Source organism: Hemicordylus capensis, chromosome 3 (genome assembly GCF_027244095.1).
Source record: "Hemicordylus capensis ecotype Gifberg chromosome 3, rHemCap1.1.pri, whole genome shotgun sequence".
NCBI lineage: Eukaryota > Metazoa > Chordata > Lepidosauria > Squamata > Cordylidae > Hemicordylus > Hemicordylus capensis.
This window is the reverse complement of record NC_069659.1, coordinates 311243189-311741521: the sequence shown is the minus strand read 5'-3', so window position 1 is coordinate 311741521 and position 498333 is coordinate 311243189. Positions and strand designations below refer to the sequence as shown.

At 43.0% G+C, this 498333-nt stretch overlaps 6 protein-coding genes and 2 long non-coding RNA genes across 37 annotated transcripts; 3 read left to right on the top strand and 5 right to left on the bottom strand.

The window, feature by feature from the left end:
* Window positions 1–10960: 10960 nt before the first annotated feature.
* On the bottom strand, window positions 10961–61316 carry AGFG1 (ArfGAP with FG repeats 1). 17 transcript variants are annotated; one of them, XM_053306707.1, is made up of 15 exons: window positions 60712–61315; window positions 54253–54346; window positions 38440–38555; window positions 30953–31115; window positions 29977–30130; window positions 25439–25558; window positions 24759–24833; window positions 23456–23659; window positions 19833–20016; window positions 19129–19208; window positions 18804–18890; window positions 17518–17565; window positions 15877–16032; window positions 12219–12310; window positions 10961–11663 (listed from the first exon to the last, which is right to left on the bottom strand). In XM_053306707.1, the coding sequence occupies exons 1-15, from the start codon at window positions 60876–60878 to the stop codon at window positions 11604–11606; spliced, it is 1800 nt and encodes a 599-aa protein (XP_053162682.1). In that variant the 5' UTR covers window positions 60879–61315; the 3' UTR covers window positions 10961–11603. The 17 variants fall into 17 exon arrangements, with proteins under 17 accessions (XP_053162682.1, XP_053162683.1, XP_053162687.1 ...); XM_053306708.1 differs by having other exon boundaries at window positions 15877–16029; XM_053306712.1 differs by having other exon boundaries at window positions 19920–20016.
* Window positions 60500–71147, top strand: LOC128349781 (uncharacterized). The gene is made up of 2 exons (XR_008318991.1): window positions 60500–60729; window positions 71025–71147. It is a non-coding gene; the product is annotated as an uncharacterized LOC128349781 (long non-coding RNA).
* MRPL44 (mitochondrial ribosomal protein L44) lies at window positions 70821–77404 on the bottom strand. Of its 2 annotated transcripts, none has more exons than XM_053306726.1 (4): window positions 77112–77404; window positions 74866–75334; window positions 73862–74040; window positions 70821–71146 (listed from the first exon to the last, which is right to left on the bottom strand). In XM_053306726.1, exons 1-4 carry the CDS (start codon window positions 77216–77218, stop codon window positions 70978–70980), a joined length of 924 nt encoding a protein of 307 aa, XP_053162701.1. In that variant the 5' UTR covers window positions 77219–77404; the 3' UTR covers window positions 70821–70977. The 2 variants fall into 2 exon arrangements, with proteins under 2 accessions (XP_053162701.1, XP_053162700.1); XM_053306725.1 differs by lacking the exon at window positions 77112–77404 and adding an exon at window positions 76902–77105.
* Window positions 77405–81021: 3617 nt separating this feature from the next.
* Window positions 81022–140329, bottom strand: MFF (mitochondrial fission factor). 5 transcript variants are annotated; one of them, XM_053306727.1, is made up of 9 exons: window positions 140125–140329; window positions 138201–138363; window positions 135218–135438; window positions 132089–132261; window positions 122527–122615; window positions 110267–110425; window positions 97784–97846; window positions 82530–82614; window positions 81022–81876 (listed from the first exon to the last, which is right to left on the bottom strand). In XM_053306727.1, the coding sequence occupies exons 2-9, from the start codon at window positions 138236–138238 to the stop codon at window positions 81745–81747; spliced, it is 960 nt and encodes a 319-aa protein (XP_053162702.1). In that variant the 5' UTR covers window positions 138239–138363; window positions 140125–140329; the 3' UTR covers window positions 81022–81744. The 5 variants fall into 5 exon arrangements, with proteins under 5 accessions (XP_053162702.1, XP_053162705.1, XP_053162704.1 ...); XM_053306730.1 differs by lacking the exon at window positions 97784–97846; XM_053306729.1 differs by lacking the exon at window positions 138201–138363.
* LOC128349780 (uncharacterized) lies at window positions 139378–156407 on the top strand. 2 transcript variants are annotated; one of them, XR_008318990.1, is made up of 6 exons: window positions 139383–139810; window positions 140327–140554; window positions 148160–148225; window positions 148345–148545; window positions 148750–148828; window positions 150421–156407. It is a non-coding gene; the product is annotated as an uncharacterized LOC128349780 (long non-coding RNA). The 2 variants fall into 2 exon arrangements; XR_008318989.1 differs by lacking the exons at window positions 148160–148225; window positions 148345–148545; window positions 148750–148828; window positions 150421–156407 and having other exon boundaries at window positions 139378–139810; window positions 140327–142688.
* On the bottom strand, window positions 143829–274973 carry COL4A3 (collagen type IV alpha 3 chain). 2 transcript variants are annotated; one of them, XM_053306706.1, is made up of 52 exons: window positions 274458–274973; window positions 236593–236649; window positions 235452–235541; window positions 234453–234497; window positions 234261–234305; window positions 233967–234029; window positions 233125–233178; window positions 232718–232744; window positions 231626–231703; window positions 229530–229592; window positions 228242–228277; window positions 228111–228152; window positions 227095–227172; window positions 226417–226479; window positions 224550–224606; window positions 224198–224242; window positions 223628–223681; window positions 222105–222146; window positions 216806–216893; window positions 215507–215542; window positions 215116–215280; window positions 213834–213926; window positions 212324–212419; window positions 209490–209560; window positions 209009–209197; window positions 208308–208476; window positions 206640–206732; window positions 205706–205810; window positions 204341–204438; window positions 204030–204180; window positions 202564–202677; window positions 199773–199940; window positions 197772–197861; window positions 196041–196175; window positions 194321–194419; window positions 191771–191860; window positions 188216–188355; window positions 187997–188123; window positions 178657–178737; window positions 175142–175240; window positions 169681–169731; window positions 167135–167317; window positions 165947–166077; window positions 165177–165249; window positions 162991–163062; window positions 162778–162897; window positions 159438–159536; window positions 156393–156605; window positions 155490–155667; window positions 154571–154685; window positions 151929–152101; window positions 143829–144304 (listed from the first exon to the last, which is right to left on the bottom strand). In XM_053306706.1, exons 1-52 carry the CDS (start codon window positions 274545–274547, stop codon window positions 144220–144222), a joined length of 5019 nt encoding a protein of 1672 aa, XP_053162681.1. In that variant the 5' UTR covers window positions 274548–274973; the 3' UTR covers window positions 143829–144219. The 2 variants fall into 2 exon arrangements, 1 of the variants encoding a protein (XP_053162681.1); XR_008318988.1 differs by lacking the exons at window positions 143829–144304; window positions 151929–152101; window positions 154571–154685; window positions 155490–155667 and adding an exon at window positions 158235–158709 and having other exon boundaries at window positions 156476–156605.
* On the top strand, window positions 274680–374303 carry COL4A4 (collagen type IV alpha 4 chain). 4 transcript variants are annotated; one of them, XM_053306702.1, is made up of 47 exons: window positions 274680–274809; window positions 279363–279522; window positions 281959–282001; window positions 289040–289117; window positions 305495–305629; window positions 306236–306280; window positions 307234–307350; window positions 309235–309303; window positions 311209–311244; window positions 312022–312084; window positions 315462–315497; window positions 315721–315762; window positions 316902–316982; window positions 318475–318528; window positions 320352–320411; window positions 321359–321403; window positions 321830–321883; window positions 322066–322135; window positions 322286–322390; window positions 327821–327985; window positions 329995–330087; window positions 330241–330404; window positions 330819–330891; window positions 333186–333292; window positions 334686–334869; window positions 335238–335306; window positions 336722–336829; window positions 339074–339292; window positions 340571–340732; window positions 341866–342036; window positions 343320–343463; window positions 344676–344783; window positions 345808–345989; window positions 347719–347782; window positions 349409–349483; window positions 350797–350904; window positions 351625–351732; window positions 354701–354772; window positions 355662–355793; window positions 358752–358859; window positions 359289–359444; window positions 359547–359645; window positions 363985–364119; window positions 365471–365587; window positions 366686–366874; window positions 368924–369210; window positions 373370–374303. In XM_053306702.1, the coding sequence occupies exons 2-47, from the start codon at window positions 279479–279481 to the stop codon at window positions 373631–373633; spliced, it is 5040 nt and encodes a 1679-aa protein (XP_053162677.1). In that variant the 5' UTR covers window positions 274680–274809; window positions 279363–279478; the 3' UTR covers window positions 373634–374303. The 4 variants fall into 4 exon arrangements, with proteins under 4 accessions (XP_053162677.1, XP_053162676.1, XP_053162679.1 ...); XM_053306701.1 differs by having other exon boundaries at window positions 274691–274813; XM_053306704.1 differs by lacking the exons at window positions 363985–364119; window positions 365471–365587; window positions 366686–366874; window positions 368924–369210; window positions 373370–374303 and adding an exon at window positions 359780–361273 and having other exon boundaries at window positions 274691–274813.
* A 27492-nt stretch (window positions 374304–401795) lies between these two features.
* RHBDD1 (rhomboid domain containing 1) lies at window positions 401796–443430 on the bottom strand. Of its 4 annotated transcripts, none has more exons than XM_053313229.1 (7): window positions 443295–443430; window positions 441242–441711; window positions 438891–439023; window positions 430979–431067; window positions 429330–429353; window positions 424498–424617; window positions 401796–402042 (listed from the first exon to the last, which is right to left on the bottom strand). In XM_053313229.1, the coding sequence occupies exons 2-7, from the start codon at window positions 441672–441674 to the stop codon at window positions 401924–401926; spliced, it is 918 nt and encodes a 305-aa protein (XP_053169204.1). In that variant the 5' UTR covers window positions 441675–441711; window positions 443295–443430; the 3' UTR covers window positions 401796–401923. The 4 variants fall into 4 exon arrangements, with proteins under 4 accessions (XP_053169204.1, XP_053169206.1, XP_053169203.1 ...); XM_053313231.1 differs by having other exon boundaries at window positions 443175–443408; XM_053313228.1 differs by having other exon boundaries at window positions 443234–443407.
* Window positions 443431–498333: the final 54903 nt, after the last annotated feature.

Here is a 498333-nt window from a genome sequence, read left to right as displayed (position 1 = left end):
TGTGTGCGCACACCACTCTTGGCTGGCAGGCACTCCTAGAGCTCTGCACTTCTTGGCTAGGAGTGCATGCCAGCGTCATACTATGCCTAGGAGTAGGGGTGTTGCTATAATTGAGCGGAAGGGTTCAAAGAACCCAGCCCCCCCCAACTCCTGAGGGTCCGCCAGCTCCACCTCTCTCTATTTTCTTCATTATCTCACTCTGAGGGGCCGCCAGGGAGAGGGGTGAACACAGGCCCCCACTCCTCTAGCTACACCCTTGCCTAGGAGGGCCTCAAAACTCTAGGACCAGCCCTCTGTGTCATGAGTGACCACTACAAACAATTGGTCTTCTAAACAAACATTAAAATGTGTTTAGTGTAATGACCTATATTTAATATTCTTCACAACATCTGTATGTTCCACACAACAGATTTGAAGCTGCAATGAGGCTTTACATGCCCATAACCTGTCACTACACAACAGTCAAAGTTATAACTAGCACTCTGTATTTTGCCCGGAAACATATTGGCAGCCAGTGAAGCTCCATCAGCAGAGGAGTAATGTGGTCTCTCCAAGATGACCCAGAGACCAACCTGGCTGCCGCATTCTGAACCAACTGAAGTTTCTGGACTACGTACAAAGGCAGCCCCACATAGAGCGCATTACAAAAGTCAAGTCTGGAGGTTACCAAATGTACCACTGTTTTGAGGTCATTGATCTTGAGAAACGGGCACAGCTGGCGTATCAGCTGGAGCTGATAGAAAGCACCCCTGGCCACCGCCTCAACCTGAGAAACCAGGGAGAGGTGTGGATCCAGAAGTACTCCCAGACTGCGAACCTGTTCCCTTTGGGGAAGTGTGACCCCATCTAGAACAGGTAGATCAAGATCGTCTCTGGAGTTCTGACCCTTCACAATAAGTACCTCCGTCTTATCTGGATTCAGCTTCAGTTTATTCTCCCTCATCCAGCCCATTACTGCTTCTAGGCAGGCATTTAGAGAGGTTATGCCATCTCCTGAAGAAGTTGACACAGAGAAGATCTGGGTGTCATCAGCATACTGGTAACACCCAGCTCCAAATCCCCCTGATGATCTCTCCCAGCGGTTTCATGTAGATGTTAAAAAGCATTGGAGAAAGTATGGAGCCTTAAGGGACACCATACTTAAGTTCAGATTTTGAAGAGCAACAGTCTCCAATCGACACCATCTGGAATCTATCCGAGAGATAGGAGCGGAGCCACTGTAAAACAGTGCCTCCCACCCCCAACCCCCTCAGACGTTCCAGAAGGATACTATGGTCAATAGTATCGAAAGCCACCGAGAGGTGCAAAAGGACCAACAGAGTCAGACTTCCTCTGTCAATTCCCAACTGGAGATCATCCATCAGGCCAACCAAGGCAGTTTCCATCCAATAGCCCGCCTGAAAACTAGTTGGAAATGGGAATGTGTGAGTGGAGAATTGCCAAGGAAGTCTAACATGGATACATTGGATTTCAGAAGAGGAGCTGACTGGTTAATAGGAAGCTAAAAGGGCAAGTCAGGAGGGTCAAATCACTTCAGAAAGCATGGAACTTATTCAAAGACAAAATAATAGAAGCTCAGTTGGCATGTATACCAAGAAAGAGGAAAGGTACCCCCAAGTTTAGGAGGATGCCAGCATGGCTAACATGTAGAATCAGGGAAGCGATAAAAGGGAAGATGACTTCCTTCAGAAAATGGAAGCCCTGCCCAAATGAAGAGAACAGAAAGGAACAAACTCTGGCAAAAGAAATGCAAGGAGACAATAAGGGAAGCAAAAAGAGTTTGAGGAACATATAGCCAGAAGAGGAATAACAAAAACCTATTTAAATATATTAGCAGCAGAAAACCTGCCAGGGAGGTGGTTGTACCCTTAGACGATGAGGGTGTGAGAGGGATAATTAAGGGAGATAAGGAGATAACAGAGAAGCTGAATGGGTTCTTTGCATTTGTCTTCACAGTGGAGGATACTGACAGAACTGGGGCAATTTGAGGTGATGAGAGAGGATGTTTTAAACTGTCTTGAAAAAAACTAAAAATTAACAAATCGCCAGATGGCATCCACCCACGAGTTCTGAAGGAACTCAAATGTGAAATTGCTGATCTAGCAAAAATACACAATATTTTCCCCTACGATCAGGCTCTGTACCAGAAGAATGGAAAGTAGCTAATGTAACTCTTGATTTTCAAGAAGGTATCTGGGATGATACGGGAAATTACAAGCTGGTTAGCTTAACTTCTGTGCCAGTCATGATGGAAAGCATACTTAAGGATAAAATTGTTAAACACATAGAACAGGGCTTGCTGCAGTAGAACTAGCATGGCTTCTGCAAGGGCAAGTCTTGCCTCACTAACCTTTTGGAGTTATTTGAGGGTGTCAACAGGCATGTGGACAAAAGTTGACAAAATATACTTGGACTTTCAATAAGCTTTTGACAAAGTTCACCACCAAAGGCTGTTGTGTAAATTTAGCAGTCACTGGATAAAGGAACAGGTCAACGTGTGGATTGGTAACTGGTTGAAGGACAGAAAACAGAGGGTGGGAACAAACGGACAGTTTTCACAATGGAGGGAAGTAAGAAATTGGGTCCCCCAGGGATCTGGGACCAGTTCTCTTTAACTGATTCATAAATGATCTAGATGTTGGGGTAAGCAGTGAGGTGGCCAAATTTGCAGATGACACTAAATTATTTAGGATAGTGAAATCCAAAACAGATTGCAAGGAGCTCCAAAACAATCCCTTTAAACCAGATGAGCGGGTGGCAAAATGGCAAATAGGGTTCAAAGTAAGAAAGTGTAAAGTGATGTATATTGGGGCAAAAAAAACACCACCACCCAGCTTCACATATATACTGAGAAGATCTGCGCTGTCGGGGACTGACCAGGAGATCTTGGGGTCGTGGTGGACAGTTCGTTGAGAGTGTCAACTCAATGCACGGCAGCTGTGAAAAAAGGAAATTCCATGCTAGGGATAATTAGGAAGGGGGTTGAAAATAAAAATGCTAGTGTTATAATGCTCTTAAACAAATCTAGTGTTAGAATGCCCATATACAAACGGGCCACATTTGGAGTACTGTGTTCAGTTCTGGTCACCATATCCTGAGGATATTGTAGAACTGGGAAAAGATGCAGAAGAGAGTGACCAAGATGATCAGAGGCCTGGGGCACCTTCCTAATGCAAGGCATCTGGGGCTCTTTACTTTGGAAAACAGGTGACTATGGGAAGACATGATAGAGGTGTATAAAATTATGCATGGAATAGAAAGAGTAGGCAGAGAAATTTTTCACCCTCTATCACAACACTAGAACCAGGGGTCATCCCATGAAACTGAAGATTGGAAGATTCAGAACCGACAAGAGGAAGTACTTTTTCACACAGCACATACTTAACCTATGGAATTCTACTTATCTTTTAAGTCAACTAGTACTAGGGAGCAACTGATGTTCTGAACTGGTATCTAACAGCCGTTCTGGTTTGGATTCAGGCAAACAAACCGAAGTTTAATCCAGACAAAACATAAGTGCTCTGGGTCAGTAAAACTAGTAATCTGAGTGGTGAGGTAAATCTGCTTTTAAATTGGGTCATACTGCCTTTGAAAGCTCAAGTTTGTGGGTTTTCCTAGAAATCTGGTTTTAATCTAGAGTTTAAATCAATTCTAGAGTTTGTATTGATTTTAATAAGTGATTTGTTTTAATTGACCTGTATTTTTATTGCAGCTTCCCTGAACAGCAGTGTGCTGGAGGAGTGGCATAGACCTGTAATATATAGATAAAATAAAGCTTTACTAGCCAACCTGCACACAGCATCTGTGCGCTTTTTGGGGGGCCGGCTGTTCCCCCCTTCCTCCTGCCCCCTTCTCCCTCCCGCCACACTCTCTTGCCCCCCTCCCACCCAATTCTCTCCTGCCCTCCCTCCCCATCCCCTCTCTCTTGCCCTCCCCTCCCCCACTCTCTCTTGCCCTCCCCCTCCCTCCCCTCCCTCTTGCCCTCACCCCTCCCCTCCCCGAGTACCTTACCTCCACTGCAACAGGCCAGGCCCTCCTTACCAGGTGGCGGGCGGCCAAAAAGGCCCCCGCCGCCACCATTCATCCTCCCAGGTGGCAAACAGGGAAGTTCTGCCGCCCGGTTCCCTCCTGCCCCGGCCTCCCACAGGTGCCTTGTCTCCACAGGCAGCTCCGCGGCCAGCCCGCCGCCTTGCCTCTGCAGCCGGGCCTGCAGGCTTGCTGCCGGGCCGAGTACCGGCTCAGCAGCCCGCCGCTTGCCTCCCAGTGCCAGCCATTTCCAGCGGCCCGCCCCGCCGCTGTGCCACCATGGCTGGGCCCACCGCCGCATCGTCTCCACAGCCGGGACCGAGTACTGGTTCTGTGGCCCGCCGCTGGCCTCCACAGCAGCCGCTTGCCTCCCAGTCACAGTGCCAGCCAGTCCCAGCAGGCCAGCCCGCTGCCACCATTGGCCTGCACCCTAGCCAATCAGCTGGTTTGCCGGGACGCACATTCCATGACACACCAAGGAGAAATAAATATATAGATTCCTTTTCTGCAGTGCATGCCCCATAAACTGTTGGCCGCTACTGATTTGCTTTACAGTGTTCTACACAGACAAGCAAGCCCTAGCATAGCAGATTACACAACCATTTGTACAAAAACTGGGTTTGTATTAAAGTCCCATTTCAAAGGCTTTTAAATCACTCGCACACAACACTAATCTATAAACCAGGGGTGCACAACTCAAATGGCCCAGTGTGCCAGAAACAACCATGATGATGTATGTGGGGGCCAAAGTCAATTTTCAATACATTGATTATATCAGTAAAAATTAATTATAATGATAAATATTAAAGTAATTACTAGTTAGTTGTGGATTCTCCATTCCCCCCAGGAGTCCTCAGTTTTAACCAAGGATAAGTGGCCAGAAAACAAGCCCTGTCCTTGCTCTGTCAGTAGGCAACTGACTGCTCCTGGGCCTTTGCCAGCTACCTGGGCCATCAAAAATGTCCCCGTGGGCCAGATCTGGCACCTGGGCCTTATGTTGTGCAGGGCTGCTATGAACTAAGTTATTTTGCTGGTCATCACCACCACTTCAAAGCTAGTGTGATGTATACAACACAGATTTCAGCCAAGGACACCCAAGTTCAAATCCCTGCTCACCGGAGGCTCAGTGGATGGCCCTGGGCCACTCATCACTGGCAAGGATCCCAAAAATATGCAATCATTCCTGTGTAACCCACAGGCTTTTGAGTTTCTCTAGCAATCACCTTCCATGTTACTTGACAAACCACATCAGAGACCAAGGCTTTCCAAGACAGCATGAGGGGCCTGCTATTCAAAAGAAAAAATAATCCAAACAGCTGGATCCTAGCCACATATGTGCCTACACTCAGAATTGCTGAGGCTAACATTTTGCCCAGAAGAAACATATATGTTATTGGCTCCTTGGACAAAAGACTGAATAAAACTTAAATCAATCATTGATGTTTTTGCTTTTATGTGTAGAAGGTGTGTACTGTGCCCTCACCTGGGAAGCAGCAATTCGTGCCCATGCTGTGCCTAGGAAAATTTCCAAGTGGAAGTGTGACAGCTCAGTGAACCTTAAAATGAGACAGCGATCAACTGTTATTGTTCACAACTATCAGGAATAACTTAAGTAAAACAGTAACTCTGATAGTACTCTCCATCTGTATACTTTGGTTTTGTTAACATACAACCACTTAACATGCATGTTTTAGAAAACTATTACCGAAGGGAGAAGTGCAGTTCTGTTGCTCAAATGTGTGTTCAGCAGCCAGACTTTCAAAGTGCTGGTGCATACTGTGTGGGAGAACCACACAGTGCATTTGATCCCATCCTGATCTTGTACGTAAGTGGATTTAGAACCCTGGCTTATCTCTGTGCAACAGGGCCAGATTAAAATATGAACAGCAATGATGTGTTTCATCCAGGAGGGTAGATTTTGTCTATCCACCCCCCCCCCCCCGGGATAAGGAGATCCTCCTGTGTTTTCCAGTACCTTGTTGAACATTTCTCTCCCCCCCCCACCACCCCCAAAGGTCAGTGCACTCTATATCCTATAGCATCTCTTTAGTGGAAACAATAAGCTAACCAATAACTTTAGGGCAGAGAAAGTTAGTGCCTCCTGCCATGGGTTTGCAGGGGATAATTCACTTATCTCCAATAGCACCCCTCTGCCATCTACACAGAACAGGTGAATTAACACAAAGTAATAAATGAACACAAATCTGAATGGCAACATTCAGACAAGTAGGAAAATAGCAGGGCTATGCATATCAATTCAATTCAGGAACCATTTTGGTGCTTCAGCAACAGTCTCCAAGAAACCTAGATTTACCAACATATCCTGTATCTTTCACAGGGCTGCAGTGACACAGGGAAAAGAAGCACTCCTAGGTTAGTGTTTATTTATTTTTTATTGAAGCTACACCACAGCAGCCACTGCTCCCTCACTGCTGGAAGCAAAAATAAATGAGTGTATCTCCTAATGAAACTCATTTTATTTTGGTCTCTGACTAGCAAATATCTCCCAATCCTGCCTGGTAATTACTAACACAGCAGTTGGGGAGGCAGGGTGACCTTTTGATGGCCAATTTGACCCCATGATTGATTCAGTTAAGTTAGAACTGGGCCAATTAGATTCAGCCCCAATTTGGCCAAAGCTTCATACAGCCCTAGGAAAAATTCAGTGTGCTCTACTGCTGACCAGAAGTCACTTTGTTACAGAGGAACTTCAAAGGGAAAGTCCAGCAGGAAAGTGCTGAGCTATAGTTTAACAGGTTTGATTCTAGTCACTTTGGCATGAAGACAGAGGCTTCTTATCTCATTATGTATGTCCAGTAACTGTTCAGCCGTAACAGGAAGACTACTAGAAAGATTTATTACTGCTGATGTAAGCCATCATACTTATGCATGTTGCTTCACATAAGAATAGTCACCCTTTGTACCTCTTGTATGCCAGAGTTATTTGATCTTTGTTCTTGGTCTACTGTTCAGACTAACAGGGAACCACTATGCCCATCTGAATACTTTTAATTAACTTAGCTCAGGCAGGAAAACTGCTTTATTACTGCTGTGTGACTGGTCGCTGCATTTTTCTCTTACATTTTAACTTTATGTAATAATCACTGACTATTCGCAGCAGAGAAGCAGCCTGCCTGGAGAGCAGGAGGCTGTTGGTTCAAATCCCCACTGGTGTGTTTCCCAGAATATGGGAAACTCCTATATTGGGCAACAACGATATAGGAAGGTGCTGCAAGGCATCATCTCATACTGCGCAGGAGAAGGCAATGGTAAACAACTCTTGTATTCTGCCAAGAAAACCACATGGTTTCCTGTGGTCACCAGGAGTTGACACCGACTCAACGGCACAACCTTTATTCCCCAAAGCCCTCTGACTGCATCTTTACACACTCAGTCACCTTCACCATGTGTATACCACCTGTCAACTGAAGATGACACTTTCATGCCCCAGATGAAGTAGATTACAGTTCGCAAAAGCTCGCACTGAAAGAAATGTGAGGGAACCATCCAGATTAGTCTTGCTCTAGTGCAAATGCAAACATTCTAGTGTAAGGATGTGGCACACAGGTGTTGCATGAAGAATTCACCTCTGTTCCAGACTAGTTTTTGTGGTAGTGCAATCACTTACACAATCCTGTATCTGTATTACAGCTTTGCAGAGCACTGCAACTGCCACTGTGGATGCTACCCTTAGTCTCTTTGGCACTGACTCTTGCTTTAGCGGAAACAAACTAACATGATTACCCCTCTGAAACGTTGTGCTGGAGACAGAAACATTCCAGAAGGAGAACTCCACAGGGCTACACATTAGAGCATATGACAGGGACTCCAAGAAAGACTAAAAACAGTAGCTGCTTTAGGGACTGCTTGGTGACTAAGGTAATGAAATACGGGTCTTGGTCACACAGATTACCACTCTTGTTTAAGAATACAGGAAATAGAGAGTTTGTTCTCTGTTTACATAGAGTTTTCAGGCTGCCCCAAACACTTTTTAAATAAATCACATATTTGGTTTTGCAGCTGGACCACCAAGCTGCTCTTCATGCAAGTTTTCATTTACCTTTCATGCCTCTAACTAAAATATTTTCCATGTATGATGTGGTATTAAATTTAAAAGTTCATCTTCTGAATAATTCATCACCTGATACAGCAAGGAAGATCCATGAATGGAAGGTTTTCTCCACATGCCAGATAAGATACACATTCAGGTTGCATTGCTCATCAGGCACTATAAATCTTGATGTGGGTATTAATATATTTCTAGAGCCTCAGTTACATGCATGCAACTACAGTTGATAAGGGCCCGTATCTGCATTGAAAACTGTATTCATAAGACACAGAAGCTAATTTTGAGCATTAAGACCAACTATTGTGATGCAAGTATTTGACAAAATCCCATCAGTGCAAATGTGCAGATTTAGTGGTAAATTCCACAAGTGAAGTTGAAAAGTTAAGTCTTTTATCCATAATTAATAGTAATGTAACCCGAAAGTCATTAACTGCTACTCATCTCATTAACTGCATCCCAAGGTTCCTACCATGAGATAGTCAATAACATACCAGCTGGTGCTTCCAATTACATGTTGCAGGATTTTAGTAGTATCTATTTCCACTCCAAACTCTAGTTCAATTTTAACTCAAATCTAACTATGTACATATTAGCAGAAATTCAAAATATGACTTACTGAAGAGGAAGCAGAGACAACAAGTAGTGCAACCACATGGTAGACAAAATATGAAATCTGCATGCAAACTACCTAAGTCGGGGAACAATAGTAAACCATAACATATCTGTAAATTCACAGTCAAGCAAATATTTACAAACCTTAGAAAAGATATACAATGATTCATTTCAGTGCCAGTCAATTAATAGACAGCATTTACACAGGTAAGAAAGTGAGAAGCTTGCATATTAGAACTGAAGCTTCTATATTAAGTGAAGGCAGAATACAGCACTTTTGCCAACAAAACCAACAGCAGCTTGGAAAGAGAAGCTTGTATTCAATTTGGGAAAACAGCATAAGGCTAAACAAAACATGCCCCTCCTCTCAGAGCTGCCCCTACCCCTGCTTCTTTGGTTGCTCTAAGTAGAAAGCAAAGTTAGAATCCAATCAAGGATCACCCATGTCACCTCTGTTGTTGCTCTAAGGTCACATATTTTGGCCCCAAGATAAACTCTCTCTTTTTAAAAAAAAGCTGTGTTTGTGGGCACTTTGTAGATTTTACTTTCCATTTCCTGAAACTGCACACCAGGTTTCAATGAAGGTATGTGAGGGTAGGTCACAATAGGACACTTTTGTCAATACAAGTGTAACTCATTATCCACGGGGGTTCCGTTCCAACAAATTTCCATGAATGGAACAACAGACAAGGCATTTGGACAATGGGGATCGTGTATGTGTGTGTGTCAAGTTCCTGCACTGGGAAAAAAAGTAAAAATAATGGTACCGTGCTCCATGGGTCTCCATATGTCCAGTAATGCCGCCGCCGCCAAATGTCAATTTGGCCAATTTCCCGTTAAAAATCACGGGAAATAATTCTTTCCCCCACCCCAATGGAAGAGTCACAAAATGGCTCATTTAAACAAAATGGTGGCCGGAAATGACCTCAGAGATTATGTCCAACCACCTAGGAAATGCTGACATGCAATTATTAACCCTTTCTGCACCCACATACGCTGAGGTTGGGTGCTTCATTTTGGACTGCATATATGTGAAACTGCAAATAGCAGTTATTTGTACAGTATAGCGAGGTCCGCCTCTATTACCTTGTTGATCCTAGACAAAAAGCAAGTTTACTATGCAGACTGCTACAACAGTTAACCAAGCAGAAAAGAGACTGCATTCATTTGTGTGGGTTGCTGTATTCCTATTCGCTTGTATTATATTTAGTGCCATTTTGTTTGGCAAAAACCTCTGCATTTCAGTAAGGTATCCTACCAAATACTTCACAGAACATACTGAAAAACTCTTTTCTGTATATCTCAAGCAGCCACAAACTGTTACAACACATCCTGGAAGACCAGTGAAGAAGATTAAACAGCTGCAATCACTCTTAAAATCTTGTCATTCACACAATTTTAACAGAAAACCAGTAAGGAAACCAATATAAACTCTGTCTGGGATAAGAGTTCTTCATGAAGAGAAATCTCTTACTTCCATTGAAACTGTGTACATGTTGTGCTTGACATGGAGCTAGGAGCAAGTCCAACCCCAATTCATCACGTGCAACAGCCAATGAGCGAGAAGTTTATAAGACAGTCTGACCTTTTCTATAACTGTCCCATTTCAGAATCATATTTAATATGCTGGTACATTTTGATCCTAATCATCAATTCACTATATTTTATGAACTGTGCTCAACTCGGTCTTTATATTCCACATGCATGGCTTTGTATTTGCCATTTATAATCCAATATTTTGAGTTCAGAAATTGCATTTCTACTGATGAACTTATATCCATATACAAAGCATTAAAGAGCAGGTCCCCAAAAAAGAAAACCAAAGAAACAGTGACACAGGTCCACTAGCTTTCATCAAGAAATCTGCCACAAATCTATCCTGTCAAGTATTAATACTAAATATTGCTCCCAGAGGAAAAGCAGCATAGTAACAGGAATAATTTACATATGAAAGCCAAGCTATGATGCGAGTTATTTGCCAGCTGACGGACTTGTAGTACTGTAGGGCCTCTTCTTTCAAACTTGTTTTAATTAACCAATATATACAACTAATGATCAGCTTGCACTGTTTAATTTAAACAGAAAAAGAAACTGTACTGTATTGTGCACTCTTGAAATTGGATCAGATAATTTTCAGCAGGCATGTTGATATTTTATTGACTGATGCAAGCCAGACCACACCAAGATGAAACTGTGAAATGCTTTTGAAGATTTTACAAAATGGCTTGGTGCAAATGCTGACAAAGACAAACAAACTTTTTCTAATGTTTTATTTTTTTTCCACCTGCAAACTGTAGCAAAACATGATCAGCTTTATTATGCAGACAGGTTTCCCTCTACATTATAGAGAATTTAGGCATGTATAAATAGAAGAGCTCTTTAGGAAAGGAAAAACACTTTGAGAAATGAATAAAACCTTCAATTTTGAACTCATAACTTCCAATCGCAATGGTTAAAATGATGTAGGCCATTCATTCCAAGAGATACAACAGCACCTTAAAGTGGCTGATCTATTTTCCCGTAACGTTTTTCACATAACAATGTGTTAAAAGTTACAAATACTGATATGCACAAATAACTAATTCCTAAGAAAAAAATATGTACAGTACTGCAGCATAATGAATGTGGTATCTGCAATAACTTAATATTAGCCAATTTTAATATACATGATACCGCTAACATTCTCCTGCCAATGCACAGATGAAAGGATGTTACCACCACCCTCTGTTTTGCCCATTACCTGGTGTTTCTTGGTTTAATACACAATGCAGGCTTTTTTTTCCTGAAAGACTTCTCTTGTGTTTAAAGCTAAGATCAGTGAAACAAGACAACAGTGCAAGAGGCGCAGAGATGTTATGTGGTCACATAAGAGTTTTTAGGTAAAGTGTCTATAAGGCTATAAGAAAGGATTGGTTGATGAACTTCCTGTTGGATATTGCCCTGCTGGTGCACCTGCCTGGAAAAAGGGGGGAAAGGGGGGGGGTCACCAACATAAATTATATAAAGCCACATACAAAGCATGATATCTATACATCAAATCAAATAGCTTGTATCATATCAGAAGTATTAATTTGCAAGACAGGATGAAACTCACTGCAGATGTTTTGATCCCTCCAATGCTTAGAAAAAGCTCTCATAATCTAGTATTGGGATTCATTACTCTAATGTTTCAAATTTAAGTTTATAACACAGGGATAACTAAAAAGATGTGGGGACTAATGGGCTCACTGGCTGATATCCAGACTAAGTTACTCATGAACAGTCTTATTGAACTTGATGGGACAAATTAGTCGTGACTAATTACGCACGAGTAACTGTATGCACCACTGCACATGAACCCCCAAACCAAAATGGTTAATGTCTCTTTAGTTGTTGCATCAATATAAACCCCACATTTGGGTGTCATTTGCTTCCCAACTCTCACTAAACAGTCTTATCAAAGTCAGTATTGAAAGGAATGATAAGCAATTCCCTAATTTGAAAGGTTACCAGATAATTAAGATCCACTTACCATAAAAGGATTACTAGATACTCCAACAGCTGCAACTTGTCCAAATGGGGTTACTACTGGTTTTGCCTGTCCAAATGCGGCAAAGCCTGCACCTTTGTAATAAGATACCAAAGTTAGACAACTGCCAGACTTTCAGTTCTCAGTAGTTAACCACTTGAACACAATGCCAGTTTTTTTAATGTACTCAAACAGCAGGATTGAATCCCAGCAAAGAGATATCTTTTGAAGTGGAGATTCTCTTATATTTAGTAAGGGAAGAGCAATTGACCCTATTCAAACCCAGAACATAATCCTTCCAGTGGCTATTGCTGGTGTTTACCATATGTTTGTATACAATATGATTTTCTGCTCCCATGCTTTAAGAAATGAGAGATGTGGATATCATGAGTAAGATCACTGCATGAGGGAAGAAGCATTAACCTTCTCCTCTTTAGACAGAGTCTAAAGAACTGAGTCAGAAAGAGATGACTTTCTAAACTGTCTGGAAAAATTAAAAATTAACAAATCACCAGGTCCAGATGGTATCCACCTGAAACTCCTTAAAAAACTCAAATGTGAAATTGTTGACCGCCTTACAAAAATATGTAACTTGTCCCTACAATCAGGCTCTGTACCAGAGGACTGGAAAGTAGGGATGTGCATGGAACCGGTTCAGAGGCCCTTTATGGGTGCTGCCGGTTTGATGGCAGTGTGTATGTGTAGCCTTAAGTGTGGGGGAGGATGCTCTTACCCCTCCCGCCGCTTCCCCCCCACTGGCATCTGTTTTTTTGAAAAGCCCATCGGGGCTGCAGCGTACCTCCCTGCTGCCCCATTGCCATTTTCTGGATATGACCAGAAGTCTCCGACACAGTATGCCAGCACACGCAGGCATGTCAGAGACTTCCAGTCATATCTGGAAATTGTGGGCAACAGGACAGCAGGGAGGTATGCTGCCGCCCCGATGGGCTTTTCAAAAAAATGGACGCCGGAGGGGGGAAGTGGCGGGAGGGATAAGTGCACTCTCCCCACACTCTTAAAGCTGCACCCACACCACTGTCGAGCCTCACCGCCGCAGTTCCATGCATATCCCTAATGGAAAGTAACCAATGAAACACCAATTTTCAAAATCAAAATCAAATCCTGGGCTGGGTGTGTGTGCATGCCTGCAGGAAATTACAGGTAGGTTAGCTTAATGCCTGTGCCAGGCAAATTGATGGAAAGCATTCTCAAAGATAAAATTTTTAAGCACATAGAACAACAGGCCCTGCTGAAGGGAAACCATCATGGCTTCTGCAAAGGTAAATCTTGCCTCTCCACCTTTTGGTGTTTTTTGAGAGTGTCAACAGGCATGTGGATAAAAGGTGATCCAGCTGATATAGTATACTGGACTTTCACAAAGCTTTTGACAAAGTTCCTCTTGAAAAAACGTAGCAGTCAAGGGATAAGGGGACAGGTTCATGTGTGAATTGGTAACTGGTTGAAGGACAGGAAACAGAGCATAAGATAAATGGACAGTTTTCTAAATGGAGGGAAGTAAGAAGTGGGGTACCCCAAAGATTTGTACTGGGACAAGTGCTTTTTAATTTATTCATAAATGATGTAAAAGCTGGGGTAAGCAATGAGGGGGCCAAATTTGCAGATGACACCAAACTGAACCAAAGTGAAATCTGAAACAGTTTGCGAGAAGCTTCAAAAGGATCTCCCCAAACTGAGGGAGTGGGTGACAAAATGGCAAATGGGGTTCGATGTAAACAAGAGTAGAGTGATATATTTTCAGGCAAAAAAACCCAACTTCACATATATGCTAATTGGGCCTGAGCTAGGGATGTGCACGAGCACATTTGGAAACCCTTTTACGGGCCTCTGAACCAGTTCGAACGTTGCCCGGCTCAAGGGTTCAATGGCGGGGGTGGTGGCTTTAAGGGTGAGGGAGGAAGCACTCACCGCCGCCAACCCCCCCCCCCGCGTTTGCCCTGCTGGCACACATTTTGCTAAAAGCCCGTGGAGGTGGCAGCGTACCTCCCTGCCGCCCCGTTCCCATGTTGTCCAGAAGTAACCAGTGGTAGCAGCTGCGACTGTGCACGTCGCTCGCATGCACACACATCGCACACACTGGGTACGTGCTTGCAATGTATGTGAGGTACGCGCGCAGTTGGAGCTGCGTTTCCAGTTACTTCCGGATAACGTCAGAGCGGGGTGACAGAGAGGTATGCTGCCGCTCCAACAGACTTTTAGTGAGACGTGTGCCAGCAGGGAAAACATAGTGGGGGGGTGGATCCTCCCCGCCCTTAAAGCCAAACCCCCCCACATCAGTTCCATGCACATCCCTAGTCAGAGCTGTCAGTGACTGACCAGGAGAGAGATCTTGGAGTCATGGTGGACAGCTCATTGAAAGTGTCTACACAGTGTATGGCAGCTGTGAAAAAGGCCAATTCCATGCTTGGAATCATTTGGATTGAAAATAAAACTGCTAATATCATATTGCCCTTATACAAAACTATGGTGCAGTCCCATTTGGAGTAGTGTGCACAGTTCTGGCCAAAAAGGACATTATAGAACTGGAGAAGGTGCAGAAGAGGGCAACCAAGATGACTGAGATCTAGAGCACCTTCCTTAAGAGGTAAGGCTACAACGCCTGGGGCTTTTTAGCTTAGGAAATTATACATGGTGTGGACAGAGAAATTTTTCTCCCTCTCGCATACTATTAGAACTAGGGGTCATCCCATAAAACTGATTGCCAAAAAATTTAGGACCAACAAAAACAAGTACTGCACTTTTTCACACAATGCATAATTAACCTACTGAATACTCTGCCACAAGATGTGGTGAAAGCCAACAGCCAGGATGGCTTTAAGAAGGGCTTAGATAGATCCATGGAGGACAGGTCTATCAATGACTGCTAGTCTGAGGGCTACAGGCCACCTCCAGCCTAAGAGGAAAGATGCCTCTAAATACCAAGTTGCAGGGGAACAAGAGCAGGCGAGGGCATGCCCTCAGATCTTGCCTGTGAGCTTCCCAGAGACATCTAGTGGGCCACTGTGTGAAACAGGATGCTGGACTAGATGGGCCCTGGGTCTGATCCAGCAGGTCTGTTCTTATGCCTATGGGCCAAATAGCAGCTGTGTGTGGGGGTGGGCACACACAACAATAGAGATCAGAGCTGGTATGGCAGAAGGTTAACACCTCCATCTTTCTATTCCACAATCCCACTCAGGATGATACCACAATTGCCATTTCTAAAGCATAGGAGCAGACAATCACATGATATATTGTATAGTATTCACCTAGATGTATGAACTATATAATGTGCTAGTTAGAATGTCCAGAAAACCTCAGTAACTTAAGACAAAATTAAATACACCCTTTATTAAACACAGCTGCCACTTCTACATTTAAGGGCAGGGAACATAAGAATGAGCACATTAAAAATGTACATAAGCTACTCAGGTGAACTCCCCCACCACCTTATATAGCATCATACTACCAGATACACCCCAAGGGTACAATATAACATTCAACTGATCAGTTCATGGAAGGTTGTACAGGAGTCAGGGGAACAGAAGGCAGGCAAGAATATTGTCAGAGATAAATAGCCCAACTACCAAGATGTTCTTACATTGCTACTGTATTCCCACCTGTCAAAAAACAAAACAAAAACACACACCACGCAAGCATTTACCATTAGTTTGTTGGGCGAAAGCAGCCTGAGGAAAGGCTGCCTGGGCTGGGAAGGCAGGCTGCTGGAAGTTACCACTAAAGCTAGTAGGAAGACTGTATGAGGCAGGTGTTCCAAATCCTGCAGGCATGCTCATGGATGCTGTGCCAAATGTTGCTGCTGGTAAGGGAAACGTAGCATTCAATTACTTTTGAATTTATGTTTTCACGTTACTATGAAGTCACACTAAGCGGCATTTCCACAGAGCCCCTTATGAAGCAGCCAGTCCCATGGCTAGCCTTAAAACCATTAACCTTCTCGGTTTTCTAGGAGCACAACTAAAACTTGTTTGGCCTGTCCTTTTTGCTTGACATAACATTTGCCAGAATCTCTTTCTAGATATGTTCAAGTGTTTTTCTTAAACACAGAAGCTAGCTAACTATAGATAGCAGCTAGCCAGCACTGTTTTTCTGTGGAAAACAATATAAGATAGTGAAAAAAAGCACGCCATCAAGTGTTCCATCAAGTGTTCTTTCAGAAGTGATATATCACAAGGAAAAAATGTGCAAAAGGCAACAGAACACTTTAAGTAACCGTTACTAACGGCACCGGGTGCAAACCATCATTATTATGTACAATACACAACAGAGGCTAAGATCCAAAAGCTAATTCAGCTTGTGCTAAGCCCAATGAAATCTTATCCTTTGACAAGAGATCCACATGGTACACTACAAACTGCTTCAGAGACTCCCCTCACCTTCAACAGCAACTTGTCATGCACCATGGGAGACACTGTTAAAAAAGAAAAAAAGGCTTAACACCACCTATGGTTCACAAAACTAGTCATGTAACTTCTTGGATCCTGACCACAGTTGTGAATGAAAAGTTGTTCCAATGGCAGCACTGCATGTGAAGCAGGTAGCAACAAAACATTTTAACTCGTGTAAAATTAATGTATTACTAGATATTAAAGATCTTCTGACCATTTGAAGATGGCTTTTAGTTACATTAGCTACATGCTTTTCTTTTAGTATTTTTGGAACTATAAAAAAATGGTTCCATTTTGTTATAGACAACTGGCACAATTTAATTCTAAATCATAGTTATGGCTAGCCAGGAAAGGCATGGCATAAGAGTTTATTGAAGTAACTGTGGAATAAAGAGGCACACATGAATATAAGATAGACAAAATACAAGTAGTGCACTAACAAAACTTACACAAGCTACTATTAGCAGAGAGGTTACTTAACAGTCAAGCTTGCTAAAACAGAAAATCCAAACACACTGTTGACAGTATGCAATGGTTTGGAGTCATTATTGATTTTACTTGACCTATGAACACATTTCAAACTCACTATCTACTATTGTGACCATGGAAGTAAGACATACATTTTTAGCTTACAATCCTAAACACACTTAGTGGACAGCAAGTCCTACTGAAATTTATAGCATGTACTTTTAAGTATATGCGTTTAGGACTGGGGTGTAAGTTTTAATTTACACCAAGTAATGTCAACATGTATTTCAGGTGCATCACCATCCATGCCCACTCCATTTCAAAAAGTTGAAAGGTTGTACATGCAGAGGAACCAGTAGCTGGCTAGAAGCTTTCACAAGCAAATACAGTTAAGCCACATGAAACTTATATGAAGTGTGGCCACCTACCAAAGTGAGCCTGAGGAAATATGTGAGAATGCATTGCTCCTGAGAGGCCTTATGGGAAGTCACAAAGAGACCAGACAATGTCAAATGATTTATGAACAACCTCTTACAAAAGTATTTTGCCAGATAAAATGGTCAATATCAAAACAACTTTTTAGATCAGAATACTTTGTAGACAAAATATCAGAATTTTACTCATTTGGTCAAGAACAAACAACTTCTAACAAAGTCAAATTCATTCCCCTAATACAGACACTATAGATTCATTATGAGATAAATATACTATGTGTAAGAGCCCAAAAGCCATAAAGGCTAATAGAGGTACAGGAGAACCGTTAAACTGTAGACTCAACATCCGCGGTTTCGCGTATTTGTAGTCGAGTAATTGGCACCAGACCTTGGTGTACACAAAAAAACAGCAGAAGAAGGGTTAAGACTTGTGTATCCATGGGGCAGAGGTGGGCCGGAAATGACCTCTTAGCAAATTTCCGCCCACCATTTTGGGTAAGGGAGACATTTTCTAGTTTGTTTAAAGAACGGAGGGAAACCGTGATTTTTGGACTAAAAATGGCAAGTGGAAGAATGGGGGGGGGGGGGGCTTTGATGGACAGCTGGGAACATACTGAACATGGTAGGGCATTTCCACCTGTGGTATTCAGCTTGTTTTTCCTGTTTTGGGGTTGTTATAGTAAACAAAAAACCCTGCACAATTTTTTCAGCAAGAAAATCAAGTTTCAGCATTCTGGGGGCATTGCTGGTTAGCTGGGGACAGACTGGGCACAGTATGGCACTTCCCCCACGATGTTTGGGTAATTTTGCCCATTTGGGTTTTTTGGGTTTTTTTTTTAACCTCTGGGAACCTAACCCCTCCAATCCCATTGCTTCAATTACTCAGTGTTCGCGGTTTCCTTATCTGCGATAACTGAGGAGAATGGAACCCCCATGAATACGGAGGTTCTCCTGTATCTGTTTTATTACATCCTTGTACTTTATATCTACTAAAGGAAACTAAAGCATCTTAAAGTTAACAGTATAGTGTAAATGTCTGAAACACAAATGTTACTAAATAAAACAATGTTTCAAAAATCATGGAGCCAGGAATACAAGGTTTTTATTAGAAGTGCACTTTGACTTCTTAACTGTTGTCCAAAGTGCATGTTAACAAAAGTAAGCTTTTTATTTCATTAGAGTACTTTTAATATGTTAGTCTGCCTAAAAAGGTAAAGCTATAATTACAGAAGAGCATGAATTACGATCAGACATAATTGCACAGCATTTTTTTTCCTAACCTGCTGTTGCTCTACTATTGGTTTGGAATGGGTTCGTTGAAGGTGCTACTGCAGGGGCAGCCACAAAAGGATTTGTGGAAGGTGTTGCTGAAAAGAGAGGAATTGACATTATTGAAATGTTACACAGCCCTCAAATCGCCCACCAAACTAACATAGTATGTCAATTTTAAGGTTATTTTCTTCAGCAAGCCAACCTGGTACTTGAATAAGCACAAATCGACTTCAGAGGTAGATCATAACCATTGTGGGAGGGGGAAAAGAGAAATGGTATAGCTGAATTTTTCAAACAAAGCGTTAGCACAAGTGTTTAGTAATGCTTCAATACCTCCAAACTGAGCAGGCACACTCGATGATGCAGGTTGTGTCTGTGTATTAGCACCCACTGGCAATGTTCCAAAAGCATTACTGAAAATAATTCACATTTAGTAACATTAGAGCCAGTTACTTAACCATTAGACACCTACAGCTAATTACTATATCTAAAAATATAAAAAGGTGTTCAATCGTATCTGATAATAAATTGTACCATTTCATTGCAACCATTCCTAATGCACAAAAAAGCTGACACTACTTGAAAAACTATGCCCCCGGTAACCAGAGAATTGCATAGCAATAAAGCAAAAGAAACTTTGATAACCTGCCTTGCATAAATTTTGCATTTTCAGTTTATTAAAATTATTTTTTTTACATTACTAGTACCTCACATCACAAATCTTTCACTATCAAAAGATTTAAGCCAGTTCATATAAATGGCTATTACTGAAAATGATTTAGGAATTAAGAATGCTGAAGGGTTTTCTTCTCTTGTCAGTATATCTGTTTCATTTGCATTCTACCAACCACTAGGCGGCAATTTTTCATTTTAATATGGCACTCTACCCCCACATCCACCCACTCCATGCTAACTGTACTTGCAGTTTTTGGAAATATGGATTTCAAGAAAATGTTTGCACTTCAAGAGTGTCCCATTTCGTTTTTCCTGTTTGTAAACACAATTGGTTTACATTAACTTCTAGCAAGAAAGAGTACCTGCTAACATTACTGGTGGAAGTATATGCATTACTAGAGGTTGCTGTGGAGCTGAACACACTGTCTAATTCTGCTAGAGCTGCATACTTGTCTGAAGATGCACTTGGCTGACTTGGGGCTGACACAGCAGGACCTGCTGGTGCTGTATTGACAGCACCGAAGCCACTTCCTGGCTCACTACCACCTAGGGAAAAAAAACACACACACCAGATTGTAAATTTACACACAGGATGTTTATTTTAGAGTACAAGTCAGTGGCAATAGAGAAGACATTTTAATTGTCTGATCTTCTACTATAGAGCTGTAACCATCTTTGTTTTTTCCTCCAAATTTTCCTTTTTATAAGAGTTCAGTGAATTGCTCCTAATAATTGTAGACTTTCAATAGGGTTGAGAAGAGTGTAAGGTTCAGCTTTATTTCTCAACATATTTTGTCAAGCTCAACAACTTTTTCATCTCTTTTTAAAAAGGTAGACATATAAAATGAAACAAAACCCAAGCTCAAACTCAGGAAAGCTTTCTACCTTTTTCACCCCTCTTAAGGTCACCCAACTATAGACAGAATTAGAATCTTAACAGGGTCTTTTGAAAACACACTCTTAACCTAGGCTGTGGTGGTGACTAGCATACAGTATGTGTTTTATGTAGGACCAGCACACATTAAGGATGGTTGCTTTAATTGTTATTAGTTCTAAATAGAACAAAATTCTCCATAGTACTGCAAAAGATCAAAAGAGGTGTGTAGCAGTATGAACATAAGCCTCATCCAAGTGATGAGCTGGTGCATATAAATAACTCAGCACATGGCAAACGCTATTTGAAGAAGCCCCCATGTAGTGAACCAGCCCTTGACTTTGTCTCGAGTATCAAGAAGATGAATCGAGTAAGTCACTATGTGCTGGCAACAGATGAACAAACAAGTGGGGACAGAAGAAATGATTGGGTTTCCATCAGTACCTTTCTTAAACAATGTTCACAGTTCTTTGTCTCAGTGTATGAGAAGAAATACTGAAAGTTTAATTCAAGTTGTAAAGATATTGGCAGGACATTTAAGTACATATGCTCAACAATACAGCATGGAAGAAAGAATAAAAAATTAAACATGCAGAACAAATAATTACATTGCTTTAAACCCAAACAGCTCAACCTGTACTTCTGTTGGGTTACAGCTGCAACAGAACCAACATCTTAAAATTAGAGTGCAGTAACAGATGTCAGAAGTTTTGCATAGTAAACTTTACTATCCTATGAATGATTATAGTTTAAGACCCCACAACTGTGAGCCTTAAGGTTCTTAAATTCAGCTGCAGGTGGCTTGCTGAAATCCGCATCTGTGCACCTAATAAGATCAGGCAGAGTTCCCAGTGAAACTCTACAGCTGCCCCACACTTATAGTACTTTCTCCCAGATAAGCTGTAGGCACTAATCCCTTTTTGATACACCCGTCAAACCGTAACGCAGGTGTCCTAAAGCGAGCTCAGGGAGGACAGAAACCTCCCATGGAGCAGAAGGGCAAAAGCTCACTTGATCTTGATTTTCAGTATGATACATGTTTTCCATTGACCAGGCAGGGCAAAGTAGATTTTTAGTGAAAGAGTTTGAAATTGGTTTGCACTACTATCTGCATGTGGGATTTTAGCAACATATTTACAGTCCTAATTTACACAATCACACCCCTCATGTGTTCTAAAGAACTACAGTATAACAAATGCTACTCACTGACCAAATTAGCATGTCAATACTTTTTATTTTAAAAAGATCTGAAGATTCATGAGACCCATTGTAGACAAAGGATTTAAATCATTTTCTCATTGCTAAAAACTCCTTTGCTATGCCAGAATTTTTCCCCAATTCCAAACCCAAATCCAGGTGTTTATGTTTATTCTTGCTTGATGTGAAACATTTTATTTCCCACGAAATTTAGGAGTCTTAAGTACCATTGAAATTACTGGACTTAAGCTAATGGTTATTCGATTGTCTCTAATTTCAGCAGTCTTTAATCATGACTAAATTTCTTAGGATGCAACACATTAGATCTTGCAAGACAATAAAAGTGTCAACAGCCAGTGTGGTATAATGGTTAAGCGTGCTGGACGAGGAGCAGGATTTGAACCTCCATTTAGCCATAAAGACACTGGGTTACTCTGGGCCAATCATTCTCTTTTCAGCCTTGTCTATCTCACAGGGTTGTTGCCAGGATAAGAGAGGAATAGGGGAAAGATCCATGTATGCCACCCAAACAACTGTGGGAGAGTGGGATATAAGACACACCACAAGATATTGGAAGAGATGGTTGGCAGCAATATTGTACTTCACAACTTCATCTGCAGCTCATTATGTCCCACAGCACCACCACTCAGTTTGAAGTATTTCATATATAGGCATTTTGAATGTATTAACTAGTATAAGTTACAATCCACCAACATAATCTGGAACATCACACCACATACAGTCAGTCACAGTATCCAATTGTGGCTATTACAGCTTTGGTACCCTATATCTCTGCACATGAACAGCTGGTCCTTCTGCAGTTTTTGTAAAGAGGGATTTCTACTACTTTATCTTACAATAGCTTGGCTGGATTACTCCTTATGAACTCTGACGATTTTGCACCTTTCTAAAGGATGAAATGCAGCTGGCTGCATCAATACCCACATCAGTATTAGTGATAAGATCATTTTTATAACTTGCAGTGGCTGACATTCAGCGCAGCATTATGAGGACAGAGCAGGAGCTATGCCCTCACAGAGAGGCTGCTTTGGAGCTCAGCCAGAGTGCTGCTAAGCAGCAGAGCGTGCATGCAGTGGAAAGAGAGTGATTTTCACTGGCCTACGCTCCCTCCAATAAGTACTTTCTGTTTCCCAGGAATGCATCCCTGAAGCTCTCTGGGACATCTTTCTGGATGTGTCCTGGAAGTCAAAGGACATGTCCAATTCCTGGAAGCCAAAAAGCACATTTGGAAATAGGGTAGAACAATTAAAAAAAACACTCTCCTCTCCATCTGCATGCACATTCTGCTGCTCAGCAACATGCTGGCTGAGCTCCAAAGCAGTCACTCTGCAAGAGTGGGGCTCCCACTCTGTCATCCTAACACTACACGGGACATCAGCCAGTGTTTACTGTGCTATTACAGCTCACGAAAATGTCCATGTGGATACAGAAAAGGCCATACAATATTATGTTGATTTTAAATGTCTCTAATTCACTGGACCATAATTTCCACCATTACCATTAATGCCATGTATTGAGGTCAATGATGGCATTAACAATACTGTAAAAATAGGTATCTGTTCCAAGGCTTATCTCTAAATCAAATCAACTGAGTCTTCACCTAAATACACTAACATGACTTAGTAACTGACAGGATCCAATAACTGGCAGGATCTCACTTGCACTCTGGATGTTAATATGGAGGAAATAACTGAATACAACAGAGACCAAATATTTTACTGAACTATCATTCTGTTTACCATATCCATTGTGACCACATGACTGCCAGGATATCAAAGTTTGCAAGCAACTGGTATTGGTAGTTCAAACAGTGTGAAGCATTAAGAACCTCACAGAACACTATTGCCATGATAAAACACTAGAGAGAACAGGTCAAAGAATAAGAATTAGTACCTTGCCCTGTGCTGAAGATATTATCTAAATTAGCAAGAGCTGCGTATTTATCTGCTGACTGGAGATTCGGTTTATTCACTGCAGCTTTACTGACTGCAGTTGTGTTGCTCTGAGAAGCACTGAAGGCTCCAAAATCAGCACTGGAGGATTTGGGGAAGTTATCAAAGTGTGCAAAGTTAGCATTCACTGCTCCAGCGCTCCCACCTGTAACAAAATAAGTTAAACATGATGGATACTTCCACGCTCAGTTAGTGTCTCTTCAAATGCTTTGGTGACCATGAGTGGCTATTTTAAAAGGTCACTCGCACATTTAAGTTGCTTCCCCAATGCACAAGTATTTTGATGATCAAAAGAGGCATTTGGTATTGCCTAACTCCAAAAACCCAATTGTCCCAGCTCAGCAAAACCTCAAATCATTGCAAGAGTAGCGTTGAAGCATAGCTGACTTCAATGATTCATATACGCAGCAAGTATTTACTTTAGGCTTTTATATGTATCTCCTGATGATGCATATTTAGTTAAACTGTCAAACTCTTATTAATGTTATAAGTGAAATACTTTTAATAAGCAAAAGTGTCCAACTAGGAAGTAAAGATGATGAATTCCTGAAGATTAAGGGCAACTTCTTTATACCCAAAGACTGTAGCTGCATGCACCTCTCCCAAATACTCCTGATGTTTAAGGAAGAGGGATAGAAGGAGAGCATGGCACTTTTTAAAGGCATCAAAATCCTCATCAGGACTTGTGGCACTCATGTATTGAATGTTTCCAAATTTGAACTGAAAAGCTTCAAGGGCTGGAGTTTGACCGAATGGCAGCACCAGTTAGTCCTTAAATGCAGATGAATATCTGACTGATTGCCAAAGAGCAGACAGCAAGACAAGCAGCCTCCTTCCTTGTACATTGAAGATCACAAAAACTGGTATGCTCAAGGGACAATGAGCCAGACAAGAACTTGAAAGGAGTATATAAGAAACACCATTTCCCAGGCTTGACACTTCAGAACCTTAACTATTAGATATCTGGTATGTATCAGACTCCAAGTTTCTCTTATAAATACTGATAGTTCAATGACATTTTCAGTGTATATACAAAAAGAAGAAATGGTTTTTAACTTTGACTGCCACTGAACATATTGGCAAGACTTTTAACCAAGAAAAGCTTAACTAACAAACCATGAGTCTAGCCTAATTTTAGAACTATAAGAATGAATACAAAAAAACTGGAAATATACATGATAGTCAAAACAGAAAGATGGCATTTTAAATGAAATGAGCTGAGTTTCCCACTTGGTGGAACTTACTGCGAACAGCCTGGAGAGGGAAAGCGGAAGTAGTAAATTCACCAAAACTGCAGCTAGATGAAAGCGTTCTGAACGCTGGACAGCCAGAAATTGTGTGAGGGTTAAAGTTAACAAAAGGGAAAAACAAAATTTTAAAAGAAAGAGTCTTAAAGACAACACACTTAAAAGAGATAGGAAAAAAGAAAACAGGTCAGCCATATCAAGACAAGCAGCAACTGTAAGTTCAAGCAAACATTATACAAAATGACCAAATTAAAAGAAAAAGCAAAGCCATAGCCCTTACACATGAGATTTTCTTTTTTAATCAAATATATTTGTGCTGCATTAAATGGGTCTGTCCCCAGCAGAGTATATTACTATTATTTTGGAACACACACATATATATACACTGTTCATTTTAGCATAACCATTATCCAATATTCTATAGTGCCAACCAATGTGACACAAGTATTTCATGTGTAGGGATAATTAAGTTGCAGTGCAAAAACATGCAAGAAAAAAAAAATTAAACAACCCACATTTAATATAGAAAAAAAGGCAGCATTCATTTCTGGTTTCCCCAGAGCTTCAGAGTGTGTGTGTGTTAAGGCACAGATGCAGGAAAGAATAAAAGATAGTTAACTATCTATTTGTCCAGATTAGTTCTATTAAGAAGACTAACAATGTTAGAGCACTTCTACCTGTATTTTGGTGCTGAAAAGCAGACTGACTTGCTGTGGGGAAACCACCAAAATTACTCGAACCACTAGACTGTCCAAATGCATCAAAGTTTGCAAAACCTGCATTAGCAGAGTTCTGCGCTGTAAAGTGCAAATGAACAAAACATGTTAATGGTATGGAAACAAAAACCAATTATAAACTGAATCAGATTATGGCAGGCTTCAAGGGCACCTGTACCTCTAACATGCCACTGAAATAATTTGTCATTTATGAAACTGTAGTGTAAGGGATAAAAGTTACATTTAAAACATACCCTCTAATCCCAACTGTTTTATGTGAGAATACGATTTTTTTCAGTGGTATATGTGTAAGACCGATCTATTTCTCTATCTCACATCAATAAACATCCATTTATTTGTTTTTAGATCACTTCTGTTTTTTGCCCATCGTGGCACCTCCAAACACAACATTTGCTTAGACATGCAGTAATGGCTAATAAAATCTAAAAGATAAGGTACTTATTTTTCACTGAAAGATAGCAACCCAAAAAATAACACTTAAAAACTATATTTATGGCAAATTTTTGCTAACACAATTTGGCTTAAAGTGGTGATTCAGATATTGCTATCAACAGCAGTTGCTTTACTACTGACCACTTTCTGAGAGAATGCTGGACCTGATCACCTGTGTTTTTCATTGCTATAGTAGACTAAGCTTCTTATCAAAAATGTATTTCTCGGCAATCTCCCCTTCCTTCTGCAGCTGCTTGTGTCTCTTGAACCCAGGGACACAGCTTCGGGAGACACAGGAAGCTATGGGGGGTGAGGGTGGAGTTCAAAGAAAATCACCCTGTGCAATGGAAAAAACCGGCACATCCAAGGAAGCTTTAGTACGGATGTTGACCAATGAAATTAAGCAAAACATCTTCCTTGATTAAGATACTTTAGAATTCTTCTCAGAAGTGTGCAGCTAAAGAATTGACAGGTTGTTTCAAACCAAAGTTAGATTAAACTTTTCTATATATTGCTTTTGGGACCTTCTTACTCCTTTGGGCTGCCACTTCAAAGTGCTACAGTAACAAGAAAAGCCATAGACACAGGGTCTAGACATAATGAACTTAGATCCCCTTGGCACTCTGGTTCCCAGTCTCCATACCTTAAAACTTACTTGCCTTCTTCCTTCCTGCCACTTACACACAGCCCAAGTCCTACTCCCTTCTTGGCTCCTGCTTTCTTCAACATCATGTCTTCCACCACCCATTGTCCCTTCAGGTTCCTGCTTTCCAGACCACTGCTTACACTACCCCAATCCCTTTTAGCTAGCACTCTTCTCTCCTTTCCTCCACTCCAAAGCATTCAGTTCTCTCCAGTTTCTTCAGAGCTCCACTTTGCCTTAATTCCTCATCTGCTCAAGCATTGTGTTTCTCTCTCAACCCACTGTTTCCTTTCTTCAAACTCCTAGACTGCTTGTCCCTTAGCTTCCTGGCTTTCCAGAACAACTTTCCATTCCACTGTCTTCCCCAGCTGGAGGTTTCAATCCTAGCCAAACTTGCAACTTTCACTTCCTTCACAGAAGCTGGATTGAAAACTGTTTTATTCCCTAAATTACTGGGCATTCCAGCACTTGACAACCAGAATAAGAGGCTCCTCTGCACCATTTCCTCTAAGCCGCGCGCCTGCATGCACAGCCTTCAACCCCCCTGCACAGCGAACCCAAAGAGTCACTCACTGAGCTGCTCACTCGCCCTCTTGCTGCCACTGTGGCTGCTGCAACTGAGTCCCGACTCCCATCCTGACCGAGTCTCCTGGTCCTTGCTGCTTGCTCTGCAGCTGCTACTCCCGCCTGTGCTGCTTTTCCCCGTTGCTGCCTGTATTCCCACCCACCACCTTCACTGCTCTGAGCTCTCCCCTTTGCTCTGAAGCCCACGTAGCAGTGGCAGCCAACAGGACTCAGAGGAGGCTGGAGCTGATCCTCCTGGTCTTGTCTTCCACCTTTGGCTTCCCCCTGCCGCTTGGGCTTTTGCGCTGCAAGATCAGGAGAACTGGCTCCAGCCTCCACTCAGAGTCTCGTCGCCTGTCTGCTGCGACTGCCACATGGGCTTCAGAGCGAAGGGTTACTCTCAGTCAGACGGGCACAGCGTCTTCTCTTCCTTTCCAGTTGTGTGTTATTTCTCTCTCTTCCTCCGAATTCCGTTTTGCCTCCTTTGCTCCCTCTTCCTTCATATATTGTGTGATAGCCATTAATTCCTCACCCCATCTTGCATAGTTTCGTATTTTTAGTGCTGCAAAGGTTGCCAAATACTGTTGTTCACACTGTGCTTCTGTTACCAAAGAGTTTAGGCTCCTAAAAGAAGCCTGTAACAGTGTTCCCTCTAATTTTTAATCCCTCGAATTTGAAGCAGTGTTCACTCCTGCTACTTGAAAACAGTTTATTTTTAAAAAATTATATAATTTATAAAAAAATTAAAATTTGCTATGTGTGAGAGAGAGCGAGCACAAGTGTGTGTGTTATGTGCACACACACTGCCTTGATACTGCTGCCCAGTACAAAACTATTTCCGCTCACTGATGATAAAAATTAGAGGGAACACTGCTCCACTTCCACAAGCATGATACACAATTTATTGTAGACCCACTGATCACAGAATAGCACATCAATAAACCAAATATGACTCACTACCTACTAGAAGAAACAGAAATATATTAATTCAAAGATGATGTGGTGCACTGACTAATAATGTGAACTGTGAAGCCCCTGCTTCAAACCTGCCTCAGCCAGGTATCAGGCAAGCCACTATACTCTCCGCTTCAGCCCTCCATCTACAATAAGAGGATAAAAACTAATGTCCTACCTTACAGGGCTGTTTTTAAGTACTGAGATACAGGTGAAACTCGGAAAATTAGAATATCGTGCAAAAGTCCATTAATTTCAGTAATGCAAATTAAAAGGTGAAACTGATATATGAGACAGACGCATTACATGCAAAGCGAGATAAGTCAAGCCTTAATTTGTTATCATTGTGATGATCATGGTGTACAGCTCATGAAAACCCCAAATCCACAATCCCAGAAAATTAGATTATTACATGGAACCAAGAAGACAAGGATTGTAGAATAGAACAATATCGGACCTCTGGAAAGTATAAGCATGCATATGTATTCAGTACTTGGTTTGGACCCCTTTTGCAGCAATTATTGCCTCAATGCAGCGTGGCATGGATGCTATCAGCCTGTGGCACTGATGAGGTGTTATGGAAAACCAGGATGCTTCATTAGCGGCCTTCAGCTCTTCTGCATTGTTTGGTCTCATGTCTCTCATCCTTCTCTTGGCAATGCCCCATAGATTCTCTATGGGGTCAGGTCAGGCGAGTTTGCTGGCCAGTCAAGCACAGTACACTGTATACTTTTCGGAGGTCCGATATTGTTCTATTCTTCAATCCTTGTCTTCTTGGTTCCATGTAATATTCTAATTTTCTGGGATTGTGGATTTAGGGTTTTCATGAGCTGTACGCCATGATCATCACAATTATAACAAATTAAGGCTTGACTTATCTCGCTTTGCATGTAATGCGTCTGTCTCATATATCAGTTTCACCTTTTAATTTGCATTACTGAAATTAATGGACTTTTGCACGATATTCTAATTTTCCGAGTTTCACATGTATATGAAAAGCTCTATGGACAAGTGTTATCACTTGTATGTACACACACACACAATCTGATTTTATCTTGAATTTGGGAATCCTTAAACAGTATTCTTTAGTCCAAAACTTTTAACTCTATGATAATGTGCAGATAGAGAAGTTAAGTCAGAGGTTTAATGAACAGTTAATAGTGGCTTGCAAACACATTAATAAACTGTTTATACTTTGCATATCCCAAGTCATTTCTGTCATACACAAACCACAGCCTCTCAATGTAACAATTGACTCTACAATGCCACATACAAAGGCAGAGAGGTATGCACTCAATATCACAGAATCTAAAGACAGGAGCTATTATTTTTCTTCAGAATCAGCTCAAAAGGTTCAAGAGAAAGACCATTAATTTGCATTCGGACTAATTCCCCCTCCCTCCATTTACTGTGTCTGCAGCCATCTAGGGTGCATCAATCGCAACTATCTTTCTTGTGCTATAAAGCAATAGAGTCCAAGCCACAGATTGCCTCATTACTGGTTCTTGTTTTGTGACCCACCATATGCTCCATAAAGTTTGCTTGCATCCAATACTTTCTCTAAAATATCCAACTGTAGTTTGTTACCTCACTCTGTCCGTAGCTCAGATAGAGCTTGCCTTTTTCAGAGCAAAACTGAAAGAATCCGGCCAATCTGTTTTCAAGAGTTGCCTCATCTGTATATACTTTGTTAAAGTCAAGTTGTCACTTGACTGTCATTTAATTGACAAGTGCAACCTGTTAACAGTATAGTTTAACTTTTACTAGTTAAGCAAATGATCATTTAAAGCAACACTTTTTGCAAGACAGACTATTGTCATATTTATAAGTTAGTTTTCAGAAGTGTATCAGCACCAAATTCAGGAACAGAAAATACTCAGCTTACCTGTATGACTGTTGAAATGTGCAAAATTAGCAAAGTTTGCTGTAGCTGTGGACTGAGGAGCAGGAGCAGCAAAAATATCTGAACCAAGGTCACTAAGAAGATCAAACTGTTTCTTTTCTTGTGACTGCCCTTGAGACCGAATTACAACAGGTGACTGTAACAACAAGTTGTAGTTGGGTAAACAAGAATGAAGACACCAATCCAAATTTTTATTCCTGAAGTGGAGGAACATATTGCTTTCTTAAGCAAAATTACTTTTCACCCAAATTAAGCTATTCTATACTGGAATGCTCTGATGGACTTCATGACAGTAAGTCCCTGGCACTCACTGGTTAAGCCAATGCAATGCTATAGAATATTCAATGTAATTCAGTATACAGTATTCATACCTTGAATTACATTATTAGCAATATAATATTTGCTACACACCATTCCTGAGAGTTGCCAGCAAATCTGAGAAAACCCTTCACATAGGCTAGAGATACAGGAGGAAATGTATGAACAAGACAGGGCGAATAAGAACTGGAAAACTGTGTGGGAAAACTTAAGAACAGGCAGGTGAGAGGTAGGCAGGTGAGCGGCCTGGCAGAACAGGCAGTGGACTGTAGAATAAGAATCTGAAGGAAAGAGTGACAAAATCCCTGAAAGCACAAGTTTGAGGAGAGGAGGAGTTGATGGAAATGAGATGGATGGTGTTGTGCAAACACCTCATAGGGCTTAAGGACATGCAGCTGACAGGTGGGCAGAGGAAGAAATAGGCAGAAATCTGGACCAATGGCAGGTGGAGGAAGCATGGAACTGAAGAAGCAGGCAATAAGCAAGCAGTACTAAAGCAAACCCTCTCGTAAGCCTTAGGAATAGGAGAGGTTATAAGCTGATAGTAATATTAATACCACTGGACAAGGAACTGAGAAATATCTTTTAAACAGAGAGTGTGTGTGTGTGTTTGCATGCACATGTGCACCATGGAACTTACTTGGGTAGGTGTGCCCTTATTTAAGTGCAATGCTGGTGCAGATTCTCCCAGGAGAGATTTAAGTGGTTTGACTTCAGGTGTACTGCTTGTACTACTAGCTGAAGACCCAGATATAGATGCATGGACAGATGCCACAACTTTTGCTTGTTCTGGTGGAACATACCTAAAACAAACAGATATATTACATATTTAATACTGTTGTCCTCAAGTTCACCAGCAGGAGAACCCAATGTTATTGTTCAAGTATGAGGCACAAATAAGTGCCCAATATCCTTGTACAGGTTCTAGAACAGACCTGCACAATGCAATGCCCAGGGGCTGGATCCGGACTACAGGGATTTTTGCAGACCCAAAGGTAGGAATATCCTGCAGCTATAGCAGGAGCCTTGAAAAGTTCTTGGCCTGTCCTACAGACCAGCAGCAACTCAATGCGATTAGCTGCTTGGGATCAGATTTTCCCCGCCCTTGGGCAGGAGCCCAGACACAATTCTTCTTTCCCCTTGCCTTTCCCCCTGACTACTAAGGATGTGCACAAAGCATTTCATGCATCAGGGGGTGGGGGAACGAGGGTGCTTTGAAAGGAGAAAGACAGGTCTTACCTGCCCCTCTGTCGCTCCACCACGCTGTACATACTAAACAGCCGTGAAGTCTGTTCTGAAAAGCCACGCTGCAGCTGCTTCCAACTTGGAAACAGGAAGTTCCCTGTTCCCAGCAGCCCATGGATGGCATCAGCATGTAAATGGCATCCGTGCATGCACAGATGCCATTTACATGCCGACGCTGCCTGCAGGCTGCTGGGAACATGGAAAAACAGGTTGCTCACCTGTAACTACTGATCTGGAAGTGATCTGTTGCAGTTATAGAGTGGGTTCTGTGCCTGCACGGGACCATTCAGGCAGAATTGACTAGCTCCTCAAAGCGTTTAGCCCTGTCCCCTGCAGGAGGTGCACTTCGTTGGTTTGGGCAGGCTAGCGTTTCTCTCCTCAGTTCCTGAAGGACCAACATTTGGATGCAATCACGGTATGGACACAGGCCACAGTACAATAAGTTAAGTTGCCTGAAATACTCTTTGTAAACATTTTTGACACTTTGCATACTGCAGTGGGGCCGGAGGGAGGGTCTTATGACTGTAATGGATCACTGCCAGATCAATAGTTACATGTGAGCAACCTGTCTATCTGGATCATGATCCAGATAACTCATAAGACTGGGTGACTAACAAGCTGTCAGTCTGGAGAAGGGTGTAGTATGCTAAGGTAAGACCCTTTTCAGCATAACCTTCCTAAAGTTGGCCTGAGCTGCAGAGCGAAGGTCCAATGCGCAGTCCACGTAACGGTTCAACCACCATAGATCCATGATTGGCTATAGGCCTCCCTCCTGCTTGGGGACCTGGAAGTAGCAGGAGTAAAAACCCCACCAATGATCTGTCCACCAAACAGGCAATATTGCCCCCTTGTCCAAGAGAACTTAGGCTTCTTCCATCAACAGAGAGGATTGCAGGCGTGCACTTGATCCTGTTGAACTAGGGCAGGGCCATGAATTCTATTGCATAGCCCATCCGGACTATCCGAAGGATCCAATGGTTTGATATTATGTTGCTCCATGCTAAGGCATGACTTGCCAGCCTGATGTTGGGGGCAGCTATGATGGAAGGTGTGGGGAGCGTTGATGGTAGTAGCTCCTGGATGAGACAATTCGGTGGACTGACCTTGCGATCAAAGGTTTTGCTTGCCCAACTCAGTCGATTTCGAGTGCAGTCCTTGTGAGGATCTGGACTTCTGGCCAAAAGATTTCTTACTGTAGCGTTGGTAAGGTTTGCAGAAGTCCTACTTGTCAGACTGCCTATAGGAGTATTGCCGCCTGCCATAGGAATGGTATTTAGAAAAGTAAGCTTGTGAGGGAGCTGTGAAAGTCTTAGCAGTAAAGTTAAGACTTTTTGATGGACTCCATCGTGGAATCGGTGGTCTCGCAGAAGAGGCCCTTTCCATCAGAAGGAAGGTTTTCCACTCACTCCTTCATGTCCGGTTGAAGAGCAGTGGATCTCAGCCATATGTGCCATCTCAGAGAAACAGCAGCTGCGAGAGTGAGGGACTCTGTTTCCGCCAGATGTTTGGTGTTGCTCAGGTGCTGTCTGGTGAGAAGAGTCACTTTTGCGTGGATGTCATTAAACCTAGCCAGAAATTCTTCTGGAGACAGATCAGCCTGTTCGGTGCAGAAGGCATCCTACAGAGGCATCCTATTTGGCAAAACAGGCAGTGTAATTCGCAATCTTCAGTGCGAGACAAGAAGTGGAGTAAACCTTCCAACCCAGCATGTCGTATTTGCAGCCCTGTTTGTCCCCAGGAGTCATATGTCTCCTGCCAGTTTTTGAGGAAGAGGCAGAGGCACAATTCACCATGATTGTTGGGGGATGGGTGCTTCAACAAAAAGTCACTTTCCTCCTCCTGGATACAATATAGGTTCTTCTGATGTTTAGACATTGGTGCAGAAGTCTGAAGGACTTCCCATGCGGATTTGGCACTTTGGAAATCACTGGAAGCATGGGTAGGTGTATAGGTTAAATGGCAGCGGCAGAGTTGAAGAAATTATAGACAGGTTCATCAACATCCTGTGCTTGTTTCTTTAGCTCCAGACCAAGGGTCATCTGTAATGTGACGATGATAGGAGCACATCTCCACATTAGGAGAAACATTGTCAATGAGTATCACCTTGTTCGGTGGCTCATCTGGGTGCTCAGACAAACCCGTGCTTGTCGTATAAATGTCAGAATCATAGTCACCTGTCAATGTGTCCTAAGTCCAGTTGGGAGGCCCTTCTTTTCTGGGACAGTTTGCGTAGTGGAAGAGGTCGTGCCCAGGGTCACCATCTGGGTGGGCTGACTCTTCGGAGGCTGGGACCTAGGGACCTCCATGATCTGCGTAGACCTGCAGGAGATTTGCACCGTGTGTACAGGCACAGTAGCAATGTCTACTCTAGAAGGCATGACTTGAGTAACCATGGAAATTGGCAAAGGATGTTTAGGCGGAGGCATAACCTGAGTGGCTATTGGAATAATGGAGGACAAGGACTGATGCCAGGCTTTCCAGAGTTTATATTCGTAGTAGTCTCCAGGAAGGCCAAGAAACTGAAACTGTGCCTGTGAAGCATCACTCCAACCACCGTCATGGACGAGGCCCTGGGTGACAATGTAATCTTTTAGTGCCCTCCATGGAAAGCTGAAGGAGTCGAGTGTGTTGAAAGGCAAGGTTGAAAAGGCAACATTCCTGGTGTCTTTGGGATGGAAAGGGCCGTACCGTCCTCCTCGGTGTCAAGATCCTGGCTTAGGAAACTGTAGAAGGTCGATGCTGAAGGAGTACTCTCATTAGAGGAGCCGCTGAACACTGCCAGGACACCGGCAGGCCTCAAAAGCATCATCTTTGGTATTGGAAGTTATTGGCAAAGCCGAAGATTGAAGACCTGCAGAGAATCCGGGGATGGACTGCAGGTGTGTTCTTGCTGGTGACAGAGATTGGCCACGAAGTCAAGCAGTCAGTACCATAGTAATTGAAACAGGAGTTGAGGCTAGCGCCAAGGCATGGTCACTGGAGGATTGCAGTCCACAACCTCTGGAGTCTCCGGGTGAGACAAAGCAGCCTCTGGCACCAACTGGAGATCTGAAGGCGTAGCCCATGAAGCGCCTGTCCCTTCATGGCACCCATGTCATTTCCAATGGGAATCAGAGGGAGGATTCGGCACCTTGAATGTACTGACGGTCAATGTCGAGGCAGTCAAAGCCGAGGCACTCAGTGTTGAGGATTTAGACTGCCCCTCCACAGTCCTGGACGATGCTGAAGGGAGAGGGGTATCAATAGGAGACCAGGGCACTGGCGTGCCGGGATGCAGCGTGTCATCATAAAGAGCAGTTCAGAGACATAGGGCCCTGCTTTTTCTCATCTGATGGGAGAAAGCCAGGCAAATTTTACACATAATGTGTTATGCTCGTCCCCCAAACATAGAAGGCAAAGTTCATGGTCGTCCACTGAGGGGAGTTTAGCATTACAGTGGAGACAGCGTTTGAAAGATTTCTTTTTATCCACAATGAACAAGTATAGAAAAGGGGGTACTCAAGCATGCAGCCAGGAGAAGTTTCCGAGTCAGAGCCTCAAAGAGCCATCCAAAAAGCCGAAGACATAGCGGAAAGTTCTGTCCATTCATCACAAAATAATAAAGTGTGTCTCTCTCTCTTTTAAATAGACGTTAAGAACATAATAGTCACATCCGGTCCGAGTCAGAGGAGTAATAAATCAATCTGTTTGCTTTTTCCACAGAAGAAACTGTTCATAACCAAGGAGCTCATTGTCCAAGGTGCCAACACAATGGTGGTCAGAAAGGAACAAAGGAGAGAAATGATAGCCCGCCCAAACCAACGAAGTGCACCACGTGCAGGAGGCGGGGCTAAGCACTTCGAGGAGCTAGTCAATTCTGCCCAAATGGTTCCACAAAGGCACAGAACCCATTCTTATGACAGCAACAGATCACGATCCAGATCTTCCTGTTCCCAAGAGGGAAACATTCACAGCGTGGCTTTTCAGAAAAGACTTTGTGGCTGTTTAGTATGGACAGCACCATGGTGGAGCGACAGAGGAGCACCTGCCTTCCTCTTTTTAAAGCACCCACTCACCCCCAACAGAAACAATTTGGCTGGGGCAGTTTGAAGCATTCGGCACCTCGAATCAGAGGCGCCAAAACACTTTGTGCACATCCCTATTGACTACAACCTCTGCCCCCTCACTTTCATTAATATTTTAAATAATTGATTATAAGGTAATAATTAAGGCGCTGAAAATCGACCTCGGCCCCCTCTGCACATTAAGTCATGGTTGGTTCCAGCCCACCGCAACTTTTGAGTTGTGTACCCCTGTTCTAGAACCTTACAGGATTGTTTCTCAACACAGCTGCCACATGAAAGCTGTTTGATATGCCTCTAGGTGGCAGCTATTCCATGCAGTACTTCATTTGTGCAATGGCTAGCAATACAGATTGGTGTAAAGACCCACCCAATAGTGAGGACCAATGCCAAACATGTCTACCATCAGTTTGTGGTATGAAAATGGGCCACATAATGAACCAAAAATTTCATAATGAGGCACAAAATTTCAAGAAGCCTCTGCATGGCATTATTGTAACAAGAGGTCTCAGTCAGAGACCAAATATTTGATACACAATTGTACCAGACAATCTGCAAAATGAGCCCACTTCAGTTATAATTGAGCTACTACCAATGATCAACAGGCCTAGAACCTACTGCAAATTATCTGAGTTTGCCAATCCTGGTTTTAAAGGATAAAACATAAATCATGAAAGGAGGCAGAGGGCAGCAACATTTAAGGGTTTCAAGGACAACTCCTGCAACTGCACAGCCCTGTATGTTTATGTCAGCAGCTTATAACACACATTGGCTCTGAGCAAAAGGAAGATGCTATACATTTGAAAAATGTCACAAAAGTGAATGGCGTACGAGAAATTGATTACTTTCTTTTCAGTCTAGCTTCTGGCCTGGTCTTGGGACAGAACTATTTTGGTTATTCATAAGGATGACTTGCAGCACGAGATGGATGGGGACCCTGTAGACAGTCCAGGAGCTCTTGGCAGCTTTCAAAACCAGAAGGATGCAACACTTTTGCATCCCTCTGGGATGCCTAGTTGAGATGGAATATGGGGTATCATTTTGCAGTAGTTCTAGCCCGCTCTCATAGAAAGATATCAGGGGAATATCTTTCTATGAAAGAGCTGCAAGCTTTCATCTTGTCCACCATGTGTTTTGGCTTGGGTGTAATCAGTATGGTGATGACACCCAGCTCTCACATTTCCATCTTCTGATCCTGGGGAGACAGGATATTCTGAACCTGTAGCAATTTTGGATTGGGCAAGTGCTAAACTGAAGCTTAATCCAGGGAAGATAAGGACACTGTTGTTTCTGGGATCTGACAGAAGACGGAAACTTGCAACAGATGCTGGATGGAATTGTACTCTTCAGGTTGCAGATACTCTCTGATCCAGTACTCTCCCTGGCTATCAAGGTGGGGAAATTGGGCAGGAACATCTTTTATCAGTTTAAACAGGTAAGTGGCTACTCCCATACCTAGGAAAATAAAAACTGGTCTCAGTTGTTCATGTCCTAGTCACCTCTAGGTTAGATTAATGTGCTTTATGTCAAGCTGTCCTTGAAAACAGTTCAGAAATAGCAATTGGTTCAGAATGTAGCTGCCAGGCTTATAACAGGGGCCAAGGTACCAGAACAAGTTACTTTGATTTTACCAGGGTCACTGGTTGTCATTTGTTTCTGGGTTCAATTCAAGTTACTAGTTTTAGCCTTTAGAACCCTAATAGCCTGGGACTAGCGTATCTCTAGAACCATCTCTTTCCCTGTGAATGTGACCAAGATCTCATATCTGCTTCAGAGATGTTATTCTGTGCTCCTCTGCCATCAGAGGTATGAGAGAGCATGCTTAGTGGTCTGCTAGTCCTCCAAAATTGTCTGCCTTTTGGCAGCAATGAAAGCTGTATTATTCCAGTATGCTTTTGCTTCAATCTGTTTTATTGCGCCAAATGCTTTAAACTGCTGTTTTGTGTTTCATAATTATATAAATGCTTTAATGTCTTTATCTGTAATCTCTTTATATTGCTTTGAATTAACACCTTGAGTGAAGTTTATTGTAGAAAAGCAGGGTATAAATAGAAACAAACCTCTGAAAGCTTGCTATCAGCAATTCACTATTTTAACAGAAATATCATTAAAGGTCATGTTATGATTATTTCATGCAACAGCAGCATTCTCACAGATAAAAATCCAATGTACATGGTACTGTATATATGCTTGAATATACAAGGAACATGTACATAACTATTTGATTGTATGTGCTCATAACATATATGCTTCTTTTACATGTATTGTTTTACTCCTCATATGGAAGCAATATCCATGTAGGAAACTGCCCTAAAAGAAGTGGCTGTAAGTTGTGACAGAAAGCAAAGTCATTCCCTTGTACCATGAGGATTGCTTCCTGAAAAGTTCTGATAATCTTTTGCCTAATGTGCAAGGTACTCAGGAGTTAATCATACCCTCAATGCTAGATAGGAGAGAGTTCTAAAATATACTGTTGTATGCCAAGGAACAGGGATTTTTTCTTAAGTCTTTGTGAGCTGCCAACTCCCTCCTGACCCAGGCCCAAAGGCAACCCATCACAGTAAAGGAGAGAAGTGACAGGACTCCTATAGTGGGTAAATCTCCAAGTTCCTGCTCAAGCTACAGCTATTAAAGGAGATATAGTAATTTGTCCTACAAAGCACCTAGAGAAGTGCAATTTTTTACAGAAATATTGCTGTAAGTAAAATATGTTTCCCTTCATCTTTTAGTATATAATGATCACTTTATTAAAATTAAGGAATTTTTATTTTGATTAAAAGACGAGCAGTGTTATATTACTAGCAAAATGTTGAGTACTGACCATCTTTTCTTTTCATATTTTTCTTGTAGAAATTCCTTGACCTTTTGAGGATCCCTGAAGTCTGGAATTGCTGATGATCGGTCATCAAATAAACCTAGCCAAATCTGTTTACACACCTTTTGGAGGGAGAAAAAAATTACAAACTGAATATTGGCAAATCTCTTCCAACCTGAAATACAAAGCAGCACATTAAAAAGATTATGACATGCTCTTCAGATCCTGCTGAGTATACCAAGGGGACATTTATTTATTCTATAGCTATTAATATAAATAAGCAGAACATGCATTTTAAGTTCAGATGTTATTCATCTTAATGCTATCATAAATCCTAATGTGTCCTTTGGTAATAAAGGCATGAATAATTGTTGCAATAAAATACAGCAAGAAAAAACATCACAGATATGGTTCATTTGTGCACAACTTTTTAGCAACATTTTAAAAAGATGGTTTTGTTTCAAACCCTTAAATAAACTTCTATAAAATTGTCTTGTACCTATTATTCAAATTTCTAAATACAAATATTTTATAAATGAAAAACAAATTCTAGTTTACAAGAGTCTTTAGCACAGCAAAAGTAAGCAACATTTTAAAAACTAATATGACTTCCTAGAAGATAGCAAGTAAGTGCAGGAAGTTGATGTTTTTAGTACTATCAACAATATTAAAGAATCAATTTCTAATACACTAGTCTTTTCATAGACTATGGCTATTACAACAGCAAAGTGGAAAGGGGAGAGTTGTTTCTAGAAGAATGAATATAACCATGAGTACATTGCTACCTGCAGAAACACAGATCCCTGCTGCATTCATTTAGAAAGCTTTATGTTTATTAAAAACTGTGCAACAGTCTTAATGGTTCTTTAGAAGGACTTCCAGTTCCTTACTGCAGTTAGTAGAATCCTCCATATATGGAGCAAGAGCAAAGAAAATACACAGGAATTAGTGAAAAAACTCAAATAAAGCAAGCAGGTTGCAATGTTTTCAAACTGGCACATACTACCCCAAGTACAAGGGGGGGGGGGGGGACACACACAGTGGCCTTTAGAATCTGTTTGACAGACAGAAATGGCCCAGTCATAAAGATGCAACTGTTGGAAAGGTTGCACCTGTTCCATGCCTGTCTCTTAAAGACTCTGGGGGTGGCACTCCATTTATGTGACATCCTCTCCAGTGAGGGTCACCTGGCACCATCACTTTCAGACACCAAGACTTTTTTGTTCACTCAGGCTTTTTTTAAAACAGATTTTGTTTCATTTTTAGTTGTATTTTGTCATTTTTATTTATTCAATTTGTTTTTAATTGAATATTTTGTTCTATTGTGGTTTTATTGTAGGTGAGCCATCCAAAGAATGGTTATGGAGCAGCCAATAAAGCAAGTTTATCATCACCATCATAGTGCAAGCCCAATGTATCTGCAAGAGCACAACACTAGAACCAGGGGGTTATCTCATGAAACTGACTGTCAAGTTCTTAGACAAAAAATACTCTGGACTTCCAGGTTCAGAGGCAGGATGCCTCCTAATACCAGTTGCAGGGAAGCAACAGCAGGAAAGGGGGCATGCCTTCATCTCTTCGTTATAGGTTTTCCAGAAGCATCTTATGCTCATATTTCAGTAAATTCTTGGTGGACCCTTGCACCTTCATATAAAACTTTTAGTAGTAGTAGTAGTAGTAGTAGTTGTTATTATTTATTCGATTTCTATGCATCAAGTTATGACATGGTACAGGTATCAAATATGCATCTTAGTCTCTTAATGATATCAGCATCCATTTTCTGGACCAGTGTACACTTTTTTTTGCCTTCTTTTCAACAAAACTCATTCTTTTACTCTCTCTTTCCAGTAAATAATATAAACTAAATAATAATGAGTGGATTATTGCTTTAATTTCTGCCAGTTGCCTAGCATTACTTGGACTGAGAAGGGTCACGTGCAGTAACTTTGCAAAACACTCAAGTCTTTTGTTTTGTTTATAAACAAATTACAAATTGAATTCAAACACAGTATCAACCTTTAACTTCTTCATTGTCCATCTTTTCCCCTCTCAAACTTAAAACTGCCACCACCACATTCTTTTAAAAGTCCTACACCAACAACCAAAAAGTGAAAAGGCTTCTTCAGTGTGCAAAACAAAAGTGGGTAGGACTGGACATAACTATTTCAAATCACAGCATTAAATGAAGCCTAATCCACCTCAAAAATCACCACCAAAAAAAGTGTATACTTTCAATCTGCAAGGCTAATCCATTTTTTGTATTATGGTCAGGGGATTAATAAGTGATTTTACATCTTGACAAAAAACAATGTTTATTATGCCTTTAATAAAGGTTGTATACTAATTTTTACTACTTCTACCTATAACTTTGTGTCAACATATGCCACTATCAGGAATGTGAAACAGTATGTAGACAGGAACTATCAATAAAGAGTATATATGAATATTTGCAAGAACTGAAGTGTAAAATGTTATTCTTGAGCAGCAAGAGCTTTTGAGGCCCTTGAAGAGGAAGAGTGGTGAGGGCAGTAGGTGGTGCACGCGTACTGGGTAATGACAGGTTGCTTACCTGTAACTTGGGTTCTTCTAGTGGTCATCTGTGCTCTTACACAAATGGGCTGTGTGCCTGCGCAGAGAACTCGTTGGAGCTTCCAAGCTAGATTCCCAACTTTTGGCGGTAATCCCGCCCCCACGGTACAGGTGAAACTCGGAAAATTAGAATATCGTGCAAAAGTCCATTAATTTCAGTAATGCAAATTAAAAGGTGAAACTGATATATGAGACAGACACATTACATGCAAAGCGAGATAAGTCAAGCCTTAATTTGTTATCATTGTGATGATCATGGCGTACAGCTCATGAAAACCCCAAATCCACAATCTCAGAAAATTAGAATATTACATGGAACCAAGAAGACAAGGATTGAAGAATAGAACAATATCGGACCTCTGAAAAGTATACAGTGTACTGTGCTTGATTGGCCAGCAAACTCGCCTGACCTGACCCCATAGAGAATCTATGGGGCATTGCCAAGAGAAGGATGAGAGACATGAGACCAAACAATGCAGAAGAGCTGAAGGCCGCTAATGAAGCATCCTGGTCTTCCATAATACCTCATCAGTGCCACAGGCTGATAGCATCCATGCCACGCCGCATTGAGGCAGTAATTGCCGCAAAAGGGGCCCAAACCAAGTACTGAATACATATGCATGCTTACACTTTTCAGAGGTCCGATATTGTTCTATTCTTCAATCCTTGTCTTCTTGGTTCCATGTAATATTCTAATTTTCTGGGATTGTGGATTTGGGGTTTTCATGAGCTGTACGCCATGATCATCACAATGATAACAAATTAAGGCTTGACTTATCTCGCTTTGCATGTAATGCGTCTGTCTCATATATCAGTTTCACCTTTTAATTTGCATTACTGAAATTAATGGACTTTTGCACGATATTCTAATTTTCCGAGTTTCACCTGTATATAGGCAGCTGCACAGGCTTCCCTCTCCAGTCTTCTGAGTCCGTAATTCTGAAAGAGACTAGCAGAAAAGACATGAGAAGAGGGGAGGATGGGTGGGTGTGTAAGAGCACAGACAACCACTAGAAGAACCCAAGTTACAGGTAAGCAACCTGTCGTTCTTCGACGTGGTCTCTGTGCCTTACATGAATGGGTGCATAGCAAGCTACACCCGTGCCGTGCTCACCTGGAGGCGGGATCAGGAGAAGATGGACTGCAACACTGCCCTGCCACACACTGTGTCTTTTCTGGCTTGGACATCCAGGGCGTAGTGCTGAATGAATGAGTGCCTTGAAGCCCACGTAGCCGCTTGCCAGATAACGTCCAGAGGGATGGACCTGTCGAAAGGTCAGAGCACTACTTTCTCTTTGTGAAAAACAAGGTAAGGAGGGTCTACTCTTAGTGCCCTGAGTTCACTGACCCACCTGGCAGAAGTGATAGCCATGAGAAATGCCACCTTACAGGACAGAAGGTCCAAAGAAATTGTAGTCATGGCTCAAAGGGAGGTCCCATGCTGGGGCCATAACTGGTGGGTCTGGATAAAGATGATTAAGCCCTTTTAGAAATTGTTTGATAGTCAGGTGCTGAAACTGATCAGGACATGAGAGCCTGCTATTAGAGGTAGAAAGGCTCTCAGGGCCTTGAAGATGGCCAGAAGTTCGAGGTAGTTGATATGGTGGGAAGATTCTACTGGGGACCAGAGGCCCTGGACATGGTGGTTCTTGGTGTGAGCCTCCCAGCCTTCCATGGAGGCGTCCGTTTTTAGTACGAGGGCGTGGCGTGGGGCTTGAAAGGGGGAGCCGATGTGAAGGTCGGCAGGGTCTGTCCACCATCGGTGGGAGTGTAGGTTGCACATGAGGGAGTCCTCGTGCGGAGAGAAAACTGAGAGGAACCAATGTTGAAGGATTCTGGCATGCAACCAGGTGTGAGGGAGGACGTGGGTAGTGGAGGCCATGTGGCCTAACAAACACTGGATCGTTCGTGCCGGTTGGTAAGGGTGGTAAAGCAGGTGGGAGGAGAGGTCCAGTATGGCCTGAATCCTGCAGTCTGGTAGAAAGATGTTGGACTGGACAGAGTCGAAGAGGATGCCGAGGAATTCTATCATCCTGGAAGGGCACAGCTTGCATTTCTTGTAATTGATCTGTAGACCCAGGTTGGATAGAAGAGTGGTGACCGTGTGCAAGTCTACTAGGAGGGACTAGAGGTCGTCTGCTACTAGGAGCCAGTTGTCTAGAAATGGAAATATTTGGATGTTTTGTTGTTGTAATGAGGAGATCATTTGGGCCATGCATTTGGTGAACACTCTCGGTGCAGATGCCAATCCAAAGGGCAGGGCCCTGAATTAGTAGGTGACGTCCGCTATCTGGAAGCGGAGGAAACGGCAATGCTGCGGTCAAAAGAACATAAGAACAGCCCTGCTGGATCAGGCCCATGGCCCATCTAGTCCAGCATCCTGTTTCACACAGTGGCCCACCAGATGCCGCTAGAAGCCACAGGCAGGAGTTGAGGGCATGCTCTCTCTCCTGCTGTTACTCCCCCGCAACTGGTACCCAGAGGCACCCTGCCCCCGAGGCTGGAGGTGGCCTACAGCCCTCTGACTAGTAGCTGTCAATAGACCTCTTCTCCATGAAGATATCCAAACCCCTCTTAAAGTCATCCAGGTTGTTGGCTGTCACCACATCTCATGGCAGAGAATTCCACAGGTTGATTATGCATTGTGTGAAAAAGTATTTCCGTTTGCTGGTCCTAGATTTCCTGGCAATCAATTTCATGGGATGACTCCTGGTTCTAGTGTTGTATGAGAGGGAAAAGAATCTCTCTATCCACTTTCTCCAAACCATGCATGATTTTATTATAGACCTCTATCATGTCTCTCTACAGTCGTCTTTTTTCTAAACTAAAAAGCCCCAGATGATGTAGTCTTGCCTCATAAGAAAGGTGCTCTAGGCCCCTGATCATCTTGGTTGCCCTCTTCTGTACCTTTTCCAGTTCTACAATGTCCTTCTTAAGATGTGGTGACCAGAATTATACACAGTACTCCAGGTGTGGTCGCACCATAGTTTTGTATAAGGGCATGATAATATTAGCCGTTTTATTTCCAATCCCCTTTCTAATGATCCCTAGCATGGAATTGGCCTTTTTCACAGCTGCCGCACATTGAGTCAATACTTTCAACGAGCTGTCCACCACGACCCCAAGATCCCTCTCCTGGTCAGTCACCAACAGCTCAGATCCCATCAGCATATACTTGAAGTTGGAGTTTATTGTCCCAATGTGCAGCACCTTACACTTGCTAACACTGAACCACATTTGCCAATCTGTCGCCCACTCCCCCAGTCTGGAAAGATCCTTTTGGAGCTCCTCACAATCTGTTTTGGATTTCATTACTCGGAAGAGTTTGGTATCATCTGCAGATTTGGCCACCTCTCTGCTTACCCCTGCTTCTAGATCATTTAAGAATAAATTAAAAAGCACCAGTCCCAGTACACCGGTCCCAAGTCTTATGGTGATATGGTAGTAGGGATCTCTGAGGTCGATGGAGACGAACCATTGGTCCTTATGAAGAAGGGAGATAATGGTAGGGACTGTAACCATCCAAAATCTGCGGTAGGTGATGTGAGTGTTGAGATCCCGGAGATCTAGGATAGGGCGGAGGGAGCCATCCAGCTTGGGTACTGTGAAGTATCGGGAGTGAGACCCTGGGGATTGTGGGTTGTGGACTCGTTCTATAGCAAATTTTGCAAGTAGAGAATTGACCTTCACAAGGAGAGCAGGAGTAGCCGGAGTGGGAGATTGTACGGAGGGGTGGATGAGGATTCTATGGCATAGCCAATTCTTACAATGGTGAGGGCCCAGGAATGCATGGTGATGCTCTCCCAGGTGGAAGTGAAGGGGGAGAGTCTGGTACCCCAAATCGGGGAAGGATGCGAGTATTGTTGCTTGTCCTGGGGCTGAGATGCCCTAGGGTGCTGTTGTTGCTTTGGGCCGGTGAATTGGGAGTGCTTCCTATATGGCTGGTATTTGGAAGGACGAAAGGACTTGTCTTGTGGCTGATAATACTGAGATCTGGAAGAGTAGTGCTGTTGTTGCTAACTTTGAGGTTTGTAAGGGTGGGATGAGGGTTGTTGAAATCCCATAGAGTGTGCTGTGTTGTGGCGCTTTTGCACCTTTTGAGGTGTGTCATCCGTCTTCTCACCAAATAGAGGAGCCATCAAAAGATATATCTCCTACCCTGGACCTGGCATTGGAAGTAAGGCCTGAAGAGTGTTGCCAGGTGTGTCAGCGGAGGGCGACAGAGGTCGCCATTACCTTAGCAGCTCCTTCTGTGGAATGATGAATAGCATGAAGTTCTTGTCTGGAGATCTGTGTAGCTTCACGTAGGAAGACATTGGCAGGGCCCTGCTGTTCTTCTGGCAGGTGGTCCAAAAAGGGAGTGATGTGGTCCCATAAGAATGACTGGTACCTGGCATAGCAGGCTTGAAAATTTGCAATTCTTGTCAATAAAAATGAAATAGAATACAGATGTCTCCCAAATGTGTCTAATTTCTTTCCTTCTTTATGGAGACGAAGACGTGTATCCATGGAACTTGGAGAGTGAGGACTCCACTACAATAGAGTCAGTGGAAGGGTGTTGTTTTAGGAAGGAATCATCCTGATCCGCAGAAGCGTGTACCTTATAAAAGGAGTCAAGCCTCTTTGATGTTTGAGGGAGAGAGGAAGGTTTGTGCCAGGAGGCCTTGGTGACTTTCAAAATGGAAGGGTACAGAGGCAGTGATACGGAAGGGTGGGAATCTTCTTCGATCAACTCAAAAAGGGGGTCTGGGTCAGATTTATCCCCTTGGGACAACTGGACACCCAGGGATGATGCAATATGAGAGATGAAGTCAGCATAGATTTTGAAGTGGGTGAAGAAGGTCTGGGCTCCATTAAGAGCATAGGAGGGGAGGAACCCAATGAGATCCTGTCCGATAGAGAGGACTCTGGGCCTTCATCATCTGAGGAAGAGTCAGAGGAGTCTCTCGAAGTGGGAGAAGGAAGAGTCCTGGTTCTAGGTCTAGTCGGGATAGATCTAGTATGTGAGGTGACGGTGGCTGTGGCAGCTTGAATAGGGTAGTTCCTGGGTGGAATCCTTGGTGGGAGTAGAGATGTGATCCGAGGTGAAGGAAGAAGGGTCGTCAGTACCAAGCGTAGGTTCAGTATCGAAGATGACGGTCCCGATGGAAGAGGCGAGGAAGAGTGGTCGAGAGATGGCCTTGTAGTGTTCGAGGTCTGGCGGTGGCGACTAACTTCCTGGTTGGCACAGAAGTAGTCTGACTCTTCTTCCATTTGCCTTGCGTAGCACTCATTGAGGGCTGCTTCGAGGTCTCGGTTAGTCCACTGTCTCGGTTGTTTGGGATGGATGCCCTCGGGTTCAGAATCGTGCTCAGACTCGTAGACAGGATTGTGTGGACTAGACCCATAAACGACATCCGTTTCTAGGATCGTCTCGGTATCATAGGTCGATCTTTCCTTTTTCTTCGGAGGAGCTTCCTCACAAAAGTGACGGTCCTTCTTTCTCTTCTTTTTTGAAGGTTGGACGGAATGAGGCTCTATGAGAGCCGCTCTCGAATTGGACACCACTACAGAACTCTTCGGTACCGAAGTCAAAGCCCGAGTGTTGGGGTCGACCAGTAAATTAGCCTTAGGAGTGGCCACAACATTCCCCGGTAGGGATGAAACGGGCTGTAAGCCCCGGGCAGAAGGAGAACCGCTTGTCGATGCCTGCATGGTCGGATTCGATTTAGCGGAGCCCAAAAACTTAAAGGCTTGTTCCCAAAGCCACAATAGAAGGTGAGACACTCTATTCTTTCTCGCTTGTTTGGTAAAAGCTGCACAATGGGGGCAAGAACCAACTTTGTGAGCTTCCCCTAAGCAAAAGAGGCAGAGTTTGTGGCTGTCAGTGAAAGGGATCTTAGATTTGCAGCAACCACACTGCTTAAACTTTGTAGCCTTGGCCATAAGCCGGATAGTCGAAGGCAAGAAATTGTAGCAAGCTGGGCCCGAAGGCCGCAGCGGGATGGGGGGGGGTACCGAGGGAGAAATAAAAACGCTAATGAAGGGAGAATACTAAACAAAATAGAGGGGGGAAGGTTGTTACTTAGCAAATTCAAGAGCAAGAGAAGTTCTCCAACAATGTCTACTTGTCCGCGAATGAAGAAAGACTGGAGAGGGAAACCCGCGCAGCCACCTATATACCGTGGGGGCGGGGTTACTGCCAAAAGTTGGGAATCTAGTTTGGAAGCTCCAACGAGGTCTCTGCACAGGCGCAAAGCCCATTCGTGTAAAGCACAGAGACCAGGTCGAAGAAATCTACAACAGCAGAGACCCAATCCGTTGTTCAGTTCAACATGACACGATAAATTTTGGACATAATAACTGGATGACTGTGTTGAGAGAGAAGAGTATCCATTTCTTGTTTGCAACTAATTGCAAGGAGATAAGATTTCGCACACATGCTTATGTTGTCAGTACACACTTAATAGGAATGAAGCAAATGATGATTCCCCAGGGTCTTCCTAACTAATACAAACAAGGAAGATGGCCAGAAATAGCTGGCTGCTGTTAAGTTCAAACAGGCAAGCACTACGATTTAATTTTCAATCTCCATGGATTCTTGTTAAAAACTATTAACTCTTGGAAAGGTCTAAACCTATGTTAATGGAAAACAAAGATGGCTATTACGTTCTTGATACCAATCTCAAAACCAAACAAGGTGCAAACCAATTTAAATTAAAGCAATTAACTGTTAACTCTGCTGAGAAGAATGTTGTGATTTAAGCAAGTCATCTGCAGTCCAGCTATTTCCAAGAAACACATTTTCATTAATTGATATGCCTATGGAAAATACACACATTTATAACCATATTGATCCTGAATAGGGGTGAGGAGATGAATCCCTGCTAAAGATGCCACTGTTTTACAATACATCTATTTCAAACTATAAGGATTACTTCTAAATTATATGTTTGGAAATTATGTAATTGCAGTGAAAGTTCTAGTTAATTAAACTGGCAAGACTCAAAAGAATAATTTGGGCCAATATAGTATTCCCCTGCTCTTAAAAGAGCATTTTATTTGCTGGAATTATTAATGTTCTGACATTTTCTGAAGGGAAGAATTCAGCTGTAAGGCTGTAGGAGTAGAGATGTTTATGGAACCCAAACCTATACTACACCCCAACCAAGATGACACTTTAAACAGCTGTTTCTAAGTTTCCATTCAGTCCATGCCTGAAATGTATGTCACACAGACACACACACACACGCCTAGTTCCCATATTCTTAAAAACGGATCATCAAGCCAACTGTTAAGAACCTGAAGACAGCAAACAACTTTTCTCTTCACTCAGAAAAAAAGCAAGCCCACATAATGCACAAAGCTGCTAGGTTGGGGGGGGGTAGTCTGGTGAGCATTTTAAACACGGACATTTGAGAGCAGTGTTCTCTCTAATTTTTTTTATCTGTGTGCGGAATGAGTTTTATTCTGGGCAGCAGTATCAAGACAGTGTGTGTGCACATGCATTCAGAATGGGATGTCCCTGATTAAACTTGAGTGGGATCCAAAATTAACTGAGTGAATATCAAAAAACGTGAATGCACGTGCACGCCTTAGAGGGAACACTGTTTGAGAGCCTGATGGTTCCTGGTCTTGTGGTAGCAAAGATGAATTGTCTTCTTGGCTAAGTAGGGTCTGCCCTGGTTTGCATTTGATGGGATACTACATGCTAGCACTGTAATTTATTCCCCTTAGGAAATGGGGCTACTCTGGGAACAACATCTGCATGCTTGCATGCAGAAGGTTCCAAGCTGGCATCTCCAAGACAGGGCTAAGAGAGACTCCTGCCTATAACTTTGGAGAAGCCACTGGCAGTCTGTGTAGACAATACTGACCTAGATGGACCAATGGTCAGACTTGGTATATGGTAGCTTCCTATGTTCCTTTTTTGCTGTTATCAATTAAGTAGGGACCCCATCTCTACTTCTTTGCCACATTAGGACAACATCCCACCTAAATTCCATGAGTGATGCATATGACTATGATCAGCATATTGGTTTGCACCTTCCCTTAAAGAACATATTTATAATAAAATGAAAATAAGAATTAGTAGTGCGTGTTTGAATCTGCAGAGTGACTAAGAAGCTATGCACCAGGGCTTTTCAGTGTGTGGGATATGGTTCAATAGGATACATTCAGCTTACAATGAGTAGGTCTTTAATGCACAATTATGTGTCACGATTCATTCATTTGAAGATCACCCGGGGATCAAGCTTAAAAACATTTCAGCACTAGCTATGCAAAGAAAACACATTCAGACATATTAAGCAGCAGGACAGTTACATACTAGAGCAGCCCAGATGCCAGGCCACCATGGCGCCAAGCTCTGGAATCACGGGGCCTAATCTCCTGCCTTCTTTGAACAGCCTCTTCCAATCATTAGGAACACAGGGCATTTCCTTATACAGAGTCAGACCACTGGTCCATCTAGCTCGCTATGTCTACATAGGCTGGCAGTAGAACACGCCAGTCATATGGTTCTGGCCACTTGCAGACATTAACACCAAACTCTTGCAAGAGCTCATGGAATTGCCATGAAGTGTTACAACCTCGGCATGGGATTCCCATGCTTGGCATGGGAGCAGACACACTTAGGAAGTATCCAGGAGGGCTGGGGCTCAGAATGCAAAAGGAAGCTGCCCTGGGGCACTTTGACTAGGGAACTATTTTAAATGTGCATAGTTGGTTTTTAACAGCGATTTAGCCAAGTGTTGTGAAAACAAACATTTCACATGCAGTGTTCCTTAGACAATTTTTAAAGTAGACAGACTCAACAGCATGGAATATTAAGTGTTTTTTGAGAGTCAGCGTGGTGTAGTGGTTAGAGTGCTGGACTAGGACCGGGGAGACCCGAGTTCAAATCCCCAATCAGCCATGAAACTAGCTGGGTGACTCTGGACCAGTCACTTCTCTCTCAGCCTAACCTATTTCACAGGGTTGTTGTGAAAGAGAAACTCAAGTATGTAGTACACCGCTCTGGGCTCCTTGGAGGAAGAGCGGGATATAAATGTAAATATAACAAAGCAGGGATTTATTATTATTATTATTAATTAAGTACACATGGAAGAAGTATTGGTGGAAGTTTCTTATTCCAATTGTAGAGATTCCTTCATGGCCTAAAAGTTAAAAGAACTCAAGAAAAACCAAAGATGACATTTTATGCATTAGTGAAGAGTCATTGTTCTACCAAAAGGTGCAATTGCATTTTGTGTCTTTTTAAAAGGTCAGTGTTCTTCAACCATTTTAAACATGTAATAAGACACAAAAAGCAACTGCATCTTTTAGTAGAACAATGTTTCTTTGCTAATGAGATGTTTGAAAATTGGCTCTGACGCAGTGAAGGGTGGCTGCTCACAGAACTGCAGCCAATTAGTTTCCCACTATATGTGCATGCAGCAAAACATATTTGCATTCTTCACACTTGGCACTGTATGCCTGCAGAAGGTGCACTGTAATGCTGTGTATTAAATATCATGAAGGGCTGGAGTTTACCAAGATCATCACAGTGTCTCTTCAGTATGCATATACAGGAGGCCTTCAATTATCGTGGATACTCCGTTCAAGGTTTCAGCTACTCATGGTTCAGCAATATTTACTTGGGTTCAATTACTACTGCGGGATGAATTTCAGCCATTCACAGTTCCTGGGTGCACATTTCACACTTCCAGTGGCATTTAGTTTGGAGGCATTTCTGGAGGCAGTGTAGCTATTTTGGGACATGTTTGTGCGAAAGTTATAATTTGTTTGGGGGGCCATTACTGGAGGAGCTGAAGTGGCCAAGGTACAGGATACAGTACTCCCTCATTTCTGGTTTCTTCCTGTTTGTGGTATTTATGGTTTCAATTATTGAGGTTTTAGCATTCATGGTGGTAGCACAGAATGTAGTTCTGTGATAATTGAGGGCCTCCTATACAATCATGTGTGAAGAATGCAATAAAACACATGCACATTCTAAACACGGCGGGGGGGGGGATCAAACATTGAAACTTCCAAAATCTTATTTTTAACTGTTAATATAGTTGGCTGATTAAAAAAGGAACCTCAACTCTTAATTAGGGAAAAACCCACCTGTAGGGTTGCCAAAATTGCCAAAAAGGGGGGGGTCCCCTCCCCTCACCCCTTCAAGGAATGGATGGCACTGCTGGGGATGAGTGGTGAGTCCAACCCACCCCCTCTGGAGCCAAGGACAGTCTGGTTCCTAGAACCAAAGAAAATGTGTCAAGGGCTACACCAGAAACTTTGAACAACCTGATTGCGCAACAGAGTAGAACTGCTGTATAAGAGAAACTTGACAGGAAGGATTTTGAAATAGTGTTCCTTTGCAACCAAGCTGTAACTTGTGTTTAGTTATTCAGCACTTCCATCTGTCTTAGTAATCTATTGGATAATATATACTTCCTCAAAATACAAGAGCTTAAAGTGTTACTAGTCCAACACATTTTAGACACTCTACGAATAATATAATTATAATTCAGTCAGGAGTTATTGCTAGGCTGCCTTTATAGGCTATTTAAGTATTCTGTGTATGCCACACAATTTTCCTCAACATTTATTACATTCCAACAGGAATGACTTCACTCTGTTTCATAAGCATATTAACATTTAATATCTCTTCATTTGCACCAAATTATTCTTTCAAGTACTTTGTAACAGGAACAGCTTTGGTTAGTTACACAATAAAGAATACTGAACATGCTTACTTGGTAAGAACTTGTCAACTATTTGTTTGAGAATAAAAGTAATTACCCGCAACTTCCCATCCGGATTCTTCAGTACAATTTCCTAAGACATTTACTGCCTGTGGAAAGTTCTCTTTCACTGGAGAATTTCAAATAGAGGCTGGATGGCCACCTGTCAAGAATGTTGTAGCAGCTTCCTGCACTGAAGGGGTTGGACTTGAAGACCTCCAAGGTCCTTTCCAACTCTAATTCTGAGATTCAACAAGATGCTTGTATTGTTCTTAATTGTTTTGACCTTTTTAATATTATGGATTTTGAAATTTTAATGTTATGTAAACTGTCGAGACACTTGTTTTAGGTAGCATACAAATATGCTAAAGAAATACCATCAGTTCGTCTGGTGGTGACTCAGAGGCGGGCTTTCTCTGTAGCTGCTCCTGGGCTATGGAATGTACTCCCGGCAGAAATCCGTAATTTGTGTTCATTATTGTCTTTCAGGAGAGCCCTTAAAACCAATCTGTTTGGCATGGCCTTCCAGGAATTTTAAGCTGCTGTAAACGTTTACAGTTTAGCAGTTTAAAAATCCTGGAAGGCCATGCCAAACAGATAGACAGCAGGGCAGTTAAATATTTGTTTTGTAATGCAACTCTTCATCCTTTTTATCTTCCACACCACTAAATTAGTAACATTAACTTGCAGGCATCACCAGAATCAAAAGATCAATTACCAACAGATAAAGTATTCTAGATGTTTCACTATATTATTGAAATAAAAAAGTTACTTTCTTCAAGTTATTCTGCCACAGGCTTTGCTTTATAAGCGCACTGATATTAGTTACCTGAGCACTTTTTGTAGTGAAAAAGGGGGAAAGTGAAGCATCTCAGTCTGCTAGGTCCAAAACAACAATATGCCCATCAATGCTAGGGATGTGCATGGTCCGGACCGGCACCGAGGGGGAGTCTACCTTTAAGGGCGGGGGGTAGAACTTATCCCTCCTGCCGCTCTTCCCCCTCCGGCGCTGTAGTTTATAGCGAAGTTTTTGGGGCGGCAGCGTTCCTCGCTGCCGCCCCTGCCCCCGTCGTCGCCTGGAAGCTTTTGTAATAGCAGCACGCATGCGCGCGTGGTGGCGCGCGTGCGCCTGTTGCCGCCGTGCGCGCCGCCACGCACACATTCGTGCTGCTACTACAAAGGCTTCCAGGCAACGACGGGGCCAGGGGCGGCAGCGAGGAACGCTGCCGCCCCAAAAACTTCGCTATAAACTACAGCGCCGGAGGGGGAAGAGCAGCAGGAGGGGTAAGTTCTACCCCCCCACCCTTAAAGGTAGACCCCCCCTCGGTGCCAGACCGCCGGACCAGTCTGGCTCCGAACCGGTCCGGAGGCCTCCAACATGGCCTCCGGACCGGTTCGTGCACATCGCTAATCAACGCCTGATTATCTAGACTCCTAAACACATGAACTATTTGTCCTGTTTAGAAAACAGGAAAGCAAACAGTTGTTACACAGGGGACATACCAAGTAGCAAAGAAGTGGTTCTCAACTACAGTTACACAAACAGAAAAAACTTTTCCTCTGTGTCTTCTACTCAAGTAGAATGATGTGCTCTTCTAGATGAAAAACAGGTTATAATTTCCTAATTGTTAGCAAGCTAAACTAATAGAAATAAACTCTCCCATTCTCAGGACAAGTAGGCATCTTTGGCCAAATAAATACAGAATGCAGAGTTAAAGTTCCATGTTTATATTAGACACTTCCTACCATTCTTTTAACTATAGATATCTACAACTATGCGATTTAGCTTTACCTAGTTCTTAAGGCAACTGGGACACCAAAGCAGGCTGTCATTTCATAGGTTATACTTTGAGACCCAGCATGCAGCATCTTCAAACAAATATGGAATTTTCCTAATGTATCAATTGATGTCAAATTCCTACAACACTACTCCTGAACATCCTCGGGGAAAAAAAACAATTACTAAAAGAATGATTCCCAGAATCAATCTGCCATCTGACAATCAGGATTTGCATTTTTCTATTAACAAACTGACAACGGTTACCTTTTCTGGTAATTCCAAAGACTTACAAACATCAACTTCTCCTTCTTTCACCCATTAAAGCATATCAATAACATGCTTCTATAACTATCCTATTGTGCAATATGGGTGGGAATAATTATATCTGAGTTCCATTCATCTTTAGCAGGAAATCCCATCTACACTGGAAAACGCACTGTGGTTGCATTCTGAACAAGAGGTTTACAAGAAACAAATGCATCAGTGAAAGGCAGAGAGAAAGCATCATTGCTGCAGTCACCAAATTACAGCTCATAGGGACTAAGAGCTTCATTTTACTTGCAAATAATACTATGATATTTTTTGAACCCTGCAGAGAGCAAGAATTCTAAATTCTCTTGTTTTCTGACTGGACATTTAAATTCTGCTCTCTCTCTTTTTTAATCTATGAAAAACCATCTAGAGTTTGACTATTTCTTTAAAATCAATTTAATCTATTATGCATTTTTCATACATACTTACTTCATTCCCATGTTTCTGCAGAAATTCTATTTCTTGTTGTGTGAATGTAGTCATAGAAATAGACTTCACTCTGTGAGGTGGATTTAAACCTCTCCTATAAAAAAAGAAGTTTTATGACAGTCACTTGAGAAAGTTTCAAGGAAATATAAGTTTTAGCCAAACCTTGATTTTTAAAATTACCAGTGGTCCAAGACATAACAGTAGGCTTGAGAACTCTCAACGTGTTAAAAAAAATAATAATCTGCCCTTTCATCAACTTTATTCATGCTTGTTTTGACACACATGTTCAAGAGTTGCTGAAAAGTTAGGCTTAATAAGTTTCATAGTTTCCAACCAATCTTATAGTTGTCCTGGAGCCTGCTTTTCAGGCATCAGTTCAGAGCAACAGTTCACAGATCCCATACTTAGCTCATCCTATTATTAAAGGGATGTTATTCTAGACAGACTTTAAGCAACTTAGTATTGATAGGCTGTTGTTTTTTTAATGCCTCCCCAAAATAAAAGAGCTTTCAACAGATTCTCTGTAAAATTCCTTCATACCATATACTTCACTTATTTAAGTACTGGACTTTTAAAAAAACGCATATTGTACTGTAGTCATACTAGCTTTGACGTTTTAGTAATCTAGTGTAAAGAGATCTTTTGGCATGAGCACATTCCCAAGGAACAGGTTATATTTCACCCCCACCCTTCCACAAAGTTGTTGTGTTGTCGAGTCGGTGTCGACTCCCGGCGACCACAAGCCCTGTGGCTGTCTTTGGTAGAATACAGGAGGGGTTTACCATTGCCATCTCCTGCACAGAATGAGACAATGCCTTTCAGCATCTTCCTCAGCATCTGCCCAATACAGATATTTCCCATAGTCTGGGAAACATACCAGCACGGATTCAAACCAGCAACCCCTTGCTCCCTAGGCAAGTTACTTCCCTGCTGCTCCATTAGGTGGCCCTTAGACAAAGTACTTGTGCCTTAACCCTTTTATTAAGACAGAGGTTTTTCTTTAAAAAGATAATTCTGTTTCTTCTGATTTCAGAAAAAAATTGACTATTTCAATAGTGTCTCCTAAAGTCAAAATAGTTTCTTCACTAACTTCTATAGGATAAAGTAAATTGGTTGCAATCTAAGATAATTCATCAGGAACAAAACCCAGCACTCACCTCAGACACATTTAGTTCCCACCCCAATTGTATCCCTCTATTTACCCCCTTCCCCAAAAGTTAATGGCTGTTGTATTGTCTGTGGAATAGGCAGGCCTCTACCATCAGGGTATTTTTCTATTGGGCGTGCATGCAAAACATCTAAGGACAGATCTCACAGAGACATATAGAGTCCATACATGGGGCCATGCAGGCCTCATCCCTGCTCCATACACAGAGATTCACAAATTTAGGCTTAGTCCACTAGCCAGTCAGTATCTGTGATTGTCACCAATCCCCTTTCTTTCCTCAGATTTTTTACTGGCAAACAGGCAGAGGGCTAAAGAGACAAGCAGGACTTCTGTCATTTTCACTGGGACATGGAGATGGTAATAAACAGTGGAAGTCCTCTCCTACTGCTCAGAAACTATTCCTGCTGTTTCTTATCGTCTTTAACAACAACAAATATTTATATACTGCTTTTCAACAAAAGTTTCCAAAGCTGTTTACACAGAGAAATAATAAATAAGTTGGATCCCTGTCCCCAAATGGCTCACAATCTAAAAACAGACACCAGCAACAGTCACTCTAAGTACTGTGCAGGGGGTGGATAGGGCCAGTTACTCTCCCCCTGCTAAATAAAGAGAATCACTATGTTAAAAAGGTGCCTCTTTGCCAAGTTAGCAAGGGATTTAAAATGGCAGCGGAAATGAAACCTCTGGTGAGGAGATGTAAGGTGCTGGATGCCCTGCTCACCAGAGGGCTGGAGGCACTCACTACTGGAATGTTTTATGGAACTTCAAACATATATATTTTAATGGAACTTTTATTGAAACTATTCAAACATACATTTTAATGGAACTTCAAACACCTCTTAGGCCACCTCCAGCCTAAAAGGCAAGATGCCTCTAAATACCAGCTGCAGGGGAGCAACAGCAGGAGAGAGGGCATGCCCTCAGCTGCTGCCTGTGGGCTTTCCAGAGGAATCTGGTGGGCCACTGTGTGAAACAGGATGCTGGACTAGATAGGCCTTAGGCCTGATCCTGCAGGGCTGATCTTGTTTTCTTATAGCTGGCAAGTGAATTTGTAGATGCTGTTCATATACATAATGCTGTGCATCATGACGACTGATATTTCACTAGTATTATTATTATTTATTCAATTTCTATACCGCTCTTCCAGAAATGGCTCAGGACAGTTTACACAGAGAAATAATAAATAAATAAGATGGATGCAAATACTATGCTTAGAGAATGCAGAATCCTACCCCTCCAATTAGACTGTGCCTTCTTTCTGGGCACAATTAATCTAGTAATTTGAATTTTTAGATTACTAAATTAATTTTGTAAGAATTCAGCAGCACCCATGCAACCAAATGTAGTGTAAAAAATTGATCCGAAGAGTCTAAGACAAAGATGCCTGCATTAAGAGGAACCTTTACAAATCTCTTAAGGTACACCTCTATATAAAGAGGTGCAGGCAGGATTAGTGCCTCCAAGGAAACAATAAAATGAGTAACGTTACTCCATATGCACTTTAAACAAAAGTAAAAACATGATTGTTTAATAACATGAGTAGCTGCCACTGACAGCAAGTATTCCACATGAATATATACATTTATCCATATTCATAACATTAAAAACACTACTGATTGAAAGTGACAAATTCCTTGAAATAACTAAATACAGGAAATAGGATGAAACAGCACAACTTTGGTTATCTTAATTGTCCTTAGTAGAGCAATCTTATGTTTGAAGTTCCATAAAAACCATGGCATTGCATTCCATACACAATTATTATTGAGATACCTAAGTACTGACAAAAAATTATACAATCCAGATATGCCAAGAAGGTGAACTTCAAACAAGAAATGGTACACTTTCTACTAGGCCTGTGTGCATTCAGAAAATTCTGATTTGACCCAACCTGATAATATCAGATTCAATGGGCTCTGGCAATATCAGATTGGATGGAGAATTTGAATCTGCATTCTGACCAATTCCGATTTCCCTCCACGGTGATCAACTGGGAAACTGAAGTATTTCGAAAATTAATTATGATATTTCAGAACTCCAACTTTACTGATACGATTTAAGAAACAAGAACCTGGATTCAGATTTCACTGGTTTTTACCATTTTGGGCAATTTTAGATAAAATCCGAATTTTCGAATCTGTAGAAAGTAGGCCTGTGCACATTCAATTACTAATCCACAGAGAAAAATCCAACGAAGGCAATTTTATTGCTACAATCCTATGAACATGTAGGATTAAATTCTAGTGGTGTGCACGGAACCACGGGGATGCGGTTTGATGCCGGGGGGGGGGTGTTCTTTCTTTTTTTCTTTTATTTTTATTTATTGTTAGATTTATATACCACCTTTCATTAAAAACAATCTCAAGGTAGTTTACAAAAGTTAAAAACATAAAATAAAAATGACAATAAAAATATTAAGTTAAAAATATAAAACCAATCTAATTTAAAATCTATAAAATACAAACATAAAAACTATACACAAGTAAAACACATAGAAGCAGGAATAAAAACACTCATGTAAAGGCCTGGATAAAAAGCCAAGATTTAACAAGCTTTCTAAAAACTGTGATGGAGTCCGAGGAGCAAACGGCCACTGGGAGAGCAGTCCAAAGTCTGGGGGCAGCAACAGAGAAGGCCCTGTCCCGAGTGCACGACAGTCGAGCCTCCCTCATTGTCGGCACCCGGAGCAGAGCTCTCTCAGATGACCTTGTCAAGTGGGCAGCAACTCTTGGGAGCAGGCAGTCCCTCAAGTATCCTGGGCCCAAACCGTTAAGGGCTTTAAAGGTCAAAAACAGCACCTTGAATTGGACCCAGAAACAAACTGGTAGCCAGTGCAGCTCGTTCAGAATGGGTGTAATGTTCTCCTATTGGGCAGCTCCAGATAAAACCCTAGCTGCCGCGTTTTGCACTAGCTCCAGTTTCTGGATATTCTTCAAGGGCAGCCCCACGTAGACCGTGTTACAGTAATCCAGCCATGACGTGACTAAGGCATGGGTAACTGTGGCCAGATCTGCCTTCTCAAGAAAGGGACGCAGCTGGCGCACTAGCCGAAGCCATGCAAAGGCACCCCTGGCCACTGCCTCCACCTGAGCTTCCAAAAGCAGAGCTGGGTCCAGTAGTACCCCCAAGCTGCATACTTGCTCCTTCAAGGGGAGTGCAACCCCATCCAGAACCCTCCTCTTTCTTTAAGGGTGGGGGCGGATGCATTTCCCCCGCCGGTGCTCGGTTTTTTGCAAAGTTTTTGAGGCGGCTGTGTACCTCCCTGCTGCCCTTGCCCCCGTTCTTGGCTGGGCATGACACACGTGTGCTGGGCGTACACGCAGGCGATACTTCTGGCCACTTCCAGCCAGGAATGGGGGCAGGGGCGGCAGGGAGGTATGCTGCTGCTCCAAAAACTTTGCAAAAAAAAAAAAAAAGAGCACCAGCAGGAGAAGTGCTGCGGGGGGGGGGGGTTTAAGTGCACCCTCTCCCGCCCTTAAAGAACCCCCCCCCCCGGCGTCAAACCTTCAAGCTTTTGAACTGGTTCGGAGGCATCTACAATGGCCTCCGGACCAGTTCACGCATATCCCTACTAAATTCCATGGAACACAGGATTTACACTGAGTAAACCCTATGATAAAATTTTGTTTAATAAATTCAGCACTTTCCTATAGATTTTAGCAGCTAAAGCATATAATACAATTGATGATGAAGATACTGTTTTATGTCCATCACTGCTTTCCATAACTATTCTAAGAGGCCAAGATCATGAACTAATTTGCTTCGTTTTCTACTATCAGTTTAGCTATCAAATAAAATTAAAATGGTTCTACTGTTGATTTTGAAGAATTCAGTGACTTCAGAAAACTGCTAGAGTTTAAAAACACTATAAACACAAACCACCAGTGTTTACTGTGGCTGCCAGCTGCTCTCTACGTTCTCAAATGCAGGCCATTCCGAGCCTTCCTATTCAAGATCTTTTAAATAAATTGAACCTAGTACCTCTTATACAAAGCACATGTTTCATCATCATGAATTTTAATCCAGAGTAGACCAAAGCTTTTCTGATCCACATGATTACTGTATACTCTGTTTAGAAGAGCATGTGTCACAGGTGACTGAATTAGAATGGCCACAGATAACACCACATTCTAAAACAAAACGGATCTAGAAGTAAAGATAGAAAGGAAGTCTAGCATATGTTCTAGGTCAACTTCTTCACAAACAACTAGGGACAATCCAAACTCTTTCCAATCATTTGCATGACAATATTAACTAGCCTAGGAGAACATACGGAAACAGTATATTGAACTCAAAAATAGGGGTTAACAAGTAATCATTAATCTGCTTCCTGTTGTAAGCCCTCAAGGTAAACTAAATATTTAACAAGATGAGGAAATGGAGATACAATGAAGGAGCGAACAAGCTACGGCAAAATGAAAGAATGGGTAGGTCAGCGGGAGGAGTAACAAGCCTAACTAGAAGCTGGTTTGCAGAAAGCCCTTTGACAAGCTCTCCTCACCTCTTTAACAAAGGTGAGCTCTCCTCACCTCTTTGTTCCATATGGGCACTGCCTACTTGTCTACTTCTAGATCACACGTGCTTAAGAGACCGTCACAAAAGTTCAGACCAAGTTTGTCTTCCTGTTCTTCTAAACAGCACTCAGTTTTGCACAATCCACTTCATCAGCACACTCAACGAGCTTTTTGGGGGGGTGGGGGGGGTGGTAAGACGCCCCAGTTTTCGTTACTGGAATTCTACTCACTGGAAGAAACAAACGTCCTCCCTCTCCACAGAATTCAGCCGAATGTTACAAATGCTAGAAAAATCCTCATGGCCCAGGTCATCTACACACACCTCAAGTATCCCCCCCGCTCGCTATTCCAGACTCAGCGTCTGCAGCCTCTTTTCAGCACCCCACCCCTCACGCCCACCCAGCCATTGTGCCATGGCCCCAAATCAAATCACCCTGGGAAGCACGAATCAGCATCCTCCTTCAGCCTCATGCATTCCCCCTAGCCAGCCCCGTGCATGCCGCTCTTCCCTCGGCAAAAGAGGTGGAAGCCCCTCCACATACTGATTTGCCTTTCAGAACTTCTACCGGGTCCCCCCTAACCCGCCCACCACCCTACCTGGCCCAGGCAATGGTCCCTTTCGGAATAGACAGAGGGGTCTCCTCCCTCTTCTCCCCCCCCCCGCCCCGCCCCGCACACCGCCTGTCTGAGGCGCTCAACGGCTTCCCCTCCCGCCGGGAGACCAACGCCTCCTCTCTCTGGTCTCTCTCCACTCTGCTCTCCTCCTCAACTCACAGGATGCCGGAGCAGGAGGTACACACGAAGCTGCCCACCGTCATGTCGGTGTAGGTGGGGCCGCGCTGGTCGCAGTCGAAGCACTTGCGGTTGGGTGGCAGGCTGCTCATCTCCCGCAGCAGCTTCAGGTGCTTCTCCTCCTGCTTCCGCTTGGCGCTCGCCGCCATGGCTGCCGCCGGTGGAGGAGCGAGCCGGGCCCCGGCCCTCTCACGCCGACCGGGCAGCAGGAGGAGAGAGGGAGGCGCGGGGGAGCCTGAGCGGGGGAGGCTGGTACCGTCCCGCCTGAGGCGCGGCAGGAGGAAGTCAAGGAGGGCGGCGCAGGCGAGGACGAGGCGAGGCAAGGCAAGGCCTGGGCCCGTGCCCGGCGCGCGCGCGCGCACCCCCAGACCAACTGACGAAGAACGGAAGGGGTGGGAAAGGCAGGGCAGGGAAGAATGGGGTCGGCGGAGCCGGGCCCGGGGCGGCTGAATGACGAGCCGAGCCGGAACCCTGCGCGACACCTTTCCCACAGTCAACGAGGAGAGGAGCGCCGCGGGCTCGGCGAAAACCCGGGCTCGTGCCTCCGAGGGCGTCGAGCAGCGCCCCCTTTTGCCCGGGAGGATTCCCGGAGAGCCGCGCGGTGAAGTTCCCTCCTTTTACCTAGTGTGACCCGGGCGCCGCGAGTGCGGGGGAGAGCAAGCACCGAGCAGGTGTACGGTCGTAGGCAGGGCGGGATTAAGCTAGTGTGGGGCCTGTAGCATATGTTATGAAGGGCCCCAAATTAAAAAAAATGCACATAAATATTGAAACAGAAATTATTTACTATTATTTAAATTATTTAAAGTAATTCAATTTTTTCATTTGCCTAGTGCCCCCCCCCCGCAAACACCCCATGCCTCCACTCAGCTGAGCCAGCCAGTCAACAAACTTTGCAAAACAACCCCCCCCCCCCCACACACACACTTTTGTGACTCCTGACCGTGGGTTCTCCTTTGGAGTTATTTTCACAAAGAGAAAGGGGGTGAATGAACTCTGAATGTTTAAATTAAAAGGTTCTCAGGAATTCTGTACTTTAAGAAATCTGAACCTATTAGCAATTTTGGCACACAACAGTGGATGCTTGATTCCAGTGTGTGCAGAACATATTGGATCCCAGCAGCCATCACATTAAAAGGGCCGTTTGACAATATTAAGAATATATGTTTAATCTCTTGTGCAAGCCTGACAGGAAAGCAGATGTATATTTAAAATAGTTGATGAATTGCAAATGAATGTGATTATGATGAGGTGCATTAGCAACTTCCATGAAAACAGAAGTATCCAAAAGACAATCTTTTGGCAGGAGGCACAGCCTCTTTCAATCTAAATTACACTAACATGCTTAATATTAAAAGGAGGAAATGCACAAATCATTCAGTGCAACCCTAAGCATGTTTACTCAGAAGTAAGTCCCACTGAACTCAATGAGCCTTACTCTCTAGTCAGTGTGTTTAGGTTTGCAGCCTCCATTTATCTTTGGACAATTTTAACGGGCATCCCAATGTAAAAGCTAATGAAGTTGGCAACGCAGCAGTAGTTGTTTCAGTTCTAGAGGAGAGGAAAGGAGCTCATCTTAAATTTGGCAGTTCCTTGAAAAGCAATGATCACAAATTCCCTCCCAACAGCACTAGATACTAAAGGAGGATATAAGTTACCTTACCCAACAAGACCATAATATAATCTCCCCAGGGGCGTAGCCAGAGGAGAGGGGGCCCGTGTTCATCCCTCTCTCTGGCGGCCCCTCAGAGTGAGGGAAATAATGAAGAAAATAGGGAGGGGTGGATCTGGAGGGCCCTCAGGAGCTGGGGGCCTGTGTTCTTTGAACCCTTTCTCTCAATTATAGCTATGCCCCTGAATCTCCCTCCAAACTCCCCTCAATTGATCCACTAAACTTTGAGACTCCTCTTGCCATGCATCTGAGTTACTTCCGGCTTTCTTTTTCCTCTTAAAGGTACACGTTCTCATTGTTTATCTTTACCCTCTCTCAGTCAGTCGGAAAACACTGGCAACATTCAACTAGCATCTTCTTTAGCTTCCTTTCTTCCGCCCGGCATTAATAGTTAGTTGTTTTTTAATCTAAACTGCTTTTATTTATTTTACTCTCTCTGTGTATGTTTTTAAAAACTTTTACAGTTTAAACAAATAAGGACCAACTCCCTGGCGATTAAGTTATCTTTGAGAGCCCTTTGCAAGCTATCTGTTCCTATAGTTGTTCTTACTACTACCTCCCATGCTGCTTAACATAATAGATAACCCAATCAACACCATGGTGCCAGGAAGACCTTGCTTAAACGCCCTCGAGCAAGGCTAGCGATGCTGGAGATCAGAATGGGCAGCAGCAGGCCATGAGGAGAGTCAGCAGAGAGCACCAAATAGAGAGCAGAAAGAAGGGGCAGACATTCAAGCCAGGTGTGCGGGGCCCTAGAAAACGCGGGGCCTGTAGCAAATGCTACATTTGCTACTATGTTAATCTAGCCCTGGTCGTAGGGCTCTGACGGAGGGTGGGGGGGAGAAAGGCGAGAAAGGTTCACCATGATATAGACCAGCGAGAGGATACATCAGTAACAGTTGGAGTCGGGGTGGTGATGGCCCATGCAGGACCGTGAAAAAGGTTGTTTGGGGACACAAGAGAATAACAGACTGAAAAATCTATGCTTTGAAAATACCAGCTCTACAAACAAAGATCCTCCAATGCACAGAGTTCCTCTAACATGAGGGAAAGAAGCAGTAGAGAAGTTCCGAGCTGAGTCTGTCTTTTGCCTTTTGCCCTCTCTCTCTCATGGTTTTCTCACACAGGGCGATTGGTCTTGACTGTGGGCAGCTTCAATGGCACTTTTATGCTACATCTCTCTCTTGGCTTTGAGTGTAATGCCCTTATTTAAAGCAACCTGGAGAAGCAATAAAGTTCCATGGCCACAATTTGACATTGTTAACGTAATTTAGTTTGATAGGCTTGAGCGCACTTAACTCTCTGTTGGATTGTGGCCTATATATATTTGTTATCCTATATAATAAAAGGCTAAGTGAGTGGCCGTGGCTTTGGAACGTTGGGGATCTGCGTCCCTGCCTCCCTGGGCTGTTCTGGGCCTGCGCGAAGCGCAGGCCCAGAAGAGCCCAAGGGACACAGGACCTCAGACACCAGTGTCCCACAGCCACGGGCGGCCATTAGCCGGTGTGTGGCGGCGGGGGAAAGTGGCCGAGGCGGCGGCGGAGCCGCCGCCTCAGCCATGAGCTGCGGCACGGCGAGAGGAGGCCGAGGCAACCAGAAGCAGCCGCCCTGAAAAAGGCGAGGGCAATGGCGGCGGGGGAACACCGAGACGGGGGAAGCTGGGCGAGGTGGCGGCGAAGCCGCCAACGAGGCCCCCGCCCGCTCACAGCCGTCGCCGCCGCCTGCTCACCCGCCCTCCCAGCTGCCCAAAATGAAGCTGGGCGAGGTGGCGGCGAAGCCACCAACGAGGCTCCCACCCGCTCACAGCCGCCGCCGCCTGCTCACCCGCCCTCCCAGCTGCCCAAAATCACCTTCCCCGCTCCCCCCCAAAAAAGATTAAGGGCCAAAATGGCCCATGAGACGGTCGCCGCCCCCGCTTATCGCCCTCCCAGCTGTTGAAGACCACCTTACCCGCTCCAGCCCGAGGGAAAAGCGAGGAGCTCACCAGCAGAGCTCCTCTCTGTGCTAAGTCACTGCTCAAACTGCCGCTATGGACGCAAAGGACGCCTATTGCGTCCATTGCGACAGTATAGGCAGCAGCTTAACACAGAGAATAGCTCTGTTTCCGAGTTCCTCTCTTCTCCTTCGGGCTGGAGCGGGTAAGGTGGGCTCCGGCAGCTGGGTGCGCGGGAGGGCGATAGGCGGGGGCGGCCACCTTCTCATGGGCCATTTTGGCCGTTATTCATCCCCCCCCCCAAAAAAAGTAAAAGCAAAATAAGGAAGAACAAAAACAGAGAACAACAACAAAACAAAAAACAAAAAGAGAGAGGGGACAAGGGGGGGGGGAAGAGACAGAAAGAGAGAGAGAGAGACAGAAAAGACGGGATAGAAAGCTAGCGCCCGTTATCATAACGGGCTTAAAAATACTAGTATATTGTATAAAATGCATGTTCCAGAAAGTCACAGGACTGCAGCTAATCTGCTTTAAAATGGGATTTTGGGAGACACACATTAGTATCTCAGTCTGTCCTGGTGAGAACACAAGTCTGGTCAGCCCTTTTCAGACATTATTTGAACCTACAGAGAAGGATGGAACACATGAACACACACACTCCACGTTCCTGACTTCCATGTGTTCATTAGAAGGTTGGGTGACCATATAAATGCTGAGAGCAAGAAGAACTCTGTTGATTCTGCTCAGCACTTTCGGTATATTCAATTAATATCTCCATAATTGCTATAGTTTTTATATTACTTAATAACCTGTAAAGCTCCTTATAATTATCCTCATTCCTTCTCACAACCACCATCTGAATACTATTAGTAGACTATTTCCCTTTACAGATGGGTTCCTGTTTTCTGATTGCTGAATTGGTTGCCAATGAAAATGTAAAATATTTCCAACCAGTGCAATTAAAGATCTAACTGTCCACAGATCTTGCATTGCTAGGAGTCTGAGATGTACAGAATACATTTTATAGATATGCTAAGCCGCTTATAGTTCTACTTTCTACAGCATGGTGGTTTGATGAGTAAGTGAAGTGTATTTTACATACAGTTTGTCCTAATGTGATTGAATGTACATTCTCAAGGTAATAGTAATACAGTTAATGTATGCTAAATACATCATGGGATTTAATCATTTATCCTAAATTCATATGCATTACATATATCCATTTGAAAGCTCAGATTTTGACTGTTCATACCTATGCATTACATTGAAACAAGATCAAATGGGGCAACCTCATACTGTATTCTGTTGAATTAAAGCAGTAGCTTTGGGAATATGATGTAAAGGTGTGCCTCAGCCAGAGGTGTGCCTCAGCCAAATCCCATGATGTAAAGGCAAGCAGCTCCATCACACCAAAGCTAGGATCTAAGTCTCACCTCACCACTTGCATTCCTGTGGTAGCCAGCATCCAGTTTTTTATTCCAGGCCATCCACAGAGACTATGGCTCAGTCGCTTTCTCCTCATAGATTCTCTGAGATAGATAATTAATATCCCTATTTTACAGGCTGGAGAACTGAGTCTGAAATTGACTAAGATACCTAGCAAGTCCACAGCTGAGCTGGGTTTTAAAGCTTCCCACTCAAGCCCAAAACTCTGCTTCTAGTGGAGCCAATTTTACTGTTTCATGACTGATTTTAATTGAAATATGCTATGGCATGTACATACTGTATATTATATCAAAGCTTAATGTAGTTATCCCCCCTCATAATATGACATTGTCCTGAGTTTCTATATGTTGAAGGTGTCTGATTGTGTATATTACTATATTATTAACAGCTACTTTAACAACTATTTTTTTACTTGCTTGTTACTCATATGTGATTATATCATACTGTTACTCATGTTATCCTCATATTTGTCCACATTATGTTGCATACAAAAATTAGTCTCAATCTTACACACATTGAACATATGTGTGTGTGTGCGCACACACTTTTTCTAGCTGTGTATATTATCTTAATAAGGAGCTTACAACAAACCTGTAAAGCATGCCATTGCAAATATTATCCTTGTATTACAAATTAGGGTGCAGGGCTGAGACTAAGGGAAAAAGTGACTTGTCTAAGGCCACCTGGTGAATTATTGGATGGGATCTGAAGCAGGAAGTTCAAAAATTGCCACAGATAAAGTTTGAAAAAGCATGGGAGGATCATTATAGGAATAAAGCATTCTCTGAGAGTTTGGCTTTATGAATGACTATTTCCATTGTTAAAAGATCTAAACTGCCCTGTATTATTATTTTTCCTTAATGGAGATTTATTTTACCTATCTTGATGGGTTAAAAGCTCTCTGTAGCTGCTTTCAATATTCACTTTAAGAAGCTAATTCAAGAAGTTTTACTGCTACAAATATATTCCATTTTAATTTAAAATAAACAGGATGTAAAAGCATGCTTGGCTGGGGTGAATGTTTTTGAAAGCTATGATCAGCTCTCATTTTCATTTCTAAATCTCTATTTGCAGGAAGAAAATCTCTTTTGCATTCTATTGAAATGTGTGATCTTGCATAACTGCCAATCATTTTAGTGGGTTTATATAGGAGAAATTCCTGGTGGATTTTTAAGCCCTATTTCTGCAAATCAGCTCACAACAAGCAAGATCTTAGGAAACTGCCATACACTGAGTCAGACCATTGGTCTATCTAGCTCAGTCTTCACAGACTGGCAGTGGCTTTTACAAGGTTGCAGGCAGGAATCTCTCTCAGCCGTATCTTGGAGAAGCCAGGGAAGGAACTTGAAACCTTCTGCTCTTCCCAGAGCGGCTATATCCCCTGAGGGGAATATCTTGCAGTGCTCACACATTAAGTCTCCCATTCATATGCAACCAGGGCAACCCTGCTTAGCTATGGGGACAAGTCATGCTTGCTACCACAAGACCAGCTCTCCTCTCCATGCTCTCTTGCTCATACAGACATCAAGAAGGAACTGTGATTGAAACTGGGTGGAGCCTTACTTTACATAATTGTGGTACGGCCCAGTGTGGCCCAGTGGACAGAACACAGAATTTGGACTTCGACATAAAACTTGAACATAAAGCAAAAACATAAATAAAATTCTCAGCCATGAATTCACTGGGTGATCATGAGGATACCACAGTCTCAGTTTTAGCTCAATAAGTGAGCGAATGTCTTGTAGGTATGTAGATTCAAATCCTAAAACAGCACAAAGGAATGCAGAACACAATACAAAGGTTAACATGTGTTTATGATGGCCTGTTACCCAATTCCATTAATGCCAAAAATGTCAGATGATTTTAGCAGACATTTTGATATTTTCCAAAATGGATTTTAGAAATAATGGAAGTGGATAGCTCTAGGGATTGCAGTAATGGACTGTATTGATTTGGGGGGACACAAACGTATTAAAAGCTGCTTTTCTTGCTTTTTTCATTCTTGGTTATATGAGACAGTATATGTGGTTGGATAAATTATTCACGTTGTTGTGACATGTATTCTGACGATAGAATCACTTGTAGCTCTCTACACAAATCCTTCTAGTTTGAATGGTTCAGATTGAGATTCTCAGTTTAGCTGCCATATCTGACAACTTGGAGTGCATTTGCCAGGTTGGGCCCCAACAAGAAGAGGCACAAAGTAAATAATCCTTATCTACCCTTTGTTGTACCATGAACAAGTTGTATCATGTGTAAGGGTGGGGTGGTGATTGTTGCCAATTAGCCCCTTCTACTGCAGCCAGCCCATCACTTGCCATCATGTTCTGGAGGGACCTCCAAGAGCAATTTTCAGAGAGTTTCAGAAGAGAAGAGTCAGCCCCCCCCGCCCCAAAAAGCCCTCTTATTACAGTAGGAACTTATCCGTTCACAGTACAGCTTTGGATTCAACTGCCAATTGCCCTGAGGACTGCAGAACAGAAAGGACGTGCCGTAAGGTTAAGGGCTGCCGGGTTTTGCATTTACATGAATTGTATCTGCTGCCAACTGCCTTGAGATTCATTTGATCAAAAGATGGGGTCTACCCCTCAAAAAAAGATGCATACAGAAGACAGCTTCCATACATAACCGTAGCTGAATAAGGAATCATGTATTAAAATTGGGGCTGTACACACAATCTAAAGTATGCGCTACATACATGTTGCTTATCTTTTGAAAGTTAACTACATACTAGTTTCTTTTCTTGAAAGTGGGCTCTAGTACTTTTACAAGCTTGTACACAGGCACTAAAAACTGCTTCCATGAACATTGTGGATATATATGTTCTTATGGAAAATTACTGTTTATCAGTGGACAGATATTTCACCTGAAAATTATTTTCTTTTATGTCAATAGATACAGGAAGCCTGAGGCCTGACAGGTAGTTTTTATGCATACTTGATTATCCACCCCTCCCCCCGAGAGTTGTGTGCTTTTGAGCATTTCCATTTTCTGATTTAAGACTCCATTTTTTAGTTTGGGTCTTGTGCTCTAGTTTTTGAAGCGAAGCATGTTTTTAAGGGCCTACTCCTACACAACTCCTTTGAAAGTTCTATTGAAATCAATAGGATATACTTTTAAGGGTGTGCAGCATCAAGGTGCCATCCTCATTGCAGTAATATCTTAAGCAGAATCCTGCCTGTTTTAGTGAAGAACCTTTCTCCATTCTCTTGAAGCATGCATGTACCTTTGTTCTTATTGGAAATCTGCTTTGATTGTATATGCATGCATGGTTGCAAAAAGGATTGTTTTACATCACACAATTCAAGCAACTCTGAGGGTCACTTTTAATTCCATAGGGCTGCAGGACTACACAGGAAAGGTTTTTTGGTTGTGTTTTAAGTATTTGTAATATTTACCCCTAATGTTAACTTTCTTTTCCCACTTTTTCTGCACTGCACCATTTATTTCAACACAATCACAAATCTCTCTGAATGCCTATTAACTCTTCTTTCTGCATATCCCATAGCATGTTACTCCTCCCCCCACCTTTTTTTTTTTGCATCTCTTTTCCCCCCAGGTTCTGGCAGCTACAGATCTCTCTGCACATTAGGCCTTTTCCTCAGTATTCTCCCCAGAAATCTGTTGTTCTTTTCTCTCTGCACCCCATAGAACTCACTATCTTCTGAACTCAAACTCTTTCCCCTGTACCACACAGTTCTTTCTGCATCCCCATCTGTTAGTCCCTTTTCTTTGCCTCACTTAATATGTCTCTGCATCCCATCTTTTGGTCACTCACCCCTGCCCCTTTCTCCATTCAATCTTATCCCCAGAGTTTAGTAGTAACAGAATACTAGACTTTCACTCTCCCAGAAATTCACATTCTGGGGGAATCTTCAGCACAGGTGAGCTAGGAAGCATGCTAACTGTTTGTCACAGGCTAGAAAAGCTAGTGCCAGGTCCATCACACATCTCTTAATCCAGGGAGAGTTGGAAGAAGATTATAGCTAAACAGACATTTTCTCATCTTTCCTCCCCATGTTTTGAAGGTCTGGGGTTAACCTTAGCTATCCCCAGAAAGAGTTGGGAAAGGACTGTAAACAAGTTAGTTCAGAGTAACTTACAGAGTTTCATATTCTACCACAGAGTAAAATTAAGGAGTAAATATGCATGAGAATGTCTCATAATGTATTAGGAATTCCTCCAGAGACCATAAACAGGGGACTGCAATCAGCCATTAAGCTTTAAGTTGTGCAAGCCTGCTTCGCATAAGTCTCAGTGGACATGAGAGAAAAATTAAGGCTGCAGTTCGAAACAAATTTACCAGGGAGAAAGTCCCACTTGCTACCATGAGATTTACTTCTGCATAAACATGCACAGGATGTCGCTGCAAGTGGCAGACTAAGTAATGATAAGTAGCATCTAGACCTTTAGTGGAGAGTTGCTCCATTGGTTAGTTCTGCTCACACAAGGACCTTTTGTATGACACAACTGTTCTTCCATTAAGAAAGGGGCTTCTGCCATTCTGCTAAAGGACTAGATGTATTTTGGGCTCATTATGGGACAGAAATTCCCATGTATAATTACATTAATTTTTATTCCATGATATGAATGGAATACCATTCATGATATGAATGGATATGAAACATTGAAAGTTACACTGAAATTTTGTATTTCAGACTTCTACCTCATTAGAGTATGCTTTTTTCAGTTTATGTAACACAAGGTCCAACTGAGCTTAAACATATATTATGTGAAATGTCTGAGAGTGATTTTATTATTAATGTCTTTACTGTACAATTCTATACATGTTTAGTTAGAAGTAAACAAGTTCAAGAGAACTCCAATTTCTATTGAATAGAACTGCAATACCACTTGTGATATTGCAGTTATGAATAGGACTGCAATACCACCTGCTCAGCTTTCTCAAGGCTCACAAATAGCAATTGTTTAATATTTCTAAAATGTTGTGTCAAGCTTTTTTAGGCCAAATGACCACATAAACTATAGTATGCACTATTTTACCAAAGGACTGCTCTCTAAAATGAGGCTATGAAGCAGGAATTTTTACCAGCAAGAGATTTATTTGCAGTTGAGGAAGTGTGTAAATGTGTTTTCAGAATCCACATTTCACAGTAATTCACTCATTAAATGTTGCTTCATGAAATGCATCATTACTTGGAACAGAGTTTTTGTACACAGAAGGAATGACCATTTCTGCCTAACTGCTACTAATAGCATTTTCTGCTCTCTGCTTCTCTTTTAAAGAATAATCCCAAGGTCGCCTGTTCTCAGTGAACTCATAAAGTTTCCGCAAGGCTACACGGGCAGCTTCTTCTTCAGCAGCCAATATTGTTTCGCCAGTACCTTCAGCCAAAAGCTTCTTATCACTGGAAATAAAGACAGGAAATAATTTTATGGGAAGGCTTGATTATCACTGAGCAACCTGCAATACATAGACATCATCAACACATTCCTTTTATGTGAGAATTTAAGGCCATGTAATGAACTAGTCAACTTAGATATTGTACTTTATAAGAGTCACAGTAAATTTCAGTGGCTTATTGGAGTGTAACCTGTTTGATGTGATGGGGTGTGTACATGCGTATTATTTTGAGATCTAGACGTTCTCTGACCACAGAGAGAACCACATTTCTTCAGGTTAAAGATAAGTGTGCCGTCGAGGCGGTGCTGACTCCTGGCGACCACAGAGCCCTGTGGTTGTCTTTCGGAGAATACAGGAGGGGTTTACCATTGCCATCTCCCGCACAGTAAGAGATGATACCTTTCAGCATCTTCCTATATCGCTGCTGGCTGATACAGGCGTTTCCCATAGTCTGGGAAACATACCAGTGGGGATTTGAACAGGCAACCTCATGCTTGCTAGGCAAATCATTTCCCGCTGCATCATTAGGTGGCTATTTCTTCAGGTTACTTAAGCAAAATATATACGTAAAAAAATCACACTGGTATACAGTAATTAAATTTTACAGCTTTCCACACACTATTTTCTACAGAGAAAGTAGACCATGTGGTAAAACTGCTTCTGGACATATCATTTCAGACTCCAGGTGTCAATGGTATATTACTGCACCCGCCACAGCCCCAAACTCCCTACACCTAGAAAATCGGCATGTTATTTATTGCATTTATATTCTACCCTTCCACCAAGAGCCTTAGAGTATAATATATAGTTCACAATCTTATGTGGTTAGACTGAGAGAGAATGACTGTCCCAAGGCTACCTTGTAAGCTTCATGGCTGAGTGGTCATTTGAACCTTCTCAGTCCCAGCCCAATACTCTAAACACTATCTCACAAGGCTGGAATAGCTAGTTTTTAATTCATAGAGAGGGCTTAAAAAAAATTGGAGAAACATTCCATCATCTACCTCCAGTTTAAGATGCACTTCCCTGAATGCTTTTCCAATTCAACATAGTAGAGGAAAAGCTACATACACGTTAGGTGCATTTTTGTGTGTGTACGTAAGTATTATAGAAGTGAGGTGCTCACTCCTATAGAAACAAAGCACATGGATTGCATTTGTTAGTATTTAAAACTAACTTAAAAAAACAAAAACCACCATAATTTCACAGACATTCATAATTTGAACTCTTTATTGACCTTCAGGAAAGCCCTTAAGACTTATCTGTTTGGACTGGCCTTCCAGGGTTTTAAATTGTTGTAGGGTTGTTTTTTAAAATATACTGGGGGTTTTCTTTTGTTTTTAGAGTTTAGTTGTTTTTAACTGATTGTTTTATGGTATTTTAAATTTTTTGTTTTTATTGGTGATTGATTTTTAACTGTTTTTGTTTTGTTTGTGAACTGCCCTTAGCCGAATTGGGTAGCGCGGTATAAAAATCCAATCAATCAATCAATCAAACAAACAAAACAAAACACACCAACCACCAAAATAGGAGCAGTCATCTGGCTATCATGCTTAAAGGAATTTGCTCAGTGCACAAGAATTCCGGACTCAAAACAATGAATTACAAGACTGATCAAGATCTAACAAATTCTGAGTGAAGTTCAAGTATCTGACGGGGAACAACCAACACTGATGCTTACATAAGCTAGCACTGAATTTGCAAGATGACTCCTAAAGTCAAGGAAAAGACAAGAAGAGAAAGGTCAGGGAGTACCAATGAGCAGCCATGAAGGTAAAGGAGGGAGTAATGGAACTGAAGTGAGGTAAAGTTAGGATAATAGCTTCCCCTCACCCTGAAGATTGAAATCCATCAGATTAACTCAGAGGCTGTCATAGCAATTCCAAAGGCTCATTTTGACATAATTTCTAACTTCACATTTAAATGGACAAAAGGATACCTAAGAGAGATCTCCTTATGTCAGATAATTTAGATGAGAATTTGACACCCATATCTTGGAAAGCGAACAAGCTGGAAGTTTCATTGATAGTCAACTCGTAATTCATTTAAGATGCATCTCAGACTTTGTAAAAATGTGGAGTAATATAAAAGCCCAGAGCTGACAGTCTTATTGAGTATGTGTAGAGGAGTAGGGTTCTGTGTCCTCTGTCCACTAGGACCACTTGTCCTGGTGGTTATGTGTAGGCATTACATTTGAATTGTGCTTACGTACACATTTTAAAAAGCTAGTGGTCAACATCCAGACTAACAGAGAATGCAGTGAACAAAGTGGGGCCAAGTGCAAGACGACTGCATAGCTGTGTGAAGTCAGGGATTTTTGGAATTGTGCTCTTGTGGAAAGGTTCCCTGAAAAATATACAAGGCCTGTTGCAGGTTGCACTTGTTTGTACAAGCACAACAATAATCTTGAACGTAAGCACCAGACATACCACAACTAGCTAGTACAACAGCCTTGCACTAATGTGACACATTTGCACAAGTGCTTAATTAGTTTGGATGTTGGACAACGTATGCAGACCTGAACTGTACAGTTGATTCTCAGATTTTACGTGAGTTGTTGTTTATACGCTTTGGGCTTTCCCATATTACATTTTTCACATGAACGCAATTCAAACATGATGCTCGCACATGTACAACCAGTGAGTCTGAAAGCAGAGCCTGTGGGCATATACAATGTATAACCATAAGATTGCCCAAACCAGCCCAAACTCTTACTAACCAATATAACCCAACGAAGTAGACAGGCAACGCAGTGCTGACTCCCGATTGTCTGATTAGTCTCGGTTCTGGAGCAGATATATTCCTCTTGGTCAATTCCTCCATCAGCAAGCCCATAGGGTTTACAATATTCCATATCTCAAACAGATCTTTTCCTATCAGTTGAGGAATGAAAAAGTCCTGAACATAAAAGAGGGAAAATATTAATAAATTGATCATTTGATTCCTGATATGCAAAGACAATGTTGTATCATAAATGTTGTATCATTCCAAATTTAGATAAGCAAATTGCATTATAATGAATACTGTGAAGAGTTTTGTTAGTTATTGTCTTTATTTTGTAATACGCAAATCGAAACTCTCAGAAGCTTGGAAGAGACACATGCTTGCACATTTAATACAGACATCTGGAAACAAATCATCAATCAACAATCATCTTTATTATATCACACTTTTTTTGCGTCTATCCTGTGCTGGTCTCAGACCATAATAAAGATGATTTGATTTGTTTCCAGATGTCTGTATTAAATGTGCAAGCATGTGTCTCTTCCAAGCTTCTGAGAGTTTCAAGGTATTACAAAGTAAAGAGAATAACTAACAAATCTCTTCTCAGTATTCTTTATAATGCAATTTGCTTATCTAAGTTTGGAATGATACAACATTTATGCAGACACCACCCTGGAGGAGGGCTGGTCATGGAGGTTAAATGATGATGAAAATCTGCCAAGATGAACAATTACAGGTGGTGGTTATTTTTTGGCACAGGATATAAACAGCCCTGCCTATAGGCTGCTTTAAGAACCGTTTCTTATTTAATCTCGCACATGGGTAAAAGCTAAACAATTAAAGAGAAGAGTTGCAATACACTATTGATGTTTGGGCAACGGGATGTAATTTATTATTCCTTACATATTATAATGGCAGGGAACGTTATAGCCTTGGATGGTTGCCAAAGAATATTAATTCTGCAATACACAAACAATGTTCAATTGTGCAATAACTTACCCTGACAAAGATCTCTGTTCTCAGTGGCCCACTGCTTTGAAGCAATGCTCCTATTACAGCAAAGAAAGTCTGCTGAAGCACATTAGGCGGCTCAGGAAATTCTGCACAGAGTGTCAAGTCCTGCAGAGACAGGTTCCTGGCTATATAAGACACCAATTCTTCACTAGTAAGATAGTCAACAAGAGCCTCAATGCCTGCAGGTGGCAGTTTTGGGTATGCCTCTTCAAAGCACTGTTTGAGGTAGGAATGTGCAAAAGAGGCCCCCTGCAGAGAAAGTTCATGGTTGTCCTTGAGATTAAGAGTAACTGCTTCTTTTTCTACTCCCAGTTCTTGCCGTCTGGCCTCTTCACATTTAATGTAACAACTATTAACAAAAGCAGTTTTGAGGATGTCCAATGAAAACTTCTCATGTAACCGGTGGTTAAACGCCTGTATTTCTGCATGGTAGTCCCAGTTAGGCTTCTCAGAACTAATAATAAGAAAGAAAGAAAATTATTGTTCAGTTTCTGGCAATTTAAGAAAGCCCTGAACCTGGTAAAGGCCTTAAGAATGTCTTATGAAGATTATAACAATTTTTTTGAGACAGAACAATAACTTCTTGTAGCAAGAACATTTTGAGAAGCATCCTCTGCTATTTACTGTCCATAAAAGGAGGATTATTAAAGGCTTCTGCTGGTTTTGCTATACTGTATAGTGCAATGTATATCACCCATTCCCTCCCTGCATGTCATGCTGTTTTTTCTAATTAACATCTGCAATCCTATTCTAACCAATCTCATGCAGAAGCAAGGCACACTGAAATTTGTTAGATCTGGAAATAAATCAGGATACTTCATCTTCAATCCTAAGCATAATTGCAAGTACTATCAAACTCAGTGAGGTTTACTTCTAAGCAAGCATCTTTGAGACTAGACTGCTTGAATTCTAGTAACCACTATAGATAGCTTTGGTATTCTGGATACTTTTATGGTTGCCAAGTGACCTGTAGTCCAAAGAACCTGCCTGCACTGTAAGGCCACTTCAAACATTAAAGATTTTATATGGAAAGCACTTTAGTAAAGGAACTAGAAACCCAACTAGGCCATCATACATACTTGATGTATGTATGTATCAGGTATTTCACACTAACTTTCCACACAGGAAATCTGTAACATGTGCAGGTCAGGCTACAATCCTATATACTTCTACCTGGGCATAAGACACACTGAACTACGGTTCTTACTTCCAAATAAACATGCATAGCATTGCAATGTCAGAAATCTAGAGATCTCCATAGAACCCTAAATGGGGAGGTTATGAAGCGACAGATACTCCCCCCTCCCGCCGGGTGCCCACCCTTATGCCCTAGCCTTCATTCAGGACACTCTTGGGTGCTCAACATCAGCTGTACTCCAAGTTTTCTTTTTTTTAGACAAAGGCTTTTCAAAACTGTATATGTCACTTTGAAAGGAGAATATACATTTTTTAATCAAATGGCAGCCTCGTTTGAGACTCCCAACTGTAAAATACTCCTCTTTGTCTCTAGCTTGTCAGAGGACATTAATGATAGAGTATCCGTCCCTTACTGTAAGCAGCTCAGAGCAGAATGCAAGCTCCCCACCCCCATGTGTGTGCGTGGGGTGGGCTGGGGCTAAAAGCCACCCAGCGACCTTCAAGGCTGGCGGGGCCGGAACATTTGAACCTGGGTCCTCCTGCTCCTAGTTCGACACTCTAACCACCACGAATCAGCCTACTTCGCATCAGCACCCCTTCCCTGCATTCAGTTTCCAGCGATATGACTCGCTTTGCAAGCTCCCAAACCGTCAGAATGTTAGGCTGGGGAAACCTGCCCGACGCGAAGCATTTAGGGCTACCAACACCTTTCCCAGGACAAACACCTCGAATCCCAGAGCCATTCCCTGCCCCTCTCTTTCGTTAGCAAATGCGGCAACCCCCATTAGCAGACAACCGAAGCGAAGCGAATGCTCCCTGAAGGTAACCTGGGAGGAGCAGAGCCCTCCTCCAACCAGGACAGAAAAAAGAAGGCTGCTTCTCACCGGCGCCTCGGGGGCTCCAGCCGTCGTTGCTGCTCCACATAAGCGCGGACCCAGCGCTTGTTATCTCGCCGGGGCTGAGGGCGAAGCACAGCGGGGGCAGCCAGAAGGCGGGAGGAACCCTCGAGGAACAGTGACCGCAGCACGGCAGACGCCATTGCATTGAACGGAGTCAGGCAGGGCAGGGGACTCGGTGCAGCAGCGCCACCTCACCGTCTCGAAACATGCGCCACTTTCTTTCTGGCCCGGGCAATTAGGTTCCGTCTCTGACTGAAAGAAAGCGGCCGGGCAAGTCGTCCGTTTGAAATCAACGGTTGCATTCACAGATTTGTCTTTGCAAACAATGGAGAGAAGGAGAAACTGCACCGTACAGCGGCAGAAAACAGAAACGAGCGTCCTTTGTTCATACTGAGCATGCTCAATTGTACCGGAAACAAAAATCTGAAAGAGACTTCTGAGAAAGTTACTGTTACACCGACCGAAAGACGAGATCAGGATTCAGCGCACTTTCAGCCGCCTTTCCCCGCACTTTCAGCACCCCGTCATTAACACGTCCTTCGGCTGGTGCAAGATCATTTTCTCACATAGAATTCTCTGTCACATTTTGGTTGCTCCTTCCAGGACTGCTTGTCCAAGAGCGATTCAGACGAATGCCCCCCTCACGCGATGAATGTTCCCTGGCAGGTCTGCTTCAGCAGGTTAAACATTCATAATACGTGGGTCTTTCTCTCTTTTGCATGCCTGCCCGTTGTCCCCTAGTTTAAGTGCGTTTTAAAATGGCTCGTGTGTGTTGCTTTTGCAGTTTCAAAAGAAGTGAGTTTACATTTTTCAAAAAGCTTTTGTAGATTTGAGATTATCACTTCCAAGCTACTTTCAAATTTTGTTCCTGATAACTCTGATAAGCATTTTAATCAACTCTCAGATTACTCCTCTAGATTATTACTCCTGTATTAGGCTTTCTTTCGGATTTATGCTTGGGATTCTAAGGACTATCTTCAAGGGTGGCGTTTCAAAAAACAAACCAGGAAGTGTTCTGACAAGAAGTGACTCAGCCGTTTCTCCAGACTTTGGAGCCCTTTGCTAAAAGCATGTATTTTCAAAAAACACATTGGGTCGAGTTAGACTATATTTTTCTGGCCCACATGCTTAAAAGGGGGATGCGCCCCGAGCAGGCCTGCCATGATGTCTTTCACAGGCTCTGATACCTTCAGGCTTTCTGGTACATTCCTTTAGAGTGTGTGTGCATTTCTGGAGGGAGATCAACCGAATCATCCCTCTACACACGTTCCAAATACGTTTAAACTAGTATTTGCAACATATATGTAAAGTAGCAGTTCAGGCCTATGCTGATAAGGTCCTGTTTTGGACAATGCTGTACCATGGAAGCTTGAACGGAAAAGGAACAATAGACTAGAAACTGAACAAAATGAAGACAAAGGGAAAACCTAGCATTTTGCTGTGTACTATGAAATACTCTAGCAGAGAGGCCATACTTAGGTTAACATTGCTTGAAGAAAGCGCTTCCAAGCAAGAGAACGACACGGTTGGTACCATTTAGCCAAGGAGTGCTTGGCAGCTAATAAATCTTGGGGTTACAGGTCTTGGAATGTATGTGAGGAGGAGACTGGAAGTCCCCTTCCACCTGCGCCTTGTCATGTTGGTATACTCTTATGTGGGTATTTTTTGAATTTGGGTTTGGGAGGAGAGGAAGACCTGCTACCTAGTCACAGTAAAGGTGTGCCATCAAGTCGGTGTCAACTCTTGGCAACCACAGAGCCCTATGGTTGTCTTTGGTAGAATACAGGAGGGGTTTACCATTGCCTCCTCCTGCGCAGTATGAGATGATGCTTTTCAGCATCTTCCTATATCACTGCTGCCAAATATAGGTGTTTCCAGCAGGGATTCTAAATGGCAACCTCTTGCTCACTAGGCAAGTCCTTTCCCTGCTGCGCCATTAGGTGGCTTCTCCTAGTCAGAGTCACCTTTCAGAATTTCTCCATTGATTCCTAGGGGCAGCTCTCACTTCTGCCCCAGTGGAGAAAGTCTCTATGGAAAGCAGCCGCACATGTCAGTCTAGTGATTACAAGTCCACAGTCTGAAAGGAACACAAATCATAGAGCAAGAAAGGAACCTTCCAACTCAGTTGCAACTGCAGATGACAGTGCCACCTATTGACTAAATGTATGCTTCCCACTCTGAGATCCACATGCAAAAGCCCATGTAAGTACACGCAGCCCAAGGCACAATTATATCTGCAGTGCATTGCTTATAATTGAGCAGTTCATGGAAAAGGCAGCAGGCATCTCTTGATGCAGCTTGAAATCTGCATCCTTACACAGTGCCACAAGTTGTTGCACATGACTGATTGAATATAACTAGAACATATATATCCTGCTCTTCCTCTGAGGAGTGGGCTGAGCCTGAGAAAAGACAGATGGTCACAGAGAGAGTAGGATGCCAAAAGATCAAGTGAATGAAAGAGATACCCCATAAGATATAGTACTATGCAGAGCACAAATCAATACAAAATCTACGCAATGTGGGTAAAGCATGCTCCCACCAAGGCACTGATGAATAGTGTAAATGGGCACTTAAAAAAAAAAGAGAGACAATTATTTTGTGAAGTGATCTGCAGTGTCCACCAAATTAGTTTCACAGTGTCAGATTTACAACTGAAAGTCAGCAGGTTCAGGCTGGAGTTGCTCTTTGAAAGTTTTTGTAGTCTTTAAGGTGACCCTGGCCTAGACTATGTTGTTTTTACCATGGGGAATCACTTTAACATACTTCTCCACGTGAAATCCATGATGTAAATACAGTAGCACTTGGCTGACACCATCCTATAAGAAGTCACTGAATAAAAAAGAAAGGGGGAAATGGTCATATAGCTTACAGTATGCTCCCAAATGCATAGAAACCATGCACTCTGCCTTGTCTTCACTTCCTAAGCTGGTTCTGTGTGTGTTTGGTTAAGCATCCTGTCTCCTGTCCAAATTGGAATACTTATTAAGAGAAGCTCACACTTGTCCTTGCTGTTTGCTTCTACTTTCTCACAGTTTGATGGGTTTTATTCAAGCTAGCTAAATTTATATCCCATTGTTTCTGAAAGGCTCAGAGTGGTTTACAACGTTTTGTTTTTTTAATGACTACTAGTTTCTGCAGGTTAGCTTTCCTGTATAGATCTTATTCCATTTTTAATAGCTACAAACAATGGCTGCAGAGAATAACTGATAAGACTTCCAAACTAAGAATCACTTCATATACTGTTAAGTTGCTGAGCATTCTAGGACTAAAATAAAAGCTTTCCTTTTGAGGATAAACATAACCCATAACCCTCTGGGCTCCTTTGAGGAAGAGCGGGATATAAATGTAAAAATAAAATATCTGCACTACATCAACTCTGTCACAATATATATTAACTTTATAATAAATCAGAGTGAAAGGGTCTGTGTAGTCCTTCCTGGTCACACTATTAGATTATTTTTGGTGCCTTTCACTTTAAAACTGAACAAGTAAATGGGAAACTTATTTAAGCAAACTTCATTCCTAATGCTTTCATGAAGCCATTTAGCTTATCTAGTATTTTTACCATGTTTACCATATTTTACCACGTTTACCATATTTTCCCAAATATTTGGGAAGAACTTTATTTTTCACAATAAACATACTTTTCCAATTTCTTATTTCATAGCACACTGTCGAAAGAGGTAGAAGCTTTCAAATCAAATTGAAAGCATGCATCAATGGGATACAGTATGGAACAGCATCCAGATGAACTCTGTCATCACATAAGAATTGTTTGCTCATGCAACGGTTAGGGGGTGATTTTCACCAGTCCCCTCTGCTGCCCCCCAATACACCCCGAGAGTCCCTGGGGACTCCCATTGTGTAAGTGAAACATTTTTACATGAGAGTAACAGTCTGGATGCTGGCCAAAGTTTGTACAAATGGTTGAACCGAATGGAAGTTCATGACCAAGCAAGAAAATATATCCTTAGTTACGAGGCAATGATTTAAGATGCAGTGGAAGTCCCTTTGTATCTTCAAATAAAAATGGATGAGTGAGCCTATCTGATGAACTTAAGGTACAGTTAATTGTAAAATTAAAAAAAATTAAAAACACTGCTTTGGGTTGACTGTTTTATTAAATACATCCCCATTGTTATTTCTGCCATAATCTTTAGATCACTTATGTGATCTGTCGACTTGCTTAAAAATGTATTTATTCATTTATTTAGAAAAAACATTTGCAAAACTAAAGCTAAAACACATCTTACATACACCTCTAGATATTCTGTTGACATATTAGCAAGTAATGTATTTTAGTCAATATGTACATGTGCTTGAAGAAGAGATACGCATGAGCTAGGATGCTAATCTGGCAGACTACTGTGTTCAATTTGGCTAAAAGAAAACAAGTGCAATGAGGTTAGCTATAAAGCTGCTGCATTTAATAATGGAACAACAATGAGAAATTCATACTTTAAGTTATGCTATTTTGCAGAATTTTTAAAAAATCCAACGTTTTCTTCTTCTGACAGAGTTGTCAGCAGGACACCTTCATTAGGTTGAAACAAGGCAATTCCTTTTGCAAAATAATTCAATTCAAATGTACATCGAGGCATGCAAAAGGGGGTAACCAGATGTTACAACAAATATGAAAAAATAAATAGAATTGTCCAGGTATCCCTTTAACACTGTACTATTATGTTACAGCAGTCTACTGTGGCAGAAGTTTCCAGTGCATGGATCATAAGTCACCATACAATTCAGAAATAGAAACAAAGGACTTTGCAAATTATATTTCCCAACCATCCAATCAATTTTTTTCGAAGTATTATGGACATCTCTAGCGCCGAAACCAAAGCCAGCTATTTAGTAGCCAGAAAGCGACAGTAATTGAGTACATGATCATTTCTCTTTTAGCGCGTTCTTTGTTTTCTTCTTCCAGAAGCTGTAGACGGCGATTAAGTTTGATTATCTAAATAAAAAAAAGGCGGGGGGGGGGATTCTTTCAGCTTTAATGCTTAGCACACATGTATTAATTACTTCAAGGTTTCTCTGTTTCACTCACTCTAGACTTCAGTGACCACAAAAGCCCTCTTCAGACATTACATTACACCTGATTCCCCTTTACAAGCATTCTGAACAGGGGTGATCTGAACTGGGCCCAGTTCAGTTTGAACTCGGACCAGCCCCTTTTTGGAAGCTGGCCCAGTTCAAGTTTGAACCAGTCAAACTGGTTCTGCACACCCCTATCTTAACACGTCCCAGCCACTAGTGCAGCTTGAGTGTGGAACCTAACCCCATTTTTTGGGTTAGGTTAAGCAGACCAATATTGTGGCTTCTTCATTTGTGGTACTTTCACAGAACATAACCCCCGCGATATTGGAGGGCTCCTGTATATTTCAGAAACAGCAATCACACAAAGTGCTGTTGAGTGTCCTAGACATGACAATATGCAGAGACAGCAATTATATTTCCGTGCCTCAGAAGAGTTACATTTACAGTTCCAAGTGTACACCTTTAATTATGTCCCCCTTGCATTGATTATCTTAACATATACTGTATTAACCATATGACTGGTAAGTGGCATCCTAAGTACCAATAAAACAGTTGAAGTATTTTAGATACCTGTCGTCTTAAAGAAGCAGCATCCACAACTGTCATATCTTCTGGTGTTCCCTCAAATGTTGTATCCACATTTGAAAGAGTGTATCTAAGAGATAAAAAAGATAAACATGCTTCAATGACTGCATATGATGTAATATGCATACATTGGGACATTTCAGGCACTCCCATTCAGGGCTGGTGTCAGGCTGGAAAGTGGGGCAAAGGCCTGTGCTGGGTCCTCTGATGGCATGTACTGGGCACCCAGCCTGACAGTCCCTGGGAGCATATAGGGCAGCAAACACTCCTCCTTCAGTGCCAGCACCCATAGCTGAAACAGCAGTGCTACTTAAGAGTTCTGAGATGTCCCAGAACACCAATGTATGTCAGAAGGGCAGGGCATCTGGGAAATCTAAACTGCTTTTTGTTGCAAGTGGCAATGCCAGAGTTGGAGTATATATCGCTGTCCAACACTGCTTAGTATGCCCCACTTTTGGGACCCTGCAAGTTTAGCAGCAACAGACACACCTCCTTCATGGTTACACCCTTTAGATTTCCCAGATGTCTCAACTTGCTGTTGTACAATGGGGGGCAGGGCACAGGAAATCTAAAATGGCTCTGCCATGAAAGAAGCATTCACAGCTGCCCACAGTCACCTGGTAAGCTAGCCAGGACCCAGTGCTTACTGGGTGGCAGTGGGCAGCAGCTACAGCACTGCCATTTTAGAATAAGATGGTGCCAGATATATGACAGCATGACTCACTCAGGTGAGCAATATTGTTTGTCATCATCTCCCATTCTTCCTATCTGAATGGGCTCCCTTCAGAGGCACCTACATAATCTCTGGAAGAAGCCTATTTGCAGATGTTGAGGATGGGAGAAGGCAACAGAGCGACTATCTTGACCAAGTGACTCCCACCATCACTGTCACTACACAAAGGTGGGCACTGGGATCAGTGATTGGCCAGGTGAGCTCTCCGATGGCGGTGGGACCCTGAGCCAGTGCTCAACATGGCTGATTCCTGATGTTGGCCAAGCCCTCCATTCATTCACCATTCCTTTGTGCTCTCTGGCCCACAACCTGACCAGCACTGAACAATAGGCACTGAATGGGAGACCAATGAAAACTGCACATGAGTGCCCAGGTTGATGAAGTGGAAATCTAGCTGCTTCACGTATAGTTCTTTTGGATTCTTGCATGCAGCATTAGTCAGGATGTTGGTCTCTGAAAAGCTACTCCTGAATGTTAGAGAACCCTGCACAAGAACATTTAATCCAGCATGGAAGGCTGCAACTGAAAAGGGAAATCAGCAAAGCCGATTTGGTGCACACAAAAAGCTCTTCATATCTGCTTTAAAATATACAGTTTTTAGCTTCAGAAGTTGTACACATTTAAGAGGAAAGGTGCTTTGATTGAACAAGTTTTTATATATATCTGTTGAAACATATTAAAGGAAGATTTCTTGGCTAAATTCTTCTCTTTGTCTTTATGAGTTTCCATCTCCAGCTGATAAAAATGTAAGTTATTCGTTCCATTTCCAGTTTACCTTTTCTGTACAGGTACCCTGAAATAATGTCTGGTATATCACCTGCTTCAGAGGTTGACAATTTCAACCCTACACTCAAACTAGGGAAACAAAGTATTTATATTTAGAATGACAGATCTCTATTTTGAGGTTTGTAGTCAATGTACCCTGATACCCATCTATTATCAATTTTGGGGAGAGAAATATAAAATGGTACAGTGTGTAAGTCACCATACTGAGAAGCATCCTAATTTTTTAAAATCTGATTTTTGCACAAAACTGCTAGGGTGAGCATGATGTGGCCTATGAAATTAAAATCAACAGGACAGGGAACTATAAAAAGCTCCTTTAATTCTATGAAGTTGCCTAAATGAATTTTTGCAAGCTTGGGCAATGAAAAACATCAGTGGCCAATATCCAGACTAATGCTGGGCTTGGTCAATGAACAAAGTTGTCCTAGTGCAAGAAAGTAGTATAGCTGTGCAGAGTTGGAGGCATGTTTGTAGTTGTGCTCTTGCATAAAAGTTCCCTGCAAAACACGGAGGTAGTGAGTGCATGTATGTGCAAACATGCATGTGCTAGCGCAACACTAGTCGGGAATGCAACTAGTGTTGCATTCCTGAGAGCACATCTGGCTAGCACTCCTGACTTAGCACATCTGGCTAGCACAACATGATTGTGCAAGTAAAACAGTAGTCTGGACATCAACCAGTGAAGTTGTCCTGCACTGGTTATCTGCAATGGCAAATTTCAGTTTTAGATTCTGAAGAAATATATTCATTTCAAAAGTTCCACAGAGCGTTTTTTCTAGCAGTGTAGGGTTTTTTAAGACATGCAATCCAAGCTTTCAAACTAGTGTTGAAAGGTTATTGTTCAAAGATTGGACAATAGTACTATCGTTTAGTACATGTGTGGGTTAATATACTAACCCTATAACAGTATAAACAGGTTGCTTACCTGTAACTATTGATCTGGAGATGATCCATTGGATTCATTAGAATAATGGGGGTCCGCGCTTGCGCGTGAACCTCTTGGGTTGACTAGATAGCTCCTCCCACTCGCCCAACTGTCTGCTCATGCCGATTTTCTGTTTATATGCGACGGTTGGGCGCTCATTAGTCAGTTTCTTGCCGACCGCCAGTTAGTGATGATCCGACGTTGGGTTTTGTTCTGTTCTTTCTTTCTTAGTGCAGACGGCTAACGCTGTAGGGTTGGTTTGGGAGGATCTAATAAATCCAACGGATCACCTCCAGATCAATAGTTACAGGTAAGCAACCTGTCTATCTGGATAGTGATCCATTGGCTCATTAGAATAATGGGTGATTAGTTAGCTTTCCTAAATGTGGTGGGAGCAGCAGCCGTCCTGCTATGTTAACACCCTTTTAAAAACTGCCCTCCTGAACTCTGCTTGCCTAGTCACGCGCAGGTCTATGGCGTAGTGCTTGATAAATGGCTGTTGAGAGGACCACGTGGCAGCTCTGCAGATGTCCTCCATCTTTACTCCTGACAAGTGCACAGCCGAGGTGGAGCATGCTCCCGTCGAGTGCGCATGAATAGTCTTTGGCGGAAGTACACCTTGGCACTTGAAAGCTTGAAAGATTAGTTGTACTAGCCAGTGTGCGATTCACTGTCTTGAAAAGGGGATTCCCTTATTCTTCCCCTTATATGCAATAAATAGCCTTTCAGTCTTTCTTAGTGAGTTTGTCTTTTGCAGATAATAGAAGAGTGCCCTATGTACATCAAGAGAACGTAGTGCCTTTTCCAATGGTGTTTCTGGGTCCTGAAAAAAAGGTAGGCAATACGATTTCCTGGTTAATGTGAAAATCCATGATCACATTTGGTCTGAAACTAGGGTTTAGCCTCATGACAACCTTGTGCAGGTAGAAATGAGTGTAAAGTTTATCTACGCGCAAGGCAGCCAATTCACTCACGTGTTTCGCCGTTGTGATTGCCACCAAGAAAACCACCTTGAGCGTCAGGTCATGCATCGTCGATGTATGCAGTGGTTCAAATGGTTTTTCAGTAAGGACTGATAGTACCAACGATAAACTCCACTGTTCTATTGGCCGCTTTATTGGTGGGTATAGATTTAAGCCTTTTAGGAACCTTTTGGAATCCGGATGTGAAAATAAGGTTTTGCCATCCCATCCGGGGTGCTTAGCGGAGATGGCTGCCAAATGTACCTTTAGAGAAACATTGCTAAACCCTTCAAGTTTTAAAGACGCTAAATGAAGTTGCACTTCTCTCACAGTGGCTCTTTGGCATAGGCCACTTACTGAGATAATTACGTCTCGTTGTGCGGCGTCTAGTGTTAAGCAATATGCGCTTTAGAACCCTATTCTCCAGGCTGTCAGTCAAAGCGTTTCCACATCTGGATGACAAACTTGCCCCCCCCCCCCGGAGTAAGTCAGTCACCAGTGGAAATTGGTGGTAATTGGCCTGAGCAAGTCGTAGTAGTGGCGCAAACCAGGGTTGCCGTGGCCACCAAGGCGTTAAGAGGATACAGGAAGCCAATCAGCGGTTGAGGCGGAAATAGGTATAGGAGACCCGTGTTCCACTTGTGTTGGAACGTGTTGCCCAGTGATGCCTTGCCCATGCCAGCACGAGAGCAGAATTTGGAGCATTTTTTGTTGGCAAACGTAGCAAACAAGTCCATTTCTGGACTGCCCCATAGGTGGAAAATCCTGAAAAGGTAGGTGTCGTTGATCTCCCATTCATGCCTCTGGTCATAGACATTGGTTCGGCTGAGATTGTCGGCCAATACATTGTCCTTTCCCCTGATATGTATGGCCACTGGGTATATTGTGTGGGCAATGCACCAGTCCCATAGCCTCATGGCCAGGTTGCATAGCGATAGGGAAACTGTGCCTCCCTGTTTGTTGAGATAGGCTATCGCTGTCGTGTTGTCTATCTGAATCTGTGTCACAGACCCAGTGAGAATGGGTTTGAAAGCCTTCAGTGCTAGAAACACCACCTGAAGTTCCAAATAATTTATATGCTGTTTGGCTTGGTTGTTTGTCCACTTGCCCTGGATCCGATGTGTTCCACAATATGCACCCCAGCCTACTAGGGATGCATCCGTGGTCATACAATGAGTTGGGGTCAGTGGTTTGAATGGGATCCCCTGAAGAAGATTGTCCTCCTTGACCCACCAGTGTAGTGAGTTCAACACCTGTTCTGGAATGTGTAAACATTGTTTCTGACTGTCTATATTGGGGAGGAAGTGCCTGAGGTACCAACTCTGCAGCGGCCGCATGCGCAACTGGGTGTAGCGCACTGTCGAATTGCAGGATGCCATTAACCCCATGAGCCGTTGTACCCTTTTTGCTCTCTGTGTAGGGTTGGCCTGAAATTGCAGGATTAGAGCCTTGATGCATTGGAAACGTTCCAGTGGTAAATATGCTCTCTTTGTGTCCATGTCCAAAATTGCTCCTATGAAGTTCAGGTGCTTCCTTGGCTCTAGGTGAGACTTTTTCCAATTGATGTTGATGCCTAAGTCCTGGAGGAGTTGCACCATTGTGACTATTTGACTGATAAGCTGTTCCCTGTTGTTGTTGGTTATGAGCCAATCGTCCAAGTAAGAGTATACCGACAGACCTTGTGTCCTCAGATAAGACACCACTGCAGCCATCACCTTGGTGAAAACTCGTGGGGCGGTTGAAAGTCTGAAAGGCAAGACTGCATGTTGGTATACTGCACTTCCCACTGTAAACCTTAGATATTTCCGGTAATTCTCCTGGATTCCTGAAAGTAGGCATCCTTTAAATCTAACGTTGCTGCCCACTCGTCCTGTGCTAGGAAGGATAGGATTGCCTGCAGCGTTGTCATTCTGAATTTCCGTGTCCAAATATACTTGTTGAGGCCTCGAAGGTCCATGATGGCTCGGATCCCTCCGTCCCGCTTCGGTATCTGGAAATAGCGGGAGTAGAACCCCTTCAGTCTGCTTGTCCACCGCACAGGTACAATCGCTTGTTTTTTTAAATAGCACTTGCACCTCCTCCAGGAGTATTGGAGTTGCCTTGGTAAACCTCAGTCCTGAGAATGGGGGTGTTGCATCTATTGCATACCCAGTTTCCACAATCCTGAGTATCCAGCGATCTGATGTTATATTGTGTCATGCTTGAGCATGGCTTGCCAGTTTGATGGAGTTGCTAGCAACTACAAGGCCGTTGTTGTGTGCCTTGGGAATCTGCAGGTTGTTAGAGCTGCTGGCTATTACCAGACCGATGTTGTGGGTCTTGGGAAGTGTATCTATGTGCAGTGGATGGACCGAGCAATCAAAAACCCTGCTTTGTAGAGTCCTTGTTGGCTCGGGTGTTTTGAGCCTTATTTCTTTGATTGTATCCCTTATTTTTCTGGAAAGATCTGAATGGGTGTTGAATTTCTTCTTATATTGGTATTTGTTGTTGTAATGTTGTGGGACAAATCAGTTTCTTGTGTTTCCTATGTATGTAGAGAATGTTGTCATAAAAGTCTTTGCCATATACTTCGATTTTTTGAGGGGCTTAATTGTGGTGTCGGTGGTGTCATTAAATAGGCCCTTTCTGTTGAAAGGTAAGTTTTCTACTTTGTCACGCATATCTTGTTGGAGTGTAGATCTGAGCCAGGCATACCTATGCATTGCGACAGCTGTTACGATGGCTCTTGATTCAGTTTCAGCTAGATGTTTAAAAGCAGTAAGTTATTGTCTGGTGATGCTGGTTGCTTTATTATATACCTCAGTGAATTTGTCCTGTAATTCCTGTGGAGACATAGAGGTCGAGTCCTGGAAAAGATTGTCCCAAAGTAAATTATTGTAGCGGGCCATGCAGGCCGCATAGTTAGCAATTCTGATGGCAAGACTGGATGTAGAGTAGACTCTGCGTCCAAGCATATCAATCTTCCTTCCTTCTTTATCCCGAGGTGTGGTGTATCGGCGACCTCCCTTTCCCGAGTTGGCACAGTCCTCTACCAAGGAATTCGGAACAGGGTGGTTTATCAGGTAAGTATTATCTGCCTCCTGTACTTTATACAGGTTTTCAAGCCTCTTAGGAGTAGACACTGTTAATGTTTCCCAAGCGGTCTGTGCTGCCTTGGTAATAACTGGTATCATTGGTAGCGCAGAAGAATACAATGACCTAGCCCCTGCCATCATATTGTACACTGGGTCTGGCAGGTCAGCCTCTGTTTTTTTTTAGGTCCATATCCAGGGATTCTGCCATTTCCCTAATGAGGGCATGATATACCTTCAGTTCCTCAGTTGGGGTTACAGAGGGTCTTGAAGTCACTATAGAAGGTGGGTCAGAATGACAGTTGTCTACCTCTGAGTCAGTGTCCTCTGAGTCCATGGAACATTGTCCTAATTCTGGTGAAGATGGTGGACTCTCCTTTCCCTGTCCTGCAGACTGCCTAGTCGCATTTGGTTTCTTGTAATTCTGTTTATTCTGTTCTTCAAGTGTAGGCTGGTGAGTTCTTGAGAGCTGCTGCATCTTCCACTGAACGTATTCAACATAACCCGCAGATAGGTGCGCTGGTTGTGCAGTAGGTGGAGTTGTTGCTTCAGAAACTACTTGTGCAGGCAGTGCTTGAATAGGCATAACTCGTCCTTGGAATAGAGTGTGGTGTGGTGTATTGGGTAGGCACTGCCTATCCTTTATCGGTGATATCGATGGAGTCTTAGGAGGTGGAATTATGAGTGCTTCTTCCCCTAGATCTTCTCCCTGGAAACCTTGAAAGGTAGAGTTGTTATGCAGGTTTGAGGAGTTTAAGAGTTCTAGCAGAGTATTTGTCTCATCCTCTCCCTGGTCTAAATTGCATGCAGGGATAGTTGTAACATTTGATTGTGGCAGGCTCACCCCTATGCCTGTAGCACTTGGGGTTGAGAGGGACTGTGCTGGCGTGGAAGCAGGAGACAGTTGGAGGTATCTCCTCGCTGCCGTTATGGGTGCTGGCAACGGTACCGAGCATAGGTCCATGAGTCCAGCCCCCGCCCCCCGAGTCCTTTGAGGTCGCGCTCTACATATCAGCGGCAACACTCAGGGCATTCTCCGTGTTTGTTGTTGAGACACTGCAGCCATATTCTCCCTGTTTATAAGGTACCCTTGCTGCTCATGCTGACGGGCTTCCCTGAACAGCTGTTGGCGACGGCGTGCAATGACGCTTAGCCGGTACTGGCTCTTCTTGATCCATGGGATTTGGATGTAAACGTTTGTGTTTACGGTCTTTTTGCATATGCAACTTGGGAAGCCCTTTGGGTGCCTTAAAAGGTTGCTCCGATGACCCAGTTCTAGACTGCTTGTTTTCGGCAGTTCTGCGGTCATTCGGCTTTGAAGCTGACATCTAGGTTGCTATCGATGGCAAGTCAGGGCATGGTGTGGGCGGGAGCAGCGCCTCATCATACAGGGCTGCTCTGAGGCGTAATGCTCTGTTCTTTTGAGTCTGCCTCAAAAAAGCACAGCAGATTCCACAAGTTTTAGTATTATGACCCTCCCCTAAACATAAAAGGCAGGTGTCATGATGGTCTCTTGTAGGTAGTTTTGCCCAGCACTTTATACAATGCTTGAACGTTGTCTTTGTCTCCATTTCCGGAGTTGATAAGCTCGCTTTGAGGCTCCATTTATACGGACTCCTCTGTAGAGTGATATTTTATTGTCTCTGATATGTATTATTTAGAAGCCTTGTTGCTTCGTACTAAAAGATACTCTGTTCCGCTTTGTTTCCCTTGTAGAAAGATATGTTGTTGTTTTCTCTGACACAAGGAGCCTAGCCGAGGGCTAAGCGCTGTGGTGGTCAAAAGGAAACTGACTAATGAGCGCCCAACCATTGCATATAAAAAGAAAATCGGCACGAGTGTACGGTTGGGCGAGCGCGAGGAGCTATCTAATCGACCCGAGAGGTTCCCCATTATTCGAATGGGCCAACGGATCACTATCCAGATCTTAAGGCGATATGTGATGATTTAACATGTCAAATCTCACAAAATTTTCTGCAAGACCTACTGTTCATAAGAACTGTTAAACAGGCCCTGTGAGTCTCTATACACTTAAGACAGAAATTAGGTTTTAGCTCTCACAGCTGAGAAGAAACAGTTCTACATATGCCTTTATAGTTCACCAGAACCCAAGATAATTCCAGTTGTCATTTTTGTTAACATTCACACTAGTAGTATGACTGTTCTGCTATAGCAATTGCAATGGAACAGTTTTCTTATTTTACAGCACATGGTAAAAAAAGTATGTATTTTGCAAACTGTTAATCTTGGAATTTGGACATATGGTATTAAGCAGATTTACATAAATCCTCCAGGATCATTATTTCTGATGGCGTTTTAAGACTTATGGCTTAATAAAGATGTACATGAATGTCACCTTTGCACACACAATGCTTTATGATGTATGCTATGTGTGTTGAAAAAAATAAAATGTAGGAAGTAGCCATAATACTCTGGGAAATGTCACTCAAAACCACTCAAATTATTTTTTATAATTCCATAAAAACGATTAGAGCTTTTAAAAATAGTAATACACATTTGCATAGTACTTTTTGAGTGCAAAGTACTTCATATGTACAGTGTTGTCTAGACAAAATGCTTACAACAGCCTTGTGAGTTAAGTAAAAACAGGTTGCTTACCTGATATTTAGGTGACCTGGGATCATTTCCAAAATGGGCAATGTGCCTGCACAGTAGCCCCACAGAAAGATTTCATAGCTTCCTCTAGGTGCTCTGAAGTGTCATCCTTCACATTTGAAGCACACTCAGTATATTGGGCAGCAGAGTGTGTTGCTGGTTGACTGCAAAAGGGCTGTTCCTTTTTAAAAAACAACAATACTGAAGGTAAGTGACTAGACAACATCCAAGCACTGGGGACGCTGGGCAGGTGTTGTGAATGACACCAGATCACAAAGATCGCCTGTTACAGGTAAGCAACCTGTTTATCTTTATGGTGATCTGGGATCATCCCCAACATGGGTAATGAACAAGCTCACCAAGAGATGGCACGATGCGAGGATGTTATCAAAGGACTTTCTTTAAAACTGCCTACCCAAAATTAGATTCAGCCATTGTTCTGATTATCAGTAGCATAATGCTTTATGAACAGTAGGTTAGAAGATCATGTTTTCCAAATGCCTTTACAAATGCCCATAACACCAATTCCATACATGTAGACATATGTGTGGCAGAGGTAGCCATAACTCTGATGGAATGGGCTCTAATAGTTGGAGGAGGTTTTACTCGATGTTTGTAACACAGGAAAATGAGCTCTATGAGCCAATGAGAAAATCTTTGTCTGGAAGTAGTGTTGCCCTTATTGTGACCCTTGACGAATAGCCTCTTTGTCTTCCAAAAGCCTTTGGTTCTGTCCATTTAGAAAAAGAGGACTCTACAGACATCCATAGTGTGGAGGGATCATTCCAGAGTGAAGGCAGGATTCAGGAAAAATGCAGGGAGAACGTTATCCTGGTTGGAATGGAAGCCAGAAACTATTTTAGGTGTAAAAGAGAGGTCAGTCCTCACCACTATTTTATCAGGAAATAATTTAGTATGGGAAGGTGGAGTGTCTAACCTTAATGCAGTCAATTCACTGTACCTCCTGGCAGACGTTATAGCTACCAAAAAGGCTGTCTTAGGCTGGTTAACAATTTCAAAGGGGCAGAGGCAAGGGGTTCAAATGTTACCTCTGTCAAAGACGACAATACTAAAGAAAGGCTCCATGGTTCTATAAGTTTTCTTACTGGGGGAAAACAATACCTCTTTGGAACCTCTTGGAGTCAGGGTGGGATAAGAGTGTTTTAGCATCCCAACCCAGGCGAGTAGCTGGACACCTCCATGTGGACTTTAATAGAACAGTTAGAAAGTCCTCATTGTTTCAGGGAAGTAAGATAAAGCAAGAGTTGTTTTATGGAGGCCTGGAAAGGGTCAACAATTTTGTTTTTTGTGTACTGGGTGAATTTCTTCCATGTGCAGAGTAATTGGGCCTAGTGGATGCTTTTCTTTCATTTAGTAAAACGTTGTCTAGTAATGTTACTTCCATGCTGTCAGAGTCAAGGTTTGAAGATTGTGGTGGAAGACATGGCCGTTTGCTTGAGACAAGAGATTTTGGCACTGAAAGAGACGGTAGTGGATTCCCTGGGAGAGTTGAAGCAGAAGAGGGAACCATGGCTGCATTGGCCACCATGGGGTTAGAATGATACATTTAGTCTTCTCTTGTAAAATTTTGCTCATGATTTTGGTTAATAGTGGGAAAGCGGGGAGGAGAACAGGTAAAATAATGGATCTTCCATGGCATTTGGAAGGCATCCCTGAGAGACGTTTTCCCTAGGCCTGCTCTTGAGCAGTATTGCTTGCACTTTTTGTTGGATGCAGATGCGAAGAGGTCCATCAGGGAGGTCCCCCCTTGTTGAAATAGGATGTTGAGAATTGATTGGTTGACTTCCCATTTGTGGTGCTGAAAAGGATTTGTTTCCTGCTCAAGGCATCAGCAAGAGAGTTGTCTTTACCCTTTATGTGATGAGCTAGAAGAAAGACTTTGTGCTGAATGCTCCAATCCCAAAGAATTGCCAAATTGCAAAGGGACCTGGAAATTGCCCTGCATTGTCGATTGATATAGGCAATTGCAGTGGTATTGTCTAGTAACCTGAATTGTGTATTTTCTTATCATGGGATACTTTAGAGGTAGGAAGATTGTGAATAGTTCCAGGAAGTTGATATAGAGCATAGACTGTTGGGCATTCCACAGGCCCTGAGCATGTAGGTTCAGGCAGTGAGCCCTTCAATCTTTGAGAGAGGCATTGGTCGTTACTGTAACAGTAGGAGTTGGGGGCTGGAAAGGAACAGCCTTGGAGAGATTCTTCCTTCAAGACCACCACTGATGATACTGCAAGACTGGCTGAGTGATGAGTAGCCACAATTGCTGACTGTCCACATTCGGTTTGAATACTGACAGAAACCACATTTGAAGTTGTCTTAGCCCAGCGTACTTCACTGTGGCTATGGAGACGACATGAGATAAGGATCTTCCCAAACCTGTGGATGTAACCCAGAGCTCCAGGGGAGCTCCAATAAGCCATATATATCCTATAGGAGGTACAGAATGGCGATCTCTCTCTTTACAAGGGTAAGTTGGTAAGTAGGAAGGAGAGGAGGAGATTGGTGTTACTCTAGCAGGTGATGCTGATCGAGTTTTGGAATAAGTACAGGTCTTCATAAGCATCCAAACCATGTAGCATCCAAAACCTCTGAAGTGGAGTAAGACAGTGTGTTATTCGTAGAACCCAGAATGGATTCTATATCTTGTAACAGGGGACTTTGTAACAGGGTCTTGTAACAGGGGAAGATCTTCGGACTTTAAAAGTATAGAGGGAAAATTGATGCTGAGACTAGGAGTGAAGGTAGTACTCTTTGCTGCTGTGGTATGCACACTAAGCAGAGGAGAGGAGGAAGTTATTTTGTGGAGGTGCTGACAGCACTGGGTATCATTGGTATTGCACTTGGCAATGTTGAAGCATGGGCAACAGGAGATGGAGATGTTGATGGCAATGTGCTGATATCGATGTTGGCTTAGGTGTCTGTGTCAGTATGGCACAATCGTCGGCTTCGAGGTCAGTGTTGGTGTCTATGTTGGGGGTGAGATTGGGGTTGATATGACATCCAAAAACTTCTAAGAGGAGGCATTAGAGGAGATGTAGTGAGCCATGGAAGAAGGGGTTTGATCCTGAATCCCCCAAGAACTTTTCATGGATAAGGTGTTTGCCATTAGAAGGTAAATTGGGTTTGAGGGAGGAGGAGTTTGATGTTTGTCCTCCACCATTGTCAACAGCGGACAGTGGGCTGCATCAAATGACTTGAGGTCTCTGCTGGGATAGACAACTTTGGGACTGATGCTGAGGAGGAGGTCTTCTTATATTTAGAAGTCTAGCATGATGAGGATTCTTCCTTATAATGTTTCTGATTCTTATGGTGCTTGTGATATCCTTCCTTAGAGACATCATGGGGCTTCTTAAAAACCTCCTTACGGTGCACTAAGCTGACATGTAGGATATGGGAGGCTCTCTTAGATGAACATCTCAATGTAAACATTGAGTGTTGATGGTCTGAGGAGATCAAATGGTGGATGTTGATGGCAATGGGGAATGCAGCATCAGTGTCGGAGGGCACAGTGCTTTTTCGTTTAAAGAAGCCCTAAGAATCAATTCTATACTTTTTTTGGTCTGTTTAGAAAAAGAGAGGCAGATCTTCCATGTCCAGACGATATGATCTTCCCCAAAACAGGGCAACACTGGTTGTGCTTGTCTAACAATGGGAAATTCCCCCAACAAGATGAACACTTTTAAAACATTTGTTGATGTTCATGAGTCTGAAACTATAGAAAAGAGAGTAGTAGAGAGCAGTTTGAGTTCAAGCCTTAAAATCCAAACCAATTTCTGTGAATTCTCACAAGAACTGAGGTCAAGACGAGGAGCAAACTCTAACAAGGCACAAACTTTGGCAGTTGAAAAGGAACTGAACTACAGGCGCTCTGCCACCCAAGATACCGAGCATGCTTCGCACACAAAGGGCAGAGCTTCAGAGTGCCTAGAGGAGATATGAAATGCTTCCATGGTGCTACTGCACAGACACATTACCCATGTTGGGAATAATCCCAGATCACCATAAAGATGTATTATCACCCCCAAATTGCAGATGAGGGGCTGAGAGGGAATATCTTGCTTAAAGCCACCTTATGAATTCATGGCAGAGCCAAATTTGAACCAGGAAAGTCCTGATTAACAGCTCAGTCTCTCAGCTACACCACACAACACCCTACTGGTTAATACATACACATGATACTCTTCTGTTGCACACTGACGTCCTGAAGTGGGATGGTGGAGGGGAGGGAGGAAAACAATAACCCTCTTCCACCAGACAAAGCTTTCCTACTTAGTCACCAGGAGGCAAAGCATACTTATTGCAAGGGAATTGCTTTTACAAGTGATGATTCCTACAAAGTTCTTGTTCTGTCCTAAACATTATCAGACAGAAATGAAAGACATTCAATTTCTCCCTTTCCCCTTCCTTCATTGCAAACATGGGGAACTTTCTAAACCATGTGTGTCAGATTGGGATGTTAATTTGAAATGCTTAGTATTTCATTAACCTCAGTTATACTGTTCAAATACATAGCTAGGTCTTGCAATCACTTTTTACCAAGTCAGAGGTTTGAGAGGAGAGCTGGTCTTGTGGTAGCAAGCATGACTTGTCCCCATAGCTAAGCAGGGTCTGCCCTGGTTGCATATGAATGGGAGACTTGATGTGTGAGCACTGCAAGATATTCCCCTCAGGAGATGAAGTCGCTCTGGGAAGAGCAGAAGGTTCCAAGTTCCCTCCCCGGCTTCTCCAAGATAGGGCTGAGAGAGATTCCTGCCTGCAACCTTGGAGAAGCTGCTGCCAGTCTGTGAAGACAATACTGAGCTAGATAGACCAATGGTCTTACTCAGTATATGGCAGTTTCCTGTGTTCCTATGTTCCAGATCTAAAGAGTTTCCTCCCTGAAGAATAGAGCTCCGAAAAATAATTCAGATGGTATACAGCAGGCACAGTAGAAATATCCTAACCATCTTCCTCTCATAAACCATCTCAGGTGTGCTTTTAAAAAGCCAAACCTATCTCTTTACAACCATAATCAGTTTTCTAAGATGGAACATTAAAAAGGGATGTTTCTCAGCAATGGCAGCAAACAGTGAGCTCAATACAAATTTATCAGTTTTACATTTTAACCTTTAGGGCCTGGAAAGGAGGGGGGGGGCATTAATTATTAATGCAGAGAAATAATAACTTCTTTTGTTCTGTATGATTGGAGCCAAGCATAGTCAATCACTGAAAGCAGCATAGGAAATGTGCACAGCCACAGATAACCATTTGAAAGACACTTTGATTTATGTTCAACTGATTTTTCAAACATGAATTTAATCTCCCTGGTTGGTTGATTGAGTAATGTTGCACATGCAGAGTCCAAAAAAGCATGTGTGCACTAGCTACTTGACTGTTTCTGAAGTGCGCACACTCAAAACCATGGAAGATTTTCACCCATCTCCCCTTCCCTCAGAAGCACTCTGTGTAACATGCTAATATGTCCCTGAGGGCCAGAGACATATTTGTGCATTATGCAGAGTGCTTCTAGGGAAAGGAGAAATTGACAAACATCATCCCCCCTACGCTTGAGCATATGCAGTTCTGAAGTGGGCAAGCTGCCACTGCAGGCGTGCTTTTCTGGGTTCTGCATGTGCAGCATAACTCAGGATGCTGGCTCCTGTTTTTATATCTGTATCTAACCAAACAACCATTTTTATAGAGCAAGCTCTAGGGCTCAGTACAAGATTAATGGGGAATGTATCGAAGAAGTTTAAGAATTTCAAATGTATTAGTTATTTTGTAACAAATGTCTAACCTAGAAATAGCCTTTTCCTGAATTCTAAAATCAATGAGAACTTTATCAATGGCTTGTGCAGCATGGAATTGGTCTCTTAAAGAATGAAGGGCACAGATCAATGAAAAGGAAATACCAGTGAAAGGATTTTAAGATCTTGGGTATATGTAGCACTGTAGCTAGAGATGATATTACAATTAAAAACAAAAAAGTCTTTAGCATCAAAATGTACACACCTACTTAGGATGCAATCCTAAGCATACTCACCAAGATGAACACTCTGCTGAACTTTAGTTCTGAATAAATGTGTTCAGGAGCACATTATGAAAGCCAAGATATCCTATATTCGGCTAACTATATGCAAGTTTACCTGGCGCTGTCATGATGAGGGTTAGAGGAAGTGGCAGCAGACGACCCACCACGTAACACTGGCCTAGGGCAAGTTTGGTAGATAGGAGACACAAGACAGAAGCAGGAAACATGAGGAAGACAGAGAGAAAATGTCAAAAGACTGATAAAATCTCTATTATATTGTTTTGAAACACTACACATTATAATATCTAGCTATGTTGAATATTTTAGATGTTTTCAATACTAACAGCCATACCTAATCTGCAATTCTAGATGTTAGTATTTGGGAAGAAATGCTCAAAATGAAACCTGCACAAAGACTTTTTTTTAAGACATGATTTTCCAAGAGACATGTCATTAATGCTTAAAGGGAGAAAAGACTAAAGAACTATCACATTCAAATTCTTCACTCATTGGCTGCACACTCAGGATGTTGTAACAAACAGTTAAATTGCAATTTGCCATAACCAATTTTGTCTTGCAAATCTATAATCATGCACTTCCTAAGAGCATCAGTCCTTACTGCATTAGTCATAAAAGTCTATAGATTATCCCACCTATAACTTATTTTTTCTTCTTTAATTTTTTTTTTTAAAAACTGGTTTTGAATATTTTTGATATATTATTCAATAACACCAAGTACTACTTGCATGCTACTGTGTTATATAAAGTGCCCTGAATACTAGAGAGGAAGGAAAGAGATACACAGTTCAAAAGGATTTAATTGAAGTATGCCCACCCATCTGTTGCACTTATACAATAGTGTGCAACCTGTGGCACACCTCATATGGGAACTTTTGCAAAATGTTGCTGATCTGAAAATCCCAATGACTTCACACCATCTTCTTGCATTAGCAAAATCATGTTAGCTGCACAACCTCAGCGTTAGTCAAGATGTTGGTAGCTATTTTGTGCAGTAACTAAATTTCCTTGCTTCTGTAAAGTTTTGGTCATTTATAGCCTTATCTTCTGCATGTTTACTCAGAAGTAAGTCACAGCTGGTTCAATAGGACTTGCTTTCAAATAAGTGTGCACAGGACTGCAGTCTTAGATTTCAAAGAGGTTTTACCGTACTTATTAATATCTTGTATGCATACAACACAGCCAAGCAGAAATCTGTTTCTGGGGTCAGAAATCATGCTGCATTGCAAAAGACGTGTTTGATTATACTTCTAGGTTGTTTAAAGGCTTTCTTTAGTTGAAAACCAATACATTTTATTTGCTATAGCAACCAATTAGTATGCATGCTGTTCAAGAAACAAGCACATCAAAACGGGAAACTTGGTTTAAAATCAGCCTTTCCCCCTGGTGATTTAAACCAGTTCACCCTATATCCTTGTAAAAAACAAAAAACAATTGGGCAAGATATATTTTGCAAATTTCCATTTACAAAAGGTGCAGTTAAAGTGAATCTCTTTTCTAAGTCGTTTATATCACACTGACTTCAAGAGGAGTTAAGTGCCTAACAATTTACAGGACTGAAATTCAAGAGATCAGCTAAGCCTTCCAAACTCACAGATGTACACAAAATAGTAAAACAAAAACTGTATTTCCATTACTGACTAGAACAACAATTCATATAGTCTGATGCGATCTACAGGTGGACCTCAGTATTTGCGGGAGCTCCTTTCTCTGCAATTACCACGGATAGCGAAATGGCACATACCGGGTCATTGAAGTCAATGTGATCATGGGGGATAGGTTCCTGGAGGCCTGAAAATCTTTCAGCAAATTGGAGAAAATGGGCAAAAATCCCACAAAGTAAAGTGCCCTACCATGCTCCACAGGTCTCCAGCAATGCCCCCCAGAAGTCTGATTTTTGCCATTATTCCACCATTTTATGAAGGAAAGGGTTTTTAAAAAAATAAAATAAAATAAATGGAAAGAGGCACAAAATGGCTCCCATGCTCAAAATGACAGCAGGAAATGACCTATAAGGTCATTTCCAGCCACCCCGACTGTAAACCCCCTGCCCATCCCATGTATACTGAGGTCGGGTGTCAGTTACCTGACCATAGATACGCAAAACCATGGATGCTGGATATGTGGGTAACGAGGTACTGCTGTAATGCTAGACTCATATTTTGAAGGATTTAATGGATGTTTAGGAAACAACACTGATTTCTACCTATTTCTAGGGAGTTGCTTGCTTATATTCTGGAGAACAGGCATCTGGCATCGGCCACATAAAATATGTACAGTTCCTTATAAAGAGTTTGATACTGTAACAATGAATATTGTTACCCAGATTTTCTTTTAACTGATTTAATATGTTTTCCTACTTTGTAAAGAAATTTTTTTATATCTATAGGAAGCAAGACTAATAGCCACTACATTAAACCCCCAAATTTCTGGGATAGGAAAAATTTAAAATAATTGAAAGGATCAGGAAAAATAGCAACAAGTCATACTGGCAGAGGGACCAATCACTGTGCTAAATAAAAGTCTTATCCTAGCAACCACCAGAATTTCTGCCCAACTCCACTATATATATATTACAGTCATGCTTCCTATGATAGGTTACTCATCAAGATTCTGTTCCAGTTGCTAAATTCCAGATTAGTTGTCAAACTGGGATTCATGTTGACCATGGCCATTTACACTTACAGAACCCCATCTGCCATCTACTTAATTAAAACCAGGGTGGATTAGATTTAAATCAAACTGATTTAAATCACGATTTAAATCACTAGCAGGGTGGATAAAAATCAATGATTTTTTTTAAAAAAATCAAAAAAATCAGATTTTTTTGATTTAAATCGGATTTTTTTGATTTAAATTGGATTTTTTTTATTTTTTTAAAAAAATCATTGATTTTTATCCACCCTGCTAGTGATTTAAATCGTGATTTATATCGTGATTTAAATCAGTTTGATTTAAATCTAATCCACCCTGATTAAAACATTCTAATTTCTGCCCTTCCAGTCACTAAAAGTCTTTCAGTATCTCCAAAATGTACTGCTTGCATCTTTGTGAATTCAAATTTTGCTACAGATTTTTCGGTTTGGGCGCAGGTTTCTATCACTCTCATTAACACACTTTCTAAAGGGGAAAAAAAATCCAAAATTTAAAATATTACTACTTGCTTGCCAACACAAATAGCTTTGCTAAACTGAAGCCAAGTTTTCCTAAGATTTGAGCTATCTTCTTTACACACAAGATTTCCAGCATTTGAGGAGTCATATCTTGAACTTTTGACAACTCTGAATGTTCTATGCAAAATAATTTAATAGGCATGTCCATCAAGTTTGGTTCCCAAAATCAGAATAAAATATTAAAAGCTGCATCTTAAATGATTTTTGCAAAATTCTATTAAGCTAATCACTGCCTTGCTGTAGCAAAGCTCAGGAAGGTACATTGTTCCTACCATAGCTGCCTAATATACATTACAGCTGTGACTAAATCTCATGATTCATTACACAAAATACAAAGCAGTTTATATGTACCTGTCAGTACAGAGTCTGACAGGTAGGTAGTATTGTCCAGAAATGATTAATTCCTTTATTGTGTTATGTAACCTCATTCATACCAACACCTGTAGATTCTTTTCCTCACAGAAGCTAACTGGAGAGTCCAATTCACAATTAACCTATACTGAATCTGAACTGGCATACTAGAAGTCAAAAAAATCTACACTGTATTGGAAGTTGATTTTTTTAAAAAGTCAAAACCAAGGACACACACTTTTTAGCAAAATGTAACGCGCTGACAAGATTTGTAAGGAGTTTGTTTCCTGGTCGTTACAGCAATTCTGGTGCCAGCTGCTAAGCCCAATTTTTTTTTAAGGCATTGGTGGCTACTAAGTACCTGGAATTTTGTCCTTTGAGTCAAAACCAAAAAGAGTAAACACTATTATCCCACGATATTTTGGTTGCTATTGTCAGACATAAACTTATATTCATTCTATTCAGTTGTTTTAAGAAATATGGTGCTGCCTCTAAAAGACTTTCCAGCCTCTCCGTATGTAATGTATGTAGTACATCCCATTCCGTGTCCCAGTTCTTTAAACAGAGCATTCCCCTGCCAGCAGCAACCAATGGTGGACAGGGCACGGAGATGCATAGCGTAATAACATCAGAACACAAATAAGTTGTGCTTACGGAGAGGAGAAACTCAACATCAAGATGCTGTTCTGTTCTCAGTGGAGAAAAACAAGATCACATTATATTACTACTCTGAAATAGGTTTGCTGAAGACACATATTTCAGGTTTTAATAGCCTTTAGTCTAAGGGCAAGTCCACATATGCATGCCCATCACTTGCCAACTGCAATGTTTACTTGCATGTATGAAGCAGCACAGACAGATTTCTTATCACCTAGAATAATCTCACATACCTTTCTGTTCAATAGTAGTAGTTCTCACATTCAAGTTGAGGTAATCAAGTACTGGTAACTTTAAAAAAAACCCTGAAAATTGTGGCAGAAATGTATATTTATTTTTATTTATTTTGCATTTATATAATGCTTTTCAAGCAAACCTACACACACACACACATGCTGCTGCTAAGATTATTTTCATGTGCAAACCTTTGTAGGTCTGAACAACTCTGTGTTGCTGAGCAACACAGAAAAAGTGCAGTTCTAGTTTTGAGAGAGAATGTAGAGAAGACATCATGCCAATGCAAAAGTTCAAATTCCTTCCAGCTTAATATAAGCTCTTAAATATTAAAACTACTCTCAAATGAAGAGTGAAATATAAACAAGTTAATATCTCTGGTCTTCTACTGCCCCCAAAGCTCTTATCTTCAGTCTCAGATCTACTTTGCCTGCCTCTTACAGGTGGACCTTGTTACCTGCAGTTCCACGTATCCGCAGTTGAAAAAATATATACACCCAACTTCAATATTCACAGTGGAGTGTCCTACGTATCTGTGTTTTTCAGCATGTGTAGCTCTTCCTGCACATGCTCTGTGGGTAGTGAGTTGAGTTTGTATGCATTTTGTGTGTGTGTTTTCCTTTTAACGCACTATTTCCAGAACTGTTGGCAGCTTTTGGTGTCCGCAGGGAGCCATTGAGAGCCTTTTATGTGTGTATTTCTGTAGAGCCTTCCCATGTCTCTGGGAGCCCTTTGGAGCCTTTCCTCTGCCATTCCTGTGGAGCTGCTTTGAGGAACCACTTGCAGCACTGTGCAGCCCTGGCAAGCTGCTAATTATAACTTTATAATTTTAATCTTGGTAATTAATTATAGTACTGCATCAAACTTTATAACTGCAGTTAATTTAAATAGCAATTAAAATGTAATTATCCATTAAAATTTGTTTTTAAGTACATGCTGTACAGTACATATACTGTATGGAGAGGAGAGGAGAAGAGAGCTGGTCTGTAGCGGTGCTTGAACAATACTGAGCAAGATGGACCTATGGTCTGACTCACTATATGGCAGCTTCCTATGTTCCTATGTACCCACAAAAACATCATAAGCATCCATTCTAAATTGATTTTTATTATCAAATGCTGCCCTGTACCATACTTTATCAATTGTCGGGGGGGGGGATGGTATAGTGTAGTGTACATCATTGTAAAAAAAATTAAAAAATCCTTCCTCCATTCAAAATGAACAAGCGCACAGCGGAGATCAATGCTGTGCGGAGTGACAAAAGGTCTCGGAAAGGAGAGCTGGTCTTGTGGTAGCAAGGATGGCTTGTCCCCTTAGCTATGCAGGGTCCGTCCTGGTTGCATATGGATGGGAGACTAGAAGTGTGAGCACAGTAAGATATTCCCCTCAGGGGATGGAGCCACTCTGGGAAGAGCCGCTGCCAGTCTGTGAAGCCAGTACTGAGCTAGATAAACTAATGGTCTGACTCAGTATATGGCAGCTTCCTATGTAAAGTGTTGCCCTTGAGCGAGAAGATAAATCTGTTGGACATGCTGGCTTGTAGGGAGAGCATGGCATCCATTGCACACCATTACGGCATCGAGCCCAGTGTTAGCTCTATAAAGATATGCAAAGTCAGTATCAGTATGAGTGTAGTGTCCAGCATATCACAGAACCTCAAGGTGGCATCCCATTCACACAAGCCCTGGATGGAAAAGGCTCTCAGCCTGTGGAGAAACATGCCACTGAGCAGACCAATAATCCGCGAGAAAGTGCTGCGGCTCTACAGGTGGTTTGCAGCAGAAGGCGGTCAAGTGGCGACAACACCTGAAGGCACTGGATGTGGTTTCCAGGCAAGCAGGGGCTGGTTTGAAAGGTTCAAGCACCACTACAACTTCCACAATGTAAAGTTGTCGGGGGAAGTAGCACCAGCAGAACATGAAGCAGCACAGTAGTATCCAGTGGAGTTGCAGCAGCTGATTGAGTCTGAAGGGTACAGGCCAGAACAGAGCAAATAGCTTCAACAATGATGAGTCAGGCCTGTTCTGGAAGCGGATGCCATCCTGCTCCTTCACTGGCAAGGAAGAAAGAAAGAACTGCTCTGGGTTTCAATACAGCCAAGGACCGCCTCACTCTGCTGGTGTTTGGCAATGCTGTTGGGGACTGCATGATCAAGCCCATGCTCTTGTACTGAGCGCAGAACTGGGGAAGAATAAAAGCCAGCTTCCCATGTTCTAGAGAGCCAACAGGAGAGCTTGGGTGACTGCAGTGGTTTTCTTCAACTGGGAGAACAACTGCTTCCTGCATGAGGTGCAGAGGTATCTGGCCTCCAAGAACCTGGCCTTCAGAATCCCCGGCTGCTGGACAACACCCCCGGCCATCCTGAGGCCCTGCAGTTTGCACACTTCCTTGCCGTCCAACACCACCTCATTGATCCAGCCAATGGACCAAGGTGTGATAGCAACATTCAAGTCATATTACACTTGCCGCACTTTCAGGAGGCTGCTGGATCTCATGGAGGCTGATCCCGCTGTCGGTAAGTGATTGCTGGAGGAGCTACGGCATCATGGACTACACAGAGAACATCACAGCATCCTTTCTGAGATCAAGCCCCACACATGGAACACAGCGTGGAAGTAGTTGTGGCCTGGGGGAGTCACCTCTTCATCTACTGCAGCCATTCCCTCTGAGGCTGACGAGGTGCAGCAGATAAGCAACTTTGTGGGCACTGTTGGCAGAGAAGGCATGGAAGACATCGAGGCACATGAGGTAGAGGAGCTCCTTCAATCCCATCAGGAGGAGCTCACAGAGGAAGAACTGAAGGAGATGATTGAGGCAGCTCCTGAGAGTGAGGGAAAAGAGGAAAGAAAGGAAAAGACACTCCCCCAAGCCCTTCACCGCAAAGGGGATCTCCAAGATCCTGCAGCTGGGGATTGCCTTGGTGGACAAAGTGTTTGAACTTGATCCTCTAATGGAGTGTAGCATTAAGTTCAAACAGCAGCTGGAGGCATACTGGACTCTGCAAAGCAAGACCAAGCAAAGCAGCATCACCAGATACTTTGCCAAGGTAGCTGCACTCAGCACTATGGCTGTGGAGTGGCAGTGGCTGTTATCAGAAAGTGACACTTGCACTTTCAACTGCTTTGAGGAGGAAGGATAATGGTGATGACAATGGCGGTAGCAGGTCTGCCTCTGCAGGGCCTGCTTCTGCTACGTGAACTGTGCTCCAAGCAGAAGATTGGAGATGGAGTGCTGCTAACTCCAGCGGTGGAGTGAAGGAACTCCCCTGTGTGTGTTTACTTGAACGTAAAACAATTCTGTGCTGCCTCTTTGGCTAACCTACCAGCCAATCAGGCCAGGAGTTAGTGCTGCTAAGTGTTGGACTTCAATTGTGCGGTGGGAAGACTTCACTATTATGCATTATTGGAGGAGCTGGGGACCACTGCTGGAGCACCTGGAGAGTGGCGGAGTTGAGGAGGCCAAGGTACAGTGCTGTGCTCCATCCTCAATTCTGCTTTTTTCTGGTTGTGCATGATTCAGAATTTAACACCCCAATTCCCATAGACTCAATCTCATTATTCACTGTTTCATTATCCACAGTTGTGCACAGGAATGGAACTCCCGTGAATATCAAAGACCACCTGTATATTTATCCAGCTACCATATCCAACCCACAATGCTCTTTAGTTAGCTTTTCAAATCCAAGATTTAACTGTTTCTATATCAGGGAATACTCTCTGGAAGAATCTTTTAATTCATTTCTGAATACTTTCTCCCTACAACATGTAATGTTATTTATTTTAGTAGTCCGATGAGGCCTTAGTGTTTGAATAAAGTTGCTGCAACATAGCTATAACTCTTAATTTTGAATTTTAGTCACATCAGACAAAAGTTGCACCTCTTTTTGTCATTGCTACCACAATGCAATGAGACAGAGACTGCAATTATAATGCACTAGGGAATAAGCCCCATTGGAGACATATTTTCAAGTAAATGTGCATAGGATTGCACTCCACGAGAATACAGGCAGTCTTAAAAAGGGGCAAGTTTTGAAACCAAAAATGTGTTACTTGTTTGTGAAACTGCTTTGTTGGTGTCCCCTCCCCCTACTTCTAAAAAGATATATAAAATTGATTAATAATTTTTAAAATATCACGAAGTACATCAAAAGGTTCTTTTTTGCATTGAAAAATACATTGAATATAACCAAATAACTAAAATATAATAGTGTAAACACCCTATAACCACTAGGAAAAAAAAACACACTTTCATTTCTCACATTCTACAAAGGATTGTTAAAAGCCTGGTCCATTTCATTGTCCAAGCTAAATTAACAGTAGTAGACCAGCACAGAAAAAGGAATAATGCAGTTCTGTTAAGTATTCCAGTGAACACTAGTTCACTAACCCCCAGACATGTTTACCAATGTCCCCATGGTAGAATACTTCTGCAGTAATACAAGTATCCAGGTTGCATATGTCTTCCATATGGGCCAGATATATCTTGTTCACTTAGAATAACTGGCCCCCTCGTACCATGTTTATTCTGGGGTGCTAGTGTTACCTGGATGTTCCAATAAGGACAGTTTTTCTCAGAAATAGGTTGAGGGAAGAAGGAAATTGTAACAGAAAAATTAGTTTACAATATTAAGTTAACGACAAATTCTCAACATTGTAATTCATAATAGTGCAACATGCACCACACTTAAACAGTAACTGTGTAAAGTTGGAGAGATGAGGCGGGGTGGGGACAAACCAATAATCAGAAAATATTTTAAATGGGCAAATCAGAACAGAATTAAAACCCTATAATTCTAGAGAACAGAAAGCCAAAATTCAGTTACTGTTGTCTTACAGTTAAATTACTTTAAACACTGAGAATATGCTACTAAGCCAATGAATGCAAAAGCATAGTATAAATACTGTATTATTAAAAAAAAGAAAAGCATTTTGCAGCCATGCAAGTGATACATTTTCCAAATTTCACATTCCTACACATAGATCAGAAAAGCTTGTTGGACACTGAAAATGTATGTTAAAGAGTAAAACAAGAATATCTCATCTTAGGTTTTGATTTATACTTTTCAATATGCCTCAGGGACATGAAGAGGAATACACACAACAAAAAAACGGTGTCTACAGAATTTGGAAAACGGTGTGATGATCCAAAAAGTGTTTTTAGGCTTTATTTTCCCATAAACATATTTTGGGAATATATTTCAAATCTCCTTACTTAATTTGGAACAATTCTGTGTGCACATCCCCATGGCGCATAGAGAACTCTTGATTTATTTTCTGTAAAACACTGAAGGCTTTCAAAGCAGAAAAGCAGGATATAAGTAAGTATAAGTAAACCAACAAAAATACCCTACCCTCCTAAAGAAGAAAAGAAGTGAGCAGTTCCTGACTGTGAAGAATTCTATGCACATAATAGAATCTGCAAAAGCTCAGGAATGGTCCATGGTCCATTAATATTAAACTACATTCCAATGAAATCAACAATAGTTCTTCTGAAGCAGTGTTCCCTCTAACAGGCATTCCCAGATGTTGTTAACTACAACTCCATAATCCCCAAGCAAAAGCGATTGCAGCTGGGGATTCTGGGAGTTGTAGTCAACAACATCTGGGAATCCCTGTTAGAGGGAACACTGTTTTGAATTAATTTATCTAAGATTCCAATCCTAAACAGAGATCAAAAACGTTGCAATTTTCTTTACAGGAGTACCTCATTATTGGTGGGGGTTCTGTTCCTGCAGATTACTGCGGGTAACGAAACCATGGATAATGAGTTATTGAGTCTATGGGATTGGAGAGGTTAGGCTCCCAGACTAATCACCCCCAAAATGTTTTTGTTTTTTTTTTAAAAAAGGCCAAAAAGTGCCCTACCATGCTCTGCAGGTCTTCAGAGATCCAAGGATGCTCCCCACAAGTCCAAAAGACCCCCAAATCTGGTGGAAAATCACGTTTAAACAAATAAATGAGCCATAAAATGGCTCCCCACCACAAAAAGGCAGCCAGAAGTGACTACTGAGATCATTTTCACCCACCTACAACCTGCAGATACATGGAATTAAATCCTTCTTGGCTGGTTTTTTCCCACATATGCCAAGACCGGGTGTTCATTACCTGACCACAGATAGGCGGATGGTGAGTCCGTGGATAGTGAGGTCAGCCTGTACTTTTTTTCAGAAGACAGAGGTTGCATTTAGACATTATTTATTTAATGTGATAATTTCATAATGTGAATGAAACCATGATTTATGCTAACTGTATTTAAGAGCCCACACCATTGTTTGAGTTTCCAGACATACAACAGGTTAGCTATATTTTAGAGTTGTTTGTCTCTTTGTTTTTGGCTCAGCAATCAGAAATTCATAAATTAATCTCCATAGTGCAGCAACCTTTTGAAGCAGAATAGCCCCGATTGTGGTTTATCAATGGTCTGTGATTTCAGATGCAATGCAAGACTGCAGCACAAACAATGGTTAGCAAACTAACTTCAAACCATGGTTTCAGAGCTTGGTTTGTTGGCACCAAACAAACCACACTTTAAATAGACTTGGGCTTATAATACAAAAGCAAGATTTAGCGAAACAAACCATTGCTTTGTGTTGTGTCATGTTTTAACTCATTCATACTCTGCCAGTTAGTAGTTTCTATGGAGGCAGGGAAGAAGAGAAGACAAATTTATGCTGGTTTCTTTGGCCACTTGTTGTTCCAAGATCAGTCCAAGAGACTTGAAGAAGAGATTTGAGACTGACTCTGTTCTCTAAGTTTTTCACACTGATCTTGGAATAATAATAATAATAATAATAATAATAATAATAATAATACACTGGATATCTGTACTGGTTTTGCTCACCCCAAACCCTGGCCCTTAGCACTAGGGTAGAAAGTTTTAGTACATGGAGCTGGACTTTTCAAATGCACAGATGCCCTTATGCCAACACTTGCAAGGGCTGGAAGATTGCATAGTCTGTACAAGTGCAATGCAGGGGCTATGATTACTAAAACAGAAGAACTTTGACTAAGACCTCCTAAATGTGATCCCTGACAGCCATATCATAAAACCTCCAGTAGTGACTCTAGATGCAACAGAACACCTAGATCTCTGATCTACAAATAGATCAAAGTCTGACAAATAGTTAACACATATAAGAAATGGTGCCCCTAAATAACTAGATTCAAACACAAATGTAATTGGAAAACATATATACACTTCTAGTTTTTGCAGACAAAGCTAATGATTTTAAAATAATCTGGATTGACATATACAAGTATGATGGGCTTATTACTAACGCAACTAAAGCTTTAAATCCGGGCTGCACAACTTTGGCCCTCCAACTGTTTTTAGATTACAGCTCCCATCACCCCAGTCACAGTGCCCAATAGTCAGAGATTTCTATGTAGGTTCTATGTAAACCACTTTGAAAAATTTGCTGAATAGCAGTACATAAATATTAGAAGTAGTAGTAATGATTGTATCTGCAGGAGGGCCAGAGTTGTGCAGTCCTGCTTTCAATCATATAGATTTACCCCCACATCCAATTAATTGGTAGGCTGATAACAAAGATTTTGAGTCTTAGGCAAAAATCTGCACGTAGGCAGCACAGGTTTCCTTCTCCATGTGGTAAATCTTAAATATAGTTTTCCTTCTACTGTGTACTCATTTTCTAATAGCAAGAATATATATTTTTAATGAGCAGACAGCAATCAGCTAAAATCAGTGTAATGTATTTTAACTATATTTTAAACAATATTAATGGGCCTTGAACTTGTAATGTTTTTGAAGCCATTTTGGTATAATGTAATATTACATTATTTGCAAATGTGATTAGAGAGAAAAAACCTCTCTGTCTTGAAATGAATGGGACTTGCAGGGCTTAAACTCTGAGTGGTACAGGTGTACTTGTTATACTTTGTTGGCCTCCTGTTTTGATACAGAACTTAATCTCACTATTTAGATGTTTACTTTGACCAAAGTAGTAAAATAACCAAATCCCATGAAATGTGAATTTTGGAAATGTCGTTCACAAATAGCAAAAGCAAAAAGAAAGCCAACAGATGTTAATTTTATTTCATGTTATTTAACAATCCAAATTAAGTAGGAAAGAAAAGGGAAGTAAAAACAAATAAAAGAAGAAGCAGCAGCAGTAGTAAACTGGGCAGAATTTGATGGCCAGTCACCTGCGATTTTCATCCAGCACTTCCAAGACTTGCTGGTAAGCCCTACGGGTAGAAGACTGGATAAGCGACAAAATGCCCCGAGCAGAGTAAAGATTAGTCCCATCTTCAGAGAACATTTGAGGAGGACAGACACGAATCTGTTGAGGTGATGGTGTCACACTGTTTGTGTAAGCGTAGCAGATGGAGAGAGAAACACCGATGTCAGGCTTCAGACAGAAAAAAGTTTCCCCAACAAACAACCCTTTTGAAAAATGAATCTGACCCCACTTTTTCTTATGTTTCCTTCATCAACAGGTAAAATACCATCAAGGAAGAATTAGTGGATATATGCAAATTACATTTTGAAACTCTTTATAAGAGCCAAAATAAATAACTGTAAAGATAATGGTTTTGATCCATCATGATCAAGATATTATTGTGTTAAAAACAAGTACAGTAAGATGCAGGTCTTTAAAAAAAAAATACACAAGCACAGAATCACTCTTCAGCAGATATTAAATACAGTAAGATTTTTGACACATTGTATGCCAGGTTTATACAACACAGAACATCACAGCCTCAGATATCCCAGTTATTAAAGAACAGGAGAAAGAAGAGGAATAGATATGTTGAAAACATTCTGAAAAAATGAAGTTTTAAATAAACAAGTGGTATAGTATACTGTTATGCCAACGCAGAACTATGTGAAAAACATGCATGTATACGGTTACAAAAAACACACATGCACAAGGTAACAAAAACATTGGTGAGGACTTGCAGACATTGGCTAACATCATGACTAATCAAGTGCATGCACTTTGAAGTTCAACAACCAAAAATGCTTTTAAGCATTTATCTGGAAACCAAAAGGCTGAGGCCTACTGTTTCCAAAGTACTCCTCGCCTGAAAACAATTTAGAGTGAAGTTACCAGGACCATTAATATAAGCGAGAATTTCACTTCCACAGAACATGGATTAAATCAGAGGTTGATTTTCAGAGAGCTATTGATCCTAACAGAACGTCAGAAAATCACAGATCTGAAGAGGCAGAAGAAGAAAGTACATCTTGTGCTAGCTTTAAAACCTGGGCAGGTTTTTGGTTTTTTTTAAAGCAAATAAGTTATTCCTTACCACATTAAAGATAATCAATTAATTTATAGATTAACAATATTAAATCAAGATATTACAATTTATTCCTGTTCTAAACTCTGTCACCTTGTAACAGCAGACAAAGAAAAGCGGTATTTTTGAGGCAACCTGAATAAGGCCTTCATTAGACAATCTGAGTACATGCCAACATGCATTTTTGTTCTGAAAGCTCCATCAAAATGGAAAGGTTACAAATAACATTTTAAAGAACTATTATTTAAAATGAGTCTGAGTCTATTTAGGAGAAGACTCTGATGGAATCAAAGGATTTCAAAGCCAATCTTTCAAATCTGCTCAAGAACAGAACAGTTTTTACATAATTTTTTTGCTAAAAGTACATGAGAAAAACAAGTATAGAAAGAGAAAAGAGAGATGTTGGTGATGAGAGGGGGAAGAGAAAAAGCATGATGACCCGATGAAAGTCCCAAATGTTTGGGCCTCAGAAACAACACACACAGTATCCTCATATAAAATTAACATCTGTAATATCCTGTCGAACTGATCTGCCGTATAGTCATTTGTGAACATTTCAATTTAATATGCTTTGTACAAATGGAGAGGAGAGCTGGCACTGTGGTAGAAAGCACGACTTGTCCCCTTAGCTAAGCAGGGTCTGCCCTGGTTGCATATGAATGGGAGACTTGATGTGTGAACACTGTAAGATATTCACCTCAGGGGATGGAGCCGCTCTGGGAAGAGCAGAAGGTTTCAAGTTCCCTCTCTGGCTTCTCCAAGATAGGGTTGAGAGAGATTTCCGCCTGCAACCTTGGAGAAGCTGCTGTCAGTCTGTGAAGACAACACTAAGCTAGATAGACCAATAGTCTGACTTAGTATATGGCAGCTTCCTATATAATTGGCTCAAATGAATAAACTGAGTATCTTAGAAGGGAGCTACCGTTTTTGTAATTAGAAGTCTGTTTTGTGAGAAAGCTTGTCTCTAAATGTTTGAAAGGGATAACTGCCGCTTACGTTTTACATGAGAAAATAAAGCCATAGGCTGATGTTGCAATAATGAAAATTGAAATCAAAAGCAAGACCTGAGTTATTTCAATTAAACTTGCTTCCAAGGAAGCCTGTTTCATATTGTAGGACATTCTCACTTTCAGTATTGTTGTCATGAATGTAGATTTTCAGATGATAATTTGATTAACTGACTAGCAATTAACTATTCCAGTGAATACCAAATAAGCTACAAATAAGTACTATTGTTTTCTAACATGTCTGTAGTGCCACTGATTCTCTGTAAGGCAGCTTTCAAGATAAATCATTCATATTTTTCAGATCAGTGCAATTTTAAATAAGCACCATGTTGCATATGGAAGATGAACTCCTACAGAACTCCTGTATAGGAGTATAGTGTTGTATACTCCTTCATACAACACACAAATATCTTGTTAGGCTTTAAAACATGCATGTTTACCCATAGATGATGGAATTACTGGCAGTCGTGCTAGTATAGTTAAGATGTCTTCAACGTTCTGCCATTATAAGCCCTGAACATTGTATTGTATTGCTCATAAAATCAGAAGCATCCATTCAGGCCCCATGACACTTTACACACATCAGGAAGGGGACAAGATACACCTCTTCTCCAAATACGGTGCAACATACATTGCAAAATGGCTGAGATACAGCAGTTTAAACTTTTAGCTCCTAAAAGAGGGTTTAAAGTGTTGGCGACATTTCTTCCACAGAAGATAGTGTATATTTTTGATTTTTTAAATGTTCTTTAGCATTCCCCAAACATTCAGGTCCATACTGGACTGGTGCCTTTTGCTGGTTTGAAAAACATCTAGTGATTATTTTTAGTAATTATTGTTTGAAATCTCCATAACATGGAAAATAACGAAGGGAAAGTTAGGTAAGAGCATAACTGAGTCTGTTTACTAAAAATTCTGAAGCCAAAGTTGGGAGGGGCAAGTCCTGGCGATTTCTAGCGAGTGACTTCTTGGTTCTGAACACAGGTGCCTGATAAGGACAGTCTGAGCACCCTAGCACCTGTATAGTTAAACAACCATTCCTCCCCTTCCCTTTCTTTTCATGGGCATTTGTTTTCACCCTCTGACCCTTTTCTCTCAGCCTCACCAAAGTACGGAGGCAAAATCCCTCAGCAAAGCTTGGAATAAATTACTAGAAAGTCCATTGATTACTGGAGCTTACATCTAAGTAAACACACATAGGAATCTAGCCAGTGGAGATCCTAGGCAAGAATGTGGGTTCTCTTCCCCCCACCTTCCTCTCAGCTAAGCACAGAAAGGGGCAACCCCATTTATTTCTCTGCGGCTTACTTCTGAGTAAAAATGTATAAGTATTGGGATCAAGGACCCCATTCTAGGAAGTTCCAAAAAAGGAACCCCAAGCAACTCCTAAAAACCATTCCCACCCAGTACCAAGAAACCATTATTCTGATGTAGAGTACATTTGAACATGGAGGTTCTACATCAGAGCCAAACTGCCAGTGAATATGGAAGCTTCAATTGTCCATACTTTAATAATGAAGCCTCCATATTCACAGGTAGTTTGGCTCTCATATAGAATTTCCATATTCAAGGGCAGTCTACACACCATAATAATAGTTTGTTGGCACTGGGTAGAAATAGTTTCTAGGATTTCCTTGCTGCACTTCTTTGGAGCTTTCTGGTAGCATGTAGAGAGCAATGTGAGAAAGAGGATGCTAGCTTCCCTATCTCTGCCAACTTTTAAAGAGTCCTTGACATATCTGTTCACTCAGGCTTTTAATTAAATACTGTTTTAATAGTTTTTTGCATTGAATTGTTGTAATGTTTTATTGTTTTACTGCAACATGCATTTTGGGCGGTATGGTACAAAGATGTTAAATAAATAATAGCAATAAATAATAAACAGGCTGTGGTTGTCTTTGGTAGAATACAAGAGGGATTTACCATTGCCATCTACCATGCAGTATGAGATGATGCCTTTCAGCATCTTTCTATATTGCTGCTGCCCATAGTCTGGGAAACATACCAGTAGGGATTTGAACTGGCAACCTCTTGCTCCCTAGGCAAGTTACTTCCCAGCTGTGCCATTAGGTGGCCTCTAGGCATTTTGATAACTTAACCTGCAATTCTACATGCACAATCAGATCTAGAAAAGAGTATACTCCATTAAATTCAGTGGGACCTGCTTCCAAATAATGAGGGAACAGTTAAACAATCCCTGGAAAATGGTGTTGGTAGAGGGGAGAATAACTGAAAAGTCCTTTTAAAAATGTGAGTGGAAAACAATGTAAAAATCCCGTGAGGAATATGTATCTGCTAGTATATTTAAAACAAAAATGCCAATAATCCCTCCTCTCCTACTCTGTAGAGAATACAGCAAGAAAGAGATAGCAACTGACATAACGAGGCACATTACTCAAAGTAATCCTACTGAAATTAAAAGGACATGTTAAGGAATACATAATTTCCTTTTAATTTCATTGAGACTGAGTAAGTAAGCCACTGTCCTATCAGCCATTAATCATTAATCAAATCAAATCAATAAGAAATTAAGTGGAGGACTGAGGGGAGAAATCTACTCTGTTTATGCTCAGAGGCTATGTCACTTATGTACAAGTTTTAAAATGTACTACTTTCTAGACAGAAGGAAGAGAGACAGACACTAGTAAGTATCATTAAAACATGCCACAACTTTATTAAAAGAAGAAGCGCCAAGGCCAGAAGAGCTCATATCAGTTCCTTAAAGCTCAACTGTAGCCAGAGAACAAGCCCTGGAAGGGGGGTGGGGGCTACTGCTCAAGGCCTGTGTGTCCTGAGTGAAGGAAGGAGAAAAAGAAGATAAGGGCTCCTCCCTATAGGTGTCCATCCCTTAAGAGTTGGGGGTTTCAAGAATTGGGGTGTGTGTGTGTGTTTGCTAGGGGGTCATAAAACATAAAATTGGCTTACAGCCTACTGCTGTTTCAGGAGACCACATTGCTGATAACACTATCCTGAAGGAAATTAAATCAAGCAGGAGAACTGAGGTTTGTGGAAAATTTCTGGGAAGAGAATCTGTAGTTTTCAACATGGAGTCTAAAGCAGCAGTTATTTTTAATTATCATTGGGGTGTGTGTGTGTTGTTTAGGAACAGTGGGGGAAACAAAGTACAGATTTAAAGTAAACACAAAATTACCTGCCTCTTGTTGTGTCCTTATTCAGTGCTGAACAATCATGAGATGGGTTCACATTGCCACTATTACTGAATCCACCAATTTCATTTAATTGTTTTGTGGGGTTGTGGGGGAGAGTATCTTCATCTTATTTGAAGGTGTTACAAAAATTTTGGTGTTCAGCATTAGGAAGTTCTACCTTGTGGTTTGAGCTCCCATGATTATATTATTACATAATAATACAATTATATTATATGATAGGCAATATATAGAACTTTGTAATAAACAGAACTCTGAAAACTTCACAATTTGGATCCTGATTGCTCTGTAGGGTTGAGTGGAGTGTTACCAAGCGTGCAGACTTAAAATATCCCTTAATAACGATAAATTGTCAAGAAGGAAAAAAAGAGAAAAGAAAGAAAGATCTCTGCTACTAAAGTGGGGGTTGTATTCCGTGAGTCTGAAGATCAGTTCTGTGCACAGCCCAGTTACTAAGGCATGTAATGTTATTAGTCTGAAGAGGCATGAAAAATAACTTCTGTCAAACACAGCTTAAGATACTACAATACCCTTCAAAGAATACTGATCAAAATCAGCAGTTTTTCCATACAAAGGAAAAATTATCCTCCAATTGCAGAGGAAGCTTCTATGGTGGCAACTAATTGTGGAAGAGAACACAAGGTAGGATGAATGCTTATAAGGAAGCACAAGCCGGTGGCAAGGTAATAGAAGGGGTCCTTATAAGCTGTATGAGGCAGTGGTGACAAGGTGATGCACTGAGGAGGCAATTGTACTTACTAGAGACGTTGAAATGCTCTCCTGGTGCGCCTCTGCTGCCCAGTCTCCATCACAGTTTTTAGAAAGCAAGTAAAATCTTGGCTTTTTACCCAGGTTTTTAAATGAGTGTTTTGTTTGCTGCTGCTTTGTATATTATGGTTATATTCAACAAGTGTTTTAAACATTTAGTTAGATTTGTATTTTTATATTCAATTTTAATTCTTATTGTGTAGTTTTTATGGTTCATGTTGTTTCAAATGTTTTGTAAACCACCCTGAGATTTTAATGAAAGGAGGCACAAAAATTTAACAATAAATAAATAAGATGACCCGGGCCTTGAGGTGGCATGTAAGGTGGTGGCAGACTGCCTTTGAACACAGAGATTTTACATCAGAGATATACTGGCTAAAAATGGGAAGACTCCACTTAACCAGTATAGGTAAGCTCTTCTCTACAGTGTATAATCAGATTTATGCCTGAACATTCAGTAATCCAAAAACCTTTAGATGAGAGTTAAGATGCTTTATGTTTTCACTTGTGCTCTAAAAAGAATGGAAGTTGCAAGTCAAGGTGCCCATCTTAACTTCCACGCCCTCAACGGTTTGGGTCCTGGATACTTGAAGGACTGCCTGCTCCCAAATGTTTCTGTCCACCCAACAAAGTTGTCAGAGGGGCCTTTGCTCCATGAATCAACAATGAGAGAGGGTAAGTTGTCGTGCACACAGGACAGGGCCTATGTTGTTGCCCCCATGCTCTGGCACACTCCCCCCAGTGAATGTCCGCTCTTGACACCTTTGGCTGCTTTTAAAAAAACAACTAAAGACCTTTTTATTTTGTCAGCTTTTACCCCTTAGGGAATGCTGGGTCTCTCAGCTTTTCTGCTTCTGTTTGTCTTTTTTATGATTGGTTTTTTGGGGGTGTTTTACTGTTCAACTGATTTTAAGGTTTTAAATGTGATTTTTATGGAGTTTTATTGACTTTTGTAAACCACCTTGGGATGTCTTATGAAAGGTGATATAAACACAGAACAAACAAACAAACGCTATAAAGACTTCGTACAGTCTGATATGATGATGATGGCTTTAGAAACGAGGCTCTGTGTACCCACACTTTGCCCTGGTCTTTCAGTTTGACATACGGCTGGGGAGGGATGCATCCAGGCAGAAATTTAACAGGTGCAACTTCCCCAATCACTTCCTAGAGATGCCCATGATGAATTTCTGCCTGATGCATCTCTGATCAAGATAAATTGTGGATGTATGAAGCCTCATTTCTAAAGCCATCACCATATACTAAACTGTACAAAGTCCTTACAGCTTAAATGGCATGGAAATTAAGACGGGCACCTTAACTTGCAATTTCCACTCTTTTTAGAGCATGAGTGGAAAAGTAAAGTATCTTAACTCTCATCTTAAACTAAAGGTTTTTGGATTACTGAATAAGTCCTATAGTCTCAGGACCAAAACACACATTACGTTAAATACATTATTTGACCCTGCTAGTCCATGAGACATGCCCACAAATTTTGACCATCAATACAATCTCAGAGGACGAATACTCATAGTAATATTTGGCAATGTCTACCCCCTAGAGATGGAAAAATAGATGATAGCATTGTTGCACTTATCACTTTCTCTGTGTTATCACCTTACCCTCCCCCCCCGCCCCCAGCAATAGTAAGGGTAAAACTGCAGTCATTTTTGCACAAAAGAAAGGGTTCTTTCACAAAAGAAACAATCAACAAATTGTACTCTCTCCATGGAATAAACGTTGGAGAAAATTCCTGCCAATTCTTATTTCCATTCTTTCGACACTGATAAAAATTTTATAGTAGTTTTTATGCTTTTTAAACTTCTAAAAGCTTTTAAAACACCATTGTAAATTTGGCTGTTGCAGGCCCAATGATCAGGAAATAAAAACATGATAACCTGCTTGAAAATATGGCAATGCTGTCACCTATTTTCCATCTCTAGGGGTGCACACCTTGTCAAAAATCACAATAAGCATTTGTCTCCTCAGATGATACTGACCATCCCAGCTGGCTCATTACTATGTCTGTTCCCCACAACAGCAGCCATGGTTTGTGGGGAAGCTGGTTCAAACTGCAGCACTATGAGTTTCCCTCATGGCTGCTATTTATGCAAAACACACACACCCCAAACACACACACACACACACACACACACGGCCAAAGTATGCATTTAGCATCATGTGTAGTTTCTCCTTTAGTCATGGAAATATTGCTCTGGATCAGATCAGAGATGGGAACTTTGTTGCAGATACAGCTTAATACAAGCTAATAAAGATCCAAAGTGAAATAAATCCCTCTTCTGTCTCTTCCCAGCAGCCATATGGTATGGACAATTTACAACTGACAGTTCTCAAACATTTCACAAGCAAGGAACATGTAATTCGGCAAGACATGCTAATGGAAATCGTGACGTATGTATGATCTTGACAGCGATTTTACAAGTAAATAAATACCGCATATCTTTACTTTCTACAGATATTGCTTTCACATACTATATGCAAAAGCCACCTTTGTTGCTCTCATTCTGTTGTTAGAGGGTCTTGGTAACACGTTTTGCAGGAGATATTTGACAAGCATTTTCTAAGCAAGCCCACACCAAGTCAAAAAATCAACCCAGCAAATTTATCAGCAATACTGAAGGTAACGTGAATCTTGTTTTTAGCTTGGCTATCTTTTCACTATACAAAATCAGCCAAAGAGCGTCAGCAACTAGAACTGATTTTATGACTAAGTGCAGTTAGGAAAAACCAGATCCATCTACTATCCCGCATAACCTTACAACAAAATTACTGCTTTTAATATCACAAATACTGCTCCACACATAATCTCTGCAAGGCTGTTTGCATATAATATCTGAAAGAATGAGAGCCTGAAATGGAAATTTCTCAAGATACACATGAGAAGTGTGTATTAAGAGACCAGCAATATAGTCATATTTTCTAATTTTGAGATGAAGCTATTTCCAGAAAAGCAACGTAGGAAGCAAGCAAACAAACAACATTCATGCTGGCATAATAAGTAATACAAGCCCTCAAAGGTTTGTGAAAAGTGAACACAGGAGCATGTAGAGAATTATTTTCAACTTAAAATGTGAGACGGAATTATACAGTTTCTCATTAGTTAATGAGATTAGTCATTTCCTCCAGCTATTGAAAGCAAACAATAATATCTTAAACTGCAAGGCTAGCCTTTTTCAAAGCATGAGATAAAACAAAAAATATTTGTTAAAATATTCTAACAATTCCTTCCCATTCCAATGTAGTAAGTGAGTGAGAATCAATCATGAATTCCAGATACCATCTAAAAAGAGGCTCTTCTTCCATAGCTTCCCCCTACCAAAAAAAGAAAGGAAGAAAGCCAAGTTCTCTAGAGAAATTCACTGTCTGTCTCTCTGTCCTTATGTGGGAGGAACTTCTCAGGAAGCAGAAGCTACATCTGGTGAGTAGGTAGGCCTACCGCAAGCCATCTCTCTGGGCCCACCAGATATCCTTACATGTGTGTCCTCCATTATGTACTATTCTCCAATATGCACTGGCCTGAATTATGCAATCAACATCCCATATAAGTCCAGGAATCCATCACGTACATGCACACGTTTATGTGAGAACATCTGGTGGGCCTGGAGGTGGGACTGGCATGCCAACAAACAGGTCAGAAATGTGTGGTCTCACTTTCCCCATCAAACATAGCTTCTGTTTGTGGAAAAATCAAATCAGCTCATAATGTTTTTTTTTTTAAAAACATCCATTTTAAGCCCAAATATTTCTCTGTACTGTATTCATTACAGAAGGAATGGCACATGTGAGTAATATGAATATTACAGCAGAACTAAGCACAGCCTACTAAAAATTCTTTCAAACACTATATGCAAGATCAACCTTGTAGAGAGCAATGCAATTAAAAACACTTTTCAAAATTAAATGATGAATAATTAGGAGTCAAAGCTTACGTGTCCTCCTTAACTATGAAGGGTGACTGGAATCGTGGCATTTTAATTCTCAGGACAGTTTGAGGATTGTGCTACCGTGAATAATAATTGGAATTATCTTAAAACAGGCAGCTTTCTAAAGAAACGGAAGGTCATTAAGAAAGGCATCGTTATTGCTCTTTACTTCTTGCGTCTAGCTATTATTAGTCCTGGAAAGCATTGAGAATCTTGTGTCTGCTCAAGAAGTTCAGGAAAAGTTGCTAAATTCAGTAGTTTGATAAGTGCAGAGATGACAACTTATGAAGCACAGCTGCTCTTAAGAGACATGGGGCGGGGGGAAGGGACCAAGTCAATCTTCTTTCAGACTTGGTAAGTGTTGGCATAGAACTTTTTCATTGTTACAGCTTACATACTAGAATGTCATGTCATAGCTCATATGCTAGAATGCCTTATGTGATGGAACTGCTGCCATCCATGAAAAGTGCCCAGCTACAGTCATGTGTACACATCTTCCAGCTGGGAAGACGATGACATGGGTATCTGCCAAAAAGCTGCTCAATGTGTCAAGTGCTCATGGATAGCCACTGTGCTGCCTCCAATGACTAGCCATTAAGTGCTCAAGCTACTGCGCACCATTTTGTCAAACCTTCCTGTCTTTCCCAGCTGGAGGATGCATGTGCACACTTGCACAGATGGCTTTAAGACTGAGAAGAAAGTTATCAAGAATGCCATATCAAGCAACATTTCCACCAATTAAGGACACTCTAGTCCATATTAAATTCACAATTGAAGTGGTCAAATGTCATCCTAACTCTCTTAAGTACAAAATGGAACTGAGAGAAGTACCTGCAGTGGTAGCAGCAGACCAAGAAAAGATCCCACACCTTACCTAGACAACTCAGGTCATCTGTGGGCCAAGCACTCTTTGAATGTGCAAAGAAGTCTCTGATGTTACTATCAGTTCCAACAACCACTAGAGAGAGCTATAGAACCACCTCTGAATCCCAGCCCTGCCTTCTACTCTGTACAATCACCCTTGTAGCAGAACCTTGCTTTTTCTTTAACAGAGTAGAAAAAGGAATTGCTACATCAGCTATTTTCTATCATTGTTCTCCTACTTCCTTCACGCTCAACTGCAGACAAGAGAAGTGGATGCCAGAGAAAAAAGGGAGGAGAGAACTATTTATTTCTTCCCTCCCATAATGGGAAACTGAACAAATTGTTTATTATTATTACATCAGAAAATCAAAGTAAAAGGAAAGAGACTGATCACTAGCAATCATGTTGAATGGCATTTACAAATACGTCATATTCACACACAGTAATGCTCTTTTGCAGCAAGTTTCAGCAATTACATCAAAATACTTTTATTCACACAAAAAATCTAAATGTTAAATAATGTGACAAAAATTATTTAACATGCACCGGCAGCAGAAACAAAAGGGGACTATTAAAAATATCACAATATAATATATTGCAAAACATTGATTTTCATTTATCTGCCAGAACCTAACCAAAACAACACGTACTGCCATGAGGATATACAGGGCAAATAGGTTCAGAGATCATTCTGTAGTTTTGCAAGAAGACTGATTCAAATTTTAAATTTTAGGCAGATTTAACTTTTGACAGTAAGGTGCATGTTTTCTCAACAAGTTTAATAATTTTAATAATCAAGAGTCAACATAACAGTGTGTTCAAGTTAATATGAGGATCTGAAATTAAGTCTGAGATTTTTAAAAAAACATTGAGCAAAACATTTTAAAGTACAAGTCTGACAATGTATTAAAGTTACCAAATCTAAATATTTAAAAGCAGGAAGCTGCTGCTGCTGCTTTATGATGTTGGGGGAAAAATTTTTTTTGGAGAAGAAATCAATTAGATAGTGTAGGATCAGCAGCTGACAACCAGTGCTGCACCCCCCCCACAGAGGGGCTGCTCTTAATTCAACCAGAGTGTTGCTGAGAAGCAAAGCACATATGTGGGGGAAGGGAGCAGCAATTTTCACTGCTCCCTGCCCCCACAAGTATTCTCTGACTTCAAAAATATGCCCCTGAGGGTCTCACAACCCTCAGGGACATATTTTTGGAAGGCAAAGATGTCCTCCTCTGCCACAGACTCTGCTGCTTGTCAACACTCTGGCTGAGTTAAGAGCAGCCTTTGCTGTATCCCAATGGCTACTCAATGTCAGTCAGCATTTGCAAGATGTTTTCTAAGACTGAACCAGTAAAACAGATAGGGACACACCTTTAAAAAAATTACTATGTATCAAGAATAGTTCTACTTACATAGATTCATTTCTGATCAATTGACCATTTTGACGAGTTGCATTTTCACTCATGGAACGTTCTCTTTTCAGCCTTCCTACTAAGCGAAGCTGCAACACCAAGCAGGGCAAAAAAAAAAAAGTGAAATAAGTTTTTCGCCATCCCTTATGGCGTCAACAACAAAAAAATCACTTATCAATTAAAAATGCTACTTTCATTTATGTACAATTCACAGAATGAATAAATACAGAGACTGAATAGCAACATCTTGTCATATGTGGATATTCTGGGAAGCATGTTGGTGAGACACTTCCTCTCCCCCATTTCCCCAGTTCTTAAAGTTCTAAATGTTATCAAGACAAGAACTTGAAATACAACTTATCTAAGAACTGAAAATAAGACATCACAGAGCAGGAAAAACAGGTTGCTCACCTGTAACAGATGATCTGGAGATGATCCGTCGTATTTATAAAGAATAGGTTCTGCGCCTGCGCAGGGACCTCGCGGACCAATTGACTAGCTCCTCGTGCTGCCAACAACTGCCCTGCACGTGATCGTGCTTCCGTTAAACAAGGCAGTTGGGACGTGTCTTCCTCAGTTTCTGTCGACCGCCAGTGATAGTTTCTGCACTGACAATCTCTTTTGCTATTTTCCATTCCTTTGCCTTGATTCCGCGGGGAGGCTGGGCAGATATTATGAATACAACGGATCACCTCCAGATCATCTGTTACAGGTGAGCAACCTGTTTATCTGGATAGTGATCCATTGCATTCATAAGAATGGGTGACTAGCCAGCTTCCCCTTCCGGCGGTGGGTCATCAAGGCAGGACTCTCTTAAGAACACTTCGGCCAAACTCCGCATCCTTCGATTGCCGAATGTCTAGAGCATAGTGCTTTACAAATGGATGGCATGTCTTCCAAGTAGCCGCCTTACAGATATCTGGCTCTGGCACCCCCGCCAAATTTGCAGCCGATGTTGCATAGGCCCTCGTGGAATGTGCTCTTATAGATCTTGGGGGCTCTACCCCTTGAGAATTGTACGCCAGCCTTATTGCTTGTGTTATCCATTGGGAAAGTCGTTGATGCGTGACCGAGGTGCCCTTAGCCTTCCCTCGATAAAGTACAAACAGCTTGTTTGTCTTCTTTATTGACCTGGTAGCTTGAAGATAGTGTTGCAATGCCCTCCTCACATTCAGTGAGTGTATTCTTTTTTCCAGTTGTGACTGAGGACCCTAGAAGAACGCAGGTAGCACAATATCCTCATTTATATGAAACTCAGTGACCACCTTGGGTCTAAATCTTGGCTCTATGCGCATTATGACTTTTTGCGGGTAAATCAGGGTATAAGGGCAGTCAGCACGCATCGCTGCCAACTCGCTGTGCTGACGTCACTGCAATTAAGAACATTGTCTTTAACGTCACAACTCTTAATGTGGCCACTGCCAGCGGTTCGAATGGCTGTTCTGTCAGCGCATTTAAAACTAACGACAGATCCCATTGCTGCATGGGCCGCCTCAACGGCGGGTACAGATTATTCAGTCCTTTCAGGAATTTTTTACTTTCAGGATGTGAAAAAACTTATCCCATCCCAGCCTTTATGCTCTGCCGATATCGCCGCTAAGTGCACACAGAGAGAGGTGTTCGCCAAACCAGACATCTTTAATGTAGTCATATAGAGTAGGACTTGTTTGATCGTCACCTTCCTTGGGAAGAACCCCTGCCGTCTTGCATAGATCTTGTATCTTTGCCACTTACTTGTATAATTATGTCTGGTCGAAACTCTTCTACTATTAAGTAGTATTTTACACATTAACCTATTTGCCAAGCAGTCAACTTCAGTGTGTTTAGTTGTGGGTGCAGTATCAGTCCTTGGGTCCGGCTTAACAAGTCCGGGTATTCTGGAAACCGATGATATCGCCCGCAGGATAGCCTTAGCAAGAATGCAAACCATGGTTGCCTGGGCCACCATGGGGTTAATAGAATCCCCCTCGTTCCATCTCGGAGTATCTGCGACAGCACACGGGATATCAGTGGTAGCGGAGGACACATATAAAAGGGACCCTTGGTCCATAGATGTTGGAACGCATTGCCCAGAGAGTTCTCACCATGTCCTGCACGCGAACAAAACCTCCGACATTTTCTGTTCACAGCAGTCGCAAACAAGTCTATCTCTGGCCTGCCCCATTTTTTGAAAACTGTTTGAAGATAAACCTCGTTTATCTCCTGCTCGTGTTGCTGGTTCCGTTGCAATTTCCGGCTCAGCTTGTCTGCCTGGACATTGTCCTCTCCCCTGATATGTAACGCCGTGGGGAATATATCCTGTGCAATGCTCCAGACCCATATCCACTTGCTCAGCTTACACAGAGATCGGGACACCGTGCCCCCTTGCTTGTTTAAATAAGCAATGGCGGTAGTATGGTCCAAATTTACTTGTACCACACCCAGTCAACTGGGGTCTGAAGGCTTTCAACACTAAGAACGCAGCTAGGAGTTCCAGGTAATTTATATGTCTGTGCTTCTGTTCCTGGGTCCATTGACCCTGGACTTGATGATGGCCACAATGCACTCCCCAACCCCAAAGGGAGGCATCCGTCGTCACCCAATGCGTTGGTGCTCTGGGTTGGAACGCTATCCCCGCACATAGATTGCCGCGCTGGGTCCACCACCAAAGTGACTCTAACACATGACCCGGGATCAGCAGCAACTTCCTCTGATTGTCCAGGTTTGGGCGAAAACTCCGTAGGTACCACAACTGGAGGTTGCGCATGCAAAGACAGGTGTAGGCCACAGTTGTGTTTCAGGATACCAACAACCCCAGCATCTTCTGAATGGTTTCCGCTGGTTGTTGCAACATTCTTTCGAACAAGAGTACCAGGTCTCTGATTTGTTGGTATCTGGACTCTGGCAAATACGCCTTCTTTTCTTCCATATTCAGCACTGATCCTATGTAATCCACCTGCCTTTGAAGGATCAAGTTTGATTTTTTCCAATTCACATTGATTCCTAATGTGCCCAGGAGCTGCAGGACAAGCTGGATCTGAGAAAGTAACTTTTCTCTGTCGCTGTTCACAATGAGCCAGTCGTCCAAATACAGATATATCACCACACCCCTTGTTCTTAAGAATGTTACAACAACTGCCATCACCTTTGTAAATACACGCGGGGCCGTTGAGAGGCCGAACGGCAAAACCACATACTGGTATGCTGTATCGCCTACTGTGAAGTGAAGGTATTTCTGGTGCCCTTTGCGGATCCCCACATGAAAGTGTCCTTCAGATCCAGAGTGACAGCCCACTCTTCCTTTGCCAGGAATTGTAAAATTCCCTGTAGAGTTATCATTCTGAATTTCCTTGTATCTATAAAGCAATTTAGATCTCTCAAGTCCATTATCGCCCGAATCCCCCCATCCTTCTTGAGGATTTGAAGATATCTGGAGTAAAAACCCCTCATTCTGTCCATTCACTGCACTTGCACTGCACCTGTTTCGCGAGCAGTATCTCCACTTCCTCTCTTAACACCTGCGTTGACCTGGTGTATTTTACACCCTGAAAAAGTGGCAAATTCTTGAACTCTATTGCGTAACCAGAGTTTATGATTTTCAGTACCCATTGATCTGATGTTATGTTGTGCCACGCTTGGGCATGGCTTGCCAATTTGATGGAAACATTCACCGTCACAAGGTTGGTGTTGGGAGCCTCGGGTACTGAACTTGGTGTTACTATGTGCTTGTGCTGTGGATGGACTTGAACTTCAAAGAGACTGCTTTGTCTGCTCTTTGGTTGGTTTCTGGCCCTTCGATTTCTGAAAATAGGGCTTATTTCTTTGGTAAGGTCTATTCTGTTTCCTGTACTCCTTCCGCTCCTGCCTATAAGAATGACGATTTTGCTGTCTCCCATAGGAGCATCCATGAGATTGCTGTACTGTTGAAATTGTAGCTGCCATAAAGGACTTAGCTGTGAACTTCATCTTCTTCCATGACTCTATCGTGTCATCAGTTGATTCCGCAAACAATCCTTTCCCATCAAATGATAAGTGCTCTATCTTATCCTTCATTTCCGGTTACAAGTTTGTCGATCTGAGCCACGCATGGCGTCACAAAGTAATAGCTGTGGCCATGGCCCGCGTGCCTAGTCACCACAGTCGCTTTTTCATAGGTCTGTGCTAACGCCCTCTGCAAGTCTTCAGGGGACATTGACTACAAGTCCTGGAAGAATACGTCCCAGAGATGGTGTGCATAACGTGTCATACAGGCAGAGTAATTTGCTATCTTGACAGCGAGACTAGAAGTGGAATACACTCTCCGCCCTAAAACATCAAGCTTTCTTCCCTCTTTGTCGGCGGGAGTAGTGTGGCACCGTCCACTCTTCGTAGATGCACACTCAACTACTATCGAGTTCGGATCCGGATGCTCCCCTCCTCTTGTATCTGATATAAACCTTCCAACTTTCTCAAAGTGGCCGTAGATGTCTGCAACACCTCCCACACGGACTGAGCCACTTTAGATATAGCTGGTATCATTGGGAGAGATACTGGGCTTCGCTTTTGCCATCATATTGTATATGGGATCCTTCAGGTCCAATTCAGGCAATTTAACCTCAAGGCCCAAGGCCTCTGCCATTTCCCGTATTTGAGTGTGATACGCCTTCAACTCCTCTGTGGGAGAAATGGAAGTTTTCAGCGCTACCTCTGTAGGAGGGTCAGGCTCATTAGGTTCAGGCAGCTCACCCCTTTCAGTGTCAGACACATAAGAGGTATCCGTGTCACTACCTCTACTGCTCAAAGTGTCATGTGCTGAAGCAACACTACCCCTAGGGGCAAGGCCAGTAGGGATCGAAGGCAAAGCCTTCTGCTGGTCTTGCAAAACAGCCTTTGGCCGGCTTGTCAGTTTAGAAATGTCGGTTGGCTTTTGTGGCTCTACAAGCTGCTCCTGCGCCCTTGGTAGCGGTGGAATCGAATGCGAACGACCAAGTTCCTGCTGTGCCTTCCAGACTTTATATTCCGCATAGTCTGGTGGATAGATTATGTCAGGGCTATGTCTGAATCCACAAGTATGTGTGATGCACCCAACATCCATCGAGGTGGCTGCAGCCGCATAAGTCGGGCGCACTAATATAGGCATGGGTCTAGGAAGACTGTGACGCTCAGTTGTCAGGGCCACTAAAAGTCTAATTGGGCTCGTTGAAGCGGACACAAGGTGATTTGACTCTTGTGGCCACAGCGGCGCCCTTACAAGTGACAAAGAAGGAGTTTTGGGAACCTCAGCAGTAGCTAACTGTTCCAACGTCTCTACACCAGCGAAACTATGGAAGGTCGACCCCGATGGTGTGCCCTCACTAGACTCCAACAGAGCCATCAGTGAAGTCCTAGCCTTAGGTAGAGCCATCTCTTCCTCTAACACCCCTTCTCTAAAGTCCATAAACTCCTCTGGCCGATAAGTATTCAGGGGCGTTGCTGCTAGAGACTGAATGGGTTTCCATGCAGGAGTCAAGTCCTTCGCTGCTCAATGCTGCACCGTGGGTTGTACTTCCTTTAATGTCATAGCTGTCGATATCGACACGCACGGAGCATTCAGTCCCTCCATGGGCGCTGATCTCTGTGTTGACGCCGAAGCTGATGTCGACATTACTGGCTCCATCGATATCGACCCCGGCGCTTCCATCGATACCGAGTTCAGTACAGCCCTCAATGCCGATGCTGCCGCCGCAACCAATCTCGATGTCGACACCAATCTCGATGCTGAGGGTGAACCGTCCAACGATGGGGAGCTCTGCAGCACCCAAGGTGATGGGGTTATCTGCAAAGTAGTGTCCCAATCCTCAGCCTCGGCTTGCAAATCTGTAGGCGAAGGTGTTCTACTGTGAATACGGGTTTTTTTGAGTCTTTTTCTAGGTGGTGAGGAATTGCCCTCCTCATCCGTGGAGGAGTAACGAGCCTTCTTGTGATTATGCCACTTCTTCCTCACGGCTTCAGGCTGTTTAAACTCCTGCTCCATAGTGGCTTTAGACTGCACACTTGCAGAGTCCACTAACAGAGGAACCGATGCCGAAGACACTGTCTCACTCGACACCGACCTCGATGCTGAAGGTCTTTGTGTCGAAGGTCTCGGCGTTGGGGGTCGAAGCGCGTCCTCATAAAGCGCTGCCCGCAATCTCCGTGCCCAATTCTTAAGAGTCTGTTTAGAAAAAGAGCAGCAGATTTTGCAGTTCGCCAGGTTGTAATGTTCTCCCAGGCATAGCAAGAAGGCATCATGGGGATCGGTAGAAGGTAACTTCGCTCGGCAGTTAGTACACCTTTTAAATGTCGTTTTAACCGCCGGCTTTGACGCCATAGTCCGATCAGCCTCATGGCTAATCCTAAGCCCAAAGGCTATTATTTAGGGAAAACCAAGTACGTGTCCTATAAAACAGTCCAAAATCGAGTACTAGTACATTGTTCCGAATCCGTTCCAAGTCTTTTGCTGTAGTATCAAGAATAATTTCTGAGGAGCTAAGTGATCCGAGGTCTAGATGCAATGGTGGTCTAAAAGAAACTGAGGAAGACACGCCCCAACTGCCTTGTTTAATGGAAGCACGATCACGGGCAGGGCAGCTGGTGGCGGCACGAGGAGCTAGTCAATCGGTCCACGAGGTCCTGCGCTGGCGCAGAACCCATTCTTTATGAATGCAACGGATCACTATCCAGATCTTTTTATTATGGAAATAAACTAGAATGATATAGGAAACCAAATACAGATGCTATCAGAAGATGTCCAAAATGTTATAGTATGGGCTACTATGGGCCATCTTTTTAAAACTGTGTGAATCAACACAAAACTACAGAACCTTATATCAATGATACTTAACACCCATATGCTTACAAAAACCTGTTAGAATTCATAATTATGCTTGGGGTTAAATATATATACAGAACTTTATTATTATTATTATTATTATTATTAATAATAATAATAATAATCACATTTCTATACTTGTGTTTCTGGGTGGTTTACAATTAAAATCATTTAAAACATCAAATCACTTAACAATTAAAATCATTTAAAACATTAAATTTTTAAAAAACATTTAATTTTTTTAAAGTTTTATATGTGTGGTTGAAATGCAACACAACTAAAATGTCTTATGAATATGTACTTGAGGTTGTGGCTGCAATAATTCAAACTACACTGATTGTTCAGAAATAGAGGCAAGAAGTAACAAAAATAAAACCAGTAATCAGAACTAGATGGTCAAATTATAAAGATCGTGTGTGCTGAATTAACATCTGCTTTATGCAGGGCTGTCCTTAGAGAGCCCTAGCGGGGTGTCAGGCCCGGGGCAAATCAGCCAGTGCGGGGCCTCCTTCCAGTTAATTCTAATGGGGATTAAAAGAAGCGGGGCCTGGGGCAAGTTGCTCTGCTTGCCATGCCCTGGCTTTATGAAGGGAAAGACTTTAGGTGGATATATGAAAATGTTTTCTGAATTATTGGAAAACAAGTAATAGACAATTAATGATTCCAGAACATGTTTTTGTTTCTGTACTACAAGTCCAATCTGCCTTTTACTAACAACATGTGTAAACAAAACACATTTAATCTGGTGTCTAGAAGAAAATAAGGAGGAGGTGCCATGAGTATCTCAGGGTGGGGAAATATTCCACAATGTGGGTGCCATTACAGTACACTAGTGTTGAATCAATCGCAGCTGGCAAAAAGCACTCCTGGCCATAGCCTCAACCTGAGGCACCTGGGTGAGACCCAAGTCCAAGAACACTCCCAAGCTACGAACCTTTTCTTTCACGGGGAGTGTAACCTCATCCAGAACAGGAAGTCCTATCCCATTTTGCAGATTACGACCCCCAACAAGGAGCACCTCCATCTTGCTTGGATTCAGATTCAGTTTATTATTCCTTAGCCAGCCCATTACTGCCTGTAGGCAGGCATTTAAGGGGCTAATGCAGGCTTCCCCAAACTGCGGCCCTCCAGATGTTGCTGAACTACAACTCCCAGCATCCCTGGCCACAACTTATTGTGGCTGGGTATGCTGGGAGTTGTAGTTCAGCAACATCTGGAGGGCCGCAGTTTGGGGAAGCCTGGGCTAATGCCATTTCCTGATATTGATGACAAGGAGAAATAGATTCGGGTGTCATCAGCATAGTGGTAACACCCAACATCAAATCCCATGATGACCTCACCCAGCAGTTTCATGTAGATGTTAAAAAGCATTGGTGACAGAAAGGAGCTGAGAGACTCCATATAGTAGCTCCCGTTTTGAAGAGCAACTGTCACCAAGCACCACCATCTGAAATCTACCCGAGAAATAAGAGCGGAACCACTGCACAACAGGGCCTCCTATCCCCAAATCCCTCAAGCGATCCAGAAGGATACCAAGGTCAATGGTATTGAAAGCTGCTGAGAAATCTGAAAGAACCAGCAGTCTCACACTCCCTCTGACAATTCCCTGGCAAAAGTCATCTATCAGTCCAACCAAGGCTGTCTCAATCCCATAGCCCACTCTAAAGCCCATTTGAAATGGGTCTAGATAATGTTTCCTCCAAGATTACTTGGAACTGGTTAGCCGCCACCCTCTCAATCATCTTACCCAACCACGGGAGGTTGGAAACTGGCCTATAATTATCCATCACCAGGGGATCCAGAGTGGGCTTCTTAGATAAGGGGTTCAACCACTGCCTCCTTCAAACAAGGTGGCATCCTGCCCTCCCTCAGTGAGGTATTAATGGTATCAGCTATGCCAGCTTTAACAACATCCCTGCAAAATGAAATAAGTCATGTTAGGCAAGGATCCAAAGAACAGGTGGAAGGCTGTACCACTCCAAGCAGTTTGTTCACATCCTCAGGAGTCACAAACTGAAACTGATCCATTCTAATATTGCAAGAGGGATTGCTGGACACCTCCTTAACTGGCCCTGCAGAAATACTGAGGTTCAGGTCAGCCCAAGAGAAATTTTATCTGCAAAGAACTAATTGAGACATTGAGACAGAATGAGACACTGTTTCCAGAAACAGATTTTAAACAGAAGGGCAAACCACTCTTTTTCAGCCTCAGACCTCCCACATCTCTAATATGGGGTATTAACATTGTTTCAGAACTGCTCTTAGGATTATCAAGATTAAGTTGGTAAAGTGCTCAGAACTAGTGAGCATTATTATTAGAATCATAATTAACTGTAAGCAAGTGTCTGCCTACACACCTACTATCACAACAAAGCAGAGGAAGAATTCTAAACCACAGCTTTAATAAAGCTAATCTCATTTCCCATTAACCTCAACAGGTTTGTGTTCCTTTAAACTAGGTACAAGCAATCCTCCTCCTGTGGGTATTGCCTACATTACACACAAGCTTCATTGAAGCAACAACAACGTAATCAGAGCTCATAAATCATACAAGCACGCTTAGGGAGTACCTTTGCTTTCAATGAAAACTATCAACACGAGGCATATACTGTATTCCAGTAAGCAGCAACCCATTTTACAGTACTGACCTGGAGTACAGTGTAAGAAATATCTGTCTTCCTTTTTTGACTTTAATACCATAAATACAATGTGGAAGCAAAGTGTGATCGAGCTAAAGACAGAAATAATACTAGCCTCTTCATTTTGAGGAGTCTGAGAAGGAGCCCTCTCTAGATCCAGGAAATCTAGTGGTTGCTCACTGAGTGAGATAACGCGTGGAGGTGTTTTCAGTGACAGAGGCTTGAATGGAGTTGACTGGAGAAGATCTAGATCTGGTGGCCTGGAAAGTGGAATGTCTTCACTAGTGCCTGTGACAACAGTATTAATATTAAAACCAGAAACATGGTAATATATTTCATTTATCCAGTGTGATTTTAACATACAGAATACAGATACCAGACCTGGGAGAACAAAGTTCAAATCCCTCCTCAGATATTAAATCACTGGGTGGTCTTTGGCAGGTCGCACTCAGCCTTATCTGCAATTAAACTGATTTCTTTCTCATAGGGATTTTGGAGGGATGAAGCACATAGCCATTGTAAAGCATTTCGTACATTAAGTACTTAGATGTTACATGTCGAATAGTTTAGGGATAATATCCTGTTTCTAAACATTTCAGTATTGTCAATAGTATTTATACTGTTTTGGGCAGAGATTACTCTTACCTTCTATTAGCATTCAGCCCACTTAGTACCCCTACAAGAGCCAAGACTAATCAATTTCTGCCACACTCATCATTAAACATGTCACCATTCTGAGTCAGTCACTCTGTTGGTTTGTCAGCTGCTGACTATTATATGATTCATATTAAATAGTCACACACATTTCAGCACTTCATTTTCCCCACAACCTTAGTACAAAAGCACATGATCAAGTCTCCTACAAAGTACAATGGACTTATATATGATGAATTTAAAGTATATACAGGAGAACCTCATTATTCACGGTTCCGCATATCCACGGGGTGTCTCATTGACACACTTTTTCAGTAGTAGGGATACTAACCCTAACTGGGGAGATCACTTCCAGTGGCCATTTTGTCTCTCACAGGCCAGGAAGAGCCATTTTGTGGGTCATTAAAACACACACACACTTTCCTATCGTGATTTTTCATGGGTTTTGCCCTTTGGACGGCATTCCTGGGCACATTTGGGACCCACAGAACATGCCACAGTAATAGTTGGTGTGGCCTGAGGATGTGGACAAGATCCTAGGCAGTGTATGGGCAACATCATGTGCTCTTGACCCTTGCCATTCATGGCTAATAAAAGCTGCCAGGGAGGGTACAGGTAGATGGTTGGAGGTTATTATTAATGCTTCATTAAGGAAGGGCAAGATGCCATCGTGCCTCAAGGAGGCAGTGGTAAGACCATTATTAAAAAAAACCTCCCTTGACTCCTCTAACCCAGACAACTATAGACCGGTCTCTAATCTGCCCTTTTTGGGCAAAGTGATAGAGCGTGTCATGGTGTCCCAGCTGCAGAGGGTCTTGGATGATACGGATCATCTGGACCCTTTTCAATCTGGCTTCCGCCCCGGATATGGGACTGAGACTGCCTTGGTTGCTCTAGTGGATTACCTACACTGGGAACAAGACAGGGGGAGTGCGTCCCTACTGGTTCTGCTGGACCTTTCAGCGGCGTTTGATACCATCGGCCATGGTATCCTTCTGGGCTGCCTCTCGAGTATGGGAATCGGACGTACTGCATTGCAGTGGTTCCGGTCCTTTCTTGGGGGGAGGGTCCAGAAGGTGGTGCTGGGGGACTACTACTTGGCAATATGCAGATGACACTCAGCTCTATCTCTCCTTGTCACCTGATCCTAGGGAGGCGGTGGATGTTCTGAATCGGGGGCTGGAGGCCGTGATAGGTTGGATGTGGGCTAATAAACTGAAATTGAATCCAGACAAGACGGAGGTACTGTTGGTCAGTAGGAGAGCCAATTGGGATGAGATTTTACCTGTTCTGGATGGGGTTGCACTCCCCTTGAAGGAGCAAGTACACAGCTAGCAGGTACTACTGGACCCAGCTCTGCTTTAGGAAGCTCAGGTGGAGGTAGTGGCCAGGGGTGCCTTTGCACGGCTTTGGTTAGTGCACCAGCTGCGTCCCTTTCTCAAGAAGGCAGATCTGGCCAGTTACCCATGCCTTAGTTACGTCACGGCTGGATTACTGTAACACGGTCTATGTGGGGCTGCCCTTGAAGAATATCGGAAACTGCAGCTAGTGCAAAACACGGCAACTAGGGTTTTATCTGGAACCACTCGGTAGGAGAACATCACACCCATTCTGAAAGAGCTGCACTGGCTGCCAGTTCATTTCCGGGACCAATTCAAGGTGCTGGTTTTGACCTTTAAAGCCCTTAACAGTTTGGGCCCAGGATACTTGAGGGACTGCCTGCTCCCAAGGGTTGCTGCCTGCTTGACAAGGTCATCTGAGGGAGCTCTGCTCCGGGTGCCGACAATGAGGGAGGCTAGGTTGTCGTGCACTCGGGACAAGCCCTTCTCTGTTGCTGCCTCCAGACTCTGGAATGTTCTCCCAGTGGGTATCCACTCCTCAGTCTGCATCACATTTTTTAGAAAGCATGTAAAATCATGGCTTTTTACCCAGGCTTTTATATTATTGTCTATGCTGTTGCTTCTTGTATTTTGTACTGTTTTTATGCTTGTGTTTTAATTTTTTTTTTAAATCAGATTTGTTTTTATATTTTTAGATCAATGTTTTAATGTGTCTTTTTTATAATCTTGTTTTTAAATTATATTGTGAGCTGCCTTGGGATTTGCTTAATGAAGGGCAGGGTATATATTTAACAATAAATAAATATAAATAGACCTCTAAGTTCTTGGCCATTTCTGGGCCACTTTGGCACTTAAATCCCACCCCCCTCCGCTATGGAACCTAACCCCCCTTTCCCCATAGCCCTAATGCCTCATTTCTCACAGTTGCATTACTCCCGGCAGTAGGCGAGGAATGGGACCCCTGGAAGTAACAAGGTTCTCCTGTAGAATCTTAACACCATCCACTTACATGAGTCATCATGTAAGATCAGTAATCAATGATCTGTTTAAACAATTCGTTACTACAAGACCTCATTGTGAACAGATGAATAATAAGCAAAACTGAATGAATTAATAAATAAGCAAGCAAGCCACACATAGGAGATTCATGTTTGAAAGCACATGTTAATACATGTATATATGCTGACAGTTTACAGCATTTGTTACAATAAGTCGAACAGCACAATATTTTGTGACCTCCTCTCACCCACCTGTCACTACAATCCGTTCTGGCACCTGCATTGTTACACTGGCATGCGGAAGTCCTCCATCATCAACACTCTGCTCAAGGTCAGCATTTTGTGGAGCGACTTTGAGCTTTTCTGGAACTCTCATTCTCTGGTTGATCCCTTCAGTATATTCCATTTCATATTGAATTCTATTCATTTCTGCCATTTCAGCAGCTGGAGATGGAAATGCTGCTGCACTCATCCTGACAAGATACAAAACAACCTGAATTATCCCTCAACCGTGAAGACACAGTCTGCACAATATGACTGATACACAATAAAATAAATCCCTCGCTAACTTAGCAAAGATTGTTTTTATTTTATTTTTTGCACAAGGGTCTATGCTGCTATGTTTATAGGAACATAGGAAGCTGAGCCATCTAGCTCAGTTTCGTCTACACAGATTGGCAGCAGCTTCTCCAAGGTTACAGGCAAGACTCTCAGCCCTATCTTGGAGATACCAAGGAGAGAACTTGGAACCTTCTGCACACAAGCATTTAGGTGCTTTTCCCAGAGTGGTCCCATGCCCTAAGGGGAATATCTTAGTGCTCACATGTAGACTAAGTGCAAACCAGGGCAGACCCTGCTTAGCAATGGGGACAATTCATGCTTGCCACCACAAGACCAGCTCTCCAAGATGGCCCCTATGATTCAAATACTGGAATTAAAATTCAGCAAGATTTTTCTTTCTTGTCTATGGGAGGAGAGCTGGTATTGTGGTAGTAAGCATGACTTGTCCCCTTTGCTAAGCAGGGTTTGCCCTGGTTCACATCTGAATGGGAGACATGTGTGAGCACTGTACAATAGTCCCCTTAGGGGATGGGGCTGCTCTGGAAAGAGCATCTGTATGCTTGCATGCAGAAGGTTCCAAGTTCCCTCCCTGGCATATCCAAGAAAGGGCTGAGAGAGACTCCTGCCTGCAACCTCTGAGAAACCACTGTCAATCTGTATAGACAATACTGAGCTATATGGACCAATGGCCTGACTCGGTATAAGGCAGCTTTCTATGTTCCTATGGAACAGTCTTCTTAGCTATGCTAGTCCAGAGTAACCTATGTTGGAGACATATGCAGAGATGGTTATATTGCACATATTCAGCCTACAGGTTGAAAACAGATACTAGGGTGAGAAAATATTCTGGCATGGTCTTGCATGAAGACTTATTATTATTATTTCTTATTTACACAGCCAGACAGGTGTTATTGTTATATCCAGACATCACATCCTTCCCAAGGACTTGAGATGGCTGAATTTTATTATCAATATTGTTGTTATTATTATAGATATCATCACAAAATATAGGCTGTTCCCAGTAAAGTTGCTTTTTGTAATTGGCTGATGGTTGTTGTTGTTATTAGGATTCACTCCACAACCTAATTCTTGATGCAACCGTTTCAGGAAATGACAACATGAATTAGCCAGTCAGAGCTGGAATGAAACAGAAACAAATTGCACACATCTCTATTAATTGGACAGTACCTATTAAGAATATATTTTTGGTGCTCTGACTTGTTTATTTCAAAATTATCATACAGTACTAGCATAAAAACAGCCCTGCTGGATCAGGCCCAAGACCTATCTAGTTCAGCATCCTGTTTCACACTGTGGCCCACCATGTCTCCGAGAAGCCCACAGGCAAAAGGTGAGGGCATGCCCTCTCTCCTGCAGTTGCTCCCATGCAACTGGTATTTAGAGGCATCCTGCCGCTGAGGCTGGCGGTGGCCTATAGCCACCAGACTAGTGGTCATTGATAGACTCATCCTCCATGAATATGCCTAAACCCCCTTTAAAGCTATCCAAGCTAGTGGCCATCATCATATCCCATGGCAGAGAACTCCATAGATTAATTGTACGCTTTGTGAAAAATACTTCCTTTTGTTGGTCCTAAATTTCCTGACCTTCAGTTTCATTGGATGACCCCATGTTGTGAGAGAGGGAGAAAAAATTATCTCTGTCCACTCTCTACTGCATGCATAGTTTTATATACTTCTAGCATGTCTCCCCCTATTCGCCTGTTTTCCAAACTAAACAGCCCCGAGTGCTGTAGCCGTTCCTCATAAGGAAGGTGCTCCAGGCCCCTGATCATCTTCTTTGCCCTCTTCTGCACCTTTTCCAGTTCTACAACATCTATCTTAAGATACAGTGACCAGAACTATACACAGTACTCCAAATGTGGCCGCATCATAGATTTGTATAAGGGCATTATAATATTAGCAGTTTTATTTTCAGTCCCTTTCCTAATGATCCCTAGCATGGAGTTGGTCTTTTTCACAGGTACTGCGCACCGAGTCGACACTTTCAACAAGCTGTCCACCACGACCCCAAGATCTCTCTCCTGGTCTATCTGACAGCTCACACCCCATCAATGTATATGTGGGGGCTAAAATATAGCCTCTCCTCTTGCCTAGAATAGGATTGCAAAACTTCGGCCCGCCAGATGCTGTTGGACTACAACTCCCATTATCCCTACTGGCCACTGTGGGATGATTGGAGTTGTATTCCAGCAATAGCTGGAGGGTCAAAGTTGTATGGCCCTGGCATAGAATAATGCTGTCTGATAACTTCTGAAGTTTGCATAGTCCTAAGTCAGGGTAGGTAACTTTGGCTCTTCAGCTGTTGCTGAACTACAACTCCCATCATAATCTGCCACAATAAGTTGTGGTTGAGCATGGAAGTTGTAGTTCAGCAATAGTTGGAGGCCTGTGGTTGTATACCCCTGTTTTAAGTGATGAAAGACAGTTCAGGCCAACTCAGTTTCTGTACATAGCTCATGTTACCTTTATCAGAAGGAAAACCACGCTCAGGTGAGTGGGGAGGGAGGGCCTTTATACTGCAAGGAACTCTGGGAGTACAATTTACATAAGTTGTTTCATCATCATCCAATATCAAAATTCCTACATTAGTCCTGATGATCAGGCATTCTCTACCCACTACGAAGCACAAGTTCAACTCTATTTCCACTAACCTTCCTATAGGCATGTCACTGCTTGTTCGTTTGCTCATTTTGGCGTTGGCTTGGTACGTTTTTATCAAATATTACTACACTGCAGCACTGCTTACTTTACGTAACAGTTTCCCTAAACAGTGGAACTTTTGTACATAAGACAGCATGACAACTGCTTTTCGAGCTGTAAGGGGGGGAAAAGAATACAAAGCAACATTAGGCATAACATTTAATGAAATTATCTATTTTGTAATGTGAACTTGATTGGAAAATGGCAGATAGCTTACAAATGTCTACATAGTTATCTGTGAATCCATCATGTCTTTTGAAATCCTGAATTCGTATAATTCACAGTGGTGCGCTTAAAAAAGTAAAAAATGAAACCAGATGATAGCTCCCAGATCTACAAAACAACTAAACCATCTTCAACAAAAATAGGTTGTGTTTGGCCTAAAAAAAGATTGTGTGTTTATATCTTACCAAGTATAACACTGAGTGTCTTGCAACAACTGAGCTTTGATTCTAGACTGCAGGGCAAACAGACCCAAAAATAAGAGAGGAGATGCATGGCCACCTGAGCTTGGGATGTATCAAGCAATGTCCATACAAAGAAATGGGCTTAATACCAGGTGAGATAATAAGTAGAAGCAAAAGAAGAAACAAGCAGAAACGCAAGTCTGTAAAAAAAATAAAATACATACAGTACAAATGAGGCCAATGATGTCAGAATCAAAAATATTGAGTCGGGAGAGGAATAGAAGTCAAACCCATGACAACAGGGGCAACAAGACAGACAGAAAACTGTGGGGATCCCCTCATATGACTACTGCAGCACATGTAAGAAGTGTTGCCAGTATGGACTCCCTAATGCATCAGCCTATACCAAGGTGGTCAAGTGCAACTACTGGCATATGAAGAATTCTGTACAGCAACTTGAGGTATAGAAACACTGCAAATATCACTACCCAAACATTTACAATTTTGTGCCCAACCTTCAACCCAATTGTTTTAAAATTTTAAATTGTTCTTAACATTTTAACTTTGTTCTGTTGTAATTTGTATTGTTTTATTGTAAACTGCCCAGAGATGTAAGTTTTGGGTGGAATACAAATATGTTAAATAAATAAACGTAACAAAATATTCACACAACTTGGCACAGATCAAGTGATGCTTTCAAATAGACAAAATGGTCTCTATGCCCAATCTCCAAAGCTAGAGCTGTCTGATTAACAGGGCAAGACCAATACTTGTGCCATGAAAGGGGAGCGGTTCAATTTGCACCAACTGAGATAATAAGGGCAAAAGTTTATGCTGCAAATGTGTCAGTCTACAAGGTGCCACCGAACTGCTGACTTTCTTGCAACAGCCTAACATGACATCCCCTCTGGAATTTGTAAGGGTCGTGCAAAGGGGAAGGAGGAAGACAGGGTAGCTAGAAGAGGCTCCCTTCGGGATCAGACAAAAGCGCCACATCAAGCCCAGCATTCTGTTTCCACCAGTGGCCAGTCAGATACTTCCAGGAAAACCATGAACAGGGCACGAAGGAACATCATAACCCCGGCTGGCCCCCGCGACAGTGGCTGACTACCTCTCAACCTGAAAATGCCAGTCAAAACAGAACTAAGACGGAGGTAAGAACGGGTGACTTTGCAGTAACAAAGGATAGCGGAGGAAAGCGGGGGGCGGGAGGGGAGAGAGCGAGCGAGCGAGAGCTGAAAGGACCCCAGGGATGGCAGCGGCGTCTATGGGAACCGGGTTCAAAAGGAGGGTAGGGAGGAATACGCCCCCCCGGGAGAAATAAAATGCAAGGGCGACTAAACTCGGGACCTTGGGGGAGGGGGGGGGCTGTTGGGAGAGTTTGCCGGAGCGTCCCCGCCTGCTGACCCCGGTTTTGCCCCTCCTCTTGTTCGGGGTGGGGGGGAGGCCCAAGGCCCTCAACTCTCACCCTGAGGCCGGCGGGAGGGCGGTTGCCTGGTCCCGGGGATCCGCTCCGGCCGCCTCAGGCTCCGTCCTTCCTTCAGGGGGCCGTTAGCAGCAGGCCATAAAAGCAGCTCGGAACACTTTAGCTAGAACAGACCCGGAACCAAAAAAAAAAAAGTGGCGGGGGGGAGAAGAAAAATAACAAACGACCCTGATTGTCCCCATAGAGCCGCCGTAACTGCAGCGGAGAACGTACTACGAAGCGTCATGTGACCAAAGAAGGGCGGAAAAAGATTATCAGCGTGGATTGAAGGTGCAGCGGCCATCTTCGCTACGGTCTGCGTTCTTGCTCTCTTGCATGGGAGGGAAAAGAGAAGGGGTTCCGTCCCGCCACCCCATGACACTAGAGCTGCTGCTGCTGAGCCTGTGTGCGGCGGCAGCCTGCTGTAGCTAAGGTCGGGCTCTTAATGTCCTTACATTTAACCGCGGTTGATACATGTTGTTCATATAATCCTCAGAATAAGCTTGCTGGTAATACTTGGTGAATCTTAGGAACTGGTGGCCGGCCACAACATCAAGTTAAAAGCAAAAGAATCTACAATTCCTACTTTCTTCTATTGAGTTCAATTTCTGTCTTATTTAGATCTGCCCCCTTGCACATGGTGCCTCTAGCAAATAGCTTAAGATCCAACAAAAGATGTAATAATTTATGCCATACACAGACACCAGGGCAGCAAATAGGCTAGACTAGAGTGCTTGCTAGATAAGAATGGAGTATAGGGTTGCCAGGTCCAGATAGTGAAAAAAGTCCACATCCACCAAAAAAAAAAAAGAAAGAAAAAAAGGAGAGGACACTTTTCACCAAAAAAAAATCTCCACCTTGTATAAAATTTGCATATGTTTATTGGTATTACATATGCATAGTTTGATTAAAAATAATTTGTGAATAAATATAGCTGTCCACTTTGAAGCTGATGACCAGCTGAGCTGTATGTCTGCTCAGTCTGCTGTCTAGGTGCAGAGTTCACAAGGCCCCTGCTTCTTAACTGTAAAATCATCTGGTTAGGTTTACCACACAAACACAGGAACATAGGCAGCTGCCATATGCGGAGCCAGACCATTGGTCCATCTAGCTCAGTATTGTCTACACCAAGGATTCTCAATGTTGGGTCCCCAGATGTTTTTGGACTTCAACTCCCATAATCCCCAACCAAAGGCCACTGGAGCTAGGGATTATGGGAGTTGAAGTCCAATAACATCTGAGGACCCAATGTTGAGAATCCCTGGTCTACATAGACTAGCAGTGGCTTCTCCAAAGTTGCAGGCAGGCAGGCAGGCCCTCATCCCCCATAGGTCACCCAGCCTGTTCTCCCCAGCCAGGCTAGCAACTTCACCTCTTGGCTCAAGGCAGCCAGGCTCTTTGCATGCTGGTGCAATGGTGCATACACAGTCTCCTACTCTCATTATCTATGACTACAAACCTTTATATACGGCTTTTCAGCTGAAGGTTTCACAGTGGTTTTCAAAGAAAAATAAATAATAAGATGTTTCCCTGTCCCCAAAGGGCTCACAGTCTAAAAAGAAATGCAAGGTAACACCAGCGTCAGTCACTGAAGAAATGGTGTGCTAGGGTTGGATAGGGCCAGTTGCTCTCCTGTGATAAATAGAAGAGATTCACTACTTTAAAAGGTGCCTTTATACTCGGTTAGCAGGGGTAGCTGCTAATTGAGATAAGTTAGTTAGCTAACTGGCTGCTAACTTCTCACTGCCAGCAACTCCACCACATAAAGAAACAAGCTGCACCTGCTGGGTCCACCTGTCCATGCTCCTGCATCACATGGCTCTGCAACCTGCTACTGAAGCAGAACCTCCACTCTGGCTTCTCCATTGGATGGATTGTCAGTAGAAGGTGAAGAAGATAGAGGAAGAGAAGCTGCTCATGAGAGCAATGTGTTCTGAATGAACAAAATGTTCCAGCTGCTCCGCAGAAGTGTTCTGTGTCCTTCCAACACAACAGAAGCAAACTTAAAGTTGTCTGGTTCTCAAAATAGTCTCTATTTCTCCTAATGCAAAAAGTTCCCCCAATAGTTGCATGTCCCCTAGTTGGCAACCCTAATTGAGTGACCTGTCTTTAAATCCTTGCTTGGCTAATCACTATCTCATGGTTGTGATGGGGTGGGAGAGCCCTACACACCACCCTAAGCTCCTTAGAAGGAAAGTGGAACACCAAGTGAAACACTCATGTTCATCAATATGTCATTTATTAAGATGTTGCAAACTGACATTGTTAAGCATTATTTGCATATATGCCAACATAAAGTTGCATGCTTAATTCTAGGAACAAAACCTCAGTTTACACCAATGAGAACTTTATCCTCATAATGAGGTAATGAGAAGAATTGGTACCTTAGTGTGGATCTCTAAATGGTGGTCATATATTTACAAATGTATGTACAGTAATGAAAAGTTATTTTATGGCTAAATATTGCAATGCTGATAGTTGTGCAAGTATCAAAAGTAGTGGACATCTTTTGTGTTAACTTTTACATAATTTTTGAGTGCTATATAAATATAAAACATTCAGAGCTACACTTCTATACATAAATTATAATAATATAGGAAGGCCCAAATCCTACTCTGGTTGTGTTCAGTGTTTGCAGCTAGTGGTCCTGGATATATCTCCCATCAGATTCCTCAAACAGCATCGATGAGGACTGGGTATGCTTTGCAATGTGTGGATCTATGGGTGTTTTTGAATCAGCTTTGCATATGAATCTTCGCTGCTGGATCAAGAGGACTTATCTAAAGCCACAGTCCTAAACATACTAGTGAGTAAGAGCCATTGAACACACTAGGACTTATTTCTGAGTAAACATGTATAGGATTGCACTTTCATTTCATTTAAAATGAATTTCTAGTGTAGTCTAGTTTTCCCAAACAGATCCACTTGTACGCTAACAAAAAGGTGTTCTGGATATTACTGGAATGCAACTGATATTCTCAGCCAATGTGGGAGCCCCTTTGTAGCTTTTATTTGGCATCTTAGAGTATTGATGAAAATAGGAAGTTTTGCATGTACTGCAGTGATTGAGGTACCATACAAAGTGGACTTACTGTAGGTTCAAACTAAATTTGATGCACATTTATAACTTCATAGTCCAGCCATGCAAATAAAGTCTACAAAACTGCTAGCTCATAAATTATTTCAGTAATGCAACATTTGCACATACAATTTCATTCATTTGTGGTACATCAATAGATTGAAAGAAAGCTATGTCTTCCAAATGCTTCTCAACATGATTGCCTGGAGGCAATTCTTACTTGCCACAGGCTACCATGACAGTGTCCTGTACAAGCTGATCTAGTCCGTTTGTCCCAGTGGCCATAAAAGCAGCAAATAATAAATAAATTTCAACCTTCCCATATCTCAAGATGTGCATCTTTCCTACCTGGGTCAACATGGTTGGCCAAAGAGGCTACTGAAGTTGGCACAATCCAATAGTACAAACACAACACTGTGCTTAGACAGTAACTAAACCAAAAGTTCATCTTATGAATTCTCTTCCCAATAGACAAAAAGTATACTATTCCTATCCTAGCCAAAGAAGGGTGAGGATGGAATACGTTTGGAGACATTTTCAAAAGCTGCATCAGAGTTTGGTGTGGTTCACATGATTCTTTATAGTGCCAGAGTTCCAGCATAAATAATGTCTGCTTTCACAACACATGTAAATGAACACTATCATGTTTACTCCATTTGTAGTTAGAAAGGCACCAAGTCACAAGATGGCAGCTGTATCATTTCCAGATAAAACAATTCCAGATCAACCTTAATTTATAATTTACATGGACCTAGAAGTGACAGAGTTCAGAGGGTGACAATACCATTGTCCTGCAAAGTACAAACAACCTACTTCAAGAAAGTGCTTTGCATTTTCAAAATAGTCAGAATATTGCACTATTTCATTATAGTATAGCATTTGCCTTTTTCAAGTTCACTGTACAAATACAGTCTGGCTTTCATTAAAGCACATTGTTACAAGTTTAGAAAATGTTTTTGGTTTGATTTGGCTTTGTGTGCCCCAGAGTTGGAGCTTAATTTTCTAAGGACAAGTTTTATTCAGTTGGGTATCCTCATGCAGACTTGACAGCGACTGATAATTTTTTCCAGTTCTCCAGCTTTCATAGTTTGTGGCAATGGCTTCCTTCAAAAGAAAAGGAAACAACATTAAGAAGGGAGAGAAACTCAGATAGATAGATAGACAGATAAGATTAGATCCAATTTGTTTTTACAGACTGTCCAGATAATGGTAGGCAGTTAGCAAAGCACAAATGTGTTTAGACATACATAAGTGAATAGTGTAAAGAGGATAAACAGAATATCCAGCCTAATGGTGGGAGTAATAAGAATGGCTTATATTCAAGAAAATACTGCTATAAAAACAGGTTGCTTACCTGTAACTTATGATCTGGAAGTGATCCGTTGTAGTCATAAGGAAATGGGTTCTGCGCCTGCGCAGGGACCTCATGGGCTGATTGAATAGCTCCTCATGATGCCCCGCCCCACCCGCACGTGCTGTGCTGAGATTGTTAAAAGCAGCGGTTGGGGCGTCTCTCCCTCAATTTCTCGCAGACCGCTCATGGTGACAATCCGCAAGTTCAATCTTGAGGCTCCTTTCCGTTTTCAAGGACTGCAGCGAGGATGGCCCAGGTGGGGCTTATGACTACAATGGATCACTTCCAGATCATAAGTTACAGGTAAGCAACCTGTTTATCTGGATCGTGATCCGTTGTAATCATAAGGAAATGGGTGATTAGCTGGCTCTTTCCGTTGGAGGTGGGTGCAGTCAACCCCAAACTTATGCTAATACCCTCTTCAAAACGTTTCTTCCAAAATTTGCCTCCCAAGCCATGCTCAGATCTATTGCATAATGCTTGATGAATGGCTGTTGCGAAGACCATGTGGCTGTCATGCAGATATCTGACATCTTGATGCCTGATAGGTGGGCCGCCAACGTCGCATATGCCCTGGTTGAATGTGCACGAACTGTCTTGGGAGGTGCAACCCCCTGACACTTATATGCCAGGAATATTAGCTCCACTAACCAATGTGCTAGGCGTTGGCGAGAAATCGGGTGGCCCTTGCCCTTGCCCTTGTATCCTACAAAGAGCTTCCTGGTTTTCCTTCTTTCATGAGTCCTTTGTAGGTAAAACAGACGGGCCCTTCTCACATCCAATGAGTGGAGCGCCACCTCTAAGGGCATCTCTGGCTCTTGGGAAAATGTGGGCAGGACTATCTCCTGATTCAAATGGAAGTCAGTCAGTACCTTTGTTTGGAACCAAGGATCTAGTCGCATGACCACCTTGTGGGCGAAGAATTGAGTAAAAAGCTTATCCACCCGGAGTCCCGTCAATTTGCTCATGCGTTTTGCTGACATGACTGCTATTAGGAAAGCAGTTTTCAGCATGAGAAGCCTAATGGGTACTGTTGCCAACGGCTCAAAAGGATGTTCATTTATTGCCGACAACACCAAAGACAAGCTCCATTGCTCTATCGGTTTCCGCACAGGTGGATACATATTATTAAGTCCTTTCATTAATCTTTTGCACTCTGGATGCGAAAATATTGTAGTCCCATCCCATCCCTTGTGCTTTGCCGAAATGGCTGCCAAATGCACCCTGATTGACACATTAGCCAGGCCTTTCATCTTCAGGGAGGTCAGGTACAGAAGGACTTGTTGTGGACTAGCACGCAAGGGCCTGTATCCCCTTTCTTTCATATAGGTCACAAAGCACTTCCATTTGCTTGCATAGTTCTGCCGTGTTGTTAGGCACCGACTGTTTAACAGGATATCCTTCAATACCCTATCCTCCATGCCGTCATTCTTAGGGTCTGGACCTCGGGATGTAGAACTGTTCCTCCCTCCCTTTGCAAGAGGTCCGGTGCTTGTGAGAACTTGTGGTAGTTCTCTTGTGCCAATTGCAGAAGCGGCACAAACCATGGCTGGCACGGCCACCACGGCGTCAGGAGAATGCACGTTGTCCTGTCTCTCATAATTTGCGCCAGGGCCCAACCTATTATTGGCAACAGCGGGAACAGGTACAGCAGCCCGACACTTCAAAAGTGTTGGAACACATCCCCCAGGGACCCCTGCCCGATGCCCGCATGAGAGTAATAGTTGGCACACTTTCTGTTGGCATGCATTGCAAACAAATCTACCAATGGGACTCCCCATTTGGCAAACACTGCCTTGAGATACAAGCTTTTTATCTCCCACTCATGCCTCTGGTTGTAATCAGCCACTCGGCTAAGGTTGTCGGCCAGGCAATTGTTCACTCCACTTATGTGAAGAGCCACAGGATAGAAGGCATGTTGTACACACCACTCCCATATCTTCTGAGCGAGGAGACAGAGTGATCCATCTTATTTATTTATTATTTCTCTGTGTAAACCGCCCTGAGCCATTTTTGGAAGGGCGGTATAGAAATCAAATAAATAAATAAATAAAATATGGAGACCGTACCTCCCTGTCGACTGAGGTAGGCAATTGCCGTTGTGTTGTCCAACTTTACTTGTACAACCGTGCCCTGGTGCATTGGCTCGAATGCTCTCAGTGCCAGGAACACTGCCCTCAATTCCAAGTAGTTGATATGCTGGCGGGCTTGAGGCTGCATCCACATCCCCTGGACACAATGGCCCACGCAGTGAGCCCCCCCATCCTGTCAGTGATGCGTCCATTGTTACCCAACGGGTCGGGGCTAAAGGCGCGAACGGATATCCTGAGTCAGATTGTCCTGCTCCATCCACCAGCGGAAGCTCTTTAACACTATCTGCGGCAGTTCCAAACGCATGCTCTGGCTGTCCACATTGGGCTAGAAGTTGCGGAAATACCAATGCTGCAATGTGCGCATGCGGAGGTGTGTGTAGCTGACTGTTGTGGTGCAGGAAGTCATCAGACCCAGCAGCCTCTGAATCAGTACTGCTGGCTGCAGTGGGTTTTTCGTAAACTGTTGTATAAGCGTGTGTATCTGCTTGATGCGTTCCTGTTGCAAATATGCATGCTGCCTTTCCAAGTCTAGAACTGCACCTATGAAGTTCAACCACTTTACAGGGGTGAGGTGTGACTTTTTCCAGTTGATATTGATCCCTAAGTCCTCGAGCAAGCAAATCATTAGCTGGATCTGTTCGACTAGCAGCTCTCTGTCATGGCTGACAAGGAGCCAGTCGTCCAAGTATGGATAGACCATCAACCCCTGTGTCCTTAGATAGGCCACCACTACTGCCACTACTTTAGTAAACACTCTCGGAGCCGTCGAGAGGCCGAAAGGCAGAACCATATACTGGTAGATCTGTTCTCCCACCGTGAATCTGAGATGTCTGTGATGGCTCTCTTAGATGCCCACATGGAAGTAAGCATCCTTCAAGTCCAATGTTGCAGCCCACACCCCCTGCACTAAGGGGAGAACAGACTGCAGTGTTGTTGTTCTGAATTTCCTGGTCATGATATAGTAATTGAGGCCCCTCAAGTCCATAACTGCGCTGATTCCGCCATCTTTCTTCAGAATCTGGAAGTACCGGGAGTAATAACCCGATAACCTGTCTGTCCACTGCACTGGTACTATCGCTTGTTTTTCCAGTAACACTTCCACTTCCTCCTGGAGTACCACTGAGGCTGTGGTGAATCGTATGCCTGAAAATGGCGGTTTGACTTTGAACTCTATCGCATAACCAGCTTGAATAATCCGTAGGACCCAGCGGTCTGATGTTATATTGTGCCATGCTTGGGCATGGCTTGCCAGTTTGATGGTATTTCTGGCAACTACAGGACCAATGGTAGGGGTCCTGGAATGATTTGAGGCCTTGGATGGTACTAAGCCAATGGTGTGAATGTTGCTCAGCGAAGGTGAGTACAGTGGATGGACAATCCCATCAAAAGGACTGTTTTGCATTGTCCTTATTTTGGCGAGGTGCATTCCCTTTTGCTTTCTGGACAAATCCCTTAGAATGTTGATAGGGTCTATACTGCCTCTGGTAGTCTCTCTTTTCTTGATATTTGTAGGGCTTCTGGAGCGAATAAAAATGACCCTTTGACGAAGCTCCTGTCGTAGTCGAAGATGCCATGAAGGTACATGCTGTAAATTTTGACTTTTTAAGTGATTCCATTGTCATGTCCATGTCATCATAGAAAAGTCCTTTTCCATTGAACGCAGGGCCTTCCACCCTGTCCCTCATATCTTGTTGCAGGGACGTGGAACGCAGCCAAGCATGTCGCCGCATGCTCACCGCTGTGACCATTGTGCGTGACTCCGTCTCAGCCAGGTGTTTAAAGGTGTTTAACTGCTGCCATGTCACCCTCGTAGTTTTCTCAAAGATCTCACTGAATTTCCATTGGAACTCCTCAGGCATCATGGATGTAGAATCCTGTAAGAGGGAATCCCATAACAGGTGATTATAGCACGCCATGCAAGCTGCGTAATTAGCAATTCTTATTTTCATTTATGTATTTATTATTTTATTTTATTTGTACACCGCCCTTCCAAAATGGCTCAGGGCGGTTCCAAAATGGCTCAGGGCAGTTTATTGCCAGGCTAGCAGTGCTATAGATCTTCCTTCCCATCACGTCTATTTTCCATCCCTCCTTATCTCCAGGTGTCGTGTGGCAGCAACCACCCCGTGAAGTCGTAGCACAGTCCACGACCAATGAATTGGGAACCGGATGACGCAAGAGGTAAGCATTTTCTTCTTCACGAATCCTATATAAGTTTTCAAGACGCTTAGAAGTGGGGGTTGACACGTGGAGGACATCCCATGTTGTCTGGGCAGCTTTGCTAATCGCCGGGATCATTGCTAGAGCCACAGGATGGGAAGTTTAAGACTTGTGCATCATGTTGTACACCGGGTCCACAACATCTGCATCTGGGGATTTGAGATCCATACCCAAAGCCTCTGCAATATCTCTTATCAGGACATGGTAAGCTTTCAATTCTTCTGTTGGCGAAGTTGAAAGTTGAGGGGGCACATCTGACGGAGGATCAGACCTCTGGCTGACATCATAATCTGAATCACCATCATTTGACACCTCGTCCTCCGCTGAACTGTCATCCGGTGAGGAGGGCTCATCTGGAGGCAGAGGACTTGATTTTCTCTTCCTCTTCCCAGCCAGTTTTTCTGGTGGCTGGGGAGTAGCATCCTGCGTGAAAGACTGAGCTGGCTATTCCCGAGCTGTCTGCTCCTGGGGATCCGCAAGAGGGAGTTATGCAGGTCGTTGGCGTAGCTCCCTACACGCAGCAGGCAGGGCTTGCTCTGCCTTCCAACGAAGGTAGTCTGCATAATCGTCTGGTAGCGCACAGCAAAAACCACAAGAGTGAGCTGGTACTGATGGAGGTAAGCAGACACCCTGACTTTCCAACTTCCCCGGTGCCACTGAAATCGGCATTCTCACTTCAGGCTGGGCCGGAATGTGCTGCACTCTGTAAGGTGAAATAGCTGGCATTCTTGGCGGGGGCATGGGTGCATCATCCTCTTGTTCGATGTTGAGTCCCATGCTCAGAAACCCATGAAACGTTGACCCCGATGGAGTGCTCATTGCCGAGTCCAAGAGGTCTTGCAAAGTAGGCCGCTCCTCCTGTCACCCCCCACTAGCAACTGCAGGCTCGGCCACCCATCTATGGGTCCCAGGTTTTGCAGGAGTCAATGGTGACTGAATTGGGGTGCGTGCTGGGGAAAGCAAATGGTAGAGTCTTGTTGCAGACGCTTGAACAGGCGTCCTTCACAATGTTGAAGCAGCCACAGCTGTAGCTGATGTTGAAGCAGTTGTGGCCGTTGTCAAAGCTAGATTCACTATTATCTGTCTCGACATTGACACAGCAGTTGTCGATGTTGGAGCTGTCAATGTTGAAGCTGTCAATGTTGAAGCTTTCAATGTCGTAGCCAGCGGCTTCACCATCGAAGTCGAGGAGGCAGCAGCTGTAGATGCTGGCAAAACCGTGGGCTGGCCGCAGTGGTCAGATGTCGACGCCTCCCGCGATCTCGACCTCAATACCGACTCATCCGAGTTGCCTTCGTATATCTGCACCGAAGCCGGTGAGGGGGTTCAATGTTTTTTTGCCAGTAACACAGCACCCTCATCGGAATTGCTCTCTGATTCCCATCGGCGCTTATGTTCTCCATGACTATGCTTCTTCTTCGCGACATCGGAGGGCTTCTTAAACACACCGTCTCCTGGCTTGGAGTGAGCTGCCATTGCGGTTTTAGACTGCTGGAGCGCAGTTCCGTGGGCTCCTGGGCTAACTTTCGACATCAATTTTTTTGTCTCCTTAGGGGCATCTGATGAAGACGAACTGGGCCGCGGAGTTGGCGGGCGAAGCACGTCATCATATAACGCCGCCTGAAGACGGAGCGCTTGATTCTGCCACATCTGCTTTGAAAAAGAGCAGCAAATCTTACAAGCAGAAGTATTATGCTCCTCCCCAAGGCACATTAAGCAAGTGTCATGGAGCTCTGTGGAAGGGAGCTTAGCCCGGCACTTAACACAGCACTTGAATGTCTTTTTCGCCTCCATAGCACCGATCAGTTTTATTCTTTAAGTCCAGTCAGCAAGCAAAGCCAGTCCGTTTTCCAATCCACAGTCGAGTCACAGAACAACAAGAAAGTCCCGAACAATGACAAAACGTTATCCAAATCCAATCCGTAAACGAAATCCAAGGTCAAAACCAGTGAATCAACTTTATACCAAGGAGCTATCACAACGAGGTTTGAACGCTTAGGCGGTCAGAGAGAAACTGAGGGAGAGATGCCCCAACTGCCGCTTTTAACGATCTCAGCACAGCACGTGCAGGCGGGGCGGGGCGTCATGAGGAGTTATTCAATGAGCCCGCGAGGTCTCTGCGCAAGCGCAGAACCCATTTCCTTATGATTACAACGGATCACGATCCAGATTCTGTATTTATGAGACTGAGTGGAATAACAGTTCTGCTTATAGAATCAATAGGATTCTATTAATCAGAAAATATTAATTTTTTATGCTACAAAAATTGTTGCACACTACATGTTAATGCAAATACAGACACAGCCAAACTAGTAGCCCAGTCATGTGAGGTGCTGTACTGCAGTAGTGATTCACAGGAAACCACATAACATTCTTCACACTAGCTTACAGGAACAGTGTGCAAGCACTGCCCTGACACAGAAAGTGTCATTAGTTCTGCTGTGATGGCACCACTACCTTGCCCCCACATGGCATTGATCCCAGGAGTTTTCTGCAGCACAGAACAAGGAAGGAGGCACGGTCCTTGGAGGGGGCATGATGTGTAAGAAGCTATCTTCAAACTGGACTTACTAGGGCAGTTGCTGCTTTTGTGTACCTTCTGTTAGTACTTCAGTATCTACTTGGCACCAGCCATGTTCTATCTTGCTTAGGCTGAAGGATCTATGTGGCTAACTGGAAAAATAGTATGGCAGTTCGCATGATTGAAAACTTGGTAGGGTAAGTGTCCTACCCAGCTTCACGAGCTGGGCATGCTCCCAGTTTTTGATTCTCTGTGAGCAAACTAGCTGTGTGTCGGGGGAAGTAATCATGTGTGAGAGAGGAGCTGGGTAGGACAATGCCTTCCTACCCAGCTCTCACACCCAGCATTTTAACAAGATAGGAGGAGAAGCCATCTTACTTAGCTCCTCTCTCACACGTGATCACACGCCCCGCCTCCTACCTAGTTGTTTGCTCACACACAATCAGAAATTAGGAGTGTACACAGCTCCCAAAGTTGAGTAAGATGCTTGTCCTACCCAGTTTTCTATCTTGTGAACTGCCTTACAGTATACTAGCATACCTGAACATCCTTTTTGGATTTAGTGAAGCCAGCCAGAAGCTGTAGGAGTTTGAGAAGAAATTGCATGTCCCTCGGCCATGACATTCGATAAATGGAACAGGGTGAAAATTTTCTAAACATGACCCTGGAGATGCCAGTGCTTGTCCGGAAGCTTCTGAGCCTGCTCCTGTATACTGTAACACATAATAGAGATTCCCAGTGACAGACGGACAGTAAGAAGCCTCCAGTTAAATCAAGTATAAATACCAGATCATTGACCATTTATCCTTGCCTGGTCACTTGAGCCTTTCCGCTTTTTTCAGTGGCCTAGACTGCCAAATCGCTCTCTAGCTTTCATGGAGGAATTTCATCTCCTCCTGGATTTCTGGCCTACTCTGATTCTCTCCATGTTCCAGTTCCTTTGCCTCAGACTTTGGATTTTTTTCTGTGCTACAAGTGCTTCAATTTTTGATTCTGCTTCTCCTCTAGTCAACATTGCTCACCCTGTATTATTTTACTCAGCTCGACCCATCTTTTGCCCCCAAGATTGTTTGCAGTGGCCCTGAGTTAAACTCAGTTCCCTCAGGCATGGTTCCACACAAGAGCTCCCGCAGTTATGGCCTGAACTTGACTGAGATCACTTTAAAAAAATGAAGCTCACTTTACCCTTACTCTGACTTGAAAAGAAGCATGAGTGGAATGCAGTCACTTGAGGGGTTAACTGTTGCTGCAAGATAATTTGCAGTCAAAGCAACCTAATGGCACAGTGGGGAAATGACTTGATTAGCAAGCCAAAGGTTGCCAGTTCGAATCCCTGCTAGTATGTTTCCCGGAAACACCTATATTGGGCAGCAGCGATATAGGGAGATGCTGAAAGGCATCATCTCATACTGCACAGGAGAAGGCAATGGTAAACCCCTCCTGTATTCTACCCAAGGCAACCTCAGGACTCTGTGGTCGCCAGGAGTTGACCTGTGGTCGCCAGGGGTCATCCCATGAAACTGATTGCCAGGAAATCTAGGACCGGCAAACGGAAGTACTTTTTCACACAACGCATAATCAACTTGTGGAATTCTCTGCCACAAGATGTGGTAACAGCCAACAACCTGGATGGCTTTAAGAGGGGTTTAGATAACTTCATGGAAGAGAGGTCTATTGACGGCTACTAGTCGGAGGGATCTAGGCCACCTCCAGCCTTGGGGGCGGGGTGCCTCTGAGTACCAGTTGCAGGGGAGTACCAGCAGGAGAGAGGGCATGCCCTCAACTCCTGCCTGTATTTTCCAGCGGCATCTGGTGGGCCACTGTGCGAAACGGGATGCTGGACTAGATGGGCCTTGGGCCTGATCCAGCAGGGCTGTTCTTATGTTCTTATGACTTGACAGCACACTTTACCTTTCCAGAATATATGGAACTTCTGCTTAGGCTGATTCTTCAAATGAAGCCCTATTAAAACCTTAATATGTCATACGATGACCCAGATATCCATATAACTCTTCAATTTCTGGTCTCTTCTGGGAACCTTCCCCCCACCCCTGCCCGCTGGCCACCATACTTATTCTTCAAAAGTGCTGTAATCAGGCATATCTAGGGAAAATAGCCCCTAGGGCAAGCACTGAAATTGCATCCCCTGTCCAAACATATGACATCCATCTTTCAGATAACTTTACCATAATATCAGCTGAAAAATACAAGCCAAGCTCGTTAATCTTTTAATACTTCAAAAACTATTTAGCAGTGGATATAGCCAGACCAAAAAATGCTGGAAAACTACAAATTTCAGTGTGCTAGGGCTCATGAAATACCCAAATACTATGTGGAGGAGTACTTGGAAAACTAAACAGAAGTGCCTGTCTAATTCTCTACTATCCATTGTAGCATCACTATTACATAAGTTTTAAAAATCAATGGAGAATTTGACTTTTCCCAGATACTCTGAAAATAATTAAAGGATATGCAGAGTAAACTGTGTCACTGCTTGGAATATATTCTAGTATTCCAGAAAGACAGTTAAAATGAGAGAAAGAGAGCAAGAAACTCCCAGTGGCCTTAATACTAAGGATTTCACACTGATTCAAAGACAAACTCACCATTAATAGCCATATTATTAAGACATCACATTTAACTCACTTATCACAAGAAGCAAAGTAAGAGCAAATGAATACAATCCTAGCTCATAAGCTTCAGCTCAGTATTCACAAGCCCTGATTCTCTGTACATAGTGCCAAACTAAATATGTGTACAGTAACTTATATTATATTAAATTTTAGGAAAAAAGTTTTTACTTGTAGCCCCTTCGGGGGGTGTCCTAAAAGCTGGGGGAGGGGGTCTGCAAAGGTCCCCCCTCCTCCCGCTGGCCTCTAGGGCCTTGCAGGGACCATTTGAGCATGTGCGGTAGCCATTTTAAAATATATATATTTTACAATGGCTGCTGAAAACAAAATGGCCACCGTGCATGCTCAAATGGCCTCTGCCTGGCATGCCCTAGGGCCTCACAGAGGCGATTTGAGCATGCGTAGTGGCCATTTTGTTTTCGGTGGCCATTTAAAAAAAATTTAATTTTAAAAAATGATGCCCCCCTTCAAGTGGTGCCCGGGGCACATGCCCTGCCTGCCCCACCCTAGATACACCCCTGGCTGTAATAGTTTTTTAGTTTTCCTTCTTACCATAACAAAAGAAAATCCTTTCCAAAGAGACTGCCAGCCCTGAGGACAGGATGGAACTGAAGTGGTTTGACTGTGGACTGCTATTACCATTGCAGGGCTTTCGCAGACAATGCATCTAAAATGTAAGATATACAAATTATTACTTGAATAAAAACAGACAATTGTCTTTCAGATAGGAGTAAATATCAGCCTACAACCTAAATTCCAGCACTTTTGAGGAGGTGCTGACTTGCACACTGCTTTCAGACTCCCTCTCCTCCACCTGCCCCTGATGCTGCAGCAACACTTTTGCCCCCTTCATATCTCTCTGACAAAATATCAAGAGAGGGGACATTTTGCAGTGGGGGTGAATGGATGGGGCGCGGCGGAATTCACAGTGTTGTAACCCACAGAATATTTAAAAATCAGCTACATGTAGTCAGCTACATGTGTGCAAATTCAAGGAAAACAAAGTATGTTTTCTGGCTACATTCATTTTTAAATGTACAGCACTACCCTCAGCAGCTATAATTTGCTTCATATTATTTATATGTTGATGTTTGTAGAATGTTATTACTTAATTTAGAATTCACTCTCTCTTTACCGTTTCACAAAACTGTACTGGATACAGTTTAGAAATCTGTATCTGGCACTTTCAGTTTGTAAAGACAAATAATAATCTGCACTAACCCTGTTCAGACATTAAAACTGAGGACACTGTACGAGGACACTGTGTTTGTTTCTGCAGACAAGCTGTTCCCAGGGTGGGGTTTTTGCATGTTTTGGGGATGGGCTTTTAAGTGCATTATCACAGATGCTGTACAGGGTCCCCACCCAGTTTGCATAATGCCTGAAGAGGATGTCTCTGTTTATCCAAAACAAACTGCTTTCTGTATGCGAACACAATCAGACTGAGAAACCCAAGATATTAAAATACTACCTGCTAATATAGGGTTCCAAAGCTCTCCCGGAAATGGGTGCCATGTCTGCTGGCATTGGTTCTGCAGTTGACAGCCAGTATGAATAGTCATTGCGAGAAGCAAAACTACAGACATTACTGGGATTACATAATAAAAAGGGCATGGTGCTAAATCTCTGGAGACAGCTACCACCTGCACCTGGAAAATTCAGAAGACCAACAGTGACCACCACTATTTTAGTATCACAATCCATACAGACATGTTGCCCCCCCCCCCCGCAAATAATTTTTTAAAAAAATCTGTAATAGGGTGATGCATTATAGGGAAGAACCTCCTCATTTATTAAGTTTCTGTGACTGAATGAGATATGAAGATTATAATTTTTTTTAAAAATAGGTAGAACATAACTCAATTTTCTGTATTTTATTTTTATTTATTTATCAAGGTATTTCTATTATGTCTGTGCTTTGGCGGTGTACATAAGAGAAGTTAATGTTACAAGAACTTTCTTCATGATGTTGTGCTTTGGCGGTGTACATAAGAGAAGTTAATGTTACAAGAACTTTCTTCATGATGTTTTAAAACCAACTAGCACAGGGGAAGTTAACATGGTACATGAAGAAGTGAGAATGTAAATTGAACTTTAAGTGACTACAAAAAGGAAATAATGCCTCTGTTAGTTATGATTCTGGTTCTAAGTTTCCCAACATATGAAATAACTATCAAAAGCTCCTTGTGCAGGGCTTGTTCTGTAAGCAGCTGTCCAGTGTGAGTAGCATTAGAGAAGATTTCTTACTTAATTGTTTACTTTCATCCCATCAATTAGATGTTTGCTTTGGCATAATAAAGCTGATACGCTGAGTAAAAATGTTATTTATAAGCAATAATTCAAAGCATATAAGTATATATACATATACAATTACCAAGATCTTGTCCATGTGCTTGCTCATTCCCTTGTATAAAAAGAAGAGAATAGCCACTATACATTTCAGTTGTCCCAGATGGACATGAAGGAATCTTTATTGACTGGCTGTGTCGAGAAAAAATGAAGCCTCTTTTTGGTAGCTCAGGCAAACAACTTCCAGGGTATCCAGGCAGTCCCTGTATACCAGGAAAACCAACCAGTCCAGGCAAACCTATGAACAAATCAATACAAATAAATGGATAAAAGTTATGTGTATGTGCATGCAAGAAATGCAGATTAGTATTTGCATCATTGTTGTACCTAGAAAAATGAGATTGCAATATCAAGACATTTCAGTTACAATTGACAAAGAAAGAGGCTATTGACACCCTCTGTTCTATTTGCCAAATCAAAACTAGAAAATAAATAATATAAAGCAAGGTGGTTTCTGTTGTGGTATTATTGTGAATATTTTGTAATATGGTACCTTTAAAATAAAAGATAATAAGAGATAAACTCCAAAAAGATAAACTACTTTTGGAGCTCTCTCTGCACACTGGAAACATGCCTCTGAGGGTCATCAATGTGTTTTCACTATAACAGAGCACTTTCAGAGTGCCGCAAAAGCTCTGAAAATAGTTTCACTCTTGCGCAAGTGCACCCATGCTTCAGAAGTGTGGAGACTAGCCTGCATGCTACATCTTCCATCATCCCCAGCCACAGTGGCCAATAGGTAGGGATGATGGGAGTTGTAATCCAACATCAGAGAGATGGCTGAAGTTGTGCAGCCCTGGTCTATATCATTCCTTGGTGGGACTGGTGATGGCATTGAGAAATGTTTATGCACATGTACATTGGGTACATACCATATGGAAGCCAGGGCAATGTACAGTTTGGTAATGATGGACAGTTTTATTATTTACTCTCTAAAATTTGTCAGAGTCTAGTGTGTTTTTAGCCTACTTTCCAGAAGGCTTATGAGATCACCCAGCATTCTGTCCGTGTGTCCATCCATGTGTCCCCCACTATCAACTTTGCAATGCCTGGACCAATCTGAACTAAATTTGGTACAGTTGTAGGGACACACCGATTCAAGCTGGCAGACGCGTAAACTTTTGAGGCGCAAGTGGGCTAACTTGTGAACCGCTTAACCGATTTGAACTAAATTTGCAACAGCTGAAGAAACACATAGGGATGCACTAATGGTGTGGATGCCCTAATGATGTCATCTACTCCAATTCAAAATGGCTGCCACATAAACATCTAAGGCGCAGTGGGCTAATTTGTGGACTGCCTAACCCATCTGAACCAAATTGAATACAATTGCAGTGAGTGACACACAGGGACACCTCAATGGCATAGTCTGTGATGATGTCATCCATACTGATTCAAGATGATAGATGCATAAACTTTTAAGGTGCAAGTGGGCTAACTTGTGAACCGCTTTGAACCAAAATTGCTGCAGCTGTAGGTTCATAGCTGTAGGGACACCTCAATGGCATGGTTTGTAATGATGTCATCCACCCCAGTTCAAGATGGTGGATACAAACTTTTGAGGCACAAGTGGGCTAACCTGTAAACTGCTTAACCAATTTGAACCAAATTTGGTACAGATGTAAGGACACATAGGGACACCTCGATGACATAGTTTGTGATGATGTCTTCCACACTGATTCAAGATGGCAGACGTAAACTTGGCGGTGCAAGTGGGCTAACTTGTGAACTGCTTAACCAATTTGAACCAAATTTGCTACAGCTCTAGAGGCACTGTCGTAAATCTGTCAGGCTAGCCAGACAGAGCGTTAAACATGCAGAGGCAGAAGTAGAATAGTAAAGTCTTATAGGAAGAAATTCTACAAACCAGGTTAGTCTGAGTCAAATCCAATCAATCCAACAGAGTCCAAATCAAAGTCCATGGGCAAAGTCAACACAGTCCAGGGTCCAAACACAGTCAAGGCAATACACGAACACAGCCAATTAGCTCACAGGAAATTGACATTGCTATCAGCAGGGTAACTGTGGTTCAGTCGTCTTAAATAGGCTGACCTCCAGTGCTGTTAATCAAGAGTTCCTGAGTCAGAAGCTTTGCCTGTTGTTCTACACATGCGGTTCCTTAACTCTTGCTGTCTCTTGGCCGACACCTCTCCACAGCTGAGACTGGTCATGCCTCTTCCACAAGAGCTGCCTCACCCAGCTCTAACTCATTTTTGACTCCTCGTGTGTCGGACCCACTCTCCTTTGCAACTTCTGGCCATTGCCCTCATTCCTCTGCTGTAACCTCCGTTCCCTCCTCCTCGGAGTCTTCCAGCATGCCCATGACAGGCACATAGGGACACCTTAATGGTGAAGATTGTGACAATGTCACCCAACCCAATTCAAGCTGGCAGACACGTAAACTTTTGAGGTGCAAGTGCACTAACTTGTGGACAGTCTAACCAATTTGAACCAAATTTGCTACAGCTGTATGGACACATAAGTATGCTTCAGTGGTGTAGTTTGTGATGATGTAACCCACCACGATCCAAGATGGTAGACGTGTGAACCTTTGAGGCACAAGCTGGCTACTTTGTGGTCTGTCTAACCGATTTGAACCAAATTTGGTACAGTTGTAGTGAGTGACACACAGGGACACCTCAATGGTGTAGTTTGTAATGATGTCATCCACCCTGATCCAAGATGGCTGAAGCATGAACATTTGAGGTGTAAGAGATCTAACTTGTGGACCTCGATTTGAACCAAATTTAGTCCAGTTGTAGAGACAGTGAAAGGAAAGTTGGCTGATTCTTACTAGAACAACTTGTTTCATAATTGTTTTTTCATTTCATAAATGTAAACCGCCCCAAGCCATTATTGGAAGGGCAGTATATACTGTCAATCAATCAATCAAATAAAAATAATTGGTTATTGCTAAATTAAAAGGTCCCCAATCCTGCAAGGGATTCTTATAACAGCTCCGGGCCACTGTACGTAGCTAACACTGGAATAATGTCACATAAGTCAACATTACTACATCAGGTATAGTAAGTCTTTTGTGGATTTCTGTCCACATCTTTTTTCACTGTACCTCTTTTTCCTGGAAATCCTTTATCTCCTTTTGGACCAGGTGGTCCAGGTATACCTGGAATCCCATGACTGCCTGGCTGGCCTTTTATACCTTGGCGCCCTGGATTCATATAGGGAAATACATGTTAACATATAGCAGTTTATCAATGTATACACAATCTGGATTTCTTTCTTAAATGGAACACCAGAAAGCAGAATGGAGCTTTGTAGTCAAGATCCTTTAATTGTATATGATATCAAAGCAAACTAGGAAGATAAGTGACAATTACAAAAATGAAAATCATACCAGTATCTTGTGTTCCTTTAAAAAAAAAAAAAATTATTCATTAACATTAGTGGCTGATATCCAGACTATCCCGTTTTTGTGAACCGCCTAAAGCCTTTGGAGTTAGGTGGTATATAAATTAAATAAATAATAATTAATAATTAATAATACTGCATTAGTGTAACAAATACACTGTTTTATAATTTCTGTTTTGCACTGTTTTATAATTTCTGTTTTAATTGTTAACTGATTTTAATGGTTTTGTTTTAATGTAAACCACCATGAGCCTTTCTGGAAGGGCAGTATAAAAATTGAATGAATGAATGAATGAATAAGTAAGTAAATATGCACTCATACAAGAAGGCAGCATAGCGGAGTGGATGCTCAAAGTTGTTCAGTCTGTTGCACTCTTGGGCCTCTTCCACAAGCATTGCACTTGTGTAACAAGGATAGGAGATGTCTTTGTATCATTCACTGCAATATATATGGTCAGAGGAAGAGATATCACAGCGGGAGGTACAACACAGGTTGCACACCATGTTGCACCAGTGCAACACTAATCTGGAATGCAAGCTCCAAACTTAGCAGAACAAAGTGCAGCATCCTTGCACTAGTCACTAGTATTGCCTGTTGGGGGCCCCTGTACTAGTGCAGCATGTTTGCACTAGTATAACGTTAGTCTGGATGCCAGCCAATGGATTTCAAATTCCTATTAGCTCCAAGTAGCCCACTGTTTTTATTTATCCATGCCTTTATTTATCTATGCCTTTTCTTAACTGTGGCCTGCCTTGCAGGTTGTTGTGAAGGAAAATATAATACAGACCACAGGGTACTTTGAAATTGAAAATATTACCAGTGGCAAAGGAAGCCCTGTAGTGGCCCATGTTCCAGACTGCATGAGGCTCCTCCCATTACCCTGCCAAGCACCCTGTTCCCCTCTATGATAATGTGGGGGCCTAGCACTGGCTCGTTTGCAACACCCCCTGCCTTGCTGCCTTCTCTTTGGTCGCCTACTCTTCGCTGCTTCTGCCACCACCCTGCCTGCTCCTCCTCTGCCTCTGCTGCCTGCCTTGTGCTAGCTCCTGCCAGCAAGTGGGCAGAACAGTTGTTTCCTCTCATGAGTGAGAGGAGCAAACGGTCAGCCCTCTGGCCAGCAAGAGCCAACTGGGAATGGTGATGGTGCCCATCACATTCCCAGCCAGCTCTTGCCAGCAAGAGGCTGACGGGTTGCTTCTTCTCTCACTTGCACATGAGAGAAAACAACCAATCCACTTACTTGCTAGCAGGAGCCAGTGGGCAGCAGAGGCAGGAGCTGGCAGCAAGGCAGGAGGTGGCACAGAGGGGTCAAGGCTGGACCCCCACATAAGAATAGAGTGGAGTGGGTGGCTCCTCAAGAGTAGGCAGCTCCTACTCTTTGGACAAATCTGACCAATTACAGCTCTGCACCTGAATACTACATAAATGATGAACAGTACTAAATGCTCTGCAGACAACTCTCCATTTAGCTGAAAAAAGTTATTTTCCGTATATCCTATATTATTTACTCATTAAAGAACATTAAACAAATTATTAAATAAATAATAAATAAAAATAAATTAATGCAGACCGGACACAGCTAACAATATTTTCCATTTTTGCAGCTGTACTTTTTCCAGCTACCATGACCACTGGAATATCTATGGCTATAGTTGTGTAGTGATCAGCCACCTCTACCCCAAAGAGTTAGCCAGAACCCTGTCCTGACTGACAGGCTGGTGAACTCCAGGGCTCAGCCAATCAGCACACCAGGTTGGTGGGATTTAGAGAGCCATTGGGAGGAAGGAGAGTTTCTTTGTTAGAAAAAGCTGGCTGGGGGTGCAGAGAAGAACACATGTGGCCAGGGAGGATGGCTGCAAGGAGGATGACTGCAGCTCTTGGAAGATAGAACTGAGGGGTCTTGATTCTCAACCAGGGTTTGGTGAGTTCAAAAAAAGGAAGCCAGGGCTTTGGCTCCGGGTAGGTTAGTCTAGGGGAAAGTTTGTTTAGTCAGACTTTGCGTTAAACTTTCAATTTTGTTTGTGTGTGCTTTGTATATCCCTGATAGTGTTCTATGATTGCTTATGTGTACTGCAAGCTTTTAAGTGTGCTTTTGCATTACCCTACATACCTGTTCTTTACAACTGAGTAACCATGATTTTTAAAGTGTGCCACCACAACATCATTTGGGGTGCTTTTTGAAGTATTCTTGTAACCTACTCAGTATTTTTACCTGTGACTAAAAGCTGGGAAAGCCTCAGACGGAAGCAGTCTGTAGCATTTAAATAACACTGTTTTTCTTTTTATTCTTTTCTTTTACAAGCCTCTGAGTGGGTTTTTAAACTCATGAGAAAGGGGGAGCATAAGGGTTGTTTTGTTCTCTTTACTCTGGTGCAAACACATCTCAGGCGGTCAAGAGCTATCAGTTTTCTCACCACATGTAAGCTTGCACATAGACGATTTTGGTACTTTTCCAATAGCAAAAGAAAGAGAGTTTCCCTGGGATTCAACCCTAAGCCCAGGGGTTTTAAAAAACTCTGTCAATAAGCAGGTGGTGGTGACAGGCTTTTGAACCTACCAAAAATTACAGATATGTTTTAGGAGACGTCTAGTCATGCAGCTCAGCAGGGATGATTCAGCATTTCTTTCCTTCATGTGAGCTTGCTCTGACAAAGGCTTTAATCTGTTACACACATACATACATTTGGTTGAGGAGGTTGCTTGATTTTAGAGAAACCTTGTGTGAACTGATGCTAATTGTTTAATTAACTGGGTCAATACTGGAGCGATCACTTGTATTTCAATTCTGGTGCCATCAAGCTATAAAAAAGCCACTTCTTCTGAAATAAAAGCAGGCTAAGCACACTCTAGCAGAATGCTTTGATGTTTACACTTTTCTCTCACAAGTGGGGTCTGTGTATTCTTAAACTTTCCCTCTAGTCTTGAATGTTTCCTGACATATGTAGGAAATGTCTTTTATAACATGTAGTATATGATCTTTGCCCTTGCTGTTCCCTTCTTTAATTGTAGAAGAAGAAGAGGGAAATGGTGAATCATATACCTGGTGGCCCAGGTGGTCCTCGGGGACCTGGATCCCCTGGATTTCCTGGGTTGCCTGGAAGTCCAGCAGGTCCTGGGTTTCCTGGGAAAGAGACAGCTTTCACAACTGGTCCAGACTGGCCTAACAATGGAAGTATAAATAAAGGATTGGTAGTTTAATATTAAACATCAAAGGGATGAGATGGAAAAGTGGAGTTAGAGAGGCTATAATTACCAGGTTGCCCCTTTGGCCCTCCAGGCCCTGGTACTCCTGCTGGCCCAGGTGGTCCCCGGTTGCCTTTTTCTCCTGAAAAGAAGATCTGACTTGATTAGATTTGAGTCTGGTTTATAAATGTCAAGAGTATTTGTAAATGAACATAGTAGAGCCCATTTTGCTCATCTGTACAATCCTTCAGTGACTAATATAGAGCATATTATAACTGGTTTATATTGCATTGCCTTGTCAATTTCTGTACAAGATTTGCTCTTTCCAAATTTCTAAATTGGGATATCAACTGTGGATTCTGGGAGGATGACATGCTCAAATCAAATTGGCTGATATCCTTGTCATATCAGGTACAGTGCAGTAACTAAAGCGGTGGGGGGGATCCTTTCTATTAGTCAGTTTGGGTTCATTCCTGTTCCTCAAAGGGGACTGCAACAATTGCATTGTCTAGAAGGGAACACACTTACTTATTTTTACACTTCTCTCCAGCTCTTCCTCTGAGGAGCTCAGAGTGGTGTATATGGTTATTTTTATCCTCACAACCCTGTGAGGTTGGTTAGGCTGAAAGATACATGACTGGCCCAGAGTCACCTAGTGAGTTTCATGTTTGAATGGGGATTTGAACTTAGGTCTTCCCGGTCCTAGTCCCACACTCTAACCACTATGTGATGCTGAAGGCACTGCACTTCATACACATGACCGGCATTACATTTCTAATTCTTGTCTGCATTCCACTGGCTATCCTATGGAGCCATTGCTATCCTATGGAGCAATGCCTTCCCTAATGACTGTGTGCAAGGCTCCCCAACCAGGTGTACATATGGACATGGCAAGCTGCCATATCAAAAGTCAGAACATTGGTCCATGTAGCTCAGTATTGTCTACAGACTGGCCGTGGCTTCTCCTGCAGGCAGGAATTTCTCTCTACCCTAACTTGAAGATGCCAGAGAGGGAACTTGTATACAAGCATGCAGGTGTTCTTCCCAGAGCAGCTCCATCCCATAAGGGAAATATCTTAGTGCTCATGCATGTAGTCTACCATTCATATGCAACCAGAGTGGACCCTGCTTAGCAAAAGGGACTGGTCATTCTTGCTACCACAAGGCCAGCTCTCCTCCCACACTCAAGGGAGGAATGGTTGTCATTGGTGGTACCAATATCATAAGAGCTCCTCAGAGCTGCATAGAAAGTTACCACCACTGCTTGTCCTATATAACTAAGCAATTATTCATTCAGTTTAGTTTTACAGTATATCCACATAAAAAAGATGGAGGGGATTAAGAAATGATAACTGGAAACAAGTACAGATGAGTTAGAATCAGTATAATGTGCTCTCTGTGGTCTGTTTGATTACAAAAAACCAGGCCATAAAATTCTACACTAGTTGTACTTTCTGAATAATCTTCGTGGGCAAACTTATATGGAGTGCATTAAAAGAATCCAGACTAATATGTCATGTATCTAAAATATTCAAAAGAAAGCTGCAAATCATTTCAATTTGACTCTTGTTCTGGAAAGTAAACAGCTGTTTGATAATGCCAGGCATAATTATAAATATAGTTGCTTGAGTTACTTGAAATACCAAATACAATATAGCTAAATTTTTATTCTGTATTGCTGACACTGAGAACAATGGAGTACTTGTGGAATTGAAAATCTGCACTACTGTAAGAAATTAGCTTAGTTGTGCTAAAAATGGGGATTTGTGGAATGGCGCTCTTGTGCTATATCATGCTTGCATGAATGTTCCCACGGGAACAAAAGATGTGTGTCACTGTTGTGCATCTGTTGCACTACCAAAAGCATGCTTGTGGTTGCACAACACTAGTCTGGAGAGCAAGCTCCAGACTGTGCAACTAGTTAGCACAACAGTTTTGCTAGCCCAGTGTCCTCCTGCACGTGCTCCATTGCTCTGGATGTCAGCCACTAATGTTCCAATCATGTTAATGCTTATTCTTTTCCAGTTCAGGATGTTTTATATTTGTTAGCTGGAAAGGAGCACAGAAGAATGCAGTTAGACTCTTTAACAGTCTAGTATTCGATCAGAATCCTTGCAGAAACCACAACTCCAGAGTTGCCTCAAGTCAACTCTCTGTTCTGTACCCCAAATCCACAGCTCCTCAACTACTAGCTTAATCATTAAACACAATGTGCAAGAGATAACAATACAAAACTTTTTGAAATTACTTAAATACCTTTTAGTCCTGGAAATCCCTGAAAACCAGGGTCACCTCTTGGACCTCGATAGCCCGGGATACCTTCAATTCCCTATGAGTCAAGCAACAAGGTAAATATATCAATTAATTTATCCAACTGAGTTCATAGCAACAGCAAACTGGCGACAAGGGAGGCTTCTGGATGAATTTCAGAAGATGCAATATTTCAATGACTAGACATAATGCAATGGAGGCTTCCTTCACATGTTCATTCATGGAGGATGAGTCTATCAATGACCACTAGTCTGGGGACTATAGGCCACCTCCAGCCTCAGAGGCAGGATGCCTCTAAATACCAGTGGGAAGCAACAGCAGGTGAGAAGGCATGCCCTCACCTCTTGCCTGCCTGTGGGCTTCTCAGAGGCATCTGGTGGGCCACTGTGTGAAACAGAGTGCTGGACTAGATAGACCTTGGGCCTGATCCAGCAGGGCTGTTCTTGTGTCCTCAGAGCTGAAATAATCTGGAGGCTTTTGCTAGCTGAAGTAGGAAGGGCTACTTAGGCATAGTGCCCTAATTGCTAGTGAACACCTTGTTACTGTTAAATGGAATTGTATTGATGAAAAGCTGCCCTATGATAAAAGCAAAGGCAGTGAAACATCCTCCATACCTTATGATGTGTACAAATCAATGGTTACATCTCAATTCCTTTCTTCTGCTGCAATTTTATTCTGGCTTTTCTGGTGAAAGAGGCCCTACATCTAAAATTTAAAATAGTGAATGGGTAAGGAAGGACATTTATTTCACTTACTGCTGGACCAGGCAGACCAACATCCCCTCTAGTTCCTGGTGGACCTGGTAAGCCATCTGTTCCCCGAGCACCTTTACTTCCTTTAATACTGTAGTTAGGTAGTCCAGCAGGCCCTATATTACCAGGAACACCTATATTTTTAAAAAGCTCAATTAGTAAATACACTGAGGAATTTTTTTTTTTTAAAAAAAATCAGGAATAGGTTGCAAATGGACTTTTAAAAAGCAACAAACTTATGCTTAGAAAAATGCAATAGCCGACACCCTGACTAACAAAGCATGTGTGCAGCGAAGGAAGCGCACATGCAGCTACTGTATTCCAGTCTAAAACAGAATGGGTGGTCGTGATTTTCAACCATCTCCCTTTCCCTCTGAAGTGCTCTGTGTCAGCCAAAAATGTGCCCCTGAGGGTCTTGCAGTCCTCAGAGGGAAATGTTTAGGTGTCAGAGAGCACTTCAGAGGGAAAGGCAGTTCTTTACAAATTGTCCTCCTCCTGGAGAGCACCTGTGCTCTCTCAGTCTGAAATGTAGCAGCTGTATGAACGCTTCTTTTGCTGTGCATGCTCTTTGTCAGAATGTTGGCCAGTGTATTATATTATATTATATTATAGTATATTATATTATATTATATTATATTATTTATTTTCATCTTTTAATGCTAGTTTCTGACAACAAGTTTTTAAACTGGCAAAGATAGTAAAGATGATACAATATCAATTGACTGCATCCTAAGGAGCTTGTGCAAATGAACTTCCTTGCCCCCTCTCCAGTACAGCAACCCCTCCCCTCTAGAATCTGCTTCTGAACATTTTGGATATTCACAGTAATAAGACTGTATGGGACATGGAAGGCTGCAGACGTAAGGTGAGATTGGAACAAATTTCCCCTTCCTTCATCCTGAGAAGCACTTAGGATACAACCCAATATAGTAAAAACATTAATTAAATATTATGTTAAATAGGGCAACATTTTTAAAAGTTATGTTAATATAAATATAAAAACTTAAGGTGGCAGGCACCATCTTTCCTTTTCTGTTTCAGTTCTTGCCAAAATTACAAACATGCAAAATAGGTAGATATATGCAAATGTGTATAATTTGCATTTGACACTTCTCAATAAGTGTTTTGAATTCTTGCAGTATGGATAAGCTTATGAAACAAAAACAGGTCTATAAAATAACATCGTCCTACCTGGCTTTCCATCTGGACCAGGGGGGCCTCTATTTCCTTTTCGGCTAGTAATTATGCCTGGTTCTCCTGGAAGTCCTGGTGGTCCAGGTAAACCAGGAGCTCCACTTGGTCCTTGGTCTCCCATAAGACCTTTAATACCCTGCGGTCCTGGAAAACCAGCCATTCCCATATCTCCTTTGACACCTATGCAATATATATGCATATATATATATATATTAGATTAGCTAATATTGATAATCTTTAAGATACTTTTTAAAAGCACATGGCATTGTTGATAGAATTCTGTCAAAATAGAATGTATATATTTTTGGTATATTCTGAAGCAGAGATCTCAAACTAGTGTTGTAAAACAAAGGTTATGTAGAGTTGAAGTTACAAGTCTCTTTAGTTACAAGAATCACCATGAAAGTTGCACTTATTTTAGACAAGGCTATGCCCTTCCCCATAACTTATCTTAATGGCACAATAATTTCCTCTCTCATTGGAATAACCACAGGTTCCCCTTTTCTTTCCATTATAACACTAACTCAGTAACTTTAAAAGTAAACAAAAAACTTTAAAAGTAAAAGTTGCTTCCACACTAGCTTCCTTCTCTGAAATTCCCTTCATTGTTTGCTCACTTTTTATGGAGGAACTACACAATGTTGAATTGTTACATTCCAGTGGTTGTGGGGTTTTTTGTTTGTTTGTTTTTGGTCTTATCCTCACATGTTTTTTCAGGAAAAAAATGAAATTGCAGTTCCAGTCTGCAGAATCTGCCTGCAGAATCTGCCTAATTACAGGGCATTATTGTATCACTAATTGACTAGTCAGGCTGAGTAAACAATAAAGCTGGCTGAACCCTAAAATAAGAAACTTTTAACATTGTTGGGGAGCTTTGCTGAATGACAAAGCAAGCATTATAAAAAAAAATCTTGACTGTTAAACAAGGATGGATAACATAGCACTGTATTAAGTGTGTGAGAAACCCCTGTTTTAATTCTGCTTCCAGCTGATTGTGAAAAATCAGTGTCTCAGCAGCATTAAAGAGTACTAGTACGGAAGCAACCATAGTCTCATTTTGCAGCCAGAATACATATGTACTTTGTCCAAGTTATGCATATTTTATAATGTAGTGCAATCACACAAATTTCTGGTATGGGTTTTCTGGATACACACTTTTGGGGAGGGTTTATTGCAACATTTGAAGATACTTGAGATTATCTGCAGTAAGACTGGGAATAGAGTGTAGGAAATGCAGACCAATTGTTTAATGCCATATGTAGGCGCAGTCCAAGATATTTTGCTGCCTGAGGCAAAGGACAATCTGATGCCCCCCCTCCTGGCCGTGCAAGTGGGTACTCAGCATTCTCAAGCCATGCTGCTATGGCACCAGCACGCAAACACTCTCAGACCATGCCACCAGGCCAGGCAGTTGGGGAAGGGGTGTACCTAGCTTGTGTTGGGGAAAGGGGGAAGAAGGAAAAGAAGAAGCCCTCAGCAAGGCAAAAAGAGGAAAACGAACAGCATGCCTTACTGGGGTGATAAAGGGTGGTGAAAGCGAATAGCAGGGAGACCTGTGGGCTGGCACCCATGATTGTGGGGGCCAGTGTTTACCCGCCTCCTTGTGTCAGTGCCTGAGATGACCACCTCATCCTGCATTATGGAAGGGCTTTCCTGGCCACATGAGTATGAAGGTAATAATTTAGAAACGCAGCTGTCAGGATCTGCCACCAGCTACAGCTGATAAGTGAAGACCTGATCACCAGATGAGGACATCACTACAGGCACCAGTATAAACCAGAACTGGATGGAAACTGGGTATTCCAAGGATCTCCTGAGACAGACCATATCCAAGGATGATGGCCCAACCAGGAAATCTGCTGAACAGGATTCATTCCACTATTTAGATCTCCATGGTCATCACAAGGATCTCAAGAGCAGAGGTGGTAATAAGCCCAAACTGAAACTTGTTCTCATAGTGAAGCATTTACTTGGCAACATGAAGAATCCCCATTCCAGGGTCCTGCTCAGGAATTCTTAAGAAGAATCCTGGCCTTAAGCACAGTCAGGATCCGGGTCCCTCTAGTATGTATGGGGCAGCATAGAAGCCTGGGGCAGCCCTTCATGCTGCCTGGAAGCTGATAATTTGGACAAGCTCCAAAATTCTCCCTGCCCCCTGGATCGCTCTCCTACTACTCAGTCCTTGTCTTTTGACATGGAATCTTGCTGACACGGCTGGATATCCCTCGGCCCTGCTTGGAATACTGTGAAAGGGACACTAAACACTTTGCACCAATTGTAGCAGCCTGGCAGTTAACACACAAACCAAAGAAGAAGAAATATTTGGAAGTAACCTTGCTTACTTGCATGGAATTCAGTAGAATTAAATTTATTTTAAGACATAAAACCTTAACAAATAGGACTTAGCTCCCGACATAAGGCATATTCTTCAAAACCATTCTTGGACCAGTCAGTAAACTGTGAAACTGAATTTATTATTCTGCTTCAATGAAAAAAATATACAGAAATAGTGTCTAGAATAAAAAAATAAAATAATACATTACCTTTAGGACCAGGGATACCTTGAGGACCAGGAACTGGCTGCCCGGGAGAACCTGTACCATAATATGTATATTAAACTCAAAACCGCTTTTGAATCAATCAAATCTATCTTAGATTATAGCACTATAATATAGCTAATTTAGTTAGCATCTGTGCTCAGTTGCAGTCAAGAAAAAGAAATGACATAACATAATATGTTTGATACACTTTAGTCCGAACAATTCATATTTTATGAATTCATTCAGATTCTAGTATACATAGAAATATATTGGTACAAATAAATCCCAATTTTTCTACTTCATTTTGCATTTATTATCAGCTGCTTTGGGGATTTTATTATGAAATGACAGGGTGATGATAATAATAGCCAATATCCAAAAAAATATTGTGTGAGCTGAATAATGTTTGGTGCACACAACAGTGAAGGGGCATTTTTAATATTATGCAGCCCTATGTGCCTCCCTAAAACATGTCTCCAGGGCTCGTGCAACCTGCAAGGACATATTTTAGGAGTTACTGTCATTTCATATTTTGGGATTGGTGAAGTCACCCTTCCCTCATTGTGCACATGAAATGCTATTCAGTGCATGTACCTTTCATCTGGATGTCGGTTAATAATGATGATGAAAACAACAACTACAACAATGTGTAACAATTAACAAAATGAAAAATTATATATCCATATCATGAAACGAAATAAGAAAAAAAACCTGCCCAAAACAAGAGGCAGTTAAAAACAAAAGGTACAACAAATGCTCAGTGCTGTTGATCACTTTTGTCCCATTGAGTTCAATTAAATGTATGGCCCTGTTCGGACATAGTGTCAAACCATGGGTAGACAAAACTGTGGTTAATCTGTTAAGCCTAGAATCATACCACAGATGACTGATTAACTGCAGTTTGGCAACTTCCGGCTTCTGGACAGAGGAACCCCTTCCTCCTCCTATTCCGCCCAGCCTGCAACCCAGAAAGCTCTGTTCCACTCACGTCACTAGACTGTGGGCAAGGCATCAGCACATTACTAAAGCAGAAACTATTGGCTATGAAGTTAGAGAGGGCATGCTCAGCGCAATTGTGCCTCTTCACCATTGATCTCCCTCCTCTGGCAGGGCAAAGACATTTTAATGCTTTTCTCACACCACTTGCACCACTGCCTTTGCAAAAATTTCCCAAGCTAAACACTCATGCACACACAAAATTATTGATATCCCAGGATGGCAAGGGGGTCTTGGGTGAGAGATACAGAACAGCAACTGAAAAATTGTGGTGATGGGGTGATGGGCTGGTGGCTGGGAGAAGGGACGGTCCACCAGAAAACTGATGCCGTGTCATATCCACACAGCTGCTCCCACAGCCTAGGGGAGATCTTATGCAAATGAATTGCAGCTGGTGTTTCTGGGAGCTGTTACCTGCCTGGAAAGGCAGCACCTGGAGAAGCCATGTGTAGATGTACATCCTTGCCTTTCTGCAAAGTGGGTTTTTTTTCTTGGGAAGTGTGGATTGCCACAGCATGCTTTGTATGAAGCATGTATGTTCCTTTTGCTGTCATGCTCAGTTTGGGGTAGAAGGTGCTGAAGCTCTTGAACCTGGGGAGGCATGCTGTATTTGCTGCTGATGTGTGAGCCCAGAGGGCATTTGCTCCGCCTGTGGACTCAGGAATGGTAGTTGTAGAGGTGTAAAGGTTGGGGTACCTTGGGTCAGCCCCAGATGTGCTGGCATGTAAGGTGCCTGCATGAGCACCTGTGGCTTGTATAGTTGCTTCTGGTGGGAGGGTGAGTTGGTACCTGCTTGGCCAATTGCACAATTGAACTAGCCATCCTCTCAAGGTAGGCTGTGTAGCATTCAAATTGCCTTTCTGCTACAGCACTGGCGTGCTCCATGGCCCTGACCACTTCCTGCACTGCATGCTCAGAGACTGCTTGGAAGATCCTCCTATCTTCTGTCTGCCTCTGGTATTCACTGTGGTCCAGTTCTTGGAGGAGGGTGCATGTGGCCTGCGAACTCTCCACATTCTGGGCCACAAGGTCCCTTGCAAGCTGCAAACAATCCACATGTTTCCTGCTCCTAAGTTGTGCTACATACTCCACATTGGAGATTGGCCTTCTGGGTGTAGGCACTTTTTCTGGAGCTGCAAGATGAGTAGGTACATCCTCCTGTAGCAGTGGTTACTCAAGGGGAACATAACCTGGTGAACCTGGAGTGAGAAATGTGAAAAAGGAGTAGAAGACTGTTGTTAAGAACCATAGCCTGAACTTGTTTTAAAGTGGTTTGCAAGCACCATACTAAGCGTGTTTGGAGGAATGCCTCCATAGACCACATGATTATTCTTAATAAGATTCTCTAGGAGCTGCAAAGAGTGTTTGCATCTACTCCCTCCTTCCTTCTTACATGACTTCTGTGAACCGTATACGTCCTAAAGGTGGAATCATCTTTCAATTTTTTAAAAAATTAGTTATCACTCTGAAACTCAAGATCCCTGATTTTGACTCAAGTTGTTCCTTGCATATTAAGGGGAGGCCTAGAAGAACTGGGCTCTTTCAATGTTGCTTGAGCAGAACTGCCACCATCCCAGGTGCAAAAACCTGTGGTCAAGGCTGATGGGAGCTGTATGTCTACTACTTCTCCCGGGCAAAGGGCGCCCAGACCTGTCCAAAGGTAATATCAAGGTCTACAATTCACACACCATTGCACTTGTTATTAATTGTAACAATGAATGCAAGAATAGTTTGTGGCCAAGATGGATGGTGTGCTAATTGTGCATTACATTCTGTGAAGAATTGGTTGTGAACCACCCAGAGACGTAAGTTTTGGGCGGTATAAAAATATGTTAAATAAATAAATAAAATAAAATCAGATTACTGCTTGGACATCGCTGTTCTTAAAAGCTGTTTTCCCTGAAACTTGTACAGCTTAGGAGGGCAGGCACACTCACCAGGTATGTCTTCTTGGTGCTCTTCTGAAGCGTTGTCTGAACCATCAGCCCCTTCAGTGAGCAAAGGTGTAAGTGGAAAAAGAAAAGTTATTTCGCTGCCCATCCTGGAGAATGCGAGAACAGTTCCTCTGACTGCTGCATGTCCTGTGCTTGTTCCAGGAAACTGCTTCTGCTAAGTGGGGAACCCTGCACATTCTCCTGCTCTACTGGGAGCCTTGGCTGCCATTTTCCACATACTGGGTGGGTGTTAGATGTTTAAGAGCCTCAATTTGTGTCTTGTTGTCCTGCTCCTCAGAGCCTATGAGGTACAGTGCAGACTGAAGTGGCTGTCCCTGGGCATCCACAACCTGCACAAGCGCAGCTGCACTGCACTCTCTGCCTCCCTGGGAAGCTTCATCATCAGAAGCTTCATGTGTGTTCTCCACGGGAAGGGGAGACCTGCATCACTGGCTTGCCACCCCTGAACGACTTGCAGCCTCTGTGGTCCAAGCGTGTAACACTGACATAGTTGCATGTGGCTCCATGGCCGTGGCTGCTGTGGAACTACCTGGAGGGGAAGAGGAGGCAGTGGTTGATGAGGCAGTGATCAACATAGCTCCCCATGAAAGGACCCTGCTGCTCCCTGGGATGGTGGTTGGCAGTGCCATCCGGCTAGCCCTTTGCCTCTTCTGTGGGATGGGGTGTCCACTCTCAGCTGTGCTCACAGGTCCTGATGCAGGAGGACTGATGCCAGCTTGTCATTGTGTGGCATGGTCCTTGGCTCCACTCCTGACATTTTCTTATGCGTGATCGTCTCCTTAAATGTTTTCTTCAGAAACTTCAGTCTTTCCTTGCACTGTGCCTCAGTTTGCTGGAATCCCCTCTGCACCACCTGCCTAGAGATGCAGTTGATTCAGGCCTCGTTCCTGAACTGCTGCTGCAGTTGTGACTGGACATGGTTATTGGTCCACAAACACTCCTGTCTCTGCCTCCATCCACAACATTGCACAAACACTCCTGTTTTCATCCCTAGCCTGGCTGCTTTTCATGGCAATGCCAATCATGGATGGAGAAGCTGTTGCAGAATGCTCAGACTGCATGGCTGGTGGCGATTTTCCAAGTAGACAGAGGAACAGGGAAGTTATAAGTTTATTCGGTCATTGACCAGCAAAAAGGAGCAGGGAATGGGGCGCTACCCTGGTCTCTTCACATGAGGGAAAAGGAGGAGGGATAGGGCCCCTCCTGCAAAACCAGCAGTGTGCAGGAGGGGTGTAGGCATTAACCAAGTCATTAACCACATGCACGCAAAGCAAGCAACATAGTATACAGATGAGATACAGGTCTGGATGGAAATCTCCCACATGAAAATAAAGCTGTCCGCAAGCCCTCATTCTTAAAATGGAAAGATGGGGAAACTGAGGGCGATTGAGATGTGTGTGGTCAGAAATGCGTCCATTTATTTGTGTTACTAGGGCATAATGTGTCTGTTCACAAAGTACTGCAGTGATGATTTGTGGGGAGCTCTCCTGCTGTCCTCGTCTTGTCCTCCCATCCTTTTTTCCCCTTAGGAACATGCGAGGTCCAAAATACACAGGGCAAAGTGGGCTTGCTCCAATGTGGCTCTGTCCGTTTAAATGCATGAACTCTAGGGATGCGGCAGGAGGGATAAGGAGACGACAGAGGGCGGAACATCAGCTCCAAAAGGCAGCCAGCAAAAAAATGGCCTCCCTAGAAATGACACATTTCTGGGCTGTTCTGAGCAGACCCCTGTGTGGTTGCGGGAGAGGCTTCAACACAAAACTCAGGTTATGGTGGCAGCATAACTTGGATGACACAACAGTGCCTTCCAACCTCAGGTCTCAGCTGCGAAACTCACTACAAACTGAGGGTTCAAATTCAGGTTTGGAAGCAAAAATGGAACTGTGGTTGGGTGACAAAACTGCAGCTTCACACATTCAGATGATCACAGACTCCAAACTCTGGCACGGTTACCTCTGGTTTGGCGATATGTCTGAACGAGGCCTATGTCTTCTTTTGATATCAGAACAAGTGAGGTAAATTCAAGTAATTGTTAAACCCTTGACAGTTTTTTTAAAAAATGATATCTAAAAATAACAAATTAACCTTCAACAATGAAATGAACTCTTCATAATGTAAAGATATGGTGCAGAACTGACTTTTCTTTAAAAAAAAAAATCAAAAGAAATTTCCACATTTGATAGATAATGGATCAGAGTACAGAGTTTCTTTTTGGAAAAGACTAGGTAATACTTATTCTGTGTTGTGTATAATTTTGAGATGTTACTTATTATTTATTAAGCATATTCCTATACCTCTCCATACAAAAAAGTCCCTGGGCAGATTGTTACACATGGCTTTATACAAAATCTTTTTAAAAGTCTGTGCTAAAAAGCCATATTAAAACCTGGCACAGTTTTTAACAATGCAACAATTTTGACATAACATGAACTGCATAACAACTTAAACTACTAGCACATATTGTGATAGAATTAATGAAGTTAAAAGTTGAATGAAAGTTATTAATGCAATACCTTGTGCTCCCTTCTCTCCTGGGGAGCCAGGAATACCATCACGTCCTTGATTACCCCTTTCACCTGCTAGTCCATCAACTCCAGGTAACCCAACTGAACCTAAGGATGATAAATCTTATAAATTACTTATTCTCACACCAAGAGTGGTCTAAAAGTAATAAAATAAAATAAAATAAAATAAAATGTGATTGCCACAAACATATGTAAATATCAGCACTAACAAGGAGAGGAAGTTTGCAGAAGACAATAACAAAATTCCCAGTTACATCAGCCTTGATATGTCACAGCCTATCCCTTCTTAATTTCCCCAAATGTTCTTAAGATAACAATTGTACTTTTTATGCTATATTTCATTTCCAGATTTTATCCCATCTTTATCCCATTTTGATAATCTTTCTGTCTTGCCTTGCTTCTACTTCTTAGATGGCTTCTCATTTTTTAAAGTTGAACTTCTCTAGAACTGACTGAGTTTCTTAGTTTCCTCCTTCAGCTACTTCAGTTAATTCTGTTTCCTTAACTCTTGATAATATCTATTTCTCCTGTTCCACATGCTAGGAGTTTGGATGTGATTTTTGATACTTCTCTTTTTCATTGCAGATTCAGGCCCCTCCTAAATCACATCATAATCAACTTTTTAGTATTTCTAAAATATGTTGGGCAGCATCCAGATTAACACTGCCCTTGCCAAATGTCCTGCACGTGAAGTTATTTTTGCCATTTCACCCCCTTCTCCAGAAGCGTAGGAAGGCTGGTGGTGGCCCATGTGTGTGGTCACAGCCGTGGCCCCCTGGCCCCCCTGCATCTGATCTCAGATGTGGGGGCATGGTCTCCTTCCCAAAAGGGACAGCACGGCCCCGTTTGGAAGGGAGATTGGCCCGGGTGCGTAGGGCAGCACAGGGAGAGCCATTCTGGCCATGCTGCTAATGCAGTGCCCCATAAGGGCATGGCCCCATTTGGGAGGGAGATCAATCAGCCCCACTGCATTGGCAGCAAGACCAGGAGCATTTCTCCCTGCCTTTAAGGCAGGGAGAGTCAATTCAGCCATACTGCCAACACAGTGCAGGCCGATTTAGGTTCCAAACGGGGCCACATGGCCCCGTTTGAGACCGAAATAACACCCCCTATGTTTGATGTCAGACGTGGGGGCATGTCTTGGGCCGCACCCAGGTTCTTTGAACCCATTTGCCCAATAGTGGCTCTGCCCCTGCCTTCCCCTCTGCTGACTCTGGTGCCCCCTACCAATATCTATCTATCTAGATCTAGATCTAGATCTTTTGGAGGGCTGGGAAATCAAGAGCAGCAGGGGGGAGAGGGGAGCTTCAGCAAAAATCATTACACATGCAAAACATTCTAATGCAAGGACAACGTTAGTCCAGATCAGGCATCCCCAAAATGCGGCCCTCCAGATGTTGCTGAACTACAACCCCCAGCATACCCAGCCACAATAAATTGTGGCTCGGGATGCTGGGAGTTGTAGTTCAGCAACATCTGGAGGGCCACAGTTTGGGGAAGCCTGGTCCAGATGCTGTCCATTGATTTCTTTCTGAATATACTTTCTGAAGATACTGTTAAACTCTAGTGAGTCCCTTATTTTTTCTATGCTTGAGCACTGCAATGCTTTTTTGTTGGTTTTCCTTTGTCCCATTTAAAACTACTTACATCTATTCTTCATGCCACAGCTGGTCTCATTTATCTTACCTGTCAATATGACCACGTTTTGTCTTATTGTTTTTCTTTACACTGGCTTCCTTTCCCTTATCATGTTCAGTTTTAAATTCTTTTACATCTTTTTAAATGCTTAGATTCCTGTTCCTCCTGTTTATTTTTCTTCTTAAATTCCTTTTCTTTTTTGTCCCAGATCTCTGCATTCTTCTAAAATCAATCTTTTTGGATTAGACCAGGGATTATATCTGTTTTCTGCCTTCATCCATTTTCTTTGGCAGCACCTTATATTTGGAATTCACAATCTCCATCCATTAATATAACTCAGTCCCTTCCACGCCTCAAGACATGTTTATTCTCCTAGGCCTTCTCTAATTTGATGTCTCTCTTCCTCTCCTTACTGTTTAGACAGGCACATGGGGGGTGGGAATTCTTTCAGTTAAATTAAGACTATCTTCATCCACACCTGCCTGAACCTTAAGATTATAACCCACCAAAGACCCACCCCACTTTCTGAAGGTAAGCAAGGGCTGACTGAAGAGAGGGCCTTCTCAGGGGTAGCTCCTACATACAGAATGACCTCCCTAGAGAGGCTCACGTGGTGCCTAACTTTATAACCCTTTGGCATCAGGCAAAGATCTTTTCATTTGCCCAGGTTTCTTGCACATGAGTGAAACTGGTTATAACTGATGGTTTTCTTCTCTCTGATAAATTTTGTTATTTGCTGTACCTTGTAATTCTCTGTAGTTTTAATCCTGGACAACTGGGGAGAATGGGGCTTTACTTTTTTTCATCTCTGGACAGAGCTAAGAAAAAACAAACAAACCTGGGCAGCACCTAGACTAGCTATTAATGACTAATCACCATTGAAACCAATGACAGAAGTTAGCCATGAGAAGTTAGTCCTATCAATTTCAACTAGCTGATCCGGCACAGAGCATCTGCGACCCTAGTTTGCTGCCACCATTTTCTGCCCCCCTCTGCTGCTGCTTTTTTGCCTGCCCACCCCACCACATTCTTCCCCCCGCTCATCTTCTTCCCCATCCACCCCCTGCCCTCCGTCTTCTTCCTTCCCCACCCACCAGCAGTCTGTTTCCCCACTCGCCCCCTGCCCGCCATCTTTGTCCTTCCCCGCCCGCCACTTGCCTCCCGTCTTCTTTGTTCCCTGCCCGCCCCCTGCCCACTGTCTTCTTGTTTTCCCGCCTGCCTGCTGGCTGTCTGTTTCCCTGCCTGCCTGCCGCCACCATTTTTGCCAGCCGGCCAGTTCCATTCACTGCTGGATTTTTGCCTGCTGGCCAGCTACCGCCACCATTTTCTTCCCTCCCACCTGTCCTGTGGCTATCCAGCAGCTCTCCGAACTCTTTGCGAGAGCTGCCACACATAGGATTAGCCACGGGTATGCCTTAGAGAAATATATATAAAGAAGATGGGACTTAGTCATAAATAATATTCTGGATGCTGAATGCTATCAAACCTTGGATAGCTACTGGCAGTGATAGACACTACGGAGCTAGGTGGACCAATAGTTTGACTCAGTATAAGGCAGCTTCATATGCTGATAATTTTAAAAATGACTTTTATTATGGATTTTTTGTATTGTTAGCCACATGGGAAAGTTTTAACTTAACAATGGAATTTTAAAAATCCTGAAATTAATGAATGAATAATATTAGAAATACCAAAGAAACCTTACTGGGAATGGAAGGTATAAAAACACATTCTCATTCAAGTATATGTAAATCCCAGTGAAAAAGATTTTTTTTGTGGGGGATGGGGGGAACCTAGCAGTTTGGTTATTTTTAAAACCACTTAAACTAGAAAATGAATTACAATGAAAGTAACAAGTAACAGACCTGGAGGGCCCCTAATGCCATTTTGTCCTGGTAATCCTTTGCTTCCTTTATCACCATTAACGCCTACACATCCTGGCTGTCCTGTAAAGAGAAGAAAGGATTAATCATTTGCAGGGCATTGCCTAAAGTACCATCCTATGCCATGACCCTCCATGTGGGTAGGCCCTGGAGAGTTTAAAGTGTGGCAGTTGGAGGTGGCTGCTGCTGTTGTGTGGTAGAGCTGTACACAAATGCAATGTTGGCATCAGGTCCAACCTGATCTAATCGACCCCACAAATGTTGATTTGGGGCAGGGCTGGACTGGGGTCACTGAGAGGGCAGTGGAATGTATGTGGGGAGGGTGCCAGGCTTTGAGCAGAATGGGTACTTAAGGGTGGGAATATTCACTGCTGCTGAGTGCGGCAGGGCACAGGGGCGTTCCACAGGTGGGGCGCACCGGGAATATGCTCTGTTGCCCGTGGGCCAGTCCGAGCCTGGTTCGGGGTCCTTTGGATCCTTCTGAATTCTGGAGTCGGAATTAGAGTCAGGATTGGATCAATCTTTTTTTTTCCAAATTCAATTTTTATTAATTTTAACAATAGTAAACAAACATGGACTTCCCGCACACATCTCTTCGTGAATCATCAACTATAAAATTTACCCTTGCTATAATAATAATTCAAAACATAAATTTAAACCCTTACAAACACAGTTAATCTACCCAACCTGCAATTTTTACTAAATTTCAAACCCTGCTGTAAAGTCCATAGCAGGAAAATAGTTCTTTAGATACAACAAAAATGGTTTCCAATCTTCTTTAAAGCATTCTAAATTTTGGTCTCTTATCAATGTTGTAAGTTTTGCCATCTCCGCATATTCCAAAATTTTTATCAGCCAATCTTCTTTTGAAGGCAGTTCATTACTCTTCCATTTCTGTGCATAGGATTGGAGTAACTGGGATACTCACTGTGAACGCAGAAGCAAAGTAACCTAACACCAGAGAATCTCAGGTGATGATGTTACATCACAATCTAAGGCTGTCCCCAGCAGGCAGGTGGGTGGAGGTGAGCTCCTGGGAGGAGAGCTGGTCTTGTGGTAACAAACATGAATTGTCCCCTTTACTAAGCAGCATCTGACCTGGTTTGCATTTGAATGGGAGACTACATGTGAACACTGTAGTCCCCTTAGGTGCTGCTCCGGGGAATCTTGCATGCAGAAGGTTCCAAGTTCCCTCCCTGGCTTCTCCATGATAGGGCTGAGAGAGATTCCTGCCTGCAATCTGAAGCCGCTGCCAATCTGTATAGACAAGACTGAGCTAGATAGGAACATAGGAAGCTGCCATATACTGAGTCAAACCACTGGTCTATCTAGCTCAGCATTATCTTCACATACTGACAGTGGCTTCTCCAAGGTTGCAGACAGGAATATCTCTCAGCCCTATCTTGGAGAAGCCAGAGAGGGAACTTGGAACCTTCTGCTCTTCCCAGAGCAGCTCCATCCCCTAAGGGAAATATCTTACAGTGCTCAGACTTCTAGTCTCCCTTTCATATGCAAGCAGGGCGGACCCTGCTTAGCTAAGGGGACAAGTCATGCTTGCTACCACAAGACCAAATGGTCTGATTCGGTAGAAGGCAGCTTCCTATGTAAGGGGAAGTGTTTATCACCAGAGAATGAGAAACCAAGAAATTGGCTACTTTTAGTAAACAATGGGCTGAAAAACTTTACAAAACTTTAAAAAAGGAGATATGCATGGACAGGCAGATGATGGGGTTTTATTCCCCAGCTGTGATCAATTAAAAGAAGAAGAAAGAACAGATTTTCATTGCCATTTGGAACTCTGGAAAGCTCCATTGTTTTCCAAATGGGGTGGAAAAGTCCATTCTGAACTGTGCAAGTTTGGGTTCAGACTCTTTCCAAACTCCTCAATGTGGGTAAAATTGGACCACTTCTGATTTTACCAATCCGATTTTATACTCCCTTATTTTGTAGTTTCAGCCACGGCAAGGGTGTCAGCAGCACTCCTCTCAGCAGCAGAGTGGCTGAAGGAGCCAGCTTGATTCCCATTGTACTAGACACCAATGTAGAATCACTTCCGAGTAGAGAGCAGCACCACTGCTACCGCTGCTGCCACCATTGCCCTGTAGGCCCACCAGGGGCCACCCAAATAGGGGCTCATCTGGTGAATTTAGTTTAGGGTTGCCAAATGTCCCACACTGTGCAGGATGTCCCGACTTCCAGTGGGGAACTGCTCGTCCCGTTCGGGATGAGCTATCTCCTGCTTTATTTTATTTTATTTACTTTTAAAGCAGCTGCTGTGTGGTGGCTACAGCGGAGCAGGGAGGACAGCAGCGACTCAGCGAGAGCTCCTCCTGCCTCCCAACTAGGTGAGGGTTGCAGGCACATGCAGGCTGCTGCTCTTGGGGCAGGCACACATGCTCAGAAACCAGAAATTGGCCCGGATCGCCTCATTTGGGGGAGGAAGGAGGGTCGGGTAGGGACTCTTCGCCGCCTTCTCCCAAGCCCCGCCTGTAGTGCCTTGCCTTCAGTGCACCTGCCCTGAGCAGCAGCCTGTGTGTGCCTACAGACTTCACCTGGGTGGGAGGCGGGAGGAGCTCTCTCTGCCATGCTCCTTTGCTCTGCCGATGCCACTCAGCAGGAGGAGCAGCCGCCAGCCACCATCTGGACCTGGTGACCACCTCCAGGTAAATACACATGGCGGCTACCACCTGGGGGTGGGGCAGTGAATGCAAGTCCTGCCCCTAGATGCCCCCCCAGCCCCCACCCTTGGTGTTCCAATTTTCGCCAACACAATGTTGGCAACCCTAGTTTAGTTACCTGACACTGTTAGTGAGCAGTGGCGGTGCTCCTCTCAGTACCAGTGTGGCTCGAAGCATCATTTTAATTTCCCTACAATGCCCTGGCCTATGATGCAGCATTGTTAGAAAGGATTCTGAGGCCCCAGTGGCAGTGCAGGCATCAGTGGTGACCCCAGCATTTGCCCAAGAATGTCATGAACTGACACTGGACATCAGTAGAGGGGGAAGGGGACATTTATATGTGTCCCCCCCACAAGAGAACTCAAAAATGGCATTAAAACAGCATCATATTAAAAACAATAAAAACAGTAAATATAGAACAAAATCAGAGGAGAGCAGTAAAATCGGCACACCTAAGAGCCAGCAAAAATTTGAACTATAAAAAGCAGCAGCATTAGCTTTAGTTATTATCTTATAGATTTAAATCAGTTATGGATTTGATATTATTTGCATGGTATATATGTAAACTGGTTAAATAAATGGTCCAAAATGTTTGAACCATTTAACAAATTACTTCTGAAAATTAGTATATGAACCAAAATGGAACGGTACAGTTAAATAATAACACACCTGAACCAGAACTGAATCCTAATTTGTAAAGGGTTGATTCGCTGGAAAGGGGGTGGAATGTACATGCACACAATCCTCATAATGTGGTGAGTGGGGCCAACAGACAGTATCACCCAAAATGGACCATAGCCAGTTTGTCTAGTGGTTAGGCTATTTGACTAGGAGCAGAGATAGGAGCATTGGGCACTCACTGTGAAGGCTTCTTCTGGCTGCTTGTGTTGAGGACATCTCATGTGGGGTATCCTCCCTGCATGCTCCAGAGGCAGTACAAACAATCTAAGCAGAGCCTTTAAAAGGCAGGAGAGGATAGTCCCTCCCAGTTCTGTTTGATCAAGCCGAGCTTCTAGAAAGAAAGTAAAAAGAACGCCCCAGGAGAAAAAACAACAGGTAAACAAGGAAGAGAAAATGTAGACCAGTAGCTATGGATGCTCAAGGGTGGGCTGAGATGTCCTCGACAGCAGCAGCCAGAAGAAGCCTTCACGGTGAGTGACCAATGCTTCTTTCTTGGCTGCTGGGTGAAGACATCTCACATGGGACATGCCACAGCTGGAGACCCAGTGTAACCAGTTACTGGGGCGGAAGGACTTATTGCAGGACTCATCTGCCAAAGGCGGCTTGGGCAGACTGGAAGAGATCCAACTTGTAGTGCCTTGTGAAGGTGGAAGGTGAAGACCATGTGGAGGCTCTGCAGACTTCATCCAGGGAGTCATTGGTGGAAAAGGCTGCAGATGTGGCGGCTGAACGGGTGGAGTGGGTGGTGAGTCACAGAGGAGGCAGGAGATGCTGAACTCATAAACCAAGGCAATGCACGCTTTGATCCAATGGTCCAAGGTAGCGGAAGACACAGGTCGGCCCATGGTGGCTGGCAGAAAGGAGACAAAAAGGGACTCCATTGACCTGAAGGCGACCGTCCTGGAAATATAAGTCCTCAGGCAACACCGTACGTCGAGTTTGTGCCACTGTTTCCCCCTTTGTGTCGAAGGTCTGGGACAGAAGGAAAGAAGTACAACATCTTGGGATCTGTGGAAGACCGAAGGAATTTTTGTGAGAAACAACGGGTTGGGGATCAGTCGAACAGAGTTGTGGGAGAAAACGGAGAGTTGAGCATTAGTGGAGAGAGCCCTGAGTTCCAAAATCCTCCTGGCAGAAGTGATGGCAACGAAAAAGATGAGCTTGAAGGAAAGTATCCACACTGGGATGAACTTTATGGGCTCGAACAGGGGAGCATGAAGGACTTGAAGAACCTTGTGGAGTTCCCAGGAGGGAAACCTGTGGACTACTGGAGGAGAAGACAGCGTGGCGTCCCACAGGAAGTGGCATAGATGTAATTGAGACTGGGTGTTTCTAATTGCAGACAGAGCAAGAAGAGGCAGTAGGGCAGCTGCACGTCGTTTAATAGTATTCGCCTTGAGGCCCTTATCCAGGATGTCCTGCAGGAAATGGAGAAGTTGAGGAATCCCACAACTGTGTGAGGTTGTATTGTGCTGGTGGAACCAGCAAAGGAAGACTCTCCAGGTAGTCTGGTAGATGTGATTAGTTGAAGCCCACTGGGAGGCAAGGATCATGTCCAGGACCCTGGAAGTGTAACCGTGATTGCTCAGGCAGTTGTGCTCAGTTGCCAGGTGGCAAGCCTGAAACAAGTTGGATTGTGGTGAAGTATCGGGCCCTGGCTGAGTATATCTGGGAGCGGGGGCAGGAACCAAGGTCCCACCATGGTGAGATGGAGGATTTCTGGAAACCAGGGACACCTTGGCCAGAATGGAGCCACGAGGATCACCTGTGCGCGGAGCAGGCGGATGTGGTGGAGCAGACAGCTCAGGAGTGGCACTGGGGGAAGGCGCAAAGGAGTTCCTTTGGCCATGGGGATGACAGAGAGTCCACCACCTCTGCTGAGGTTTAGGGGAAGCAGGAGAAGAAATCTATGGAGCTGAGAGTTGGATCGGGAGGCAAATAGGTCCACTGTTGGCCGGCCTAGGCAGAAGGTGAGTTGTTGGAACACCTGAGCCAATCCACCTGGGTGTTCAGAGAACTGCTGACGTGATGGGCTAAGACAGGAGGAAGACTGCTTCAGCATTTAAGGACCTGAATCGAGTGCCGCCTTGGTGGTTGATGTGGGCCTTGGCTGTGGTGTTGTCCATCCAGACAAGAAAGGTTGGTGAAGGATCCTTTCCTAGAAGGCCAGGAGGGCAAGACAAATATAGCTCAAAGCTCCAGCCAGTTTATGCTGTGCTTTGCTTCCAGGGGGGACCATGTGCCCTGGGTTGAGAGGTTGAGGCACTGGGCTCCCCAGCCCAAGAGACTGGCATCCATTGTAATGATGGTGCAGGGCAGGTCCAAAAAGGAACTTTCCATGTTCAGGTGGGAGTCCTAGAGCCACCAATCCAGGGAGACTCTAATGGAAGATGAGAGCTTTATCTGCATGTGGCTCTTCTGAGCAATGGCCAGTGATGAGGGAGAAGGAACCATTGCAGGGAACGAAGGTGGAAGTGAGCCCAGGGGGAAACTTCCAGCAAGGAAATCATCAGACCCAGAAGTTGGGCCAGAGAGAACAGCAGGACCGATTGCAGGCGTAGCACTTGGTGAATTAGAGACTGGAGCTTGGTCATCCTGTCCTGAAGAAGGAAGAGACGGTCGGCCAGGGTGTCTATGATGATGCTGAAGTGTAGCATCTTGGTGGTGGAAGTCAGGTTGCTCTTGGCTAGATTGACAAGGAAACTGTGGGAGGTGAGAATTGAAAGTGTTGACCCAAGGTCCCTCCTAGCCAAAGTGAGAGAGGGTGACTGGACCAGGAGATCGTCCAGTTAGGCAAAGATTCTGATCTTTTGAAGATGCATGTAGGCCACCAGGGGTGGGAGGGTCTTAATGAAGATTCGAGGCACAGAGGAGAGACCAAATGGGAAGGCTATGTACTGACAGTGTAGGCCGTTGTATGTGAAACAAAGCAGGTGACGGTGGTCAAGGTGGGTGAGAATATGTAGATAGGCCTCTGTGAGGTCTACTGATGCCAGGAAGTCCCTGTGGTGCAGGGCTTCCAAGATGGAACGGATTGTTTCCATGCAAAATTTGTGATGTTCTGGAGGGACCTGTTCTATGGTGGAGATGTCAAGGAGGTGCAGAATCACCTGTAGGAGAGCTGAGTGTTTCTGAGGACATCTGGAACGAGGAGTTGGGAGGAAGCGGTCTCTGGGAGGGGAGATCAACTCTATCCTGCAACTGTGCTGGACAGTGTCCAGTACCCACCTGTCCGAGATGGAGGCTTCCCAGGCATGAAAGTAGTGAGACAAGGTGCCCCCCCCCCCGTTCTGGGACGGTGAGTCAGGAAGCTTGGCGAGCTTTGGGCAGCTGTCCGAACTGTTTGTTGGAGGTCTTTCGCGGGTTGAAATGTTGACGATTCCACTGGGGGCGAGATGCCCTGGAGTCTCGGTCCCTAGGCTTGAAGTTTGGGCAAAAGGAATGAAAGGGTTAGAACTGTTTATGGGGATGGTGCTTCTTGAGAAAGGAGGAGGGGAGGGCCTTTTTCTTAACTTTGGTCTCGATGAGCACCTCCTAGAGGACCTTGTTGCTAAACAGCTTAGAGGCCATGAAGGGTGCTGTAACTAGGTTCGTCCAGGATGTTTGGTCTACTTGCCAATGCATAAGCCACAGAGTTTGCCTGGCCACAATATTAGTAGCTGTGGCACGCACTGCAAAGCGGATGGAGTCCAGGGTGGCGTCAGCAATGAAGGTTTGTGCTTGTTGGATCTTCCAAATGATTTGTCTCTGATGCGTTGGGTCTAAAGGTGGGGACTGGAGGAGCTCGTCGGACCAGAGCAGGGCCACTCTAGAGATAATGGAAGCATCAGTGGAAGCTTTGATGCAAGTTGAAATGGCGTCTGTATTTTTTCGAAGTTGGGATTCTAGCTTCTTTTCAGTGGGATCTCTAAGGGAAGATTCCCCATCTCTAGTCAGGATGGCTCCTATGGTCAGGGCAGCCACTGGGGCATCGACCGGTGGGGTCTGGAATAAATTGGTTGCCGAGGGAACAAAAGCATACTGTTGAGACACAATGGCAGCAGCCTTTCTGGAAGTGGCAGGTGCCTGCCATTCCTGTTTTACTACTTCAGAAAAGGTTTCTGGGAAAGGAAAAAGAGGTTCATTAGAGGAGGAGGTAGGGAGCACCAGCGATTCCCTGGAGAGAGCAGGGGCATCCTTATGCATGTCTGAATGGAGACCTAGAGTGTAGAGCACCTTGAGGAGTAGTTGGGAGAAATCCTCAGGTGGAAAAAGTCTGTGGGAGGAGTGAGGGGACTCAACCTGTTGACTGTCTCACCACTCACCCTCTTCTCTAGAGTCTAGATCATTGGTGGAGGTAGGAGGAGCCTCGCCTGAGACATTTTGGGGCAGCAGAGGTATTGGGGGGTCCCTCAAAGGCTGCTGGCCACGTAGGACAGGGATCTTGGGAATCATAATCTGAAATGTCTGAAGAACGTGGGTCAACCATCCTATGGCTGCGCTTGGACTGTTTTTTGGACTTTGGGGCCCCTCTTCTGTCTGTTGGACATTTTGTGCCCATGAGACTTCTGAGATCTCCTAGGGCTTCTAGAAGCATCCGAGGAGAAGGAAGGGGAGGTATCATCAGAGGAGACAGACTGAGCTACTTCCTTATGCCTGTGCTTTCTCCCTTGGGGTTGTTTAGGTTTAAGGTACTCCAGGGAGGAGTGTATGGCCTCCACAAACCATGCCTGCCAGGTGATAGGCATGTTGTCGGGTAGGGCGAGGGCTGCTGGGCTGGAAGGTAAAGCAGGTCCCTTGGGGGTAGCAGAGGGGCCAGGGGGTGAGGGGCCAGCTGGCCATGGACTCACCGGTTGCCTGGGCACAGGCGAGGACAGCGCTGGGGTGGTGCCAGAATGGCCTTCCTTCGAGGGAGCAGCTAGCAGCGGAGACAGAGTTCTTGGGATGCTGCTATCTGTGGAAGCTGGCAAGGATGGGAAAAGAGGCAGCAATGATGGGGAAAAGAGGCGGCAAGGCCATCGGGTGGTGCAAGGGTGAGCTGACCTGCAAGCCACACCGGCAGAGGAGCGCTGGAGGAGCCCACTGGAGTGCTGGAAGGAAAGAGGGCGTCCGACTGCAGCAGATCTTGCCTGTTCAGACCGGGGGGGGGGCTAGTGGGGGGAGTTCCATCCAAGGGGAGGGCATCTGGGCCCACAGGGGCAGCGGGCGAGTCCTCCTCCAGGACAATGATGTCAGGAGACAAAGGGCGGAAGCGCTTGTTCGCATGGGTCACGGAAGCTGCCTGGTCATCTCTAGGTCTCTTCACAATTTGGAGGAGCCTTGCCCCCAATCAGGCTCCGGTGCTGGCCGCGCAGGCTTCAGCAATCCCGAGGCTTTGACATGGACCTGCACAGAATGGGTGAGCCATTTTCCCTGTGCAGGCATTTTCCCTTGGGCATGAGGATGTGGAGAATGCCCGTTCTTCTAGGCTCAATAACAGTAAAAAGGCAGAGGAGGGAGAGAATAAAGGTGGGTGGAGGATGGGAAACGGACAAACTAGTTCCTTTTTTTTTTTTTTTTAGGTTTAAAAATGGGTGAGAGGAAAGGGAGGAACAAGAGGCAGGTGCAGAGGACTAAAGAAGGAAAAGGAGAGCTAGAAGCAGCAGCTGAAAAAGCAAATTACCTTCTCTGGAGCAAAGCAGGACAAACTGAACTGTGAGGGGTTACCCTTTCCCGCCTCTTAAAGGCTCTGCCTAGATTGTTTGTCCTGCCTTTGGAGCGTGCATGGAGGATAACCCATGTGAGATGTCCTCACCCAGCAGCCAAGAAACCAAAGTTCAAATCTCTGACCTTGTGCCAGCCATACTATCTCTCAATGAAACTTACCTCACAGTGTTGTCATGATGATAAAATGTGGGGCCAGGGTGAATCTTTTTCACTACTCTGAGTTCTTTGTCAGGGAGGCTGGAATAGAAATGTAACCAATAATAATAACACCACATTACCTGGAATTCCTGGTAAACCAGTATCCCCTCTGTCTCCGGGTTGCCCAGGTTCTCCTAGAAGTCCTGGAGGGCCTGATGATCCACCTTCACCTTTCTTTCCTCTTTCCCCTGGAAGACCTGGACTGCCCTAGCAAGCATTAAAGAAATACATTTTACCTCCATTATAGTAAATATTAAAGACAGTATGGCCCTAGTGAATATATCATCAGCTTTCTATACCTTGGGTCCTGGGTTTCCTGGAGGCCCAAATCCAGGACAAGCTGGTTCTCCTTTATCCCCTGGAATACCAAAAAGGCCACGTGGTCCAGGTATACCTGATGGGCCAGGCAAACCTGAAGAACCCTTTTCACCTTTAGGACCTGCAATGACATAAACATTGCTCTCAAACTGGATATTTTCTACAAACTACAGGACTTAGATTGTTTATTTGGGAACAGAAGGAAAAGAAAAGTAAACCCTCCAAACTAAGCTATGCAGATATTATGCAAGCACTACTGTTACAAGAGCAGCCTTTTCAGGGGCTACAAGCTGCACCCGTCTATATGATTTGAAACTGCAGGCTTACGATCTCCATCTTGGCTTCCTCAACTTGTGGGACTGTGAGCCCTCCACATGCCCATATTTGGCAAACTCTCAGTTAGTCTCTTAGCATGGGGCCATTTTACCCCAGGTCAAGTATGACATGTGACTGAATGGTACCCCCATGCCCCTCTCTATTTTGCAATACAGAGAAATATTTTGGCTAGGCAGTCGTGAGTTAAGGAGAAGTACTATTTCTCAAAGTATAGTCAAACTCCTCTTTTCCTTGGCACAAAAGGATTAGTCTTAATAATCACCTCAAAAGGAGCTCAGATAAGGCTGTATAACTCCCATCTCACTATCACAGCGTTAATGGTCTGGCGTGGACTAGGGAAGAAGCTCATTAGTGTGAAAAGCATCCTGATCTTCCCACCTGGAAAGTTTCCTTGACCCATGGGATAGGTTTTGAGCTTGCCTATTCACGCTATCCAGTACAGGTTTTTCAAACTATTTCACTTTATTGTTCCTCAAGATTGCACACCCCTGTGACTGAATAATACAGCATGTATTATTTTGTTAACCATGGATGTCATGGGGTCAGGAGGTGTGACCCCATGTTTGGCCCGAAGGCATGTCTTTGCCTATACCAACTCCAAGTTCCAATCAATGGTGTACTCCTTCTTCAGACCTGCATGTGCTTTGGCTCTGGAAATTCCATCTACCACAGCCATTGCTCCAGCTTCTCTTCCAGCTTCTGGTCTGGACCTATCTCTTCCTCCAAACCATGCACCATGCTTGGCTGCCTTAGACAACCAACGTTCCCTGGATTTTCCCTGGGGCCAGCTGCATTCCTGTTCCCTGGCTTGTGAGTGGCATGCTTGCCTCCCCTCTACCCTGTCCTTCTGCTTGGCCCCTGAGAAGGAGGACCCCAGTGTTCCTCATCCTGCAAGCGTGACAGACACACCAACGGTATTGGAAAAATTTATTACTAATAATCTCTTCCTCCCTCTCCCCTTCTTCCTAAGTCTAAACTCTGCACTCCAGGTCCTCTTTCTTGGAAGTCTTAAGCTGATCTAATTGCAATGTGGAGCTTTAAGCTAAAACACCTCTCTGTGAGTCTCTAATTTAAATTGCTAGTCACGTTGTATTGCCTTTCAACAGCTACCTATTTTTCATTTCCAGTACCCTAATAACCCTAAAATAAATCTGATTGTACCATATTCCTATCTCAAACCTTTATTTCCAGACCAAAGCTTTGCACTGTTCACTCTAGTCTCACTAATTCCCCACACAAGACCGAAAGTAGTCTTGGGACATTGCGCCAGTGTTCCAGAACAGTTCCATTAACATTACAAGCACTTGTTCAGTCTGACATTCAAACCCAATACTGCCCTCACACCAACACATTCCTCAGCAAAAACATGATTGCATCAGAATTGATATTAATATGCATAGCATTTTTGGCTGTCTATGAGTTTCAAAAGGTAGGTTCTCTAAGCATGTCATTTTCTGCACGAATCAATCCTCATTCACAACATTTTAGTATGCTTTATACCCTCCCCAGAACTCTATGCATATAATACAAATGAACAAACAGTTTTGTTCACATTCTAAGCAAGAGTAACTTCAAAAGAAATACAGAAAGGAACCCAAGACTACATGGTTAAGGTATTATCCTGAGAACAGCAGTTCAGAATTTTGTTATTCAAGGACAGTGGGAAACTAAGACCTAATTAAAAATTTTACTGTACTAGACTACATGTTGTCTCTTCCATAATTTAAAATCAGTGGGTGACATCCAGAGCAGCCTAATGTATGTGGGCAGGTTTGTGCAAGAGGGCAAATTCAGAAGAACCTTGTTATCTGTGGATTTGCGTATCCGCAGTCAGGTCAAAGACAACTGACCTTGGCATTTGCGGAGAAGAAAGAGAAAAAACACATTGACCTCATATATCTGTGGGTTGGGGGGTGGCCAGAAATGATTGTGGAGTCCATTCCCGGCCACCTTTTTGTTCATTGGAGCCACAAAATGGCTCCAAGTAAAAAAAGGGAAACCCCCCCCCGGTGATTTTCAGCTGATTTCTGGCCAATTTGGGGACACAGGGACACAGGATGACTTGCGGGGAGCAGCAAAGCAGGATAAGGAGCTGCCACTGGGTTTCCCCCTGAAAACTGACCAGTTTTCAGCCAATTGGGAACCTAACCCCAGTGATCTCATAGCCCCAATATTCACGGTTTCCACATTCACGGCTGCAGCCAGGAATGGAACCCCTGTGATTATTGAGGTCCACCTGTACTTTGAAGAACTTTCCTCTGCTCTGAAAGTGCTCCTTAGACTGGAAACATGTAGCTTGACCATCAGTGATGTAATATTTCTGGTCTGAGCACTTCTGCAGTATGGGCAAGGTGTTCAACATATTTGCATTCATGTGCAGAAGTGCAAGACTGCCCTTCCAGCAGCATGGGGAGGTTAGCACTGTCCATGTTAAGCTGCTCACAGTGTCAGCCACTATAACATTCCATATTTATGCATGCATTGCTGACTTTCAGCACTTACAAACATGATGATGATGATGATTTAATATATTTATACCCCACCCCTCCAGTGCACTACTGTTTGGGGCGGCTCACAACAATAAGATAGACACAGATACAATAAAAGTAATAAAATTAACTAAAAAATTTTAAAAGTCAGATTAAAAACTACAATTAGGTTCAATTTAAAACTGAAAATTAGAAAAAGCAAAAGAAGCTAAAGAACCTATAATATAATATAATTAATATAATATAATATAATATAATAATGGAGCATTAAAAGGCCTCCTTAAAAAGGTGTGTTTTAAGATGTTTTTTTAAAAACACTGAGCATGGCGAAGCTCTCCAGGGAGGGTGTTCCAAAGTCGAGGGGCCACAACCAAAAAGGCCCTGTCTCTAGTCCCTGCCAACTGGATCTCTGTTAGTGGTGGGCCATGAGCAGGGCCTGAGATGATGAGTGGAGGGCCCTGGCAGATTCATTTGGGTGAATGCGGTCCATCAGGAACCCCAGCCTCAAGCCATGTAGGGCTTTAAAGGTCAATACCAGCACCTTGAATCTAGCCCGGAAGCAGACCGGTAGCCAATGAAGCTGACACAGGATGGGTGCAATACTTGTGAAGTGACTCATACTGGTTGCCATACAACCAGGGTATTTGTAAATCAGAAAGCTATTACAGGACCATCTCCATGGTGATCATTTAGCTATGTCACTAAAATCACCTGGTGTCCCCATGTCCCCTCTTTCTCCAGGAGATCCTGGCAATCCTTGTCGCCCAGAAATGCCTGGCAGTCCTTTATCTCCTTTGGAACCTGAAAGCATAATCAGAGTGGGCACTGCACATTTTTTCACATGTTAACCTCATTAGCTGTGACTTCTATCATGGAAGAGTCTGTGTCTTTGTCACTGTTTTCAGAATATTTCCCGAGCTTGCTATCGTTGTTGAATCAACACCCCCTAGTTCCTCCTCTTCCTTCTACCAGAGCAATAACTCATATTGGTATAACCACCTTTCAACAAGATGTTCACAAAGTAATTTACACAGCATATAAATGAAAAATAATTCCCCATCCCAAAGGAAACTGTCAAGGGTTCCCTGCTCTGACGTGGGCAAAGGAGAGGATGGCGATGAGATCGCCCTACCTGATTTGGTGGCAATTCCTCTCTTGGGCCCAATGCCAGGTGCATCTGCTTCGCTCACAGCTGCAAGCAATTCCTGCTGCCCCCCTAGCTGCAGCGAGACCGCATCACCTGAAGACAACGTCTTGCGAGACTTGTGAGATCTCAGCCTGAAGTCTCGTGAGACCAGGAGATCTTGTGAGAGGTGCCCCATGTGACAGGGGCTATATAAAGCTGGCCCAGCCAATGATAAGGGGCCAGTCAAGGAGAGGGCTTCAAGGGAGCAGAGCCCGATGACTCCTAAGGTGGCGGATGAGAAAGGAGGCATAAAGAGGTTGCCTGTGGAGCAACAGGCAAGCTTTCAGGAGGCCGCCAATTGCTATAAGCCATGGCCAGAGACTCTGAGGCCAAAAACCAGAAGGCCAGCACCCCCAGAGCTTGAACAGGGCATCACAACAGGGGGTCCCGCTGCTGCAGCTGAGTATAACAGAAGTAGTCTTTTTAAAAAACTGTTACAAGGGAGATACCAGCAACAGATGGGAAAAGACACTGCCCAACGTAGTGTCCTGTTAACTGCACATCCAGGAGGGATGCAGGCTCGCTGCTTCAGCAGCATTCACCAGTCCATTGGCACTCCTAGCAAAGGTGGGGGAGGCTCTGGGCAAACAACACTGAATCATCACAGCTGCATCCTACACCCATTGGAAATAATGGAAGTAGGGTGCAGCAGTGATGATAACCTTCATTTGCATGGCGCCTCCCCTAACTTTGCTAGGAGTGACAATGGACTGGTGAGTGGCACAGAAGCAGTGAGCCCGCATCCCTCTTGGATGTGCAGTATGTCAGCCACAATGCTGGAATGATTTGAGACAGGTGCTCTCTTGTTGCTATATAGTAGAGACCACCATTTGAATGCTGCCTCTATGCCCAGTTAGCAGGATTGAATAGCAGGGATGTACACGGAACTAGCAGTGGTCAGTTCAACAGCAGGGGGGAGGGGTGTTACCTTTGAAGAGGAAGGAGGGTGCTCTTACCCCTCGCCGCATTTCCCCCGCCGGCGCTGTCTTTAAAAATGGTCCCGCAGGATGGCAGTGAACCTCCTTGCCACCCCAGTGCATGCCAGACCAGAAGTGCATGCAACGTACATTCGCACGAGTGTGACAGACACTTCTGGTCCAATGTACACTGGGGGGGCAAGGAGGTATATATTTTAAAGACAGTGCCAGTGGGGAAAATGCACTGGGTGGGGGGAGAAATGCACTGGGTGGGGGGTTGCCTGCTCTTTAAAGGCAACCCGCCTGCCATTGAACCGGCCAAGCCACGGGTCCTTTGAACCGGTTCGTGCTCATCCCTAGTGAGTAGTGCTGCTACTACTTCTAACTGAATATTGCAATGGCTATCAGCTGTAAGTGGGTAAATCTGAAGAGGACAACACACGAGAAAGACATCTCTTTTAAGACATCTTGTTCACATTGTCATTTAACTCCTGTCTAAAAAACATAGAGTAAGTTCCAGTTTTTAATGGCACTTACTCCCAAATAAGCATGCATAGGATTGCTGCCTTAGCTAACACAGGAACACAGGAAATTGCCTTATATCAAGTCAGACCATTGTATATCTAGCTCAGTATTGTCTACACAGACTGGCAGTGGCTTCTCTGAGGTTGCAGTCAGGAGTCTCTCTCAGTTCTATCTCAGAGATGCCAGGGAGGGAACTTGGAACCTTGCGCATACAAGCATGCAGATACTTTCCCCAGAGTGGGCCCATCCCCTAAGGGGGATATCTTACTGTGCTTACTCCTGCCTGCAACCTTTGAGAAGCCACGGCCAGTCTGTGTAGACAATACTGAGCTAGATGGACCAATGGACCAACTCAGTATAAGGCAGACTATGCTCCTAGTATCTAACACATTTCATCAAATTGACTAGGCCTTGTTATAATGAGTCGCTGCATCTATAGGTTGCTTATTTCATTAGATTCTCTATCCAGCCTTGAGCAAGTGCCACCATGTTGCTGCATCATGTTGAATCAATTTTCTCTGTGATAACATACTCTTGTCTTAGTTCAAATACAGTTCAGTCTAAACTATTTGGAAGAATACAGTATTCTTCCATATAGTTTAGGATATGATTTATTAGTGAGGCTATATATACCTGGTGGTCCTGTTATTCCTGGTAGGCCATTAAGACCCGCACAACCTTGTGTACCTGGCTCTCCTTTTCTTCCCTTGAGTCCCATTCTTCCTGGAAATCCTGCAGCAGCAATGGCAGGAATTAAATTGAAAACCAGTATCACCAACCACTTCAATTAAAAACAAAAATAAAATTTAGCGCAGTAGTGGATGTGGAATGTCCCTTACACTCGGATGGAAATCCTTGGTTTGTGCGACCTTTTTTGACTAGAGTCTTAATGATCTACTTTATTTTTTAATAGAATCCCAATGTTCATCAGCAAAAGCTAGATGCCAGCCCACTAGGGGAGGACACAGATTTAGAATAAAGGAACGGGATGACTCTGAGCATAGGCTCAGTCTAGGAATCTGATTTCAGTATGAGAACTGAGTTCCCAGTTACCTCAAAGCTCATTCCTAGTTTCCCCCATGCCTCATTTCAGAAGCCTAACCTAGAGTGGGAGGATCCCATTTTTCCCTTCTTAGATTGGGAAAAAGTCTGCTACTGCTGCCTTCAATTCTCTACTCCAACTGGAAGTCAGGTCTCGAACCTGGGCTTTGGAAAAAAGCAGCTGGTGCGGGGCAGGGGGAGAGCAGATGGAGAAAACAGAAATGAAAAAGCAGTGGGTGAAGGAAGAAGTAATCAGCTGTCTGTCACTTCTCGTAACCAGAAGGAGATTGTGCCCTTCTGGGTCAGTCTGCAAAAAAGAATCAGCAGCCAGACCTTGAAGAGGTGAAAGCAAAACTGTATAGTGCTTTCCTAAATTTCAACAAAGAAAACTGTGTAGATGTATTATCTGAATATGCAGAAAATGTATACATACATACAGAGTATGTAATTTATATTTGGTCTCATTTAAAAATCTAACATGATATTAGAACTGCAATCCTGATAATAGGGGTGTGCAGAACCTGTTCTAATCAAATCTGGTGTGATTCAAACTGGCCCGGTTCGATTGGTTTGAGCTTGAACTAGACTGGCTCCCCAAAAAGATTGAACTGGTTTGGGTAGCTATGCTTGTAAAGGGGAATCAGGTAAGCATTTCCCTTTACAAGCAAAGGGATTCCCTAACACTAAAGGGGTTGAAAAGGCAGACAGGCGAGGCGGCACTTTACCAGCGCGGCAGTGTGGTGGCAGCGGCTCCTCGGCAGAGGTGGCTCCCCCAGGCCTCCCCTGCGCCTCCTCCCAGCAGCAAGGGCTGGCGGGGGCCCAGTTCCGTGACCTCTGTCATTTGCATGACCTCCGTGCATGTATGGAGGCCATTTGCATCACCACACAAATTTGCGTCATCACGCAAATGGCCTCTGTGCATGTGCGGAGGTCAGAACCTGGCCCCTTGGAAGCCCATGCTGCTGGGCAGAAGCGGTGGAGAGGACTGGGAGAGCAGCCACTGAGGTGCTACCACTGGTAAGGTGCCCTCCAGCCCTTTCAACCACTTTAGCATTAGGGATCCCCTTTGCTCGTAAAGGGAATCCTTTACAGATTCCCCTTAACAAGCAGAACAATTTGAACCAGTCAAAATCAGACCAAACTGGTTCAACTGCACAATCTGAACCGCCGGCCATTCCTAACAAACTGGTTCACGGACTGGCGGTTCAGTTCAAATTTGGTTCGAATTTGAACCAAACCACCCATAATGGTTCCGTGCATACACTTACCTAATCCATTGTAGTTTGTCAGCATAATAGAAACTGCTACAAACCTTTGGTTCCTTGTTCTCCTTTATCTCCAAAAATCACTCTGGGCTCTGATGGTCCTGGGGAACCACTATCACCTGGTTCACCGTTCTCCCCTAATGTTCCTTTTCTTCCTCTTGGTCCTGGAATGCCAGGAGAACCTACAAATAAGGGGGGGAAACCCTAGAAGAATAAAGCAATCTTACAAGCAACTAGCAAATTCCAAAGAAAACAACCAATTCATTTCAATGTGCATAGATATAAGACTTGGAATAACAGTAGAAGCAACTTCTTAATCTGATCTTCATTTTTATCTCTTTGCATGCAGCATTATCTGTTTAGCATCCAAAGCTTATACTGGCAACTTAGCTTTGACACCTGAAATGCAGATATACTATCAACAAAGCATGGTACTTTGAAATACTCTTTGAAATACTCTTTCATATTTACAGAAAATGTAAATATTTACTGCTTTAGCTCACAAACATTTTACCAGGAAGACCTGCAAGGAGTCTGAGATATCAGTCCAATTCTCTTAAACAGAAGTTACTCTGTTTCAGCCCTTTATGTTGCATTTTTCCAGCATCCACAGATGCATCTCACTGTCCGGGTTACTAAGTAGGATTGGCTACAAAAAACCATAGGAGCTGTAATTTTAGTACGGAAGCTTCACAAGTTTTAATGCCCAGGAATCTTTTGGAAAAGGCATGATAACTATAATTTTGAAGCTGGTCTAAGTTTATAATTGTCCGGCGAGGCCAGCTGTCCTTACCTCCGATGATGGAGTACTGAGAGGGCCCAAGGTGAAAGGGAAGGGTAGAAGCTGGGGAGAGTCAGAGGAAAGACTGCCAACGGGCAGGGACTCAGCTCTAGTGGAGGAGAAGGGTTGCTGATAAGGCCGAGGGGCGAGAATAACATCGGTAGCATGCCTCCCGAAGGGAGGGGGTCTGAGCAGGAGGAGGGAGAAGGGGGAAAGGCATTGGTAACAGATGTAAGGGGTAGTCAATTACAGGGAATAAAGAGGGGCATTGGCCCCGTAATTGGGGGTGGGCGATGCATAGCCTGTGAGGAGGTATATAAGGAGCCGGCCAGGGATGAGAGGCTGGCTGGTGGAGAGTGTCAGGGCCCCCCAAAGAGGGGCAGACACAAGGAGCAAGCAGCCTGGGAGGGAGGAAGCACAGGGTGACACTCAGCCCCCTCCCTGTGCCTACTCTGAGGCCGGAACCGATAGCCAGGCTGGGTAAAGGAGACAGGGATGTGTAGCCGGACCATAATACAGAAACAGACCGATATGAAATAATGGTGAATTTATGTCAGACCTAATTGTTATGTTATCTTTTTATCAGATGAACATGGAGTTATCGTGTCTTTCAAGGACTCCTAGGGAGAAATCCTTGAAATACATGCAAATATGAAAAGTCCCTACAAAAAGTAATGTATTGCTCACTGGTAGCAATACTATCAACCAACAAAAGCTAGGAGGCATAAATGGAATATGGGTTCACTTGCCTCAGAAATTTGAACTTCAGTAGAAATCACTCAGAGAATTTTTCACCAAAGAGCAGTATAATAAGTAAATAAGTAACTTAATAAATAAAAGCGAGTAGCTCAGACCTCCTCAGTCAACTGTTTGGCCAACCATGGGGAGCCAGCCTTACAAGTTGAAAGCCATATTGTATGGAACCAGTGCATTTATAGAAGTAATTTGTTCACAAACTGATGTCATGGACAGATAAAGCAGATGCTGCATCACTTACCCCTGCTCCCAGGAACACCTGAATTTCCAAAAACACCAGGTAATCCAGGAATACCTACAGGGCCCATCAAGCCTAGTTCTCCTCTTGGACCTGTGGGAAGTGAGCAAAACAAACAATTGTACTGATATGCAGTGGTTAGTGAATTATGAGTGATGCAGAATGAAGCCAACTAATGGCGCAGCAGGAAATGACTTGCCTAGCAAGCATGAGGCTGCTGGTTCAAATCCCCGCTGGTATGTTTCCCAGACTATGAGAAGCACCTATATCGGGCAGCAGAGGTATACAAAGATGCTGAAAGGCATCATCTCATACTGTGCAAGAGATGGCAATGGTAAACCCCTCCCGCATTCTACCAAAGACAACCACAGGGCTCTGTGGTCGCCAGGAGTCAACGCCAACTCGAGGGCACAGTTTACCTTTAGAATGAAGTTAGACTTTAAATTCATTTTGAACCTATGAACCTATCTTTCTTACATTGAGTCACACTATCGAGTCCCACACTCTCTATCTGTGGTCTACAGGCAGCAGCTTTCTGTAGCAGAGATTTTTCCTCAGCCTTGCCTTTCTTTTAACTGGACATCCCAAACTGAAACCTTCTATCATCCTCCTGGCTCCTTAGAGCCATTCAGTAAGCACCAGGTTTTGCATTAATCAGGGATGAAGTTAGAGAAGTTCTGTCTCTGCCAGCTCAGCCCAATACAGTCAGTCCACCTTTTACCTGACCCCAAAAGCAGAGGAGGGCTGGAGCTTTGGAGTGGGAGGAAGTGGGGCCAGCACACACATTTTTATTTTGCAGTTCACAGCTAATTGAAACTGAGGCAGAACATCATAGCCCAATACAAACATTATGCTGTACGAATGTACAGATAGCTACTTGTGCATGTGTTTGTGGGTACCTGTGTTCATTTTAAAAGTGAACCTAGAAACAGGTCCTTCAAATGCATGGTACAGATAAGAAGTGTACTTCTGCAGCTGCATTCAACATAACATGGGAATGATTGTACCTGTGTACAGTGTACATTCTTTGTACGAGTGTCTCATGTTTCTCTGGAAGAGCCCCAGAATCTATTCCCTGCCACCTAACAGAGAGGTTGTGAGTGAGTGAGATGGCCTGGTCATCTAGGCCTCATTTCCTCTTCAAGGAAGCCCAGGAGACACAGTCAGACCACTAAAGAGGTTGGGCAAGGCAGCTGTCTTAGGCAGGTTGCCTGCCAGTTGCCTTCACCAGCTCACCAGTTCTTACCTGCCTCTGCTTCTTTCCTCATCCTGCCCTTCTGCCTCTAGAGCAGGAGAGAACAATTCAAATGCCCCGATAGGCTGGAACCCAGGGCTATTCTTAGAGAGCCCTGGTGTGGTGAGGGGCCTGGGGCAAATCAGCCAGTGCGGGGGTCTCTTCCAGTTAATTCTAATGGGGGTTAAAAGAGCAGGGCCATGGGCGGTCACCCTGCTTGCCATGCCTTAAGGACAGCCATGCCAGAACCAACCATGACTTGGTGTGTGGAGGGCAAGGTTAATTTTCAGTTCCGAGAAAGAGGGTTAAGGAATGGTGTTAGGAACAGGGATAACAAGATGGGCAGGGAGTATCTGGTCTCAAGCGGCCCAAATGCACTGAGTCTCTACTGCTTGTCAGCGGGATGAGCCATGAGGTCTTCATAGCTCCTGCTGTTACTGTGGGATATCCTTACCTGAGGGGTTGCAAAAACAACAACAACAACAACAACAAAAACTAGCCAAAAAACAAATCACCCCTATGGGCCAGATCTGGTTCCCGGGCCTAATTTTGTGCAGGCCTGCTCTAGCATTTGCAAAAGCCAGAGGGGAAGGGAGTGGAAGGAAGTGTGGAGGAGAGCAGAATATTGGGCTAGAACAGAGTACTTTTAAGTGCTCCACATAAAGTCTGTGATCCAGAGATTCTCACACAAAGCCACAGAAATTACATTCCCGTGCAGAACAAAATGGAAAACAAGTGTAGTCATCACTTTTCCTTTGAAGAGCACATACCTGAAATACCTGGTTCTCCTGGCCTGCCAGTTAGTCCTTTGATACCAGGAAATCCTTTATCTCCTTGAAGGCCAGGTAATCCAGGTACCCCAAATTGTCCTGGGAACCCTGGGATATCTAGTCCTGGAACACCTGGATCTCCTCTGTCTCCTAATGCTCCTCTGTCCCCTTAAGAAAACAGACACACAGCAATAACTATTATGTCCAAAGAAAAAGCCTATGAAGGTGAAACCACAAAGATGAAAGCCTGAATTACGTTTGTGGGCATCTTTTCCCACCAACCATTTATAGTTATGAACAGATTGGGGAACCTCTAAGTACAACAAGACATATAGCAAATATATGTAGAACCTATTGGCTATTTTAAAAGAAACATAATCAGAAAACCTTTTTCACCCATGACAAAGAAAAAGAAAACATGCTGAAAACTGTTTGGACAAAAACCTTTTCTGGTCACTTTCCAAAAGTAGAGACAAAAGAAACCTTGTACCACTGGTCCTGATGGTTAACAAAGTACTTTGCCAAAAAAAGAAAAAAAGAAAGAAAAAGTAATTGAATTTGTTTGTGTGTTATTTGCATTAGATCTTTCACTGTTATAACATCTCCTTCATAACATTATGTTTTAATATTTTCCTACGCATATGATGTCAAATAATATTTCCCTGGTAGGAGATAGGGTTGCGCAAACCATTTTGATATCAAACCATTTCAATATTGAACCTGTTCAGTTCGAAGGCTCGACATCAAGCCAAACACCCTGGGTTCAGGTGGGTCAGTTCGACGTCAAACTGAACCCCGCCCCTGATCTGTTGGGGGGGGGTTTTGAAGGGTTTTTTTAAAAGATGATTTTTTGTTACTTACCTCTTCTGGGGGGCGTCTCTGAGGCCATGGGGAGCCCTCTGGAGGTCCCCCTCCCCCGTCAGCCTCCGTTATGCCGTAAATCACCCAATTCAGGTGGTCTTTGCCCCTTTCCGGGCCTTTCCCCCACCACGGTGGCCATTTTGCATATGTACGCCCTAACCAGGTGATTTAAGGCATAACAGAGGCTGGCAGGGGGAGGGGAAACCTCTGGGGACCCCCCTGAGGCCTCAGAGATGCCCCCAGAGGGGGTAAGTTAAAAAAAAATTTAAAAAATTGTGAACCCCCTCGAGTCGAACCAAAGCAGGGGAAGGGTTCGAGGGGGGCAAAACAGAACTGGCCTTGTCCAGTCTGAGTCTGGTTCAGACTCGAATCGAACCAGGCCAGTCGGTTCTGTGTACACCCCTAGTAGGAGATCAACAGCCATGCTTTGTGGGAGCCCGCAAAAGCATGCCTTTTGAAGGCATCTCCATGTCCTTTGCAGGCATGTTCTGTGAAGCAAATGGTGGGAGGTGAGGTTATGGCTTGATGCTCACTGTTTGGGCCCTGCATGTTTCCTGGTCACTACCTTCCTTTGGTTTCTGTGGATGTGTGGATGACACTGATAGGAGTTTGTCTTGGTGACTGATCATATCAGTGTATGCCTGATCATTGTGAGGCATAGCATTTCACTTACTTAGCCACTTATGCTTTGTGAGAGCTGTTTGGGTGGGTGTCAGGGTCAACATCATTGGGCAGGTCCCACTGCTAATCCCCAAGACTACCATTGTGCCCCCAGTCTTCATGTGGTAGTGGCAGAGTGACTTTCTGGGGGCCCACCTTGGCTCATGGAGGTCAGTTTGTGGGGCCCCTGTGAAACCTGGTGCCAGCCAGGAGCAGCCAGTGCAGTTGCTGCCAGGGGTGCAGTGAGAGGCAACTTTAAGCATGAATTAGTAGGTGCTTACCACTGCTCTGGCCTGCAAGCTGATTCAAGCAGCAGCATGCCACCCAGCACTCCCTGCAGCGGGGAATTGGTTCCACCACTTACCTGGCTTCCACGGAGCCAATCCCCTGCTGGTGGCCAGATGAGTGGAGGAGCTGACCCCCTGTCACAAGGAGTGCTGAGAAGAGCATTGCTGCTTGGAGCAGCTTGCAGGGGTAGCCTGAATGGAGGTAAGCACCTATTAATTTATGCTTAAAGGTGCTTTCACCATCCGCATCCCTGGCGGCGCCCACACCCGCTACTACTGGTGCCAGCCCCATGTAATACTTAGGAGCTGCATGGCTTTGGGCTAATAGTGCTCATATTTTGTGTTCAAAGTGTTGTACTAGCACAAATATTATTTATTTGTTTAAATATGGTTTATGACTGTGTCAGCCTGGATAGGACTGCTGCTCTTAGAGATAAGATTCATTTGTTGGGTCCACTCTGTGTTCTGTCCTACACTACTACTACTTATATACCACTTTTCAACAAGAGTTCACAAAGCAGTTTACATAGAAAAAAATAAATAATAAAGAAGATGATTAACTGTCCCAAAAGGGCTCACAATCTGAAAAAGAAACATAAGGTAAGACACCAGCAACAGCCAATGGAAGGATGCTGTGCTGCGGTGACAGTTGCTCTTCCCTTGCTTAATATAAGAGATCCACCACTTTAAGAAAGCACTTTGCTCAACTAGCAGGGCTCATCCTGCAGGACTGGTGGAACGCCTTGCATGGCACATCTGCACAATGCAGACAGTGGGACAAGTTGGATGTTTTGTTATACTGGTGCAGTAGCATGACCTACAATGTTGCACTGGTGCAATGGCCCAGGATGGAATCTAAACTTTTTATACCTTGCATAGCTGACCTTATGTTCTGTTTATACAGCCACAGTGTTCTCTGCATATTTCCTCCCCCATATATTTTGTATACTGCATAGCTACCAGCTAGTTTCTGTATGAATTACCTTGTGGGCCTATTATTCCACATGGTCCTTGCTGCCCTGGTAAACCAATAACACAATCGCCCATTTTTCCTGGAACACCCTTTTCTCCTAGAACTCCAGCGGGGCCAGGTTCTCCTAAAAGAGATTGATCATATTAGAGTCTTGTTAAGTTTTGTCAGTTGGACATTCAGTCCTTTATTCATTCTCTGCCTTCCCATGGACACCACTCACATCCTTCAACACACATCCCTTTTATTTTATTTTATATTTATATTTATATACCGTCCTTCCAAAAATGGCTCAGGGCAGTTTACATCAAAGCTTCCCTGAGCCATTCATGCATTCAATGGGCACACTTGGAGCATTTTCACCAATAAAGTGAATGTAAAACATACCGTTGAGGGTCATCTTCCAACCAGGGCTATTTAGCAGCAGAGGTCTACCCAGTTTCCCCATGCTTCACTTGCCTGCTATTTTGCACTGCAGGCAAACTGGCACTGTTTCGAAGAACTGGCCTCACCAAGAGCTAAAAAGAGGGCACTCCAGTACTGAAAAGATTGCCACTCCTTGCCAAAAGGGGGGAAATAGAACTATGTTTGCAGCCCTCTGTGGTGTTAATAGTAAACATGTGGCAGGAACTCCCCTCATAATGATCAGTTGGAACCATAAAGCGGGGACACTTTCAGTTTACCACTGATATGATGAATTACTGTCAAATATATGTTAGAACTGTTGCTCTGGCTCCTTTTCCATCTTTACTGTAATCCAGTGGGAGGTTTGGAAAATGTACTGACAGCAGACGTATTCATAGAGTTGTAGCTTCATGAAAGCCCTCTAGTTTTGAAGCAGGTAAGCTTGGAACTAGGCTTGGCCTTTCTCCCACTGGAAGGGGCCATGCAAGAAGTTTTTTGCTTCCTAAGTGGAGGCAGGAGTGGACTACTGCTGAATTGTCACTTTGGGCATCAATGTGATGGAAAGGTGAGATATTTAAATCTTTGACATATTTCTATACTGCCTAAAATATATGTTTCAAGGCAGTTTACAAAATTAAAATTCAAAGTCCATAAAAAATTAAATATAAAAAATTAACACAATACATTTTAAAGTTGCTTAAAAATTAACAAAAAGCCTGGTTAAACAGGTGCATTCTCAGCATTTTTATAAAGGCTGCCAGAGTCTCTGGACCTCTTATTTTGACAGAGAGTGCATTACAAAGTCTCAGGGAGGCCATAGAAAAGGCCTGACCCGAGTCATCACCAGAAATGCTGGTGGCAACTGTACGCAGAACTCTCCAGAGGATCTCAAAAATATAAATATCTTAAATAAATAAATGAACAGACTATTGCCATTAAGAAATGATACGAACAAGGAATGATATATATTTGTAGCAAATATCCTGAGCCAAATATTTTGCTCAAAATGTCATAAATAGCAAACACAGCTTAGATATAGTACTATTAAATGGAATCCTGGTTGTGGAGTTCTACCTCTTGGCCCATCAGCACCATCACGACCCTGTTGACCTTGAAGTCCTGGGAGACCTGGGAATCCTCTTTCACCTTTCTCACCTGGAGTGCCTTCTTCTCCTGTTGAACCTAGTCTACCCTGTTGTCCAGGAATAAGTGGACCTGGTTCTCCCTAAAAGACAGAAGTAGAAAAACGAGTGCCACATCTAAAATACTGAAGAAAAACTGACAGCCTAGGTATGGTATGGTATGGTATGCCTTTAAAAAAATCATTATAGCCCTTGCTAAATAGAAGAGTCATTGAACTGGTTGGAATTATCTTTGGAACCAACCTTTTCTCCTGGTCTTCCAGGTTTTCCAGGTAAGCCTGGTTCTCCTAATTTTCCTGGACAACCTGGTAGTCCTTTAGAGCCTTGAGGTCCTTTGTCTCCTATAAAGAACAATATAGCTGTTAAGTGTTGGGACATATTGATTTGTATTAATTCCATATTTCCTCCAAGGAATTCACTGTGGCATGCATGGGTCTTCTCACATTCTCCCAGGGTAAAACAAGTTAGGCTGAGAAAGCAATTGGCCCAGGATCACTCCGTGAACTTCATGGCAATTTGCACTTAGGTGTTCTGAGTCCTAGTCCTACACAATAACCACTACACTACACTTCTCTGACTTGCTGAGTAATCATATGGATACTTACCTTTGATTTATAGCTTACAGTCCAAAACAGACAGTAAGGAAACAAGAGAGAGAGAAGGGGGAAGAGGCAAGGGTAGAGATGGAAATATGTGGAGAGATACCATTCTACATATTAAAAGTTTGCTTATGGTTGGGAATTAGGATTAGAATGCTAAACCAAAGGCCACGTGGAAAAAGAGAGTTTTGCAGAGGCATTTGAAGGAAGGGAGAGAGATGGTGCCACAAACATGTTCAAGGAGGCAGCTCCACTTTTAAAATAACAAATAAGTATAAACATATGTATTTTTTAAAAATTGAACTTCCCTTGCTATAGAGGAGAAAATACAAAACGTTCAGTTTCAGCTCAATATCTTTATTGCTTAAAACCAAAGTCCTCACAATATAAAATGAAATGTATGTTTACAAAATTTAAAAGAAAAGGTTCGCAGTATAAATGGAATACTGGAAATCTGAAACAAGAAATCACAATATAAAATGAGTTAAGAACTAGAATATAAAAAGCTAAAAAATAGTAACATTTTCTAATGGAAAAATTCTGATTCTGGAATATCCAAATCCATTTGTGCAATTAATAATACAAAAAGTAATCACATATCTGTCTATAGATATATGAAAAAAATAATATTAGAAGATAGTCTGGAACTACAATAGAGCAACAGAACATATCCCATAGAACATGTGCTTGTGAAAGTGCATCAATGTCCCCTTGAAATGAATGGTAGCTGTGTGAAGGTACGTGTGCCCTTGTTCTATATGAACATCATAATTTCTTTTTTAAAAACCAAATCACTAGCAGTCTTACATGTTAAACAAAGATGGTGCTATTTTATATTTGCAATTGAAATGATCTAATTAAAACATCACAATATGGTATACACTATAGATTTTGAGAGTTTTGGTCTGACTTCTCTGTCATCACATGCATGCTTATTTATTACCCCTCTCCCTTGTTTGGTTGTTTTGTTTATTACTTACTATTTTTAACTAAAAAGCAAATATATTACCTTTCAAACCAGAACATCCAGGAAATCCAATCCCCGTTAAGCCTGGATCACCATCTGGCCCTGGAAAGCCTTGAACACCACGTTCCCCTCTGGATCCAACACTTCCTATCAAAGAATCCAGAATGGTACTGACAGCTATATCAGATGGCAGCCACATCCTTCAGCCCCTGGGACAAGATTCCAGGTCCCTCAATCAAGGTGTAAAAGGGGCCTTTTTTAAGCTCACTCCATATTGGGACTAAAGGATCTCTGGCTCAAAGTCAGGTTACATGTCATACAGAGTTTATGCCAAAAGCTCTCTCTCATTGATTGAGAGATCAATGTAAACTTCCTGCTTACAGAAACCATTCAGTCATAGATATTCGGATGGAATATGCAGGAGGTTCCAGGTTCAATCACTAACATCTCCAGGTAAGTCTGGGGAAAGATCCCTGTCTAAACTCTAGGAAGGTACTGTCAGTCAGTGTAGAAATACTGAGCTAGATGAACCAGTGGCCTGACAAGGCAACTTCCTATGTCTATACTTGCAACTGGCAAACCAACGCATTTACCCAAATACAAGACGACTCTGAATTTAAGACAAACTCCTTTAAAGAAAAACCCGAGAGGTTAAATACAGGTTATACCCATATTGACACAAAGAAAGAAGACTCTGAATTTGAGATGACCCCTTGATTTCTAACATGAAAGAACTTGGAAAAAACTTTGTCTTGGATTCAGGTAAATACAGTAACTGCCTGCAACTTAGATCTCTGATGGGTTTTTACTCCACTCCTGTTGTCTGCTATTTCTATAGGTTCTTGCAATTTACTTCTTTAGTTAGTGTCCTCTGCTTGGTTGACTTGACTGTGGCAGATTAGAACCCTCTCTTATCATGCAATACTTTAGATACATTTAGTTTTTCAATAGTTCAGGTTGAAAAAGAAATGTTCACCTCTTTCTCCTTGTGTCCCCCGTCTACCATCTGGCCCTCGAAGTCCAGGTGGTCCTGGAATTGCATTTATTTTACCAGGTTCACCTTTAGCACCTTAAAAGTGCATAATACATACAGTTAGTTGATTGAGTGTGCTCATTATTTTGACAATCAGTGGAAACAATGAAATGCATTTTGATGATACTGCATAATGCATTTTGAAAATACTGGTGTAGCAGTTCCAATATTCAACTGATCACATATTATATGCATACAAGAAGGAAACCCAAATCAACTAAATTCATTCTTCAGGTCAACAATCAGATGACCAATCAGATACTTGCATCAATGAGTGGAAAAGTAGGTTGATAATAATATAGAAGTCAAAATTACAACAGAAGTGCCTGATTGAAATTAATCTGGAGTTATAACTCCTGGAGATTTTCATTTAAGGTCCTGGAAGAATTTTACTGAGTGCACTTGGATGATACTGATGGCCCAGGCAAGAAGAAGTGATCCTACTTATGTTAAAAGAGGTACTGTTTAAAGTGGTGATTCTCACATATTTAGCAGGGGGAGAGCAACTGGCCTATCCCCAGCACAACATCCCTCCAGTGGTTGCTGTTGGTGTCTATCTTAATTTTTTTTTTTTAGATTTGTGACCCCTTTGGGTACAGAGTACCATATTATGTATTTATTAATTAATTTTTATTAAATAATGTATTTATTAATTATTTTTGTATGTAAACCACTTAATTATTGTTGAGAAGAAGTATATAAATAGCAGCAGCAGTAGTAGTACCTCACAATGATGAATGCAGCTGCTCCCTTTCCCCCTGCGGACTTCTTTGCCTGCTTGCTAGCAAATGCCAAAGCCTACTACAGACAATAGTGCCCCCCTCAAAAAAAGTGATTTGCAGAACTTATCTCCTTATTTCCTGGGCTGAACCCAATTGTGGGCATCATACTCCTGTCTAATACTTTTTCATTGCGCATTAGTTTATTTTTCTTTTGTATATCTACAGATCAAAGTAATCAGGGTCTATCTCATAACTTACATAGTCTCTGAGAAGGTGAAAAAAATTGGGAAGGCTTACATGTTCTATCTCTGCTCCTGTGGAAGACAACTGTAATGCTCACACTAGCAGTATAAATATCTTTGGCTATTAGTCTAATTCAGAGGAAACCCTCTTAATAGTTGAATCCAATGATGGATGACAGATCAAAGTTTCAAAAACATGGGGCAGTACTAAGCTTTCATATTGGTTTCACCCCTGATAATTGAGCAAAGAGGGACCTTTTAAAGTGGTGATTCTCTTATATTTAAGCGGGGGAAAGTGACTGTCCCTATCCAGCCCCAGCATAGCATATTTCCAGTGGTTGTTGCCAATGTCTGTTATATTGCCTTTTGGATTGTGAGCCCTTTTGGGAAAGGGAATCAACTTATTTATTTATTATTCATTTTTCTATGTAAACCACTGTGAGCACTTTTGTTGAAAAGCAGTATATAAATATCTGTGATAGTAGTATTTATGGGATTTTATAATATTCTCCAGTGTTGTTGGTTACAATAAAGTCATCTGCCCATCCTATGCAACATCTACCATAACCTCCTGCTTTTAAAACTACCACTGTCATTAGTCCAATACTTCTCAATAGGATCATGTGATAAAATGAGAAACCACTGACCAGTTATTCCAAGCAACCCAGGCAATCCAGGAAATCCTTGAGAGCCTTTAGAACCTTCCATTCCTTGTGGTCCATATCCTGGTGGCCCAGGTAGCCCTACTGGTCCAGGAATGCCTGGACTGCCCAGCAATCCTGGTGCACCTCTGTCTCCTTTTGGACTATCAAATCCCTGAGAATAATTTAGAAGAGCCATTGAACACAACACATTCAACCTTCAGAGTAGTAGTCATGTTAGTCCATTTAGCAGTGAAAATGAAGTCATGTATCACAACATGAATTTTCACACACTGCTCAGGTTTTTGTGGGAATACGAAAAATAGTGGGAAATGATGCATGAGTTGATCTTGTCTTTATAAGAATTTGCTTTGCTTGAAGTTGGGCTCTGACAAATTCAACCAAGGGCATAAATCTGTGCACAATGAGGAGATAATTAGTATTGTTTAATGCTTTGGGACATATGTTTCATTGTCTTATTACTCAAAATTTACCTAATTTCTACAGAAGCAGGTACATTATTAATTTTCACTGCAAAGGAGATATTCTACTTATTTCTGGTAGAATATCAAAGACTGAAATGAACTGAGGAAATCTGAAGCAAAGATTGAAAGGAAATGAGGAAATCTGCCCTTGACCAGAAAAACTCTTCTCCAATTCAAAGAAATTCAAAATGAATAACGTTTTACAAGTGGACTTGTACTGACCTGGTCTCCTATACACCCTTTTATGCCTTTCAGGCCAGGTCTTCCAGGCAATCCATCTGAACCTTTTTCTCCTGAGCTTCCTCTGATACCATTTTCTCCTTTGTCTCCTTTTGAACCTTCCACACTCGAATATGCTGGTACACCTTTTGATCCTTTAAGGCCTTGGTTTCCTGGAAGACCTGGAAGTCCCTAGGACACATGCTAAAAATGAACTCTATGACAGAGATAGTAGTATGCTTAAGAATCACTAATCCTGAGGTGTCTGCAAATCAGGTTTTCCCACTGCTAACTATGGCAGGGGAACATATCCAGGATATCCATGGACCACCATCTTCCAATGGATGAGGCTTTTTTAATGCCCAACAATGCAAAAAAGGTTCTGAACCAAGAGTCTGCCTTCCCAACATCTAGCAGAGCATTGTTTAGAACTGCAACTACACAAAAACTAAAAAACAAACAAACCATGCAATATAAATCTTACTTGAATTCCAGGAGGCCCCTGCCGCCCAGGGGATCCTTGGGATCCTTTAGGACCAAATGTTCCATCACCACCTGTGATGGAATCACAGTGACTTAGGAAAAGAAATAGGGTAAAAATGGGGTAAATAGAACATACACTACTAGTAGTAGTTTAAATGACTATCAGCAGGCTGACATCAAAAGCAAGAAAATCAAAGGTTGATTACAAGATATTAAGACATTTCTGCATTTCTAAACTTCTTAAGAATACAAAAAGTATGCTCCTTTTATCAAAATATCCTTGAAGATATCATTCATAATTAGAAAATACTACATCAGCTTCTTTAAATATATCTTGGTATCACATTAATTCTTTATATACGCCAGTAGTTTTATGTGACTTTCTTCAGGATTATATCATGACGTCCAAGAATAATTTTTCATATTGCACCATGAGCAAAGAGTAGGGGTGAAAGATGCAGAAGAGCAGAAATGCTCTTGTATAGTGTACAGATGTGTGTATTATAGCAGATGGCATGGTCAGTGGGTTAGAGTAGCTTGGGCAAAAAAACCCATATTGGTGCCAAAAAACCCACCTTCACAAATACGCTGATGGGGTCTGAGCTGACAGTGACTGACCAGGAGAGAGATCTTGGGGTCATGGTGGACAGCTAATTGAAAGTGTGGACACAATGTGCGGCAGCTGTGAAAAAGGCCAATTTCATGCTTGGAATCATTAGGAAGGGGCTTGAAAATAAAACCTCTAATATCATAATGTCCTTATACAAATCTATGGTGCGGCCACATTTGGAGTATGGGTCACCATACCTCAAAAAGAACAGCACGAGAAAGGGCATGCCCTCATCTCTTGCCTGTGGGCTTCCCAGAGACATCAGGTGAACCACAGGATGCTGGACTAGATAGGCCTTGGGCCTGATCCAACAGGGCTGTTCTTATGTGTGATTTTCAGCAGGAAAACATGCAGAATTAAGAATTAAAACTCTCTACCTCTGTGTCATGGAGGGTTGCCCAGGAATTAGTATTTATCTCCAGGGACTTTTACACACAGCAGGCTTTACCACGAGTTTACTGGGAGGCTTTAATGTGAAGTCGAAGTTGTCTTCAAAGTTGCCCAAAAAACTGGAACATAGGAAGCTGCCATATACTGAGTCAGACCATAACTCTATCTAGCTCAGTATTGTCTTCACAGACTGGCAGTGGCTTCTACAAGGTTGCAGGCAGGAATCTCTCTCAGCCCTATCTTGGAGAAGCCAGGGAGGGAACTTGAAACCTTCTTCTCTTCACAGAGTGGCTCCATCCCCGAGGATGGAGCACTTAAAGTGCTCACACTTCTAGTCTCTCATTCACATGCAACCAGGGCAGGCCCTGCTTAGCTAAGGGGTCAAGTCATGCTTGCTACCACAAGACCAGCTCTCCCACAGACACATTTTTTTACCCTGGATATAAATCAGGCTGCACTCTTAAAGAGCAGTGAAAAACCTAAATTGTGTGTGAACTGCTCCCCGATAACTTGCAGGGACATGGGGGTAAATCTGACTGATATGTGAATGCAGCCACTCCATTCCAGAGAAGATGCGAGTTAAAGGGCTTTAAAAGCCCCATGAGAAACTTCCAGGTGACTACTGAAAGTAATCTCAGAGATTTTAATGCATGATACCATTAAAAATACTGGAGGGGAATCTCCTGGAATAGCTTCAGTCAGAGTTATTAGTCCTCCTGCCATGGTCACAACCTGAACTGGGCCCCCATGTGGCTGCTACTTGAAAGTGAAAGTAAGACTAAAATGAGACAACTACACAATTAGTATAACATCCAGTTTGCTTCTTACTCTCGCTTGAAGTAGATGCAGCTCTCATTTGCAGCTTTAATTATGTAAGGCCTCAAGTCAAATGAAATGGTCAGAGATAACTGTTTCCCCCAACTCCTTCCAGTGCCTATGAGTGTCCTTGTGTGGTACCGTCATACAGAGCTAGAAGAGCTATGCTGTGGCTACAGATATGGGTGTGCGCAGACCGATTTTTACGGTTCAGTTTGAATTTGGATCAAGTTCAAATCGGACCACCGGTACACAAATTGCTTTGCTTGAACCAACTGGTCCATTCAACTGAACTGGTTCAACCCAGTTTGATAGTCTGAGGGCTATGCTTGTAAAGGGGAATCTGGTGAGGATCCCTCTTTACAAGCAAAGTGGAATCCTGCCTTTAAAAGGCTTATAAGGGTGGCTATCTTTAAAAGCAGGCACCTATCAATCCTCTGGTGGTAGCACGGTTCCAGCTCCACAGACGTGCGGAGGCCATTTGTGTGACCTCCATGCACACGATCAAACCATCAAACTGGCCTGGTTTGTTGTGGCCTGGTTCATTGTGGTCTGGTTCATGCACAACTCCAGCTGCAGATGTATTGGGGTTAGGTCCTTTTACCAGAATGTGGGTGTCACATTCTGGTGTCACCTGCACCAGTGGCATCACCGCACCATTTCTGGGCATTAAGCCAGCTACAAGGCACTTGGGAAGTGAAGCACTGGCTATTAGGATTGGGTTGTAAGGCAGTCCCATGTAGAACTCATTACAGAAGTCGAGTCTGAAGGTTACCAACAAATGTACCACTGTTTTGAGATCACTGATCTCAAGCATTCACATGCTTGCAAATTGCAAACCCTTTTACTAGCATGTGTGTGTGTGTGTATAAATATAAATAAAGCCATATTATTAATTTACATTCTATTGAAAAGTTTAAGATCAAATATCCTATAAACCAGAATATACTGTTACTTGGAGATTCTTCACACCCACATACCCTCATATAATATTTTAGCATTGCTGCCACCATTTTTACCTTTTATTCCTTGTTGGCCCTCTGGCCCAGGAACACCAGGAAGGCCAGGTGCTCCATTAATATAAGTACACTGGTTGCATGGGCCTGCTTCTTCACCTGCAATAAAATTATGGCTTCGTTAAAGGCTACACTGGCAAATTATCTGTGAGTCAAAAGCACAGAGTGCCACAGCAATCTTAATTATTTATTAGCAGGATGATGAAGTGGACACATCTAATTTTCCTGATGCTTTCTGTCATCATGTCCTGCAACACTGTAGCTCCTAAAAGCAGTTAAGGAGGCACACTGTTCCAAGAATTAGCCTTCAACATGATGAAAAGGTCATTAGTATAATCAAGCATCCCAACAGTATGCACCCAAAATATATCAAAGTATAGTGACTGTGAAGTATCAACTCCCAGAAACAAAAGGTTTAGTTACGAATCATTTATGTTTTCACACACGTTGCTTGGGCCAGGTGGTTGAGTGAGTTAAGCTGGGCAACTGTTGCCAGATATTTGGATTGACAGGAGAAGTTCTATAGATGGTGTCCTGTAGAGTCAGTGGGAAGGTAATTGACAAGGAAGACGCTGAGAGAAAGGGAATCAGATTGAATGAGAGTAAACCATAACAGATTATGAGCTGTGTATTTCTTTGAAAGCATCAACTTTTGTTTTGTTTGCTTTTGTGAAACAATGAATTGCCTTTATCTTTAAAGGATATGGACTTTCTCTGTTGAAGTAACACCTCACTAGCCGACCCCACATGGAGCATCTGTGAGCAATTTGGGGCCAGCTGTTCCCCCCTCCCCCTCCCTCCTGCCCCGGTCTTTCTTGCCTGCCCTCTCTCCCTCCAACCCCATGCTCTCTTGCCCTCCCCCCTTCCATTCCTCCCCTTCCTCTCCACCACCACCTGCACAGAGCATCTCCAACTGGCGCCACAGCTGCTCCTCATGAGGCAGTGGGCAACCAATAAGAGCCCCACCGCAGCCGTTCCTCCTCCTGGGTGACGAACAGGGAAGCCCCGCTGCCCGTTTCCCTTCCACCCCAGCCTCCAATGGCCGTTTCCCTCCCACCCCAGGCTGCAACAAACATGGGGGCTTTGCCTCCACCGCTCATTCCCCACTCACCCCCACCAGCGCCGCCCAGGCCAGTCTGTCTTGCTGCCTCCCGCCAGGCCTGCTACCACCGCCGCCTCCTCACAGCAGCCGGGCCAACCAGGGCCCAGCCAATCAGGCGCCTCTGCCAGCCAACTGGAGCCCAGCCAAGCAGCGGGGTCAGGGCTTGCCAAACATCCACATGCATCCCCTCGCATCCCCATGCACTTCTCTACTCAGTCGGCCGTAAGAGAATTAAATATATAGATTATGTAGCATTCTTTCACTAATTGAGGGTAGCAAATATTATGGAAGACGATAGCTGTAGCTAAATGGTAGCAGTTTGATCTCAAACAGAGGTTAAACAGGCAGGTTCATTGCCTTATTGCCTTCAAACTATCAAGTTTTTAAAATATTGCAAGCAGAAAAACTGACCTTTTGTTCCACTATCTCCTGGAAGGCCTGGAGGGCCCATGCATCCCGGTGGCCCAGGGGTTCCTAGTGGGCCTCTTTCAAAAGTCATTTCACCTATTCATGTGTGAGATGGACAACACAGAGCTTCAAACTGAGCACAAAAATGTGATTGCTTCTGTGAAGGCTATTTAAGTTTAAAGTGAACTCTGTTTTAGTCTAAATTCAAACTAATATGAATACGACAAATAGTTATATACCACTTTTCAACAAAAGTTCCCAAAGCAGTATATATAAAATGGCTCCTTGTCCCCAAAGGGCTCACAGTCTAAAAAAGAAACATAAGATAGACACCAGTAACAGCAACTGGAGGGATAGGGCCAATTGCTCTCCCCCTGCTAAGTAAAGAGAATCATTGACAACAAGGAGGAAGGAGAGAAATATCATTGAAAACATGGAAGAAGGAGAGAAACCAATTCCAAGGTATGGGCAGCAGGATACAGACTATTTAATCATGACTAAGCCCCACTTACATTAATGAAACTTAAGTTAGTCATGACAACGTCTCATTTGATTCAACGGTGCTTAGTCATGACTAACTTAGTCTGGATTCTGCCCTATATGTATCTATATCATAGCAAATATTAAAAACACAGTGAATATTGATATTACTAGGGGTTAAGAATTAACCCCTGCTAATTGGGCAGGAAGCCACCTAATGGAGAAGGAGGAAGTAACTTGCCTAGCGAGCAAGAGGTTGCCAGTTCGAATCCCCGCTGGTGTGTTTCCCAGACTATGGGAAACATCTATATAGGGCAGAAGCAATATAAGAAGATGCTGAAAGGCATCATCTCAAATTGTGCAGGAGATGGCAATGGTAAACTCCTCCTGTATTCCACCAAAGAAAACTACAGGGCTCTGTGGTCACTAGGATTCAACACCAACTTGATGGCACAACTGTACTGTAATTGGGCAGAAAGTGCCTCTTTAAAGTGGTGACCTTCTTTATATTTAGCAGGTATATTTAGCAAGTGTGCCTGTTCAGTCCACCTAGTATATCTCCAGCAGCTGACCTGGTTGCTCAGGGCTTCCTTCTGATGGACCTACTCAGAAAAAGGAGGAGGCCAACTCAGAACTTCTCTACAGCATGGCTGGTCTGAAGATCCAGGAAGGGTGGGGCTCTTGCCCCACTATGTATGTAACTTTTTCAGTTGGCACTGCCTTTTGCTCCCTTTGTAAGCTTGTGCCTCCATTTGCCTTGGAGGCACAAATACCCAAATACAAATACACAACCATGTTGCTCTACCTGGTGGTCCTGAAACACCTGGTGATCCTGCTGGGCCTGGTCTTCCTGGAATTCCAGGAAGTCCTGGTGGTCCAATAACATTCTGGCCAGGTTGTCCTCTGGTTCCTTTACTTCCTTTGAGGCCAGGGGAGCCTTGCAGGCCTCTTGGACCAGGTCTTGAAACACCTAATGCAAGATGTCATAATTCAAATGATTACATGGATTAACAAAAACATTTCACAACTCCTGCTTCTGTTTTGTGTATCAGCATTTCAGCCATTTAGAAAGATTTATTTCAGCTTTCTTTTGAAAAAAAGATTACTGTATTATTTCTTATAGTACATATACAACAACAACAACAACACTTCATCATTTTATTGGGATATGTTACCATTTGGGTTCCAACACATACCTGGCCTACCAATGGGACCAGAGGAACCTTGTGGCCCTGAAAAAACAACAGATGCAAACTCTAAATTATGCTGGTATTATTTTGATCTTTCATTATTTTAGTGCACTTACCTAACAGAGATTTATGGTTTGCTCTTCAGTGGTTACATATTAAGAATTTCTCCTGAAATCAATGAAAATGTTATGGCCTCATAACAACTCTGTTGGAGGACAAGCAGGTCTCATGTTGAGTCTATGGAGTTAGGAGTTGGTATGAACAAGCACCTGCATTAGGAGTTGGTCTGAACAAGCACCTGCCAAGGCCCATACACTAACAGGAGGGTCACTGCTGAGAGCCTCTGTGCTCTGCTCTCCCTCCTCCTTGGTGTTGTTGCTTGTTTGATCTTCCCCCTCCACTCTGAGCAGGATGGTTAACTTTTTATATGCAATACGCCTTGGGAAGAGAGCCTCGGATACAAGGGACAAGACCAGAGTGAAAATGTATCAGAGACAAACCAAGAGAAACGTGTGTCAGAGCTCAGAACAAAAAGGCACGCACAATTTTTTAGTCTTCCAAACCGAACACAAACTATCAGCTGCATATGGCAGTTGATTACTTTTTGGTGCTTCTCTGCAAACGTGTGTGTGTGTGTGCGCACACACACACACACGGAGGGGAGGGGGTAACTGGTAGGTAGACTGTGTGGCCCTTATTTGGCTTTGTGGGTCACCAGTTGTGCAGAACCTCTATAGAGTATGTACTGAAGCAATACATGAATACTAATTCTCAAACTTTCTATAGGCCAAGTCTAGATCTACACATCTGTCACAGTGAGGTGTGAATGAGATGGTAGCGTTTTGAGGTTGTAGAATGGACTGTATCACTTCAGACTGCAGGTGGAAGATCACATTATTCAGTGCTCCCCTTCTACCACAAGTAAAAAGCACAGAAGGGAACAGGTTGGACTTAATTCTTTCTCCTGGATGTGTTAGGGGTGTTTTGTTCTGTTTTTTTACTTGTAGTGTTCAAACATGGCTTCACCTCCTAAAATCTGAAGTGGTACAGTCCACCATATCACCTCAGTATCCTATCTTATTCTGCTACTGATGTAGATCTGGGGCATAACTACAAAATATTCTGGAACTCGGAAACAGGTGGAGCAGGGACATATCAATAGCTCATCTTTCTTCTCCATCCTCACTTGATCCCCAGAAGCACAAGATGTGACATAGTTTTTCCATAACAAATACTCCTTCCAAGCAGAGACACAGTGTAGCAAGCTGCTGTTATGTTAATTTACACCTGTTGAATGTCTCTTACCAGGTACACCAGGCTGGCCTTTAGGTCCTGGGGGTCCTGTATGGCCTCTATTTCCTTTTTCACCAGGCACCTCATCATAATACTCTGTCTTAAGTAAAAAGAGAGAGTGCAAGAGACACAAGAAAAGGGAGAAAAATAGTAACAATGAAGAGAAGAGCACAGCTGCCAGCAAGACGTTGACACAGAAAAGATACCTATGTGTGATGGCTTGGTTAATAGCCTAGAGCCCATAATTTAACATTCCTATTTGATTAGGATTCTTACATTAACCTGTAATGGGAATATGCCGACTGGGGTCTAAACTACATGAGATCACTGTTCTCTCTAAGAGGGATTCCCAGATGTTGTTGATTACAACTTCCAGAATTCTCAGCTGCAATGGCTTTTGCTTGGGGATTCTAGGAGTTGCAGCCAACAATAGGGATGTGCAAAAAATTTCGGGCACAGATCGATCTGTGCCCGAAACGAGCAATTTTTGGTGATTCGGGGCTGAACCGAATCACCCCCGATGCCCCCCCGATATTTTTCGGGGCTGAGCCGAATCACCTGAATTTCGGGGCCAAAAAATTTGGGTGATTCGGCTCATGACCGATTTTTTGGGAATTTTTGAAGTTTTAGTGACTTTGGGGCAGTTCGGGGGCATAGCATGGGATCTGGGCAAAAAGATTGGGGTGGGGTGGTAGTGCCTAATGGGTTCAGGCAACCACCCAAATTTCAGGGGGATTGGGCAAAGGGCTGATTTTTGCGGAATTTCTGAAGTTTTTGTGTCTTTGGGGCAGATTGGGGCAGAAAGTGGATCTGCCCCAAAAGAGTGGGGTGGGGTGGTAGTGCCTAATGGGTGGAGGCTACCACCCCAATTTCAGGGGGATTGGACAAAGGGCTGATTTTTGTGGAATTTCTGAAGTTTTGGTGTCTTTGGGGCAGATTGGGGGCAGAAAGTGGATCTGCCCCAAAAGAGTGGGGTAGGCTGGTAGATAGTGCCTAATGGGTGGAGGCTACCACCCATCCCCAATTTCAGAGTGATTGGGCAGAGGGCTGAATTTTGGTGAATTTCTGAGGTTTTTCTTCATAAGGTGCAGTGTGCTAGATTGATCCATTCATCATACTCTTAGTAAATGAGAGTGTGAAAAAGTGAAAGTGGGGTCATGAGAGTTGTTTAATTGAAAAAAAAAATCTCATTTGCTATCATAGAATGAGAATTCACACCTCAGAAAATAAGGGATTGAATAACATCCCTTCAGAAAAACTTCTGAGGGGACGGGTGAAATTGGGGACGGGTGGTAGCCTCCACCCATTAGGCACTATCTGCCAGCCCACCCCACTCTTTTGGGGCAGATCCACTTTCTGCCCCCAATCTGCCCCAAAGACACCAAAACTTCAAAAATTCCCAAAAAATCAGCCCTCTGCCCAATCCCCCTGAAATTAGGGTGGTAGCCTCCACCCAATAGGCACTACCACCCCACCCCACTCTTTTGTGGCAGATCCACTTTCTGCCCCCAAACTGCCCCAAAGACACCAAAACTTCAAAAATTCCCAAAAAATCAGCCCTTTGTCCAATCCCCCTTAAATTGGGGTGGTAGCCTCCACCCATTAGGCACTACCACCCCACCCCACTATTCTGCCCCAGGCCCCGATTCTTTATTCTTTGCCCAGATCCCATGCTATGCCCCCGAACTGCCCCAAAGTCACTAAAACTTCAAAAATTCCCCCAAAATCAGCCCTTTGCCCAATCCCCCTGAAATTGGGGTGGTAGCTTCCACCCATTGGGCCCTACCACCCCACCCCAATATTTTGCCCCTGGGCCCCTTTCCCACCCTAATCGATTCATATTCGGATTCGGATTAAATCCGAATCCGGACCGAATCAAGGGTGATTCGGGTGGCCCATATTCGGGCACAAAACAGAACAGGGGTGATTCGGTTCGGGTCCCGAACCGAATCACCGAAAATCCGAATTGCACACCCCTAGCCAACAACATCTGGGAATCCCTGTTAGAGGGAACAGTGCATGAGATATTAATATGCATAAGACAAATATTTATATACTGCTTTTCAATAAAAGTTCCCAAAGCAGTTTACATAGATATAAATGAATGAATGAATAAAATGGCTCCTTGTCCCCAAAGGGATCACAATCTAAAAAAGAAACAAAAGGTAGACACCAGGAACAGCCATTGGAGGAATGTTGGAGATCCTCAATAAAAATCTTTCATAGCTTTTATAACCAGATGCAAGTGAGGAAGATTCAATTGGTAATGTGGTGCTTGGGAAATAAGGGTTTTAACCCGCATCGCCAAACCATTTTCTCTATCTAAATCACATCCCAGCTGCTATTTGGAAAACATGTACAGAAAACACAAATGTTTTCCCAATGGGATAAATCCTAATGGGACACAAATGTCTTCCTAATGGAGTGGAGATTTAGATCAGGAAAATATCATGGTGGGGTGGGGGGCGGGGAGTGACATCCTCCAGGCCATTATTCTAATCTAATTTGGCCCTCCCACAGCTACTTTAAAACAAATTAAAATATATGGAAAATCCAATCACAGATCTGGTGTCCTGTCTAGTTTGGCCCTTACACTGCCAAATATTGTCTAGTCCATGTGACATATAAATAGGCTTTGGTCCTCACTGTACTTCTGAAAACTGGATTATATTATATTATTTATTTGTTTTTAAATGTATATCTTGCTCTTCCTCAACTAGTCCAGAGTGGTGTAGCTGCGAAGTGGCTCAGGCTAGTGGTGTAGCTGCGAAGCTACATAATATCTGTAGTTCACAGATAAAGTAAGTTATATTTATCTCCACAACAACCTTGTGAGGTAGGTTAAGTAAGAGAGAATTGACTAGACTAACCCACTGAGCTACATGGCTGAATGGAAATTTGAACTACTATTACTATGACGATGACAAATACTTATATACCACTTTTCAACAAAAGTTCCCAAAGCTGTTTACATAAACAAATAAATAAATGAGATGGCTCCCCATCCCAAAGGGCTCACAATCTAAAAAGAAACATAAGCTAGACATCAGCAACATACTGTGGAATACTGAGGAATATTGCTGGGGTTGGTCTCCCCGGTCCTGGTCCAACACTCTAATCATTACACTATGCTTGCTCTACATATTATATCATGTTTGATAAATATCTGTTTATAAGACACAGTAGGTAGGATCTGAAGAACCGTGGAAATATGTTCTAAGCATCCAAAGGACTTTATACTTATTTATCTCAACTAGGGCCTTTCCATTTTGCATGGCAAACTGATTCTGAAAGTGTTGAGAATTTCAGAAAAAAATGTAATATGGCATGGGAGTGTATGTCAGCTGCTCAAAGAAACAAAATCAGAAGTTCCACTAGGAACCTAAATCATACATTGAAACGATCCTCACGATTGCTGCAGGACGCTACCCCCTTCTGCAGGGAGAAAGTCTGAAAGCACTTACCTCCTCGCCGACGATCACTGCCGCCTTTCTGGGTGGCTGGATCGGACACTTACACGACTACTGGCTCCGTCATGGAGCAAGTGGGGCAGTGGGGATCAGGGGCCGCCCGGCCCCTGGAAGTCCCAGGATGCCCCATGTGAGTGCGCGGGGCATTCTGGGGAGACCCCCAAGCCTGGGAGGCTGGTTGTAGCCTCCTGGTCGGGTGTCTACTCACGTGTTGGCATGGCGGCGGCACACGATCAACAAAACAAGGTTAATGGAATGCTTGCTCCGTAAACCTCGTTTAAGGGGAGGGGTTGGTAGGTGGACTAGCCGCCGGAGAACCACCAGGCTCGCCCGTGAGCCTGGTGGTTCTCTCAATGGGGGAAAACCAGGCTGTGCTCCCTTAGCCTGGTTCTCCCCCATCATGAGAATAGCCTCACTAGCTCTTTAGATCCTAGCCAGTATAACCAATTTCCATTGCTGAAATAGCTCCCATATGATGATGTCCTTTCTTTTTCTTTCCTGACATTCCATTTGAAGTTCCCATTGCACACTTCTGCCACCCAAACCACACTCTTTTAAAACAGATTTAAAATTAACTGTTTTGTTTTACTTCAGAGCTTGTGACAGCTTATTACAAAAGGACCACTGAGTTATTTTATCCATAATCATTTTGCAGTATTAGAATTTACTTTATCTATGAACCATATGTAGCCTGAGCCACTTCGCAGCAACTGGAAGAGGATGAGGATTCTTGGGCTGTGAGTGAGTTGAACACTGGATCCTATGCTTCACTGCATTCTGCACAGCAGTATAGGATCAGACTCCTAGAAAAGCTAATTAAGACTACTCTTAAACACCATGTGTCTGTATGCCTTTGAGGATTTAATTGTGAGAGTATGATTTACTCTAGTTAATTTGATTCTTAAATGAACTGTAATTCTAATGATTTTGTCATTTCCCCCACAAAGACTTTTGCGTACAATCACTGGCGTTTAGGGGCCAAAGGTTCTAGAGACCTACAAATGTCACCAGGTGTCATAACCAGTGTCAGCAGCAGAGGTCCTGTATTCAGGGTCTGATGCTGCACCTAAGCTTGGCAGCTACAGTAGGAGCCCCTGATACCTGAGGCCCCTGAACCAGGAACCCCTGGCCTCTGAATACCCAAAGAGCTGGGCTCCTCCATGTCAGGACCCTCATGCTCTTCAGTTCCTGCTCACCAGGTGGAAACTGATGCAGAAGTGACAGAGTGCTCAACTCCTGACCCATAGGCTGCCCCTTTAAGACTCTCAACTACTCAGCCATGTAGGGAGGACGAGCCTGGGACGAGTCTCAGGAGGGATAAAGGGCTCATGGAACTGAGATTCAGTGGGAATGAGTTCTCTCTGTGTCTATTTTCCCTGTGCTCTCAGCAGGATCCTGAAATACCTGTTGCTGGCCCTTGTCTTTTGATGTGAATTATCCCTGCCCATCCTTTCCATCTGCTCCAGATTGCTTGCTGATCTTGTATCTTCCCAATCTACCTGTTGGGACTGAATGCCCAAGCTGAATTTCAGCTCACTGAAATTTATTTTGTAAGAAGCTGAATGGGGGTCATTGTTAGCCCCTTGAAGAGAACATCTCTCTAGAACAAGGGTGGGCAAACCTGACCCTCCAGCTATTGTTGAACTACAACTCTCATCATCCCCAGCCACAATAAATTGTGGCTGGGGGTGATGAGGGTTGTAGTTCAACAACAGCTGGAGGGCTAATTTTGCTCACCCCTGCTCTAGAAGTTGGTGTCTGTCATTGATCAGCATTTTATTCCACATATAGTCTAAAATTACAAAATAATATATATTAAGGAAATATAATTTTGCACTTACTGGACCCTGATTTCCTTGACGTCCAGCTTCACCTTTCTCGCCCTGTATTAGAAAACACAAACAGTTCATGAAAAAACAAATATGACAAACACTGAACTTGCTCAAAACTAACAAAATTTTGAAGGCTATCAATATTTTTGGATGTAAATATTTTTGGATGGTCATTTGGACTTCCTGTTAAATACTGTAAGAGATATATCTAAAAGTTTAATTGAAAATAATTTTACTTTAAATATTTCATCAAATTTATTCTGAATTAACTGTAAGAATATTAATCGAATAGTGGTTTTAAATAGGCGTTACAAAATATTTATGACAATTAATAATGAACTTTGATATATTAATACTATATAATAGCTTTTTTAAAAAAAAGCTATTTCACCTGCAGGAAATAGCAAGAATACTAGTTGACACATATGTTTAATTATATCTATATGCATAATATCTTAGCCACATTGTTAAATTTTCATATATAATATCTTCACATAGATTCCCACAGTTTGTTAAAGAATGAAGAATTTAAGATTTATTTATTTTTAAATGGTGGCTATTCATGTGCAAATAGCCTCTGTGAGGCCCTGGGCCATGCCAGGTCTCACAGAGGCCATTTGCGCATGCACTGTGGCAGGCAAAATGGCCGCTGCGCCGGTATATGTAGGTCCGAATGGGCCAGAAAATGCAGCCGAACGGGCCGTGGCGGTCATTACTGAGGCTGGTGGGGGGAGGGGAGCCTTCACAGACCCCCCCCTCGCCTTTAGGAAGCCCCTGCAAAGGGGCTAGAGGTAAAGAATTTTTTTTTTAATTAAAAAAAATATTTGCAACCCCCCCGGACCGAACCGAACTGGGGGCGGGGGGTTCGAAGGGGGGCCGGACCAAACTGGTCCGGTCAGGTTCGAGTGAAATCTGTACTCAAACTGAACCGGGCCAGCCGATTCCATGCACACCCCTATTTCCCATAGTCTGGGAAACCCACCAGCAGGGATTTGAACCAGCAACCTCTTGCTCCCTAGGCAAGTTACTTCCCCTTAGCACCATTAGGTGGTATAGGAATCCATCTACAGTCCATAGAAAAAGCTCTTGTGTAAGGTAAATTACAGCCACAGCTCAGATTAGCATCAAATGACATTCTCACTTGTAAGCAACCACTATGGTCCAATAGTAGTTGCCTAGGAAGCTCTTCCTACAGCTTTCCTGAGTTCAGTTCTTACCCCTATCTAGACCCTTTCCTCTGCTGTGTCCTTTGTACCATCTTTGTTCTTGTCTCCGACAGCCTTTGATCAGCCTTCCACAATGGAACGGCCTTTCTAGCTTGACCATGCTATTTCTTATAATGACCGACAAGGTCTTATAAGGTCACCAGTGAGTTTTATGGCCGAGTGAGGATATGAACATGGATTACTCTAGTCCTTGCTCCACAGTACAATACTTTATAGTGTACTGAACTGAACTTGCTCTCCCTGGTTGATGAAGAAAGCAAAATATAAAAGACAAGCAATGTATTATGAAAAGAAGAGGGTTTTTACCTTAGGTCCTACTTTTCCAAGCAATCCTTGGAAACCCTTTTCACCTTTTCCACCCTGCAAGAACATAAGTGGTATTAGAGTGAATGTAACACTAACACAATACATAATGTATAAATTTGAAGTAGTTGGATAGTTGCATACCATCTAGTGATTCTGATTTGCCTGGTGCATGGAGTAATGTAAAGAAATAATGAGCACCTGGTACCAGTTTTCGTGTGGATCAGCTTCCATGCCAAAAGCAATATGGGGATTTATGCCTTTGTGTTGCTTCTAATCTGGCCAGTACCTGTCCTCCATGAACATACCCACTCACCCACCCACCCCCGGCAACTGATGTATCATTACAGGGGTGCTGGGAACAGTTTATGCCTTGCCCTAGTCCATTCTCCATCCTGTTACACTCCTCATGTTACTATATTTCTGTACTGATCCACCCTCCAATAGTGCTGGAGAATGACACAGAGTTACCACCACTTTCTTTTGCCAGTAGCCTATGGCCTTCTTGAACTGTTATGACCACTACTGCACATCTCACTTATGACACAAAGCATTTTAATTTTTTAAAATTACCTGTAAGCCAAGTGGACCAGGAATACCATCCTTTCCAGGCTTACCCTAATAAAAGTGAAACCAAAAGGAAAAGAGTGACCTGAATACTACTATTGAAGACAATAGGGGAAAAAACAATGTATATAGTTATTCTAGTGTACAGTTTATGATTGTAATAAAGCATCAATTAACAAAGATCCAACTAGGCTCTAGTTTGAACATCTAGACAACTGCAGTATGGATTTGCTAATCACAGAAGTATTTTCGTGCTATACACGTAACCTTAAATCGGCATTTTCCAGGACCCAATGAAACTTCCAGTACTGAATGGTTTCAAGAAAAGACTTGTCAGTCACACAAAATAGTAACTCACCTGAGGACCTTGCTCTCCTGGGTCTCCTTTTGCATTTTGAGAATCACCAGGTAAACCCTAAAACAAAGATCCACCCAGCCACAACATATATTTTAGATTCATGTTACTACACTGAATATACAGCTTGCATCATTTTATAGCAACATAAAGATGCTATAAAGAGGACATGGCAGTGGACAGTGAACAGCCTTACCCATGACTCCTGACATTTATTTATTTATTTATTTATATTTATTTAACATATTCTTATACCGCCCAAAGCTTACGTCTCTGGGCGGTTTACAAGATAAAAACACATTAAAACATTAGTTAAAAACAAAAACAAGAAATTTAAAACACAACAATTTAAAATTTTTAAAACAATATTCTAAAACAACATTAAAAACAATCAAAACAATATCAGTTAAAAGCCTGGGTGAACAGATGAGTCTTTAAAGACTTTTTAAAAATTGTCAGAGATGGAGAGGCTCTTATTTCACTAGGGAGTACATTCCAAAGCCTCAGGGCAGCAATGGAGAAGGTGCTTCCCTTAGTGGCCACCAGACGAGCCGGTGGCAAATGCAGACGGACCTCTCCTGATGATCTCAATAGGTGGTGGGGTTCATAACGAAGAAGACGTTCTCTTAAATACCCAGGGCCCAAGCTGTTTAGGGCTTTATAGGTTATAACTAACACCTTGTATTTTGCCTGGAAACATATCGGCAGCCAGTGTAACTCCTTCAATACAGGAGTAATATGGTCTCTGCTAGATGACCCAGAGATGAACCTGGCTGCTGCATTCTGGACCAACTGTAGTTTCCAGACTACGTACAAGGGCAGCCCCACATAGAGCTCATTACAGTAATCCAGTCTGGAGGTAACCAGCAGATGTACCACTGTTTTGAGGTCATCTGTCTCAAGAAATGGACGCAGATGGCGTATCAGCCAAAGCTGATAGAAGGCACTTCTGGCCACTGCCTCAACCTGGGACACCAGGGAGAGACTTGGGTCCAGAAGCACCCCCAGACTGCGTACCTGTTCCTTCTGTAGAAGTGTGACCCCATCCAGATCAAAATCGTCTCCCAAGTTTCAACCCCACACAATGAGTACCTCAGTGTTATCTGGATTCATTCTCAGTTTGTTATCCTTCCAGACAGGCATTTAGGGAGGTTATGTCCTCTCCTGATGATGCTGACGTGGAGAAATAGATGTGGGTGTCATCAGCATACTGATAACACCCTGCACCAAATCTCCTGATGCTCTCTCCCAGTGGTTTCTTGTAGATGTGAAACAACATCGGAGACAATACAGAGCCCTGAGGGACACCATACAAAAGCTCAGATTTTGAAGAACAACAGTCTCCAAGGGACACCATCTGGAATCTGCCAGAGAGGTAGGAGCGGAACCACTGCAGAACAGTGCCTCTCACTCCCAACCCCCTCAGACGTTCCAGAAGGATACTATGGTTGATAGTATCAAAAGCCGCTGAGAGGTCCAAAAGGACCAACCAAGTCACACTTCCTCTTTCATGACATGGCAATAAAGAGAAGGGCCAGGAATTAGGCTGTTATGCCCTCCTGCCAGCTTGCTTTAAAAGTGATGCTAGAGGTAAGGCAGGATTATTTTGCCACATGGTTCCAATGAAGGAGTAGCTTTTCTCAGGGATTGTTTTTCTAATAAAATTCCTCCCACAAGCAGCCTTTCCATCTGCATGGGAACATACATGGACCTTCAATTTGAGGTCATTTAAGCAAAATTATTTGTATATCAATTACAGAAGTAATTGTAATGCCAGCAATTCTCCAATATGTGCTCTTAAAGGTATGAGACAAATTAGAAGAATATTTCTATATGCAGAGCTTCTAGACTTTGCTTTAGTACCACTTACTGGCTCTCCCGGTGGTCCAGAAAATCCTGGAGATCCCATATCACCTTTATCTCCTTTTATTTCCTGTCACAAAGAAATTAAAAGTAAAGTCATATTTGTTCAATAAATCCAATAAAGAATTCTGTATTTAAAAAACGGAACAACAGAAACAATCCAAACACCAACTCAATGTTTGCTAATATGGGTTCCATGGGTGTGAGGCACAGTTATGCCATACACATAATATAATCTCAGCACCATTTTGGGAGTGGCCAATTCACCATAAAAACGGTTATTTTGCAATCCCTGTTGGATCAGCATGTGGACTGCTGACTGAAAAACACACTCAAAAATTGCATGGCCAATGGAGGCAGTTTTCCAACTGCCAGATCTGCCGAACTGCTGTTCGTATTCAAAGGAATTTAAAATGGAGTTGAGGGGTGCTCGGGCCAATTGCTACTAATCCCAGAATCTTCATCAAAGCTAGGAGCGGTATCAATGCTGGGCTATTTGACGCCATACTATTCCTGATGTTCAAGGTATGCAGTGCTGCAGAAGCCTTGCTTCTAGTTCCTGTTGTGCTCTGCAGGAGCATGGGTGGCTGAATACACAGAATCCATAGTGATTGTATTCTATGGAACAAAACTATCATTTAATATAACTGTTTAATATTGGTTGTTAAACATGTTATACTACTACCGTTGTGTTATCAGCTCCAGTCAGTGTTACAATAACTGTTCCTGGTGGTCCGGGGGGCCCCATTAGTCCATTGTCACCCTGTCATCAAAAAGAAAAAGCATAGAAGTTATTAAGCAGTACTATAATATTTAATTGCAGGTGCTAGGATAATATATTTTATTTAAAACATTTTTATCCTGCTTTTCAACCAAAAGGTCTCCAGCTTACAAAATTAGGATGCATCATATATTTTTTTAAAAAATAGCAATAAAATACTTCCAATTAATGTATAATGAAACAGAGACCATTAAACAAAGTACAATGAAGTTTATAACTCACAATTAAATGTCTGGAGGAGAAAAAAGCAAAGTTTTAACCATATGACTAAATGCTAATGCTGGCACCTGGTGAGTGTTTCTAAGAATGGAGAGCCATAGCTAGGAAACCATCATAAAAGAGGCCTTCTGTATATCAGTAATTTTATTTATTTAATTTTATTTTATTTATTAATATAGTGCCTTTTTGGTCAAGGCCTATCAAAGTTCTTTACATAGAATTAAAAAAAATCAGTAATCTGCCTAAGGCTCTGCTGGTTCTTAAAGTTGCAGAAAGCCCAATGTAAATAATCCCCAAGAAAATGGCTACCAAAAAGAACCTGGCAGCAAATGACAGAATGCGGGGAGAAGGGCATCTTCTTTGGGCCACAAATGTAAAGGAGGCTCCTTGTTGCCATCTCTTCTTCTCCACAGCAGCATCCAGTAGAACAAGGGATGGCAGGACAAGATGGTATTAGTCCTATCAGAACCCAGATGATTTGGGGGCTGCTGCTGTAGAAGGTCCAGTATAAATAGCCCCCAGGAAAACTGGGAGCACAAGAAAGATGGTTACAGGCTCCTAACCTAAATGTGCAATAGAACAGGCATGATGTTCTATTTATTTCTACCTGGCAGAAATAATTTCAGGAGATGTGGTTTGTAGCAAAGCAAAAAGAGATAAAATGAGAGAGAGGGAGGGAGAGGGAGGGAGAGTGTTGTTACCTTTATTCCTTTGGCTCCGATTATTTTAACACCCATGAGACCCTGCAAAAGAAAAATTTAAGCACACATAAATGACAGAATGAATAAATGATGCTAGAGGCACTTCATTCATATCACAAATCTGAAAATACCTTGGGCCCCGCAGGTCCTGGTCTTCCTTGTGCTCCCTGGAAGAAAAAGCACAGATTAAAAACATTAAATCTTTTTCCTGAAATATATTATGGATGCCACATCAGTTGTACTACCATATTCTGTTGGCTACTCTGTTCTGTTTGCAGAACCAGAAAGACAGGAAGTGCTGAAGTGCCTAAAATGTAAAATTTTCTATGGATACAGGAAATATCATTTTCAGATGTAAAACTGCACATGGACATAAATTTGAAAATACAGCCACTGATAATAATTTTTTAAAAATTCAAAAGTAAAGAGTATTTTTATGCAAGTTACATAATTCAAACAACTGGATTGTTCAGAGAACCAGAGCTGCAGCAGTAGTTATATGACAATGTTCACATATACATGTATAGGCACTGATAATGCCTACAGGAGCATTTTTATACCAGGACCTGGGGTTTGATTTAAAAATGAAACAGAAAAGCCTGATCCTACTATCAAGTGACTTCTATTATCATGACTACCGTAACATCCGAACTCTGATTCTTCTCCATGAGGCAATCCTGGTGTTTCTACCAAACAATTACTGATTAAAGCCAATGCCAAGTTTTGGTGGACTCTGTAGTTTCATGGGGCATCTAAGAGTTTAACAGTGCTGATGGAAATGAAAATGGCCCTTCTTATTCAGTCTTTTGGCTAATGAGCTGTCTTCTGCTCTTTTTAATTTTTTAGCAGCATTTGTTTTGTTTTTATGTTATTTTTATTGAATGTTATTGTTATTCTCTTTTAACTACTCTGGGGTCTTAGGACAAAGGGCGATGAGTTGCTGTGCTTGCTATATTTGGGCTGGGTCCTATAGCTGTGGAATGGCATGAGATGTGGCTGTTTGCCTGTGCTGGAATACCTACAGTAGCAATAGCAATAGCAATAGCACTTACATTTATATACCGCTCTATAGCCGAAGCTCTCTAAGCGGTTTACAATGATTTAGCATATTGCCCCCCAACATTCTGGGTACTCATTTTACCGACCTCGGAAGGATGGAAGGCTGAGTCAACCTTGAGCCCCTGGTCAGGATAGAACTTGTAACCTTCTGGTTACAGGGCAGCAGTTTTACCACTGCACCACCAGGGGCTCCTCCACAGTATGTGCTATTTTATTTACTCCAGCTTCAGAACACTGTAGCTTGCTCTCCCAGGGAGTTCAGGCAATCTCCCATTAGGTTTCAATACTATTGGGACATGTAATGGTTCTTTGAATAATCCCTATTTGTAATCAACAGAAGAATTCAGATTTTCTACTTACTGGGAATCCAGGAGGGCCTTCAGGTCCCATCTGCCCTGGTAATCCTTGAGGTCCTGGCATACCCTTTACGTCAAAGCAAGACATGTAACTAATTATCCCAGCCTTATTTTTATTCTTATCAATTTTTATTCTTATCTTATCTTTATTTTTATTCTTATCAACAAGTCTCTTCTTTGCTTAAGTATGAAGAGTAATTTGCTCCTTTTGTTATATCTCTATATTGAAAAGCCTTAGGACATAAGTCGCACATCCCGAGGTATTTGGCACATCTTGTGAGAGTTGTCCAGAAGAGAGAGAAGGCATCGAGTAGGGCTGAGCAGCGGACTGAGGGATAGCTGCTGAGGAGGAGGAGGGAGGGCCAAGGATAACCATGCCGCTGAAACCCCTAGGTCTCGCTTCGAACTGCACAGTCATGAGTTGAGCTAACACAACAGAGGGCCCCTCGCTTGTGTGGGCCCCTCAACCCTTCATGGTAAAAACCAGAACAGAATCTATGCAACAGCCCCCCCTTCCCTATGAAAGGAGATTTTGATGCTCCATGTGTCAGAGCCTGGCCATGTGCAGGGACAGGATGGGGGGGACATCAGGTGCATTATGGACAGATCATTAAACCCATTCAAAACTCCTGGGTTCGGTCCAGCGTTGCACCTTATGCAGATCCACCAGCGTGGGGAATTGCAAGAGAGCGGAGCCACGATTTCCAGCGACTATGGGAAAGTGGGGTCGCCGTTTGGGGGCACAAGCAAGGGTGCACATGCCCACATAGTTGGACAGGCTGGCAGGGAGCACACTTTGACACCTACTTGGCAGCAGATGCCAAGACCCGTCCCTGCGGCTTTCCTCCATACAGCAACCTGGCTCAGTGTAGAGCCCTAATAGATATAGAGCCCTAATGGCCTTTTACTCTCATGAGAAAGCAGTCTGTGGGAGAAGGGGATGTTTTGTCAGCACACATTATTAGAGTTCTTGCTCAGCAATTCTCTCTCCTCCCCTCTGATGGTTCTTCTCATGAGTTGTTAGGGGATGTCCCCATGGCCTGGCACTCTCCTGAGTTAGGGTAGTCCACTTCGGGTTAGCATCCATTATCTTCACGTATGTTGAATTGATCCTTTGACTTGAGCACTGCTGACCCTGGTGACCAGCCCTTCTCATAAGGAAGCCTAGGGACCGCAAACCTCCAAAGGGGAAGGGGCTGGGCCCCACTTCCCCAACCTTTCTATAAAGAAAAATAACTTGGCCACTTAAGAACCCCTGGTTGGGACTGCCTTTTAAACCCGACCCTGGGCACCCACCCCCAGCCATTTGTTCCCATCTTGGTGCTGTGATGGGGTGCCTTGCTTATGTTGCCACCCGGAGTGCTTGTTCTTGTGAACATACATCATTGCCACTTCCTTCTCGGGGAGCAAAGCTTTTAGTGCCTGACCTGTCATCCCATCCCCTTTCCCTCCTGCTTAGCAGGTACGGGGAGTAAAGGCCAGAATGGGAAGAGGGAATGCACATGTGTGACTGTGCTGTTTGAGAGGCTGACAAGTCTGAGGTGGGACATGGTGGTGTCCCTGTTGCTGGGCAACTCCATAGCTAGATAGGTGACAGGAAAGGTGGGGCTGGTGTTTGGAGAGGTGGCCAAAGAGAATTTCTGCAGTCATGGAGTGGCCACGATCCCGGGTGCATCTGCGCCACCTCCTCTATGATTGTGGTATGAAAATTGGTACAAAACCACAGTCATGGCTATGTCTAGAATCAGACGTAATGCTCTGGTGGCCAAATTGGAAGTCTCAGCAACGAACCTTGATGCAAACTGAAGGTTCAGTTTGGAGTTTGGCAAGGCAAACTGGAGGTCGCTATTGCTGTGAAACCACGGTTCCAACCTCTGCCATGTTTTAAGTCCAGTTTCATGTTTTTCTGAGTTTGGCCCATGCTGCAATAGGTCAGTTGTTCCATAATACGCAAACTGCTCAAGAGCTTCATAGGGGCAAATCTCTGTCTCATAAACTCAACTAGCCACACATAACTGCAAATTCTATGGTTTGCAATACCATTAACATCAATATATATCTCAAGTACAATTCTTCAGAATACATTAATTTTGGGCTTACCTGAGATCCAGGCATTCCTGGCAATCCAGGATCACCTTGGGCACTATAACCCCTGTTGTATCCACTTGCAGAACATCCCTGGAGAGAAACTTAGTACACTGAATATTTATAGTGATGCTGCTAGATCTTGCATTTTTTCATTTTGTAATATAAATCTATGCAGTTCATTAATCTCATTTGCAATACAAACTTGTACTGTTCATTACTTTTACTGTTCATTAATCCTATTTGCATAATGAGGCTTGGAATTCGTATTTGTTCATTATTAAAGCACAATCAGCTGCATCTTTGTAATTTGTGTGGCTGAGCAGAGAAAACATCGGCACTGAGTAAAGAAAACATTGGAGCTTATTGCTCTATCAGGCATGCCCCCCCCTTGGACTGCTATTCACTTGTCAAGACCTCAACATAAGAGGGCAAAGAGTTTGGCTACCACTTGGATCCACTTCATTCTGGTAAGCTGCATCCCTTGGCTAGACCCTCCAGGGGTCCTAGTGATGTGGTGCCTACTGCTAAAAAGACTGTGCCCAACCCCGATTTGTGACTTGATTGGCCTCCTGCCCTCTTTTTCATTGTCCCAGCAACCAGCTCTGCTGCATCAGATCCCTATTGTGTGCCAGAGAGTCATCTCATTCTGTTGGTGGCCACTCCTGAGCAGGATCAATGCACCCATCAACTAGCTCTCTTCCTTGCAGAGTGCCAGGAGCGTCAGCAGTAACTTTACTTGGTAGGGTCTGCGTGAGACTGCTTCGAAAGCCCAGAAAATAGAAATGTTTCCTACTGAGTTTATCCACTTTAAAATCAGAAAAGTTCTCCCATTTTCAAATTCCCACACCAGAATTTCAGCCATCATTAGTTATTATATACAGTGTTAGCCTATCTGTTGGAAACATTGGTTCATGCTGAACAAGGATGCTGGTCTCCCAGACATTATCAAAATAAATGCAGCAATCAGGATATATTACGATATGAAGTTTTCATGGTCACCAGAGGATATGAGAAAATGTCTTGCAATAGCAAAGAGACACAACTGCATTTTGCATGTTCACTAGGCTGCATGTTCACAAGGGTTCACTTGTTTTACAGACTTACTTTTTCTCCTTTCATGCCTTCAGGACCCTAAGTAGAGAAAAATAAAATAACATGTTATAAATGTATCAGATCCAATCTCAGACACTGACCAAAGCAACTGCTAAAAAGGAGGCTTGTGTGTCAAGGAAAGTGTTCAGAATTACTAAGTACCACTGCTTTCAGAGACAGATGGAAATTGCAAAAGCCTTGTCAAGGGGCAAGATAAGGACCAATATCCAATTAATTTTACTCTCATGAATTATATTATCCAAAATAATAATCTTTTGACAGTTTGAAACATATTTCCCTGCCTCTTCCCATTTCTTCCAGTCCATGTTGTACTCCTTAATTTTTGTGAAATACCTTGAACCTCTGGAATGAGAGGCTCCTTACAAGACCACATTTGATCACCATAAACTGACACTTACTGGGAATCCTGGTAGTCCTCCTTGCCCTGGGAGCCCTGGAAATCCCTGCTCACCCTGGAAAGGAAAGATATAGTGAAGGAAAGGCTAGGGATGTTCAAACAGGTTCGAATCCGAACAAGTTCATAGTCAAACTGGCTTGGTTCAACGGCTCAGTGTTGAGCCGAAACCTCCACCACCACCACCACCACACACACACACACACACACAGAGGTTTGCCTCGACATTGGACCGACCCCCCCCGCCCATTTTTGAATCGATAGTTTTTTGTACATGACCCAGGCCATGCAGTGGTCCATTGCGCATGTGTGGCAGCTTCCAAAATGGCCACCATGATGGTGGACAGGCCCGGAAAGGGCCGAAGACCGCCCAAACTGGGTGCTTTTTGGCAAAACGGAGGCCAGCAGGGGGAGGGGGAACCTCCATGGGGACACACACACACACAGCCTTGGAGAAGCCCCCATGAAGTGGTAAGTACAAAATAAAAAATAAAAATATATATATTAAAAAAATTTAAAAATATTTTTTTAAAAAATATTTGTGAACCCCGCTGAAACAAACCAAACGGGGGGGGGGGGAGTTCAAGAGGGGGAAAATCAAACTGGCCCCATCCAGTTCAAGGCTGGTTCAGACTTGAACCAAACTGGGCCAGCTGGTTTTGTGCACACCCCTAAGAAAGGCTGACACATTAAGAAAGAGGTAGTGGGCCTCTAGAAATGCTATGCTCTGGGACTCCCCACAGGTACCTTCCCCTTAAAGGCACTAGGGATGGAACCTCACAGGTGATCTTTCAGCATTATATGAACAATACAGGAAGATCACAAATGGTTCTGTTTTATTCCTACCTTTGTCCCATTGCATCCTGGTATACCTGGACGTCCTGGAGGACCAGCATTTCCTGCTTCACCCTAAAAATAGTTACAATACTGCCAAGGTAATTATTAGTGCACATTTAGAATCTAAATAATAGAAGTTTAGCAGTTTGTACAGAACACTGGTTTAGCAAACCTGGGTGGCATTGTACCTGAGCAACAAAATGCTGAAATCAATATATCTTGAAGATATATAAAGGTGGCAGTGATAATGGTTAATATGATAAATGTTCTGGAATTTGTTCAATCTAGTTTGGTTTCACTTACTGGAAGTCCTGGGGGACCTGAATAACCAGGGATTCCTGGCATACCCTAACAATAAGAAGAAACAAAGAAATAAGTCAGGAACTATTTTTTAATAAAACCCAGAGATGGGGTGTTATAAAAACATAATCAATTATATATAGATATAGATATTCTTATCACAGTTATCACTACAGTATTGAAACAAATACCAACCCTTGAACCTTTGGGACCAGGGAAGCCCATTTGCCCAGGAAAACCCTAGGAAGCAAAAGGAAAAAAATTTACAATCATCTTCTTTATATATATTTTTGTTAGGTATACCCGTCGCTAATCCCATGCATGGCAGCTTTTGCGAGAGTTCAAGCAGCTGCCAGATAACAATGGGGACAGGCGGGAGAGAAGAAAATGGTGGCAGCAGCCAGCCAGTGGGAAAACAAAATGGTGGTGAATGGTGGCGGTGGCCGTCCAGTGGGTGGGGGAATAGGGAGGGAGGGTGGATGGGAAGAAAATGACTGGGGTGGGGGAAGTAGTGGCCAGCAGGCAGGCAGGCCGGTGGGCAGGCAGCAGAAGCACTGGGGGGAAACGGCAGAATAGGCTGGCTGGCTGGTGGGTGGGTGGGCAGGTGAAAGCAGAGGCAGAAGAAGATGGGGACGGCAGCTGATACATGCACTTTGTATCAGCACAGAGATTGTCCAGACAGGTAGCCTAGTGAATGCAAATAGCTTAGGCAGGATCTGCCACCATGATTCCATTCCCTGCTTCATGCATGTCCATTGAATGCATCAGTTGTCAAAGCAAGGTTCACGAGGTAATGAACCAAAACCCCTTGCAGTGGAAAACAGTAACCGGGTTTGGCTGTGTGAATGAATCCTATGGTACAATGAGACAATTCAATCTGCAGGATTTAATTTTCATGGCAAATACTAATTTATATAACCAAGTACAACCCAGCCAAAGCTGAGCATTTAACTCACACTTATTGCAATGGGGAAGATAATTACACTCTTAAAATCTCTCATGTTGAAATGAATGAGACTTTGCCTGTGGCTGGATTGTCCTCATATGTACCAGAATGTTTTTTATCTTAAGTGACATTCATTCATTCATTCATCCATCCATCCATCCATCCATCCATCCATCCATTCATTCTCATTCTCTCTCTCTCTCTCTCATGCGCGCACGCGCACACACACACACACACACACAACACACCTTAGGTCCTTGTGGCCCTGGATACCCCTCTGGGCCAAGGAATCCCATCTGACCAGGGGGGCCAGGGAAACCAGGAAAGCCCTTTTCACCCTGTAGAAAACAATTTGCATAAGCCTTTACATGCATCCTTGCTATTTTTGTGACCATAAGTTTTCTTTTCCATGGTTAATAGCAGCTTCATGCACAGTGATTTAAATTAGGGAATTGGCCAAAGAGCCCCCTCCCCCGCCAGCATGTCACATGCTATGGCTATGATCCAATGGCTGCTTTCTGAGAAAGAAAACACTGAAATTTCTAAACATGGAACTCCATCAAATCTAGTGTAGCCCATTGATTTTGTGTTGATTTGTTTTCTACATCAAATTATTCTAGCATCTGCCACTGGAGGGCATACACTGCTGTAAAAACCCAAACTGAAGATAAGCCTTTGAAGATAAGCACCAGCACTTTGAACTGTGCTCAGAAGATCAGGAGACAGTGCAACTATCTAAATCCTAGATATCCCCCAAAACTAGCTCCAGCAACTGTGTTTAGAACTATCTGCAATTCTGAGCAGTTTTCAGGCAGCCCCACAAACCACACATTGCCATGGTAATGACAATATGAGATCCTGAACAGAAGAAACTTCTGTAAATTTCATTCTCCAAAAGTACACATTAATTCTTTGGAAGATAAAACTACAGAGAACTGCGCTGACATGGTTAGAGGCGTAGGACTTGAATTTTGAAGTTTTTCTATCCAAATCCACTGCTGATTTTGATTTTTAAAACCCGCCACCGTAACCTGCCAGCTAAGGTAGAATAAAATAAAATAAGATTTTTTATAGACTAAAAAGCATGACATTAGCTCGTTTTCCTTTCATATCACAAATGTGGTTCAGAAATTAACTCTAAAAAGTGGTTCAGCAACTGGTACAGACACATAAAACCAGTTTAGTCCAAAAGAGAGCTTTAAGCACTTTTGATAATTTCCCATTTGATGATGATGCCCATTCTTTCTCTAATGTAGGATATAGCATACAGATGCACGATTATCAGTCATTGAAATTTTCAGTGTTGATACTGCTGTCCATTAAATATTTCCTGTGTGCCTCAAACGAATTCAGCTTTTTAGATAAAATTATATTAAAGGTATCCCTTACCTTACTGCCTTTTATGCCATCACAAAAGCAGAGGTTTTTGCCATTGCAGATACAGTTCTGAAAAGAAGAAAACATAATCTTTAAAATAAACATGGTTCAGCATTTTTGTCTTGTCTTAAATTAAAACATATTACCTGACATTCTCCACAGCCTTAGGAGGGTGGAGCTAGAGCCTTGCCCTTGCAAGAAATGAGTAGACAAGCTACGCTCAAGGCTAGCTTCACAGTGCAGTGCATGGAGTAGGGCTTAGGAACATAGGAAGCTGCCATATACTGGGGCGATTCTCACGACCAACAAAAATTGGGCTAGGAGAGCCTAGCCCGATTTTTGTTGGTTGTAAGAACCACTGGGCTCGCAGCCGAGTCCGGTGGTTCTTGAGCGGGTAATCTGCTCAAGAACCCCTGCTAAAAAGCAGGTTTGCGGGGCAAGCACTCCAGCAAACCTGCTTTTTAGGCTTCTGAGTAGCCGCGGCACGACTTCGCAGCGTGCCTACTCATGAGTAGACCCCTGGCTGGGAGGCGAAAAACCACCTCCCGGCTTGGGGGTCTCCCCAGTATGCCCTAGGCGCTCGCTCAGGGCATACTGGGGCTTGCAGGGGCCGCGCAGCCCCTGCTCCCCCCACCCCCGCCGGCTCCGTCTCAGAGCCGGCAATCATGTGGGCGGCCGATCCAGCTGCCCAGGGCTCCCTGCCCGCTCGTCTGCGGGGAGAGCGGGCTTAGCCCACTCTCCCCACAGTTCTAACACAAGCGGGTCTCACGGATCATGAGACCCGCCTCACTGAGTCAGACCATTGGTCCATCTAGCTCAGCATTGTCTACACAGACTAGCAGCCACCTCTCCAAGGTTACAGGCAGGAGTCACTCTCAGCCCTATCTTGGAAAAACCAGAGAGGGAACTTGAAACCTCTGCTCTTCCCTGAGCAGCTCCATCCTCTGAGGGGAATATCTTACAGTGCTCACATGTGGCCTCCCATTCAAATGCAACCAGGGTGGACCTTGCTTAGCTAGGGGAACAAGTCATGCTTGCTACCACAGGACCAGCTTGCTGTACAGCCCTCTGGGACATGTTTCTAGAAGTAAACAGGGCCTTTGTGGGGAGGGGAGAGAAGCAAATATTGCATTCCCATCCCCCCTTCTTGCACACTGCAGGGCAAGTTTGGAGCTCTGGCTCCGCCTTTCTAAGGTGTGGAGAATGACAGACACTATCTGTAGTGAAATAGCTGATAAAGTTCTTCCCTACATTTTTGTTCAAGAAGGGTGTCACACCAAACCTGAATTAAAAAACTGATTCAGACAGTTGTTTTTTTTAAAGCAAACCCAAACTGAACCAGAATTTCTTAGTTGGCTGCTTATGATACGTGCTCATATCTGTGTACACTATCCATACTTTGAGACAAAAATTAGGGAATTACTCAACATCGTGGATTGGCAAGAAATATACTCCGTCAAGGTGCCCTAAGCTCCCTTCTCATATGCTGTGAATTTGGTTTGCATTAGACTGTTCTCCCACAGTCCACTGATTAGGTAGCTGGGGTAGCATTGTGTGCATTGGAATTTAACAGCCAAAACATTGGCTTCAGCCTCTAGTGTTATGTACTGTACTGGATGTTGGAACATAGCCTGGGATTTTCATTGGATACACTTTGGGTGGCTTTCAGAGTTTCTTCCTTTCATCTAAGAGTTTTTTCTCATGACACGTACTTCATGCCTTCTGCGGTGGCAATGCCAAGTTCTGATGTATCTAAATAAAATACCAAATATTCAGACCCTATGAGTGATTCACGAAGGTTTTGCTAAATAGACCAGCCAGGAATTTTTGTTCATAACCAGCTCTTAACCTAGAAGTCACCTTATGCTCACAGATTCCTTGGGGGGGGGGGGACATTGATAACTGAAGTTCTTTTATTCCTGACTTCAATCCCAAGCACCATCTAAGTGTATCATTCATCACCGCAAAGACATCTTGAAAATAGATAGTTCTGGAGTGTAGTTAGTCTCTAAGTCTTATACAATTGGCCCAGAAATCTTGTTAGAAGTCAAGACTGGGCTTCACTTATACAGAAAGCAATAATTAGCCTGTTTGCTGTTTGCAAAAGAGGTGGATAAACTCCTTAATAAGGGACAAAAACACTTAACACTGCAGTTCTATGCATGTCAACTCAGAAGTCCCATTAAGTTCAATGCAGCTTATTTACCTGGGAATAAACTGCATTGGACTCCATGCAATTTACAGTGCATAGGATTGTAGCCTAAAAACCAAAAACTCATCCAGGCCATCATTCCTTGAGGATGATTCTAATTTGTAGAAATCATTTCCCTCTCTCTCTTTACTCTTGGAGGAATTAGTTTCAGTCCTGTTTATGAAAGCTTGCTATCAGAGTCCAAATATTTATTTCATATTTTAAACATTAATTAAACATGCTACTCATTCATAAATTGGTGGAGGCCTCTCAGGGCCAGGCAGTTTTGGCTACTACTACTACTACTACTACTACTACTAACTTCTATTACTACTACTATTTATATACCACCCTTCAACCAAAGTTCTCAAAGAAGCAGTCTACATAGAAAAATAAACAACGCATAAATAAGATGGTCACCTGTCCCCAAAGGGCTCACAATCGAAAAAGAAACAAAAGGCAGATACCAGCAACAGCCACTGGAGGGATGCTGTGCTGGGGTTGGATAAGGCCAGTTGCTTCCCCCTTGCTAAATATAAGAGAATCACCACTTTTAAAAGATGTCTCTTTGCTCACTGATTATCTAGACCCATTTCAAACCAGTGGGCTATGGGGTTGAGACTGCCTTGGTCGGCCTGATGGATGATCTCCAACTAGGTATTGACAGAGGGAGTGTGACTGTGCTGATCTGTTTGGATCTCTCAGAGGTTTTTGATACGATCAACCATGGTATCCTTCTGGGTTGCCTGAAGGAGGTGAGTTTGGGTGGCACTGTTTTACAATGGTTCCGTTCCTACCTCTCTGGTAGATTCCAGATGGTGTTGCTTTGAGACTGTTGCTCTGCAAAGCGAGAACCAAAGTATGGAATTCCACAAGGATCCATACTGTCTCTAATGCACTTTTGTATCTATATGAAATAGCTGGGAGAGATCATCAGGAAGTTCAGTGCAGGGTATTATCAATATGCTGATGACACCCAAATCTATTTCTCCATATTGAACTCATCAGGAAATGGCATAACTTCCCTAAATGCCTGCCTGGAGGCGGTAATGAGCTGGATGAGAGATAACAAACTGAAGTTGAATCCAAATAAGACAGAGAAACTGACTGTGGGGGTCGGGACCTGAGATATGGTTTAGATCTGCTGGTTCTAGAGGGGTTGAACTCCCCCTGAAGTATCAAGTACGTAGCTTGGAAGTGCTCCTTGATCCAAAACTCTCTCTGGTTTCTAAGGTTGAGACAGTGGCCAGGAGCACTTCCTATCAGCTTTTGGCTGATACATCAGCTATGCCCATTTCTGGAGGAAATGACCTTAAAACAGTGGTGTTCATGCTGGTCACCCCCAGGCTTGACTACTGTAATGCACTCTATGTGCGGCTGCCTTTGTACATAATCCAGAAACTACAATTGCGGCAGCATGACTGGTCTCTGGAACAACCTGAAGGGACCGTATGGTTTTAAAAGAATTGCACTGGTTGCTGATATGCTTCCGAGTGCTGGTTATCTATATATTTAATTATCTAAGGTCAGAAAGTGGTGGGCAGGCCAGAAACTGGGGGGGGGGGAGAGAAGAAGCCCATCTGCCCAATCACAAGTGGTGGGTGTATGTGTGGAAAACAGCTGCCTGCCATCCAGAAGGGGGGGGAGGGGACGACAAAAAAAGGTGGCGTGCTGGCCAGAGAGGGAAGAAGTTGGCGGTGGGTGGGTGGGCTGGCTGGAGGTGCATATGCTCTGTGCCCGTCCCAGTTGGTTGCCTATAAAGCCCTCAATGGCTTGAGTCCAGGGTACTTAAGAGAGCGCCTACTTTGTCATGAACCCTGTTGCCTATTAAGATCATTTGGAGAAGTCTGGTTACAGACTGTCACCAGCTCATTTGGTGGCAACTTGGGACCAGGCCTTCTCTGTGGCTGTCCATAATAATATGCTTTGGAATATGCTTCCTGTCAAAATAAGAACGTCTCTTTCCACTATTCCCTGAAAGGCGTGCGCACGTGCGCGTGCACAAGTTTTCTGATGTCTGCTCAGTTAATTTTAGATCCCGCTCAGGTTGAATTAGGAAGGCCCCACTCTGACTGCATGTGTGCACACACTGCCTTGATACTGCCACCCAGAACAAAACTCATTCTGCACAGAGATGAAAAAAAAATTAGAGGGACCACTGTTTGCTTTTAGGAAGACTCTCAGCACACCTGTTTTCTCAGGCTTTTAACAGAGATTAATTTTAAACTTTTTAATTGTTTGTTTCCTATGAAGTTGTTGTAACTTTTTATTCTGTGCAATTGTTTTAATTGTTTTTACTCTGTTTTATATTTGTTTTTTAAATTGTTTACATTGCCTAGAGATACACATATCAGGTGGTATATAAATATGATAAATAAATAATTAAACATAAAATCTGAACCATACAAACATGTTTCCAGTAAAAGTTCCATGTTTCCATCGATTCAGTGTGCTCAGCAAAGAAGCAATACTAAGTGGAGAGGCAGTGTTGTGTAGTGGTTGGAGTGTCAATTAGGACTGGGGAGACCTGTTCAAATCCCTGTTCAGCCATGATACTCACTGGGTCACTCTGGGCCAGATACTGATCTCTCAGCCTGAACTACCTCCCAAGGTTGTTGTGAGGAAAACACATAATCATTTATACCACTTGTGGCTCCTTGGAGGAAAAGCTTTATATAGTAAATGTTATAGTCAATAAATAAAAGTTCACAAAAAAGTGGGTTTAACAACCACCACAGGTTTCACTTGCACACCTTCTGCTTTGCTTTTTACAAAATGATAATGACTTTGCTCATTTTTAATGGTCATTTATTCTAATTCAGACACTGTCCAATGACACACAGTGCAATGGGATCAAACTGGAGAGAACAAAAGATGGGATAGAGCATTTGATAGCTTTTCCAAAACCCATTCTAAAATAGAAGTGGCTTCGTTCTTTCAGCAGAAAATCAGAGCTCCATTGAATGACTTTGTTTATTTTATAAAGGCCTATTATCACTGTCCCTGTTACTCTGCCTGTCTTGCTACTGGGCTGAATTAGAACTGTCAGTGAAAGGGCAAAGCTAGCTGACACAGCACAGCACTAGAAGGAGAGGAGGAAATCAGAATGATGACAGTGTAATAGGATGTTTAATTTATTTTAAATTAAAGTTTGCAAGGCTCAGAGTGATGAGATGGGAAAGTTAAATAAGAACTGAATAAGCAGGCCTAGACTGTAGTGGGTCTACAATGCAAAAATTGGTTTCTGAGGCCTTTAAAGATGTTTTCATACTTTGAAATAGGTGGTTTTTAGGACATAATTGTTAGGATGGGAAGTGCAAAAAAGGTTTACTGAAAACGCTGAAATTTCCTTGACCTGTCTCATTGCTATATAAATTGATCATAGTCAAAAGCCAGATAAGGAAACTTTCTTGCAGGTCAACATTTAAAATGTAGATCGAAGACTGAGAGTGGATTAGCCATGGCAACATGTTCCACAGCAATAGCTATGCCAAGAAAGCGAGCCTTGGCAAAGGAGCCAGTCCTGTACCAGAAGCAGTGATGCATTGCCTCAGTATTATGCATCTCTATTGAAGGCTGCTCAACTTTGGCCCTCCAGCTGTTTTTTGACTACAACTCCCATAATCACCAGCCACAGCAGTCAATAGCCAAGGATTATGGGATGTGTAGGCCAACATCTGCAGGAGGGCTGAAGTTGATCAGTCCTGAGATCTCTATCAGGAGTTTACAACAGAAAACATCCATGTTTAGTCTGAGAATACAGTTGGAAATTTCTCGTGAATAAATAAAGCAGCTGATAGAATCCAGAATGAACATGAAATGTGGAAACTTCATCTGCTTATTTGTGAGGAGACTTCTTCATATAACCTAACACAGGGATTCTCAGTGTTGGGTCCCCAGATGTTATTGCACTTCAACTCCCATAATTCCTAGTCCCAGTGGCCTTTGGTTGGAGATTACGGGAGTTGAAGTCCAATAACATCTGGGGACCCAACGTTGAGAATCCCTGACCTAACATGCAGGGAGGTAATATGAGAGAAGGTGCTTTCTAAGGTATGCATTCTCACCCTAAAACAACACAACCACAGTTTGTACAAAGAGATGTACTATTATAACAGCATAATTGTGGATGACTCTGAGTACCAGTTGCAGGGGAGTAACAGCAGGAGAGAGGGTATGCCCTCAACTCCTGCCTGTGGCTTCCAGTGGCATCTGTGCGAAACAGGATGCTGGACTAGATGGGCCTTGGGACTGATCCAGCAGGACTATTCTTATGTTCTTATGTTCTTAATTATTTTACTAGGTTATTGACATAGGGTGCAATTACAGATGACAAGTGTAGGAGCAATGTACTTCCAGTTCATATTGCAGGCATTTGCAAACATCTATATATTTATTTCTCCTAGGCGTACCTGTCGTTAATTCCTATGTGTGGCAGCTTCGCGAGAGTTTGTGAGCAGCTGCAGGATAGGATTAGCAACGGGGAATGGGAGGAAATAGGGATTCCGGCTGGGCCGCCCTGTGGAAACAGGAGGTGGTGGGCCAGCCCAACCCAGCCAGCGGGAGCAGGAGGTGATGGCAGGCCGGGTTGGTTGCCAGGAGGAAAAGGCAGCAGCGGGCTGACCTGGCACGGCTGGTGGGAGTTGGCAGCCGCTAGCGGGAGTGGGTGAGAGGAGGTGGCGGGCCAGTTTTCCGGCCAGCCCACCAGCCAGAAAGCGCGGGGGTGGGGTGGAGAAGAAGCAGGGTGGGGGCAGAGAAACCGTGGGGTGGGGGAGAGAAGTGGGCTGGGGGAGAGGAAGTGGGCTGGCTGGCCGGCTGGATAGAAAGCGTGGGGGTGAGAAGTGGCCGGCCAGCTGGTTGACCAGAAAGCCAGGCATGCCGGGGGGGAGGAAAAAGCAGCGGAGGGTGGGCTGGCCGGAGGTGCAGATGCTCTGTGCCTGGCCCAGCTAGTTATTCCTTATTGTGTGGAGGGTTGATGACCCATGATTGCCTCAGCAGGCCCCACACCACACCACTGCATATGCAATGTATACACCTTGTTATTTAAAATATTTCTATAGTCACCAACATATTTACATTTGCAACAAAAACAATTCTCACAGTGATTTATACAGTGATGAGAAGTTGGTTCCCTGCTATTGAAATGATCTAAACACACAATCTAAACACAAACACACACACATCACACCAATAGCCACTGGAGAGAGACTATGCTGGGCTGAATTGAGACAGTTGTTCTACCCCAATAAATATAAGAGTTACCACTTTAAAAAGGTGCCTCTTTGCCTAGTAAGGAGCTTTTATGGTAGAACGTTGGCACATGGCCTCATGCAAATGAGAATGTAAAATACAAATACTACATGAATTTGTACCTACATGAAGGACAAATTCTACACGAAGCAGCCTGTAACCCCCCTGCATCAAACATGTGGACATGATTCCTGTGGTGGCAGGGCTTCCCACTGCAATCATTATTCTCCACTTCCCCGCATACATTGAACACGACTGAATATATCTAATAGAATACATTAGGACAAGAGACCCGAACTTTTCGGTTGTGGCCTCTTGGCTTTGGAACATCCTCCCAGAAGAGCTTCACCATGGTCCCTCCCCTCAGTATTTTTTTTTAAAAAAACAATTAAAGACACATATTTTTAAAGAGGTTTCTTTTAATATTTTATCCACTGCTTACAATTGGTAGATTTTATAAAAATTAAAAGTTATAAGTAAAAAGCTAAACAGTAAGAACTAAAGCAATCTACCAGTTATAAACAATGGATAAAACATTTTTAAAAGCCTCTCTAAAAAGATGTCTTTTAATTAAAAAAAATATTGAGGGGACACTTTAAAAATAAATAAATTTGCAACTTTTAAAATTTGTAACTCTTAAATGTGGTTCTAGCTTGGTCTTTTGACTTGCTTCATTTTATTAACTTTTTATTGTTTAATATTATATCTGTTTTTATTAATATTGTGAGCCGCCCCAAGCAGTAGTGTACCGGAGGGTCAGGGTATAAATATTTCAAATCAAATCAATCAATAGCCAATGTGGGGCTAATATTAAGAACCAGAGCTAGGAGAGCCATTACAACCATTATACCAGAGCAGTGTAGCGGACAGAGTGTCAGACTAGACCCTAGAAGACCCAAGTTCAAATTCCTACTCAGCCATGACACTTACTGTGTGACCTTAAGCCAGCCTAAACTACCTTGCAGCCTAAACATGAGAAGAAAAGGAAGGACATTTATGCTACCCTGACTCCTTGGAAGAAGAATAAAAATGTAACAAATAAAATGACATTAAGCATTACATACACTGTAACTGTATCAAGTGAAAGCTTTCAGACAGGATAACCTGCTCATTCTACCATGTGATATAAGCCATGTGATATCACCTACCAACAATGTACTTCTACTGCCAGTGCCTACATAGGACAAACAGGTCAGTCCCTGCACAAAGGAGCACAAATCTGAAATTAAAAATGACCACTTTCAGAAACCAGTGAGAGAACATTTTAATCACCCAGGACACTCTGCTGATGGCCTGAGAGCTATTGTTCTTCAAAAAAGGAATTTCAGTGGGAAATGTGTGGAACTACTAAATGAGAATGTATCAGGAAGTTTGATTCTATCAATTCAGGCTTGAATTGAGATAATGGTGTCTCATCACAGTACAGTAGTAATGAATTTACCAAGGCCAGGAATCCTCACATCGTTATAATCACTAATCACTACTGTTCTGAATTGTCACAGTACTTATCTTACATACATATAAACTTTACATAGAATGATGGCCGTATCTTGTTCATTTCATATATGGCTCCACCATTTACAATGATCTTTTCTCTACACACATTGTGTGACATGTGTGCGTACGCATTTCAGCCTATGCTTCAATAAATGTGTGAGTTTTAATGTGCTGTTTTTTCTTTGAAAGAATGTGTCTGTGAGAGAAACAAATATTTTCTGAAGCACTTTTCATGCTTTTGTAAGTGATAAACCTCACTTTCATAACCACTCAGGATAAGAAGGTACTTGAACCAGGCAGCAGACAAAACATTCTCTCTCAGTTATTTATGTCTATGTTAAAGTTTGGTATGCAGATCACGAACCAAATTGTTGATTCAACAAATAAAACTTAGAACATAAAACTGATTATACTTCTAAAGAAATCCATTGCTGGTTTAAAAGGATGAAATTACAAATAAATCACTGGAGCCATATCCACTGTACTGTAGTGGACTAACTAGAACAGGGGTAGGCAACCTTGTAGTTCAACCAGCTGTTGTTGAACTACAACTCCCATCATCCATGGCCACAATGTATTGGGGATAATGGGAGTTGTAGTTCAACAACAATTGGAGAGCTAAGGCTACTTACCCCTGAACTAGAATATTGGACCGAGACTGGAGAGTCCATTTAGCAATGATGATGCTCACTAGAGCTGAAATCCTATGCATGCTTGCCCTGAAGTAAGTTCCATCAAAAAAGAGTGGGACTTCTTTGCTCTGCACATTATCTTGGATGAGTCAATATAGCCTTGTTCATGCATTTTTCTACTTGTGGACAATGTGCATGAGAGCAATGGTCATGAGAGTACACCAGAAAGCCCCACCCTGCCCCTTGCTCACGGACAACGCTTATCCGAAGAAAGACAAACACTGTCCTCGTGATGGGAATGAGGGTTAAATTATGTCAGTGTCAGGGCATGTTCTCATTGATACTGTACCCAGGTACAGTGTCCATGAGTAGAAGAATGCCTGAACAAGGCTTATCTCTCACCTCAAAGCACTCCATAGGTTTATTGTGAGGATAAAATGGAATGTACTTGTTTATATGATCCTCAGCTCCTTGGAGGAAGGGACACACACACAAATGTAATAAGTACATATATGAGTCAAATTTTATTATGTACTGGTTACTAAAGCTTGCATTGTGCATGCAGAGGAGTATCTGTCTAGGCTGCTACTGGAAGTTCCACCATCCCTCTCAGCAAATTACTGTTTCAATTAAGTGTGTGAAGAGGCAAAGCTTAACTCCCACAGCTCAACATTCCATCCTGCTTGTGGCTTGGCTTGCTCTCTGATGGAATACCAACCTCTGGGCTGAAGCAAACATCACATCCCAAGTTTTGACTCCTAGATGTACAAATATTCTGCTATCAGACTGTTTTGGACTATGCACAGCCCAAATTTCAGCTTTCTGGCTGATCTGGAATTACCTTGACCATTTAGATAAGATACATGCTATGATCTCTGCATCTTGTAGAGAACTGCTCTGACATAATACTTTGGTGATGATACCAGTTCTGAGTGTGGAACTTTCACAGCTAATAGCCATTTATTGACCCCATCCTCATGAGCATGAATTGTCCTCTTTGCTAAGCAAGCCCACCTTGGTTTGCTTTTGGATGGCACAGTAAGATAATCCCCTTAGGGGAGGGGCCACAGCTCAGTGGGAAAGTATCTGCACACAGAAGGTCCTAAGTTCACTGGCATCTCCAGGTTCGGCTAGGAAAGACTCCTACCTGTAACCTTAGAGAGCTGCTACCAATCAGTGTAGACAATACTGAGCTAGATAGACTAGGGTCTGACTCAGTATAAGGAAGCTTCCTATGTAATTTATGTAATCTCTTTTAAAAAGTCACCTAAAGTGGTGGCCATCAACATGTCAGATGTCCACAATTCCACATGTTGCTCTCATAATTGTGAGAAGAGCCCCAGCTTCCCTCTTTTTCAAGCAACTAGGGAGGGGATTGTCCCCAAACAGCACAGCTATGGAAAAGGTTCCTGCCACCCTCCAGCTCTACGTTGGAGAGGAAAGTTAAGGCTTGCTGTTTAGACAGTGGGTGGCAATGGTGCTCAGAGTGCCACTGCCACCCACTGCCAAAACGAGAAGTAGATTTTGCCTTCAGCTCAAGAGGATGGAGGTGGCCATTTTTTCATTGGGTTGCAGGAGCTCAGAGTTTTACTGCGGCCTGCTACCAAACAGAACCCTAGTTTTGTAGTGGAGAATTTGAATCAACTCCTTATTTAGCAAAGAAACCCAGTTTGTTGAGAAATGAGTTCACAGAGGGGATCCGGAGGTAATTGTTTAAGGACTAGAACAGATAAAGGCTTATTGGAAGAAGTTACAAACTTTGATAGAAAGCCTGAACCCTGTACTAGTTACCTCATGGTGCAAGAAAGGAGAACAAAGAGAACAAAGAAGTTCCTAAGGTCTACCAATCAAAAGAAACTTAGAGACACAAGAGATATGAAAGAACAAGGGGGCAGCCCTATACTCTCTACCTCCACTCCTAATGTCCCTTGTGGTTGATAGGAGTTGCATGGTGGTATGAGTCAATGCCTATGGAGTCACAGCTCAACAAATCTTTCACGCCATCTTCATTCTTGGTTGGGGACGGGACATCTCCTCCTAGTTGTATTAGGTTTTCATGGGCAATTTACAACCCAGTACATCAGCAGGAATAATCCCTGAACCCATTCACTGACAGGAACAGCATTGTCCCTGACCTTGCTTAGAGGTGTAGCACGGGGTCAGAGACTAAAGCTGTAATCCTATGTATGCTTACTTGGGAACTTAGAACAATCCTTCAGCACATAGGATTGTACTGAAGAAGAGGAGCAAGGTCCTGGAGACCACAAAGTTTGACATGGCTGCCAAGAACACACAATATTTGTGGACTGTGACAGTGAGGCTCTCCACGCGATTATTTTTGAAGATTTGCAGCTGGGAGCCACGTGGTTCCCCGTTGCAGCACACAACCAGGCGGAAACCGGGCTGACCTCCCTTAAACCGGTTCAGCTTATTCATGAAAATAGACTCATTAAATTCTATATGCCAATTATGCGTTGTGTGAAGAATTTATTTATTTTGTCTGTTTAATTGGGGGAACCTGAATCCTAATGTATGAGAAAAGGAGAGAAAAATTATCACTGTCCTCCCTTTTTATACCATAATTTTATAAACCTGATCATGTTTCCCCTTAGTTGTCTTTTTCCAAATGAAAAATCCCTCAAACACTTTAGCTTTTAATTATAGGAAAGTGCTTCAGCCTTGTGATTATTTTAATTTCCCTTTTCTGCACCTTTTCCAGCGTTACAATCAACTTTTTGAGATGAGATGACGAGAACGGTATGCAATGTTCCAAATGTGGCTACACCACAGATTTATAATATAGGCATTCCAAAACTGGTAATTGTATTTCCCCTTTCCAATAATTCCTAGCGTGGAATGACCTTTTCACTAGCACTGCCAGCTTAGTTGACTTTTTAGTGAGCTATCCACCACAACCCCAAAGTCTCTTTTCATGTTAATTACTACCAGTTCAGATCCCATCAATGTATATGTGAAATTATAAAGGTTGTCCCGATGTGCAACACTTTCCACACCATTCAACCATTTTTTTGTCCACTCACACAACATGAAATCCATGTGGGAAGTTCTCCTAGTGAACTAAAAGTATTATTAATTTCCAAAAAGCTCAAGAAATCCCTCCCAAAGATTTTGATTCCCACTCCCCCACAAGACAATCTTGATTAAAATAGGGATCACAAAAATCATAAGATTGTATTTTTTTTAAGGGCATTAGTCTTAACAAAAGGAAAATAACAGCATACAGTTGATACCATAAAATGCTTCTAGACTAATTCAACATCTAATTACCTCCACCATTCTCTGAATCTTCCAGTTACATAAGGGAGCGGGGAACTTTGACCACCAAATACTATCATTTGGATTCATCTTTTCACATTTACATTCCTCTGAGATCTCTCTGATTTTTCCAGTGGCTAGTGCAAAATTCACTATATAGATTTTAACACAAAGATCTTAATCTCTCAACAAAAACAATGTATCAAGAAATGGTCCCATAATTTTAAGAAAGACATCAATTCTCTTTCCTTAGAATTTAGTAAGCAGAATAGAGGACTAAAGGTACAATATATTATATTCCCCTTGAGTCACAAAAACAAAATGCTGGTCTGTAGGAATTTGTTGATACGTGCACTCCAACTATTTATTATTTCTCTGTGTAAACTGCGCTGAGCCAATTTTGGAAGGGCGGTATAGAAATAGAATGAATGAATGAATAAATAAATAATAAATAAATAAGCACAGACTGAGAACTCAGTGCTGTTAATGCTTGTCAAAGTGGGGCATAAGTCAGATTCTGAAGATACATCATTTATTTATTTTATTTTTTACATTTATATTCTGCTCTTCCTCCAAGGAGCCCAGAATGGTGTACATAGTAAAGTTTCTCTTCACAACAACCCTGTGAAGTAGATTAGGCTGAGAGAGAACTGATTGGTCCAGAGTCACCCAGCAAGTATTGTGGCTGAATAGGGATTTGAACTCAAGTCTCCCCGGTCCTAGTCCAGCACTCTAACCACTACACCACACTGGCTCCTTGACAAGAATCACACTGAAGCAGATTAAACCAAAAATGACTCTTGGCTCTATCTTTTTATTACTTACTAGATTCAGATCATAATTAATTATCTCATATTTAATCTCATCCTTTTTAAGATTAAGATGAGATATACCTCATTACAGAAAATAAAAATGTATAATGCTAATATTTGACTGGAACCACTTTCCCTGGATTTCTGCTCTAGAACACTGGCTGACATCCTGACTAAATTACTTGACAGAAGTCCTATAGAAATTAAGTTGGTTTTTTAAAGAGGTTTTTTTAAAGAGTTATTTAGTAACTTAGTCTGGGTGTCAATGATAATTTTACAAGATGATTAGTATCCATCAGTGATTCTCAAACTTGGGTCCTCAGGTGTTATTGGACTTCAACTCCCATAATCCCCAGCCTCAGTGGCCTTTGGTTGGGGATTATGGGAGTTGAAGTCCAATAACACCTGAGGACCCAAGTTTGAGAATCACTGGTATCCATGGTCACTAGTCTTGACTAGAAATGTAATAAAATGTGAATTGTGAAACTTGAATTAAGCCCACTTCCACTCTCAGCATGGAAGAAGTAAAGATCTAATAAAATTATTTTGAACAGACTCAGGTATAGCCATATTACAGGTTCTCCAAATTCCTGCCCTAAAGGTAATTGGAACTATTGTTTTCTCTATAAAGGTCTTAATGGCTGACATTTACAATTTTTAAATAACATTTAAAAATTGCCTGGCATGACATTAAATGTTATTGCCTCTAATAGGCTACTCTCTTTGGCGGAGAGAGTTTGGCAAGTCAATTACATTTTGGGTCCACTGTTCAACCTCTGGGTTCCAACTAGCTTCCCAGCACAACACTAATTGATTAACAGCCATGCTATGTGCTGAATTTAATGCTGCTGTGCAGTCATTGATCCTGAGCAGTTTGACAGAATTTATTTTGTGGACCAGATCTTGGGTACCACTCAGGATTAAATCCAGAGTTAGTGAGAAAAACTGACTTCCCTTTAGACAGTTCCATGTTTAACTGTTCTAAGGCACAGCTTTTTATTATATCTAGAAATATTGGCTGATATATTGTGCAATGGTGTGTCAGCCTAGTAATGCTGCATGCTCCAAGTTGCACAAATGCAAAAATTGTACAAATGACATTATGTGAGAGTAAGCGCAATAGAAATAATGGGCTTACTTTCAAGAAACATCATTTGCACAATTTTTGTATTTGTGCAGCTTGCATGCATGCAACATTTCTAGGCTGACATACCATTGTGCAGTATATCAGTCATTGCCCTTTCATTCTGACTGGAGCAATAGCACTGGGGGGAAAGGTTTCTTACTCCCCGCACCATTTTTTTCCAATTAGGGGAAGAAAAGAGTTCAGAGCGCTTATCCCTATCATGTCTTTTTGGCCTGAAATTTTCAGTATGTCAAATTGTGTTTCGAATACCTTTTCTCAATTTGCATGCTGCATGCATAGAGCAAAATGTGCAGTACGGCACACAGCCTTGCTTGCTGCACCTAATTGGCCACAAGCTTTGGGTGAGAAATAGCATCTGATAAGAATAATTTCCGTAACTGTAGCTTGTAGTTAGCTCATCTTGGATTAGATTATTTGATATGTGAAAAGAGCACCAGACACCAGACGTGTCTTATAATAAATCAACTGTTTATTGCTCACATATCACTGAAAAGGCCCAGGACAAAAACCAAAAAAAAAAAAAAAGGTAAAATAACTATTTTAAGAACAATAAGTCAATCAATATCTTTATTATGGTACGTGGCCAGATTTCAAAAGTATAATACAAAATTGACATTCAATGCAGTTGGTACAGTCTGTCAGATATCACCAGGGGCACACCAAGTAATTGGGTGCCCAGACCTCCCAGTCGCAAGGCCCCCTGCTTAAGGCACCCAAAACCTCCTTTGGGGGGCCCAGCCCACCAAACCTCTGATGTGGAGATTTTTTAACCACAGCTAAGTGATGGCTAGGGGCAGGGAGTGGAGCAGTCCTTCTCCCCTCTCCCCATCAGTGTCGAAGATTGTGATGATGTAATCCACCCCAATTCAAGATGGCGGACATGTAAACGTTTGAGGTGCAAGCACACTAACTTGTGGACAGTCTAACTGATTAGAACAAAATTTGCTACAGCTAAATGGATACATAGGGATGCCCCAATGGTGTAGTTTGTGATGATGTCACTCACCACGATCCAAGATGGCGGATGCATAAACCTTTGAGGTGCAAGTGTATTAACTTGCAGACTGTCTAACCAATTTGAACCAAATTTTGGAACAGCTGTAGTGAGTGACACATCTCAATGGTGCAGTTAGTAATGATGACATCCCCCCCAATCCAAGATGGCGGACACATGAACATTTGAGGTGCAGGAGATCTAACTTGTGGACCTCAATTTGCACCATATTTAGTCCAGATGTAGTGACAGTGAAAGGAAAGAAGGCTGATTAGTTCTTACTAGAACAACTTGTTTGCTAATAATTTAAGAACTGTCTCTAGTAGTTGCAGGTCTATCTGGTCCTAGGATTGTTGAGGCTCTGAAAAGGTCATACACCATTCACACAGACCATTTATGAAAATTTTTAACAGTTTTCCCCAGGTCTTTCACATTATCTCTCATCCTGAGGCCTTTCTGGGCTTTGCTCTTAAGGAGGCAATGCGAAATATAGATCACTTGTATGGAGGCCGGCCGCATAAAGATTGAATCTCACACCTGGCTTTTAATTATTTATTTTTGGTTGAGAGCCCACTTATGTTTGGTGGGCCTAATTCCTCAGTTTCTATCAATAAATCCACAACCGCAATGGTGCACTGTAGATAGCAAAAAGCTTGCTACCCTATGAATAGACCCTGAACAGCTGCTGGAGCCAGACTTGGTAAATGTTAAAAGAATAGTGAAAAGCATTTGACAGATATTGAATTACAAAATAACTGGGCTTCTTTACCAGAATTCTATAAAGGAGTAAGAACTAGACGGGATCTTTTACCAGCGAATTATTTGTCCCATATTATACTCAGCAAATTTTGGTGGGCATTTACAAGGGCAAGAACAAATTCTTTTCCTTCTGCACTATTAGCTGGGAGATACAGTGGTATTCCCCTGGAAGAATGCTACTGTAGATGCGGCAGTGGGGAAATAGAATCTATCGAGCATATTCTATTATCCTGTAAAATACATAGGCAATCGAGGGAGCACTTAATTTTACCTTTGGTCTGTAAACAGACAGATCAATCTGCTGAACAACTTGTTAAATTTTTACTTTCTGATGAGGATGTTTCAATTCTTAACTCAATAGCTAAATTTTGCTATATTGCTTTTAAGATGTATAATGAGAATCTATAGAGTTCCTTATAAATTTGTTTCGCCTTTTGCATGTATGGACTGTTTGGTCTAGGACTGTAAATAAAACTTGACTTGACTATATCACTCATTAATCTATTTGAGCAACTTCTTTGGTATAAGTTGTATCAGGTTGTATCATGTATCCGTCCAAGATAAGGGACCACACAGGGCAAGAAGCCACAAATAAAAACAAGTCCCCTGTGTCAGACAAAAGAGTATGTCTGGGGAATGCTGACTAAATCTATGCATCTATGGGATACAAAATATTACACATATAACCCAATGTTGGGAAATAGGTTACCCCTGGAAATACCATGCTCCATATAGTATGGACAAAGACATTTAATGTATGAACCAAAACCCAAATAAAATGGTTACAACACTGTAAGTGATAATAATAAATTATATATAAACACCAAATAAGGATCCTAATTGTAACCAATGAAAAATGAACAATACGCATATAAACACATATCAAAAAAATGTTAATGAATAATAACAAAATGATGCCAAAGACTGATGTCCATGATGGTCCATACTGTCACAGCAGGCAGGAAAGAGATAACAGCCGCTCGAAGAAGTGTTTTTTCTGTGAAAATTTACTCGTGCTACTAAGAGACACATGATGAAGAATTTCACCTATGGAAAAATATCTGATTGCCCATGAGGAAGAGGGTGACCTCGAAACGGGCATAGAACCCGGGTGCCTGTTGGGTTTATCTTCCCAGCATTTCTGTGTTGACTATTATTAGTTAGTATGGACCATCATGGATATCAGTCTTTGGCATCATCAGCATTCCCCAGACATACGCTCTTTTGTCTGACACAGGGGACTTGTTTTTGTTTGATGTATCATGTATCCATCAGGTTGTTAGAGTGGACCCACGTTAGAAGAGACATTGTGCAGGTAAAAATGATGGCTTTATCTGTGCCAACGATTGCTTAAACATATTTAAAGACCTGTGGCACATAGTTCTCACAGTAATTAATGGGGAATGCTGATATGATGGCAGTGCTGGTCTCTTACTGGAAACCTGATGCTTCAATGGACAGTGCCTAAGACCACCAAGTATGTTCAATGAGCATTCTTCTTCAGCCGCTTGATTCCATCTGCCTTGAATTCCTTCCAAACACTTGCAGTTCCTGGCCTTGCATGGTAGATTGCAATTTATTCAAGTGCAAGAGACGAAGTGAATGCAAATCGTAAGAACTAGCTTAAGTAAGTGGAGAATTTTGCTGAAACTGCAATTTGCAGAAGGAGGGAATTGTGTGCACATGCAAGGAACTAGTGGTGAGTCAGGTCCAGTAATTCTAGAATACTGCTAGCAAAGCAAATATACTAAAATTGTTTCATGCATTGTGAGCATCAAACATGAATTCACTAGAGTTATCAAAGACTATTAAGAGCTTTAAATGTTTTGTTGGCGACTGCTGGAAATAGTAGAACAAAATCCAATTATTAAACCTTCAATAAGTACAGACAACATAGAGCAAAATTATGAGATGATGAGATGCAGGAAAATATGATCTGACATACTTCTGACATACTATTAGCGAACACATATGCATTCAAAACATGTAGCACTTTGCCCAACTTTTTAAATCTAGGATCTTGGCACTAGTTTTGTTAGTTTTTCCTGCTGAGAAATTATATATCAACTATCTGGCTTTAAGGAAATTCAATTCATTTGTGAAATGGTGCCTTTTACTGGGGAATTACCAAATGCTGTGTGATAACCCTACAGTGGGCCATGGTGGGTGGATGATTGTAGTATAACAATCTACAGTATTTTGGTTTTTAAAAAACCAAACACCATTAACATTGGTGTGTGTCAAAAACTGTGTGACTTAATTGCAGGAAAAGCACATTAATTCTGTTTGACATAAAACAGTGTGTGGCTGGCAAGAAGGCAAATTATCAGCTTGCAGAATTACCTCTTGATTGAATCAAGAATAAGTTGTTGTGCTATATAGGGAACTGGCAGGATCCAAGTTGCATCTTGCATGTCTAATGAGATCATTTTTGTTTTAACGCTGTAATTTTTTAAATTATTTATCTATTGTTTTTATGAAATGTGTTAGATTGGTTTTACTGAATTATTATGATTCATACTATTATTTGCCTGAATATTTTTATTTAAATGGAAGGGTGGGATATAAATATTCATAATAAATACAAATAAATTGGTTTACTTTTTAAAAAGACAAGGCACAGACTTGTCAAGAGTGTGTAATGCTACATTTTAACATATCAGACTATAAAGTGGTAAATCGTTGGGGAGGGTGATAGAGGAAAAGTTCTCCCTCCTTTTGGAAGCAATATAAATCCTGTTCCCATGACCAAACAATGGACTGTGTGTGGTGGTGGGGGGGCGGGGTACAGGGAGACTGGGAAATCAGAGATAGAAGCTTGCAGGATCAGGGTGTCAGCACTGATAATGAGAGACAGCATAACTTTTAATGCAATCAGCAAGGGGTACTGAATGCATGGTGGAGGGAGCAGGATTGTGTCAGTAAACCTTGCCCCCAGTCACTATGCTTTCATAGGCTCTGCAAGACAGAGCCTACATACATTTATTCCATTTATATCCCATCCCTCTTCTAAGGAGTTTAGGTGGCATACATGGCACTTTCCCTACATTTTATCCTCACAGCAGGTCAATGAAAGTTTGAGAAAGTGACTGCTCCAAGAACACTGGCTGACATATTGCACAATATTACATGTGTGTTGCATAGTAACGTTTGCAAGTTGTGTAAGTGTGCTCTTACACAAGCACAAAAACTACATAAACTCATTTCCGTGGAAATTTAAACATTTTGTTCACAATGCAATGTAACAATTGCACAGTTGCACAAACACACACTTTTGCAAGTGCAAAAATAGCACAAATGTAGTTGTGGGACAATGAGACTGTTCTTTACAGTGGCTACACTGTTGTGCAACCCCATTTGCACAATATTTGCACTTGTGCAAAAGCACACTTGTGCAATTGTTATGTTTCAATGCACAAATAATATTGCACAGTACAGGTGGACCTTGTTACACACGGTCCTGACAGCCATGGTTTTGTGTATCCATGGTCAGGCAATGAAGACCTGACCTCTGGATATGTGGTTCAACAAAGGGTTAAATTTAACATATCCACAGTTTAAAGGTGACTGGAAATGACCTCCAAGGTCATTTCCGGCCATCATTTTGCTGTAAAAAAAAATTCCTGTCAAAATTGGGGGTTTGAGGGGGCATTGCTGGACAGCTGGAGATCTGCAAAGCACGGCATGGAATTTTATTTCACCTTTCCCTTCAATTTTTAGCCTTTTTTTTTTGCCCTTTTTTTGATCGCAAGGAACCTAACCCTCCAATTCCCATTGCCTCAACGTCTCATTATCCACAGTTCTGCTATCTGTGGTAGGGATATGCAAACCAGTTCAAGGTCTTGGGACTTATAAAACTTAAATTATTTTTTTAGAATAGTTACCAGTGGGCCCAGCAGCCTCTGGAGGGTGCTACAGTGGCTGTGGGGGGGGGATCTCCAATGGTTCCCACTCCCCCCTCCAGCCTCTTCCTTTTTGCTCAATTTCCGGGCCTTTTCGATCAGTCTTCTCCCTGCTCGCGGTGGCCATTTTGAAGGCTGCTATGCATGTACACTGGCCATTTGCATGCCTGGGACCTGGGCATGTAAATGGCCAGTTTACATGCATAGCAGCCTTCAAAATGGTCACCATAAGCAGGGAGAGGGCTGAAAGGTAATGAAAAAGACCAGGGGGAGGCCAGCAGGGGGAGCAGGAACCGTTGGAGACCCTCCACGGCTGTGACAGCACCCCCCCCCCGAGGCAGTATGACATAGAATACAGCTAGTATAATTATTTCATTAAAAGTGATTGTTTATAGTTCTATAGCCTACATGTATAACCGAGTGAAGTATTGATGTTGATAAGGGGAATTGCTCCCACTTCAAGGATTGTTGGCAAACATAATAGAATGATTTACTTCTGTATAAATAAATGATAAAAGGAACTGTGTGTGTGTGAAAGAATGTGTGAGTAAGCAAAGGATATACCAGCCCCCAAAACATGATAAATGTTGGGAAGGAAATGCCCAAAAGGACCAGGGAAAACTGGATTAAAAAATGCTGGAGAGAGCAGAAAGGAGTTGTTCAAAAACAAGGACTATGGTCAATCCTGGGATCAGATGGCTGTAACAGCAAACAGCTTCAAAGGCAGGCAACCCTTTTAAAGTCAGGCATCAACAGAGGTTTTCTCTGAGAAGCACAGAAGATCATGGGGCCTCCAGCTTCTCCCAACTCCCCATTAAAGACTGATCACCTTTAAGTGGGGCTGGTAAGTATGCATGTGTGAGTGAATGAACTATAGTTTAACTAGAACTTAGGGTATAATAATAAACTGATGAATTAAATCCAGCTGGTGTCCGGAATCTGTTTCTTTGGACTTGTACTAGCCTATCCAAAGTAGTACTCCTAATTAAAGGTGATCCCCTCAATAACTGGCCACAAGTATGTTTTCTATTTAAAAAATTTTAAAACATTTTTGCCCCCTCTTCAAGCCAGGCCCAAACTGGTTTGGCCTCAAGCCAAACTGGGGCCCAGCTCAACGTGCACAGAACTGAACTGGGCTTAGTTCGAGTCTGGCTCGATTTGAACAGCACTTCTCAGTTCCAGGCACACCCTTAATCCACAGTTGTAGCCACGAATAGAACCCCCACAGATAATGAGGTCCACCTGTATGTCAGCCACTGAATGCAACTTCTCTCATCATAACACTACGATGGTATAAAATTCCTCTTTATTAAAATTCAAACACTTATATTGGTCATTCCAACCCTCTCTCTTGTTTTTGGAATGAGAAGGTAAGAGAAGCTGTACCAGAAAATGCAGTATTATGAACAACCAGATCAGCCCTTCTAGTCTGTGCCAAAACATGCTGAGGCTTGGGAATGTATGAATGGAATGTATGAATAGAATGTATGAATAGAATCCATAGACTTGATAATAGCTGGTGGCCGAAGAGGCAGGAATTTCATAACCTCTGTGGTTATTACAGCTGAAAATGGCTGTATCAGCCATTACTTCATACCTTTAGGATTTTTTATATTCACACACACACACTTACTTACTTCCGGTAAACAGTTACCATAATTTCATCCAGTCTTTCAGAAACTCTAAATGGAGAAACACCAACAAGAGAGGCGCTAACAAGGTGAGTTTTATACGTTCAGAAGAATAAAGTGGTAGCACTTTTCCTGGACTGTACCACTTTAGGCTGCAGGAAGGGCTTGCACATTTGAATGTTCCCCATGGAGAAAAAAACCACTCCCAACATATGAAAAAACAATATGTTAGGGAGAGGCTAGGATCTGTTCTGCCCCCTGACATGCTAATTTTGTATGTGCATGGGAGACATTTATGGCTCACAAGGCTCAATCTTTCATAGAGTGCTTATTCCAAATCCCTCAAGCATGCTTCATATCATAACAAAAGGAGGTTTCTTCAAAGACAGATTATGTGAAAGGTTGATGCAGATAGTGCTACCAAGGAAACAAGGAAACATTGAGAATGGAGGTCATGGGCATTGTCTCTTCCCAGGCCCAAAACGCATCTCAAAAGACCTTGACAGAAACACTACAATGCTCCTAGATGAAAAGGCAGGTGCAGCTGCCAGATTGCCAATCTTGTGTTAATTTGGATCATTGAATTCCGATCTCTTGTTGTGAAACTTTGCTTATTGTACTCTGCCCCAGCTACAGAGGCACAATCCCAATTCCAGATGAGTTCTGTGGACTAGAGTATAACATGTTCTGTTCCAGATACAAGGAGGTAGGAGTGTTCTAGTAGGGAAGCTTCTGAAACAAAACACAATGCAGGAAGAGGGACGAAATCTCCATTACATCCACCTGGCTGGTGAGGTTGGTCTACCTGATTTTTTTATGCCTGACAGGAAGCAATTTAGTGAAAGCACCATTTAGGGATGGGGGTCATAGCTCAGTGGTGGAGCATCTGTTTTGTATGCAAAAGGTCCCAGGTTTAATCCCTGGCATCTCTAAGTAGAACCCGGAAAGACTCCTGTCTGACACCTTGGAAAGTCACTGTCAGTGTAAACAATACTAAGCTAAGATGGACCAATGGTCTGACTTGGTATAATGCAGCAGCTTCCTATATTCCTATGAAATAGATAGGAGCTGTTCAGTAACACAACACAGCCTATGCAGGAGAACATAGCAATGGTTTGTGCCTTCAGTCTGAAATGCTGAGCTTGCCTCTTTTTTGTGGCAGAATTTCTCCTAGGCCAGGTTGATCACAAGCACAAGTAATACAAAGGGCTGCCATCCAGTTAAAGAAATCCTAGTTGATTAATTGCATGAGTTTAATTAATTAATCCATTACATTTGCACAGAATGTGTTGGAGATGGAGTTCCAGTGCATCAACCTTTTGCACCAACTATCCTAATGACCACTAGGGGCACTGGGAGTAGAGATAGTGAGTAAGGGTCTCCCTAGCTGTTCTGCCTATCTCTATTCTATGACCCCTGATTGGACTCCTCAAGTATTTCCTGTGATTCCCTTCCTTTCCTCTTAGAGAGCAGATGGAAATCTCTCCCTCCCTCCTTCCCTATCTATTCAGTATGTAGTTCTATAGATTAGTTTATAGTTCTATAGATTAGATTATAGTTCTATAGATTATGATTAAGCCTTTCCTATCCAAAGTGTACTTCACCAATAAATACTTAGTATTTAGTTCTACAAGAATCTCCATGTGTCTTATCTAAATAGCTGCAACAACTAAACTTTGCATTCTATTCTGTAACTGGAGTGAGTAGCTTCTTTAGTGCTCTGCTAATTAACTGAGGGTAAAAATTACAGCCCACAACATAATGTATAGTACAGTTTTTAAGCATATTTTGTTTTTAGAAGCATGCATATGTTGAAGTGGGCTCAATCTTAGAAAAGGCATTCCTTTCTGAGTGTGAAGGGAGAATATGGCAATTGCCATCTGCAGTTTGTAAAAGTATTCCTATTTCAAAAATGTAATATTTTAAAAGTGTCACCTGGTTAATTTGGATACACTTTCAACCAGTCAAAAAGTTTGTAATTGATTAATACAACAGATTAATCTGCAAAGATTTGCAGCTCCAGCTATAATCGCTCCATAAAACTGGTGAGCATCAAGTCAAATTTTATGCCAAACACTGATAGTTGCTGAATAGGTTTTGATCCAAAACAGGCTGCTTCACATTGGCACTGAACATCAATAAGACAGTTGTATCAGGCACTTAGCACTGCAACAGTATTTTCAATGGTTGATAAAATGACACCCAACTGAGCCTTTATCCAGAAAGAATTTTGGTAATAATCAATTTCTATGAAACTTACTTCTGAAGAAATCTTGTTTAGATAATATTCCAATTGTAAAATCACTTACATGAAAGTACATTTTGTTGAAAACAGTGGGCAGTAGCATTTTAACATACTATGCTGAAATTTCACAAATTAAGCAGCTTCACAGCTATAGATAGAGTTAATCCTTGACATACTCAATTTCCGCATAACCTGGTTGACTGACATAAATGGTACTTATCTGAGTCAGATCTCCTTAAGAATGGTCACAATTATACTAATTTCAGGGCAATTAATTCATTTGATTACTCCCCTCCCCCATAACCAAGCAATTTGTCATCAGGGGGAAAAACAAAGTTCAAAGAGCTTGCTTGTTGGTGATACTATAATAAAAAATTAACCAAAATAGAAAACACTAAATTGGATGCATTAAATTAGCACAGGCAGGGTGCAGAGCAGAGGGTAGTAATACGATACTGTGAAAAGACCTGCTGCAGTCCATGAACTAGAGCAGAACCACTTCTTGTTCCTGGGTGTCCTGGATAAATATGGGATTATGTTTTCTTTAATTGACAGAGGGCACACTCTACTAAACACTGATTTTTCTTTATAGCTATTCACATATTGGATGCAGTTCAGGAGTAGCTCTCAATCAGGGCCAGTGCTACCATTAGGCCAACTAGGCAGTTGCCTAGGGTGCAGACCTCAGAGGGGCACAGAGTGTAGAGTGTCAATGTGTTAAGAGTCCCATTCTAGTTCAAAATGATTTGTGTGCCAAAATATTTTCTTTTGTATTTGAGAAAGATAATCAAAAATTGATGTATTACCTATTCCTGCAATTTAAAATAAAAGCAGTTTCAAGGTTTGTGCTTTTCATTTTTTCTATAAAACATCTGTTTTTGAAAATCGAAGTTGAATTTTTTTGGGTTGAATTTTTTTGGGTGTGTGCGTGTGTGTGTGCAAGTACTTAGCAAGTACTCAGCCTTGCCTAGAGTGCAAAATAGTCTGGCACCAGCCCTGCTCTCAATGGATTACTTTCAGTAGTCCCAGCCCACGGCCTGGGGCACATGAGACAGCTACCTTGCTGGAGAAGCTTAGCAGGTTCAGGGTTGGTTGGTGGCTGGACAGGCGATTGCCTAGGAACCCCATGTATGCCGGCTTGAGTTCCATAATGGAAGATAGGCAGGCTATACATGTAATAAATAAACAATATTTCATCCAGAGACAAATGACTTCCTTGTTTCAAGAATAGATTTGTAGCAGCTGGTGCTCTAAACAGTCCAGACCATAATGAAAATGGATTATAAAATGTGCCTGCAGGAGTTCATTAGACTGTAAAAATAAAGCATTGGACAAGAACTGAGGCATACGATATGTTAAGTATTGTGTGTCACATCATGCAGCTCAGTGGTGGAGAACATGGATTATGTACAGAAGATCCTTCCCAGGATCAGTCCTTGGCATCACTGGGTTGGGCAGAGAAAGACCCCTGTCTGAAACCCTGGAGAGCTGTTGCCGGTCACTAGGGCAGTTCACACATCATAATCAGAGGAGGAGAAGGCTCCTATCCTAATTCAAGAGTGGTGTGTGCTCCCATTTGCCAACCATCTACCAGTTAAAACCAAGGTCAAAGGAGCCATCTATGCTCATATGTATCAGCAGCTGGGTTGGAAGACATTTCCAGCTGGATACAGCTGCTGGGCAAGAGGGAAGCCCTCTGACCCAGCTCCTGTCATGAGCATGGATGGGATCTCCAACCTTTAGGCTGTACATGTTGGAAATATCGGAATTCTACTTAAAAGTTCAGAATTCCTCCCCACCCCCGCCAACCAGGAGGCAGCTGTACATGAGGCAATTGCCCCAGGTAGGGAGGCAGAGGGTTTCAAAGTGATCTCAGCACTGGTGCAGGGACAGCTGGGTGGCTGTGGTGAATTTCAGGTACGTTCAAGAGGCGGGTGGGGGGAGTGATGCTGGGGAGGCTGGGCATGCCTGGGCACCCCTGATCTAGTGAAATGGTCTGATTCAGTATAAGGCAACTTGCTTAGTTCCTATAACAACAACTAAACATTATGGCAGGACTTGACAAATCCCAAGTGCAAAGCGCCATGGCACCTAGATATTTAACTGTGGCACCTAGACTAGGATATTCAGAGGTAGAGTTATTTAATAACATCTTTGTCTCAAGCAGGCCTTTCCCCCTCTTCTATGTTACTTGTAATGCGGCGGGTAAAGAGAAGCCCATTTACCCTCCCTCTTCACAATGTCCATCATTAAGTCTGGTAGTTTTGTAAAGTGTGGATTTTTTGGATTGGCTCTTGCATCCAAAGAAAATTCGTCAAGGCCCAAATTATGGCAATCCCTATTGTCATACTGTTGCAAATCCAGACTGTGTTGTGGAAAACAGCCAAAAGTAGAAGTAAAATACTTTGTTTGAACTGCAGGGTCAGAAGATGAGCTAAGAGAGGGACAGAAGGTGGGTCAATATAGAAATACAGTGAACGCATGTGCAGACAGGCATGTGCGCAAGGCAAAGAAAGGGAGGCCTAGTAACTGAAGCAGCATTTGCAGGGTTTAGAAAAGGTTAGAGAACTCCCAAAACAACTGTGTGTGAAGGATACTTAAAAACATCTATATACTGTAGACATTTATTTAAATTAGAATAATCTTTATAAGAAAGCAAAGTTAATGGATTACTTTTGTACATTTTTAGTACATATTAATGGGGAAACAATGACTCAGGAGTGCACAAACCATTACTTCAAGGGCAAGACTAAAGTTCTGAAAACAAGCCTTCTTACTTTCAAGTATTATCTTGGCAGATAAAGCAGCTCAGCATCATTGGCAGTGTCTAGAAGCTGAGAAGTCTTCGCAAGAGAATGAATAGAGAACTTTTTACCTCTTCATGCCAAGTAAGTTTAATCTTAAGCAGCAAAAGCTTCAGTTTTCACATGCAGGGAGCTGTGATCTCTTAAAAAGAAACTGGTGCGCAATCTTGGAAGTGAATACACAAATTAGTACACATCATAGTTGATTTATGGAGGTAGGGCATGGGGAAAACATTGCTGAGTGTAAAACCTTGCATGACATCGACAAATATATTTTACTAATTAACTACATATTTCAGCCATTGTAATTTTCACAGCCTCGTCCCGTCTATTACCAAGAGAGACTGTTTGGGAGCTTCCCTGAGGAGCACCCCTCTACATTTGGAACTACAAGCTTGTAGTTACCACTGTTTGTATTCTGGATCTCATGGGACCGTGAGATCTGCACTTTGTTTCACCTGTAGCTAACTCAAAGGGCATGCCATTTTGGCACGTAGCTTGGGAGAAGGAATTCTTAGGTCAAGTTCAGAGTGTAGGACTGCAGGAGGACTTCCCTGCGCTGTCACCCCCTGATTACTCACAGATGTTGACATGGTTTAATCAAGAGCTTTTCTTTAGAGAATAAGTCAAGTATTCTCCCTATGTTGGCACAGCAAATCAAGTCAAGATAGCACTTCCCCAGGTAGTGAAAAGAAAGCAACTGGTCATCTCCTTGGCTAATGAGCATGTGAATGGCTAGCTCAAGGCACTGAAAGTCTGCTTGTTTACATTTTACTTACTCACAGATTTCTGACAGACATGAGAAATAAACTCTAATCCATTCATCTTGCCACTCCCTTCATGAGTCCTTTCAGACCAACAAGGGGAAGCACTTTTTCACACAGTGCATAATTAATCTCTGGAATTCCTTACCATGGGATGTCCTGATGGCTACCAGCTTGGATGGCTTTAAAAGCAGCTTAGACAGATCCTAAGCTGGACAGGTCTATCAATGGCTACCTTTTGCCTGTGAGTTCCCCAGAGGCATCTGGTGGGCCACTGTGTGAAACAGGATATTGTACTTAGATGGACCTCGTACATGATCCAGCAGGGCTGTTCTTATGTTCCTAAGACCTTCCCTAGCTTTTGTCCAAGAAGTCCACTCCTCAATTTTGAATAGCACAATGGCTCATCCTGTGCTTTGTCCCTTTTGCTTGCCTTTGCAAGGTGTATTTAGCATAATGCCCTTTGGGCAACAGTTTGCCTATAACTGGTCAGGACACATCAATCTATGGCCTCTATGGCCACCTAAACCCATCTATTTGAGTTTTGCCATCACCAGTTCTCTCACAGTCACACCAACTTGATTCCTCCTCTTCCAGTTTAAGAATTCCCTTTCCCTCCTCTCTTGTAGTTTCTGGAAACCAAACTTTTCTTTCCCAAGCTCATCAGGTTTCTCCTACCTACTCTTCCTAAACTGCCAGATCTATTATGTCACATCTGTGTCTTCCTAGACATCTAGTTTCTCATATCTCTGACCATCCCTAGGCCTTGTAAGTTTACCATGCAAACCCAACTATATTTCCAGTTCTACTCTACATCAGGACTTTAAAAAAGGAAATTTCAGAAGTGCACAATAGTATGTGAGTATAATTTGCATACACAACATGTACCAGTACAACACACACCTGTGCATTTTCCTTGCTGTGTATACATACTTTGTTGCCATGACATTTCATGGCATTTAGAAGCCCACACAGAGTGGGAGAAAATCCTCAGAAATGGATTCTGAGCGTTTGACAGCATGAGAGTGGTATATTAATTGTCTCTGTATATTATAGTCTCTGAGGGGTGCAGCAGAGGGAAGAGGGCTGGTCTTGTGGTAGCAAGCATGTATGTATGTATGTATTCCTTTATTATGGTCAGCTACAAGATAAACAATCATCATATAGTTTACAGCAAACAGAAAGAAACTACATCAAGGAAACCATCTCTTGACATATTTTACAAATGATAAAACAAAATTTTGACACATTTAAAGAAATGGATCATTACAATCAGACAGTAGATGCTGTAGATAAAACATATAGTATGGCTGGGATAATTTACTAAAAAGGGAGAAATGAAACTGTTTCAGATATCTTTATAAAATAAGCAATAGAGCAGAACATGGCCATTAAAACAATGGCACCTGTACCACAGGGGCATAGTTGACCTGTATATGGTATTTTCTTAAATTTCTCATCTAGTACTGGTAGGGAGTGTACAAATCGGTTGGACAAAAAGATGCCTTTTGGAAGGCTGGCTAGATCTACTTGCCCTTCAACATCCAGCACTGCTTAAGTGTTCTTTTTTTTAGCAAGCATGAATAGTCGTCTCTGCTAAGCAGGGTCTGCCTTGGTTTTGATTTGGGTGGGTAAATGTGAGTGCTGTCAGATATCCCCCTGGCCCCCATGGGAAGGGGGCCATCGCTCAGTGTAAGCATCTTGGTCTCAACTTTACTCCCTGGAATCTCCAGGTAGTGCTGAGAGAGATTCCTGCCTAAAACCTCGGAGAGTCATTGCCACTCAGCGTAGACAATATCAAGCTAGATAGACCAATGGTCTGACTCAGTACAAGGCAGACAAGTCTGCGGGAAAATTTCTTTGGCAGAGGAAAGGAAAATTGGTACACTTGATCAGGGTCTGGGTTCTAGATGAGTTTGGACTACTCACTTTATTTTTCTCATCAGTTTCCTTTTACATCATCTAATATAATACAGCTTTTGCAATGACTTCAATTTTTGAACTGCATGAATGTTATTTTAGAATTGCACTTTAAAAAACCTCTCCATTTTATGTCTTGTTGCACATTAAAAAACAAACAAACCCTGCTCTTCCTACAATGAGCAATTAAGGTATATTCTCTGCCACAAGATGAGGTGATGGTCCCTTGCTTTAGATGGCTTTAAAAGAGGAGTCGGCACACTCATGGCAGACAGGTCTACCAGTGGCCATTTGCCAGGATAGCTAAATGGAACCTCCAGGATCAGATCCAGTACATCACTGAATATGAGTTGCTCAGGGGCAAGCTGTGGGGAAGGGCTGTTCCCTTCAGATCCTACTCCTGTGCTTCCTTCCTTGCCTAACCACTATTACAATCGTAAAGTGTTATCTCGTCCAAGAATTTATTTATAGACTTTAAGCTTCAGCTCACCTGCTTACCCACAGTTTCTCTGCACCCGACAACCATGGTTGCACATATCTGCAGTCAGGAAATGAAGACCTGATCTTGGTATACGCGGTTCAACAAAAGGGTTAAATTTCACGTATCCATGGTTTTAGGATGGCCTGAAATGTCTTCTGAGGTCATTTCTGGCCACCATTTTGCTGAAAGGAGTCATTTTGTGGCTCTTTTGTTAAAAAAAATAATAATCTCATGATTGTTCATGTTAAATCACCAAAATTGGGGTGGGGGGGCACTGCTGGACAGCTAGAGACCTGCAGAGCACGATACGCACTTTATTTCTCTTTTTTCTTCTGTTTGTAGCTATTTGTATGACCCTGAGAAACATAACCCGCCAATTCCCATTGCCTCAAGGTCTCGTTATGCACAGTTCCATTATCCGTGTTTGTAGGAGAGAACAGAATCCCCACGGATAACGAGGTCCACCTGTATTACGCAGAATAAAGACTGAAGCTACAATCCTAAATGTGGGTGGGAGTTTCACTGAATTTAGGAAGGCTTGCATCTCAGTGTATTTGTTTAATATTCAGGTATAAGTGCTGCATCTCTTGTATGAGGATGGTGCTTTCTTTTGGCTGCATTCTCACAATCATAAGGATCCTCATTAAAAAGTTAATCAGAATCAGTGAGCTCCATGGAAATGATTATGAGAACAAAGAATTTCAGGGCAATCCTGGCCAAACCTCCCTGGTTAATCAGGATTTAACTAGGATAGATAACTAGCTAGCTATCCTGGTTAAATGCTAGCCAGAATTCTTGCAATCAGCCCCATAGGGTTCACTGATTAACTTTTTAACCAGGATCCTTATGACTGTGAGCACACAGCCTTTGTGCAATAATCACACAGAAAGTATTTGCATCACCCTCCTTGTAGTTGTCTAAGCTTGTAGATTCACACAACCATTATGGTTGTGTCATGGCTTATTTTTCACACAATGACTGCTGTTCTATTATTTATAAAAATGTTTTTTTTAATTCCATCTTTTAAACTGGTCAGGCCCCCAAGGCAGCTTTACCAAAAAATCATTAAAACTATCTAAAATGTCATCATAATACAAAATAAAAGCAATACACCATAAAAGATCCAAAGTAACAAAATAAAAGAGTAGCAAATAAAAACAATCAAGGGTAAAATATAATAGGTGGCCAATTAAAACACTCAGCCTAAGGCTTCACAAAATCGTAGGGTCATTATTGATTTTTTTTTAAAAATTGCCTATGAAGGTGCTTGATGGACCTCTGCAGGGTGGACATTCCAGAAGTGCAGCACCATCTCCAAGAAAGCCCTGCCACTGGTCACCAAGTGAAGCCGAGACAAGGGTGAACCAGAGAGCAGATCCTTGCAGCTCAGCTAGGTTCATATGAGCATAGTATTATGTTACAGTCTTGTCTTTTGAAACTTACATTAAGTTTTTTGCTCTCTATGATAAGACGTTTCAGAATGTGCAGCACTACCTGCCAATGGGAGTAACGTTCAATCAATTAGGTCAAGGATTCCCAAACTTTTAAAAACAAGTATATCCCTTTTGTTGCAAACCTTCAGTTCAGGTACCCAATAAAGACCCTGTGTGTGTGTGTGTGTGTGTGTGTGTGTGTGTGTGTGTGTACGTGTACATGCATGTGTGTGCACACATAAATTTTACAGTTATGAGACAGGCACTCCTATGACTGGCTTACATTCAGACTAAGTAACTCAGGAGTTGTTGTGCCATCGAGTCGATGTCAACTCCTGGCGACCATAGAGCAGAGCCCTGTGGTTGTCTTTGGTAGAATACAGGTGGGGTTTACCATTGCCATCCCCCGCACAGTATGAGATGATGCCTTTCAGCATTTTATTTATTTATTTAAAATATTTCTACCCTGCCCCTCCAGTGCACTACTGCTCGGGGCGGCTTACAACAATAAAATAGATACAAAACACAAAGCATCTTCCTATATCACTGCTGCCCGATATAGGTGTTTCCCATAGTCTGGGAAACATACCAGCGGGGATTCGAAACTGCTGCACCATTAGGTGGCAACTCAGGAGGAGTACTCTCATTGAAATTAATGGGACAAGTTTATTTGTCCTTTTAATTACAGTAAGACTGCTTATGAGTAACAATCTAGATCAGGGCTGCTCAACTTTGGCCCTCCTGCAGATGTTGGCCTACAACTCCCATAATCCCTGGCTATTGGCCACTGCGGCTGGGGATTATGGGAGTTGTAGCCCAAAAACAGCTGGGGGCCCTAAGTTGAGTAGGCCTGATCTAGATGTAAGCCAGTGACTGTAAGCCACCACAAGCCATTTCATAACTGTAAATTGTACACACACACACAAATTTAAATGTTACAGTTATGAGATGGGCTACTCACATCCACACTAAAGTTACTCGTAAGTAGTCTTACTGAAATTAATGGGACAAATTTACTTGTCCCATTAATTTCAATGGGGGTATTAAGGGAGCAGCAGGGAAATGGCTTGACTACCAAGCCAGAGGTTGCCAGTTCAAATCCCTGCTGGTATGTTTCCCAGACTATCGGAAACACCTATAATGGGCTGCAGCAATATAGGCAGATGCTGAAAGGCATAATCTCATACTGCATAGGAGTAGGCAATGGTAAACCCCTCCTGTATTCTACCAAAGACAAGCACAGGGCTCTGTGGTTGCCAGGAGCTGACACTGACTTGACAGTACAACTTTACCTTTAGTCATCATTACTAATTTTCTGAAGTCTGTCAGGTAGGTTGAAGGGAGGGGTATGCTGAGCTTCAGCATATAGTCAGTTAATCTGGAGTGGAGGAGGGTCTTCACCCCCACCCTGCACTTCTGCAGCAGCCACATTGCTGAGGATGCATTGGCTTCAAGCCAGCGATCTTCAGAAGGGGAACAAATAGAGCGGCCACAGTGTGGGGAGGCAGGAGGGTTCTGAGTATCTGCTAGGAGCCCTTCAAATGCCTGTAGGGATGCTATTACCCAGTGTTAGGAACCCCTGAATTAGATCATATCACCTCAGGAATGTGTTGCCTGACTATAACCCAGGGTCTCATCGCTTATGCTGAAGGACAATGTTCTTTGGTAGCCAAGCTGGCTTTGTCCAGTTAGCAATATTTGGACACAGTTGTAATGTCTGCCTTGTTTCATTTGGTCTATTCCTTAGGCTGAACAAACACCCAGTGTTTCCTTAGTGGACAATCCCCTGGGACCTTCTCCTCCGTTAAATTAATGGAAAGCTGTGAAAGAGCATGATATAAAGCATTTGGGCTAAAATGCCTGAACAGGCAGCAGAATAATCCAGAGAATTAAAACATCAGTGTTTGGATGCAGTGACCTGTGAAACAAGCTGCAAACTTATTGGCTGACAGCAAGGGAGTATCTGTTTAGGTATGAGAGGATGTTATTCAAAAGTATGCAAACAATTTTTATAAAATTCAAAACTTCTTAGTACCTACATTCCATCAAGTTTAGGCTTCTCAAGGAATTTTTTTTGGAAACTGCTTTTCATATCAAATTGTTAAATAAACAGACATTCCAATGGTAAATAATAAAAAGAAATAATACATATTATACCACAATATTTACTTATTGTTCTCTTACTTACGCTCTGCTGGAATCTTTGCACCTCACTAAAATTTTCAAAATTATTTGAGAGCATCAAGAGGTGATCCAGCCGATATTATATACTTGGACTAAAAAAAACTTTTGACCAAGTCACTCTCCAAAAATTCCTGAGTAAACTTATCAGTCAAGGTATAAGAGGCAGGCCCTCTCATGGAATGGGGCAACTGGTTAAAGAACACCAGTACACAGGGGTGTAGTGGAGAGAGGTCACACAGGGATGGAGCTTATCTGGCTGTTGGGGTAGGCATGGCCATGAGGGCTGTCATGGGGAGCACCTGCACTTCTGAGTTCGCAACTACATCACTGCTAGTAGAACACCTAAGACTTATCTCCTGCTTGGTCATGATAAAATCTATCTTGTTTCTCCCTGCCCCCACCCACTCTCTGCTTTAGGAGGAACCTTTGTGTTTAGATTAAGTGCTGGTGGCTGGACTAACTCTTGGATTCTATATTTCCAAAATAAAGGGGTCTAGCCATATGGCCTCATCTCAGCAGTCTATGTGTGTAATGAAACCATCTCTCAACTACTAGAATCAGACTGAAGTCTGCATAAAATGTTCCTATGCTCCAGTTTGAAATTTTACGAATTCCAGGCACTGGGGCTTTTATTTGATATCTACCCTGATGAACAGTTCTGGAGAACCTGAAAGTGTCCTATGTACTGCTTTGTGGTTTTTGATTGGCCCTTATAAGTTTCCAAACATGACAACTAAAATGATGAAGGGTTAGAACCAGGGGCATCGTTGTGGGTGGCCTATGTGGAAGGGGGCCCAATTAATTGCTCAGAGTCCCAAATGCCATTAGCCATCTCCCTCTTCCATGACCTCTTCCAGAAAGGGTGCAGCATTGGAGGCACCTGAAGAGAGCTCCTAGCCTCACCTAGAACTCTGCTCTTTCCAGTTTCATAGGTGCTGTATTATGTGCTGGACTAGGACCGGGGAGACCCTAGTTCAAATCCCCATTCAGCCATGATACTAGCTAGGTGACTCTGGGCCAGTCACTTCTCTCTCAGCCTAACCTACTTCACAGGGTTGTTGTGAAAGAGAAACTCAAGTATGTAGTACACCGCTCTGGGCTCCTTGGAGGAAGAGCGGGATATAAATGTAATAATAATAGTAATTATTATTATTATTATTTTATTTATCATGTTTATATACGCCTGATATATATCTATATCTATATCTATATCTATCTCATTTTGGTGTACACAATCCAAATTACAATATAAAAATAAAAATCAACAATTAAAACACTTTCACAAAATAAAAACAATTAAAAACAATTCATAGCGTGAAACATTAAAATAATTTCACAGGATAAAAACAATTAAACAGTTGGGGAAAGTGTAATTTAGATGGGGGTGGGGCACGATGGCGCTTTATACAATTATGAATGACATGGAGAGGGTGGATAGAGATTAAATTGTTTGCCTCTATCATAATATTAGAACTCAGGGCCACCCGACAAAATTAAAGGGCAGTAGGTTCAGAACAGACAAAAGTACTTCTTCATGTATTAATTAATGGAATTTGCTGCTGCAGGATAGAGTGATGGTGATCGACTTGGATGGCTCTAGAAGGAGATTTGATACTCATGGGTCTTTCAGTGGCCATTAGCTCTGACAGTCATAAGGAACCTCCATGTTCAGAAGCATTAATATGAGGGGCAGACAATGGGTGAGTGTTGTTGCCTTCTTGTCCTGCTTATGGAATGGGCACAGCTGGAAAAAAATATGCTAGACTAAATGGACCCATGCTCTGATCCAGCAGGTATCTTCATATGACACCCTCATGGCTTCGGCTTTCAGCCTGTGGCTCACTGTATCTAGATTACATAAGTTAATTGGAGTGCAGATGATGTGTGACAGACAGAGCCTGTTTTAGGCTGAAGAGGCTGGCTTCCAAGTGCCCTTTGGAATCTTCCAGCCCTAGAAAACTATGATCAAGACTCAGGGGAGGAGAGCTGGTCTTGTGGTACCAAGCATGAATTGTCCCCTTTGCTAAACTAGGTCTGCATTGGTTTGCATTTGGATGAGTGACTACATGCAAACACTGTAAGATATTCCCCTTAAGGGATGGGGCCATAGCTCAGTGGAAGAGCAAGAAGGCTCTTCTGCTGGTATCTTTTACTCCCTGGCATCTCCAGGTAGGGCTGGAAGAGACTTTTGCCTGAAACTTTGGAGAGCCACTGCCAGTCAGTGTAGACACACTGAGCTAGATGGACCAATGGTTTGACACATTATAAGCCAGCTTCCTGAGTTCCATTTAGAATATTGGCTTATTATATTATTATATCATAAGTAAAACATGTTACTATATGATAGTATTACACTGCCCATTTCTCTGAGTGGTGAGAAGTTCAAGGGGTTTGTGGCATGCCTAGAATTATGGCTTTCCTTGGAGGAGAGATTACTGCAGACTTCTGGTCTCTTTGTAATAATCTGGTTTATTTACAAAGATATACAGGTAGAGCTGAAGTGAAGGTTAGCAGAGCATTCCTAAAAGAATTAGCAACAGGTTACATGAGAAGGTCAGCAAAAAACCTAAGGTGGTGCAGCTTTTGCCTGGCTGTTTCCATTTCAGATGCTATAAATCAGTCTCTGCTAGTTTTGTAGCCCTATGCAGACATTATATTGTATGAGCATACATGTACAGTCAGATGTGTCTGTGTGAATGACTGTACCTGCATTCATTTTAGAACGGAATCTGGTATAGATCCCTCAAATGCATGGTACAGATTGGAAATGTACTGTACCTGTTTTGAAGAAAATGTGTGCATTACTGTACCTTTGTACAGATCAGTATACACTTGTTGCACGAGTGCTGAACATGTGAATAGGGATTTGGTCTCACACTGATTTAACACAGGCACACCTTCAACTTTTCCTTTTGGGTGGACTGTGCTACATGCCTTTTGTCAGAGCAATTAAGGCACGACTCATTCAGAATAGCTAAAACCCTCAGCAGCCACAAGAGCATCATCTGAGCCCCTTTGCCCATTGCCCATCAAACAGTGATTAACTCACACAAGAACTGCCAGCCAGAACTACCTCTAATACTTAAAGGGAATGGCCAGCCAATATTTATGGCTGCAAACTCATAGTGACTCCAAAATGTTTGGTACTCTGATCCTAACCAATTACAAGGCAGTCATGACCACAAGTTTATTTTGGTTGCAGCCTGGATGTACTGAATAATTAAACTCTATAAACTATAGGGCACTTGTGCTGGTGCCCACTAATCCACACAAGAAAAATATGCAGACTACAGCACCAATATGCAACTTCCTCTGTTCAGGTTGTTTCTCATGTTTTCAGTTTGAACAACAAGCTATGTGGGTGATGGGCCATACCAAAAGAGACAGAAGGGACCAAAATGTCCCCTATTCACCACTGCCCCCTCTTAACAACCCAAGACAGGACTGCCCACCAGATTCTCACAGATCCAGCTGTGCAGTCAGTCCAGATGGCAAGCAGGCCACAGCCATCTTGTGGAAAGACATCTGCAGAGGAAGGTGCTCTTGAAGTCGTCAGCTAAGGTGCATGTCACACCCAACAGCAACTTCAATAACAAAGCCAGCAGGGTCTGGCTGGGAGGAGAAGGATTCTTTCCCAACCTCAAATCCGGGGATGAGCTACATTCAGAGAGTAACTCAAACATGGAACGATAGATATTTATTATTGAGGGAAAGAGTGCCTCTGAACATATGCAGAGCGCTCTTCCACACAGTAACTACAGCCACACTTCCCTTCCTCAGTGAACTGAGGGAGGGGCGAAACATGTCTCGGGCTGAGACCTCCGCTCCCCCCAGCCCGAACTACACCTGCTGAATTTCTGCTCGCAGCGCAGAAAAAAGGAAGAGGGGAGAGCAGGGCAGCAGGGCAATCCAACATCTATGTGACGTCCTGACGGGCTTGAGCACCGGCACTCACGTTTGCAGCAGCAGCAGCAGCAGGAACGCGGGCGGGCAAAGCGCTCAGCACGCAGGCGAGCAGCAACAGCGGGCGACCCTGAGAGTTCATTCCAGCTGGGACGCGCGCGCGCTCCTTCCAGCGCCACAGGCGTAGCGCTCCGCTCGCTCTTCTGCGCGGCTTGGAGGAAAGGCGCTCCAAAGGCGCTCGGTGGTGGCGGGGCGGAGCCTAAAGCGCAGGAGGGTCGTGGTGAGGCTGACAAAACCCAAACCAAACAACATGCGAGCTTGACGCCCGAGGGAGCAAAGCTTTGCAGGAGCGGCGAGAAAGAGCGGCGCACGTGGGGCTCGCCTGGCGTTTGCTCGCCTCGAAGGCAGGTATAGAAGACTATAGGAGAAAGGAGAGGTTGCGGGTCGGGCGACGTGGGGCAGCGGTGACACCCGCCCGGGACGGGCGGCGGCGGAAGGGTGTCCCGAGACGAGGACCACACTTCTCATCCTTTGCTATGGCGGCATTCTGGCGGGGAAAGTTGGCCCTTGTCCCTCAAGCTGCTTCTGTGTTGACCCTTGGGTGGACTTGCCTAACTGCCCTGAAATGTTCCCGGGGGTGGATGAAGATAAGCACGAGCCCAGAACGGCTTGAGCCCCAGCTGGCGATATTTTCCTCTGACGTGGGGAGCGGGGTGGGTGGGTCGTGGTGGCGCAGCAAGAAGGGGCGACTGCAGCATGCTTGGGCATTCCCCGGAGTATCATACCGAATGTATGCCCGAAGTCAGTAATATGGCTGGCTGCTGGCTTGAAGCATTTCCAGAATGTCCTTTATTTCTCATCTTAAATGCCCTGAAACTTTGCCTCTTGGAGCTCCTGCTTCCATAAGCAGGCAAGTCATCTTCTGCGACTGTCATCATGCAGATTCCCTCAGCTGTCATGCACTGGGACCAACCTGCCATGATGCTCTCCATTGCCCATGTGGCTGACAGGGTGACGGTGGGGCTGATGATACAGATTGGTCATGCCAAAGGTGTGGTCCCAGATTTGGCATCTCTAATTTAAAAGGCTTTCAGGTAGTTTGCCTGACACCCTGGAGTCAAAGCAGCTGACAGTCAGAATATACTTAGACTCTACTGGACTAGATGGACAGATGATCTGACTCCATGTAAGGTAGCTTCATAGGAATTAGTCCATTTCGGACTAATGAGGATCAGCACAGTCCCTATGTTACAAACAAGGAACCGCCCTGAGCCCTTTTTGGAAGGGCGGTATTTAAATCAGATAAATAAATAAATATGTAGCCTGTGGATGTTCTGTGCACTGAATCAGAATGAATGCTTTACCTTTGAAACTTCCACCTGCAGGTGTCTTTAGTGGAAATATTACTTATCCAAGAACAGTTTCTGCAGTTAGCTATTATGTGTTGTTGCAATAGTAATCCCAAAGACGATAGCTTCACCCCATTGACTCCTCAGCCAAGCATATACACTGCAGGTTCAGAGACTACAGTACTCAGCTAGATGGGTAGGCATAGAAGCACTCTTCATTTTAGCACTTTCCAACCCCTCAAATGCAGCCTCTTAGAACATGGCAGCCATGTTTTACTTCTTCTTTTCACATGATGTTTGTTGAATCTGGACCATAGAGAAGATTCCAAAAGGAAGCACTGTCCATTTTGTGTTGTAACAGACCCTGAATAATTATTGTATGCTTTATTATTCAATAATAATAGTATGTTATTAATATTTTATTAATTGCATATTATAAATGATGTATATAGTGCAAGGGTATATCTAAAGGGAAGCTCTCAGACATTGCTGTTCACTAGCTTATCCAGAGACTCAAAGAGACTTGGAAAAAAATAGGAATGGCCTATTTCTTAGCACAAGACGAAATTTAGCACGATTTAATACTTAGCACAAGCCACAAGGAATATCTACGCATGCCCCATTTAAATGCATCTCTGTGTTCTTGATGGTTTCCATCAATTTTGGTGCAAGTTACACAGGCAACATTCCTAGTTGATTCTGTCTATGGTTAGCATTTATAAATTTTTTAGATTGTGAGCTCCTTTGAGACAGGGATCAATTTTATTCCTTTTCCCTGCGTAAACAGCTTTGAGAATGTTTTTGTTGAAAAGCAGAATATAAATATTTTGCAAAAGTACTTATCTAATTTCAGTGTGATTTCTCAGTAAACAAGGAAATATTGCAGTACAATACATGTGAAAAGGTGTGGGTGGTGTTAGAACATGAAGCACAAAATTACATCATAATGTGCACATCAGCTTTCACCCTGAAATCTTAATCTTCAAGAGACAGACTATGTTACAAACAGAGTATATTGAATATGTGAGTTATATCAAGGTTCTCACTTTGCTCAGCCAATTATAAATAAGTAAATGCTACATTCCCATTGTTATTGTGTGAGCTGAAATGTGCACAGAGGCATGATCACGTACAAAAGCATGATCATGTACAATAATTTGAAGCTCAGGCAGGTTACCTGGAGGAAGGTTGTTTGGCATGGGAGACATGTCAGTTCCTTAAGAACAGTAAGCAACAGGGGACTGTATTGTGTGAAGTAATATGTGCAGATATTTTTAGTCTGAATCCTTCTTTAGAGCTGCCATTAGTTCTTTTGCTTGAAAAGAAGCCTAACTTTGTGCATTTGTGCACATAGCCATATCTTGGCACATTATGTTAAGAGGTACATTAAGTCAGTGAGTTTGTGCAAGTATTTTATATGTATGGAGCTCTGATATATTGGCAACTGATAACTCGAATAAACTAACTGAAAAGTTTTTTTAAAATAAAAGTGGCATCTCATGAGCATTACCTCTATACTTCCGGGAACAAATAACTTCAATCAAACTGGAATTTGGTATGAGCAATGGTATGAGCAGTACCAATATAGCAATGGCTGTTGCTTGGTAGCTACTGGGTGGCATTATGAAAGTCAATTGATGTTTGCCACTGATTACAATAAGGCGAGGATGGCCTTGAACTACCCTGCCTGCACAGAATGCAATTTTCCCCTTCACAACAGACTGAGCTATGACAGCAGGTGCAGTAAGTAAGTCAATGAAATGTCATGATGCTTTTGAAAGCCGATCCTGTTATCTTGTCAGTGAAGCTTTGCACACTAGCTGATCCAGGAAGAGGGTGTTACTTCCTGAAAACCAGCCTGGAAGACAAATTTGGAACAGTTGTTTCATTTAGGAATTATGCACTTTGTAAAGCTTCTCATGGCTGGCTGCCAGACTAAGAATGTGTTTTTCAATATTTACTTTGAAACTATCCAAATTCTTGGCACATGGCTGAAAACCAAAAAGTTTAAAATAAGTTTATATTAAAAGTACTATATTATCCATAGCAAAGGTTAGCACCTTATGCTGCTAGCATCTGTTTTTAGGGTTCCACTACTCTTTCCCAGCCCTCAGGAAAGTGAGTAGGAACATAGGAAGCTGCCATATACTGAGTCAGACCATTGGTCTATCTAGTTCAGGGTTTCTTAACCTTGGGCCCCAGATGTTGTTGGACTACAACTCTCAGGATCCTCAGTTGCAATGGCTTTTGCTTAGGGATGATGGGAGTTGTAGTCCAATAACATCTGTGGGCCCAAGGTTAAGAAACCCTGATCTAGCTCATATTGTCTTCACAGACTGGCAGCAGCTTCTCCAAGGTTGTAGGCAGGAATCTCTTTCAGCACTATCTTGGAGAAGCCAGAGAAGGAACTTGGAACCTTCTGCTCTTAGTGGCTACATCCCCTGAGGGGAATATCTTACAGTGACTTCTCGTCTCCCTTTCATATGCAACCAGGGTGGACCCTGCTTAGCTAAGAGGACAAGCCATGCTTGTTACCACAAGACCAGCTCTCCTCTGAGTACCTCTTTAAAAATGCATACGCTTCCACTGCAATATGTGTAGTGACTTCCAGACAGATGTTGTGAGGAACATTAATATAAAATTTTCAGTTGTCCAAAGCACTTTACATAGATTATCTTGTAGTTCTTACATGCAGCCACCCTGCAAATATTACATATAAAGCCCTCAATGACTTGGTATGTAAGAGAGCGCCTTCTTTCTCATGAACCCTGTTGCCTATTAAGATCATCTGGAGAGGTCCGGTTACGGTTGTTGCTGGCTTGTTTGGTGGTGACTCAAGACTGGGCCTTCTCTATGGCTGCCCCAGGGCTTTGGAATATGCTCCCTGTTGAAATAAGAGCATCCCCTCCTCTGTTGGCTTTCAGGAGGATTCTCAAGACATACCTGTTCTGAAATTTTTAAAATTATTTAATGTGCCTTTATCTGTGACCTTGTTTTATTTGTTTCATGAATTTAAACTCTTTTATATTGCTTTTTAATATTTTTTGTATTTTCTAATTTGTGCACCACCTAGAGATGTATATGTCAGGTGGTACAGAAATCTGATTAAATAAATAAAATGAAATAAGTATTTCTTTCTCTCAATTATAGATGCAATAGCTAAGGTTGAGAGAGAAGCCCTATTCAGACATTATGTTGTATGTGCATATAGGTGTCGGTCTACATATTTTTGAGTGAACAGCTGTATGTGTTCAAAAGTGAAGCTGGATACAGGTCCCCTCAAATGCACGGTACAGATAGGAAGTGTATTGCTGTAAGGGCATGAACATGATGCGTGAATCACTGTGTGTGATTACAGGTCTGTACCTGAATGAACTGTACCCAGACTGTACGTGTGTTAAGCATAGCATGTGCATATGTTTAGTATGACTTGTTTAAGGCCACCCAGTGAGCTCCTGGTAAAGGTAAGATTCAAACCCGGGACTTCCTAAGCCCCAAGGCGGTTTGTCGGGGAGTGGGAGCGGATTTGGAGGCTCACAGGGTGTGCTGTAGGAGTGATCAGCACAATGGGGTTCAATTTAATTCAGACTTACCTAAATTTCATTTAGATTAAGGAGAAGAAGAATCTGAATCAGGATTTTCAGACCAGCATGTGCAGAGAGGCCAACTCCTGACATTAAAAACTGAATAGTGAAGGTTTGCATTAATATGATCCACATCCATAATGGTTTCTGTAAAATGGACTAAACTTATTATCACAACTGCACGGTAAGTTTTCTATTTCATCTTTCTTATTTCATAGAAATATTTCTCATCAGGTTGGAAGACCGAAGGCCAGTCTGCTATAGAATCTGTAGAGAGCTGTCCCAAGGACTTTTTTTTAAAGCCAAAAGGTAGAGTTTAGAATCAAGGAAATTTAGAGTTGGAAGGGATCTTGGAGGACTTCTAGCCCAACCCCTGCTGAGTGCAGGAAACTGCCACAGCATCCCTGACAGACAATTGTCCAGCCTCTGTTTGAAAACGTCTGGTGCAGGAGAGCCCACCAGGCAGGCCGTTCCACTGTCAAAATATAGTTAGGACGTTCTATCTAGCCTAAATCTGCTTCCCTATAATTTCAATGCATTGATTCTAGCCTTGCCCTCTGGAGCAACAGAAATCAAATCTGCTCCTCCTTCTGCATGAGATAATGTTGTTGTCAGAAGAATTAAATAAATAGCTGTATTTTTTAATCATGTGGCTATTGTTTGAAATGACCTCCAGGTGGTATTTACCTCATGTTGCCAGATGCTTGCTAGATAAAGGTAAAGTGTGCCGTCGAGTCGATTTCGACTCCTGGCGCCCACAGAGCCATGTGGTTTTCTTCGGTAGAGTACAGGAGGGGTTTACCATTGCCTCCTCCCGTGCAGTATGAGATGATGCCTTTCAGCATCTTCCTATATCGCTGCTGCCCAATATAGTACCAGTGAGGATTCAAACCGGCAACCTTCTGCTTGTTAGTACTGGCATCATAATTCCAAACATGCACTTAGGTACAAGCCGAACGGCCATAAGTTTCATTAGACATGATGAACAGACAGCTCAGCTCTTTCTCTCATCTTCCTGTCTAGTGTTCTAGCTCTTTTCCTCTCCGCCCTCATGAAGTCTATATTCCTACTGTTCTTCAGAGTGCCAGGTCCTATCATTCTCTGCTCACTTTCTGCATCCAGATTCTATAGGCAGATTGGGATGCTTATTCCACTGCTCTGAGGCATTACTGTTTTTCACCATATTGCACAGTTACCAGACCCTGGAAGACATTTCTCACTCCTCTCTCCTACCTGCTAAGGGCATTGACCTGGACAGTCTTCCTTCTTTCCTTCATACATGCCTTGAAGCATGAGGGGAGACAAGGAGGGAACAAGTATAGGATATATAGACAAGGAGAATGGCACAGAGCCATTTTGCCTGAGAATACTGGGCCCTGTGGAAGCAACAGAAAGGGAGAAATGGAGGAAGCAGCAGAAAGGGAGGAAGAGGAGGTGGTCTCTGAAGAATTTAATTTGCATTTGCAATAACTTTTCAGTTTATATTTTCTGTTTCCATCTGGCTTTCTATTGTTGATTTTTAAAAAACCACCTTTAGATGTGGTAATACCATATGGAGACTTGAAAATCTCAAGGAAAAGAAGTCTGTGGTATAGGATAAAATAAGCTAGTACAGACAACTGATGAAAGCTTGACTGATATGAGTAAAGGCAATTGGTGGGATCCCAGCAGCCAATTTCAAGGTACTTCCAGGGTCCTGATTTCTGCTGAGATACCTCCAACAGCTGCAGCCTCCCACATTGTATCCAGTGCCATTCTGGCAATCCCCCAACTCTCTGGAGTGTGGTGTGTGTAAGTAAGGGGTTGCAGTGCGAAAGAGTGTGAAAAGAGGCAGCAGCAGGAAAGTCCTGTTGCTTGAACAGGACTCTGCTTAGACTCCTCTAGATCCAAGCCTATGTTTGCAAGATTTTAAACAGATACTTGCTGAAACAGTAAATGAAGAATAAATAAATAAAAGCATTACACCACAATAACATCTTCTGGAGGGAGTCCTTCCTCACTATGGTGAAGAAAATCTTGAGCAAAGACAAAGCTGCATTCTCATGGTGCTTTTGCTTTCACATCTTCTGCTCACTAAGGAAATCAGTGAATCTTTCTCACCCATGCAGTGGGAATGTGAGTAGTACAAGCAAAGGATACACTGATTATGCATGAACGAGACAAATCACAATAAAACTATGATGTTTATTAAATGATGATTATTAACGTGTACAAAGGACATTAGCAACTATTTCATATAGAGCCCCTGGTGGCACAGTGGTAAAACTGCTGCCCTGTAACCAGAAGGTTACAAGCTTGATCCTGACCAGGGGCTCATGGTTGACTCAGCCTTCCATCCTTCTGAGGTCAGTAAAATGAGTACCCAGAATGTTGGGGGGCAATATGCTAAATCATTGTAAACCACTTAGAGAGCTTCCAGCTATATAGAGTGGTATATAAATGTAAGTGCTATAGGTAAATCTTTATAGATTTCAGACTGCTTTAGCACCCCTTTTACCCTGTGGATGCTAAATCAGTCTGAAAAGTAGTTAGTTTCCCCCCTACGTTTTAGATTTCTTTGTGTTCTAGTCAATTGGGAGCTGATTATAAAAAAATTAATCTAGATCTTCCTTCCTATCAGGTGGCTGGTGGTAATTGTTTGTTCACTGCAACCAGTTTATGGGGTAAGTTACCTGAATGTAAAGGCTTCCACTTCTATTTCCCCACATTTTTCTTTACTGCAGAGATATTTATCTGTTTTTACAGAACAAACAGAATTTAAGGGAGCTTTTGAATGGTTACTTTGATGTTTAGATTTATATCAGCACATTGGCTCATTAAAAAAAAGTTATGTCTCATTTCAGGACAGCAACATTGTAAACATATCCTGGATACTATAAAACATAGTATAAAACATAACAATTAGTTAATTAAAGCTGTAATTGCAAGCTAATGATGCATGCTGATCAATAAGTGATTATTTATTTATTTATTTATTTATTTATTTATTTATTAGCTTTGTGGAACAGACTGGAGTCTGTTCCACTCTAAGCTCTGCATCTCAATAGTCTGTACTCCTGGTTGTTGTGAACAAGCAATGCACAATTATTTTTGAAAGCACCTGTTTATAGGGAAAGCACTATTTTAAACTGTTGATTTAAATGTCTAAAATCATTCAGTTAATGTTGAAAACCCAGGAATGTTAGTATATTGCCTACTATACACGGTCAATGAATAATCAAGATAGCCGCCTCCTCCTTCTCCTCTTTCTTAAATCCAGTGATTTTTCAAACTTTCTATCTCAGCTTTCTACACTAATTCATCTGCCATGTAACCCCAACAAAAGGCAGAAAATTCTAGGACACTCAGTTCATGCAGGCCTTCTATATGAACTGAGTGTGTGTGACTTAGAACACATTCAATGCTCTCTATAGTACAGGGCAGAAGAAGATCAGTGGTTAAATCCAGGAAATTAAGGACTGACAAAAAGGAAGTACTTTTTCACTCAGTACATAACTGATCTATGGAATTCTCTGCCATGGGATGTGGTGATGGCCACCAGCTTACATGGCTTTAAAAGGGGCTTAGACAAATTCATGGAGGACAGGCCTATCAATGGCTACTAGTCTTGATGGCTATAGACTACCTCTAGGCTCAGAGCAGGCACGATGCCTCTGAATACCAGTTGCAGGGGAGTAACAGCGGGAGAGAGGGCATGTCACTGGCACACACTGTGGGCTTTCTCCAGAGGCATCTGGTGGACCATGGTGAGAAATGGGGTGCTGGACATTGGACCTGATCAATCAAGGCTGATTTTATAGTGGAGAACAAGCTGTGCTTGAAGGAAGTTTGTTTACTATCACAGACTTTCTCAGAGAGGATCACCACTTGGAAGTGGTGATTGATTGGATGAGGAAGCCCCATGTTGCCCCCGAACACAGTTTGAAAACCACAGCTTAAAGCAAAAAAGTACTTCTCTTTTAGAATGCTAAGTTGTTTTAAGAGAAAAATGTCACTGGCACCCAATGCGTGCCGGTGTTAAAAGGGCAGAACAGAAGTTGAACCCTCACAAGAGGCTGCTTCGGAGCTGAGCCAGAGTGTTGTCCAGCAGCTAAACCTGCTGCGGGGAAGGGGTAACAATTTTAGCTGATCTCCCCTCCCTCTAAAAGTATTATTTGGCTTCATAAATATGCCAGGCTGAGGGCCGCAATGGAAAGTCAGTACAGTAAGCATACCATACTAGAAGCAGTCATGAAAATGGGACTTGAGATTTTGCTATATGTAATTGATCAGAGTCAAACCATTAATGCTTTAACATACTTGCATAATAGCATTTTTAAACCAGTTCTGTGACAAGTTGCTATCCCATACTTTGTTCTAAAATAGATCTCACACATTACATGTGGTTTTGTTGTCTGTTTCTGTCTTCAAATTTACTTTAAAATAGCTGTTGGGGGCTGCAGGTTAGATAGGAACAGCACTTTTGGACTTGTGGGGTGGTGCTGAACTCTTTCTCCCACATCATTTTCCTGATCTCAGGCACACAATTTCCCAAGTTGTTACCAGCTGCAGTGGGGAAAATTTTATTTTTCTACCCAGTGGGGCTAAATAGCAGCTCTTGCAGGGACAACAACACACTTGTTTATATTGGGGGAAATGATGTAGAAAAATGGTTAAAGATAACCTCCCACAGTATTGCTGTTTCTGTCTAAGTTGGAGCCCCCAGTGGCTACTTTAAAGAAAAACTGAAAACATTGGAAGATCCAGGTACAGAACTGCCAGGCGAAATCTGTTTTGGTCCTAGTTCAACAATAATTATTTTAATTACTGATTATTAATTATTATATAATTATATAATAATTATTGATATTAATTATTGAGTGGGTCAACCCTCTGTGGAATCAGGCATGCTTAAGTACACTGGTCTGGTACAGCAATGTCTTCTGTCCAATGCCAAGTGTCCTGGACTCCTTCTTCTTACTGTGGTTAGGAGAGCAGAACAGGCCTATGAACTCCTCTCCTCCCCCCCCCTTTTTCCTTTCCTTCTTGCTCATAAATTCCCCCCCTTCTCTTTCATTTTCAGAATGTGCCATGCTTAGTAGGGGTGTGCAATTCGGGATTTCGGGTGATTTGGCTCGGACCCGAACCGAATCACCCCTGTTCTGTTTTGTGCCCGAATCTGGGTCACCCGAATCACCCTTGATTCGGTTCGGATTCGGATTTAATCCGAATCCGAATCCGAATCGATCCGGGGGGTAAAAAGGGGCCCAGGGGCAAAATTTTGGGGTGCGGTGGTAGTGCCCAATGGGTAGAGTCTACCACCCCAATTTCGGGGGGATTGGGCAAAATCCTGATTTTTGGTGAATTTTTAAAGTTTTAGTGACTTTGGGGCAGTTCGGGGGCATAGCATGGGATCTGGGCAAAAGGAGTGGGGTGGGGTGGTAGTGCCTAATGGGTGCAGGCTACCACCCCAATTTCAGGGGGATTGGGCCAAGGGCTGATTTTTGGTAAATTTCTGAAAATTTCATGTCTTTGGGGCAGATTGGGGCATATTGGGGCAGAAAGTGGGGCCTGGGGCAGAATAGTGGGGTGGGGTGGTAGTGCCTAATGGGTGGAGGCTACCACCCCAATTTAAGGGGGTTTGGACAAAGGGGTGATTTTTTGAGAATTTTTGAAGTTTTAGTGACTTTGGGGCAGTTTGGGGGCAGAAAGTGGATCTGCCCCAAAATAGTGGGGGTGGGGTGGTAGTGCCTCATGGGTGGAGGCTACCACCCCCGTTTCAGGGGGATTGGGCAGAGGGCTGATTTTTTGAGAATTTTTGAAGTTTGGGTGTCTTTAGGGCAGATTGGGGGCAGAAAGTGGATCTGCCCCAAAGGAGTGGGGTGGGCTGGTAGATAGTGCCTAATGGCTGGAGGCTACCACCCATCCCCAATTTAAGAGTGATTGGGCAGAGGGGTGAATTATGGTGAATTTATTTGTATGAGGTTTGTCTTCATAAGGTGAAGTGTGCTAAATTGATTACTTCCTCATATTATTCATAGTAAAGGAAAGTGTGAAAAAGTGAAAGTGGGGTCATGAGAGTTGTTTAATTGAAAAAAATCTCATTTGCTATGATAGAATGAGAATTTTTTTCTGAGGTGTGAATTCTCATTCTATCATAGCAAATGAGATTTTTTTCAATTAAACAACTCTCATGACCCCACTTTCACTTTTTCACACTTTCCTTTACTATGAATAATATGAGGAAGTAATCAATTTAGCACACTTCACCTTATGAAGACAAACCTCATACAAATAAATTCACCATAATTCACCCCTCTGCCCAATCACTCTTAAATTGGGGATGGGTGGTAGCCTCCAGCCATTAGGCACTATCTACCAGCCCACCCCACTCCTTTGGGGCAGATCCACTTTCTGCCCCCAATCTGCCCCAAAGACACCCAAACTTCAAAAATTCTCAAAAAATCAGCCCTCTGCCCAATCCCCCTGAAACGGGGGTGGTAGCCTCCACCCATGAGGCACTACCACCCCACCCCCACTATTTTGGGGCAGATCCACTTTCTGCCCCCAAACTGCCCCAAAGTCACTAAAACTTCAAAAATTCTCAAAAAATCACCCCTTTGTCCAAACCCCCTTAAATTGGGGTGGTAGCCTCCACCCATTAGGCACTACCACCCCACCCCACTATTCTGCCCCAGGCCCCACTTTCTGCCCCAATATGCCCCAATCTGCCCCAAAGACATGAAATTTTCAGAAATTTACCAAAAATCAGCCCTTGGCCCAATCCCCCTGAAATTGGGGTGGTAGCCTGCACCCATTAGGCACTACCACCCCACCCCACTCCTTTTGCCCAGATCCCATGCTATGCCCCCGAACTGCCCCAAAGTCACTAAAACTTTAAAAATTCACCAAAAATCAACCGTGAACCGAATCACCCGAATTTTTCGTGCCCGAAATTCGGGTGATTCGGCTCGTGCCCGAAAAATATCGGGGGACATCGGGGGTGATTCGGTTCGGCCCCGAATCACCCGAAATTGTTCGTTTCGGGCACAGATCGTTCTGTGCCCGAAATTTTTTGCACATCCCTAATGCTTAGTGTGACATCAGCACTGATGTTTTCACTAGGCATTTTTAGTTCATAGTTTGCAACTATGATTAGAAGTAGATTTGCGAAGTGTGATTCTAGACAATATTTTAAAGGCTTCTGTTTGCATCTCCTGAAGTTTAAATGGGTTCCTTTTTTAAGTGAAAGGATTTGTGCCTTTGGCATATGTTCCTAATAATTAAATGGCTCATTTAATTCTTTGCAATAATCGTTCAGTGTAATAGAAGTGAGTTATCAAAAATATAGTTGTTCCTAATCTGATATGATCTGAAACAAGGGTTGGTGGTGGTGGTGGTGATGGAGGAGGAGGAGGAGGACGACGACGACAACAACAACAATATGTATATACTGCTTTTCAAAAAAAGTTTCCAAAGTGGTTTACATAGTGAAATAATAAATAAATAAGATGGCTCCCTGTCCCCAGAGGGCTCACAATCTAAAAAGAAAAGATGGCTCCCCTGCATTCTTTAAATGACACTCTTACTTTTAATATAACACAACATATTTCACTGAATATTAAGTAGATTTTAAAAACAATATTGTTGTTAACTATTTTAGCATTTTAATCTTCAGTGCAAGGCTAAATACTGAAAAATACTTTCTCTAGAATGATAAAAGAAAACTATGTTATTTGTTAGGAAAAAAACCACGAATTCTTTTGACATTGCTACAGAGGCATATTTTCAGTAACAAGCAAAGGAGTCCAATAAATACAGATTTATATTCCCATGGGAAACCTATTAGAAGATATTAAAGTCAGAGAATATCTTTTTTGTGCTGAAGCTCACAAACACAGAACGTTTGGAAATATTTTAGATAAGGAAAAAAGGCAGATTAGTTCATTACCAAAGAACAGAGTTCTTTACCAAAGAACTCTGAGCAGAGTTCCCCATGAAAAAAATGAAACATAACCCTTTTTGTTTTTAGGGAAAGATTCAAGCCTAGAAAGGAAGGGGAAATTAAAGATAAAGCAAAATATGTTATAGCTTCAATAGTTGTATATCACTGCTGTTTATATGTGGTACTGCTGTTTTAGGTATATGAAATAAATATAAAGTAAAATTTGAGCTCAAGAATGCTTTACTAAGTTGTTATATATTGTATTGAATGTTGTTTATGTAGAGAGGAAGATTACTCCAGCCTAGAAGTATAGTCTGTCACACACAACAATTATCTCATATTATCAACTTGAAACCATTGTTACCCTGTCCGTCTTAAAAGCATGTTAATATCTTGTCCATACATAGTGGCATGGCCAGTATTACCATCAGTCCCTGAAAGTGCTAAGTTTCATGTTGATCATCCTAAGGTGAATTGTATATTTTCAAATAAGGGATTTGGGAATAAGAAGGGTTATCAACTTTTATTCTGGCAGGACTCCTGTGCCTTTAATAGCTGAATTATAAGCAGAAATTAAGGAGATCATGTAGCTGTTAAAGGCATAGGATTCCTTCCAGAGATAAATTTTGGCAACGCTATCCAGGACGCTGTGTATGCACCTTTGTTTAAGGTTAGAGAAACCACAGGTATGTTTCAGAAACTTAATTTGGGAATATCTCTGGGAAATCTCTCTTTCAGATAAGACACTGGGATAAAACTTCCATTCAGAAAGGTCCAGGGCTCTAAAACAGTACAATTGGGCACTATTCTGAAATCCTTTTCATGTGCTCTTTTGGAACCAGTGGCTGACATTCTGACTAAATTACTTGATGGAAGTCCTATTGAAATTAAGTCATCCTTTAAAGTAACTCCTAAGTAGTACTATTCAGAAACTTAGTCTGGATGTCGGCCAGTGTGACTACCTGGTTTCAGAATCCTGGCTGTGGTTGCCTATTAAGCAGGATTTACCCCTGAGTAAATGTTTAAGATAAGTTCACACTGTTAAATAAAGTGTCATTTTCAAGTTTCAGTGTTGGTTCGAAAAAAAAGTTTCCTGGGCACTGGGGGCAGATCTGACAACAAGCCACTTGGATAAGAGCTCCTTCACCAAAGACTTTTCACAGGCTCCATTACAGAATCCATGCAGTTGCCTAGTTGTTGGTGGATTGTATATGAGCACTGCAATTCAGTACTATCTAACAGTTCTGGAATAGTCCCACTGCGGTTTTCAGAAGGACTTTAGGGAACACAGCTCTGTTTATTGGTGTGAAATGAAAATCAGTAGAAGCTATTCCTAGGCTATTAAAATGGCTTTATTTGATTGCTTTATTATTTTAAAAAATGTGTCAGATGCTTTGGGAAATTTACTTATCTGCATTAAGTTTTGTAAATAATTTTGTTTACTTAAATAACATTTTAATATTATTTATATGCCCACTGTCAAGAAATTTGAAGTCAGTGTGTCTGTCTTTCTCATTTCTCCTGAATTGTATTGAGTTCCCCCTGCCAAAAAAATAAAGTATAGTATCCCCAGTCCATCTACAGTTAGTTATGACTTAGTAACATTGGAATGACTGGGGCTTGACATTGAGAGGTTTGGTTTTGGTTTTTAATCGTTGTTATTCTTGTAATAGAATATAAGTCATCTTGGATACTTGTAGACTTAATTAAATTGATGCATAAATTGAGGTGGAATGTATAAATATTTATAATAAAGAACAACTTCTGTTTCTCCTAGGGTGAATATGCATATATTGGCCCTTGTGGTGGACGGGATTGCTCAGTTTGTCAATGCTTTCCTGAAAAAGGCTCAAGAGTAAGTGTTTAATTCTAACAATTAACATCATGTTGTTTCTGTTCCTGATTCTAAGCCTCTTATGATGAGAATCTTTTATAAGCCAATGTTCATTGGCCTTTTCTGTTGTTTTTAATTAGTTTTAATGTTGTATTTTAGTGTACTTATGGATTTTGTTAATGTTAGCTGTCTCATGCTGAATTTGTGGGAAAGGTTAATTAATTAACCAAAGGGCACTAATTAAATGAATAAGCTACTTTGAAAGGCTCTTGTGGCTACAGAGCAGGATATAGGTATTTTAAAAGCCTCACCACCAATACTTATTGAAAAATGCTGCTAGCATCACATGCAACAATGCTTTATTTTTATTTTTATTTTTATTCTTATTTTTATTTTTACATTTATACCTGGTCTTCCTTCAAGGAGTCCAGAGTGGTATATACGTGGTTATGTTTATCCTCACAACTACCCTGTGAGGTAAGTTAGTCTGAGAGAGAAATGACTGGCCCAGAGCCACCCAGTAGGGATGTGCACGAACCGGTCTGCAGGGCATGTTGGAGGCCTGTGCACCGGTTCACATATTGCCCAGTCTGGCGGTCCAACGCCGTGTGTGTGTCACTTTAAGGGCGGGGGGTTGTACTTACCCCTCCCACCGCTTTCCCCCCTCCGGCGCTCCATTTTAAAGTAAAATCTTCGGGGTGGCAGCGGTCCTCCCTGCTGCCCCTTTGTTGCCTGCCAAACACGGAAGTAACGTCCGCACATGCATGCGTTGTTCACGCGCGCGCCACGCAGCATGTGTGACATCAGTGGCACGCGTGTGCATGCGCGGCATGCACATGTGCAGATGTTTCTTCCGTGTTTGGCAGGCAACAAGGGGGCAGGGGTGACAGGGAGGACCGCTGCCGCCCCGAAGATTTTACTTTAAAATGGAGCGCCGGAGGGGGGAAAGTGGCAGGAGGAGCAAGGACAACCCCCCGCCCTTAAAGCGACACCCCTCCACCTGGTATCAGACTGCACCTCTGCGGTCCGTGCATATCCATACCACCCAGTGAGCTTCATGGCTGAATGGGGATTTGAATTCAGGTCTTCCTGGTTCTAGTCCAACACTCTAACCACTACAACACACTGACTTCAATATAGAAACTTACATATACGAACTTGTATCTAGAAACTAGCAGAGCCAGCATAGCGTAGTGGTTACAGTGTTGGACTAGGATCGGGAAGACCCGAGTTCAAATCCCCATTCAAGCATGAAACTTAGTGGGTGACGCTGGGGCCAGTCATGCTTCTCTCAGCCTAACCTACTTCACAGAGTTGTTGTGAGGATAAAAATAACCATGTACACTTCTCTGAGCTCCTTGGAGTAAGAGCAGGACATAAATTTAGCATCAAACCAGAATAATAGGTTTAGTTCCTTCCAAAACAACTGTAGCGTATGTAATGTAATCATTCTGTCCTGCCATTTTAGATTTGCAAACCCCTGACCGTGTTAGTAGGGATGTGCACAAAACCGGTTTGCCCAGTTTGTTTTGAATCTGAACCAGATTTGAGCCAGACCAGGCATGTCTGGTTTTGCCCCCGGAATGGTCCTCCCTGGTTTGGATTGAATTTGAATGAGTTTGGGCTGGGTTTTGGGTGCCAGGTGCCCTTAAATTGTGTTTTAAACATTTGACCTGCTACCACTGAAGTCTTTGGTGGCCTCGGAGGGGGGGTGGTCTCCAGCAGCTCCCTCTCTCCCTGCTTCAGCCCATTTTTGAGCCATTTCGGACCTGTTTGTGCGCACAGCAGACATTTTTTGGGCTGCCGCACATGACTGTGGGCCATTTGTATGACTGGGTCATGACCCAGGTCTTGCAAATGGCTCATGCACATGTGTGGCAGCCCCAAAATGGACACTGCATATGCAAAGAGGGCTGAACTGCCCCCAAAATGGGTTTATCTGGCCCAGGAAGACTTGCAGGGGCAGGCCCTCCCCATGCCCAGGAGCAGCACCCCAAGGCCACTGAAACACTCAGTTGTGTTAAGTTAAACTTTAAAAAACACAATTTAATGCCACCTGGCACCCGCAAAGTGGCCCAGAGAGTTTGGTGTGACCTCGAGCTGCTCTGGGCCCAATTTGGTTCGAGGTCAAGCCCTCTAACCGGCTCGAGCTTGAACTGTCTCAAGATCGAGCCGGTTCACACATCCCTACTACCTAGTGTTACACCATCTCATCATGTTTGGTTACCAGAGTACCTAGTTTGGTGCCTCTACTGCCTGCTCATTACTCTGTTTCTCTACCCCTGGGTCCATGAAAGTCTAATAGCAATGCATGATAAATTTGAATTGGTGTGGCTGATTTGATTTTGTTTTAAATGTTTAGCTTGAAATCCTGCTTAAAGACAAAAGTGAGCAAGTGATCTTTTTGAGGTCAATCAAAATTTCTGAAAATTTCTGCATAATGTCTGACAATATTGTAGTCTTTAACATATAAACGTTTCTGCTGAATTATTGTTTGCCAGTATTTATGTGTGCTTATTTGGTATGGCTAACATGCTGACTAAGAAAGTGCCAGTGCAGAAAAGATGTGGCAAGCACTTTGGGGGAGTGGCAATTTTCATCTGCCTTCCCTTCTCTCTGAAGTTGACTGTGACCACTTAAAAATGTTCCTGAGGGCTGCACAACCCTCAGGGACATATTTTTTGAGGTCACCGTTGGTTGCAAGTGAAGGGGGGAAAAAGATGAAAATTGCCCTTCCCCAAAAGCATGTGCCACATGTTCGCTGCACCAGCACTTCCTTAGTCCGAATGTTGGCCTATGCTTTCTGTGTGTGTGTGTGTGTGTGTGTGTGTGTGTGTGTGTGTGTGCTGAAAACAAGGTAAGTTTAATGTGGAGGTGAACTAAGGCAATTATATAGCCTCTTTCATGAGGAAAAGGAATAGTGTATCTATCTCTGGGGCAACTTGGAGAGACCATATTATGCCTGTTTTGAAACAGCTGCACTGGCTGCTGATATGTTTCCGGGCAAAATACAAAGTGCTGGTTATTACCTTTAAAGCCCTGAATGGTGTAGGTCTAGGTTACCTTAGAGAGCGCCTTCTTCGGTCTGATCCCCACCGCATGCTAAGATCATCTGAGGAGGTCCGGCTCCAGTTGCCACCGGCTCGTCTGGTGGCGACCCAGAGGCAGGCCTTCTCTGTAGCCACTCCTAGACTGTGGAATGCGCTCCCTGCAGTCATCCATAATTTGAATTCTTTATTGGAATTTAGGAGAGCCCTAAAGACCTACCTGTTTGGCCTGGCCTTCCAGTGTTCTTAAATTGTTTTAAAGGGTCTTTAATGTATCAGGTTTTTATAAGGGTTTGAATCATTTTACTTTTTGGCTGTTTTATTGTATTTTAAAATTTTTATGCCTGGTCATTGATTGATTTTAACTGTTTCATGATGTTTGTGAACCGCCCTGAGCTATTTTGTAAGGGCGGTCTAAAAATCAAATAAATAAATAAAATATGAGCTATTCAGAAAACTTGATATGATACAGCTTATGGATCCTAAGCAAGTTAATAATGTCTAAGCACCATTGAAGCTGACAAGATATGTTAGTGGTAACTAACCATTATCCTACTGAGTTCAATAGCTGTTTGGAATCCCATGTTTTCACAATCATGCATATGCAACATTTCCAGTTGACTTCAAAATCATGCTCTTTAGAAGGCTATTTTTTCACATATTATTCTTTACATTTTTATCCTATTTTATAAAATATCACATGCACAGATTTTAACACACTAGCTAGTGAAATTTGCCTAGTTCTTCATAACGGTGTACTCTGCTTATTTGGGAAAAGGAACCATACCATGGCAGTGGGAAGTGGAAAATGCCATATGACCATACTTGAATGAGTTGGAATTTTAATTGCTGAGAAATGCAGACATAAAAATGTTAAACCAAGTTCAAATAGAAATGAAAGCACACGAGTAAACAGTGCTTTGATTTCTGCTTGCTATTACTGAATGCATAAAATCACCAAAATGCATAACTACAGCATCTTTGAACAAAAGCTAGTTGGAATTGCCTCTCTTAATGGTTTGTGAAGACATCCAAACTACCTAATGTATTAGTGCAAGAAAGGTTATGGAGACTCTTAGCCACAATCTTGTATATTGTCGTGTTCACTTCAAGTCCCATTAAGATCTAAATATTATTTTTAAAATGCTATCATGGCACTCAGTTGTCAACCCAAGGTTGGGTGATCACAGTCATTCCTTCCTCTGCCTTCTTTCCCTGACCACATGAATTCCCTTTCCAGATTAGCAATAATAATGGTTTATCATGATGTCTGAACTAACATCACTATAGTATAATCCAGGGGGCTTTACACACATGGCTTTTATTTGAATCTCCTCCGGAATGGAATGTGCCAGTCCACATATTAGCCTCATTACCCCGAAGTCTCTGCAGGCTATCAGGGACCAGTACAGACAGGACTGACAAGTTGCTCTGCTTTTCCCTGAATTACTGCTGCACATTCTAGCTTGGCTCGAATTATGTCAGGGGTAAAAAAAATCCTCTCTTTGCGGCAGCGTGCGTGTGTGTGTGTGTGTGCGTGCGCGCGCGTGTGTGTGCGCGCGCGTGTGTGTGTAAAAAATGAGCTTTCTGGTATACCATAGGGCTTCTCCTGAGATGTGTGGAGTGGCCATTGCCAGTAATTTGGCATTTTTCAAAACTCAGTGAAGGGGAGTTCGACAGCTCTGTTGAGTATGGTCTGCTCTGAGTGATTTGCAATTGCAAGCTCTGGGGGAGGGGCAGTTGTGGCAGATTGGTAAAATTATGTGGAGGGAGTCCAGAAGGGGAGGGGGAGGAAGAAATTCCTGAGTTAAACGCAAGCACAAACTGAAAAATGTGGGTCTTAACATAGATTTTACATATGCAGAATGGTGACTACAGTTTCCAGTGTAACCTGAGCCCTTTGTGTCTGAGCTGATTGAAGCTGCATTTTTCTTCATGACAGAGAGAAAGCAATGATTTCTACTTTAAACTTCCTTGCCTCTTAAATGGTCTGGGGTGTGTGGGGTGTGTGGGCATGAGATGATGAAGGTAGTCACAAAGGCAAGGTTAGGGTTAGGGTTAAGCATTCTGTTGTTTGATCCGCTGCTTGGCAACTTGTCATACCGGTTTCCTCTAACCACCTGTCAAACTAACATCAACAATAAAAAGCTCTCTCGCCTCCTCCTCTGGGATGGGATTGATTGGAGGAAAAACCCAGAGCAAGCTGTGGGAACACGTACAGGAAAAAGATCTACAGGGATTGCATAGAGGAACCGACCCTATGTGAACTGTCCATTTAATCCCCTGAATTAAACATCTGTGAATCTGCTGCGAAGCAGTTTCACTCTTCAGATACCCCACAGCATGAAGGCATGTGTGGATAACTCCCAGGGGTGATCTTTCCATGAGGCAAAGTGAGGTGGTTGTCTCAAACAGAATTTTTTTGGAGCACCAGTTGGGTTGCAAGATGCTCCCTGCCACCTCAGCTGCCTCCTGCTGCCACCACTTGAAAAACGGGAAAGGAGGCAGCTTGCAAAGATGTCTCGGGGTCACTATTGGTATAGCATTTATTACATTTATTTGCCACCTTTTGTCCAAAGACCCCAAGGTGGTTTGCATGCTTATTAGACTTCATACAAATAGAAGCTAACAGTTCCATCCTGAAAAGCAGCCACAGCAGGTGGAGATGGTGATGGTGAATTTTGCCTTGCTGTCTCTTCCTTTTTCTGTTCTTCCTTGTTTCAGTCTATGGTTTCATGGTATGATCAGTAGTAACCATAGCTATGCCAGTTCACATGTCATAGTAGCCAATTGTTAACGAAATAGCAAAGGGAATAGGGGGAGGAGCCTGCATGAGGTGCTCTGGGATATTCCCAGTCACAAAACTATGGTTGGTGATCAGGCTCTGGGATGTCTGAACTCAGCTTATGCATCAAGGAATCCCAGGTTTCACATCCTTGTTATATATAGTAAATTTATTATTGTTTCCAGCCTTTCATATGTAATCAGTATTCTTTCTTCTTAAAAAGTGGTTACTGAATCCTCAGCAAGCTGTTTTGCTAAGACTAGCTCTGGTATCTTCTTCCTACACCAAACATGTTGCCTCATAACTTTCAAGTCAGCTGCATGTTGGGAACTTCTACACCCACACTGGCTAAGATTGAGCTCAATAATAAAAAAGAAAGAAAGAAAGAAAAACACAATTTGTTCTGTCCTGTCCTCTGAAGTTTGATCCCATTCATTACTTTAAGCTCTGTTAATCGAGTTAAGTAGATCGCAGAAGCAAGCTCCCATTCATGACCTGACCTAATTTGGCTTCTTTTAAGAGATTGTGTCACATGCACCAAACAAAGCCTGTTGTAAATACAGCTGCTGTGATGCTAATTTTTTTCCTTCTGTTGTGAAAATGAACGACCAACTTATTACCATGAAGCGGTAATTTGTTTTCCATTTTTAAGAGTGCTTTCTGGGAGACATAAGTGCACATGCTGTTTGAGCGGCGGTGGGGGGGGGGTGGAGTGGCCATCTGAAGAAGGAGCTGAGCTGCATCCCTGCACAGAGGCTGCTGTGAATTTGGCCAAAGTGTTGCCAAGCAGCAGAGTGTGAGTGCGGTGTAAGGGGAGAGCAATCTTTGTTGCTTTCCCCTGCCCCTGTACGTGCTCCTTGCCTTCCATAAATATATCCCTGAGGATCACACAGCCCTCGGGGATATATTTTTTGAAGGCAAACAACACTACAAGGGGCAGGGGAAAGTAGTAAAAATAACTTCTCCCTCCCCCTCCCTGCTGTGTGTGTGTGTGTTGGGAACTTCTGCACCCACACTGCTGCTCAGCAGTACTCTGGCCGAGTTCAGAGCAATCTTTCTGTGCAGAAACACAGCGCACCTGCATCCTCAGATGCTCTAAATGTCAGTTGCTGCACTTAAAATATATTCTGATAAAAGGATTAGACCAATGCTTGGAAGTTAGATGTGTCAGCAGTTGATAGATATGATAACAAAGAGTTTCAATTATCAGATATAATCTCTTTAAAACTATTGCGGGGGGGGGGTCACTATTGCTTTCAATACCTTGTTGCAGGCTTCCTCCAGGCATCTGGCTGCCCATGTCGGAAACAGGATGCTGGACTAGATAGACCTTTGGTCTGATCGAACAGACTCTTCTTTTGTTCTTATGAGAATATGAATGGGGTAAATCAAAAGAATAGAAAGCTCTGGCAAATGGCATAGGCCTGGTGTTATTTATATCAATGTTTGACAAATCCCAGGTGCCAGGGAACCATGGCACCTAGGAATTTAAGCAGGACACCTAAACTAGGATTTTCAGAGGCAGAATAATGTAATATATTTTAATAAAAATCTTTATTTGTGCCAGGCAGCCCTGTTTCTGTTCTAAGTATATTATTTGTAAAGGGGATAAAGAGAAGCCCATTTACCCTCCCTCAAAATGTCCATCACAGAGTCTGGTAATGTTGTCAAGTGTCCATTGTCTGGTTCCTAAATGTTTGGGCTGGCTCCTAGATCCAAATGAAATTTGTCTGTCCTTTAATATTCAAAATATTAAAATGTCTTTTAATATTCAAAAATTATATATGGAATAATAGAGCATCCGGCATTAGTTCCGCTTTGGAGAACAAATACCAGGTAATTTGAAATTCAAAAAGTCCTTGATCACCATGTCAAAATGGTAATGTTAATATGCTCAGTGCAACCAGTTCTAAACTCTAGTTCTCCGTTGACTTGAGTCATGAATTAAAGTCTCTTTGATTAGGTATATTACTTCTGGATGAAGTAATAGTGACACCCAGTGGAGGCTGGGGTTTTTAAAATCCCTTTTAGAAAACTCCAATCGAGAATAAACACAAGTAAGTCCTCTGCAGCGTAATTCTATGCATGTTGACTTAAAAATAAGTCCTACTATATTCAGTGGGCTATACTCCCAGGTAAATGTACATAGGATTGCAGCCTTGGTTGTCTATCACATAATATTGTGCAATTGTTACCTGTATTGCACTTGTCTGTATTATGAAATGGACCTTTAGAGAAATATCCACTATAGATTAGGTCAGGTGTTGAGAGAGGTTGCATATCCTTGGTTACTTCTGGATGTAAACCCAAAGGAAATTTTTAAAAAGATATATATCTGAAGAGTTGGTACAATATGTCTGCAAGGTAGTTCCACTTGTGCATTCATGTTTGTGTGTGTGTTTTAGCTGAGTGGAAATGGGACCAGAGAAGTGTGACGTATAAAGCTTTATTAGTTCTGACAAGATTAATTTTTCTTTAGCAAATAGCTCCTTTGGGACCACGGCAGTGTAATGGGTAAAGTTTAACCCTGCCCCTTGCCATGATTCAAATCTACAGGGCCTGATTCAACTGTTATTTACCCTGTTGAAAAGCTCCCATTGATGCCAATGCCTCCTGAGATTGATCCAGACAAGCTTGGGGGAGGGGATGTTACAGAGCCTATTTGCTTGAGAGTTTTCCCAAGTTGTGCCCTGTGTTACAGGCTGTGTTACAGGGCTGGACTGGGGACACTGAGAGGATGGTGGAATGTATGTGGGGAGGGTACCAAGTTTTGAGCAGAATGAGTGGGAGTATTTTTTGGTTTCACTAGTCTTGTGTGGGTAATTTCAGTTCCTCTTTTTAACAAGGAAGAGACATGGATTAATAGTGATTAGAAGGCAGTGATTTTAGTACATTGTGAGCAGGTGCGTAGCAAGGTTGGAGTGGGCCCAGAGACAAAATTTTAAAATGGCGCCCCTCTGAAGGAAGCCTGGGTGGGTGGACGGCTGGGGGAGTCATTCATGTGACTTGCCTCTGGGGGGCCCCCCAAGGCAGTGGGCCTCCAGACAACTGTCTCCCCTTGCCCTATTATATTTACACCCCTGATTGTGAGTTGGACTGTTCTCCAGTGCTCAGTCTTTAAAAAGGAACTGTAAAATAATTGTTTTAGCTCAGTTTAGAAACCCTTCGTGTATTCGAGCCTGTTTTCCTAGTTCAACATGTTTCCGTTGTGCAGCAGTGCTAGCCCACCTCTCCAATAATGTGAAGAGAATGAGAAACCTTGAGGAAATTTGAGAGAACGAAGACAGTTTGAAGGTGGCAGTCTGGGGATGTGAAGATGCCATCTCAATGTCCTTTGTGGGTGGGAGGAGTGAAGTTTCTCTCTCTCCCATCCTCTGCCACTGCCCAACACACACAATCTATACCTCGTGGCCTTGAATGGCCCTGCACGTTGGTGGCTGTCACAATCTGTGGAGCTGCTGTGCTGCCTCTCCTGTGCCTCCCTCACTCTGACATGGAATAGAAGTGGAGGGTGAGTGAATGGTTGTGTGAGGGCAGCGGGGGGGCAGGCTTAAAGGGGACATAACCCCCCCTTCCCTCATCTATATCCGCTGTACCCTCAGAGAGCAGGAGGATGAGCCTTTTTTTGTATTTCTCTCCCTTCCGCTTTCCCTGATGCAGGGTCCTTTCAAGGCAATGAGATTGCAGGACATCTGGGGAATTCTTAGGCGGGGTCACGCAGCAGGAAGGAAGATGATGGCAACCCGCTGCTGTGGTTGTACTGAGGAGGAGGCAGCTGATACCGTTGGCCTTCTTCAGATGACGGCTTTATTCATTTCATTTCCTCTCGGGTCTCTTAGTTTTCTTCCTGGTTTCCTTGCCCCCCCATTTGGTGTTCTCTACTTGCTTCCTTTGTGGGGCTTGGCTGCTCACTGCACTTCCCTTTGCACTTCCTGCTCCTGTTCAGAGCCACAGAAAGCTTGGGCACACCTGTGTACAAAAGGACATTCCTCACAGGCAGGGAGGGAGCTCTTAGTTGCTGCTGGTTGCGTTAGGTTACATCAGGGTGCCAGGGCAAATATCAAATCAATCAAAGGGCACACTGAGAATTGTCCCGGTATCCCAGCGGCCCAGTCCAGTCCTGTTTGGGATGCTTTTGCACTGCTGTGTGGTGATTAGGAATTTGAACAAAACCAGCTGGCCTGGTTCGGTTGGAGTCCAAAGTGTCCTTGAACTGGACTGCGCCAGTTTGGTTTTGCCCCACTCGCACCGCCCCCCCCCCAGTTCGGTTCTGTTTGGAAGGGTTCGCGAATATTTCTTTAATTTTTTAAAAAATTGTACTTTCTCTGGGGCGACTTCTCTGAGGCCACAGTGGGAGTGTCCATGGAGGTTCCTCCTCCCCTGCCAGCCTCTGTTTTGCAAAAAGGTGCCCAGTTCTGACAGTCTTTGGCCCTTTCCAGGCCTTTCCTCCATCATGATGGTCATTTTGGAGGGTGCCGCACATGGGCCCCTGCATGGCCTGAGTCATGACCCAGCCACAAAGGGCCCATTGCGCATGTGCAGCAGCCTCCAAAATGGCCACTGTGATGGGGGAAAGGCCCGGAAAGGGCTGAAGACCGCCCTTCCATCTCATGAACAGCACCAGCATCTGCCAGATTGGCAACTGGCCAGGCCTATCAAGTTGAGTCCCTTACATCATGATCCATTATTCATTCTTCCTGCTGCTCTCAAGAAACCAGTAAAGAAGGTGGATTAAAGACTCCAGTCTGACTCAAATAAAGAGATTTGATTTGATTTGAAGACTCCAGAACTGACCAAATGGCAGCTACTTTTGCAGGAGGAGGAGCTGTCTTCTTGTCCAGAGTTAGCTGTAACTTGTAATTAGGGCAGAGAAGCACGGAGGCGGGCACACAAATCCTTTTTTCTTGTTTTTATTTTATTCCTCTTGGTGTTCTTGCTGGTGTTCTGCAAGATTGCAAAAAAACCCTTTTAAAAATGCAAAGAAAAAAGCTGCTGCTCTGTCACTATGGCCCCTCCATACATCTCAGGAAAAAAAATTGGGTAGTTTGAGGTAGAAAGTGGAACTTTTTAGCATGGGGATAATCCAGGCTAAGCTCTATTGCACAGGAAAAACCCAAATTGTGTATGGAGTGCTCCCCAATACCTCGCAGGGACTTCATGGTAAATCCCCCTGATGTGTGAACGCACACCCACCACTCCTGGGGAACTTCAAAGTAAATTTGCCATCTGGAAAATCCCCAGGTGAAATGAATAACAAAACATTATGTTGGGGAGAAACAGAGTTTTGTCATTTAGCAGGGTGAGAGTAACAGGCCCTATCCACCTCCAGCACAGTACTTCCAGTGACTGTTGCTGCTGTGTGTCTTATGTTTCTTTTTAGAATGTGAGCCCTTTGGGGACAGGGAGCCATCTTATTTGTTTGTTATTTCTCTTTGTAAACCGCCCTGAGCCATTTTTGGAAGGGCGGTATAGAAATCAAATTAATAATAATAATAAATAATAATTTCAGTACTAGAGAATAAATATTACACATTTCTTTGGTACACAATGTTGATTGCTTTTTTAAAAAAATCAAATTTTTATTAATAAGAACCATCATTGTGATTTTAAAATTAATCTGTTTTGTTTGGTTGGGACTCAGACTCCTACAGCCAGTGAAGTTCAGGATGTGCTAAAATAACACTGGCTAGTCTTGGCACTGGGAGTTCCTGACCTAGACAATTAGCAAGCTTGTGGAATTTATTAGCACCATCTCACAGATGCCAGGCATAACACTCTGTCTGTTTTAACTGAACTAATTTGTCATTTCCACATTAAGCATGGCTTCCTTCATCCTCTTTATTTTGACAGCTGTCCTGATACTGGAATACTGCAGCAGTCACATTAGATGGACATAAATAATGGATGTTATGGATGGTATCAACTTGGTCTTAACAAAGCTTCCACTCATAATTGGTCTTTGAGCTGAAAAAAAGAGCAGCAATGTGCTGGCTTTGGATGGTTGAATCATCTGTCAAACTCATTGTGAATTCTGGATTTAGCATGTTCTGTAACTTCTCCCCATTATGGTCATCTAAATTAGGGATGAGCAACTGGCAGCCAACATGCTGAACCCAAACTATTGAAGTTTTTTCTCTAAGTCCAATTATAGCCCCCACACCCTATCATACCCAGTCCATGGAGCCCCATTAAATGTTAATTAAAATGTAATAAAAAGTTAATCCACAGTTTCACTCATAAGAAATAGAGTGAGGAGGGGGAGATCAAAAGATGGACAATATTTGCCTTACAACATGAAACGTTGAGTCTCTCTGGAATTTTTATGTAATGTCTTCAAATTCCCTTAGCAAACAAGCTCTGTGACTGTGAAAATTGTACTTTTTGTTGGTGCCAACTTCTATTATTGTTTTACTTGCTAATGTGCTTAGAATTGAAGCAAAAATGAGAAAGCCTTCTAAAGAGGATTCTTATTTGTTCAATTAGCACAATGGTGATTTTGATCCTTTCAGGTGATGCTCACTTGACTAGATGTGTAGATCACAATAATTATCAAAACCAACAAATAAATCCTTAAAAAGCTAGCTTTCCAAAGATGATGATGATGATGATGATAATTCGATTTCTATACTGCCCTTCCAAAAATGGCTCAGGGCAGTTTACAAAGAGAAACAACAAATAAGATGGCTCCCTGTCCCCAAAGGGCTCACATTCTAAAAATAAACATAAGACACACACCAGCAACAGTCACTGGAAGTACTGTTCTGGGGGTGGATAGGGCCAGTTACTCTCCCCCTGCTAAATAAAGAGAATCACCACGGTAAAAGGTGCCTCTTTGCCCAGTTAGCAGGGGTAGCAACTCATGATTCATGATCAAGATGGCAGCAACTCATGATTTAATTAGGAATCCTTGAAGCAGAGAGTTTCTGGTATATTTGTCCTTCTAGAATCTGGAGGGCTGCACAACTTTGGCCCTCCAGATATTTTTGGATTACAACCTCTATAATCCCCAGCCACAGTGGCTAATAATCAGGGATTATGGAAGTTGCACTCCATCATCTGCCTTAGGGATGTTTGACTGGTTTGAACTCGGACCAGACTAGCCTTCCAAAAAGGGGAGCCGGTCCGAGCTCGAGTTGAACTGGGCCCAGTTTGGACTGAATCAGTTCTGCCTGGTTCCAGTCAAATTGGGCTGAACTGGTTTGATCCAAATTGGGCCCAGTTCAGTTCGAGCTTGGACCAGTCCCCCTTTTTGGAGGGCCAGTTCGATTAAAACTTGTTCAGCTCGAACTCTGTTTTGAGTCAAACTGATTTGCACACCCCTGCTGCAGATGTGGCACAGTGGGGAACTAACAAGCAGAAGGTTGCTGGTTTGAATCTCTGCTAGTACTATATTGGGCAGCAGTGATACAGGAAGGTGCTGAAAGGCATCATCTCATACTGTGCAGGAGGAGGAAATGGTAAACCCCTCCTATGTTCTACCAAAAGAAAACCACAGGGCTCTGTGGGTACCAGGAGTCAAAACTGGCTTGACGGCAGATGCTGGACTGCAACTTCCATAATCCCCAATTATTAGCCACTGTGGCTGGAGATGATGGGAGTTGTAATCCCAAAATATCTGGAGGGCCAAATTTGCCAACTTGAACCAAACCGCCCGGAGTGGTTCTGTGCAAACTCCTAATCTGCAGGAGGGCACAATTGGGGATCCCTGTTCTATAAAAACTGATCATTTATCATTCTCACAGAAATATTATCAAAAAACAGCAGTTTTTGTTAGGACAGGAAACAACACGAGTTCTTAGAAATGCCTGTGGGCATACAGTGGTAGCACATGTGGGTGTTTCCTGTTGGCTTGTATTGTTATGGACATCTAAGGAAGTTCTGTTAGTCTTGCAGAAATGTATGGGGTGCGCTTTTTGTACAAGTGTACAAAAACAGGGTAATTTCAGACTCTGGACCGAATGGTTTTACAGAGTGAGTTATCAATAGATAAATAAGATGAGAGTGGAGAGTGTGAATCTTAATTCATGATCAGTGATGACCACCCCACTTTGGACTTGTGCCCTAACCTGTAACTTGGATGTTGCAGCCAAAGATAGAAGGAAGTTCTGCATCAGTGTTTTGGGAGCCCAGCCCTTCAAAGCAAGGAAAGGGAGCCTAGGAGTTGTAGTTCAGACTGGCTGCAGGGTGAGAACTTGGCACAGCCTCTGATCTGCAGCTCATCTGGCAAACCGGTGGCTGCTGCCTTTCGTCCTGAACAGATTATCCAGCAGGAAGGGAGTGGGGAGGGGAGAAAGAAGTCGGCTTTGTGGCTCAGGGTGAGGACTTTTTCAAGTGCTTTCTGTCCTCTTCCAGATATAAACAGGGGGCTCCCCCATGCACTTGGGATGGGGTGGAGGTTTATGGGGGGCTCTGGACTTGTGGCCGAAAGTCTATCCTTAATGGCACCAGTGCAAGTGTGCAAATACTTAAGGTTGCACACTGGCACTTTGGGAGCACAACTTACATTGTTCCAGGTGTAAATTGTACTCCCAATGGCTATGCACAACTTTAAGCATTTGCACGCTTGCATTCTTCCTCAAGACCACCGGTGCTCTTCCTTAGACACCTGCAGCAGTGCAGGTCATTTGGAAACATTGGCATAAGCAGGGGCAGATTAATCTTTCTGCTGCCCATAGGCAGCCAAGGATTTGCTGCCTCTCCCTGGGGTGGCGGCTGCAGTGGATGCAGGTGGGAAGGCAAGGGGTAAGTTCCCCTTTTAACCTTTTTTTAAAAGCCACTGTGTGGCAGGATGGGGGCAGACGGGCCTGTGCAGTCATTTGGGAGGTAGGAAGGGAGCTGGAAGGTGCTCTCGCCACCCCCATCCTGCCACACAGTTGCATTTTTTTAAAGGTAAAAGGGGGAACTTTCACTCCCACCCCCACGGCCACCCCTCAAATTTTGCCGCCGTAGTCAGGTGCCTACTTTGCCTATCCATTAATCCACCCCTGGGCATAAGCATGTGCAACATGTGGGTCAGTAAACTTACTTCTTGTAGGATTGGACCCTAAGAACCAAGAGATGATGGGAAATAGCTGATATCATGATTTTATTTTATGTATTTAGCATATTTATATATCGCCTGATATACACATTCCAAATTACAATATAAAAACAAAAACTAACAAAACACTTTCACAGAATAAAAACAATTTTAAAAAAATTCACAGAGTGAAACAAAATAATTTCACAGGATAAAAACAATTAAACAGTTTAAAATTAGTTTTAATTAAAAGCCTGAGAAAACAGGTGTGTCCAAAGGGTCTTTTTAAAAGCAATCAGAGATGGAGAAGCTCTTATTTTGACAGGGAGTGCATTCCAAAGCCCTGGGGCAGCCACAGAGAAAGCCTGGCCCTGAGTCATCCCTAGACAAACCGGTAGCAATCACCGCAACCAGACCTTCACAGATTATCTTAATAGGCGGCAGGGTTCATGACAAAGACATTTTGCCAATGCCTATGGAAGAGTTTGCACAAGAATTTGCACAGTGTTATAGCACTTTTTCATGATTCTGTTTGTGCAAGAAATTATGTAAGCTGTCGTGCATAAGCAGAAGAGCATCTCAGTGTGATGAAGTGGTTAGAGTGGACTAGGAATGAGGAGACCCAAGTTCAAATACCCAACAAGCCATGAAACTCACTGGGTAACTCTGGGCCAGCCGAACCTACTTCACAGGGTTGTTGTGGTGATAAATATAACCTTGTACATTGCTCTGGGAGATGTATTCATATTGTACTGGTCTGTGACTATAACAATAAATGACTGATTGCTCTGGGCACCATGGAGGAAGAGCAGGATATAAATGAAAATGCATGTAAACACAAATACACACTTCCATTTTCCTCATGCAACATTTTAATGCAAAATGTAAAGGTGCTCTCATACAGAAGGGCACCTTTGGATCCAAACAATCAAAAATAATTGGAAGCTCTCAGTTTGCCTGGTTCGGATCCAGAATCATGATCATTCTATACACTAGCCATAGGGTATACTGCAGATCTCTTGCACTTATGATTTTAGTCCTATAAGTGATGTTAAATCATATCAATTGAAGGTGGAGGGTATCTGTATATTTCATATTTGCCACAAGGAGGTGCAATCTGATGAGGAAATCCCTGAGATATAGTGCTACATTTCTAAATATTTGTTTAGAGTGTGTTTTACATTTGATTCATTCACAAAACTGTTTATGTGCATCAAATTCAAAATCTGAAATTATTGCTGTCCTCAGCTGCTTACATTTAAGTCATATAGTACCTCTTGAAAGGGCATGGTTGTGGCTTTAGATGTATGCTCACCACATCCAGATTTGCAGTTTCATGGGTGCATTGGTGCTCCAGTATATTATATTCAACATGATTTGTTATTCTAGAAGTGAAGTGAAAGTTGGACTAATATATATATATATATATATAGAGAGAGAGAGAGAGAGAGAGAGAGAGAGAGACAGAGCGCCTTTTCTTGCATAGCCATCTTGGGAGGATATTTCTTTATTTTTACATAGAGCTAAATATGAATTTTTTTTTTCAGGGTCAGCCTGGCCATGTGGGGCCCCAGGGTGCAATTGGTGCTTTGGGCCCCATAGGACCCATTGGTTTGCCAGGAGAAAAAGGTCAGCAAGGTGATATTGGTCTTCCTGGGGCAGCTGGAGAAAGAGGCAATAAGGTAGGTAATTATATTGTTTACAGATAATGATTTTATGTTATGAGGAACAAAACAAAAATTTGATGGGATTTGTTAATGGCTTTTGACTCTTAACTGCTCCCTTTTCCTATGACAGCACATCCTATGCATACGTATCCTTGAAATCACTTTTGCAATATTGTTTGAAAGAGGGTTGCAAGATTTGGTTATTTATATTCAACATTGCAAGAGGGGGGGAAGGACATGGATTTTAGGGATGTGCACAAAACCGGTTTTGCAAGTTTGTTTTGAATCGGAACCGGAATCAAAGCAACCTGGCCCAGTTCGGTTTTGGTTCTGGTTGAACCAGTTTGACTGCTGGACCAGTGAGGAAGGTCTCTGAATACTTCTGAGGTCAGTTTCAGTACATGGGCAGTACTGAGTACATGGGTTGTACCATTCATCTTGGAAAAGGTGATCCTTCAGATATTCAGAACCTAAGCCATGTAGAGCTTTAAAGGTAAGCACCTGATAGTGTCCCAAGTCCTCGATACACACCTGAGCAGGCTGCTAAATGCTGTCTTCTCACTCTGCTTAATCATTTTAAAATTAATTCTTAATTTAATGTTTAATATTTTATCCCTTCAGGGTCCTACTGGTGTTCCAGGATTTTCCGGTTTAGATGGTGCACCTGTAAGTATGTTGCATGTGTTAATGGTGCACAACACTCCTGTGTTAACAGGATGCAGAATTTTGCATCCTGTTCCTATATTTTTACCATATATAAACTTTGGGGGATCAGGCCAATTCAACTTGGCTTGATTAAAAGCATTCACTTGAGTTCAGAGCCAAGGCTTCATGTTCCCTCTACCTGTACTCTCCTTAGTGGCCTGAAAGAGAGGTAAGATGATCCCAACTGAAAGGGACCAGAACCTGCAACAAATAGCTGATCTTTCTAAAATGTAGGGAGAGATCCCCCCCCCCCCACTCACACATTTTCTAAATCCTGCAGTCCGGAGAAAGGCACAGGGTTTCTTGGAAAATGTAGTCTGGTCATATGCGTCTATCATCTGCCATTGCAGAAGCTTCCGGAAATACTGCACTTCCCAAAAAAACTGCTTTCCCATGATTGCAGAGTTTAAAATACACAACCCTCCTTCCTAGATTTTTGGAAAAAATAGTCATGTGTTACAGCTGTGGTCCCTTGCTGTTAGAAACATCTTGCTTCTTGTCCAGCTCATTAAAGTAAAAATGGGGGAAAGGGAGGCTTTAGGCCAAACGGGTTATAGACACGTTTGGCTGGATCTGGCTTTAATTCAGCCTCAGTTTGAGTCAAACTGAACAGGTCTGAATTGGGCCAATACAGTTAGGAACTAGTTTGGCCTATGAAGCTCCACACAGCCCTAAAAGCTACCCAGTTGGGAAGATTTCTCTTTAGTTTTGATTATGGGTCTCATATTGTGCCATTGTGACATGTAAAGTGAAATCTCATTGATCTCAATGAAGAATGATTTTAGCAAACATAACAAATATTGTAAAAGCCAATATACATATATATCACTATATTGCCCAAACATTTTTTAGGTGCAAACATTGTTCTCTCTTTTTAAAATTATTATTATGAATGTGGATTGGGTTTTCCCTAGGGATTGCCAGGACTCGAAGGTCCCAGAGGCAAGCCCGGCTTGGATGGATGTAATGGATCAAGGGGGGAACCTGGATTTCCTGGAGAGGCTGGACACGTTGGACAAAGAGGTTCATTTGTGAGTTGAACTTTATTATGTCCTTATCACAAGTATTGTACAAAAATGGGTGCAGAAAGGTCAGATTCCTCAGTTGTAATGAATGGAGAAGATGTCCTGGGTGAAGAAGATTTGTCCGTATGCTGGGGTTTGCAAAGACAGAAGAGGTTGCTGGCATGACTTGCACTAGCTTTGAGTATCTGGGCTAATCTTTTTTCATCATTCAAGGCCTCTTCTTTCAACATCCTTGATGGTTAAATCCTTGAGCCTTATCAAGGTGGTGCCAAATTATTATGTTACTCTTAGATAGCATTTTATCTTTTCAGAATGGAAAACCCAACACGAATTTTGAAGGAAAGATTTGTGTGTGTTTATTTATTTATTTATTTATTTATTTATTTATTTGATTTATGCCCTGCCCAAACTTACGTCTCTGGGTGGCTATGAGTATGGGCAGCAGGAAATACCAGTCTCTCCGCTGTCACTTTGGAGTCATTATCAGCCCTTAAAACTTTACTTCCTTCTAATAGATAGATAGATAGTATGTATTTATTAAAAATTTCTTGTATACTGCCTCCTCCAAACACTCTAGGCAGTGAACAACAAAAATACCAATACCAATTAAAAATAAATAAATAAAGGGCAAAAGCCTGGTGAAACAGGTGGGTCTTAAGAAGGGCTTTAAAAGCAAATAAGAAGGGGGATGAGCGAATCTTGGCAGGGCGAAGTGTTCCAAAGAAGAGGAACAGCCACAGAGAAGGTCCTCCTATGGGCCCAGGCACCATGCAATACACCAGGGCCCAGGACACGAAGGAGGGCCAGCTGAGAAGACCGCACAGGATAGGATATAACCAGCCGAGAGAGGCAATCGCAGAGATATACAGGTGCCAAATCCATAAGGGTTTTGTAGGTCAAAACTGCACTTTGAATCGGACCCGGAAGCGAACAGGCAACCAGTGCAGCGACCATAAAAGAGGTGTGACATTATCAAATCTATGACCACCCATAAGGAGGCAGGCCTCTGCATTCTGGACTAGTTCAAGCTTTTGAATAGTTTTCGAAGACAACTTTAGGTAGTGCGCGTCACAGTAATCCAAACGAGAGGTAACAAAAGGCATGAGTTACCGTTGCCAGGTACTGCCAGTCGAGAAAAGACCATAGCTAGCAAACCAGCCAAAGCTGGGCAAAGGCACCCCTGGCCACAGCTTCCACCTGCTGTTCAAGCAGGACCTGTGAGTCCAGAAGGACCCCCAGATCGTAAACCGTCTCTCTCAAGGGAAGCGCAACCCCATCAAGAGATAAACTCACACACTGCAATTGGCCAAATCACAAACTGAACAAGAGCAACTTGGTCTTGGAGGGATTTAGCCTGAGCTTGTTTTGGCCCATCCAAGTCCTGTCCTTAGCATAATATGTGCTATGCAGCCAAGTTCAGCTTTGAAGACCGAGGGGTGGCAAGGTTGGAATGAGCCCAGATACAAGTGAAGAAGGGCCCTGCTCCCCTCACCCACCTTCTTCTTCAGAGAGGCATGAGAGAGAAAGGGCAAGCTGTCATTGAGCCAGTGGGCCCCCCTCCCTCAGGGGCCCAGGGCAATTTATTCATATTAGAGCTATGCCCCTGTCTGAATTTCGTCATATTCTTTAGTTATGCTGGATAGGGGTGGTGAGAGAATAGATTTTGTATTTCTTAGATGTAGTCTCACTTTTTGGTTGAACATACATTCCAGAAGCCAAAGTTTAAAATTAAATTTTGGGCGTAAATGAAAGAATATGAATGATATTTTTTTTAAAAAAAAACAACACTGCAATTTTATGTGCATCATCACTTCAGCCTTTGTAAGCAAAATTATAAAGTTATTCTGTAGCAAACCTTCACCAATTAGTTGTTAAATGTGTTCTTTTCAGGGTCTTCCTGGGCAAAAAGGAGAGAAAGGAAATTCCATATATATTTCTGAGTTTGTCAGAGGAGCTCCTGTAAGTGTAATGACACATGGTTATTCAAATAATGTTTAAATGTCAAATAGAGAGGTGTTTAATTGATTTAAGAAGAAATCAATACTTATGCTGAGAAAAGTTTTAAAGATAAATGTCATGTACAAAAAAGAACAAATACTGTAACTGAGGAGGAACAATATTCAGGTTGTTTTGAGAATATGACTTCAATTACGTTTTTTAGATATTTGTAGTAGAAGAGTTTTAATTGGTTTGAGGATTTATCTTATAGTTATAAAAATAACAAAGAAACATGCATTCAAAAGCCTGACTTCAGTTGCTTTCCTGAGGGACTTTTTCATTGGAAATTCTAGAGACCAGAGATAAGCAATTGTCTTTTAACATGTTTTAAAAACATGTTTTAACTGTTACTAGCTGACCCGTGCGGCCGCCGCCGCCCTGCGGGAGCCGAGTGCGGCCGCCGCCGCCTCGCCTCCGCGGCCAGGCCCGGCCAGTCCCACCGCCTCGCCTCCGTGGCCCGGCCAGTCCCGCCGCCTTGCTTCCGCGGCCGGGCCCGGACAGGACAGGCTACCTCTCTTTCTCCTCCCGCCCCCCCCGTCTCCAACGGGGCAGAGTGCGGCCGCCGCCGCCAGCGGGTCTGGCCGGCCCCAGAGTGCCGCCGCCGATGCCGCGGCTGGCCCCAGAGTGCCGCCATCAGGCCCGCCGCCTTGCCTCCGCGGCCGGGCCCAGCCCAGCCAGTCCCGCCGCCTTGCCTCCGCGGCCCGGCCAGTCCCGCCGCCTTGCTTCCGCGGCCGGGCCCAGACAGGCCAGGCTACCTCTCTTTCTCCTCTCGCCCCCCCGTCTCTGGCGGGGCAGAGTGCGGCCGCCGCCGCCAGCGGGCCTGGCCGGCCCCAGAGTGCCGCCGCCGATGCCGCGGCTGGCCCCAGAGTGCCACCATCAGGCCCGCCGCCTTGTCTCCGCGGCCGGGCCCAGCCCGGCCAGTCCCGCCGCCTTGCCTCCGCGGCCGGGCCCGGCCCCGCCGCCTCGCTGGGCCCCGCCGCCTTGCCCCGCCTCGCTGGGCCCGCCGCTCGCTGGGCCCCACCACCACGGCCTGGCCCGCCGCCATCGCTCTGGGCCCACCGCCTCGCCTCGCCCCGCCTCACGGCCGGGGCCGCCGCCACCTTGCTGGGCCCGCCGCCTCGCTGGGCTCCGCCGCCGCGGCCCTGGGCCCGCCGCCTTGCCTCCGCAGCCGCCCAGCAAGCGAATTCTCCTGGGTGTGCTGCCAGCCAATCAGGTGCCCCCTGCAGCCCAGCCAATCAGCTGGGCTGCCGGGACGCATTTCTCCTGGGCACACCCAGGAGAATTATATATATAGATTTTTAGCTTTCAGACTGAAATGCGCACTTAGATGAGACTCCCATGCAGTTCAGCAGATTTTACTCCTGGGTAAACATTTATAGAACTGCAGTGAAATTTGTTTTAATAAATGTTTGTAAAGGCTATTGCCTGCAGCTCTTGTAGCTTGGTAAGATATGAACTTAAAATAGTACAGAATAAATTAGTCATTAAAAGTGGCCAACATCCAGACTAATGTTGCATGGGCTGAAGAGCATTTTCCATTGCACACGGGGTGAGAGGTGATTTTTGCCAGTTCCCCACTTCCCTTCACAGCCACCTATTATGCCTCCTGAAAATACATCCATGAGGATTATATTTCAGGAGGGACAGATGGCTGCAGAGGGAGTTGCAGATCAAAAAAGTTGCTCCCGGTATGACAGAAAATGGTCTTCAGCAACATGATGCTAGTCTGAGCTGGCCAATGCATTAATATAACTAAAAGATCTCTCTGCATGGTTCACTTTGTTATATATATTCCTTGATATAAAGCAGTATGTAGTTACAAAGAAGTATGATATTTTTTTCCTAACAATATGATTATGGTTACAGGGAGATAGAGGGGATCCCGGATCCCGTGGCATGCCTGTAAGTTCCTTCATCAACTTGCTTTCATCTTTGTTTGATTTGTACAATTCACAGAAATCATGAAAATTACTACTACAATGGCGACTGCTACTATTTATATACTGCTTTTCAACAAAAGTTTTCAAAGCCGTTTACATAGAAAAATGAATAATAAATGAGATGGCTCCGTCTCCCCAAAGGTCTCATCATTTTAAAAGATACATCAAAGATATCAACATCCCTCCCTTCTCTTCACAGCTCAGCTTCCTCCTCTCCTCCGGGCCTCAGCTTTTCCTACATCCCCTTTCACAGTTCAGCAACTCTCTCAGGGAAAGCCAGTTGTTATATTTGGGGAACCTCTCCACTTGCTACCAGTCCTATGAAAGAGAGCCATGGGTGCTTTTATATGATTTGTTTGTTGTTGTTTTTCTTTTTAAAATTAGTTTTAGCCCAGTTTTTGTCACTTTTACATTCCTCACAGAATGTATCAAGTTACCTTTTTGCTTTCATTGCTGCCTTCTCATTATCCCCGCTTTAATTTGTATTTCTATTAATGCATAGTTAGCCTGTACATTATGTAACCTAGGAATCCATCTAAAACATTAGTCCTAATGAGAATAAAGTAGCTAGCTGCTAGTGTTTGACTGGAATACTTCCTAGAGGCAATGGGCCAGGTACAAATGACAAAAGCTGTTCTTAGTTGGATTAGATACTGAATCTGTTACATGAAATATTATTTTGATGGAAAATAGAATGTTTCTAGTATTAACTAAAAGGCATTGTGTCATCTGTTCTCAGGGCTCTCGAGGAGAAAGGGGGCCAAGAGGTCCACTTGGATTTCCAGGACAACCAGGCTTACAGGTGTAATGCTAACATTTCTGTCTCTTCATCCCATTATTAGTGTGTTAGGATGGGCTTACCTTCTGTCTGCTCATCTGTTAATTCATCACAGATGTTATTTTTTAGCCTAGCCACCTGTTACAAAATAATGCATTAGCTCCTTAGTGCTATATGTGGATGTATAATAGGGAAATGAGAAGTCTTTTCAAGTTCATTAGCATGTACACATTCACATGTATGAACAGGCAGACATAAAGATCAAGTAGAATCCTAGGGTAGGTAATGTTTTTAATCTTGAGATTGAGAAATACTCTGGAGCTTCAAACTGGTGAATGCTTTAAGAAGCAATCCTAGAAAACATCAGGATGAGACTAGCTATATGAAGAAATTGAAGAAACAGTGTTTCACTTTTGCAGTAGAGTGGTTGAGCCTGTATGATCTATTCAAGGGCCTCAACAAACCTCAACCCAGATGGACCAGAAACTGGAAACAATCCTCTGATAAACTGTACTTGTGATTCCCCCCTCCCACCAGTCTTAGTTTTTCTGCCCTTGACCTTTCCACTGAGTTAAAAACAATGCATTGTTGAATTATTAGAAGTATAATTAGGGATGTGCACAGAACCGGTTCGGAGCCCATTTATGGGCCTCCGAACTGGTTCGAATGACTGGCGGGTCTGCCGGTTCGAAGGTGAGGGGCATACCTTTAAGGGTGGGGGAGGGTGCCCTTAACTCTCCCGTCGCGTTTCCCCACTGGCGCTCCATTTAAAAAGTATCTGTCAGGGTGGCAGTGTTCCTCCCTGCTGCCCTGGTGTCCTCCTTGGCCGGAAGTAACAGGAAGTACCCAGTGTGTGCGCGCATGCCCGGTGTGTGTGTGCACATGTTACACTCGCTCGCATGTTGGGTGGGTGCATGCATGTGCCTGGAGTGTGCACGCGTGCTGGGTACTTCCTGTTACTTCTGGCTGAGGAGGACACCAGGGTGGCAGGGAGGTACACTGCCGCTCCAATGGAGATTTTTAAATGGAGAGCCAATGGAGGAAATACAGTGGGAGGGGTAAGGGTACCCTCCCCCACCCTTAAAGCTATGCCCTCCACCTTCGAACCACCCCCCACTGGTTCCATGCACATTCCTAAGTATGATGTCTGCTGATGTTCTCATGTATCCAATAAACACCAAATGGCGATGGTTATCTGCAATATACATCATTTTTCAAAGCAGTTGTTTATGATGAGCCATGATACACGGTCTGTTATTGTCTTTACTAAATATAAGTTGCAAACCACATGTTGCATTAAGCATGTTATTAGCATTAATACTCTTAACTCTTCCTTACTAATTAGGAGCTGTTAACTCTTCCTTACTAATTAGGAGCTGTGCAGAGAGACACATCTGCACTGGGATCATGGCATTGTGGAGCTTTAACTCTTTGCCCCTGCCATGGTCTCAATCTGGATCGTTCCACTCCTAGGGAGGAAGCTTCTATTGATGCCAATGGGAGCTTCCTTCCTGGGACAAATAGAAGCTGTGCGGGGGGGACCAGGACTGAGGAAGGGTGTGAAATACTGCCCCCCCCCCAATGCTGTGGTCCAGATTCATATTGGCACCCTACCCATGGCTTCTATTTAATACAGAAAAGTTGAGCACATGCTCATGTAGGCCAAACATGTAGTTTGGGGCCAAGATAATATCTGCACCAAGGTGCTTTCCAGCTTACCCGCTCAACAGTTGTAAAATGTTTCAGCGTGGGCAGAGCGCATTGAAACCGTAACTAAAGGCTGTTCTGCAAAGCCACCAGCAGGGGGAGCAGTCTGGCGAAAACTCCAGAATGGGAAAATACTGCTATTTTTTTGTGCTGCAGAGGCGACATTATAGGACTGTACCGCAGCAATAAAATCCAAAAGAAGGCATTGGAAATGTGAATGGAGCCTTGCTGACCGCGCAGGGGCTGCGATGTCAAGACACAGACAGTTCAGAAGCACACTTAACGGACACATAGTGACACTCTTCTGGAGTCCAATCTGGAAAGTGCCCATTAGAAAGCGCCCAGCAGCTAGCACAATCCAAAACTAATTATAATTAACCCTATTTCCAGGACAAGCAGTGAGAATAGTAAATGGGATTGTTACGTCAATGGTATTATTTTTAATACATGTATTTCCTCTTCACTGGCTGCCAGTTAGTTTTGGGCTCAGTTCAAGGTGTTGCTGTTGTTGTTGGTGGCCTTCATCATCATCGATATATCTATATATCTATATATCTATATCTATATCTATATCTATATCTATATCTATATCTATCTATCTATCTATATAGATAGAGAGATAGATAGATACACACACACACACACACACACACACCCCTAATAAGTGCTATGTATAGATTAATTTTTTTTAAAGTCCCTGCCTGCAGGTTCACAATCTGAGAGAGAGAGAGAGAGAGAGAGAGAGAGAGAGAGGAGGGGGAGTTGGGGGAAAACTGAGAACTGGGCAAGCCCTGGGAGAGAGTACACATGCATACGGATATTGCTTCAAGGGGAAATTGCTGCTTCAGGCTGACAGTTTTCAGTGGGAAAATGGGCTGTATGGAAAGAGTGAACCTTCCCCTATGCTGTGGTCCAACCAGGTCCCCCACCCCCAAAAGAATATGGTGTGTTTTGTTTGGTTTTTTTCTTTTCTTTTTTTTTTTTAAAAGAAGCACTTCTAGTTGGAAACTCTCCTTTCTAGCATGTGTTTGCACACATTTCGTTCAGCCCTTTGACAGTATATAAATTAACCTAGGAATAGGAAATCAACAAAAATGAGCAAAACTTTGTGCCAATGAGGAAATGTAAGTGATATTAAAAATGAATTTTTAATAATTCTGTAAAATGAGGGGGAACGAAACCTGGAGTATCAACTTTTAAAAACCCTACACAGCTTGGGACTAGCATTCTTAAATGATGGTCTTCTTTCAAAAGATTATTGATTCAGCCATCATGATATTCCTTCTTATCTTCTGTTACAGAGTTGGAAATTAATTTAAAAATATTCATCTGATTATACAAGCCTTTACCATTCTGCCAAGTGCAGCCTCGTCATTTTCACTCTTATAGCCCAACTTGCACAAACCTCAGCATCTTAGCAATCTCACAGAAATGTCCCAAGAATCCTCTTCATCCTACTCTCAGCCAAAGAAAAAAAAGTGAACAAAATTCTGCAAATTCACAGATGAATCCTCTGCTTAATAGAGGGAAAAGTGCATATATATGTATAGCAGTTGTACAAAGTATTGTGTGCCACCAAAAAGTTAAGAATAACATCAGAGGAGCATGAATGTAGACATAGTGTATGCGGTTTCAGCTCTGTAGCTTTCTGAAGTTGAATTTTGTTATCTAACTCCATTTTTTCTCTCTTGAAGGGTGCTCCCGGTCGCCCTGGTTTGCCAGGCGAACAGGTTAGATACTGTATTGTATGGCAATTTATACAATGTATGCAAAATGTATATTCACATTTGTGTTGAAAAATGCTCCTTTTAGTTACCATGGGACTTGTTTCCAAGTTTTAAACCATAGCCACCTCTTTTAATAGTGAAGTCGGATATTAAATATTGTGTCTTTTTAAAGTCTCTAATCTTATCTTCTTTTCCCGTTTTTCTAAAAAAATAATATTTTCCGTAGGGATATCCAGGTACTGGAGTGGAAGGTCAAAAAGGGGAGCCGGTAAGCAAAGGAGTTAATTAGGAAATTATGACCTGAATATGTAAAAATATTGAATAGCTATGTCAAGGAAGTTAGAGAGGAAAGGCTTCACTTCCTTAGGTTCCTTAAATTTCTTACGGTTGTTAATGAAAAAAATAATGGCTGCTATCCAGACTAACCAACCACAGACACACCAGGTATTTTTGTGTGTAATGGTAGAGGGGCAATTTTCAGTGATCTCCCCTTTTCTCTACAGCAGCTTTCTGCAGAGGCAGGATGTCTTGAAGGCAGGGGGAGCAATGGCAGGAGAGGGGGCATGATTCGTCTCGTGGTTGTGGGCTTCCCAGAAACATCTGATGGACCACTATGGGAAACAGGATGCTGGACTAGATAGGCCTTGGACCTGATCAAGCAAGGCTCTTCTTACGTTCTTATATTCATATGCCTGTGCCTCCTAAAATGATCTCCAGTTTCTTGTCCCACAAATTAGCCTTTCTCTCTCCCTCCTATCTTGTAGCAGAATTATGCCATAGTTCAGAGGGTTTGTCGTTAAAGTCCCTGACTTATTCTGTCAATGTAGCATTTTGTACTAGCTGCAGTGACTGGCTCTGTCTTGCCCAGCTGTTGTAGTTGTGTGCAAGTAGTTCCTGAGGCTTTGGCAGAAGTGAGCAGGCGGGGGGAGTAGCACTTGGAAGCCTTAAGTCTGCCCACCCTGGTCTAAAGGACTACTCAATTTCAATGCGACTACTCAGGAGTAATTTAGTCTGGATGTCAGGCAGTGCTATTTTGTGATTGGTTGCTTAGTTTTGGCAGTTTAATAGATGGACTGGCCCAAATCTAATATTTGAAACTGTAAATCACCCACAGAAATTTAATGTGTGTCCAGAATTATCAAAAAATTGGGCAACACTTTGGTTTCATTTACTACTTTGTACAAGTAAAGGGATGCTAAAATTTCACTTAATTAATTACAAGGATCCCCTTTGAGAGGTGGATAAACCAGTATTATCAGCTGAAGAAGAATGAAGAAGCATGGATAAAGTGATGGCATGAGAAGAAGTTAGAAGAGAATTTCCAGGCTCTTCAAATGTAGAATGAAATTCCTGAGACCAGTGCAATGGTATCCTTCCTTCTATTCACTTCCCCTCTGGTTTTTATAGGGTGATGTGGGACCTCCTGGATCTTCTGGGCAGCCATTATTGGTTGGACCTCCTGGTTCTCAGCTGTTAAAAGGAGAAAAGGTAGGCAAATTGTATGTTCTGCATGTAATCGTAGCATTTGTGTAGAGCAATATTCTTTTATTAATTTATTTGGAAGTCCCAGTGCTTTCATTGAAAAGTACATTTGGGATCACAACTCAGATCCTGAATCCTTCAGATGGATGTGGTTCTGGCACCATATGGGAGGACAACACGTGTTTTACCATTAGAGATGTGCACAAGTCAATTTTTTTAATTCAATTTGTGCCCAAAACAAATCACCCCTGATTTGTTTTGCATCCAAAACAACCCCCTCCAAATCACCCCAGATTCAATTTGTATTTGCTTTGATTCAATTTGGATTTGGACTGATCTGGACCACTTAATAAGGTCCTAGGGGCATCAAATTTGGGTGGTGGGTAGGTCCCCATGGGTGCCAAATTTCATCCAAATATCAAGGCAGTGGGACACTTGGTTGATCTTTAATGGGTTTTTAAAAAGTTTTTACTGATTTCGAACATTTCCGCCATAGGAAACAATGGGGATTCGAACTTGCCATATCCTAACCCTAACATGGATCTCCATTTTTTTAAAAAAGCTAAGCTCTAGCCCTTGTAGAAGTGGAGTTATAGAGCAAAATGTGCAGTCATTATTTTTCAAGTGTTTGGATTCTTTGGTGTATAATAACTTTTCCTCATAATGAATCCCTATGAGGATTCATTGCATGCCTTCATTTCTTCTGTTCATTTTGACTGTCACTAGACAGTGCCAACTGTCAATTGCCATGTGCCAATTACACCCCCACCCCTTGCAAGGTAGTGGGGTATTCATTTTAATTTTTAGGAATATTGAAATGTTTATATTCTTTGGTGTCTAATAACATTTCCTCAGAATGAATCCCTATGAGGATTCATTATACGCCTTCGTTTCTTCTGTTCATTTTGACTATCATTGGACAGAGCCAACTACCACCCACCCGCCCCACACACACACACTGGGGTACTCAGTTTATTTTTTAGGTATTTTTGAAGTGTTTAGATTCTTTGGTGTCTTCATTACAAACCTTCATTTCTTCTGTTCATTTTGACCCCACTGCTTTGCAGGTGGGGGTGGAGAATTAGTGGCATCCCATGTTCCAATTACTCCACCCCCCCAACCCACAAGCTACTGGTTATATTTTAGGAATTTTTGAGGTGTTTAGACTATTTGGTGTGTAATGAATCCTTATAGAGATTTGCACATCCCTAATTACCATAACAGAATCCTGGGCATAGCAAGTGAGGCAAATTCCTTCTGCTATGCTGAGTGACATTTCTACACCCTGGAATAGTATCCACATATTAATGACAGCACTCCACCATGGGTATTACTTGCTCAACTCCCAAAGAGTTGCTGGCATAAAGTAAATTTGCAGAAAAGTTGTATGAATGGTAAGACTCCCATTGATCAAAACACTCTCTGAAACAAATAGACAGTGAAGCAATGTATCAGCTACAGAAAAAGAAGGCTTTTCGTAACATATTTTCACATGTAGGGCATAAAAGGAATGCCTGGATCCATTGGCTCCAAAGGACTGCCTGGCCGCAAAGTAAGTGACATGTTCTTTAATCAAGGTTATATTTCCTAGTGTTGAATGCCTATCTCTTTTATCTCATGACTTCTCCAAAATGCTGAGAAGATCTTTTGCCTGGTTAAATGTTCATTTCCTCTTTATTTATTTACATCAGCTTTGTTTTGTATGCTTATTAGATTAGTTAGTTAAATGTTGATATTATGCTATAGAAATGTTAGTGTGTTTACAAGATGCATGCCTATTTGATATGCCTGTATGGATTTGGTGTATTTGCTGACTTTTATATGTTTATGTTGTTATACTGATTGTTATTTTGATATTGTTGTACTGTATTAATTGTTTTTGTCTCTGTTGTTAGTCACTTTGTATTTTCCTTGAAAAAGAAAAGTGGGATATCAGTCAGAGATGAAATCGGGGGGGGGGGGGATGAAACTGTTATACACCAACATATAAGTTGGTGATCTATTTAGCATATGCATATATTAAATAGATCTATTTAACATATGCATATGTTTTAAAAATTGCATATGCTATACTGCTTTGTTGTTTCTACTTCTGGGTAAAAAACGTGTATGTAAATATATGTGAAATTGACTGAAAAGTGGGCTAGGCCATGTGTGATGAATGGTGCTGTTTTCTGTAACCAAGAGTTATTTCTCCTCCCCGCAATGGATTTACCAACCATCAATCTACCATACCGACCAAGTTCTGCTTCTATATCTTTATTTGAATGCCTTTCCCATGATACCTACATGTAGCCCTGGAATTGGGGTTTGTTTTTTGGCCTGTGATGGATTCCTTGTTGCTACCCCTGCTAACTGGGCAAAGAGACATCTTTAAAGTGCTGATTCTCTTTATATTAGGCAGGGAAGAGCAATTGGCCCTATTCAGCCCCAGCACAACATTTCTCCGGTAGCTGTTGCTGGTGTTTATCATGTGTTTTACAGACTGTAAACCCTTTGGGGACAGAAAGCCGTCTTTCCCTTATTGCTCTTTTTCCATGTCAACTGCTTTGAGTGTGTGCGTGTGAAAAGTGGCATATAAAAATTGTAGAAGTCACAGAGCAGTAATCCAGCTGCTTGAATGGTTCATCTGTTTTAACTTTCCACTTTTTGAATCTTATTTATTTATTTATTTTTGAAGAAATTTTCACTTTTTGAACCATGGTGCCTTGATAGCATGTTTCTCTTTTCTCAGAGCAGTTGAGTTGCTGCTTTTGGTGGAAGAAAAAGCTATCTGTTATGGGGCTGTAAGCACAACTGTTGCTGCCAACAATATATGGTTGTCCATATGGCTTCAGTTCCTTCTTTTTCTGATTATGCATGCTCCAATCACAGACTGTGGCCATGATCCAAATGTATGTGTGCAGCTCTGTTGCCAGATTTGGCTTTTTTAAAGCCAAATTTTGGGTTATGGCCCATTTGACTCACGAGTATACCCCTGAGGTTCTGGCCACCCACAAACTTCCCCCAGATAACTTCAATCTGCTTAAGCTTCCATAGGTACTATCCTGAAGATCTAACAAGAGCTCTTCTATGTGAAAATACCATGATGGCAATTTCCTATAAATAGTTTTCCCACAGATTCCTGGACTACTTTTTAAGTTTGGGGAGTTTAAGAAGCAGTTTAGGGACGTCTTTTGAGAGCAGCTACCAAGAAGGAAGCGCTCAGAAAATCTATATGAATACCTGGATTCTGCACATACACATCTCTAGATCTTTGTTTGAAACCTTACTTGGTGGTAATTCCCATTGAATGCAGTGAGATTTAACTTATGAGTAATATAGGATTGAACTGTTGTGTAGTGCAAGCTCTTTAAATGATGTATTTACTTACAGGGTGCATTTGGAAATGGACAGAAGGGTGAAAAGGGGATTCCTGGCTTTCCTGGAATGCGGGTAAGGGAGTTTCAGATGAAGGCAATTCAATTCCCAACATTTTGGCTTGGATCCAGAGAACCATGAGCAGAAAGAGATATGACATAGGATTGTTCCATGAACTGTCATACAAACATTAGTGGGATAGTTTTTGCACACTGCGTCCCAGTGTATTGGGAGCTGCATTGCTGTCCAAGAAACATGGTGACTCTGGCATGCTAACTAGACATGTGACCTCTAAGCTTGTTTTTTTTTTAACTTTTGCTATTGTTTTTATCTCCTTATTAACCGCCCTGGGATCTTAGAATGAAGTGCTATAAAAATTTAAATAATAAATAAATGGTGAACATATATGCTGCAGCACATAAACCTTAGTGGGCCATTAAAAGGTTTTTGAAAAGAGCTTGTGCAAACAGAGGAATTTCTCTGAATTTGGGGTCACCTTTCTCATGCAACAGTTTCCCACCAAGTCAGAAACAGCTTTCTCATGAACGGAAGAAGCTTTCCACTAGCAGAAGGGCAGCTTTGGATCCAAGCCTTTGTTTATAGAATAATAGAAAGGGCATTGAACTATTCTAGAATATTATTATCAACAATATTTTAAAATTATTTACTAACATCCTCTATGCATTGCTTAATTCCTACAAAAATCTGTTCAAGTTTTCTACCATGATTTTAAGAATCTTTGTGACAAACTGGCCCTCATGTTGCACGGCATTATGTGGGTGTTTCCCATCTTCCTGCACTGCTGTGGACACCTAAGGAAGCACTGGCAGTTTTGTGTAAAAGTGCAAGCATGCAAATACATTGGAAACATTGCACCTTTTCTGAATCACAAACAAGAATGCACAATTTGTCATGTACAATATTATGCTAGCACAAGACTGGTTAGGATGTGGGCCAGTGTCTTTAACATCAATGTCAAAGAAGTTCCTAATATAATTTTAAATCCTTTTTCTTTACTGTAGGGAAGTCCTGGTTCTTACGGATCTTTTGGTTTTCCAGGAAACAAGGTAGCATATATTAAAATTACATTGCATCGATTAATTGCTGAAATGAATATAGATACAGGGACTACACAGAGATTATATCTATGGCACACACACCTTCCATAGTAATATAATTTATTTATTGTTTTAGATTTCTAATATGACTATTAGACATGATGATTGTAGTCTGGATCTGAGCCAGCAAGTATTGAGGCTTAATTTGAAGCATATGATTAGTCCCAGATTAACCAATTTAAGCACAGTTATCTGGGAGTAAGCTCCATTGAACAAAATGGGGTGTACTTCTAAGTAAACATTCATAGGAATTCATTATTGGTTTTTAAAAACAGTTTTATATTGTCAAGTCTTACATAGTTATTCCCATTAATGTCAGTGGAACATATTTGCATGCTAATTGTACTTGAGAAATGAAAATATTATTTGCTTCAGGGTGAGACTGGAATTGCTGGATTTCCTGGACAAGATGGCTTTTCCGGCATAAAGGTAAGCTCTCAAATGCTTTTTCTGTCTGAGTTAATATCACGGTTATACTGCATACTTACCATGCCTTAGCAAGAAAGGAGTGTGTGTGTCATTTTAATACCATTACATTTCTCTATCACAGTTGCTTGTTTTCTGTGGGCTCCTATATTTATGCTGTCATGTAAACCCAATAATTGTTGCAGGGAGACACTGGAGATATAGGGCTAACAGGTCCACCAGGACCTCGAGGAACACCACGCGTTGGAATAAAAGGTTTAAGTTTTATTATATGTGTATTAATATAATATTAATAATATAATTAATGATGTATAATAATAATAATATGCTATAAGAATTAATAATATAATTAAATAATAATCACCATCATTTTTAAAACACCACATTTTCATTTCTCTTATACAGGACTTGAAGGAGATCTTGGAAACCCTGGAGCTTCTGGAGATGTAGGAGCAGATGGGTTCCCAGGCCTCTCAGGAGCTAAAGGAAGGCCAGGGGAAGATGGAGCCAGTAAGAAATATTTAGTTGCATTTTTAAAGATTTATTTTTTAAAGTCATATTGTATGATGTACAGACTAACTCAGCATTCATGTTGCTAATGCTGTACTGGTCCTAAGAGGCAGGGGTGATTTTTATTGATCTCCCCTTCCCTTTAAAGCTCACTGTGAATCCAGAAAATATGTCCCTGAGGGCTGCATGACTCTCAGGGACATATTTTGAGGAATCACAATGGGCTTTAGAGGAAAGGGAAGATTAACAAAAATCGCCCTTCCTTTGTAGCATGCAGGCAGCATCGCTACACCAAAGCTTCTTTAGTCCGGATGTTTGCCATTGTACTTTTCCTTGTAAAGGTTGTGATGAAAGCACCTGGGGAAAAATTTGAGCCAGGCCCAAACCGGTTCAGCCTCGAGCTGAACTGGGGCCCAACTCGACATGCACAGAAATGAACCTGGCCCAGTTTGGTTTGAGTCTGGTTTGATTCGAACCAAACTGTGCTTCCCAGTTCCATACTCTTGCATCCCAACTTTTGTATTGAAATGTTTTCATACTAGGATTTTATATAGAAGAGTTATTTGCCTGTTTTTAACATGATGTTATTTGGCACATTTTAGATAATGATATGGGTAGCTGGAAAAGTGGCTTTTAAAGGAATTTGCATATACAGACATCTTACAAAAGGTCTGATTTTTTAAAACATGTATGTCAAGGAAGTTATAGCAGACTACTAGGGATGTGCAAATTGGCTTGAGGTCAAGGCGGTTCGCCATTGAATCAGGCTGGTTCGATGGCTTGCCCTTGAGCCAAACCAGGCCTGTTTCAATCTCAGGCCGAACCTCGCAGGGAGGGCTAGTGGGTTCTAATATCTATCTATCTATCTATCTATCTATCTATCTATCTATCACATTTTTATACCACCCAAAATGTTAGTTCTCTGGCGGTTTACAAGACAATAAAACCCAATAAAAAGATTAACACATTAAAATTTAAAATGTTAAAACTATTAAAACACAGTTAAAACAATGTCTAATTAAAAGCCTGGGCAAACAAATGTGTCTTGACTGCCTTTTGAAAAGTTGTAAGAGATGGGGAGGCTCTTATTTCAGCAGGGAGCGTGTTCTAAAACTCTGCAGCAGCAGCAGCAGAGAAGGCCCATCCCCGAGTAGCCACCAGACGATCCGGTGGCAACTACAGATGGACCTCTCCGGATGATCTCAATGTGTGGTGTGGTTCATAGCAAAGAAGGCGTTCTCTTAAATACCCAGGCCCCAGGCTGTTTAGGGCTTTATAGGTTATAACCAAAACCTTGTACTTTGCCTGGAAACCTATCGGCAGCCAGTGTAGATCTTTTAAGATAGGAGTGATATGGTCTCTCCGAGATGACCCAGAGACCAATCTGGCTGCCGCATTCTAGACTAACTGCAGTTTCCGGACTATGTATAAAGGCAGCCCCACATAGAGTGCATTGCAGTAGTCAAGTCTGGAGGTGACCAGCAGATGTACTACTGTTCTGAGGTCATTTATCTCAAGAAATGGACGCAGCTGGCATATCAGTCAAAGCTGATAAAAGGCACTTCTGGCCACTGACTCAACCTGGGACACCAGGGAGAGTTTTGTGTCCAGAAACACCTCCAGACTGCGTACCTGTTCCTTCTGGGGAAGTGTGACCCCATCCAGAATGGGCAGATCAAAATCATCTCCTGAGTTCCAACCCGGCAAAATAAGTACCTCTGTCTTATCTTGATTCAGCCTCAGCTTGTTACCTCTCATCCAGCCCATCACTGCCTCCAGGCAGGCATTTAGGGAGTTTACGCTTTCTCCTGATGATGCTGACATGGAGAAATAGATTTGGGTGTCATCAGCCTACTGATAACACCCTGCATCAGATCTCCTGATGAGCTCTCCCAGCTGTTTCATGTAGATGTCAAACAACATCAGAGACAATATGGAGCCCTGAGGGACACCATACCGAAGTTCAGTTTTTGAAGAACCCCCAACCCCCTCAGCCGCTCCAGAAGGATACTATGATCAATAGTATGAAAAGCTGCTGAGAGGTCCAAAAGGACTAACAGAGTCACACTTCCTCTGTCAATTCTCAATTGTAGATCATCCATCAGGCCGACCAAGGCAGTCTCCACCCCATAGCCTACCCGAAAGCTGGTCTGAAACAGTTCTAGATAATCATTTCCATCCAAGACTGCCTGGAGTTAGGAGGCCACCACCCTCTCAATTACCTTGCACAGCCACGGAAGGTTTGAGACAGGGCTGTAGTTGCTCAACTCTGAGGAATCCAAAGCAGGCCTCTTCATAAGTGGTCTAATAATTGCCTCCTTAAGGCAAGGAGGCATCCTGCCCTCCCTCAGTGAAGCATTTATGATCTCTTCTAGGCCTTCTGCAACAACCTCCCTGCCAGATAGTATTAGCCATGTCGAGCAAGGGTCAAGAGAACAGGTGGTAGGCCGCATTGCTCCAGGCAGCTTGTCCACATCCTCATGAGTCACACACTGAAACTGATCCAGCCTAACCACATGAGAGGCATCACTGGACACTTCCGATTCAGACACTGCAGTAATTGTGGTGTCTAAGTCCAAGTCGGCCCGAATATGAGAGATTTTCTCCACACAAAAATCATTTAACACGTCACAGCGGGTAATAGATGGTTCCAAATTCTGATTCAAGGGAGGAGGGGCACTCACTAGCCCTCTCACAACCCTGAACAACTCCACTGGACGTGAACTTGCAAATGCAATACAGGCCAAAAAGAATCGCTTCTTTGCCACCCGTATAGCCAGAGCATAGATCTTCAAATGTGCTCTATGCTGTAATCTGTCGGATTCAAGTTGAGTCTTCCTCCACTTGCGCTCCAGTTGTCTACGTCACTGCTTCAGCCCCCATAGTTCTTCCATATACCAAGGGGCCAATTTTGAAGCGGGTCGGAGAAGACACTTAGGTGCGATCATGTCTACTGCCCTGGTGAGCTTGCTGTTCCAGTTCTCCACCAGGGCATTAACAGGATCATCGGCAGAGCCAACACTAAATCCCTCCAAGGCTTTTTGGAACCCTATTGGATCCAATAACCTTCTCGGGTGGATCATTCTAATGGGTCACTTGCCCCTGCGAAGGTGGGGTGTGACTGTGAGTCCAATCTTAACCAGATGGTGGTCCATCCATGACAATGGGGAAATCACAGGGGAAATCACAGGAAATCACACACACACACACCCATTTTCAGGCCTTTTCGACCCTCTCCCTTCATGTGGTGGCCATTTTGAAGGCTGCCGCTCGTGTGTGCCTGGGTCATGCAAATTTTCTTAATTTTTTTTAAAAAACAAAAACTTCTAGGAACCCCACCCCTTTGAGCCAGGCCCAAACCGGTTCAGCCTCAAGCTGAACTCAGGCCTGACTCGACATGCACAGAACTGAACCTGGCTCGGTTCAGTTTGAGTCTCGTTTGATTCGAATCAAACTGAGCTTCCCAGTTCCATGCACAGCCCTACAGACTGTTTTTCAGTTCCTCAAGGTTGTGTAAACAATCCAGTAACCTGTGCAAGTGGCCCCTATTAAAACCAAGTTAGGCTTACTGAGCTAGGCGAGTATGCTCTTGAAATGCTTGAACTTGAAAAGTTGATGTATGGACTATCAAGGAAAGGACTTGATTATTCTCCCCCGCTTTTTTACTCAGCATTTTTTTAAAAAAATTATTGAGTTACAGATGGAACAATAGATTTGTTGAAATATGATGACACCAAATTATTTGCAGATGGCACCAAACTTTTTAGGGCAGTGAAATCCAAAACAGATTGTGAGGAGCTACAAAAAGATCTCTCCAAACTGGGGAGTGGGTGACAAAATGGCAAATGTGATTCAGTGTTGGCAAGTGTAAAGTGATACACATTGGGATGAAAAACCCCAATTCCAAATATATGCTGATGGGATCTGAGCTGTTAGTGACTGACCAGGAGAGGGATCTGGTTTTGTGGTGGACAGCTCATTGAAAGCATTGACTCAATGTTCGGCAGCTGTGAAAAAGGCCAATTCCGTACTAGAGATCATTAGGAAGGGGACTGAAAATAAAAAATGCTAATATTATAATGCCCTTATACAAAACTATGGTGTGGCCACACTTGGAGTACTATGTACAATTCTGGTCACCACATCTAAAAAAGGACGTTGTAGAACTGGAAAAGGTGCAGAAGAGGGCAACCAAGATTATCAGGGGCCTAGAGCGCCTTCCTTATGAGGCAAGGCTACAGCACCAGGGGCTATTTAGTTTAGAAAAAAGATGACTGCGGGGAGATGTGATAGAGGTCTATAAAATCATGCATGGTGTGGAGAAAGTGAATAGAGAGAGATTTTTCTCCTTCTCACATAACACTCACTTCATGGTCATCCCATGAAATTGTTTGCCAGGAAATCTAGGACCAACAAACGGAAGTACTTTTTCACACAATGCATAATCAATTTGTGGAATTCTCTGCCACAAGATATAGTGACAGCCAACAACCTGGATGACTTTAAGAGCAGTTTGGATAGCTTCACAGAGGAGAGGTCTATCGATGGCTACTAGTCTGAGGGCTATAAATTCAATCAGTCAATCAATCAGTATAGGCCACCTCCAGCCTCAGAGGCAGGATGCCTCTGAGTCCCAGTTGCAGGGGAGTAAGAGCAGGAGAGAGGCCATGCCCTCAAATCCTGTCTGTAGGCTTCCAGCAGCATCCGGTGGGCCACTGTATTCTGTAATTCAGCATCCACTGTAAACAGGATGCTGAATTAGATGGGCCTTGGGCCTGATCCAGCAGGGCTGTTCTTATTAACATCCCCGTATATATTAAGTCTCCTATTGCGCTTATATCCTGCTGATATCTGGTGCTATAAAAATAATATGAACCTACATCTGTTTTCATATTAACGATGGATTAAATAATTAGAGCGGGAGTGGGACATGAAGTTTTGTTCACATATTCCCAAGAGAAGAAACAGTCAGCAAGGTCAGGCTAGGGTAGGGTCTCTGGAATATATTAAAAGGTTGTAAATTAAATTGGCAAAGGTATTTCCTGCTAATTTTCAGGAATTAAGTTTAATTTTTAAAATGTGCTCTGGTCTGTTTATGTGGGCGGAGAATGAATTGCAGAAACATGATGAAACGAAGATGCCCTATTTTTGCTGGGGCACATGGCACATGAAGAAAGTGGTTTGTGGCCACAATTGGAGAAATCAGTGATAGGGGAAAGAGGAGGAGTCTGAAGGTCAATGAAGCGGCTTCTCTGTGCCATACAGAAAAGGAAATATTACTTTTAAATATTCCAAAAGCTCAAATAATTTGGGTTTTATAAGGCTCTGCCTCCAAGCACAGCTTCTCCCACAGGTACTTTGTGAACAGTTCACTTCTAACTAAGGGCTAATTGGAAGGCTCAATAATGTGTGTCCCCCCCCCCACTTTAGGCCTCCCAGGTCCCAAAGGTGCACAAGGAGTACAAGGTCCTCAAGGCTCTCAAGGTGACCCCGGTCCTCCTGGTATATCTGAAACAGCTCCAGGAAGGCCAGGATCTCCAGGATCACCAGGTTTTCCAGGAGCACCGGGAAACCAGGGCTTGCCTGGACCACCTGGTAAGATAAGCAAAATACTTTAAGCATTGCTTAGGAACAACTATCGTTAATCACTGTGGGTATTAGTGAAGACTAAATACAAAGGATGTTTCCAATAGCATTTGCTCCATGCTACTGCATTTGAGTACAATATACAGGTGAAACTCGGAAAATTAGAATATTGTGCAAAAGTCCATTAATTTCAGTAATGCAAATTAAAAGGTGAAACTGATATATGAGACAGATGCATTACATGCAAAGCGAGATAAGTCAAGCCTTAATTTGTTATAATTGTGATGATCATGGCGTACAGCTCATGAAAACCCCAAATCCACAATCTCAGAAAATTAGAATATTACATGGAACCAGTAAGACAAGGATTGAAGAATAGAACAATATCGGACCTCTGAAAAGTATAAGCATGCATATGTATTCAGTACTTGGTTTGGGCCCCTTTTGCAGCAATTACTGCCTCAATGCGGCGTGGCATGGATGCTATCAGCCTGTGGCACTGATGAGGTATTATGGAAGACCAGGATGCTTCATTAGCGGCCTTCAGCAATTCTGCATTGTTTGGTCTCATGTCTCTCATCCTTCTCTTGGCAATGCCCCATAGATTCTCTATGGGGTCAGGTCAGGCGAGTTTGCTGGCCAATCAAGCACAGTACACTGTATACTTTTCAGAGGTCCAATATTGTTCTATTCTTCAATCCTTGTCTTGGTTCCATGTAATATTCTAATTTTCTGAGATTGTGGATTTGGGGTTTTCATGAGCTGTACGCCATGATCATCACAATTATAACAAATTAAGGCTTGACTTATCTCGCTTTGCATGTAATGCGTCTGTCTCATATATCAGTTTCACCTTTTAATTTGCATTACTGAAATTAATGGACTTTTGCACGATATTCTGATTTTCCGAGTTTCACCTGTATACTTATTAAATGGAACAGTTTTTAATTTCTCTGCATAGCAAGGATCATGTTTTTATAAATTGTAGAAACAATTCCATTCCATTAGACTGTTTCATTTTACAAATTGTATTCTTAAGGCATAACTACACATTTTGCTTCCACCATTTCCTTCAACGCTGGCTGACTGTTCTCCAGGGCAAAGTGAGACCAAGAGGGCACAATTTCCAGCAAAGCAGCAGCAGGTAGGAGGAAGGCACTTAACTCTTTCCCCCTCCAGCAGGTGCTTCAAATCAATGTTAACATTGGAAATGTGGGTCTAGAACTTGAGCTTGCGGGAAGGCAGAAGGTGAGGGAAAGATTAAGTGCTCTCTATCTTGTTGTCTGCTGGAAATCATACTTTCCTGGTCCTGTTTTGCCTTGGAGAAGGGGAGGCTGAGCTTTGAAGATGAATAATGGAAAAACATGTTGTAGTGTCACACTGAAGTCTGTTGTTTTTTATGTGGAAATTAGGAAGAAATATCTGTCTAAAGGAATCATTATTCTATCCTCTCCAGCCACTGACTCTTCTATTTCTGTATATTCCAAATTAATGTTACATGTTCAGCAACATGTGGTGTTTGGAAACTGTAGTAAGAGATACTGTGCTACATAAGATAACATAAGCTATAACTTTGTTGCCCCAAAGTTATACATGAAAAGAAGATGAGGAGAGATGGATAGACAGAGGAGGATTCAGCCACGGACCTTGGGGATTAGGTCTTTGGCCTCCTGTCTCTGGGGGGGGGGGTGTCCAAATGTTCGGGGGGGCCTTCCCAGAGCCCCACCACTGCCCCATGCCCGCCACGTCAGTTAAATCTTTTTAAAAAACCCTTTTAACTGTCTGCCGCTGCGCAATGGGGAATAGGAGCACTGGGGCAGCCACTCAAGGGGAAACCAAGGCAGGGGAAGCGGCAGTGGCAGCAAGAGCTCCTTCCCTCAGCCCACCTGCATCCCAAATGACAGATTGGGCCGTTTTCAGCCCATTTAGGGGCTCTCTCTCTTTAGGCCTGAAATGACCTGAATTTTGAAAAGGGCAATCAATTTCACTTGTAAAGTATGTCTTTATTTGAAATCAAGGTGTGACTTGTAATGGGAGAGGGGCCCCTGGACAACCTGGATCCCAAGGCCTGAGGGGGCCACCAGGAGATAGAGGTGAAAAAGGAGAGAGAGGCAAGTATGCATCCTTCAGGGAGCGGGTGGCTCCCTTCTATCCACATCATGTAATCTAAGCATGTCTTTGAACCAAAGTTAACTATCATTTTGCTTTGTAACTGCAGTTTTAGTAACTGGTTCAAATGCTTTGTTTTCTTGGTGCCTATATAGGGGGTCCAGGTACCTGCTTATGTGGCCCTGGCCCATATGGCATACCTGGAATACGAGGCCCACAAGGTAGTCCAGGGAGAAAAGGAGAAGTGGGATTACCTGGAAAATATGGAAGAAAAGGAGATCCAGGTTTACCTGGTGCTATAGGACAACCAGGTCCCCTAGTGAGTAGCCCTAGTCAATATGTCGTATTCTGATTTCCTAGAATGAAATTAACATTATTGCTTAAATTGTTTGTTCTTCTTCATTATATTTTGTCAAGTTTTAGACTGTTGATTTGTGTGGCTTTGTTAGAGCAGTTTATCACAAGAACAATTCATTAGGCTAGCTTTAATATCTTCATGAGTATTTGCTATGGGGGAATTCAGCTGTCACCTGGATGAGCAGTGTTCTCAGCTTGGACAGCATAGATCTTCTCTAAGGTGGGAAGTGGTGGAAGGGGTCACTGTGTTCTTTCCAGAGCTACTGCCTCTTATCCTGCCTGCCTACTAGTGTGTTATGCTCTCAGAGTTCACCTGTTAATTACTGTGATTAATTGCTTGAACTTGCTATAACTTATTTATTTTTTAAATTCTAAGGGAATACGAGGTTCATATGGTCAGACTGGTGAGAAAGGAGATAAGGGTGACCCAGCCAGAATAAGGATCAAAGGTAAATGTTCAGCTTATTGTATCTATGATATTTTTTTAAGACTTGGGAGCTTCTTGTTGAGTTACTGCCAAATATTGTATTGTACCATATTTATCCGAATAGAAAATGACTGAATTTAAGACAACCCCTTAAAAAAAATAGAGGTTAGATATATTAGAAGTTAGAATTTCAAAGCATTGCTCTTAGCACTGCAGTAACCTCTACTGACCACTAGAGGTATGTGTTTGGTTCAAGTCTGTACTGGGTTCGAACAGAACCAGTCATGTTTTGGTTTTGCCCCCCTGAACAGACCCCGGCTAGGCTCAAATTTGAGCTCATCTGGGGGTTCTAACATTTAAAACAATTTTTTTCTACCGCCTCTGGCCTCTGGTGGTTCCCCCTCCCCGCCATTGGCCTCTCCTTGGTCTCAAAACAGCTCTGTTTGGGTGGTTTCCGACCTCTTCTGGACAGTTTTTGGCCCATTCTGGGCTTTGCGCTGGAGGTGGCCATTTTGGAGGCAGTACTCATGTGTACTGGCCATTTGTGTGACCCCAGTCATGCAGATGGCCAGTGCACATGTGCATCAGGCTCCAAAATGGCTGCCGCCAACACAAAAAGGTCAGAATGGGCCGAATAATTCCCAAATTGGGCCGTTTTGAGACTGGGGTTGGCTAGCAGGTGGATGGGGAACTACCAGAGACCCCACTGTGGTTGCAGCAGTGCCCCCTGGAGGCAGTGAGTTCTTAAAAAAAAGTTTTGATGTTAGAACCTCCAGAATGGCTGGGCCTGGTTCAGCTTGAGGGCAAGCCGAGGGCAAACCCTTGAGCAGGCACAGTGCGATGTCAAGTTGGCTCAAGGTTGAGCCGGTTTGCACATCCCTACTCGTTCACACATCCCTACTCGTGAAACCGAAGTTAAATGGGGCAGAGGTTAGAACGCCATTATGTCCGAACTTGTGAAACCACATTTTCGGTCTGAAAGCAATCTGCAGTTTGCCTCACCAAACTCCAATTTGGATCTTCAGTTTGCACAAAGTTTTGCCACTGAGGCCTGAGGTTTGGCCACTGGAGGGTTACGCCTGAACCTGGATGCCACCATAACTGTGGTTTCGTTCTGATTTTGGAACTGCAATCATAGAGGTGGCTGAACAGACCTGCTCAGGGATGCAGCTGTTCTCAGCCACAGTGCCACCATCCTCCCCTCTGTTCCTCATTCTGTCTGGTAACAATGATGCACACAGAGATTTTAAAGAGACAAAACCCTTTCAGCTATTCCCGGTTTCTTGCCGCTGAAACACGCCCCGGTGGGGGGGGGAGAAAGATGGGGACATTGGATGGTGGGAAGGTGGTTCCACCTACAACTGCACATGTCTCACCACTCTAAATGAGTGTGCACCCTGGTGTGCTGCATTTGCGCACTCCAGCAGGGCCCCCTCAAATTGGTAGCGGTGCTCCACAAAAGTTGCCTAGTGCTTTTGTACCATACCCAGCAATGCGCCTTGCAGAACGGCCCATGCTGTTTTCCCACCCACACCCAACAAGGGTGGCCTAGCATAGGAAAAGTGTTTCCTTTACTACCGGATTATACTCTTCTGTGTGATGACTTTAATGCTTCTCCTCACACCCCTTCAACAAAACATAGATTATACCTGTATTACCTGAAAGGAAAAGTCCTCTGAATTTAAGGTGGCCCCCTGATTTCTAGCATCAAATAACCCAGAAAAAAACATAGTCTTGGATTCAAGTAAATATGGTATTATGCTTGTATTGGAGAAGACTTGTCCATAACAGTACATTATGTAGCCTGCAACCAGCATGCAAAACACAAAGGCATCAAGGGGAAAGCAAGAGGGGAACAGAGACAGTCGAAGACATACTATACTTGGGGTTGTTGCTCTTTCACTAAGCATGATGAGGTATTTTGGGACAGGAGAAAGGGAACTGCGATTTTCTGCCCAAATCTTGGCCTGCTGGTGGAGAGAACGTGATATGGCAGGAAGCCCAAGCCTGGATGAACTTTTGGCAGTTTCTGGCATCTTTGGCAGAAGCTGCTTGGAGAATGAGCTGCTTCCTCTCCAGATATCAGGGAGGTCACTGAAGTTTGAGCTATGCTTTTAGTTTAAAATACTAAGAAAAATGTATTATTCAAAATGTAGTAGTCAAAGTTATGTGTAATATAATCCTTCAGTCTCCATATTATCAGTGTACCCAGTTTTCAAGGTGTTTTGGTTATCTCCTAAAACTTTAAGATACATAGGTGTGAACATCACAAACACAGTGTACAAATACTGATCGTAATATTTCAATTGTTTAAAGGGATAAAAGGACAAAGAGGTCCCCAAGGGGAACCTGGACTTCCAGGAGAGAATGGCATTGATGGCAAGAATGGAGAGCCAGGATTGCCAGGTGAAAAAGGGCTTCAGGTATATTTTATTATCCTGACATATGTTTTGTCCTTCATGTAATCAGTGGGCTGGTTCGGACAATATCATACCGGCCAATGCAGTGAGAAAGGGGATGCACCAAGAGCGAACCCATTGTGACATCTTCTGTGGACATCCTGCCACCCTTCCAGTACATCCCTTTTATCCCATGTGGGAGAGCTGTATATTCAAAGCAGGATAAAGGAATACAACAGAAAGGTGTCAAGATGTCTGCTGAAGATGTCATGATGGATGTGCTCTTGGCACATCCCCTTTCTTATTGCATGGACCAGCAAGTTATCATCCAAACCAGTTCAACGTCTCATTATTTCTGGTGAAGAGCTTGGCAGAAAACACAATTGCAGATAGCATTTTTCGTAATTGATTCAATTTATTGATGTAATATTTTCTTTTAGTTTGCCATGAATCAATAAGTAAATGTACATTTATTTACTGTATGTACCACATAAATAATTGTCAATCGAGCCACTTTTTTCCGTTCAGCATCTCTCCCTATCAGACTGTAATTGTGTGAGTGAATGAATACATGTATGTGCTTGGGGTTCAATAGAAAAACTGCTGGAGGAAAAGCAGCCTGATAAACAACACCACATTACTGATTACAGATGTTTAGAAATGTAAACGGGTCAACACTTAATTATGTTCATTTGATACTATTGCCTCAATTCAATATGAATGCATATTTCTGGACATATTTCTATATGTACAAAAGAGTATTTTGTATATTGTGCAGGGATAAAAATGCTTTAGTTTGATATCCAGGGCAACTCATTTAAATGTTGATATATACCTTAAGTGGTACAGCAGGGAAATGCTTAACTAACAAGCAGAAGGTTGCCCGTTCGAATCCCCACTGCTACTATATCGGGCAGCAGCGATATAGGGAGATGCTGAAAGGCATCATCTTATACTGCGGGGGAGGAGGCAATGGTAGACTCCTCCTGTATTCTACCAAAGAAAACCACAGGGCTCTGTGGGTGCCAGGAGTCGAAATTGACTTGACGGCACACTTTACCTTTATATATACAATACTATTACAGGTATACATGGTGGAGTTCCTCAGGATGTCAGGACCCTTGTTTGCTCTGGGATCTGAGGGATTCCAGGGATTCAGCCACCTCTGGCCGAGGAAGGGAATTAAAGAGAAACTAGCCAGATCAGCAAGGAAGCCTTATAACAATGATAGGCCAGCATGGATCATGTGGTATATCCTGACCCTTATTAAAACTTCTTGTTAAGCTTGCTCAGTAGTTCTGAGCCTATCTGAATGTGGTACTGTATATTTGTTTTTCAGGAAATATCTTCTAAATCTACTTAAACGAATGACACACACAGCTAATATTATATTGCATGTTTATCTAATTGTTGAAAGGGTCGTGATGGAACATCAATACCAGGTGATAAGGGATTTCCTGGTGCCCCTGGACTTCCTGGCTCAAGAGGCCCTATTGGACCATCAGGTTTTGGAATTCCAGGTCCACAAGGGGTCCAGGGCCTACCTGGGGATTCAGGAAGCCCAGGTATAAGAGGACCACCTGGACCAAAGGGTCAGAAAGGTAATGTAGATAATTTTGGATTACTGAAAGAATCATAAGTTTTCACTTTAGATTTTATTGAAATAGCCATTATTCATCGCAGTGCCCAAAGGGCAATAAGATATTGATAAATTTGCTTGTTACATGTTTCCTTGGAAGTAAATGGCACTGTCCAGTGGGACTTGTTCTCAAGTTAGTGTGTATAGGATTTCAGCCTTAATTGTTTGCTTCAATGGCTTCAAGAAAATATCATATATCTTGCTATTATTTGGAGAAATAGCAGATGTGTGTCATTTTCATTTTAATCAATGAAAATGATTTTGGGGGTTTGGGGGGATTAGGGGTGAATCACACAAATACTGGCAATTACTTTTCATCTTCTTTTGTAGGTAGTAGTCCTCAGTATGGAACAACCTATGCCGGGAATCCAGGCCCACCTGGTTTTAAAGGTTTGTCAGGTATGCCTACAAGAGTGAAATAAGCTATTATTCTCTCCACAAGAACAGTTATCTGTCTTTACATTAAACAGAAATAAAACAGACCACTGGCCAACATTCCACACAGTAGAATGCCGGTGTTAGGGAGCTGCCTGGATTGCTGGACAGTGTGAAAGGTAGCCCCAATGGTGCTGCTGACAGCGTAGCTGCAGAATGACTTAAAAACAATTTCTGGACAGTTGTGCAGTACTTCTTTTATTGTTTTCAATGGAAGTTGCGCTGTGTATTACCCAGTTATTCCACAACTGTTCTGTTGGGCAACACAGTCAAGGCTGCCTTTCATGTTGTGCAACAGCCATGGTAAGTCTCCACCACTGTGTGGGATGTCAGTCACAGTAATACAAATTTATAAACAAAGTCTGGAGTAGGAATGCTCGGTATCAGAACAGAAATCCAAAAGCAAGGGAATCAAAAATGGTAGCTATGAATTAAATTCTAGACTAGACTGTTGCCTCACAATCTGTATTAAGAAAGAATGACCTTTTTGCACTGACAGTGAAAAACAATGGAAGAATTAGATGAAAATTAAAATATGGCAGTTTCTTCTAAGTGTTCATTTTCCTCATCTATATCAGCAGAGATAACTCTGGGGGATAGTATAGCGAAGGGGAATATTTTGTTTGTTAAAAATGGATGAATATGACAAGCATTTTGGTTTGGGTGCTCCTTTGCCAGCATAATAGGTCCAGTTCAGGTGTAACAACAAACCATGGCTTGTTGTTATAAGCATGAGCCTTGGGCTTGCATGCTCCCCCCTCCCCTTCACATGCAAGGGAGGAGATATAAGATTTTATCTCATGGTCTCTGTCAGCAATCTGGCCACCTGGAAGGGGAGTCCAGGAAGATAGTCCACAATACAACTGGGCTGCAGAAGCGAAACAAGGCTTAGGAATAGTTCTCTCTATCTGGCTTGGGCTGAACGCTGTCGACACAAGGGTTGACAAATGTTGTCTTCCAGCGGCTAACCAGAAGCTGTTGACGTGCTTTATAGTCCAAGCTGATAACTCTCAGCTGGCAGGGATTCAAGGCTTATCAGCCCTCTGCAAGAGGCATTTACTTCTCCTGATAGTTTCCAGCTGTGTTCTTCGTCTTGTGACACACCTCTGTTGTGGAGTCAGTGGGGGTTGCCTGCACAGATCATCTTCTGATTGGTCCGTCACTGTCTCTGCTGCCTCAGACTGCTGTGCCTGCTCTGAAACATCAGCCGGACCTGCCTCAGCTCTGCCCCTCAGGCACCCCTGCATTGGCTGAAAGGCTGTCAGCTTCCCCTTCCTCCTCGCTATCTGAGAGCGAGGGTGTGACAGTCTGTAACAAACCACAATTTTCAGGATTGCAGCCTAAATCATACTCAATCTGTATTCTCTCTGTATATTCAGGTCCAAAAGGATTAAGAGGACCACCTGGGCGACCTGGCCCCAATGGTTTTGATGGCCCAAAAGGACAACCAGGCAGACAAGGAATATCAGGCAGGCCTGGTCCAGAAGGTAAGTAAGAGAGGTCAGGGTAGTTTTTGTGTTAAGTATGGGGGGACACAGACTGTAATACAAGGACCATGTTGTGTTGCCTCCAACTGGCTCTTGTTAAAGTAATTTTAAAACTGTTTTAGGTGAGGAATGTAGCTCAGTGATAAATTACATGGGAAGGAGTTGTAGACCATATGATTTGCAAGCACAAAATTCCAAGTTGGATCCCCGGTATTGCCCCTGTTGGCAACCCTGGAGAAACACAATATTGACAGTACTGGATGGACTAATCAATGGATTCAGTATAACTCGACTTATATGGAAGGCCCTGTGCTCAGCTCCAAGCACTGCTAGTTAAAGCAGATCAAGTAGCATTTCACAGAAAGACCTCTGCCTGTGGGTTTGGAAGGGCTGTGATTGCACCCACTGCTAATCAAGGTGGAAAATGCAGCCTGGGTGTGAGATTTAGCATGAGAAGAAATGTGTAAGGTCTCATTACTTCGTACAATCACATTCCAAGTGTACATAAAGGAAATAAACCAATTATTGCATAGTTAGTAGTAAAGCTGGGGCCCTTCATATTCTCATCCCTTATGTAGTTTGGCAGCTGGAGATGTGAAAACTGGTTCAATCTCGAACCTGCACAGTGCTCTGAAAAGGGGGCCGGTCCAAGCTTGAGCTCAACCAGCCCCAGTTCTAATGAAATGGTTCAGAACTGGTTCAGCCACTTTTAGTTCTTGTAATGGGGAATACAGTAAAGATACCCCTTTACAAGCACCACGCGGGTCACTATACATGCATCCGTGGAGGTCACTCTAATGGCCTCCATGCTTGTACAGAGGGCTGAAGCAGGCCCGCACCAGCCCAGATTGTGGGGGGAGCACCAGTGGGGCCTAGGAGACCTCTGCCTGCCCACTACCACTCCTGAGGAGCCATACCACCACCACGGCAGGTACCCCACATCTGGCCTTTTTAACTCCCACAGGGTTCCCCCATGTTGCTTGTAAAGGGGAATCCTTACTGGAGTCCCTTTACAAGCACTTGGGGTTAAATTGTTTCAGCCTCTGTTCTAAAAACGAACCGAACCACTGGCCAGTTGGGCAGAAATGGTACACAGACCAGGCAGCTTGGTTCAAGTGTGGTTCGGTCTCGAACTGAACTGCTCGGAGTGGTTCTATGAACACCCCTATTGGAAGTTGGTTCTTATGTCTTTTCCAAGCGGGGACTGTTTGTACAGCATGCTCTTCCTGCCCTCCTCCTGGCCCATTTTGGCCATAGTGGTTGCAGAGAATCACATTTGGGCAGGTAGAAAAGGATGGCGTGCGCTGGTTTTTCCTCCTACCCCTTAAATGTTTTCCCCTTGGTGAATTTGCGCAAGGTCTCCAGCAGGGGAACAGTGTGCGATACTTACAATTCTAGGGACAAATGATGAAATGAGTGCTGTCAGATTTGTGCAAGAACACCGAGGGGGTGGGGGAAGTTCTTTTTTTTTTTAAGTCTCTTTTTAAAAAAAAGGCTGTAAGCAGGAATCGACTAAAATTAACTAAAATCAAACTGGAATTAACTTTAATAGAGGAAGGAGCTGAGCAAAAGCAGATTAAAAAAACAATAACAAAGGAAATGGAATGAGCTTCCACTGGTAGCTCTGCACAAGAACACTAAGGGGGGAAAGGCTTTTTTTTAATTTTTAAAGGCTGATTACAAAGGCAGAGATTAAATAAAATTTGAAAGAAGAATGGAAGTCCAAAACACAACGTGACAGACTCATGCAACTAACAGGAATACTTCATTGTATCAGTGGGGCCCCTCCACATGGCACCATGGAAAAAACAAAGCAACCCAGCAAACTGTTCTCAACACGAGGAAAATCAGCTATTATTTTCTCACTCGCATACACCGCTGTAAACCTGAAACATCAAGATAAGATCCAAATACAGGCTGTGGCAGTGGAAATGGTACCTTGCTATTCTCGTATGCAAGCTGGTGTCAGAACCTTGCTCGTACGAACACACACCAAGCCTATACACAGCAAAACAAGTAGCTATCCAGAAAGGCTCCTGCTTTATCCAAAATGGCTTTTTAGGTTAGGTTTAGGTTTTTTAGGTTAAGCTTCACTAAATAATGAGACAAATATTTATTAATCAAACTGACAATTCTAACATGCAAATTGCTGTGAGTTTTTGCAGAATGTTGCTTCTGATACCATTAGAACATTAAAAAAATGAAATCATGACTTTACATTATTTATATTTCATTATTCTGTAGGTTTCAGGGGTGAGGATGGTGACCCAGGTGAGAAAGGTGAAAGTGGTTCCAGGCTGGATGGTGCTCCAGGATTGCCTGGCCCTCCTGGGCTTGAAAGCCAGAAGGGTGTTCCAGGTGACACCAGTTATGGGCCTCCAGGAATTACAGGCAGCAGAGGTCTTCCAGGCTTACCAGGATTGCCAGGCATAAGAGGTGACCCAGGTTTTACTGGGCATCAAGGTATGATGGACGTTTATACATGTTCATCCTGTTTTTGTTTTTGTTATTGATAATTGGCTGGTTGTAAGTTGTTTTGGGCCCTAGTGAGGGGAGTAAGTCAGAATAAACATTTTATAACAGCAACAAATGATACAGTATTTCTGGCATAAGGTTCGGTCAGCTGGATGGGCTGGTTCAGTTTAGAAAATCACAACTGAAAAAGGGATAGAGATAAGAAATGAAAAAGGAAAGGTGCACTTATGTCTTTCCTCAGAGGTATAGCAGTTCACAAAAGGATGCCATATATTGTCACATATTTCCAGGTATTTGTTTTTAAATAAAGAAACCACATATTCATTCACTCTGAAGTTCAAAAAGCTGTCCATATAGTTGTTAGACTTGGAGAGTACTTTGTCTTCCAAGTTCTTAATGTTAGGCACTTAGCCTTAGTGAAACTGTAGAGATACATATTTCCTCAGAGCCTGCATTGCAGAGTTATGCTGCTCCCAATATGAGAAGGACAAAGGTAAACCGACCGCTTGGCTTAAGAACAAAATTTATGTGCCTTTCCACATCCTCCCATGTGGACCATCTCCCAGAGATGGTCACCTTTCAGATTCTACCAATTAATGTGTTAAATTGGTGTACGGTGAGTTGTCTCTCCATCAGTTGGGTAGAGGATGTTCCCCCAATCTTCATGAGTCTGATAGGTGTCCATTATGTCCTAGTGGATGAAGTATATACAGTGTTAAAGAAAGATGTTGGGATTTTAGCCAGGATGATTTTCAATATGGTGTTGCCATTTACTGCATGAGGATTTCTGAGGTGGCAGATGCATTACAAACTGTGAGGTCAGCTTTTTAAATATAGTTGTTTGTACTGGCACTCGAAATCAGAAGGGAACAAAATTGTCCTTTTGAGCACTGGAAAGTAGAGGAGAACATTCTGTGAAACTGTATTGTGATCAAGGAATTGGATTTCCCCAGGGCTGACTTTACTATGAAGTCAGGCACATCCTTACTGGCAGCCCCATATATAACATAAAGCCATGAATTGTATTATGGAAGAAAGGCGGGATATAAAGGTTATATGCATCCCTGAAGCAGTAGCTCAGTGGATAAGCACAGGCTTTGCATGTGCTCCCTGGCATCTCTAGGTAGGACTGTATTAATCAAATCTGTGTACAGATCTGTACCTGTGCACACTACACAGATAGTGTTGAACAGAACATGTGAAGTGGATAAGGCAGTTTTATATGTTCATATGTGTTAGTAATAAATAAAGGTAATCCCTTTGCAGGACAGCCCGGCACACCAGGATTTCCAGGAGCTAAAGGTCTTAGTGGTAGGAAAGGTGATAGAGGATCCCCAGGATATCCTGGTGCACCTGGACTACCTTGTGACAAAGGCTTGCGGGGCCCTCCAGGACCACCAGGCTCTTTTGGACCACCAGGGTCTCCAGGTGAGCAAATGACAATTACCAAGTAGTTCAGCTAGGAAGAAAAACTTGCATTCTAGTATAAGCCCTAAAATGTTCATGTGAAATAGTCCTTGAGCTGAGATTTCCTTCAGACAATCAGGATGATATCAGTGAAAGAATATCCTCATTTCCCCCAGTTGCTATAAGCTAGTGGTTTGGAGACCCCCTTTAGTGTCCTTTAAGGCAGGAGTCCCTATTTCTGACCTTAGGTCCCTAGATGTCATTGAACTCCAACTCCCATCAGCCCCAGCCCCAGTGGTCTTCAAGAGTTGTAATCCCATCTGGGGACCCAAGGTTGGAAATGCTTTCCTTAATGTACTCAAGCATTTTAGCAGCGTTATTGAGATAAACCCCATTTTGGTGGCTTTCCCCACTATCTGAAAACTGTAATTTGAAGCCAAGTGCCAGGGGTCAGAATGATTGGACACCTGCTGAGGCCCAAAACCCAGTGCGTGTCGGGGTGGGGGGTGGGGTTTCCTGCTCAGAGTGACAGTGGCCCTGCTGCTGCTCCTTACTGATGCTGTTTACTTGCCCTCTCCCAGCATGTAGTCAGTGACAAGACAGAGAGAAGGGAAGGCACAGGTGCTCCAACTCACCTCTCCCCTTTCCTCTGGGCAGCAGCAGAGTTTCAGCCAGGACAGAGAGGGCAATCGAAAGAGTGATGGTGACAGTAGCAAGGAGGAGGTGGGCTCGCTCCAGGAGCTCAGCCTACTGAGGGCCTCTTGCCCAAGGGTCCTCGAAACCTGAAGCCTAGGTGGCAGTAAACAGCTATGCTATCCCCTCTTCTTGACATGCCAATTTCCTCAGTTCTGGGAAATGTTGGAAGTTATACATGTGTTCCCTTTCTAGTCTCAGCTACTCTGCAAGGCAGAAATAAATAGAAAGCTGTGAGGCTAGGAGCAGTGGCAGTGACAGCAGAAACAGGAAAGGAACTGTGGTTGCATGAGCCTAGGGATTGTGAGTGCAAGAACGTAAATTGAGAAAAACAAATGAGTTTTTAAAAAAATTTTTATTTATATGCCACCCTTCCAACTATGCAATTAGTTGGCACCGACTTCTGAAAAATGTGGGTGCTACTGCACAACTCCATGATAAATACCAAGATTTCTTTTCAGGTTTACAGGGCTTCAAAGGTGCACAGGGGGATATGGGTGCCCCAGGCCCAGCTGGAATGAAAGGCATGCCAGGAGCTCCTGGAACTCAGGGGCCAGCTGGCCTTCCAGGCTTAAGAGGAAACACAGGCCTTCCAGGCGAGGATGGATTGCCAGGCCTCCCAGGACAAAAAGGTACACTGACACTAATCAAAACTCTCTGGATTTCAGACATAATGCTTCTGCACATCTATTCACACAGCACTTCTAATCACCTGCTGTCAAAATCCTTGGCTTTCTAATAGCAGTTGGATCTTTGACTCAGGGTCATAATCCAGAGAGGCAAAGGGAATGCATGCCCAGAGCATGCCATTTTGGGCACAGAGGGAAGGGTTCAACCTTAGAGACAGAAAACCAAGGGCCAGTTCAGCCCCACCAGCAATGCCATAGAGGATGTTAGTGCACACCAGGGACATGAAGCTGTTTGCTGGTCGCTTCTTCTTGGCTGCTTCTTTTGGCCCTGGACCCCTTGCAAGCTTGGCAAGGTGGACAAGAAGCAGCCTCCTCTCCTCAATCCGTGTGACTTTTAAATGCCCCCAGGATGGGGAGAGGAGAATGAGGAGGATTTTGTGCCCAGCCTGACCAGGATGGGTTGGCTGGAGACAAGAGAGATCTTGCAGGTCTAATTTGTAAGGCCTGAACACTCTTAAACATTCTCAGAAGTGCCATTTTCTGCTGGAGTGCATGGGATTTGTAGTTTTTAAAATACTTCTCAATTCAATTAATTGAGCCAAAGAAACTACAACTCCAGTGCACTCCGGCAGGAAACAGAACTCTGTCTTGAACATGTGCAGGAGTATCAAGGATTTAAGTATGAGGCCTACCAAGGTTTCTGCTCTATTCATCCTCCTTGCTGCTATTTCTCTCCTTCACAAAGGCCTTTGTTCTTCACAAAGACCTGGGAAATCCCCCAAGTCCAAGCTTGCTTCATTACTGGCTATTATTTGCCAAATGCCATGGAATGTCACAAAGGTTCACTCTTCCTTCTTAACCATGTATTCAGTTTCACTCAGCATATTCCTTCCTCTCCATCTCCAAAATACACTTCATTTCATACTACTGTCCAAATATGTCCAGCCTCTCATATAACTTTTCTTAGTGCCTATGATTTGCTGTTCTATTTGCCTTTATCCATGACCTCCTGACCATTTTTTTTTTTTTTAAAAATCCTGGTTCATATATCTCCTGATGATAAACCAGTTAGTTTATTCCTCTCTTATAGAAGCTCCTCTTCCCTTTAGCAGCATTGGAAAAATCACTTTTCAAACTTTCCCCTGCACTCACAGAAGTAGTTAAAAATGCTGAGAAACATGGAGCTTTTAAAAGCTCGTTTAAGATAGCTTCTAAGTTCCCTTTTGTGACACATTATAAATTTAGTACAGCATTAATTGTATGGTAATTTAAATATGTTTATGAAGGAAACAAAGGGTCCCAGGGTATGCAAGGTTTCCCAGGACTACCAGGAAATAAAGGAGAGATGGGAGCTCCTGGTGGAAAAGGTGAACAAGGACAAACAGGCCTACGTGGTCCTCCAGGAGAACGCGGATTTAAAGGCTCCAAAGGTATGTAAAGTTATTCCTGTACCTAAGAGTAACTGTCTCTCTTTAACTGGAATGAATGAATTGGAATGAATTGGAGAGGAGAGCTGGTCTTGTGGTAGCAAGCATGACTTGTCCCCCTAGCTAAGCAGGGTCTGCTCTGGTTGCATATGAATGGGAGACTTGATGTGTGAGCACTGCAAGATATTCCCCTCAGGGGATGAAGCCGCCCTGGGAAGAGCAGAAGGTTTCAAGTTCCCTCTCTGGCTTTTCCAAGATAGGGCTGAGAGAGATTCCTGCCTGCAACCTTGGAGAAGCCGCTGCCAGTCTGTGAAGACAATACTGAGCTAGATAGACCAATGGTCTGACTCAGTATATGGCAGCTTCCTATGTTCCTATGTCCTTCAGTGTTCTCCTAATCAAAGATTCTTGCTATATGCAAATAATTTTTCAGTATGCAATAATAATTGTGTTGAAACCTGAATTCCTTGTTCCCATATCCTTTAAAACCTCTTCTAGAAAATCTGTTCTACTAATACAACATAAGCATCTACATTTGCAGAATGCCTCTAGTCATAATCTGAATATTGGAACTAATTCAGATGGCCACTTAACATGGTGGTTATGAGACTGGAGTTGAATTGGCCTTCATATAAAGTGAAATGCCGCTGCTTTTTTGAATTTCTCATCTTTGCCTGCTTCCATATTCTTATTTTCTTAAAAAAGTATTTTCTGTTTAAAATCACCAGACACCATTACAATACATTTATAAAAACCATCGTTAAAAAGAAAAAAAGAAAAAAAATATATACTTCCATATTCTGTGCTGCATATGACTGTTGAAAGTGTGCCTTCTTTCCTCCCAGTATGCCTCTATAGAAGCTGATTTCTTCTACTTTGCATAGCCATATGTGAGGCATGAAGCTTTTGAATCCTAATTACATCCTTCACTTTCTTTATCTTCCTCTTCTGCTCTTTCAAAAACAGACATTGGTGTGGAGACATATACCTACCTACCTACCTACCTTCCTCTCTTCTTGAAAGACCCTCTATGTTCAAGTAAACCAATCAGGTTTCATCCTCTGAATGAATGCATGTCCTGCCCTTTAAGTTCTAAACAAATACTAGAAATTATGCTACCTGTCCCGAACATAAAAAGATCACGATCTGGATCTGTGAGTGTGCAAATGCATGTGCTGAAATGATGATGTTATTTGCATACTATTTACTCCTAAGGTGAACCAGGACCTCAAGGAGAAGATGGCCGTATTTTTGTATTAGTAGAGAAAGGACAAAATGGGGAACCAGGCCTTCCTGGTGAGGAGGGTTTACTGGGAACACAGGGTAAGCAAACAACCTATTTTATAAGGATCATACTGCTGTTATTTTAATGCTATGCTGCTGTTTGTCTACTTTCCAAAGGGAAGAAGGGTTATGAAATCATGGTGTGCATGCATGCATGCATGTGTCTAAAAACTGTGATTACAGTCTGATCCAAACCAAATGTACAGAGAACCCTGATAGGGGTACTTTTTAGGGGCATGCAATTCAATTCAATGTCAAATCTATTTGCGTTGAATTGGAGACAATTTGCAGATTCCGCTTTAAGTGGCGCAGTGGGGAAATGCTTGACTAACAAGCAGAAGGTTGCTGGTTCGAATCCCGACTAGTATGGGAAACACCTATATCGGGCAGCAACAATAAAGGAAGATGCTGAAAGGCATCATCTCATACTGCGCGGGAGTAGACAATGCTAAATCCTTCCTGTATTCTACCAAAGAAAACCACAGGGCTTTGTGGGTGCCCGGAGTAAAAATTGACTTATTCATTCCTACGATTTATATACTGCCCTCCCACAAATGGCTCAAGGCAGTTTACGACAAAATAAAAACAATTAAAGCCAGTCAACAATTAAATGATTAAGATGAACTACTCTTGGTTAGCTAAGACTTCACACCATATTCATGTGAACTTGGTATGAGTGCCCTTGAACAAAAAAAGAGAGCCAGCATAGTGTAGTGGTTAGAATGTTGGGCCTGGGGGGACCTTGGTTCAAATCCCTGTCTAGTCATGAAACTCCCTGGGTTACTCTTGGCCAGTCACTTATCTCTCAACCTAACCTATCTCATAGGGTTTTGGGTGGAGGGAATAACCGTGTTCACTGCTCTGGGCTCCTTGGAAGATGAGTGGAATATGATATATAGGCCTCAAGTCATGCCTGCAGAACATTTTATTGGAGGTGTTTTCCCATTTACATATCACAATTTTTCATCATCATCATCCATCATCATCATCATCACAATCAGTTGTTTCAAACTTGTACCCACAAAACATAATAATTGATAGCAAACTCTTGAAATAACTTCAGGTGACAAAGGCAGCCCTGGATATAGAGGAATCCCAGGATTGCCTGGCAGAAGTGGACTTCCAGGAATTCAGCAAGGTGAACGTGGTGATACTGGGCAGGCTGGTTTTCAAGGGTTACAAGGCTTCCCTGGGCCTCCAGGACTGGTGGGAATAATTGGTTTTCAAGGACTGCAGGGTGATCAGGTATGCTGAGATGATTTGAGAGCTAATGTATTTGTCTTTATACTTGTTTTCTGATCATTGTGTTAACTGCACATTGTGTTAAGCTTATTATTAGGCTATCAGACTTATATTTTGTTCAGTAAATAGCAGCTTGGAGCAATGTGGATCAGGACCACAGTGTGAGGGAGGGGGTCTTCAAACATTTGTCCTTGTCAACTCTTGATCCAGATTGCTTATCTCCCCACGGCTTCTATTTGACCCCAGGAGAAATACTTCAATTGACACCAGCGGCCTGGAGTGCTCCTCAAAGACTGCCATCATTTTTATTAAGAACTAGTGTTTTCAGGCCCGTTAAATAACGGGCGCTAGTAAGTGCTCCAGGCCCCCGCCACCATTCCCCCTCCCGCCGCCCTCAGCCGCGGCCGGTCTCCCCATGCCGCGGCCGGTCTCCCCGGCCGGGCAAAGGCCCCCAAGTTTTCCCCCCGCCTGGCTTTAGCGGTGACGCCAGGCCTAGGCGGCGGCTCCGCCACCACCTCGGCCGGCTTCCCCCGCCGCCTCTTTCCTGTGTTCGCGGCGGGCGCTTCTGGCCCCGCCGTTTCCCCCGCCGCCTCTTTCCTGTCTTTGGGACGGCTGCTTCTGGCCCCGCCGTTTCCCTCGCCGCCTCTTCCCGGCTTCTTCTGGGCAGCCGCTTCTGGGTGCTTCGGCCTCGTCTCGGCCGTGCCGCAGCTAATGGCCGAAGCGGCGGCTCTGCCGCCGCCTCGGCCAGTGCTCCCCTCCACCACATACCTGGCTTCTTCGGGGCGGTTGCTTCTGGCTGCCCAAGATGGCCGCCGGGTGCTACTGGTCATGTCTCCCTTGCCTTGTTCTGGGCATGCGCTTCGCGCATGTCCAGAACAGCCCAGGGAAGCACGAACGCAAGCCTTGGTTTCCGTCCACGGACGGACACCAAGGCTTTTATTAGAGAGGATTCAATGCACCTCATTGCTGTTTCACAATCCTACAACGATGGAGAAAGGGCACTGCATTATCAGGTGTTTGGGGTTTGGTTTTTTTTGGAAAAGGCAACCAGCACAACTGCCAAGGAACACTTGTGGCTGCTGTCCTTCCCTACCAAGGCAAGCCCCCACAAGGGTTTGTGGGAGGCTTACTTTGGCAGCAGCAGTGACTTAAAATGGTTCCACGGAGCTGTGCTGGTGACCACCATTTCTTTTACACTTCGATGGGTTGGGCACTGGGTATGGCTTGACTGTGAGCCCTCTGATAGCCCTGGTCCCTCAGCCAGTTCCTCACTTAGTCAATGCCTGACACCAGCCTCTATGTGCAGATGCCTGAGACAATTCCTGCATAAAGTTTCTGTGGAAATGGGGGACAAGGAGCAGAGGAGGGGCTGTTACTATAGCTTTGTGCTGTGGTAACTCTTATCCATCCACTTAGTGCATTGTAGGAACTAAGAAGTTGCTGGGTGTATATTTTTCCTGTTTGTACTTGTACATATTGTGTTGTTAACCAGTGTAAAGGAGTTTCATATAATGAAAACCATGGTTTGTGTTGTTTACACACATAGCCTTCTCTTCTGAGGCCTTTTGGTTTCCTGTATTATCAACAATCAGGTTTTGCTAATAGATTAATAATAAAATATGCTCTTGTTTAGCTTCAATTTGTTCACTCTGTTGGGAGAGGCAAGTGCTGTTACAGGATACACCTGTTTTGTATGGCATAATTGAGATTCATTTTCTTTAAATCAAATCAGGGTGCTCAGGGATTGTCAGGTTTTCCGGGTAATCCAGGTTCAGATGGTGCAAAGGGATCTAAAGGTAAGGCTGTAATAGCAATATAGCTAGTGAATGTACAAAAATACTTGTCTGGATTTGTGGGCATGCATTTGGAAAAATAAATATACTTACAGAAATAATGTATTGTTAATCAAAGAGTATGCTGCTGTCTCTCTGTATGTAAGGTTTTGACTGGTCATGCTGGGGTTTGTTCACTGTGCTGTTATAGATTACGCCTGTGTCAGGCTCTCAGTATGGCCATCCACTTTCCACTGAGCTAAGGGGTTGAGGTGGCCTTGGAGTTTCTTGCCGGGGGAGCTTTACAAGCTTTTGGGCAGGGCTTGTTACATTCACCAGTCCTGCCCTAGCCTAGCTACCCCCACTGCTCAATCAGAGTCCCAGGGCTCCTTCCATTCCAAGCTCTCCTCGAGAACTGGCCTCTCATCACTGGCCAGTCCTCCCTTATATAGCTCCTGACAGCTGGGGCATGTCTTGCGACATACCATCATGAGATCTCATGAGAGCTCCTGATCCTGAGAGGCCTCATCATCTTTTGATGGTGAGACCATACCTCCCTGCTTAGGCCAGAGACAATGCCTCCATATGAGCGATTTGGTGTCGCCCAATCAGGACATCGCTGCAAGACTCGAGTGGGGGAAGCCCTGCCCTGGAGCTTGCCGTGTTTCCCCACGGTGATCGGATCTGCCTCAGGGATTCCCTGACAGCCTGTTTTGTATAGCATAATTGAGATCTATTTTCTTTAAATAAAATCAGGGCGCACAGAGGTTGTCGTGTATTCTGGGAAGTCCAAGATGTCCAGGAAGTCCATATGAGGACTTGAAGGAACATAATGAAACTAATATTATGAAGTTATCATTGAAAACAATTGTGATAGTAAAACAGATTTTGCTTCAAATCAAACAAAACAAATAAGAACCTTATTATGGTTGCTGAACAATAAAGAGATTGTCCTTAGATTAAAGATAAATGAAGAGTTACACCATGTTTCCACAGGAGCATAAAAGTAAAATAACATCAAATCAACCCATAATATTTCACTTTAATGCAGTTGTGGGATAGCTGAAGAATACTTTCAGCAAAGAGATAAGACAAGTCCTTCATGGACTGAATCAGTTCAATTTACGGCCGGTGTGGGGGATGTTCTTTTAATGATCCCCTTTTCTTAAAAACAACTCCCCTCCATGTAGAAAAATAGCGTGCTAGGAAAAGAGGTTCTAGACTAGCCCTTTCTCATTGTTGCTGGATAGGTGGGAAGATGGAGAATTTAAAAATTGTGATTTGGGAAAAAAGCATGTAGTTTCATGCTGCAATTCTAAGTTCCCATTGAACACAGAGGAACTTGCTTCCAAGAACCTACTTATGTCTGCGCGGTACTCAAAAGACTGATATGTTGTTGTTCCATACTAGCAGATGACTTCTTAGTTGGCTCTTCATTACAGCTATGTGTACTACAGCAAAATGCAACATTACTAACATGAAAAAGGAATCTAAATTATAAAATATGTTCGAGGGGGCCAACAGGTTACTTCTTGCCTTCTGAAAATTGATAATATTTTTCTTCAAAGAACATAGATGCAAAACATGTTCTACTTCCTTGCTTGTTGGTGGGGGAAGATGGCAGTTCTTGCTCACCTTTAACTTTTACAGGTAGTAGAGGTGACCCAGCTATTCTCCTTGGCCAGCCTGGTAAAAAAGGTCCTGCAGGAGACCTAGGATTGCCAGGTAATGATACTTTGATTATTTGGTAGTAAATACATGTTGGTTAAATAGCTTGCCTATCCTTTACCTCACCATACATTTTCATCTTTGGATTTTTTTGGGGGGGTCATATTTCACTTGTAGGGATCTGCTATTTGTTGTTAATGCATTTAGGACTGATTTATGCTGCAGACATATTTGCAGAAATCTGACACAATAGAGATTTTATTCTGACATTTCTGATACACCTAAAGGGTGTCCACATGAATTCAATGTTTTCCAATATGTCAGAACCAACAGTACTGTCATTCCAACACAACTTCACAGCCCTAGTAACTAAGTTCCTGAGGTGAATGTTTTCTGTAGGGAGATGAAGTATACGGCAGGTCTAAATTTTCTGTACCCTTAAATTTCCTGAAAGGTGAGGGAAAGTATGGGTTATGGAACATGAGCAACCACCCCCTTGCACAAGTTGGATATTTATTTACATTTATATACTATTTAGAGGGATACATCAAGAATGTTCTTAAAGTCATGCTGTATTGTAATTCAGAATAGCCCTCTCTCACTGGGCAGGGCTTGACCATGAGCCCTCTGATAGTCCTGGGCTTGCAGCCATCAATGCCCCATCTGACACAACACAATCTTCTAATATGCAGGTGACCTAGGACAATTCCAGCATAAGCTTTCTGTGGAGATGGGGTGGGGGAAGGAGCTAAGGAGGGGCTATTACTCTTTCAGGTATAGCTTAGCATTTGATGGTTTTGGTTGATTGACCCTGATGACTACTAAACATTGCTAGAATATGTAATATCCATATACCTAAATGAGGAATAAAAGAAGCAGTCTGCTAAGCATTTAATCTGGCAAGATATAAGATCTAAATTTCTGAACAAGTTTTAGGTCTTCAGATACTCTGTTGTCACTTTGGGACTGTCATTGCCTGGCTGTGTGTCTGCCTGATCATATCTGTTCAACGTGTATGTTTATAAATAGATAGATACTGTAAAACGCTGTTGGTTTCCTATGCAGTCTCCTGAGAAAAATGAGCCCTGTAAGGTGACCTGATGCTCCCCACTTCTCGTGGAAGGAGGCAACACAAAATAATATATTGATGTATTTCTGAAAAACTACTGGTTTGTTTATTTATTTTTTCACATTTGTAGACTGCCTAACATATATATATCTCTAGGTGGTGTACATAGTTTAAAATTACAACAAACAAATAATGAAAATATGTCTGAAACTTGCCATTTCATAATATCTTCTACTGAAAGTCTTTTATACTAATAAATTGTCTGCTTTGGGGGGTTGGACGGGCTGTGTGTCTCTTTAAGGACTTGATGGCTTGCCAGGAGACCAAGGTGCAACAGGTGATCAAGGGAGACTAGGAAGACAGGGGCCAAAAGGCTTGCCCGGAGACCAAGGAACACCTGGCTTCCCAGGTGAGATGAAAGCGAAGAAAGAGAAATGAGCTTAATATTAAAAGTAATCAGCTACTAAGGGCAATGATGATGGACAAGACAGTGAAAGAGGGCATATCAATACTGGAATACATGAAGTTCGCAATTTATGAACAGGTTGTGTTCCAAAAGTTCATTTGTAAGTCAGATGTTTATAACTTGGAACATATATAACTCCCAGGAGGGACGGCCTCTTTGTATGTGCTGGTTGGTGTTTATAAGCTGGGGACTTCCTTAATATAATATGTTATGGAACTTTGTAAGTACAGGTGTTTGTAAAGTCAGGTGTTTATAACTCGGGAGGTGCCTGTAATAATACCTGAAGAGAGATGAAGGCCATATACAGCTTCTTGACATACCACTTACATGGCAACCACAAGGAAAAGTTAGTCCATGTGGATTAGCCAATATCAAGACAGGAATGTGCACAATGATGGCATGTTTAGGATCCCACCTGGGTTGGCCTTTGATGTGTTACTGCAAGCAAGTACTCAGAAAATGATGTTTGCCATGGCAGACCAAAAGCTAATCTGGTCTGAATGCATTGTTAATATAGTGCTAGCACTTGACATACCCTTAGTAGTCCTAAATGAAATGTTTGTGATGATGATTAACAGATGAGGAGAGTGGATTAGGATTAATTTAACAGATTTGGAGAGATAAATGCAGTTTAATTTTGAGAAATGTTTCTTCAACCTGCAGGTGCTCAGGGAGCTGAAGGATTAGCAGGCACTCCAGGTGAACCAGGTAATCCTGGTGTTTCAGGACCCCCAGGTTTGCCAGGATTACCAGGTTTGCCAGGCAGAAAAGGTAAATATTGTGAACAATTGATCTTGTATGACATGTAATGGTGTAATAGTGTGGACTTGTTTTGTTCCTTAGAAAATAATTAAAATCCTAGTTTTTGCTTATTAAATTGCACACTTAAACCATTTTCACAGGTAAGGGAGTTGCTGCTTCTATTAATCAGTGGAAGGCCCAGTGAACCATAGTCATGTGAATCACTCTTGGAGGAAACGGTCACATACACTTAAATAATGCTAGTTACAGCATAATTATGCAGAACATAGCAGCAACCGTTCACTTGTAGTTCAGCCAAATCAGTTTTTGTTTGGCAGTATAGAACTGTGACTGCTCCCAGTTTAGACCTACAAGTGTTGTGATTATGAATTGTTGGCAAAAGTGTTAGAAATTGCCTAGAAAGCAAAGTAAAAAAAAGTTTCCTTGGTTTCCAGGCAAGCCTTTGAGCCCCTGTCTTCCTAGTCTCCCTTGATCAATCAATCAAAACTGAATAAACCAAGGATCAAGAGAGATTTAAACAGCCAATTGGATTCCAAAGAATGACCCAAAATCCTGAATGTTTAGCTATGTTGGCGTTGGCACCTCCATGAAGAAATATCTCTTACCTAACATTTTTGCCAAATTACTGCCATATACTCTAAACAAAAAAGTCAACAGACTTGAGTTTCCAGAAATGGTTTTTTCCATAATATTTCTGACAACTCAAATCTGTTGACTGTCTTTTGTTAGAGTGTATGGCAGTATTTTGGCAAAATGTAAGGAAGGAAGCAACAACTATTTATGTCTACAAGCATAAACACTCCAGGTGGCAACTTAAGTAGGGCAACCCCTCACGTGCCTGGATTGGAATACATGGCCGAGGAGTGGTACCTGTGGCCAGGTTTAAAAGGCAGCCCCAACCAGGGATTCTTGAGCAGCCAATTTCTATCCCCCCCCCAAAAAAAAAGGTTGGGGAAGGGAGCCCCACTCCCTCACAGCTCATGAAAAGAACTGTCTGCAAGAACAGAGGTTTCTGCCACAATTGCTAATAATGTGTGACAACAAAACAATCCCGTCTCCCATGGACAGTTCTCTCACGAGAGTGTCAGGCCATTGGTGCTCTTTATCGAGCCAGGTTGCTCTATGGAGGAAAGGCACAGGGATGGGTGCCCTGGCAATTCCTTTCCCTGTCTTGGTGACTGCTGCTAAGTAGCTGTCAAAGCCCATCAGCCTATGTGGACATGTGCACCCTTGCTTGAGCCCCGGAATGGTGGCCTTGCTCTCCTGGGGTTGCTGGAAATTGGAACTCCCCTCTCCTGCGATTCCCTGTACCGGCAGATCTGTATACAGCACAATGCTTTACCAAACCCAGGAATTTTGAGTGGGAGTACAGATCTGTCCCCACACTCAGTGTTTCCCCCATCCATGCACGCAGCCAGGCTCTGACACATGGAACATCAAAATCTCCTTTGGGTACATGCAAGGCTTCTGAAGGGGTTGCATTGCAAAAGTTCTATCTTTTACCAGAGAGAGTAGGGACCCCACACAACCAGTGCCCCCTTTGTTGGGTTAGCTCAGCTCATGATCATGCAGTCCAGTGGGAGTTCTAGGGTTGACAACTCCATGGTCCTCCCCAGTAGTAGACTGGCCCTCTCATGAGAGGAGTAGCCCACCAGCAGCAAGCTGCCAGGGGAACTGGAGTGTGGTTCCATCCACATGCAGTACTTTGCCGGGATGATCTTTCACAAGAGTATCCTAGGTCACAGCGGCACAGACCCCCCAGGATCCTTTGCCCTCTCTCATATACATACCCCCTCCTAGGAACTCATCATTTTCCCTTCCCTTTTCTGAGTAACAGGGAAATAGTGCCCGCCCCAAAATCATGTTTGTGTGGGACTATTTTGGTGCAAGGCTCTTAGGAGGGCAGCGGTGCCATCACTGTCAGAGGAAGTGCAGCCACAGCATGGCATTTAAAGGGATTTAAATGCCCTTTCCGTGCTGAAGATGGGCAGACAGCTCTGAAAATGCATGATCACGCTGGGCACACCCCTTCAAGATCTTGGCCAATCACAGCTGCTCTGCTGATGCTTTGCCCATAGTCTGACCTTGGAGCTTGCTGGGATCAGCCTCAGCGGCTGAGCAGCAAGCAGAGGGCGCCCCTCTCTTGTAACCAGAGGTTGCTGAAGTGCGGTTGGATGAACATCTGCAATGCTATTTACAGTTTAAAATGGAAACCACGGCTTTTCCAACCTCCAGTTTCACGTTATGTGTGAATGTGGCCGGTATGGGTTTCATGAAGTACTTAATTCTCTCTGTCCTAAATTTCCTGCAAATCAGTTTCATGGGATGATTTCTTGTTCTAGTGTTGTGTGTGTGTGTGTGTGTGTGTGTGTGTGTGTGTGTGTGTGTGAGAGAGAGAGAGAGAGAGAGAGAGAGAGAGAAACATTCCTCTGTCTACTCTCTTCACACCCTGCATAATTTACAAATCTCTATCATATTGCCTTAGTTGCCTTTTTTCTAAACCAAAAGACCCAAATATTGTAGCCTTTCCTTGTAAGGATGATACTCTAGCCCCTTGAACATTCTGGTTTCACTTTTCTGTACGTTTTCTAATTCTACAATATCCTTTGTGAGATGCATTCCTCAGGACTCTACACAGTATTTCAGATGCAACTGCACCACAGATTTGTACAATGGTGTTACAATATTAGCAATTTTGTTTTCAATCCCCTTCGTAATGACCCCTAGTATGGCATTTGCTTTTTTGACTCAAAAATTTTTGAGTCAACATTTTCATTGAGCTGTCTAGCCCAAGATACCTTTCTTGGTGAGTCATTCCCAGCTCAGACCCCCATTAGAGTGGGGTTTTTTGCCCCAATGTGCATCAATTTGCATCAATTTGCATTTATTTACACTGAACCACCTATGCCATTTGATACTTTGTAAAATAACCATTTTCTGTTTTTCATCCCTTTTTCTTTTGCACAACATTTCAAAGGCCTTTTGGGGTTGCCAGGTTTAAATGGCCTGAATGGACTACAGGGTCAAAAAGGTTTACCAGGAGCTCCAGGTAAGGAATTAACATTGCTATGTTAAATGTAAAAAAATGAGATTATGAGAATGCTATATATGAAGTTGCCTTATACTGACCCTTAGTCCATCTAGCTCAGTATTGTCTGCAATGACTGATAGCAGCCCTCCAGAGTTTGACAGGTCTTTTTCCAAGTCCTACCTGAAAATGCCAAGGATTAAATTAAAGAAAGTCCCAATTTAATCCTTGTTGACTTCAGCTGTCATTAACTAATTTTAATGTAGCGAGAACTTTGCCAGAACAGGAAAACCAAATAAGATGATAAAAATTTTATAAGAATTCTATTGTGGGCAATAATCATGCAGTAGAAAAATTTGAAATTTCATGCATTGGAAAGAGACTGCTCTATCCCTGATGCAACCAGTCTTGGAGGCTGGGATCCAGAGAAGGCTCTGTGCTTATGTCTAGCACTTCTGCACCTGCGTGAAGGAACTGCCAATATTCCCTTTCAGCAGCAGCCCCATATACTTCATGGGGTGAGGGGTCTGAAGGACCTTCAGAGATCTACTGGGGACAGAGGAGGTAGAGGGCAAACTTCATCAATGGGAACATATTATGTGATGACTACCACCACATTTTCTTTTAGGGAACCAATTGAAATCTTAGGGTGCTAACATTTGTATTATTTTCCCCTGTCCTTCTTCCAAAAGAGCTCAAGGTTGTCTCTCCCTGTTCTCTTTATCCTCTACATCTCTGGAGGTAGTTTAGACATGCATTATTAAGTCCTCCATATGAATTTCCAGGAAGAGTTGAGAACTTTGAACAGCCTCACCTGGAATGAGAGTGCTAGTGCTTCAGTCCAAATTTCTGTTTTGTCTGTCTCTGACTTTCATAATGGTTTATGTTGTGCTATTATTCCCCTACAAAGGTATTCCAAGTGAAACAGGTCTCCCGGGGTGTACAGGAGAACCTGGACCAAAAGGCAACAGAGGAGAACCTGGCCTACCAGGAATTTTACGTCTGGGCCCTCCTGGAGAAAGAGGCCCATCAGGTCTTCCTGGTAAGAAGCTGTTTCTCTCCAATTAAAACAACAACCCTAAACTAATATTATCTCCCTCTCTTAAAAAAAGAAAGAGAAAGAAAGACCTACATACTGCTTCCCTTTTAATGGGCAGCATATGAGATGCATATAGTTCCTCTGTTGTGAGCTGCCCAGAGAACTATTATTATTATTTATTCTATTTACACAGTCTACCAGATGTAAATAGCTGCTGCTGCTTATTATTATTATCTTTAATATAGTTTGTTAGAATTTATTCAATATATTTTTACTCTTTTTGTAAAGAGTTGATCTTTGAGGAGACCCATGTGCCTTCACAACTTGGGTTCTGTGCCTGCAAGTAACACCCATGGAAGAATTCCAAGCTCCATGAGGTGCTCTTCAACTCCACAGAATTGTGTGTGTGGTGCAACCATTATTTTCAGCAGGAGAGAACCTTTCTCAGTTCCTTCTTGGCCACTGTGCTGCTCACATCATGAAGAATTTGCAGGTTCCTTTACATCACAGGAACTGTGATGAAAGATAAACTTTGTTGATCCTTTGGCTTGACTACAGACAGTTTTATGGCCTTTCCCCTGGATTTCGTTTCTCAGTGATTTCCTGGCTTCAACTACGGTCTGTCTTTTGTTTCCCCCCTTTGCTTTGCCCCTCCCTGTTGGTCTAATGGATGTTAAGAAAACTTTTTAAAAGTGCGCCTCTTGTGGGTGTATTAATGAATGCTTAATTTGTCTAGGAGAGGGACATAACATAAAAGTCTGCAAAATTTGCCTGGTGTTATAGAGGGAAACCAAAAAGAGCAGAGAACTTCATCTCAGAGCAGCACTCTACAAAACCACTCTTATACCACCAACTCCAATTTCGATATCGCCTCTTCCATTGATGTCATTGATGTTGGCCCATCCAGACAAAGTCATTTTGAGGACAGATCTCTCCTTTAGACCAAAAATAGTTTCCGAGTGTAACCTGAATCAGGACATTGTACTACCTACTTTCTTCTTAAATCCATCCACTCCTCTGGAGAAATCCATGCATTCATCGTATTTCAGAAGGTCTCTCCTATACTACACGGATAGGACAAAATCATTAAGACAAACCAACAGACTGTTTGTCTCCTATAAAGGAGGAAACAAAGGACAACCTATTTCAAGACAAAGACTATCCCACTGGCTCATAGAACTCATCTTCATGTGCTCCAGCCAGCAAGGGTAAAGCCTCCTTCAAGCATCAAGGCACATTCTACTACAGCCATGGCCACATCAGCGGCCCATATGTCAGGTATCTATCAGCATGAAAGATGTTTGTAAAGCAGCCACGTGGTCTACAGACCTCCCTTTTGTCAGACACTATGCTGTGGACATACGCTCAGCTAAGGAGGCCAACTTTTGTTGGGCAGTTTTTAAAAAGGTGCTCTAAACACCACCTTCTAGGTGAGCTTTCTAATCACCCAAGTTGTGAGGGAACATGGATTACCTCAAAGATAAACAGGTTATCTTTCTGGTGATCAATGCTCACAACACCCGCCCAGCCTACGCCATTGCTAGGATACTTCCACAGTAGTAGCTATTCAGGAACACAGGAGAAAGGCGCTGTCCCGATGAAAATAAGTCATACAACATATACAATTCGATGGAGCTGAAGAGTGCCTCATGGAGCTTGGAATTCTTCCGCGGGGGTTACTGCGCAGGCGCGGAACCAAAGTTGCGAGTGAACATGGATCACCAGAAAGATAACCTGTTACAGGTAAGCAACCTGTTTGGGGAGGCAGGGTTGTGTGGTATATTTAGTGTATAAAAATGTCCTTTACTCACCTGTTAGTTCAGTACTTAGACTTGTGAAATGAAATGGTGAAATGGTTACTTAGACTTGTGAAATGAACTGTCTGTTCTGGGAAATCTTAAGTTCTGCTGGATTTCATGGAAGAAATTTAAAATTTCTCACTCATCAGAAGAGGCATATTAGGGTGGGTGACTCCACCCATCTATTCTGGTATACAGAACTTCTAGAGAGTTCTTCCTTTTCTGCCAGGAAGTGTGTCCCCTCCAGTATATGTCCTATCTCCATCAAAGCAAGCAGGGCTGCCTCATAGTTTCTCGAGCTACAAGACCATCTTATTTTCAGAGGCTTCTCTTACTTTTCTCTCTCTACCCACCAAATTGGTTTAGCTGAGTAGGCAGCTGAGAATCTGCTAGGAATTGCTAAGAGTGGTAGAATTTCTAGTTTCCCCAGAATGGGTGTCCTTCTCCTTAGCACAAGCACAAATGCAGCTGCTGCAATAGATACTGGCATTAATGTGTGAAGAAAAAGCTGCCCCAGTGGGAAGCTTGTGCAAGACATCCTGGACTCAGCATCAGAGGAGTGGAAAGGAGGGGAAATCCCAAACACCCTTCAGAATGAGGCCTCATCATAGCAGTGACTCAGGGCTAAGGGTGAATTCAAGGTAAGGGGAAACACAGAACTAATTAGCCATTGTTGCTCCCACTCATCTTATGGTCCCTCCAACTCCATATTGGTGTCTGTGGGATGGGGTGAAAACAATGCTACAATTATGCTCTATTTTCTTGCCAGCCCAGTGAGATCCCCAGTCCAAATAGGCCTCTCAAGGTGCTTTCTCTTGATTTTAAAACAGTAATCCCAAACACTTGATAAAGGTGCCAACACTGTAAATAATACACTGATGAGAGCCTCCAATAACTGAGGACACTTAAAAACAATGTATAACATAGCATATATCTGAGGGCTACAGTGTTTTGTTTTTCTCAAATGACATTATAGACAATAGTCAATAGGTTCCTGAGATGCTTATTGATCTACCACATAACCTGTTCTTATGTAAATGTGGTTGCTGGGAAAACAAAATGGCCCTGCAGCACAAATAGAATCTGGATTCTGCACAACACTGGGTAACATGCTAAAAACATGTTTCTATCCCCAGTCTAATAAGCTTCCTCCTCCTTACAGGCAAAGCCGGTGCTTCTGGGCCTGCCGGTCCTAGGGGTCAGCATTCTGAACCTGCACTTCCTGGGCCTCCAGGTGATCAAGGCCCCCCTGGTTTAGATGGCATTAGAGGTACGGATTTCCTATATGATTCAATATTCAATCCTCTAAATTAGAATGAAGACAATTTTATGTGCTAGACCTGCCAAAGAGATGCTCTTGTGAGCATCTGAGATGTCCCCATCCAGTCTGAGAATAGAAAGTATTTCTTTCCCCTTGTCTGGAGATCCTTGGAAATCAACTGCTGGCCTTACCGCCTAGCCAGATGGGGAGGGATCAGTTGAAATGATAGAGAGCACCATCCTGCCTACTCAAGGAACAAGAATTTACAGTGAGAGAATTCCATTTTTCCTCAAGCAAGCAAGATATATATGCACAAAACACTGCTTCTGTGTACCAGCTTTGCTGGGTCTGGGCCTTTGTGGATGTTTCCTTTTCTGTCACCTCTGATAAGACTGTATGATAAATGTATTATCAATTATATTTTGTTTTTGTTTTGAGGTCTTCCTGGCAAACCTGGCCCTCCGGGAAAGACTATATTTGTTAAAGGAGATCCAGGTGACTGTGGGACTCCTGGTCTACCTGGGGTTGCGGGCCCACCTGGGAAACCGGGAACTAAAGGTGTTCCAGGTAATCTAGGAGGAGAAGGCTCAAAAGGTATGACTTGAGATTACTGATTTAGAACATGATACATTCAAAGACCTTTTTTAAAAAGTCTTATGGTTGAGTGGTATTAATAAAAATACTCTTTTTGTTAAGGTCTGATGGGATACCCTGGACCACAGGGGCCTCCCGGTGTTCCTGGGGAGCCTGGGGATCAAGGTTATCGAGGAACAGCTGGTTATGTGGGTCCCAAAGGTAAATCTCATCTTTTAAAACACTTTCTTCTATCTGGTGGTCATTCCAAATTTGCACTTTCATAAAACAATTCACAAAATAGAGATTACTGTGTAATATTCCCTGGTATACTTTACAAAGCTTTCTTTGTAAAGCTTTATCCAGCTACCCAACTAATGAGAGGGAGAGTGCCAGTCTCCTAGACCTGCATAGCTGTGACGTCCACAAAAGGTGAGTCCCTTGGGCAAGGTGTGTGTGGCAAGTGTGTTCTGCAAATAGGATTAGGTAGGTACGTGGCACATCTTCCGAGAGGAGAGAGAGAGAGAGAGAGAGAGTTGTCCAGAGAAGCCATGGAGTAGGGCTGAGCGGTGGCTGCTGCTGTGGATGGAGGGTTGAGGAGGCAGCCGGCAGCAAAGAAAGAACAAGAGACAGTATCCATTGCCCCGCTGAGTCTCCTCACAAGGAGGACGGCTGAGCTGGGGTGGAAGAGTGCACAGAGGGACATCCGTGCAGGCCAGAAAGGAAGCCCCAGCTCGGCCGTTCTTCTTGCAAAGAGACTCAGCGCCATCGGTGGGCTGATAGAGGCTGACCTAAAGTGTGCTCTTCTGCCTCAATTGTCTGTCCTCCTCACAAGGAGACTTGGTGGGGTGACGTGATGAAAGTTGGTGGTAGGAACCGATCTAGGCCACAGCAATGCCGCTAGTGGGGGACTGAGTATGGGGGGAGGAACTTGCTGAGGGGCTGGCAGAGACTGGCTGAGGGGGAGATGGGCTGACGGGCTGCGGGGGGAGTTGGGCTAAGGGAGCGAGTGCACTCCTAGAGCACAGATGCTCTGTGCGGGATAAACTAGTATGTATTATTTCTACATTTCCGTCCCTAGATACCTGTTAGTATACAAAGTAATGTGATTCGGCTCAGTATCATTGCTCTTCATACTTCTAAGATAAGAGGCTTTGGATCAGATGTACATATATTGATCTAAATGATAAGCACCATAGATTCAGAAATATATCTACATATTTCATGGATTAAAAAGAGATGTTGTATCATAATGAACAATCTGAAATATAATTCTGAAGAATATATTGTGAGTCCTGAATTGTTTCAACTATTAACATTTGCTTATTTACACTTACTTCTATACTAATTTCCAGTAAAGGCATACTTAACAGTGTGGCAGGCAAAGTCCCAATACTATTTTTAGCCCAGAGGAAGTAAAATCTAAGATTCATGGCAGCCTATATAAAATTACACAGAAAAAGGATTGTGTGGTTTTTATTTGTTTGTTTAAAATATGTATATGCTGCCAACCTTCACATGTAAATTCATGATGTCTCACAACAGATTTTTGAGTCGACACCAACTTGACGGCACTCACTCAATCAATCAAAACACAATAAAATGCAGCAGCATATACAATTCTAAAAATACAGGAATTATTAGGCAAAGAACTCTCCCGTTAATTCATTCTCTATAGATGGATGTTCATGTATTGCACAAACGTGTTGGATTAAATGATTATGCTACATGTACACTATTAATAGTTCTCAGAGCATTTTGTTCTAACCTATATGCATGATGCTTGTTTCCACCCTGCATGTGAAATGGTTCTCATGATCTGGTTCTCGGCATTCAAATCCATCAGGTTGCAGAGGTAAGCTAGAGAAAGATGAGTACCTTTTTGAGGATATCTGCTCTGCATGCCTATTTCTTTTAAATTGTAATTAAAATTGCTAATAACATTTTCTTACAAGCACATCACACTCATTCTGGACTTCTGATTCATATCATTAATGTGATACTAGTTCTTCACCTGAAAATTCCACAAGCCACTTACTAATCAGACAGATGTTGCATACCAGTTCTGGAAAATATTTTGAATCCTTATTTAGCAGTACCATATATTTTTAGGAGCTGATAAAAAGTTTTACGGGTCTCAGTTTGGATCCAAATCAACAAGATGAAGATAAAAAACCATGGAGATAGATTTAAAGTCGTGCATTTAGGTTAGAAAAACCAAATGTGCAAGTGCAGTATGGGAGAGACCTGCTTGGCAGCAGTACACATAAAAAGGATCTAGTGGCCAGAGGCGTAGCCATCATTGTGCAAATGGATTCAAAGAATCCAGGCCGCCAATGGTAGGGGCCACTGAAGCCCCCATGGGAGCATGGCTCGGGCTCCAGAAGAGCCCAGAACAACCCCCCTGCCCGGGCTACTAAGAGCCCCGAGCGAATGCTTGCCCATCCTATTCAGGCAGCGTTTGTTGCCTGAAAGCATCTATTCCCCTTTCTCTCCCTCTCGCTGCCTGAAATGACAGGGAATGGTTCACTCGGGCGCTTCAGAACTTGAGGCCACACCCCCTTTGCACGTGACATCATGTGTGAAAGGGGGCATGGCCTCGAGCTCTGAAGAGCCCGAGTGAACCATTGCCTGTCATTTCAGGCAACGTTTGCTGCCTGAAAGCATCTATTCTCCCTTTCTCTCCCTCTCTGGAGGGAGAGAAAGGGAATTAGATGCTTTCAGGCAGCAAACGCTACCTGAAAAGAATGGGCAAGTGCTTGCTCATGGGCAGGGAGGGGATTTCTCTTGGGGCTCAGGCACGCCCCGTGTGTGTGATGTCACGTGCACAGGACATCATCAGAGGGGCCTGCAGGCAGGGCTGGACCGGACCCAGGCTGCCACTCAGCTGGCTCGATGCCTTCTATTGGCCTTGAGTCAGCAATGTGATTCAGCAACTTCAAAAGCTTTCTTAGACTACATTAACAGAGGCACAATGTCCAGCTCACAAGATGTAATAGTTCTATTTCATTTGGCACTGGTCAGACCACACTTGAAATACTGTGTCCAGTTCTGGGCACCACATTTTTTTAAAATGATATTGATACGGTGGCAGGGGTTCATAGGAGGGCAACAGGGTCTAGAAACCAGCCAAGTCCTCTGAGGAATAGTTAAAGGTCTTGATGAAGGGGAGATATGATAGCCATTTTCAAATATCAGAAGTGCTGTCACATAGAAGGAAGAATGGATTTCTTCTCTGTTGCTTCTGCAGGCAGTACAATAATCAATAGGTTGAAATTACAAGGAAGCAGATTACAAGGAGAGCTGGTCTTGTGGTAGCAAGCATGACTTGTCCCCTTAGCTAAGCAGGGTCTGCCCTGGTTGCATATCAATGGGAGACTTGATGTGTGAGCACTGCAAGATATTCCCCTCAGGGGATGAAGCCGCTCTGGGAAGAGCAGAAGGTTTCAAGTTCCCTCCCTGGCTTCTCCAAGATAGGGCTGAGAGAGATTCCTGCCTGCAACCTTGGAGAAGCCGCTGCCAGTCTGTGAAGACAATACTGAGCTAGATAGACTAATGGTCTGACTCGGTATATGGCAGTTTCCTATGTTCCTAGATTTAAGTTGTTATTATTATTTATTATTTATTCAGTTTCTATACCGCCCTTCCAAAAATGGCTCAGGGCGGTTTACACAGAGAAATAGTAAATAAATAAGATGGATTCCTGTCCCCAAAAGGCTCACAGTCCTCAAAAGGCTCACAATCTAAAAGAAACATAAGACAGACACCAGCACCAGTCACTGGAAGTACTGTGCTGGGGGTGGATAGGGCCAGTTACTCTCCCTCTGCTAAATAAAGAGAATCACCATGTTAAAAGGTGCCTCTTTGCCAAGTTAGCAGGGGCTAAGTTAGGCATTAGAAGGAATTTCCTGACAGTAAGAGCTGTTCAACAGTAGAATGGTCTCCATCGGTCTTGTACAATGGTAGGTTCTCCATTTCTAGAGGTGTTCAAGCAGAGCCTGGTTGACCATCTGTCAGGGATGCTGTAGAAGTTTCCTGCTCTGAGCAGCATGTTGGACAGGAAGAATTCCAAACTTCTCTAACTCTAAGTTTCCCACCACTCTGCAGCAGTGCTCTGGTAACGTTCAAACCTTTACTTAATTTTTACATATTTTTGTTATTTTGGAAACCTGTGCCTCATTCTCCTGCACTGAAGTGCACTATTCACTTTTTACAAATTAAACAAGCATTTCACCACAGCAAGGTCCTCTCCTTCAGCAAAGCTCTTCTCTTCACACAGCTGTTCATACAGCTAAAATGCTACTGCTGCAAGAAGAAGATTACATGGAAAGTCACCCCTTTTACTCATATAATATCTGTTCAAGTCCTTAGATGAATACAAATGATTGTCAAACACATTATCATTTTCAAACATCTTTGAAACCTCATGGAGAACGGGTGAGATGCTGGAGAACAGAAGATGAGCAAATGGAAGAACACCCTTGAGTCTCTCTAAATTTCCTGCCATTGTTCTTTCTGGGCTCTGTCATTTCTCCTGTTTTAATACTGTTTCACATTTTAGGTGACCCAGGAGAACCTGGAAAACTTGATTACTCCTTATGTCCCAAGATTCCGGGACCTCCTGGAATATTAGGCGCAAGAGGATCACCTGGTCCCATGGGATTAATAGGACCAAAAGGTTTCCCTGGTCCCCCAGGTAAAGATTTTGTGATTTGCTTGTGAAGAGGCAGGGCGGCCAAGAGTTCTGTTATGTATCATGCTAAGCATCTTTTCAGCTGTTCCAATCACAGGGAATCTTGCACAGATTTACATTGAGCCCAGTTTCTATAATACATCTCAAGTGTGTCCTCCTTCAGCATTCCCACATTTCTTATTAATCGTATCATTTAAGCACATATGAAAAATTTCCCTTGATTGGATTCAAGCATTTCAAGCAAAGATTTGTAGGATTTTCATGAAAGCAAGAATAAAACACAGTCTTAGATGTTATGATTGACATAGCAAAATTTGTCCCTGAGCTTTGAAGCATTCAGTTGGTGTGGATTTGATTCTACTCTGTGGGTTATTAGATATCCCATTTCTGAATTGTCTTGAAGTCAGGAAGCCAATATATTTCTTGGGTTAAGGGATCATTTTAAATATTTGTCCTGGAAATGCAATATCGCGCAATCGTCTGAGTCTCAATGAATTGTATCAGAACTGACAAACTGGAATTCATGTTAGAAAAACTTCGGATTTAAATTCAGTTGTTGATAGTTGTATATAGGACTGAACTTAAGCTTTGCTGTCTCCAACGTTCACATAAATTTATAGGATTTAAGAAGAAAATTATTATCTTAGAAACAATGCATTTTCATTCACATATTTTCTTCAGTTACCAGAGTTTGAATTCATTCCACACCATACTGCACATTTGTATGACCTTTCCCAATATCAATCAAACCTGGCTTATAAAAAGAACAGTTTGTCAGTGTCAATATCACAGTATAAATACAGGATTAAGTCTAGGAGGCCTTTTATACATTCCCTTTTTAAAGTCAACTTGTACAAGAAATAGAAATCATTTTTCCAAATCTTTGTTGCTCATTAATTTTTCTGAAATTCAAAAGGTCCAACTAAACTAGTTTGGTGGTATTTTCTTAATTTTGTTGAATTTTATTGTGTTTTTGCTATATGTTTCAGACTGTAATTTCATGTTCTTGCAGTATAATTTCATGAAAGAGGAGAAACCTGGTGGCTATGGCTTGCTTTAGTGCTCGACACAACACAAAATCTTCAAGTCTTTTCATCTTTTCTTTTTCTCACTATAAATTATAAAACTTTCAAGCTTAAAATGGCCAGATACAATTGCCATGAGTTCTGGACCCTGGAATGAGGAACATGAAAAATATCAGTCTTTTTTTTTTTTTTTTTAAAGAAAGAGTTTTCTGAATGATGTCTAGATGTATGAAACTATTACATCACAGGAATGAATCCTCACATGTTTCATATTAGATTTGTGATGTAGTGCTTAGCTATAGGTAATTTTACAGATGTTTGTATTTCAGGAAAAAAAGGACAAGAAGGTTTATTAGGTCTCCCAGGTCAGGATGGCTTGCCTGGGCCACCAGGACCCATTGGTGATCAAGGTGAAATAGGAGTACAAGGATACACAGGGCAACAAGGTTAGTACTCTGCTGCGGTTAATCGTTTTCCAGTTATAAAGTAACTACACAGGCTCCTACTTCATTTTCAAGCCCAATTCAAAATGATTCTGCTAACTTTTAAAGCCCTAAAATGTATAGGATCTGGATATTTGTAAAGACCACCTTCTCTCCCACAAGCTCACTTGTGCATTGAGACTTGCCTCACTGGCCCTTTTTGCCTGCATCTTTGAAGGTGGAGGCCGGAGATAGGGGTCTTCTGTGTGGCAACTCCCCAGCCCTGGAATTCTCTCCCCTGGGAGTATTGCCTGGCATTGAGTTTATTATCTTATCAGGACTAGGGGAATCCTTTTATGTTCTCCCACATCTTTTAGATCTTTATTTTAGCTCTACTTTATTGTTGTGCTGTTTGCTGTATTTTAGTTATTGTTTTTGTTTTACTGTTATGATTTTAAAATTGTATTGGAAGCCACTCTAGGAATGCCAGGTTTGAAAGAGCAGGGTCTTAAATGTTTAAAATAAATAAATAAACTTTTCATTTCAGGGAAGTAGTAGGGTTACAAATAACTGTACTGGTTTTTTATGCCAGCTGTCATGGCCTTTGGCTGCAACCATTGACTTAACCTTCATTCAGTAGCATAGTTTCGTCCCCTGAAACTTCCTGTCCAACAATCTGAGGCTTAGAGTTTTGACCTCCAAACTGTTAAGAAGGAGCAACTCTGCTATCCTGCTGCTATCAGTGTTGGAGAAATATGCAAGTATTTCTGTTGAATTTGTAGCCCCGCAACCTATTGCAAATCAAATCTTTTCTGAAAAACAAAGCATTTCTTCTAGGAAGGAATTTTAATAATTGATCCTGGCTCCTCCCTGCCGTCCCTAACTGACTCAAAACAGGATTTTAATAACACAGCTCCCAGAATTGGAAGACGAGTGGCTCTTCAATACAATGACAGAAAATGTTTTTTTCCTCTCATTTCAGAAAGCAGACTGCATATATCATTGATATTTTTATGTTTCTTTAAAGCAACAGCACATCCTAAATTACTTTGTCACAGATTTGGGTCCTAGTTTAAAATATTACTTGTCTACATTCCTCTGTCCTTTTCTGCATACTATAAGGTCCTCCAGGCCAAACTGGGATTCCAGGGCCGCCGGGGCCTGAAATAAGAGCTGCTAGTGGATTTCTGCTTGTTCTTCATAGTCAATCAGACCGGGAACCACTTTGCCCAGAAGGAATGCCAAAATTGTGGACTGGTTACAGTCTTCTTTATCTCGAAGGGCAGGAGAAGGCCCATAATCAAGATCTTGGTGAGCATTGTACTGGCTTTCTTTTATCAAGATAAAAATTGATTTCATGTACTTTATTGTAAATAGGTAAATGCACAATGCACACTGCATTTGAATTCAAGCTTTTCAAATGGGGAAAGATTGGGGTACTTTCAAACAGTTTCCCTTATGAAGATTTGAGGAGGTGGAAGTGAATGGTATTTTTATAGACCAACGTTTCCCAACCTTTTTCATCCCAAGGCACTGTTAGAGGTTGTTAATTTTTACCCTCGAAAGGTAAAACAGCAGAGCACTAAGGAATGGGCATACACTCCAGTTACAGAGTAGGTAGCAGAGGATAGTTTAGTTGTTGCAGCTATTTAGAGAAAACACATGGAGATCCTTGTAGAACTAAATACTCAATATTTATTGGTTAAATACATTTGGTTAGGAAAGACCTAAACTTAATCTAAAGGACTACATAATGGATAGGTAAGGAGAGAGAGAGAGATGTTTCCATCTGCTCTCTAGGAGGAAAGGAAGGATTCTGACTCAGCACAGGAAGTGCGGAAGAGTCAGATCAGGGGTCATAGAGCAGAGGCAGGTAGAACAGTCAGGGAGACCTTTGTTCACTATCTCTACTCCCAATGCCCCTAGTGGTCATTAGGATAGTTGATGCAAAAGGTCGATGCACTGGAAGTCCATCTCCAACAGGAACACTTGCATTAAAAACAACAACATGGCCATGTGCTTCCTGGTGCATTAAGGGGTGAGTCAACCTCAAAAGCAGAAGGTTTAAACTCCCCACTTTTGGAGCTGACTCAGAACAAGCCTCACTGGTTGGGAAACGTTGTTGTAAGCAATGTTTGAACTGGCTCTCCATTCACCTTTTTATACAGAATCTATAAATCACACATACAAACTGGTACCAGCAAAGCACAAGTTTCAAATGGGAACACACTGGGCTCTTCTCTGCAGCCACAGGACAGCAGACTGCGCCTATGCTATGTGGTGATTGAGAGACTCCCCACACCTATGTTCCCCATGAAGAAGATAAACTTTTCTTTGTTCTGGGGTGGAATCTTTTGTTAGTCTGCTTCTGTTCAGAGGTTCACCTAGGTAATTTTGGAGCCTGGACTTGAAGGGCTTTGGAGCTCCCCACCACGCTTGAGGGCTGGGGCTGGGGGAATCAAATCTGTTTTTAAACACATTTTTTAAAGCACTGCTGTTTAGCAGGGATGGAAGCTGCCAGCAGGTGTGTGGGCACTCGGGGGAGGGAGGCGGTGGCAAGAACTCCATCTCTGAGCCCGCCTGCCTCCTAAATGACAAGTTGGGCCATTTTCAGCTCATTTAGGGACTGGCGAGGCCCCCAAATGGGCCAAAAATGACCCCATCTGTCATTTGGGAGGCAGGTGGGCTCAGAGAACCACTTCCCTCCCGCGTGTGCCTACACACCTGCTGCCACCACCTCCCTCCACCGAGTGCCCACATACCTGCTGGCAGCCCCTGTCCCTGCCACACAGTGGCATTTTAAAAAAGGTTTGACTTTCCCAGCGGGCATGGGGCAGTGGTGGAGCTCTGGGGAGGCCCCCCAGAAGACAGGAGGCCACAGAGACAGGAGGCTCTGTTTCTGTTGGCAGCTGCCTTAGAACACCCATCAGAGAACAGATGCAGAGGGCATCCTTGCCGTTTGTGGTGAGAACAGTGATGCAATTTTTGTTGTTTGTAACAGTTTTTTTAATATACTCTAACACAACTGCAAGTTTTGCTAGTGTTAAGCTTGATTTTAACCAGGTAAACAGAGAGCACATTCAAATCATAGTGCTCCTGAAATGGAAATGTCAGTGATTTTAAAATAAACTAATATTTGTCTGTACAAATTAAAGATAACTTTCAGGATGATCACAACCAAACTCTTGATGTTTCCCCAGAGGAAAGCCTGAAAATTTTCTGCCACTTTGAACCCACCAAAATTATTATTCATCAATCATTTTACCAGGCTATGTAGAAGTGAGATGAAATAGGACTCACAATTAGCTTTAACTGTTCTTAAATAAGTACTTTGTCAGTTGTTTTTTCTCTTTGCTCTAGGTCTAGCCGGATCTTGTCTCCCTGTATTCAGCACAATGCCCTTTGCCTATTGCAATATCAACCAGGTTTGCTATTATGCAAGTCGAAATGATAAATCTTATTGGCTGTCAAGTGCTGCTCCTTTACCCATGATGCCCCTCTCTGGTGATGAAATACAACCCTACATCAGCAGATGTACTGTATGTGAAGCTCCATCACAAGCTGTTGCAGTTCATAGTCAAGATCAATCCATTCCTCCCTGCCCATTGAACTGGAGAAGTCTTTGGATAGGCTATTCATTTTTAATGGTAAGATTGGAAATAACTGGGATCTGCCATAGAATTTATTTCATAGTTCCTTCAAGAGGTTTGGTATGAGTTCACAGATTGTAGTTCACATTATTTGATGGTAAATGTTTCACTTTTTCCTAAGGTGTCAGGGAGAGGCAGACATTGCATCTGGTCACCCTAACACTTCCTCCTGGCTACAGGCAGAGTCATATTGCAAGGATACCAAGGGCAAGGGCTACTTAGCTTCCCAGACCAGCCATGCCTGCTGAGCCCTGCTTGTCTGTCTTTTTGCTGGAGTTTGCAGTTGAACTCACAGTTAAAAGCGGGGGTGGGTGGGGAATTCACAAGAAAAATAGGAAACAGAATTTCCTGCATGGCATCACTGCTCTCCCTTCCTCTTCTCCTGAGGCACAATCCAAGTGAGAAAATAGCTTTATTCCACCATGGTGGGAACAAGCCAGCCCCAGCTGACCACCAGTTGTCCACCAATAGGACCACCTTCTTGATGTATTATTTATTTTTCTATGTAAACCACTTTGAGAACTTTGGTTGACAAGTGGTATATAAATATTGTAGTAGTAGTAGTTCAAAAGTGGCCAATTGGCTCTGATTGGAGCAGGTGGAGAAAGAATTTTGGCTTGGCATCCACATTACTTGATTAGCCACAGAAGTCTTCAACTAGAGCCCATGGATGCCAGAAGGCCAGTAAGTACTGTAATTCCCCAAAGAGGTGCCAGCAGGAGACCCCTCCAGCGTTCTAATCTTTTTCATCAGTGTGCAGAACGAGTTTTGTTCTGGGCGGCAGTATCAAGGCAGTGTGTGCACATAGCATTCAGAGTGGGGCCTTACTAGCAGTGTAGTTGTGCTCATCACCTCCCCTTCCCCTAATCAGTGCCTCACAGAGAAAAAGCAGGTACATTTGAGAAGGGTGACAATTCACTAGCCCTCTTAAGATATTATAGAAAGACACTGTTCAGCATCTCAATAGGACTAGAAACCCCACCCTGACCCTGTCATTCATTTGCAGCAGTGCATCGCTGACAGGCCGCTGAAATAAAAGGGAGAAGGCAGTCAGTTCTTTTATTGCAGCCGTAGGCAGAGGCGTAACTAGGGAAAACGGCGCCCGGGGCAAGCACTGAAATGGCGCCCCCCCCACCATGCCCCCCCGTCGCCCCCCCAACATACTACATTATACTTAGGTTTTTCCTCACAAGCGCCCGCCGCCGCCGCCAAGCCAGGCCACTGACTGGCCACCAGACGCCAGCAAAGCAATGGGGGGGCGCAGGCAGCGCAGAAGGGACCGCTCGTGGGGAAGGGGGCACTGACGCTCTCCCTTGACGGCTGCAGCGCTGCTGCACTGAGCAGGAAACATTTGTATTAACAAAAAATTTTAATTTTTTTTAAAAAAAATTTGGTCATGGCGGCGCCCCCCATGTGACCAGAAAAGATGGCGCCCGGGGCACGTGCCCCCCCGCCCCCCCTATAGTTATGCCTCTGGCCGTAGGCCAAACAGAAACAAAAGTGACAACCATTGAGAATTACAGTAAATAGAGTAAATATAACGATACATATGCAGATAAACTAAAACTACCATAAAATCAAACCTATAAAAGACTGTGGCAGGATGTCTGTCTCATCACCCCATAAATAAATTTGGCTACTGCTTTGGTGACTTCATCGTTGGTATCAGCCAACAGCCAAGCAGTAGTTAAGATAGAAGGAATCAGGCCTACCAGGGAATTGCTCTAATAATGGATACAGTAATTCACTCCTAGAATCACGATAAAGGGAGCAGTATAGAAGAGTATGAGTGACTGTTTCCAGGCTACCCTCCCCACATGGACATAACCCCGAAACAGGAGGTTCTTTAGAGAACCTCCTTTGGAGCAAAGCTGAAGGTAGTACATCCAGCCTAGCCCTAATAAAAGGGAGAAGGATCGCAGCTCCCTATCTCTGTTCTTATCTAAGCAAGGTACTGCCCACCCTTCCTTTCTGAAAGAAAAGTAGTATCACTGCTACTTGGGAGCTGAGGAATACTTTGGAAACTAAAGTGAAGTGTCATAATTTAAACAATGCATATGCAAAAGTTTCCCCCTCAGCTTGAAGGGTTTCACCTCTCTCACTCTGGGTTATTTAATTAATAACTGCTAGGAGATTTACTGTGAATTCTATGCATATTTATTCAGAAATAAGTCTCATTGGGTTCAGTGGGTCTCCTTCTAAGTAAATATGCACAGAATTTCTGTCTAGGTATATAGTTTCCTAATACATTTGGGAAGTATCCCTCTCCTTCCATGAAGACTGGCCCTTCTGCTCTTGACCCCATTGAGGAGGAGGGCACAAATCAGGAGCCTAGAGAAGGAAGTTGCCATGTTCTCTTTCATGAAGAAAGAGAAGTGCCCTGAGCCATTTTGGAAGGATGGTATACAAATCAAATAAATAAAATAATAAATAAATGTGAAATTTCCAAAGCAAAAGTAGTTTTGGGGAATCTTTCTGCCCACGTCTCCTCAGTTATGTCATGTGATCATGACACTTTCCTACACCCATAAGATTTTCCTGAGGACAAAAATTTGACAGTATATTGGGTAAAATGATTAAAATTCTCAGCTTTCTAGAAATTCTCTTTAAAAGGTTTATTCTGACAGAGCACAAATGTTTGAGAGACAGTTTTGGTTATGTTGCAGACTCACATGGGCCTTTCGCAGATAGCAGGCTTTACCTCAGGATTAAGAGGGGTGAAGTACTGCGAGTTATGGGGCTTATCGGATATTTCGAATTTTGCCCCCCAAATGGATGCAAAATGTGGATTTTTTTTACCCTGGACATAAACTGGGCTAAGCTCCAATGTGCAATGAAAAACCCGAATGGTGTATGGCGTGCTCCCCAATAGCTCAGAGGTACTTCGATGTAAATCTAGACAGTATCTGAATGCACACCTGCCCTTCCAAAGTAAAATCGCCGTCTGGGAACAGCCCATTATATATACCACAATGGCAAATCCAGTTTAACACTACATCTCTGAAGCTGCAGAGAGCTGTGTGATTTGATGGAAAGTGTGCATTGCACTTTTACTAAAGAGACCTGGGTACAGATCCAATTCTCCATTTGCCCAGAGACTCTCTGGGGGCCCCTGAATGAATAACTCTCTACCAGACTAACCTCTGAGTTGTAAGAATAACATGGGGAAATCCTGTGTATATTGGCCTGAAGTCCTGTGAAGCGGTCAAAATACAAGCACATTAAATTACACAATCCCCCAAATATTAGTACTCTTTGGTTTGCACTATGGACATTGCAGAGGCTGCACTAATTAGGGACATGGCTGTCCACAAGAAAGAGAGACTGTAACGACAAAGCTGGATAATAATTTGAAAGGCCTTGGAGGCTTTTGGCTAAATCATACAGTTTTCTAGATGTATTTTATTCCAGTTGTTTTTTTTGCCAGACCTGAGCTATGAGGATAAAGCCCTTGTGGGAATTAGTGAGAGTTTCCCATTGCAAGAAAGCTGACCATTGATCTGTACATTACCTGTACAATAGTGAATGTCTTCTTCATATTCATGCAAATAAATAACAATCATCTTGATGTTCAAAATGAGAACACATTTTAAAAGTATTTTGTACCAAGATAGAATTTAAAACAAAATCTGGATCTTTTCTTTTTGGAAGAGTGGGGAATTATAACAAAATTAGAAACCATTTTAATCCTCATCTTTCTGCTCAGAAAAGGGGTTGCATACCTCAGAAGAGCCAAGAGTGCTTCTCGGTAGGCTTCACCTGTCCAGATTTGACACATGGGTACTCTTGTTATTTGGCCTCTTTCAGTCAGTCTTGTCATGATGAAATGCAGGTGTGTGAGATGTCTAGCAATGCTAGCTCAAACCAAAGCATGTCAGATATTTATCAGAAGTACAAGGTGGGCAGAGCAGTGGTAATTCAGTGTAGACATCAATATTAACTTGTGGTAATGCCCAAACCATTTGTCAGGACTACAATCCAAAACAGATACACTTGTAAGGAAGTAGCATTACGCTCACTAGCATCTAAGAAATGGTGGTTAGAAGTGTAGCTTGTGGGTACTTGGTAGTAAGTCCTACTGAACTCAATTAGACTTCCTTTCAAATAAAATATGTATAGGATGGCATCTATGATATCTTATACCTGTTTCTTCCAGCACACTGGATCTGGTGACCAGGGAGGTGGACAGTCCCTCATGTCAACTGGGAGCTGCCTTGAAGACTTCAGAGCATCACCTTTCATTGAGTGCCAGGGTCAGCGAGGAACATGTCAATTTTTTGCCAATGAATACAGCTTCTGGCTAACCACTGTGAACCCAGACCTGCAGTTTGCAACAGCCCCTCTCCCAGGGATTCTTAAAGATGGGCAAGAACAACGCCGAAATGTAGGCAGGTGTCAGGTCTGCATGAAACATAGCTAAAAGACTTGTTTCTAATATTTCTAAAAATAAAAAAACAATGGGAGCTGTAAGTTTTGTACATTGTAAATGGTGCTGATTTGAAGATGTTCTTTGAAAATGTGCAACACTGTTCAAGATTTCGGCCACATCTACACAACACGTTTGTTGATACCAGATTCATTTCAAATCATGGGAACTGTGGTTCTTCATGTCTGCTTTGCTTCAACTCTTTTGTGTAGCCACATTTGTGGGTATTTTGTTTATGCTAACTGAAAACTGGAAAGTTTACCTTTCAGTATAATTGCAATGACTGATTGGATAGAAGGGGCCATGACTTCTAACACCTTGTTATTTTTTACTCTCAATGGCTTGGACCCCAGGTAGCCTAAGGACCACCTGCTCCATGGTAGGTCTACCCATTTGACTAGTTTGGCCAGGAGGGCTTTGCTGCTTGTGCCAATGCCTGCTGAAGTTCATTTCTCAAGCACATGGAACAGGACCTTCTTGGTTATTATCCCAGCCAACTGCTTTTAGTTGGTTCTGTAGAAGTGTATGTTGGTTTTTAGTTGTATTTTTAAGTATGTTTTAATGATTGTTTTAATTAGTGTATTGTTTATTATTATTTCCTTTGCCCTAGAGTTCCAGAATCAAGGACCATACATAAATGTAAATAATAAATAAATAAATAGTACTGAGTTTCTGTCAGTAGAAGCAAAGAAAGCACACACCATTCCGCCCCCCCCCCATTTTTCACTTTTACCATTTTTCCTCCTTAGTTAACATTTAGTTGTTTAGTATGGAAATTGTTATACTGTTTTTCAGTGGAAAAAGTTCTCAAAGTGGTATGCATAGAAAAGGAATAAGAAGAAGATGGTTCCTTATCCCCAAAGGGCTCACAATCTAAAAAGAAACGCATCCACTGGAGGGATGCTGTGCAGGGGTTGAATAGGGACAATTGCTCTCTCCTGCTAAATCTAAAGAGAATCACTACTTTGAAAGATGACTTTTTGCCCAGTTAGCAGGAGAAATAAATCTCTGTAGAGAATGTTTCCTATGATACTAGTTACAAACTGAGACAAGAGTTATCTTGTTTACACATTTTCAATAGATATCACAATAGTACCAATGGATGGCAAAGTATACCAGCTTCAAGAAATGCGGGGAGTATAATGCCTAGTATTCAGTGACTGACATGTTTAGGAGAAAGCCGTCAGCCTTAGTCTTGCTCAGCTTGTAAACAGGTTAGAGTCCAAAAGAGGCTTTAGGCCAGGGTTTCTCAACGTGTGGGTCCCCAGATGTTATTGGACTTCAACTCCCATAATCCCCAGCCCCAGTGGCCTTTGGTTGGGAATTATGGGAGTTGAAGTCCAATTACATCTGGGGACCCACACGTTGAGAATCCCTGCTTTAGGCCATAATTTGAGCAAAACTCTGCTAGCAGCTGAAATGAGCAATGTGAATCAAACAGTTACGGCCACTGGCATACCCAAATGTCCTCTCAGAGATAGAAACATGAAGTTTAAAAATAGTATGGGTGGGTTCACATGTAACAGCAAATGTCAGTTCCATCACCGAAGGCAGGGCCCCCTGTGCAAGCCCGATTTACAGTCATACAAGGGCCAAGCCCACACTGGTTGTATTTTGCATAAAACTGCCAGTGTCAGTTTCTTCTGCCCACCTTATGGTCAGAATTTGGAAGCTGACATCTGTAACCAGGAGTTGAAATTAGGTCGAGATGTCAGCTCCAGAACAGAGATGACATCTCCATTCTTTCGGGAGGAAGAAGCTAACATTGGTGGATTTGCACAACATGACCATTATCAGCTTATTCCGCCACCCACCCACCCTCCACTGGAAGTCCAGCTCACCATCGAATTCAGGTTTGGCTTTTTATGTGTTGTCTGAAGCTGCCCTATATAACCAGACAAAGAGCTTGTGGAAAGGGGAGCAGATCTGTCAGCTCAGCCTAAACGCTAGAGCATTTAACTAGACCAAGGCTAAGAAAGCATAGTTACAAAACAGAGTGAATCCCAAAAGGTTCAGCAAGTAGATCCAAAGACAGGCAAAAAATCAAGGAAGAGATAAATGTGGCCTAGGTTCACCAGCAGTCATGCAGTAAATGAGTGAGTGGTCACCAGTGTATTCTACAAATTAATGTAGAATTGTTTAATGTCAAAGGAAATTAAGCCATCAGAGAAAGATTCACAATGTAGTGAGTCATCTGATTTCAGTGATTTGGAGTAGCCAAACGATGACGGAGGCTATTTCAGATGCCCTTGGCAACCTTGGCATCAAGAGTTGTCATCACTCCATCATACTGTCTCTGTGTACCTAGATGGAGCCCCTATGTTCCTTGCCCAATGATACCTAGTCTTCAAGCTGTTAAGCACAAGTCACCCAGGTGCTTGACAAAATTCACAAGATTTTAGGAGAAGCCTAAGCGGGAGTGGTGGTAAGTAGAAAAAATGTCAGCAAAATAAACATATCTAATAATCAGAATCTGAGAAGATCTTGAAGTTTAGATGTAACTCTAGAAAGCAAAGGATTTTATTTTATTTATTGGGTTTTTTTTTTAAACAACCCTAAGGAGACAATTTACTGCTGTAATTAGTCTCAGGAGTGGACATAATATTTATGTGTCTATCATCAGTCAAAAGATGAAGTGACTTTTGATTTTGGTGAAACCTCATTACCTTGATGTTGGTAACGGTAAAATTTTGGCAGTATGGCAAATGAGCAGAGATCCCATTTGTTTTTAGACTAGAGGATTACTTTTTTACATTTTAACAGTGGCTACAAATGACTGAAACAGTGGGAGTTCAAGTATTTTAGTAGTCTACTTCCACAGAGAAAGATGCTTTTGAGACTTGGTCTGCATAAGGGTGATGCTGTACCGCCATTCCCAAGGTTGTGAACATCCATTCCAGCAGCTATTCAGAGACTAGAAAACCTGTTTAAATTAGTCATCAATATCTAATCTTTACAATTGTGTAGACTTCTCAAGGACATCAAAGAAACAACTTGAATTAAATCAAATCTTAGAAATGTTAAACTGAAAGGCAGGGTAAGAATATTTCAAATCATTTTTATTTATCTTTTTATTTTTATCACCATTCACCTAATGACAGTATGAGTTACAGAATGGATGGTCTAGCATGGAATGTTTTCTTCTTCTGCAGCCTTATCCCTGAAATTTCCCAATGATCAGGATGAGATAGGAAAAAATACTGATGTTTCCTGTGGGAGAAGATTTCATGTTTGTCAGATGATAACCCCAAACAGCATGGGTATTCTGCAGAGGAGTCGTGTCCCCACCCCCCCGCCACCCTTTTTTCCCCTTTTTGTCAGAACACCAGATGCAGCAAGGCATACAATGGCTGCTTCTTCAGGGGAATAGATACTGCAATTACAATGAGATGGCATGCTTGGTTATGAGCAACTACAGCTAGTGCAGAAGGTAAAGCAAAAGTTTATGACTTGCTTTTAGTTGGCATTGGTTCGTTTAGTGTCAACTGATGAAACACAGTTAATTTTAGAACTGAACTGATCAGTCAGGACAAATAGTCATCACTGAGACTACCCTAGGTTTTCTGTTCTAAGGTTGATAGCAACAGCTAATCAATAGTGGATGCATTCAGGGGCGCTTTCCAGATTAGCCGCTCAACAGCAGCAAAATGCTTCCGTTCAGGCAAATCGCATTCAAAAAGTAAATAGCAAAGCGCCCAGCAGGGGGAGCAGTCTCACGAAAACTAACAACCTGAACAAACCGCAACTTTTCTATGCCGGATATACATGTTAGAACTATATGGCAGTGATTAAATTTGAACAAGGCTTGGAAATATGAACTGAACCCTGCTGTCAGCGTAGGGATTGCAGTGTCACAACACAAGAAGTGCAGAAGCACACTTCAGAGATACACTGTGACCCCGTTGCAGAATGTAATCTGGAAAGCGCCCTGGTGAGATGGTTGGGTTCTTTCTGTTACACATTTCCACCAATCCTCAAGTAATCTAGAGACTGATGGATATATACATGGATTGTATTTTGATAGCACCAGCTTGATTTCCTCAAACTTGGTACACTGTCGCTTTCTATGGACTTTTGGAATGATAGTTGACAAGTTCTTCTCTTCTTTTAGTAGACCTGAGTTATTAAGTTTGTATTTTTGGATTCATAATGATTTGATATGTTTTTCTCTGACACTGAACAGCTGAAACCAAGGTTGTTTTGCTTAACTTCCCTTTGTTCTCTGTTGGTTCATTAGAAACTGTTCTAAGGAGTGTCTCTTCTATTTCCTAGTTGATTGAAAACATAGCATATGATGCCTGTGAAAGAATGTGAGATAACAGTTAACTTCAATATTTACAGAACATTTGGCCATCTAGAGTAAGGTTCATTGGAGACAGAGGTGTTCTCACTCCCAGACCTTGGGGCCCCGATCCATGACCTCCAAGATCGGGGGGGGGGGGGCCTCGTGCTGCCACCCCACCACACGCTCACCCTGCTGCTGCCCCACCAAAAACTTCAATAATTCTCGCTGCCATGTGCACGGCTAGGGTGTGGGGGTGAACTGAGCAGGTGGCAGTGGGTGGAGCAGGAGCAGCCACTGGGCCTGATCATTCGGGCCCAGTGGCTATGGAGAATTGCAAGGCGCTCCAGTGTAACTGTGCAGTGTTGCAAGCCTGTGACGTCGGGGCTTGCAACACTCTATTCCAACTATGCAGGCATGCTGAAACACCTTGCAGTTCTCAAGGGCCGTTGGGCCAAACAGTCAGGCCCAGTGGCCGCTCCTGCTCCACCCGCCACCACCATGGGTTGGGGGGGAGGTCTGCTCAGCTCACCCCCACATGCAGCACACATGGAGGTTAGAATTATTGACGTTTTCAGTGCCGCAGCAAACTTTTTTTTTTTAACTAATGGCAGGGCAGGGGAGTGGGGTTCTCTAAAGCCCTTCAGGTCCGGGCACCAAAATTTTATTCACCAATATTCAAGGGCCTCCATATCCTCTGGGGGTCCCCAAATCCTCTTTAGCATGTCCTGGGTGGTATGGCCACTGTGCCATGCTCCTGGCTCGCACTGTGCCAGGTGGCCAAGCTGGACTGTGACTTGTGCCGGGTGTTACCTCTGCTTTAGAGGCAGAGGGGGGAGTCGGGAAAGAAATAGGTGGGATGCAAATATGTTAAGTTGTGTGTTGAAATGTTTCTGCTAATGTATATTTGCATAAATATACCTTTTTAACATTCTTACTACAGAAATATGGCAGGCAACAGAAGAAGAATCAGTCAAGGCTCTAACCAAACTATGCCAGCAAATCTGGAGAACGACACAGTGGCTAACAGATTGGAAGAGGTCAGTCTACATACCCATACCAAAGATTGCGCAAATCATCGCACAATATCCTTAATTTCACATGCTAGCAAAATAATGTTCAGGATCATCTGACACAGATTAGAGCCCTACGTGGAAAGGGAAATGTTGGATATTCAAGCTGGTTTCAGAAAAGGCTAAGGAACAAGAGACATCATTGCTGATGCACGCTGGATAACTGAGAAAGCCAAAGAATACCAAAAAGTCATCAATTGCACTTTATTGACTACAGAAAAGCCTTCGATTGTGTCAACCATGTCAAGTTGTAGAATAACCTTAGGAAAATGGGTGTCCCAGAACATCTCATTGTTCTCATGAGAAACCTATGCACAGTACAGGAAGCCACAGTCCAGACAGAACATGGTGAAACAGACTGGTTCCAGATCAGCAAAGGAATAAGACAAAGCTGTATACTTTCTCCTTATTTATGCAACTTATATGATGAATATATACTGAGAGAAGCTGGATTGGAAAAAGAGTGTTGTTTTAAAGCTGGAGGAAGAAACATCAATAACTTGCACTATGCTGATGACAATACTCTGATAGCTGAGAATGCCAATGATCTGCAAGCTCTAGTAATGAAAGTCAAGGAGCACCTTGAAAAAATGGGACCACAACTAAATGTAAAGAAGACTAAACTAATGACAACGGGTACAGCAACCAGCCTCAGAATTGATAACGATGACACTGAAGTGGTGGCTAGCTTCTGCCTTTTAGGATCAACCATCAACAGTAAAGGATCCAGCAGTCAAGAAACATGCCGCAGACTAGCACTTGGTAGGGTTGCAATGAAGGCCTTGAAAAGGATATTTAGATGCCATGATGTGTCTATACCTACAAAGATTTGAATTGTTCGGACAATGGTTTTTCCCATGACGCTCTATGGATGTGAAAGCTGGACTTTGAAGAAGCAAGACAGAAAAAGTATTGCTTTTGTACTTTGGTGCTGGAGAAGACTTTTGATGGACAGCCAGGAAAACAAACAAATAGATCATAGAGCAAATCAATCCAGAATTTTCACTCAAGGCATGAATGACCAGGCTCAAACTATCATACTTCGGACACATTTATGCAAAAACCAAGCTCCCTTGAGAAGTCCATAATGCTGGGGAAAGTTGAAGGAAAGAGCAGAAGAGGACGACCACTAGCAAGGTGGATGGAGTCGATTATGACAGCAATGAATGCACCACTGAGAGACTTTAAAGGCCAAGTTGAAGACAGATCATCCTGGTTCAGATCATGTGGTTGCTAAGAGTCGACACTGACTTGACGGCACTTAATCACATTCTTACATTCTTGTGAGTTCAGTTGCTGTTCGTGCCCTCAAGAACCCACGTGTTAGAAATACCACAAGTCATGGTGTGTGTGTGTGCGTTGGCCCTGCGCCAACGGTGCTGCTCACAGTCACCACTGCCTCCGGGCACCCCGCACCGCTGCTCACCACCGCACCGCACCGCACTGCCAGACTCAGAGCCATGGCCAGGCCTTGACAACAGCCCCCTCCTGTTGCCCGCCACACTTGCTGCCAGCAGTCCGTGCTCACTGCTGCTGCTGCCCTGAGCAGGAAGATGCTGACTCTGAGTGCGTGGGACAGGCCGTCGCTGAGCCTCTGCGAGGCTGATGAGAAGCTGGCGCAGCCCCTGCAAGTGTACTATGGCACCCTGGAGCTGGCCCGGTTGGGCCAGCTGTTCACCCTGAACCAGGTGGGGAGCGCCGCTGCCGCTTGACTCGCTTCACCCCGGAATGCTCTGCGTGCTTGTCACGGGCTGCAGCTGCTGCCGCCAGACATGCTCTTAGCCCTGGCCTTTGGGGCCGAAGTCCACGGCCCCCACAGCCCCTGGGGGCCCTGGGAATCCTCTTGAGTCTGTCCCACGTAGTGCTTAATTTGTGTGTGTGTGTGTGGGGGGGGGGCTTTGAGGTCTGGGCTCAATTCAAAAATGACTGTGGTGCAGCGCTGGCTGCTGTTGGGGGCAAACCCGGCTCTCCACCCTCATCTCCTTCCTCCAGAAGTGTTCCCCTCCTGCTGAGGGGACTGCCCAAGAACTGGGGGGGGGGTGTTTCTACACCCCTGCCCTTCCTCCTTCTTGTTTTCCCTGACCGACCAGGAGCTGCAAGCCTCCCCGAGGACTTCTCCCAGGTGCTGTGCCATGCCGCAACACCTTTCTTGGGTCTGCACAATTGTGCTGCCTCAGCAGATGTCACCCCACCACGCCATATCCCCCATGCCCTGCCTGGCGGCCCTGGCGGGTAAACAGCTGCCTCTCCTTCTCTCTCACTTTACAATAAGCTGTTCTGAAAATCAGTTTATAATGTAACTATGGAAGAAGACTCCTTTTTATTATCTTTATTGGTATTGACTTCCTTACAGTGCTTCAGCTCATAAACCATTAGAGTTTGGATAATAAACACACTTTCTTGAGCAAAGTTAAGCATATGCTCACACCTTTCCTCATTGGCTCAGACTGCGCATGCCCATTTGCAAGGCAAGCTGGGACTTTGAGTTCTAGGAGATCATTTATTTTGTTGCCTTTAACGTTTCCCTCCGACTGCAGAAGCGGGGGTGTGGGGAGAGGCCATCTTTTCCTTTGCTGATAGCTGGACCCTCAACTCTGTCTCCGACCCTCAGCATTTCTCTGAAGCTTTTAAACTGGAGACGGGTCATTCATGTCCATTGCCATGTCAACATTGTTGTTATTGCCCCTCAGATGCTTTCTATTTGTTCTCTTGGTGTGGCATTTCTTCCTAAATAGCCTATTGTTCCTATTTCAGAGCTCTGAGACCCATCGTCCTTTAATTCCAAAGTTGCACATGATTTACTTTGCTCAAGGAAGTGTGTTGCCTTGTTTCCATGAATTGCTGGAATGCTCTCTCAGTAGACTTCCGCTCTTGCTTTGCCATCAGAGCTTTCAGCAGGCAGGTAAAAAGTGGCTTTGTATTCAGGCTTTTATTTAGGATTGTTGAACTCCTTTTTTGCTCCTACTTCATTGTGTGGTGGTTTATTGTGTATGTTTTTTGAATTTTAATTAGATCTATACTGTGTTTATTTAAATATGTTTGGGATCAGTGTTCCCTCTAAGGTGTGTGCCTTTGTGTGTGCTCGCAAGTTTTTGATATCTGCTCAATTTTAGATCCCACTCAAGTTGAATCAGGAAAGCCCCACTCTGAACAAGGCTCACCCTGCCTTGATATTGCCTCCCCGAACAAAACTCATTCGGTGCACACATGAAAAAATAAGAGAGAACACTGCTTGGGATTGTTTAATGAAAGGTAGTATATAAACCAAAAAACAAACACATATTGGGTACTATTGTTTGTTAATACTGGATAGCCAATGACTTAATAAATTTGTATAACTTAACAGTTCTACAACAAAATCACAAGTTTTAGGAGGCAATGGTATTGTCCGTGGAGAGCAGAAAAGGTAGAAAATTCAGCATGTGGGACACCAGCTGCAACTGTAAGCATGCTTCAAATTTTAGTGCAGGGAAAGCACCAGTCCAGATGTATAAGTATACTCTTGGAGCAGAAATTCCCCGGGTCCTGAGACAGAGATTGACACCAAAGGTGAGAGAAAGCAGATTTATTTATTTGCCGGCAAATGGCCTCAGCGGAATAATTTCCAAAGGCTGAGACCCTGATTACACTGTGGCCTCGCCTTTTATACACATAACAATTTACATATAGGTACAATTCTCATTGGTAAGCATCACTTAATCGTCATCTTAACAATTTCCCTACTATACTATAATTAAGCATTCCCCCCACCTTTCCCTCTACATCTTTCTACAACTATTTCACTCCCTATAGTTGTGGCCTTCAGCGAGTGCTGACCAGCAGTTTGTTATCTACAGATAGCAAGGGGGCCTCCTGTCTACATATGAACAATTGGACAGGAGTTTATCATGCTGCCAGCAAATTGTAATTAGAGCAGCTTGGGTTATGCAGACTTTCTTTAACCATTTCTTGACCATAAAACCGAGTCTGCCTCACTCTTGCAGTAGTGGTAATACTTACCTATCCCACCTTACTGTAGTCGCCAGGAGTCGACACCGACTTGACAGCACACTTTACCTTTACTGTGACAGAGAGGGGAAACAGCAACCACATCCTTATTCTTAGTAGCTTTTGATTTTACTCCTATAGACTGCAATACTGTTATCTGAAAGATGGGTATCAGATGTTTGGACAGGGGCGCAATTTCAGTACTTACCCTAGACACTATTTTCTGTAAATACACCTCTGTACCCATTGGCCAATTCCTGTCCACTAAGTTGTGATTGCTAATTTCTCTTGCTGCTGCCTCTTACATAGCTTCAAACTGAGACAAACAGTCTCAACAGGAAAGTGGCCCCTCCCACCAGGTGTGACTTACCTCAGCCCTAACTGGCTCCTTCCACTGTCTCTCTCCAGGCAAAAGAGAAACTAAAACTGAAAAGCCACAAAGCATGACTTGCCTGCCTGGTGCAAATGCAACATCTAGACAGGCTTTTAGGTAGTGCTGGGGAGGTCAGCTGTTGTGGTGCGTTTCGGCACCATCGATGCTGGGAAATGTAATTGGGAGATCCTGGAAGCAAAACTTAGGCTCCTAATTTTGAAGTCCAGGACTCCCAAGATAGCATTCTCAGAAATGTTACCAATTCCATGTGCAGGGCCAGCAAGACAGGCAGAGTTGGGGTCTCAATGTGTGGATGAGATGGTGCTACCAGGAGGAAGGGTCAGGGTGGACAGCTTGCTGAAAGGGTCCACACAATGTTCAGCAGCTGTGAAAAGGGCCGATTCTATTGTAGCCTCAGGGATATATTTTCAGATGGCACAGAGTGTCTTCCTGAGGAAGCAGAGGATGTAAAAAAAAAAAAAGCAAGCCACTTCCTCATGTCACTGGTGCGGTTAGTTGGGAAGTTCTGCTAGGTTGTTCCTGCACTGCCCCAATGCATCCTTCCTTACCCTGTATGTCAGCCAGTGACTTTTTAACAATGTCAGTTTGGCATTGAATACAGACTATGCCCTGAAGATGAGTATATGAGAACACAAATTTTTCTTGCCAATAGCTTAAGTGCATTTTCCAACAGTTTCCTCAGAAGCACTGCCTTAATTCTGTACACAATTTAATAAATAGTATTCTTATAGGTATGACACAGCACATCCACACAGATGCAAATGGTGTGGACATAAGCTGTTTAAAAATGTGCTGCAATCCTCATGCAAACTGCTGCCAGGAGGTGGCAGGCTTTACTGTAAATGTCTTACTTTCTTCATGTAGTTGCATACCCTGGGGCTGCTTAGGTTGCTTTGCATGGAACAATTTACAAGTGCATGAACAAGTTCAGAGTGAGTTTACACAGTCATATGCATCATGTTCTTCTGATAGGGCTTCCTTACCAATAATAATGTGAATTATTTTCACTTCCTATTCATATGGACCTTTTGTGACTTGAACATCTAATGAAATTTTACTAACCCCTAGAATTTGTCTGGAATGTTATTGCAGTAGATCTCATATGGCAGCTGCAACAATCTTATTGCCAGTTTGAGATTACAGGCAGCCAAATCCAGAGCTGAGTTAAGCTTAACTACTAAAATATAAACTGGCTGAAGTCAATAGGGCTAAATTGGTTTAAAGCCTAGTACTTCAGTTTAACTGGATTTTGGTTTGGACTGATAAAGCAATTCTTAAGGGATCAGAGTCTAAACAACAGATGCTTTTGTGCTCTGTGGGCAAGCACTGTGGTGACTTTCAGAAGAGCATTAATTCAAGATGCCATGATCCCCGGTGATACGGAATGCTGTGTATCATCTTGATCAAGTTGTCAAGAATTAGCTTTCCCTATTTCTGGCAGGATGTGTTCAAGCCCTAAGTAGGAAGAGAGGCAAGACTGGAATTTACTGAATACAATTCTTGGTGAGAGTGGACAACTGGAGTTGCTTGGCTCAGCTTTACCTGATTTGCCCACCTGCCCATCTGAAATGTGCAAGCCTCAAAGAGCTTCAAATATCCTCAATTCAGCTCTTATTGCTGAGTCAAAGGACAAAACCCTTGTTGGAAGGGTATTAGGCTGCAGGTGATATGATCTGGCATCATCACTTCCTTTCAGACACACTGTGGTGACAGCCAACCACCTGGACGGCTTTAAGAGGGGTTTGGATAACTTCATGGAGATCTATTGATGGCTACTAGTCGGAGGGCTGTAGGCCACCTCCAGCCTCGGGGGCGGGGTGCCTCTGGGTACCAGTTGCGGTGGAGTAACAGCAGGAGAGAGGGCATGCCCTCAACTCCTGCCTCTGGCTTCCAGCGGCATCTGGTGGGCCACTGTGCAAAACGGGATGCTGGACTAGATGGGTCTTGGGCCTGATCCAGCAGGGCTGTTCTTATGTTCTTGGGTGACCTTGTCCATTCATGCCTGGCTCCACCCATAGGAATCAGGCCTCTGACTGCTTTTCAATCCGATATAAGCAGATAGTTTTTAAAAACTGATATCCAATGCCACACCTCACCTCTCTGTGGCGTGGGTACTGCCATACAGACAGTAAAAATCCACAAGTGAACATGTAAATTTGGTCTGGCTTTTGGTTTTGGGGCACTGAAAAAATAAATTCCTTTTGTTTAATATCTTTTCCCTTACGTTCTCTGAACAGAAACCTGAACCTAGACAGTATTAAATGTACATAGCACATTCAGACATTATATTGTACCTGTAATCAGATGTTTCTACACAAGCATATGTTTTTGTGTGAATGACAGTGTCAGTTTTAGAAGTGAACCTGGGTATAGGTCCCTCAAATGCATGGTACAGATTCAGATATTTTAAAAACAGCATGGCATAGTCATTTACACCATCCAAAGCAGGTCCAGAAGCCTCCTTCCTGGTGCAATGCTCCCTCCCACTGCAGCACCATTCATGGTTATGGCGTTTACCTCTTCAGATGAACACCATAAACGTGATGGCGGGTGCTCCCGTGATCAGCAGCCTGGGGCCGTTTCTAAAATGTTTGAAGAGGGCAATAGAAAGAATGCTACAGTACCTTCCTTCAACATACCATGTGAATAACTGTGCCTGCAACCAATCCAAGTTTGACAGCACTCATACTTTTTCCTAACCCACTGGCACCCACTTTTGATCACCAACAAGAGGCTCTTTATGCCACAGCACTTCTGACACCTAGACAGTATTTTGCATAGCCTTATCATTCCAGTCTACAAGAACCTTGTCACACCACATCACCTGCAGTTAGACATCTACAGTAAGCAAATTCCTCTTAAGTTGTCCCAAGGTAAAATCATTACAAGAGTCATAGTCGAGGAAATAATTCCTCACTCTCAGCCTGTTAAATATCTCAGGTAAGTACTCCAAAGAGGCCTTAGGCCTAACAAGTAACATTAGAAAAAACTCTTATGCATTGTATATTTTGATTTCATGAAAAATAAAGTGAGCGTGGATGTTTGTGCATTCCTAGCTACTCATGCTTTAACAATTTATTCTGGCTTTATATGCCAATTTGCTGTGCTGTCATGACAAATGTGTTGTTACCATGGCAACTTCCACAGTCAGTGCTTAGACTGTCACTGAAATACTATCCTCCACTTAAATGAACAATATTTCATGGCACATTTTAAAAACAGCATTTTACACAGAAAATGGAGCCATCCACAGGAAACAGTCCTTCCTCTGTTTCCCTGTGATGTCAATCTCCTCTCACCAAATTGACAAAAATTCCATTCTTCTTTGTTGCTGGTCTTTGCTTCTAGTTTTGTTTTGGTTTTTAATTAAGTTACAGAGGGTATACAGATCAGAGATTCCAAAATGAACCCTTAAAGCAATGACTGAGGATGGTTGTTGGTATATTTTCAAACTTCAGGGGAACTGGTGTCCCTATGAGTATTGCAGAACTTTTGCAAAATCCTGCTTGTGTTGAGTCACCTAAAAGCAACATACTCATTTCAGAACCATGCATGTATCCACAGGAACTCTGTGCTGTTGGGAAAAGATTGTGTGAGTTTATTACCTGCCATTTTGTTTAGCAATCTCTCATGTAAACATGGCTGACATGCTGGTGCAGAAAGCTCCAGAACTAAGTGCTTGTACCAAAGTTTCTGAAATAGTTTTCAGGACATTAAATTCCTTCAGTGAAGGCCAGAGCAGGTTTTAAATAGTTATTTTGTGATTGGTTAGCAGCAGATACAAGATACATTGCAACCAAGGGGCTGCAGCTCACTCAGATCTCTTAAGCTAACCGTCAGAGGCAGTATTTAGAAAAATCTCTGCCTGAGCCCTGTACGGTTGGTTGGAAAGTTGAATTGACCACTAGAAGGCTTATTTACACAAGATTCTTCTGGGCAGCCTGCAAGAATCAGCCACCCTGCTAAGAGGGACAAATGCTCTTCATAGCTAACTTCCTGTGGTTGGTGCAAAGATATTTGTTCCAGTGCAGCTCCAGCACTGAAATTGAAGTATCCTATCCAAGTGAAGCAAAAAACCCAGCACTGAAATTGAAGTATCCTATCCAAGTGAAGCAAAAAATCTAGCTTTGGTTTACATGATATTTATGGGTGTGGCAGCTCCAAGTGAGCTCCAAAAAGTGAGATTTGATGCCCCATGATGTTCACTTCATGGGGGCACAGGACCTGATGTCCAGTCTGAAACACACTGTACTGGTCTACAAAATCATGACCTTGGGAACACCATTTGGCTAGGTCCTCCATGTTCTAACCCACTATGTGCATAGGTAACAGCACTCACCATATGCTCAGAGGCACGTTACCACATTTTTCTTAAACACTGCTGTCATGCTAACTTGGAGATTTTTACAACTGCTATTAGCCCACACAGGTAGTGATTGGAGCATGGTGGAGGTAGCCAAATTGTGTTCCAAGGTTATGATTTTGTAATCCAGTACAATATCTCAGACTGGATGATAGATCTCATGCCCCCATGACATGAACAATTGGCCATCAAATTTCCTCACTTTTTATCTCTCACTTTGCTGCCAGATATAAGAATGTTACAGGTTAGACATGCAAATTAATGAAGTTGCAGCCTAACATCCACGGCATTTGCTTCATGCATTTGTGGGGAGTTTGGAGCAACTTTTAGTTGTATCCTATAGCACTCAGATGGAACCAAGTACCATACACTAAATGCTATGCAGACATATTTTTAGGAAAAGTTGTAGACCACAGGGAATGAATATACACCAATGTAATCTCTTCAGACTCTAGAAAAGTGGATGTACTACAGGCCATCTGCAGGAGGATAAGATTGAATTATTTACACAATAGCAAACACATTTTTGGAAACAAACCTGAACTAACTACAGATCATGTATTCCCCTTAGGGACTCTTTTTCCTCATATGTTACTTAACTCCTAGAGGATTCTTCTACGGCAATAGACATATCTGAACCTTGTTTCAGTGAATGAATCGATCTATCTCACACAGAGTCATGGTTTATTTTAATGTTGATTTTTTGGAACAATTTCCACCAAATCGTAATCCATTTCTCTTTACTGTGGTTTGTCACCCACTCCCTCTCCTTATCTCTTATGAAGTGCCTGGATTCAATACAGCAATCTTTGATTTGCCCTACTGTTAGCAAGGCCTCACCTCATCGGCTACAGTCTAATTAGCTCAGACTGGAAAGCAGGCATGAAGACTCAGCACAAGCTCCTTTAGAGATCTCTGGCTGTTCTCAAAGCTCTTGGCATGGCTGACAAGCACACAACAGATTTGCTTCTATCTATTGCCTCCTCCCTTCCACACTAAGCAGTTATCGACTCACCTCAAACGTGTTTTTTAAAGTGTGACTCACTGTTAGAAACCTCCTCCCCACCTCCCTGGAATTGCTTCAGCACCACCTAGTACTCTGTCCCACACACCCAAGGTATTCCCATGGCCCAAATCTCATGGGTTTGATTACTAGAAGTCATCACCATCGCACCCTCTCCCTCCCTTTGTTCCCAGGTTGGACCAAATAAAGCTTAAGGGTGTTTAATGAAATGAACTTTAAGCCATGAATCAGAAAAGTAGCAAGACATGTGCACTTAACTATGAGAACTGGGATGTGTTAACTAAGAGGGATGCGTGTGTTTTAAGTCATCTGCATCATGGAAGACGCATAGAAAGTTGTCCCAGCTTGGTAACTGGCATGATTTCAGATATACAAACAAACCATACATATTAGGAAATTGAGGACTGTGCCCCAATATGCTAAGGTGTATTTTTTTAAAAGGAAAAAAAGAGATAATATTAATTCACAAACCATAACCACCAATTACAACAATTTATTTTAAAAAGGAACACTTTATGACGTAAACAGCTGCAAGACAACCTGCTTCAAGACAGATCAACATGAGTATATGTGCTGCATATGCAGTTTAGGATGCTAATTAAAAGTTTGCACAGTCAGTGCAATTATGAACAGGATCAGTACTTCCTGCAGCAAGGGCTGTACAATCCGACAGAGACCAAAGTAGTTCAAAGTCAGAACTGACTTTCTGCAGATACACACAAGCTTTAGGATTATCTGCACGTGGGAAGTCCAAAACCATTTTGCTTTTGCATGTTTGTACTGTTCCTCTTGAAGAAAAGTTGACAAATTAAACATGCAAAAAAAAAAAAAAAAGCAAGCCAAACTATCTCTTGTACACAGAATGTTAGACATTTTACTTGAGGATTTATTGATGAAATCCAAAAGACAAACAGATTGCATTAGATTCTGCTGTGTTAAATCCAGCTGATCTGGATAGTGATCCAAGGACAGCCACAAAAGTGAATTCTGCACCTGCGCACACCAACTTTGGGATAGATTCTTTAGCTTCTCAATGCACCCCTTCCCCGACCATTATTTTTGGCAGTTGGGCACCATTCCCCCCCCCCCGCCAGTTTCTTTCTGACTGCCAATGCAAGCACTTCTTCGGTGTTATTGGCTCTTCAGAAAATTAATTTTTCAGAAAATTCCCTCATTACAATTTGACCTTGGACTGGACTTACGACTCTTCTTCTTCTAACTAGTTTACTGGAAACTTGACTTGGAAAGGCTTAAGGACTTCTCTTAGTATTGTGGACTGGCTGTGTTTGCATCAGTGGATTATTTTGGCATAACAAACGCGGACAGTTTACTGGCTGTTCTTGTCTTACGGACAAATTGTTGTGTTAATTGGCTTCCTCATGAATATGAACTGCCCCAGAGGAAAGACCATCTTTAAAAGGTGCACAGATTGTAGGGGGAAACTCCCATCCACGGATGGGCATGACCAATGTTTATTCTGCCTGGGAGAGGGGCATAACACGGCACAGTTCTCAATTCTCCTTTTACTTTTCTAAACAGACTCTTAAAAAATGTGCAGTGTGTTTAAAAGTTGCTCTTTTGGAAGATGCACTAGCCCCGAAGGGATCGTCATCCCATTCTCCGTTGCCAATGCAGTCTAAATCCCCGGCATCGAGACCATCGACATCAGTGTTGACCTCGGCGTTTAAGAAGCTGGAATAGACATTGAGGCATAAGACTTCCCAGCGAGTAAAGGAGAAATGCAAGTCAGAGGCAACGGCTTCTGATGCTCCACCTCCTAAAAAACACAAGGTTAAGTCGGTGAAGCGACACCGACAGGATGGGGTGAGCAAAGCAACACCCCCCTACCTGACTGCAACACTGTTTGCCACCCTCGATGTCGATGCTACAGAGTCGAGTGACAACACATTATTTGACCTTGACTTTCTGCCATTCCCTGTCTGAGACTACATTGGTTCTTCAACATTGAGCTGCATCTTTGTCTCTGGCTACTACACCTTGACAGTCACTGACGCTGCCGAGGTGCCCCTTATCGCATTCAAGGTCTACGACTTCACGACAAGGAGCTCATTCCCAGGGTAGATAAAAGTTAATTATTATTATTTTTTTAGAAAATAATTTTAAAAATCGGATTTTTAAAAATTTAAATCAGATTTTTAAAAAAATAAAATGCTTTTTGAGGAAAAAAATCTATCTAAAGATAGTTTTCTATTTAAGATGCATTATAGTCCAAAGGTTATTCATCATGAAATAAGGATTAGTTTTTAATTATGTAGCACGAGGCTGTATATATGCAATTCTTAAATTTTTTGGTAAATGAATTCCATTAATCTATTCATAGTGTCATGTTCTTCCAGAGGTTTCTGTAAGATTATTTTGGGCAATTTTTAAATCTAGGAGATATCACAGATGCTTGGTTTTGCAGTTCTTAAAACTGTGATTTTTGTGTCTGCAGAGATAACATGCCTCTTCTTCAAAGCAAAAATGTTATGAACATACAGAGTTGAGAAAAAGACCTCTTAATCCCATTGTTCCTTTGCAAATTATATACATAGAATCAACCCCTTACCTCTTCAGTGCTAAGTTTCAAGAAGTTCAATGAATAGAAGATTGTTTGGAGTGGAATAGATCTGTACAAGATGCTAAGTGTGAGGAGGGAAGGGCAAGCAGTAAAAATGAAAGTGAAACCTTTTGAGCAGAGTGGCACACTATGCCAAAAGTCTTGGGATCTTTGTGTGGATAGCCTGAGGTTTATCATATTATTCTCTCCTTGGAACAGAAAACCTATAATAGCAGCAGGCCACAGAAGAGACCCAGTTTGGGAATATTTTAATGAAGTTCCTTTACCTATGGGTAAGGCAGGCATGCGCGCAAAATGCAAACACTGCAACAAAGAAATGCAAGGCCTGGTGGCCCGAATGAAACAACATCATGAGAAGTGCTTTGATGAAGATGACAAAAGGAACATGTTTGAACAGGCAGGATCTTCAGGTTGGTAAATGTTCTGATTTCATCATATTTCTTAAAGACTGCCTTGAGGAATTGTCACATTTGAGCAAGAATATATTTGTTATTATTACTGCATGTTACCATCATTTTGATACAGTTGTTATAAAGAAATAAAGAGCTGAAACAAGCAAATATTCCTCTTTTGGGCAGTACTGAGTGGCAGTGAATACAATAAGTAATACTAAATAAGCAGAAATGGTATAGATAATAAAATAACAGCACTGACTTCTTTGTTTAGGGGAATCCATCATCAATCTAAAGGATTCTGGAAACCATCCACCCGCTTCGAGATTACCATCCTCCTGTTCTACAGTTTCAGAGTTATCTGTCCAGGATAGTGTTTCAGTCACATCATACACATCATAACCACGGTATATCACCACTTAAAAGAAAGAAAAAATCTGACCATCCAGGAAGCAGCATAGATAAATTTGTGATAAAAACCAGATTAGAAAAAGAGGTAATAGATGAAAAAAATGCAGAGCTTGTTTATACGACAAACTCTTAATTCTGTCTGGTTGAAAACCCACGCTTCATTAATATGGTTCAGTCACTGAGATCAGGATACAGTCCACCCAGCAGAGCAGATGTTTCTTTGATAGCAATGAGCACACTGGCTAGTTGAAGTCATCTTTCTGGCTTATGAATTGCAGAAAGTGGACCCTCCTAAAATAGTGAAAGCCCATTCAACAAGGGCCTATGCTATTTCAGCAGCCCATCTCTCAGGCATTACATTCAGAGACATTTCCATCACTGCAATGTGGGCTTCGAACTTGACGTTTGTGAAGCACTACACACTGGACCTTTGCTCAGCAGAACAAAACTCCTTGGAGAGGTAGACATGTTGAGGCTTAAAGCACAGAACCCTGCCAAGGGAACTCCCATTCCAATACCCAAACAAATCAACACTTAAACATTTCTAGTAGTTACAGAACCAAAATATGTTTCAAATGATAAAAAAGATTAAAAGGTGGCAGTAGTTTTCCTTGCATTAAAAAATATGTTTCCTATCTACAAAAAAAAGAATGAAGTGCTGGTGCTTGTACATAATTTCCATAGTGGCACAATGGCTTTCACTTTATTAACTGAGAAGACACTCACCAGCACACAGGCTGGATTCTGACATAATGGGGAACGGGAGGAAGAGCAGCCAGAGGTCTAAACCTGAACATCCGAAGGTAGGAAACTGCAGTTCAGAATCTAACTCAACCCGAGGGTTTACTCACCAAATGCCAATTTGAACTCTTGAGTTTAAGTGAGGTTTGCTGCTCGGGCCTCTGGTTTGCGGCTACCTCCATTATATCTGAGTTCAGTAATGGAGGCACCCTAACCCTTCCCTGGGACTGAAAAGAGGGAAAGAAGCTCCTCCCTCTCTCAGTCCTGATTGGTTGCCACGGCTTTCTATCAATCAAGGGTGGAAGCCTAGCAGCCAGTTTGCCCTCCTTTCTGCAGACTGCAGAGAGGAGGCCAGTGCTTACATCCAAATTTGGACACGTAGGTAAACACATTGTGTGTGTGTGTGTGTGTGTGTGTGTGTGTAACAAAAGGTTCACTGGACCCTCGGTTCTGTGTTATGTCCAAAGACACTGCAGTGAGAGCTACAGGGGGGCCTTTCCTCTTTGTAACTTTTAGTTCTTAAATGATCTTGGAATGAAAACGGAGCATTGGTCACTTACCGTGAAGGCTTCTTCTGGTTGCTGCAGTCAAGGCATCTCATTGGGTTATCCTCGTCACATGCTCCTAGGCAGGACTATGTAAATTCTAATAGAAAGCCTTTAGAGCCGGATGGGGATAACCCCACCCCAGTTCTTATAGGCCGAGTTAATACAGAGAAGGTACATATAAACCATCTACTAGAATAAATGAATACAACATAGATAACAAAAGGTAATCAACCTGAATAAAGATAGGCAGTGGGAGCAAGTAGTTTTACCCAAACCTATCCTAATGAGAAGTTCTCCTGGAGTAGAGCAAGAGAAAATATATATATCAATCGGGTGGGCTGAGATGCCTTGACTGCAGCAACCAGAAGAAGCCTTCACAGTAAGTGACCAATGCTCCGTTCTCGGTTGCTGCAATCAAGGCATCTCATTGGGACATACCCAAGCAGTACGTCTCCGGGAGGGAAACCACCTATTGCTCTACTCCTGGGGAAGCACTCCCTGGAGAACCCGCCTCCCAAAGGCTGCCTGAGCGGAGGCATATAGGTCCAGTTTATAATTTCTTATAAATGTGGACGGATTCTTCCACACTGCCGCCTTACAAATCTCCTGAACAGGAGCATTGGTTGCGAAGGCAGCTGAAGTCGCAGCTGATCTGGTGGAATGAGCTAGTATGTGTTCAGGCGGACGGACTTTTTGGAGTTCATATGCCAGCTCGTATCCATCTTGCAATAGTTCTTGAGGATACTGCCTCTCCCATAGAGGCTGGTAGATATGACACAAATAGAGAATCTGTTTTGTGAAAACTGGCAGACTGTGCCATGTATTGTTTCAGGCAGCGCTGCACATCCAGCTTATGCCACAACTTTTCTTGAGGATGTGTTGGATGAGGACAAAACGATGGTAGGTATACATCTTGCGCCATATGGAAGTCAGAGAGCACCTTTGGGTGGCTGAACGGGTCCGGTATCAAGCGGGCAGCATCCTGTGAGATTATACAGTAAGATTTATGGACTGATAGCGACTTCAGTTCTGAAACACGTCATGCCGATGTTATAGCTAACTTGGCAAAGAGGCACCTTTTACTATGGTGATTCTCTTTATTTAGAAGGGGGAGAGTAACTGGCCCTATCGACCCCCAGCACAGTACTTCCAGTGACTGTTGTTGGTGTCTATCTTATGTTTCTTTTAGATTGTGAACCCTTTGGGGACAGGGGTCCATCTTATTTTATTTATTTATTTATTTATTTATTATTTCTCTATGTAAACTGCCCTGAGCCATTTTTGGAAGGGCGGTATAGAAATTGAATCATCATCATCATCATCATCATTATTATTATAGCTACCAGGAAAGCCAATTTGATAGACAACAGTCTCAGTGGAATTGTTCTGATGGGTTCAAACGGTGGATGCTGCAGTGCTTTCAGCACTAGGTTAAAATTCCAAGTGGGGAATTGATGCACAACTGGTGGGGATAACAGAGTCGCCCCTCTCAAGAACCGTTTTAGCAAAGGATGAGATATTAGAACCTTTGAGGATTCCCCAGTTAGAAGAGGTACCAGCAAGGCCGCCTGCCTCCTCAATGTGTTCGGTCGTAGCCCTTTATCTAGACCTTCTTGTAAAAATTGCAGGAGATGGTTTAGGGTGGCCTGACCTTTGGCTATATGGTGGTGACAAGACCATCGAAGAAAAGCCCTCCATGTGTATTGATACACTCGATTTGTTGATGGGCGACATGAAGCTAGGATGGTAGCGACCACCTTTTCCGTCACTCCCTGCCTGTTCAGCAAACGCCGCTCAGTCTCCATGCGGCTAGCTGAAACCAGGCCGGGTTCAGATGCTGTACTGGGCCTTGAAGCAGCAGATCCGGAATGACTGGTAGATGCCACGGCTTGCCCATGCTTAGTGAGATGAGTTCGGCAAACCACGGTCTTCTTGGCCAGTAAGGTGCCATGAGAATGACCTCTGCCCTTTGCTCCCTTATGCGCCTTAGCATGCGAGTCAACAACGGTATTGGGGGGGGAAGGCGTACAACACCCCTCTTGGCCACTGGCTGGACAGTGCATCCGTCCCCACCGCCGTCTGGCAATGGAACCTGGTGATGTAACCTGGGAGCTTCGCATTGAGAGGAGTCGCAAATAGATCCACAACGGGACATTCCCACCTGTGCGCTATTTGTTCGAACACCTGGAAGTTCAGTGCCCATTCTCCTGGAAGGAGATCGTCTCTGCTGAGCCAGTCGGCGATCGAGTTCAGGTCTCCCTTCACGTGGTGGGCTGCAATTGATTTCAGATGACATTCGGCCCAAGACATTAGAAGGACTGACTCCTGATACAGGGACCTGGATCTCGTGCCCCCTTGTCTGTTGACATGAGCTTTTGCCGTGGTATTGTCCATTTTTATTAAGACATCCCGGCCTGTCACATGAGGAAGTAGATTTTGCAAGGACAGTCTGATGGCCCTTAGCTCCAGCCAGTTTATCAAGTGCGACTGTTCTTCTGGGCTCCATTTCCCCTGAACAGAGTATTGATGACAGTGAGCTCCCCAGCCTCTGTTGCTGGCGTCCGTCGTCACAATAGTCCTTGGGAACTCTAGAAATCTCTTCCCCCAAGATAGATTTTTGGGGGAGCTCCACCAGCTAAGTGATATCCTGACGTTGGAGGGCATGTGCACCAGTATGTTACGTTTCCTCGATATGAGCGACTGGAATGCCAACAGGAACCACTGCAGCTCTCTGAGGTGGAATCTCACCCAAGGTACTGCCTCTAAGGTGGACACCATTAGACCCAGAAGCCTTGCTAAGGATAGCACGGGTGTCTCCTATGCATGGAATACCATTTGGGTTTCCGAGATAAGAGTTCAAATTCTGTCTTTTGGTAGAAAGAGGCGATCTTGTAAGGTGTCTATAAGCACCCCTAGGTGCAAGATCCTGTGAGAAGGCATCAGGTGGCTTTTCTTCCTGTTTATTAAGAACCCGTGTTGTTCCAGGGTAGCCAATGTCACCGCCAGATCGGATGTTGCTGACTCTGGTGACCTCGATTTCACGAGCAAGTCGTCCAGATAAGCCAAAACGTTGACACCCTGTAGGCGCAGGTGTTCCATGACTGGTGCCAGGACTTTGGTGAAGAATCTGGGGGCCGAGGACAGACCGAATGGTAGGGCCCTGTACTGATAATCGACCCCCGCATATTTGAAATGCAAAAAGTGTCTGCTTACTGGATGGATTGGAATGTGCAGGTATGCTTCCTTTAAGTCGATAGAAGAGAGCAGGTCTCCGTGTTGCAGGGACTCCGTGATGGAATGTAGAGACTCCATCCGGAACTTTTGCACTCTCCCGTACTTGTTTATATGTTTCAAGTCTAGCACTGCTCTCTTTGACCCGTCCTTCTTGGGTACGGTGAAGAGAATAGAATAAACTCCCCTCCCCACCTGAGAATTTGGCACCTTTTCCACCACCCCATATCCAGGAGGTGTTGAATAGCTGACTACGTCTGCACGTTTGGTAATATAATGAGATCGGCGGGTAGGAAGGAACCGAGAGCGAGGAAGGGAGTTCATTTCTATTCTGTATCCTGACTTGATAAGGTTGAGGACCCAAGAGTCCGTTACAGTCTGTCTCCAAATGTGTAGGAATTTTGAGAGGCGACCCCCCAGTGAGGAGTCCTCTGTGTCAGAACTGCTGTTTGCCTTGTAGCTTGCCCTGGTTGAAGGCCTGTCTATTTGGGATGTTTTTGGAATGGACACGTTGGCGTGACCATGCTCCTCTTTGTGCTCTAAAATCTGTCACGCCCCCTGAAAGAGGGGCAAAAGGAACGAAAGGGCTGGAAGGGCCTTTTAAAAGGAACTTTATCCCTTTTTTTGGTGGCAGTAGGCATCGCTTTTCTGTTACTCTTTGACTCCACCAGCACGTCCTTGAGAGCTGAGTCCCCAAATAGTTTGGAGCTATCATAGGGGACTGCTGACAGGTTTGTTTTTGAAGTGACATCCGCCTGCCAAACCTTCAGCCAGAGGTGACATCAACCCACAACTGCAGCAGCCGATGCCCTAGAGCAGGGATTCTCAAACTTGTGTCCTCGGGTGTTATTGGACTTCAACTCCCATAATCCCCAGCCTCAGTGGCCTTTGGTTGGGGATTATGGGAGTTGAAGTCCAATAACACCTGAGGACCCAAGTTTGAGAATCACTGCCCTAGAGGCATATTTAATTGAGTCCAGTGTGGTATCTGCCACAAATGCCTGGGCCCGTTGGAGCTTAACTAACTGTTGTCTGAGCCGGACTGGATCAGTAGGGGTCTCATCAATCAAGTCATTAAGCCAGAGTAGGCTGGCTCTAGCCGCCATAGATGCAGCTGCGGAGGACCATGTTGCCAAGGAGGCATTATCGTGCACCCGTCTGAAGGCAAATTCCGCCTTCTTTTCTGAGAGATTCTTCAATGAGGCTTCCCCATCTCGTGGGATCAATGAACCAGTGACCAACTGGACAATTGGTGCATCGGTACTGGGTGTTTTGAGTAGATCTGACGTCTCTTGCTGGAAGGTATAGAAGCGTGTAGTTGCTGGAACAGGTTTCTTGTGAAATGCCGGCATGGTCCACTCTCCTTTTATTGCCTCTGTAAAGCAATCTGGCATAGGCAGCAGCATATCACGTGGCTTAGCTTTAGGAAAAACTAAGTCCCCCTTATGAGTCTGAACTGCCCTGAGTTTAACTTAGACTGTAGCCCTATGGTGGTGATAATCTTAGTCATAAGGGGATTAAAATCCTCCGGGGAGAAAAGGCGCTGAGAGGCTTGAGAATGTTCAAACTCCTTTGCCCCAGACCATTCCCCTTCCTCCTTATCTGGGCCCAGGTCCTCTGGGTCCTGGCCTGCTATGCCCAGACCCGTCAGACCCACGGTGATGTCCTCATCCCGAATGGGCATCAGGTTCAGTTTTTTATCCTTTCCCCTGGGTCTAATGTCCTTGGGGGTAGGATCCCCTGACTCCTCCCCTGAAAGCTCTGAGGAATGTATTGACACTGGTTTTATGGGCTTCTTTTTCTCCTTTACATGCTTGCGCTTGTACTTTGCCTTTTTAGGGGTATGTACAGGTGAGCTAGAATCAGAGGAACTCTCTGAGGATGAGGGAATGTGCTTATGTTTCTTTGATTTTTATGACCTTTTGTGGGTTTCAATTGGAATACTGTATCCACAATGGCATTTTTCAACCAAGCTTGCCATTCTGGTGGAACAGATCTAGGTATATCCTGAGGGTTGAGTTGGGCAGCCCGCCTAGGACCAGCTTGACCAGAACCCCCTTCCCCCATATCACAGCTCACCCCACACGGATCCAGCAGCTCCTCGTCACCCTGCGTCGCATCAGACATTTTGGTGGGCTTTTCTGAAGCGCTTTGTGAGCGGCCGCCATCTTGTCCTCCTTCTGAGGCACCCGATTTTGCCGCCATTTGGACTCCCTCCGCTATCGCTCTAATCTCAGCTTGTGAAGGAGGAGGATTAGTGAGAGGCCTGGCCACCCCCGTTTTCAGCCTTTTGTTGAGAAGCGCAAATGCAGCTTGTGCCTGCTCCTCCCTCCGCTTTTGTTCTGAGTTAATTGCAGCTGCCAAGCTGCGCGTCAGGTGCTTCTGCGGCAGGCTGCCTTCTTGCTCCCCTTCCGTCTTGTTCCTGCTCTCACCGCTCGCAGGCGGGAGACGGCAGGGAACCTCTCTCACTGCCTGCTCGGACAGACCAGAGACCGCCGAGAAAGGAACAGGGAGGCTGGAGACTTCTGCAGTCTTCAGCTTGATTACAGCCGTTAGCACGCTGTTGGAGGGCGGGAGATTGGAACCGGGAGCTCTAATGCCCCGAGGGAACCCTGATCTTGCTCTTCCCCTTGGAACACAAACGTTCAAAACCCTTCCTGCGTGCTCCATACACTGGGGATAGAACAGGGGGGCAGAAGCGGGGGGAGTGGGGGAAGGAAAGACTAGACAGACAAACTTTTTTTTTTAAAGACTTTTAAAGACAGAGGAAAAGGCAGTGAACAGTGAGGAAAACAGAGGGAGTAACAAACGCACAAACCAACAATCTCCAACCGACCACGAGAGAGGGACAAAAAACCTGCCAGGAGCAATGCAGGACTATAAGAACTGGGGCGGGGTTATCCCCATCCGGCTATAAAGGCTTTCTATTATAATTTACATAGTCCTGCCCAGGAGCACGTGACAAGGATAACTAAATGAGATGCCTTGATTGCAGCAACCGAGAAGATAACTGCTTTTATCAGCCAGAAGATCCAAAGATGGCATGCCTGAGCCCACTGAAGGCTGTTATTTAGAAAAGCTAAACTATGCCTAGAACTTCCTAAGACACATCATGGGAAAATTGCTCTTAGATTCGCCACAGCACACTGACAAACACAAACCATGATCTGCCCTCAGATGCACACTAGGAGCTCCATACAAGCACAGGCTTCCATATTCACTTCAGTATGGAAGAAGGTTTTGTGATGGACACCAGCATTGCTCAATAAGTTCACTGAAGTGAATGGGAGCTGCCTAAGTAGTTTCCCTGAAAGCTCCCATTCATTTTAATGGGGTTTGACAGGGGATATTCCACCCCAAATGTACCAAGGGTTAATAAAAACAGAATTCATATTAGAAAAACAATTCCATTAAATATTTGTATCCATAGGATACTATTTAAAATGCAGAAAGGAGCATTGGTTGCTCACCGTGATGTCTTCTTGCTGCTGGATTTGAGGAAACGAGTTACAATTCCCATGTGCTCCAGAAAGCAGTTATGCAATATTTTAGGAACCTGGGAAAGAGAACCCAACCCAGTTCTGTATAGCCAAGTGCGAGAGAGAGAGAGAGAGAGAGAGAGAGAGAGAGAGAGAGAGAGAGAGAGAGAGAGAAAAGATACAGATGCGGAAAAAGAAAAAGATGCAGATACCCAGATGGGTGGGTCACGATGTCCTCAAACCCAGCAGCAAGAAGCAGCCTTCACGGTGAGTAACCAATGCTCCTTTCTTTGCACCTGGCATCTGGACCATAGAGGGCCGAGAGACAGAAAAAAGAGAAGTTTTGGGTTGTTTTTTTTTTTAAAAAGAGGAATGCTGGGAAGAAATGAATAGGAATATACAGCAGTAAGAGGAATATAGGAAGAGAAGACTTGGCTGGAAAAAAGAAGTCTGTCTCTGGAGCACTATGCAGGACTAGAAGAGCTGGGTTGGGCTCTTCTTCCCAGGCTCTTAAAGTGTTGCATAATTAGCATAGTCCTGCCTTCTGGAGTACATGGGAAGGATAAGCCATGTGAGATGTCCTCACCCAGCAGCAGAGAAGTTTATCATCAATGATTAACAGAAAACATGACCAGAAACAAGAGTTTGGTTCCGGAAAGACCATCATTAAACATAAATAAATCCCCAAACCTGCACACACAAACCCAAGCAAAGGTCTTGAAGAGTTGCTAAAGCAAGGCAAGGACTTGCAATCTGCTACACTGGCTCTCAGGAGAAATAAGTTTGCAAATCAAAGCATTTTATTGTCCAAATCTAATAAGCACTCCTATAAGATCCTATGAGGAGAAGGGTAATCATGGATATGTTAAAACTGCATGATTGAATTGGTATGGAGGTTCCATTGAAATATAAAAGGATAATTATCAAGTTGACCTGAGACAAACCAAGACTCATCCCATTATACTGAATGGAAGTTGTGCAAGACAGCATTAGGGATGTGCATGGTCCGGACCAGCACCGAGGGGGTGTCTACCTTTAAGGGCGAGGGGGTAGAACTTACCCCTCCCGCCGCTCATCCCCCTCTGGCGCTGTAGTTTTAAGTGAAGTTTTTGGGACGGCAGCGTTCCTCGCTGCCGCCCCTGCCCCCGTTGTCACCTGGAAGTCTCCTTAATAGTAGCACGCAAGCATGCGTGGCGGCCCGCGCCTGTCGCCACCGTGCGTGCGTGTGATGTAGGCGGCGCGCACGTGCACGGCAGCGACAGGCGCGCGCCTGCGTGCTACTATTAAGGAGACTTCCAGGCGACGACGGGGGCAGGGGTGGCAGCGAGGAACGCTTCCGCCCCAAAAACTTCACTTTAAACTACAGCGCCATAGGGGGAAGAGCAGTGGGAGGGGTAAGTTCTACCCCCCCCGCCCTTAAAGGTAGACCCCCCCCTTGGTGCCGGACCGCCGAACCGGTCCGGCTCCGAACTGGTTCGGAGGCCTCCAACATGGCCTCCGGACCGGTTCGTGCACATCCCTAGACAGCATCACAATTGTTCCTGTTTGACTGAATGCTTTTAGATACCTATAACTCTCAGGAACCCTTTTTGCACTTCAGCCTTAAGCTCTGAAAGGCACATGCCAAACACGTACAACTCACACCATGTATAGCTTGATACATTGCTTGCAGGAAACATTCTTTTCTGAAAAACAAACTGCTTATATGAGAAAAATCAGTGAATGTTTTGGTAACTATGAAGAGCCCTTCACATATTTTCATCCATCGCCTGAGAATTCTACCACCTCTCAAATCTATTAAGTCGTTGCCTTCTGAGTTCTTCTGCTGACAGTTCTTCTGGTGGAAGCCAAAAGCCATAGGGTCTCCTCTCATTGCTATAATGTCTTGTGCTGCCACCTGAAATGAGAAATAAATACCAATTAATGTAATCCTCTCACATCTATAACAAGGCATATTTTAGGACTTTTTAAAAGTTAACATATAATCTGCTCAGAGATTTGCATTAATTTATTTCTCCCACAAATTACTGTACACATTTTCCTGATGCCCTAAATAGATTATGATCTGTTCTGACATATTATTTGACCTACTTATACTATAAAATAAGCCCACCTCCACCATATTCATTTTCCTTCACTGTATTTCTTTTATTTTTCAAGAAGAAATTTTAGAAAAGGGAAATTTTCCATGGAAAAATAAAGTATAGGAAAAATTATCGGATTTGGAAGGTTCTCCACTCCACATCTACTACTTTCATATCAGACTCTAATCTATTTTTGTTGTTAGTACATTAAGCTGACCTCTACAATGAGTACAACTCCTCCGAACCAAGACAGAGTCTTTTCAATGGAGCATCTTTCACGTTGTTGTGGCCACATCCCCACTCTCATCATCCTCTTATAGTGGCTTCCCTGTGGCTTCAAATTGGTTTCAAATTTCCAGTACCTGGCTGTAATCCAAGGGAACACAGATCCCCAACCCCCAAATCCTCATATTCTAGAATAGTCAATGCTGTTTTTCTATCACCACTAGAAATGACCAACCCACATCCCACCCTCAAATTTTCTATCTATTTAAACCAGTTTAAGTTTCATCTCTCAGGACTAAACTGCATGTTACATTAAACCCATTTTAACACCAACAGGCTTAAACTTTTCTTTTAAAAACAGCAGCTGGATCCAGTCCTGTGAGTTCTATTTGCCAATGAAAAGTTTTAAAAAGAAAAGTTTTGCATTTTTTAGAAGAAAACTTCAGGAGAAATGACTGTCTTAATGCAGCATTTGGCCCCCAGCAGAATTTCCCCTGATTATTTCAAAGAATTACCAGTTGCCTGCATATTAATGCTGTATTCAGTAATTTTGGGGGTGGGTGGGGCGGACAACAGTATTTAGCTATTTACCAATCAGCTACCTTGCAACCAACTTTCAGGAGAAACATAATGCAATGGTCAGCTTCCCTACAGATGAGTGCAGAGTTTCCACAAGAAATACGAATTCCTCCCTAATTTCTTCCCCCATGTGATCCACTATCCAATGGGCTATATGCAACGAAGTGGGATTAAACATGGTGCTTTCATTTGGAACAGGTTCCAGCCTGCAGACTGGATCTTGGGCTTTGTACTTTTGAACCTGCTATTACAAGATGTTCTGATTAGCTTAGGCAGCTTTAAAAAGCAACTCCCAAGAGAGTTAGAAAAGACTTATTTGCTTATTCAGAGCCTCTGAAGAAGTGTTACCACTTTGAAATATGTCTAGCTTAATAAAATACATCTTCAGTGAACCTCTAAAGGTCCGTCTTGTTGTCTATACACTGGTAACATCACCCACTTTCCTTTCTTTGAAAAGTCTTTTTGTCTTTTTTAAAAAAGAGCTCCTTTCCCCACAGTCCAAAGTGAGCCCTTTCCTCCTCCTCCTTGCTTTTGGTCCATATATGCCCAGCCTGAGAATGAGAGGTCGGAACTGACAAGTTCTGTCTGCCCATGTTGGCTTTCTCCCTATAACATAAGTTGGTGGTGGTGGTGGTGGTGGTGGGGAGGCTTTTACAGTTCTTCCTCTGATTTGGGCGACTGTGACAAACTTGGTAATCTCTTCCTAATATGATGACGTATCTGGCAAGTTTTAAAGTTAGTTCATACAAAGGGGTCCCCCCCGCCACCACTAGTTATTTTTAAAAAGGAAGTTACCAGTGAGAAATAATTATAACATTCTGATTATTCCTTAATACCTATAGACTAGGCTGAGATGAAGAAAGAATGCAAGAGAATACACTTCATAACACCAAAATAATCTCTGTGAAACTTGTTTCCAGTGTAAACGTGAAAGGAAAGTCAGATGTGTCTAAATCACCCATGGTTTATCAAAACAGAACATTTCAGTGACAAGTGTGTGTGTGTGTGTGTGTGTGTGTGTGTGTGTGTGAAATGAGCATACCCTTTGGTCTGTGTGAGAAATTCCAGCTTCTAAACATCAAAGGTTTCCAGAGCTGGCATCCTGAACTGAGCTACGAATCAAGACTAGGAATGCTGCCTCTACCATGACTTCACTAAGTGCCCTTAGGCAAGCCACTCCTTCCCAGCCTGAGCCTTCCTGCTACGATATGAGGATAACCACAGCTTGCACTCTAGGACAGGGGTTTTCAACCTTTTAAAACAAGTGTTCCTCATCTAAGCAGCCAAGAACTGTAATCCCCAGAATTAAGTTTTGCCAAAGTTGGTGGGAAATAAAATACAGGCTCAGTAAATCTGTCCTGGAACCAGCCCCCCAAAGAAAAGATCTAGACTCCTAACTCTATGCTGTGGCTCTCTCCTGTCCTCTGGAATCTCATGAGCAGGGCGCCAAAGCAGACCACAGCCATGATCCCGCCTCTCCACGTCATTGGCCAGCTAGGTGCTCAGGCTCAGCCCACCCACCTCCTTCAGTCTGACTGACAGGCTCTGCAGCAAGATCAGCCAGCATTTCCCTCGATGCTGAGAGGGCCGAGCGTGAACACATAACCAGTCATGTGGAGAGGAGCAGGAGAAAGTATACTGCCTGACACTCCACCCCCTGCCCTCCTGGAGAGGGAGCCAATGGTGCAGCATGCAAGTGAGGCAGGGAGCTGGGAGGGTTCTGTGTACACCCCCTCCCCCAGGCTTCAAAGTATACTCAGGGGTTCAAGACAAGTACCCCTGGCTGAAACCCCCTGCCCTAGCATTGCTGTAGGGATAAGATAGTTCATGTAAAGAACTGGAAAGCTGTACAAATGCTAACTATTATATCTACGGCTTCACTAAACAGTATGAACTCAGCCCCAGGACATGCTTCAGTTTTTCCAGGAGATGGCACCAGAGGCTCAAAGGCAACGCATCAGAGGAAACTAGGACAAACCCCAGTCAACAAAGCATTCCGCATAGTAAGCAGAATTAGGGTTATTTTGAAACAGATGGGCTCTACAGAAGCTGCAGCACTGAATATTATAGAGTTGTTTATTGTCTGGCTGGTTTGAAACCCAGGGATTATTTGCCAGCATCTAGTACTTTCTGTGTCACATCAGGTTTCATCTAAAGCAGAATAAAGTGAAAACCCACTGGGATATATAGATATACATTTTTTTTTTTAGTACTAATCCGCTACTGTTCAGAACTTAAACTTGCTATTATGTGGTCTATTCAACACAGGAGTGTTTTTTCGGGAAAGATCAGCAGCATAACCAACATCCTAACCCTGATGCAGAACAGCTAGCTAACAGATTTCGTCAGCTAGGCAAACCACATAAATACTTTCTGGCTTTTGTATTTTGAAGTGAAATGTGTTTTCAACTGTTGACACTTGTTTTCAAATTGCAGTTTTAACACAATACACCCAACAGCATAAAGAAATGTCCTTGGAACTCTTAAGAGCTTTATGGGATGGTCATATCCTAGAAAGGTTTATTAAACCTGTAAAGCAATTAAGATTCCTCCCTATTTTTTTTTTTGGGGGGGGGGGGGGACAAGAAATGAAGGACTATTCAGCCTTGACGCTTTTGCAATTATTCTACACCACTGATATACATGAACAGCCCACACCTGCCAGTAGTGAGTTACTGGCAAACAACAAACTGTGTTAAAGAAAAATTAAAATGTCCATGTATTATGAGCAGAAATCATAATTCGACTTGGTCCAGGCTATCTAGGAAGAAGGAAGCATGGACGATCAGAAGTCCACAATAAAATGATAATCATTACAAGAATGGTAGGCAGTCAGCATGCAAAAGGGATCATAAAAGAGAGTGCCTGACTACTTGCGAAAAAGAAAAATCGATAAGGCAAAGCCTTTTCCTGGAACAACTCCTCATACTACAGGTGTATGACATTTCATCAAGTCAGAAGGGAATCCAAGAGCCACCAGGCCCAAGCCAGTCCAGCAGATCAACCTGTGCAATCCAGTTTGCCATGACGAACAGAGAGCAGCTGCACTACAAAGAGGTGCTTGCAGACTTCTAAGCAAAAAACCTCTGGTTTGCTAAACCTAACTTTGTACATACACCTACAGAGATTGATCCAGTAGCTACTTTGTAAGGCCGAGGCTCAAAAAGACAGAATGCAGGTATCTTGAATACATTAATGAAGTGACTATAAAACACAGAAGCCAAAGAGAGGCCAACCCCCATTTATTCCTGGCATTTATACACTACTTTTCAGGCAAACCTCCCAAAGCAGTTTGCATTAAAACCATAAGCATCCACGCAACACTATACAAAATAACAATGACTTGAAGAGCTAGATCTTTTTATGTGATGCTCTTACATCAGATCTGATTGGCTGTGTTTGACTCTTCTCTCTTCCCCTTAAAACAAGATGGCTCCTAAGTAGCTTTTTTGTGGCACGAGAGAGAGAAGGGCCATTGGCAGCTAAAAAAACACAGGGAGCTGGATAGTGGCAGCTCTCCAGGCTGTGTCCAATTCTTCTCTCCTCCAAATAAGACTGCTGGGTTTTCATACTATCCCACATCACAAGCCCTGCCACTCATCTTTACTTCAGTCTCAATTAAATGCAACTAGCTCATTCCTTACATAATGTGCAACATGAAAAGGCTGGATCCAGATCAGTACAGACTGAATGGATAGATCTTCCAAGGGCATAACAGTTTCCTCCATCCCCATGCCTTATATGTTTGTGTGCATTGGCACTCAGTACCCCAGGCCATTATAGGGAAGGGGAAGTCTGCATGTACCTCAGATACCCCCATTCGTTCCTCCCCTCATTTTGTCAAGTGATACAAACTCAGAGCTTGACTGAGCAGAGGGTATGGATTTAGCTACGGGAGGCAGGCATGAGCGCAAACACACACACGAATGCTGCCAATGTGGAAGCATATATAGCTAAAGTGAGCCTGTAATTGTATTGTATTTGTAATGCCTAAATTCAAAAAGAATATCAAAAGGACAACTGCCAAAGCCTGTGGTTATACGTTAGGGGTGTGCATGAAACGTATGATGCCAAACCAGTTTGCCTTGAGTTGGGCCAGTTTGGTGGTTCATTCAAGAACCAAACCGGGGTGATTCGGTCCATGATCGAACTGAACCAAGCCCGGTTCGAGCAAACCAGTTCGCCTCGAACTGGGCCGGTTTGGTGGCTAGATTGCACACAACTTACATGCTGAACATATACTGAGAGGACCTGGATTGGAAGAAGATGAGCATGGTTTTAAATTTGGAGAAAGAAACATCAATAACTTGCACTATGCTGATGACACCACTCTGATAGCTGAGAATGCCAATGATCTGCAAGCTCTAGTAATGAAAGTCAAGGAGCACAGTGAAAAAATAGGATAATTAAATGTAAAGCCAGCCTCAGAATTAATAATGAAGACATTGAAGTGGTGGATAGCTTCTGCCTTTTAGGATCAACCATCAATAGTAAAGGATCCAGCAGTCAAGAAACACGCTGCAGACTAGCACTTGGTAGGGTTGCAATGAAGACCTTGGAAAGGATATTTAGATGTCGTGACGTGTCTATACCTACAAAGATTAGAATCATTCAGACAATGGTTTTTCCCGTGACACTCTATGGATGCGAAAGCTGCACTTTGAAGAAGGATGATAGCAAAAGCATTAATGCTTTTGAACTTTGGTGCTAGAGAAGACTTTTGAGGACACCATGGGCAGCCAGGAAAACAAATGGGCAGCCAGGAAAACAAATCAATCCAGAATTTTCACTCAAGGCACAAATGACTCAAACTATCATACTTCGGACACATTATGCAAAAACCAAGCTCCCTTGAGAAGTCCATAATGCTAGGAAAAGCTGAAGGAAAGAAAAGGACAGTCAGCAGCAAGGTGGATGGACGGACTAAATTACAGCAACAATGAATGCACCACTGAGAGACCTTAAAGGCCAAGTTGAAGACAGATCATCCTGGAGAGAATTTATCTATGTGGTCACTAAAAGTCGACACCAGCTTGACGGCACTTTAAAAATCATCAGTCAATGGTTAATCTCTGCTAACTGAGCAAGGAGGCTCCTTTTTAAAGTGGTGATTCTTTTGATTCAGTAACTGGCTCTATCCATCCGCAGTAGAGCTATCTTCCATTAGCTGCTGCTGGTACATAAGAACATAAGACCAGCCCTACTAGATCAGGCCCAAGGCCCATCTAATACAGCATCCTGTTTCACACAGTGAAACAGATGCTGCTGGAAGCCTACAGGCAGGGGCTGAGGGCATGTCCTCTGTCCTGCTGTTACTCCCCTGCAACTGGTACTCAAGAGGCATCCTGCCTCTGAGGCTGGAGGTAGCCTATAGCCCTCCGACTAGTAGCCATTGATAAGACCTTTTCTCCATGAAGTTATCCAAACCCCTCTTAAAACCATCCAGGTTGTTGGCTGTCACCACATCTTGTGGTAGAGAATTCCACAAGTTGATTATGCATTGTGTGAAAAATTTTGTCGGTCCTAAATTTTCTGGCAATCAATTTCATGGGATGACCCCTGGTTCTAGTGTTACGTGAGATGGAGAAGAATTTCTCTCTATCCACTTTCTCCACACCATGCATGATTTTATAGACCTCTATCATGTCTCCCCACAGTCATCTTTTTTCTAAACTAAATAGCCCCAGATTTTGAAGCTTTGCCTCATGAGGAAGGTGCTCTAGCCCCGATTATCTCGGTTGCCCTCTTCTGCACCATTTCCACTTCTACAATGTCCTTTTTCAGTTCTACAATGTCCTTTTTTAGATGTGGTGACCAGACTTGTACATAGTACTCCAGGTGTGACCACACCATAGTTTTGTATAAGGGCATTATAATATCAGTAGTTTTATTTTCAATTCCCTTCCTAATGATCCCTAGCATGGAATTGGCCTTTTTAACAGCTGCTGCACATTGAGTCGACACTTTCAACAAGCTGTCCACCACGACCCCAAGATCCCTCTCCTGGTCAGTCACCGACAGCTCAGATCTCATCAGCGTATACTTGAAGTTGGGTTCTATTATTTGTTTCTGTTTTAGACTGTGAGCCCTTTGGGGACAAAGAATCATTTTATTTATTTATATCTATGTAAACAGCTTACTGCAGTGGACACTAATGGGCATAGCAGAAGTCTTTCATTCAGAAAGTCTCTTGCTTGCCTATAAGTCTTGGGACTCTCAGGGAACTACTAGAGTCAGTATGAGTAGTCACACGAATCCTTGTTCTTTGCGAGAAACTGACCGGACACCCCCCCCCCCCCCCGTCACTTCTCATCAGGAAAATAATGAACCCAAGAAAATCCTGATAGGCAATAAAAGGCTTCATTGCTTTAGTTTCTGTGTAAAATTCTTTGCTTTCAAAACAATCTAAAGTAACTATTTTCATGTATCATTTAGAGAGTCCCAAATAGGATTATGACACATCATTTGGCTTTAGTGGAATGTTTACAATACTAAGAATGTTGGTTTATAACTTTAGGCAAAGAACAAGCACTAGAAACAAACAAAGATCTCTTCACATACAAAAATCTCCTCTCTTTTGGCAACAAAGAACTACATATAAAAATGGGAGGCAGGGGGATATGACCTATAAGTACATTATATACTGTACTTATAGTACATTATAGACAGTACACTGCTGTCTATCCAGGATGTTTTTCTCCTAGCTGCCAATAGTTTTAATAGAGACTTAAAAAAAAAAAATCTCCACATTTATCATGGAAATTTAAAACTAGGCATGTTTCAGAGTCCAAATAAAAATAACTTTTGAAGGTCCTTATGGGTATATTTGCAATTGAGGGATTAAATTAGTATCTGCATACAAATCTACAAATAGAATGTTAAGACTTGCTCTTAACTTTCCTCTGTAATGGACAAGGAACTAGGATTAAAAAAAAAATTAAAACAGCTCTGGGACATGAAAATTTCATAATGAATAGAATTTCATAATCTTTTGGAGGAAAAAGAAGTTTCCTAGTTTATCATGGACTAAGGGACACTTTTAGTAACATTTGGACAACTGGCACCAAAACATCAGGTTCGTCTTTGGCTTTAATTCACCTCAGATGACAGACTGTTTCTTCCATAACAACAGTGTTTGATCTTGCTAATTATGTTGTAATGCCAGGACATTATTTCATGTGTGTCCAAAGTTCACAAAGCACTTCTGGGTACAGTATAAAGATATATAATACAGCATTCTTTCTACTGGCACTGAAGTTTGGTTTGTTTTCCCCCCAAACACAAAATAGCAATGTTTTATTTTAACACCCACTTATATTATATGTAAGTGAAAAACAAAACTGAACCATGCTTCTTCATAAAAAACCACAGACATTTTCAAGTACTATGAAACAGAAAGGTGGAAAAGATGAAGATGAAGTATACAAATTCAAGGCAAACCTATATGGTGTTCACGGCTTCCCTGTGTCTTTTTCTCACATGTGCAGTATCACTTCCATTTTAGTCCCAAAGAATGAAAAACAAAACTATTTTTTAAAAGATACAAAATCTATTAAACAGTAAACATAAGCCACCAGTGATCTGTTGTACCATGTGTCTATATCCTTATGCAGAATGCATTTATATGTATGTGATTCATGGGTCATGTTCAATATATTCTGAACCGTTTTTTCACTGTATCTTGGGTCTCTTTTTGCTGATCAGTTTATACTGAGTCAGGCCAATGGTCCATCTAGGTCAGAACTGTCTACACCAGTGTTTCTCAAACTTTTTGGAGTAAAGGACCGCTAAATTCTTCGTGCAGCGTTTCAAGGACCGCTACATTCTTCATGCACAGTTTCCCGACCAGGAGTTAGTAAAGGGGTTTCAAGTCTGTCTGTCTGTCTGTCTGTCTGTCTATCTATCAGACTTCTATACTGCCCAAAACTTGCATCTCTGGGCAGTTTAGAATGAAAATAATATAAGCATTAAAATAATTAAATTTGGAATCTTTTGCAAACATGGAATATTAGGGGTTCTTAACCTTGGGTCCCTCAGTTAAACTCCCATAACCCCCAACAACAATGGCATTTGGCCATTATGGCTGGGGATTATGGGAGTAGAAGTCCACCAACGTCTGGGTACCCAAGGTTGAGAACCCCTGAATCTAAAAGCCTGGGTGAACAAATTTGTCTCCAGTATGTCTGGAGTGGAGGTGCTTGTGATTACTCAATGGAGAGGGGATGTTGGGCCATTAGAAAAATTCAAAAGCTACATGGGGCCAATGAAAACAACATACAGGCAAGCCCCACTGATGCAAGAGGGAAACAGTGTTCCCTCTCAAGGCGCCTCGACCACAACAGGCAGCTGGGTTTCAATCAACCAACCTTTGGCTGCAAACAATGAGCATGCAAGAACCAGCAGCCCTTCAAGTGGCGCCCACTGCCATACTTTTTCCTCCATGCCCCCGCATCGCATACAGTTTGAAGCTGTAAAGATAGGGAATAAGATAGCTGTAGGAAGATCTCAGCAGCACGTGGAGGCAAGGCACAAGAAGGGTCCCATGCCTCCGTGATACTCTTCCTCTTCCGTGCCATGTGCAAAATTGAGGAAGTGAGTGCCTTGATTTCAGTTGGGGGTGGGTTGACTCCCAGTCAGGGACCGGCACTCAACCCTTCGGGGACCGGCAGCGGTCCAGGGACCGGTGGTTGAGAAACACTGGTCTACACTGACAGGCAGTGTAGGGTTCCAGGCAGGAGTCTTTTCCAGACCTACTTGGAGGTGCCAGGAATTGAACCTGGGATCTTCTGCTTGCAAAATGTGTGGTCTACCTCTGAGCTGTGACTCCCTCCTAACTTCTTACAAGTCCCTGGAAAAAAATGAAAATATTTTGGGAGGAAAGCATGCATGATATTGTGGTTGGAAGTACCACTTGGAAAATCTTTAGGGAATTACTTAATTGTTCCTAAGTCTTTAGGAAACACTACAGCTTCTGAATGAGGCATGTCTCTAGTATACAGCTAAAATTGCTCAATAAAAATGTATCTTAAGTTACAATGCACATAAAGCAGAAACGCATGTTCACTGGGCAACTGTCACAGCTGGACTCCTCAAAGAGACTCTTCAAGAGACAACCACAAAACTTCAGCCATTTCAACTCCTAGTCATTGGCTGTTTACTGACCATTACTGGTGTGGAGGAAAGAAGTATGGGCAACATCCATACTTGCTAGTCATGATTAAGCACCACTGAAATTAATGGGATTTAAATTATTCATGACTAACTTTTCTCATTGACTTCAATGGGTCTTAGTCATGATTAACTTAGTCTGGATGCTGGCCAGTGATTTCTCTCTTACCCTTGTGATGGCACTATCCCCAACTCAGCCTGACTGCATGGCCACTGAGGATGGTGGTGGGTACTTGCCGCGGGGGTGGGTGGGTGGGAAGGCTCTTCATCCGATTTTCTAATGCAGCCATTTCCACAAGTTCCACACTCATCAGTGGTACATTCCAACTGACTTGGCCTGAAGGCAGTTTTTGACCTAATCAGAGCCATGTACTTCCTCCCACTTTCTTTGGGTTACATGGAGGCAAATGTGAAGATGGTCCCATCTTTTTACACATTAAAATGGAGAGGAAAGAATCTAGATGTGTTCTAGGCAGTAGAGGGATACATTGTGACAATTATACTAAAATGTGGCTGAAGTAGCTAGCATTTACTACGCGATACTATCTTTTACAAGGTTTACTATTCACAATATTGGAGACTGTCATGGGCACAGTTCAGACATTATATTTTCTAAGTCATTAGCTGTAACCTTTTGTAAATTTCTATGTTGGTCCCCCAGTTCTTGAATACTAGAAGATCTAGTATTTTTAAAAAATTTTAAGTGAAAAGTGAACATTCTAAAGGGTTCTGTAGGAGATACTAAATTACATGTCACTATTATTTATATACTGGTTTTCAAAAGAAAGTTTTCAAAGTGGCTTCAAGAGAGAGGTGAGGGGGGGGATGGTTCCCTGTCCCCCAAGAACCACAGGGCAGACAGCAGCAACAGCCACTAGACTCTAGTGACTAGAGGAACTCAGTGCTGGAGTTGAATAGGGATAGTTGCTCTCTCTGTGCTAAAATCTAAGAGAACCACTACTTTAAAGGGTGCCTTTTTGCCCAGTTAGCAGGGGTTGTTGTTGTTGTTATTAGTATTCAAGTTGTTTTGGAATTGCACCTAGGGTGCCAATTACCACTGGGATTATTATTATTGCAAAATGACTCAAGGTCGTGCAGATTTCTAGACCATTAATAACAGGGCAAAGTAAGTGAATTGAGGAGTGGCAACATTTGCCTGAGGACATCAAATCATCGTCCAGTGGTTCCTGGTGGGGGCAGTCTTTACTTCCATGAAGCACTGATTGGCAGGCAGAGAGGCCCTCTCTCCCCAATTCAGCCCTGCCTGGCTAGCAGGCAGTAGGGTTCTGGCATTGTTCATATCTGAGCTACTACAACACCTCCCTGAAAATGGTAATATGCAGCAAGTTTAAGTTGTCCTCGTGCTCTAATACAATCTCTGCAGAAAGACCCTAACAGCACTATGGGAATGGCCAATATGATAGCTAATGAAATTCAGTGGTGACATGCTCAGAGTCCTCAGAATAAGCATCCAGAAACTAGGAGTTCTTGTTCAGCAGAATGTCACACAAAGCTTCCCCCAATAGTACTAACTCAGTACACATAAAGAAGCAAAATGCACTATAGCGCCTAATACTACTACCCTGCAAACTGAAGAAAGAGGCACTTATATTCTTCAAGGCCTCTTTTCTCCTCCTCTACTGTTTGATGGACTTGCAGCATTCCTCTTCCACCGGAGCTACGAGGGAGGTATAGCCTATCTACATCACCGCGGGGGTGCAGAGCATGATTGATGGTCATTATTTTCCTGGTCTTACGATCTAGCGTCTCTAGCTCTGCCTGGGTCCAGTCTATTATTCCTACAGTGATTCTGATAACAGGTATAGCCCAGGTGTTTATGGTGTGTATGGTGTTCCCGCCATTGAGTTTGGACTTGAGGATTTTTCTAACTCTACTGATGTATTCACTTCCATTTTTTCTTTTAACTTCAGCGTGTGCAATGTTATCAGCCTGGAGAATGCCCAAGTATTTGTAAGGTTCTTTCTCTTCCAGGTTCTTGATGTTGCTTCCCTTGGGCAGTTCTATTCCTTCTGTTTTAGTTATTTTTCCTCTGTTCATTATTAATGCAGCACACTTGTCTAGTCCAAACTTCATTGCTATATCGCTACTGAATATATGGACAGTGTTTAGCAGTAATTCGATTTCTGACTGGGACTTTCCATACAACTTCAGGTCGTCCATGTACAGCATATGGTTGATTTTACTTGATGTTTTAGATGTTTGGTATCCAAGGCCTGTTTTGTTTAGTATTTGTGAAAGTGGGGTCATGGCGATTACAAACAACAGAGGGGATAGTGAGTCCCCTTGGAAAATGCCACTTCTAATGCTAACCTGTCCAAGTGTCTCGCCATTGATTGTTAACTGTGTACTCCATATGCTCATTGATTTTTTATTATAAATATCTGAATGTTTTTGCTGACACCAGTTGTTTCTAAGCATTTTAGTATCCATGTGTGAGGCAATGAATCGAAGGCTTTCTTGTAGTCAATCCATGCAACACTTAGATTGGTTTTTCTTCTCTTGCAATTTTCTAAAATCATTTTGTCAATCAGCAGCTGGTCTTTTGTGCCTCTGGTGTTCGGGCAATTTCCTTTCTGTTCAACTAGAAGCTGTTTGTTAGTTAATAAGTGTTGCATCACTTCATCTGCTATTATTCCAGTTAATAATTTGAGCATGGTTGGCAGGCAGGTTATTGGTCTATAATTACTTGGAACTGCACCTTTTGCTGGGTCTTTCATTATGAGATGAGTTTTCCCAGTTGTTAGCCATTGTTCAATATCACCTCCTTGCAAAATGTGATTGAACTGTTTTGATAGTTGTTTATGAAGACTTGTTAGGTGTTTAAGCCAAAAGCCATGCAGTTCATCGTCGCCTGAAGCAGACCAATTTTTAATTTTACCCTCCCCTCAAGAAAGGACCGGTACCACTGCAACGCAGTGCCTCCGATCCCCATACTCGAGAGGCGGCCCAGAAGGATACCATGGTCGATGGTATCGAACGCCGCCGAGAGGTCCAGCAGAACCAACAGGGACGCACTCCCCCTGTCTAGTTCCCGGCGTAGGTCATCCACTACAGCGACCAAGGCAGTCTCAGTCCCATACCCGGGGCGGAAGCCAGATTGAAAAGGGTCCAGATAATCCGTATCATCCAAGACCCTCTGCAGCTGGGACGCCACCACACGCTCCATCACCTTGCCCAAGAAGGGAAGGTTAGACACATGTCTATAATTGTCCAGGTTGGAGGGATCAAGGGAGGGCTTTTTTAACAGAGGTCTTACCACCGCCTCCTTAAGGCACGATGGCATCCTGCCCTCCCTTAACAAAGCATTAACGATCACCTCCAGCCATCTGCCTGTCCCCTCCCTGGCAGCTTTTATTAGCCATGAAGGGCAAGGGTCAAGAGCGCACGAAGTCGCCCGCACACTGCCCAGGATCTTGTCCACATCCTCAGGCCGCACCAACTGAAAAGAATCCAAAACAACGGGACCAGATGGTACCAGTGGCACTTCTGCCGGAACTGCCAAAACTCTGGAGTCCAGGTCAGCACGGATGCAAGCGACTTTATCTGCAAAGCGACAGGCAAACCAATCACAAAGAGCCGTAAATGACTCCTCCCCCATTGTCCGGGGGGATGTGTGGAGCAATGTTTTCACCACACGAAACAGCTCTGTTTGCCTGCACTGAGCAGACGCAATGGAGGCGGAGAAAAAACGTTTCTTCGCCGCCCCCACCGCCACGGCATAGTCCCTAAAATGGGTTCTAGCCCGTGTTCGATCGGATTCGTGACGACTCTTCCTCCAGCGTAGCTCCAGCTGTCGTCCGAGTTGCTTCATCGCCCTAAGCTCCAAGGAAAACCAAGGAGCAGAACGGGCTCCACCAAGCCGGAGAGGGCGCTTGGGGGCAACCGTGTCAACAGCCCGGGCCATCTCTCCATTCCAGAGATCAACCAAGGCCTCGACAGGGTCACCAGCTCTGGACACTGGAAACTCCCCGAGGGTCGTCTGAAATCCAAGCGGATCCATAAGCCTCCGGGGGCGGACCATCTTAATCGGCCCACCACCCCTGCAGAGGGCAGACGGAGCAGTCAAACTAAACCCCACCAGGTGATGATCTGTCCATGACAAGGGAGTGATCTCAAATTCCCCCACCTCCAGATCATTTATTTCCCGGTCGGCAAAAACCAGATCCAGAGTGTGTCCCGCCACATGGGTAGAGCCCGATACCAATTGAGACAGGCCCATGGTTGCCATGGAGGCCATGAAATCCTGAGCCGCACCCACTAGGGGGGCCTCAGCGTGGACATTGAAATCCCACAAAACAATAAGCCTGGGGGAACCCAAGGCCACCTCCGAGACCACCCCCGCCAGCTCAGATAGGGAGACTGAAGTGCAGCGGGGTGGTCTGTACACCAACAGAATCCCCAGCCTATCTCGGAGGCCCACCCTCAAGGACAAACACTCGAAATTCTGAGATTGCCTGACTGGGCACCTGGAAACGGGGAGGGTCTCTCGAAAGATGACTGCAACGCCTCCTCCCCGGCCCTCGAGGCGGGGCTGCTGCACGATCTGGAAACCTGGAGGACAGAGCTGAGAGAGACCAACCCCGCCCAGCGCATCCAACCAGGTCTCCGTCACGCATACCAGGTCAGCACGCTCATCCACAATCAGATCGTGGATGAGAGATGTTTTTGCGTTAACTGACCTGGCATTCAGCAGTAGCACCCTAATCCTCGAAGGAGTGTTCTCAGAGCTCCCTAGGGTCAGAGGGTTGGGAGAGGGGCCAGAAAAAGGAACAGGCCTCAATTGCCTGGACCGATTTCCCCAGTAACGGCCCGCCCAACTCCCACCGCCATACCTCCCTCTGCCCGCTACCCGTGATATTGCCGCCCCCACTCCAGACCCACTTTTTCGCTCTCCCAGGCACATCTACCCAGACTAACCCACCACAGCTTCTTGGCTAATTTAAAAACCAGGACCAGGCTTATACGATCTCTGCTGATGTCTTAATTGAAGGAAGACAGATCTTCAAGGCAGATGAAAAAGGTCTTCAGGCCCCAGGCAGCTCGCCCCACGGCTGAGAGCCACAAGGACGAGAGCCCTTGTGCTCTCGCCCTTCGGCTCGCGCCAAGAGGCTTGCGCCCCTGGGCCAGCCTGCCCTTTATATTGGCAGAAGCCCCAGCTCAGCAACAGCCCAGGAGATGTTACACACCTGGAAGAGAAGTGGAGCAGAGGCAACAAACAGTCAGTGCCCCACCCAAGCTGTTCCCTGTTTCCTTCTTCTCCCAAGCCCCTGGGCCAGCCTGCCCTTTATATTGGCAGAAGCCCCAGCTCAGCAACAGCCCAGGAGATGTTACACACCTGGAAGAGAAGTGGAGCAGAGGCAACAAACAGTCAGTGCCCCACCCAAGCTGTTCCCTGTTTCCTTCTTCTCCCAAGCCCCTGGGCCAGCCTGCCCTTTATATTGGCAGAAGCCCCAGCTCAGCAACAGCCCAGGAGATGTTACACACCTGGAAGAGAAGTGGAGCAGAGGCAACAAACAGTCAGTGCCCCACCCAAGCTGTTCCCTGTTTCCTTCTTCTCCCAAGCCCCTGGGCCAGCCTGCCCTTTATATTGGCAGAAGCCCCAGCTCAGCAACAGCCCAGGAGATGTTACACACCTGGAAGAGAAGTGGAGCAGAGGCAAAAAACAGTCAGTGCCCCACCCAAGCTGTTTCCTTCTTCTCTGCCTCCAGATAGGCATTTAGGGAAGATATGCTATTTCCTGATGAGGTTGGCATGGAGAAGTAAACCTGGGTGTCATCAGCATATTGATAACATCCAGCACCAAACCTCCTGATGATCTCTCCCAGTGGTTTCATGTGGATGTTAAAGTGTATTGGAGACAGTATGCAGCCTTGTAAGACTCCACACTTCAGCTCTCGCTTAACAGAACAACTGTCACCAAGCGACACCATCTAGAATCTGCCAGAGAAGTAGGAGCAGAACCACTGTAAAACAGTGCCACCCAATCCCACCTCCCTCAAGCAGTCCAGAAGGATACCATGGCTGATGGTATCGAAACAGGGAGATCCAAAAGGATCAGCAGAGTCACACTCCCTCTGTCGATAGCCAGTTGGAGATCATCCATCAGGCCGACCAAGGCAGTATCGACCCCATAGCCCACACGAAAGCCAGTTTGAAATGGGTCTAGATAATCTGCATCATCCAAAATTGCCTTGAGCTGAGAGGCCACCACCCACTCAACCACCTTGCCCAGCCATGGAAGATTAGAAACAGGTCTGTAATAAGCTAAAGCTAACTCTGAGGGATCCAGCGTAGCTTTCTTCAAAAGTGGTCTAATAATAGCCTCCTTAAGACAAGGAGGCATCCTGTCCTCCCTCAGAGAATCATTTATAATATTAACCAGACCCTCTTTGATATTATGATTATAAGCCAAGTTGGGCAAGGGTCAAGAGAACAGGTTGTAGAACGCACAGTGCGAAGCAGTTTGTCCACTTCCACAAACCAAAAATGATCAAATCTAATCCCATAAGAGGAGTATTTTAGACTGTGAGCCCTTTGGGGACAAGGAAGCATCTCATTTATGATTCAATTTTCTATGTAAATCACTTTAAGAACTTTTGTTGAAAAGTGGTATACAAATATTTTTAGTAGTAGAACAATGCCTAGGAGTGCTGAACTGCCCCCATCCTCCAACAACACCAGAGCTCAATCCCCTCAGAAGACACAGCTTGCATCACCCCAAACTCACCCTCCCCACCTTCTGAAGCAGGAGGCTGCTAAGCAGGAGACAGCCTTTCAATAAGGACAATTTATTTACATTACTGGATGATCTGATAGATTGGGGGTTTTCTCTGGGGCAGTATTATTTTAAAATTACTTCTAAACACAATAATTGGCACACATCCTGTACAATATGAAGACTTCCTACTCTGACAGACATCCCCTCCATTAACATTCAGAATGCTTAGATGTTTTGTACCATATGGTTGACATGGTTAGGTCATGTTTTGCTATTTTTCATTGTGTTTTGTAAGATACCTGAGCACAGCCATAATTAAAGGTGTATTCATTTTAGTTTTAAGCTCATCTTAATAACAGTATGCCAACCAAGTGGCTATAGCTGTGGCTAACCAGTCAAGCAATGTCAAAACAGTACCAAGCATGACGTGGCTACTTTGCTCATGCCTTTTATGTAATGTCTCTAAATTCTGCTTCTGTGCTGTATATTCTACAGGACAGGCATTTTTAAAAAACATATTCATTCCTGTGTGGCACAAACATTCATTTCAAAGTATTGCTAGAGGAAACCATATGAAGACAATATAGTTTAAAATGTCTCCCTGATTAGTGTACCCACATTGATGTGCTGTTCAGCTGTTTCTAGTTATTTGTTTGTATTGACTGGATCAGAGATACCATCACCGTGACATCCATTTGCTGGTTAACCATTTCAATGTGTATTATTAGTAACAGAATTTACTGACTTTAAAAAAAAATTCATGTGGGAAGTAAACTAACACAGCTGTGGCTTTATAAACAGAAGCCAATCATAAGACACTGTATTTCCTGGGAACACAAGCTAATGAGCATCCAGAGCTATTTAAGGCCATTGTTGAACATGAGATGAGAGGAAGCAGTTGGCACTTCCTGCATCCTGGTCAAGAATGGAAGGATATGCAGAAGTTTCAAGGGTTTACATTATTATAGGAGGAAAACTGCAATATAAAAAAGAGCGATTGAAAATGTAGAATTAAGTTCTATAGAATGGAGAGGCAGTTTTAAAAAGAGGCCATCTAAGATGGTTAGTTAGCAATAGACAAAGATAGGGGCCTGGTTCAGACTTAATGTTTCTGCCTGAGTCTTCATCTTATGTGCTCCTCCTTCCCCTCTCTTCCTCCACCATATACAAGAAGGAAGAGATTTAAAACTTCCATTTTCAATCTAACCACATCTCCCCATCAATGTAAGAACTCAAGAAACTGTGGTATGTTAAAAACAAACAAGGATAAGCTATGGTCAGATATCCTGGTTTGTTACACCACAGTTCCAGGGTTTGGTTTTGTTTTTTTAATATGCAACCAGACATAAAATGTGCAATTCCAAAAACCAAACACACAAACATGTTCAGTTCTAAAATGAATTTGAATTTGTGCAGTACAAACATGTCACACAAAAGTTTTATCTTTGACTAGTAGGTGAGACTTGTTGATGACCGGGCAAACTCTTCAAAAGATAGATACAATTTTTAATATATGTAAGAGGGTTTTTAAAATTAATGTGCTTGCAAAAAGGGAATTAAAGAAACAGTTTGAAATTTGCAGGATGTCAACTTCAAACATGATTAATTTTATTGCATAATTACCACATATGGTGAAATTGAATCATAGTAAGTTTGGATTTGCTTCTCTTGGGCATGACATCATTTTTGCATTATTGATTTGATTATTGTAGATCAATAGTGTAAAAAAATCTGTTCAGAACAATAGTTAAAATCTGATTATATTCAGAATTTCTTCTAAAAAATACCCCTCCCCACAAAGTAAACCTTTCCCTAGCATATTCTGGTGTAAAAAGTAGTTCATTCAGCTAGTTTCAGTGGCAGGACTGTGTATGCAAAGTTATCTGTAGTTAACTGGGAAATATGTCTTTCTGTTACACAAACATGCCCATGAACAAACTCTTCCAAATATCTAACAGATTATGTAAAAAGTGATTGATAATGAGAAAAGCTAGCGCTAGTTCAGGCTTCTCTAGAACCCATCCCCCCCCAAAGATGCATCCCACAGACTCCAATGCTACTCCGCATAGAGACTTCACCAATAAATGTAACACTCTTATGCAACAGTGCTGTCAAATCCCCACTTCTCAGGATTTTCTCCTATCTTATGTAGGCTTCAAAATGTCATAGAACGTGACTCCAGGTGACATAGTATATGCGCACAGCCAAGGAAAGTGCACAGGTCTCTGTTGCAGCAGAACATGCTCCATGCGCAAATTGCACTCACAGACCATTGTGCAGTTCTGAATTGTCCTTTTAAGAAAGCCCTGCACAACCCCCCTAGTTTGGATGTAATGGGAAACTGTGGTGAGTTCAAAAGCAATAGCTTTTCATATCTTCTTGCAAATGGTGTGAGGGGAGTGTGCAAACCTGAGGCTTTGGCAGGCTCCCTCACATTGTCTGAGCCAATCAGAGCCTTTTTGCGGTGGGGCCAAAATGATGAAATCCCTTTTGCAGGCACATTTGTGCAGTGTTGATATGCTGTAGTTCTGGTGGCAAGCCAACACTGTCCTGGTCATTATTTCACCTGCTGTTAACTATCATTCTATATATTTTAGCTTGGATTGTTTTAAGCTGGTTTCGCTATAATTTGTGTACTGTCAGTGTTCAACATGAATTGTCAGCTGTCTTAAAGGCCAATCTTAGTGGAAAGGTGAGACAGCAGCGTTTTAAAATAAAGTCACTTTAAGCAGCTTTGTACAATGTGAATTCAACAGGGGAAGCCATGGGACATCTAATTCCTGAACTGCTTCAGGAAGTTATGATCTCAATCCAAGTAGTAGTTCTTGTATTTACCAAAGATACACATTTTAAATTCCAGACATTTCTTTCGAAGATGATGTGCAAGTTACCATTTCAGACAGTCTGAGGTTAGCCACACTCCAATGACAACATTCTACAGCCAAATATCATACAATCATCAGGGGAAGGATAGACAAGATTCTACTCCACCCCCATTTCAAGAGACGATTTGCCCCCCAGATGAACTTGCATAACCCCAATCACAATGAGGCATACATAAAGAGAGAGAACAACCACACTGTAGCATTCCATGGTAGCATTCCATGGAGCTACTATCTACAAGGCAGATAGCTCCAGATAACCTATGCAATGAGTTAAACATGCTAAAAAGTTAAAACCCTCCAAGGCCACTACCAGCTATATCTGCCCTATCCCAATTTCTTTACTATCATATTTTGGAATGAAACATACAGAGCTCAGTTTAGAGGAAATTTTAGTGCTGTACATCCACCCCACCTAACAGAGGAAGGAAAAGTCACCAGAAGATTTTAGAGGAGGAAAAGCAGCCTTCTATATCCAAGAGGCACCAGAATAAAACTGTATCTTTCATAAATGTTTCCCTCTGTATTGAAGTTACTATGGCCAAACATTAAGACTTTAAAACTTCAGAAACTCGAAAATTAGTTTAATAATTAGTCATTTCTTCTTTGCTTCTACAAGTTAATACTGCTTTAAACCATTACCAAAAACCTAATTTTTCCAATTCCTTTTTCCCAGGCCTCAATTGCATGCTTTAATTCAAGGCTCCAGAGATTTTCATGCATGCTGTTCTAATGTGTCCTTAGGGTAACATTTTCAAAATTACCGAGTGTTTTAAGATTCTGATTCACAAAGATTCTTTTCACTGGTTGCCACCAGTGAAAGGTTTTCAAGAATTCTACTTAAAAATAGAAAACAGCTCTCACTAGCAATTGTGCTATAAATAGTTTTCTTCACAGAAACAAGAAACAAAGGCATAAACAAAAACCTTATTTAGATTAAAGCTAAATATATGCAATGTATATCCAATTTTTAAAAATCATGGTGTTCAGCTCCTTCTAGAGGTGTATGTTGCCATAGGAGCATTACACTTAGCCCTTCTAACTGAGCATACCCTTTCTAACTGAGCAAAGAGACACCTTTTAAAGTGGTGATTCTCTTATATTTAGCAGGGGAGAGCAACTGGTCCTACCTACCCCATCACAGAATCCCTCCAGAATGCATGCAAATAGGAAATTCACATTACAGCATCTTTGCAAGTTAATTTGCACATTCAGAACATCAAACGATTTCATTCAGTATTACTCGAATGAGATAACATTCCAAGTTACATGATTTTATTATCGTCTAACTTGCAAATTAAATCACATAGATTCTGTAATGTGACATTCGTACTGGCACACATTCTATACTTGTAATGCTCCTATAGCATCACAATGTGAAGGACATTTAATGCTGACAAGCTACTGCTTCACTTATTTTTTTGTTTAAAAATGGGGTGAATCAACTGATGCTCCCTTCAAAAGCCTGGAGTACAAGGATTATTGAGTTGCCAATGGGGGAATCAATCCAGTATCAGTTCTGTCCACTGGGCTGAATGAAAAAAGGAGAAGTAAGAGACTGGAATTGTTGAGTCTGTGTAGTTCCAAAACCCTTGCAGCTGCAGCCAGTCCCATTTCCTACTGCCTCCATGGAGATATCTACAGGCCCATTCCTGCTGACACCACTGGACAGTACAGAAGTAGAAGCTATGACAGTTGCTCCTGTGAGCAGAGAGTGCCCCACTGAAGAGACATTTAGGAACATAGGAAGCTGCCATATACTGGGTCAGACCATTGGTCTATCTAGCTCAGTAAGGTCTTCCCATACCGGCAGCGGCTTCTCCAAGGTTGCAGGCAGGAACCTCTCTCAGCCCTATCTTGGAGAAGCCAGGGAGGGAGCTTGAAACCTTCTGCTCTTTCCAGAGTGGCTCCACTGCCTAAGGGGAATATCTTACAGTGCTCACACTTCTAGTCTCCCATTCATATTCAACCAGGGCGGACCCTGCTTAGCTAAGGGAACAAGTCATGCTTGCGACAAGACCAGCTTTCCTTTCATGCATGTGTTGATACACTGGTGTTTTGCCTTGTTATGGGAAGTCAATATAAATTCAAGGCTCGGTAGGAACCAGGCCATGAACATATTGGTCTCATCCATGAACAAATTTCAATTCGCACAGCTTTGCTATTGACAGAAAGAAAAGAAAATCGCCCAGACACATAAGTTTAGGATGATATATATGTATGCTATATAAATAGCATATGCATAAGGCTTGGCTTCAATTTATTTTTTAAGGCTGCACAACTGCCTAGGAAAACATGAAGAATTCGTTCTCAACATATAATAAATCTTGCAGGTATTAGGGACATGCCCAAACCACAGTTTGAAGTATGGTTCAAGCACTCTTATGGAAATTAGGAAGAGGACTTTAAGCAAAAGGAGAGCAAGTGCCTGATCTCCACTGCCCCTTCCAGCTTCCTGCTGGGTGACGCACCCCCCCCAAAGGTCTGTATGATGGTATATGGGGCTTTTGGGGGCATACACTGTCCCAGCTGGAAGGGGCAGTAGAGAGAAGGTAAGCACCTGCTCTCCTTTCCCTTGAAGTCCCCTTCCTAATTTCCCTAAAAGTGCTCGAACAGCGATTCAGGCACATCCCTAGCAGATATCCTCAATATAACCAATACAAGGAGATTCTTACCACTATCATTCAGACTGTTTCTTACTGCCCTTTCAAACTGCTCATCTTCATTCAGTCCACCAGTGTACACATTATAGTCTTGTGGTGAGTACGATGGGGTACCTGAATACCTAAAATACTCTATACAGACAAGAGAGAATACAAATTAAATGTAGGATTTTAAGAATGAATACTATATTCAACTTCAGTAATTTTTTTATAAATTGGAAGAGAATAAAAGTTATAAAGAAATATAAATTAATAAGATTACATTATGTTAGGACTTGACAAGTATTCTCTGGGTCTAGGAGCCAGCCCAAAATTTTAGAACAGTGGACACTTGACAACATTACCAGACTAAATGAAGGACACTGTGGAGGGAGACAGTAAATGGGCTTCTCTTATTCCCTTTACAAGTAACAGAGATGGACCTAGCTATGCGCAGTACTGCTATTCATGGTTCTGTATATCCACGGCTCTAAAACAGGCACCCAACCTCAGCATACACAGAACACAAAGGGTTAAGTTCCAATTATCTGTGGTGTCAGGGTGGCCAGAAATGATCTCCGAGGTCATTTCTGGCAACCGTTTTGGGAGTAGGAGCCATTTTGTGGCTCATTTTTGTAAAAACCATTTTCCGTGATTTTTCATGGACAAATGACCAATTTGGGATGGCAGGGGGGATTCCTGGAATGCTGAAGACCTGCCGAGCACGGTAGGGAAATTTCTTGCACGATTCCCCCTGTTTTTGCCCACTTTTTCACCTCAAGGAACCTAACTCACCCCAATCCCACTGCCTCAATGCCCATTATCTGTGGTTCCAATATCTACACTTGCAGCAGAGAATGGAATCCCCGCGGATAACGGGATTCACCTGTACTTTCAACAGAAATAGGGCTACCTGGGACAAATAAAGGTAATTATCTCTGAATATCCTAGTCAACTCTATGAGGACTGAAATGAAACTAGGAAAGTGGATCCGGATCAAAACGCTGAGAGTGAACTGGAGTTGGAGAAGCAACTCAAAGAGTCATCAAAGAGACACAGAACTGTAATAATGAGTGACTTCAATTACCCTCACAAAGACTGGGCACATTCATGTGTAGGTATTGACAAGATATATTTCTAGGCATGCTAAATCATTGTGCCTTAGAACAGTTGGTCATGGAACCAACAAGAGAGAAGCTGATCTAGGACTTAATCCTGAATGGTGCCTAGGACCTGGTGCAAAATATCAGGGTTGCAGAATAACAGTGGAACAGTGACCATAGTGTGATCCAATTCAGTTTATATGTGAGTGGAGTATTGCCAAGGAAGTCCAACACTAATGTGCTGAGACTTCAGAAGAGGAAACTTCTCAAAAATGAGGGGAAAGGAAAGTCAGGAGGGTCAGCTTCACCTAAGAAAGCATGGGACTTTCAAAACCACAATAATAGAATCTCAGTTGGAATGTATACCAAGAAGGAGGAAAGGCATCACCAAGTTCAGGAGGACACCAGTGTGGGTGAGTCAGGGAAGCTATAAAAAGGGAAGAAGACTTTCTTCAGAAAATGGAAGTCCTGCCCAAATGAAGAGAACAGAAAGGAACATAAACTCTGGCAAAGGAAATGCAAGCAGACAATTAGGAATGCAAGGAGAGTTTGAGGAACATATAGCTAGAAGTGTCAAGGAGAATAACAAAAACGTCTTTAAATATATCAGAAGCAGAAAATATGCTGGGGAGGCAATTGGATCCTTAGATAGGAACATAGGAAGCTGCCATATACTGAGTCTGACCATTGGTCCATCTAGCTCAGTATTGTCTACACAAACTGGCAGCGACTTCTCCAAGGTTGTATTATCATCATTATCATCATCATCAATTTGTTTTCTATACCGCCCTTCCAAAAGGGCACAGGGCGGTTTATACAGAGAAATAATAAATAAATAAGATGGACCCTTGTCTCCAAAGGGCTCACATTCTAAAAAAGAAACATAAGATAGACACCAGCAACAGTCACTGGAAGTACTGTGCTGGGGGTGGTTAGGGCCAGTTGTAGGCAGGAATCTCTCTCAGCCCTATCTTGGAGCTGCCAGGGAGGGAACTCGGAACCTGGATGCTCTTCCCAGAGCGGCTCCATCCCCTGAGGGGAATATCTTACAGTGCTCACACATCAAGTCTCCCATTCATATGCAACCAGGGTGGACCCTGCTTAGCTAAGGGGACAAGTCATGCTTGCTACCACAAGACCAGTTCTGCTCTCGATGACGAGGGTATGAAAGGGACTGTTGAGGATAAGGAGATTGTGAGAAGCTGAATAAGTTATTTGTATATGCCATCACAGTGGAGATACGGACCATATCCCCGCTCCGAAACTAAGCTTCTCAGGCTGGGGGACTGAAGAACTGGGCCAATTTGATGTGACAAGGGAGAATGTTTTAAATTATCTTGAAAAAGTAAAAATTAACCAATTGCCAGCATCAGATGGCATCCACCTTTGAGTTCTGAAGGAACTCAAATGTGAAGTTGGTGATCTCCCAGCAAGAATGTGTAACTTGTCCCTACAATCAGGCTATGCATCAGAGGACTGGAATGTAGCTAATGCAATTCCAATTTTCAAAAAGGGATCAAGGGGGGTTCTGGGAAACTACAGGCCAGTTAGCTTAACATCTGTGCTGGGTAAATTGATGAAAAACTTATTGAAGGACAAAATTGTTAAACACATAGAAAAAAAGGCCTTGCTGAAGGAGAACCAGTATGGCTTCTGCAAGGGCAAGTCTTGCTTCACTAACTTTATGGAATTCTTTGAGAGTGTCAACAGGCATGTGGATACAGGACTTCCAAAAAGCTTTTGACAAAGTTCCCCACCAAAGGCTCTTGAGTAAACTTAGCAATCATGGGATAAGGGGACAAGTACATGTGTGGATTGGTAACTGGTTAAAGGACAGGTAACAGATGGTAGGAATAAATGGACAGGGCTCTGTACTGGGACCAGTGCTTTTTAACTTGTTAAGAAATGATCTAGAAGTTGAAGTGAAATGGCCCAATTTGCAGATGATACTAAACTATTTAGGGTAGTGAAATCCACAATAGATTGTGAGGAGCTCCAAAATGATCTCTCCAAACTGAGGGAGTGGGCAACAAAACGGCAATTGCAGTTCAATGTAAGCAAGTGTAAAGTGATGCATATTGGGGGGAAACCCCAACTTCACATATACACTGTTGGGGTCTGAGCCATCAGTTAGTTACTGACCAGGCGAGAGATCGTGGGGTTGCAATGGAGAGCTTGTTCACAATGTCAGCAGCTGTGAAAAAGGGAAATTTCATGCTAGGGATCATTAGAAAGGGGACTGAAAATAAATATGTTAGTATTATAATGCCCTTATACAAGTCAGTAGTGTGGCCACATATGGAGTACTGTGTACAATTCTGGTCACCGTATCTTAAGGATGACATTGTAGAACCAGAAAAGCTGCAGAAGAGAGAAACCAAGATGATCAGAGGCCTCACTTTCCTTATGAGGCATGGCTAAAACATGTGGGACTTTTTAGTTTGGAAAAGAGAAGACTAAGGGGAGACATCGTCAAGGTGTATAAAATTATGCATGGAGTGGAGAGAGGACAGAAAAAATTTTCTCCCTCTCTCACAACATGAGAACCAGGGGTTATCCCATAAAATTGAAGGCCTGGAAATTTAGGACAAACAAAAGGAAGTACTTTTTCAAACAGCACATAATTAATCTATGGAATTCTCTGCCACAAAATGTGGTGACGGCCACTAGCTTGGATGGCTTTAAAAGGGGCTTAGAGAAATTCATGGAGGACACGTCTATCAATGGCTACTAGACTGGTGGCTATAGGCCACCTCCAGCCTCAAAGGCAAGATGCCTCTCAATACAGTTGCAGGGGAGAAACAGCAAGAGAGAGGGCAGGCTCTCACCTCTTGCTTATGGGCTTGTCAGAGGCATCTGGTGGGCCACTGTGTGAAACAGGATGCTGGACTAGATAGGCCTTGGGCCTGATCCGGCAGGCTATTCTTATGTTCTAAGTGCCACAGTTAAATTCCTAGGTGCCATGACTCTCTAGTGCCTGAGATTTGTCGTCCTACTATATGTAAATATAAAATTACAAATTGCATTTGTCAAGTATGTTGTTTATAAAAACTGACATATATACATATCATAAGAAAAGACTAATCCCATATTTTATATGCTTGCTCTGGAATAAAGAATACTTTATATGTGGGAATCTCCAAGCGAGTGAGCTGAGGCTTTTTTTGTTGTTGTTACACCGTGGTATCCAGATTTTGGAGCTTTCCGGATTCCGGATGTCTGGATAAGAGATATGCAACCTATATTAATCTGTAAGGCGAACCACACATTCTAATTCCTGCTCTACGTGCAATTACAAAGCCCAATCTAGCAACTGAGCCTGCACTTAATAATGCTTATTTTGTGTAATGCCTGGTAAACCAAGTTAGAATCTCACTGATGAGAAAAGAGGTAGAGTAAGATCATTCAGCCTCCACACCATTCCCTTCGCAAGCAGCGGATAAGTAGGATTTCAGTTTAATGCATTAGGCTGCTGTGCATGCTCTGCTTGATCTAGGCTTGTGTGTATGATGGTGTTTTGCTTGCTCTTTTAGCAGGGAAACCTAGTTTCCTGGTAAATGAGGCAACAACTACAGAGACAGTTGTGAACAGGAATGCACTCCCGTGAAGTGGCTTTCCCTTAATGCTGATGGAAGGTCAACCAGCCCAAACTCATCTGAGATTAGAGGACTTCCAGGGAAGACAGGCTGGAAGTTGTTTAACTCTTTTTTCCTATTAAAAAGGCAGAATGAGAAGTTCTTACAATAGATTATTGTTATTTACCTGAGTTGTAGCTGTTTCTTTGTCCTGAAAAGCCAGTAAAGAGAGATAAACATTTAGCAAAAAAATAATGCAATTCTTGAGCATTTAAAGTATTATGTGGTCATTTTTAGAAGTTTGATTTTAACAGATTAAACTAAGGGCCAAATTATAAAATACATTAAGCCTGTCATTAGGGTTGCCTTGCCTGCTCTCTGCCCCTTTGTAACTAGCATGCAGAACATGCCCAGTCCAGATTGAGACTGCAGAATGTGGGCTTTGTTTCTACCATTGGCCCAAAGTGGATTCCTCCCATCCCCACAGCTGTTTTTCCTGGAAGGACAGCTCTAACTGGCAGCAGCAGGAGATTCTCTCCCAAGGCAAACAGCAGTTGCATGGAAGAGAGACAAACCGTCTCAGGACCATGGCAGTGGTTAAAAGTCTCTTTCACCTACACCAAGATCTCAATTCAGATGGGACCAAGGGTGTGTGTGTGTGGGGGGAAGCACATCAGTCCTAACTGAGGGTTTAATAATGTAATGTGTAGTTTGGCCTCAAAAGTCTATCTGTTGCAATTTCATCTTGGTATACAGCTGTTGCAGTTATCTTCACTGATTCTGTACTGCTGGCACATGCTCATCCCGCCTCCCCATGGCTTCTGCTGTGGACCTGTGCTTGGCCCAGCGGCCCCTCCAGTGGTGCATGCCCCAGGGGTGAGGGTGTGTGCTGTAAGTGCTCACCGGTCACCTTCCTGTCTTCCCTGCCGCAACTGCTACTCTTGCAGGCTGCAACTGCTCCAAAGACGTGGCAGAAGGCACGGGGAAAGGGCCACACTCCATCAGCAGTGGTGGTGGGAGGGGGGGAGAGTTAAGTCAGGGACCACCCGCGGGCTCTTTGCAAGCCATGCAATGAAAAACACTAAGCTACTCCTCCTACATTTCTCCTAGATTTTACAGTAATAAAGATTTGGGGGGGGGGTATGCAAGGAAAACGTGATATGCTCATAAAGTTGAATACTACACATTACAAATTACAAGGTCATCCCAATTCCATTCATGTATGCTATCAGAGTCACAGGAAATACAAGATCACTTGGGCTGGAAATGGAAAAACTAGATTAAAAATTAGTGCACAAGTGTATGATTGTTGCTGCATTTGGAACAGAGTCAATGTCATTGCTCAAATGGATTGTTACTTTGATTCTGTACTCCACTTTGTAAGCATATTGCATGTGGGTATGAGAGCAAGACAGAGCAGGGACTGACTGCTGCAACATAAAGCTGCATGCATGGCTCTCTGTTTGAACTGTCTGCACACACTACTCAAGAATACATTCCCTATAAAGATGGTCATGTTAAGTGAGATAATGATAGAGTATCTGCTCTGCTTTCTAAAGACCTCTGTAAGATATAAGCACCATGACAAGACTCTACTATGGCAATGTTCTCAAACACAATCAGCCATGTTCCTGCTCTCCTTGCTTTAAAGGAGAGAAGTGTGTAGTAAGTTTTCATGTGAACATAAAGTGTAGAAAAAGGTAAAACCAAAATTATTGGATGGAAAAGCCACATCAATGTGGCTTGAAAATTATGAAGTCCAAACTTATAATTAATGTTTAGTTTTAAATTCAACTGAACCATGAGTTCTTGGTAAGTACCAGGCTGATTCTGTACCTGCACATGTTTTCATGATACTCTTCAGAGGTCCCATGGTATACATTAGTCCAACCAGGATACCTGCCAGATGCCCAGCAAAAGAACTCCTGAAAGGCAAGAAACTCATTGTGAGGTGTTGTGTTGTTCATGATTAGATGCATTCTGTACCCTCATTATTCCACTGTAGACCAATTAGTCACAGTTTGCAGCCTTTGTTCCACTTGATGCATTTTAAGCTGTGCAGAGTTTACTACAAACCAAGAGGAACAACATGTATCCCAGTGTCCAAAAGAATTTGGGAAACAGAAAAAGAACACCGTAGCCTTTATGGATTATTTATGATCCAATAGGGCTCCTCTGGCTTATTAACTTGCACAACAATATCCAAAGACTGGATTCATTCTCTAGATGCCAATGAAGAAAAAAATCAAAGGAATTAAGAAGAAAGAGGAACAGTGCAAATATTTATCTATCAACACGGATGTAAGAACTTCTAGACCAACTGGCTCACTCAATGATAGGTGTATCAAAATTGTTAAGAATTTTCATAACACACAGAAAACTGAAATGTATTACATACGTCATTTAAAACACTTAAACACAAATACAAAGTACTATTAGTTATGTCTAATTAAAAATAAGCTATTAGCAAGAATGTCACTGAAAAAATGTTAAGTTTTGCAAGCTCAGTAGTCTTAAGTTATCAAAACAAGGTGCACACTAAGAACATAGTATTAGGCATCTCCCTGAGTCAGGCCATTGGTCCATCTAGCTCAGTTCTGTCTACACAGACTGGCAGTGGCTTCTTCAAGGCTGCAGGCAGGCGTTTCTTTCAGCCTTAACTTAGAGATGCAATGGGGGAAATGTGGAACCTTCTGCATGCAAGCATGCAGGTGCTCTTCCCAGAGCGGCCCCAAATATCTTGCAGTACAGGCAGCAGCAATATAGGAAGATGCTGAAAAGCATCATCTCACTACATGAGATAGCAATGGTAAACCCCTCCTGTATTCTACCAAAGACAACCACAGAGCTCTATGGTCACCAGGAGTCGACACTGACTCGATGGCACACTTTACCTTACCTTTACTCTCACATGTCATCTCCCATTCAAATGCAAACCATGGCAGAACCTGCTTAACAAAAGGGACAATTCATGCTTGCTACCACAAGACCAGTTCTCCTCCTGCCTGCCATTGTGAGGCAACAGAAGCCTAGAGGCAAGGAACTTTGGCACATGTAGATTCCAGGGCATACAGTGTCCATGCCAATTACTCAGGTGCCATGTAAAGTTGCATTTTCCAGGGCATCTGACAGGCTTCTTCCTGAACATTCCTAGCTTTCTTCTCTGGGCTAGAAGGAACAAATGGTGGCTATGGATGTGTGCTTTTCTTTCTTCACATTTATTTTATCTGCTTACTGATGGACAGAAGATGAAAGTGTTCATTTTGAGGATGCATTGTTTGCTTTGTATCAGTTACCTGTGGAAAGCTTCAAGCACTTTTGTCCTGATGTAAGTTAAGAACAAGAAAGTCTGTGAGCACTTTATCTATTGTAAGAGTGACAATGTGACCACTTACTCATCTATTTTCTTAAACCTACAACTATAACCACTACCAATATTTCTATACCACTTTAACAAAAGTTCTCAGAGCAGTTTAAATAGAACAAGTTGTTCTAGTAAGAACTAGACGGCCTACTTTCCTTTCACTGTCTCTACAACTGGACTAAATTTGGTTCAAATCAAGGTTCACAAGTTAGATCTCTTGCACCTCAAATGTACATGCATCCACCATCTTGGATCAGGGTGGATGACCTCATTACAAACTATACCATTGAGGTGTCCCTGTGTGTCACTCACTACAACTGTATCAAATTTGGTTCAAATGGATTAGACAGTCCTCAAATTAGTGAACTTGTGCCTCAAAAGTTCACACATCCACCATCTTTGGTCAAGGCGGATAACATCATCACAAACTACACCATTGGGACATCTCTATGTGTCCATACAGCTGTAGAAAACTTGGTTCAACTCAGTTAAGACTGTCCACATGTTATTGCACTTGCACCTCAAAGGTTTATGTGTCCGCCATCTTGAATTGGGTTGGATGACATTGTCACAATCTACACCGTTGAGGTGTCCCTGTGTGTCCCTACTAGTGGTGTGCACGGAACCACATAGGTGCGGTCCGGCACTGGGGGGGTCTAGCTTTAAGGGCGGTGGGTAGTACTTACCCCTCCCACCGCTCTTCCCCCTCCAGTGCTGCAGTTAAAAGTGAAGTTTGGGGGGCGGCAGCATTCCTCCCTGCCACCCCTGCCCCCGTCGTTGCCTGGAAGTTGTTTAAAATACCAGGACGCGGGCGCCGTTGCAGCACGCGGGCGCCCATCGCTGCCGTGCGTGCGCACTGCACACGTCACACGCACGCTGCATATGATGTGTGTGGCGTGCGCGCACGGCAGCAATGGGTGCATGCGCACCGCATGCGTCCTGGTATTTTAAACAACTTCCAGGCAACGACGGGGGCAGGGGTGGCAGGGAGGAATGCTGCCGCCCCCCAAACTTCACTTTTAACAGCAGCGCTGGAGGGGGAAGAGTGGCGGGAGGGGTAAGTACTACCACCCCGCCCTTAAAGCTAGACCCCCCCAGTGCCGGACCGCCGGACCAGCCAGGTTCCAAACCGGTTCGGAGGCCTCTAACATGGCCTCTGGACCGGTTCGTGCACACCACTAGTCCCTACAGCTGTAGCAGATTTGGTTCAAATAGGTTAAGTTTCACAAGTTAGCCCACCTGCAACTCCAAGGTTTATGTGTCTGCCATCATGGATTGGGGTGGATGACATCACAAACTACACAATTAAGGTGTCCCTATGTGTCATTCACTGCAACTGTAACCAATTTGGTTCAAATGGGTTAGAAAGGCCACAAATAACCCCGCTTGTGCCTCAGGTGTTCACGTGGCTGCCATCTTGAATTGGAGTGGATAATATCATCACACACCATACCATTTGGGCATCCCTACGTGTCCCTATAGCTGTAGCATATTTGGTTCAAATAGGTTAAGCGGTTCACAAGTTAGCCCACTTGCGCCTCAAACATTTATGCGTCTGCCATCTTGGATTGGGGTGGATGACATCACAAACTACACCATTGAGGTGTCCCTATGTGTCCCTACAATTGTACCTGATTTGGTTCATATTGGTCCAGGTGTTGCGAAGTTGATAGAGGGGGACACATGGACACACACTCAGAATGCCGGGTGATCTCATAAGCCTACTGGAAAGTAGGCTGAAAATAAATGGTAAGTAACGGGTTCACAGTCAAAAGAGAAATACAAGGTAGGCACCAGCAACAACCACTGGAGAGCTGTGCTGGAGTTGGATAGGGACAGTTGCTTCCCCTGCCCCCTCACTAAACATAAATCTCTTTCTGCTGAGACACAGAAGATAAAGTGAATTTAAAACAGAGAGGAAAGGATAGGACTAAGCACACTCATAGTGAGAAAACCCACCAGTCTCCTAACCAAGAGGAAAGCAGTGTTGATCTTGCATATCAGAAGAGTGTTTGTTTTTTTGGCAAGGGTCAGTGGCTGGGTGAGAAATAAAGCCACAGTAGATACAGGCGATTGCGAAGTTTATGTTCTTCATTGCTAAATTAAAACTTTAGAAAACACAGTGCTGTAAGTGTAACAATGATGAGCAAGTATTTGAATGCAAATTAGACAAATTAAGCAACTACACATGAAACAACAGTTGATTTAAAGCTGCTCTGCACAGAAAACCTCTATTGTTTCTTCTTATTAAGAAGCTTTCTCTATTTAAGCTTCTTTTGTAATAAATCTGAAGCTCTGAATAAGAAGTTAGCAGCCAAGCTTGTCTAAAAGCAGACATTAAGCCACTGGCTCTATGTTTAACATCATTCTAGATGTGTTTGAACTTTTCTCTGGTCACAATTGAAAGCTTGGAAAGGGTGGAACCCTATAGGACACCAAGAAAATTGCTATTTTGTGCCTAATATAACAGCAGCCTTCTGGATCAGGCCCAAGGCCTATCTAGCATCCTAGACAGGATGCTATCCAGCATCCTATTTCACACAGTGACCCACCAGGTGCCTCTAAGAAGCCCACCAGAACTGTATGCAGCATTCCAAATGGGGCAGCACCATAGATTTGTATAAGGACATTATAATGTTAGCATTTTTATTTTCAATCCCCTTCCCAATGATACCTCACATGGAATTTGCCTTTTTCACAGCTGCCATGCACTGAGACAACACTATGAATGAGCTGTCTACCATGACCCCAAGATCTCTCTCCTGATCAGTCACCGACCTCTCAGACCCCATCAGTGTATATGTGAAGCTGGGGTTTTTTTGCTCCAATGTGCATCATTTTACACTTGCCAACATTGATTCGCATCTGCCATTTTCTCACCCACTCAGGTGCGATCCTTTCGGAACTCCTCACAATCTGTTGTGGATTTCCCTACCCTACATATTTTATTGTCATCTGCAAATTTGGCCACTTTGCTGCTTACCCTAACTTCTAGCTCACGTATGAACAAGTTAAAGAGCACTGGTCACAGTACAGATCCCCAGGGATCTTCTTACTTCTCTCCATTGTAAAAACTGTCCATTTATTCCTACCTTGTTTCCCATCCTTCAACCAGTTACCAGGCTTTACTACCTTTACTCCTTCAAGCGTACGTCGAGTCAACGTTGACTCCTGGCACCCACAGAGCCCTGTGGTTGTCTTTGGTAGAATACAGGAGGGGTTTACCACTGTCATCTCTTGTGCAGTATGAGATGATGCCTTTCAGCATCTTCCTATATCGCTGCTGCCCAATATAGGAAACATATCAGTGGGGATTTGAACTGGCAACCTCTGGCTTGCTAAGCAAGTCATTTCCCCGCTGCACCATGAGGTGCTTCAATTTGGGTGTAGCCACCGATAATGTCTCTCATGGCTCATTAAGTGGAGCTGGCACACAGATAAAACTTGCAGAAGGACCTTGTGGTCAATCTTAGAGATTGTGGCAGTGCACTGAGGACGTAAGGGCCTCTCAGGTATGTACGGTCCAAGCCACTTATCGTTTTATATTATAACCACTGTTTCTTCTAACAGGGATTTCCAGATGTTGTTCACTACAACTCCAAGCATCCCCAGCTACAATGGCCTTTGGCTGGGGATTATGGGAGTTGCAGTCAACAACATCTGGGAATCCCTGTTAGAGGGAACACTGATAATAATCCTAGAGAGCTTGCACTTGCCAGAACACATTCTAACATGTCATTGTCAACAAACTACCCCACTCAGGAGGCTGACCGTGTCCTGCATCAGTTGAGGCTTCTATACAGCCACCAAAGACAGATCTAATGCAAATTAGTGCAATCCAGCCTTACAGTACACAGGCTGGAATTACTGCCAACAGGTCTAAAATAAAGAAGTCATTCACACAAGCGAATACAGTGTTCTACCCAGGTTTGGGAGCTGTGTGTGCTCCCATTTTTTGGTTGTGTGGGTGCAAACCACTAGGCAGGAGGAGGAAGAAGTGACTGTGTGGAAGCAAGGCAGGAGGAAGAGCTGGGTAGCTTTTACTCCTGCCTAGTTTGCACCCACACAACTGAAAACTGGGAGCACACACAGCTCCCTAATCTGGGTACAACACTGTTTTCGCTTGTGTGAATGACACTGAATATTTCAATCTCCTTACAAAAAGATATAGTGAAAACACGTCTAGCCACAGCCCTGGTGGAGGCAGGAGAAAGATCAGAAGGCATCAGTGAGAACAAGATTTCATATCTCACTGATCCATTCAGATATTAATCTTCCATCTCTCCCTCCCAGCTGGCTCCTAAATATTTCCAAACAGCGTTGCAGCCCTGCAAATGCCCTATAATTCTATATATTTACTATATAACTGAAAATGTTAAGATGCTTTTCAGTTGTACATGCACATGTATTCTAAAGACAGAGCAGTTCATTCACTTAAATTGCATACACCCCACACACTCAAAATAGTTACTACTTCAGAATGAAATTTTTCCTATCATTATGAAGCAAAACAAGAAACTGTGGGTTATGAGCAGTGTTCCCTCTAAGGTGTGTGTGTTCACAAGTTTTCTGGTGTCTGCTCAGTTAATTTTAGATCCCACTCAGGTTGAATCAGGAAGGCCCCTCTCTGAATGCACATGCGCACAGGCAGCCTAGCTACTGCCACCCAGAACAAAACTCATTCCACACACAGATGAAAAAAATTAGAGAGAACACTGGTTATGAGACTATGCATGTGGTCGCTCAGAAAATGTATTTAAAAATGAGCAATAAACCACACATTATCTATAGTTTGCAAGTAGGGGATGAGCCCAAAGCGTTTCAGCATGGAGTGAGGGGTTCCCTTAAGAGGAGGTGGGAAGGTCCTACCCACCCATCCTCCAAGCCGCCGCCGCTGCCCCACAGCTGTTCACACGGACATACCCCCTGCAAGCAGCAGCCTGTGTTGCTTGCCCCTTTAAAACGCCATGCCACAGCGATGGAATGCACCTCCCAGTATCCCTCGCAGGACATCAACGCCATTTGCAGGGCCAGCAACAACATGCTGGCCCTGCAAATGGCATCGATCCCCCACAAATGGCGCTAACGCCATTTGCATGCTGATGCCACATGGGGGATGCTGGGAGACACATCCTACCACCGCAGTGTGGCATTTTAAAGGGGCAAGCGGCACAAGCTGCCACTTGCAGGAGGTCTTTCCATGTGGACAATGCCGAGGCAGGGTGGCGCGGGACAGTGGGGGTTTGTAGGATGGGCAGGTAGAACCTTCCCACTTCCTCTTAAAGGAACCCCTCGCCACCCTTGGATGTGCACTGAAGCAAACTCAGTGTAACTTTTAACAGAATCTTAGTTTAGACCTCTAAAGTTTACCCGGCTATATTCAAGAGACAGGGTTTGGAGATCAGAGAAGGAAGAGAAGAATGGGGCTGATAGTGAGGAGTCTGAGCAGGTGAGAAAGGGGAGACAAGGTTCAGCAGAGAAGCAAGCCGCTTTAGTAAGGACTTGAAGGTTGAGTCTAAAGCATGAGAGCAAGAGATAGCCAATTCACAGTTAGGAAATAGAGTGCTCTGGCTATAACAGAAGAAACAGGTTTATCAGAAGCATTCTGGAAAAAATGAAGAGGAAAACCACAGCAGGCAAAAAGGAGGTATATTTATATACCTCTTTTCAGCAAAAGTTCTAAAAATGGTTTACATGGAAAAATAAATCATAAATAAGATGGTTCTCTCTCCCAGAAGAGCTCATAATCTTAAAAGAAACATAAGACAGACATCCACAACAAGCACTGGAGAAACACTGTGCTGGGGGTGGATAGGGTCAGTTGCTCTCTCCTGGCTAAATACAAGAGAATCAGCACTTTGAAAGGTAGCACAGCTCACTTAGCAGGTTCCAGAAGTTAGTGTTCAGAGCAGGATTTTTAAAAATTAATTAAAAGTCTAATCCTATATTGTGTGTGTGTGTGCACCCGTGCACCACTTCAACAAGTTGTGAAACCTTTTTCACCCTTCTATAGGAAAGCAAGAAGTTTACTACCCTGTTTGCCTGTGTAGAGAAAGTTAAAAGACAGACAAAGGGGGCAGACACTACAAGAGGTTTTTTTGTGGGTACTAAAGCTTCAAGAGAAACATTTAAATGGGACAGCTTGGTAACTGCTTCCTCCTGGTCCCTCCCAATCCACCCCGACACCAAGATCCATAGAAGTATATAATTTTACAGGTTAAGCTCTATCACCTCATAGATCTATAATTATTACTTAGTATACTTATAACATTTAAAAGCAGGCCTTGACCTTTTTATTTTTTTTATTTAGAAGCCAGCACAAAAATGTAGGAGTCAGACAAGGGATTTCAGATCAAGATTTTAAATTACTTTTGGCACACTTACCCTGGATTTAACAGATGAATTGCTACAAGTTCCAACCAGCAAGCGTATCTGTTGGACACATTAATTCCCATGATGTTGCTGGTCCCTCCTGGGTGATAATGGTTGTTAAGAACTTTCAAAGCAAACAGTACTCCTAAATCAAAATAAAGCAGAAGAGTCACAACAGGCCCATTTTAATAGGTAGTATGAAAAGCAAAGGACTACAAATAGAGGCTGTGCCAGTCTTATTAGGCTGTTATGAATTATCCATCTTGTTTTCTTGCCAAGTAGGACAAAAAAGTCAGTCTAGTATTTTCCTGTCAACAACTTACCACAAGACTATTTGTTCCTATGCAGTTTACAGTGGCAGAGAAATATGAATATCCAGCTTTTTTTAAAAAAAACATTTTGGTACCATTTGAAATCTATCTCTTACTTGAAATAATTTCAACTTAGTGGCTGAGATCCTGACAAAGAGTATGCATAAGGAGTCTCTGCGAGGATGATCTGGGAGCCCCCAGGGCTCCTAGGTAAGTGCTGCTGAGCCAGAGGGCTAAGACTAGGGTTGCCAATTGTCCCTCATTGCGTGGGATGTCCCTGTGTCCTGCAGGGAAATGCTTGTCAATTTCTTCCACTTTTTGACTTTTTAAAAACTTTGACCTTAAAAAAAAAAAAAAAATTCGGTGCTAAGAGCTCTGCCCGCCTCCCAAACTATGACAGATGAAGTCAGGGCTGGCGGGCTGGAGACAGGTGGGAGAGAAGGCGGCAAAAGAGCTCCTCATCCAGACCCACCTTCCTCCCAAATGAGGCAGATCAGCCTGATTTCAGGCCTCTGCACAAGCGTACGCCTGTCTCCAGTGCGCCAGCCCCAACTTCACCTGCCATAGTTTGGGAGGCAGGTGGAGCTCTCACCGCAGCGGCAGCCACCCACCACCACCACCAGGTAAGTGTGCCTGGCGGCAGCTGGCTCCAAGTAGCCTGCCTGCGCCCTTGCCACCTAGGGCCAAGTCCCACCCCTAGGTGGCCCCCCTTGCCCCAGTGTCCTAATTTTGGCGAATGCAATGTTGGCAACCCTAGCTAAGCCTTCTGAGTACTGCTCATGATCCAGAAGAACTGCATAATATAGGATAACAAGGGTACTCAGACATACAGCCTAACCCAGGCTACGGCAGCCTGGGTTAGGCTGCCGGGAGCGAGGTCATTCCCAGCCCTGCCCCTGTGACAAGCCCCACTTTTTAACCTGACATTTAGCAATCATCTGGGCAACCTCACCCTGCTGCCATTTCAAGCAACAAGCCAGGAGAGAGGAGCAGCCATGCAAAGTGCAATGGCTACTCTAACAAAAACAGCCACTATGCTTGTGTCCCAAGGCACCCTGGGAGGTGGGAGGGGAAAGTCCTCCCACTCCCAGCATTTCCCTCCACTGCAACACTGCTTGTGTGGATGTGTGGTGCAGCGGAGGGGAGAATGGCAGCAGTTCAGAACTCCGGACTTGCCCACAGCCCGCCCACCCTCCCTCCCCCGCCCAGCGAGGTTACATGAAAGACCTCAACATGTCACTGAGCAGCATGGCTTGAGCAGCACTCATATCTTAGCCCTCTTGTGCAACAGCATGTGTACAGGAGGATTGGAGTTGCATGTGAGCTTCCAGGGCATCCCTGCAGAGCCTCTTTACACACATGCTTTGTTTGTCAGAATTTCAGCTACTGAGCAACACACACAGGTTTTCTTACCCTGGAACAAGGACTCTTATGTAAAGTTGCCTTACTCTGGAATAAGAGTTCTTGTTCCAGAGTAAGAAAACCTGTTTATGTCGCCCAGTAGCTGATATTCTGAAAAACTAAGCACATCGTCACCTACTAAAAACAAATTAAGTACTATTACTTAATAAGTACTATTAGTTACCCCTGTTAACTGGGCAAAAGAGGCACTTTTTACCGTGGTGATTCTCTTTATTTAGCAGAGGGAGAGTAACTGGCTCTATCCACCCCCAGCACAGTACCTCCAGTGACTGTTGCTGGTGTCTATCTTATGTTTCTTTTAGATTGTGAGCCCTTTGGGGACAGGGTTCCATCTTATTTATTTATTATTTCTCTGTGTAAACCACCCTAAGCCATTTTTGGAAGGGCAGTATAGAAATTGAATTATTATTATTATTATTATTATTATTATTATTAATAATCTCCACTAAAATATATGGTTTTACCACTGACATCATCTCTTTAGAAATTAAGGTGTTCAAAAGTACCCTGTGCTCATCATGTCCTTCCTGAACATGATTTTAATTTCATCTTCTCCAAACGGCATTGTTGCATCTCTTCAGTAAAAACCACCATTTCCAATTAAAAGATAAGAGAAACAGAGTCTTTTACCTGAAAAACCTACAGCACAGCTGTATTTGTATCTAGGATCATCCAGAAGTTCTGCAAGTGCAAGTTCCAAAATCATATATACAACTCCAACCAGCAGTGAAAACAACATAATTATATATCCAAACCACACACTTCCAAGTCTTCTCTCCAGCTTCAGTCCTTTCCAAAGCAGGGAGACCATATTAAAATACAGATGCCAATCATCTGCATGATGAAACGGTGAAAGGTATAATCGATGCCAATCTCTCTTGTAAAGAGCCTCGTCAACACTGATGCATGCTCTGTCCAGTCGTTTCAGGGGTTGTAAGAAGAGAAAAACATTCACTGCCAATGTTGCAAGTGTGACTGGGGGAATGTTACTAAACCCAACTTGATGAACTTGGGAAAGTAGTAGAAGTAGTCCAGCATTTAATCCTTTCTGTCTTCGCCGCATAGTTGCTACTTTTATTTCAAGAAAATGTAACTTCTGGCTGAAATCCAGAAAGAGGCACATTTTAAAAATACAGAAAAACAACTAATATGCTCATAACTATAATAAAATTTTCAGCACACTAATGTCAATAACAAAACACAAAATGGATAGTGCTTCTTATTCCATAGGTTTTCCTTTCTACACTCATAGCAAAGCAAAATGGAATTTTAACAATCCACCACATATATACAGTGGTGGCATTTGCAATTATGTGGAAAAACCCAATACCTTTTATTCCAGAAAACAAATGAAAATGAAAAGCCCTTCTTGATGGCCACTGCTATTTGTTAATTATTTTTTATTACAATACAAATTGACTAATATGAATAATAATCCAAATTAAACCATCACACCTTCTTCCTGAGACTGCAGTTCTATGCACATCACTTACTCTGAACCCTGTGGGACTTGCATTCAGGTAAACACAAATAAGACTGGGAACCACATTAACCTACAAACTTGCTTTATGTGCCACTGAAATCAATGGGGGCTAGAGCAATTTACTACTATTAGAGGCCTAATACTTTTAGCATCACAGAAATGCCACTTATCGGGGCCATCTCCACATTACATGCAAATTTACACTTTATGTGTTAGTGTGGGAGGAGTTGTTTTGTTCATTAAAAAAAGAAAGAAAAACACTTGGAGGATTGGGAGCAGAAAAGCAGGGGAACTTATCCTGTCAGCTGTTTCTCCATTCCAAGCTGGCCTGTCCCCAATTTGCTTCCCCACCACTGGGTACAAAACATGGCACATAAACATTTTTTGACCCTTTCAGGATAGGAAGTCAGCTTGGGGAACAATTTGGAGCAGAGAAGCTACATGAGAAAAGGGTTATGCACTCCTCCCCAAGCTTCTCCAAATAATCCAGCATTGGGACTTTAATACAGATGCTAGTATGTAAGGCATTGTTAGTCTTTGTAACAAAACACGTACTGGAAAGAAAGCAAAGCCATTCTTCTAGAACACCTCTCTGGAGTTTTTGGAATGCAATGCATTTCAAACACAGCTACTTAAAACATTCTTTCTCCAACCTCTGCTTTGTTTATTAAAAGGTTGATGGAAGCTCTAGACAATGAAGGATTTATTCTGTTTCTTCGAATGATTTCCTGAACATGCCACAGCTTTCAAACTATACAGATTTACAGAATAATCTTGAAGCGGGTATTTGTCTTTAATGCAAGACTGCCACATGCCTACATTTTTTGTCACCTACACAATATAAATGTTTGTAGCTACACATTCTAGGAATTTGACTGTTTTGCCCCACGCTAATGAAAGCTTTTTTAAAAGATGTATGTTTAAACCGGACAGTACTCCTTCCTTCCTTCGGCAAAACAAGACCGTTTGCAAGCGGAAGAGCAGCGTGTGAAGAAAATTACCAAGCAGAAGAAATGGAAAAAAGAGACACCCAAGTGTCTAAGCACTAGAAAAGATGGACTAGAGCCAACTCTATCTTACTCAGAATCGGGGCTAATTTAGCAAACACTCCCAAGAGACAGAATATGAATATAGGCGACCTGGAGTTAAGAACAGGTGAGGAAAAAAATGTTATGCGGGCAACTGGAGTACAAAACAGACCCGTCCACCTGCCCCGTCCGTCAGTCCTTCGCCCCACCCCCAGCTGCGCTGCGCAGTTCCTGGGTCTCCTTCGCGCGCTGCTGTAATGACGCGACAGAAGGTAGGACGGACCCTTCAGAACCCGGATGTCTCGCGAGTACAAGAGAGACTCAAGCAGCCACGTGCGCCGTGCTATTTATAGCCGAGGCAGCGCAAGGCGCCGCGCAGTATGCCGAAGTGGGTGGAATAGGCAAGCGCAACGTGTTTGTTTTTGCGGCGTTGTCTTGTAATTCATTCACCAATGTATGACTCCATTTTTTTTCTTTCGAGGTGGGGGTTTGTCAAAAATAATTCGTTAAAGGAAGCAGGAGCTAGGGTCTGGATCTGGGATCTGTCCAGGCTAACTTTTGCCGGCAAACGGCAGTTCATCCAAGGGAAGGGTTTTTGATTGGCCGTGCCTGTGGGAATTCCCGGTCTAGAAAAGTCGAGCTGGCTTCTTGCTCTTCCGTTGTTTTCAAACAGAAATTGAAAACCTCTTTGTTTCAAGAGGCTTTTAATGCTCTACATTATGCTGTGTTATTTAATAAGATGCCTTCGTGATGTACTTCAAATTCTACTTTAATTCGTCGTAATAGTAATTCCTTTCATGTGATTTTAAAAATGAAAAGTGTAGAATGATAAATGAATAATTTTTTGTTGGGGGCACATGAGCCATGAAAGATGCTGATGTCTGCATTTATGACCCTTTATGCAAGAAGACCCCATGGTTCATGCATACCAGTATATGCACAGTGATGATATAAGGGAGAGAGTGATGTACAGTACAGTGATGTACTGAGATTTCCTAATGCAGCCCACCCTGTAACTCATAAGCCCTATTCACATGTTATGTTCAACACTCATACAAGTTTACAGTGTACACAGGCACAGTTATTCACATGTTGAATGGAGGTACAGTAGTACACTTCCTATTTGTATCATGTATTTGAGGGGCATGTACCCAGGTTAACTTTTAAGATGAACACAGGTCCTTCTGTACACTTGTATAACATAATGTCTGAATAGGACTATAAGTATAGGAGAATGCCAGAAACCTCAGCATTGCCTAGAGACTGGTGTGCTTTGTATTATGCAAGAATTGGAAGAAAAAAAACAAATATTGGCAGAAGTTATTGCTAAATACTCCTTGGTAGTGGCTAGAGTGCTGGACTAGGACTGGGAAGACCGGAGTTCAAATCCCCATTCCGCCATGATACTTGCTGGGTGACTGGGCCAGTCACTTCTCTTTCAGCCTAACCTACTTCACAAGGTTGTTGTGAGGAGAAATTTAAGTATGCAGTACACTGCTCTGGGCTCTTTGGAGGAAGAGCGGGATATAAATGTAAATTAAATAAATAAATACAGACCAGAAGCACCAGTAAGACACAAACTACAATTCTATTATGCACACTTACCTAGAAGTAAGGCTCATTGAACATAGTGGGACTTACTTTTAAATAAATGCACTGTTAGGCTAGGAAGAAGCTCATTATCCCCTGCTAACTTGGCAAAGGAGCACCTTTTAACATGGTGATTCTCTTTATTTAACAGGGGGAGAATAACTGGCCCTATCCACCCCCAGCACAGTACTTCCAGTGACTGTTGCTGATGTCTGTCTTGTCTCTTTTTAGATTGTGAGCACTTTGGGGACAGGGAGACATCTTATTTGTTATTTGTTATTTCTCTGTGTAAACCGCCCTGAGCCATTTTTGGAAGGGTGGTATAGAAATTGAATAAATAATAAATTATTATTATTATTATATTTTCAAGGTGTAAAAGCTATGTGTGTTATAGTGTTGGGGCCCATGTACCCCAGCCTTAGACTTAAAAGGTACCAACCCAGAAGTATGTGGAATACAGGCCTGTGTCTGATTTCATTTTATATTAAGAGTTCAATTAATGCCTGGGCTCAGGGTGAATTGACACCCCAGATCTCAACTGGTCTGTGAGGGAAGAGGCGATCCAGCATTGTATTGTGAAATGGGAACTCAAGGAAGCACACAAGTCAGGCCCGAACAATCCAAATGCTAAAATGTGACTCACTACCAGATAATGTCTGTGGAAGTGGCCAGAGGCTGATCTCCCCTCTCCTGTTGCAAGAAGTCAGCGTTAATCCTTGTTAATGATTAACTCAATTGTTCTCTATAGAAATTCAACATAGGTAGATGCATACAAAGAAAACACCTATAGACTATAATTCTTACCTTACTAATAGGCTTGTGCCTGAAACGTTTCGGCGGCCATTGAAAAGGCCGCCGAAACATTTCGGGTGTGGGGGCAGATTTGGCGCCGGCGGGGGTAGGGCTTTAAGGGCGGGGGAGAGTGTACTCACCCCCCGCCGCGTTTCCCCTGCCAGTGCTCTCCGAATTTGAAGCCCCTCGGGGCGGCAGCGTTCCTCCCTGCCGCCCCGTTCCCCCCGTCAGCCGGAAGTGGCCGGAAGTCCCGAGCGCGTGCGCACGGTGGGCGGGCGGGCGCACGCGCACGACGGGCACACGTGCGCTCGGGACTTCCGGCCACTTCCGGCCAACGGGGGGAACGGGGCGGCAGGGAGGAACGCTGCCGCCCTGAGGGGCTTCAAATTCGGAGAGCACCGGCGGGAGAAACGCAGCCGGGGGGGTGAGTACACTCTCCCCCCCCTTAAAGCCCTACCCCCGCTGGCACCGATAATTTTTCGTGCACATCCCTACTTACTAACACCTTTTGGGGACAGGCTGGCAAATCTGGGAAGATGCCCATTTTCAGCTCAGAGATGCAGATTTGCTTTGGGCAATGTCCCCCCCCCCCAAGCGCACAGTTTACAGAAGATGAGATTCAGATCTCTCTGGACTGGCCAATATCCTGAATAATTAAGACATTGTCCAGAAGGTAACAGCATTGTCACCACTTTTTGGGGACCCAGGAAAAGATGAGATTTGAATAGATCAAAGGAAAATAAAACTATAAAGAATGAGGCTACTGGACAGAGAGTTAGCAATCTTGTGCCTACATGCAAGATCTACTCACAAGCAATCCCAGAGTTTGCTGCTAAGCCGCAGGGCAACAAGCAGGAACTCTGTCCATGGACAGGAGCTGTCTGTGACTTCTACTGCGCAGTGAGAAGTCAAGACTTCCCCAGCCATGGTGCTCTGACTCTCAGCCGTGATCTGAGCAAACTGCAAAAGCTCCTGTCTCCATCCAAGAGCCTCGCTCCTTCAGCTGAAGAGATCCACCGCTCTCAAGTCTCTGGTCCTGGTAATATGCTGCCCCTACAAGCCTTGGATCCCTCCATCTTTTCCCCTCCTTCTCCACCCCCCCTTTTCCTCTACTAATTCCTGATCTCCCCAAACCATGGAAGCCCTCAGCCTTCCTTACCCCCCCCCCTTTTTCCGTCTGTATCTGAATTGTATTAGGCTCTAGGAAGATTTAATACACACATATATGGTAGTTAGGAACACTGGTTGAACATTGGTGCTGGCTAGGATGTTCTGTTTAAAATACTGTTACAGTGGTCCCTCAACTTACGAACTACTCGACATCCGAATTTTTCGACTTACGAACGAAAAAAGTGGCCGCACGCTTACGAATTTTTCGACATCCGAACAGAAAACCGTTGGCAGTTTTAGATGCGGTTTCCTCGACTTACAAATTTTAGATGCGGTTTCCTCGACTTACGAATTTTTGTGAACGATCTCAGTGAGGATCAGGCTGCAGCCCAGGAAGCTGTGGAGCACTTTGATAATGTGGTCGTTGCCCCATGGCGAGCAATGCTCCACAAGAGACAGAGGCAGCAGACCATGTGGTGAAGCAGGCAAGGCAGGAGGAAGAACCTTGCTGTTCTTCCCAGTTGTCACCCTCTGCCTCCTCTTCCCAGAAATGATTTTTTTGGTTTGAAAATTAAAAAGTTCATTGCTGTTTGCAGTTTACATTTCCTGTTTTTCCTGTTCCCAAGTTGAGGTGTGTGGTGTAAAGAAATGTAACCTGAGGGTGAGGCATGTTCCTTCGAAGAGTGCCTGCCTTAGAATTGCACACAAGTGTCCTTAACATGTTCCCAAGTTGAGATGTGTGGTGTAAAGAAAGAGGCATGCTCCTTCGAAGAGTGCCTGCCTTAGAATTGCACACAAGTGTCCTTAACATGTTCCAAAGCTGAGGTGTGTACAGTAATGCTTTAAAATGTTGGCTGAGGCATGTTCATTGTGCCTGCCTGTCTTTGAAAAGCACTGTAGTGACCTGCATCAGGTCCAAAAACTGTGTTGAGTAAGGTTTAGAAATGTTGGCTGAGGCATGTTGAGTGTGCCTGCCTGCCTTTAAAGTGCCCTGAAGTGACCGGCATCAGGTCCCAAAAAAATGATAAAGTGCTGTTGTAAATGTTTATTGTTGAAAAGTAATGTTGCTGTGCAGTTTGCATGCCTTTAAAGTGCACTTGATAAAGAGTTTTGCACAAAAAACTGGGTGTCTGGGTCTTTTTCCTAGGCTCTGGAACGAATTAATCCGTTTCCAATGCATTCCTATGGGAAACCGCTTTTCGACTTACGAACTTTTCAACCTACGAATGTGCATTCGGAACGGATTAAGTTCGTAAGTCGAGGGACCACTGTAGTAATATTGATAGAGTGTTCTGCTTTCTGCTCTGCTAGATTGATGTTGTTACTCTTTTATACTCAATAAAGCCCATTGGATCCTTTTTAGGATTGCTTTGATCTCCTTTCTTCCTTGCGCCCATATCCTACATGGTCACTATGTAAAAGAACTTGGTCACTTGGTGACACTATGAGACAGGCCTAATTTTATATGCTAGCTAATGAGCATATTTAGTATATAAACCAGGCCTGCACGGTGTAACAATAGGCCCAAAAATGCCTGATCCAATGCAACAGGAACATTATTGGGAGGGCCCAACAGAGGGCCCTCAACTGTCAAGTGCATCAGTTGGGTGGGAACTCTTGCCTTGTGCTGTGCCTTTGACTTTTAAAAGGTCAAGCTAGGACCAAAGGGATAGCGTGAGGCAGCTGGCTACATGGCTGAGGAAGAGGGAGAGGGCATCTCTTGTCAGGCCAGACAGGAATATCTGAATTCTGTCCAATAATGCCAAATTCTTTGCAATAGTGCCCAACAGAGGGTGTATCGAGTCCAACATTGGGCTGACATGACTGCACAGCTCTATTTATTTATTATCTATTTTATTTTTTACATTTCTATCCTGCTCTTCCTCCAAGGAGCCCAGAGCGGTGTACTCCATACTTGAGTTTTTTCCTAACAACAACCCTGTGAAGTAGGTTAGGCTGAGAGAGAAGTGACTGGCCCAGAGTCACCCAGCTAGTATCATGGCTGAATGGGGATTTGAACTCGGGTCTCTCCGGTCCTAGTCCAGCACTCTAAACCACTACACCATGCTGGCTCTCAATCTATTAGATATTAGATATTAGACAATAGATCATCTATTAGATACCATGTGGTATCTCCTCTCTCCATCTAGCATCTCCTAATCTGCACAGCATAAAAATGAAACCTGACATGCTGCGTCCAGTGCTTGCATGTTTACTTGGAAACAAATTCCACTGTGAATTAAACTAAGTGTGCACAAGCCTTCGGCCTTAAAACCAAGGTTAGGCATTATCTCAGGAGTATTGGTAGCTCTTGGGCTTATCTGAAGTAGCTCTTCAGGCCTTTGGGCTTGGTTCTCCCTTGCTTATCTTCCATTCGGTACTGCAAATCTGGCTGGTTGAATGGACATGCTATTTTTAATATTTCTTTGGATGTTCAGGGTTGCTCTTATTTTCTCTCCCATTACTTTATCCTTGGTTTCTTCACTCACAAAGCAGCATCTCTTGCTTCCTTCCTGTCTTGCAACAAAATTCACCTGGAAATCAATAGTTTTTATATTAAAGTCCTTTATTCTGTTGATGTACATTTTTTAGGGTTGCCAACATTGTGTTGGCTGAAATCGGGACAGTGAGTCTGAGGGGGCCGGGGGGCCTGGCCACCTAGGGGCAGGGCTTGTCTCTTCTTAAAAAACTTTTAAAGCTGCTGCTGAGTGGTGGCAGAGCAGGACAGCGGAGAGAGCTCTCCTGCCTCCCAAACTATGGGAAAGGAATGGCTGCTCTCTGGGGCAGGCATGCGGTCAACAGGTGCTCTGCTGCTAAAAAAAAGGCACTCAAGCACTCACCGCCACGGCCGCCACTGACTGACTGCAAGAGGAGGCAAGGACAGACGGAGTCAGAGAGAAGGTGGGCAAAAGTCTCCCTCGGACCCGCCTTCCTACAAATGAGGCAGACAGGCGCTGAGGAAGGGAGTATTTTGCCTGCTTCCTCTCTGACTCTGTTCGTCCGTCTCTCCTCCTGCAGTCAGTCAGTGGTGGCTGCGGTGGTGAGTGCTTGAGTGCCTTTCTTTTAGCGCAGTGCGCCCGCCCTAGCCAGGCCTGCCCCAGAGAGCAGCTATTCCTTTCCCATAGTTTGGGAGGCGGGAGAGCTCTTGATACCATCTTGCTCACCGCTCAGCGGAGGCTTAAAAAGTGGTTGTTGTTTTTTTTAATTTAAGGTCAAAACACGGGAGAAATTGTGTCCCAAATGGGACAAGCATTTCCCTGCTGAAAGTTGGGGCATCCCGCCAGGGGCGGAGCTATCATTGGGCGAACGGGTTCAAAGAACCCGGGCCCTGCCCAATCAGGAGCCGCCATTTGCGGCCCCTGAAACGCCCCCGCGTCTGACGTCAGACGCGGGGGCGGTAGTTTAGCTCCCGAGTGGGGGCCGCGCAGCCCCTTCGGGAGCTAAACAAAGGCTGGCGGTGCATTTGCAGCGCCAGCCAGGAGGAGCGGCTCTTCCCTGCAAAGGCAGGTGCTGCGAACGCAGCGCCAGCCTAAGTAGCTCCTGAAGGGGCCACTCGGATAGACCAATGGTCTGACTCAGTATATGGCAGTTTCCTATGTTCCTATGTTTTTGTACAAACTGCCATTTTGTGACTGGCTCCACTTCCCCCAGCTGCTATTTTGTGCTGGAAACTTCCAAGATACCTGCAAAAACAAAAAATGAAGTTACTCCTGAAAGCCTTGAGTCTGCACAGCCCTGCCTTAAACCACAAGCATTCTCACTTACATGGAAGCCTCCGCTCAGTTAGAGAGAAAGAGAAGTTAGTGTGTCAAGGATTGTTTACAGAAAGCACAACAGTGATCAAAACTCAACAACTCAAACCTAAAAGTGCTCCATTGTTTGTGCACTCCATAACAAAAGGAACAGGAACTGAAACTGATTAGTTGCATTTAAGGTACCTTTTTTGCCATTCTAAGAGAATATGGCCATCTTGATTTAATCCAGAAACTCTGAAAACAGTGAAAAATAAAATGCCTCCCCACACTAGTTGTTTGGAGGAGCAACAAGATCTGATCCGACACACAGAGCTGTGGCTATAGAACCAGCTGTATTACGCAGCCATTTAGGATCTATGCTGTAGTGTGACACGTTTCCAACTCCCATTTCTTTTTATCTTAGACTTTTCATGAATAATGCTATTTGATAGCTTGTTAAGACTCACATGCGTTTCAGAATTGTGCATGTCATAACTTGCATTAGAAAAGAAATAAGATAGTTCAAAAGAAATCTTCCAAGGTAAATTGTGTAAATAATTTGTAAGCATATTTTTGCTTCCAGGAGTTGAATCAAACTGGGTGAAAATTTTTTAAGTGGAATAATGAATATTAAATATGCAACAAGGGTCATTTTCTAAAGCATGTTCCTGCAATTTACTCAGCACTTGAGGGCTCACGTTTTGAAGACAGACATGCCAGTATAAGGGCCTCAGTCATTAAGAAATGTGAGCACCTATATTGGACAGCAGCAATATAGGAAGATGCTGAAAGGCATCTCATACTGCGCAGGAAGAGGCAATGGTAAATCCCTCCTGTATTCTACCAAAAGAAAACCACAGGGCTCTGTGGTCGCCAGGAGTCAACAACCCGACCGCACACTTTACTTTTTAATTACCCTTATTCCTACCTCCATTAAAATTATGTATCTACTAGACCAGGGATCCTCAACATTGGGCCCCCAGATGTTAGTGGACTTCAACTCCCATAATCCCAAGCCCCAGTGGCCTTTGGTTGGGGATTATGGGAGTTATTCCTACCTCCATTAAAATTATGTATCTACTAGACCAGGGATCCTCAACATTGGGCCCCCAGATGTTAGTGGACTTCAACTCCCATGATCCCAAGCCCCAGTGGCCTTTGGTTGGGGATTATGGGAGTTGAAGTCCAATAACATCTGGGGGCCCAACGTTGAGGATCCCTGTACTAGACCATATACAGGTATAAAGTTGGGCACCTGTCAGTAAACTCTTGCCATAATTTTATCTTGCCACATCTTTCTATGCATCAGGACAATAAGGCATTTAAACAGAAAGTGCCATCTTTGTTATATAGTACAGAAAACCAAAAACAGATGTTTAACAAATTACTTCAGTCTTCCAGAATATATGCTAGCCACTGACTGTTAAACTGCAGCTGCAACATCACTGCAGAAAATGCTGCTTCAATAATAGCTGCTGGTGGTATCTAACTTAAGAGCTGTACGTAATTACTATGATTACTACTACACACACACACACACACACACCTGTGGCCTGTGTTCATTGCACATATTTGTTCAATTGTAGATCTGCCCTTGGCGCAGTTGATCCTTCATTCCCCATCCCCTTACTGCATAGTTTGTCTGCCATACACATTTCTCCACTTCCAGCAATCAGTTCTGGCCCAAGAGGAAGGGCTCTGGAATACCATCTATTGAAAACCACAAATTCTGCATTGTAACTGAAATTGATCTTTTATTCTCTCAAGCGATTGCTAAGCAAGCACGACAGTTAAGCATGATGGTGGCGTACTGAATGTCATGTGTAGTATGACTCTTAGTTTGTATTTCAGTTCTCTTTTCTAAACAGATGCTGGTGCTTAAGGATTCACACCACACCCACTGTGGAAGTAGAATTTCTCTCCTCCTCACAATTGACAAATTTCAAAATTCTGAGTATGACACACAATAGACTTAAATTGGTTTGTTGCTCCCTCTCCCCATAGGGAACTGTAGTTCAGTGAAGGGTGGACTAGGGCAAGAGTTCCTATTTTGCACCCCTAGATGTTAGGCTACAATTGCTGTTTGACCCAGTTGCTGTTGGATGTTTTTTGCCACCGTGGACTTACATAGCTGTGGAAAAAAGCTAAAACGGGTTCCCAATCTTAAGTCTCTAGACGTTGTTGGGTTACAAATCCCATTACCCCCAGCCACAATGACCTCTGGTAATAGTGGCTGGAGATGATGTAGTCCAACATCATTTGGGGACCCAAGATTGGAACCCCCTGGGCTCAGGTATCTGACAATTATCAGCACTATCTCCAAACTAGATCTCCCAGGACAGGACTAGTATAAAACCCATACAAGTTTGTGGTGTACATATGTGCCCACCAGCTACATCTCTCTTCAGTGCTGAAGGATAACACTTTGACCAAAGTTCCACCTCTGCAGGTGGTAATTATGACATCACCTGTGGTTTCTCTATTATGATGCACTCATTGTCTCCTTGGTGATAGCTAAAGCTCAAAGGTCAGACTCAGTGTTATGGAGGATGCAGGAGAAGAAGCAGCATCTCACAGGGACAGCTTGGTTCTCCTCTTATTCCAAGAAAAGATGGGATAATCCTAGCAAAGCAGTTATACACCTTTTAAATGTACAAATGAGTGGTAAGGTTGCCAAGTAAGAAGTATATTTCTGATCTAGAACAGGAAAGTGTTCTAGAGGAACAAATCCCTCCTCTAGGAACTAGTTTGAAACCATGTGATTCAGCAGATAAGGGAAGTACTAGAGGTGTGCAGTACCAGTTCGAATTGAACCCGGTTTGATTTGAACCGGCATGGTTCGACCAGTTCGAGCTCGAACTGGACCGTCCCCCCCAAAGGGGGCCGGTCCGAGTTTGAACCGGGATCAGTTCGAACTGGTTTGGACCTGTTTAGCTGGCAAGGACTCCCCTTTACAAGCAAAGAGGATTTCCTATCCTATCCTAAAGAGGAGCCACCACCGCCAAGAATCTCCCACCACTGCTGGTAAGGTGCCCGCTTGCCCACCCACCCCGCCTGTACCTCAAACCCCTTTATAGGTAGGGAGTACCCTTTGTGTGTAAGGCACTTGAACTGGGCCAACTCAGTTTGACCCTGTTCACCAGCATGAACCAACCACCGGCTGGTTCTAATAAACCAGTTCACGAACTGGTGGTTCGGTTCGAATTCAAACCGAACTACAACTGGCAGTTCTGGGCACAAGCCTAGCAAGTAATTCAGCATCTCTAAATGCCAAATCCTTGCACTTCTTTTGTTTGACTTTCTAAATAACCTTTGTCAAGGCTTAATTTTAGAGATGGTAGGGGAAACTACATTGCCTGGAGAGTTATTGTCACCCTGGAAATAGAGCAACTTGAACAGAAAACTACAGACAAATTGACAACAATAAGACAACCTTTATTTTGGGAATCATCTGGAAATGCTAAAAACAACAACATAGATTCCACCAAGTTTAAGAAAATAAACTCATAACAAAAATCATGATGCAAGGTAAGGAACATAACTTGTTGCATTATTTCAGGAAAAGGGAAGCAAAAAACTTCAGCTACTAAAGTCACCAAGACAGAGGTAAGTGCTTTATTGCTAAAAAAAGCAGTCATTTGGTTTCCTTCCCAGAAAAAGAGAGGCAACACCATCACAACGTGCAGGAAATGGCTTGACTTGAAATGTATGGTTTTCAATCAGTTTTAGCAAGCAACTAACTCATAACAAAAAATCCCAAGATACACATCACTGCACTGTTTCAGGAAGGAGGAGAAGTATAAAGGATCGCTGGTGGTCACCATCAACAATGGAGGTAAATTCTTAAGAGGCAAGTCCTTTCTTGCCAAAGAAAATGGCTACCTGGTTTCTTTTCAAACCAATCACCAAAGACATCTATCATGGTTAAACGTAGATCTACCCCTGACATTATGTGTGAAGCCGTGTGCAAAAGCAGAAATTGCCTATCCTCCTCACCCCTGCCCTTTCCCCAGTTTCAGCTAAGCTGTGTCTAGAAACTAAGCAGGGCCTGATTAGCCACCCTGGCCAAATTCTTCCCCACCCCTTGCAAAGTTTCTTTCCCTTCCATCCCAGGAGATGGAGGAAGAAAGAGAAAGGAGTATCGTCCAACTCCTCATTCAAATTCTCCATTAGTCTTACAGGAAGGGAGTAGGGAGGCGATCCCTCCAGGCACCAGAGTGAGCCCTTGAACAGAAGGGAGATAATTCTTTTTCCTATGACAATTCTGTAACATAATTGACATAGGAAAAAGAATTATCCCCCCTTTGCTTTTCAAATTTATGCTTGGCAGTGCGTGCACTATGGCAGAACAAGCCAAATGACACCATCATGTGACCCACTGGTGGTCCAGCTCTGGGGAGGCAATGGGGAAAAATCATAGAACATCAGTAATGTGTCCCTTGCTTTCCCTAGTGATACCAGAGTGTAGAATGCTTCAACTTCCCAAACAAGCAGAACCCATGTTAGAAACAGCTGAACCCAGCTTCCATCACAGTTCATTGTCATGGCTCATGCACAGCCCATTTGGTTTGTTTTTGAGATGTGCACACCTGTGTATGTCTCACCCATCCCTCTTTTGTCACCCTCTTTGGCGTCAGATGACTGAAAAGGGGGCTTGAAACTATCTCAGCCATTTCCCCATGCATGTTGACTTGCAAGTAAGTCCAAAAAGCACATGGAAGTAGGTCCAAAAAAAGGTTATTAAATTTTGAAGGACTAACTTCCAAGTGAATGCTAATCAGATAACGTCCTGAAGAAAATGCAGTCCCCCCACCAGAGAATGTAATTTGAACACAGCTAGGGAAGAACAAGGACACATTTGCCTCAGATTCATGATATAATTGTTTTTATGATGAAGTTACCCTAGATAGAGGTATTACTCTATGTGTTACCTATTAGGGATGTGCCCAAATTGATTTGGCACCTCATTAGTGCGGCCACATCTGAAACATTTTGGCAGGGGGGCAAGTGGTAGCTTTAAGAAAGGCACACAGGTCCTTACCTGCTCCTCCCCGGCCTGCAGGGCTGTCCTTCCCAAAAGGCCATGTGCAGCTGCATCACAGCAGCGGCACGCACATGCCTTCGCGCATGCATGGCAGCTATGTGCATGCCGCCACTGCAACTCAACTGAACATGGCCTTTTGGGAAGGACAGCAGCACAACCAGAACTGGTGGGGCAGTGGAGGAAGGTAGCACCTGACAACTCTAGGTAAAAGGGATGTGCATGAATCATTCCGGGCAGCCGAGGGGGGTGGGTGGGTGGGGAGAGCAGGAGCTTTAAGAATAAGGCTTGCAGGCATCCTCTTTCCAAGGGAGGGTCCATTGCTCAGTGGTACAACAGATACTTTGTATATAGATGGTCCCAAGTTTATTCCCTTGTATCTATAGCTAAGAAAGATCTCGGTGTGAGAGCCTGGAGAACTGTTGCCAGTCAGTTCTGCTCAAGCAATCCTGAACTAAATGGACCAGATCATGGCAGCTTCATAGGTTCACACATGTTCCAGCAGGTGCCAGCCAGATTCCTCCATGTGGTGCATAACAAGCTCATCTCAATTCCAGGAAAAGCTTCAGGCTGTTGTTAAGTCACAAGTGCTGGGAGTAGCCAGCACTGCCCCACCACAAAAGAGCTCTTTCTTGTAGCTGTAAACACAGTTTCACTCCTAAAGAAAAACATCTGATTTCCCCGTCAAGAATGCAACTAGCTTTCCTCTTTTTGAAAAGTATCAGCTGATGGTGAAGGAAAAAAGGGGGTTGCAAGCTTTCTCTCTCTATAACAAGGGCTCTATTTCTCATCAAGGTTCCCCTTGTCCCCAATTTCATCTGGAAATTAGCATATTATAGGGACAGGTTGGAGAAAGAGGGAGTGCTAAGGGGAACATGCTCTCATTGTTCCTTAAAATCTGGTCTGTACACAGCCCCAAAGTGAAGATTAGCTTGGGTATTTAAATGTTTCCAAAGCTCTCAGAAGGGATAACAATTGTTCAAGCTTTGTGCTGACACAGGACTATCTGGGAGGCAGATTTATGTTACGGTAGTAAACATTTCCTAACTATAACTACTGTTCAGCAATAGAACAGCTTGTCTAAAGCTGTTGTGGACATTCTAACTTCAAAGGCTTTGAAAAGAAAGGTGAACCTGTATTTGCCAGGGGTCCGTAGATATCCTGCTTTGGAAAAGGAGAAGCTGTGGTACATGATCCACTGGGCTCCTAATAACTTTGGCACTGTGATTCTAAATAGGGGTTCCTATCCTTGCCATTAAAACAATAGACTTGGCCGTATGATTGTTGTAGTACCAGAAGACTCAAAAGCAAAACCAATACAAAAATAAAAACAATGCTTTCAGAGGAAAGGCAAAATTACTCATTTTGAACATAGGCAGCTGTGTTTGTGACTTCCTACCTACATATGATAGAAATCATTGCAGCCTGCAAATAGCACATTCATATAAGCGACAGAGCTCATGCCAGGCACTGTAATTGCTATTTGCAAAATTCTTTGCGTTGGCAGCTGCACAAGATGTGATTGGATGCTGTAAATTCTACTAGTCTATTGTATTATAAAAACCCATATATTTCTGTAAGTTTCATTTTCCTATTTTGTTATATGTGGTTCTATACTGGGTAGTCCATCCCCCCATCATGTTGTTATTAAAATGTGATATATATAGTTTATCTAACAATTGTGCTTTGCATCACACACCATTTAAAAAAGAGCCCGTGGGGCAATGCTAGACCACCTGGCAAGATATTGTTCTTGCCTTCCTACTTTTAATTAAAGTTTTGGCAATGGTAGTTCATAGGAAATATAACTAAATACAGACTGGTACTTCTGCCATTTTTTCTTGCCTGTTTTAAAGAGAAGCTATAGGACACCTCAACTCTGATGGTCAGCTGTACCCAATAAAACCCATCCTGAGGTTCTGTCTCTCCTAGAGTTCCTTCTTTTGCCATTTTTAATAATTCATATTCTTCCAAGTGTGTGATTCCTGGCTGGCTGTCCTTGTATAGCAGGCTTCACATGTATGCTGTTTCAGTACCTGTTCTTAGTACTCACATGCTTCTTTTTTATTATGATGTGTTGCATTTTGGAGTAGGGTTCGGATTTCTTTTTTAAACATGGCAGCCTTTTGCACAGCTACATGTTAGACATTGCTATCTCTGCTAGCAGGGGACATTGCTATCTCCCCTGCTAACTTGGCAAAGAGGCACCTTTTATTCTGGTGGTTCTCTTTATTTAGCAGAGGGAGAGTAACTGGCTCTATCCACCCCCAGCACAGTACCTCCAGTGACTGTTGCTGGTGTGACACACACACCCCCGCCGCCAATTGAGAAGGAGGTGGCTGATAAGATTCAGGGTTCTGAGCCATTCATTGGGTGGCCTTGAACAACAGTAACCACTGTTTTAAAATAAACCTACAAAATGGGAATGAGTCAGATTTCCCTCACTTAGTGTGCTACGTACATATGAAATATTTTTTTTTTACACTTATCTCTTGTAAATGTAACCTCTACTCTTTAAGGGTTAAAACATTAGGTGATAGAGGCTTGTCCAGTACAGGGCTGCAAGTTGACTAGGGCCTACCATATATGGTAAACAAGTTGTTCTAGTAAGAACTAATCTGCCTACTTTCCTTTCACTATCTCTACAGCTGGACTAAATTTGATTCAGTTGAAGGACCACAAGTTAGCTCTCTTGTGACTCAAATGTCCACATGCCCACCATCTTGGATTGGGGTGGATGACATCATTACAAACTACACCATTGAGGTGTCCCTGTGTGTCACTTGCTACAACTGTACCAAATTTGGTTCAAATCAGTTAGACAGTCCTCATTTTAGTGCACTTGCGCCTCAGAAGTTCACATGTCTGCCATCATGGATCGGGGTGGATGACATCATCACAGACTATACCATTGGGGTATCTCTGTGTGTCATTCACTACAACTAACCTAATTTGGTTCAAATCGGTTAGACAGTAAACAAGTTAGCCCACTTGTGCCTCAAATGTTCATGCATCCACCATCTTGAATTAGGTGAATGACATAATCACAAACTATGCCATTGGGGCATCCCTATGTGACCCGACAGCTGTAGCAAATTTGGTTCAAATTGGTTAGGCAGTTTACAAGTTAGCCTGCTTGCACCTCAAATGTTTATATGTCTGCCATCTTGAACTGGGGTGGATGACAGCATCACAAACTCCACCTTTGAGGTGTCCCTACATGTCCCTACAACTGTACCTGATTTGGTTCATATTGGTCTGGGCGTAGCGAAGTTGATGGAGGGGACACCCACACGGACACACGGAATATTCGGTGATCTCACAAGCCTATTGGAAAGTAGGCTAAAAAGGTGCAATCCTCCTCAGAGGATCCAGAGGCCTGCTGAAGAGGGTCCCTGTACTGAGAGCTCCTGTGAGTGGTTATTTGCTAATCCTATATTTTCAGGTATGAGGATTTCCCCCTGGTTGCTGTTTAAGTAAAGTTATGCATTTAATAATTATGTGTAATTAATAACTGTAATAACTGTGGTATATGAAAATATCCTGAGAGGATCCAGAGGCCTACTGAAGAAGGTCCCTGCATAGAAAGCTCCTGTGATCTGGTTATTTAAAGGTAAAGTGTGCCGTCAAGTCATTGTCAACTCCTGGCGACCACAGAGCACTGTGGTTGTCTTTGGTAGAATACAGGAGGGGTTTACCATTGCCATCTCCCATGCAGTATGAGATGATGCCCTTCAGCATCTTCCAATATCGCTGCTGCCCATCTGGGAAGCATACCCGTGGGGATTCGAACTGGCAACCTCTAGCTTGCTAATCAAGTCATTTCCCCGCTGTGCCATTAGAAGGCTTGAGCTGGTTATTAGCTAAGCCTATATTTACTACTTTCAGACTTTCAAGAAGAGGAGACAGCAACAACAGGCAGCAGCACCACAGCCAAGAAAGAACTCTCAAACAAACCAACATCACCATGAAAAAGAAAACCCTCAGTTTGGACACATGAGTCTAAGCAGGTCTCTGTAACCCTTTTTATTTTGCAAACTCATTCATTCATTCATTCATTCAGAGATTTAATATATCGCCCAATCCACAGACTCAGGAATTCTGTACAAACAAGAACAGCACAAACAAGAACGGCATCTGAGATTGTAAAGAAAGAAAGAAAGAAAGAAAGGAAGGAAGGAAGGAAGGAAGGAAGGACAAATGCCTGTCGGAAAAGAAATGTCTTCAATAAGGTTTTAAAGGCTGAAAGGGAGGAGGCAGATGGAATCTGGGGGAGGAAGAGAATTCCAAAGTGAAGATGCATCAACAGAGAAAGCCCTTCCAAGGGCCCTAGTACTATGGACCTCTCTGAGACCGGAGACTGAAAGAAGGGCAACTTGAGAAGATCTCATAGGATGGGACAGGAGTGGCCAGGAGAGGCAGTTCTGAAGGTAAGCAGGTGCTAAGCCCTGAAGCCCATGACCACTGGCATGTTTCCCAGATGGGCAGCAGCGAAAAAGGAAGATGCTGAAACAAATTCTGTTATTTGTGGTCAGAAAGAAACTTTAAAGTACACATTTATCATTTAATTGTTATGATTGTGTTCATTGAAATGGAAAGAAATTCCACAAGGCAGGATTACACTGCCAGTTGTAAAATAACCTGTATATGGTGTAAAGAAAGCGCTATATAAAGAACTGCATGGATAGCAGCATTGTCTGTTAAGATTTTGTTAAAAACAATGATTACATGCCCTTCAAGATCATGCTAGAAGAATATAAATCATCCAGTGTGCAGCCTGAATAGTATGTAAAGGAACCTATTTTGGGCACAAACAATTTGGCCATTGGTAGAAAAAAGTTAGCCGTTTACAAAAGTATGTAATGGGATTTGTATGAAAAATGTATTCTATCTTTCCAAAAACATCATGCAGCTCCGAATACAAGGGACTCATTCCTAGAAATGGGGTGGAGATAGAATGAAAAGAGATGCATTTGCCAAAGCAAGCAACTTTGGCATAGTCTGCTCTTTGAAAAAACCAGTGTTTGTCAAAAGAGAAGAATAGTGTCACTATACACTGTCAGGCAAGCATGTTATCTTTAAAAAGTTTTATTCAGTTAATGTTTAATTCATTCACATTTTTCCTAGCCATTACATCAATTAATGGAAATCATATTAGTTCCAGAAATAAAAATAAGAGGAAACTACACATGGCTAAATACAGGGCAATTCCCTTATGATCTATAAATTTTGCAACTCTTTCATGTAATTACTGTACATCGTTTGTCTTCTAGCCATCCTACAGCAAATGGGAAGGTTTCTCCATTACAATCCTGACTATACATTTCTAACTGAGATGTGACATGTCCAAATTATAACCTTGCTCTTTGATGTTGCACTCAAGGGGAAAAGGAAACTCTTGTGGGTAAGGCACTGACTCAGAACCCAAGAGTTCTTGTTTTGAATCCACTAAAGACTTTTTTTTTTTGCATGCATTTGGCCAAATGATTTAATTCCTGTGTTTCAATATGTTTTTGTTCAGGAGGTGAATAATACTGTCATAGTGTAAATAAGTTGGGAGGACAATAAATTAATGGTCTGTTCAGTTTACTCAACTGTTGTATGTAGAAATACAGAGAACTTTTTTTCCTGAACACAAGCTACTCTCCTGTTGCCCTTCCAATGCTTTTCAAACTGTGAGGTCCCCTAAGGTGAACATAACTAGTTGCCAGAGAGAGACATACATTCCTTCCTAACCCTTCTCAGTGTGTATTTTTCATTGTGTCAGGAGCCAAAATGCTAACGCATCCTACTCCTTCTCAATTAGCAGGACAACTCTTCTCCACTAGATACACTCTCGTTCCAGTCCAAGCATCTTTCAGATGTATTGTATCATCTTTATATTTAAGTGAACAAGTGCAGAATGTTGAACCAGTGTTACGATCTTTCGTGACACTGTTAATGATACTGGTCCTGGGGCATTGGCAAACACCCCTGACTACTTATGGGCTTGTGTGGGGACCTAACAAGTTTAGATGGAGCAGCTCATTTTCAGAATAAATTTGTGCAAAGCTTTGCTCGTGGAAATGACTAACAGAGAGTTTGAAGTTCAAAAATAGAATCAGGTTTATTTTAGAATTTCGGGGTACAGGAAATAAATCTTGATTAGCAAGCAACACAAAATTAATTAACAAAAATAACAAGACTAATACATCAATAGGAATAATTTGAAGCTCACAAAGAGATGTTTTAGCTTGAGGTCCAAATTAAATTCACTCAAGGCTGACCAGAGAAATGGTCTTAGAGAACAGCTTTGGATTTAAAAGAGAGAAGAAAAGGAGGAGAGCCAGAGGATTTAGAGCAGAGATTAGTTATACCTATGTCCATCCAGCAGTGGGTGTGTGGACCCTTGAAACTTGACTGATGTCACAGGACCTTTTTCTTCTGGGACAGGCAGGAGTGGGGACCCAAGTGCCACCCGAGGGTCAAAGAACCAGGAAAAATCCAAAGAGGATCTGATCTAAGACCAGTATCTGGATGCAGCCAAGCACGCTGCACAGATCAGGCTTGGAAGCAGGACCTATCTGGAGGTGAAAATTGGGACAGGAATGAGAATCCAGGCACAGCAAGATGGGGTAGCTAATGCCCAAATGCATGGACATACAACTGGTGAATCCAAGGAAGAGAGACACGGTTTAGTGGCCTCAAGGGCTGAAATAGGCTGCATCTTGCCCCGAGGTAGAATGCTGACCACACCATTCTGTTGGAAAGGATGACAATGGTGATGAACAAAGGAATACATTGTGTCCAGTTCGGACTTTGCTGGATGTGCTTCTACCAGCACAATGAGGTGAATAGGTTAAGAAACTTGTGCTGGATGGAATGAAATGGGCGCATCAGAGGTTATCTCATGGGCAGGAAGGCCCTTGGGAGTGCCTAGGAATGTTTTAACAAACTTGCTTCCCATGCTCCGAGCCAGCCATTAACACTTTTGTTAGAGAAGGAGATGAGCCTGTGACCTCTTATCTTAATTCTTCCTGCAAAGGTGATAAGCCGGAACTTATCCAATGTGCCATCATAGGGGGAAAGCCTTTGGCTAGTTTTCTGGAATAATAGCGCTTAATTAACTCATGTCTACTTCAGCTTCCTCACCTGAGTTGCAATCAGGGAGGCAAGCAGAAGGATAGTCCTCCTGCAGTCACAAGTTACACTTGACCAAGATCCACCTTTACCAAGCTACATGTCAAGTGACATACTCCATGAGTTAGCTCATGTGAACCTAATGGTGAACTCACAATCGTCCTGTGGGTTCAGAGAGACAAAATGGAAACTACGAGCCTGTAGCTCCAAATCAGGTGTAGTAGTGCTCCTGGGAGCACCCAAACAGGCTATCCGGGTAACAACGCCTAGGATGCAAGCATTAAATTGCCGGGTTCCACATAATCTTACTTCCAAGAAGGCAACTTGCAGAGCTGTCAGTGAGGTTATGCCGGAGGGAATATATTCAGGATCAAAGCCTTGGATTCTCTAGGCGTGTACCAAGCTTATTCAACTGGTGTTACAAATCTTTTTTTGGTTAATGAAGGATTGCCTTCAGCGGGGAAGTGACTTGTCTAGGGAGCAAGAGGTTGCCGGTTCGAATCCCTGCTGGTATGTTTCCCAGTCCTTTGGGAAACACCTATATTGGGTAGCAGCGATATAGGAAGATGCTGAAAGGCATCATCTCATACTGCACAAGATATGCCAATAGTAAGCCCCTCCTGTATTCTACCAAAGAAAACCACATGACTCTGTGGTGGCTGGGAGTCGACACCAACTCAATGGCACAACTTTACTGTATGTATGTATGTATGTATGTACAGTATTTATTTATTTGATTTATACCCCACTCTGTATCCCATGGACTCAGAATGGCTTACAGCATCCCCCACCCCCAAATGTTAACACTCCTTTTCACACACAGGCTGGGCAGGGCCAGGGGTACTGTAGCACAAGAGTAGACAACCTTGGCTCTCCAGCAGTTGTTTGAACTACAACTCCCATCATTCCCAGCGACAAGTTATTATGGCTAGGAATAATAGAAGTTGTAGTTTACCAACAGCTAGAGAGCCAAGGTTGCCTAGCCCTGCTGTAGCAGTTTTTTGCACTGGGCAGGAATTTGGACTAGAATATCTCCACAGTCCCTTCTAGTTTATTTATTTTTTGTTAAATCTATATACCGTCTTTCATTAAAACAATCCCATGGTGGTTCACACAAAAATTAAAAACAAGACTATAAAAATGACACAATTAAAATATTAAGCTAAAATATAAAACAAATCTGACAAAAAAAGATTTAAAATATAGAATACACAGAAGAAGCAGTAGAGACAATCATATAAAAGCCTGGGTAAAAAGCCAAGATTTAACACACTTTCTAAAAACTGTGATGGAGACCAAGGAGCGAATAGCCACCAGGAGAGCATTCCAGAGTCTGGGGGCAGCAACAGAGAAGGCCCTGTCCTGCGTGCACGACAGCTGAGCCTCCCTCCTTGTCGGTTCCCGGAGCAGAGCTCCCTAAGATGGAGTCCCTAAGGCTTAGCCCAGTGGAGGCTGTTTTATCACTTAATAAAACCATAGACTCAACATAATTTCTTAATTTTTATTCATAGTCTGCTTTAATGCAAGGGCTAATTGCAGGTAACAGATATGCTAATAGTTATATGCACAGCAAAGAAAAGTTGGATCAGTGTCCTTAACGATCTAATCAACTCCATTTTTCAAGATATAAGATCTTCAGAGATCAGATTTTGATCAGTGAGGTCCCATAACTTTTGAAGGGCTAAAAAGTACATATATGGTGGTGGTAGGTGAGTGAGTGACTGGGAGGGAATTCAGAATGGTGTTATGTAGAGAGGAGGTGTGGCCATTTGTATGGCCTTCTCTGCCAGCTTGGAAATCTAGTAAAACAGTGACTGGTTCTGATCCTCTTGTTGATATAAGTAGGGGAATGGCTTAGATTAGCGATAAGGCAGCTCAGAATTAGATCAACATGTTCTGTGTACTTTGATCCAGCTAGTGTGAGAGTTGTTTTATGGAAGTGTTGAGATACACCCCTCCAATAGGGCAATTGCTTTATTGCTTCAGGCAATCTGCATGAATGATGGTATCCCTTTAAAGAACAACCTGCACAACCTCTGAGAGCACCAGAACATGAGGAACGGGTGTGGTACATGCCTCACAGAGAGCACATATACCTGTCGTGGCCTGCCCACTTTGCCTTAAGGAAGAACAATCATTGGCATGTAAACCTCTCCTCGTGTATATTCTTCTGGTTTGTACAAATGCAGAACAGAAGATCTGTTTGCTCTAGATCTAACTAGAGTTGAACAGTATACAATTTGTACAACTGACCAAACTTTATTAAGATATGCAGATTTTATCAGCCTGTTCATCTCACATAAAGTGCACTATAGCAATCTTATCTGGGGCGGGGGAGTAGAAAGTGCATGCATGACTAAGGCCATCTGTTAATAGAGCTATCTAACCATGGGTTCACATTTAGGTTTATGTTGGGATTTATGTGCATATACATTGTCTTTGTTCTTGCCACTGATGTATTGTTTGTATATCTGTGTAAAGGCTCAGGGTAGAGAGTTTAGAATGTTTGTGTCAATCAGTTCTGTAGACTGATTGGTCGGTTTGTATTTACTGGATGCTTGAGACTGTCATTTTTCTGTTAGGATGATCTTTCACTCAGAGTAGGGCTGTTTGTAGTTTGGTAACAAATAATAAACCTTAGTTACTCTGTTCAATAAACTTAATAAGCCTCAGTTTCCACTCTGTGACACACTGCTACAGATTACAATCTATCTTCAATCATGTTTTAGGTTGAGTACCTAAATATTGTATTGCAATGTTAACCATGGTTAAGGAAAACACTCCATGGTTAAGTTTTATGACGTTATTCCAAAGCCTCCAAAAAACTTGGGTTTGAACTGATCGTCTTCAGCTAATGTGAAATCCAGTTGGGGGGGGAAATAAGATAAAATATGCAGTATCATTGCACTTAAAAACAAGTAGTGTTATCAGCCACCTCTCAAACAGAATGTTTGAACAGTCCACTTGCAGACTGAAAAAGACATAAACTTATTTTCCTCTGCACTTCAAAAGTTGGAAACTATAACCTTCATAGGTGAGTTTATCAGCTTCATTTTGCATATCTTGCCTCCCCACCCCCACTCTGTGGGCATCTAGTGGAAATTGAAATTACTTCTCTAATTTCTATTAACTTCAACATTGCACTTAAAAACAAGCAGTGATATCAGCACCTCTTGAACAGAATATGAAGTAGACTTGACAATAGCTGGAAACAAAAATTGATGTCTAACATGAAATCTTTCTCATTTTATAGGCATTTTTAATGAGGAATAATGTTGCTGATGACATCCAAATCTATTTCTCCATGTCAGCCTCATTGGGAGAAGGCATAACCTCCCTAAATGCCTGCCTGGAGGCGGTGATGGGCTGGATGCTAGGGATGTGTGAATTGATTCGGATACAAATCGATTTGTACCCTAATCTAGCTGGCTACACTCTAACATGCAGTGAAAAACCCGAATCATGTGTGAACTGCTCCCCAATAGCTTGCAGGGACTTCAGGGTAAATCTGGCAGATATGTGAACGCACCCCCTCTGTTCTGGAGGAGATGCGAGTTAAAGGGCTTTAAAAGCTCCTTGTGAAAAACTTCCTGGGACAGACTAAAGAGGAATTGGGGGGGGGGGCAGGGGATGTGGAGGCCCTGGACTTCGGCCCTGAAGGTCAGGGGTAAAAGCGCCTCTGCTCCTTGGAGGGGGAGTTCCAAAGTTTGGGAATGACTTCCACCTGCCAAGTCCCAAGAAACTGAGCTTCAGTCACTGGAGGAACATGGAGAAAGATTCTCCCAACATATCTTAAAAAGGGGGCATATGGACATAGGAGAGCAAGTGGTCCTTCAGATAATCTGATCCTAAGCCATATAGGGCTATAAAAGTCACTGCCATCATTCTGTCCTGAGCTCAAACAGAGACTGGTAGCCAGTGCATCAGTTGAAGCAAAAAGGTCACAATCTTGGACCTGATATCAAACACCAATCCAGTAGCATAGGGAGGGCATAGGTGACCCATGTTCTCATGGGCAACCCACCTGCGCCCAGCCACCCCCGGCAGTGGTGTGATGCTGGGGGTGGTCAGGAAGCGGTGGTGGGCTGCAAGAACATGTGTTGTAGTCTATCCAGTGATCTTTTGCAGTTTGTTTATTTGGACATTTGTCCCAAGGGGGGTCCTGTAGAGAGTGTGGGGAAGGAGTCAGAAAGAAAAAGGGAGGGATAAGAGAAGGAGAAAATGGAGTTGGTACTGAATAAATGTTTAGTTAAATCTACATAAGATTTCCATGTGTGTATGAGGGAAGCAGCGATAGAATAGCATGTTGCTTGGGAACTGGGGGAATGCACTGGGCTGGGGATGGGCAGCATGGTGTACTGCACCACAAGGAGGAGAACAGTCAAGCGAGGTGGCCTCAGAGGTGAGCAAGGTGGCCTTGGATGCAGGGCACATGGGTTCTCGGGACCTGCGCACCCTATTATAGCTCTGCCCCTGCACCCATCAGCAAATACCACAGCATTTGGAATCACCTGAAGCTTCCAAGTGTTTTTCAAAGACAGCCCCAGGCAGGAAACATTCGAGTAATCCAGTCTTGGTATCACCCAAGCCCTTTGCATTGTACACACATACAGGAGTCTGTAAACATGTACTTGTTTTTATGTGAATGAATGTAAATTTGTTCATTTTAAAAGTGAACCTACTTACAGGTATCCTCACATGCATGCTACCGTTAGGAAGGGCTCTACATGCATTAAACACAAGCGAATAGTACTCAAGTCATGTGTCACCATGGCAAGAGATTTGACTCCTAGAGACCAACTTTTCCTTAAAAGGCAAAGATAGGGATAAAACAGGGCCAGTGATTTGTTTGTTTAGAAAAATTGTTAGCCAATTTTCATCATAGAATTCCTAGAACAGTGTACAGTGGAACATAAAAATATAATAAAACCACACGATCTGTAAACATCATAAAGCACAGAAGTAGCACCCATCTGCAGGTAGTAAAATCCAGTAGAATCACAGAATGCCAAATAAAAACCAGAAGTTCTGGGCAAATAGGAAAGTCTTCTGCTAGTGCCACAAGTACATCAAGAATGGTGGCAGGGACATTTCTCCAGAAAGAGCAATCTAAAGATGGGGTACACAACCAAAAACACCTTCTTAGTGTTCAGAGGGTATTTAGATGTTAATATAGTGGAAAGTGTCTGTGCCTGTCACACAGGAGCCTGGGGTTAAATTCCCTTAGGGAGAGGCTGCTAGAGTTAGGACCCTGGCTGCATCAGCTCTCAGCTGCAATGTCTCATAGTGACCACTGGTGGGTGGGGGCTGGGGTCATGGATAAAAGTGCTGGACTCCTCCCCTCTTTGTTCTTTCAGTGTTAGTCTCCATTTTGGTCTCTCCAGAGATGACTGTTTTAGCCTCTCTCCCCTTTCAGCCTTAAGCTCATTTTTTCCTATCCCTTTGTAACTTCTAAATAAATCCTTGTAGTTCTTTAGTACTAAAGAACTGTCTCAAGACCTCTTGCTTTGCTGCTTTCTCACCAAACTGGTTTTGCTTTGCTATCTGAGGACTGAACTGCCATTCTTCCCCTACAGAGGCTACATTATTTGGGATGAAGAAGACCACTAGATGACCTTAGACAAGCTACCCTTTTTCAGCCTCAGCTCCCTAACAGCAATATCAGAATAATCATACTTCCTTACAGGGTTGTTGTAAATATTATATCTTGATATTACATGCGAAGTGTACAATCAAAAGTGTTTGACTTGGACCCAGAGTACTTAAGAGAGCGCCTTCTGCTTCAGCATCCCCAGTGCTTATCAAGATCTTCTGGAGAGGTTCACTTGTGGTTGCCACCAGCTCGTCTGGTGGCAGTTCAGGGTCAGGCTTTTCCATAGCCACCCTAAGACTCTGGAATAAAGTTCCCTGTTGTAAGAGCTTCACCATCTTTAGCAGCCTTTAAAAGAGGACACACCTCTCTCAGGACACACTTTTGATCACCTGTAGGTTGGTTTCCTGTGGTTATTACTGCTTTTAAATGGGTGTGTGTGTGGATTTTAAGGGTGGCTTTCCCTGAACCAAGGCCGTGTGGTTTTGAAACATCCCAAAGAGGGGAGACTCTGTGTTTTTGCGACTTTAAATTTTGGTGTGATTTTAAAACACCCCAAAGTGAAGGGCATCTATTTATTGTCTCCTTTCTTGTCTGAGTCAAAGAATTGTGCTGTTGCTGCTGGTCAGGCTCTCCACCCCACTTCCCGCTGCCAGTGTTCAACTTAAGCTTCTAAATTTTCCTCCTCCTCCTCCTCCTCCTCCTCCTCTAATTAAACAGGCAAAGTCAATGCTACCAAATATGTGAGCAGCATAATGTATTACCAGGCTGTAGAGGAATGCAAAATGCATTCCATCCAGAAGCCCAGCCCGGTTTTGCACCGCCGGGATCGGGCCTGATCCTGGAGGCATTGTGGCGGCAAACCTACCGATGGAGCTTCCCTCTAAAATGAAGTTAAGGGAGCAAGCTCACTTTTTTGGTTGTCTGTCAGCCGTGGCTGCAAGCAGCTGTGGCTAGTAGACTCCAGCACCTTTGGGGGAAGGGGAAGGAGGGGGATTCCCATAATGCACCATGCAATCATGTGGTGCATTATTTGAGTTCCGGGGGGGCAAGGTGAAGTGTCCCAGCAACCTGACCCTCGGAGCTACCAGCAGCCACCAGTGCTTGTCTGGGCAGGCGATCTGCCTGCCCAAGGAAGGGGAATTGTTCATCTGCAGGGAGATATGATCTTCAGGGCTTCCTCTCCGCAAACCCTATTGACCTTTCTCACTGGTTGTGAGAAAGGGCTCAAGATTTGTTGACACACACTCAGTTTAAATGTATGATATAGTTATTAACATAGATACATATTTATTACTACAAAGCTAGAATTTAGACCAATAGATCCCAAGAATAGACAGTTGTGAGATAATTTTTAAAAAAAAAAAAAACCTGTGGAGGGTAAGTCTAGCATGTAAAATTTGTAATTTATGTAAATGTTGTGGGGTGAGGAGTCATCTGAGTTATAATGAGGCTGTATTTGTATTTTATTGACTGGTACTGACAAGCCTACAATATATGCCTAAACAATATATGTCTGGAACAATTTATATGTCTTGGACCAGTTCAGATGAACACAACCCTTTACATGCGATAACGTGCAGGGCCACATCAAGAACGTGCCCGCGGCCTGCCCTGATATCATCAGCAGATGTACTGATGCACGCTGCATGTCATTTAATCTCATGGGAGAGGTGTTCATCTGAATCACCCCACTAAGTCTGAGCAGCAGGAAGTGATTTAAAACGCTTCCTGCCAGTTTTCCACCCCAGGCCTTTTCAAAAGGTGGGTCAGAATGCAATGAAGAGGGTGCAAGGGAGAGAAGGAGGGAGCAACTGCAGCAAAATAAGAGTGACGGCGGTGGTGGCACTGCCATCATAAAGGTTTTGGAGGGTAGTGGTCCAGAGCCAGGTGAGGCAGCAGGATGGCAGAGGCAGCTTATCCACCTCCTCCTCTATAATGCCATTTGAGGCAGTTGCCTCAACCCACTTCATTCGTGAGTCATCTATGTCTGAAAGTGATAAAAGAAAAACAGGGTTATGCTGGGACTTGCTAAGTGTTTAATTCATGAAATAAAACGTCCTTGAAACCACTTCAAAGGAAAAGGAAGTTGGAACTGGAAATGCCCCCAGGGTTTGTAGGCATTTAGATTACCTATGAAGTATAATAATATTTTTAGTAAATAATTAGTAGAGGGAAAACCTGTATATAAACATATTTGATTTTTATGCATATCAGTTTTCAGAATAATCTTAGTTTTGATTGCATTTATTACATTTATTACAGAGCCCCTGGTGGCGCAGTGGTAAAACTGCCGCCCTGTAACCAGAAGGTTACAAGTTCGATCCTGACCAGGGGCTCAAGGTTGACTCAGCCTTCCATCCTTCCGAGGTCGGTAAAATGAGTACCCAGAATGTTGGGGGCAATATGCTAAAATCATTGTAAACCACTTAGAGAGCTCTGGCTATAGAGCGGTATATAAATGTAAGTGCTATTGCTATTGCTATTTCATTCAAAAAGGTACAGGTGCAATGTTCAAACCTGCAGCGAGTTCAAAACAATAAAGCCAAAGATCTCTACACCAGTATTACATTGCATGTTGTTATAATGAACGTTTTCATGTCTGCTGAAAACCATGGCAACATGGTTTTTGAAAAATTGGGTTACCAAATAAAGCAAAACTTGCACAGAATGTTGTGTTTTCAGTGGCAACTGTACAAATACTTAATCAAGGCCATAATATACAAATTCACGAGAGAGACTCACTATACGTATGAAACTGCCATCTGGGTCAGGACATCAGTTCAGCTAGCCCAATATGGTCTACTCTGAAGGGCAGCAACTCTCCAAGGTTTCAGGCTATAGTGTTTCCCATCTCTACTACCTAAAATATTTTACATTTAATTTAATTGAACTAGTGACCAAGGGCTCCAGGAAGTCTGCGGAGGTTCCCCCTCCCCCCACCGGCCTTCCTTCAGTCCAAAACTGGCCCATTCGGCCATTCTTCGATCCATTCGGGCCTTTTTGGAGGCTGCCACATCTGCACAATGGGCCTCTGTATGGCCTGGGTCATTGTAGACACTGGATCATCACCCTGATCTTCAATTGCTTTTGAAAACAACATTAGACACGCTTGCGGTGATGACACCAATGTTGTGAAGTTAGAGGACTTGCTTTAGTTTTTCCTGACATTGAAGCATTTACTTATGCAATCAAACTGCTTCCTAACAGAAGAGATTTCTATTGATTTTCTTACATTGATTCTAAAAGAAATTGTACCATTTGGAAGAAAACCCTGGTTTGGTTTCAATTAAATCATTCTGAAGTGAGCTTAGATGAGAATAAAAGACATTTGTATGCAGAATGTTTTTCTTTCATCTTGCACAGCACAAATATTTCCTGTCTTTCAAACCCCAACCTTCTGTCCCATTCCTCCCATTTAATCTCCAGCAATGAGAGAAGATACTGACGAGGGACAAAAGGTGGAAGCCAAACAGTGTCTGGGCTGGAAAAGTTCAGCTGTGGAAAGCAGTATGTGAGTTATTATCTGCAGTACCCAGAAATGAGCAGGATGGCCTGAGAAATAACTCAGTCTGTCAAAACCATGATACCAGCCCATCTGAGTTCAGAAAATCCCAACAAAGTCTCTCAAGAATTAGCACCTCACATCTGAGTGTTCGGCACACCTGACATTAGATGTTTCCCCCACATTGCCGGCCCAGGATCCGATGCGTGGCTTCATGACTATGAAGTGGAAGCAGAGCAATGACATGACATTTAAGAGAAACTAAAGCATTAATGAGTCAAAGGTTGAGTTCATAGATAATGGCAGCAAGTAACATTCTGCCCACTGCCTATTTCTGTCAAGCATGTGCTCCCAGCGCGAACTGCAGGTTCTGCTCTCAGCAAGTTGTCGAAACTTGCCAATTTTGGGTTTCCCGGACACACTTTGGGTTTCTGGGAACACAATGACTGTAACCTAAATTATGTCATGTCTGGGCAGGGCAGGTGAGTAGGAAGCAGTCTGCCAGGAGACACCAGGAGAGCCAGGAAGCAACCGTCAGGGGCAAACTAATGAAGAACTGATAATATGCAGGAAATCAAGACCCAGGTAGTCAATCCAAACAGGAGCAAGCTAAGCCGGAGCTGAAACAAGCAGGAGATCAGGAGTCAGGGAATCATTTCAATAGGAGCAAGCTAAGCCAGTCTCAACACAAGCAGGGGGCCAGAAGCTAGGATATCACAAGAGCAGGGAACTAGGAACAACCAGAGCAGGTCCACAATGAAGTTGCTTCAGTAGGGGACAGAGGCAAAAACAAGCCAGAACGGTGGCCTTGCCTGGGCAATGAATGCTTCATGTCTTAAAGGGCCTGTATCTTTTATCCCAGGTGCTAGCTATGGTGGAGTTGGGTTATTGTTGGTGCAATGGGAAGTGCCTATGCTTCTTTCTCCAAGTCCAAGGACAGGAGTGAAATGACGTTGAGGGGATCGGAAGGTACTGGGACCACAGGTGTTGGGGATGGAAGCTCCTTAAGCCCTGCCTTGTCCTGTGACTTTTCAGGGTCTGATCCAGGAGCTAGAGGGTCAGGTTAGGGATTCATGACATGTTTGGTTGGTTACAGATGTTGGATTTCCTTAGGGAAAAGCAGCTGGGGAACCTGACATTGGTGTGTTCCACACACCAGAAACTGAACTTGCAACTTGTGCCAAGAGCATGTCCTTGACGGGAAATGTCAGTTGGCAGAAACTTACTTGCTGCTGTTGTGTGTGAATCTGCAAAAATATTTCAGCAGAGTTTAGAGACAGGAGTCCCAATGGATGCAAAGAGATGTAATTACTGCCCTCTTATTGATGACATTCTCAGAATAATGAGGTCCAGGGTCTTCTTTGAATCCTCACCCTTCTAGCCTTGTAGGTTATGCAAGGGCAGAAGGTCATCACAAAATAGAGGATCCAGGAGAATGACAGAAACAAACCTATTCCAAGCGAACTCATTTCAAGAGACTATGGGAGAATAAGTCTTGAATACTAGAAACAATTTCTTATTTTTTGGAACAGGATTAAAAGCTATGAAGTAGCAGCTAGACAGGAAATATTGGATATTGTATAACAGTTTTCATTCTTCTAATTAACTATTGTTCTCTTATGTTTTTCTTTGAGGTTGTGCAATATCTTTGGCCTTATTAGGCAATTGCATTTTGAAAATCAGTCCATATTACTCTTTCTTTCTTTTGAATAGTATATATTCTTAATGCATTTAAATTTTTTTAAAAATCGAGCATTCTTAAGAAGGGCACAGTTTCCCCCAAATTACCCAGAATATTGCCACAAAATGTTTTGTATTATCAGAACAGTGTGATGATTAGACATTCAGGTACAAATGAATGAACCAACACTATAAAAAGAGAATGGATAAACTTCTGTTTAGATATGACAGTAATATGTGCCTGAAGGGCTGGGAGGCTGAACAAACAACTCCTTGGCATGGTATGCTGGTTAAGCTTTGCACTAGTGATTTCCGCAGTGTGTCTTATAGTCAGAAAGACACTTTTAGAACTGGACTCCTACATTGACATTTAGGATTGTACTCTGAAATCTTACTCCTTGTCTGAAAATACATTTGGCTGATTTTGGAGATTTTATCTTATGGAGTCATATCCACACTATCATTCTAAACGGATTTCAGCCAATATATGTTATTAGGTGTAGGTTAGATGGGAATGTAACAAATGCGAAGGATGAAACCCAGACAGGGCATTAGTGAAAGAAAAGACAGGACCGCTTAATTATTTGGAATACATTTAGTTATTTGGAATGATTGTCACGACCCAAGGTTAGGACTGGAAGATAAGGGGTTAAGTATATATTGATGTTCACCTAAACAACGAGCCCTTTCTCACGATCCTGTGAGTGGGCTTGAGGGCGGGTGGCAGGGAAGGCTGCAGCAGCTTACCATCCCTGCAGATGGTAAGAGTTGCTGGGTGTGCAGATCACGTGCCTAGACGAGCGGCTGGTTCCCCAGGCTGTGCAGAGCTTTGGAGGCTGGGCCACGTCGTCCTGGCCCCCACAATTCTGAAAAGGCTTTGCGTGAGTGCGCGATGCATTGTGAGGAAAACTCCCCCCACCCTGGCAACAGCGGGAAGCCTGCTCCTGTGTCAGCACTGGCTGGGAGCAGCCAGCACTGAGAAAGGAGCAGTTAGCCCAGGTTACGGGGACGCTCGTGCACTTAACCTCAGCTAACTGGCAGGCTCGCTAGGTGGGTTTGCCGCTGAGGTGCTGCCAGGAGCCACACAGCTCCCGGCGGTTCTCACGGGGAGTCAAGCCCAGGCTTAACTGCCCTAGCCCAGCTTGGCTGCTTGTGAGAACATCCTCAATATGTTTGTGGCCCTTTTGATTTGTTTAAAACCATTTATTTATTATACTGACACCAACAAATTAAATCCTGATTTGGGTTTCTAACACTAATTTTGGTCTTGTGCCCGAGTGGCAACATGTGGAGAATTAAATAGACACAGTTGAAACAGTTTTGAAGTTCCAAAGCAAAGAAAATAACTTTGTTCTTGTACAATAGCTTCAGTGGTTTCTTATTCACTACAGTGTAGGGTCAAACGCATAATGGTTTCTGAGACAACGTAACAACCTTAGAACTGGCAAGACAGTACACCACTTCTTATATTTCACACTTGTATTCAAACTCAGGTGTACTTATATAAGATTGTGTCAGTACATCAACAAAGGCTTTCCTTTCAAGGCGAAAAATGTTTTTATGAGTAGGATTTCAACTTCAAACATTATTCATTGTATTGAATAATTACCATACATAGTAAATTTGAATCTGAGAAAGTTCTGCCTCTCTTGAGTATGATGTCATTTGTGAATTATTGATCTGATTATTGAGCATTAAAATCTGTTGAGAACAATAGCAGTTAAAATATGATCATTAATATTGAACATTTCTGTTCAAATTTTTATCTATCTATCTATCTATCTATCTATCTATCTATCTATCTATCCATCCATCTATCTATCTATCTATCTATCTATCTATCTATCTATCTATCTATTCCTCCCACCCCCACATATTCCAGTGTAAAAAAAATAGTGCATTCAGCTAATTTCAGTGGCAGGATTGTGTATGCAGAATTTAGTATCTGTAGGTAGGTAATAAGTAAGTAAGTATGACTTCAGTTTGCACAAACCCTTCAAAATACTTGAGGTGTTATTTTAAAAGCCTTAGTCCTGCTTCTGCCAACAGAGGAGCTAGAAGGCCTGGAACTACAGGCCTGCAAATGAGTTGTCTATCTAGAAAGAGTTGTTGATCATCTAGGAGGAAAGGTTAGCACTGGAGCCAAAGTCCAAGACACAATTGCTGAAACAGCAGGGGAATTTGTCCACAAGATCAGTAAGGCAAGGATCAAGATTGCTGGTGTAGCAGCACCAGCCAGGCAGCAATTGTTGCTTTTAATAGTACACCTATAGCTTTTCCCTTCCTAGTATATCATTCCTAGAATATCAAGGTATACCATAGATATACTAGGAAGGGTATATCTACCCTTCCTAGTATATCTACACGTATAGCTCTACCCTTCCTAGAATATCATTGGAGGCCCTGATCCTGGAAGCCCTTACAATTTCTCATCCTCAGGAGCAGAACTTGGTGAAGGTAGCCTCAGGCGACAAGGTGAGCTCTCCATCTTCTAATTGTAGTTTCTGTCACTCCTTTTGCCCTGCTTTTGCCCATGGCAAAAGTAATTTTGCCACTGCTTTTATTTATTTATCATATTTTTATACCACCTGATATGTACATCTCTAGGCAGTGCACAAAATTTAAAACAATATAAAAGTGTAAAAACAATTAAAATTTCACATAACACAATAAAAACAATCTCATAAAATAAAACAAGTTATTAAAATTAAAAGCCTGCGGAAACCTGTGAAAACAGGTGTGTCTTGAGGGTCTGAAGGAGATGCTCTTGAGGGTCTGAAGGAGATGCTCTTGAGGGTCTGAAGGAGATGTCTTGAGGGTCTGAAGGAGATGCTCTTATTTCAACAGGAAGCATATTCCAAAGCCCTGGGGAAGCCACAGAGAAAGCCCGGTCCCAAGTCGCCACCAAACGGGCCAGTCACAACCGTAACTGGACCTCTCCAGAAGATCGTAATAGGCCACCAGGTTCACAACAAAGAAGGTGCTCTCTTAAATACCCTGGGCCCAAGCTGTTAAGGGCTTTATAAGTAATAACCAGCACTTCGTATTTCTCCTGGAAACGTATCAGCAGCCAGTGCAGTTCTTTTAAAATCAGTGTTATGTGGTCCCTTTGGGTTGTCCCAGAGACCAGTCTGGCTGCCGCATTCTGTACCAACTGTAGTTTCTGGACAACTTATGAAGGCAGCCCCACATAGAGTAGTTAAGCCTGGAGGTCACCAGCATATGCACCTCTGTTCATGGGGTCCAGGAATTTATTGTGGTCGGTCCAATGGCATAGGAGAGTCCAGGCATGTTTTTGCAAATCTGTGGATTCAACAGGATCCAAAGGCATCCTTTAAAGCAGCTGTCTTGGAATCCCCACTAAGGGGAGCTAACACTTCTTGGTCACAGTATGTGCTGGGGTGTACAGTGGGATGTAGGGACCATCCAACTCAGGTTCTTGGAGGTCATCCTGGCATCCTTTTAAAATTTATTTACTTATTTATTTTTATTTACTGTATATACCACCTGACTCCAGAGGCTCCAGGCAGTTCACACAAACAAAAATCTAAGTTCAACATTCTTCATTTTGTCTCCCTGTTAAATTCAGGTTATATACTGAAACAAACAGCTAGTTAAAGAAGGTTGGCATGGCAAGTGTGAAAAGTAGCTGCTACTGAGCCTACATGTTCAGTAGTCTGTTCAGAAAGACTCTGTTCTGTACTTCTGAATGGCAACTGATATAATTGATCATCGTATGTATGTATGTATCTATGTATGTGTGTATACACAAATTCTGTACCCCACTCATCCATTCCACTATTGTTTGGGCTGGCAAAAAATCATATCTTTCTGGGATGGTTGGGGTACTTGTGACTAGGAGTTTGCATGGTTTGGTCCAAATTTGGACCAAACCGCGAGTCTGCAAACTTGTTTGGTTGAACCAACCGGCTGGCCCGGTCTGTTGAACCAAACCAGCTCCAACTGGTCCGGCAGTTCATGCTGCTATGTAACGGGGAATCCAGTGAGGATTCCCCTTTGCTTGTAGGGTAGAATTCTTTAAAACATATTTTAAAGGGGCTTGCTGGTGAGGGTGGCACTGATGAGGAGGGTGGGTAGTGAGAGGCACTTGTAAAGGTTACTGCTAAGGTGCTTACTGGTGGCGGTACTGAACAGCAGCGCTCCCTCTAGCCTGCAGCCCACGTGGAGGCATGGCTCTGCACTCACCTGGCCTCCATGCATGAGCAGAGGCCCTTTGGGTGGTCATGCATGTGCAGGGCCCAGGTGAGTACGGAGCCACACCGCTGCATGGGCTGCTGGCTGGGGGGAGCGCCGCTGCTTGGTACCCTCACCGATAAGCAACTTAGCATTTATTTGTACAGGTGCCTCTTGCCGCTCCCTTCCGGTGCCACCCTCACCAGCAAGCCCTTTTAAAGAATGTTTATAGAATTCCCCTTTACAAGCAAAGGAGAATCCTCACCGGATTCCTCTTTACATAGCAGCACAAACCGCCAAACTGGTTCGCCTTGAACTGGGCTTGATTTGGCTCATTCACAGACTGGCCTCCTTTCCTGAAGGCCAGTCTGGTTCGCAAGGCTAGTCTGGTTCGCAAAAGCATCCCGTTTTGCAACAGACTGGTTCCAAACCATTCATGCATACCCTTACTTGTGACTGTCTGTGTGAAGTACTGCTTTACAGTAGTTCTGCTCCTCAAGATCTGACTGAACTCAAAAGTATGGGGTTCCATTCTGTCCCATGGGAAGTTAATCCTGTCCAATGCTTTTTAAACATCTGTATGAACTTGCTGAAAAAGATTGTCTGGCAATGTTGTGCACAATATTATCAATATTCAAATAACATCAAAATCTATTTATCTCTTTCATCTGATTTAGGTGCAGCTGTCAGTGCTGTGTGCCAGTGCCTAGACTGATATGGGCTTGTTGAAAGAGAAGACATTGAGACTAAATTTAGACAAGACAAAGGTGTTCATGGATAGAGGCTGTGTGATCTGGGGGCAATTGGTTTGCCTGTTCTAGACAAGGTATGCTCCCCACTAAAAAGATGATGTCTGTAGTCTCAGTGTGATCCTGGACCCTGCCTTGTCGCTTAATTCACAGGTAGCCACATTGGCCACATATTACATTTGGACAATAAACTGGCTGTGATCTTCTTGGATTTGGATCTTACAATTGTCATTCATGCTTTAGTGATTCCCACTTGGATTGCTGTAGAGTACCATATGTGGAGTTGTCCTTGAAGATGCATTGAAGTTGTAGCTAGTGAAAAATTCTTTGGGCTGTAAGAAGGATATGACTTCTGTTACTGAGTTGGCTACCAGTCAACCTCCAGGCCTAATACAAGGTACCGATTACTGCCTTTAAAGACTTAAATGGCCTAAACCTTACATACCTGGAAGAGCTCCTTCTCCCATATGCTCCATCCTTTCCTCTGAAGTCAGCAGTGAAGGCTCTGCACCCTTCTTTTCAGAAATGGGATTGGTGCAAACTCAGCGCAGACCTTGGTAGTTCCAGTAACTTCCTGGGCAATTAAACTGCCCAGGAAGCCTGCCTTCCAATATCTTTATACCCTTTCAATGTACAACAGGCTATTTGAGAGAACTTTCCCTGATGGTGAACTGGTTTATTATTATTATTATTATTATTATTATTTTGCATTTTTATACCGCCTTTCGTTAAAATATAGCCCCAAGGAGGTTTACAAAAGTTAAAAACATACAATAAAAACACAATAAAAACAACATGCTAAGAGTATAAAAACATATAAAAACAGGCTCTGTGTTCATATGTGGTTCTGTGGTTCTGTGGTTCTGTGTTCATATTACTGCTACAACTAAATTATATTTTTATTGTTACATATGAATTGTTGTTTTATTGTTGGTGATATTCCTGCACAGTGCTTTATGTAATTCTGAATAGGAAAGCATTTCTTAAATAAATTTTATAAATTAATGATAATCTTATTCAGACAGTATGTTGTATATGCACAGAGATGTCTGTGCACATGCACGTTTTTGTGTAAATGACTATATGTGCATTCATGCTTAAATGAGCCTCAAAAGTAGGGAACAGATAGGATGTGTACTACTGTACATGCATTGAACATAATGAAGCTGCTCACATGACATGAGCTGCTAACCCAGGCACCTTGTGTCGTCTGGATTACCGAGAGCCCTCCAGTCCCGGCTGTTCCAGACCTGGGTAGCCCAGCTTCTGTACCAAGGTCTTTACCAAGGTAGAACGAAACTACCTTGGTAGGCGGTCATGTATGCAATCGCCCCAAGCAGTTGGGCTCCTGACCAGCTGGCTGCCATTTTAAGCAGGGAGCCGGGGGGAAGGAGTAACTGCACAGAGCAGAGTGACTGCAATTCTGAGAACAGCTGTTCCACTACTCGTGCATTGCATTATGGGTTCCTGGAGGACCTAGCATGAATTTTCCCTCTCCCATCAGTGCTCTGGAGCTTGCTGCCATGCTGCTCATTTGGGCACACGAGTGGCAGAGCCCAGAGGAGACTTGATTCATCTGGAAGGCAGCAGGTAGGAGCCTGCCTTCTTTTCTTCTCTCCCCCCACCCTCATTTGGTTGTGAGAATGACCTCACAGTGTAAATAACTTTATGTATGTACAGGTACAGATACCAATTGTACATACATCAGACATATCATGGAAAAAGGATTCATGAAAGAGTGCTATGCTAATGGAGCATTTGTATGTGGAGCAGAGAACCAACTGTCTACTTGCTTCTGCTTATGGCACGTCATTAAGCTTATTAATTTATTTAAAAACTGGTATGCTATCTTTGTGTTGTTGCCCAAGGTGGTTCACAATAATATGTGAAAATGCAAATAAATAAATAAATCAGCAGCAACAACAACAGCAATACAAAGATAATGTGCAATCAGGAGCCAGAGGTACAAAAGTCTTTCAGCCAAGAGACCCAGCCCTTGACATTTGTTTTCATTAGACCAAATTGGTTTCTTGGGAGAAGATTCAAAAAGGTGATTGACCCAGTTAAACACGTTCCAGTTAAATAACAAATAAAGTGGTAATATTTCTAATGCTCTGTCATGGGGATGGCTCATCATGTGGAACATTTTTACAGGAATTATGTCCCTGACTAACTTCTGGCCACTCAACAAGCCAGACACCAGACTCCATTCTCTGTGTATCTTTTCTTCTAGAGTTCATTAGTGATCACAGGGATTTATAGTCTGGGTTCAGTCCAGCAGTTTATTTGATCCTAGATTTGGCTCATCCCAGTCTTTGCTTGAGAACTGGGGTAGATTTGCTTGTTGTCTTGATGTGCCAAAGTAGATGCATTTGTGTTTGTGTGTACTTTAATATATGTTGTGTTCCTCACTGCTCAGACAGGCACATATGTAAATAAACTGACTGAAGTTATTCCTGGAAACATGTTTTTAGATACCACACCAATAAAAATGAATCCTGGGGCTGCTTTGCACTGGCATCATACCTGTACATGAAATAAATGCAATAATAATAATAATAATAATCAGAAATAGGTAATTATAAATAACAAGTGGCAATCAACCCCCTTTATTCTGGCGGACATCCAGACTAATGCTACATTTGCCCAAACATGTTGCACTAGTGCAAAGATGTGATGATAGCCAGATGCCCGGTATCAGGAGCTTGTGTTCCAGACTAGCGTTGCCCTAATGCTGGAGTTCCCGACCTGTAGCACTCCAGATGTTGCTGAACTACAACTCCCATCACCTCAACTACAGTTTATTGGGGCTAGGAATGATGGGAATTGTAGTTCAGCAACATTTGGAAAACTGCAGTTTGGGAACCCCTGCCCAAGCGCAGACCTCTTTGCACTTGTGCAACAAGGTGGCATATGTCTTGCAGATGGATGGGATAATATATCACAGTGAAATAGGAGGCAATGGGAAGCTACCTGTAGCTTGAAAAGGCAATGCTGGGATTACACACTCAAACTTAAAAGGGCTGAATGCACACAATAACTCTGGACCTAGTGCCCTTTGGACTCAGTGTCCTTCTTTTCAGAACACCACTTACCTTACATTTCTTTTACAAGCACCAAGAGGAGAGCTGGTCTTGTGGTAGCAAGCATGACCTGTCCCCTTAGCTAAGCAGGGCCTGCCCTGGTGGCATATGAATGGGGGACTAGGAGGCTATTCTCATGACCCGGTGAAACCGGGCTAAGGGAGGCTAGCCTGGTTTTGCCCGGTCATGTGCTGCAATGGGAGCTGCACAAGCCTCCCTAAAAGCCTCCTATTTTTTTTTAAAAATAGATTTTATTGGTTTTCAAAATACAAAGATACAGAAGTAAGGAAAAAGAAAATAAGAATAGTATAAAATCAAAAGAATAAAATGCATGTCCAAACTTACAATATCCACGAATAAGAACAGTTTTACAAACTTATTGTGCAAACTTATTATCCACGAATAAAGTACAACCTTATCATCTTAGTTATCTGATCCAACCAAATGTCCTTTCTAAGTAAAGTCCAAAGGAAAAGGTATGATAACGGAAAAGTGGCAACCCTGTCAGTTATGAGCATCAAATTTAACCTGAATCTCACTGGTTTATATATCGTTCGGGTGTCCAGCATATTATCTACCAAAATGTATTGAATGATTGCTTCAAGGCAAACTGAGGGAAAAAAGATAAAAGAAAGCAGTAGAATAAAGTAATCTGTAATTAAATATAGTTTTTCTCTAATCAATTTAATAGAATAAGAAAAAGAAAAAGACTACCAAAAATGTATCAAAAATTTTGTTTAGAAGTCAATCAAATTAGCTGGAATCTCATTTTTAAAAAAACAAAACCTCATTAAGATCACAATCACATGGGGCATTCTGGTACTTCTGGGGGCCAGAAGGCCTCTGATCCCTGTTGCCCTAAACGTGACAGAGCCAGTAATCATGTGGGCAGCTGATCTGGCCACCCAGGGTGAGCTCATGGCTCTCCATGCTGCTCGTGTAGAGAGCCTTAGTATGTGTGAGCACTGTAAGATATTCCCCTTACGGGATGGAGCCACTCTGGGAAGAGCAGAGGTTCCAAGTTCCCTCTTTGGCATCTCCAAGATAGGGCTGAGAGAGATTCCTGCCAGCAAGCTTGGAGAAGCCACTGCCAGTCTGTGTAGACAATACTGAGCTAGATGGACCAAGGGTCTGACTCGGTAAAAGGCAGCCTCCTATGTACCATGGTTGTGAAGAATCTGGCCAGCTATTTTGATTACTAGAGAGACAAAGAAAAAATAAACCTTGGCCAGGCAATCAAGGGCAGTTTCAGAGGGGGGACATGGGTGGGCAACCCCCCCGCCAACAAGGGGCTTTCCTCCCACTCCTTTTCTGTTTCAGAAATCTAATATGGGGGACACAGTTTGCCCACCCATAAATGCACTTTGCCCCTTCTGTGCCCCCCCATTTCCCCCCTCTTATGTTTTGTAGGGAACATTTGCGCAAGAGCACAATTTCAGATGTACTTGCAACTTTGTGCAACTATGGGGATGGGGCTGTAGCTCAGTGACAGAGCATCTGCTTTGCATGCAGGATGTCCCAGATTCAGTCCCTGGTACCTCCAGGTAGGGCTGGGAAAGACCTCCCCTGCAACCTTGGAGAAACCGCTGCTGATCTGTATAGGCAATGCTGAGCTACAGTAGGTGGACCAATGGTCTGACTTAATATAAGCCATCTTCCTACGTTACCATTACTATCTTGAACTAGCACAACTTTGTTCATTGAGTGGGTGCAGTGTTTGTCTGGATGTCAGCCACTGTATATGCAGTGAAGTACACTCTGCCTAGTGTGATTACCTGAATCCATGACTAGGTTTTTTTCAAAGACATTTGATGTTAGAGATAGGTGGTCATCTTAAATTCAGAGTCCTCTTCCTTTCAGGTAATTATAGGCATAACTGTATTTAACCTTTATTTAAGGGGATCATCTTAATTCAGAATTGTCTTATATTCGGGTAAATATGAGTATTTGTTGTGTCTTAAAAATTGGCACATAAGGTGAACTGGACATCTTCCTTTCAAAAATCTGAATCAGATATATGCATGGTATTCTAGAGCAGGGATTCTCAACGTTGGGTCCCCAGATGTTATTGGACTTCAGCTCCCATAATCCCCAGCCAAAGGCCACTGAGCATGGAGATTATGGGAGTTGAAGTCCAAAAACATCTGGGGACCCAACATTAAGAATCCCTGTTCTAGAGTAAAAGCCATTTCTAGAAAAAGAGTAATTTCTAGAGTTTATTGCAAAACGGTTAGTTTTAGGGAGACTTTTTCGCCTTTTGAAATCAGGATAATTTTTCTAGTGGTAACTAGGAGCAACAAAGCAGTGCGTGCAATTGTTCCAACATAAAGAATTGATTTTATCTTGCCAGGATATTAGCCCTGTCACATAAAACCACACCGTAATTTCCTTGAATTTACAAAGCTGGTATTTTCCTATCTGGTATGCTGTGCCTAGTGTATCAGTGTGATATCTGCAGGGAGACTGAGGGAGCTGTCCTTATCTGCCCTACTTTCATAGTTTGTCATGCTCAGGTCCCTGGAGTCTGTGCTTGGAGACTGGATTTGATGCTCCTTGCTTTCTGCCACGCTACAGTGTGTACAAGAAACTGAACAAGAAGTGAAAGAATAGCCAGACACTGTGTGATAGATAAGACAGCGGGCATTACTAGTTTATTAGTACTATGCACACAGGGCAGCACAATGGCTGCATACATAGTCCAGAAACTGCAGTTAGTCCAGAATGCAGCAGCCAGGTTGGTCTCTGGGTCATCTTGGAGAGACCATATCACTCTTATCTTAAAAGATCTACATTGGCTGCCAATAAGTTTCCAGGCAAAGTACAAGGTTTTGTGTATAACCTATAAAGCCCTAAACAACTTGGGCCCTGGGTATTTAAGAGAACATCTTATTTGCTATGAACCACACCACACATTGAGTTCATCTGGAGAGGTACATCTGCAGTTGCCACTGGCTCGTTTGGTGGCTACTGGAGATGAGCCTTCTCCATTGCTGCCGCGAGGCTTTGGAACACACTTCCTGCTGAAATAAGAGCCTCCCCATCTCTTACAACTTTTAAAAGGGCAGCCAAGATGTATTTGTTCACCCAGGTTTTTAATTAGACATTGTTTTAATTGTGTTTTGATAGTTTTAACTTTTTAAATTTTAATTGTTGAAATGTGTCAATCTTTTTATTGGTTGTTTTTATTGTTTTGTAAACTGCCCAGAGGACTTGTGTTTGGGGTGATATAAAAATATGTTAAATAAATAAATAACAAATAAATAAATACAATTGTTCAATCTTCTTCACAGAAATAACATCTTCTCCATCTACAGGTGAAACTCGGAAAATTAGAATATCGTGCAAAAGTCCATTAATTTCAGTAATGCAAATTAAAAGGTGAAACTGATATATGAGACAGACGCATTACATGCAAAGCGAGATAAGTCAAGCCTTAATTTGTTATAATTGTGATGATCATGGCGTACAGCTCATGAAAACCCCAAATCCACAATCTCAGAAAATTAGAATATTACATGGAACCAAGAAGACAAGGATTGAAGAATAGAACAATATCGGACCTCTGAAAAGTATAAGCATGCATATGTATTCAGTACTTGGTTTGGGCCCCTTTTGCAGCAATTACTGCCTCAATGCGGCATGGCATGGATGCTATCAGCCTGTGGCACTGATGAGGTGTTATGGAAGACCAGGATGCTTCATTAGCGGCCTTCAGCAATTCTGCATTGTTTGGTCTCATGTCTCTCATCCTTCTCTTGGCAATGCCCCATAGATTCTCTATGGGGTCAGGTCAGGCGAGTTTGCTGGCCAATCAAGCACAGTACACTGTATACTTTTCAGAGGTCCGATATTGTTCTATTCTTCAATCCTTGTCTTATTGGTTCCATGTAATATTCTAATTTTCTGAGATTGTGGATTTGGGGTTTTCATGAGCTGTACGCCATGATCATCACAATTATAACAAATTAAGGCTTGACTTATCTCGCTTTGCATGTAATGCGTCTGTCTCATATATCAGTTTCACCTTTTAATTTGCATTACTGAAATTAATGGACTTTTGCACGATATTCTAATTTTCCAAGTTTCACCTGTATATCACAGAGCGTGGTCTAAGGGCACATGAGATAGCCACCTCGCTGCAGTTAAGCAGGTCTTGGTGGTGGTCAGTACCTAGATGGGAGACCCATGTATGCCACCTTTGGGAATGGAGCTATAGCTCAGTGGTAGAGCATCTGCTTTGCATGCAGGAGGTCCCAGGTCAATCCCTGGCATCTCTAGGCAGGGCTGGAAAAGACTCCTACTTGAAACCTTGGAGAAGCTGCGGTCAGTCAGTGTAGACAATACTGAGCTAGATGGACCAATGGTGTGATTCAATATAAGGCAGCTTCCTATAGTAGCAGCTTCCTATAAGGCACCTTCCAAATACGAGTAGTTATGGCTTCCCGTTGGCTTCTGAGATTCTATTCTATTTGCATTTTGGATAGAATAATAATCTACATCATGCTCTGCACCCCCGCAGTGATGTAGATAGGCTATACCTCCCTCGCAGCTCAGGTGGAAGAGGAATGCTGCCAGTCCATTAAACAGTAGAGGAGGAGAAAAGAGGCCTTGAAGAATATATCAAGGACAGTGAAGAAGATGCACTTCAAATGGTCAATAATGTGAAACTATTCAACACCAAAGAAAGAAAGCAGGCCTACAAGAAAGAACAAGTCAAGAACCGAGCAGAAAAATGGAAAAATAAACCCCTGCATGGTCAATATTTGCACAATATAAGTGGAAAATCAGACATCACCAAGACCTGGCAATGGCTTAAGAATGGCAACTTGAAGAAAGAAACAGAGGGTTTAATACTGGCTGCACAAGAACAGGCACTAAGAACAAATGCAATAAGAGCAAAAGTAGAAAAATCAACCACAAACAGCAAGTGTCACCTTTGTAAAGAAGCAGATGAAACTGTGGACCACCTAATCAGCTGTTGTAAAAAGATCGCACAGACTGACTACAAACAAAGGCATGACAAGGTAGCAGGGATGATACACTGGAACATCTGCAAAAAATACAAGCTACCTGTAGCCAAAAATTGGTGGGACCATAAAATTGAAAAAAGTTGAAGAAAATGAAGATGTAAAAATATTATGGGACTTCCTATTACAAACAGACAAACATCTGCCACACAATACACCAGATATAACTGTAGTCAAGAAGAAAGAAAAACAAGTCAAAATAATCGACATAGCAATACCAGGGGATAGCAGAATAGAAGAAAAAGAAATAGAAAAAATCACCAAATACAAAGATCTACAAATTGAAATGGAAAGGCTGTGGCAGAAAAAGACCAAAATAATCCCAGTGGTAATTGGCGCCCTGGGTGCAGTTCCAAAAGACCTTGAAGAGCACCTCAACACCATAGGAGTCACAGAAATCACCATCAGCCAATTACAAAAAGCAGCTTTACTGGGAACAGCCTATATTCTGCGACGATATCTATAACAATTGACAATAAAATTCAGCCATCCCAGGTCCTTGGGAAGGACTTGATGTCTGGATAAAACAAACCAGTCAATAACACCTGTCTGACTGTGTAAACAAGAAATTATAATAATAGGTGGAAAAAGACCAAAGTGATCCCAGTGGTAATTGGCACCCTAGGTGCAATTCCAAAACAACTTGAAGAGCACCTCAGCACCACAGGGGCCACAGAAATCACCATCAGCCAATTACAAAAAGCAACTTTACTGGGAACAGCCTATATTCTGTGACGATATCTATAATAACAGCAACAACACTGATAATAAAATACAGCCATCCCAGGTCCTTGGGAAGGACTCGATGTCTGGATAAAACAAACCAGTCAATAACACCTGTCTGACTGTGTAAACAAGAAATAATATAGTGAAATAGGAGCTTGAAATATGTAGCTTGAAAAGGCAATGCTGGGATTACGCACTCATAAACTTTAAAAGACTGAATGCAAACAATAGCCCTTGACCTTGTGCCCTTTGGACTCAGTGCCCTTCCTTGGAGAACACCACTTACCTTACATTTCTTGTACAACCACTATAGTTGAGAAGAATCTGGCCAGCTATTTTGATGACTAGAGAGTCAAAGACAAAATAAACCTTGGCCAAGCAATCAAGGGCAGTTTCAGGAGGGGGGAGGGCATAGATGGGCAAGCCCCCCCTCCCATTTCTGTTTCAGAAATCTAACATAGGGGACACAGCTTGCCTACCCATAATTGCACTTTACCCCTACTGTGCCCCCCCTCAATTTTTTCCCCTATGCTGCCAATGCAGGAATTGCAAGGCACAGTCTTGTAATTGCCTGCAGTCTTGTAATTTTCTTTGTTAAATAAATAAATATGGTGTGTGGGGGGGAATACAAGGCACAGTCCTCAAAACTTAGTTAGGGGAAGAGTGATTACTGGGGCTTGTGTGTGTCTAGCAATGTGGCATACAACTCCAGAAGAGGGGTAGAAGAGGAGGTTAGGGAGCTTCATAAGCTTGGCAAAGGGGACCCCCGTCCCCCATAATAGAACAGAAACACTGCTCAAGCCTGATTGATAAAGAAAAGGGAAAGATAGTAATGTTTAAATCTGATCCTTGCAGTGGCTTTAAATGTACAATTATGAAGAACAGAAGAATATCCCTATTACATTCCATGATCCTTTTTATGGATCTTTTTGCTTTTAGCTATAACTCCTTGAACAATCTTATAGAGATCCATCTTGTCCCCATTTCTTTCCAATCCATTAGACTATTACAGATTCCTGGTGCATAAAAATCCCCTCTGACCATTATCTAGGGGACAGAAGACCACACAGTAATCTCACAATGACCTTTAATTACCAACATGATTCAGCTCTTAGGCCAGTTCTCTTCTGGCACTTTGATTTCCCTTGCTCTCTGAACACTACCCTATTTTTTATTAGGAAAGCATCAAGTAAGTCTGCTCATGTCCCCTTGCTCAAACAATGCTGGCAATCTCAAGTTATTTTGCAAGCCCAAATTAATGATATTTAATACATTGGACAGATGATTCTACAAAGAAATACACAACTGGGCAATATGACTTAGAAAGGATATTGTTTCTATCAGCAAGAATAATGTAGGAGGAAGTGTTTGTTTTTCATGAGCTATCAGAGAAAGTGATAACGATAATTGCTACGAGACTTTAGGGGTCATAGCTTGGTTGTTATCTAATAGTCATTTGTTTCAGTGTGCTGTTAAGCTAATATATCAATGGGAACGCCTGGTTTCTTGATGAGAAGAAAGGAAGTAATGCAACCTATGATGAAGTATGGCAAGTAGGGGGAAATAAATTACCTATAGGTGTGGATGATTATTCTCCGTGTAATTTTTCAGAGAAAATGTACTCTGAGTATTACCCTCTTATTTTTGCAATCCAAGTCAAGTGGCACCCGTGGACTGCAATTACTGACTTAATCTGCTGAGGGAAACACAGGGCAAGTTTGCATGTTCTTAATCTTGAGGTTGGATGTGTCATTCTATCCCGACAGTCTACGTTCGCAGAGACTTCACCACATTGGTCCATCTACACAAAAAATAAAGGTAATTGTGAGGTAGTAATCTGTACCAGTAATCTATCCAGTAAATATTGGCCAAAGGGAATTTTCAGAACACAAATCATCCCTCCTGGCTCCTGTTAACTCAGAATTGAAGGCTTCAGTATTATATCATTCAACAATACTGAAAGATTGGACTTTGGTTTGGGGCACAATTCTAGCTGACCTGCCTTTAAAACTCGAAACAGGCCGGGGCCTGGATGCCTGAAGGACCACCTTCTCCCACTTTAAGCTGCCTATCAATTAAAATAATCTTCTGGGGCTCTTCATTGGATACTTGCACCATCAGAAGTGAGGTAGATGTCTACTGGAGGACAAAGTTGACATCCAGACGGACACTGTGTGTGCAAAAAACTGTTCCACATGCATAATGGAGGAGGGCATATTTTTGGCAATCTCTTTTTCCCTCTGCAGCCCACGGTGCCTCCTGAAAATATGTTGTTACAGATCTGGTAACCCTCAGGGAAATATTTTCAAGAGGCAGAGTTGAAAATCAGAGTTGAAATTGTTGAAAATCACTCCTCCCCTGTTGCTCATGCAGATCATTTTTTAACATACACAATGTTAGCCATTGATTTCTCTTTCACTTGGAAGTTCTCTCTTCTTGAAGCTTTTATTACCCCCATTATTATTTTTTAGGCACCAAGGTAAGTCCATCCTATTCACAAAAGCTTTTAATTCACAGTGAACGTTAACGGTTTGGGTCCGAGGTATTTAAGAGAACGCCTTCTTCATCCACCCCACCACCTGTTAAGATCATCTGCGGAGGTTTGGTTGCAGTTGCCACCAGCTCGGTGGTGGCAACTCGAAAATGGGCCTTTTCTAGAGTTAACCCAGGACTCTGGAATACGCTTTATTCATTTATTTATTGTTAAATTTATATACCGCCTTTCATTAAAAACAATCCCAAGGCAGTTTACAAAAGTTAAAAAAAACATACAATTAAAATGACAATTAAAAATTAAGCTAAAAATATGAAACTTTCTAATGAAATTAGAGTTTCCCCTTCTTTGAATGTTTTTAAGAAGGAACTAAAAACATACGTGTTTAATCTGGCCTTTAGTTTTTAATTTTACAGCTTCAGTTTTTAGAGCTTTTATTGTATTTTAAATTGTTTTAGTTATGTTAATGTTTTAATGGTTTTTATATTGTGAACCACCCAGGGACTTTTTTTTATGGGGCAGTATACAAATGTACTGAATGAATGAATGAATGAATGAATGAAACTGCTGATTCAAGCCATTGGTACAGCTGGTTCATTTTGTTGGCATACCAACTAACAGTGTCTCTCCAGGGCTTCACACGGGCCTTTCCCAATTCTTCCTGGAGATGCCAAGGAGTAAACCTAAGACTTTCTGCATGAAAAGCAGATGCTCTACCAAGGAGCTGTGCTGAGCTGAGCTCCCAACAGGTGGATTTTTTTAAAAAAATGTTGTGCTGCTAGGCGTTAGAAGATGGTAAAGTGTGCCATCGAGTTGGTGTCAACTCCTGGCAACCACAGAGTTCTGTGGTTGTCTTTGGTAGAATACAAGAGGAGTTTACCATTACCATCTCCCACACAGTATGAGATGATGCCTTTCAGCATCTTCCTATACAGCTGCTGCCCGATATAGGTGTTTCTCATAGTCTGGGAAATATACCAGTGGGGATTCAAACTGGCAACCTCTGGCTTGCTAGTCAAGTCATTTCCCCACTGCGCCATTAGGTGGCTTATAAGATGGTACTGCTGCTTTATTTTAGTATGGTTAGGGTTAGGATTTTTAATTATAATTTTAAATGTTTATTGAAAGATGTTTTGAAGATGCCTTGAAGACTTTGTGTACATCCAAAGTGCTGGTTTTAACCTTTAAAGCCCTAAATGACTTGGGACTGGTTTACCTGAGAGAGCGCCTTGCCCCATATGTGCCAACCCGAACCTTTAGATCTTCTTCAGAGGCCCTCCTCCGTGTGCCGCTGCCAAATGAGGTGAAGTGGGTGGCTACCAGGGAGAGGGCCTTTTCAGTGGTTGCACCCCGTTTATGGAATATCCTTTCCAGTGAGGTTCATCTGGCTTCATCAGTTTGTTCTTTTAGACACCAGCTAAAGACCTTTTCACCCAAGGTCTTTTAAGTTCTGATTTTCAGATCTAATCTGATTTTTAACTAATTTTAAAATGAGTTTTTAAGTTGCTTTGTGTTTTATATTTTCTTTTCACCTTTTTGTCTGTTATGATTTGATGTGTTATGTGTTTTTATTGTATGTTTTAATCCTCTATTGTGAGCCACCCAGAGAACAATTTGTTATGTGGTGGCTAACAAATAAAGATGATGATGATGTCTTTGAGGTAGGTTAGAAATCTTTAAAATAAAGAAATCTATATTGTTTTAATAAATATAATCAGACTTTATAAAAGTTATTGCACAATTATCTGTTTGGATGGAAATACAATAAAATCTTTAAAGGAGTTTTAAGAAATACAACTGGCCTACAGATGGCAGCATTGAGCAATGCAATTTCCCATAACTGAATTGTTGTAATGCTTCTTTTTTTAGTACTAAGACTGAAATAAAAGTCATGTATTCTGCCTATTTTGGTACAGCAAAATGCAAATCATGTTGAATCTTTAGTTTAATTTAGCATGTAATGATTTTGGAAGATATAGTTGACACTGTACTGGGGGAATGCTAAAAGTGGTAGTGGGAGTTTTGTGAATATTTCCATCAGGTGTGAAAAGAGCCCTGTTTTCCAAGAGGCACTGCAAAAGAGGGTGAAAATGTTTACAGTGTGTTTCCTTCCCCACTCTAGTCAATTTGCACATTGCTAAGAAAGTGGGAGGGGCCATGCTGTGCATTGTGCTGCAGAGATTGTCCCTTTTGAACCACCCATTTGCAAAGAAAAAACAATGTAATCCTGGCTGTTTAAGATCATCCACTGGTCAATCCAGGAAGTATTATCCTCACTTTCACTCAGCTACATTTGCTCCCACTTACTACACACACACTTACTACATGATCTCTGATTGGCAGTGATTACTTCAGGAAGGAGCAATCTGGGCGGGGGGAGGGGGAATGGTGCTGAAGATGCTACAGCCCAAAGGAACAACGGCTGCATTCTCATGTAACATGAAACCGGAGGTGAAAGGACCTCTGGTTTTGGAAACTGCACATCTGAATACAGGCAACTGCAGTTTCATGAAGAAATGGACCCACTGTTTCCCTCCCTGGACTGCCTTTTGTACATCTAGTTTGTAGTAATCTGCTGCCTGGACCTCCGGTTTTGCGGTGCCAGCGTTACGACCAACACTGGCACCACAGTCTCCCCCTTCTGCAATTGGAGCTGAAGGAGGAACTTCCTCCCTTACTCCAACTGCTATTGGCTACTGGGGCTGTCCTTCATTAAAGAAGGAAGCTCCGGCAGCCAGTTCCTCCTCCTCTCTGCAGTCAGTGAGGCTGCAGAGAGGGAGCTCTCTATTTTGTCTAAATGCAAATGGGAGAGCAGGAGGAGGGGTGTGTGGAACCACGGGCCCATTGGACCTTTGGTTCCACATTGTGTCCGAAGGTGGCCAACGGCTGTGAAGAGGGCTGGGAAACATTTTTTAAAACCCTGGTTCTAAGGAACTATTTTGACTTCCAAGCACAATGTTTGCCCTGAAAGCATGAATGGCCAAAAAATTGTGATAACTCTAGAAATCATAGGAGGGTCCTTACTCCTCTACAGCTACCAGTACAGATTTGCAATTGGAGAAATGAGAAATCATTTTTGAGAGCCAGGTACTGCAGTGGTCAGTGTGTCTACTGGGACTGGGGAGGACTGGGGGGACTGGGTTCAATTCCCACATAACCATGCCACTAATGGGAAATGCTTGGGTCAGTTGTTCTCACAGCCTAGCTTACCCCACAAGGTCATTGGTGGGATAAATGTGTGCTTCTCTGAGCTCCTTGGAGGAAGGATGGGGGAAGATAAAAATCATAATAAATGTTCATCCATCACTGAAATGCCTAAATCAGGAACAATTATGTTGGTAATGCAAAGGATTAAAAATTGGTTCTATATTCCTGGAAAACAAAGGTTGTGAAATCAGAATTAAATATGCAGATCATGGAAGTACCCAAAAGACTATTTCCAGATAACTCGCACTGGCAAACCAAACTGGCAAACCAACCAGTGCTACAGCAGGATAAACTGCAAGTAGATCATCCACACAGACATCAATATTTGATTTTAAAAAACCACAACTAAGCTTGCATTAAATGTATGTATAAAGCTCCAATCTAACTAAAGTGAGATGTGACATGTCCCACTGAACACAAATGCAAAGAATATTTACATAGGGCTTTTCAAAAATGTTCCCAAAGAGGTTTATATAGATATAAATAAGTAAATAAAATGGATCACTGCCCCCAAAGGACTCACAATCTAAAAAACAAACAAGGCAGACACCAGCATCAGCCACTGGAGGGATGCTGTGCTGGGGATGGATAGTAGGGATGTGCCTGAAATGGATTTTGCGAATCATTTTGAGCTTGAAATGAATAGCAAAATCTTAAATAAATAAATAAATAAATAAATAAATAAATGAATGAATGTATGTATGTTGAAGCAGGGACCAAAGCCAGTTGTTTTGTCAAATCAACCTTGAAATGATTTGAGTGATTCAGCTATAGGGAGCAACGGGGAACTCAAAACACTCCATTGTTCCCCATGAGTAGCCATCATGCCATACCCCACAACCCACTTTGGTGTCCCTAGGAGCTACCTATGGGGAACAATGGGGTGTTTTGGGCTCCCCATTGTTCCCTATGGCTGTGCACACATTTTGCAAACAAAAAACAATTTGAAAACACTGCAAGCACACAGTAAAAGGGAGTCTGTGTCCTTCCCAACACAGAACACACATTTCAAACACAGTGCAAAAATGGCCAAAAAAGAATCACTGACCCAGAATCTACTGCCAGCCACAGTGCCAGAGCTATTACATCATTGGCACAAGTTGCTCTCTCTCACACAATTATGACTCCTTACTTTATCTTTGCAACAGTTGCCACAGCACAGCAGCAACCTTAGCAGCCAGCAAGCATAGCCATAAGCTCAACTAGAGCAACTTCAGCCACATTTTGACTGAGTACACCTTGCAATGCAGATTGCAGAGAAGACCAGAGCAGTGAGTGAAGCACAAGACCAGACATGGAGCTCATCTCACAGCAATCACCAAAAAAATCTCACACACCCCCTCTCACACACACACACCCATGAGCACATGCTCCAATGCCACAACACAAACCAACCTAAAACTCATGGAAAGAAGGAAGGCACCCAAGTTCTGCTTTTGTCAGTCTGAGATCCAGCAAAACCAGATAGTCAATAAAGCAGCAATAGCACAGCATATTATACTCCGTGCTCAGAAAATAAAACCACAAAATCAAACTTTCCTTGATTCCTTCCTTTCTCCTTGATGATGTATCCTCTTCAAGGGCACACTAAGGTACCTCTCTGTCTCCCTTCCCCAGGCCCTTTGAAAATATTTTGAAATTCCCTCTTTTTTCATTCCCCCTCCCAGTCTCCCCCCTCCCAACTCTCCACCCAGCCAATGGGGGCACAGTTGCCCATAACAAAACTTGATCTATATGATAATAAGAAAACCAAAAAGCAAAGAGATCTAAAGCTTGTTTGTTTGTGCTAGAAAACCAATCAGCAAGGGAGAAAAGCCCACCAAAATCAAGCTTCAAACACAAATAGATTCGAGCTCAAAACGGAGTCACTTCGATTCCAACTCAAAACAGGCCCTTTATTTTAAGGGTGTTTGTTTTGAGTCTGAATCACTACGAATGGCCTGTTTTGAGCTTGAATCAATTTGAATCAAATCATTTTGCACATCTATAATGGATAAGGCCAGTTCCCCCACCACCACTAAATAAAGAGAATCACCACTTTAAAAAGGTGCTTCTTTGCTCAGTTGAAACCAATGGTGCCTTGCATCACCTGCAAATATGTCCCTGAGGGTCATGTAACCCTCAGGGACACATGTTTGCACAGTTCAGGACACTTCTGGGGGGAAAGTAGAAATCAACAAAAATTGCTCCCCCACCCTGCATGCTCCATGCTGAGGAGCAAAGAAAACCCTCCACAGCATGGACAGGTCTTCTTGAGGCACTGACACTGGATTAGTCAGGATGTCGGCCAGCAGTAATAGACTGCCTCCTCTCATGAAGTTTAATGAAAATTCATTAAAAGCAAACACACACACACAAACAAACAACAACAACAAAAACCCCAAAAAACTTTTGAGTAAACATGCATAGGATCAGGCTGCATGTGCAACTAAAATTTGGACTGCTTTGGTCTGGGCTGCAAAGCTACAATAGTAAACACTTCAGGGCCAAATTGCATGTGATGTTTAAAATGCTATTGGCTCTGAAAGCCTTAGTGTTTCTTTAGTTGCTAGTGGCTGGATTTGGAGCCTCTGTGGATTGGGGCTGAGAGAGCAGGGGCTTTGACTCTGCCTCTGCCATATTCCTGATCTGCATGTCCTTAGGGAAAAAAGCGCCCATTGGTTCATTCCACTGGGCTGACAGAACTTGTGGAAAGTTCTAGTAAACCTGCTTGAAATCATTTGTATACATGGATTATCTAGGAAATGATTTATTTGCTTGCATTTCATTTATGTTCTGTCTTTTGAAACCAAAGATCCTTCAGGGTAGCTCACTCACAACACCCTAGAATTCAGGTACGTGAGTAAGAAGGGTTTCTTCTTCTTCTTCTTCTTCTTCTTCTTCTTCTTCTTCTTCTTCTTCTTCTTCTTCTTCTTCTTCTTCTATGACACATAATGTTCCTAACTGGGACATTACCCAAGCAAAGTACAGGACACGACACAGACCTTTTTATGTTTTCTTCAGCAAAGCAAATAGTTTATGGGAACATTGATTGTTCTGTGTAGTTTGGGTTTCTGTTTTGTTTTGTTTTGTTTTGTTTGTTTTTCCTGGGAGAGGCTAGGATTTCTATAGCAGGAGTGGCCAACTTGAACCTCTCCAGCAGGTGCAGTCCAACTTCCATCATCCAATCATTCCATTATTGTGGCTGGGGAATGATGGGAGTTATAATCCAAGTTGACCAACCCTGTTCTATACGGTAAGCTGGAATATCTGGAATATATGGGAAAGCTACAAGGGCAACAGACAAATATAAAGTTAGTAGAAATAAACATAGTGCCTATTAAGTTCTAGTTTTTAAATTGAAGTTGTAGGTGGAGGGCTTAATTATAAAACTATATGTTTGGTTAGAATTTGGCATTATTGTCCCAGTCTTAAAATTCATTTACTGGAAGTGAATCATTAAGAAGTCATTGCTGAGTAACTGTGCTTACGATCACAGCCCTAGATTTCATCCTATTTCTATATTTCCTAATCATGTGAATTGAGGTTTGATAATAACATTGTAATGTGTTAATAGTTAATGCAGTTGCAGTGAAAGTAATATTTAGCATTTGTATAGCACTTTCAAGTGTTCACATTGCTGAATTATCTTGTAATCTTTACTATAAGCCTGAAAGGGAGGTGAATATTTTCCTCATGTTGCAGCTATGTGCTAAGGCTGAGAGGGAGTGACTTGTCTGAGGTCACTAGGGGGATTGAACCAGGGAGGATTTGTAGCACGACTCTACATCAGCTTTCTAGATGCAAATACAGTATATACAATGCCTAGCATTGCTAAAGCAATTCTACTAAACAGCAATGTAACAGCATTTGGAACAATCTTGCAGCTTGCTTGAAACATGTAATAAAATGTTAGTCTTAGAGTACTGTATTCATCCAGGTGACACAATGGTAATGATACCACTATCCCCAAACCATTACTTCAACTGCGGCTGAGTTCGTGTTCAGAGTGTAGGGACATGAAGACATTGTACCAGGAAAAAAAAGTGCTATAGCTTTCACATTCATTGTTCTATGCATGGAAGGCTTCATCGGTCTTTAAAAAATGATAATAGCAAGAACAAGGAGCATGCATCCTAATAACTTGGGGTTTCATATGGCAGATTTTCAGACCCTCCAGTCGTTTCCAAATGAAGATAATTCTTTAAGGATATGGTGGCATCTTCTTGGCTATACTCTAATCCCTGTCTACAGTCTCTTTACTATCTGGAAGCATACATCTTATCACACCTTTTTATTCTAGATTAGTTTACTCAGGGTTTCAAATCATCCTTTGCTAATTTGTCCTCAGACCCATTATACCTAAATTTAGAGCCAACATTGTTATGGTCTTGGAACACATATCCACATTCATAAATAAGGAGTATTTGTTTTGTAATGGGGATGATTGCACCACTGAATATTTATCTCATCTTGATGTACATAAATGAAAATAGATTCCTGTATCAACTTCTTGATCTATCTGTCTATCTATCTGTCTATCTAGGTAAAGCCATGCTGTCATTAGGAAAAAACACATATGTAGTCTGAGCATATTGGCATGACAATGGAAGAGTGAATTCATTGTATTGTATTTTCTTTTGGCATTTCAATCCTAAAAACTAAGGAACTGGAGGAATGACATACTTGCTCTGGCAAATGAGTTCTAATTCAATCTACAGTTCAAATATTCATTTGATCTCAGGGGATCCCTAGGGACCAAGAGCCCACTACCTACAACTGTACAAATACATTTCAGTTTTTAAAATATTTACTTCTGTCATGATCAGCCCTGCCTGAAGAATGTCCGGAAGCTTGCATTTCAGCATGCAGTTGCTTATATCTATAGCTATATCTGCCTCAGTATTTTAATAACAAGATTAATGGGTGCAAGAGTGTTGTGAGATCTGGAGTAGTTGCCTGGGATCCTGGACCAAGACAACATGAGCCCAGTATTTCCTGGCTTCCTCCTTCTTTCCAATATCATGAAAGAAGAAATTCTTATGAGGAAAACAGGATCATGACAGCTTCACTAGGGGCCTCTTAGGGCTGGGATGATGTTTGAATGGAAAAGGAAGTTCCTGGCAGGGGCGTAACTATAATAGGGCAAGGGGACAGTTGTCTGGGGGCCCACTGCCTGGGGGGCGCAGAGGCAAGTCACATGACTGACTCCCCCAGCTGCACACCCACCCGGGCTTCCTTCAGTTGTATTCATCCTCTGAAATTGATATGAGTGTTAAGACCTGGAGCTACCAGAACAGCATGTCTTTCTCTAGTACCATTAACCTTTTAAAAAATAATTTAGGATGATGTTCTATTGTGGCACATAGGTTATACAGATATAGATATAGATATAGATATAGATGCTTCTTGTTACCACTATTCAGCCTCATTTAAGATTTCTTTACTTCATAAGCTGAGCTTCAGTGAGTGGGGAGGGCATTTTAAAACCTTGTCTCTGGGCCCACTCCAACCTTGTTACGCCCCTTGTTCCTGGAAATTATGTGTCCTTCCCATAGGAAAAGAGAGGACTGGGCTGTTCCTCTTTGCCA

Bases quoted from the DNA above. Each gene is read 5' to 3' on its own strand.
- AGFG1 (XM_053306707.1), bottom strand. From the start codon at position 60,878: ATGGCGGCGAGCGCCAAGCGGAAGCAGGAGGAGAAGCACCTGAAGCTG. The intron at 17,566-18,803 runs GTTAGGAAAAAA...ACTTCCCATAAG, and splicing joins CAATAGTAGAGCAACAGCAG to GCCTCTCAGGAGCAATGCAT. The intron at 16,033-17,517 runs GTAGGTGGCCAC...TTCCCTTACCAG, and splicing joins ATTTCCTCAGGCTCACTTTG to CAGCAACATTTGGCACAGCA.
- MRPL44 (XM_053306725.1), bottom strand. From the start codon at position 77,056: ATGGCGTCTGCCGTGCTGCGGTCACTGTTCCTCGAGGGTTCCTCCCGC. The intron at 75,335-76,901 runs GTGAGAAGCAGC...TCTTATTATTAG, and splicing joins CTGGAGCCCCCGAGGCGCCG to TTCTGAGAAGCCTAACTGGG. The intron at 74,041-74,865 runs GTAAGTTATTGC...TTTTATGTTCAG, and splicing joins GAACAGAGATCTTTGTCAGG to GACTTTTTCATTCCTCAACT.
- MFF (XM_053306727.1), bottom strand. From the start codon at position 138,238: ATGAGCAAACGAACAAGCAGTGACATGCCTATAGGAAG. The intron at 110,426-122,526 runs GTAAGTAGAACT...TTACACAAACAG, and splicing joins TTGATCAGAAATGAATCTAT to TGTGACACCATCACCTCAAC. The intron at 97,847-110,266 runs GTGACTGGCCAT...AACTTGCCCTAG, and splicing joins GTGCTGGATGAAAATCGCAG to GCCAGTGTTACGTGGTGGGT.
- COL4A3 (XM_053306706.1), bottom strand. From the start codon at position 274,547: ATGAACTCTCAGGGTCGCCCGCTGTTGCTGCTCGCCTGCGTGCTGAGC. The intron at 223,682-224,197 runs GTAATTTTAAAA...ATGTTCTTGCAG, and splicing joins CTGGTCCACTTGGCTTACAG to GGTGGAAAAGGTGAAAAGGG. The intron at 206,733-208,307 runs GTCAGTGGTTTC...TGCACTTTTAAG, and splicing joins TGGGTTGCTTGGAATAACTG to GTGCTAAAGGTGAACCTGGT.
- COL4A4 (XM_053306702.1), top strand. From the start codon at position 279,479: ATGGTTTCTGTAAAATGGACTAAACTTATTATCACAACTGCACG. The intron at 279,523-281,958 runs GTAAGTTTTCTA...CCTTCCTATCAG, and splicing joins CTTATTATCACAACTGCACG to GTGGCTGGTGGTAATTGTTT. The intron at 342,037-343,319 runs GTACACTGACAC...ATGTTTATGAAG, and splicing joins AGGCCTCCCAGGACAAAAAG to GAAACAAAGGGTCCCAGGGT.
- RHBDD1 (XM_053313227.1), bottom strand. From the start codon at position 442,711: ATGCATTGCATTCCAAAAACTCCAGAGAGGTGTTCTAGAAGAATGGCT. The intron at 429,354-430,978 runs GTACAGAATCAG...CTGGCTTTTCAG, and splicing joins TATCATGAAAACATGTGCAG to GACAAAGAAACAGCTACAAC. The intron at 424,618-429,329 runs GTAAATAACAAT...TTGTCTGTATAG, and splicing joins AAGAAACAGCTACAACTCAG to AGTATTTTAGGTATTCAGGT.